The sequence below is a fragment of the Apis cerana genome, linkage group LG8 (assembly GCF_029169275.1).
Source record: "Apis cerana isolate GH-2021 linkage group LG8, AcerK_1.0, whole genome shotgun sequence".
Taxonomy (NCBI): Eukaryota; Metazoa; Arthropoda; class Insecta; order Hymenoptera; family Apidae; genus Apis; species Apis cerana.
This window is the reverse complement of record NC_083859.1, coordinates 3107191-3658002: the sequence shown is the minus strand read 5'-3', so window position 1 is coordinate 3658002 and position 550812 is coordinate 3107191. Positions and strand designations below refer to the sequence as shown.

At 34.9% G+C, this 550812-nt stretch overlaps 26 protein-coding genes, 12 long non-coding RNA genes and 1 pseudogene across 98 annotated transcripts; 17 read left to right on the top strand and 22 right to left on the bottom strand.

Moving 5' to 3' along the window:
- Positions 1 to 26105: 26105 nt before the first annotated feature.
- LOC114577203 (uncharacterized) lies at positions 26106 to 32751 on the bottom strand. Of its 23 annotated transcripts, XR_009830813.1 has the most exons (5): positions 32562 to 32689; positions 32396 to 32482; positions 31894 to 32086; positions 30913 to 31098; positions 26106 to 28864 (listed from the first exon to the last, which is right to left on the bottom strand). XR_009830813.1 is itself a non-coding variant. In XM_062078132.1 (3 exons), exons 1-3 carry the CDS (start codon positions 32700 to 32702, stop codon positions 26931 to 26933), a joined length of 264 nt encoding a protein of 87 aa, XP_061934116.1. In that variant the 3' UTR covers positions 26106 to 26930. The 23 variants fall into 23 exon arrangements, 2 of the variants coding, with proteins under 2 accessions (XP_061934116.1, XP_061934115.1); XR_009830823.1 differs by lacking the exon at positions 30913 to 31098 and having other exon boundaries at positions 26106 to 26277; positions 32562 to 32691; XR_009830821.1 differs by having other exon boundaries at positions 26106 to 31098; positions 31894 to 32294; positions 32562 to 32687.
- Positions 32752 to 32844: 93 nt separating this feature from the next.
- On the top strand, positions 32845 to 48390 carry LOC108000954 (uncharacterized). 2 transcript variants are annotated; one of them, XR_009830824.1, is made up of 4 exons: positions 32845 to 33217; positions 33332 to 34363; positions 35078 to 47862; positions 48032 to 48390. It is a non-coding gene; the product is annotated as an uncharacterized LOC108000954 (long non-coding RNA). The 2 variants fall into 2 exon arrangements; XR_009830825.1 differs by lacking the exon at positions 48032 to 48390 and having other exon boundaries at positions 35078 to 37754; positions 38194 to 41191.
- A 29689-nt stretch (positions 48391 to 78079) lies between these two features.
- On the top strand, positions 78080 to 82798 carry LOC107995368 (splicing factor YJU2). The gene is made up of 4 exons (XM_062078128.1): positions 78080 to 78257; positions 78913 to 80761; positions 80881 to 81591; positions 81694 to 82798. Exons 2-4 carry the CDS (start codon positions 80738 to 80740, stop codon positions 82006 to 82008), a joined length of 1050 nt encoding a protein of 349 aa, XP_061934112.1. The 5' UTR covers positions 78080 to 78257; positions 78913 to 80737; the 3' UTR covers positions 82009 to 82798.
- Positions 82799 to 82896: 98 nt separating this feature from the next.
- On the bottom strand, positions 82897 to 90364 carry LOC107995367 (myosin heavy chain, non-muscle-like). The gene is made up of 13 exons (XM_017052838.3): positions 90229 to 90364; positions 88491 to 88742; positions 87413 to 87534; positions 86976 to 87191; positions 86321 to 86821; positions 85673 to 86019; positions 85454 to 85573; positions 85207 to 85319; positions 84920 to 85059; positions 84653 to 84771; positions 84072 to 84420; positions 83540 to 83742; positions 82897 to 83311 (listed from the first exon to the last, which is right to left on the bottom strand). Exons 2-13 carry the CDS (start codon positions 88522 to 88524, stop codon positions 82897 to 82899), a joined length of 2679 nt encoding a protein of 892 aa, XP_016908327.1. The 5' UTR covers positions 88525 to 88742; positions 90229 to 90364.
- Positions 90349 to 125391, top strand: LOC107995349 (spondin-1). 12 transcript variants are annotated; one of them, XM_062078120.1, is made up of 17 exons: positions 90349 to 90489; positions 98315 to 98516; positions 110775 to 111018; positions 111612 to 111798; positions 113351 to 113515; positions 113785 to 113908; positions 114253 to 114383; positions 115161 to 115350; positions 115849 to 116017; positions 117037 to 117268; positions 119446 to 119656; positions 120783 to 120953; positions 121231 to 121353; positions 121964 to 122115; positions 122386 to 122464; positions 122535 to 122603; positions 123124 to 125391. In XM_062078120.1, exons 1-17 carry the CDS (start codon positions 90478 to 90480, stop codon positions 123297 to 123299), a joined length of 2637 nt encoding a protein of 878 aa, XP_061934104.1. In that variant the 5' UTR covers positions 90349 to 90477; the 3' UTR covers positions 123300 to 125391. The 12 variants fall into 12 exon arrangements, with proteins under 12 accessions (XP_061934104.1, XP_061934102.1, XP_016908298.2 ...); XM_062078118.1 differs by having other exon boundaries at positions 117037 to 117367; XM_017052809.3 differs by having other exon boundaries at positions 117037 to 117388.
- Positions 92068 to 94365, bottom strand: LOC133666545 (uncharacterized). Its single transcript, XR_009830797.1, has 4 exons — positions 94238 to 94365; positions 92914 to 93315; positions 92536 to 92802; positions 92068 to 92296 (listed from the first exon to the last, which is right to left on the bottom strand). It is a non-coding gene; the product is annotated as an uncharacterized LOC133666545 (long non-coding RNA).
- LOC107995350 (uncharacterized) lies at positions 125171 to 126841 on the bottom strand. Of its 2 annotated transcripts, none has more exons than XM_017052815.3 (2): positions 125674 to 126841; positions 125171 to 125563 (listed from the first exon to the last, which is right to left on the bottom strand). In XM_017052815.3, exons 1-2 carry the CDS (start codon positions 126217 to 126219, stop codon positions 125429 to 125431), a joined length of 681 nt encoding a protein of 226 aa, XP_016908304.2. In that variant the 5' UTR covers positions 126220 to 126841; the 3' UTR covers positions 125171 to 125428. The 2 variants fall into 2 exon arrangements, with proteins under 2 accessions (XP_016908304.2, XP_016908305.2); XM_017052816.3 differs by having other exon boundaries at positions 125938 to 126841.
- Positions 126842 to 127542: 701 nt separating this feature from the next.
- On the top strand, positions 127543 to 136650 carry LOC107995347 (FHIP family protein AAEL005291). 4 transcript variants are annotated; one of them, XM_017052803.3, is made up of 13 exons: positions 127543 to 127692; positions 127849 to 128060; positions 128214 to 128459; positions 128904 to 129054; positions 129255 to 129500; positions 130254 to 130301; positions 131872 to 132039; positions 132140 to 133423; positions 133517 to 133712; positions 133831 to 133842; positions 133935 to 134091; positions 134179 to 134344; positions 134427 to 136650. In XM_017052803.3, the coding sequence occupies exons 1-12, from the start codon at positions 127543 to 127545 to the stop codon at positions 134339 to 134341; spliced, it is 3033 nt and encodes a 1010-aa protein (XP_016908292.1). In that variant the 3' UTR covers positions 134342 to 134344; positions 134427 to 136650. The 4 variants fall into 4 exon arrangements, with proteins under 4 accessions (XP_016908292.1, XP_016908294.1, XP_016908293.1 ...); XM_017052805.3 differs by lacking the exon at positions 130254 to 130301; XM_017052804.3 differs by lacking the exon at positions 133831 to 133842.
- A 771-nt stretch (positions 136651 to 137421) lies between these two features.
- On the top strand, positions 137422 to 140557 carry LOC107995270 (RILP-like protein homolog). Of its 2 annotated transcripts, none has more exons than XM_017052661.2 (7): positions 137422 to 137993; positions 138541 to 138891; positions 139008 to 139128; positions 139274 to 139401; positions 139698 to 140068; positions 140182 to 140280; positions 140374 to 140557. In XM_017052661.2, exons 2-7 carry the CDS (start codon positions 138580 to 138582, stop codon positions 140495 to 140497), a joined length of 1155 nt encoding a protein of 384 aa, XP_016908150.1. In that variant the 5' UTR covers positions 137422 to 137993; positions 138541 to 138579; the 3' UTR covers positions 140498 to 140557. The 2 variants fall into 2 exon arrangements, with proteins under 2 accessions (XP_016908150.1, XP_016908149.1); XM_017052660.2 differs by having other exon boundaries at positions 139008 to 139149.
- Positions 140558 to 140567: 10 nt separating this feature from the next.
- Positions 140568 to 147647, bottom strand: LOC107992452 (microprocessor complex subunit DGCR8). 4 transcript variants are annotated; one of them, XM_062078127.1, is made up of 7 exons: positions 147267 to 147647; positions 145866 to 146289; positions 145488 to 145571; positions 144962 to 145346; positions 144537 to 144814; positions 143917 to 144353; positions 140568 to 143751 (listed from the first exon to the last, which is right to left on the bottom strand). In XM_062078127.1, the coding sequence occupies exons 2-7, from the start codon at positions 146260 to 146262 to the stop codon at positions 143419 to 143421; spliced, it is 1914 nt and encodes a 637-aa protein (XP_061934111.1). In that variant the 5' UTR covers positions 146263 to 146289; positions 147267 to 147647; the 3' UTR covers positions 140568 to 143418. The 4 variants fall into 4 exon arrangements, with proteins under 4 accessions (XP_061934111.1, XP_061934108.1, XP_061934110.1 ...); XM_062078124.1 differs by having other exon boundaries at positions 145866 to 146281; XM_062078126.1 differs by having other exon boundaries at positions 145866 to 146278.
- Positions 147648 to 149096: 1449 nt separating this feature from the next.
- On the bottom strand, positions 149097 to 155287 carry LOC107995365 (protein phtf). 2 transcript variants are annotated; one of them, XM_062078115.1, is made up of 16 exons: positions 154888 to 155287; positions 154672 to 154811; positions 154315 to 154526; positions 154002 to 154188; positions 153775 to 153911; positions 153610 to 153709; positions 153311 to 153526; positions 152974 to 153038; positions 152182 to 152351; positions 151609 to 151742; positions 151193 to 151502; positions 150799 to 151027; positions 150595 to 150690; positions 150371 to 150514; positions 150176 to 150271; positions 149097 to 150107 (listed from the first exon to the last, which is right to left on the bottom strand). In XM_062078115.1, exons 1-16 carry the CDS (start codon positions 154911 to 154913, stop codon positions 149958 to 149960), a joined length of 2412 nt encoding a protein of 803 aa, XP_061934099.1. In that variant the 5' UTR covers positions 154914 to 155287; the 3' UTR covers positions 149097 to 149957. The 2 variants fall into 2 exon arrangements, with proteins under 2 accessions (XP_061934099.1, XP_016908323.1); XM_017052834.3 differs by having other exon boundaries at positions 151606 to 151742; positions 154888 to 155281.
- A 512-nt stretch (positions 155288 to 155799) lies between these two features.
- LOC107995264 (ER degradation-enhancing alpha-mannosidase-like protein 2) lies at positions 155800 to 158257 on the top strand. Its single transcript, XM_017052649.3, has one exon. It carries the CDS (start codon positions 156107 to 156109, stop codon positions 158171 to 158173), a length of 2067 nt encoding a protein of 688 aa, XP_016908138.2. The 5' UTR covers positions 155800 to 156106; the 3' UTR covers positions 158174 to 158257.
- Positions 158258 to 163463: 5206 nt separating this feature from the next.
- Positions 163464 to 168271, bottom strand: LOC107995375 (vesicular inhibitory amino acid transporter). The gene is made up of 4 exons (XM_017052843.3): positions 167469 to 168271; positions 166504 to 166807; positions 166220 to 166349; positions 163464 to 166123 (listed from the first exon to the last, which is right to left on the bottom strand). The coding sequence occupies exons 2-4, from the start codon at positions 166788 to 166790 to the stop codon at positions 164939 to 164941; spliced, it is 1602 nt and encodes a 533-aa protein (XP_016908332.1). The 5' UTR covers positions 166791 to 166807; positions 167469 to 168271; the 3' UTR covers positions 163464 to 164938.
- A 582-nt stretch (positions 168272 to 168853) lies between these two features.
- Positions 168854 to 173341, bottom strand: LOC107995342 (ubiquitin carboxyl-terminal hydrolase 20). The gene is made up of 4 exons (XM_017052794.3): positions 172543 to 173341; positions 170666 to 172420; positions 170290 to 170561; positions 168854 to 170198 (listed from the first exon to the last, which is right to left on the bottom strand). The coding sequence occupies exons 1-4, from the start codon at positions 172959 to 172961 to the stop codon at positions 169897 to 169899; spliced, it is 2748 nt and encodes a 915-aa protein (XP_016908283.1). The 5' UTR covers positions 172962 to 173341; the 3' UTR covers positions 168854 to 169896.
- Positions 173342 to 173440: 99 nt separating this feature from the next.
- LOC107995330 (eukaryotic translation initiation factor 2 subunit 1) lies at positions 173441 to 175579 on the top strand. Its single transcript, XM_017052773.3, has 6 exons — positions 173441 to 173636; positions 173850 to 174095; positions 174208 to 174439; positions 174516 to 174748; positions 174859 to 174974; positions 175053 to 175579. Exons 2-6 carry the CDS (start codon positions 173858 to 173860, stop codon positions 175236 to 175238), a joined length of 1005 nt encoding a protein of 334 aa, XP_016908262.1. The 5' UTR covers positions 173441 to 173636; positions 173850 to 173857; the 3' UTR covers positions 175239 to 175579.
- A 4-nt stretch (positions 175580 to 175583) lies between these two features.
- On the bottom strand, positions 175584 to 177033 carry LOC107995332 (small ribosomal subunit protein uS10). Its single transcript, XM_017052779.3, has 3 exons — positions 176276 to 177033; positions 175982 to 176087; positions 175584 to 175895 (listed from the first exon to the last, which is right to left on the bottom strand). Exons 1-3 carry the CDS (start codon positions 176276 to 176278, stop codon positions 175639 to 175641), a joined length of 366 nt encoding a protein of 121 aa, XP_016908268.1. The 5' UTR covers positions 176279 to 177033; the 3' UTR covers positions 175584 to 175638.
- Positions 177034 to 177179: 146 nt separating this feature from the next.
- LOC107995331 (sister chromatid cohesion protein PDS5 homolog B) lies at positions 177180 to 183845 on the top strand. Of its 4 annotated transcripts, none has more exons than XM_017052777.3 (17): positions 177180 to 177321; positions 178045 to 178196; positions 178299 to 178493; positions 178646 to 178836; positions 178953 to 179160; positions 179239 to 179745; positions 179821 to 180119; positions 180242 to 180584; positions 180674 to 180778; positions 180868 to 181287; positions 181375 to 181737; positions 181896 to 182127; positions 182258 to 182505; positions 182581 to 182877; positions 183231 to 183266; positions 183385 to 183435; positions 183497 to 183845. In XM_017052777.3, exons 2-17 carry the CDS (start codon positions 178116 to 178118, stop codon positions 183551 to 183553), a joined length of 3633 nt encoding a protein of 1210 aa, XP_016908266.1. In that variant the 5' UTR covers positions 177180 to 177321; positions 178045 to 178115; the 3' UTR covers positions 183554 to 183845. The 4 variants fall into 4 exon arrangements, with proteins under 4 accessions (XP_016908266.1, XP_016908263.1, XP_061934096.1 ...); XM_017052774.3 differs by having other exon boundaries at positions 181896 to 182142; XM_062078112.1 differs by lacking the exon at positions 183231 to 183266.
- A 1992-nt stretch (positions 183846 to 185837) lies between these two features.
- Positions 185838 to 189428, bottom strand: LOC107995333 (probable ATP-dependent RNA helicase DDX27). The gene is made up of 13 exons (XM_017052780.3): positions 189247 to 189428; positions 188990 to 189178; positions 188670 to 188760; positions 188470 to 188609; positions 188095 to 188400; positions 187782 to 187909; positions 187508 to 187705; positions 187273 to 187417; positions 186984 to 187165; positions 186589 to 186920; positions 186251 to 186496; positions 186098 to 186179; positions 185838 to 185983 (listed from the first exon to the last, which is right to left on the bottom strand). The coding sequence occupies exons 1-13, from the start codon at positions 189331 to 189333 to the stop codon at positions 185893 to 185895; spliced, it is 2217 nt and encodes a 738-aa protein (XP_016908269.2). The 5' UTR covers positions 189334 to 189428; the 3' UTR covers positions 185838 to 185892.
- Positions 189429 to 189431: 3 nt separating this feature from the next.
- On the top strand, positions 189432 to 192699 carry LOC107995358 (flap endonuclease 1). The gene is made up of 8 exons (XM_017052829.3): positions 189432 to 189988; positions 190075 to 190177; positions 190237 to 190403; positions 190519 to 190628; positions 190685 to 190888; positions 191083 to 191301; positions 191514 to 191696; positions 191779 to 192699. Exons 1-8 carry the CDS (start codon positions 189907 to 189909, stop codon positions 191851 to 191853), a joined length of 1143 nt encoding a protein of 380 aa, XP_016908318.1. The 5' UTR covers positions 189432 to 189906; the 3' UTR covers positions 191854 to 192699.
- Positions 192377 to 195538, bottom strand: LOC107995357 (reticulon-4-interacting protein 1 homolog, mitochondrial). 2 transcript variants are annotated; one of them, XM_062078114.1, is made up of 9 exons: positions 195421 to 195538; positions 194816 to 194932; positions 194228 to 194468; positions 193953 to 194098; positions 193649 to 193798; positions 193288 to 193577; positions 193038 to 193223; positions 192730 to 192907; positions 192377 to 192667 (listed from the first exon to the last, which is right to left on the bottom strand). In XM_062078114.1, exons 2-9 carry the CDS (start codon positions 194861 to 194863, stop codon positions 192464 to 192466), a joined length of 1443 nt encoding a protein of 480 aa, XP_061934098.1. In that variant the 5' UTR covers positions 194864 to 194932; positions 195421 to 195538; the 3' UTR covers positions 192377 to 192463. The 2 variants fall into 2 exon arrangements, with proteins under 2 accessions (XP_061934098.1, XP_016908317.2); XM_017052828.3 differs by lacking the exon at positions 195421 to 195538 and having other exon boundaries at positions 194816 to 195186.
- LOC133666544 (uncharacterized) lies at positions 195387 to 198125 on the top strand. The gene is made up of 2 exons (XR_009830795.1): positions 195387 to 195523; positions 197713 to 198125. It is a non-coding gene; the product is annotated as an uncharacterized LOC133666544 (long non-coding RNA).
- On the bottom strand, positions 196621 to 212709 carry LOC107995280 (uncharacterized). The gene is made up of 3 exons (XM_017052670.3): positions 212334 to 212709; positions 197735 to 197994; positions 196621 to 197062 (listed from the first exon to the last, which is right to left on the bottom strand). The coding sequence occupies exons 1-3, from the start codon at positions 212431 to 212433 to the stop codon at positions 197012 to 197014; spliced, it is 411 nt and encodes a 136-aa protein (XP_016908159.1). The 5' UTR covers positions 212434 to 212709; the 3' UTR covers positions 196621 to 197011.
- A 3404-nt stretch (positions 212710 to 216113) lies between these two features.
- LOC107995289 (WD repeat-containing and planar cell polarity effector protein fritz) lies at positions 216114 to 221482 on the top strand. 3 transcript variants are annotated; one of them, XM_017052690.3, is made up of 16 exons: positions 216114 to 216184; positions 216263 to 216416; positions 216641 to 216770; positions 216842 to 217019; positions 217108 to 217301; positions 217429 to 217529; positions 217638 to 217752; positions 217821 to 218030; positions 218110 to 218273; positions 218355 to 218462; positions 218533 to 218741; positions 218806 to 218929; positions 219007 to 219176; positions 219258 to 220948; positions 221056 to 221188; positions 221244 to 221482. In XM_017052690.3, the coding sequence occupies exons 2-16, from the start codon at positions 216334 to 216336 to the stop codon at positions 221327 to 221329; spliced, it is 3696 nt and encodes a 1231-aa protein (XP_016908179.1). In that variant the 5' UTR covers positions 216114 to 216184; positions 216263 to 216333; the 3' UTR covers positions 221330 to 221482. The 3 variants fall into 3 exon arrangements, with proteins under 3 accessions (XP_016908179.1, XP_061934092.1, XP_016908180.1); XM_062078108.1 differs by having other exon boundaries at positions 216147 to 216416; XM_017052691.3 differs by lacking the exon at positions 216263 to 216416 and having other exon boundaries at positions 216164 to 216184.
- On the bottom strand, positions 221366 to 222916 carry LOC107995263 (large ribosomal subunit protein mL48). The gene is made up of 4 exons (XM_062078111.1): positions 222451 to 222916; positions 222263 to 222340; positions 221974 to 222107; positions 221366 to 221898 (listed from the first exon to the last, which is right to left on the bottom strand). Exons 1-4 carry the CDS (start codon positions 222472 to 222474, stop codon positions 221607 to 221609), a joined length of 528 nt encoding a protein of 175 aa, XP_061934095.1. The 5' UTR covers positions 222475 to 222916; the 3' UTR covers positions 221366 to 221606.
- A 147-nt stretch (positions 222917 to 223063) lies between these two features.
- On the top strand, positions 223064 to 225978 carry LOC107995291 (conserved oligomeric Golgi complex subunit 8). Of its 2 annotated transcripts, XM_017052693.3 has the most exons (10): positions 223064 to 223291; positions 223406 to 223477; positions 223587 to 223711; positions 223816 to 224091; positions 224155 to 224368; positions 224438 to 224589; positions 224662 to 224937; positions 225022 to 225210; positions 225301 to 225456; positions 225602 to 225978. In XM_017052693.3, the coding sequence occupies exons 1-10, from the start codon at positions 223237 to 223239 to the stop codon at positions 225902 to 225904; spliced, it is 1818 nt and encodes a 605-aa protein (XP_016908182.1). In that variant the 5' UTR covers positions 223064 to 223236; the 3' UTR covers positions 225905 to 225978. The 2 variants fall into 2 exon arrangements, with proteins under 2 accessions (XP_016908182.1, XP_061934094.1); XM_062078110.1 differs by lacking the exon at positions 223406 to 223477 and having other exon boundaries at positions 223088 to 223291.
- A 1102-nt stretch (positions 225979 to 227080) lies between these two features.
- LOC107995290 (ATP-dependent RNA helicase DDX24) lies at positions 227081 to 230541 on the top strand. Of its 2 annotated transcripts, none has more exons than XM_017052692.3 (10): positions 227081 to 227204; positions 227376 to 227635; positions 227790 to 228527; positions 228603 to 228748; positions 228840 to 229132; positions 229203 to 229425; positions 229474 to 229585; positions 229714 to 229831; positions 229915 to 230092; positions 230171 to 230541. In XM_017052692.3, exons 2-10 carry the CDS (start codon positions 227450 to 227452, stop codon positions 230469 to 230471), a joined length of 2295 nt encoding a protein of 764 aa, XP_016908181.1. In that variant the 5' UTR covers positions 227081 to 227204; positions 227376 to 227449; the 3' UTR covers positions 230472 to 230541. The 2 variants fall into 2 exon arrangements, with proteins under 2 accessions (XP_016908181.1, XP_061934084.1); XM_062078100.1 differs by having other exon boundaries at positions 227153 to 227260.
- Positions 230542 to 230658: 117 nt separating this feature from the next.
- On the bottom strand, positions 230659 to 291830 carry LOC107995292 (uncharacterized). 2 transcript variants are annotated; one of them, XM_017052696.2, is made up of 5 exons: positions 291347 to 291830; positions 234608 to 234751; positions 232458 to 232759; positions 231866 to 232122; positions 230659 to 231641 (listed from the first exon to the last, which is right to left on the bottom strand). In XM_017052696.2, exons 1-5 carry the CDS (start codon positions 291459 to 291461, stop codon positions 230888 to 230890), a joined length of 1572 nt encoding a protein of 523 aa, XP_016908185.1. In that variant the 5' UTR covers positions 291462 to 291830; the 3' UTR covers positions 230659 to 230887. The 2 variants fall into 2 exon arrangements, with proteins under 2 accessions (XP_016908185.1, XP_016908184.1); XM_017052695.3 differs by lacking the exon at positions 291347 to 291830 and adding an exon at positions 250686 to 252172.
- LOC133666539 (uncharacterized) lies at positions 235781 to 245907 on the bottom strand. Its single transcript, XR_009830790.1, has 3 exons — positions 236564 to 245907; positions 236280 to 236498; positions 235781 to 236064 (listed from the first exon to the last, which is right to left on the bottom strand). It is a non-coding gene; the product is annotated as an uncharacterized LOC133666539 (long non-coding RNA).
- Positions 291831 to 299616: 7786 nt separating the features above from the next.
- LOC107995294 (uncharacterized) lies at positions 299617 to 306938 on the bottom strand. Its single transcript, XR_001765514.3, has 3 exons — positions 304307 to 306938; positions 303393 to 303547; positions 299617 to 303331 (listed from the first exon to the last, which is right to left on the bottom strand). It is a non-coding gene; the product is annotated as an uncharacterized LOC107995294 (long non-coding RNA).
- On the top strand, positions 303019 to 378222 carry LOC114577197 (uncharacterized; annotated as a pseudogene).
- LOC107995293 (uncharacterized) lies at positions 316824 to 357243 on the bottom strand. Its single transcript, XM_017052697.3, has 6 exons — positions 356188 to 357243; positions 349256 to 349670; positions 321566 to 321709; positions 319911 to 320239; positions 319526 to 319800; positions 316824 to 319448 (listed from the first exon to the last, which is right to left on the bottom strand). The coding sequence occupies exons 2-6, from the start codon at positions 349566 to 349568 to the stop codon at positions 318722 to 318724; spliced, it is 1788 nt and encodes a 595-aa protein (XP_016908186.2). The 5' UTR covers positions 349569 to 349670; positions 356188 to 357243; the 3' UTR covers positions 316824 to 318721.
- Positions 363384 to 366428, bottom strand: LOC133666540 (uncharacterized). Its single transcript, XR_009830792.1, has 2 exons — positions 365911 to 366428; positions 363384 to 365850 (listed from the first exon to the last, which is right to left on the bottom strand). It is a non-coding gene; the product is annotated as an uncharacterized LOC133666540 (long non-coding RNA).
- LOC107995297 (uncharacterized) lies at positions 377664 to 382310 on the bottom strand. The gene is made up of 7 exons (XR_009830789.1): positions 382132 to 382310; positions 382001 to 382064; positions 379992 to 380637; positions 379691 to 379867; positions 379468 to 379582; positions 378349 to 379371; positions 377664 to 378071 (listed from the first exon to the last, which is right to left on the bottom strand). It is a non-coding gene; the product is annotated as an uncharacterized LOC107995297 (long non-coding RNA).
- Positions 382311 to 382689: 379 nt separating this feature from the next.
- Positions 382690 to 392658, bottom strand: LOC114577205 (uncharacterized). Of its 4 annotated transcripts, none has more exons than XR_009830788.1 (4): positions 391952 to 392658; positions 390030 to 390358; positions 384570 to 389939; positions 382690 to 383603 (listed from the first exon to the last, which is right to left on the bottom strand). It is a non-coding gene; the product is annotated as an uncharacterized LOC114577205 (long non-coding RNA). The 4 variants fall into 4 exon arrangements; XR_009830787.1 differs by lacking the exon at positions 382690 to 383603 and having other exon boundaries at positions 386298 to 387660; positions 388332 to 389939; XR_009830786.1 differs by lacking the exon at positions 382690 to 383603 and having other exon boundaries at positions 386298 to 388865; positions 389117 to 389939; positions 391952 to 392361.
- A 229-nt stretch (positions 392659 to 392887) lies between these two features.
- LOC107995371 (uncharacterized) lies at positions 392888 to 396301 on the top strand. The gene is made up of 4 exons (XR_001765534.3): positions 392888 to 393232; positions 395476 to 395623; positions 395745 to 395886; positions 396034 to 396301. It is a non-coding gene; the product is annotated as an uncharacterized LOC107995371 (long non-coding RNA).
- On the bottom strand, positions 393427 to 400659 carry LOC114577201 (uncharacterized). Its single transcript, XR_003697058.2, has 2 exons — positions 400330 to 400659; positions 393427 to 393980 (listed from the first exon to the last, which is right to left on the bottom strand). It is a non-coding gene; the product is annotated as an uncharacterized LOC114577201 (long non-coding RNA).
- Positions 400660 to 400665: 6 nt separating this feature from the next.
- Positions 400666 to 406733, top strand: LOC107995278 (uncharacterized). Its single transcript, XR_003697059.2, has 3 exons — positions 400666 to 401618; positions 402030 to 402362; positions 402465 to 406733. It is a non-coding gene; the product is annotated as an uncharacterized LOC107995278 (long non-coding RNA).
- LOC107995341 (nucleolar protein 4-like) lies at positions 404410 to 499450 on the bottom strand. Of its 6 annotated transcripts, none has more exons than XM_062078101.1 (9): positions 498017 to 499450; positions 444173 to 444227; positions 434804 to 435037; positions 421736 to 422067; positions 420360 to 420563; positions 419670 to 419816; positions 412731 to 412945; positions 410009 to 410199; positions 404410 to 409651 (listed from the first exon to the last, which is right to left on the bottom strand). In XM_062078101.1, exons 1-9 carry the CDS (start codon positions 498059 to 498061, stop codon positions 409485 to 409487), a joined length of 1590 nt encoding a protein of 529 aa, XP_061934085.1. In that variant the 5' UTR covers positions 498062 to 499450; the 3' UTR covers positions 404410 to 409484. The 6 variants fall into 6 exon arrangements, with proteins under 6 accessions (XP_061934085.1, XP_061934086.1, XP_061934090.1 ...); XM_062078102.1 differs by having other exon boundaries at positions 410018 to 410199; XM_062078106.1 differs by lacking the exon at positions 434804 to 435037 and having other exon boundaries at positions 410018 to 410199; positions 498017 to 499341.
- Positions 437841 to 479760, top strand: LOC114578307 (uncharacterized). Its single transcript, XR_009830791.1, has 2 exons — positions 437841 to 438435; positions 474607 to 479760. It is a non-coding gene; the product is annotated as an uncharacterized LOC114578307 (long non-coding RNA).
- Positions 499451 to 550812: the final 51362 nt, after the last annotated feature.

Genomic DNA, 550812 nt, shown 5'->3' with positions numbered 1-550812 from the left:
GGCACGGAATTTTTCGAAGCGATTGGCAGGTTGGCTCGAGTTCGTTTTCGATCGATTGTGGATTTTTCTGTTTTCTTTTTCTTTCGCGGCTGTTGTACAGCGGATTTGAGGGATAATTGATGATTGGGAGGATGTTTGCGAATCAGGAGGGAATTGGAAATCGTTGCGGTTTTATTTTATTGGCAAGGCTTGCTCTCGCGTTCAAATTTTATATTATTTGAGAAATTTTGTTGTCATTATTTTCGCGAGTTTTCCGAATTTGATATTTCGATACTTTTATTCCCCTAATAACACTTTGCAACAATATTGGTTCGTTTCCAAAATAAGATTCAGCAAGATTTTACAACGCTCTTTCTTCGAAATAACAATCAAGCGGCATTATTTTGCCGAGCAACGTCATTCTCTTCGTTACTCTCGACGAAGTCACGATTTCCCTCTTTAAATCCTCTCGTAAATCCGCCAACGCAGACCACACGACCAACACCTCAAGGAACACCGTAATCATCGATATTGTCTAAACGAATTTTCGAACCTTCCAACGATACCGAGAATACGACAAAGGGCGGCACGAATAAAAGGATCAAAGGTTTCGAGCAGGAGAAACGATGGTACCTGAACCGTTAATGAGCCACGTACCTGTTCCCAAAAAGCTCGAATATTGTTTCTCCCTTCGAGCGGACAACCTCAAGGGTTGCGCCTCGACAATGAATCGAACAATGGGGGGAAGCTGGAAACTGGACTGTCATTCAACGTTGGCCAACTTTCGATTTATCGTCTGATGCAACTTCGAGTATATAATACTTGAATTTTAGCGACGGAGCGTGCGCTGTTCACAGGCTGTTCCCAGCCTGATCGCCAATTCTCCTGCTGAGGTTTACCTGAAAGCCGAGGAGGTTTGCAAAGAGGAGGATTCGGGATCATTCATCTTCAAGCATTTTCTTGGGTTTCGTACTGCTCTTGGGATGTTTTTCCAGAATTTTTTGTTTCACAATTAGTGGAAACGAGGTTGGGGGTTGTTGGAGAAAGTTTAGAGAAATTTTTCTCGGAAGGTCTTTTGGGGAAAAAGGAGAGAAAAAGAAGAAGAATTTTTTTGGATGGTTTAAAAATTTATTCGGATAGTTCCAGAAATGAAATGTAACGATACGACGGATGTATACGTCCCGAAAGAAAGAAGAGAATTAAAATGGTAGCAACGGTGTCAATGTACAATTCCTCTATTTCGGTGCAAGGCATTTAAAATTATCGAAATAAGGATAACAACGTTTCACACTCGATGACGAAAGGGTGTTCGATAATACGAGATTAAATAACCACACCCTTTTAACGATCTCTCGTAACTAAATCTATCAAATACTGCCGCTTATCGTGACCCCTGTTGATAACTGCTTCCGCTGTTCTTCGATAAAGGAACGCTCGATGCAGAGAGTTACAACAACGGTGTGTAGCAGTTTGTAAAAAAATAGGGGCTTTCATTACGGGCCGGCCACAATATACTCTAGTTTTATCGAATCTACAACGGTATTTTCGTGATAAGTATAAACAGTAGTGAATGACCAACGTGAGGTTTGCCTTATCAGCAACAATGAATTGGAAGATTGGACGAGGATTCCTTGAGAAAAAAAATTGTCAACGGACAAGTAACTCGCGTTACTTTAATCGTTTATCGTATTAATTATATTAAATCGTGAAATCACAATTATTTATTATATCGAGATCGAATAAAAAATTCGATATGATATAACATTTTCCTCTCCTCCGATTCATATTTATCTTTTTATATTCTATAATTCTTTTTTAATAATTCATTCACGTAAGATTGATTCCCGCGTGGCAATCGGACGATAAATTGCGCACGGAGATAAGATGCGAACACGACGTAATTTATCGATATGTTCGATAAAGCGCGCGCGCGTTCACAATTAAACAGATGCACAATTAGAAACAAATGTATCTTATGCAATGTTCGTTGCACACGATCGACAACGTGTTTGCCACGGTAACAACACGCGTAACAACGATAATGAGAAGGCGCCGGCGCCAAATAATTGCCCGATTATTCTCTCCTTTTTCGCTCTATCGCTCGGCATATATCATCCTCTCGATATCTTCCTTCTTCTTTTTCCATTTTATTTTATATTTTTTTCCTCCTCGACCCATCGATCGTGAACCGTTCATTGATAACGATTAAGACTCCGTGGCTCTCGATGATGATGATGATGATGATGATGGAAAAGGAAAAAAAGTTGAACGTGGAAGATAAAAATGAATAATGTGAGTATTATTTGAGACAGGATTAACCTCTTATTTTAAAACTTCGATATTCATTCAATAAACCATCTTCCATCCTGATCAAACGATAAGTTTTCCCAAGGAAACGTTTCTCACTGATCGTAAAAGAAAAAATATACAAGGACTTTATTAATTCGCTCGTGTTTACGAGTTTATAAGAGAAAATCTAACGCTTACGTAGCTCGGAAAACGTTCGAATAATAAATAACATACTTTCAACAATTTCGAGTTCAAATATACCTTTGGATTCCAAAAAAAAAAAAAATAATAATCAAACAAACTCGCAAGCGTGCACATTAATAAATTTTTCGTAGCAGACGGTCGAAAGCGGGATCCGTTTCCACGGATGGAAATCCGGAGGCGGCCACCGCAGACACAGTCGTCGAACGTCTCGCCGCCACTGTGCCTCTCGTGTTTGGATTTCACATTCTTCCCGGTAACGCACAAGTGTTCTTCATGCAAGGCGTGTCCCTGTTCCTCGCGGGATCCAACGTTTCCTCAACGAAACAATCCAAAATCTCGCCTTATCTTTCCCTACGTGGCGCTCCTCCTCCTCCTTTTTCACGGTTCTCCTCTTTTCCCCCGTCCAGAGGGGGAATAAGCCGCGTGACGCTATGCGGGGACTCCCCCCTCTCCCGCTCTCCTCTCATTTAAATTATAAAAAAGACGACCCGGGGGCCTCCGGTTGTGTTGCGTTGCGCTGCACGGCGACGAAATCCGGCGAGATTCGGGGAAAGGGAAGAGGAAACGTTTTTAGAAGGGGCGGGAGAAAAAGGGAAAAGGTGGAGAACGTTTTAGGTTTCGGTTTTGGGAGAGGTTTTGTGAGAGAAGGGATTTGGCGAGTTTGGGGGGAGGAAAATTGGGAAAATTGGGAAGAAGTAATGGTGAAATTTGGATTTGAGAAATTGAGAATGCAGGATTGAGTGGGATGAAATGAAAGAGTGGGGGAAATATTGGATAGCTAAATATCGAAGAAGATACTAGTATTTGAAGATAGGTGTATTTTTTTGTACAACTTGTGATTTAAAGTTATATTTTTTAAATGTCAACTTCGTACACATCGTCGTATCTTGGTTTTTAATCGGTATCATTGGTTTCTAAGTTTTACGCCTTTTTTTTAAACGTTCACTCCCGGACATTCGATATTGAATTCGATTGGATTCGGCCGCTCCTTGCTTTACATTCAATTTTTACAATATTATATTTGGAAGATTAGATTTTCTTATTTATTCTCCACGCTACGTTCCCGATATTAATATTTTATCAATAATATAATTTTTCTCAATCGAATTTCTAAGTCAAACAGAGATCTCGTTATAGACATCTAATATCTGATACATGACACGTGATAGATATCGTATGATTCTCTTGATCAAAAAAATTTTCCAGTATTTAAATTTTTTATTATATAAAAAATATTGTTGCCTTTTAAAGATGCTTCTTACGCGTGATATCGTGCGGCAACGATCGATCGAATCGAATATTTATCCTATTATTCTGTACATAAATGCGTAAGAAATCGTTATCGCAATACTCTTTGCTCGAAAACCTACTTAATACCGCGTTTAACACCTTTAGAAGCTATTCTACGCTCTACTTTTAAGTCTATTTCACAGGCCAACTGTTACGCCTCATAATCTTCAACTGCTTAAATAGCAATATCTATTCAAGTCGAAACTATTCAATATATCAACGTATATGCACATTAGGTTTTTCCTAACCTATTTCCTCATTTCCATCAATATCTCACGCGTTTGAAAAATATATATATATATATATACATTTTAAATATCAAAAGGATATATTTTTAAAACAACGTATTTCATCTACAATTTAAAGAAATAATTTAAACGATATCTATTTTTCATATATTTTAAAAACAACGATCAACATCGTTCAAAAATGTTCTTAATGTGTTCCAAGAGGAAACAGAGTATTAATAACTAAATAAGATAAGTTGGTTTATCATAAACCCTATCTAATCGTATTATTTAAGTCCTACTGGGTCCGTCCCTGCGACTCTATTACAATTTCCTAAAGCCCAATACTCGACGATATACGCTGAACAGAAGGAAGTCGTCGGCTAAATGCTCGATTTCACGCCCGCATCGCTCCTCTTCCGTTGTCGTGTTTCCTATTTTCCGATGTAGCACGATCGAGACGCCGAAATTAACAATTGCGGGCAGCTGATGCGGGCAGGTTAATCCTCGTCGAAGTCGTTGCAAGATCGATTATTATTATTTCAACGTTATTTGAACGTTATGGGAAGAGAAAAATCGCAATTTGTTTAGTTTGAACGTTCTTTGGTTTGTTTCGATAAAGATTATATTATAATGCGAGCAGCGATTACTCGAGCAAGCAGTTATTAGATGTATTTTGAGGTTAGGTGAAATTAAATCGATATCAAATTCTATTTTAGAAATTATCGTACGTTTTATGTTTAATTTGCAACTAGCACTTAAAATAAAAATTCGAATTTGTTAATCGACCAAAATTTAAAATTGATATACGTGAAATAAATAATAATAATAAAAAGAAAAAGGAAATCACGAAACCATATATACAGCCAAATAGAAAGAGACAAGGCGAAAAGAAACGTGGCCCTCCTTCGATCTTTCGAATTCAAAACTTTCCAGGCATAAAAGGCACGCAAATTCGGCGTATATATTTATCTTTAAATACGCTCTCGCGTACGTACGGCTCTTTAAAGGTTAGCCTGGCACGCTACTACTAGCGCCAGTCGATCGAAGGGTCGAGTGGTCCAACCTATCCTAACGTAACCGACTATTCTTCTTTTATTGTCAGTGACGCTTGTTCCTTCGGCCGTTTCTATTCGGTTGGGGCCACTCGTTGTCTCTCTCTCTCTCGTTTCCAAGAAACCGTTCACGGATGGTACGCGTACTAATGGTGTAACGTGGTGGGGAAGCGTTTGTTAACCCCCGTTGCACGCTTTCCTTCGTCTCTTTACTTATTTATTAACGAGTTGTTACCCTTTTGCGCGGTGAAATACGATTTCTCGTTTTTTTCTTTCCTTTTTTTTGGAACAGGACCAGGTGATAACGAGTAACGTGTGTCGTTTGAATGGAAATTATATTTTTATGCGCGTTGATTTTGAGGTTAGGAATTAATTTCTCTCTTTCTTTTTGCTAATATCTTTCTATATTTTGCTTGAGTTAACTCGATTGAAGTATATCGAAGTTAAAAGGTGGTAAAAGTTATATCTATAATTTAAAATATAACAGATAGATTATTATTATTATTGCAAAATTTGTTCTCTTCCTGTTTATTAATTAAAATGTAAGAAGAAAAAAAATTCCGTACGTTTTTCGCGATGGATTTTCGTTCGTTGGATACGTACTTAATATTATTATAACAGATCTAAGAAAACGAGAGCGTTTCTAGAATCTCGGAAGTCTCGGCCGCTAAATATACGTTTCTCGTTTTGCCACTCTGTCGGCCGTCGAGTTTCTCGTTTCCCCGAGAAGATTCAAAGCCTCGTTTGTTTGACAAAAGTTGCAGTTTCAAGAGTCCGTACTGTAAATAACCGGCCACCACTTTGTCGAATGCAATTCCTGGGCCCAGTCTGTGGCGGCTGAGCATTGTGCCGCGCTAACTCGAGATGAGTGACTAGGCAGCATGGAATGTGCTTCTTAGCATAGAGCAAAAATCGAAGGAGGTGTAGACCAAAGTACTTTGAACACAGGTTGTACAATAACCGCTTATGGATTCTCAGGAAACATCGGCACGATGCTGTAACTCGTTTTGCTAACTATCGATGTTCTTCCTGGCGGAATGTACCTGGCGTATGTATGTGGATAACGTACGCCGCAAAATTTTATTCTATAAACCGCTCGAATCTTCCCCCTCCCCCTCCCTCCTCCCTCTTTTTAATTCAAGAGAGACAGTAATAACAATAATAAACGTAAAATAAACCAGATCGTATCGTGATAAAATATTAAATAGATAAATAAATATGTGACAAATTTGGAATTGGTGGAATCGATTTCAACCGATAGGAGGAAGAGAAAAATCGACTCGAATATTTCATTCCGTTTAAATTAATTACGCAAAATTTCGCTTCATCTCGTATTCCTCTCACAGCTAGGAGGAGTCTACTATCTCGTTCGATTCGAATCTCGAGAGAGGAAAAATCGTTTCTCGAAACGTGATCCCTGGAATGTCTAAACGGATGCCCCCCTCTTTTTTCCTCTCTCTCTCTCGCTCGCTCGCTCTCATCTTTTTCAAAGTCATACGTTTTCATTTCGCCCGCACTGTCTCTAACGGGGGCTTTCATTGGGACGCGGCCAGAATAAAGGCGCTAGCCCGGTCTAATCTGACTAGATTTAGGAACGGTTAGGAATCGGCTCTAGCCTACCCCAACATGACCCTTCTTAGTCTAATGTTCCGATCGGGTTCCTCGAAAGAGCCCCACCGCCTCCAAAAAACGAAAAATCACGAAATCGCCCCCCACCTCTTTTTTTTTTAATTAAAAACACGATCGATCCTCGCTCTAAACACACGAAAACGATAAATCGAATTTTTTCGAGCGCGCAAAGTGACTTGATTTATATTTGCTTTTTGTAAACTCGTTGAAAAAGTTTTGAGTTCTAAAAAGAGAAAAAAAAAAAGGGTGAAAGAAACGTTTTATTTTTATTATTACACCGTCGAAAAATTAACTCGCCAATTGGCATAATGAGAAAACACTTGGAGGAAATATTTTCCATCTTACAATTTCCAATTCTTCGATAAAGAAGAAAAAGAAATAATCTTTCATTTCTCCGATCGATACGAATTCAGATGATAAAATTCTTACGCTTACGGCTGCACGTCCCGTACGCAACCTCCCTGCAATTTAGAAGCTACTCAAGGTGAGCAAGTTAGATGGACCAAGCATCGTGTTTTCCACGGGGCTCTCCCTTCTGAATTCTGCCGCCGTTGCCTCGCGTGGCCCTTTCCAACCGCGGGTACCAGCAGACCAACAGCATTACGTCACGTAGCACAAATGACTTTAAATGCCACTCCGGGCCTCTTTCTTGGCCCGTGTGCCGGCTATGTATCCCTTTCGATTTCGTCGTCGTCGTCGTCGTCTGGCCAACTCCCCCTTTTGTATTTTCTCTCGATGGCCGGCCGACAATTCGGCCCCGATACAGAGGGAGAGCCAGAGAGGAATCCAGTTGTTCCACGGTGGCCGCCGGGACTTCTTCCTCCTCTTTGCTTTTCTTCTTGGATTCTTGTCAAGGTGAGACGAAGAAGAGGTGATCTTTTCTTTTTCTTCTTGTCGATTTAATCAAATCAAATGGAAAAAGAGGAACTCTTTTGATTATTGTCTCCTAGTTGTTTCTGTGAGTTTGGAAAGAGTTGTCGGTTTTTCGAAGATACTTTTTGCATTGTTCTTCTTTTTTAGAATTGTAAACGTTGATGCATCGTCTCCTGGAGAGATATTTTTTTATGATGATGACACGTCTCTGTTTGTTTCTCAGTTGGAAAATAATATCCAGTATAAATTTTTAAACGAGTTAAAATTACCTTTCCTTAAAGCAACTAAAGAGTAATTGTTCGAATCGTAAAAAATGTCTGGCACATGCGACACTCAAAGAGGAGACGAGAAAAATGAAACGAATCAAAGCGACCGTTTGTTACGTGCGAATATTCCGGGCAAACTTTAGGGAATCATCAGGTGGGTATCGTGAAGATTTTCGAGAATCTCGGGATAGCCGTGTCAAAATATTTAAATGACGATGCTCGTCCCCGGCAAAAACATCTGTTCTCCGAACTTCCCCTCCCTCCTTCTCCCTCTTCCTCCTCGGATTCTCGAAAACCGCCTCAACAGGATTCACATGCCCGTCTCGTGGCCATATGCGCGGCCACGACGATATAAATTAGAGCATCAGCGTGTATTTTTGTCGCTTCCACGGCTCTCTTAATCTTTTCGCTCTGATAAACGTGTCCTGTGGCCGCCGCCCGAACCGTGAATGAATCGCAATCGCGTCCGCCTTAACGGCCCCGATAAGGGAGGGGACGAGTTTTATTCAAGAAAGAAAGTCGTTACTCCCGATCGATTTCTTTCGTCGAAATTTTTACTATCGAAAGGGGAAGGGAAGTTGAATACATCTTAACTTAAAATTTAACATTCGGATAATTTATCGAAGCTCAAAGTGATATTCATTTTGAACAACAATAATTACCGTGATGTACCTTATCATTTAAAGATTGATTAAATTTTCATCCTTTTTTTTAAATCGAAATAATAAATACCTTCTTCCTCGAACAAATGTGACAACAACAATCTGGCCGAGATGGTGGAACGAACGGTTCTGCGGTTGTCCGCTCGCGTTGCAAGCATAGATTTGATACTGTAAACGACACTGCCTCGATAAGCCTTGTAATTAACGTTATAGGAAGTGGTCAACGTAGAAAGGAAGGTATCCGAACGAATTTGTACCGATTACAAAGCCGTTTTGCCATCCATCTTCACTCGCGGTGAACCGAGACCTTCCACACTGTTCGCCTTGTTTATAAATTATATTCGCACACGTATGATACATGCATGTATTTTTCTCGTATCATCCACGATTCCACGAACGTTTCATAAGACCTCCATTTACCCGGCTGAACGGGAAAACGATTGATTTTACTCACGATTAGTTGATTGGATGATGACTGGGGCAATTTATGTGACTGGTACGGGGAGCCACTACGAATTTATACATTGGATTAATTGATTTGTTTAATCGAATATATATTGGTCGTGCCGGCTTGTGCCCCTCCGTCCCCAAATTTTAATCAACGAAGGGGTGTAAATATTTTTAGACAGAAGAAGGTTGAATTCTTTTTTTTTCTCAGGTATATCTTTGAGATAAATTTTTAGAAAAATAAAATTTTTTTAATAAAATATCTCACTTGTTCACGGTTTTATTTTAATATTTAAATTTAATAACGGTGTACGTGTATCATCGAAATTGTCACGAGGCTTTTTTTTGTCCGCGTTGTTTCTTTTTTTTTCAAAGATTTACGTTTACAAATTAGTTCACTACCAGGTATCTACATATGTAAACCACTTTTTTTTATCGTTTCAAACATACGTTCATGAACTGGTTTTCAACAGACTCTATGTTTATAAATTCTACTTACATTCCTCTCTGTTTCTTTCTTTTTTTTCAAATATCTGTATTTACTTATCCTACTTCCTTCGAAATTTTTCATTTTCCTCGAAGAATATTCCAGAGGCGACCAACTCTCGGAAAGAGTTCCACGCTCGATTCTCGAAAGTCGAGAGCAACTCGATAAAAGCGAATCTTGTAAAAAAAAAAAAAGTAAAGTACCCATTTCGAATTCTTTCGAATTCGAGGAGTCGACGGACAAACGGATTACTATTCTCTCGTTAAATCCCACGGAGACTAAAAAACTGCTCGTATACGAAAAATAGCGGGACGGTGGCGGCGATGCATCGCGTGAGAACCGCGCGGCGGGGAAGTGTGTTTGTCGCGCGCGCACACACGCGCGCGAATTCAAGGTTCGCGGCCCGTCCAAGGTGCACGCTTTGTGCATGCATGCGCGCGCCGCAAGTGAGCCAGGCGTTGCACGTGGGTGCGCAATATCGCGCTCGCTCCCACACCCAACGCGGTTTCCCTCGAAGGAAACTTCCTTTTTCCCGCCCGATAAACTGTCCCCCGCCCCCGATTGTTTCCTTTCATCCTTCTTAGAGCTCCGTTCAAGGGATAAATTATTTTTCCATTTGCTTCGAGATTGGTCAAACTCTTTGAAATTTGATAACTTGATAAGATTCAAAATTTGAGAATTGTCATCACGATTTCCTACATCTTTGCACGGTACGTAAAAGTATGGATTCGAATGGAGGAAACAATATCTCTTCTGGAAATATTCCAACGGTTTCATATCAACGTACCGATAATGAAAGTAAACGGACAGAGATATCGAGAAAAAAAGGTATTCGAAGGTAATTAAAAGAGGAAGTCGCAATTTCCATCGAGGGTGGAGTGTTGAACTTTTCAACACTTGGTGATATTTATTCTTTGGCGAGGAACCTGCGCATTTTTCTTCCCGAAAGAGGAACGAACCTTCGGGAAGGTAACGTAGGCGTGCCCTTAACCAGGCAGGAGGCCTTCAACTTGTCTCGAATTCCTTCCTATCTCTTTTTTTCGGCCATTAAGGAATCGTGAAGTTCTCACGGAAAGAGAACAGAGAAAGAAGTCAACGGGTGGGATAGCCAGAGGGAAAAATTTGTAACAAATGTTTAATGACTTCTTTTCTTCTCCTTTAAAGATAGTCCGATTAAGTTAATTAAGAGCGTGTCTTCCCCTGTCCTCCTTTCAAATTTCAGAATCGAAGATTCCAAGAAATTCGATCAAAAAAGAAAAAAGAAGACAAAGCGAAAATCGATCGCGATGATTTCTCGATCTCGATTCATCAGACGATACTCCGCTCAATATTTGACAATTGTCTGAAGGATAAGACGAGTGGATAGGGCAAATATTGTACGGAATTCCAACGGTGCGTTCAAACAACAACCGTGCCCCGCCGCAACACGCCGGCTGCGGCAACAATTGCCGCGGCAGCGATATTTGACCTACAATATTTGCCTTAACCACGATGTCGTCCGATTGCACAAACCTGTCCCTGAACCCGAGCACGGCGCTCTTTACTCTTCCCAGGCGGCCACGATGGATGGATGTGTGCGCGCACGAAGAAGCCCGCGTATATTTGCGAATATGCGTACGTATACGGCGCACCGTTGATCGGGAAAAATTGTGAACCGCCCCTCCTCGATCTATAAAATGCCGGCGGAATTTGGGGGGATTCTGTTGGAATTTGGGGAATTTTGATACCTATTTTGCTCGATATATTTATCGACAGGAGTTAGAAATCGATGGTTTCAATTTTGTACAATTTGATATCGATTGGAATCGATGATGGGACTTTTGGCGGAGATGAGGATGTATTTAAGGAAGAGAACACGTAACGTGAGTTGAGAATTTGTGATAAAGTTTCGATATTAAAATTGTGAATTTTATGTTACGAATGAATTCGAGGATTCGACAGCTGCCGTTGTTATTTTCGCCGCATACATATTGGCTTTAAGACGGTGCAGCTGTCGAGTGCAAGGATTGTTGCAAAAAAGAAAAAAGGAAAAAGAAAATCTGTTTTGAGAGAGTTACACAACAACGGAGTAAGGATCTACTTACAAAAGCCAAGTAGAAACGAAATTACACTTCCATTAATCGTTTCGTCTACCAACAGTTTATTTGCAATATGGCGCCGTGACGTAAAGTAATAATAGAATCCACTCACACATCAATCATTATTTCACTTGTGAACGATAAGAAATCATTAGGATTTTTCCAAGTAATATATATATATATATAAAACGCAAGAAATTTTGACATTTGTTAATTTATATATATCTATGTTACATTTTGCTATTTTTGCACATACCATTTATTTTCCATTTGATTTGATTTATGTTCTCCGTATAGAATGCTTATCCATTAAGCGACAAAATTTCGAAATAAATATAAATAGCAAAGGAAAAAAGAAAATCCATACACGTTTAAATAATTTTCTTAAATTATACGTAACATAACCTCAAAGATCCCGAACGCCATTTTTTACGAATTTCACGGACGTACATTGTAGAGAGAAAGAAGAAAGTTTTTATTCTCTCGATGGATAAACATTTTCAATCAACGGAATTATTCCAATTAATCATTATACATCTGTATAAATCCATCAAGCGACAAAATTTCGAAATAAATATAAATAGCAAAGGAAAAAAGAAAATCCGTACACGTTTAAATAATTTTTTTAAATTATACGTAACATAACCTCAAAGATCCCGAACGCCATATTTTACGAATTTCACGGACGTACATCGTAGATTACTGTAGAGAGAAAGAAGAAAGTTTTTATTCTCTCGATGGATAAACATTTTCAATCAACGGAATTATTCCAACTAATCATTGTACATCTGTATAAATCGCGATCGATTTTATTCGATCAGAAAAGGGAGAAAAAGAAAACGCAAGATGGAAAAAATCGAGGCACGTGTCCGTATATTTCACGTTACGTACGCACGATGCGTATATTTACGCACACGTATGAGCCGGGGCGATACAGTTGCGTGGGCGTATAAAGGCGATTCCCGCGCGGATTCCCTCTCTCCTCCCGGCCTTTCTCCTCTCTCACCAGCGTGATAAGTGAGCACCGCGAAAAACGAGACGCCGGATGTGACGTCACCGCGGCCCTGCATATTTGCGTACACACAGCGACGCGCGCGATTGCACTCCGCCGCAATAATTCGGTTTCCGACCAGCAGCAGCTTATGCGACCGGAGACCCACCACGCCGTCTCGTTTTCGAACCTTTCCTGGAATTTGCTCCACGTTATTTATACATCAGCGTCTTTGCAATCGTGGCGCGTACATATATATATATATATATATGGGCGAGAGAAATTGGAGGTTAGGTTAGGTTAGTTTGATTTATTTCTTATTATAAATATCGGGTTTTGATATGATTCTTATGCATGGAATGGAATTGAAATTTCGGAATTACATTTTTTATTCGAGTTGTTCAGTTTTAGGTTAGGTTTTCTTTGCTTCTAGAGAGGTCGATTTAAAATTTCGAAGTGAGAAAATGTCCAAGTTGAAATGATAAATAAATTACGTGAATTTAACAAGTTTTAGAATACGTTATTTGTAGTTTGAATTTCATTTTTTAAATTGTATATAATAAATAATGGATTCCTCCTATACGTGATATTGTTGATAATGTTACGCGTAATATTTCCTTTGAAAATTTATAACTACGGTTAAACATTTAATTTTATCAATACCCGTTCGTTTAACTATAATATCATAATTTTTCACACTTCGTGCACGGAGCCCATAAGGAAGTTCAAGAATACATTATGCATGGTCGGTGAGCAAAAAACTTGCAAGATATTGTTGCATTTTATTTCAAGTTTAATTATCCTTTGTTTAAACCATATATTAACAGCCTAAACATTAAACAACTCGAAAATAAATCGTGCAATCACGCCTTTCGAGAGAAGCTGTTAAAGAGAAGCTGCTTTGCAACTTTGCACCTTTGCAACTTTAATGCCAATCCGTTCGAGCCGCATAATAATTTGACAAGGAGAGTTATGGCGTTGGCGACACGTACGCGCAAAGACCAAGTTCAATGTGCTACACGTGATATAATATCCCGAGCCGTAGTAATCATTCCACATGAAAAATCGCATGCATCGGCCGTATAACTAATGAAGATACGACTAAATAATGGTTTCTGCAACCAGCATCGGTCTCGTTCAACGAGGCTGAGGTATGGTTACCCCTCTTTATTGGATTTGCGCGCGAATAATAATAATTTTTTGATTAATGGAAAGCGAAACCCGTGCCCGACAAATTAATTCGTTCCACGATACGCAAATATCCTTGACGCGTAGTTATCTTTCAAATTTGACCCGTATATAAAAAAACTTAAATCACGAGATCGTAAAACAAAGACCAGAAGAATTCGAAGCGAAAAAGAAAAAGGCAGAAATTCGAAAATCGAATATCCACGCCTCCGATTATCAAATCGCGGTATCGTTATTCGTCTCGTAAACACCGTCGCATTACCGGTAATCGCGCGCGTAATAGCATCTGGCGGCAAATTGGCGAGAGAATGAAGTGGCGCGTTGTTGCGTCTGCGTAAATATATGTAGAGCACGATCCTTATATCCGGCGCGCGCTGTTCGTTATGCATCGACAACCCCGTGTTCGATATCTTCGGGCGGGAATCGGCGAAAATAATGCCCCCAAGGGGACGAAACATTTGGAGGCCGACTTATCACCGTGGAACATCGGACTCGGTGGAATGCATCGTAATTTATCGGACGTGCCATACGGCGAGCTCGTCGATGCTCTCGAGGAATAATGGGGAGGAGGAATATAATAAATTTCTCGCATTTCGTCCAAGTAAGTACCGTTCCTCGGGAGGAGATGTCAAATTTTTCTAATCACAAGAGTAACGTTGTTGTATCGATTTTCGAGGATCCTCTCCTTTCACGCTCCATCCCGACAATCGCCCAGACCGGGGTATTTATGATAAATATACAGGCAGGGAACTCGTTCCTCTCCTCGGCTCTCCCGTCGATCCCATCCATCCTTGGTTCGAACCGCTTTCGTTCCTGTTCCTTATCGGTTATTTAAACGTTACGGTTTAATACGGCCACACGACCGGATTAAAACCACCTACCGCGACATGCCCTTGCCCCCTCGACCCCTCCTCCCGATCGAGTCGAACGATAGAAGGATACCATCGTGGATCGACGTTTCGAGGGATGGACGCCTATGGCCAAACAGTCAGAGTGGTCAGTTATGCGCGATCAAGATAAATCGTTGAACGTTCCTCTTCGTGGACGTATATGTGTGTATTCCGTGGATGCGAGGAGAATATTATGGATAGGTGTAACTGGTCGTTATTTTGGCTGTCGTCGATTATTATAGAAGATTATTAATTTATTTGGAAATTTTAGTTCTGACCATTAGTTGTAAATAAGAAGTTAAGCATTGGTCAGTATGCGATATCAGATTAATCGATATTTTTCTGGATATTTTAAAAAAATCTTCCAATAGAAAAACAGTAATAACGAGTGAGAGCTGACCCAAAAGATTTACGATTGAATCCCTCTTCATCCATTCAACATCCCAAATTCCCATTTACTACTTGACCAAAATCCATTCACGCAACCTGCATACCAGACCTTCAAAGAATTTCAAGCTACTAGCAAAGAAGCTCACGGATCCGTTTTCGGCAACCCTTCGACCACCTTACGCGTCGATACCTGTCGAGGCAACGACGCGGTAACCAAAATCCCGTGCTCGTGCGAGAGAGAGAGAGAGATTTCTTTTCCAAAAACGTCGTACACGAAGCACCTGCGCCGTGAAATTCCTGTCTGGCGCGTTCTCTATGCAGTCGGCTCGTATGATGAGATCGCTGTGGTGGGGAAGGTGGCAGCACGGAGTGGGAGTAAATGGTGGCGACGAGACGACGAAAGAACGAAAGAAAGGAAAAGGAACAAGCGAGAATGGAGAGGGAGGGGAAGTATACGGGGGATGCTGTCTCGCTCGTTCACAGGGCCATCCATTGACGCCTTCGGCCGGGCATTTATGAATGAAGTCCCCCCCACCACGTGCCGCCTAAGCTGCGTGCGCACACGTTGCGCTCTTGTTGCAGATACCGGGATGAACCGCTCGTGTAACGATGCACCGTGCGAGTGGAGTGCTCGTGGTTACGGGTTCACGTGCTTCAAATGAAATATAATTTAAGTAAGATTCGTTTTTCTTCGCTCGTTTTCACCGCTTCTTTTTTAAACCGTGTCCAATGCTTGGTTTATCGACATCTTTTGGATCGAGTGGAGAGGGTTTATTTTAGGTTAGGCGATGAACCGTTCGATCCACTTTGCGCACGAATGGAATATTCATCGCGGTTACGCAGTTGTGTGCTTCGATAGATTATTTTGAATTATATTGAATAGTAAAAGTAAATCGTTTCTTTTTTCAATTTGACTACGGTATTTAATCGTTTTTGATCGGAATATTACGTTAAACATAGGAAAGTATATTTTTAGGTTAGGTCGAACGAGGTACGGACGATTTGAAATATTTGGAGTAATTCAGGGAATGAATTTAAATTTAAATTTAAAGTTCTTGGATGAATTTCGTCACGAGAAGGCAATGATATTAACCACTCTACGAAATTTCAACCGCAATAAATCATTTTTGCTTCCGTTTTTCTACCACATATTCTTAATTCGATCATTATCTTCGTGATCGTGAGATCTTGAATTTTGATCGTGACGTAATGTTTCGCAAGACGAACATTATCGTCATTTGACGATACGGTCCATTTCTGGCTAATCGATCCAAATGGTAGCGGATTACGAAACCGGGTGAAAGCTTCCCTTTTTCAATCTTCGTAAAAATGTAACGAAATCTGCAATCATGAACACCCTCTACGAACAGAGTAGTTCGTTCTTGCGTGTAAAATCGCGGTTTGCGAATTGTGAAAGAGATTAAATTATCGAAATTTCGATGGAAAGTAAACGAATTTGCGTTGGAGATCTCGATGATGGATTTACGTAAGATTATTTCGATAAAAAAAAAAAAAAGAAAAAAATCAAACGAGAAGGATCCCAGAAACAAATTTCACGAAGATTAAACTTTTTTATTGCTTATATATCATGTAGCAGAAATTGCAGAAAACTCCATCCTTCTTTTCCCCCTATTATTTTTATTAAAACTGAACGATACGAATGCTTGTAATCAATATCGATAACCTATTATTTAAACGATTATTAATTTACCAACTCCGTTAACAATTTCAAATCCTAAAATTCGAATTCTTTCTTCTTTTCAAAAAAACACAATCAATTCGTACGAGACACCTTTTGCCAAAAATTCAATTCTACCAAAAAAAAAAAAAAAAAAAAATGAAACTGACAATTTTCGTTTACGAAGGAACGATTTGGAAGGTAGTTAAGAGGCGAAACGAGGGAAAAAGAGGATATCTGATATCTGGATATCGAAAAAGATGGCTGCCTGCGTGTAATATCGAGCACATGAGGCGCGATCATCCCTGAAGGGGGGGAGCCAACGAGCACATGCTCGCGCGGCATGAAAACGGCCGCGCGACAAACCCGGGGACCAACGCGGAGAGAAGGTCGATTCCTCGTCGTCGGGGAACACGTGTCCAGACTGACAAAAATGCTTGGCCGCCTGTTTTTTCCCCGCCCCTCCCCCCTCTTTCGCCCTGAAAGCGTCGTGCAACAAACCGAGGCCGCGTTTCCGCTGCAACTCGCGCCAAAGAAAAAACGCAGCGTCTGGAAAAAGGGGCACGTGCACTGCAACCGCCTTTCTTTTCTTTTCTTTTCTTTTTTTCTTTTACTTATTTCTTCTTTTTCCCCCCCCCTTCGCTCGCTGAATTTTCGAAGTTTCGAAACGAATCGTCGTCGATCGAACGAAGCCGCCATTTTCCTCTTCGACCTCGTTCCGCGACCTGGCGGGAATTCGATTTGGGTTCGAGGTGAAGTAAAGAGGAGGGGGATTATGCAAGAATTATATTGGGAAATGTGGGGAGTTTATTTTTTTAAATCTTGTCCAAGATAAGCGGAGAATTGAATTGGATATATTTGGAAAAATATTCGGAGGATTAAAATAGTTGGAGAAAATGGGAGACTTTAGAGGGCGTTGAAATTTTTCACAGCATGTTGCGAAGAGTTTATTATAATTGCGCGTATCTCCACTCGAAGAATAAAACTATGAACTATGAACTTAAAGTGAAACAACTTATCGTAACTTTCGTAATTTTCGATTACGAAATTTTAATTTTACTACGGAACGATAGTCATCGAAAAAATCGTGGCTGATTCGACACACTTGTGTCTATTTACCATTTACTTACGGACAAATACAATACTCGTTCGTTATATAATTTACATCGAGATACAAACGTGTGTCAAAATAAAGCGTGTACCAGCAGATACAAACAAATGCTTTACGACGACGATGATCGACGGTTTAAAAAGTGTCAACAAGAATAAATGATGTATATATATATATATATATATACTCTTGTAAATTGTAGCCGAAAACACGGATAGTATAATAATTACACGGTGAACACGAATTGTTGCATAATGATGTGAATAATCGGGCGTGGCCGTGTTACGCGACACCACGGTGCAAAGAGGAGTGGAAAAGGAAGAAAAAACGGAAAGGAAGGGAAAAAGGATAAGCGAAATCAATGACGTGGGGTTGGTCGTGCGTTTCCTTTTAAGCGTTCGAACCGATGATCATACATTTATCCAATTTATCCACGGTGGTCACCTGTTATTTGCATTATAATCGAGGCCACGTTCAGTTGTGTTGACAATTTTTTATTTTGATTTTTCATTTTAAAGGCAGTAAAAAGAAAAAAAAAGAAAAAGGAATGTTAGATGCAGTACGAATCTTATGAAATAGAAGGAATATTCGAAAAGAAGGCGTGTTTTCGATTCTTTTAACGTATAACGATAAACAAGAATCTTCTTTAAGAGGGAAGAATGGCGTAAAAATGGCGTAAATAAAATTCGAACGAAGAATTTCGTTAAAGAAAAGAAGATTGAAGAAGGTTTTCGAAGCACTCGAGAAAGTAATATATTCCGAGAGAAGGAGAAAGAAAAAAAAAGGAGAAAAAAATAGAATTTGAGCAGAGAAATTATACGGAACCATGTTGTATGTAAAGAAATATTTCTTCGAAGAAGGAAGGAAAGAGAAGAGAGAGAATAAAGCGTTCGATTTCGAGGATAAAATGTGAATCTAATAGAGGAATAAAGGAAAATAATTTTCTTAGAAAGATGGACGAGAAGAAGAGGAGAGCAAGTTCGGCTTGACAAGAATTCGAGAGAACAGGAGTGGGATTCGTAGAAAAGGGGAGAGAGGAGGGGGAAGAAAAGGAATTTCCATTGAAGAAATGGATGAGACCGAAGAAAAGAAGTTTCATTGAAAGAAGCCTCGAGAAACCGTTTCCCTTTTCAAAAAAAAAACGCAAGATAAATGTAATTTTCTTAATGCGAAGAATTTTTAACAAGAATTTAAAGAAGAGGTAAATGAAAGAATAATTTCTATCTTTTCGATCAATTTTCTACGCAATTTAAATCACCGAATCGATCGCAAAATTATTTTGCCAATAATTGCCTTAAAGAAAAAAAAAAAGTTCGACGACTTCCTCGTTCCACGAATTGTTGACTCGCGAAAGAAGGAAATACGAAAAGGTGTACAATTAACACGAATTATCGCGATTCCATCTTCCAACATTTCTCTTCGACTTAAAGGACTTTTACTTAAAGAAATGGAACGAGACAATAACGAAGACGTCCGATATCGGTCGGTAACCCGTTCACATACATTTCCAACCGAGCAAATGGTGGAAAACCGACGAACGGACGAAAGATATCAGCAATTTTAAGCGGCAATTTTTCGCTCGCCTTCGAACTATTCGTTTCCCTTTCTCTCGAAGAGGAAGAGGGGGGGGGGTCAGCCACGCCACGTTTGTGGTCCGTTTCAAATATTGGCCGTCCACTCGTGGGTATGCGTGATACCCCGGAGTGCGCTTAAAATATTGAAATAAGATTCTCGTATACGCCGCTCTTCGAATTCTCGCCCTCCCTCCCCTCCACCTCCCTCGTGTTTCGCCGCATTCTTCCTCTTGCACGCGCGCCACTTTCCTCCTCTTGTCGTTTCCATCGACAAGCCCCGTCCTCTTCCGTTCCACGGCCGTTTCGCATTATCTCGGCAAAATCCCTCGTGGACCACCGACTTCGTGGGAAGGGAGAGATCTACCCTCTCCTCTCTCTCTCTTTCTCTTCCTCTCTGTCTCTCTTTCGGCCGTTTCTTATATACGTTTAATTCTTGGCCTAACCTAAAATTATAAATATGTTGCGAGATTTGCTGCACTTTCCCCGTGCAATTTTATACGGAATCGAATTTCTTCCTCATCTCTGCTCATCTTCCGTTACAAGATGAGTCGAAGGAGAGGAGGAGGAGGAGGAGGAAGATCGAATCATTTGTTTTTCGATACGATATATATACTTTATATTAAATTCGAAACGATTTAAACGATAAAACTCGATGAAGAAAACCGATATAAAATCGAACCTAACCTAAAAATGATAACTAAACGAAAATATGGAATTATGAATTCTATATTTATGAAAGGATTCGTAGAATTATGAAAGAGGAAGAGAAAAATGAACAGGAATAAATGAGAATTACCCTCCACGATCTCTGAATAGATTTTCGATCGGATCCAGAATCTCGGGCGCGTGTTCACCCTCCAATATTCGTTCTCAATTTTTATCCGCGAGATCGAGACCGGTAAAAAAGATGCGCCGCTTGTTAAAGGCCGAGAGATAAAAGGGCTCTGGATCTGGCTGCCTTCCTGGGTCGGTGCTCGTCGGATGGAATGCGCCCCTCCCCTTCTTTTTTTCCCGCGAACTTCCAATTCGTCGCGGCGTTCTTCATCAAAAACCTCGCGCTCGCGCTCGAGTTATCGAGGAAGCGATTCCATCTCGAACGAGGCGATCCACGGCTGTACGTAACCGCTCGAAATAAGTCGGCCGACGATAAAGGAGAGAGAGAGAGAGAGAGAGTTTAAGGGAAAAAATGTAAAGGGACGTTCATTCCCTCTTTTGTCTGTCGTAGTGAGATGCTTTATACGGTGAAAACGATCGATGCAATGATAATAATAATAATTAAGGTAATTGATTATGATTTTTCACGATTATTTTTTACACGGTTTTTAGTTGTTTGGAATAGGGAGGAGCGGGAATGGATGAATGAAAGACGAAAAGTAATATTTTTCGCGAACGGCTCGCTTATTTCTTTTCTCCCTTCGACGAAATGTGCAACAGGCTGCAGGTGCGTTCGAAAATTACAGGTTATCCCCTCAGGATAATGCCAATTAGCGAAACAATTGTTCTTTGAACTGGCCTACAATTTATTTTAAGTACCGTTTAACACCGTTCAGGTCTAGAACGAGCCGGCTAACTTAATTTCTTCCCTTCTAAAACGATCGAACGTTACATTGCATGCTTTTGAGATTCCTGCTCTTGGAAATTTCTCGCCCAATTCTCAATTGAAATTTCCATCCGTATCTTCCCTTTGTCATTCTTCTCTCTCCCAATCATGTAGAAAGAAACGATCCAAGAATAAGAAGAAGAATAAAAAGATAGAATTACCTACCATTCCTCCACTTTTATATTATACCATATTATTGGATATATCCAAATACACTCGTCTACTCTCTCTCTCATCGTGGAAGACAAAGGAACGAAGAAAAAAAGAGAAAGAAAGTACACAAGATATCCATCGAAGCGAAGGCGAAGCGAAGGAGTAAAGAGGGGAATGAGTCAGAGGCTAATAAAATCGACTGGACCCGAAGCGAGTCGGTCAGAGAGAGGGAAGCGTGGTGTGTCGCGGGCATGGGAAAAGGCCAGCAGATTCATTGACTGCAAGGCCCTCGAGTTGCTACCGGAGGCCCTCCTCCTCCTCCACCACCCCCATTGTTCCATTAAGTTCCTCCACCGAGGAACTGACACATGGGCCACGGTGGTCTCGCGTGGCCCCCCCATGCCAGATCGCTTTTTCCTCGTTTCCTCGTGGACGGCCAACATATCTCTCCCGTTCTGGCCAATTAAACGCGACATTTCCTCTCCGCCAATCAGCCTAAACGCGATTCGCCGGCAGACGTCGTCCACGGCTATTTGCGTAGAGTTGACTAATTGTCGCCACGCTCTTCGCTGTATTCTCGGAGGCCAGGATCACACTACAGTTAGTCTCCGTTGCTGGACGTTGCATAGGAGGAGGCTGAAATAATCTGGATAATAATTACACTTCTTCTTAGGCGATTACTTCAGAGACGGATATCTTAATCTTCATCTTGGACTTGCGACGATTATTGGAACACGTTAAATGACAATTATTAGAAATGTATTTTAGTTAAGTACTTTCTTACTTGGAGGAATTATTAGTTATTAGGATGACTGATGAAACTGATTATGGATATAATAATAATTCAGATTTGCGTAATGAAGCATTTAAGCTGGAAAGAAAGTACTCACCCTCCACATCCACTCGTCTTGTCCCTCTCCTCTCCTCTCTGTGAAGAGAGGCGGTCGCGTAAATATAGAGGAGAATCGTGTGGATCTCGCGTGGTTCACGGGACCTGTTTGTCTCGATGCAAACGATCGTGTGAAAGTCTCGCCGCCTCGTTAACGCCACCCTCGCCGGATCCAGCGAGGAGGAGGATAGAGAGGAGAGGGAGGGAGGAGAGGAGGAGGCAGTCTTTTTAACCGGGGAGAAGCCCAGAAGGGGCGAGGGGATGGCGAAGATGGGAAGAGCAAAGATTCTGGAGGAAAATAAACGGACGAAGACCCCCTCCCCTTCCTTCTTCTTCTTCTTCTTCCTCTCTTCCCGGCGAATTAGCTACTTTATTAACAGCCTGCCGCTTTGTTGCGAACATTCCACCTCTCCTTCTCTCTCTCTCTCTCTCTCTCTCTCTTGTCCCTCTTTCTTCCAAGGAGGAGATTCTTTCCGACCTTAAGGCCAGCTTCATTTATTGTTTCGGTTTTCTCGCTTTTTTCTGATTTCTCCGTTTCGCGATTTCTCGCTCCTCTTGTCTTTCACAGCCAATTTTTCGATTCTCGGAACGATGATTTTCGAGATTTTCGAGGTTGGTATATGGTACGTGGCCAAGTACGAGTGTGAGAGCCTCCTTTGTACTCCCCCAAAGCAAGAGGTAGATGTTGAATTCTCGCTTCGTTTCGAGATGGAACTTTGGACGTATAGATGTACTCAAAAATTCAACGATATCGGAATTTGGATCTTCTGCATCCCCGCAAAAAAAGAAAGAAAATATTCCAAGATCCAAGGCATTCTTTCTTCCTATCCTCCTCAATTTTCCTTCCGAGATCGAAGCAAAGGTGAAGAAAATTCTGTCTGAAAGCCGCCAACAACGAATCCTTCGTGGAAACGCAAGGTCGTCCCAAAGCAGGGGAGGGAAAGAAAAGAGAAAAAAGGCCTCTGAGAAGGGGGGGCCGTTTGAAACATAGTCTCATTATTTGCAAATCCCGATAAATCTCCCTCCACCGGATTCCTCGAAGTTCCGCGAGCGTATAGATCGCGTGCTTCTGCCCATCCTCGTTTCCTCTCCGCCCTTTCATTTATCGGCAAAAATCCCTCCTGCCCGATACCTGCACGCAGACTCTGCGTCTGGCCGCCGCCGCCGCCGTTGTGTTTTGGACCCTGTGCCACTCTCGATCGCAGAAACGTCGGAATATTTCGGGGTCAAGGTCGACGAGGAGGATGCTTAAACCGCGCGAGGAGAGGTTATACACGTGGTGAATTGGGAGAATTTGATTTTGTTTCTTCTTTTTAGGAATCGAGGAAAGTTGTTACGAGAAGTAGAAAGATTTTGGAAATTATTTTCTCCCCCAGATTTTAATTCGTAAAATAATGTATATATAATATATGCTGTTCGATTTGCCTCCAATTATTTGCGCTCTTGGAGTTGCACTTCATTATTTCACGAAATATCGAATACGGTGGGAAGAAGAGCAACAGTCGAGAATATTCCTTCAGATCGAAATCTCAATCCTGCGAGTCTGTCCCGTCGACGAACACGGAAGAGGCAGTCGCGAGGGACTGATGAATAAATACGACGAGAGATCCAGAATATATACACTCGATAATGATAATACCGTTATTGATAAACACACTGTTGGCCAGGTTACAAATTGCTTGGAGAAACACGAGCGCACTCGTAGGAAAAGCCGTGTTCCCGAGGACAACAACGAAACCGATAATCGGTCCCGGTGAATTTGTCAAAAGTCAGGTGCAACGAGTGGCCTCCCCGGGCCCACTAGACGTGTACAAAGTGTCGGCGGTCCATTAAAGCGGGGCTTTCAATTCCGGCGAGCCGAAACGAACCCATCAGGGGCCGGCCCATATTCCAGAAACCATCAGCCGGGGCTCGAGGCCCGAGACGAGGCCCGCGAACGCGATCGTTGCTCGCAATCTCTCTCTCTCTCTTTCCCTCCGCTTCGAAGCAGTTCCCTTCTAAACGCGGTCCCGAAACCCGAGCCGAACATTTTCGTGGCCGATCCCCACGGAGCAAAAAGGATCTGGCCATATCCTTTGATCCTGCCAAGGAGCCGTTCCTTTCTTCTCCTTCTTCTTCTTCTTCTTCGTGCGCTCGGTGTATACACCGCTCGGCCCTGGAAGGAAGGAAGGAAGGAAGGACCTCCCTGGACTTGGTCGCCGCTTTGGAGGTCCCGTTCCTCTCCTCCCCCTCTCCTGCCCCCTCCCTCATAGGTGAACGGGAGAAGGCTAACGGACACGGCGGAGAGGAAGGCCGAGGGAAGCTTGTGGAGACGAGGACGAGGAGGAGGGATTGTCGCAGAGGAGAAAACGTCTACTCGATGTGGGGGGGCGTCCTTTCGAGTTGGCTCGAATTGGAATTTTTTTTTAATAGTTGCGAATCGAGGGGAGGAGGGAAACGAAAAAAATAGCGCAAAGTGGTTTGTTCGTAGCGATATAATGGGAAACGTATGTATAGACTTCTGAGATTTCTTGAGGCGGAGAGAATAATAGTATGTATTTAGCGTTTTGCCGCTTCTCTATATATGATTGGAAATTAAATCGGTTTGGTCCGGAATTTTTCGAATTCTCGGATCACCGTTCGATGATCGACGACTTGTTAAAATATTGATTCAACCGTCTAATTTTAGTACCCAGTTTCTTTGCTATCGAAAGTCGGAAAGTAATCGGGAAGAAATTAAAATTAATAGTATTTGCCGTAGAGGCAAATATAATATATCTCTTTTAAAACAACAATTTCTCAACTTTTCGTAACGCAAATTTTAAAGAATGCCAAAGGTATTGCTCCATCCTTCTGTTTGTATCGCGATCCACGATCCTTCTATTCTCGACGCTCAAAAAATTCCCCGCACGCTCAACCATCTCCGATATTCCATCCACCACTCGTTCCCATCCCCAATCCGCGGGGGAACAAAGAAAATTTTCCCTTTTCACAATCGAATAAGGCCCCGCCAAGGCCCCGTCGACCCGCGACCGTCGCAAAAGCATCGGAAAAAATACGAGGCTGGTTGCGATTTGACGTGACCGCGGCGTACGCACACTCCGACACCCCGAGACGCCGTATCCACGACCACTACGAACCCCGTGGGCCCGTAGGACCGCATTCCAAGCCGGCTTCGTGGGCCCAGGCCCCGATCGGCGGGGCACGGGGCCCGCGCGAACGTTACAAAGGAGTGGGGAGGGGGCAGAGAGAGTCGGTTGCCGCGGCGCTGGGTGGGGGAAAGGAACGAAACGGGCCGCGGAAGGGCGCGAGAGGGGGCACGGGCCCCGGGAATAACTCGATAAAACGAAGGGACCCCTTCTAATTAAAATGAGTTCCGCCGTGGGTCCTCTCGTGTACGACTCTCGCCGCGGTCTTATTTCGTCGCGAAATAACCCCCACCAGGCCCGAAACGGAACGCCGATCCTGGGCCCGTTTCCATCCCGTCTTCCTGGTCCTGTGGAATTCGAATACCGGGCACGTGGGAATTTTTGGTGGGGCGGTGGTTACCTGCGATCGATAATGATGGAAAGATTAGCGCGTTTCAGGTTTTCTTCAGGGCCAGAATTGGAATTTCGGAATGAACGTTTGGTTTTTTTTTTCTTTTTCTCTTTTTGGATAGGATGTATAGGTTACGTAAGCTGTGTAAGATAGGTTTGTATAAGGATTAGTATTGTTTCAGAAATTGTTTTAGGATGGATGTAGTTTGATAGTATAATGTTAAGTACAGGTGGATTGTAATTTGAAGGAAATTGAAAAAAGGAAATTTATTATGTATACTTTTGAAAGATTTTTGATTTGATTGCAGTGTTAATATTTTCTTAGTTATACAAATTAAATCTCGAATATTCCATTCAAATTTTATAATCAAGTTTCATTTATTTGTTTGAATCATTGTTTCAGATAATTAAAGGACGATACGATGGGTATTGAATGTAAGAATTTAAAAATGTTAAATGGAAAGTTGTTACTCGACTATAATTCTAAGATAATAGAATTCCATGAACCTCAAGTTATATGAACCTGTCGAGATAAGTGTCAATAGTGAGGAACAATAATTTAGAATCGTTAAGTGATTTGATTCTAATAAAACAGTGGATACATTGGTCACGAGGTTTGTAACGAGATATTAAGCTATTTAATTCTAACGAACTTCAATTTATTCAATTTATATATGTTTAACCTCTTATTGAAATTACATTGAAAATCTATTACCTACTTGAAACACAAACGATCAATTAAAAGGTATTGACGCGAAGTGGCTGGTAAAAGCTTCCGGTTCAACTTTCTTCCACGATCCAGCTCGATCCTGTTTAAAAAAACAATTAAATAATAACTAATTTTAAATGTTTTCACAATTAACATTTTGCAATCACGAACGATTTATCACAAAAAATACGAACCATCTCCACCCCGAATGCATTTAAAATTTCGGAAGGAAATTTCGCATTATATCTGCGAGTTACGTTCGATTACGATACACAAAGCGACTTTCAACTTTACACGAAATTTTAACCAATCATCTTTTCAACGGGTGTTAGCTCAAAATTCCGCAACCTCATTGTTTGACCATTCACTCCCGGTGACTTTTCGCAATTCGTTGAAAACGGCCGGTCATACCAGGATACAAGGCGCGTCAATATGGCACACGCGGTAATTAAGACCTTATCCCCCGACAGTCATTCCACAATGCATCACAATGTTTTCTCGCACAATACATCCACTTCAACGAACCGATGCGTAAATCAAATTCCTCCTCGTGCCTTCCTTCGTCGAAATCCAACCGTTCTCTCCTCTCTCTCTCTATCTTTATCCTTGTCCTTGTTCCTCACGAGGATGGAAGAGGCCCTTTTGAAAACAGCCCAACCAACCACCGCCATCGGCCCAACATCAGCATCGGCACCATCTCTCGCAAGGTGGCTCGCCTTAGGTGATACATGACGTTTCTCACGGTGATAATTATCACCGTCTGCGCCCGGTCCAGAGACAGTGAGTCTGCTTTTGTATGAATACACGTCATTAAGAAATTGTAATGGGAATTGTGCGGGGGATGATTTCTTTCTTCTTTTTCTTTTTCTTTTTTCTTAATTCGATAAGGAAGAATTGTCGGATGATTTTTATCCCGGGTAATATATTTTTCTTTTCATTTTGATTCGTTGTTATTGTTGAGCGCGTCTGCGACGTTAACGTTTCATAATTTCGCACCTTTGTTTACGTGTGAGCGTGTCGGTGAATCCATTCGAGGGATAACTGTGATGTCTTTTATTTTTATTATTTTTTTTTTGATATTAAAAATATTTATATCCCTATTATTACTGTACATTGATCTTTTCGATTGATTTAATTTAATAACGTTTTCAATGATGTCATATTTTTTTGTTATCTATATCTATATCCGTTTTATCATCTGTATGTTATAGAAAAAAGGAGGATAATTTTGTAGAATTTGTAAATGTACCAAGAAAGGTGACGATATAATCGAATTTCGATTTAAATATTTTATCCATGGAATATAATGGCACGATTCCTCTCGAACGAAAGAAACGCTTTTTCATTCCTTCGTTTGAAAGGAACGCGGTTCACATGTGGCATAACGTTGCCAATGTTTCTCGCCGAGCTGATCACCTTGAAAAATGATACACCTTGTTCTGATTAATTATTCCCGTGTCCAAAAAACGAGGAAACCGTGCACATGTGTACAATTATACCTGTCATAAATAAGTGGCTCGCTCCAAAATGGCGCACAGTTTATCTTTCGCTATATTCCGCTTACTTTTCCTTGTGTATTAACGGTATCTCTCTTAACGATCTCTCTTAAACTTTCTATCGATTCAATCTGGCCAATGATAATCATGTCCTAATACGATTACAATATTTTTCTTATTTTTATATTATTCTCTGCCAAAGTGAATCATCACTCGAAACGATCTATTCTAGCTTAAAAAATCTCTTGCCTCCGATACGATGAATTCGAAAGAATTTCGTTTCAAGAAAATCCTGGGGATTGAATCGAAGGAAGTTAGGCGAGTCTCCGCCGAAATTAAGGCGGTGGGGAGGGGGAACTTTCGCCGCGAACAAACATTCCACATTCCGAGGGGAGGGGAGGCGCGGTTTCTCACGTTGATAATTATCACCGTCTCGGGGAAAGAGAAAGAGGTATTGTGCTGTTGAACGCGCGCTCAAGTTTGCACGTTCGTCGGCGCAATTGACGATAACAGGTGGAGTGCAATGACAAACGCGGGGCAAAATGCGACCGCTTCTCGCACTTGCGTACATTTGTAAAGTGCAATTGAAAAATTATCCTCTCCCCGTATATCGGAATAGACGGTTGATTATATGGTAAACTTTAAAATTTTTTATCTCTTTTTTTAATAATTTTTCTTCTCGATCCAACGAAAACATTAGAGGAAAAATTGGGAAAGATGAAAAAGATGTATAATTATAATTTTTATAATCGAGTAAAAATGTATGTAAACTGTAAAATTCTATAAAATATACACACACACATATATATATATATTTTTTCAATAATTCAATAAACTAGATGTTTCTGCTTGATATATGATGAATGATTTTTACTACACACACCCTCTAATTCATCCGCTCCGCGCCGCAGTGGAAAAACAGAAATACAAAAATAAATTATCGAGCGAAAAATTTTCTTTAAAAAAAAAAAAAAAAAGATCGATCAACAATCAATATTCACGATTAATTCATGGCAGCTGGAGAAAGGGAAGAGAGAGAAGCCGATCGATCAAAAAATTCAAATATCAATCCCGTGTAAAAGGCGGCTTTTGTTCCTTATTAGAAGTCATGACTAGCAAAAAACAATTTCACTCCTGTGCGTTTCGTTCCCTCTTCATTGTGTACGCACCGAGACAAAACAGTCTTCCGATCTGGAAAAAAAAACGAAGAGGAAAGAGAAAAAAAAAATGAATAAAGAATACGCGTAAAATAAAAATCCCGTGGTATACAGGAGGAGGAGGAGGAGGAGAGGGAGGCCCATAGAACATGCATTAAGAGATGTGGTGTAGCCGGAGAGAGGTACAGGTCGTTAGTGAATTCCTGGTAAGGATTTAATTTATTCAGACGTGGCCTCGCGAACTGATTCCCATGTGCGACTCGGATCTTTAAAAGCCCGGCTGCCGAGTCACAAAACAAACACTCCGCTCGGTATTAATTCTCGTTAGTGCCCTCCGTTGCAGGGATTACCGATTACTTTTCGAGAGGAGAGAGAGAGAGAGAAAAGAGGAGGAGGGGGGTGAAGAAAAAAGGAGGAAGAAAGAAGATGAAAGAGGGAAAGGAGGGAGGAGGGAGAGGAAAAGGTGGAAAAAAAAGGAGAAAGAATTGCATTGGCCGTTGCTTTATTGAGATCCGGGGCGAAATATATCTCGACGTTTCCAAGTCGTCGTCGTCGTCGTTTCAGTCTTTCGTTTTTCTTTATTTTTTTTTTTTTTTTCCACCTTTCGCCCCGGAAAAATATTGCCTCGCGCCCAGAGGACCGCGCGCAGAATGCGGACAAATTTATGCGAATTCTTGAATCCTCTTCCGCCACCCTCGATTATTCTCGAGCTTTTGTATTCTTTTTTTCTTTCTTTCTTTTACGTCGGGTTACGCTTAAGACCGATCGATACTATTAGAGCCGTCGATTATTATTCCGTGGATCGTTTGGATTGGAATGTTTATTGGAAAATTTCAATTTAAGAAAATAAAAATAATACTTATTAGAACATTCTCCTAGTTGGGCTGTTATAAATGAAAATTAGGTACAATTGTTTCTTTGTCTCAAAATGTATTAATATTATTAAGAAATAACTTCGTTTCAAAACCGTATAATGGAATTACTAAATGAAAATTAAGCTCAATCTACTCTCTCTCTCTTCTTTATTCGACGTATCTCGAACAACTTCATTCCAAAACCCGTACAACTTCGAACGTGGCACCATGAAAAAATCGACCGATCAATTTTCACGCAACGCGATATTAAAGGAGGCAAGATCGACGCGCATCATCGACTCGTAAAAGTCGGATTTTCTCACGCGTCCGACAATAAAGTAGACTATTTTAAAGGCGAGGTTTGCACGGGCAGGGCACGGCCGAAATTCTGATCGAGCGGACCGGTTGGCCTTTGCATTCTTGCGATTGAGAGCCTTTTGCAAGGGTGCACCGACACGCCTCGGGCGGTTCCCATTGCGTCGTCGCTTCGGACGCCGACACATTCGTTTCGCGGTGCAACATTGCAACGGCTTATACGAGTCAACTGTAAACATGGGCCAACCGTTTCGATCCCCCTTTGGACCCGTTTTGCGTGATCCGGAGAAGGATGACACGAGAGGGATATCGGGTAAAGTTTCCTCTTTCGCTTTGGAAGATGAGGCAAACAAGGTAGAAAATGAGAATTATCGCGATCGTTCGATAAATATGGTCCGATTGGGCGAATTTAATGAAATTGAGGGTCCGAGAGAGGAATCGCGGATGTTGGAACGATGGATCGAAGGGATTTTTGTGAATGGGGAAAAGAGATGGGAGAGAAGGGTTCCCTTCTGGAAAGAGAAGGATATTTTGTTGGATCGGATCGTGAATGAAAATTTCAATCGTAATGCGGATGCATGCATATAGATTTGGTTAAATATTATTCTTGATAATATTTTTTCATATATATTTTTTGAATATGTCAAGCTTTTATCATTTTATTTTTGCCGTATCTCTTCTCCTTCAATAAAGATTCTTGTTTATGACCTGTTTTTCTGCTCTTAAATATTTTGACGAATATTTACTTTTTAAAAATTGGAACAAAAAAACGAAGATCCGTATGCAACTATAAATACATAAATAACGAACAAATTTTTATTATTGTTAGATTGTTGATAAGAAGACTATTCTTATAAAAGTAATATTCAACTACTACTGATTCACCTATTTCCGTGACTCGCCATAATCTCACCTGTAATAATTATCTCTGTAATAATTCCATCCGTCCGATCATCATCTTTCTACCAACCATTCGATAGAATGCATTCCATGTAGCATAAACTTGCAACCGAGATCACACATCTTCCCTCTTTCGACTCTCAACGTTCATCTAATAACAAGTTCTTCTCGACGTAACGTTCTTGTTCAATTTTACCTCCTGCAAAGTTGATTTATCGATTTAAACACGAAGCGATATCGGGACCATTTCTTTATATTGTTGTAATATTCTTGTCCAATTAAATTTCATTATTGCGCTTGGAATTTATTACACGTTTATTCGAAACTTAACGTTTGTTTGCAACAGAATGTACGGTGTGAAATATTAATAATTTCTTTTAAACCACAATTTTGTATACATTTAAAATTTTCCATTAAAAATGTAAAAAATTATCAAAAAGTGCTACCATATTCTATAAGCTTCAAAATATAAGAAATCAAAATTTTTATCAAATGTCAAAGTTAATTTAAAAATCTACTAAAAATTAAAAAATACCAAAATCGAATGTAAAAGAAGATATCGTATATTTTCACAAAATTCGAAGTATCATTCATAATCAATCTAATGTTTATCTAGACATACATCTAGACATACACAAATGCGGACTAAGGCACAAGCACAAGATGTATATAAACAACAAGATTACGGTAGTGTACAATGTCGAAGCATCTCGAACGTTTCTGCGATGAATCGCGAGTATATACGTAATGGTCGAGCACAGCACGTTGGGATCGCAGTGAATCACCTTGTGAAGGTGGGCCGCCGGTTCTCTCGGCTACTTCTGTGCCAGTGTATTCAGGTGCACACGCACTCCAATACATATATACACATTTACAAACACAAGCGTACAACTACCAGCCGCATACCTTTCCCTCCTTCTTCTTGTCTCAAGCTAAACCACCTTCCCCACCCCTTTCGTTTAACCGCCTCCCGCAACCACCGCCTACCACTCACCTTTCTCTCCCTTTCTCCTATCCTGCTTTTCTTTCTTCTCTCTCACCGTCCATGAGACTCCAGACCTTTAATCCAATCTGTGTAATAAGCGCTGCCCTTTAAAAACCGCGGAAACCCGCTGTGTGCGACGACCCCTTAGGCCAGGGATACACGAGCGTGTTTTATACACCGCGTGTTGTATGGCGCGTATTTCCTTCCATCGAAGTAGAAATCGTGTATTTTAATGTAACCGATTATATTGCTATGTATGTTTGATGCTACATCTACATTGATTTTGAGAGTTGTCGTGAACGTGAATGTGACTGTATGACCGCTGCTCACAAGTTTGTAAATTATTCGAGGTTAGTGTGGATATTCTTGCGAACAGCTAATAGCATTCAACGATTGGCCAGCAAATAATGCTGTGAAAATTATTCGTTAATGAATTTACTTTATAGTATCTCGTGAATATTTTACGCTCTAATCAGTATAAATGCAGCATTAAATTCGTTAAAACACTTACTTGACGTTCAAATACGTTCTTCGAAAGATTCTTTGAAGGTGTGTATTCATCGGTAAACAATTGACGAAATTGCTCGAAAATGGTGTCCTTCGGTGTTCGAAACGTAGTTTACGAATTGTTAAGAATAATTCGCGAACAGCAATGTGAATCTAGTTTGATATATTACCAACGGTGTTCGTTGTTCGCAGATGAATTCGCTGTAACTTATTTGCTGAAGTGTCCACACTGGCTGGCGATCATGTTTCACGAACAATTCGCGAATAAGCAATATGGATGCGGTATGACACATGCGCTCTGGCACGCTCATGAAGCGCCACCTGTCGTATGTGAAAAACGAAACACGTTAGCAATATGATACGATATTTGATTGTACAGATTTTCGATAATAAAGAAATTTTTGCGAAGAAACACGTTGGCAATGTGATGTAATGTTAGTCGGTGTTGATTGTACAGATTTTCGATAATGAAAAAATTTTATAAAGTTTTCAGAAGAAGGATTCTGTGAGATTATTTCGATACGATGATTATTATCGATTGATCGAAGTTTTAGAATCGAACGATTCGATAGGGGATCGAATGGAAGGATTTGGCGAAGTTTTTTAGTCGCATTCTTTTCGGGTAAGAATGAAAGTGGAAGATGGTGGTGAAGCAAAGTTGGGATTTGGAGGTGTGCACGATTGGTGAGGAATTTTTGGGGAGTGGTTATAGGTGTGGTGAATAGGTTTCAGCGGGAAGTGTTGTTTAGGTGAGCAGAATTTTTAGATGACATTATTCGTCATAATTGATAAAGGTCATATTGGAAGTTGACAGGAATCGTGACAGGTGAAAAATTTTTCTTTGCAATGTATTATAGGAAATGATTCTACATGTAAATATCAATTAACTTTTTATTTTCTCTATAAAAATAATTAATCCTAAAAATAATTCAATTTTTAGATTTTCTACACTTAATATCTATATAAATAGAAGAAATATAGAACATATGTCAAGCTGATAACGCAAAACAGTTGTTTTCACGGAATTTACGGAAGCCAAACGAAATCTTCTACTTAAGATAAACGAAAATAAACGAAAAGATATACATGTTTGAAAATCTACGAACAAATCTAAAAACACAAGAACTTTCAAAACCAATCTCTTCTATACTAAGATACTCATTTCTACGAACAGAGGTATACCGAGTAACAATTCTACAAATTCATAACCTCAAACCGCATAAATCCAACAAGATAGAAACGAAATAAAACTTTTTTATATTTAATGTCTACGCAATGTCTATAAAAATTTGAAAATGTGTATTTATCTACAATTCTACAAATCCATAATGTTGAGTTTTGAAAATTCAATAACTTATATCCTGTATTTAAATACATAAACGGTTGAATCATTGATTAATGATTCTTTAAAAATCCAATAACCAGCCAATCTTCAACGAGAAATCAAAAGTTAAAAAATCAGAAAAAAACAAATTACATACATTTACGCAATAACAATTCTACAAATCTATCCTCTTCCATACTAAATCAAAAAATACATATATATATATAATATATACCAATTACGTTTTGAAGGGCGTTCATATGTGCAATTGCAATGAAGGAAGAAGTAAACGAGTAGCCAAAGACGACGACGATGACGACGAAGAGGAGGAGGAAGAAGAAGAAGAAGATGAAGAAGATGAAGAAGAAGAAGAAGAAGAAGAAGAAGAAGAAGAAGGCATGAAAGAAAGGCCCGGGCCTGTTCGGGTGTTCGCAGGCTCGATCCTCGGTGTCTTGGGACCCACCACGCCATAGGATGCCTCCTTCTCCGTCGGTCGGCGGCTCAGCATCCTTTAATATCTCTCGGCGGCCTCCTCTCGTCCAGCGTTTCCTCTTTGTCGCTCGTGTTCCTGTTCAGAACCTCCCCTCCCGCCGGACAGGCCCTCGCGGTCGGCCACTTTCGATAGCATCTTGATGGAATGCCTGCGGGGTAGGTACCTGCCGCATTGTCGGCTCAGCTCAGCTCGTGCTTTCGCACTCTTCTCGTGATCGCTCGTTGTTCCGTCCTCCTGCCGCCGCCAAAGATTCTTGGCCTGCTGCTCGTTCTTGTTGTTGTTGTTGTTATTATTATTATTGTTATTATTATTGTTGTCGTCGTCATCGTCATCGTTGTCGTTGTCGTTGCTGTTATTGCTAAGAGGTGGCGTTCGGGTCGGTCGGTTGGGTTCGGTTGTCGCGTTTCGACGTCGGTTTCGCTCGGTGTCGCCTTCTTGTTGCATTCATTCCGCTAGTCTGACCCCCTCCTGGCCCCGGCTACCAATCGAATCGTGTCGTTGGCCTGGTATTTTCCTCCATACCGACGACCTTGCATCCACGATGATGATGAAACAAGTCGGAATCGCGTTTTCGGATCAACGTGCGCGTCCAACCGTCACGCGCGGAGTCAAGCGGATTTGAGATGGGAAGGGTTGAGATTTTTGAGCGAGAACGAGCTTGGCTCTCGATTTGGTGAGGGAGAATTATGCAAACGAATTGTTAATTAGTCGGAATTATTTAACGGATGTTATATATGTTTATAATAAGATAATTTTTCTTTCTTTACATTGAGATGTTAACTCTTTGGTTAATGATTATACGAAAGAAATTGAATTAGTTATTATTAATGAAGTTTTAAAATAATATGTATATTTTTTTATTCTTACAGATTCTTTCATTTATAATAAAAACAATTTGAGAATCAAATTGAGAAAGTACTAATAAGTACTAAAAGAAAATAAGATTATATTGTCAATTATATGGAGGATTATATGGAGGAAGACAATAATTGAAAGGAAATGTAAAATATATTTTGCTGAAAATATTTAAACGTTTTAAACTAAGAATAGAAATGGGAAGTTTAAATAATAATTTATTCGTATACATTATTATTATTAATTGCATCGTATTCATCTTTATCAAACACAATTATCGAAAAAAGTACCTTCTTTTTACAAAGTTCCGATCATTAATTATTTCCAATCAATGATCAATCTCTTCAACTCTCCATTATTGCATAATACACAATATTTTAATAAGCCTAAAGCTCGTTACTTGGCGAATCAAAATATTAATTGCATCGTTCCCTTTTATAGGTTGGAAGGCCTCGATGATGAATAATAGTTACGAATAATTATAATTCCAAGTGCACGATTATCGATGATTCATACGTTTAACACTTTTATCTTCGAATCGTCGTTATGACTATTACCGATAAACATCAATATTAATCATTAGCAATATTATTAATTGATCCAATTCGGACAACGTTCATTTTACATTACGTGATTTATTTCATCGTTCGTCAAATTCAAAATCTTTCGTTCATAAAATTTTTTGCCGCCAACAAGTGACTCTCCCTTTTTTAACACGAGAAAAGAGTCGACCCACGATTTTTCCCTACATCTCGAACAAACGAAAACTAACGACCCAACATTTAAGGAGTGCAAGTACGCTATATATCGTACGTACACGCATACAACAGTGAAAATCTGTCCACGTACACAGGCATTTGCACAGAAGAGCGTGGCAAACGTGTTTCCTCGCGGGGTCCGTGTGGGTGTACACGTGATCTGGGCCCTGTGCTCTGACCCCAACCTTTCGATTTCGTCTCTCTGTCGGCACGGCGTTCACTGTTGCACAGCCGGCCAAAGGGGATCGGCCTTAATGGGGGTAGCCGTGGAATTCCTTCGGCTCGTAACCCGCGATTTGCCGCTCGCGAGGTGGTTGCGTACGTGCGTGCGATATAAGAGAGGAGAACGCGGATGAACCTCGACCTTTCGTTCCTCTCTTGTTAACCGCTGTGCAACCTCTCTTCCTTTCGCTGTCTCTCTCTTTCTTCACGCAGGATTGTCGTTTAATCGTGATTTCTTTAACATTTTTATCGATCATCTCCGATTAATAATGTTATTCAAAGGTGAAAAAGTATCGGCATCAGGTCATCATTTTTTAATAATTAATTGAACGATAAAATTGATCTTGTATTTCAGCATATATATATATATATATATATTTTTGTGAAATATGCGATGTAGATTACGCGTTTTTAAGGTTGGAATGGCTGGGAATTTGATCGAAAGCTTCAACACTGTAACAATTTTCTTGATAAATTAATCCGTATTATACGAATCGACCGTTATAAATAATCGAGCCCGGTCATTAACTTAACGAAGATTAACCATAAACCGAATAACCGTATTAAGTTACAGCGAATTAACCAAATTACCATTAACCATTTACTCGATTCACTCCATCAACACGACCCAACCTCGGCCGATACATCACCAACCAAATTGCGCCCATTCCCGAGCACACCTCATCTTCGCGCCAATTTCGAAAAATTTCCCTCCTCGCCAAAAAACCCTTTCGAGAAACGCGCTTTGCCAAAAAAAAACTACACTTTTGCTTCACCCAAGCGGGACGAGTCTATCTTTTCCTCTTCTCTTCGCCTCGCCCATCCCTTTTGGCGTTCGAATTCCGCGTTTCGCTCGCCCCTGGCCGCCATTTCTTTTACACGCCATCAATAACCGGCAATTACCCCATCACGATTCTGCCCTTGGAACCTCGCCTAATAAATTGCCGACCTCGCTTCCCTCCTATGCCGGTTAATCGAAGGAAAGCTTCGATAATTTCGCGGGAGATTTAAATGAAATTCGAACCGTTAACTGTCCCGGGTTGGATATAAACTGGAGCTGGAAGTAATTCGAAGGTGTATTGAATCGAAGGGGGGAAAAAACGGATTTCGAGACGTGATCTGTAAAAAGATATAAATATTAACCGTGATCACCTTATATTTAATCGATAATTACATTTTATTAAGAAGAACGATTTGGCGGGAAATTTGAAAACGGATGGTAATAAGTTTCTACTAGTGAGTAATAATAACTTTTTACGCTAATAATAGTTATGGAAAGAGGATTAAATTTAACGTAATGTCAAGCTTTTCGCGAGATTAACATATCCATCTCGATTTCACAGCTTTCGTCGGGGAACGGGAGAAACGGAACGGGATAAATTACGATGTCAACCTTTTTTCTTTTCACTTCATCATTTCTTCCTTTGTGTTATTAAAACCGGCGCAAAATTTTTTCCTAAATTCCCAGAGGAGTTTTCCTGTTGTAGGTACCGTTATCGCCAAATAAGCTAATACCATCTACCCAGTTCTGGGTACCTTTCACAGGTACCCACTCATTCTTTCACGTCCCTGAGGACCTGGGATGTACTGCAAAGAGATGGAGGCACGGTTAGAATAGGTCCTTCACTTCGCTGAAGTTCTACGCACACAACAGCAAACGGTAGATGAGGCAGAACATGGGTTCTATATCGACTTTGATCTACCCAGTCAGGTAGAAATCTCACTCAGTTCAGGTTAACCGATCTCACCTTCGGGTTCATCCACCTTATATTTAATTTCGCCCATTTTCACGTGTAACGAAAATCGATAAAAAGGAAAAAGGATCAATATTCAGGGTTCATTATTCAAAGAATTTTTCAATCTCTTTCGAAAGATTCGAAGGACGATCGTGTATGTTCAATTCGTATCGTGGATTTCTGTCGTATAATGATAGAGTTGAGACTTTTTTTTTTTTTTTTTTTTTTTTCTCCTTTTAATAAAATTGTCAACACATTAAGTTCTTATACTTTCTTTATCGCAAACATCAAGTTAAAACATCGAGTCAAATAAATTCCTCTACGTCTTTTAACCGTTACTTAAACTTGTTTATTACCTATGGCGCTAACATTAATGAGGTACAAGTAAATAGGTTCTGTTTAATTTGACTTTAGCAGGAAGGAAAAGAAGAAAAAGAGGAGAAAGAAAGGAACGTTGGAAAGGGGCTGCTAGTTGGTTCCGTGACTGTTCATAGGCAGTAAATCCCTCCGGATGATTAGAGGTCGGCGCCATGGCTTGTTACGGCTCGATATGGAATTCAATGGAGGAGAAAAGTAACGATGAAAACGATTTACCGATTTCTACCTTCGTTACTTCGTTCTCGATTATTTTTCGTAATAGCATTTGCCACGATATCTCGACCCCTCGTTCCCCCATTAACACTCGCGAGATTTCCTTCTCTTTTTTCTTCCCCCCCCTTCCCGGTTTCAAATCATCAATGTTGATGAATAAATAAACGAACGAATAATACGATAATAAGGAAAATTAAGTTACGATTACAATTTTAATGAATGGAGTGGAATAACTTTTCGTTTTAATTTTTAAAAATTACATAAAAATTATTATCGTAGATGCAATATTGAATTACAACATTCAATTATTTGTTGTATCTCGCGTACATCCGATTGAATAAAGATGAGGCCAGATATATCATGTTGGTGAAATATTGCAAATCATTTGAACGACAACATCTCGTTCTCTCGTGCATATTTTTGTCGAGGCACAAAGGCAGCGAAGAAGAACCGATTCGATTAAAATCTTCGCACGAAACTTTTCTATTATCCATCCCGTGCCAATCAAACTTCTTAAAATTGGCAAAAATTGTTAAACAAAACGTCGCGTTACACGACCGATGAATCACGAGTATCCGCGTGATTTGCAGGAAACGCGGTGTTGCTCGCGCCAAGTTTCTCGAACGAACGCGGATTTCATTATTAGAATTTAATTTCAATAATATATAAAGCTTCCGACTCTGATTAATCAAATCTAATTATTGAGCGAGAAAAGAAAAACAGATTTACCTTTATCGTATAAAATTCTACGATTTGTCATAGAGATCGATAAAAATTTATAAGTTAGTCCGTTCAGCCCATACTTTCAGGAGGGGATGGACGTGGCAGGCGTGTATAAATCGTTTGGAAATTCTCGGCGGGTAACTAGGGGAATTTTAAATTTCCCGCGGTGAATACGAATGAATAAAATCACGTAGAGCATTAAGCTTGATTAATTATTACGCCTGTTACCAGTAAAAAAATATTATAAAGATGATCACTCGCAAGTAGAACATAATCTCCCGATTCTTTCGAACGAGTCGTCGAGGAAAAAAGGAATAATCGCGCGCATATTCAAAAGATACGTAATTTTATAAAGGATCGAGCCCTTCCTTTCCTCTAGAAAAGAGAAATTGAATTAAATTTCATTTAATTAACCGCGGAAATGGAAGAACAAGTGATAAAAAAGGGAGAAAGAAATGGTTTTCGTTTAATGAAACGGGCGAACGGTTGCGCTATTTCTCGAACGATTAACGAAACGACATAACGAGTGGACTGGAGAAACAGGAGACGGGTAGGAGAACGATGGAAGAATGTGTAACGAATCGCGCATTCCCCGACGATATGCAGAGGCGTGTGTGCAACGGCGGCGTCACGTGAATTGAACACCGCGGACGTGGTGTGTACCCCACGGCTCGTTTTCTGCACGCGGTCACGTCCACGTCTGGAAACGAAAATCGCGGAAGCGGCGATGGTTCGCGCGCACACGGGCGCGTGAAGTTGCATAATATTCCGCCGGGCCCGTTTAAATTCTTGACGCGTCGTGCCCCACCGCGTTAATCCGTCCCTCATTTCCTCCGAGTTTTCGTTCGTTCCTCGAATTCGAGACCATCGATCGATTGCCATCTCTCCAATTCTCGATATATATATATATATATATTGAATGTGAATAGTTTGATATGAAATTACAAATCGAAAGAGCGATGTAATTATCCGACGTTACATATTTTACCCGATTTCGTAGGTGGGGAGCTGGAAGGAGAGCGATTTTTAAAGAAAATCCGGGAGCGGGGGGCGATATACGCGAGCGACTTCCGTTCCGATGAAACGATAGCCACACGGTGAAGAAAAACGATTCACGACGTCTTATCGTAGCTCGTTAAGCTTGGAAAGATTAAATTATCGAAGCGGCGTCTGCAGTCGCCTCTGAATATAATAAATCGTCGATCAGCGGTTGATCGAGTGAATGACCAGAACGAAACAGGGTGGCCCGACTTTCCAGCTCTAATGATTTGTCTGTCCATAGCTTATCTCATTAACGAGTGTCCCGTTCGAATGTCGCCGGCTGAAGGGGGAGGGGGGATCGGTTTCATTGGTTGAAATCGATGAGAGGGAAGAATCATCTTCCCTCCCTGCTCCCCCCCTCGTTTCGTTCCGTATCGTTTTCTCCCTTTTTTCACGCCGATAATTTAATCGTTTCGATCCGTGAACACGAGACGACGACCACGACGACGCGTGAAAAGCGAATGGAATCTCTCGATAATAACTCGTTATTGAGATATTAACCCGATTTTTTTGGTTTAATAAATTTTAAAAATCCCGGGATACATTGTACATTTCTCTTTCGCGGAACAATGCTCAACAGATCCGGGATTATTTTTAGCCGATTATTTCAAGTTAAGATAGATAAATAGATGAACGATAATGTAATTAGCGCGGATACGGTGGTCAACCGTGGTTTCAGAGAATCACCATCAACCTCGATTTAAATTTTAGACTTCAATTAAAATTCAACGAGAGGTTTTTTTCCTTTCTTTCTTTCTCTTTCCTTTTTTTCCCCCCTTTACACAACCATTATATATACGCGCGATCTTCAGATTTGCTTGCAAGGGATCCAAGCGTGAACACCTTAATTGGTATTGTACTGGAATAACTTTCCAATTACATATGTATCATGAAAAATTCATGCAACTGTATTAAGGGCTTGTTATCGCGAAAATTTCTTACAATATCAATTCTTTTAATGGCCAGATTAGACGGATCCTCGTTAAATGTAACTTTCGATCGATAACCAAGCATCGACAATTGAAATTCTCGAGAGAAAAAGCAAGGATCGCGATTTTATTTAACGCGATATTTAAGAAAAAAAAAGAATAAAAATATCGCAATTAACAAACGAGGGCTCGATCGCGCAAATTAAAAGGAGGGCAAACACTTCCGGTTACGAACCCCAATTTCTCCTTTATTTCTCAGGCAGATTACACGTTTCCACCCAGCCGATCGTTATTATTGCCTATATTGCTTTCCTCCTTGGCCAACGTTTTTGAAACCAAATTTCTTCGTCCATTTTCCATTCGGTCGGATTTCACTTTCGCGAAGACGGTCATTATCGAGCGTTAAAAAGAGGGAACAACAATGAAAGTCTCGTTGGAACGAGTAAAATGGAGGCGCTCAGGGGTAGCCATATGGCGTGAGTTTGATTAATTGTGTTGGAACTTCTTCGTTCGCAATATTATAGACAGGAATATACACGTTCCTTTCGCAACGTGAGACGGTCCAATGCCCAATTAAAGGACGGATAATTTTAATTGACGAAGTTAAGGGCGGTGATTAATCCTGTAATCGCTCGTTCGGATGATGATTATTATTGCTTGTTTATTTGAAAATGTAATGATTCTTGTGAAAGAGGATACGTAGATTTTTTTTAATAACAATTTTGGTTCGAAAATTACTACATGAGCGATTAAAATGCTCGAATATCGCAGTCGATCCTCGACACTCTACTATTTACTTGCCATTATAATTGTAACTTCAACTGAGACGAACCATCCAGGATCAATAATTGCCAGATTGAATTTTAATTCGAATGAAAGGATAAAAAAAGGAGAGAATAGAGAGAGAGAGAGAGAGAGTCTCTCATTCCAGATTTCTTATCTCGAGAGAACTCGTTCTAAGCCTGATGGCCAAGGTTTCTTGTTCGTGGAAACTCGTTTTAAATTCCACGGTTTTAAAGTTCCTTTACTCGAAGGAATCTGTCGAATAGTTTAAAATCAAATGTATTCCACGCTCCCTTCAATTCCACGGGCCCCTTCTTCCAAAGAACTTATTTCATATTCATTCCGATTTTATTTCGAGCATGTCGATCCTAATTTTTCACCTCTTTCCGGCCCCCCTTCTTTTCGTGCCTTTAAGGCGTTTAAACTTTTAAATAACTGGACGAGGGGGCCCGTTTACTTGGAAAACCGTCGGTAATTCCCCATTTTTTAAATCGGTCGAATCCAGTAGAAAAACTTCAACTTAAAAAATTCCTCTTTCCTTTGTACACCTGATTCCAGTTTCCTTATTCGACGCTTCGAACAAGTTTTCCATTTCCAGATCCTTCATTCTGAGAAACGAGCACGAGTCGAAAGCTCGTTTAATATCATCGATATATATATATATATAAATCTTTAAATTTTTTAAAAATATTTCCATAAATCTAACGAAATTAAAAAGTCACATTAATCTCAATCCCTTTCACGTTTAAATCCTTGCAACTCTCTAATTCTCTCTCTCTCTATTTATATATATCAAAGAGCAACAAGTATATCCGAAATTACATCTTCCCTCGATTCTATCATCCGTCTTCTCCTCCGCATTCTTTCCTCTCTCGCGTGGCAAACGTGCGATCGAGGCAAGGATCGTCCTTCGAGGAGGGGGGCCAGGTGTTGGCACCGTGCTCTCGAACGTTTCCTTTGCTTCATTTGCGTCATTCGTCGAAGATTATCAAAGAGGGGGGTCGATTTCGTTAAGGGTGGCTGGCTGGGCGACTCCGCACCCTTGGCAAGCTCGTGCCAAACAGATGTCTCATTGTCATGCTAAGGGATCACCCTTAACGTGTAACGTGTCTTTAGGGACGTTAGACGTTCCTTCGTTCGAAATTATTTCTTTTTTTTTCTAGAAACAGGGGTCAAGGGGGAGGATAACGTACGCGAGAGGATCCCTTCTCTATTGATCCAATCGTTCTCCAAAAAATTTTTGCCGCTGCAGAGATGTCTCTCGAGACGAGAAGGTAATGGTTTTCTTCCTCTTAAGAATCTTGTAGTTGTGATTCAAAACTCGAATCGATTGTAGAATTTATCATAGAGTTGGTTCGTCGAATTAATAATTTCCAAGTATTTTAAGAAGAGAATATGAAATTTATATTCTCCAATTTAATGTACTTTAACTCCTGTGATATCTGAACTTGGTCGACAATATTAAAACCGGCGATAGTCATTCTTCTTTGGAAATCTAAATTCAAATCAAAGGATCGAAAGGATTGAGGGAAGAAAAAAAAAGTGGCTCGAACTTAGACGGCGCAATGGGCCTAAAAAAAAAAACAGAGAGAGAGGGAATTGTGCAGCCGTTACGTGGACGGTTCCATCTGCAAATTTTTGGCCGTGAATACGGGGCAAATTCACGTTGGCAATGGTTTTCGGCTTTTGATTTCACTCCCCCTCTTCCTCGTGTCCTGCAGTCGCCTGCAGGTCTTCGAACTTGAAAAACACTTTCTTGCCTCCTCGACTAAAGATCTCGAATAAAAATCCTGCCAGCTGCCTTCTCGGCTACCCTCTTTGTATTTCACGGCACGGGCTAGACTTTTGTCGTTACCTTTCCCTTTTGTCGTGAGCGAAGCCCGCTGACTTTCGATCGATAAAGGATGTACAGGGTGGGCCGATACAGGAAGTAGAGGCGAACTTATCAATTTCGATCGAGGGTCGTCGCCTCGGGAAAATGGTTGGGAAGATAAGCCCTTATCTATTTTTTCTGCCTAAATTAGGAATTTTTAGGAGGGAATCGTAATTTGGTATAATGCGAAGTCGGGTGTTGAGAGTTGGCCGATGATATTAGGGGGAGGAATAATATTTTAAAGAGCTCGTCGAAAGAGAACGACGGGAAAATATATTTAAAATTCTAGAAAGTTGAAAGTTGTGGTCCAGTTTCTTAATATCCTTTTTCGTTTCTAAATTCGTCATTGTTTCTGAGTAATATACATCTAATATTTGACGCAACGTGTCGATGGCAGAGGAACGTTAGTAGACAACGTTAAATCTGTTTCAAAGGATTCGTTTCAATTTTAAGGGGGGGGGAAAAAAAAGAATCGATGGCTTTTTGTGAAAGTGTGAAGATCGTGCGAGAGAGTTGTAGGTACCACTTAACTTTTAAAACGTGCACCATCCTACATTTCCCATTTAGTGCTTGTTTTTACGCAAATTGAAGCGCGATATTCGAGACACCTGCTATTACGTGTTCCACATTTTTCCGTGAAAAGATTAATTTATTATAAGGTTTCCTTGCAACACCAGAGGTAAAGGGTATGATTTTAAGCGAGCATTTGTTCCTGTTTTCTTCTTCTTTTTTTTTCTTACTTTAATAAAATTACCTTAATAGTTTATATTCTTATTATAATTTAACGAGCCCCCCCCCCAAAAAAGGAGGAATATATTAAAAAGTGAAAGTTCACGATACATTTTATCGTAACGTATCTTTTCATTCGTTCAGCTTTCGCTTACGAGAGTAAACAAAGTCATAAGTCACTCGTGCAAGCTTTCAACAATCTGGATTATAATAATAATCTCCTTTAACGAACTCTTGCTTAAACTTAATCTTCCACTTTAAAACAAGTTCCTTCCCTTAAGCCCAGAGAGCCAGCCATGCATATAATTGATCGTTAGTTTCCATTAAATTTCGTTAAGGATGGCTCGTTCGAAAAATTATAATTAGAAAATTATGACTCTATTCAAACCCCCTTCGATTTAATTAAAGTCACAGCGAATCTCGTTACTTTAATCCTCCCTTAAAGTAGAATCAATATAACGCTCGTTAATTTATTCACAACTTGAATATCTCTTACGTTTTTCTTATTATCAATCACCTCCTCCTCCTCCTCCTCTCCTATTTCCTGAAAAGAATCGAAACGACACACCCTTAAAGACCCGAATCGCCATCCATTGTTCGAAATAAAATATATATATATACATATATCTCCGCGTATTTAACCGTACTTATTCGCGAAAGGAGGCCAGGTGCCCGTCACCACCTCCGTGGAACCGATATTCCAACGTATCGAGGTCGTCAGACTCTACTCCCTCCCCCTCTGGAAGACTCTACCAGCCCCCTTCCAGAAACGGTTCACGGGGATACCCTGCCGTTTTCCTTTTTACCTTCCTTCACTCATCGAATGGTATTACGTTAGACGATAGACTGGTGGCCGATCGCCAGGTGTCCACGTAACCCCGTGCTACCCCCTGAAACAGTGCAGGTGTGCCGGCACGCGCGTTCTCCATCTCCCTCCCTCTCTCTTTTCTCGATTGCGCGCACGAAGGAGGAGAGCGTGGCCTTTCGAAGTTTCTTAAACGGTGCAACGCACTTACGTCACTTGGGTTCGATTGCTCGATGCACGAGCGATGGATGGATCGAGTGGTTTCCCCCCAAGTGTCTCTCATCTCGGAAGCGTAGAAGTGGTTCGTTCGAGGATATGAAGGGTTTTCGAACGCGAGGAGGTATATATATATATCGTGAACGTTGAGAAATTGACGAGGTTTTGGTGGTTGGAATAATAATTGGAATTTTGAATCTAGGAATTGAAGTCGATGCGAGGAATCGACGATGTTCTACGTTTCTTGTGTTTTGTAGTTGGTTGGTTTTAAAATCGATTCGACAAAGGTAGGACAAAGGTCTCGATCTTTATATCTCAGAGACTTTGAGTGATAAATCGAAGTAACTTGATTCTTAATCAAAATTCGTATTCGTTGATGAAAAGATAGGTCTAACCTAACCTCAAATTTTACATTCACGAACGAAAAGACGGAAGGAAGCTTGAATCTAAATCGATAAACGAATAGAAAAATGACAATTATCCAAAATTCCATCGACAAACAATAATATAACAAAATCGATGGAAAATTGAATAATAATTTTAGAAAAGGCACAAGTGTTGTCCTCGTATGAAACGAGGAATAACGATTCTTGTCGAGATGACAGCCTTCCACCAAGCACCACCCCATCTTGAACACCCGTCTTGAACATAAGGTGGTCTTTGTATATATTGTTCTACTGATACGAGGCGCATATGCTTTTGTGCCATTAACGTATACAAAAGGCACGTGCCAAATGTTTTTTAATCGGCGCCATTTGTTTTCCGAACATTGTCTCTCCGTACTAACATCGTTCGTACATTTCCATGGGATTTGTTCGATAAACAATACTTTCTTAAACTTGTTTATTAAATCATTGATTAGAACGATACGTTTCTTCGAATACTTGAATTTATTCGTAACTATTATTACAGTTGATCTTTATATCTCAGAGACTTTGAATGATAAGTCGAAGTAACTTGATTCTTAATTCGTATTCGTTGATGAAAAGATACGTCTAACCTAACCCCAAATTTTATATTCACGAACGAAAAGATAGAAAGAAGCATGAATCTGAATCAATAAACGAATAAAGGAACGACAATTATCCAAAATTCCATCGACAAATAATATAACAAAATCGATGGAAAAGATACACATAACCTCAAATTTATAATCACGAAAAGACGAAAGGAAGCTTGAATCTGAATAGAAAAACGACAATTATCTAAAATTCCATCGACAAATAATAATATAACAAAATCGATGGAAAAGATACACATAACCTCAAATTTATAATCACGAAAAGACGAAAGGAAGCTTGAATCTGAATAGAAAAACGACAATTATCCAAAACGACAAACAATATAACCTAACCTCAAATTTATAATCACGAACGAAAAGAAACTCGAAAAGTAAAATGATAAATGAATAGGATGAATAAACAATTGTCCAAAATTCTGTGGACGGTAACAATAACAAAATCGATGGAAAAGTAACAGCTCACGCTTCGATGCCTTTAATCGCATCGCAACTCCAACGCATGCGAGCAACAAGAGAAGGGATGAGGAAGAAAAATCATGGGGGATGGTTCCCGACGCCTGCAATTTTGCCGTGACAATGGGTAACGAGTGGCTGGTTCAACAATTCGGCTTTTCTTCCGTGGAACAACCGTCTTGAACATAAGGCGACGCGGTCACTCGTTTCCTAGGGCTCCTATTGAGTGTGCCGCCGCAATGAAGTCGGTGGCATAAGGCGCACGTGCTGCACGCGTGCCAACCCTCATCCAGATGACTTCTAATTGAATTATCGTAATCACCGGACGAAAAATTTCCTCCGACCGACTTTTGTCTTGCGCCAACGAATTCCTTTCGAGACGGTTATTAACCGTCACGGTGGTGGAGCACCGAATTTTTATCGCACCCCTTAATAACGTCCCTTTCGGGAGTCATTTTCGCCTGTTTCGATCCTTTTTAATCGGAGAGTGACGAGGGGAGGGGGATTGGATAGGAAGCGTGCTTTAATTTCGGAATATTCGGAGGGGTGGAAGGGGATTTTTACGAAGAGGGAAATATTTCAAGGGTGGTTGAATTGAAGTTGGATGCGAAGAAGGTGGAGGATTTTAAAAATTTTTTATCAACGTATTAATATTGGTGAAAGTGAATTGAATTGCGAAAGGAAGATATTTTTCGATATAATTTTATAAAATTCTTGTCAAGCCTTTAAAAAGAATAAGAAAGAAAGATCGTTACGCAAGGATGTAGCTGGAATCGAATTTGACTTTAATTATAAAAGTAGAATATATTAGATAAAAGTTAGATAATTTGGAGTTGATTTATAATATATTTACAAAATTTCATTCATTCTTCGGAATTATCTTTGACTTTTTTTTCTTCTTCTTCTTCTTTCTTAATTGGTAAGCTTTCTTTAAATTTATTAAAGAGATAGCCCTTGTGAATTAAATTTCGATAAAGTTCACTTTTCTTTGCGTATATTACATTTTATCTGTGATTGTGAAAACGGAATTCCACTGTTCTTAAATTTGTTGGTATCTCTATTTCCCAATTTTCTAATTTATGTTGCAGCTACCATTTTTCAGAGAAAGAGGAGAGAGAGAAAGAGAGAGAAACGTTATCCACGAGATTAGAGGAGTTGATAACGTTATGCATGAAGTTTACTAACTGACGATGTACAGTTGTAGATTACGTTTTATCTAGATCAGCTAACAACTGATGTTAGTACGATGTTTGACTATAATCTACTACTTAAGCCACGTAGATCACGAAATGTCTGGAAATAAAGTAAATAATACGAAATATTCCTGTTTCTTCGAAAACAGAAACAAAGAAAGCAGACAAGAAGAGAATAAATATGTTCATTAAGCCATGTTTATATTAAGCAATTTTTTTAATCTTGTGTTAATAAGAAGTGATGGAGGAGGACGTAAATTTTAAAATTCAAATTTTCAATTTTCATTCTTTGAATTCCAATTTTCTAAAAATAAAATTGTAAAATAAATTAATAAGAAATATCGAAGTATCAATCGAATCGATATCAAACAAATTTCTCTCTCTCTAAAAAATCTTCTTCTCCACAAAATTAACAACTTTTAATCTTATCCAATTACAAAATTTTTAATTTCATCTTAAAGCTTAAAGAATTTTTAATTATACTGAATTTCTTCCTAAAAAATTTTCCTTCCCACAAAATTAATAAATTCGTAATTTCGTTCAATTACAAAATTTTTTATTTCACCTTAAAGAATATTTAATTAAATTAAATTTAAAAATTTTTCGAAATATCGATCGAATCAATCCTATTCAAATTTTCTTCTTCCTAAAAAATCTTCCTTTCCACAAAATTAATAAACTCTTAATTTAATTACAAAATTTTTTATTTCACTTTAAACCTTAAAGAGTATTTAATTAAATTAAATTTAAAAATTTTTCGTAATATCGATCGAATCAATCCTATTCAAATTTCCTCCTTCCTAAAAAATCTTCCTTTCCACAAAATTAATAAACTCTTAATTTCGTTCAATTACAAAATTTTTTATTTCACTTTAAACCTTAAAGAGTATTTAATTAAATTAAATTTAAAAATTTTTCGTAATATCGATCGAATCAATCCTTTTCAAATTTCCTCCTTCCTAAAAAATCTTCCTTTCCAAAAAATTAATAAACTCTTAATTTAATTCAATTACAAAATTTTTTATTTCACCTTAAATTTTAAAAAATATTTAATTAAACTAAATTAAAAAATTTTTCGAAATATCGATCGAATCAATACTATTCAAATTTCCTTTTTCCTAAAAAATCTTCCTTTCCACAAAATTAATAAACTTTTAATTTCGTTCAATTACAAAATTTTTTATTTCACCTTAAATCTTAAAGAATATTTAATTACACTGAATTTAAAAATTTTTCGAAATATCGATCGAATCAATCCTATTCAAATTTCCTCTTTCCTAAAAAATCTTCCTTTCCACAAAATTAATAAACTTTTAATTTCGTTCAATTACAAAATTTTTTATTTCACCTTAAACCTTAAAGAATATTTAATTACACTGAATTTAAAAATTTTTCGAAATATCGATCGAATCAATACTATTCAAATTTTCTCCTTCCTAAAAAATCTTCCTTTCCACAAAATTAATAAACTCTTAATTTACTTCAATTACAAAATTTTTTATTTCACCTTAAACCTTAAAGAATATTTAATTACACTGAATTTAAAAATTTTTCGAAATATCGATCGAATCAATACTATTCAAATTTTCTCCTTCCTAAAAAATCTTCCTTTCCACAAAATTAATAAACTCTTAATTTACTTCAATTACAAAATTTTTTATTTCACCTTAAATCTTAAAGAATATTTAATTACACTGAATTTAAAAATTTTTCGAAATATCGATCGAATCAATACTATTCAAATTTCCTCCTTCCTAAAAAATCTTCCTTTTCACAAAATTAATAAACTCTTAATTTACTTCAATTACAAAATTTTTTATTTCATCTTAAATCTTAAAGAATATTTAATTATACTGAATTTAAAATTTTTTCGAAATATCAATCGAATTAATACTATTTAAATTTCCTTCGTCCTAAAAAATCTTCCTTTCCACAAAATTAATAAACTCTTAATTTAATTACAAAATTTTTTATTTCACCTTAAACCTTAAAGAATATTTAATATTTATTAAACTAAATTTAAAAATTTTTCGAAATATCGATCGAATACTATTCAAATTTCCTCCTTCCTAAAAAATCTTCCTTTTCACAAAATTAATAAACTCTTAATTTAATTACAAAATTTTTTATTTCACCTTAAACCTTAAAAAATATTTAATATTTATTAAACTAAATTTAAAAATTTTTCGAAGTATCGATCGAAATCAATATCGTTTAAATTTCCTTAAAAAAGCATTCCTTAAAAAAACTCACCTTCTTCGCAAAATTAACAAACTTTCAATCCAATTACAAAATTTCGCCTTAAACGAACGAATCGAAACATTTGTATTGAAATATCAACACGTATTACGTATACGATTAATAGCGGTCGAATCGAAATCCGCAAATTTCTACGGCGAAGATTACAAACAAAACCGACCGAGTAAATGTCACGAGCACAAGAGGCACACGAATATAATTCATTCGCACGCGAGACGCGCGACAGGGTGGTCTCCCTTTCCGTGATAAGGCGGCATTTCGAGGGTTACGTTACGTGCATTACAAAGAACGTTTTGTGGTGCCACCGGGTAACCACAAGTCACGCAGCATATCGACACGAACAGCATAATTATGGAGCGTTTTTTCTTCTTTTTCTTTCTTTTCTCCTTTTTTCTTTTTCTTTTTCTTTTTTTTTTCTCCGTCGACTATTACACAGACTGTGCTCTTATTAGTTCTTATTAGTGTGTATGGGCGAAACGTTACGACGATTCTCGGCAAAATACTCTTTTGGACACGTAATCAGGCTCCATAACGAAATTTCGGGCCCAACGGTTATCGCGGAATTTCATTGGTAATTCCGTTTATTAAGGCCACTTAGCTTGGATGCTACGGATGCCTGGTTTCATGGTTATTTTCGCAAGCGAAGAGACAAGTTTTAGTTAGTTTTTGATTAATTTAATATACGAAGAATAATATATAAGATATACGATACATATATTGGAATTTTTTTAAATATCAGCAAAAATTGTAGGTGGTGAATAATGTAATTTCGGTGAAAATGCGAATCATCGTTCAAATTTTCGAATCACAAAAATAAAAAACTCGAAACTCGTTGAATATTTTGAATTACACTTCTTCTTTTGCAAAGAAATTTCTAGGAAATTTTTGAAACTTTTTTTAAATTTCTAACGAAACTGTCCGAATTCTGAACAATTCCAAAACTGTTCGAGCATCGCGAAATCTACGAAACAAATCTCTCCAAGAATTTTCGGGGCGCGTTCATCTCTAATCTGCATTATCGATTCGACAAAAGTTATCGCCGATCCTCGAAGCGGCTGCGCTTCGCCGACGTTACGTTGGCTGGATTATGCGCGATTTTAAATACAAACACGATACAGATGGACGGGATGTGAATGGAAGGTCAGGGACGTGTTTGCAACGGAATCGGTTTTGGTCGGAGAGGGCAACCGATAAAGGCGAAATAGTCCGCCGACCGTCTTATCATTCCGTCTCAGCTGTTCACCCCACGCAGTGTCTCGATTCTCGGAAGGTCCTCGTAAAAATATCACACAGGATGTAGCCGCCCGCTCACAGAGTTTCGTACTGGCGTAGGACCCCGTGTTTTCTCCTTTCCACCTCTTCTCTTCTTCCTCTTCTTCTTCTTCTCATTTCTAAATGTTCAAAGATATTTAATTCGTTGCACACTCTTCTCTCCCTAAAAAATACACATGGCTAGATCGAAGGAAGACGTAAAATCTTCTGAGAATTTATTGGAGCTAAATCTCGCGTTTTATTTATCATAAAACGTATACATGGGATTGGATACAATTGGAGGAATTAAAAGAGAGAAAATATTTAAATATTTTACGTATCAAGCGTGCGCACCTTTATAACAGATCTTATAAACTTATCGACTAATTTAGAAATTAGAATTCTTTCGCTCGTTCCGTATCTTCGAGCGAGGGAATCTCACGATAAATTGTCGTCGAGTTTAATTAAAAAGTAGAAGAACTGGTATCCTAAAAATAAGGGAACGAGTCATCGAGCGGGAGAGGGAAAAAGGAGCAAGAAGAAGAGGAAAAAGGGAGGAAACGTTGCATCTTCGTAAATAAGAAAAATATATATATATATATATATAAGAGGCGAAACAAGCGAAACATCAAACGACCGTCGTAAGAATTCGTTTCACGGTGCCTACGACATTTGTCGGAGCGTGAGAAACGCTCGACGAAATCCTTGTATATTTACATAAAAAGGGAAGAAGAGGAATGGACGGTGGAATCAAGGATTCACGAAACACGGCCGATAAACCGCAAGTTCATGGGGTTCCCATTGATGCCCTCCCTCCTTGTCACATGGCGCCTGACCTACCGAAAACGAAAGTGTGAAATTAAGAATGAAGGGAGCCGTGTTCAGGGGGATTTATTTTTATTATATATGAATCACGGTCTACTCTTTGTTCTTTATTTAAAAAAAAAAAAAAAAGAAAGAAGAAGAAATTCCAAAAGCGTGGAATGCGAATTCACGTCGAGCGAATTTCGACCGCTTGTTTTCTTTCTCTTCTTTGTTGTGTCCTCCTTTCTTCTATTTTTTCTTTCCTTTTTCTTTCTTCTTTTTTTTTTTTGGTGGTCTGTTCAGGGGCGATGAAATGTTGAGGATACATCGATAAAAAATATAGCCGATCCGTGCAAATTGGAAGGATCGATGAAACTCTGTTACACGCAATATCGGGAAGGATGGAATTTCATCTTCGTCTTTCGAGATTATTTTTCTTTCTCCTTTACTTTCTTTCCTTTTTTTCCCTATCTCGTAAATCGATTCCAATCTTATTCCAATTTTATCCCGAATTATCGTATGAAACTCTTTATACAACAATTCTAATTAGAATTAATTTATCGACGGAAAATCTCCAATTTGTTTCGATCCTTTTTGTCGTCGATGATAAGAATTTTCGTTGAAAAAAACTCGACCAGAAGCGAATAGTTCTAATACTTTTGAATTACAGCTGCGCTGTTTTGCCAAGCGTTTCGGTTCCTTTCCATGACGGGCATCGACTCTTTTTTTTCCTGCTTATCAGACTTCCTTTTTTTAATTAGCAACGCCGCCTCGGAGGAGATGCGCTTCTGCTCGCTACGCGGGGACCACGAGGAATCGTATTGGAGAGCGAAATCGTTAGGCGTTTATTCGATAAGTATATAAAAAAAAGGGTATCCCGATTTTTTAGATACTTTTTTTAGAAAAAAGAAAATAATTAATGAAGTAATTAATAAAAAAAAATCTATATCTAATATCTGAAGCTAAATAAAAAGATCTTGCTTCGAGGAGATAAAGTAATAAAAGGAAACCAATAATATAAAAGAAACAAAACTTTTGCAATCTTCGCACGAAGACTTTAATCGACGGTTCAATCAACCAATTAATGCATATCGAAAATACGGATGAAACGAAACGGAAAAATCAATATTTAAAAAGGAAGAAAAAAAAGAAAAAAAGAAACAAACTTATTCCTAAATAAGAAATAAATTTGAAACAAACTTGTAGCTTGGAAAATTCCTGAAAACCGGACCTCGAAACCGTCCTTTCAACCGTTATTATTACAAGTTATGCGCATCGGTGAAAAAAGGGAAACGTGAAGAGGGTCGAAAGAAGAGAAAGAGAGGAATAAAAATCGGAGAAAGAGCCTAGAGAGCAAAGGGGAGACAAAGGGCGAGAAGGGAAAAAGGAATAAGGAAAAAAAAGAGGAAAAGAAAAAAGTGAGCAGGGGAGAGTAAGAAGACCGACTCCTCGGACGGATAACGGATAAAAAGATCCATCCTCCTCCTTTCCTTTCGAGGATTTCGCAGGAGAGCCGGATCCGGGAGAATTTCGCATGCGATCATTATCCCTTCGCGGCCTTTTTCGAGCTCATTCGGAATTCCATTGACAGTTCCCTCTCTCTCTATCCCGCTGGCGGGCATTATCGTCAGATTAACCGTTTCATAAGCAGGGTGGGCCCGTTCTCGGGGCCCAAGACAATCCGCGCCGCGGCAAGGATCGGCGCGTTGCCCGTTCCTCTTCTTGCGCCGGCTCGGCCTCGCTCGGCCCAACGGAGACGAGGAAGAGTACAAAGACCCACCAGACGGGAATACTCGTTTCTTTCTGTTGCCTTTCATCCTACTCGGCGCTTCCTTCCCACCGTCTCCCCCCTCGCCGCGTCTCTCCCTCCTCCTCCTCCCTCCCCGTGCAGCCAGTGGCCAGCATCTTGATGGACCGTGCTTTAAATTAACCTTTTCTCGCGCTAATATCGCCCGTTTCGTAACACCCGAACTCTCGTCTTACTTCACCGTCTTTTCGACCATTTCTCTCTTTTCCTTTTCGCGATTCCTGTAATTCGAACAGAAGTATATTCAAGATATTTGGATCAGATTTAAGAAATTTAAGAAATTCTCGATTTAATAAATAATATCGTTGGCCGTCGAGGAAAATTGTAAAAAGTGAGGATTTTTAATTGGTCGATTCGATCCAGATAAGCTCGATCGAGGAAAGCAGCATGTATTATCACATTGCACACGAAATATCCGGTTACCGCCATTTTCTTTCTGCGATTCAATCTACGGGAATTTACCTTTTTCCCCTTTATTGGGCCCCGCCAAGTTCTTAAATTAACCATCAACAGATTAACGAGCAGCGACGATGCCGACTTGCTATCATGCCCTGGGAATTATACTCTGTTCGCGGCAAACAAAATTCCAAGCTTTAATCCTCGGTCGAGCGTAGGAAGAAAGAGGAGAATCCTCTCTCGGGCCACTGGCGAGGTCTCGGGTTTCTTTGAATGATATACGATTTATCGTGGAGCACGAATAGGATCTCGTCGATCTCGAGAGCCTCTTCTTGTGGAAAACGATGTCATCGTTTGGTTTCGGACGAGCCATTCGATGGATCTCTCGATCGTGACTGGTTAATTTTTGGTGCGATCCAAATTGGACGATTTGGACGGAGGCTGATTTTTAGATTTGGAAAATAAAAAGATAAAATGGAAGAGATTGGTTCGATACGCGACCCAACCGTTAAACAAAATTTCGTTGTGTCGAGTATTTTACTTTGGGAATGGTCTAAGTGTCGAATAAGGATTTATTTCACCTTCCAAATACGAATACGAAAATCGGACTTATCACGTCCGACCACCCACAGATTTTACGACTCCTTACTTTCACCTTTACTCTTTAAAAAGAAAAAAAGAAAAAAGAAAAATGGAAAAAACAATACGAGGCCCAAGGGAAATCACGATTCAAAGAAACCGAAACGAACGCCACCCTAACGCCTATATATATATATATATAAACCCATCTTTCGAACGATGCACCGATTAGATTCGCTCCAGATCCCAAACAAATTCCTCGAAAAGAAGAATCCGTTCCTCGAAACGGCGCGAGACGCCTGCAATTCTTGGCCTGCCCTTCAAAGGAAAGCTTCCCCCTCCCTCCCGCCCTCTACACACGCTACTCTACTCGGTCGCGTGTCTATGTTGGTGCACAATACGAATCTCGTTCCATTGAGACAATTGGCAATTTTCGACGCCGAATATCCGTCGGAAGCGGCGGTAGCGCCCACGGCCACTCACTTGGCAAATTGGTGGCCAGACAATAAATTGCAAACGGTCACATGTGCGCGTACACACGGGCGCGCAAGTCCTTCTCCCCGTTCGCCTTGTACCGTTCGTTACAACAATGCGCGCGCAACATTGTGGCCGTGTACACAGTACGTGCACATATATATATATAATGTGTGTATACGCGACACCGGAGGCCTCTTGCGCGCTCGCCTCATCTCGTCATCGTCATAAGGACCGCACGCAGTAACATTACCATTCGGTCGCAGACGAATTCATTGGCTATGCCAGGGCGTCTTCCGTTCACAGGCAGAACGGTTGTCAGTCCGGTTTGACCCGACTTAGATCGTACGTGAGGAGCTGTTACGGTCGGCACTCATCAAACGTCGCGCGGATGAGGACTGGCCTCTCTTCCTTTTCTCTCTCTCTCTCCCTCCTTCTCTCTGCTGCTCCTCCTTTCGAGCGCGGATAAGACTTTTTATTTCTCATCGATCCAACTCGCTTTTTAATTTTTCAGAGAGGAAAATTCGAAGGAGAGAGTTGATTTAATCGAACCGAATCGAAAATATCTCTCGTATAAATCTTGGACGCGTAATCATACGCGAGGCGATTGGAACCGTTCCAATTACTCGCGGCACAAAGCAGCAACAAGTTTGCTCCACATCTCCCCATTGACTCGGCCCGTGTTCAGCGTTATCGATCGTTCGGATTCCCATGCTATCTTGGCATCGGTCAATGCTATTCTCTCTCGTGCATTCACCGGTTCCACGGCTCCGCCGTATCGTGGACATCCCATTAAAATATGAGGGTATACGGCCGATACGCATCTGGCTGCGTATCCTATACTGCGCGCAATTACGAGGAAACTGGCATTGCACCCCAATGCACCGATTCCCCGAGCGGCAGAAGCCCACGAAGAGGAGGTTCTTCTGTTTCGTGATGGGGGCCCATTCACCGCTATTTCTCGCTATACCTTGTGTGGGAATTTTCTGACGTCGCTTCGAAAATCCGGGCTCGATATACGGGAGATTTTTATATTATAATATTCGATCGTTCGTTGCAAACATATGGCAAATACGGACTCGATCCTCCTTTCGCCCCATTATTTCTCCCACCCTCTTTCCTTTCCTTTTCCTCCCATGTTTTCCATCCGTGAAAATAGATCGAGCAGGGATTAATTTAATTTAACTAATCGATTATCGGGCGATATTTTTTTTAATTTTTTACCAACGTTAGAAAGGATTAATCCGTTATATGTAGAATTGGAGAAGCGCGGTAAGAAGAACTGGAATTTCGGCAAGGAAGAGAAAAAAGAGTCTGGCACCGGTAGGTGGTCCCAGGCGTCACGACGTTTCGAAAACCTAAATATTATTAGAATGGTTACAAGTAGCTGGAACAAGTGCGGAAAGATTTCGACTTGTTGCAGGGATTCTTGGAACAGCCGAAAAGGCGAAGTGTCTCTGTTTTCCCCGAGGATTCTATAAATCCTGCCCTCCCCTCCCCTTTTCTCGAGTGTCCTTCGTCGGGGCGGACACTGTTTTTTTGAACGGCCGAAGAGAAGGGAAAGAGATTTCCCGTGGGAGAAAATTTTCGACCGACCAATTGGACCGATAATCGTTCTCGGAATTACGCATTCTGTTTTCTATAACGCCATTGCTTGACGCCAAGTGCGAGAGAAAAGGAGCGGAGACGAAGGAAATTTTTCCTTTGAAACTCTCGATTTACTTTTTTAAAGTACAAATAAATATTAAAATCGAAAGTTAAACTTAGTTTTAGAGATTTAAGTAATTCAAATTAAAAGGAAAGAAGAAATTGAACAGGATTTCGCAATTTTATCGAAGAACGACGACGAGGGTATCATATTTGGATATATGAAAACGGGAGGAAAAGAAAGCGTGACGTCAGAGATATGAATCGGTTGTATCACTTAAACGTTGCATTTCAGGTGAACGAATGATTCTTTAATTGAATATTGAGATAAAGATTCGCAAGCTGTGGGAGCGGCGCATCCGGTCCAATCATCTTAGTCATTATATGCAGATCGTAGTCGAGCATAAAAATTCATGTAGCGCGTCACGCGGATACCTTTGTTTGCCGAATCAGCGGCAGAAAATTCGAAAGAATTTTAACTGTTTCGATTGAAGAAAGAGAAGGGAGAGGGAGAAGATCGATTAAACGAAATAAGATGGAGAGAATTTACGTTACATATACCATGTAGATTATTTTATTCCCTAAATTACCGAATTCCATTCCATTAAAACGATTCTTTCGACGAAGAGGAGGCGTCGATTTTTCGTCGGAATTATTATAAATTTTTCATCTTTATCTCAGGAACAAGACACTTGCTCTTTCTTACACGCATAAGAACCATAAAGAAGATAAACTTCTTTCGACTCCATTAAGATAAATCATTAGATTTCCGAGAAACTGAGCAATAAACGTATTCAGAAACGTTTCAATAATCCCAAAGAAACGAACAAGATTCGTTTCTCGTAATCACTTTTTACACTTGACAACCGAGGCGAAGTGAAAATGCCAAGTTTTGCCGAATTTTCAATAACTGTTGCGAGTTGTGGCAAAATTCATAGGTGCCCTTTTGTTCTTCGAGTGGCCTGATAAAAGAAAAAGGAGCGAGATGTTCACGTGACACGATCACAAAATCCGTGTCTTCAAACAGATAAAAGGCCGGAAGAAGAGAGAGAGAGTTCAATGGCTGATCGCCCCGAAGGACTCTCCCACGGTTCGCCAAGGAATTCCTATCTGCTCCCCACCGGCGACGATTTTTCTATTGCCGTTTTGTGTAAGTAGGTCATGGCACTCGTATAAGGCAATTTTTATTACCTGACACGACCCCGCCAACTTTCTGCCAGTTTCGAACGCTTGCAGGAAGCCACGAGAAGCCACGTGGGAAACGTGGCTCGATCCTCGCAACCCTCCCAAATTTTCACAAAGATGCGCCCATTTAACAACAGTGGTCGTATCTGATGGATACGATCAAAAAGTGTAAAAATACGCGAAGAAAGAAATACACTTGGATGGTAATCTTATTTTTCATTTTATTTCCTTTTTTGATTTTCCTTTAATTTTGTTTCGAATGAATTTATTATGGAAAAAGAAAGAGATGGGAGGTTTTCTGGGGGGAGTTTTGTATTCCGTGAAAACGGGATAAGAATAATTAGTAAGAGAGAAAGAAAAAATTAAATTTTGTCTTTTATCTATCACGAAACTATATATACGTATATTCTCGAAATTTTATATTTGACTCGTATATAAATTGCGATATTTTAACGCTGGAACAAATTTCAAGAAACAAAAAGGAAAAGAAAAAAAAAGGAATCGAGTAGAAACACAATTATATTGCGTAATCATCAACGTTTGAATTATTCTAAGGCCATGTTTCGCCGCACTTTAAAAGGACGACGAGCGGTTGATTGGCTAAGAGTTTAACCAAACAATGTCTTCCCGCGCATTCTTGACGGTAATTTATGGCAGAATATTAGGGTACCCGAAACTTCTGCCACGGTCATTGCACTGTCGCGCGTGGGCGTACTTCCATTAGGAGCACTGTGTCGCATTCCATCGTATTTCATTTTCGGAAGCTGGATCCCTCTTTTTATTTTTATATTGAAAGACGTAACCGTCATAATATGTTTACCAATCTGTGTGTGCCGATAGAATCTTATAAGGAAAAAGTTTTATGTATATTTATTCGCTCGTTATAATATTCTAGAAGATGCAAATAAAATTTATATTTTAAAATAATATAATTTTTTGATATGTTACAGAGATTTGATATAATTTATTCTGATCAGAGAATAAGATTCAATATGGATAAATCTGCTTCTTTTTGTTTAAAAAAAAAAAAGATTTCGTGTCCTAAACAATTGTTTTATGACAGTTGAATGAATGAATGAATAAAAAATTAAACAAACGAGGATAAAGATCGAGCAGTGAAACTTGAAGGAAGGAAAGTAACAAAATTATCTCGTAAAACTTGGTTGCAAGCGTGGTCGCGTTGCGTGCCATAAAAAAATATCACCAGATGAGCCGAAAGCGTACGAGGAACAATTTTAATAGAGGGTGTACTAAAAAAAAATGTTCCGAATGTCCGTTTTTTTATTTTACGTGGCTGCAGATGTTACACGGTAATACGGCCAGCGAAAAGTGTATATACAAGAAGTTGCACTTTGAAGTAGCGGTTTGAGCCTCGGCAAAGACGCATAAAATTAAGAAAAAGTTCTAGGAATCGGTTTATTTTCATATCGTACAAACAGAGGCTAAAGATGCACGGAGGTGGCCTCATAAAATACGATGCCTTGTGGCATTATTTGTCCCAAACATGTGGAACACTTGTAGATTCACTAGAATCATCATTGGACGATCCGTTTGAGAATTTAGTTGCAAATAGTGACAGTATCAAAATAGAGAGATACTTGCTACATTAATTTTTAGAAAAAATATTTGATATAAACTAACTAATTTTGACAAAAATTTGACATATTCAAATATTCAAATCAAAAGAGAAAATATAATTTATTATTATTATATATAATCTTTCATTGAACACGAAAACATAAATACCTATATAATTATCCCAGTACATCTCATAGAACGATTCAGATACGAAGAAAATTATCTCAAATCTCTTCATTCGTCCCCTAACCTCAAACAACAGACAGAACGCATCACCTCCTCCACATTCATCATTACACTTCGCTCCTTCTTTCGCATCCGCAAAACCATACTATTCCCTGCAATTAGGCAAACATCAACGAATTGCGCGCGCAGAGCGCGCAAAGATGATCACGTGACTAATTGACGCAACTTGGTCAAGATTGCCAACTGGAATCACGCGAAAGTCCCTCGATCGAGGTTGCACGATGAAAGAAAGCGAGTTTCTCCTCCCCTTTTTCTTCGATGATTATCGTTTCACGTGCTCGCGTAGTTGAACACCATATGGGCAGGTTTTTGTTCCTCGAAGGAAACTACGAAGGGAAGCAAGGTTATTTGTTACATTGCTACTCTTACCCAAGGAAGTGTGGGCTATTGCGCCGAAGACCTATTGTCGGGGAAGGGCGGAAGCAGGTTCGAAGAGGAAGGGTGCTTTTGTCTTCGGCCAAATTCACGAATTTGTTTACAGTCGGTTGCGAAATTAATCGCACACGAATCTCACGGAGGAAATTTGACGGCCATTTGGTAAATTGCGAGTCGTTACGAGGGTCGTTTTCCATGTGGTTAACGGCGATGCGTTTTAATTTGTCTTCGAGTGGAATGATTTTTCGAGGGGATGAAGATGGATTTTGAACGTTTTGTGCCAAGATGGACCGGTTTTAGTGGAGAATTTGAGAATATTAAAGGTTATTAATATTAGAGATGAGGATTCGTCTGAAGGGTTGAGAAAGATTGATTTGGATGGAGAAGAAAAAGTGCTTAGGTTAGATTGATGTGATTGGAACAATATAACCTGAACCTGGGAACATAACCTCAATTATTTATCGATGAATCGATTAATATTTTTGTCGAAATTCCTTCAATCTTTAATTTTTCTTATATTTTAAATATCATAATTTTTTATTGCTATCTAATCTTTCATTAATCTTTCACTTACTATTATAATCTTTAATTTATCAACCAAAAAAAAATTGTAGAATAATACATAGAGAAATTAAAGACTTTTAAAAATTTTAAATATTACAAAAAAATATATAAATCAGACGAAAAGATAAATCATAGAAATAAGAAAATAATTTTAAAAGTTAACAGAATGTGTATATAAAATATATTTATATAATTGATGAAAATTTATAACAAAAATTGAAAAAAAAAAAACCAAACGTTCCTCTCTCACGTGTTACATTTCAAGTGTATTCAAAGTGGAGGGATACGTAAATGGGACGGAAGTCGGTAGTGGAGTGGCAATCTACGATGAAGGAAGTACGATCTACGAGTAGATTGTCCATTTTCCTTAAAGCAATCTAACGATACGGATGTACGTCGCGTCGGTCGAAAACACGAAACGTCACACAAGACTGCCTATGCGTTGGATTTGATCTTTGTCGACTTCCTCACCTTGCGGTTTACCCCAACCTTTTTATTCGTGACCTGATACACCACTAATTTCATGATTACTCTGCCAACGGGCACGGTGATATCGGTAGCCTCTTTGTTAACCGATAGAGTGACACGCGTTAGCAGAAAAAAGATTAACGTAGTTCTTCACAATATTCACGTAAAGGATGCATTTATTTTTATTTCTCGACGCGTTATTTACGTGCACTGATCTCTCTATTAGGATTTCTTTTTTTTTTTTTTTGAAAATTTGATATTTTGTATATTTTAGGGAGAGGAGTTAATTAATTGGGACACGTTAAATCTCGATCTATGCCTTCTTGGAGGGTTTTTAAGTATAGCATTCGATTCTTGTATGAATTAACCTTGACTACATCCCTAATTCAATAAGCGTAAAGAATTACGATACGTGTGGTATAATTATATACCATTTTAAATTAATTATTCAAAATTGCGGCTTTAATTCACTCTCTTGTTATTTTACAACCTTGTTATTTAACATACTAATCCAAATTTAAATGAATAAATTAAAATCGTACTCTTTTTTTTTACAACAATGAAAATACCGTTAAAATATACGCGTTGATCGATTAATAATTACAAATTATAAATAAATGATAACTTTAATGAATCGGTTGAAGTTTTCGAAAAATTTGAGGAGGAAAAAAAAATTATTACCTAACGTACCACAGTTAGAGAATCACCCTGTATATTTGAGTTACGAAGCAAGTGAAGATTTCTCTGAATGCATCTGCTTGCCATGCAGAAGCACATCTTAGGCTCGGCATTCTCATTCTTCTCCTTATACTCTGATGACGCCAGCGAAGGAAGTTGTAGCATTCCTCCTTGTAAAAATCCCGTTCTTAAGTGTATGTTGCACCCGCGGAAATTTAAACGCGCGCTTCCAATCTATTCCTCTCTCTCTCTCTTTATTCTTTAAATTTTTTTAAACAAATATCGCTTCGTTCAGATTATTCGAACGCGATTTTCTATTTACTGATAAATTATACGAGATAGTTTTTCTTCTGTCATCCAAAATTTTCTGGATCACGATCCAACACGTATTTCGTTAGTTTTCTTGAAATTTCGAATTTTAACGATGCGTATCGAACATCGTGAACGAATACATGGAAAAAAGTAAAAAGTGTATCAAGCATTATCGAATATTCATACGATTTTTTTTTAAATGAATTTAAAAAAAAATGTTGCGAAATTAAATGGTTTAAAATGATGGTATAATTAAAAATTTTCCTTCGAATAATTACAGCACGTATAGAGCATAGTAGTTACCAGAGAAGAGGATGTGGTGTACCACAAAAATTTACCGCTCGTTAAAGCGTACCTTATCCTCTTCACCTCGATGCACATAATCTTTACTATCTTCGCAAATATAACGTGCCCTATAATGTGTTTTTTTTTACGTTGCAAAGACGTTCAGAAAGAAGGAATTTGAAAAAAAAAGAAAGGAGATTCTAAGCTATTCATAGCAAAACTATTCGATAAAACTATTATTAATTTTAAAATGATTTACCGTTAATTCTTAAACACTCTTTTATTATAGAATTTAGAAAAATCGTGGAAGAGAAATCGTAGAAATATCGATCATATAGATATATCCAGTATCCAAAATAATAAATAAATAAATTAAACGAAATAGTCCCTTCACGAACGCTGGGATTAAATGCATGCAACCCTAGAGCCACGCACAGATTCTTGTTCCCCTCTTGCATTCTCCTCGCATGCAATCCAAATAACGAAAAACTCGCCTCTCCTCGAGGGAAATCGTGAACGAAATTCCCTAGGAAGGAACGCTTACGATTAATTAAAACCCACCCCGATTCCCTATGGCCCCTATGCTGCTGCATTATTTCCCCTGCTCGTCGGTTTCACGTCACATTAAGCATAATTTCAACGTGCTCCCTGTTCGTTCGACGTCGAGTCGTAATTTGTAAAATATAAATCAGTTGAAAATATTTACCATTCCATTTTATATTCCTTCCTCTCTTCAGCCCATTCGAGGCTCTGAATATAAATCTTAACAATTTTAATTTGAATTTTAATTCAACTTTAGGCAATCAAAAGCATTTATTTTAAAAGATAAAAATCGAAAATGAGACTCCACGAAGAGAAACTATAAAAGGAAAAAAGAAGAAGAAGAAGAAGAAGAGTTTAGAATGAATTTAATCGATAAATTGCATAGCTGTCTATTAATTAATCTCTAATTGATTGATAAATATTCCATCGAATCGGTAGATCATGATTTCATTGTAAATATAACCTCGAAATAGATACAGATCGATACATCTTATGATCCTTAAAAGAGTAGAAGAAATATTGATTGATAAAATAAATAAATATTGAATGATTAAACAAATGCGTAAAGAGATAAATTGAGATACAAGTGTTAACTAATAGTTAATGACTAAGTGGCGCTAGTGTCGCGTCACATGGCCGTTTTGTTTCGAAGTATAGGAATTTTTATCTGAAAAGATCACAAGTTACGTTGTATTAATGGTGGGCCATGAAAAGATTTTAAATCTTTCTTTCTGTCTTCGTTTCGAGGTTGAATTTCGCAATGCAAAATGAGAACTGACGAGTTTGTCGTTGTTAAGATTGAATTAAAGCGGTGTTGGTTATTTTTATCCTGGCAGTTGAACGTTAAAACGGACAGAATTCCGCGTAATTGACAGAGGCCGCGAACTGAAAGGGTGGTCGACACTTTATTGCGTGAGAATAATATTGTGAAATAAGAATGCGAGCGACTTTGTGAGTCAACACCAGTGAATCATGGCACGTGTATAACTCGAATTGTATCCTCCTTTCTTTCTAATCTTATATTATTACTTTTTTTAATATCGTTAACTTCTTTTTAAATATCATTATTAAAATTATTAAAATTGTTATTTAAAAAAATAGAATTGAGGTAAGTATATCTTGTTCAAAATTTCGTATACATCAATTTAATAGATGTAATCCTTGGTTTGTATCTATTGAATAAATGTAATTTGTAAGATCAAGTGATCATTAAAACTGAGTTTTATTTTTAAAACGATAAAAAAATATACAGGTTTTTCTTCAACAACAAATACCGTGACTCATACCTTGAAATCTAAATGCTTATATTACTTTGAACTTATCTCCCTTTTCAATGTAATTTAATTGAAAGACTCTTTCACAACTCGTCATTTGATACGGCAAAAAGTAATTACAATTTATTCATCTCACAGGCTGCATTAATTAAAAACTACATTTTTTTCAAAGAAAAAGACATTTAAACGTAGTAAACTTATCTTCCCCCATAATTAAAATTTTCTCCTTTTTTTCCTCTTCCAACTTGTCTACACCCATCACCCATTCGAAATTTCCATTATTATTATTTATTATCATCGAAATATCTTAAAGATAGTTTCTAACGTACTTACAGATCGGAACATAATTATAAATAATAAAAACGCTCATATTCCTAAGGGGTTAAAAAAAAGAAATTCTTCGGATAAACCTGAAAAACCTGAAAAACTGTTCCAAAGATCCAAACTCTTGAATTTAAATATCCCCATTTTTCGATTTCTCGTCAATTATCCGCGTTTCAAAGAATTCCTTGAATCGAAAGGATCCAGCCATCTCCAATGGATGATTTTAATAAGCGAAATATTTATCTCGACACGAGTCCTCATCATTTACCGCGACGAACAGCAAATTATTCTCGAAACGACGCCTCCTCCTCGCTCCGGGGACCAGTTCCTCGTAATTATTGTAAACTTTTTGAAACGGCACCTTTAATTTCCTCGAGCTTTTTCGAACCGGCGACCGGGCCGCGAAACGATTTTAATTAATTTCGCGATCGCTTAATTATACGCGATTTAAAGGTGGCCATCCGTGGCGCGGAGAGGTTCCTTGAACTTTAATCGAACGCGGCCGAATCTCGGCTGAGCAGCATTCTTTCGGGAAAAAATGTAAATAAAAAGTGTGAATGCAAAATGGGGTACGAAGGCAGAAGGGTAGAATGGAATGGTTTCGAGAGAATCTGATAATGAGCCGTCATTTTGTAACAAAATCTGCATTCACAGGGGATTTTAGACGATCCCCCACCCCCTCCTCTTCTCACGATGATCCTTTCACGAGATTTTATCGTTGTAAAGAAAAAAAAAATGCTGCCGTTGAATTTGATTTCGTTCAATGGCTATTAAGTTTAAATATCGAAAAGGAAAGGATTAAAGGATTTCGTGTAAATTAAAAATATTATAATATACTTTTAAATTAAGAATGCAGGAAAAAATTATGTGGTACAAGAATAAAATGATTATTACTTTTTCTTGTAAAATCAAAATCTTATAAAATTCGCTATATAATTTTATTTAAAAAACAGAAGTAACTTGGCTAATTAATTCCCGTTAAATAATAAATAATAAAAATCATTTTATATCCTTAAAAAAGCGGACTCTCTAAAAAAGTTTCACGAATTGCACAAATAAAAGAAAAATGACCCAATCATCACTCCCCACTTAAAACTCATTTCCCCTCCGCAACCAAGGCTTTCCCCTATTTCCCTTCTAATTACCCTTTTCGTTTTCCTCGCGCCATCCCGTAGACCCTCGATCCATCATCCCGCCCTCTCCACGTCTCCTTTCACCGCCAACCCATCGCACACTCTCCACTCCTGGTCAGTTCATTGAGCGCACCACACGTCCGGTATGCCTGGATCGTACGTATATGCCTTCTTTACCCTGGATCAAGCTGGCAGCCTAATGGCCGGCCAGGGAGCATCGCAGGAGGCACGTAAGGACCTTCATGAGCGTGAAATGGGCCGGCGAGAGAGCGACGATGGCCTTCAACTTGGCGTAGCCAAGGTTTGGAAGACGGCGGGGGCTTGCCGCGAGGAAAAGGAGCATTTCACGACTCTCGAATGAGAAAAATATAAATTGTCAATCCTTGTTTAAGCTCTCTCCCTTGATAATTATTATCCGAATAATTATTATTGTATCGAATTACTTTAGTGTACGTTATTTAAGCTCGACGTAGAGATTCAATTTATCCAAAGATAGATTTAATAATAATTTCGACGGTTGGATATTTAATATTTTTCGAGGATAAAAATTGTTTTTTAAATAGAATAATACTCACGTTTTTTCGCGATCGATCGATCGTGGGTAAGGGAACGTGAAATGATGTATTATTCCGAGTTATTCTATCGCTGTTAGACATTTATAGTCTTGTAAAACTAGAAATTGTCTTGGTATAGGATTCGCCTGTATAACGTATACACAGAGAAGTATGACGCCGATGAAAAGACACCGCGAATTTATGATTGGCTGACAGGTGGCCGCCAGTGGGTCCGTGCCGGGGAACCAGTCCCGGGATTTTAAATCCGACTCACGGAGAGGATTGTTAAATATTGGCTTGGCTAGTGAGTTAGCCGACGACGAGTTCGGTGGGTGTAGAAGGAATCGATAGCGGAAAGTCGAAAGTTATTCGGATGTTGGAGGACATCCGTTTCGATGGTTTCTCGATGGCCCCGCCATTTTCTAGATTATCATTGTTGCAACGAGAAATTATTTAATATTGATAATATCGACGACCAGTCGACGCGACACTAGCGCCACTGTGACCATTAACTAGTAGCAGCCAAATGCATCGTCTTTCTTTTTCCTATCCTTCGAATATTCGTTATATTCTAATATATGTAAATATTTATTCACTGTTTCTTTAATTCGTCCAGTGAAAATCGCTGCTGCGTCGAGCGAAAAGTAGATCGATTGATAGAAGAAAATAAAAAAGGAAGGAAGCAAACGAATTAAAACTTCAGCAAGTTATTTCAGCACACACGAGGCGTATTTGCATGAAGGAAACGACTTCATCGTCCGAACGAAGACACGTTAAACATCGCCGCCGAGGAGCCGGACGACACAAAAGTGACTTTTCAAGCTCGCCACCAAGTTTTCGCCTTCAATACCCTCAGGAATTCCTTAACTCGGGACATTTGCATATATACGCAAGCAACAAGATTGTTCATCGTGACTTCACATCACGACCTACGTACAGGACACCCTGGCACGTCAATGATTGCAGCCGACTTCCTGAAGGCTATTCACCGGGCAAAGAGGGGAAAAGACGGGGAGAGGGGAAAGACAAAGAGCGAAGTGCAGCCTCTCAAATACGGCACTTTTTTTCTCAAATATCCTCGGCCATATTTCTTTCTCAAAGTTTCCTGTTTACCTGAGATTTTTCTTTCTTCCTCTTTTTTCCCCCCTCCTCTTTTTTCTTCCAGGAAAACACCGGAAGCAATAAAGAAACAATGAAGCGATTCGTCAGGGTAGAACTCGTTACGTAATTCGAACGATTTTCTAACAGTTTCTCCAATTTTAGTTGTTTTGAGAAGTTTTGTAATTGACGTAACGACATTCCAGAAATTATTATTTAAATTATTAAATCTATAATAACTTTTTTTCTAACGAATCCAATTCTTCCTAGATAATCGAATCGAATGATAAATTAATTTTAATTCCACGAAATTTCTCCTCCTCCTCCCTTCCCCCTTCCCTCTCTCTTCCATCGAGCCCATTTGACTTAATTCAACGTGCTCTTTCCAATTTAACCCCATTCGTTCGTGGAACGTGTCTTCCAGAAAATGCGAATAGATTCCTTTCACTGGTCGTCGCGAATCAAGATAGAATAAAATTTTTACGAAGATAATGGCGCAGGTTGGTAAAAACGAGGAAGAATCGTAGTGGATTTCCGAGAAAAGCCGCGGCCGGTAATGAGATACGTTACACCGCAAAATATCTGATACAATATAAACTTTGCGTATTCGTTATCTTGCCGTTTATCATGTTTTGCGTATCACAGCCTACGTTGTGTATAAACTGGTACCACTGGTGATCGCACAGGACCACCCGGGGCCCGTCTCGCGCACCAACAAACGAGAAGAAGAAAGGAAGAAACGTCCCCTCTCCTCCTACAATTTAACGAGTGCTCCTCCAAAAGTCCAGCGCTTATTTTTCGAGTGCTGCCGGACGAACGAAATTCTGCCATCTTTCGAAAAAAGAAAGAAATATTTCGTTCGAATTAAAAAGGAGAAAAAAGAAAGACACGATGATCCGAAAACGATCCAAAAATCCCCGTTCAAAATTGAACCCTCGGACACCTATCAAAACAATGGGAAGAAAATCTATCCAAACAGAGTAGTAGAAGCTATCCAGGACGAAGGAACGAAAGAACCTAAGAAAACAGCAAGAACCTTCGAGGAATCGAGACGAAAAATCCACTCAGCAGTCGGAGGAACCTTACGCGTGTGGAGAGACGCGCATGAAGACAGAGAGAGAGAAGAAGGATTACTCAAAAAACTAGCCGCCAATGCATATTCCACGAAGCTATTTTTAATACCGTGCAACTATTCATCATGGCCGAGCATCAACATATAGCCGTGGGTCACACGTAAAGCCGCGACTTCTAAAGCTTGTTCCCTGACGCTACGAATAAACAGAGAGGCGGGGAGGGGGAGAATAGGGAAAAGATGGAAGGAGAAGAGCGAGAGAGGGAATAGAGGAAAGACAAGACTCTCCTTCCTTCTTGTCTTTCCCAATGCGCAATTCCTTCACGAGCCTCGCCAAAACATCCTGCACAAGCCTGACGCCACTCGTCCACGTACAAAAGCTACCAACGGCTCGCGATGATGCGTGCGTCTACACATGCGCGTGGTTTTATGTAGACGCTGGCCGCCACTGGCAGGCCGCAAGCTCACATGTAAATCACGTGTGTGCCACACACGAGGCCGTTTTCTACCGCGGCGAGAACGGTCAGGTGAGAGAAGAAGACGTTGGAATTGAATGACCGCGCGCGCGCACGGATTTGGAGGAACGTGGGATCATTTTTCTTTCCTCTTCCTTTCTTCTTCTTTTTTTTTTCCTGGCGAAAGAGGAGTTGGAGGAATTTCTTTTTTCGGGAAGAAGTTTTTGTTTGGAAAAGTTGGTGGAAGAGGGGAAAAACAAGGTAATATGGAAATTATCGGCAAGTTCGCGTTTCAGAAAGCACTGGGGGCACTTGGTTGAAAGAGAAGGAAGAAAGGAAGCAAGGAATATTGCTGCCAAAGTAGGTAGCAACAAGGCAGACGAGTGTTGAGCGAGGTTAGAATGCATACCGATTGCAAGAATGCATCCGCTGTAAGTCGATGAGGAAGAACGTAAAGTAAATAGAATGACGTCCTATGTCACGATACGTGAAGCTTCGTATAAATGGTACATTTGAGTAGTTACAACGCCTTTCTGAAACGTGTTAGAAAAATTAATTACCTGTGTTCCACTACCTGTTCAACAGGTAGTTCCTCCATCTTCACCAATTTCGAAAAGTCTCATATAACAATTTCCCTTGCAAAGTTATTTCGAAAAACTCTACGTAAATATTTCTTTTTTTAAACCTCGAGAAAGAATATCGATCGACACTGTGATGAAAAGAGATCTTTTCGAAAATGAGCACAGAAATGAAAGATTTTCGGCAAACGAGGAGGAGGAAGAAGAGGAAGGAGAAAGGAAATTTTTCGACCGGTGAGAGCATCAAAGAGGATGACGATCACGAGACAATTACTTGTCGTGTCGAGCGCAAATCACCGGGAATGCGCCCAGAAATTCACGCGTGTGCACGCGTGTCACGCGGTATAATCTTCGATGCGGTGTGCATAATCAAAAGCAGAATCCTGGTTGGCCGGAGAGAATGGCGCTTGTTCGATTAGCGGCCACGGTCTTTTATCAAGAGGCATCGCATACCGGGACGTGTGCTATAGGGACGACTGCCATTCACGTCTCGAATCTCTCACCGACGATCTTCCGAGAGATTCTGACGAGGCTACGCGTCGTCGTCGTCGTCGTCGTCGTGTCATCCGGTGCCACATGCGAAACAATCGACGTATCATGTATTATTCATCGAGGATCGCCCTTTGATCCTCGACCCGTATTACGTTTTCCGTGTTTTCAAATTTCGTCACAGTTTCACGATCGATATCTCTTAAACCGATTGCGAAAAAACTTGTTTATAAATAGATCAAATTAAGATTAAAGCAAACGTATCGAAGGTTTACCATTTTTCTCGTTACAACGATTTTCAAATATGTGGGGCAGAAAATAAAATATATCATTTATCTCTCCAACTACTCCTCCAGAAAGGAAGTTGAAAAGCAAATAAATTCAAGCGAATCTACGTAAAACGGGGTATCCTCAACAATTTTCAACATCTGCGGTGCAGCTACCCTTCAGCCGGACCATTCACACTGTTGTTCGTGTCCAGGAAGGCGTCCTAGATAGGTTTACAACACCGTTAGAAAAGATTTCCTTTATTTTTCCAATCCGTGTCTTCCATATTATCCCCACATGTAGGGCAGAGTGGAATTTCCAGGGTGAGCAACGATACCGCTTTTCGAATCATTGTGGATGTCATTGCGACATTCCCTTTTAGGATTCCCACGTTTTATATTCGTTGGCGAGTATAAAATTAATGGGAATAATTATGATGATGACGATAAGAAGAAGTTGATAAGGCAAACGATAGCATTTCAAAGAAGCTACGTGGTGTCGGTAATTCGATTTTCGAGATTGGAAATAATCGTTGCCATTAAGAAATTATCGAGGAATTATTAGGGGAGCGCCACGGTTGAAGTTACGCCACAGTAGAATCTGTCGGAACGGCAGCAACCAAGGTGAAAAACATTTTGATGGACCTTCAACCTGTTCCACCTGTATACGCTTCTAACACGGTGCAAGTGGTAGGATATTTCTGATAGTAATTGGATCTCGCTCGATCCTAGAATAGGAACTGGACTCGGCCAGTCTAAAAATCGAATGTCCACCGAAAGAATCGTTTGAAAAATCGCGGAAACTGGTCTGGTTAAACCAGTTGGCTGGCCGTTCTTCGCCAATGCTGATTGTCGAGGAAAAATAATGAATAAAATCGTTAAATTAAGGGGTGTATTATCGCGTTGTGGATAAGCAAAACATCTTTTCGAAGAATGACAAAATCGCTTGTTGCGTTTCAGCCTGTTTTCTTGGAAATCTACCATAGTCTTAAAAACTAGAAATCTTACGACAAGCAAGAATTCTACTTTCGCTTTTACATGAATATATATATATATATTGTAAGCTGATTATTAACTGCAAATTTTGAGAAATTTAATTTTTCAAGATTCGATTGTACTTGTTTCAAAAGTTTCAATTTTATTCGTTTCTCAGTTTTCTAATTTCTACACACGAAATTACGTTATTGTCAAGCGCCTGATACCAAATTTTTATTTGGCACAGAGACGCGAGTCAGACGTTGGTCCGCTTCCTTTTTCACGGCTCGTGTCAGCTTCGATTCAGGATTCCGAGGCGTGCAGGGGTGAGCCAGAATTGCGCCTCCTGCATTGCTAAATTCCAACGGGCGACGAGTGGGAACCACAGTCGAAAACACAGTCGTATTCGGAGCACACCTCGCCGGTGATCGCGCAATTAAATTAATAGTGGGGGTACTCGGCGACCTTGCGTCTGCTCGATAAACCTTTCCGCGTTTCCATCAATTCAGTTGCAGTCCTGCGGATATTTCGACATGCTCGTGAACAAATCTCTCTTTAAATGTATCATATATAAGATGTGAGAGAGATTTTTTGACACATTAAAATATTAATTTTTATATAATGAAATTGATATTCTTAATTATGGCGTTATAATACAGGATATAGTTGATTAATCTGATCTAATTTACGTTATAATATCTTTCAATTTCACTTAATTCAATTAAATAAATTATTTTCGCAAATTGAATTGCAAATTTTGAGGTACGAAGATACTCAAATTAAAAGAGACATTTATAACTTCGTTATACGATTTGTAAAGTCGATTTTATATCGTTACCTTAAATGGTATACCAAAAATAACGAGGAACGCGTAAAGGTCGCAGGTTCCTGAAAATCGATATCCTCGAATCGGTTCCCCTTTTTACGGCAATTACGTCAGTTGGGGGCCAAGGCCCAGGTGGAAGTAACTCAGTTAACTTAAGAAAGGCACGCGCTCCGGTTGAAGAACGTTCCTAAGTATATTTCGGGTTTTTTTGCCAAAAAACGTACGGGGAAATCGGCGGACCGCGTTTTTGCCCGTGGTTGGTTTCGGTCTAAAAGAACGAACGAATGGAATTCGATAATCTCTTTACTAGGGTGTCACGTAAGTGCTGCAGTTGCGCGGCAAGTTTTTTCGTTTATCACGTACGAATCAGGGAGGCCTTCCTCGAGGCTGGACCGTGGGATCAAACAGGATTTCCGACAAGCTACGGTAACCGAATACACGGCCGATCCTGCTCCAAGCAGGAGCATTGGCCATCGCCGCCGTCGTGAAAAGTACTTGTATTCCTCTACCGATCCATTTAACGAAGCTTAGCTTAAGCAAAACTTTATACCGAACATAGTGTAAAGTGGAGGAATCGATTCGTTGGATACTGTGAACCTGTTGTTGGTTACTCGTTCCTGGACTTATGTTGATAATTGTCTGAAATATTTTTGATTGGATAATATATATATAGAATATAGAATATAGGATTGATGAAAATCATGAAGAGAGCAATTTATCGATAAGAGAACATAATACTGCTAGTTATATTTATTTCTATACAAGTTATATGTTAAAATGCTACTATGAATTAAATATTCTTGGAATTGACATGTCTTCGAAGTCTTCCGACATGCTACACGAACGGAATAAATGAATAACAAGCAAATTTAAATTCAGAATTTAAAAATTCTTGAATCCTAAGTTAAATATGTTGGATCTTTTTACGCTAAATTGTACGCTAAAGTTAAAAATGTGTGGTAAAATAATTGTACTATTAAATATTGTCAAATATTGTCAAACTAGTAAAAAAAATATTGAAAGTTATGATTTGAAAATCGAACATTCTAACTTCTAGTATATTCTAAGATTTCTCACGCTCCATTTTCGCGTGTCTTTCTCTCTCATAACATAAATAACGTTATCAGTCTGTGTACTAGTATGAGATCGTAGTACGCTTGTAGTAGAACAGTAAATAGCAAGAAAAGAATTATCATTGGCTAATATTGGTAATGTAGACTGGAAAAACCTGATAACATATATCTTATTATGACGGTAGAAACTGGTACTTTTGTCACGGTATTTAATGACCAATAATAAGGTCTGCGATAATATAAACTATAAAAGTCAATAACACGATATAATTTGATGTTAACAATAGAGAATTTTTAGAATTCTCGATTAAAATAAATATAATAAGTGATATACATGTATTAATTTAACTGAATATAATTAATTCTTCAAAATCAATATTTCTCACGTTCAAATAAAATTTATAATTTCCTTCATTTTCAAAAAATTTTAAAAAATTCTAAGATATTCCCATTCGCAATTACATAAACATTAATTACTTTTTATCGATAAAATCTCACTATATTTCTGAATCAAATCAATTTCTGCGTAAAATAATTACTTACAACACCATCTATACACTCAATTCTTAACTAACAATAAGAGCATTAAACTCCACAAATTTACGATTCTTTTCTTCCTTCGTCTTAACAGAGAGATCGCTTACGAAACATCGTGTAACTACAAAGAAAAAAAAAAAGAAATCATGGGCAACCATTGAGAAAATCGAAAAATTTTGTAGAAAATAAGGAAAAAAAATGCTCGTATACTATATCAGATTCAGTCCGAAGTTCGTGCATGCTACTTCGTTTCGACTTTAAGACTCTGTACGGTCGGTAGGTCGTGTAACGAAAGAGATGGAGCATATATCGGCGAGATTAAAATTTCACGACACCGTTCGCCAGGCTACAATGTATCCAAGAGAACACCAATTAAGACGTTACCTGCGCGGCTGAAACTCGATAAGGGAGCAAAGAATGGTCCACGATGGCCATTTAGACGATGCCGCATCATCAGCTAGATGGTATACCAAACGACGAGTCGAAATATCGAACGTATATATCGAACCAATGGAACAAACCAGCCACGAAGAAAGGAAAGAACCGATGAAGGAAAGAGAGAATTGGCCAGTGAGGAATGGCGGTGATTCTCCGGTGTCACACATGCCGCCGCTCTTGGAGGCCGGGCCAGCTCGTGTTTCGGTTTTCGGCTTTCCGAGAAACGTACGCAAGACTTGCCATCCCTTTCTCTTTTTCTCCTTCTGTATTTCGAGTTGCTCCTTTTCATAACCTGTCTAGTGAATATTGTCTTTATACGGCACAATAAACTAGCGGTTTACGAAAAGTTAGATGATTGAGCATCGCAAATGTAAAAATAAATTAAAAGTTATTAATGAGAACAACGTGAAAATTTAATAGATCTAACACATGGATTTTTCTGATTGAAGAAACCTTGCGAATGAGAAGACAGAAGATTTGTGCTTGATAAAATGAAATGTTAAAAACTGGAATTTTTTGTGCACAAAAAATTTTAGGTTATGGTTACAATCGATCTAATAAAACAAAGTAATCCAAAAATTATAGTGAATATAATTGTAATTAAATAAGGATTTGTCACAATTCTTATATTTTTGTACAATATTTACATATTTCTTGATTTTTATTAAAAAATTTTAATTGAAAAATGTATATTTACTTTAGAAATATATATCACATTAAAGTAACCTAATTTAATCTCATGAAACACGTTAACATCACTAAAGCGAATTGACACAAGTAACACAATTTAGAATCACGATATGATTTAAGAAAATACGGACAATAACGATATATTACACAAAAAATTTAAAGTATGGTGAGACGATGAACGTTTCTTTCCTGTCTGAAGATAGCGTGGTATCACGTCTCGGATGGGAAAGAGAAAAAGAAGAAGGAAAGAAAGGGAAGCTCGTCTGGTGGCGCCCGCAGACGACTGTTTTTGTTCCTTTATAATTTGGCAGTAGTCGACGGTTCCTTTCGCAGAAAGGCAGGATGCGTGCATGCCTTGCAAGGATTGCAAAGAATTTGTTGTCGATGTTCTTTAAAAAATTGTAACGTTTGTCTTTTAAAATACCTTGATGGACATAGAAATTTTATTTAAACGTGTCTTGTATCATTCTAACCTAAGGAAATGTTTGCTGAAACGAATAGAATGATAGACAAACGATTCAAAAGATCGAGAAAATTTTTCTACATAACCTATTTTAAAATGTAGTTTCGAAGAAATACGATATTAAATCTTATGAAATAATCTTATAAAATACATTTGGTTCGAATCTGTAAGGTGTTCTATTTAATTGAATCTCTTAAGAGATAAATTTATCGAGTCTATAAAAAAATTTTTTTTCCCATAAATAGTTTTTCATAAATCAATCGATTAATCATCTAACCTCAAATTCATATAACATCATCCTTTATCTAAAGTTAATTTTAAATCGTATGTTAAACAATATTATACATTATATTAAACATTATATTAAATATTTTTTGCCTTATAATATATGCCTTATAATATCTAAATCATATTTTTTAACAAATCGAAATAATATACGAAATATTACAAGCATCTTTGCAATCTCTTACGCAAAAATTTATTGAAGAAAATCTAAACGATTGTAAACATTTCTTTATAATAAAAAATTATATTAAATCAATTCGATGATCAATTTCAAGGATAATTTATCGATTCTTCTCGATCGGATCAAAAATTTAAAAAAAAAAGCAAGAAAAACGAATAGAAATTTGACGATGAAAAGTTTCCAATGACGGTTGAAAGAAAGCTGCGCTGTTCCGTGGCGCGCATAACAATGTGCGGCATACCACGATTTGCGGTTGCGAGGGGATAAAAGTGTGGTGCAAAATACTTCTGAGAAAAATTCTGGCAAAGCTTCTCCGAGAGCACAACGCCACTCCTTTTCTTATCGAGAACGTTTTTGTGAAACGCGGAACGTGAGGCGTTTGAACTTGAGAGAGAAAAAAAAAAGAGAAAGAGAAAGGAAAATAAGCGATTGGCTCATAGCGATTGAATTCAATTCGAAGAAATTCGAATTTAAATCAGATCACTTTAATCAGATTTTGATATTTTAATTATATTTTTTTTTGAAAATTTAATTTTATACTTAATACATTTTTTATTAATTATAAATAAAAAAAATTTATTTTTTCAAATTTTCTTATCATATAAAATTTTAAATTCAATTTTTTAAGTTTAAATTTAAATTTAATAATAAAAAATTTGTAAAATTGTATCCCTCTTTTTATAATGAAAATAAAAATTTAATAAAGAAGATTTTTTAAAGCAAATCCATACAAAACAGCGTACTTGTTTTATAAATTTAAATTCTCATGACAAAATAAATGTGAAATTATGTAAAATTTCACATAACTAGTGATGAATTATAGATCAAAATTATAATTTAATATATTTTTTTCAATAAAAATAATTCATTTATGATTGTCTATAAAAAATAATAAAAATTATATAAAATATTTATTTAATTATTTTAATAATGTGATTAATATGTAATCGATATCATTCAAAAAATATAATTTTGGTTATATGAAAATTATACTCCATTGTACTCAGTCACACATTGATATATAGTTCCTGTCTTGCGATAACCTTATGGCGACTTATTCTCACTTTTAATTTCATCAGGCGTGACATCATTGCGATAAAATCAGACATTAAAAATACGTTGGCTTCTTCTACTGACAATGAACAAGGAACGTAGAATTACGTCATTCAGAGTGTAGTAAACGTGCGTAGCGGTAATCCGTAACAATAGTAGACGATGGCCTTGATGATAGTCATGTTATTTATGCGTCTTCAAGTTCAATTAGTTTTTAATTTTTAAACTTTCAAAATCTATAACGTTATTTTGAATATTTCAATTTTTTATAATTTTTTTAACATTTATAATCATTTTCATATAAAATCATTATCTAGGGTTGATATCTTTATAATACTAAATTTTTAAAATTAATGAATATAAAATGAATATAATTGAGTAATTAAGAATTTAGATGGACTGTCAGTAAAAAACTATTCATTTTAATTATCTCATCATATTTATCAGATAGTGCAATCTGATTATTATTTATTCTTTCTTATGAAATTCTTTTTTAAAAAATTGAATAATTTAAAAATTAAATGATATTTAATTAATTCATTAAATATTAATTTTGAAAAATATTTTTTAATAGATAATATTCTTAATAGATTAATTTATTAATGTATTAAAATATAACAATTAATAATACAATTAATAATATTTTTTTTTGGACTAAATGATATACGAATCTATAAATGTTCTTAATATTTCAATCAATTTCAACTCAATTTTTTTAATTTGTTATCTTCCTCTATATTTTTTCTCTCATTTTCTTTTGTTTTTTTTTTTTTTTTACTTTTGTTTTAAGTTTTTTTATAGGAGAAAGTACGAAACCGTGCATAAAATGAGCACCGCTGATTGCTAACAGCATCTACACTCCATGAATGGAACGGCTTCCACGAATAGTACAGCCCACTCAAAAATGTGAGTAGCCGACATACAGAAATAAGCAGTAACATGACGTAGATATGAAAAACATTAATTAAGATTTCTTTCACGTTAAGACTTTTCTTACTATTCTTTCTACCGCTACTATCACTTATTTATTATTAAATTAGAAATATTGTGTCGTAATAATTGCTATCTTCAAATTTCTTAACACGATTGTGGATTAAAATTATCAATGAAATTTTTACTATTTCTATACTTTTTTAAAAGAAAAAATGATATTCAAACTTTGATTATCCATTTCGAGCCGTTACTATGAAGGTTGGAATGCAATTTATAATGATTGCATTGTATTGTGACTATACAAAATAAAAGTTGCTTGACCTCACGTTCCTTTCTAATTTACACATACTTGTTTGAAAATTTATGTCTGTATGTATGTTTAAATTATAATTAACTTAACACAAATATAGATATAATGTACTTATAAGTAACAATTATTAAATTTAAAGTATCAATCTGCGAATATTTTTTTTATATTTATAAAGAAATAAAATGAAAATGAAAAATATTACTAATAGAATATCATAATATAAGCAAATTCAAATAAATAATAAAAATCCTTAGAATAAAATCTATCATAAAAATAATTGCAAATGAAAATAATTATAACCTCTCGGGGATTAAACAGGTTAGGAATCCAACTATTAATAGAATCAATACAAGAAACATTATCTACGAACATCTTACATCTTACATTGAAGAGAATAGAATTGACAATGAAAATAAGAAAAAAGAACCAATAAAATATAAATTTCTGTATATAATACCTTAAGGATTACACTAAAAAAATATATAGCTAAAGCAATATTCAAGAGCACAGACCACAAAATGTCAGTAGCTTAAATCTTGGTAAGCCATGAAGAGTCAAGTCCAACAGGAATGGATTGAAATGGAAAAATGTATATACACACGTAACAGATTTTAAACACCGCGGTCCCAGTAATGTATTCATAAAGGCACCTCTGCCGTTCCACAAAAGGAACGTGGGATAGTGGTATGTCTTTAAGGTTATTCTTCCTCTTCTTCCATTTCTTCATTTTCTTTTTCCTTTTTTCCTTTTTCTTTTGCGTAAAGATTCTTGTTTGCCCGTTTTACGCGCTCGACTGACCCAAGTCATGTACCCATGACCTTGCGTTTAGCTGAATAACCTTTATACACGTACGAAGCCGAATTGAATCCAGTTCCACGAAGCAAGACGGGACCTTCTCGTCTCTTCTGTGCGCTCGCTTTCATCGTTTGGTCAAATGTCCGCATTATATTCACGGATATTAAATTCACGTTAGAGAGAAGAAACTCGGAGAAACATCCGGGGAGGTCTTGTTGCCAATTTTAATTCGTCCCATGTGAAACGAATTCCATTAGCAAATTTTACAATGATTAGTTACTGCAATAATGACGAACACTGATAATTACAAAAATTTAACTAATATATATACTAGATAGTAATGTAATTATATTTTTTCAATTTTCTATTATTAATTAGATTCATTTTGTCTTACAAAAATGAATATTATTAAATTTATTAATAAAACAGATAATTAATAAAACTTTAATATTGTAAGATTCATTTTTTTATATCTTTCAATGTTATAAATTTAATAATTTACAATTACTAGATAGATTGAAAATTATAGAAAAAATGAACCATAATTAATTTTATAACAAAGATGTATATTCAAAATGAACAATAAAAAAGATCTTATATCATAATTTCGTAATTTGAACATTTCGAATATTGAAATATCAAAATATGAATTCCCGCCATTTTCTCATTTTCTCATTTCAAAAATGAAATAGTAAATATATTAATATGTAAAAATTACGAAAATTATAATGAAAAACTTGAAACTTTTATTATTAATTTTCTTTTTTTCATTATAACAATTCCCTCTTTTTATTATCTAATAATATATATAATTATCAATTATTTATAAAGTAAAAAAAATTTTTTAATTTTACTTATCGAACTTAGGATCATTCAATGCTGTTATAATTTGAATATCACATGTATATTTTCACCTTTAAAGTAAATAAAAATTACGAATAAAGATTCTTTAAAAATTCACTAATTTTAACACAATTAAGATCTTAGGATAAACGACTGTATTTTAATATTTTATATATTTTTTTTCCTAAATATCTATATTTAACTTTTTCTTAATGTATCTTTAAACACTTATAACACTTCTAAAAATCACAATGGCGGAATTAACGAATAATTGTGAATTTTATTTATTTTATATTTGTACAGAATTGAATATCATATATACCAATATTAAAATATTAAAAGTATATAGATGAAACTTTAATGTTAGTGGCAACACTGATCGAGTCTATGTCAGTTGCTATCTTGTCAACATACTTAACCTAAAGTGTACTTAACCTGTACCTTTCTTATATTTATTTATAAATAACACTTTTTGTGATTAATTTTATTATATTAAGCTAAAAATATGTCGGAACGTAAAGTTTTAAATGTAAGTAAAATTTTACATAATTGATTATAATTACATTAAATAGAAAAATGCTTAAATGATTGATTATATATGTTAACGTATATTAATTTAATATATTAACTATAATTTTTATATTTCAGAAATATTATCCACCGGATTTCGATCCGTCAAAAATTCCTCGTATGAAATTAGCTCGCAATAGACAATATACGGTACGTTTAATGGCTCCTTTTAATATGAGATGCAAAACTTGTGGAGAATATATTTATAAAGGAAAAAAATTTAATGCCCGCAAAGAGGATGTTGAAGGTGATGATTATTTAGGAATACGAATTTACAGATTTTATATAAAATGTACTCGGTGCCTTCAAGAAATAAGTTTCAAAACAGATCCAAAGAATACAGATTATGAGATTGAAGCAGGTGCCACTAGAAATTTTATGGCCCTAAAATTAGCTGAAGAACAAGCACAAAGAGAAGAAGATGAAGAAAAAGAAGAAGAAGCTACTAATCCAATGAAACTTTTAGAAAAAAGAACATTACAATCAAAACAGGAATTAGAATTGTTAGAATCTTTAGAAGAATTAAAAGATTTAAATCGTAGACAGCAAACTATTGATTATGATCAAATGTTAGAACAATTTGATACAGAAACAGCTAAACAAAGAACCGAAAAAGAACAAGAAGAATATGATGAAGAATGTGTTAAAGCAATATTTGGTAAAAAAATTGTTGTAGAAGAAGAAATTGTAGAACTAGATGAAAATGAAACTAATGAACCACCAAAAAAAATAATGAAAAAAAATAAAAATAAAAATGAGAACAATATATCTACGATAGAACAAGAAAAAGTAAGTATTTTATTTCTTTATTTTCAATTTCGTTTAGAATGAAGTATTAAACTATGAGCATTTATGAAAACTATAAAGCATTTTCCTATTTTTTCCTTGAAGAGTAAGGAGAACCAAAGGATAAAATCATCTGAAACATCATTATGGTCTGAAAATATATCATCATCATCAAATAGAAAAAACTTATTAGGTATAGTTAAGAGAAAAACAAACTTGGTTACTAAAGTAAATATGAATTCTTCAGTTACTAATGCAGATAAGAAAGAAATTCAAACTATGACAAGTAAAGAAACAGGTATTTCTATAGAAGAACATAAAACATCTGAAAACACACATAATTCAACAACAAACAATAGCAACAATGGTCTTTCCTTACTGGGAACATATTCTGGTAGCAGTGATAATGATAGTAATTAATATTGTGTTCAATATTGTATATATAATTTAATTTTATAACATTTATTATAAAATAAAGTATGCATACAAAACATACAAGGATATAAATAAGCCTCATCGGATATAATGGTGTAAATCAATATATCAATAATTTTTTAACTTTTTTAACAAATTCAAAATATAAAATTACCACTCAATTTACACTTTTTTTTTAAAACATTGCTAACAATTTGCGATTCGATTATTGTATTGAATATTGAATTAACAATATCTTGCGAAGACGTAGAATACCGCTTACCAAAGGCTTAATAACACAAAATAATCTCTTTGTTTGTGATCGAAATTCATGAAGACATTTACCGCGTCGGTGATTAGAAAGTTCCTTACAGGATGCCGAAGCCCTTACCCCTAAAACAGAAAAACCAAATCAGAAAAACAAAAAGAAATGAATAAATTAAAAATCGGTCTGTTTCAAAGGCTAGGCACTCTGTAAGGAACTTAGTATCAACGATATTACATTGAAAACTCGGTAGCAGGGAGTACCTAGCCTATTAAATCAGACCATATTAATACAATATTTAAATTTATTTACAATGTACATCACTAATTGTTCTTACAAATGATATATGAATTTTTATTATTGAAGTTTTAATCTATGGTCAATTATATTAATAATGATTGTAAATAATGTATATATCAATAACAGACTTATGGTAATATTTCTAGAAAATTTAATTGAATCATATCTCATGTATTATTTGCGACACGTGTTTATTGTATTACTGAGAAAATTAAAATTTAATAATGATCATTCCTATGTAGATAATATAAATCCTTTAAAAATAATAACAAGATATAAGGTATGTTGTATATTAACAATAACTTCACAGAAGAAACTATATACAGTGTTTATAAAGCGACACTATAAGGCATGGTCTTATGTGCGACTGGCGATCGAACACGGTAATGATGTTGATGATATTCTCTCTGATAAGGATTTAGCGACTCCCTGCTACTATCTTCCATATTGAATTCTCTGTATGGATTGTGCACCCCGTAAGTATACCTTCTATTTCTATCTGTCGCAGGTAAGTCATAAAAATAATTATTGTTTTGTAAATCCTGATTATTCAATGCATCCTGGGTTATTTCCACACTAGACATGTTTGTTAACCAATTAGACAAAGATTCATTAGTATTGTCAGTGGAATCATTTTTATTTGACCATTCATCTTTGTCTTTCTCTACAGATGTTTCTTGGCGGCAACGTTCACAAATATAAGGTTGCTCCTCATCAGAGGATGTCTGTCGCTGTATATAGTCTCTGTAATCATGTAAGTGTCGATGATCAGTTTGTGGAACGTTCTTATGAGATAAAAATTCTACCCTGTTAGCACCTGAATCGTGCTGATTTTCATGTGGGAAAGACTGTAATTTGAAGGAATCTTGTGAATAAATTTGATCAGAATCGCTAAGATAATTTTGTGATAATTTATCTGGTTCACTATCCTCCTGAAATTTTAAAGAAGATAATGATTGTTCCCTAACGTACCGCTGTTCCTTATTCCTTTGTAGGGCTAGCTCAAGTTGAGCAATACGATTTTCTAAACGCGTGCGTTGAGCTTGGGCTCGATCTTGATGATCCTCCATCAACTTCACCATTTTCTCTAAACGCATGATTTGCAATTGCTTATTCTCTAAAGTTGTGTATAACTCTTGGATTGCTTCAGTCTTGGCAGCTATCTGTTTGTGGATCTGGATGATTAGAAATATTTTCCAATACTTTGAAAAGTTCTATCAATTAAGATGATAATTATATTTTTTCATATATATATATATATATTTATTTATTTATTATCTATCTAGCGGTGAATTAGTCGAGCTAATTGTTAAAAGGTAAAGAGAGAAAAATTAAAATTTTTTATTTTAGAATTTAAATTAAAATTTTAATTATAAAAAATAATTTGATACTTTAGTTTTTTCTTTAATCTCTTTTTTAAAATCTGAGTTTCAATTTCACTCTTAATTCTTAATAAAAATTAAACAATTTAAATAAGAAAATATAAAGGAACGTCCCGAATTACCTGTTCGAGATATTCATTGTTTTCATCGCTATTCGACAATTCTCCGTTTTCTTGCTGTACTTTTCCTTTCAAAATATCAAGCAACTCATCTCTGACTTTAAGGAACTTGCTCTGTTCACGCATCACACGATCGCGTTGTTCCAATTCTAATTGTTTTTGAGTGAGCGCAGTTTCTAACTCTTCCTTTTGTCGAATTATTTCTGCTAAATTATTGCGAAGATCAGAGACCTGTTGTTGAAGCTCAATCGCGTGAGCGCTCAACCCAGCTTTTCCACCCTCCATGGACTGAGAATGTAGTCGCTCTTGAATTTCCATCAATTGTCTTTCTAACATCCCATTTTTTTCTTGGCTATATTATCGAATTAAAAAGAAAAAAAGTAAGTTATTTGAAATGTTTTTTGATATTGCATTTAAATGCAAGAATATTTCAATGTATGAAAAGAAAATTTGTTTATATTGAAAAATGTTATAATAATTTTAAATTTAAACAAAAATTGTCCTTTTTTGGAGGTATTATTTTTAAAAAAATTGCGCAATTCACCAATCCAATATCATGTTACACTAACAATAGAGTAACTTACGCATTTTTTGCAACCTTTTTCAGTCCTGTGTACTGCATCATCAGCTTTTGTAATTCGTTGGATTTGAACACCAATTCGGCAGCCAACTTTTCCCTCGAGTCTTCATCCTCCTCGCGACACTAGGTCACAAAAACAAAAAAAATAATAATTATAAATTATTATCACTCCATCAATTGAAGATAAAAGAGTATCTAACAAACGAAGAAATAAATTGAGCAGTTTTTAGGACTTATACGAGGACATGTCCCGAAAGTAGTGCAAACTAACGGCCGCTTGATGCATCACTGCGATGATCTCTTCTTTCTCCTGTTGTAACTGCAATTTTGTTTGTCTCTCAGCTTCTAGTTCGTTCCTGGTTTGCTGCAATTCGTTGAACAAGCGTACTTCGTTCTCTGTATGATTACCTTCTATAATAAATAAAATAAAACGTTAATTAAATTTTTATTTTAATAAAAAGATATTATTAATAACTATTATTAATAACTTATTAAGTCTTGATATTATTAACTTTCTTTTCAATTATTTCTTAATATTATAATTTTTATTTTTTATACCTGTGATAGTAATATCTTTATTTTTCTCCGCAAGCTCACATAGTTGTTTGCTCTTCTCTTCGAGATTTCTATACCTTTCATCTAATTCGACGAATGCATCTTCTACTTGCTGTCTGTATTTTCATAAAAAAATTTTTACTATTATAATATATAACATTGTAAATATTTATGCAATATTTTAAATAACATCCATTATTTGCGGATTCTTCATTTAATGAAAACAAAGAATTTAAAAATTCTCTCATACCTTTTCTCTTTTTCAACGCCAAGATCAGCAGTGATCGCTTTCAATCTCTCAGACATCTCCTTGATGGTACTCATCGATTCGTTTTCCTTACTGTTCATTTTCTCCTTCAGTTCCACTAGTCTAAATCAAGTCAAAAAGATACCAAAAACAAAAATCTTATTCTATGATATTCTATTCAAGTATAAAAAGACAATTATCAAATATTTAAAGAAAAGAAACCTTGCTTCAAAACTGTCTCTCTGTTTTTCCACCTTGGAAACTAGATCCTCACTGTTTTTCATCGTCTTTTGCATATCCTTTAATCTAGCATCTATTGCCATATCCTTCTGTTTCATCTGGCCTTCTAAACTCTTCACATTGCATTGAAGTTGTTGTATCTTATCTTTATCCGCAGCCATACTCGTTTCCAAATCTCTAATTTTCGTACGCGCCTTCTGCAAATGTGTCTCAGTTTGTCGAAGACGATCTTTCCCTTGATTATTCTTGTCTTTTTCCGCTTGAAGCTCCTCCATTGCCGCATTCAAATGTATTTGCAACTCCTTTTGAGCTTCTATCGTGTTTAATTCCTTTTAAAGAAACGCAAATTAAAATAGTTAAATTGGATTGTTTTTGAAATTAGTAAAATTGCGCAACTACTTTTCAAACGAAATTTGCATTTTTTCTAATTATTTCCATATTATTATTTTAATTCTAGTTAATCGTTTATAATATATTTAAATATATATTACAGATTAATATTATATCATATGAACTCAAAATACAAATGTTATAATAAATACAAATATTATAATAAATATTGACAAATGATGATATTCTTTTTATATACGAATTTCAATGATTTCACACGATATGATAATATGCCTATACCTTTAATTTCGTTCTGGAATGCTCATATTCGTCGATCATGCTCTGCACGTTGTTCCTGAGCTCTGCGATCGATTTCTCCTCCAACTCTTGAATCTCGTTTAAACGTGATCTAATATTATCGTAATCTCTCTGGTGTACCTCCAATTGTATTGTCACTTCTTCGGGATTCGCCTCTGTATTCTCGCTGGCTTCGATCAGATGAGAGGTAATGAAACTGGTGAAATTCGACTGTTTATCCAATAATTCTTTACAGATGTTCCTTAATCTCTGCGGGATCTCACGCAACCGATCTTCCAAACATTCTAACAACTCGTTTCCAGCAGAAAGTTTTTCTATGTGGGTCTCCACTGATTCATTACAAATCGGTTCTGGTGGAAAGGAGGCCTTAGGAGGTCCAATCTCGAGCTTTAGAACTTCCGGTTTTCCTGGATCTCTTGCGCCAGTGGTGATTAGCTTCTCGCGTAGTTGAGACAACTCGGTGTAGAGTTCTTGCGCGGCTTTCTGATGGAATTTAAATTCGTTTGGTGATCTTTCGATTAATTATATTAAGATGAATTATTTCATAATGTAATAAAATAGCGAAAGAACAAGAATAGTAGTAAATAATATATATAATTTATTTTTTTGAACTTATTCAAAAATTGAGATTAGTCACCTGCTTATCTGTCAATTCTTTCTTCAACAATAAATAACGTTTCTTCTTCATCGCGTATTGATTTTCGGGCCTAAGTGTAGATCCAGCAGGCAGATTAGTCGTAGGCCTCTTGTGCATAGTTGGGCTAATTGATGATTTTCCTGGACGTCGAACGGTATTGGTCTGCGATTTATTATTTATAGAAACATCTTCCGTGGTGTTGCTCGTGGTCTCTCCCTGGAATAGAGAATTCCTTTTTATTTTTCTAAATATTCTTAATTTTAATCGTTTCGATTTTTTTTATGTATTAAAAATAGTGAAATTTTGTATAATTTCTTTTTTTGATTAATAAATTTTACATTAAATTTAAATTAATTGTGATAATACGTAATCTTTGATTATCAAATTAATCGGTCCGAGAAATGTTTTTCAGCAAAGATATGTAATTCGATACAAACATGAACTGAGTTGCGTCCTGAATGGCTGTTCAGATTTTTAAGTTTTTGACTCGCGGAAGCACTCTTGATCCCTGCACTTGACATCGCACTTTTTTCTGTAACGTTGATGGTATCTTCGTTTTCTAGATTTTCAAACAAATATTTCACATTTTTATTTGTTATATTATAATTAGTTACAAATTAATGTAGATTTTCTTATTAAAAAAATATCTTTACGATTTTAAATTTATTAATAATATAAATATTTGCGTTTCTATTTCATATTTTCCTCACCATACTTATAAAAAAGTATTGGATGTGTGTATGTTTATATTCAATAAATAATCTAAAAAGTTTAAAAAATTAAAAATTGTATTTTGAGTTCATTAATTTTAATATGAGCAAATATAGTCAAATACACGAATGAAATAATTAAAAGATTTCACAAAGCTGTTAATCAGAGTGAATGAACAAGTTTATGTTTCTCTATTGTTATTTAATTATATACATTATTATTTCCATTATCAAAATATTATATATATATTATATATATATATATATCAAAATATAACTATTAATAATCAAATGAAATCATTAGTAATTAATCAAGAATTGGTTCAATAATTACAACCAGTCAATCTTAATTGCATATCCTAATAATTATAACTTAGCAATTCAATCGTTTTGAATATATAAACATACAATTAAATTGAAATTAATCTTAGTATATATATATCAATTATTATAATATTAATTATAATTTGATTCAATAATCATTTAAATACATAATTACCGCTCATTACTTTAAAATCATCATTTCATATTCCTATAAAACTCGAATTTCCATTTCTTTTTTAAAATCATGCATCATCATAAATTTCAAAAATTCAATATAATTTCCAAACCTTAAGACTCTCTCTTTCTCTCTTTCTTTCTTTCTCAAACCTCTTGCAATTCTTGTCAACCTTTCTCTTTTTCAAGCAAAGGAATAAAAATTATAAGAATACAAGAAATATGACGAGGCGGAGAATAATCATAATCCATAAATAAAATTAAAATAAAAATAAAACGATTGTTTAAAAGGAATCGTGTTCACAACCTGATGGTTGGTGCGATGTCGTTAATTGATTCATTATCGTGGTCGATGGCTCGTCGTCGCGGTTATACAGTGAACTGGATCCAGATTTCGACGTCTGCGACACGTGGAGAAATTTGCGGCGTTCCCGGAGAAGTGGTCGGGTTTCGATTTCATGTTCCTACCGGTCGAAAGGCAGCGAGTTCGCACGACCGTCCACTCGTTCAAGACAGTCGACGACTTCGCGACATTGAACGATGCCACCGTTTTAGTCGCCTTTGGCAAAAAAGAAAAAAAAATAATTGATTTAAACGAGACTTGCGGAAAAAGAATTTTGAATTTCTTTTCTTCTAGACCATCGTTCGACGTGATTACATAGGGTACGTTAGTAGATGGTTCGGGTTATAATGTACAAAGCTTGAGAATTTCGTTGGAGATACGCAACACGATGATTTTAACCGATATTTTAAAACGTCAAAAAGTGGAGAGAGGAATGACGAGCGAGTTAGTGGCAGGCAATTGTCGGCAAATCGTTCGATACTTTGTTAGTTTCGCGGAGAATGAATGTGTTGAATATATGTATAACGCTCTTATTAATGAAATTTTGCAAATTATTGATTTATATGTTAATAATATTTGACTATATAATATAATAGTGATCAATTAAGTGAACTTTTACAAATTTCGTAAATTATCGATAAACCGTCAATTTAATAATATTAGTTGTTCTGGATTGCAGTTGCATTTACGTAAAATATAACAACAGATTAAAATATTTATATTTACCTATAATCAACATGTAGGATTATTTGAAATATTCCTTATCATATTTTTAATTAATTTAACAAATATTTTAACATAAGTTAAATTAAAATTACTAGGAAATTTTTTTTAGGGAATATAATTTACTAAATTTATTATAATCGACTAAATAATGTTGAAAAGAATGGAAAGAAAAAGTTGAAGAGATGATTCAGAATATTTTTGAAAGAATTTTTTTAAAGAATTGTATCCATTACATTGGCCTTCATCCAGTTAATCTATTTCGTTCGTTTCCTTATGAGAAATTCATATAAGTTTTATTTAGTAATTATCGTGGCGCCTTTTTTGTTATAATGAGAACCATAAGAGAAAAACATGTTCATTTTTGTTGATTTTCTGACCTCGATGTTACTTAATAGCTGAAAGAATAATATATAAAAATATTATAAATTGAATATATTAAAACAATATAACCTATAACAATTTGAAGTATACAATTTGCCTCAAAAATAAAAATGTAAAAATAAGTATTTATGTCACATATTTTAAAAAATATATTAAAATATTATATATTAAAAATATTATATTTTGAAACAAAAAACTTAATTTTTTTGATTATTATATGAAAAATATTGTTGATTAATTTTAATTGTTATAAATATGCAAATTTTAGAATAATAAATGTACAATTTATACCTTAATGGTTGAATTCATTTATTATTTACACATATCAGTTAAAAATTTTATTTTTATTTTAGATTGATATTTTAGATTTATATATTTTCAATAACTGCAATCATTCAAATTCTATTTTTTTGATTCTTTGATATTCTATGAATAATTCATTCAATTTGAATATCTTGTTTATATTCAATTAACAAATACTTTTATATAAAAAATCTTACATAAAAAATTGATTTTACTTCCCTATTAATGTAAATGGAAATAGAAAAAACGTATAATGAGCCACTGTATTGAAATAACAGGAACCCATACGTACTGGATTGTGTCTGACTCGTGACGAAAAAATCTCCTTTGAAATGTACTGCGCATTTGATTTGCGCAAGTAGTGGGTTGTTATTAGCGCGTCTCGAAACTCGCAGTCAGTTGGCCGGGGACTCGCAAAGGTGACGGATCTGTTGAACGTTATAATTTGATTATATTTAACACACGTGACATGATGTATGAAAAATAATCATTATAAATTTAGTGCACGTGTTGTTTACGCGTTTATGTTCAAAACATTCCGATGATCATAATGGTGAGTACCAAATTTTTTTTAATCCTTTAAAATATCAGCTTATTTGTGAGAAGTGAATAACAATAATCCTACATAAAAATGATTTTTTATGTACGCATTTGCTTTAATAAAAAAATAAAAAATATTTTTATTTTTGTAATATTTCAATTATTATTCGAATAAAATATAATTTTGCATAATTTTTTATTTATCATCAATTATTAAACATTTATTAAACATCAATAAAAATATCATTATATATAATATAAAATATTATATTATAAAATATAAAATATTTAATAATAATACTGAGTTATATTACTGAGTTATGTAATAAAATGCAACATATATATATATATATATATAAATCCTTTTGTGTATGGATATAAAGGGATTGTTAAAATGCTGATAGATGCAAGGAAAAGTTTTCATTCTTCATTTTATTCTATTGTCAATTTAAATTGAAATAAATTGAAAAAAGTACAATATTATATTTTCATTTATTTGATTTACATATGAATAAATAGATTTTTTGCAAATTTTTTTAAGAAAATTCGCATTTAACTTAAAATTTTCATCTTTTAATATATCTAAATTATTAATTTATTTATTTCATTCACTTTTTAAAAATTAAAAATATCAGTAAAATATGATATTAATAGAAATTAATTATTTAATGGCTAAATTTAAAATAAAATATTTGAAATAAATTGATAAATTAAATCAATTGTTAGATCACATTTTATTTAAAGATTTGAAGTTTTCCAACCTTAATTTATTCAATTCATTATTTTATTTTATAAAATATTTTTTAAAGTATTACATTAATAAATATATTATAATATTTATTAAGAAATTTTTCTCAAAGAAATAAATAATATCCTATTCAGATTCAATTTCATTTAAGATTATGTCAATAATTAATTTTAAGATAATATTAATGATGCGAAATCAGATTTAATTGAAATCATTGAATCATTAAAGTGCAAATATTATGCAAATATCGATTTGCACATGCACATGATTTACTGAGTGCCTAGTAGAAAAGGTCACGAGTGCAACAAGGGTGTAGACTGGCAATGACCTCTGAAATGACTTAATATGACATACATGTTTCATAATAAATAAAATAATATTTTTTCTATAATTATTTCCAATATGCATTTAAAGTAATAGTTTTTATAATATAACAAATTTTTGCAGAAATAACTTTTAAATGTTTTCTTAATAATTTTGTGAAAATTGAAAAGAGAAAAAAGGAATATCAAAAATAAATCTGATTGTGAAACAAATTATTCAAAAAACTTTTGTTCTATTTTTATGAGAACTATATGACACTATATTTCGAAATAAAATATTTGTTATCAAAAAAATTTACGAGATAGAATAAAAAATAGAAATGCTTTTGATAAAAATTACAATTTCACTTGAGAGATTAAATTTGATATTGAAATTATCATTGCGAAAAGATTTTCACTCAAATTTGTATGAAATTGGAAATAGTATGTTAAACATAATAATAATGTTAAACATAATAATCGTAAAATTTTATAATAAACATGTTAAAACGAAAATAAAAGGAAAATAATAATACCGTAACGATAAATTTTTTAATGTCTGAAATTTCTTTTGAACTTCACAAAACTTTTTTGTAAATGATATAAAATCAAGTTGCTTCTTTTCTTCCCCCATTTGATCATCAATCATTTTAGTAGAGAACCATGTTTCTGTTCATTTTGATCCTCTTCGAAAGTTGCGAAAGATAAGACATCTTTTTCAGTTTACTCAAGATTTTGTCGTATTTTAGATTTTAGCACAATGCTTTTAACTATATAATAAAGATGAAAGTTAATAAAAAATTAATTGTTGTTATATATATTAATTAAAAAAACAAAATAATATAATTAAAATTAATATAATTAAAAACAAAATATATAGAATTAAGAAATAGAAAATAAAATATTTTATCTTAAAAATCGTCATTTTTAAGAAAATGTACATTTAAAAAAAATAATTTAAATTTAGAAAAAAAATTAAAATTTTATTTTAAGAATTAAATCCACAAACCATAAACGTTTTCTTTTCGATATTCGATTGAATATTTATTGTTATTTTCTAAATTGTTCAATCGTAACACATTTCAAAAAAAAGCAGAGTTCAATCTAAATATTCGTTTCCATTTGAAAAATCTTTACATTTACAATGATAGATATATGATAAATACATGAATATCCAATTGTATAATTTTATATTTTATATTGAATTGAATGCGAAGATATAACATGGCGATTTCAATCCTTTTTTTGCAAGTTAAGTAATATTAACTTTATGATCCTGAAAAATTAAATTTATTTTTATTAAACTAAAATAAATCATATCTAAGTCATATTTTATATCAAAGAAAATTTAGAATGAAACGATTTTTTTTTATTATCTAATACTTACCAACAAATTTGCAAAAATAATAGATGTTTTTATGAAAACATGATTTTACAAAAAAAAAAAAAATACAGATGTTAAATTAATTGATCAATTTTAAAAAACTTTCATTCAAAATTTAATAGCAAAATTTCTAAAAATTACAACAATTCAAATGGTTAAAATCTCGGTCTTCCCTCGACTTATTGACATTCGAATGACATATTGGCAGTTCTCACAATCTGTCGCTCGCAGTTTCATTCTGCTCGATGCAATCCTTGAAGCCCTTTCTCTTTTATTCTCACTTTTTATTCCACTCCAACCATCTCCCAACCACGTTTCCTCACCTACTGACGTATAATAGGGGTAATTTAGGTTCTATCCTCAATTCTGGTGGAAAAAATTGAATAGTGCCTTCAAGATAAAGATCTGTCGACATTTCAAAGAATTTTCATCTTTTGCAGTAGCCTTTTGTTATTAAAAATCTTAAAATTGAATTACAATCGCCTTATATTATGTATATTTAAAAATATAAATCATTTATTCAAAAATTGTTTTAATATCGATGATAAATCGATATGAAAGTGAAAATTAAAATAATCGAACGACAATCGATTATTTTAGAGATATCTTGATGTAACGTATTTAGTAGAAAAGAAAGAGAAAGAAAGAAAAGAAAAAAAGATTTCGTCCTGAATTTATTTTTTCATCAAGTAAGATTATTTAACAGATTTGTATTTTATATGTTAGAATAACGGAGATTAAATTAAATATATATGTGTAAGAAAGGATAGTTAAATAGTATTTGTGAAAATTGTTTTCAGTATGAATCTTTCTAGTGGCAAGTTCATTTTCGTAATGTAATATGTACATATATTGTAATTTCACAGAAGAAAAAAAGATATAGTATATATTAAGTATAAATATAATAAAACTAAACAACAAAATAATTGAAATATCGAGAAAAATATTCAGGTAGAATTTAATATTTTTTAATTTTTAAAACCTCATTATATAAACATTATTAAAGATTATTAAAAATATTATTTATGATAGACTGGTTAGAAATATATCGATTTATTAATCAATATATCGATATCTTAGACAAAAAAAGATTTATAAAATTCAATATATATTTTATATAATTATATCGAATACGTTATATTAATAAGAAATATGTATATTCATATTATTTAATGCAATGATACGAAATATTTAAATTATCTCGTTTATACCTAACCTTATTCAATTCATTATCGATATGCATTCGTTACGAAAATTAACTCCATTTTTTTATTATATTATTTATAAAAAAAATAATTTTTTTCTTTCTTTTTTTTTATATACTTACCATTTATTAGAAAAATAGTAATAATAAAACCTTATATATCACAAACTATTCAATATATCATACATCAACAAAGAGAAAGCGCGAAAGAAACGCGATACATGACGCTATATCTTTGCCAAGATGAGTTAGTCAGTAACTGTCGTATGTGTATAGACGTCCAAAGTAGTAGTACGGACACATGTTTTCGCGCACGTGTTGGCAACATCAGTCTAACCGGCATTCACGTGCTTCGTCGCAGAATATTCATATTCTAATTTAATAGAAGCCGATAAAGTGACATTTCGTATTGCAGATCATATAATAACTACCAAATTTTGCTTTGTTGCACGACGTGATGTTATTACGTAATTAACGAGACACAAGTGAAATGGAGATTTGCATCGTCACAGCTTTTATCGCATAATTAAATAGGTAATCGATTTAGTTAATTGTTATTATATTTGCTCTGTGAAGAGAATGAATCTTGATTGAGATGATTGATAATTAATCTTGTAAGTTTCTATATTATATTTCGTCTTTGTTATGTAAGTATATATTTTCAAATATGTTAGATTATCTAAAAATTAATTGCAGTGTTTTGTTTAAAGTTCAAAGTGATATAATGTTACATAAAATTATTTAATCGTAATTTATATAAGTTTTCTAAGATACCATGTTTTTTCTTTATTGATTTTTTTTCTTTTTAAACATAGCTTTTTAAACATAGCAATGTATATTTTAAAAATTTTCCTTGCAAAATGTTAATTAAAAAATTTGCATCACAAAATATATGACTCGAATAATATTGTAAACAATATTATTCTCATAAAGTATTGTATGAATTTATTTCATTTTCATCGCTAAATGAATAGATTAGATCAATAACAATTGAACATAGAAGATAAAGAACAACATAACCTAAATCATAATAAAATATTTATGTTTTAAAATGATATATCACGCAATAAATATGAAATTGAATTTTTTAATATTGCAATTTACTTTTGTAGACAAGATATTTATTATAAATTTAATAATCAAATAATGATTATAAATTTAATGATCAAATAATGAAACATTTGATGATACATAATAGATACATTTGATAATAGATAATTTAAATTTATGATTTAAATTATATTTAATAGATATATAATTAAATTAGCATCAATTATTATTTATATATTTATTATTATGTAAATGTATTCTCATGTAAAATTTTTTATATTGCTTGTATATTTTCACTATATAACATAGCAGTATCTAATGCATTAAACGTATTTCATTATTTTATATTACGCATTAATATAAAAATTACTGATTGGATCGAATTCACTTCGTATTTAACAAAGTTAAAAGTAATTTCTCTCATTATTTTAAATCTAATTGAGAATTCAGTCTCAAATATTTCTAATAATAATAAGGTTATAATTTTATATAATACATTTTTTATATTTTACAATATTAATAATTTTTATGCATAAATTTAAAAAAATTTCTAAAATTCTAGATTGAATCATGAAATGATTTTTAATTCATAAGATAAAATATTCCATAAAAATCTTTGCGACCATTTGAAAGCTATCACGCAAAACATTTCTCATCTCTTCTAGTTCTCGTGACTCATCGCCTGTTATAAGTCGTTGTTACGACATTGAGTCTTTCTCGGTCATGTAAACGGATTTGCTGCAATCGCCACGGCCAAGATCTTCATCAAGGCAAACGTCAATGAATAAGCCTTGGAAATTATGTAAGAGAAAATCGTGTTATCGACCGATTGAATGAAATACGTAGCATAGTAAGTCGTGAAAGCATTCGAATGCTTGTAAAAATCTAAAACGTCTTGCATCTCTTTTATAACGACTATGGTATTGAATATAGATATTTTATTGTACGTGTAAATACTATTTTCTATTTTTTTTTTTTATATTCTTCTACGAAACGTATAATATTTAAAATACTTTGAAAAATATTCGATATTTTATTTCTATTATTTTATGTATTTCTTTATTTACTATTATCATTACTGTTATTATAATTTCTTAATTATAGTAGATTAAAACTCGCGGTTCAATAACGAGCATTAAATAAGATTGAATCTATTGATGTGGATCATTTCTGATTCAACTATCAAATTTTGCTGCTTATATTTCAAAGTTTAATCATAGAAATATGTTTATTCAATTTGAGTAAATGACTGATTTTTCTCTTCATTTATTTTTCAATGATAATTTGATATTAGTTCGTTTATATTTCCTTTGTGATTTCCTCGTTAATGAAATAGTACTTGTCAATTCAAGCTTGTGGTTCTCAGTAGTTCGTCCATGACTTCCCTGGTGACACACTGCGGTTCCTAGACATCCATTTCGTCCACGAAAGTCCACTAGTTCGTCGACGTTAGTCTATTCCTCGGTTTCTCATGCTAGTTATACATTGGTTCATTCTATTCCGTTACTATTCCATTGTTCATGTAACATGATCACATTTCCATGCCTTAAATGACCGTGATAATAGTAAATTTATTTTAGTTAGACAATAGTTAGAAAGAATATTTCTATTTTTTTTATTAAACAGATAAATTTTTGTATGAATATATAAAACTTTTATGCAAATGAGTAAATAATCAAATTTATTTCTTGAATGAATTTTGATTTTTTAGCGCAAAAATATGATTGACACGAAATAAATTTTTCAAATTTAATAATAATTCTAATAATTATTCAAAATAGTTCATCAATTTAAGTTTTGTGTGGTTCATTTGTTTGTAAATATATAGATAAATTATAAATCATGTAAAAATTTTCTTTATTCCACTATTTATTATTTTTAACATATGAAATAACTTATTAATATCCTGTACATTTGCAATATATGTCATAAATTTCTGACACAATGTACGAGCATTGTACAGAATCACAATGAAGGATCCTTGGGTCTCTTACTTCGTTGACTTGTATCACTTTATTAGCCTCTCAGTTATAATCCCTTTGCATAATCCACGAACGTAATATCATGACATAATTTCATTTATACGATATCTTAGATGATATATCTCTTAATTTTCAATATAAAAAAATTCATGTAACAATATAATCTTTTATAATCTATATCGAATGAACATCTATATACATATATGTATGTACATATTTATTATAATTATTACATTTTATAGTATACACCTCAACATTTATTCGCAATTATTTATTTATAATAAAAATTTTCAACGTTTATTCATTTTATTATAATTAAATGGATAAATATAATTCATAGAATATTAATTCATATATTCACTAAAAAACATTTATTACTATATTTTTATATGATTGTAAGAAAAGAGATTGTAAATTATTTGGCTACTATGAAAAGAAATCGTGTCTCAAAAGAGATTGGTAAAAATTTATAAATGGACCCTGATTGTAGACCATTTTCGTTATTGCACGAATTGTTTCCTCATAGTTTTTTATCCACATATGACGAAAGCACGAACAAACGTACAATAGGTATAGAATATTTCGTTTTTCCCCTGTGTGACCTGAGGATAGAAGAGAGAAACGAAGTCCCTTCCATTCACGTGAAATGAAAACTCGCAGAATGCGACCATCTGGATGCTCGAGGATAAATTAGGTCAATCGGTTTCCGATCCTAATCCCGCTTGAGACCTATCATTTTTATTTACTGCACCGATTTTAGATAATTTACAAACGAATATCGTACGAATTCGATCATTAATCAAAACAATGGCCAAGAAAGAACCGAGATGTCATTTTCACTTCTCTCTATTTATCACGATTTTTTTTTTATTTTTCAGGATGAAGAGTTTAGAAAATTGAAATATAATAATTTAATATATCAATGGCTTATTATACGAATAATTATCCACTGTATTTTTTGGGAAATGCAATAAATAAAAATATAATTTCAAGTAATTTATATAAAATCTGATTTCGCAAAATGTATATAAAAAAATTCGAATGTATATAAGAATCATCTTTTTCTTAACGATAAGCAATAAAATTTTTTATCTTGTATAAATAAGAAATTTATTTTGAATAATAATAGTTATTCGTCAATTCATCAATAAACTTTTTTTTTTTACAGGGAATAAGAAGCTTAAGGAACATTCGCAGATTTTTGTTGCTGTTGGCGGCAATAACGAGCACAAATGCATTAAAATGTTCCAGACTCATAGAAGGCACGACTATGCCTCGTTCCAATGCCGATGGAAAATACCATTTATTCATCACTCTCTTCAACCGAACTGAAATGGTTTTCTCCTATATGCCAAATACCAGATATAGTGGTAAGTCTTTCATAGTATTAAAAATGCATAATTTAGAAAGAAATTATGAAAAAAGATAGTTTCTTTCCTAAGATAAAAGAATAATATTGATAAATACTGCAAAATTTTCCTTACACGTAATCGACTAATATTATACATATCTAATATATGTTAAAATTTAATTATTAAATGCGATATTAATTTTATTATACGTAATTTGACTGAAACTCGGATAGACAACGAGATAAGAAACTTTGTCTGTTCTCTTAAAGTTAAAAGGAACTTGATTCAGATCTAGTGAAAGTTTTAATTCTCTTCGCGATTACTTTGAATAGTTAAATAGATTCATAGTGGAAGCGATAAATTATAAATTATAAATTTATTTACTTATTCAATGAGCATAAAAGAGAAATTATTCTACTATTTTCAATTATTTATTTGAATAGAAAGAAACTGTAATTATATTTACAACGTATCAAATTTTTATTTTATAAAAACTTTTTGGTTAATTGTTTCATTAATTCGATTGATTACTTTTGTTTTACAATTTATAATGTAATTGTAATATAATATAATGTTAATTGTCAAGATTTTGTGTAATATTGAAATATAGCTTCAAAGATAAATGTTGAAAGAGGTAAGAGCAATAAAGAAAAGAGAGAAAATGAAAAACCGAATAAATTTGCTTATTATTCGAATAATTAATAATCAAAATTCTAGTACAAACAAAAATTTCCAACTTTAAATAACTTTAATATATCATCATAATTAATTCCACTCTAAAAATAAATATTTTTCTCCCACGACAATAATGCAACACGATTTAGTTGCAAATTTAATGCTCGTCGCATACTCCTTTACCATAAACTATCAATCATCTAGTTGGGCTATTGATATATCTCGTGCAGAAGTAATAAAAAGATCGTCGAGAAGAAAGAAATTTTTCTCAAGCTGATTCTTTCGATGATAATGATGATAATTATTGAAAAAATTGAATATATTGTCAATCTTATGCAAATTTTCGTCGAATTCAGAACGTTAAAAATTTAATGATTTATTAATATTAGTTAAAAATTATTTTCCAAATGATAAAAACGAAAACGTAATTTTTGGAAGATGTAGACTTTTCGTTTTTTTAAATTTAACACTCGTGATCTTTATAAAAAATTATAAATAATTTTATCATGTGCATATTAAATATGAAAAATAATAAATATTTCATAAATTTTTAGTAATATATAATGTATAACTAGGATAGTTATATAGTAATTTCTAGTAATTCGAGTTCAGTTTTTAATAAATTACTAGAAATGATTATAATTAATTATGAAATGAATAATTAATGAATAATTAATAATAATTTAGCTTATATGAAAATATAAATCAATAAATAATTAGATTTTCTAAATACAATTGTTTATTTTGCACAAACTTTTTAATTATACAATTTTAAGATAAAAAGATATAAAACAATATTAACAATATTAGGAGAAGAGCTTCTAGTTAATTATCACTGTAAAGAATTTTAGTTTTATCGGCTTTCTAGCGCCATTTAATCTTTACAAATTACAGTATCGTTTATCAGTTTCACAGACAATTAGTTTCCTTATAAATTACAACTGCTGTTTATCAACTTCACGAGCAAGTGAACACTTTTATTTACTTCTACGTTATTAATTGTTTAAAACTTTTTTCCCTTTCGTTTCAACGAAACTACGTCAAAAATTATTCCACTAAAATTTTAAAAATTATCAAAGATAACCTCTTACTACGATTATCTTTCTCACCGTACTTCTCTCAATTAAATTTATCAATTCACCAGTTCATAAATCCATCAGATTCTCCATCACCAACGGGGCGGGGGGAAAAATTTCGACCCGACACAATGAAAAATGATATACACCTGGCCCATCGCGCCTATCCCTCGCTCTCAGCGATGCGCGGGAGATTTGACGTCAATTACACCCGATCGATCGCGTGTTCGCGTGCCTCCTCCACGATTAATCGAGTCGAAGGTCCGCGTTTAATCCACTTTGCACTGGCTATCGAGCGAAACACTCGATGCAATTATCGAAAACTAAGCCGGTCTACGGCTTGGACTCGGAGACGACCCATTCCTACTAAACGCGCGTGCAATTCTGTCTGGGTCGTCGAATTAACACGTTGCGTAATTCGGTTGGCCAGGTGCCAACTCCACGCTTCTCCCGTGGATGCAGTTCGCCGAATGCGACGGGTACAACCGGTGCAACACGCGGAAGAATCGCGAATACGATCGAAACAAATCGGATGCATGTTGGCGCCAGGGATGAGAGGCTGAGGAGAGGAGAAATGGTACCCTTGTGCATCATTTTTCTCAGATTCGTTCGAACGATTTCTGTGTGTAGACGAACGTGATAAAAAGTTTCTTGGATTTCTCATGATCGTGAATTAATCGTACATGTTATTCTATAATTGGAAATATAGGTAGTGGTTTTGGATTGAATTTTTCATAAATTTTTTAGAACAATTGGAATATTTGTTGTATATATGTATATATATGTGAATATTAAGGTAACAAAGTTTATGAGCTGGAAGAGACGCGAACTGTTTCAACAGTGCATCTTTGATTGTGTGATTTGGTTATAATAGTGATGAAGAATTAATTAATTATTCGATGTTGAGAGTATAGATGGATTTATTGGATTTTTTTATGAAGAATTATAGTGTGTATATTTATTTATAAATAATATTTTGCTTTTCTACGATTAGATCAATTTTGTGAATTGAAAGAGACATTAAGTTATTTCTTTTATAGCTTATCGAGTTTTCGTTAATGTGCAGACAAATATATTTATATTTTGTGCTTTGTGGTTGAAAATGAATATATATATACGTATAGATTGAGAATATGTGAAAACAGGTTCGATAGAAAGAAAATAGAAATCTATTTTTCTTCGAATTATAGAGAATTTATTGAAAAATAGATTGCTATAGATTGCCAATTTATAAAGCTAATAATTTAATTAATAATTTTTTGTCGTAAAAGCTCGCAAACTTCTTGCAAATCAACGATAATTATTAACTGAATATTTTTTATGATTAATATTTAACAATTTATATAAACAATTTATTTATTCTTAATCTCATTTTTCCAAATTTTCTTCTCAATGTTAGTAGTATAATATTGATTTTTGGATTATTATGTTTTGTTGATAATGTATCACAGAATATTTCAAATAATAACATCTTTAATGGAATAACAACAATATTTTGACAGTAATATTTACAACAATGTAATAGAATATTGTTGCAAAGTATTTGATCGTATAAATAAATAAGATACTTGTAAAAAGAGATACTTACCAAGTATTTCACTTCTTCTAGAAATTTTCTCTACACATATAATGCCCTCTTTACTGGTTCCCCCAGTTTACCAGAATCTTTCTATAAATAGGAATTAGAATCAGAATCGTATAATTAATACAAAATATATATCAACCGTGAATTGGAATACTCTTCGAGTTTACATTGTTCAAGATTTATGACTTGCAACTCTGTAACTCTGACAAAGCTCGATTTAGCCCACTGAAATTATCGCACTAATACAATCGTGAATTTACGGCTATCATTTAAACTTCATTCTAAGGCTTCTTTAATATTCCCAGAAATCACACATCTATCAATTTTCTTGTAAATAATTTCATCAAGTTTCGAAAATCTATTCGACATAAAATTAATGTTTGTTCTTGAAAAAAACATATTAAATATTCATTTGTAATAAGCTATTTTTTTATTTTATTTCATTTCATTTTATTTTGTTTTATTTTATTTATTTTTCCCAATGTGTATAAATTAATTATACTATTGACAGATTTAAATATTTTATGTATTTATAATTTATTTCTTTTTTATTGAAAATTCTCCTGGAACCGAAAAATATTTTGTTAAAAATTTTTTTTTCATTTATTTATTAATTTATTATTTTTTTTTAAGAAATATATTTTCCTTTTTAATTGAAAACGCCGGAAAAATGTTTCGATGAATAAAATTCACTTATCGATTTTAACAATTATAAAGAATCGTTTTCGAATATCAATCTCTCGTTTTTAAATCCATGAAATGAATCTATAATTCAATGTTTGTTTGTTTGTTTGTTTGTTTGATTGTTTTTCATATAATTTCATTTCACTTTTAATCATTCTTGTATCATTCAAAATCTGCATTATAAAAAATTAATACGAAAATAATAGTTTAAAAATAATGCTAATAAAATAATAAATTTAAAAAGGTAATTTAAAAACTTAAACTATATAGAAACAATTAATAAGAGAAAATTCTTTAAATACTCGAAAGTTTCATTTATTTAACCGGTGGAAAAATGGCCATTCGAGGAAAGAATTTACATTTCTTTCTTATTGCTTCGAAACGATTTCCACCACAGTAAGAAAAGACATTATCGTAAAGATAAAAAGAGGATATGATTTATGATAATTTTTTGAATTCAGTTTCTGTATTCCTTCTATCACTGACTACACGTAAAATCTTCTATTTCTATTCTTTCCATTTTATTTTAAAAATAAATAATATTCATTTAACAATCTTATTCATTACTATCTTGTAAAAATGTATATTATAGATTTATGAATTGATCGTAGCATGTTGAAAACGTGATTTTAGAAATATATGATTGACAATTGATTGACAAAGATTGTTTTATATTTCAATAAATATTTATTGTAATACAACTAGTAAAACTCTTTTTAAAAAGATTGTAGATAAAAATATTTAGAATCATAAAAGTGTATTTCAATAAATACCAATAAATTCCAATAGAATTAATAAAAATAGTTATATGTGCTAAAAAAAAGAAATTTTTAACAAAGGAATTTTTTTATTTATCGGTGATATATATTAAAAGTTAATATACTCTTCAACAGATCATATTCTAATATTTTTAATTTACTAGCTTAAAATATTATTAATTAATAAAAAAAAAGAGTTTTATATAATCAAACAAAGTTAGTCTCCGATGAAATCTTAAAAAATTCAATTTCAACCCTTTCAACCTCTTTCACCCTTTAATCAGTTCTAATAAAATTATTTATTCAACAAATTTAAAACAAATTTTCTACGGACCATCAAAATTAATTCTAACAAAATTATTTTTAATAAATTTAAAATAAAATGTGCTTGAAATCGAAATTTCAAAAAAACAGAATTTATGTCACATTATCAAATTTCAAATACAAGAAATAAAATTTACATTACCGATTTATCGTACACATTCAACTAATAAATGTTTCATATATATCACATATAAGAAATATCATCGAACTATAAATCGCAAAAGAAATTATTTTTTCTTTCTTTCTTTATTTCCTTTTTTATGTCCTATTTTTTTCTTCTTCGTTGCTTTTACTTATCTCCTTTTTTCTTTTCTTTTATTCTTTCTTATTCCCTTTTTATTTCTTTTTCCTCTTCTTTTTCTTCTTCATCGTTTATTTCATAATGATACTCTGAGAAAATGGTGCGCAACAGTTCAGGTGGATCATTTTGTTTATCCGTAAACAATCCTCATCTCGTTTCTTTCTTGTCGTAAGTGTATCTTGTAAGTGGCTACGAGAAGACATAAATAATAACGAAAGCGTGTAATTTAACTGCCACGTTTAAATCTAATTACACGGTGTTGAGTAGGAGGGAAAGCTTCGCGTCATTTAATTAAACTTTAAATACGACAAAATGGTAAGGAGTGATGGTTTCGTTAGATTTTACGATTATACCGAAAAGCTTATCCGCGATTACGTCTTTCCACCATTTTTCTTCTTAAAATCGTTGAATCGCTTCCCCGACATTGATTTGCTGAGGGAACTGGCGCGATTAATGAGACTTATTGACAGGATTCTTAAAGGAAAATTAAAGGAAAGTTGTGGAAAGTTGCGGAAATATCGATAATTTTTTTTAAGAAAAAATAATATCATTTCTTTGAATATTTTGATCGCAAGATTCAGGAAAAATTTCAAATTTTAAAGGAATGATTTAGTGAAAAATTTGAAATAAAAAAAATCTAGGGAATTTTGCCAAACTATTGCTTATCTTCCCTGTTCGAATACGATATATATGTAATATATAAAAATGTGGAATATGCAGAGAGAATTTCAAAACTGTATATTATTTAAGATCAATTTTTGTAAAATTATGATAAATTAATAGCTCATTAAAAATCGATCGAACGAAAAATTTATTTTTTCACTAGAAATGGAGTATAAAAATGCGGGATTCGTTTAAATTTATTCGATCGATATAAGAAAAAGAAAAATAAATTGTATAGGGCAATGGATATATAGAAAGATTCGAAACGGAGGAAAATCGAAGGAGAGGGTGAGTTGGGAGGGGGGAAAAAACGAATGAAATGAACTCACATTATCGAGAATTCGATTAAACCTTGTCGCGCAAACAACAAATCTTCGCGATTTACGTTCGAAAGGTTTCTAAAGACGTAAACGGAGAAGCGATAAAATAGCGTGACAACTAAATTCTCGAGACACTAGAGATAAAATGTACTCTGATTTTAAAACCACTTGAAGACGCTATGATGCTTATATTTTTAATAAATATTGTGTCGATAGAATCAAAATTAATAAGTTGTAAATAAGTTCGTGGATGTTTAATTTTTTATTTATCATTAAATTGGTAAAGCTCGTGTTACAATTTTTTTTGCGTTATTAACAAATTAAATATGGAATTTCTGTCAAAAGCTTTAGATTTGTCTTCTCTTAATATTTGAAATATATTCTCGATAATTTAAAATTTCTAATAAATATAATTCTACTCTTCCCTTTCAGTTTTCGTTTTCAATCTTCCATTGAGATTATATAAAGTAATATATCTCTCCATTATACAGTACAATTTCAAAGGTGAATTTAAAATTCTATTTATACACATATCATATATATACATAAAGAAAATATAGGGGAAAAGAAAAGAAATATTAATTCTATCCTTACCAATTCATTATTATTATTAAGTAGAACGATGAATTAATTATTTTCTTGTAACAAATTACTAAAGAATAAAATGATTCTTTTACGAAGAAAAAGGAAAGAAAAAATGAGAGAAACAATGAAACCGAAGCAAAAGACAAGGCAATCAAAGCGAAGAGAAAGCAGCACCTTAGAAGTGTTGCCTCTAATCACGTTAACCTATTACATAACCACCGTCTTAAACGAAATTTTTCTAACGTACAATTGCAAATTCGAGCGAATTTCTTTCCTTTCGTTTATGCGTGCCAGCGTGAGAAACACAATACCATCGACGAAGGTTTCATTTAACTCTGCCCTCCCTCTCCCCCTTTTTTCACAATTAATTCCTCTAATTCAGGGTTATGGGAATGATCGTGAGAGGTCATGAGTCACTGTTTGCTGACGCAACCATGAATTTCGAGACTGGATTTATTTAATCCCATTGCACAACGACTCTCGGGGAATTTATTTAACCCTTTCGAGGTGTATTTATCCTTTTGGACTTATAGAACGTTATTCTGGGAACTTTCAAACTTTCAAATTATGCACAAAATTCTGCATAAATTCGTTGATTTATTATAATATGAAATTTCTTGAATTTAAAATTGTATGATAGATGCAAGCTGAGCACACGGATGTATAAGTTTAAAAGAAAGTTCAGAAAGTTTCATATTTGTAATAACAATGGTTAAATATAAAGAATATCTTTAAAAATATTTCTTGATAATACGAAATCGTATTAACATACATATGAAACGTAGTGTATCTTTTTTCATAGATACTTTTCGTGAAAAGTTCTTAAAGTAAAATTAAAAAAGGAAATGGATTTATCTAAACATCACCTTGATTCGTTCAAGCTTAATTTATTAAAATTAATTTTAATTAATTTAAATTTATAAAATATATATAAAAATTTTCAAAAAAAGTACGTAATTTTCATTTCTATAAAACGATCTCAATTTCTCAATTTTCCTATTTTAAAATATCGTAAAATAATTCATCAATTATTCTAAAATAATATAGATGGTGTATCTCTAAAAAGTTATATCTATAAATCCGCGTAATTAATAAAATTTAACGAGTTTTTCGACTAAAGAGAATATTCACGATCAAATTAACTAGAGATATTTGCACGCGCTTTTTCATAAAAAAGAAAAAAAATATTTGTGATCAACGTTTAAGTGATGACTGAGTAATTCGAACTAGACGTAGTTTGCGAAGACCCATAATACCGGAAGCCATAAATGCTCGAAACATACGCGTGTATTACGTTCCTGATGTATACGCATGAGGTGAGGTAAAATCGAGTGGAAGCAAAGGGAAGGACGGTTCCTCCGTGTGTCTACAATCTATCAAGGTAAAAATGCAAAATTCATGCAGAAAGTTGGCTCGTTGTAAACTCGCTGAGCTTAACAATTTGCATGATAAAAAATTTATATTGACAAAAATCTTGATAATCAGTTGACAGGAGTTTCATGCATATTTGCATGAACGACATACATGTACTTTAAGTGACATTACTTAGTTATTTTAATAATAATATTTTTAAGAAATTGATTTATTACACTTTTTGAGCATGAGAATATTTATTTTATTTATAATCAGTACATATTTTGCATATGTTAATAATTATATGTAAATAAATATTACTACGATAAAGAAGAAAATAAATAAGAGAAAAATATGGAAAAATGAGCAAATTAAAATTTTTAAACGAATTAAACAAAATTATTTCATTATTGTATCGATTATTTTCCTATTTTCATTTTTTTAGATAATTAAATGATTCAATAGTGCAATAGTAAATATTTTATTATTTTTCGAATTTTTCGTATCACTGAAATTGTTATTTCTTGTCTGAAAACATTTTCAATAAATATTGGAATCAATATAGATTTATTTTTATTGTGCATTTCTATCTATAAAATTTCACAATTTCTTTTCCAAACGATTTTTTCGTTTGAATAACTTACAAACAATTTAAACATCCAACTCTGCCTGCACACTCGACAATATTTTAAAATTTTTTTATAATCGTGACGAAATACAGAACGTAGATACGAGAATAATTTATAGTAGATTTATAATTTATGACGAATCAAAGAAAATCAATATTGAGATCAATGTAATTATCGATGGGATATTAATATTTAATGTTGGACAAATGCTTGTTATTACATTTATTGTAATGTATTTACTGAAACATTAATCCACCAAAATTTATCAAATTATAATTCATATTATTAAACTTATTCATTATATTTATCTTTTGTTCGTCAATTAAAATAAGAATATCAGTCAGAAATAAATTTTGATATATTTGATCGACAAATAAGATTTTGGTAATTAAAAAATCGTATTCTTCTTTCAAAACAAAGAATTAAATTTATTGAACAATTTTAAATTTTGATTATTTCCTCTTTAAAAAAGAAAAATACAAAAAGCAATTATCATTCTTCAATTAATTAAATTACAAATCGAAATATCGGCTAATAATACATTTGAAAATTAAATCTTCTTCGTAATTATTGGAATGTTTCGAATTGTTATTATCGGAATTGAAATTTTAATATATTTATACAAAATTACGAGGATTTCAATTTTCTCTTTTATCATTATTCATATTCCTTTGATCAAATGAAAATAGTTTTTTTTAATTATCACGCGTAAAAGATTTGCGTATTTTCGATATTTCACTAGATTCATAGCATCGTATACACGTGTTTAATCGAATGTGTTTAATCCAAGTTATAAATAGTATACCACAAAATTGCGGTCTTCGATATTTCTATTTTGAAACGCAAGAATATCCTTTCGATACATGGAAATTATATAAATTTCCATGTAATTTTAACGCAACATTTTTTTTTTCAACGTAAAAATTATGAAATTTGCAAATATATTTTAATAACAAAAATTATTTGCATATATTCTAATCAATTGTATTTTTTTATCAAATTTTATATTTCATTTTCATACTGCATACTTTGTTAACACGTAGAAGTATTGTTAAACGATACGAAAATATAATATACTAATTTAATAATTAATATAAATTATGATAAATATAATAATGCAAATCAAGGATTAAATAAACGTTAAACAAATTTGTTTATTTTTAAAGTGCGATTAAATTTTTTGCATGATATAATAATTTTATCGAGATTAATAAAATTATATTTATCAGAATAAAATTTACAAGAAATAGAAGAAAATTCAAATAATTCAATAAAGATAGAATATTTAAAATTTTATGTTATTATTATTGTTATTTCAAAATATAATATAAAACAAGCAAAATTCATTGAGGTAAAATATAACAACATGAGATAATAAGACAATAATGATGATTGTTATCAAATAAATGTGTAATTAATTTAAATTCATTATATATATCTTATTAATAAACATCAATTATCGACCAAATATCAATAACGTATTAAAATATGAAATATTTAAATTAAAGATGATGTATTCATCGATATATCTCCTTATTTTCTTTTTTCTAATTGATAATATACTTTTCGTTCAAAATTTTTATATGCCATATAAATAAATTCCAATAAATAAATTACGCTATTTTTTGTTTATACGTGAAATTCACTTGACATTTTATTTAGGCAAAATTACATTCAAAACAAGTAATCGATTTCGTATCACATCAAAATTTTACATCGAAATATCCTAAAACCTCCCCCTCTACGGTTTTTCCTATTCAATAAAATTACGAATTTTATTTATCCTCGCAAATATCGCTTTGTCGCAACGTTTACTTTATCACAACGAACTTTCCACCCCCATACGAACTCTCGCACCATTGCAAAATATCGAATCGCGCGTCCATTGTTCACTTTTTTCTCGAGCAATCGTAAATTTCAGCTGAAAGGTACGTGCATAAGTTACCTCTCGTCGGAAAAATTATACCGTTGCGCGTATCGCAACAATTGTGAAACGTATCTCCGAGCTGTAACTAAGGTAGAATACATACTTTTTATTGGAACATTAAACTATCCATTTCGCGCAAATTTCTACAAAACGTGTCGACAATTTCGAACAGGCGATTTTTTGGATTTTTCAAATTTCAGTGGTTTGGAAAATAATTTTTCCTGTATCTTTGTAAACGTAAAATATTTTTTCACAATTGATTTGAATTTTATTTTGTTGTCGATCAAGGAAATCAAAATCAAGGAAAAAGGAAATTTATCGCGAAGCATGCGTTATATATTAGCTGTATTAAAATTAATATATATACATAATTCATAATTTCGAAACAAAATTATTTCCTGTTATTATTCGCTATATTTATCGAATATGAAATATAATCCGAAAAGTATCTCGATATTGTTTCGTCAAAGATAATTAAGTTTCACGATTATAATCTACCGGAAGACCGATATTCCGCCAAGAATTCAGTGAGCGAAGCCAAAATGACGCAGCGTTCGTTAGATGCGAATTTGTCTGCATTCATCGTTGCAGAAGATTGGTCATTAAGAAGTTCCGATCTTAATCCCCTCGATTACCGCTCTTGGAATATTTTAGAAGAAGCGGATTGCCGTAAATCTCGAAATAATGGAAGATAATCTTGGCGAAAATGGTATTAACACTCGCAATATTAAATTTTGTCTTGTTTGATCGCGTGTAAAACATATATAAATGTGTGTATTTGTCTTAAAATACATTTATTAGAAATTTAATAAAAAAATTATATTTTTTGATTAAAAATGTAATGTTGTTTGGAAGCAACCAATATTCAAAATTTAATTTGTTTATGAAAAATTTGTTCTTGAAAGATTCATCAAAATAAAGATATAAATAGAAATAATTTCTCGCATTAAAATGTTATTAAGTATTTTTCTTGTTGAAATTATAAATTGATCGTTAAACAATCTAATTGGGAATTATTTTAGGTATTACAATTAGTAATTCCAAATTACATCTCTGTTTACTGAGGGGGGATCGAATGCAATGCACAATAAACTATTTAATCCTGAATTGCTCATAATATAATACATTTCACGTTAAACAGAAGTAAAAGCTTAGAGCTTAAACTCGCATTAAATATAAATTAGATAAATTATAAATTTATAGAAATCTATAATTTATTGAAGTTCAATAAATGAATCAAATCAAAATCAATACAAATAAATAAGTAATAAAACGCAAATATAATTTAAATGTTGAATTTTAATGTAATAAAATAGTGTTTGAAAATTATCGTTAATAATTTCATAATTGAAATATAATTATTAATTAAAATTATGTCAAAAATCTTTTGTTTCAGTGACTATACAAGCAGACAGAATGGGCATTATACCGCGGAAATTTACGAGATTCTTGATTTCCTCTGAGCCCGAAAGCGAAGAAGACACGGCAGAAAGCGGTATCTTTGATCTCCAAGATGATTTGTTAACGAAATATTCGGAAAATTGTCCGAATACTGTTGTAGAAATGTCGATGGTGTCTAAAGAAGAAATTTCCGTGGCCTGGACCAGTCCTTCCGAAGGTAGCGGTTGCATATTTATCAGGTGAAGGGATATTTTAATAACAAGCATGAAAATGGAACATATTCTTGCATGAGAGATGTAACAATGTAGTTAGAAAATATTGCAATAATCTATCCGCTATGCAGCTTTCAAAATCACTGCAAAAATAGATCAATATTCCTTTATTCCTTATTCAATAATATCCATTTAAATGCAAAACTTATAAAGAAAGATGAAGGTTATAGATTTTTTAATTATTAAAAATAATTAGAAAATAATTCATCTTTCCAATTTCCAGAATAATCTTCGTTTTCAATAACTTCAATCAACAAATTCTTTTTTGCCTATTATAAGGAAGGATGAAGATCAAGTTATTTGATTATCATAAAAGCTAGTCTCAAGAGTGATTAAAAAAATGTTGCAGTTTAATAACATAACACCTAACATAAAGCTTTCTTTTGTCTATTATTAAAGAAAAAGTTAAGATTATAAATTTTCTGATTATAATAACTAATCAAAAAATAATTGAAAAATATCAATTCAAAACTAACTCGTAAATCCATCTCGAATTAATACAATCTTGAGGATATTGGTACGATAACATAAATATTCTTCCACTTGTTCTTCTCCTATAGGGCGACGATATTTGAAACGCCTGATACATGGTATATGGACGATCCGAATTTAGTCTTAAAGATATGTCAAGACTCGAAAGCTGAGGCGGATAACCAAGGACCAGTTCTGAATGAATGCTGTGCCTGCGAGGAGGCGAAGTACGAAGTTACTTTCGAGGGACTTTGGTCTAGAAATACTCACCCCAAGGCACGTGAGAAAGAAAGAGAGAGAAAGAGCATGACAAATAAAATCGACAAACAGAAATGCATAGAACCGATATCGATCCATCGCATTTAAACGTCGACGTGATACGTTAAAGCTTTCGAATGGTCGTTGAAATCAAAGAGATCGTTTTTCTTTTTTCAATTTATTTTTTCTTTTCTCGTTTCTTTTTATTCTTTTCCATTATAAATCTAAGGAAATAACTTGTATCCCTTAGTTAGAATGAAGTTTTGGATAAAATTTTATTTTCTTTCTTATATTAATGGTTTAATAATGAATTAGAAATGAATTAATAATAGAATTCTTGTCCAATTTTAATCATGAAATGTACAAATTGTTGATTTCAAGAGATATGAATAATTCTATAATATTTATTAAAGTAATTCTATATAAATATAGATTTAATTTTTTAATTTTATTTACACATATTGTTACATATTATATAAGTACAGCAGTCACATATATTGATATATAATTAATACTTTGTTTTTATATATTTTAATAATTTATTTTCAATTGAAAACTATAGAAAGAAAATTTAATAAATAATAATAAAATATTTTTTTAAAGGTAAAGATTTTACATCTTTTACTTCATGTAGTAGCTAAAAAATATCGTTTTAATATATTAAAATTGAAAAGATGAAGATCTAACAAGATCTTTCAATAACAGTTTTTTAATAAGTTTTCTAACAAGAAAATATAATCATAAATATACAAAAAAATATCTTTACAAGTTTAGTTTTAAAACTTTTCATTTATAAAAATTAAAAAATATAATTTATTCAATTTCTCTCAAGAGATTTTCAATTTATTAATTTTAAACGAAACTTTGGAAATAAAATGAAAAGGATATTATTATGTATTATCTCGAATATCGAGACATATGAGAATTAAGAGGAATTATTTCAATTCCAATTCTTAACAAAGAAAGGGGATGCTATTTTATTGATGTAGGAATTGAGTTACCTTATAATGTGGAAATGGGTCAGAAAAATGTTCCATAAAACTTTCTTTCAAGTTGAAACAATGTAAAACTCGTATTGTATAACAACATTATAGAAAAACGTTATTATCACTAGAAATGCATCTGTGGTGCATTTATTTTAACGATTTTCGATATTCGGTCAAAATAATATAAGAGATATTTGAAGAGATTCATCTATTTAACTCGAGATTATTGAAAAATTAAAACTAATAAATATACATAAATATACAAAGTTTTACATGTATTATTATATATTGCATATATATATATTTTATTATTATTCAATTTATTATTCATCGAAATATATGATCGTTCTTTTTAATGATCTACTAAAAAAGTTTAAGATTGTTATAAGATTAAATATGCGTTATGATTTTTTTTATAAAACTTTGTTTATTTAAAAGTTCGTTTTAAAAGTCTTTTATATTTTTAAGTATATGATATTAATAAAAATATTTCTATTTTTAATATTTTAAATATTTCTATTTTGATAAATATTTATACGAATGATCAAATATTTTTTTAAATTAGATTTTCTTTGTTTTTACAGGATTTTCCTAGCAAAGGATGGATCATTCGATTTTCAGATGTCATTGGAGCATCACACACAGTAGATTATAGATTTTGGGAATACAATGGCATGGCTAGTACTGGTTTACAACAAGTGGCCGAATTTGGATTAACCAGGAAATTAGAATCCGAATTAAAGAATCAAGTACAATTTTTTATTAAAATATTTAATAATGTTTTCCTTATTTTTTTAACACAAATTAAAAGTCATAAATTTTTATTGATCTAAATTAATTTTTTTATTTAAGAATATAGAAAAATATATAATAATAAGAAATATAATAATAATTATAATTATTTTATAATGGGAATTCTTTATTTTAAATTATAAGAATTTAATTAAAAAATTAATTTTATTATATTAAATTAATTATTATTAATGAATATTAATAAAAATATTTTATTTTCCTATAGAGTGATCATATTAGGACTATAATCAAAGCCAGAGGAATAAGTTATCCCAATGTTACTGGTAAAACTTTCGCAGTCTTTCGCGTTGACCAGAAACATCATCTTATGTCTTTGGTGTCCATGATTGGTAAGATTATTTCATGAAGTAATATATTTTTTAATTTATACTTATTTATATTTATATTTATTTATAATTTCTTTATAAATAAATATTATTTATAATATTTATAATATAATTATAATTTATGGTATAATTATTAATAAAATTTAAATCATTAAATTTTACAATAAAATAAATAATGACAAATTATTTAACTATTTAGTAAAAAATGTAATTTGTAAATTGGTAGTACCATTTTGAAAATATTTCAAAATTTTAAAAAATTTTGTATATTCCAATGTTCAAATATATCATAATGAAATAATGAAGTTTTTCTTTAAAATATAAAATATAAAAACCTGATTTTATAGATCCTTCACCGGATTGGATAGTCGGAGTTTCAGGTTTGGAGTTGTGTCTAAGTAATTGTTCGTGGATTGAACATAAAGAACTTAATTTATATCCATATGACGCGGGTACTGATAATGGGATCACATACTTGGTAAATAACATTTTCTTCATAAATAATTTACTTTACAAAATATTTAATACATCTCTAAATATTTTCACAATATAATTTCTCGTTTTATTTCATCCGCTTCATTTATTATCAATAAATAAAAATAAGGAGCAAATTTCTATAAGAAACAAATGACAAGAAATAATGAAAAAATACAAAAAAATAAGATAAATTGAATAGATTTGCAAATAATAGAAGAAATTTTCCTGAAAAAATATATAATATCGTAATCTAATGTATGAAACTCGAAAGAAGATTCTTTTAGGAGATAAAAATGATGAACGTCAACTCTGAGAGAATTTCATAATAAATTCGAGGCTTCGAGCTTAACAATAGGGCTGCTGCGAATCATTGACGATGTTGAAGTGAATATGTCTGTGACAATTTTCCGGCCGATCAGAAATTTTCCTCGTCGTTGCGCATTCTCCCGTTTTTCGATTTCCTGAAATCCAACATTCCCTTTCCTCTATTTGTGTTTTCATGATAAAGATTCATGAATAAAAAATATAGTCTATAACATATATTGTAACATAATTATAAACAGAAGCGATTTATTAAATTATTGAAAGAAATATATTTTTTAATTGGCAATAAATAGAAAGAAAATTAGTAATGAATAGGAATTTTATTTATTCAATATCAATAAAAAATTTAAAATCATATTTCTTTCTATATCTTTTTATATAAAATATAAATAAAATAAATAATAAGATAAAATAGAATAGAATAGAATAAATAAACTTTCTTTTGCGTTTCTAGTCACCAGATTCACCAACAGAGCCACAAGAATCCATTCACCGAATAACTTCGAGTTATCCGAATGATTCGAGATCTCCCTTTTATGATCCTTCTGGTTTAGATATGAAACCTCTTGCCAGGCTTTACTTGAATCGACAAAGACTTTATGAGAAAACCTGTGAGGAGGCTCCAGGGGATGCAATGAACACAGGTACAACCGGCAAAAAACGCAGAGACAGCAAGTATTGTTTTTTTTTTTTATTTTATTTTCTACTAATCATAGAGATATATATGGATTGTAATAATTTATTATGACAAGATTATGTTTTCATATTATGTCTTTAAATAATTTTTAATATATTTTAAATATTGTTTATTTTTATTTACTATTATATTTATATTTTTTTGCATTTTTTCTAAAATTTTTATTTAAAAAAATACTATAGATAATATATTAGTCACTATTTATAAAAAAATTTTATTAACACTCTCAATAACTAATTATTTTCATTATGTCATAATAATAATAATAATAATAATAATTAAAATTTTGCTAAATTAACATTTAATTATTATTTCTAAATATCTCGAAATTTATAAGAGGATTTTATTACACTATTATCGTAAGATTTGTAAAAGCGTTTATGCAACACAAATACGCGAACACATTTCCAGAGGCGACAAGCAATATAATTTTTGACGTATGCAGAAGCCTGTAAAGTGACATCATGGGACTCTTGGGAGGCTTGTTCTGTGACATGCGGTCGTGGCATCCGTCTTAGACAAAGATTCTACGAGGACAAAGCTGCTGCGACGCAGAACAAGTGCAACGTCACTCTAACTAGCAGGGCGAAGTGCCAGGGAGAGAGCCCTCACTGGTAATTGCTGATTTTATTAAAATAATTAATGAGAATTATTAAAATTATTTTTCTCTGATCAATTTTTTATTTTTTTAGTTTTAATTTTGAAGATTCATCGAATAATCTCTTTATATTAAAAAAAAATTAATTTCGAACATTGGAAAATATAATAAGATTTTTTATTTTGCAAATTTCTCTTTGAAATTCATGTATTTTAAGATTTTTTAAAAATTTTTTAAAAAATTTTGTTACTTTGAAATTTTTAAATATAAAAAAGAGATTTTGTGAACTGAATTATACAGGATTTTTCTTGGAAAAAATTCGTCGAAAAAGTTAATAATTTATCCAGTAATTATAATTTTATAAAATATACGATATTGTTATTTAAATTATTTAAACTGATATACAAAAATTTTATGAATTTATATTTTAGTTCAATATCCAATAGTATCTTATAGTACAAAAAAATTTAATAAATTTAATAAATAATCAAAAATTTTTAATTCAAGAAATTCCAAATATTAGATTATTAAAAATCAAACGATTTAATACAAAACTTTCGAAATATTCTCCACTCATATTAAATCGATTTTATGGCTAAGCCGATATTCAATTTGGTTCAATTAATAACAATTTTAACTTGATTTTCCAATAATTTAATTTGATTAATTCGAGTCTCCAAAACAGTTAAGTCCGTGATGCACTTGCAATTTAAGAATCAAAATCATAAGGAACACAGGATTGAACGTACTCACAGTTTTATAATATAGACATAATATAAACTTGTTGGAATTTTAACGAACCTGCATTGTGTCGTAGCAATGTTACTTTCAACTCGTTTATACCAACTCGTTAAAATCCCAAGGACTTATATTCATCAAAAGTCTTTGGAAAAAGCACTACCGATTCTATGAATTTCATACGAGGATTATCAATCCTATGATTTCACGAAAAACTTTTCAAATTTTTCACTTTCGTGTTCACATGGAAAGAAAGAACTAAAAACAATAAATTATTAAATTAATTATTCGTTACAGCAACAATAGAGGGCGAGATGCAGGTATTCTGGAGACAGAGAAATGCGCGTTACATGATTGGAGTAGTTGGAGTTCCTGCAGTGCAACTTGCGGGGACAGCCACAGGACAAGATCACGAAATTTCAAGTACAAGAAACATCTTAAAGAGTGCAAATCAATCCCTGACGGACCGGTACTTCAAGAAACAATTGCTTGCGAGTACGTTCCATGTCCCGATATGGATAAGGACGAGGTAAGCGAGTCGGCTAATCAGGAAGAGGAAAATGAAAATAATGATGAACAAGACAGTGATAATGAAGAAGATTACGAGGGAGAGGCACCGGTGATGGAGGTAACTGAGAAATGGCAGCAGGTACAGAACCTAGTTTACGACTTATTAATCGATAATTAACTAAAAGAAATGTCGCAAAGCACATATAACTTTTGGCTATAATTTCATTGAACAGAAAACAGAACGAGGAAATTATCTAAAACATGGAAAAAATATCATTTGCTAATTGAAACTGCTTGTATGCAAATTAATGATTACTTGATAATAGTAAAATATAATTTTGAAGTATATTGAGTGATTCTAAATGAATACACATATAGCTCTGTTTAAAATGAAAATAGAAGAAAAAAATATAATAAATATAATAAAATATAATATAATAAAATTTTATGCTTTAATAATTTTTTTATCATTTTATCATATGATTTTCTATACAAATGCATCACATTTGCAAAATGGAAGGAAAATGCATGAAGATTATATACGATATAAACAAATCTATAATATTTATAATTTTAATTAAAATTTAATTAAAATTTAAATAAAATCTTAAAAAAAGATTAATATCTATTAGATCTATATAAATATCTATATAAAAAAATATCAACAAATAAATAAATTTGCTATTATTTGCGTACAAGTATCCTTAAATTTTCACTGAAATTTCAAAATGTTATAATTAGATTTATTTATTATAAATAACAACTATTAAATAACAAAATTTTTCTATTGTATTTTCAGTTGTTTGCTTAATTTTATTTTTAAGAAAATAATTTTCAAATAATTGAATTTATAATTTATAAAAATTTATAATTTATAAAGTGACTTGCAATTATTCTATGTATACGATATTTCCCATGATGAAGAATAAATTAACTCGTTCTAAATTATTAAATTATTAAAAAAATACTTAACACATAGAGAATAAAACAATTGACTTTATTTTTTATATAAAATAAAGAATTAATAATGAAATTAAAAATTTATCAAATATAATTAAATGAAAAAGGAGACAGTTGTTTTATTCTCTTTTTTTGTCGAATAACAAAAATAGTCAATTCATTCATAGAGATTATTAACAAATTATTGAATTTGATAATCATAGTAATAACAATATTATACGATATTCGAATCATTAATAATCTCGAATTGTTCAGAATAATCGTTTCATGTAAATCATACCTGCACCATTTCTCGCAATCTATCTATCCATAATACTGGCATCCTCACGTAAGTCGGAAATTAATTTCAAATGTTAAAAGTTACCAAATTTTCTTGTATATAAGATATATTTTATATGTAGTTTTAATTAAAATTAATAATAATTTAATTACCAATTTATTTTTCTTAATAATTTGATATATTTCATTAGTTTAAAACCAAATAATTAATATTTACACGAATTAAAATAAATTCAATCAAAAATATTATTTTTTAAATATTTCTTTATGAAAAATATTATTTATTATTATTTTTATTCCAACGTTTGTCGATTTTTATTATTTATTTAAGAAATTCATTCATATGTGTACCTATATTTATTAATATTTTCCATTTTTCTTTATTTATCTTTATATAAAAAATTCTTTTTATTGGTTATCATTTTCATTTTTCTTCCTTATTTATAATATTGATAATATAATAGAAATGATTCATTTTATTTCTCATTTCACATTTCATTTAATAACACATTTTTTATCATCAAATAATATTTTAATATTATCAAATTTTTAATAAATGCAATCGTTCCTATTTTATTTATACATTATATTCTTGCGACGTGTTATAACATTTTGTCTTAACATATAATTTTAGAAAAAAAATAAATTTATTTAAAAAACTAATGCTAATTAATTAAAATTTTAATCAATCAATTTCAATCACGTAATATTTAACTCTTTATACTTTATATAATTATATAATATTAATTAAAAATAATTGTCATCCAAAATAAGTTAATAATAATATTAAAATTGATTTCTAATTAAATATTGAAAATTAATATTATTAATTTAGAATTATTTGTTAAATAAATCGAATTACATAAAATTAGATAAGAGAAAGTGTAAAGGATTAAATAAAATTAATATTTTTCAAACAGAAATTTAATTTGTTAATTTTATTTATTTTTTAATCAGAATTGCCCTGAAGAACGTTATACCCAATGGTCCTTATGGTCTCCCTGCAGTTCTACCTGCGGCCCTGGCATACAATTAAGATTCAGACTCGTGAAAGAGGGAAATATAGGGAGCTATGACGAGAATTTAAATCGTGAAGAATGCAAACGACAACAGGCTACATGTGTAGCCAGCATTCCAACGTGTAATATTACAAAAGAAGAAGCAGAAAGTAAGAAAGTTGAAAAATATTTATTGAACAATTTTTAATTCATATTAAAAGCAAAATTAATTTTTAAATATGAAAAAATATATTTTTATAATATTTCTTGATAATCTAAAAATTTTTACATAATTCTTTCTAATCTAAAATTGAAAGAAATAATATTCTTATTTTATTATTATAATATTAAAAAATCAAAAAAAAAAAAAATTGTAAAAAAATTGAAAAAAGATTAATAAAATAAAATTTAGATTAAAATTTTAAAAGAAATAAAATTTATTTCTTATTTATTTTTCTTTATTATATTTACCATAAATAATATTAATTTCATAAATTAATTTTATTAATATCCATTAAAAATCCTGAGAAATTCTACTATTTTATCGTGTAAGATTTTGTTGTTATTATTATTTTTTTTCTTTTCTTCAGTTTTCAAATTATATTCTATTATAAGATTTTTTAAATAATTTTCTAATAATATATTTTAAAAATAAATATTATAATAATTAATAACATAACGTTTTTCTTATTTTCTTAAAAAAAAAGAATAATAAAAGATAGAATAAAAAGTAAAATCTTTTTCATTCTCTTTTAAATTATATTAAATATATTAAATTATATCCATATTTTCAACCCTTTTATCGAGATTTTGATTGTTTTTTTAAAATTACATCAACCCTTCATATAAGCGATAATAGCAACTCATAATCTTAGAATATAAATTTATTGATATTTGAATCAATTGCAATTAAGTAGTATAGCATGTAACACTTGAATTGCGATTTTACAAGATCAATGATAATGTCTTATAATTATCAATTTATTTTATAAATATTAACTGCTTTTTTAATATTTTTTTTCATAAAATGCAAAAATAAAAATTCAAATTAAATTAAGTGATTAAATTAAGTTAATTTATATCATTATTTTAAATATCGCGAATATTCATGAGGATAAAAAAATAAATTATATATATATGTATTATTTTTTAGAAAATATGCATTAGAAAATATTAAAATATTATCTTTATAAAAATAAGAAAAGAAAATTATAAAAATAATATTATTATTAAAATAATGAGATTTTTTTTCAATATCATGAAAGAAAGAAAAATCTACAATTGAATTAATTTCAGAGATCTGCAATGAACCAATGAAAAAAGGACGATGCAATAGTAACATCATACGTGTATATTTTGACAAACAAACGGGTCAATGTCGTAGATTTAGTTATTCCGGCTGCGATGGAAATCGAAATAATTTCGAAACTGAAAAATATTGCAATGAGATTTGCAGTGACTTTCAGAGTAAGTTTCATAATTTAGCCTTTTTTTATTTATCATTTTATTTAAGAATTTATTAATAATCGAAATAAGAATTATTTAAAAGATAAATTAAAACTTTGACATTTTAACAAATTTTAACATAAATTTTTTTTATTCTTCTAATTTCAAACTAACTCAAGAATTTAAATTTCTCGTAATTAAAAATAATAAATTAATTATTTAAAGATTATCAATTTGCGTTTTTTAAACAAAATGTTTACTATTATTTTATGCATGCTTGCTTATAAAACAAATGTAGGAGAGTCAAGGGGAAATATATCGACTGTGATGAAAAATTATAAGGTATCCCTCAGCAGTGTTCTCAGTTATCACATACCTGTGCAGGGGCAACGCAGCATGAAGACAAAGCGAGCTCATCATGGTGATGCTAATTAGCTTACTAGCAAATTGCATTAATTTATATTAATTTTTAATACTATAAATTATATCAATCTTTTTAGTCTTAATTTTGATTTCTATAAACAAGAATTTATTATTTTTTATATATTTTGTATACTTTTTTTTTATTAATTTATATATATTTTTTATTTATTCATTTATTTATTTTATTTAGAAATAAAAATTATTATAATATTATAATTATTATAATTATTATAATAATTCAAAATAAAAAATTATTTTGATCATTTAATTATGAAAAAAATTTAATTTTTTCATTATAAATTTCAAAATAATTTGATTAAGTATTATTATTGAATATCATTGAAAATTAATTATTGAAAATTTATATTAAAATAAATAATTAATAATTTCAATATTATTTTAATGATAGTTTCATTATCAGAAAAATTTTTAAAATTTGTATGTTTTATATTTTGTTTTTCGTTTTTATATCTGTATAATGAATATTGAATTTATTTTTCTTAATATTGAATTTAATGAATTTCTGTTTATTTGAAATTTTTTTTGTTTTTTTTTTATATTATATACATGTTTTTTTATAATAATGTAAATAAAATATCTTCTTGCAGAGAAATTAAAATTCAAAGGCATACAACCAGATAGTCAAGTGATAGAATCATCTAATATTGTGAAAGATGTCGATTGTCAAATATCCAATTGGAGTAATTGGTCTGCATGTGCAGGATGTCGTGGGTACACTGAAAGTACAAGACAAATTCAGGTAAATAATTTTTTTATATTTATAATCTATGAATCTTTTTAAAAAGTGCTAAGTCTATCTAAACATAGATATAATCTAAATTATGTAATGAGAATAGTGTTATTTTTCGAATTTGCAATTCAAATTAATTGTAATCTATTTTTAAGAATGATTTTTAAAAAATCAATTTTTATAAAAAAAATTTGGAAAAATGTATAGTAAATATTTTAATAAAATTTATAGTTTATTATATAAGAATGAGTATAATTTTATTTGATTTATATAATTTAGGTATATTCTAAAGGCAATGGTAAGAAATGTCCGCAAAAATTGCATCGCAAAAGAAAATGTCATAAAATTCCACCTTGTTGTAAGTATTACTAAAATAATTTGATCAAATTTATTTATAAAAATTAACTAAATAAAATTAAAATTCGCAGCTTTACAAGGTGATGAACTAAGACGACGTATATATCGTGATCGATATTCGGGAAGAGAAGAAAATCAAAGTAAGTATTGATTAATTATATAATTATTATTGTATAATTGTATAATTAAAATTGTATTATTCTTTATTATGTTAAATAATTATAGTTGAATATTTTTTAATTTTTCATTAAGGCAATACTTATAATATTTTAAACATTTTCAAAGCTTTGAGAAAATCTTTCATTAAATTCTTATTCTATAAATGATTTTTGAAGCCAATGTTAAAATCTAACTAAAACTTGAATCTAATATTTATATTTTCAATAATAAGTACAGAACATGAATAATTTATAAATATAAAAGTACTTTTCCTTAAACCTAATTCATCTAATTATATATATATTAAGAAAAATATTCGAATCATTAGGAAAATATTAAAATAGACAATTTTAATATTAAGATTTATCAAAAACATTAATTTAACATAAAAATGAAGTATTTATGAAAAAATTCTAAATATAAACAAACAATATTTAAAAATAATGGCTTATGAAATAAACTCAACAAATAAATATAATATTATATAATTATTAAAATTAGTTTCAGTTGATTGCAAAATGACACAATGGTCTAGTTGGTCACATTGTACAGCAACTTGTGGGAAATCATCACAATACAGAACAAGAACAGTCAAAATTCAATCTGTTGGTCCAAAAAGCAAACCATGTTCTCATATCATAGAGAATAGAAAATGCCATACAATAGAATGTCCATAATAATGTTTATCCATTTTTATTTTATTATTTATTTTAAAACATATTCAATTTAAAATTTTACTTATGTATCATTAAATCAAGCACAATGAAATAAATATAATATGAAATAAAATTTTGCTATAATTCATATTCACATAAAAATTATTATAAAACATTACAATATTCTTTATACATTACATTATAAAATTTTTTATAATAACATATTTTTTAAAAATATTCAATATAAAAAAAATGACAATCAATATTGATATTATTTGATCATATCGTATTATGATATGATAGAATCATTGAGAATGCTTGATACATTGATACATATTTTAGGATTGGAGTTTTAATTTAATTTTTTTATTATTTTAATTACAAAACATAAAATAAAAAAATAACTTTAATAATATAAATATACTCTGATAAATTTATATGGAATATAATATTTTAGATTATAGATCTAATAACGATATATTTCAAATATATATTAAAAAAATTATTTTATTTTATTTTATAAATATTAGATAAATATTAGGAATATTTCTAATGAATTTCAACGCACAAAATATTTTATTACATTTTTTATATTTTTTGCTTTAATTTTTTTCTTAAAATTAATTAATTTATATTAATTTAACATTAAAAAATAATATTAATAAATAATTATAATTATAAAATCAATTAATATTTTACTTATATGTAACATAAATAATTTTTTCAGTCAGAAAGAATTATATTTTAATTAATTATAAAAAAGTAAGAAATTGTTATCAAGATTTATAGTAAAAAATGTATAAACTATGTTACACATAATTAACTATACTATATTATATTAAATTTTCTAAAAAAACAAATATAAACTGTTTTATGCAAAAATAAAATGTAATAAATATTTCAATCATTATCAAAAGATGTGTCATCTCTTAAATATTTTAAAAAATAAAACAATCGATATAACAACAATGATACATATTTCTCTGTATAAGTATTATAAAATATATATTTGTGGCATTTATAAAATTTAAGAAAATATAGATCTCAGTTTAAGATCAAATATTTCATTTAGTGTTTATTAAAATTATATATTTAAGATTTAAGTAAAATTAATTTAAAAATAAAATAAAACAAATTTTATCAACTTGGCAGAAATATCTGTAAATAATTCTTATATATTATTATCGAAAAACTTAATCTATTCTATAAAAATAAATATGATATTATACTTTTTTTTTAAAAAATTACAATACCAAGTATCAAAAATACTTTTGATATTGTTTTTAATAATATAAAAAATAATAAAAAATAACAGCTTACATAAAAAAATATATTACATCATGTTATAATAATTTCAAATTTTAAAATTAAAATTTCGAATCAATTTTCGCATTATTTTACTTTAGTTGAGATAATTTTGTTAAATAAAATATATATTAATATTATTTTATTTTTATATAATATTTATTAATTGTTCTTTTTTTTCTTTTTACTTTTATTAATAATAATTGTATGATTAAACTTTTAGATAATAGTACACTTATATGTATATTACATATCGTTAAATAAGATCACTAATGAGATCATTGAGCAAATTAATGTATTCACTTATATTTGACAATAATAATATTATATTTAATATAATACTAAATGAAATTCAAAACTTTGTTTTTATTTAAATTCAATATATAATCAAAATAAGAATCACTATTAATAATTGATATTACAAACATAAAATTTATTTAATATTTATTGAATAATAATTAATGCTAAAATATATTTTTAAATATTATCATGAATTATTTATAATAAATCATTTTTATTTAAAAATAACTAGTTTTGAATCTCATTTTAGTGTTCAAAGATAGTGTAAGATATTATAAAGCAATAAATTTAAAATTGTCCATTTTGTTATTTAATATTTTAAATTATAATTGAAAATATACATTTAAGTTTTAAATATAATTTTATGAATATAATAATTTTTTATGTATATGATATTAATTTATATTGTATAAATTTTACAAGATAAATCCTTATATATATGTATATATTCTTGTATACATATTAATTCATTATTTATTTTATTAAATTATAATATGATTCTACTATATTTGTTAATATTTTATATATTTCTATTTTAAGATATATCAAACAGTATTATTCTTTGAAGAATTATTCTCATCTTCTAATGGAGAATATAAAAATATAGTATTACCTTTTTTTATTTTTTGTTCTGAAAATATTCCTTGTACTTTACTTTTTACACTTTCTATTATCCCATCCTATAAAATGAATTATATTTTAAATTTATTAGTAAGAATCAATATCAATTACTATTTTTAATAAATATTATAAATAAATAAATGTTAATAATTAGTGTTCATCTTTTTACCCGTATTCCATCACGATGAATAAAAAATATTTTAACCTTATGATTTTTCTTTAATACTTTGTTAATATTATTGATTTTTATATTTAAATCATAATCCATTATATCACTTTTTATGGTGAATAATTTAGTGGATTTTATTTTTTTTTTATCATATTTTTTTTCTTTTTCTTTTTCCTCTTCTTCTTCGTTTTCTTCTTTTTCTTTAATTTTTGAATATTCTACAAGTTTATAAATTTGTCTATTATTTTTACATTGATCACTTACATGTACTAATTGGAGATTTCGGCGATCAGCTAATTTTTCTGCATCTTCTAATACAGTAACAGTTATAGAGTTGTTTGGATGGATAAGTGTAATTTTAGGAATTTTTGGAATCTTTTTCTTTTTATCGGTTTTTTCTTCTAAGTTATTCACATTATTTAAATCAAAATTGATATTTTGATGCCATAAACAATTATTTTGAACATATTGAATTTCTTTATTTTCATTTTTGATTAAAAATGATTTATTTATTCTAAATAATCGTGTTCTTAATAGTCGTAACATTATTAATGCTTGTAATATTTAAATGTACTAAAAATGATGTACTATATTGTTAAAAATTAGGTTAAGTGTATCATTTGTTTTAGTTTTTTTAACTATTAAAAATAGTTAACATTTATCAATAATTAAATAATTAATTAACTAATTTTATCATTGTATTTATTTTTCAATTTTAATCTTATGCAATTGAATTTATATAAATATTGTATAAATAAAAAATTATATAAATTTTAAAGCTGAAGTTTTTGAAATTATAAAATAGTATATATAATAGTATATATAAAATGAATTATAATTTTTAAAAAATCTCATATTAAATATTTCTTTTCAGTTAAAAATATTTATAAAATATTTTTTTTAATGTAACTATTCAGTGGAACTATCAGATTATATAACGATTTTAATAAAAATCCCTAGTATATTCTTTTATTTTCATATCTTAATTTTTATAAATTATAATTTATAAAATATATTATTTAATATACAATTTTTATATTTTTCATATTTAATATATTTATATAATGTGTATTATGGATAATATATTTATATTTACATTATATTTATCATTTATAATTATAAAAATTTGAAAGATTAAATTGATATGTCATTTTATATTATAATTTATGATGAATATATTAAAATTAATGTATATTTGATTTAAATTTTCAATTAAAATATAAAATTTTATTTTAAACTTATAAATATATTATAACTATTATATGATGTATATATATGTATATCAAATAAATTCACTATTATTTTATGATGTTTTAACAAAAAAAATCATAATTTTAGAAAAATAAGTAAAAAATATTATATTTTATATCAGAATTAACTAAAATCATTGAAATTAATACAATAGCCAAATTGAATATTGTAAAGTATAAACACATCTCAAATGGAATTGAAAAAAATATAAAAAAGGAAAAATCAAAATTAATTTCTAAACTTTAACTAAATAAATATGGCGTTTTCATGATGGATTGACATGACAATACAAGTGACTAATTGTTGGTTCAAATATATAAAGTATTTGATATATATTTATACATATTAAATACATATTAAACTATTCGTAATGCGCAAGTCGCTTAATAAATATACAATTTGTGTTATTACTGTGTCCTTGCTGTATAGATGGACGATTATTTCAATAAGTAGGACACTTTTGACAGGAATACATACTTGGTTAGTTAAAACCGAGAAAGAAAAAAGGATATTTTATTTTTACGATTATTAATAATATGAAAGATTCCAAAACGAAAGGATGCGTAAATTTAGGAGTTTGTGATAATTATAAAAATAAATAAAATTTAACCTGTAAAAATGAGCTGGTTACGAAGTAGTCCCTTAAGAACTAGTTTTAGTAAGCAACGTTCAAGAGACTCTCCACCAAAAGACGCTGATCCATCAGCATGTTATGACAGCTTTTGTAAACATTGGCAACAAGCATATGAAATCATATTACGAACATCTGTAAGTTTAATTTTTAAAAAAAATTAAAAAATTTTTAAAGCTTTCTTAAAACTTAACATGTTTAAATATTACTAAAAATAATTTTAAAAATAATGTAAAAATATAAAAAATTTCAATTAACATTATATTTAATTATATTTAATTATTTTTTCATAGCCACCTAAAGGAATATGTAATCAAGATGATGTTCTTGGAGTTGTTAATCATGTAGATCAAATGGCAACACTTTTAGTTTTAGAATTACGTGATTTTAACTTTTATAATAACTATCGACAATCTACAACAGCAACACACTCTCCGTGTTTAGAATATTTATTAAGTGAAAATCTTCTTGTTAAGCTTTATGATTGGAACAAATATAATGGAAGGTAGAAACTTTTTTTTAAAACTAATAACAATTTAAGATTTATGTATATTATATATTATATATCATATTATATAGCAATAATTAATTATTAAATTTTATTAGATAGAATAATATTTATTTTATGTTATATATTATTATAAAAAAAATGTTGCAGATTTAATAATGCTGTTTGTTTGGAACAATTAAAATTATATGAACTTTTAGTATCACATAGTGGTACTCTTCTTGCCCATGAACCAGTTGCCAGACCATTGCTACGATTACTTGAAGATTGTGCAAATGATATTATACTATTAGAAGAAAAATTAGTAGTGTTATTAAATCAATTATGTGTTGCTTTAATGCAAAACATGGCATTACTTGATTTATTTTTTCATGCAACAGCAGTAGGAAAAAGCAAGTTAGTAGAATATATGTATATATATATGTATATTTATATGTTATATCTTATATAAAATGAACTTATATCTATATAAAGTGTTATAAATTAAATAGTTCATAGATATTAATCATTTTTATCATCAAGAATATTTCTTTTATTTTCTTTTATTTATTTTTTTGATCAAGAAAGAATATATCTTATTTTTTCTCTTCAAAAGTTTATTACAATCTAAATAATTTTATGAATTATTTAATTTTAAGTGAAATGAATTTTAATCAATTTTGAAATGAATGAAAATTAATATTTATACTTATTATAAAATAATATAGTTATTTATAAAATAATATATATAAAATTAATATTTATACTTATTTTAAAACAAAAGTTTGTAATACTTCATGTGAATTATCTTATATATTTTTATATTGTATAATAACTGAATTTTTTTTTTAATTTTTTCAGATTTATTATTTTTACATTACTGATACCATATGTACATCGAGAAGGTGCAGTAGGACAACAAGCACGTGATTCCATGTTACTTTGTATGTCTCTTTCTAAAAAAAATGATGATGTTGGTGTGTTTATTGCTGATCATTCTAATATATGTCCTGTATGTAATTTTTTTGAAAAATTAAATTTATGTAAAGAAAGAAAGCAATAATAATAATAATAATAATAATAATAATAATAATAATAATAATAATAATAAAATAAATATTTACATAAACATAACGTACAATTATTATATATTTATTTATTTATATTTTTATGTACTTAAGTTATTAATAAAATTTTGTCCTTAATAATTAGGTATTAGCTACAGGTTTAAGTGGGCTATATTCATTGCTGCCAAGAAAATTAGATATTGAAACAGATGATTGGTATCAGTTGACACCAGATGATGTTAATGATTTACCAGCATTAATGCACTTAATGAATTCATTGGATTTTTGCAATGCTGTCGCACAAGTTGCACATCCTTTAGTACAAAAACAGTTATTAGAATTTTTATATCATGGTTTTTTGTTACCTGTGATGGGGCCAGCTTTGTTACAGGTGAGTAAAATATATATATATTACTTATAATTTTTTTGTGACAAAAATATTTACTTATATTTTAATTTATATAAAATGCATTATTTTATATATGACATAAATTATATGTAATATTAAATTTAAATATATATATTTATTTTGTAATTATAACTGATAATTATTAAATAATTTTACTTACAATAAATTGTAATGTCATTTTACATGTATATGTGGTGAAAGAAGGTATTTACATCATGTTTATTTAAAAATAAATTCATAGTATGGTTAGTAAATTGTTATTATTAAACATATATAAATACAATATTTTTTCATAAAATTATTTCATAAAATAATTTTTTTTAATGTTATATGTATTAATAATATTATATAATATTATTTATATTATGTTATACATAATATTATATAATAAGCTATTGACATAACTTATTTTTGAATTTTATACAATTTTTTGATAATTTTAATTATTTCATCTTATTCTCTTTTTTATTTAATTATTTAAGAATATCAAATAATAATTGGTAAATGTTATATTGAATTATATGCAGAATTTATTAATTATTTTTATTTAATAGATTCTTATAGGTTCATATAGATGTGTTATTAAATGCATATAGCATTTTCAATATGGTGATGGTAAATGTAAACATTAATACCTACTAATTAAGTATTAATACTAAAGCTAATAAAGTTCGAATCATTTATGTTGTGATATGCTTGTTGGTGGCTATCCGGTGACATTTTTATGGTGCTCAGGATTCTATTGGTTTGACCATAAAACAACTAGATGCACAAGAACATCGGGTTAGTACAAAACATTATAATTAGTGCAGCAAATTTTCAATAAAGCATAAATTTCTCAATTAATGTTAACTTTTTATTATAATATAAATTGTTATTGCAATATATTTTTTATAATAAAATATATATATATATATATTATATTTTAATAATCTTAATAATATTTTAACATAATTTTCTTATTGTTGTTTATTAATGCAAATAAATATTAGTTAAATATTGCATAATATTAATATTTTTTTGATAAATTAATAATATTAATTTGTTATATTATAATAATAATAATAATAATAATAATAATAATAATAATAATAATAATAGTAGTAGTACAACATAATAATAAAACATAAACATAATAATAATAGTACAGATTTAAGATTTATTTAAATACTTTTATGAATAACTTATAAACCACATAAATTTTATTAAAAGATATATTTAAAATCTTATATTTATTGATTTTGCATGAGACATTAGCATATGTTTGTTATGAAAAATTATATTTTCTATATATAAATTTTTAAATAAATTATTTTATTATATCATTATTATAATTACATTATATTATTATTTATACAATTAATACAATGCAATTTAAAAAAAAAAATTATATCAATTACATTTTTTTTTAATTTTAATGTATTTTATGCCTTTTTTTTAAATTTCTATTTATAAAAATATGTGGTTTACAAGCTAGAAATTAAATTTTTCATATAATTTTAATATATTTATTTAAATTTCTATAATCATAATATTTTTTTTCTTTTATTATATGTTGTTGTGTAAAGAGTTATTGATCATTTATTAATCAAGAATTGTTTTGTACAATGGAATTGCTGTTATTATGTGCGTAATTTTTAACATTTGCAATACAATTGAAATATGTATATAATATTTATTAATAATTACCATATTAATTAATAATAATTTTTTATTATCTGATTAAATAATTAAAAAATTTTGTATGTATTTTTATACTTGTTTTTAAATGAATATAAATTAATTATATATACCTTTTATATAAATAATTTTTAAATAAATTAAATAATTAAAATTAAATTTTATTATTTTAATAAAATTATTTCTTATTTATTTTATATTATAAAATTATAAGAATTAATATCATATTTATTAATAAGTATTTATTATTTGTTTATTATATTTATTTATAAGCATTTATAAAATTAATTATACTTCTATATTTAATCAAAATTTCATACTAAATATTATTTTGAAATTATTTTATATTAATAATTAAATTCAATGTGTTTATTTTTAACTAAATTAATTTGCTATTGATATGTTTGTGTTTGTGAATACTAATATCCTTCTTTTACCACAAAATGAAATTTCAATACTAAATTGCAAACATTAAGTATAATTTTAAGCATTCTGTTAATAATTGTTTATTTTTATATATTTTTAATTGTATAATAAATGTAATTTACATATTTTTAAAAAATTTTATATTTTTAAAAAATTATTTTTTATTTTATTCAAATTATCACATAATATATATGTATGTAAAATTATAGGTAAGTAATTTTAACTAACTAAGTAACTAATATTACAGACAACAGTGGATGAATTAGTTGCAGCTACAGCATATTTTGATCTATTTCTTCGTTCTGTAACTGAACCTGGTCTTTTGCGTTCATTCGTTAGATTTTTGCTTGAAGATAATTATGATGAATGTAGAATATTGGATAGTCTCATTCAAAGGATATCTTCTAGATCACGGGTATATTTTTTGTATTTATTATTTATATCATAAAAAATAATAGTATTATTTCTACTAAATATGATTTGTAATAAAAAATCATTTTCATTTTCTCTTTTAGTTATGTATAGTAACATTGGGATTGTTTGAAACTTTAATCAATTTAAACTGTGAAGACATCATGTTAGAATTATGTCTAGGTGCATTGAATCCTTGTTCTCATGTAATGCTTTCTCAACGTAGAAGATTAAGAGATATAGATCCTTTTGGACGTGCAGCTGAAAAGTTTCTCTCTTTAACTCCAAGTTGCTGTTCTCCACATATAAATATAAATTCTATAAATTCTCAATTCAGTTCTTTACCTAATAATACAACATATGAAAAACAATCAAATGTTACATCTGAATCTTTGAAATCATTACCAGCATCTATAAATTATGGTGTCAGATTATCAGATAGTCTTTATGGGAATTATCATGCATATTTATGTGATGCTCGTCAAAAAATAAGAACTTGCCGAATCGCTTGTTCTAATTGGTCGTATCAATATAATGGAGAATTACCAAAAGATAGTATTAACAGTAGTGCCACTACTTTAATAGATGACAATACATTATTAGATCAATTTCAAAAAAAAACAGAAAGTAGTAAAGTATCATTAGAAACATTAAAATTATCAACACCTTCTAATGAAATTAATGAAAACTCATCAATAGATAATATGTTAATTAATATTCAATCTTTGCTAAATGGAAAGGATCTAAATACAGTAGAAAAAGATATAAAAGTAGAGTCTCTTATAACAACAGGTATAGAGTTATCATTAGAAGAACAAGCAAAATTGGATGCAGATATTGCTGAATTATTAAATGAAGATACTGGAATATCAGAATGTGTTAAGGAAATGTTATTGATAGATAAAAAGGAACTTGATAGTGGCATTGATGATTCGAATACAACCATGAATTCACTTTTATCATTAGGAGAAAGTAGTGGTTACGAAAGCTTTGCATTCAAAGGCTCATCACAATCAACTCCAGATAATGAATCTAACGAAGATCGAATAAGCGAACACGAAGAAATAGAAATTGACTCAAATAAAGAACAAAGTATATTTCTTCATAGCATCATAGAATCAAATTCAATCATACCAGAAGAATTAACAGCAAATAAGCAAAATAAAGAAAATTATCGACAAGATGTATTTAATGGGCAACCGAATGTTGGTATATTTTTGGATGTTCTTTTACGAAAACTTGAATGTATGACAAGTAATAATTTATATGTTAATTTACATTTGACTGGTCTTATCAGCAGATTAGCAATATATCCACAACCTTTATTGCAATCTTTTCTTTTAAATCATTCTCTGGTATTTCAACCTAGTATTAGATCACTTTTTCAGGTTTGTAATTACAAGCATATCTTCATTATTTATATATATATACTTTATAATACATAATATATAAGTTTATAAAAAAAATTTAAATTCCATTAGGTACTTGCATCTTTAAAACATAAAATAGATCAATTTCTTTCGCAACACAATAATGTGGATATATTGGTTGAACAAGCGCGACTTTTTTTAATTAATCGCGAAGATAAATTAGTGAATGCAAGAAAAAACGCGATAGAAGCTGCTGCTCATTCTGTACCTATTAAAAGAAATTCTTTAAATGGAGAATTTTCAAGAGGTATGATTTATTTTTTAATTATTCAAAATATGAACTGATATTATTATTCCCTTATATCTCATTGATGTATATAAATTAATATTAAATTATTGTTTATAATTTTTGTGCAATCTGGAAGTATTCAAAAGATGTATGTATAGTATTATTATTTATAATGTATTATTTATAATATATATTAAAAATAATATTTATAGATCATATTTGAAGAAATTATACTTTTAGGTGAAACTAAAAAATGGAGTTTAACATCATCTTTTACACAAATGCTTAGACGATCAAGTGGTAGTTCTGGTCCAAGTAGTTTAGTTAATACTGTCAATCAATCAACTGGTATATCAGAAAATCAACTAGAAGTTATTGGACATGGTTCTGGATACCGGTAAATACTTTTTTTATACTTTAATATTCAGACTAAATAAATGTTTTATGTGAAAAGTGTAATACTGTATAATTTTTTATTCATTAGATATTATACAAAAACGTCCTGGCAATCTCCAAACGAAATAAGTCCAGTACAAAATGTGGTCTTATGTGCAGTTGTATTAGATGAATGGTTAAAAGAATTAGCCGCTATTACACAAGAACATGCAATTATATCTCTTACAAATAATATGGAGTTTAAAGTTTAATATGTAAGATAATTGAAGTACATATAAATTAAAATTCAATTAATAATAGAATAATTCTATACAAAACATTCTTTCCTTCTTACAGGGTTTTAATAAGTAATATGTGATATATTGTTAGATTTATATGTAATAAACCCTATTATAGTGTTATATACAAAATATTTATGTAAAGTTATTGAAAAGAATACAACGATCTTATACATATGGAATATAGCTACAGTCATAAAAATATTTTTATTTTGCAATTATAGACATATTAAAGAATTAATTTTGAAAGTTATAGATTTATATTTTTGTTGATATTATTTAGACATTAACTACTTTTAAAATTATCGAAAAAAAAATACAAAAAAAGTTTTATTTAGTTATTTAAGTGCTTCTAAAATACTAATTAATATTTAAATAATATTGACGGAATTTCATTGTAAAGAATGATTTAGAGCAATTTCCTATATATATATATATAAATTAATTTACACATATTACATTATTAAACTATATAATAATTTTTTAATACATATATAATAAACTAATCAATTTATTTAAAATTATATGTAAATATATAATTCGACATCAATAGTTCAAAGAACTATAAAACATCATAAATAGTTCAAAAGAATATAATTAAACATAAGAAAGTGCCAACTCATTATTTTAATATATTATATAATATAATCAGTACTTTGGAAATTGTTCCAAATGTTTTTCCAAAATTTAATAATCAAATTATTACGATAATTTTGTTTTAAAAATGAAAATTATAAATGAATATTTATAATTTTCACCTAACAATGCATAATGTATGATAATTACATAGCTTGTTTTTATTGTACTTAATTTAATATGATTATAATGTTATGTAATTATCAAGTAATATATATATCTATAAATATGATTTAAAAATTCAATAATATAAAATATAATATATAAATGACATCTCAAATTATGAATTTTTAAATATGACTGGTTAAAGTTGTAAATCTGAAGTTGACTGAAAATAACAATGCAGATGTTTTATAATACTTTTTTCCCATATTTTCACTTTTGCTATTATAAAAAATATTTTATTATGCAGTTTTTCATTAAAAGTATACAATTATCAAATTTTTACAATATTTGAAACAAAATAATATAACTGCTTATTTTAATAACCAAAGACAAATCAATAATTGCCAATAATGCAATATATTGCACAATTATAAAATATTTGTTTATATATAACATATCAAAATTTAATTATTTATGTTATCTTAGTTCAATTTTTATTAACAAATATTTTTTATTTTAAATTAATTATTAATACATTATAGTTAAAAAAGAATTAATAACATAAAGAAAGTATGCATCATAAAATATGAGCATTGAAAAAAATATAAATGTATATTTGGAATGTTTTAAAATTTTTTATTCAATAAGAATATACTTGCTGCATTGTGATATATGAAATTAGATTTATTAGAAATTATTTTTATTAAAATATTTTAATTTTTTTGTCAAATATTGAAATATATATTAATATAATTAAGAATTATTAACAATTTTATATCAATAAAATAATGCGTGCTTTTGAAATGTTTGAATGTAATGCATGTTGTAATATATAAAATAATATTATTTTGTATAATTTTGTTTAAATAATATTAAATTTGTAAAATTTTAACATTATAGTATAATAAATAATTTACGAAATTTATTTATATAATAACAATTTAATATTTTTTATAAAAAAATATTTTAATATAAATTATTTTTTTTATTTTAAAAGTTTTTCTATCAGTGTACTTAATAAATGTATTTTATAAATGTATTTTTATTAAAAACATGCAATATTTTCAAACAAAATTATATATACTTGCCAATTTATATTATATTAATAATATAATTTAATATTCAATATTATTTCATTATTTTCTTTATTGTTATATTAAGTTTTTATTATATTATATTAGGTTTTTAAATAAACTTATATAATGAAATAGTAGAATCAAAATTAAAAAATTTTAATAATTCAGAATTGCTTATATATTTCAGCATAATTTTTACTTTAATATAATAATTTTTCTTTTGTGATCTTTGCATTTTTAATTACGTTATCTATTTTGCTAAAAAAAGTAAAAATTTTATAAAAAATACTTTCGATTAAATTTTAAAAAAATAATTTTAAAATCAATTGAATTTTATAAATTAAGAAACAATAAATTTGAATTTATATTTTTGCATTTCTGTTTAATTCTAAAAATATATTGTATTTTGTTAAAATAATGTTATATTTGTTGTAATAAATTATATAATTTACAAGTTATAATAAAGTTGTCCTTACATATGAAATTTATTTCAAAAACTCGCATGATATTATAAATTGATTACTAAATTGAGAATAATATCTATTTGTAATCAATTAATAATATTCATTTAAAAATAATAAAATGTTTCAATATTTTTCTATATGAAAAAATTGCAATTGTTTTGAAAAGTATAAAAAATTGAAAATGAATAATAATAAAAAAATTTTCTTATTCATATAAAGTAAAATTCGTATAAAATAAATAAAGTAAATATATAGAAACTTTTTTTTATCATATTTATATTATATATATTATCTTATTTTTTCTTAATAAATTAATTATTACTACTAAATTAATTATTCATATAAAATTTTAATAACTTTAATTACTAATTATACAAAATGTATTTTGCAAATGTAATAAAAAATAAAACACATTATCGTGTTACATAAAAAATCACGAAATATTTTAATTAAAATAAATATTAATGTTACAACTTTTATAAAAAAATTATATATCAAATTATATATAAAAACAGTTAAAATTTTATTTAAAAAATATATTTAAAAGAAAATGAAATATATATATAAAATAATCTTTAGAGAAACTAAGAAAAAGAATTTTCATTTTTGATTAGATTTATTAAGATTATTTTAATATTAATTACAAAAATTTGTATTTAATAATAATAAAAATATAAATAAATATTGCAATTATTTCTACTATATACTTTAAATATATAATGATATTGAAAATTATTATAAATTTATTATAAATAAAAATGATTTTTTTAATATTCTTAATTCATTCTTTTATTTATTTTCTTAATAATAAATATTGCACTGTAATAGAATTAAAAAAATTAATCTTCTCTTTTTTTATAAATAGTTTTTTTTAATTACTTAAATTTCAAACTTTCTCTTATATAAGTATCTTATATTTATCTTATATCTATGTATCGATCTATATAAATATCTTACTATTTTCTTTTAACAGTATAAAATTAACCGTATAGTTTACATCTAAGAAATATTATTCGATGCTTCAAAAAATTAAATATAAAAAAAAATATTTTAATTATAATTTTTTGAAAAAAATACTATTGCACATAAAAGTGTTCAATAATTGAACACTTATAGTAAATTTAGATATGTTTGATCAGAAAGGTCCAATCATTGCAACGCTTTGATCAACATTCGAGAATAGATGCAGTTTGCGAAAATTGTAATACCAAAAAAAAAGGCTAGTCTTAATTTAGATATCATATTGTCGATTTTAGATTTCTTTAATTTTTTCTTCTATTTAAATTTATTATTTCGAAAAATTAATTCGTATAATACTTGTGATAAAATCGTCTACATGTACACGTACGTATATTAAAAGTATAATTTTCTATTTGCATTATACTGTATAAAATTAAATAAAATTTGATAAATAAATATTGCAATTTGCAATTGTACTTAATTAATATAATCTCATATTTCTAATCATATTATTATCAATATATGTATATTTCAATCATTAATATTCTTTTGATGAATGATAAATATTATTTATCTATATTCACAAACGACACACCTAGTTTAACGTAAAAGTATTTTATATTGTAAATCATAATGATAATAATATTAAGTTAACATTAAATTTTGTTATTTTATTAATTCTATTATATTTTAAATTAAATATCATTGTATTTAATTTCATTATTTGATTATAATATATTTTGATATTAATATTTTTTAAAATAATTGCAATATTTAAATTAATTTTAAGAATTTTAATATATATTTATTTACATATATTAAAAAATTAAAAGTAATATATGTTATATTAATATAATTATTAATATAAATTTAAAATAAATTAATAGCAATTAATTATAATTTTTCATAAAATATATTATTATATTTTTAGAAAGTTTATATATAATATACTTTGACATAAAAAATATTCATGCCTTTTTGTTTGGGAAATTATATAACTCATAATATGGAAGAATATGCTGTAGTATCTGATATATCAGTTGTAGATGTTTATGATATTGCATCTGAAATAGGAAAAGAATGTGAGAAACTTATAGATTCATATGGAGTAGAATCTGTAACCAATCTTATGCCAAAAGTAATACATGCATTAGAATTATTAGAAAATCTTGCAACCAAAAATGAACGTGAAAATACTACAGTCCAAGAATTACGTGCAAAGATTTCACAATTAGAAAATGATAAAATTGGAAAAGCTGAAGATAGGCAGAGATTTGAAAAGGTATTTTATTTATAAATATTTATAAATTTTATATTAATACATTAAATATTATTATATATTTATATTTATGAAATTTGTTTAATTTTTTATCATTCAAAGATATTTACTTCTTATAGGAATTAGAACAAATTGAAGAACATTGGCGTCAAGAATCTCGTGATTTAGTAGAAATGGTTACAAGATTACAAGAAGAAAATAGACGACTATCAGAAGCTTTGCAGGAATCACGTAGTGATAGTCAGTACAGCAGTAAACAAAGTACTAACAATCTTTTCTCTACTAACACAATTGTAGAAATGTCCTATTATATAAATCTATATTTATTCATATAATTCATCAATTAAATTATTAATAATAAATATATCAATAAATTTATTTTTAGCTTTCACAGCTAGTCAAGAAGTTGATATCGCAGTATTGCAGCATTTAAGATCCATGATAGACAAACAAAGAGATCAAATTCGAGGAAGAGATAAAGAGCTGTTACAAAAAAATTCGGAAATAGAAAATGTAAATTGGTACTTATGTTCATATGTGTAATTTGTAATTATTATAATTAAGTATTACTTTTTTTGAATATGATGTGTATTATAATTCTTTTTTTTTTCAACACATTCGCGACAACATATATTTTCTATTTGTAGCACACTATATATTTGTTATATAGTTGCTAACTATACTTATATGTTGAGAAAATATTTTGACTTCAAAATAAATATAATATAATAAATGTGTTTCGCGAACGTATCAAAATAAAAAACGTATCATTAGTAAATTATTTTAATTTATTTTTATAATTTTTAAAGCTGACAGGACAAGTTGAGAAACTCGGAGTTGTTGGTCGAGAATTAAAACGAAAACAACGTCAAGCACAAATGCAAGCACGAGGTTTAGTAGAGGAAAGAGCAGATTTCTTAGCTCAATTGCAAGATCAAAATCGTGAATTGATAAATCTTCGAGCTCGACTTGGTTTAGCAAAAAAAGAAAATGAAGATTTAAGTAAATTGCAAGGTTGTCCAGATTTAACTAATAAGGCTGTGTATGATCTTGATGATCCAGATAGACCAAGATTTACTACTGCTGAATTAAAAGAAATTTTACATGAACGAAATGAATTGAAAGCTAGAGTATCAGATTTGGAAGATGAATTAGAATTATATCGACCAAAACCTGAAATGTACATATATATGTTATAATAATTTGCCTTTTTTTATATTATTATAGTAAAAATTTTTTAATATTATAGAATTTAATATTATAATTCAAATTATATTTTTTTTTTCATTATAGAGTTGAAGATGATAAAGATGCTCCTGTACAAGGTCCTCTTCCTTATGAACCAGATGATGCACCTTGGAAGAAAACATCTGAATCTGGAATTCGTAAATTGTAAGTATAAAAAAAAAAACGCATATAAAATACTTATAAAAATTATAAAATTTATAAAAATTCCAATTTTTAATAATTATATTTACTTTCCAGTTTCCGGAAAATTTTCTCAGAATCTAGTAGTAGTTTTTTAGTTGGTAATAGTCCACGTCGAAGTCTTTCTAGTTTATCAAAAATGGCTCTTTCTGGAAATAGTACATATGATGAATCTGTATAATGATTTTCAAACAAACGATTTTTGACATCTTACGAGAATTGATTGAACATAATATTTTTGCATTTATTGATTTTATATTTTGATAATGATGCATAATCATAATTATTTTAATGAATTAAAAATCTTTTTTTTTTTTTTTTTGAGTCATTGATTATAATAATTATTTAATTAACTAAAAATAAGTTTTAAATATGATATGATTTAAACAATTTAGATAGAAATATAAATATTCATGTATGTGCAACATATTATCTACTATTTAAAATAATTTAGAATGAATTATATACGTAAATATATAAATATATACATTTTTTTTTTTAAATTGATGTGCCTCCAAAGTTAAAAATGTTAATATAATAATGACTTATTATTTTTTTTTAGTAATATATAAAATACAAGTGACAGTAAAAAATTTTAAATAATATTAATCTGACTTATTAAAAATACAATAAGTTCTTTTTTTTTTTAATACAAGAAAATTTAATTTTATCATGTTGAAATTTAATAATTTGTTTTTATATTTATTTTATGCATTTTATTATTACTTTTATTATTAATTATTATTAATATTATTATTAGAAATACACAAAAGTATAAAAAAATACTGATAAACAATATACTAAATGTATCTTTATCAATACAAAATATTTAATGTTGTAGTCAATATAAGAAATTATATGGTTAATAATTATTTTTTAACTCTTTATATTTATAGATAGATTTATTTTTTTTAACTTTTGTTTAGTTCATTTAAAAATTTTTTAATTAAAATTTGAATGTATTTAAACAATATTAAACGATATTGTGTTTATTTTTTATAATTTGTGTTATGAAATATCTATGTCAAAATAAAGATAAATTATAATTAGAAATTGTAAATAGGATTTAAAAATTATAAACATAGACATTTAATATAATATATAATGATACAATAAATAATAACAGTAGTTAATGAAAACATATGACAAGCAAAAACATATTCAAATTATGATAAAATATAATAGTATTTATAGTATTTGACTTCTCATATAGATACATGAATTGAAATTATTAAAAAAAGAAAAAAAAAAAAGAAAAAAAAATCAAAATAGTTGTCATTATCAATTTCAACGTATTTGAAGAAAAACTTATAAGAAATTTAAAAATATTTTAAATTTGAAAGTTTTTATAGTATGCATATTGTATGTTATATGAAAATATAATTATTATTAATCATTGAAAATATAATTATTAATTTTGTTACTGTGAATTAACATTTAAATTTTTTTATAAAACTTTAATGTTTTTAAAATATTTTATTATTTTTTAAATGTTATAATATAAAATTAAAAAATTTATGAAATATGTATTTTTAAACAGTATAAACATATACATATTTTAAATTAAACAGCTTTAAATTTAACAAAATATATAAAATAAATTTAAAAAATTAAAAACATAACTTTAGTTACAAATAATAAAATATATTTGTAACTGAAGTTATATTTTGCAAAATAAAAGATAATATATATTTATTTTATAACAAAATATATGTTCTGTTTAAATATAATTTATTAAAATCATTGTATAATTCTAGTCCTATTACATGTGCCTACTACATAAATGTATTTATCTTGCATTTATTTAACAAGTTTTTTGAAATAATTGATAAATATGAATTTTGTCTAGAATGAAATACATTTTATTACAATTTGTCAATCAGTAAATCTTTTACAAAGTATATTAATTCAAAGTAATAATCTTCATAATATAAGAGAAACTAAACCAAATAAAATTTCATATAGATATGTAAAATTTTAAATAGAATATTAGAATATTATATTAAATATACTTATTGTTATAATAATAATGTATGATTTTTATGTAGAAAAATATTTATACATGTAACATATTATATTGTAATTAAACAAAAGCTTCATTTACACATAATTAAATATAAATGAAATCTATGATTTATGATACATAAATAATGAAGGTTAATATTTGTATTTTCTACTGAAATATCATAGTAAATAAAGAAAAAATTCTTTTCAATAAATTTCGAAATATATAAACATTGTAATATTATAAGAATTTAAATGTTAAAATAAATTTTAATAATCTGTATTAATTTTTTCTTGTATTGTTAAAGAATGAATAAAATATCATAAAATACAGAAATAAATAATAGTAATATAAAAAAATAATAATATATAAGTGCCAAAGAAGATACAAATGTTTTATGTATTATTTGACAATTTATTTATATTCTATGAATAATTCTATTAATAAATTTATTAGGACAATTGTAATACTTTTCAATATACTATAACTGTTATTAACATGCAAATTTGATGCCTTAACATCTATAGAACTGAAACTTTATTGTAATCAGTTCTTTAAAAATAAATAGTTATGTTCTAAAAATTGTTGTTTTTCATAATTTCATATGAAATAATATATTTAGATATTATTAATAATTTGTATGTAATATTAAATTCCCTTTTAGATAAAAATAATTAAGATTTAAAAAATCAATATTGTCAAGTACATTTAATAGTTTATAAAAAGAACTAATACGATTGAGGTAGTATTCTGATATTTCGTATATTTGGAAGAACTATTCTCAAAAAAACAAATTTTAAAAATGATTTCTAGTTCTTTTTAAACGATTCGATAAATAATAAATAACAAAAATTGATTTCGGGATACATAAAAAATAAAAATGTATTAAAATGTGTCGAAGTGTTAAAAAAAATGTAATGATATAAGATTTAGCACCATTTAAAAGCCTACATTATTATCATATTATGATACAACATATATAAAATACTTTGCGCTTATTTTTTAGAACATAAAATAGAACAAATTAAAGATGCCTTCTTTGTTATAAAAGTTACAAAATAAATTAATATTTGTAAAATATGGAATTGACTAGTATATTATAAATCTACATTGTTCAAATTAGCTGCAGATCCAGTTGGCAAATCTGGTGGTACAAATTTACCGATAGGTTGTATAGCTTGTCTTTGTTCTGCTAATTTCCTCATTTCTTGTCTAAGTTTACTTAAAATAGCATGATTTGGCTGATTAACTGCAGCTTTACCTTGCAACAATGTGATTTCTTGTTCTAATTGTTTTTTTTCTTTAAAGGATTTTACACTTCGAGATCCATAAAGTCTTAGTAAAGAACCCCAAGATTGAATGTGAGGATGCATAAGTTGCAAAATAGCTTGTGCTGCTCGTTGTTTACCATCTTTTTTATTACGACATACCTAAAATCAGGTTTTTATAAACATATTAGGATTGAAAATATTTATTATATAAGAGAAATAAAATGAAAATATTAATAATTTTACTTATTTTTTAAAGAAAATAGATAAAAATATAAATTAATCATAAAAGCTATAAATTTTAAAATTATGATTAAATTTACTTACAACAGTAGCTTCATGTTTACCAACACGCATTGTAAATTCATTGCGTTGATGTTTTAATGTATTTACAGAATAATTAATATGCATATCACCTAGGCCATAATTTCGTTGAAGACAAGTAATTAAAATAGCATGTGGTGATGGTTCAGTTGTTTTAGCGCAAAATTCTGCGACTCGTGGATCAGTAATTGAGATTTCATCAAAAAATGATAAATCTGCATCAGAATTTGCTCTAGATGCTTTAATCATTCGGTTATTATTACCAGAAACTGTATCTCCGCCATTGTCACCAGAAATTTTATCTCTCATTTGAGGAATTAAAATTTCAAGAGTTTTTCGAGCAGCATTTGCTTTTGCCTGTTTTTTGCTACTACCAAAACCACTCCCATATTCCATATCATTTATACAAACAACTGCAGAGTATGGAGTTGCTGCATTTTCTAAAATTAATTATTTAATAATATAGATTATTTTTTCTTTTATTAATTTTTTTTTTTTAATATTCAAACAAGACATTTTAAATAAATTAGCAAATAAGTGTGTGTGTGTGCGTGTGCGTGCGTGCATGTGTGTGTATTTAATATTTTAAATGCTAATAAAAAAGTTATTTCTGTTTAACTCACCTAATTCTTTAAATTTATAAGTAGGTTGTTTTTTAAGTGCATGTTGCACATACTCATGAAGTATACAAACATAACTTTTGCCAGAGGGATTCATTATCCAATGTTTTGGTGGTCTTTGTCCAGTATTATCATCTCCAGCATTACCACTACTACTTCCTGCTAGACCAGAACTACTAACTGGAAATGTTATTAATTTTGTTCCATCGGGTAAAGTAGGTCGTTCAAGTTGTTTGCGATGTTTTTTATTTTTTGTGAATTTCCTTCTTGCTGACCATGATCTAGATAATAATTAAGATTTTTAATAATTAAAATTAATAATTAAAATATATTAAATATTATATTATATATATTATATATATAAATATATATAAATATATAAATATTACATATTAGTACTTATTAAATATTATTTAATATATACTTACTGAAATCTCATTACTTTAATAGCTTTAAATCGAAATAATGATTGACAGTAATTCCTTAGTTGTTCACTATCCAATGAATGTGCTGCTCGATTTTCTTGAATTGTTTCAATTTTTGCACTTGGAAGGCTACAAACTTCTGCATTTGGATCACGTTCTTTTTGTTTTTTTCTTTCTTCTTCTTCTTCATGAAGAGCTCTTTTATATTGAAGGCAAGGTATTGCACTAACAGGTACTTCATGTTTTCTCACACTGCCAGGTCCAAGAAAGTATGGTTTTGCAAGAGTACAAACTCTACTTTGCTTATGTAAATATAAAGGCATCCCACTATTATGTGTTACTTGTACCCAACCTTCTGGAAGTACGTCAAAGTGATTATGTCCAATTTCTGTAAAATAATATTATTATAAATTATATGTTATATGAATTTTTTCTTTTATAACATTAAAAATGATAATATTATCATAGTTTTTATATAAAATTAAGATTTTTTTAGACATTTATTAAAATATTTAATCTGCAAACCTACCATCTAAGACAAGTTTTACTTTTTCTTCATATGGTACACTATCCTTCTTGTCTTTTCTTTTGCCTTTAAATTCTTCTGGTAAACCTAATAGTAGCACATAATACTTAACTAAAAAAATACTCTGCAGCTGCATGATCTATATAAGAAGTACAAAAATAAATAACAAATAATCTTTTTTTTTTTTTTTCCTTTTTATAATTTTATCTCAGATATATGTAACTTTTGTAATTTAAGTCTATTTTTATAAATTTATAAATTTATTTTATAAATTATATATTGTGTTTACTATAATCTATTTAATATCTTTTATACTTTACCTCAGAAAATAATAAAAATATTTATTTCCATAATTGATTGGTCTAAAATATTAAAGTTTACCTTCTTCAAGCATGGCTTCAATTTCTTCATCAGGTACATCAGAATCCATACTTTCATTAGTATCAGAATCCATATCACAGCAGTTTTGATCTGGATGGCGTTCTAAATCATCCAAAACATCAAACTGTCTTAAATCATCTGTAGCTGTAATACTGTCTGGATTAGACTCCATAATACAATCTTCAGTGGTAGAACCATTGTATATATTTATATCATCAGTAGATATAGTTTCTTCTTCCATTATATCACTACAATTACTTTTATCTGATATTCTACTTTGATTATCAGTATTTATTTCCAATATACTTTGTTGATTATCCAAAACTGTTTCATTTATTTCACTTTGAGCCATAGTTGATTCAGGAATCTCTTCAGGAACTTCTTTATTAATCTCCATTATATGTACAAAGAATCTGCTAAAATACTGTAAGATCTAATTATCTATAGTATATAAAATTTTAATTATAATAATCTTGACTAAATATTTAGCTCATTTGTATAATAATAAGCAAATTATCAATCATCTTTGTGTGCAGCAAAATTTATTATTTAAAATATTAAACACAATCTCTGTATATAATAACCCATGGATTAAATAATATTAAGCACGTTGTATGGCCACACCACTTTCACCAATGAGGCCAAAGTCCAATCAATTTGAAACCACTTTAAAAATGGCAACGAAAATTGGACATTTGCATTAGTGTTAGCAGTTTGGGGCCTATTATATATCCATGAGTACATATTGCACAAATAATACATTGTATTATTAGAATATTGTAGAATATAGTTGACACAGGTGGTTGCCTCCGAAACTAGACAGGAACAACATTGAAAAATTGAACCTGTTACTAGTCCGAATTATGCACTAATGGTAAAAAAATTAAATTTATTAAAGTAATATATCAAATATTCTTCTCATAATAAGCTAAACAAATTATATAGAATTTTTATTTATATATATATATATTATATATATATATATATATATAATAATTTAAAAAAATATATATAAAATATTCATAAAAATATAATATAATATTATTACAAAGATATGTTAAGAAACATATAAAGTTTTGACTATATAAATTTTATATATTATATAAAGTTCTATCTATATAAATATGGAATTTTTGATTTTTGATCATAATTCATATAAATTAAATGAATATATAATTAAAAAAAACTTATTTTAAATTAAATCATAAATAAGAGATTATTAAATGAATAATTATTTTATTATAATAATGCATAAAAAGCATAAATTATATTTTAGAAATATCTAAATTTATTTTTTTATATAAGAAAATTAAAAAAAAACAGATGATTTTCGTGTTTAATAAATCATATAAATCAATATTATGATATCATCATTAATTTCATGTAGCTCCGTGAAAATACCTTTATTTATATATATCTCAATATATATATTTCTGAAAATTATAAACACTGTAGTTCACTTTAATAATGTAGAATTAGAAATACAGATTATTTCAAATTCTCGTTTACTGAAAATTTCTTAAAATTTGTAATTTTAGAAAAAAACTTTTATAATAGTCTTATTTGGAACACATAATATTTTAAGCACTTAATTATTTAAAATTAAAATAAAATTATATTCATTTTATTTATAATTTTAATTGCATTTCACGAAATAACACAATAGAATAGAAACTTTTATATGCTTTAACACTATCTTACATGCCTAGTTTGTGCACTCGTTACATTTAATAATTTCTTTCTTCTCAATAGCGCTGATGTCTCTTCTTATTCTGAATCGATAATGTCGCATGTGATACAAGAATGATAATGATGACTATACAATCTTATTGATATATACCATAGATTATATGTATCATAGACAAGATACAGCAATAGATCTAATACTCAATGTATTTTTTCTCTTATGCCTAGAATTTTTATCATTTTAATATTTTTAATATTACCAATTCAAAATAAACTTATATGTGATAGAATTGAAAAAAAAATTGAATCTAAATTTCATTATAAAATTATAAATGAAATAAAACAAATATTCTGTTATAGAATATTTTGTAGGTATAAATGAAATATTGCATTTTATTTATATAGATTATATTTATATAGAGATACATTATAAATCTGAAAATATAATTTATTTTGCTTATATTAAAAATTAAAATGCATTCATGATTTAAATTTGAGACATTGAATTCATTATTGACTTACTAACATTATTTTATTTATCATGTGACAAGAATGAATATAAATAATAGAAAAAATTGTGGAATCAGTGTCATTTTTAAAATGTTTTAAATGAAACACAAAAATAAAATAAATAATAAAAGAAAAAAAATAAAAATAAGTTAAAAACTGATCATCAGCACCATCTTTTGAATATTTTCGAAAAAATTTTGCACTTAAGTTAATATTAACATAAACTAAATATAAAAATGTCTATATCATAAAAATATTTATATATCTTTATTTATATAATTTTATCTAGTCTATATCTAGTTTGTGGTATTGATCTTCAGTTCTTATCTTATCTTATTTTATTTTTGAAAAGATATTTTTGATATTTAAAACCAATTCTTATTTTATTTTTCTCCTTCTTTCATTATTTATTTTCTTTGTTTATATAAAGTTTTATGCAAAATTTAAATTGCTTAAAAGATGATTATAATATTTTATTATTTTTCTTATATCTCATTTATAATCTTACTCGAATTAAGTAATAAAAATATTTAGAAGTTTATTCTATATTTAATCTATAATATTATTTGATTATATTTTAATATTTTTCATATTTAATTTTTCATATTAAATTATAATAATTAATTTCACAGGATATTAAACATCTTTTTATATATTTTTTACATTGTATTATCTATTTTTCAAATCTTTAACTTTCAAACTATATTTTTCTTTAATATAAAATCAAAAAATATTTTCATATATTTTTGTATACATGAATAAAAAAATTGGTTAATTTTAATAAAAAATTGAAATATCATATTTTTTATAATATAATTAAATCCAATTTTAGTTTGAAAAATCATTCGCGATTATTAATAGATTATTCCAGAAATCTGCAGACTATGTATTAAAAATTATTATTCTGAATAATATAAGTAATATATAAATATAAAATAAATATATAATTCAAAAATTGAATTTAAGTAAACTAAAATTTTAATTTCTCATATATATAATTAATTTTATTACATTTTTAAAATTATTTATAAATAATTACAGATCTTATAATTTTTCTTTTATTTAATATACATGAATACATTTAAAATCATTCTATGAAGAAAAGATATATAATTACATACATTTTTTTACAGATATTATTTTTTTAATATTTATTTTTCATTAATTTTCTAAGTACACCAAAAACGAAAATCACTATTATTGCATGTAATTTTATTTTTTTAAAAAACCAGACATAAAAATATTTAGTTTAATCAGCCATATAATTTATATTTAAATAGTAATATTCATAATTTTTCAAAAGTATATGTGTGTTTATATGTGGCTGTAAATTCTTTCATTTTATATATAGCACTTAAAATGTTTGTAGAAATATTTACAGTTCATATGATATTTAAATATCCTATATATACAAAGCATCAATAAATATTTAATATCTACATTGTTCATTAAATATTATTGACAAAACAATCATATTTAAATTTTGTTATTAGCATTATAAATTTTTATATGCATATAAGATAAAAATTATTTTAAGATAAACAAATATTTACTATTGATCTAATATTTAGTAATCTATTATAATATAATTTATCTAGAATTATGAGCAAAACTTTCTATTATTTTTTACTATAATACATGAAAATATTATAATAATTTAATTTGTTAAATAGAACATAAAATTTCTATTAATTGTATGAAATAACAATGATATGTAATATATATATTCAATTCATAAATTGAGAAATTAAAAAATGAAACTACACCTTTTGAACATTCGTTCAAAATACAATTATAGAATAGCTTAATGTTTAAACAAAATTGTTATTTTTGTTAAATATTTAATATTGTGAGGTAGTTATATGGAAATGAATATTTAATATAATATCCCTCTTTTTATTTGATTTTTATCTTGTGTAACTTAAGCTTAAATCCAAGCAATTCTGAAAGCACTCCTGAAAGAGCAGATAATAATACTACTTTTGTAATTGTATATAAATAAGGATTAGCTGATAAACCAGATATTTTAAATGGACATTCAAGTTCCTGAAAATATATATTGATTATTTGATTCATTCATTTTATTTTATAAATTCAATAATAAATTTTTATACCTTTATCAAATCTGCTGCTAATTTGAGTACATTATTTGCTACCATAAGCTCTTCTTTTTTATGAGGTTTTTGTTCTATTTGCAAATATAAATTAATCTAAAAAAAATCAAACAATATTTTGACTTAAAATAAAAAATATGAATTATACTTGAATTTATGTATGACATAAAACAAAATTCATTTTATTAAAATTACCTGTTCAGTAATCAAAACAGAAAGATTTCTATATTTTTTATTAATTTTTGTACCCAATGTCATGAAACGTAATATAAATATTCCAAGAGAAAAACTCCAAAACAATGCTTCAACATTATATCGGGAATGCAAACTTTCAAGATCCTGTAATTCATAAATATTAATATTATACTTATATAATGATTTCATTTTAACATTTTTTATTCTTTTTTTTTTTTTTTTACCTTAATTAATTCCAAGCTTACAAATGATAACAACAATAAGGTAACAATAAATACTGCTGATATTATTACGTCTACAGAACGTTGCGGTCCTCTTCTCTATAACATGTAATACATTTAAAATGAATTATTATTTATAAAAGATGTGAGTTTCAATATTAAAGATATATTAAAAATATAAAAATAAAATCTTTTCTTTTATTTTACCTTTAAATAAGATCTAACGCTTAACCATAATTTTATATTGCGTACTTTATTTAATCGAAAATGCGGTAAATCAGATTTTCTGGCACGTCTTGATGATGTCAAATGTGAAAATAATTTTGCATATAAAAGTCTTTGTTTGTAAGTACGTTCTGCAACTGCTAATAAAAAAAATAATAAAGAGGATAATATAAGTCTTTCAAAGGCTGATATAAGTACTACAGTACGTTCCCTGAAATTAATGAAAAATAATAATTTTTTTCCATAAATATTTATTTTAATATTTTTTTAATAATAATATATGTAAAATAATATTTTATTATATATAAAATTTTTTTTTATATTCGATTTATTGATTATACAATAATTTATATAATAAATATATATGTATATTTACCAAAGAGTTGTTCCAAATGCCAAATCTATAACTTTAGATAAAATATCGCTATATGTTTCCAAATTGACATAAGTTAAATCATTTGGTATTAAGGAATTAGTTACATTGCTACTATTATCCATCCCAACATGATCGCTCAATCGTTTGATAGATGGTATTAAAGATAATACCACACTAAGCATTAGACCTCCATAAAAGTAATTCATACTTTCAGGCATTGATTCTACTCTAGCAATAATAGCCGAACTGATGTCCAACACCGATAATTCAGCTTTTTTTATATCACGTCGTGTCCATATAGTACATGAGACTAAAATATAGAATTCTTTTTTATTAAATATTAGATTACATTTATTATTAATTAATTTTAAATTTTTAAATTTTATATCTATATTATTATAATTTAATGTTACCACGATCATACGAAGCACAATTAGAGCTAAGCATCATTGAAGGTGGTAATTCAAATTCCCAAGAAAAAGGATATTCAACAAATTCTCCATAATTTTTATTAGTTTCACTATGTAGATCAGATTCTTCAAGTTCTGAACTGTAAAAAATTTCAATTTTGAAACGAATTTTATTATTAAATTATATTAATTGATATAATAACATAAATGTATTTATATATTTTTATATAAATATTAACAAAAATTAATACTCATTATCTCATCCGTTTTGATTTTTTTTTACTAAATAATAATTTTTTTTTATTAAAACAAATTATTAAGCTATTTTGTACAATTTTATAATATATAAAATTTAAATAACAAATTTAATAATTTTAATTATAATTATAAATAACACAATTAAATAAAAGTATATATAATGATACTATTTTATACTAATAGAAATATATTTTTATTATGTATAAAATAATTTTTTCATTAAATATAATTTCAATTAATCCATTAATTAACAATATTAATTATATAAAATTTAATAATATATATATATAATTAATTTCATAACAATATTTAAGTATTCACCTGTAACTACATTCATCACTATTTGTAGTCACTCCCATCCATTCTGTTGCAGATGTTGTAGCTTCTGTTAAATGATTTGTAACTGTTTCTTCACATTCTCCTTCTTCTTCACTTTCACATTGTTGGTGTCCTTCTCTTGATCCTATTCCCATTAGACAGTGATCTTTATCCTTTAAATAATAACTCAACAAATTTTAATATATTTATATTTTATTACAAAATAAAATAGATTTATAAAATGTATTCATTTAATATAATGAAGTATATTAAAAAAAAATTAAGATGAAATCAATATTCCAAAATATTTTGTAATATACTTAATTTATAATAAAAAATCAAACATTATTTTCATTATACTCAATTTTGAAAATTGTAAACATAATTTATAAAAATATATATATATATATATACATATATATTATTTAAAAATAATTAATATATTAGAAAAAAATTAAAGAAGACATACATTAATTATTAAAATTATAAAATTATAGAATTATAAAATTATTTATACATTTATTAATACATTTTTATGTATATAATAAAAAAATATAAAGTTAAGTAAAAATATAAAATTGTAAATTGTAAATTAATTTTAATTAGTATTATAGATTATACTTAACATTCATAAAAAAATTAAACAAATTTTTTTTTCAATATTATGTTATTTAAAAAACCAAATTTACTTATAAATTAATAATAATATCAATAATAAAAAAATAAATTATGTTATTATATTTATGTTTATATTATATTAATATTATATATTAAGTTAGAAATTAAAATATTTACCATCTTATTAGAAGTTTCTGGTTCGCTATTTGAAGAATTGTCTCGTGCTTTTAACAATTCAGATGCTGCGTGGAAAGTGGAAGACAATCATTTTAGCTAATAGGCCATTTTACCTTTCCAACAAAGATTAAAGCGTGTTAGCAGTTCAAAACATATAATAAATATCTAATGAATATAGTAAATAAAAAGAAAATAAATTGAAATAAATTGTTATAAAAGAAGATCTAATGAATAAATATATATATGTCTACAATATAAAATATTATTTCAAATAATTAGCATTTTGCATTATTAAAATTATAAAAAATATTTAAATCAAATTTGTTGCAAATCAAACCTGAAAATTTTGGTTGCAAAACTTGTTGATTTGTAGAATCTTCTAACCAAAGAATACGTTCTTCGTTATTTTTAAGTAAATCCCTTTTTTGTTTAAGCTTCTCTACTGTTGCTTGTGTAGTACTTTTATCATTATCACTAGATACATTTCCATTTAAACTTTCAAAACCATCATCATCTTGATGTACATGTTTCATACTTTGATCTGGAACTTCATCTATGATATGAAAAAATATACTGTATACTTAAACAAAAATAAATAATTAGTAGTAAAACAGAAAGTTTTAGTACTGTATTAACTTGATTGAGTATGACTAGTTGAAGCCTCATTTATGGATAAAGGATTGTTTACAGTCACATTTGGGTCATTATTACAAAATGCTTGAACAGTCACAAATTCCTATAAAAATAAATTATTATATTTAAATTTACTTTTATTTATTTTAAATAATGAATTATAATTACCTGTGATCGGTTGACAGTCAAAGAATTTTCAATTACAACTTTTTTAGCAAATCGTACAGATGTTAATACTTCATCACTTACTGTACTAGCTTTTTCAGATGCTGTATCTTGAGATGATTTAGAATCCTCATGCAAACCTATAAAGTACATAATAAATAAAAATTATAATATAAATTCACAAATTTATTATAATAATTATATAATTTTATAATATAATAAAAACTCACGCAAGTTTTGTCTTGTCCTTGATTTACCCATTCGACATCTAGTATGTCGTAAACGTCTTACTACTTTTTTTTTATTTTGTCCATCACCTATCATTGGTCCTGAATGAGTTGATACAATATGAGAATGAACAATGCATAAGGTCAACATCATAATAAGAGGTATTAATACTTCTGATGTTGATATAATCTAAAAATATATATATATATATATAAATATATATATATATATAAATATATATATATTATTTTGATTTTTATGATTTTATATATATATATATATATAACTAATACTTAATAATTAAGTAATTCGTACATCACTTTCATTGTCCTTCATCATTTGACAAAAATATATACACATATTGATTAACTGCAAACTATATAATAATAAAAATAAAGTAAAAATTTTTAAACTAGTTTGTTGTATCCACCATTTCCTATATAAAGGAAGAAATAATAAACGCTGAAGTGCTAAACAAGCCACTGTTGATAATCCATGTTTTGGTTTAGCTTTTGGGAAAGAAGAACCTGTATATATTAATATTATTTAAGATTAAATAATTATATTAATATATATATATATTAAATAGAATAATAATTATAAGAATAATTATATCATAAAATAATTTAATATAATGAAATTTTAATTATAATTTTTTATTTAATTTATTACCTCGTACAAGATCTACATCAATAAGTTCTGTTTTTAATTTTGCAGTTCTCATTGGTACATGTGTAAATCCTCCAAGAATATGTTGTTCCACAGTTTTTTCCCATTGTTGCTTATCATAGGTACCAATTTTTTTTTGATACCTGAAACATTAGAATCATATAATATATGAATAATTACATTTGATAAAATTTGATAAATAGAATAAAAATATCTTACCAATAAACGAGCTCATTCAGTTTCATTTTTGTTGATCGCTATCGTAGTTGTACAGAATGACTGTTAATTTTTAATTTTAACCAATAATCGACAATATTTGTGCAAACGGAAGATGATTTTCCGTATACTTTTATTAGTAAATTTAAAAAAAATATTGCTCCCATAATATATAATAATTGTTATTTATTACAAAAAATGTTTTTAATTTGGATATTTCAACAAATGATAAACATAAAATACGAACATTTACAATACATTTAATAATTTTACGCCATTGCCTAGAAACAAAATGTTCAGAAGGTTCCTAGCAATAATTGTACCAATCAAATAAAATTGAGTTTAATCTATGAATGATTATTATAAAATATTTTTATATGAAGTAATTTCTATGTGTATGGTATTTTTTATAGTAAATGTGTTTGTTATTAAAATTGGCTCATAAATAGTAATAGCAATACTATGTTACAATATTACAGAATACAATGTTATTACCAATCCAGAATAATATGCAAAAAACAATAATTTTCATTGGTTGTTAATTTAAATAATCTTTATTTTCATTAAAATAATTTTGACTTTTCTTTAATTATTAAATATTCAAATTTGTGATTTATATTATATTTTTTTAAAAATTAAAAGGAATTAAAATAAGAAAATTAAATATCAGTATTTTCAAATTATTTTCAAATTAGTTTAATATATCTATTTTATATTTTATATTATCATAATTTTTCTTAATAATTTTAACGAAAACTTATATTGCTTAAAAAAATCTAATAAAAATTGAATCGCATATAAAGAATTCGAATATTTTATTAAATACTTAATTCAATTCATTTTGATGTATTATGCTTAGAGAAATATGAATGAAAATTTTATTAGAAATAAAATAATATATGAATTATATATATTTAAATATTTTAATATGTATAAAATAGTAAATATTTGTGTTTATTTTTTTCTTTCTTTTATTATATAAATAAAAAATAAATTATATATTTATTAATGAAATTAAAAACATATGATTCAATACTATAAAGTGAGCATGTTCCAAATAATGTCAAAGTACAATAGATAGAAATAAATCGTATATTATACCGGAATAATCACCGGTTTGTAAGAATTTTTAATGTCATTATCAAGTAATGTCACATTATTATTTTATTTTACATGCATTTACATTATAATTAATAAAATCTGAAATGATTAAATAATCAAAATGTTTCTTTTTGATATGTGGTTATATTTTGGCCTTTTATTTTGGGTAAATGGGCTACGCGAATACGAAAAGAAAGATTTAATTACTCTAAGAGAAGAAGTACGATCTATGTTTGATCATGCTTATTCAAGTTATTTGACATATGCTTATCCTTACGATGAATTGCGATCATTAAGTTGCGATGGATTCGATACATGGGGTAGTTTTTCATTAACACTTATCGATGCTTTGGATACTCTTGCCGTAATGGGCAATTTTTCTGAATTTCGACGTGTAGCAGAAATTATAAGTGCAAGAGCAAATTTTGAAGCTAATATTAATGTATCTGTATTTGAAACTAATATAAGAGTAGTTGGAGGATTACTTAGTGCTCATCTTTTGTCACATAAAGCAGGCATTCACTTGGAGCCAGGATGGCCTTGTAATGGTCCATTATTACGTCTTGCTGAAGACATGGCAAAACGTTTAATTGCAGCTTTTGACACTCCAACAGGTATGCCATATGGTACTGTTAATTTGAAATATGGAGTACCTGAAGGTGAAACAAGTATCACTTGTACTGCTGGAATAGGTACATTTTTATTAGAATTTGGAACATTGTCCAGATTAACAGGGGATCCTCTATATGAAGAAGTAGCTATGAATGCTATTAAAGCATTACATTATTATAAATCAAATATTGGACTAGTAGGTAACCATGTAGATGTATTAACAGGTCATTGGACAGCTCAAGATTCTGGAATTGGTGCAGGAGTTGATTCTTACTTTGAATATTTAGCAAAAGGTACATTATTATTTCAAGAACCACTATTAGGAACAATATTTCATGAACATAAAGCAGCTATTGAAAAATATATTCGCCGAGAAGATTGGCATTTATGGGTTTCTATGACAAAAGGTCAAGTGACTTTACCAGTATTTCAATCTTTGGATGCATATTGGCCTGGGGTATTAAGTTTATTTGGTGAAATTGGAGATGCTATGAAATCATTACATAATTACCATCGTGTTTGGAAACAATTTGGATTCACACCAGAATTTTATAACATACCACAAGCTGAAGCAGGTACTAATAGAGAAGGATATCCATTAAGACCAGAACTTATAGAATCAGTTATGTATTTATATAGAGCAACAGGGGATCCTTATTTGATACAAGTAGGAGTAGATATATTAAGAAGTTTGCAACATAGTGCTAAAACTACATGTGGCTATGCAACTATTAACGATGTTAGAGATCATCGAAAAGCTGATAGAATGGAATCCTTTTTCTTGGCAGAGACAACAAAATATCTTTATCTTCTTTTTGATCCTGATAATTTTATTCATAATTCTGGTCAAAAAGGAGAAATTATTGAAACACAATGGGGTCAATGTATTATTGATGCAGGAGGATATATTTTTAATACTGAAGCACATCCTATTGATCCTGGAGCACTATATTGTTGTCATAGAAGCCAGAATTTATTTTCAGATCAGAAAGCAACATTATGGAAATTTATTCCTGTAAATGATCAAAAAGAAAAAGATAATACAGAACATAATATATTCCATTTGAAAAATATTAAAAATGAAAATAATGAAGAATCAATTGAAATTATAAAACTATCTGAAATGAGGCATACTTTTACAAATGATATAGAAAATAATATTGATGAAAATTCAATCAATCCTTTATCAGCTATAAATGATAAAGTGGATGAAACTATAAAAATAGAAGAAGATAAAATAAACATAAATAATCCAGAAGAAGAAACTTTAAAAGTACAAGTTGCTGCACCTCCTTCAGGAATTTATAAAGCTGATGATAGTGAAAATATTGATACTTATGAAACTTATAGTACTTCTGATGAACATTATTCTACCCCTGCTATGATAAATAATAATGAATCATTTATTAAACAAAATAATATAAAATTAAGATTTGAACCTCAATTATTACTTGAAAATATTAGAAAAAAAAATTTATACCCAACAAATAATACTGCAAAATTAAATTATCATCTTTTATCTTGTCAATCTCAGTCATTTCTACAGCGAATATCAATTATAGGAGAATTTTTTTAATATTATTTTAAATAATATTATATATGTATATATATACATAAATTCTAATATAATTATAAATATAAATAAATATAATTTCTATAACTTTTTTTTGTTTATTTTAAGAATAATTTTTATATTTTAATAGTAATTGTCATTAATAATTAATAATTAATAATAATAATAATATAATAATTATACATATATATATATATATATATATATATATATATATATATATATTGTAATTACTTACAAATTGAGTATATACTGTTAATGAAAATAATATAAAAATGAATATACAGCAAACATATATTATTTGAAAATAAAAATATATTTATTTTATTTGTATATTTTACAAATAACTTATAAAAAAGTTTTTAAATAAAATGAACCATTTATTTATATTTAACAAAAAATGTAAAAATATTATTTTTACATTTATTATTTTTGTGATATAAAATTGAATATATACATAAAAAGTTAGCTAAAAATTATATCATGATGCTGTTTATAAAATTGTTTTATTATATATATCAATTTATTGTTAAAATATTATTTTTTCTCTTTCTTTATAATCTTCATAATTTTTAATTTTTAATAATTAATAGCTTCTGAGAGAAAAAAAATGAATATTTATATGCAAAAATAAAATTATATTTTGTGAAATTAAACGCAGCATTATAACATAATATAATACGCAATCTTATATATCTTTATGTTATATAGATTATTGTTTATATTAAAGGATTGGCGTATATAAGGATACGTTACGCTAGCCTCTTTAAAAATGGCTGAAGAAAAGAATTTTTGCAGGAGAATATGTGATATTTCACATTAACTCCACTATGCTTATATTAAGTACTTAGATTAGATATTTTTTAAAAAAAATTTGTTAAGAATTATCAATAATTTGAAGTAAAAAGTAAATATATTTTTCATATTAATTAATTTATTTTTATAATTATATTTCAAAATTTTTTTTTATATTAACTTTTATAAAAAATTATTATTAATTAAATAATTAATTAAAAATTATTAATAATTATTATATTATATATTATATTTTATATTATATTAATTTTCTTTTTAAAAATGTAATAAATTGTTACGATTAATTGAACAAAATTGAATTAATTCTTTATATTTGCATCATTGTATAAATATTTGAATATATTGATGTAATTGAATTATTGATGAAATAGCTTAAAAAAATTATGTCTTTATTATATTTTATAAATATTTAAAAAAATTAATCAATATATCAATGTATAAAACAAATAAGATATATTATTTGTATAAAAATTTGTATAAAAAATATTTATAACAAAATAAATAAAGATTTTTTAAATATCTTATTGTTTCTTATATATGTCTTGCTATATAACAATAACAATATTTAATATTCACAGTTGATTTTCTTTTTAATGATTTTACATTATATTTAAAATCATGATCTTATATATTCTAATATTCGATTCAGAAATTTTATTTTTGCAGAATTTTATTAATTTTCATTAAATTAATTATTTTATTTACACTAAAAAATAAAATTTAGACTAAATCAAATGAATTTGTTACACAAAAAAAAAAAGAAATTGCGTTATGTATAAAACATAATTAGAAAAGAGTATTGCATAATAAATACATAAATACATTGAAATAATTTTTGACTTTTTATTAACATTTTATATTTTTTATAATCTTGTAATTATATAACCATGTGTTTTACATTTCCTTTTTTTATATTCCTTTAATTACTGACATGTTACATATCTCTTTTTATTTTATATTAAAAATCAATTTTTAAATTATTAATATTTATTTATATAATTTAATTATTTAAATTAATTAAAGTTTTATTTTATAATAGAATAAATTCGTATTTTATAAAATATATATATAAACGAAAATTTAACTTTTTAATGTATTGCTGGTTGTTTGATCCAAAATCCCCAAGTAGCAAATTGTTCCCCATTTTGTTCTCTGTCTGCACTTCGAAATACTTTTATTTTTACACGCGGCACTTCATCTAAAAATAAAGAAATTAAAATATAAAATATATAAATAGTTATGTAAAATTATATAAAATATATAAAAATATATAAAATTGAATTAATATGTAATATAATAAAATAAAATAATTATTAATAAATAATAAAACTTAAACGAAATTGAAATGAAATTTAAATTTAATACATCAAATTACTATTATAATAAATAATTATTATTATAATAATAAAAATTAAAAATTATAAAATAAATATATAAAATAAATTATTTTACTTTATTTTATATTTTAATTTTATACTTATCGTAATGTACACATAACAATATTGAAAATAAATGTAAAGAAAATAATAAAATTAATAAAATTTCGTGTGATGTTAGATATGTTAGATAATTTTAATTAATTTATAAATAATTATGTGAAGACACGTTATGTATTTTCAATCTTACCAATTTCCATAGCGTCGTTTTGTATAAATGTTTCTTTTGTACTATTTTTTGCATTTACAAAAATAATTAATATAATAAGAAAACAAAATAAGCTAACAATTTTCTGAAAGAATAAAAATATTTTTGTTTTAAAATAGAAAAAAATATTATTAATCTATAATAATCAATATAATCAATATAATATTATACAACTTACCAATAGTTTCATAGTGATAAATATAAATTTAATGATATTTCCCGATGGAAACAAACTCTTTATGTAGTTATAAAGAGCATTTAGAGCATAACCGAACTAGATATTTATGGTTTTCAGATACTTTTTGTTGCAGAGAAAGTTACTCTTTTTTTTATAAATAAAAGTGAAAACATTAAAATAAATAGAAATTGTATTAAATCTATATTATAATATAGATTATAAACTTTATTAATTAAAATAACAAAAAACGATTAAATTCATTTTTATTTTCAAATTTTTATTTTAGTTTTCCATTTTTTATTTTAGTTTTGCTTGAAAATAAAAGTTATTTGAAAATAAAAGAAGAGATATTAAAATAATTTTCAAATTATTTTATCAAAAAATTAATTATATAATTTTTTCTACTATACTGATTAAATATGATTTGATTTAAATAGTATATATTTTTTTAAAAAATGTTATTTCTTATGATTTTGAACATTATATAGAGGAATCTTAAGTATTTTATGAAAGTAAATGGCGCATGTGTAAAATTTTGATAATATATTTTCATTTGTTATTTTTTATACATGTATTTATACATGTATATATCTATTTTATCTATATATACATATATAAATTATATATTACATACATATACGTGTACAATTTATACATATATATATATATATATATGTATAAATATACATATATATATATATATATATGTATAAATAATATGTATATCCAAGGAAGTCCATTTTACATCGTTTCATATAATATCTATATATTTTTATTGAATTACAACATTAATAAGGTTATTTTTGATATATCGCGAAAGATATTTATGTTTTTGAGCTTTTTAAAAGCCCTTTAAAAGCGCGTAATTTTTTTGTCAAATAAATATAACAATCCTTGCATACAAATATCAATTAAATATTCATCAATTCTCAAATCATACAATAATTTATAAACTAATATGAATATTTATACATTGTAAATATCTATATTTAAAAGCAAAATTGACAAATAATCATATTTGACATATTTAATTATTACAGAAAATTCTTTGATTTTCATTTGATATTTTACAAATATATATTTTTTAATAAAAAAGTGATATATAAATTAAATTTCTAATTATTTCATATTAACATATTATTTTTTTATTTCTGATATCTTTCTGATTATTTTATTAATCTTATATGTATATATATATTTTTAATTTCTTTACTATTAAAAACATTTTCTTCTAATCAATTTAAGAAAGACTTAAAAAAATATTACTTTAATAGTTATTATGATTAGAAAATTCTGTAAAAAAATAAAAAAAAAAATAAAATATACCGATATATATCTGATTAATAAACTTATATTGTCAAAAAGAAACTTTTATTTCAACTTAAAAATGGACATTTTTTTGTACATTACAATCAAATATTTTTTTCGTATTAAATCGTTTTTTAGATCAAACAAAATTTAAAGAATATTAATGTATATCTAAAATCATAAAACATTGTATTATAAATATTTTCTTCATAAAATAAACATTCTATATTATTTAAAATTAATAACATGTACTTTTATGTACATATAGATAATGATTAATATTCAGTGATTAGAAAATATTAATTGATGTTAAAACATGAATATTTTTTTAAATTCAAAATTAATGATATTTTTATACGTCATATTTTATTTTATTTAATAATTATTTCTTTTTTCTTTTGGTCAGCAATTATAATGAAAACTGTGTTATGTATTTAATTTAAAATAAGAGATTGACGTTTTATATATATATATACGAATTTATATATCAATTTTATTTTTTTTTTTTTGAAATATCTTCTTTTAAATAAAAGGCAATATTATGTTTTTAATTTACTTTGAATATATGATGATGTTTAAGAAAGAAAATGATTTCTCGAGAAAAAGAAAAAAACTACTAAAATAATTAGCGTATGGTTTTTAAATACTTATACATTAAATTTGATCATAGCCTTAATAATTAACGCTTAATTTCTATAACTTTTCAATATAACGTTTAATATCATTGACAAAAATTTTCTTTGATCAATAGATCGTATTATATTAATTTATCATTATCATTTTGGAAGACATCATTGGAAGACTCGTTTCATAAATATTATCGTTTCATCATTTAAATAATATACTTTTGTGACTGCGAGATCCCCTTTCTCTTATTTATACGTTCTTATCTTTTTCTCTACTATTTTCAATACTTATTTAAAAAAAAATTGCGATCGAAAAAAAATCATTGAAATTGTTCGAAATGAAGAAAATATAAATAGAATTTTTTAATTCTATTTAAATTAATTAATTAAATTAATTATTAAATAATGTTAATGTTAATATTATTTAACCATATATTAAAGCTAATCTCGTTACAATAATATTCATATATGTTTCTTTTGTTCCTTCTAATTTTTCATTTCGTTTTACCTGTACTTTGCCTATAAAACATTTAAATATTAAACCGATATTCAATTCTTGATATTAATAGCATGTCATACTTTCAACTTTTATCCACATATATTGCTAAAGCTTAAATTGAGAAACGTGACACTTTTTTTAAATCGTAAAAATTAATATAATAATTGATACTGCTCGATACTTCTTATATTCATCAAAATCATTTGATTCTTTTGTTTCTCCCTTTATATACATAATATGTAATGTTAAGCGAAACGTGAAAAAAAAATTTCTGATGGACATGGATATGTTTAAAATTTAGAGAAACAATTGAAACAGCAACAATTGTATAGATTCATATCTACGCAAAAACTTAAAATTCTTAATACATGTATGATATTTAAATTAATTCAACTTGAGAGCATCTCGCAGCTTTTTCTGAATTACTAGTTCATCTACATTCATATTGCTTAAACTAACGTGAACTATGCAGACCTATAAAGGCCTTTGGAAGACGTTGGATTATACAACTAATTGTACTCGTTCGTACATAACTTGATTACATATGTATTTGCATTCGCTTGGATGACGAGGAGACGTTAGTGGAGAGTATAGTATGTGCTATAACTTGTTAAACGCGTTGGCAGCTAAAATCCTCAAGTTTTAACCATAATACGAAACGTTGTCATCTTCTCTTTTTTTCGCTCAATGAAATCGACTAAATTGTATATTTAACAATGAAAACGCCTCCCCGATCGCAGCGTGATTAATCAACGTGTAGATAGAAATTACAAGACCCGCAATCATGATTATAAAATCCTGAAATCTGCATAACAGTAGTTAACTTGTACGTACGATATATACGCTTTTGTAAACGTATTATGGAAGACATCGATCACTTACAACCAGCAATAATATGTATTGTCATGTTTACTGCGTACTGAATAGTAGTCTATATGTTGCCTAGAAAGCCCCTGAATCTCGACGATTTTTCTTAATGGAGAAAGGAAGACGTAGAAACCAGAGAGAAGGATGTAGAAGAACACACGTCCAAGCCGAACTGTATACGCGAATAGATCTTTTTTTTTTTTCTTTTTTTTTCATTTTTCTTCTACTAAATTTTCTCGTCTTAAATAGATCATTTGCTAGATATGTGTAAGTTCTGGTTGAATATAAATATACAATCTCAAAACATCTCTTTTGTATAGCTTTCGATCGAACGAATTTTTATATCTACTTGATGGAGCGAAGTGGGATATATTTTTCTTTTTCTTTTTTTTTTTTTTTTTTTATATATAGAATTTCCCTAAGCGTCGATACGCGATTATAATATTTTTTTTTCATCCTTATATACGATTAACGTTAAAAACATTCGAAACCAGCAAAAATATAGACGTCGTCGCGTTGATTGAATTATATTTCATATTTTCAAGGGAATTTTTATTTGCGGATTGTACACTGCAACCCCTATAAGTGATACGTACGAAGATTTCGTACTGTGTTTATTACTCAATTACATGCGTGACACATGTAATAAGATAATGATTGAATATTAATGAAATCACCGTTTCAACGTAATGCTAAGAATCAATTGACGCAAGCTATAATTCGATGGTTCCCTTAAGCATTAATGTATCTACACGTGTAATATCATTCTTCTGTTTCCTTAAAAGAGGCGAGTGAAGATCGAAGAAGAGTGATGAACAACGAGGGTTCGTTCAAAACGGTAAACCTATTTCAAAGGCATTGATCAAGGCGGAGCCTGAATCGTATACACCGATCACGCCAAAAAGAACTCCGAGAAAAATCACGAAGCAATCGTAGGCGACCGCGCTCCATTCCATGGAATTTCTCTTCAGTTTTAAATGAAAGTAACAGGGCCATATAAACGACAACATGGTACCGGTGAAGGAGCCTATGAAACCCATAAGGATACTGAAATGCGGTATAAATATTGCCATAAGAATGGTGAAAACGATCACGCCAATTCTCCACGCCAAACCCCAAACTTTCAATTCACGGTCCACGGTCCATATCGTTGGAAAATAAGTTTTCGGTTTACCTCTGAAGAATGCTCGCTCGAGGAGCTCGCAGGCCGCATAATAAGGTAATGGATACGATAGCATGGCCTTGACGACCAAGCAGAAATTCACCAGACCTTTGAAACCGGCCGAGTGTAAATTATTCGTGATCACTTGCTGCGTATCGTTTTGGAAAGTTAGAAAACAGATCCAACCGAAGAGCGATTTAAACGCGGCGGCCGCGATGTGACTCCAATTCAACATCCAATCGAACTTCGAACGATCGATCAGATTGCCCTCCAGCGTGGGTAGAAATATTTGCGAGGTATAGCTGAACACGATCACGCCAAGAGAGATCGGGAAATTCTCCAGATCGATCGTCCATTTCACTTTGGACCAACCCCAATCACCGATCTCTAAAAGGCAATAACCGACGATGATGGCATTTATGAACAAATGAGACATCGTGCACCAAAAGCTGAGCACCGAGACGTGTTGCAGAGACTTGAGGAAACCGAGGGGCAGTAAAAATATTCCGGTTAACATCATCCAACTTCTAGTATCGATTGCGCCTTCCGGGAAAGTTCCTATCATGAGATCACCGCAGACGACCACGTATAGGATACAAGTCATTAGCAGTTCGATTATCTGCGCGATATTCACCGCTCTGGCACCCCAGGTAGGTCCAAAACATTCTTTGGCGATTGCCACATACGAGTCTCGTACGCGTACGCGTTGTCCAGTTGTCGTGTCAAGCTCGTACAAACATTCGACGAGTATCTTGCCAGTGTAACAACAGATATGCGCGATACCGATCATTGCAGCGATAGCCCAATAACCGCCTCGTAATACAGCGAATGGCAATGACACGATAAACATACCCTGAAAGAAGAATAGATGAAGATATCTTTCCGATTTCCCTCTGTCCTGTACATCTTAAAGAATTGCCGATTGAATGAATCGCGAAATAAAAAATACCTGTATAGCGTTTGTAACATTCCACGCAGCCTGCCATTCATTGATTTTTACTCCTGAACCAAATTCGCCGCCACCTTCGTCATATTCGCTAAATTCACCGCTACTTACACTTCCAGTTCTAACTTTGTCCCTGTAATATCAAATTGCATATCTCGAAATAAAATGTAATATTTATAATATCATTGCTTAATTCAAAAAATTGATGATGTTCAAAAAAAATAGTGTTAAGAGATTTATTTTTATCTATTGTAATATCATTTTATTTTACACACTCGTTTATTTACCCGTTTCTTTGATAGCTGAAGGAATCCTCAGCGATGGCTACGTTATTCTGGTCCCGATACGCTTGATCTCCATTCATAGTCATCATTTCCGTATTATCATGGCCTTCGTCGAACGATTTGAACTGTGCATGTCCACTTTGTCCCGGTGCTTGTTTTTGATCTGGACCACTGCCACGGATAAGCTCCATACAGGGGCTGTTCTCTGGCCATTTAGCTTTCAATGTTTCCCAAGCAACGTTAAATGTTGCTCCCAGGGTTGGTATATAGAATCCGCGAAAATGAGTCATTGTTTAATTCGTTACTTCTGAAAGAAAATTAATTTTACAATTAAAATATGTATATGGAATCTAATATAATTACAAGTTAGCATCTAAGTTCAGTGAATTATTCAATATTGGTTACAGAATAATTCACATTTCTCTGGTATACACAAAATGATGAAATGCCAATATAGAAATGTAATTTAAGAGGAATATATTCGATTAACTTGTAAATTGAAAATAATATATTTAAAAAGAATAAAAAATATATAAAATTATTATAGCAATTGAAAAGTTTATAATTGTAATAAGATATTTTTATAACAAAACTTTTTCTTATTTTAAACACATTGACTTCGAAATTTCACTTCGACTTTTCAATTAATTCTTTCGTTTTAATATTATTAAAAAAATATCAGATGTATTAAATTACATACAGATCATATCATTTTGATTGAATGAGAAGAATGTACATATAACTTGACACGATTTCATTCGACTTAAAATTCAAGATATTCTTCGTACACATATAATCAAATTTAAACGACTGAATCGTGTACTTTATAAACTTTTTAATAATTAATTTAATCGTTCTTCATGCTCGAGATAGTTTCCAAACTTTTCAAGACTACTATAACTCTGAAATATTTCTCTGTTTTTCCCATGCTTTTGAAATATTGGTCAAAGTTTCTTGCTTTCACTTACCGTAACGACGAATAAAATTCGCTCTTGCAATTTTCAAGAAATCTTAAGCAGACGTAATTTCCTTCACCTCGAGTTTCCTTTAATTTTTTATCTCCCCGATTTTTTTGCCAGGTGGAGCGAAAGGCTTAAACTAAAAGAAAGGATTCAGCAGCGGCGGCGATCCGAAGAACGGAAATAGTTGAAAAATAAAGGGTACGAAATCGTCTAACTACGTGGGCTACGACACCGCATGGTCGTCTACGGTCTACCGCGATCCTCGAGTCCCTAATCGCGAGCCCTTAATCGCGACATAGACTACGGGATTGGCGTGTCAGGGGTTGGAACATCAGAAGAATATGGCCAGCATCCCTCGAACGCGCAAGTCTCGATCGATGTGGTCCATGAGGCATCTCTCGACACATCAGTACTGTAGTTCAAAGTTAGATCTCCCCACGTGAAATTAGGAAGAACCGAGATTCCAGAGAGCGGTAATTGTCAATTGTTCACTGATTGGAAACTTCTGATGGGGAATTTATCATATGTATTATATCTATTAGTTTGAATCAATTGTATATTTCTTAAGACATGTAAGGAATTTCTTGTTGACGTTAAAAAAATATCGAAATTTGAAAAAAAGAATTCATTGTTGGTATCATAGAAGCACGTTTGATAAGACGAGACTGATATCAAAACTTATAAGGAGTCGCAATTCGAGCGGACGTTTTTCAAATCTTTAGCAAATCTTCATTTATAGAAATTGATAATATATATATTTTAGAATTTTAATGGAAAATAATTTTGAAAAGGAAGTTTAATGAGAATAATATAAACATTATTTTTTTATAATATAATGCTAATAATAAATATAAATTAAATTAATTTTTTGTTTTTAGATATTTGAATTTGAAAATATTTTTTTTATATTAATTAATCGTAAAATATAAAAATATGAATATAGAATAGAATAAACAATGATTTTTCAAATAAGATAGAAGAATTATTAATCTTTTCTATGATGAAAATAAATAATTACATAAATGAATATAAAATACTTCTTCATTTCTTTTTAAAATATATAAATAATTAATATTTGATACTTATTGTTTAGAATATAGATAAGAATATTTTAAAAGATAAATAAAGTATATCATTTAATAAGACGAACAGGAAATAAAGCATTCAATAAAGATTGTATAATCATAATAGATTTAATTCATATATTCCAAAATAATGAATAATGAATTTATATAAAATATTTGCATTTATAAATGAGAAAAGTTACTCAATAAAATTGATTATATACAATAATCTATCTTTTTAAAGAAATACTTGTTTATAGTTTTGAAAAATAATATTATCTACTAAGATATAATATTAAAGGTATTAATGAAAATCATAAGCAATAATTTTTAATAAATAAAGAAATCAATTGTTTATTATTTTATCTTAGGTATGTTACTTTTCACAGTGATAATTAATAATTCATATTAACTTTACAATCATTTGTGTCCCTGCGTTTTGTAATTCAAATTATAATAACATTCAAACAAGCGTTTCACGCATACAATATGAATTCTTCATTATAATATATTGTATACAAATTAAACGCTAATTATTGGATTTAATAATTCTGGTAACAATATAAGGCCGTGAGATCATAACAAAAAATGCTTTTGACTTCTACTTAGATGTATATATCAATAAATTTATAACTTAATTGTTGTAGAAGTCTTACTAATTTCCTATGATAAGAAGCTTGATTGTATTATTATCTGTAAAATTATATTGTAGTTTCACATGCACTTGACATATTTTACTCTCATTAACTAAAAATTTCTGCTAAATTAAGTCTGTAATTTATTTTTCAGTCTTCCACTTATATTTATATAATGTATGCATTTTTTTTTTAATGAATACATATAAACCAGAAAATATGTAAATTTGGACATTTCATATGCAGGAATGACACATAGATATTATAGTAAATATACAAAGAGGAAAAGTGTTAAATTTAACACCAAAGTCGGAGGACTAATAATGTCATCAGCTTAGGCTAAGAATACAGCTAAATATTTGTCTTTAAATAATACAGTCGTAGATACCAAATTTTGTACTAACTAATTGCCCACCAAATACACTTAACACCCACAAATTTACATTAAATTGCACATAGTGATAAACAAAAAACACACAAGCAAATGCCATGAGATATATAGACATTTCTTAAAATTTTTATATAATGTTCCACAATTTTCAAATATTGTACAAATAGTACTGTGCAAATAGTTTTATCAAAGAAGTTACTTTTGTTTTATAAATCTAACTATAATCTGTAACATAACTAGGATATGACAATTAAAAATTAATTCTTTTATATAAGGATATCAATTATAACTTTAGGGTCCATGTGGAAGCTTTCATTTGTATATATAATAATAGAATATTGAATTTACTCACTGACATCTCTCTGTGTTTGATGTGAATCACTATCTGAAGTTAAACTTTCAATAGCACTATCTGGTTGTGAAATTGTTTCAGAACTCCTAGTCATACAGAGTTTATTGGATTTAGCTTCTATACGATTAGATTTAAAATTCTGATCTAAATTTGAATTTGAAGTGGAATGTAATGATACATTAGACTGAGCAGAGACAGGTCTTTGACATGAATGCAACATTAATTCTGGTCCTCCACCATATGTAGTTAAAAAAAATTGCCAGAGTTCTTCTGGTATTTGTCCATAATCTGAACCTATATATAATTATTATATTAATATATTTATTATAAATATGTTATATATAAATTTATTACAAATTTGAATATATTTTAATTTAAAACTTACCAACTTTAAGGATATTTTGACCATTTTTATTTATTATAATAGAATTGTTGTCAATTGGTCCAGGTGGCTGAGTCTCTTTACCACGAACAAAACTTTGCCATTGACGTAACCAAGCCATAGCCAATCCATATATAGCAGTAGGATTATCAGTATTATGATTTAATTGTTGAAATATTTCCATTTCATATTGTCTCCTTTTCTGTAATGATTCATATTTTTCTTCACAAACTGGGCATTCGTATAAATGTGTACATGCAGGACCTCCTCCAAATCTGAAATAATATTTTAATTAATGAACTTAAATTCCAATTATTTCATAATTAAAAAAATAATTTTTAAAAACTTGAAAAATATATATATTTTATGTAACACTTACGTATTATATAAATATTCCCAAACTGCTTGTGGAATAGGCATACTAAGTTTATCTACAAATTGTGCTCTAACAGGATTAACACCACCATGTGGACAAAGAAAATCAGAATTATCTATAGGTCCTGGTTCCGAAAATGTGTTAAAACGATTTATCCATTGTCGTGATACGAAAAAATTCAAATCAGATAATTCTCTAGATGAAATTTCCATCAATTCCATAGTTTTATCACGCAGCTGTAACATTTCTGGTGACCACTTTTTATAAAATAATACATAAGCCTCACAATGTTTTACAGTTTCTGATGAGACTTCTGTGACACATTGATCATCAAATTCAAACCATTTATTAACAATAGGATTTAATGCATAACAAGTATAATGACCACCACCAGCTGTTCCATGATGACAAATGACCGATATTAAATCATACATTGTTACTTTGGATACACATTCCTTATGTAAATATGGTCGCATATCTAAGCCTTCTAATGGAAATGAAACATAATTTGCTATTTTTGAGCTAAACATTAATTCATGACGAAATCTTTTTAAGTGGACACATAATATTTCAGGTAGCTCTAAAACTTTTGAAAATTTAATTCCATTACGTAGCTTATTACACTTCTCACAACTGTACATATTATCTCCTTTAAGTTCATCTGCACTAAAAAATGCAGAAAGACAATCATGAAGACTAACAACTGGTCCCCAGAACCAAGAACGCATCCATTGCAAAAACCATGATAGCCAACCAGATTGATTAGTCACATATACAACATCAGAACATGGTCCTGCTTTCTGTGGTGTTAAAGGTCCTTGATGTAACATATCAATATGATCTCTACTTGGAATGGGTAATGACAAATCTTGAAAAGTTTCTACTCTTGTTGAAATTCTATCACAAGTTAGACATTGTACGCTACTTAAAAGTTTTCCATCAAATATATCACTAATGATACTTCGTGTTTTCATTTGTTTTTTAGTTCTGTATTTCACAGGTGAATTTTGTGTTGATCTTTGTGGCTGAGAAAATGGTTGATCTACAGTTGATTTTTTGATGCTTCTATTTGTAAATTTACTTCTTAATTTTTCTGTCTGAGATACCCGAGAATATCTTCTTTTTGTACCACGTTCACCTTCATCACTAAGAGAACTTTGTTCACTTACTCCAGAATCACAAGTTTCATATTCAGCATCTGATTGGCTAGAACCATTTCCATCAATTTCGGTTTCATCTTCATCTGAAGATTGTTCTCCTAATCCCTTCAATCTCAATATATTGTCACGATCATCTTCAATATGTTCTTTTAATTCTTCATGTAGTTGATCCATAAAACATCTTAAAAATTCTTGAGTATCATGTTGGTGATATCCTCTAAACATTGGATGAACTGTTCGAATACCAGATAATATTCCATGTGGTACAACATATCCTCTTGTTTTTCTATTCCACATATCTCGAATAAGGTTTAAATAGCTTAAACTTAAACCAGGCTTTCTATCTTTGGACATATAGCTAACCACATGACCACAATCCAAAAAGAATTGAGTCAAAGGATGTACATTTGATAAAGCTTGAAGTGCTGCATTCATATAACATGTATTACCAATGTTTTGAAGACCAACAAGACCCCTTGGTTTTCCAGAAAAATCTTTACTCTCATCTGAATCTGTACTATCTGGTGAATCACCAGATTTTTCATTAAATAATCTATCTTTTTCATAATTTACTCTATTTATAAGCTCTCCATAGAACCTATTTATAAGAACAAGAAGATGTTTATTTTTTAAAAACTTGTATGTCAAAAATTTATAACATTACTATTTTTAAAAATATATATAAAGAATATTTATGAAAAAAATAATTATAATACTTACTTATCCAATATAAGTCGATTAAGATCATCAGTTTTACAATCTATATTAATAGGTGCATCACCAGAAAACTTATTATTTTGTGTTTTTATATCCACTTGAGTAGGTGATATTGATGGTGATGGTACATGCCTAGTTATAACTTCTCTTTTACAAGAGTAACACCATATACGATTTGTAGAAAGATTCATATGAGCACAATGATTAGGAAATTTTTGGTTGTGTACAGTACTGTGATCCAAATGTGTTTCTGGACATCCGACCCAACGACAATCAGGAAACAAACATAACCATAAATTAGGCCCATCCGTATCACATTCACTACATTTTTTAAATCTTTCCTTTTGAGACACGACGATCTCAATAAAAGCAAGATCACCACGATTGGCGATATGAGGACAATTCCTCGAAATTAAAGGCATTTGGATTTTGATATTTGTCCTGTCGATTATTACTGATCGTAGGACGCGAAATCGCGCGTACACTTTAGTTTTTCACATTCGTCTAAATTTGGTTTACACGCGACTCGAATAAAATTATAATCATTTTCTAACCTGATTGGGACATGTCGTTCTTGGTAATCGAACATTATCCACGAAAACGATTGTCATTGGAGATAGTTGTATCCAGAAAATTAGCTATTATAATCGAATAGCCAATATAAGAGAAAGAATATAAGTTGGTGTACATGTTACAATCGATAATCGAATTGAAACTTAAATTTGTATATTACTTTTCTTTTGTAAATTATATTAAAATTAAATTAAAAAAATATAATTCACATGAACTTTTATTTCAAATATATATTTATATCAAAAGTTGATAATTTATATATAGTAATATTAATTATATAATATTTATTTAAAAATATTCGTTACGATAGATGTCGCGTTGTTAGATAAAATATTATCAGTGAATAAAACGAATAAACCTCAAGTTGACCACCGCTGTAAATTTCTTTTAATAACCTGATTGAAAATTGAAAGAGAAGTGCACATGGATTATTAAAATACATCAATAAGTTTTTTATACTCTAATTGTATTTTAATAATATAAATAAATTATTCATCAATTTTTGTGCAAATATATTCATTTTGGTAATTATAAAAAATATATTATTATACAATATTTTAAATTCTTAAAATTAACCTATATGATAAACTATTGTTTTCTATTTATCAAAATACTTGACAGAAGTAAATGTTTTTCTATTTATTTATTATTTACTTACTGATAAAAAAATTATAAAATAAAACAAATCATTTTATATAAGTATATAAAATAAAAAAAAAATAAATTTTATTTTATAGCAATAAAAATGGTACTATCGTGCCGATTTTATAAAGAAAAATATCCAGAAGTGGAAGATGTAGTTATGGTAAATGTACGTAGCATAGCTGAAATGGGAGCATATGTACATTTATTAGAATATAATAATATAGAGGGTATGATTCTTCTTTCTGAATTATCCAGAAGACGTATTAGGTCTATTAATAAACTTATTAGAGTAGGAAAAACAGAACCAGTTGTTGTTATCAGGGTTGACAAAGAGAAAGGTAAAATATATAAAAATTTTATGAATTAAAAGTTTTTTATATTATTTATATATATTATATTTATTATTTATATATTATTTTATTTAAAATTTTGTTAAATGATTTGATGTAGGTTACATTGATCTTAGTAAACGACGTGTATCAGCTGAAGATGTAGAAAAATGCACAGAAAGATATGCAAAAGCAAAAGCTGTTAATTCAATTTTAAGACATGTTGCAGAATTATTACATTATGATAGTGATGATCAATTGGAGGAATTATATCAAAAAACTGCATGGCATTTTGAAGAAAAATATAAAAAACAAAAAGCTTCTGCATATGATTTCTTTAAGCAATCAGTTCTGTAAGTATAAAACATAAAAACTATGAAATATATAATCTGCAATGTTTTAATAATTTTTAAAATATTATTACTTTAGGGATCCATCTATTTTAGCAGAATGTGGTCTTGATGATCATACAAAGGAAGTATTATTAAATAATATTAAACGAAAATTAACTTCTCAAGCAGTTAAAATTAGAGCAGATGTAGAAGTAGCTTGTTATGGTTATGAAGGAATTGATGCAGTTAAAGCTGCTTTAAAAGCTGGTTTAGCTCTTTCTACTGATGAACTTCCAATTAAAATTAATTTAATTGCACCACCATTATATGGTATATCTTTATTTTTTTTTAGTTTTTCAAAATGTTCATTTTGAGATTGAAAAAAATAATTAAAATCATTTTATTTTTTTTATGATAACATTTACATTTTTTTTTTTTAGTTATGACAACATCTACACCAGAAAAACAAGATGGATTAAAAGCATTAAATGATGCTATTGATGCTATTCAAAATAAAATAACATCATTGGGAGGTGTATTTAATGTACAAATGGCTGTATGTTAAATAATATTTATTATCATTTATTCATGTTATAATATTTATTTTATTACAATAATTTTTAATAATTTGTAGCCAAAAGTTGTTACTGCTACTGATGAAGCTGAATTAGCAAGACAAATGGAACGAGCTGAACTTGAAAATGCTGAAGTTGCTGGTGATGATGATGAAGAAGAAGTGGAAGGTATGGATGGATTTAGTGGTGGTGAAGGTGTAGAGGAAGATAAAAAACCTGGAAATGATTCTCAAGAAGAAGAATAAATATAGAATAAATTACTAAGTTTCATTTTCTGACAATTCTTGAATCACAATCATACTTTTATAAGTGTGCTACTGCCTTACTGGACATTATGCAAAATATTTCAAATAGATATATAAAAATCAATGTATTATAATTTATATATAATTTTCTATTAACTTCATGAAATAAACAAATTAATAATATGTAAATTGTTATTAATAGAAAAATTATTGTATAATTAGGAATATATTTTTAATATTCTATTTAAGAACTTTAAATTTTAATTTTTTATATGTTATATGTTAATTGTAATATATTATGTATTTGTGATTTTATTAGAATATAAATGAATTTTACACAATTGATTTATTTATATTTTTATATTTTTATTAAAATCTTATACAGTTTTATTTAAATTATTTATTCATTTGCAATAGTAACTTCTACTTCTACACCAGGTTCAATAGAAATACTTGTAATTTGTTTTACAATTTCAGATGGTGAATATAAATCAATAACTCTTTTATGAATACGCATCTGAAAACGGTCCCACGTTTTTGATCCCTCACCACATGGCGTTTTACGCGTAGTTATTCTTAAAATCTTTGTAGGCATACGAACTGGACCTTTGACTTTCAGTTTTTGTTTGTTTGCTCCATTAATCAATTCCGAACAAACTAAAATAATATTTATCAAAAAAAAATATATATATATAATAATTATAATGTATAAAACAATATAGAAATAATAAAAAATAATTTACCTTTTTCAAGAGAACGCACATTTCGTGAAGTTAAAGTAATCCTAATTCTGTGAATAGGAGTTACTTCTTGTCCTGGTTTTTCAGGATTGTCGACTTTTGTACTTGCCTAAAATATTATTTAACAAAATATAAACAATAATATTGAAACTAAAAACATGAAGTTATAAACCTCATGTTATACAGAACTAACCTAACAAATCGAATTTATTATATAAAAGAATTATAATTCATAAAAGTATTTAATTAAATAAAATTTTATATTTGCAGTATAAAATTATTGAAATAACCACACACCATTGTTTAATTATTTTTCTGGTCGAGATAATCAATTTGTTTTTAAATAAAATTGATCAGCGCTGAACCAATGCATGCACACGTTGCGCGTGCTAATAGAAAGAGATAGGACAATATAATTTCCGGTTATGTCTATATTTCAGGTTTTCAAATGCTAACAAATTTTGATCCAAATACATCGATAAAAACTTTTATAATATTCTAATTATAATGTATAAACAATTCTATATATATATATATATGTATGTTATTAAATTTTAAGTGTTTAATTAAAATTAAGTGTTTAATAAAAATTTTAAATTTTAATCTTTGTTGTAAAATCTAAAATTAATATTTATATTTTTTTTATATTATAGTTATTTATAAAAATTAGATTATTAATAAAATATATAATATTTGATAAATTTAGTGTAAATTTTAATTTTTATATATTTTACAATCTATATTAATTGACTAATTACAAATTTTTAACAATATTATTAAATATCATTTGTTTTAAAATTTATCACTGGTTAGATATATATTTAAGATATATATTTAAATGTCACTTTAAAATATATTAGAAATTCTCATTAAATTATCTAAATTCGTTAGATATACATATATATATATATAATAGAATCATTATGTATTATTAGTGTATATATTTTCCGTATATTTTAACCAATAGTATTATTTTTATTTTCCTTTTAGTATTTTTATGTTAGTATGTTTAACAACTAGAATCTGAAGTATTCTCCAATAAACTTAAATGTGAATGACTTCAAGTGATCGAATTGCGCTGTCGCGTCCTTTGACACGCTTAACCGTTTATGAAAACGATTTCGCTACATTTTTGCTAACATTTTGATTGTTTTACCATGCCAAATATTTACAAGAAATTCAGAAAGTTACGTCGAAGGCGATATATTCGCACTTAGTAATAATTATAAAGTGAAAGTGTGTGAACTTCAGAAACTAAGATAGTGCCGTGTATCCATCACATATATTTGCTTTATTGATATTTTGAGTGTCACAGGCCTTGTGGTGCCTATGCATATCTTGAGGTAATACGTCTTTTAATAAATATAATATTCAATATCTTCTATATAATAATGTATTTAAAAATTCTTTATTTTTATATGTATGCTAAATAGCAATACTGTTTACATTGTTTTCTTATATTTATGCACTGATCATAGACATAACCTACATGATGTGCATTATAATTTGTTTTAAAATACTTATACTGTATTTTAGTACAACTAAATAGTAGGTAATATATTATTTTGTTTTTTAATTAATCGATTTAAGTCATATTTCTGTTATGTGAAAAATATATACATATGTAGAAGTTTCTATTTATTATTTGTGTTGACATAAAAACCAATATAATATATGAAATCATATATAAAAATAAAAGTTATTAATTCAATAATAAAATAAAATTAATGTTTATTCTTCTTTTTGATTAATTTAGTTTTTTTTATTTATTGATTTTATATTTGTGTTTTTCTTATTTTAATATTATAAGGGTTATATTTTCCTATATAATTATATAATTCTTTAATCATTGTATAAAAATCAATTTCATATTATAGATTATTCAATATACATTAAATTATAATTCATATTATGAAATATTAAAATATTTATAAGTTTAATATTTATAAATTGCTTAAAATATTTTATTATTAGAATTATTATTAGAATAATTTTATTATTCAAAATATTAAAAAGAATAATGATTAAGAATAAAATAATAACTGATAAAACATATAATATTACAGAATTTGGACGGTGTTCTAGATTATTTTAAGGATATTAAATTTCTCATATTTGGTTGAATCATTTAGCAAACATGTCAGAAATAGTTTACCCACAAGGGTGTAGGTCTGTTACGGAAGATCTTGGTCCAGATGAACTTATTAGAAGATTAAAGGTATATTTAATTCATAAATATTCATTAAAAAGACATAATATAAAAAGAAATAATAAATAGATAAATAAATAAAAATAATTGATGTTGAAATTAATTAAATAGACATTAGCCCATACATTGCAAGCAATGGGTCAAGATGAAGGAATGTATCAACAATATATACCACTTGCATTGCATTTAGCAGAAGAACATTTTTTAATGCATCAAAGTAAAGATGTACAACTTCTTATTGCTTGTTGTATTGCTGATGTTTTAAGGGTTTATGCTCCAGAAGCACCATATAAAGATGCAGAACAGGTAATATAAATTTCTTATTCTTAAATTATGAAATTTTATATGTAAAATAAATATTAGAATAGAATTTATAAATGATTTTATCATTAAGTATTTTTTAAAAATTTTGTTTATAAATTAAATTTAAAAACACATTAAATTCTTCTATTTCGTAGGTTAAAACAATATTTTTATTTCTTATTAAACAATTAGCTGGTTTAAAAGATCCCAAAGATCCTGCTTTTAAAAGATATTTTTATCTTTTGGAAAACTTGGCATATGTGAAATCATTCAATATGTGTTTTGAATTAGAAGATTGTCAAGAAATTTTTTGTGCACTTTTTTCTCTTATGTTTAGGATAGTGAAGTAAGTATAATATAATTAAATATAATATTTAATAAATAGTTATAATATAAATCATATGTAATCAATAAATTATAATCATTATTTAAATAAATATTGAATTATAATCATATTTTTAGTGATGAACATTCTGGAAAAGTCAAGAGTTTTATGTTAGATGTATTGTGTCCACTTATTACAGAATCAGATATTGTTAGCAATGAACTTTTAGACATCATACTTATGAATATTGTAGAACCAAACAAAACACAGAAGAAAAATGCATATTTACTTGCAAAAGAACTAGTGATTAAATGTAGCGACACATTGGAACCATATATTCAAGCAGTGAGTAGAATAAAATTAAAATTTTTTATTTTTTGATAATAAAAAAAAGAAATACTTTTTATCTTTTAACATTCATAGTTCTTTAACCACGTATTAATCTTGGGCAAAGAAGAAAAGAGCTTACAAATTTGCAAGAAAGTATATGATTTAATTTATGAATTGAATCATATATGTCCAAGCGTCTTGTTGTCCGTCCTACCACAATTAGAATGTAAATTAAAATCTTCCTCTGAAACTGAAAGATTGGGTGCTGTAGCATTGTTAGCAAGAATGTTTTCTGAAAAAGGATCTCAGTTAGCTGTGCAACATACGCAATTGTGGCGTGCATTTTTAGGAAGGTTTAATGACATCAGTGTATCAATTCGTATCAAATGTGTGCAGTATTCAATGCATTTTTTATTAAATCATCCTGAATTGAGAAAAGATATTACTGATACTTTAAAATTAAGACAACATGATGCAGATGAAAGTGTTCGATATGAAGTTGTTATGGCTATAGTGACCACTGCCAGAAGAGATTTTGAAGTGGTGTCAGACAGTGAAGATTTGTTAGAATTCGTTAAAGAAAGAACATTAGATAAAAAAGTATGTTATTTTTCATATTTCATGCTATTTTTATAGATTATAAAATATGATTTTAATAATTATTTTAATTTATAGTTTAAAATCAGGAAAGAAGCGATGGCAGGATTAGCAATGATATATAAAAAACATTTAAATGATGCGGATGTACCGCAAGCTACAAAAAAGGCTGTTACTTGGATAAAAGATAAAATATTACATGGTTATTATATGGCAGGCATGGAAGATAGATTACTAGTAGAAAGATTATTAAATACTTGTTTAGTACCTTATCAATTACCAGCTGGAGAAAGAATGAAAAAATTATATCATTTATTAGGTACGATTGATGATCATGCATCTAAAGCATTTGTAGAACTGCAAAAACATCAACTTGCGTAAGTTAAAGATATATTTATATTTTTAGATAAAATTTTCATTTTTTTTTATATTATATTTATTTTGTACTTTTATATATTTATAAAATTTTATAAAATATTTATAAAATATTATATTTTAGTGTACGGAGAGCAGTGGTTGAATGGTTAGAGATTGTAAAAAAACCAGATGCTATGGTAGAACTCGTAGCTAAAATTCATCAAATATCTCGCTTTTTACCCGATCCTATGAAAGTACAAGAATTTTTACAAAAGTTTAGTGCTCATATGAGAAAAGATTCAGCATTATTACAAGGAATGGAAACAATAGTTCAACCAAATGTTTCTTGCAAAGAGTGTGCAGACACAATAAGTATGGTCCTTAAAAAATTAGGTCAACCTGTCATGACAAATTTGTATTACAATACAATAAAAATGTTGTTAGAAAGAGTAAGTTCTGTAATGATTGATGAAGAAGCAATTAGGGTAAGTACATATAATTTATTTTTCATATGCTTTATCTCAATTTTCTAAATTATTTCGTATTCATATTATTTATAATTATATTTTAATAGGTTTTAATTGGATATGTATTAGATTGTTTAAAAGGGGGCAATGTAATAGAAGAAGTTGGACTTAATCCAAATAATGCAGGTGAAAAGGGTCTAAGGTTACTTGTGGTATGTTTATAATTTTATTATATATATAAATATTTTCATTATTCATGATATAATTGATTAGTTTTTAAAAGAATATATTTTTCTTGTAGATGCTTTCATTTGTATTTGGTCCACATTTTCTTCATAATGATATATTAATGCAACTTGTCCATCTTTTGGAATTAGAAGATGAGATGGTAGCTCCATTGGTTCTTTCGATTTTTACATTTTTAGGAAAATATAAACCTTTATGTGATGTTGCACCAGATATTATGAACCTCATGGTTCCAATATGTAAAAATTTTGCAGAAACAGGAACACCAAAACAAGCAAAACAAGCTGTCAGGTGTTTATTTGTTAATATGACTAATATCCATGATACAATTTTTCCTGAAATTATTGAAAGAATTAAGAATAATCTTGCACCAACGTCAGAATATTATCGAACATCTATAGTTACATTAGGTCATATAGCTTATAATTTACCAGAAAAATATCAAGTACAAATAAAAAATATGGTGTCTAGAAAGGTAAATTTTTATTATAACACTATTATTTACAAATTATAATATAAAATATAAATATGATTTGGTTTAATTTAAATTAAAAATTAATAGATAGTCAAGGAGTTATTAGTAAAAGAAAGCAGTGAACAAACTGCTGACACCATTGAAGGAGACTGGTGCAGAGAAGATCAATTACCTGAAGAAACACGTTGTAGATTAGAAGGATTAAAATGTATGGCACGTTGGTTACTAGGATTGAAGACTGATGTACTTTCTGCACAGAAAACATTTAGAATGCTGAATGCATTTGTAGTAAACAAGGGAGATCTTTTACAGCAAGGTCGTCTAAGTAAAGCAGAAATGAGTTGGTTACGGTTACAAGCTGGTTGTTCAATGCTGAAAATTTGTGAACAAAAAGGTGTTGGTGATCAATTTACAGCAGAACAATTCTATAATTTGTCTCAACTTATGGTGGTGTGTTTTATATTATTTTATAAATTATGATTCTATAATAATTTTTTTTTTTAATAAATTTATAGATTGTATTTATAAATGTAAAGATAAATTTTATTGAAAGGAAATTCATAAAAAATATTAGGATAACATTTTTTTTAATACAAATTGATTTATAGGATGAAGTTCCACAAGTAAGAGAAGCTTTTGGTAGTAAATTACATAAAGGACTTGGAAGAGGAATTCCAAATAAATGTTTACCATTGGATTTTATGGGCTATTATGCTCTTGCTGGCAAAGAACAAGACAAAAGATTAAAATGTGTCCTAAAAACTTATATGCAAACTGATATAAACAAAAGGAGGGATTATGTTAAGACATTGTCATTGGGTACTGTGGAACGGGCCATGGGTAAGAAACTAAATAGTAAGGCATTATCGAAATATTGTTTAATATTCCTTTTTTCGTTATTTAATATATATATATATGTTATTAAAAAAATTATGTATTAGTAAATAATTTTATTTAATTATTATTATAGGTCAATTGCCTCATATTCTTCCTGATTATATGCTAGTATTTGCAGTCCCTATTCTTGCACATGATCCTGAATTCACCAGTCATTTAATGATTAATCAGTTAAAAGTGATACAACAATGTTTATGGTTTATATTAGAACCTCTTATAACAAAAAACGAATATTACTGTTATGGTTTTTATAAAAATCTTATAGAACGAATGAAAAGTCATAAAGATGCTTTAAAACCAGAGGATAATAACATGAATTATGTAATTTATTTGATTGTTAATTATTTATGAATTAATTTATAAAATAAATATGTTATATTTATTATATATTTACAGAAATTGTGGGCTGTTTGTGATTTGGCCATGAATGTGATATATACGAAAACAACAAATTTTGATATGAAAGAATTCCCAAGTGAAACACGAATTCCTACTATGTATTTCAAGCGAGCAGATGAATTACTAGCCAACACTAGGAATTATTTACCTGCTGAAATGCAAATAAATATGTCAAGTCCTAAAGGGAAAGGTTCACTTCATAATGCACATTCTGTTAGTGAAAGACCACAACGTAGAGCTAAGTCCAAACAACAAAAAGAAGTAGGCATTGGGCCAAATGAAACTGATGCAAGGGTAAGATAATTATAAAATAATACAATAATATAAATATACTGGTAAATGATTTATAGGAAATATAATTTAGAAGAAATTTTTTTTTTAATAAATGATATACAAAATTAATCACAAATTACAAAACATGTAAATATTATTATATAGAAAATATTTAAGATAAAATTTTATTATTCAAGATATAATATAATCAAATATAATACAAATATTTTTCGTTTTGAACTTCTTTTTTATTTTTATATCATAAAAGAAATATATAATATCACAATAGGGATATTTACATGTTTTGTTTTTTGTGAATAATTCTATATATAAATAATAATCCTAAAAGAAATGTAAGTATATATAATTTCAAGCTGCAAATTGGAGAAGTGGAATGTATTGACGCACAGGTAAAACTATTTAAATTATATTTATATTTTTATATACATATATTTTTTATTCTTTATATTTTTATATTTTTTTAATATCACAAATAACATGTATTTTAAATTTTAAATTTATTTACAGCCAGCAGAAGCATCAGAAACTAGAATTCAATTACCTGGTTTAGAGGAAGAAGTAAGTGAAAAAAAAAATTTTAATTTATAATTTAATGTATAATAAAAATGTATTGTTTCAGATTGAAGAACCACCAGCAAAGAGGGCATTAAGAGAATCAGATAAAGTAAATAAATAATTAAGTGAATGAACATTCAAAGGGATGTTAAGAATAGGGGAAAGACTTAAGAGGAACGTGATGATCATAAGAATTAAAGAATCTAAAAATACTTTACAAATTAGAAAACAGAATATTTTGGTTATGTACAACAATTAATAAACCTGTCGTTCGCGTATGTCTAGACAGTAAGATGTTAAGATAATGATACATTAACGTCAAATAATATATGTAAGCTTACAAGTCAAAAAATTTTGTGGAGATGCATTGCATTTGCAAGAAAATTAAAAATTTAGTATTTGACTATTTGAAAGATGTATTTGTTTTAATTACGAAAAAAAAACACGAACTTGTTTTTCTTTTAATTTCACTATATATTAAGAAAACAATGGCACATTCAATGATACAAAAGTATCATCTTTAAAACTTGGTAACTGTATAACCATCATCTTTTTTACATAAGTCATTATGAATGTTTCCCAATTGAAGGTCTTTCTTCCTTGTGAAATATCTGACAATTGTTGTATTGTTCACTTTTGCATTGATGAATACAAGTGTTTATACTACTTCATGCGCATTTTTCTTCATAGATCAATGAGACTGTATACAAAATTTTTGTAACAAACTATTTTCAAATAGTAAAATTCATACATGATATCATCGAATTTAATTGTAGTTTCCAGTAAAAAAAAATAATCGAAAATCATATTTATTATACGAAATACATCGAAATAATACACTACATTGAATCTTTATAAGCAGAAGAGAACAACATAACGTTGTTGGATTTCTGTGAACATTGTATGCTAGACAAAAGGGTGTGTGTTAATTGGCTTTGTGATCCAAAGTTGTTTGTTTTATTAATTTGATTATCATTATTATTATATTATATCATATTATTACTAATATTATTGCCTTATTACTATTATTATTTTATTAAAAAAATGACATAGTTTTGGTAATTACTATTTTGAGAAGATACATATTCTTATAAAATTATTTGTTTATGTTTTAATTTTAAAATTAATTTAAATGAAATTTGGTCAGCGCACGACCATTAATTATTAATTTATTTCAGACAAGGTGATCTTATAAATAATTCAATAGCATCTAATATATATATACATATAAATATATCTTTGACAGATAGTGCGCATTAATATAAAAAATTATTCGTGAAAATTTTTGTTATACAAAGTATTGACAATGCACCATTAATAATCGATTGAAGTTTATCATTCTCAAACATGACAGTTATTCTTACATTACTGTCATTATTATATATGTATTATAAAAACAACTTTCGTATCACTTTAATTCAAGTTTGTATCCAGAAGTTTTTGTCTATAAACAATGTAGTCAAAGTATTGTTTCGATATTTCAACGAATATTTCATTGAATAACTAAACAAAAAAAAAATTTTTTATTTCATATTTTATAAGATGCTAAAAAATATTCATTAAATTTATAAATATTTATTTAGTACTAAAAATACATAAATCTCTTTTACTTTATATATAATATCGATAATTTTAAACATGATATATTCACATAAGATATTTTAAAAATATCTTGTATTTTATAAATACAATCATTAAAAATAAATAAAATTTTTGAATAAATGAATTAAAATTTTATATTTATAGAATTTATTTGATATTTGGAATTAAAAGTAAATATCTTTATTTATTATAAAAAAATCCAAAAATTGGATACAAATTTGAATTTAAATTTAAATAATTTAAAATGGGCCTAGGTTTTATAAAATTTCCTTTTTCATTGTTAGAATCCTTAGCATTAAGCATTAAAAGTGTATTAAATATTAAGATGAGAATGAAAATGATGTATGAGGCTGTGAATGATGATGAATGTTTGATCTTATTATAATAAACATTATAGAATTAATACATACCTATTACCTCTTCACTGAAATTACAGTACAATGCAAATTTTGTAAATTTTATTTCTTGTAATAATTTGTAAAAGTCATTCTTTATTTTTTCATGTATGAAATATTGTTCATAATTCATCAACAAAGCATTGTTACTGTTAAGTTTTATAAAATTTTGTTTAATATTTTTTAAAATAATTTATAAATTTAAATCGTTTGCAATTATATTTTATGATATTATCAAACATCTGTTTTTACAAAAAATTAATTGCATAGTACTGGAATTTTTCAAACAGGTTATAGATTACAGAGTATACATATTCTGATGAAAATAAAACCAATTAATCAGTGCTATTCATTTGTCAATCTGTGAGACATAAGTGACGCATTGTAACGGTTCTATAATAAAAGAAATTAAGTAAAATGGTATGTATTTAATAAGATGTAATTACAAATATTAATATTTAGTTTAACGTTTTCTAAAAGTTTTTCTATCCTTTTTTCCTATGTTTGAATTCTTTGCATTTTTTCTTATATTTTGATTCTTTTTAACATTAGCCCTAAAATAAAATAATTGTATTTATAAAGATAATATTATATATAATATTTATAAAAATGATATGATAAAATATGTAATATTTCTTTTTATCTTATTCTTAATAAAATGTACTTACTCGTAACGCATTTTTTTTACAGCTTTTTTACTCGTATTTGTTAAGTCAGCAACAAATGAAGATCTAGGCCGTTTTTGTAATGCTAAAAAGAAATTCAAATTACAAAAAAATGTCTAGTCTTTTAAAATTAAAAAAAATAATTTATTATAATACCTTTTTTGTTAGATGTAAATTTATCATCATCTACAATTGTACGAATTTTATTTAATTTATTTTGTTTTTTAGCTAATCTCGCTTGATATGCTGCAATTTTTTCTAATTCTCTTTTAGCTCTATCTTCTGCTGTTTCTTTCTTAGGTTCTTTAACTTTTTTTTTCTTTTCTTCAACTATATTTGAAGGTTCTTTATTTGACTTTTTTTTCTCTTTTTTATTTGATTTTTCAGTTAATGATAATCTTTCTAGAAATAATATAAATTATTTTAAAAATCTATTGTACATCAAATTTTATATAACTATGACCTTAAATAAGAAATGAAAATATTAAAATAACCTTTTTCTTCTTTTCTTTCTTTTTGAGTTTGAAACCAAGTTCTTTGAATGTTTTTATTAGTTTCATTCTTTAATAATTTTTCTGCGCGATTTGCTTGATTTTCTATTTTAGCTAATTCTCTTTCATTTCGTTCTTCTTCTAAAATTTTTTCTACATCGGGTTCAAGAGATTGTAATTTTTTGTAATATTTGTCAATTATATCAGAAGGTATTATTCGATTCTTTACAGGATTTTTTGCATTTTTAATAATCTCTTTAACTAGAAAACGTTCTTGTTCTCCAGCTAATGATACTGATACTCCAACACGACCTGCTCTAGCTGTTCTTCCAACTCTGATAAATAATTATAAAATAATTATTTTTCCTATAATACACTTGCATGTACAAATTTAATACCTATGAATATAATGTTGCATAGTAGCTGGCATTACAAAATTAATTACAGTTTTTACACCACTAATATCTAATCCTCTTGCAGCAACATCTGTTGCTAATAAAATATCTATTTCTTCATTTTTAAACTTTGTTAAATTTTCTAGACGTTGTGGTTGTGTAAGATTACCATGAAGTTCTCCAACCTAATAAATTACATAAGAATTACATAAGAATTATTTAAAAAAAAGTTTTTTATAATTGTATTATAACTTCTCATCTTTCTTGATTACTAAAATAACTAATAATTTACCTTGATACCTAATAATCCTAATAAAATGTGTAATCTGTGAGCTTGTTTTTTCGTTTGTACAAAAACCATAACATGATCATGAAAGGTTCTACAAATTAGAGCTGCCAAGATTGCTTCTCGATCTCCTTCCCTTTCTTTTCGTATTCTATATAATATATAATAATAATATATAATAAATGAATATATTAAAGAAAATATAAAAAAATATACAAATAAATATAAAATATAATTTTACCGAATAAATTCTTGACGTAAATTAAAAGCAACATCTTGATTACTATCTATAAATACTTTAACAGGCTTATTTAAAGATACAGCAGCCAAATCTTTTACTTCTTCAGTCATAGTAGCTGAGAATAAAATTGTTTGTCTACTTCTTGAACATTGTTTTACTATATATTTCATCTGTTCAGCAAAATATTCATCTAACATTCTTAAATTAAACATAATAATATTATAATTAGAATGTGAATATATTATAAGTAGAATAAATGAAATATATTTTTTACCTGTCTGCTTCATCTAGAATAAGTATTTCAATACTATCTAATGAAAATGTTGGTGTATTTTTTAAATGATCAATTAATCTTCCAGGAGTAGCAATTACAATATCTGGATTTCTTCTCAATACAGCTTCCTTAAAAATAATAATAAATATATTAATAGCTATTTATTTGTGTTGTTTACATTTATTTATTAATACTATTTCAATTTTTGTTCAGTAATTAATTTAATTATATATATTTATATATAATTTATAATTATAATTATATTAATTAATTATATTAATTATATTAATTAAATTACAATGTATTTACATACTTGAGCTTTTACATCTAAACCACCAACAGATAATCCTACTTCAATTGTTGTAAATTGAGATAATTGTTTTGTAACTTGATAAACTTGTACACCAAGTTCTCTTGTTGGAACAAGTACAAGAACACGAGAGATAGCAGGACCATCTAATGGTCTATATAACAATCTTTCTAATGTTGGTAACATATAAGCTGCAGTTTTACCAGTACCTGTAGCTGCACAACCACATATATCACGACCCATTAATGCAATAGGAATAGTAGCAGCTTGTATAGGTGTTGGATGAACAAAATTCATAGTTGTTATAGCCTTTAAAAATATATATATGAAATAATATAAAATTTTATTATATTATAAAAATTAATATTTATATTATACCTTCAACAAAGGACGTGATAAATTCATTTGATGAAATGTTGCATGAGATTCTATATTTGAATATTCTTCAAAGTCAATTGTTTCTTCATTAGCTTTCTTAGTAATCTTTTTCTTTTTCTTTTCTTTAATTTTAAATATATCTAAAATAAAATAAAATTCGTAATTAATTTTATTTTATTTTATGAAATGAATAATATTACCTTTTTTAAGTTCGTCTTCTGATATAGATAGTTCATCATCTATTTTTTTAATTTCAGATATATCTATGTTGGATTCATTATCTATTTCATTCTAAAGAAAAAATACATAAATATAACAAATTATAAATAATATAATATAAAATAATTTTTATTATTATAATTAGTATTTTATATTATAATATAAAATTATATTATATAAATATAATATATTGTATATTTACAAATTATTTACTTATATATTTTTCTTTATTTTAATAAGAATATAGTTATTATTATTGATAACTTTTGTAGTAATAAAAATAATAATAATATATATGTACATATAATTTATGTTCAGATCCTTTCCTAATTTTTTTAATTTTATCATCAAGTTTTGTTTTAGCTTTTCGTTTAATATATTTGTTCAAGTCATTCCACGTATCTTTATTATAATCGGAAACATCATTTAAAAATTGAAAATTATTATCAAAATCTTTATTTTCTCTTTTTTTTCGTTTCCTTGGCTGAAACTATTAATTTTTTGAATTAAAAATCATTTTTAAAATTGAATATTAAAATTTATTCAATTATATCTTACATCATTTTCAATATCAGAATCTTCAGAGAAATTTGGTACTTCTTGATCATCAACAATTGTTTTTATTAAATCACAATTATTATCCATTTTTCGTGTCAAATATATTACAAAATCATATTCAGTTCCGAATACCTAACCACGTGGAAAAATGCACTACCATGTATATATACATAGATACTATATGTACATATCAATACGCTAAGGTTTAATTTTTTAACGCATTTTCATTAAAAATATTTTAATGATTATTTATGGATTATAATAAAATATTTATTTTTTATAAAAATAATATATATTTTATGTTTAATTTAAAATATATATAATAATATAATTTTTGAAATTTATTAAATACGATTTTCATGAATATTTCATAATATAAGTTATATTGCTTAAGTTTATTAATATTTTATTTTTGAAAAACAAAATTAAATATAAAAAAAATATATATGCAATGAATACTTGATAATTTCAATTTTCTTAAATTTGATGAATAATGCAATAATTCTTTCTTATTATTGTAATATAACATATATTATGATGATTATTATAGAACGTAATATTGGCGCGAAAGACCTTTTGCTTTACGCATCTTTGCTCGATTCCATGTTTCAATTATTGTCGAATAATTTTATTAACCAACGTGAGTGATTAATTATTATTATGGGTATTTTGGGTTTAGCGAAATTAATAGCAGATATTGCACCAAATGCTATCAAAGAACAAGAATTGAAACATTATTTTGGTATGGAATAATTCAGAGTTTTAAAATATTTATTCAAATATTTATCAAAATTTATTATAAAAACAATATTTCATTTTTTATTTTAGGTCGTAAAATAGCTATAGATGCATCTATGTGTTTATATCAATTTCTTATTGCAGTACGTAGCGAAGGCGCTCAACTTACCTCCGTAGATGGTGAAACAACAAGGTACATAATTAATGAATATATAATTTTATATTATTCTTTGATGATTCTTTCTATTACAGTCATTTAATGGGTATGTTTTATCGAACAATACGTTTAGTAGAACAAGGAATAAAACCTGTATATGTATTTGATGGAAAACCACCAAATTTAAAAGGTGGAGAATTAGCAAAACGAGCTGAAAAGAGAGACGAAGCACAGAAATTATTACAAGCAGCAGAAGAAGCTGGTATTTCTAAATATCCAATTATTTAATACTAATAAATATAATTTATTGCTTTTGATTATATTATTATATAAATATGATTCTAAAGTTTTTAATATTTTATATATTTTGAACATAGGAAATGTAGAAGATATAGAAAAATTTAATAGAAGACTAGTAAAAGTTACAAAAGAGCATGCAGATGAAGCTAAACAATTATTGAAGTTAATGGGTATTCCTTACATTGATGTGAGTAAAAACAAAATATTAATTATAATTTTCACTATAATATATTATACTTATAGGCTCCATGTGAAGCTGAGGCACAATGTGCTGCTATGGTAAAAGCTGGTAAAGTTTTTGCAACTGCTACAGAAGATATGGATGCACTTACTTTTGGATGCAATATTTTACTCAGACGATTAACATTTAGTGAAGCAAGAAAAATGCCTGTACAAGAATTTCATCAAGATAAAGTATTAGAAGGTCTTGAATTAAGTCATGATGAAGTATGTAAAAATAATATATTAATATTTTTGTATATAAAAATATGTTATAAGAAAATATATAAAAATTTTAATATAATATAAAGTAAAATTTAAGCACATTACAAGTTAAAATTTGTAATTGTTCATAAATTATATTATACACATTATTCTTCATCTTCTAAGAATTAATCATTTATTATTTCTATTATTTACAGTTCATTGATCTTTGTATAATGTTAGGTTGTGACTATACAAATAGTATTAAAGGAGTTGGGCCAAAAAGAGCTATTGAGTTAATTAAAACACATAGGACACTTGAAAAAATTATAGAAAATTTGGATATTAAGAAATTTCCAATTCCTGAAGATTGGAATTACAAACAAGCTCGATTATTATTTCAAAAACCTGAAGTAACAGATCCTGAAACAATTGATGTAAGTCTAAAATTTTATATTTAATTAATTTTGATGGATTCATTTAGTTGATGGTTATATAATAATAATAAATTTATATGTTAATATTATATATTGGTATATTATTACATTATTTATATAATAATTTATATTAACAAATATATTATTATTATTATTATATTTATAATAAATATTCACATGAAATATGTACATAAATATGTATGTTTTTCAAGTTAAAATGGATAGAACCAGATGAAGAAGGTTTAGTAAAGTACTTATGTGGTGATAAACAATTTAATGAGGAAAGAGTAAGAAATGGTGCAAAAAAATTACATAAAGCACGAAATACTTCCACTCAAGGAAGATTGGATACATTCTTTAAAGTATTACCAAATTCAACTCCTACAAAACGTAAAGTAAGTATAAATAACAATTTTTAATATTATATTATTTTCTCTTTTTTAAATTAAATATAATATATGTATTATATTTTCACAGATAGAAGAAACAAAAGGAACAACTAAAAAAACTAAAAAAAATACAACAGGAAAACCACGTGGAAGACCAAAATAATTGTTTAAAAATTTTTAACTTTTATAACTTTTTAATTTTTTTCAAATATGAATCTTAATGTTTACAAAAATTTCAATTTGAATAATTTATAATATTATATCGATATATAAAATTATTGCAAATAATTCTAAAAATATTTAAACAATTTTATATTTATTTCATAAAATAGATTATACAAATAATATTTAATTTAATTAATTTTCACTTTACATTTTTGTACAATAAAAATGTTTTTTATACATTTTTATACATAGTATAATATGTACCATTCAATATCATTGATTGTATTCGTTGTATATTTTGTTACAATTTTTGTTCATTTACATATACAAATGGATAACAATTTGCCTATGTAAAATAATTTCATTACAACATTTATTCAGTCTTACTAGTTGCATTACATACATTAATTAAAATTTTTTATTATTATTGTTTTTATAGTCTTATGTAGAATTAGAATTTCAATTTTTGGATGGTATTTGGCAGTGATTAGGCATTATGGATATTATATACATATAACATATATTAATAAAAATCAATATTTATATAACTGAAAACTTTTCTACAAGTATACAAGTCTGTATAACATTAAATGTATAACATTTAATTGTCACTGAAATGTTATTATAGTACTACCAATAGCATTGGGATCTAATATGTGATGTAATGCTTGTTCAATATTATAAGGACCATATACTCTATCTACAACCATTTGCAATTGATCAGCATCAGCTAAATCACACAATGCTTGCAAATATGCTGTGTTAATTTTTGAACCTTCTTTCCACTGATGCATATTGAATCCAAATACATACTACAATAAATATAATAATGCATATTAAATAATATTGAATTTTTAATTATTATTTTATATACCTGAACTAATAACTTTACTCGTACACATCCAGCAAATATACTTCTAAATATAAAACCTAATGAGTCAGATATTAATTGTTCAGGGACTGTAGAAACATAAGAACCATAAGGTATTAAATTCTGTTTTAATATATGTTCATCAATTGGTTCACCTCCAGTATAAAATATAACATCGAATCTACAAATTTAGTTAGTTTCAAATACTAAAAATTTAATTAAAAGCTATTTGAATTTTACTATTAATATTAATATTAATTCAGAATAAATTTAATATGTATTTCTCATGTTAAAATTTGCATTATACTTACTTGTCATGTAATTGTAATTCTTTTTCTATATTTGAATTATCCAATGATATAACATTATCTGCTCCTAAGGCTTTTGATACAGGAATTGCATTTGGTGTACATATTGTAAGTACATATCCACCCCATAATTTAACTAATTGAGTTAAAATACAACCAACAGGTGTATTTCCACCATATATAAGTACTCTAAAAAATAAATTTTATAGTGTTATTTACATATATAAACAATATTTATTTTATTTTACAATACCGTTTTCCTTTTGCATCGCCCTCTTGAATTGTAGACCTATTAATTAAAGCATCCCAAGCTAAACATCCATTATAGGGAAGACTTGCAGATGCTTCAAAAGTAAAAAGTTTTGGTCGTTTAACTGCTTGACTTTCTGGGACTACTATATATTCTGCCATTGTACCAGGAGCCCAAGAAGGTACAGCTAAGAATACTTCATCCCCAATATCAAAATTAATAACATTTTGTCCTATACCTACTATCACTCCAGTACAATCTCTACCTAAAGTTACTGGAAGTTCTTTGTGTTTCTAAAAATAAATAATAAATATATTAACAATATAATTTAGATAATAAAAAAATAATTTTTTAGTTTACATACACCATAATTAAGAAGTCTTCTATAAATCTTAGAATAACCATTGCAAATTTTTGTATCAACAACATTAACAGAGGCTGCTTTAACTTGTACTAATAATTCATTAGATCTTTCTATCATAGGCATTTCTGCATCATCTATCATGGATACACCCTACATTATTTATAATAAATTCAACATAATAGATTCATTATATTAAATAACATAAATATTTTAGTTGTATTTTAAATTAGAAATTAACTTAATTATTATTATGTAAATTAATTTTTTATTATTATTATTTAAATTTTTTAATTTAATATAATACCTCAATACCAATGTAATGATGACATATAATAGCTTTTATATGATGCATATGACGAGGTGCATGTTCCCAAGTAATTCTAATATAATAACCAAGTAAAGTACCAACAACTAAACCTGCTAAACAAAATGCAAGTTCCCTATTTGATACTAAAAAAAATAAAAATTATATTATATTATTATAGATTTAAACATAATATTATTTTAATATAAATGTTATAATATTGTTTCAATTAATTTTGATATGAAATCACAAAATTTTTAACATTATTTTAATACCTTCATTATTATAAAAAGTTTTTATTTGTCTATAAAATCCAGTGATATTGAAATGTATATTATAATACTGAAATTGTAAGTGTTCCCATGTTTTTTCAATCCAAATAAATAGATGTTGTACAATTTCTTTAATATTTTGTATGTTTTGATTATTGTATAATTTATAAAAAACTTGACGTGCTTCAGCGAACCATGTTATAATCCATTGTTGTCCTTGTTGTACGAGTAATGAGGTTTGAATCTTTTTCAAAAAAATCCATGTTTAAAAATATAAAATTGAATATAATTTAAATTTTTTTTATATGAAAATGAATGAAATAATTAATAAATAATTAAAAATGATACTTTTTTTATTTAATATAATTTATTTAATATAAGGATATAGGAGTAATATAATTTATTAATTAATAATTTATAATTAATAAAAATGAATTGCTATAGTTTTAGAAATATTTTTTTAAACAAATTATTAATTATAAATATTAGAAGAAAAATATTATTTCCTCTTAAAAACTTAAGCTAATGAATTTATTATATGATATTAAAATCATATATTATATAAATTATTTTTTCAAGAATTATAATTACCTGAAATGTCTCAAATTGATTAGATAGATGAAACCAAATTTCGTCCATGATTTTATAAACAAGTTACTTGACAGTTCAAATATAATATACCATTTTATATTCTACTTGTCCGATTAGCTGAAAATGCAGCACAGTGTTATAAATAAACGATTAACACATTACATACAACTCAAAATAGATATCAAGTTTGCTTCGTGATTATTGAAAATTATAGTTGTCCTTGTATTACATATTATTTAAATATTATTTTTTCATAATTATAAAAAAATTTTAAAAGAAATAACGTCGTATTAAATAAAAAAGGTTAATTTGTCCTATATAAGTTTGGCGCAAATTTATTTGTTTTTGATGTGATATAACGACGGTTATGAAATTCTATCACGTGATAAAAAAATAATAATGAAATTTTAATTAATTATTAAAAAATAGTTTTATTTTCGTTAATAGAAAAAAAAAGAACAAAAAAACAAAGAAAAAAATAACACATAAAGAAATTATTTTAAAAAATAAAATTTCTTTTGTTGAATAAAAAATACATTTAATAAAAATATACGTTATTTTGAGAAATTTTAAATAATATTTTTGTTTGATAAAAATTTACTTGCATTTTATTTTTATATAATATATTTTATAAATTATAAATCCATTATTCATATAATTAACTTTAAAAAAACAATTCGAATTACGCAACTATACGTATAAGTATACGTAAGTATATAAATTCATGTGTGTTTATTATATATGCATCATACTTTGTTAAATTTTCAATCATTGATTTGTATATTTTGCACAATTCATTTTCTTATATTCATTAAAAAAATAACGATTGTAGAATCAATATACGTAATTATTATTAATAATAAAATCATGGATGCATAATTTTAAATATTTTAAAATTGATAAATTTTCTTGACAAGCGCAAAATTAAAATGATAACTTTGATAAAACTCAATCGATAAATTGATTTCTATTATTGAAGAATATATATCAAATATATTCGTTCTATTAGTTATCTTATATATGTTTTTAAAAGTAAAAAAAAATATTATTATTATATGTACTATTTATAATTTATCCTTTATTTTTTTATATTAAGAATTAAGATTTAATTTTGAAAAAGAAATTAAATATTGAATAAATGTATTGAATGAAAATATCGAATCAAAATATCGAATCTTGTAATTCCTTCGAAAACAAATTAGGAAAACAAATTATGGAAAAAGAATAAAGATAAAAGATAAAAGATTAAAAATTGTGAAATCAACGCCATCTCTAGAGTGCCGTAAATAAAACGTAAATATAAACAAGGAAAGCAAGTAAAAAGAGGATAGAGATAAAATGGAGAATTAATATTAGCGCCATCTCACAAGAAAAAAGAAAGAAAGACATAAATTTTAAAAGATGGTGCTGAAGTTTAATTCTTACTTTTGTTTATTTTATTTTTAAAGAAATGTTTTTAGTATGTTACAAAAGATAGCACTAAAGTTTAATTCTTATACTATCTCTATCCTTTTATTAATTTTCTTATTTATATGTTTTATCAATGGCATTCTGAAGATGGCACTGATTTTACAATTTTTATTTTATGCACTTTTTTTCAATCTGATATCAAACAATATATATTTAATTTTTAAATTATAAAACACTTTACTATTACTATACTATACTATATCAATATAGTTCATCAATGAATTTTGTTTTATTATATAAATATCATATTATATTTTATATTTTTTTATTCATACTTACACATATTATTTAAATTATATTCTAATATCTATTAGATATAATTAAGATACATTAAATAAATGTTTTAAGGAATAACGTTTTATTTGTTCTACTTTTTGCTTACATATAATTTAAGTAGAATAATAACAATTGTCATTCATCATTAAAACCATAGATATAGAGATAATATAATATAATTTCTGTTTATTAATTTTAAATAACTGAAAACAGAAATAAAAATATTCTAGTTTTATAATATATGTATTATCTTAACAATTATTTAAATATAATTTATTTTATTTATAGAATTTGAAAAATAAAATAGAAAATTATTAAAATTATAATGTAACAACAGTCGGAAAATTTTATTAAAATATTTTCATTTATCAATTTTCATTTTATATTTGTTTTCTAAAGTTTTTTAAATTCTTTGTTTCAAATTCAAAATATAGTAGAAATCCTATCCATTTATTTGTTATTAAGTTCCATATCCGGTTGATGAAAACGATGCGACGTCAACTGTAATTTGAATTATTAATCATTGATTATTAATCATTGAAATATTATTTTTAAAAATAAAATATAAAAACGAACGAATAGTTTTTATCAAATATTTATATATGATACATTAATCACTGAATATCAATTAGCATCATTTCATAATATTTAATAATTATTAAATCGCGTTTTTCAATGAACAAAAAGAGATAAAAAGAAGCAAAGAAAATTAAGCTAAAAATATCGAAATATCATGGATTAGGGATTTAATTTTGGTCTAATCCAATTTTGATTTTAATTAGCATACAAAATCATTATATACATATGTATAACTTATAGAAAAAAGTGCTGAAATATATTAAGTTTTTAATGAGATTTTGTATACGATAAAACTTTAATACAGTTAAATCTTTGTTATCTGGAACATTTGTTATCCAAAAATTACTATCGTACTATTATATTCAAACAATATACAATACTTAGAATCCTTTATATTAAATTAATACGGAGATAAAACTGTACATATAAGAAAAAATCTACATACAATTATCTATATATCAATATATAATACTAGTATTTATAAATAATAAAACAAATAGTATGTAATCTTCAGATAAATTTAAATTTATGTTATATTCATTCGTTTTTATTTTTTTAAATTTTTTTTTTAGATAAAATACTATTTAAATATACCCATTGTCGAACGATAAAAGATAATGCGAAAGGATTGAATCTCGAAGAATCTTGATGATGACTCTGAGAGGAAAGTATCTCTGTCTGTCCTCCAAACTTTTTATCAGAAACATCGAATTCATTACGTGAGTTTAAATCTTCTATTTCTCGATGTCTATTGGTAATCGTATCATCATCTTGAAGCATCTTTTCCTGTATATTTGGATCAAATCTCTTGCCGTGACCACCGAAACAGGAATGTCCAAATGCAGAACAACCACCTGTTAAGATAATAAATTAATAAATATTATTTTTAATTAAAATCATTAATTAAAATCAAAATGGAAATTTAGAAAAATATTAAAACTCTATGTATATAAAATGTTTAATATAAATGTGTGTATATAAGAAAATTTTATATATAGTTTATTCAGTTAACAATAGAATTGTACTTTTATTAACTAATAATTATTTCATTCAACTAGTTTTTAACTTGAAAATACAATATTTCAATATTTTATAATTTTAATATCTCTACTATAATAATAGAATATAAGTAAATTAGATAGATTGATCGATAAGAAATAAGATGCTGCATAAAATTTAAAAGAATTAGCATATGATAAACAAGACCATAAAATTTAATTTCACTTTCAAATTTACTTCTTATTTCTTATTTCTTTAATAACATAATGAAAACATAGAAAAACTAAGTAAGCTTTTAAGAGATTAGTAATTGGGTCATAATAATTCTCAAAAAAAAGTAATACAAAATATTTTATTTCAAAAATTTGAATGAAATTAAATTTCAACAACTAAAAGTTGAACTTACAAACTTACAAACTAACAAAACTAAAAGTAATAAAATTTGTTTTTAAAGTAATTTAATTATCTTATAAATATTAAAATATAGTCCTAATGTTTCATATAAAAATTTATATGTATTTATTATGATTTTGATAATTAATAATTTCTGAAACAAAAATAAAATTAACAAATCTAGAATTAATAAAATCTGAAAAAATTAACATTATAAGAGATGATAAAATATTATTTAAATAAATGCAAAAATCTATAAAAATAATAGCATAAATTAAAGCTTTTCAAAGTAAAGTTGTATAATCGATTATTAGACGGAAGTGAAGAAGGAGAATGAGTAACGCGTTTTTAACTCGCGTATAAGCAGAGAATTTAAAGAATATAAAGAAAGAGAAAAATGTTGTATTCTTAAAATGTAAATGAAGATTATAAATTAAATATCATTCAGAAAAGAAACTGGAATAATGATAATAAGAATAATAAAATATTTAATTTATATTTATATTATGAGAAAAGCTAAAAAGCTTATAAATGAAAAGAAAAAAGAAAAAGATTCTTAATTATTTTAACGAGTATTTTTATAATATCTTTATAATATTTATAATATATTATAAAATATATTATAAAATCTTTATAATATAAATGAGAGATCTTATCAACAAATTGTCTTATAATTTAATTAATAATCATACTGAATATTTGATTTGATCATTATTAATAATGATTTATTTGTAATAACACAAATAATAATAAGTAATGGTAATTATAGTTGTAAAAAAATATATAATAAATCAAATAATAAGATCTACAAATATTTTGAATCCTATAAAAATACATGGAATTTCAAATGTGTAACACTCACAAATCTGATTTTTGTTAAATTCTCTAAAATATTTAAAGTTAAACATTAATTAATTTTTTTTAAGAAACACAAAATTTATTTACAACTAAATTTTACTTTTAAAGTATATAAAACCGATTCTATTGTATCAAAATTTTTTTATTCAATTACTCAGTATTCAGTATTACAACATAACAACATAAAATTACTTATTATTTACGATTAAAATGATATTCATATCGTCTGCAAGAACTCATTCATTTTCCATCCACTAAAAAACGCATTCCATGTTAAAGAAAAAGTAAAATGCACCCTTTAAATAATTTAAAATAGAGTGGTATTCATGCTTCATGTAAAATAGTGAATCAAATCGAGTGTGACACAAAAAAAAAAGGAGAGAGATGGAAAAAAGAAAAGTGTCACGCCAAAGGACAAAAATTAAAAGTCAAATTAAAAAGTGCGGCATGAAGATTGATCCACGGTGAGAGAACGGATCAATCGAGAGAAAGAGAGTTGTAATCTTATTCACTCAATTATTATCTGAAGACTGGTTCTAATCGATCAACGATTTCGCCTTTTTCCTCGGCCGCATCTTGTTCTTACGTTTTAAAAGCTTCGAAAGCTTTTTAAAGGCGAGAGACTTCGTTACCGATAAAGATTATCCTCTTACAAAGCTTTTTATGTAAAGAGATAAATATACAAAATTATAAAAATGATCCCTCTTCCATTTCTCTTATTTTTGGATCAGTTATTTTAAATTTTTTCATGTTGAATTGTGTCTTTTCTAATATTCAAAGAATTTGTCGCCTCCTCCAGAATAAGGGAAATTTAAAAAGAAAATAAGATAGATTAAAAACCATTATCTATAAATCGTTTCGAGTATTTATCCAATTATATTCATTTTCAAATTTTTTTTTTAAATTGCGATCTTTTGCAACATTAAAATATTCTTTCGCGCAGCAAAACAAAAAAGAATTAGTATTTTATCGCGATGAGATGAATAATTTTGAATATAGAGAATATTAGCAAATTACGTGTGTAATTCATAAATTAAGGAATTTTCAATGATAAAAATTCATCGATTAATCATGATTCCAACGATTTCCTCAAAATGAAATATGGCGATCCATTTATAAATTTGTAATCATTATTGGATTTATCGTTTAGAAAAATCTCTGTTCGAAGGGTTAAAAAAGAAATTTACATTAAATTTCTTTATCGAGACCTTTTTAATGATAAATCATTTTCATCATTTTCCCCAATGGGAAATGGAAAATGGAAAGTGGAAACATTCAGGCGATGTGGCAAAACGTTTCTCTCTCACTTTATGCTTATGATCGTGGACGAAATGCATTCTACGACTGCACAGCTTAATCTGTTGGTTCCAATTGGAGTCGCAGTCGCATGCATCGAGCGTGAACGAGCTTGGCAGCTCGCATGATTCTATTATTTCTGGATGAAAGATGTGTCAAATTATACGTACACGTTTCAGCCTGTTTTTATTATCGTTTCGCACCTTGATTTATCATGGCACTGTTTTATTCTCGATGGAATTGCGATATCGTTAAATTATCGTTCCTGTTGTTTTCTGCTGTTACTATATTGCTGTTAATGTTTTAATGTGATCCGATGTATTCGAAAGTGTTGTGTAACTAACTGTGAATGTTCCTCCAATTATTTAACATTTAGAAACGATTTATCGCGTTTCATCCTGTTTATTGAGTAAATATTGAATTCTTGACTTCTGCTTCTCTTCATTATGCGATTTCTGTTTGTATAAATAATATAACAATGAAATGAAAAAAATGGAAAGCAAAAGAAAAAAAAAGAAATATATTGTTGTATAAAATTAATATCTTAATTTTAATAAATTAACAGGAATAAAATATAAAATTTACATAGTAATTTTCATATAGTAATTACATAAAATATATTGGAAAATTATGAATATATTATAAGTATTGTATTGTTAATTAAATGAAAAATGGCGGTAAATAAAATTTTAAAAAATATGATAAATAAAATCAATTAAGAAAATTTCACATTTCCCTAACAAAATTAAGAAATTCGCTGCTGATTTTGGCGCATAAATTGCACGTATTCAAATGTTACGATATTTTTCAATTTATAAACATTTTACGAAGACAATTAGAGAAAACTTAATTACCTTGGATTTAAAACTTATTAGCAAATTATGAATCATCTATAAATCAAAAAATTTCCAATAAGATAAATTTGATAGAATAAATATAATATCTCATTACCTAACATTGTTTGATTAATTTCAACTTCAAATTATGTTCTTGAATTATTATTCAAATAAACAAAACAAACATTTTTTATAGATGATGAAACTTGACTCAATTCAATATTATTCACTTTTAATTTTTTTTTAACCTTAATCCATAGATTAAAAGGAAAATTAAGTAAATATTCTAAATCTCGTTCGTTATGAATATTTACAAAAAAAAATTTTTTTTTCAAATATTTACAAATGTATCTATAAAATTTCATAAATATTTTAATACGAATACTTCTATATAAAAAAGAAAAAAAAAGAATTGTAAAAAATCCCACGTAACACAAGTGAACTATAGATTGAATTGAAATAAAAATTAATTTCAAATTTTTATATATAAAATTCTATTTATAAAATTCGTATTTATTAAAGTACAGTATAAAGTATTTTAAAAGTATTTTTAAGAATACTTAACGAATAAGTAAAATAGTATGCCAAAATCGCTTTCAAAATCTTTTTTTTTTTTTTTTTTTTTTTTGATAAAATAAATGTAAAATTCAATTAAACATGTTTTCAGAAATAATGCATTTATTAAAAATATTTAAAAGAAAAATAAAATAATATGTTAATTTAAAATCAATTGCTATATTCTTTTCTTTTTTTTTTATATAATGAAACAAATTCATTTAAATTTGTTTCTAAAAATAATTGAACAATACATTTATTAAAAAATATAAATAAAGCGTGAATGGAAAATCACTTTTGATGTCTTTTTCTCTTCTTTTTTCACGATGAAATAAGTAAAAATTAGCTCTTTATTTCCAAAAAATAATTGCAGTCAAGAACAATAAAAAGTGTCTCCTTCCAAAACGTGTACTAAATTTTTAAAGTGATTTTCACGTCTCAGAATTGCAATGTCAATGCAAGTAAGGTAAAACATCGTGAAAAGCAATAGTAAGGAAGGAATAACTGGGCTCGACCTCGTTGTAGATAGAAATGACGTTTTTCCTGGGTCTGAGTGATTTGATAAAAGCGATTCGTTTCTACAAACTCTATGAACCCTACTGCATTTAAAGAGCGACATAACAATGGATATCTAGTATTTTATCTATTTTTTTTAATCATTTTCTTGTAGTATGATCAAAGAATTTTTTATACAATATATATAAATAAAATTATAATAATATAATAATATATGAATTTAAATATTTTTGTTCATTATTTAATAACTTAATTATTTTATTTTCCTTTATTTCTCTTATGTGCTCTTATGTGCTTACTTTGATAAAATAAAATCAATGCATGATTTATTGCATTACTGTACAACTTCTAATATTGATATTACGCGTTATTTATTTTATACATTTTTGACTGCAAAATGAAAAGGAATTATTAATATTTATTTAACAACGCAATGTTCAGAGGAATGTTTAAATTTAATATAACTTATTCACGATATATATATATCTCTTGAAAACTTTATTAAAATATATAAAAAATATATAGCAAGAGATATTGATAAACAATATTTAAACAAATTTAAGATATTGCGAAATACATATGGATATCCTATGCAAAAACAAAAATATACAATAAATTTTAAGGAAATTGTTTCTTTTTTTTAATTCCTAACTTTTAAATATTTTAGAAAAATCTAGAGTATTAAACTTTACGAAAATCTATAAAAAAAACTTTAAATTTAAATTTCTATAGTTTGAACTTTTAAAGATTAAATTTCATAGCTTGTACCTGGAATACTTTATTAGAAAATAATACGAATTTAAAAAAGAAATCGTAAAAATACTCTAATGATTTCAAATTTTCACATAAACCCTAAATGTCAAATATATCACTATAGAACTAGAAGATCGGTGCAGAAATCAATTCTCCGATAAACTAATTGCAAGAAAAATTACCTTAAATCACGAGCACTTTATGCAATTATTTTTTTAAAAAAACCGGAGATGTACCGTTCATTAATCTCACGATCGAAAGTATTTAGCCTGTAATCGATAAAACAGTAGTACTTCGATAAATAACGAACTTGTTGATACATAGTATTCGCCCGGTAATAGAGATCTAATGATTGTTTCCTTTTATTGCGTAACGAAAGTGCATTCCGTTGTTTTCCAATTTCCAGGATCTTCTAATTTTGTTTAACTGCGTGAAAATTATTTCCACTTTCCATCTACGAGATTGATCAATTTTATATATGATTATCATTTCACTAAGTATATGTAGATAATATTTTTTTATTTTGTCTCGAAACATTTGAAAGTATCGTGATAATAAAATAAAATAATTCTTTAAATCATTCAAATCACGATGTTCATGTTAAATGTTATGAAAATTTTAATAAAGTTATGTAACGCTTAATATTATTCGGTAATTCTGATATCTCGAAAATCCTACTAATAAATCAACTGTTGAAAAAGTTAAATCGATTGTACGATACAAATCCTAATCGTTCTAACGAAAGACGTAACATTTACCCAATTAAAGGCAAGAAATAAATGAAGTTCATGGTACGCTTGGATAAAAACAATGGTTTCACGTTAGTTCGTGTTGCAACTAACAATTGTGATTGTTAATGAATCAATCAGATATTCTAGAGAATAGTCAGAAAGATTAGAGATGATCAAGAAGATGATTAGTTATTTGTACAATCTTTTGATTAAAGTTTCAAAAGAAGTAACATGATATTGACTTTTTGATAATTTGCTGATAATCAACTAATATATAATTTTTAAAATAGATGATCAATTCCTGAAATATTTAATATTTTCAAATTAATCAGAATACTAATCCTTAAATCAATAGTCAAAGTTTCAGATATTATTTATATAATTTTTAATTTCAATAATTTTTTGCTAATAAAATTTTAATTAAATTTAACTTTATAATAAATAAAAGAATACTTATGAATATTAACATAAGAGTTAATGTAATGATAATATCAATAAAAAGAAATATTCAAGATTTGAGATTAGATACAGTAATATAGGTAAATTATGATTCAACAAGTAGTAGGTCTTTATAGCTAATGAAGTAGGACAGTAATGATTCAACAAGTAGTACAGATTCAATATAGTGGAAGCAAGTAGAATAGAGTCGCTATGATCAGACAAATGAAACAATTTGATTATAGTCTGTCAAATGGAGTAGTTGATTTTGGTCAGGCATAAGTAATCAGATAAAAGATTTATAATATTGTAATATTTCAAGGAATGTTATCATATTTTTCAATTTTTATTAGTGTATACATATTACTCAAATTTAAAAAGATAAATTTGATATAATTTTAAAAGTTTTTATAAAAATAAGTTTTAATGAAATTATCTGTCTGTAAGATATATTATTGCAAAATTTACTTTAAAATTTATAATTTGATTCTACCAATGTTAGAAAATATATTTTAAATAATAAAAATGAATAAATTATAGAATATAATTGTTATATATAAATCAAAGTTGGTTTTAATAATTATAATTATTAATTATAATTATTTTTTTTATTTCTTTTTAAGTAAAAATATAATATTTTTGATAATAGATTTTATTTTAAAAAATGTTTGAAAAAACTAGAAAAGAAAAAATTAATGTTAAAAACAATTATAATTTCCTATTTATAAAAACTAATATATAATTTGCTTTGCGTTAAGATAAAACAAGATTAGCTCGTTATAATAGAATAAGTGAGTACCTTTTGATTCACGAGAACCTATTATAAAAGACTGCTATTATCAATCAATTATTTGATAAAATTACTGCTAAAATAATTTCTTAATTTTCTAATGAAATTTTTCATATTCAAAAACAGTTTATCTTATCAATTTTTTTAAATAAATTAATTTTTTTATGCATTAATAATGAATGCATTTCTTTCTAAAAAAAATTCCTTAAAAATAAACTTCAACATAAAAAAAAATTATATAGTAGTTATAAATATTTAACTCTTATTATATATTATATATATTAGTTATAAATATATAATTAATATCTACGAAAAAAACAGAGAGAGAGAGAAAGAGACAAAGCTATAAGAAATTAATAAATCATGTTTTTATGCATAAAAAATGTAAATTCTGCTTGAATACGATTCTTTTTATTTTTTTATTTAAACCAATTCATGTTTAATCAGATATTGATCCTTTTCTACATTCTGAAATATACGAGTGTAGTAAGAGATTACACATATATATTATGATAAGCCGATATGATATTGACTGTGATAGTGGTAATAGAGTTGGTACAAGATATTTTTGAGTTCATGGTAAGTAAAAATCTTTTCCCATCATACTTTCCATACATCGAATTATCGTGAGTAATAAGATTTAGCCGAATGGAATTGTAACGAGTAAGACGATTAAGGGAAATAATGGCATCTTATGTGGAGTAGGAAATTTTGTTATATTTTTGATCGAAAGTTTGTATTATATTTGTTATTTATGGAAGTAAATATATATATATATATGTATGAATTTTAAAATGATTTTAAAATAAACAGATACAAAAATACATTAGCAATAAAATAATAAATATATTAGTTTAAATAGAAATTTGTAGATTATAAAATAGAATATAAAATCAATAAATATTACATATTTAATTTATATTTGATTATTTCTGTGAATATTTAATTGTTTAAAAAATATTTAATTTGTTATTTTTTTGAAAAATATTACAAAAGCTCGATTTTAAATTCATTGGATTTTAACTTTGCAGAGCATTTATAAAAATCTGATGAAGTATATTCTCTTTGTAAAAAACTTTTTTTTTTATTTAGAAATGTAACTTTTTCAATATGATTAATTAAATCTTTTGATCAAGTTGATGTAAAATTCACATAATATTTTCTAGTTTTATAATTTAATTTAGAAGTTTTTTGATAATTAATAACTTGTAAGTTCGAACATATAATTGCATTTCTAGTTTATTATATCTCTTTAAACTGATTGAAAAAATTATAATATTAAAAATTGAGAATTATTAAGAATTAACATAGCATAAATTTATTTTAGCTTAGCGAAAGTTTTAACTATAAACTTTAGCGAAAACGAATGTCAATCAATTGTTTTAATAAATAAAAATATATAATTTAATAATAAAAATTAATTAAAATATAATAAAAACAAGAAATAAAATATTATTCTAACATAATATAAAATATGTAATTAATGTAAAACAAACAAAAATAATTTTTCTTTTAATTTTATTCTTCAAATTATTTCTAATCTTTCCTATATTTAAATAATTTTTGACAATGAATTAGATAATAATATATATTTAAAATTTTTAAATGATATATTTATTTATCTATTATAATTTATTTTATTGTGCACTCAATTCGACATTTAAGTTTTAATATAGGAAAAAAATAAAATATAGAATGTATTTATATGAATCTCTATTATTATTTATATCCTTTGTTGTCAGTATTACACAGGTTATTAAACATCCTTTATAGAAAATCAGGATTATGCTATATTATGTTATATTTTTTATTAACTTTCAAAAAGAATAATTAATGTACAAAAGTTTTTATTTTGAAATATATGTATATCTATAAATCAATTTCATAATTATTTTATGTTTTATAGAATAATCAAATTAAATAAACCCTAATTAATAAAGATTCAATTGCACATTTCATATTTTATATTATTAATTATTATTTCCTTACTTTCATTACTTTAAAGTAAATTTAAATTACTTTTAATCTTAGAATACTAATGAAAGTATTTTATGTCCATCATTTATCACCATATCTAAAAAATTCCAGGAAAAAACAATTATTTAAAAATTCTGAAAAAATTACAAATCATATAAAGATATCTTTTTACAAGAGAATATTATTTTTAAAAAATTTTAGAAAAATAAAAATAATAAATGTAAAAATTAAAAAAAAAAGAAAACTAATATTAAAAAATAATTCTCATATTTTATAATAAAAATAATATATTTTTCTCTAAAATATTATATTTTTAACATGCATTAATTTTATAACTTTCAAACAACAACATAAATAAATCTTGAAATAAATATAATTTGCATTTACATCTTCTATAATTAATTATTTGATCATACAAATAAACATAATATGATTTATGGTATCATATAATTGAGCAAACAACTTAAATCTACCATTGCTATTGCTATATAAATTTGTCTGCAAATTTAAAATTTTAATTCTGATTTTTTATTTTACAATATTAAACGATAATGTTATCAAACATTTTCATCATTTAGAAATCATATTTATTTATTGATATTGTATTAATTACATGAAACAATTATTACGGATAATAATAAAAAAGAAATATTGAAAAGGATAGTTTGACTGTTATTAAAAACAATTATTATAATAAACTGTTATTAAAAACTATAAACAATAAATTTATTATTAATATAAAAAATTATTTTTATGATATTGTAATCAAAATATTACAAAATTGTTATAAAAATAAATAACATAGATTCTTATGAAAGAAGATATGATGTCACGTGTTAAAACACGTGATATTGAAAGAAAAAAATATTTCTGAAATTAATGACATATTTAACTGAAAATTTTGCATCACTCTTTTCTTCAAATTCGAAGATATAATATCTTCAACCAATATCATTTTTTTTGAGAAAATTTTCAAATTTCCATCAGCCATCGCTATTTAAAGAAATTTCAAAATTCCCTTTAAATTTATTTCATATATTCTCTATATGTAATCTTTATTTAAACTCTGTTAAATATTCATTTGAATGTAAGAAACAATTTTGTTATAGTAAACATTTATTATTATTATTATTATTATTATTTTTCAAAATAAAATTTTCATTTTTCTTCATCTCTTTCGATTCACATTGATCAAAATGGTTGTCATTAGCCATGATTCACTTAAAACTGAGAATTGAGTTGATCGAAGGAAATCCACGATTAATTAGCAACGGAAGTATCAACAAATATGAACAAATCCAATTACGCACGAACACCGAGAGTATAATATAAAACTGTATGGTGCTCGTTCGTATCTTTCCTACTCGTCAATTTTTACGTAAGTTCAAACTGAATTTTTACATTACATTTTACGAAATGAAGAAGATAAATTCAAGAAGATGGAAGCTTCTCACGGTAGAAGTTGAAAAAGAAAATATTAAGATAAATTATAAGAAAACATTAAGATAAATATTAAGATAAATTAAATGAAATTATTAATAAAATAACTGCATTGAGATGATTAAGAAAATGAAGTTAAAAAAAAAAAATTAAAATATTAATGAAAATATGAAATTGATTATATGTAAATGTAGTTTTCAAAAAAATCAACTTGTCGATGATATTGGAATAAAAAATTTAAAAATTATTATTAACAAAATAATTATACAAATTAGTTAATAATTATCTAATATTTTTTAATTTTTAAACAAATAAATATAATAAATATATCAAAATAAATTATATGAGAAAATGAAAAAAGAATTATACGAAAAATGAGAAATATTAATTGCATTAAGTAAAAGTATCGAAAATTTTCGTTTCGTTTATAATTTGATCTGTTTCTCATTGTACTCATTTTTGTTGCAACCCGTACACTATGCAAAACCATGCATATAGTTAGCTTAACACATTAGATACAATTTAGTTCGATAAACTAGGTATTAAAGTCAAGACAAACGATTATATCCATATATTATATCCATATATGAATGTTATCATTCCAGTTAAATTATGAGAATATTAAAATACAATAATAAATACATTTTCTTAGATACATTAATAATTTTATTTTAAAAAATAAATATAATCAATTAAAATTTATTCATTTATTTAATGCTAAAATTATAAATATTAAAATTTTTCTTAGAAATAAATGGCATTTTAAGATTTTAAGATTTTAGAGTAGAAATAAAAACCAAGAAAAAATTGGCAAAATTCATTGACTATTAATATGATTTTTTAAAGTAAGTCAATGTTTTAACGAGATTTTAAAAACTTCAAGAATGAAAGTTAAAAAGATATAATCAATTAATAGAAAGCAAAATTTAAAGTAATAATAAGTAATAATTTCTAATAAAATAAAAATTTTAAATCTAATCTTAAATTGTAATAGAAAGCTGAGTTCATTTTCTAAAATTATATTAACAATTAAATTTTATTAATTTAAATTTTTATGTATACATAAAAAATTGATTTTTATAAAATTTTAATTTCTAAATATATTCTTCTCATAATTTTAAAATGCCTCGCATTTCTTCTTTGCTTCCTACATAGTAATTTACATACAAAAAGATTTCTTCAAAAATATTTTTCTGAAATCTTTAAAAAATAATCTCTAAAAAGAATTTTTAAATAATATATTATCTATTTCTATAATCAAAAATTTATGCATAAAATAATTAAACATATTTTTATTTTCAAAATACTCAATAATCCTTCTTTCAACAATTTCTGAAAATTTAAAGATCAATCATATTTCTGATTTCCCTCGTTGATTTTTTTATTATTCTCACCCACATAATTTTATACATACATTCTTTCTTTTCGATATCCCATTCATTCATTTATAATCAAACATTCGGATTAATGCGTAACATTGAGTGGATAATCTTTGTTTGCCATCACGATGGAACTAATTTAAGTTCAGGTTGCATCGAACGGCCGAGAATTATTCATTCGATTGCTCTTAGAGACCACACGCAACATAGAATGAAGTTTTTCTTAAATCAAGTTCCCTATCTCACTTGCAAGGAAGGAATATCGAAGGTTTCACGAATACTATGCACCTTTTTTTCATTTGATATATGAGAGCAAAGTTGGCAAAATTAAAATTGATCGCGATAAAATTATTATTTTACTTGTTTATTTACTGAATATCATTACGATCATGTTTTGATACTTCTTTTGAAAACTATATTAATCTTATCTATTCTTTGAAGTAATTTTGCAGATTGTTTTACGAAATTCAGAATTGTTGTTATATTATTCTTGATATTATTATTGGTATCAAAATGTCTTTCCTTCAAAAATTAATATAAAGACATTAAAAGTCATTCTGCAAAACCATTTCTAAAATTTTTTTGAAATGTAGATAATACATTACCAATGCATAGATTTCCAACAGGAATAATATTCAGCAATAGAGTAATTCTGGTAGAAATTTTTAATTTTAATTCATCAACTTCATTATGAAACTTCGTATTATCAGAATAATTTTATGTGCAAATCAAAATGAAAGAAATGAAAAATTCTTATTTTTTCATTTGAGAATTCGTTTTTTCAAAAGAAACTGTTGAAAGTACAATTTTTATCGGTTTTTGCTTGCTAAACGGGCGCCATGATTCTTTGTAGGGGTCAACAGTTGTACAATACATTGAATCATGAGTATCTTCATTAAGCTTTGACCGGAACAAATTGGATTATGGAAATGTTCGCGAATGTCTAATTATGATCTATGCAAAAGCTAGAAAATTTATTATGAACAGGAAAATATTGCAAAAATGGAATGATAATGAAGTGGTAGTAATATTATGATAAGAATTAATTGATATTTTTGAGTTTTTCATTATTTTGTTATTATGTTACTTTGAAGTAAATAACTTTTAATATATAATTTTGTTAGAAAAGTTTTGTTTAAAATTTTTATTTTTAATAATGAAGTTTCTGCAAAACTTTTTAGATATTTTTATTTAAAAATCATTAAAGAAAGTTATTTGAATATAACTTTGAATTGATAATATCTTAAATTATTTAATATTTTGATATTATGTTAATAAAAAATATAGATATGTATAAGATAATCTTTATATATTTTATACAAAAAAAATCATTTTTATTAAAAAGATATATTATAAATTATATTATATTTATAAATTATATTAAAACTAATCTGTATAAAATAAATAAAATTCTTCTTAATATAAATTGCTTTTAGTAATAACTTTATAAAATACTATCTTTCATATATTTTCACTTTTATCTTAACTAATATTAAAATATAGAAAAATGCATTAAATTGCAATAATAATATTTCGAAACATATAATTTTATATTTCTATTAATTTAAAAATACAATACTTATAAATAATAAATAATAATAAACTTGTTGTGAAAATGAAGTTTTAACAAATTATAATATGTGTTATTCTGTGTAAAAAATTTAAAACTTGTCATCTTGAATCTTAATAATATAATATTATAGAAGAAATAAGATTCAAATAAATTAATTTTAATCTTTTTTTTTTAATTATTTACATTAATAGTAAAATAATAACATTAATAATATTATATATCAAAATTTTTATCAAAATATTTTATTTCATATATTCTTATTCTTCAAAAACTCATATCAATAATACTCAATCAATTTCAAGCGAAATAAATATTTATTCACTAACAATTGCAAAATTCTATTGTTCGAAAGTGAATCTCGAAATTGCACGTTCTAAAGTATTTTATTGCGTGACTATTTTTCTCATACAAAGATAATTTATGTCTTTGTTAAAAGATAACAATACAATACATCCAAAATTATTATCAAAAAAACTTATCTTTTCAACACAAAAAAATGAATTTTAAGAATAATCATTATCAGAAAAATTTTATTTTAAAATAATTAATAATAAAATTAACAAGTTTGATGATACTTTAAAAATATGCTTTCCAAAAAAAAAGTAAAGAAATAAGTTTAAATAATATTGAAAATTAAATAAAATAAAAATATTACTCACGTTTAGCATAAGAATTATCGGTGAAGGAAATCAGGATTATTAGCGCGCAAATGGACGCACAGACAGATAGCGGAAGACCGGAAATCGCATTGTTCTTCATTCTGGTTCCTCTTGCACCCGTTCCTCACGAGTAATAGACAACTGATAGATAAACTAAAAGAATCCCGATGCTTTCTCGATGAACAGGTGGTTGTAAATGAACGAAAGAGACGTTACGAGGTCCTTCTTTTACGGGAGCGGAAACCAGAGTGGCGCAGCCGAACATTGCCGGGTCGAGCATGCTGACTACGCAGACACTGTGGGTGGTGTATGATACCGGTCATGTACAGGGTGTTGATATATACATTGTAAATGCAGGTTGATAAAACTCGTTGAAAGAGATGCAAGTTCGAGAGGCATTTAACGTTCGTCAAGTCGAGTTTCATTGTACGTACTTTGTACACTTACAATACATATGTAAATATTCATAATCATGTTGCTTTAACATAATAGATTGTTATCAGAATATAATTTAAAATGATTAAAATTGAAATAGTATAATGAAAATAATTATATATATATATATATGTTGAATAAAAATGTCTGAATAAAAATCGACATAAATTTTGTCGAAAATATCTGCAGATAGAAAAATCTAAAAGTTAATTTGATTGTTTTAATAATATATTTTTATATTTGTAATTTTTTGCAGAGCTTTTGATGAAACTTTTCAAAAAATGAAAATGTTGTTCAACTTTTTCATTTTATTCTAAATTTGTATTAAATTGTTAAAATTAACTGAATGGTTGTAAATCTTTTGATTGGATTCAAATTTTACTTTGTAAGATATATATTTATAGTATATATTTATATTTCTATATACTATTTCTGTAATGTTTATCTGCAAATTCATAGACGAGAATTGTACTTGAATGAATGCATTTATTAAACAATATTTAATTTATAAATAAACAAAAATATTTTTATATTTAAAATTTTTATTATACTATTTATTATTAAAAAATATAATTCTTTTTTCTTTTAATAATTTTAAAATTTATTTTTGTATACATAAAAAGTGCATTTTGAAAATATCTGAATAAAAAAGTACATAATAGCTGATGTACTATGAAGTTAGATATAATTTTTATAATCAAACTGTTATCGTTAAGCCATTAATCCCATTTATCATCAACAAGAAAAAAAATGCAAAGTGCACATCTGATCATTAATCTTGATGTTTATTCTATAAATGTAATTTATTTTAAAAAAAAAAATTTATTAAAAAAAAAATAAAAAATATTTTTTTTTACAAATATAAATCTTTCAAAAAAAAAGCTAAAATTTTTTCAATCTCTTTGTCATTGATACGATTTTATTCCTTGATATAAATATTTTTTTATTTTCAAAATCATCTAAAGTTTAGAATGCAATGCATAAACGAGTAACTTGTGTTTGGTTATTTTTTCTTTCTTTTCTCTTGAAAAATAAAATTGTATTGTGTCGTATATCGTATAACTCAACTGAAAAAAATCTATTTCCATTGAAAAAATTGTTGATATTGTACATTTTTTTTTGTGTTCAATGTATCAATATTTTTCGCTTCAAAGTAAAATTGATAGAAATACAAAGAATTCACTTTCAAATTAAGATTTGACGATTGAATTTATATTTCAAATTGATAAAAATTTATTTATAATAATTAAATTAATTTTAGAAAAAACTATAGATAGGTTAGATATATATATATATACACACTACACACACACATATGTATAAATAGATATAGTAATTATAATTATAGAAATATTTTTTATATATTTTATAAAATGCAGTGATTATAACCAAGATCAAGTATGTAGATATGTTCCAATGAATATACAAAATGAATGCATATAGATATGTAATTAAAACTATGTATAAATCCATAGTAACTAAGAATAGTCAATTCTGGAAAGTTTAAACTAGGAATCGAAACAAGTTTCATCACATACGAAAGTTTATTCATTATACAGTTTCTTCGGTAAATCGATAATGAAAAGCTTATTCATTATACAATTCTTCGATAAATCGAAACTCGCAGAAAATAATATATATGTACAGTATTGTTTCTAATGTATTTCATTCAAAAAGAAAAATAATTTGTTTTAATTAAAATAACATATTTTTTAACAATTAAATCTATCACATTACAAATTAATTTAAAATAATTTGAAGAAAAAATTTTTGTTTATATAAAATTCTTATATTTGACACTTATAAAATATTAAAAATTTTTTAAATTTAACCTCAACAAATTTTTTTGATCACGGATAACATACTTTTTTCATTATTGTCTCGTTTATTATATTAATCTATAATAATCTATAATATCACGAATAAACGAATATAACGAATTTCATTACTGTTTTGTAACTGTTTTGTATAATTATATATATAATAATATAATAATAGTATACTTTATATATATATGAACATTTCTAGTCCATTAAATGAAATTGAGACTTTTTTGATATATAAAAATATTTATATAATAATTTTGAAAAATTGATTCTAGAAATCAAAACATATAAAAATATTAAGTTATAAACAATTTAAGCTTATATTAGATTTTTCAATAAAAATATAATATAAATTATATGAGAGTTTCGTAGATATTTAGAAGATAAGATATTTAAGATATTTAAAAATGTTATTAAATAATATATATATCTAAGAAAATTGTACAATACTTTAAATATTAGCATGTATATATATATACATATAATCTTAATTAAGATATATTCAGATAATAAAAGTTATCCTGAGAATACAAAATATAATACAAGTACTTACGTGATGTAAACGGTTGCAATCATATACACACTATATGAATCGAAGTATTATTATGGAACATGTGACATGTGGTATATTCGCACGGTTTATTGGATAGTTTATCGGTTTACATATCACTTGTATTAGCAATTACGAAAAAGAAATTATTAATAATATTAATAACTAATAATTCGATTCATTCTTTTGTTTTTATAGTATAGGAGTAAAAAATTATTAATATCATCATATTTTCTTTTTTATTTTATATTCGATTTTAAATTTTGAAAATAAGAAACGATTGTTATGACATTACATTAATAAGATCCTCAATTAATTAAAATATATGTAAGTACTATATATATATATCGTTTTAAACTTAAAAGTATTTTTAATGAGAAAAAAATTTAAATTTTTTAATGAAAAAAGTAAATATTTTAAGTTTTTATTTATTTCAAATTAATAACCTATATATTAATCCTCTTTTACTTTTGCTTTTTCTTTCTTATTCTAAATTTATATTTTTTGGTCACGTACCTTGAAAATTTTCTTAAAAATATTTACAAAATTTAAATAAATAAAACTAAGTATTTAAATATTTTTGATTTAAAAAATAAAATATATTAAATGTATAAATTTTAATCTTAAAATTAAAATTTTATTTTTTAAATCAATATTCCATTAAATATATAAACATTTAAAATATATTTATATAAATATTTTAGAAAATGTACATATATTTTATTTTTATCTAAGTCTATATGAAAATCTCTAAAATTTAGATATTAAAATTGTTTTAAATAATATTTTATAAAAAAAACAATTTAAAAAATTCAAACTCGTTTAAATTATAATTTTTGAACTATGTTATTATTATCATGATATTTAAACTTATTTTATTAATAATTAAAATATTTCAATTTTATGTAATATTATTATATATAACAATTTATATTATATAACAATATTGTATTATAATTAATTTTACAATTATAATCGAAATGATGTACCGGTAATATAGTATTCTGTAACAAAATGGTGAAGAACAAGTCCCAATAATCGTAAATAAAATATTAATTTTTCTTATGTTAAATATTATTATATTTAATTCTAATATAATTCAATTTAATTCTTTTAAGCTTAACGTGACATTCCTTTGTGAATAGTTTGATATGAATATTCAATGATTTTAGAATCGTAGTATTTTATAATGTTTACATTATTAGGAGAAGTAAACTTATGGACTTTCGACGATAATATCAATATAAAGAGTACAGATTTTGGTGCATTTCGGTAAAATAGATTAATTTATTTGTATTATAAATTATGTTAATAATTAAATATATTAATAAAATTAAATAGAAAATATAATACTATAAAATATTTTTATTATAAGATAATAATTTTATCCATATTTATATAATTATATAATAATTTTTATCATTATTATTTCCAATTATCTTTATTATTTTTTTATTATTATTATAATAAAAACAAATCTCATATTATTATTTTAGATATCATGATAAACGTATTGATCATATACATGAAGAAGGAAAAAAATCTTATTGTCAGAAACGTGGTATGATATATGTCCCAACAAATAAAAAAGGAAATAAATTGAAAGATTCTATTAAATATTTAGAGGTAAAATTGCAATTAAATAATAAAAAGTACATATTGTTTTATAATCTTATTGATTGAATTGATTTTTATAGGAACAATTAAAGGATAATTCAATTGTATATTGTCAATGGTATAATGATTGTGCTTTACAATTAATGTTAAATAATGCATTATTAATACAAATACAAACTAATATAGACACTGGTGACATTTGCAAAATAACTTTTGATAAATATCTTATAGGAAAATTATTGGATCATATATCAGATGGTAATCATTTATTTTTATATATTTATATATAATTAATTATATAAGAAACTATTTATTAAGAAATTTCAATTACTATCTATATTTACAGTGATAATCACTAAAAATTATATTCTTTGCACTTATAATGATAACCAAATAACTATTGTACATTTTACAAGATCAAAAAGACATGTTTTTGATAAAATTAATAAACTTGAACCAAAATTGTCTACAATTGATCTATTTGGTCCTAATGGTCGCAGATTGGATAAAAAAGTTCAGACCAATAAATGTGGAGATTTGGTAATTATATTTGTATTAAAAACTATTGAATTAAATAATTTTTCATATATCATAATTAATAATTTCTATTATTTTTTAATTTTAATATATAATATTTATATATTACATTAATATCATAAATATTTAGATATTAATTTGGTGGAAATCTACTATGAATGAAGTTTATCCTTGGAGTCCTGCTGTAAAAGAACATGATCGTGCTAACATACATCTTTATCGTTTAATAGGGTATAAAATTATTTAATTTAATTTTTTAATATTTATATATTTTATAAACATTTGAATTCTTATTCATAGTAATAAAAATGTTTATAAATAATGTATTTTTATTTTTAGAGTTAAATTAGAATTAATTTGTTATATACGTAGTGAATTTGATCCCTTATGTATAATGTTTGATATATGCAATGATAATATCATTCATTCTGTAGAACAAAAAGTATCGCGAAAGGTAATAGTATTTATTAATAATAATATTAGTTTTCCAATTAAGTATTTTACATCATAAATATATTTTAGGGAGAAGTAACTATAGAATGGCGTACATATGAGGTTTCTCAACAAGATAAACTTCAAAGAATAGCAGTAGTATCTATCTCATTACCTACACATACAAGTTGTGTAAAATTTTCACCAACTCAAGAATTGTTGTTATTATGCTGTATAGATGGTTCTATTATAATTTATGATCAAACTAGAGCTACTACTACTAGTGTAAAAGCAGTTTTTGTAAGTTATGAACATATACATAAAATTTAATAACAAAACTAAAAAAATCATTATATCTCTAAATTATCCAATTTTTAAGATACCTACATTGGCATCATGGCATAGTGATGGAATAATATTTGTTGTTGGAAATGATAAAGGTCAACTTCAACATTTTGATATTGCTTTAAATTGTATTAAAAGTCAAACATTAAGTGAAGAAGCAGTACAAGCTAATATTCTTGATTTATCTTCGTATTTTAGGTATTATTTTAATTCTTTTTTTATTAAAAATAATAAAAATTGTTAAAAAATTTATATTTATTTATAAAATTTATATTATAGAATTCAACCAGCATTATTGCGTATGGAATGGAATAAAAAAAATGATTTAAATTGTTATATTAATTTATATAATCATGGGAATTCTTTATTGTTAATAATTTTTCAACGGTATGAGTTATAAACATTTCTTATAAAACAAACAACAAATAAAAAAAATATTAATATAATATATTAATAGAGGACCTCTTGGTGTTATAAAAATGTTGGAAGGAAATTCTTTCACTGGTGATGTGTTAGTCAAAAGATATTTATCTTTATCACAAGTTGAACAAGCAACTTCTTTATTATTAGCTATGAATTGGGATACTCATTCTCGTGCATGTATGCATGCATTAAATCAGATTGTAAATTATTTATTTAAACTACCACTGACAACAGAGCGTGAAAGTAAGATATATTTTTATAATTCAGTTATCTTATTTTATATAATGCAAATAATTTGATTTTCTAGATCTCATACAGAATGCTTTGGGTAGTTTTCATGTACCTATCAAACCAATAAGTCAAGCTATTGAAGAAGAATATGGAGATGAAATAAGAGATTTGACAAGGCGTTTTTTTCATCATTTATTAAGGTATTGCATATCTTTATTTTTTAAAAACGTATATTCATGTAATATATAAAATTAATTTTAAATATTAATTAATATAGGTATCATATGTTTGAAAAAGCTTTTAGGCTTGCTATAGACTTAAATGATCATGATCTTTTTATGGATATACATTTTTATGCATTAGTTGTAAATGATACAGCAATGGCAACTGCAGCAAAAGAAAATGCCGAACGTATATTAAGTCGATCAAACAGCTGCAATAGTTCACGTAAGAGTTATATAATTAAATATTTTACAGAAAATTTTATTTTATAAACTGTTATATACAAAGAAACATTGAAAATTTCAGATTCTACGTGTTCTAGAGCATCCTGTTCAATTTGTTCTTATTCAATAAGTGATAAAGGAGAAGAATCTTGTAGTGATGAAAGTGAAAATTTTTCAAAAGAAAATCAGACTGATACGAAACAATCGAAAAATCATAATTATAAGAAAGAATCCAATAATCAAATTCCACCTTTACCAATTCTCCATCCACATCCTCTTCATAAAAATCTGTTATCCACATCATTTACGGATGTATCATCTGATGCAAAAACTGACTGTAATTTAGAAACATCTTTTAACATGCCTAATAGTACTCTTGTCACAACTTCTTTTAATCACTCATCACATCTTTCACTCTCAAATACATTTCTTACATCAACATCTTTTAACAAACCACTGTATAAAATTCATACAAATTCGATACCAGTATCTACAATGTCTTCTAATTCACAATCTTTCAATAATATTTCTGATGATTTAATGACAACTTCATTTGGAAGTTTATCTTTAAATGAACGAAAAACCGGAATATCTAATCGATTTAATGAAAACTCTGTAGATACTGCATTAAACAAAGTTTTATGTGGTGAAATGCAATTTTCTCTTGATGATGTATCTAATAATGCAACAACAGCAAATTTAATACAAGAAAACAGTTTTATGTCAACTCCTTTTAATAATCCAACATATGAATCAGTTACATCAGATGTTTCTTCTGATTTATTAAGATCTTCATTAGATAATATAGATAATAATATTATGTCTACGTCTTTCAGTACAGTTGGTATAGATACTTCAAATTCATATGATAATTCTTTTAATGATTTAGTTACTACTAAATCTGATTCAAATATTGCTTCATCTCCTTTAAAAAGCATAAGATCATCTGTTATAATGAATGATATTGTGTCTAAAGCACTTCCTGATTCTATTGTAATAAATAAATCAATATCTAATTTTCACAACAATCATAGTAATCTTGCCTCTACTTCATTTAATTTTCTTGAAAATCAAATACAAGATTCTGGCAATAGTAATTTAAAAAATTTTAATAGTGAAGATAATTCTAATATGAAATTACAACAATCTATCCTAGCAAAAAAAGTGGATTTTAATATTCCACCACCACCTTCTTTAACAAATTCATTTACAAATTATTTTCAAGGTCTTCCAAAAAAAAATCTTCGTTTATCTAGAAGTACATCTGGATTAGCAGATATTGATGAGTCTGTTAGAAAATTTTCATTTACTAAAACAAGAAATGTCAATTCATATTTATTACAAAAACAAAATTCAACATCTAATATTTTGCAAGATCAATTTAAATATAATAATATTAAATCTTCTAGATATAGATTTAATTATGATTTTGATTGCATTTCACTTCATGGAAGTTGTGATAATCTTGATATGCATTCATCTACTAATAATTTGAGATTAAGTAATTCACAATTTTCTGCTCCTTATAGTATACAAAACAAATTTGAAAGACATTCAAAATTAGTATTATCACAAAATGGTACAAATACTAGTGTTAATAAAGAATCTAAGATATCTTCTAACATTCCACCTTTACCTGTTATATCAGCTCCTATATCTAATTCTATATCCTGTACTCCCTTTTCTACCTTCACAGATACAACATTAGCAACAAATGAAAAACCAAAAGTTAAATTTTCAGATACAGTGACTCATATATTGGTACCTGGTACGGTAAGTATAATTATATCTATAATTATATGTAAATAATATATTAAAAATCAATAATATATAATATTTATTTTATTATATATGTGCTTATTCTTTATCAAATTTGATAGGGGCAATCACATAAACAAAAACGTTCTACAATTAGTCAAGTGCATTTAACTGATCCCAAACGTGAGTTAGCAGAAAGCCTTCCATTGTGCCTTGGAAATGAAGATTATCTTAAAGATTTTCAACCATTATCAAGTGAGTAATATTGTTTAATAATCATAATATTTTTCAAATATATATTATTTTTTAGAAGAAGATATTAACGATAAAATAAAGGAATCTTCAAGATCAGAAGAAAGTTCAAAAATAAAAGTTGTACACTTTGGTTTATTATGAAAAAAAAAGGTTAAAATTCGAATATAAAAAGAAATATACATATATAAATAAGACTGTATTTACATATATTTAAAATTTATAAAAGAACATATATACTTTTGTATTATATACAATTTTTATGCAATAAAAGCTTTTTGAATTCTATTATTAAAATGTTTATATCTTATTATGAATTATGAAATTCATTTGTGTTATTAATTTGCAAAATATTTTTTTTAAATTATAATATTAAACAAACTATATATTCTTATCAATATTAAATTTTTTATTATTAATTTTATTTTGCTTTATCTTCTATCATTTCTTGTAATTCTGTTTTGAGATCAAGCAATTCCTTGTTTGGAATTAAACATTTCTTTTTTAGAATTGGATCATATTTATGTATAGATAATGAAACACCTTCAGGTAATGTTGCTTCTAATATCCTAATAAAAATAGGGCATATTGTAGATGATACATTTGATATTTGCATATCTCTCTCATAAATTTTTAAATGATATTCAGCATCAATTATTGTAGTATTTTTTTTTAATTTTTTTATTTTAAATTCTTTATGAGGAAAGGCAAAACTATAAAAATAAATATGTTATTAAAATAACATATTATTAAATAATTTATTATAAAAAAATTATAACTAATATTACCTGTCATCAATAGTAATATTAAATACTTTTACTATTTTATGAATAAAACTTTGATAACTTTCAAGTAAAGAATATTTATATCCTTTAATTTGTATATTTAAAACAGGATAAATTGGTATTTCAAATTCTTTTTTCTATAATAATAAAAATAAATTGATATATCAATATAATATCAGCATATAATATAAAATATAAATATAATTATATTATATAATTTATATTAAAGTATAACTAACTATATAAGTATATAACTATATAAATTTAATATAATAATAATATAAATATTTACCTTTAGATATGGTGGTTCATATATACTATAAAATCTTATTCCTTTATTAAATAGCGGACATCGATAATATGTTGTAAACTACATATATAATTTCATTTTATTCTCATATAAATTATTATAAAAAATATATTTATATTTAATAATATATATATTTAACCTTATTTTAATCGAACAATATATACAATTACCTGTTTAAGAACGTTTAATATCATTTTGTACTGATGAAATTAATATTGAAAAATAGCGTTTAATCTTCAATATAGATAGAATTTTAATTTTTACTATTTATTACAATTAAATTGTATCATAGCTAATAATTAAATAGTATATGAATGTAATAATCACATATCATATAATACATATACTATTAAGTAACATATCCATATATTTAAAAAAAATTTTTACATAAATCAAAATTAAAATATAAATATTATTTACAAATATGAATTAAATATAATATATAATCATTATATTTATTCAAAAAATTCAATTTTTATTTTAAATGTTATTTTTTATTTATTTTAAAAATTAGATTTATATGATAAAAATATTTAAGTATATAATTTCAATATTTAAAAAATTTTTATTTTTAAAATAATTTTATTTTAAATAAAAAATTTATTAATAATATTGTAAATATATTTTATTCGTGTATTCTTATCAATTATATATTATTATATTTTATTATTCAATTAATTGATGAAAATTTATTACAATTATCATTGAAATTTTGTATTTTTTTACAATTCCATTAATATAAATAATTTATTTAAGAATTAAAAATAAATTTTTTTTATTGAACTTTCATATCATTGATGCAATGAACAGCCAATAATTGCACTAGTACAATCAAGATATTTTCGTAAGATTAAAACAAGATTTTAGACGTGTAATATGTGTTTATGAAACATGCAATTCATAATAGTGATTTAAATATTTTTATCGAATATACAAATGTATTATTTAAATAAAAAATGGATATCGAAACTGAAAATGTTATAAATCTTGTGTTTCCAAATGGTATACCAGGTAATATATTTTTGTTTTTTCGTGAAAAACATATTCAATATGTTATAATGTATTTACATTGTTTGTTTGAAATTAATTTTTAATTAAAAATATGTATATATTGTGTACTCTTAGAATCATGGAAAGAAAATCCGGATTTTTATCAATATTTATCAAAACTTGGTGGTTATGATGTTGATCAACTTAGTAAGATAATTTTTTTCTTATATTCCTTAATTAATCCTTTTATTAAAATTCCTTTTATTAAAATTTTCCTTTTATTAAAATCAGAATTTAAGTATTTATATTTTTTTAGATAAAGAACCTAATCATTTAGATGATGAGAAAACTTCAGTATTACAAACTACACAAGACTTAGTATTTGCAAATTATAAAACTTTTGTTCAAACAGCAGAAAGTTCTAGAGAAATATTTAAACAAGTAATAATATTACAGATTTTAATATTTTTTATAATATTAATATATTTATAATAAATATATATAATAAAATACATAATAATAGAAATATGTTATTTAATTTTAAGTTCAATGAAACTGAAAATCGACTTGATGGACTTGTACAAAAAATACCTAAATTTGTGGAAAAGTGCCAATCATTTTGTGATACATCAAAAGACATAAATACACATAGAAGAATAAATAGTTTAACATTAACAAGAAATGCAGAATTACTTGAAGTACTTGAAATGCCTCAATTAATGGAATCTTGTTTAAGAAGTAATCAATATAATGAAGCATTAGAATTATCTCAATATGCACGTCAATTAGGAACTAAACATGGAGATATTCCAATTATATCGGTATGATTTAACATGCTTATAAAATATAAAAAACATGTTTCATTTTGTTTATTAACAATTTAGTCCATAGTGGCAGAAATTGAAAGTAGTTGGTCTGGTATGGTAGGACAAGTTGTTGGTTCATTAAGGGGAGATTTACCACTTGCAAGATGTTTACAACTTGTTGGATTATTACGATCAATGGATGCTTTTACAGAACCAGAATTACGTATTAAATTTTTACAAGCTCGTGATAGTTGGCTTCAAAGTCTTTTGACTGCTATACCCAAAGATGATTGTAAGTTAATTTTGTATAAAACATTATTAAATAGAATTAAATTTAATAATATTTGATATTTTTATTTAGCTAATCTTCACATCACAAAAACGATAGAATTATCAAGAATATATTTATTTAATATAATAACACAGTATAAAGCTATGTTTAATGATGATGAACCAGGAAGAGATCTAACAGTGAATGAATGTGCTATATTTTATCATTGGATTGAAGAAAAAGTAAAACATTTATTTATTGATTATGTATATTTATATTATATATATTTAATATAATTTTTTTTTCTTTTTTAGATATCACAATTCTTAATGACTTTAGAACAAGATTTACCTGGTGTGACATCAATAGATTCTATTTTGGGTCAGTGTACATATTTTGGTTTATCATTTGGTAGAGTAGGTGTTGATTTTACTGGTCGAATGTGCGATATATTTGTACGTGTTATCGGAGAAAAATTTGAAAGTAGTGTTCGCAAAACTACAAAAAAATTTGAAAAAGATATGGAGTCATTTACATTAATTAATAAAATACAAAAGACAAATGTTAAAATGACTACTATAATTAAATCAGTAAGTAAATATTTGTCTATATATATATATATTTTTTTTTTGAATATTAATAATATGAATAAAAATTACGGATTAATTTTATAGGAAAATCCACCAGAACAATTGGTAGAATTTTATCCTTTAGCTGAATATTGTAATGGTCTTATATCAGCTTTCAATGAAATACGACTTTGTCCACCAATAGCACTTTCTGTTTTTTGTACAAAAATTTTACAGGAATCTTTACAAAACGTAGTAAAATCAATATTAGTTTTTTATAAACAAGAACAACAAGTAAGTGTATATTTATATTTTTAATTTATAATTTAAATAAATAAATCTATATTTGTAATATTATTTTTATTTATTAAATTTATTTTTCAGGCTTTTGCAGCTCCAGAAAGAGAAAATATGCTCAAATTTATAGAATGTTTAAGTGAACAATTAATTCCTTATGTACAGTATTGTATTCATGCTATTTTTCCTCCAAACCAAAGTGCAATTCATTTAGGAATTTCAGAAAATTTATTACAAACAGAGGTATAAAATTTTACAATATAAAATTATATTATAAAATTATATATATATATATATATATATATATATAATAATATAAAAATATTACAACATAAAAGTATATTAATAATATACAAATATAAGAAAAATAAATATATTTTTTTTGTAGGGAATAACATATTTAAGCAGAAATATTATTTTGGAACCTTTAGCTCCTTTATTACCAATTCAGAAAAATTTACCAATCTCTAATGTACAATCATTAATGTTACATAAAACTTCTGAAATATCATCATTTGAAAATACAGAGATAGATACAACCACTTCACAATTAAAAAAATTGAAAATGCCAGAATCACTCTTAGTTACAGAACAGAAAATTGATTTACAAGAAGAAAAGAAAGTTTTAACTGAAGATAATAAAATTCTTGCAAATAATTCAAGTGTTGATGGTGAAAATCAAAATAGGTAATTGTTAATTTTTGTTCCTTTATATGTTATTATATACAAAAATCTTGTAAATAAAAACATAATTTTTTAAATAAATTACATGTACATGATACTTATTTCCTTATAAATATAAATTAATAATAATATTTAATATTGTTAAATAAGTTTTTTCTTTTTATTTAATTATATATTTAAATAATGAAATTATAATAATGAGAATATAAAATTATTATTAAAATATTAATAATTATTAAAATACATATTAAATTATTAAAATAAATTTATTTTATTATTTATTTAAATTTATTCAAAAAAACAATTATCATATTTTATTTTATTAATGTTAAACAAAATTATTTTAACTTTTATATATATCTTATCTTAACTTTTATATATATATTGTCTATTTAATTATACGTTGTCTATGTATAATTATATGTAATTGAATTATTAAAAACATTTTTTTTATTTGTATCATTTTGAGTATTCATTTGTATATCGTAATTTATTAATTACAAAATTAAAAAATAATATAATGGTTTTAAAAGATGATGTTATTGGATTTAAAAGTTTATTTATAAAGTTTTGAAATATTCTATTATATTAACTTTTCATAAATATTATTACGAGGTACAAATAAATTTACCTTCAACATATTTTTATTTTCTATACCTTGGAAACATTAAGAATCGTTTATTTTATATTATTTTTCTACATTATTAATTCAGAATAAAATTGCAATCGTTGAAATAAAAACTTTTACACTGAATAAGACAAAGAAAGTAAATACAAAGAGAAAGATAGAGATAAAGTAAAAATTATGAAATCAGTGCCATCTTCAGAGTGCCGCAAATGAAACTCATAACAATAAAAGACAGCAAATAAAAAAAAGGGATATAGAATAAGAATTATCTATTAGCGCTATCTCTTAGTGCTAAAACATAATAAAGTACGATAAGAATTAGCGTTATCTCTTGAGTAATTTCAGAAAAAATGTTTCTATAAATATTCAAGAGATGGCACCAATAATCAATTCTTATTTTATCTCTATCTTTCTCCCATTATTTGCTATCCTTTATTTATGAGTTTCTTTTGCGGCACTCTGGAGATGGCGCTGATTTCATAATTTTTATTTTATCTCTATCCTTTTCTCACTATATGCTATCCTTTATTAATTAGTTTCTTTTGCAGCACTCTAGAGATGGCGCTGATTCCACAATTTTTATTCTATTTCTATCCTTTTCTTACTATACGCTTTTCTCATTTATACTTGTTTTCTAAAATTTATTCGCTTAAGAGACGATTCTGATATATTTTATCATGTAATTTGATTATTTTTTTATTATACATTTGTTAACTATTATTTATATATCAAAAAGTATATAAATAAGTATATATAATATATATTTTCAAATATTCATTCAAAGTTTAAGTATATTTATTTCTATATTGTATGTACTAAAGTTGATTCTCCACGTGTTTCTATTTTTCAGGTTTTTTTAAAATTATATATATATAATAACTTTGCAATTGTAATATTAATTATATTAATATTAATATAAAAACTATGGCAAAAAAGAAACATAGTAATTTAAGTACATGGAAACCACTAAAATTAGAAGGTTCTGTATTTTCGGGTAATGTTGAGGATTTAATTGGTATTGAAGAATTAACTGATTATAAATTGGAAAAAGAAAATAATAAAACAAAAATTGTAATTTACAATGACAAAAATGATAAGAAAGAACTTAAGGTAAAAAAGAAATATATTTTTCAATAATATTGAATTTTTAATTATTGATCAATAATAATTTTTATTCTTGAAAATTTATTATTTAATAACATGATATATATATATATCTTATGTATATTTTATGTACATACATTTATTTATTTGTTTGTAATAGATTTCACGAAAGCATAAACATTCCAATAAATGGTTGGAAAATGATATAGGTGTTACTGAACCATTATTGAAGAAAACTAAAAAAATGAAATTTAAAGAAAAAAATGATAAAGAAATAAGAAAAGAATTATCTCCAAGAAATGATTTAAATATTAATTCTAATAATGATAATCAATTTTTTAATGAATGTAATGAGAATAAAAATGATGTATATGATATTGATGCCCAACAATGGCAAATATTAGGTGTATCGACTCCTATAATAAAAGCATTAAAAGATCAACAATTTTATCAACCAACTCCTATACAAGCATTAACTTTGCCACCAGCAATATTAGGTCATAGAGATATATTAGGTGCTGCTGAAACAGGTAGTGGAAAAACATTAGCATTTGGAATTCCAATTATAAATGGTATTTTGGAATTAAAAAATAAGCAATTTGAAATTAAAAAAGAAAGAAATAAAATTATTGAGAACAAAGGTTGGATATGTTCTGAAAATAAAACAATAGAAATTGATAATAGCTCATCTGAATCTGATTATGAAGAAGATATTGATACTGTTAATGAAAACAATATAGGTTGTGTACGTGTAATTAATAATATAAAATTTAATGAAACAAATACAGAAAATTATATGGAAAAACCACTATATGCCTTAATATTGACTCCAACTCGTGAGTTAGCTATTCAAATTAAGGATCATTTGACTAAAGCAGCAAAATATACAAATATTAAAGTAAGATTTGATAAATAATATTGAAAATTGTTCAAATATTAATTACTAAGTATTAATATTTATATTTGTATTTAGATAGCTGTAGTATTAGGAGGAATGGCAGCTGTTAAACAAGAAAGAATATTAAGTAAAGGTCCTGAAATTGTAATTGCAACACCTGGTAGATTATGGGAATTGATACAGTATGGTAATCCACATCTTTCTAAAGTGGATTCTCTTAAGTAAGTTTCATTTATTAAAATATTTTATTTAAATTAATGATGTATTTTAAATACATACAATATATGTCATTGAAATAATGTTATTCAACAGGTATTTAGTTATTGATGAAACAGATAGAATGTTAGAAAAAGGACATTTCCAAGAATTGCAACAGTTATTGGAAAAAATAAATACGAATGAAAAAAGATTGAAGGAAAGACAAACATTTGTATTTTCTGCTACGTTAACTATGGTACATGATATTCCAGAGTATTTACAAAAGAAAAAAAGAAAGCATATTAAAAGCAAGATAAAAAAACTTACACCTAGTCAGAAATTAGAAAAAATTATGGAATTAGTAGGAATAAAGAATCCAAAAATTATTGATGTTACAAAAGAATCAGGTTACAAATTTTTTTATCATATAATTGAAAATAATGTATTTGATATAATATAATTAAAATTATTTTTTAGGCATTACCGCTAATTTAACGGAATGTAGAATAGCTTGTACAATAGATCATAAAGATTATTATCTTTATTATTTTTTGAAAAGATATAGTGGTAGAACATTAGTATTTTGTAACAGTATTGGTTGCGTAAAACGGTTAAGTACTCTTTTTGGAATTCTTGATTGTAAACCTTTACCATTACATGCAAGTATGCAGCAAAGACAACGATTAAAAAATCTTGAAAGGTAAATATTATTTAATATATATAATTTTGAAATAATAAAAAAGAACAGATTTCAGACGGATGAAAATGGATTATTAATAGCTACAGATGTAGCTGCAAGAGGTTTGGATATTCCAAATATTGAACATGTGATACATTATCAAGTTCCCAGAACGAGTGAGGTATATATAAGTAGATATAATAAAAATTTTAATTATGTGTAAATTGATTGAACATTTGTTATCAAATTAATACAATATTATTAAATATATTTGACAACTTAAGTTTAATATTTATAATTATTGTTTAGAGTTATGTACATAGAAGTGGCAGGACTGCAAGAGCAGAAAAAAATGGTATAACAGTACTTATGATGGAACCTTCTGAAAAACAATATTATAGTAAATTATGTAAAACACTTGGTCGCAGTAAGTAAAGAAATTAAATTGTGACGTGATATTTTCACTTTTAATATCACATATTTTTAATAATACAATAATTTTAATTTTAGCGGAAGATTTACCGATGTTTCCTATAGTAGATAAACTATTAATTGCTGTAAAAGAGAGAGTTGATATTGCTCGAGAAATTGATAAATTGGAATTGAAGTGTCGTAGAGATAATTCACAAAAAGGTTGGTTACATAAAGCAATTGAAGATATGGATTTGGTTTTAGAGGAGGACGAAGAGTAAGATTTCTTTTAATTCAAATTCAATAACAATCAATAATATTCGTTTTCTTTTGTGAAAATAAATTTATTTTACAGAGATTTAGAGTTAAGAATAAAAGAACAAGCAGATTTAAAACATCAATTAAAAATAAAAAAACGTCAATTAACATTACTTATGTCAAAATTGCTATTTCCAAAAGGATTTTCCGGAAAATATCCTGATGTTAATATTGAACTTAAATTAAATGAAGATAATCAAAAAGCTATTGATGTAATGAAAAAAGTTATAGAAGAAATTCCACAAAAAAAGAAAGAAAGAAATAAAAAATCTAATACATCTTTTAAAACAGCTTATAAAATTAAAGCTTTAAAGAAAAAAAATAAAAAGAAAGTGTAATATATATTTTTCAGTAAAATAAAAAGCAATGAGTATAAATAAATGTTTCATAAATTTTAAATTTTATAAATCTGTTTTATTCTTTGCATCTTGTTTTTTCTCTAACAAAATAAATTTAAAAAAAAATTTTTCAGATTTTTGTTTGTATTACATTTGTTTTTCATTTTTTTTTAAAAAAACATAAAACTTTTCATTTTTAGAACTTTATTCATTTTCATTACTATTGTTAGTATGTATGGCAAAGATATGTACATGCAACTATTACAACTTTTAAAATATTACATATTACTTCATAGTGCTTTTTATATAATATGATACAGATTCAATTTCTAATTCTACGTTGATAAAAAACAATCAACGAGTTCTCGATCATCAAACACAGCCGGTTAACTTATAATAATAATAATTTTCCACTTTCAAAATATCGTATTGTAAATAACTTCATCTTCCGTGCTGATAATCGAATCAATTTGATCAGTCGTTACCATAGAGTTTGCATATCTATTATTGTCACTAATTTTGCTTGGCAAAGCTGTAGTCGAATCACGACCTTTTACAACGATTTTGATCCTAGCCATAACATGACTTCCGGGACATTTTTGGACCTGCGCAGCCGCGTTCTCACAAATCTCCGCATAAATGTCATCAGCTTTAGTCCTAGTTAACTTGGGAAGGGATGGCACTGGTGTAAGACTATCTCTAACACGAGAATAATTGGGTTGTAATTCAACATTGGCTGGCATTTCTAGAACACTGGTGGATGCCGATCTTTGTACAGGTTGTTTGGAAGAAGAATTCGAATGATTCGGATGAGAGGTAGTTTCTGGCTCCAAACTGGAATAACGCTCTTGACACCTCATTGCAATTTCCGGTTTCACTGCAAACGTGAACGAAGCTGATTTTTTCGCAGGGTTCCTGCTGCGATTGCCTTGAGCGAATTTCGAAATTCGATCCAGAAATCCGTTTCGACAATTCTGTCTGGTTTGACTCTTTTCTCGAACGGTGCTCTTCTTCAATTGTTCCAATCCATCTTTCAGACTTTGCAATATTGGCTTCGTTTCCGGTTTCGGTTTGATTTTTTTTAAATGCATCTCCTTAAGATTTTCACCGACTGGATGCAGTTTCAAAGGTGCCACTCTTGGTTCCGTTGCACGATCTCCGACAGCCCGGCTGAAGTGGAAGAACAGGTTAAGCCACATAGAATATATATTTACAAATGTTTTATATCCTTTGAATAACATGGTAATACGAAACGTAGTACGATATATTATTTTCTATCAGTGATTGCATATAACGATATATTTTTATCCCATTTTATGTATGTATGCATAAAACGATTTATCGATGAATCGATTATTTTTTAGAAATCGAATATTACTTTATAATTAATTTACCTGCAGGCAGATAATAATCGTTGCATTTTCGGCGATGCCAGAAGTCTAGCTTCTGATGGATAACCTAATCGTGCTCTTCTCACTCTTGGTGCACCATTTCCGGTCACGACCAACTCAAGCATTTCAGGATTGTGAACTGGTCTTTCCGGTACAATGCATCCTAAAACAATTGGACCTCGAGTTGAACTTTCCAGTTGCATTAAGCCGCCATATTCCCTTGGCAGTGGTACAGGTAATGGACCGGCTATTAGGCGAACCTGAAAATAATAATAATAATTTTATTTTTTACAATATTATTGATACGACTATATAATACTAAATTCTTACCTCTTCTGATAATTTAACCAATAAACGAATAATAATAATGAAATTAAATGTGTATAATAAAATATAATCATACGATATAATATAATATAAAATACCAGATCATGTGAATTTATTTTTTTAATTTTTTAAAAAAATTGTGTTAGAATAAGAAAGAAAATATTATACCAGATATGTACACGTAATTTAAATTGTTACTAAAAATAAAATAAAGTGATAGTGACAGATATTATCAATTAAGGAAATTAAAAAAATAAAATATATTTACCCTGAGAGGCAAAGGTCTTTTCGCAAGATGATGTACTTTGTACAGTACTGCATCGCTTCCGGTATCGATACTTCCATTCTGGCAAATAGCATAGAATTCCCCTCTTGCCGACAAAGAAGCGAATACTTCACGACCATGTGGATCCAAACATTGTGCGTACTGATCCTTTTCGGAAGAGCTGCCAGAAATTCCGAAGGAAACCGTACTACACTTCCTCGTGTCTTGGAAAACCGCTATTAATCGCAGAATCTCTCCAGCTCTGATCGTGGTCTTTGTATAATGAGCTCGTAGATTGCCATTTTCTGTAAATTAATGAAATTCTTTTAATTAAAAGGGAATTAATATTGAATAACGTGCGAATTTAACTAACATCTGTTTGAAAGAAGATAGAGTTAGGTTCAATGTACATATTTTTGGTCAACGAAACAGTTCCAATTGCGGTTAAATTATTTGCGGTCGCAGGTGGAATTCTTGCCATTTGCGGTTTGCGAATTGCGGTCGTGAAGCTTTTCCACACATTTTGTTTTGATTTAAAACTAGGAGAGAAAAGTATAATATTACATTCAGAAAGGAAGATTACAAAGATGTCGTGTAATTTTATAGCAACAACAATTTCTAGTTGAAAAATTAATATCAGTGTTTGAAATTACAGAAACGAATTAAAATTCTTTATTTTATATTTTTGAATATAATCTACTATATGTAGATTCTAAGAAAGTGAAAAATAATTATATTTAAACTTACAAATTAAATATCTCTATCAATAATCAATATCTATTGAAGTTGAATATTTAAATTTTTTATTTCTTTTTTTATTATTCTTCATGTACGAATTCCACCAAATTTTCTATTCTTTTCTATTACTGAAGAATGATTAATCTCATGCAATATCATTTCCTTTGTGACTGCAAATAGAATGGCACTGCCTGAGGCAGACATTCAACGCTATGTAATAAGCTACCAAGATATTACTAAGTATCTGGTTATTTAAAAAAATATATTTTCAATCCACTCATTACTCCCTTGTAGATGATATAATTTCTTATTTTATACATGATACGTGGTATTTCACTTTTTAAAATAGAAATATCGACAATTTCAAGCGTAAAACAGAAACTGAAACTTGAATACCCTTCTGTTATGCCTCTTATATCATTGCTTTGTGTGTTTCCGCCGCTATATACTCCATTTACCGCATTTAACTTTCTGCTACCGCTTGGAACGTATAATTTGCGCATTCCCCATATTTCTTTTTTTACCATGTCAGGGTATGAACGCTGATATTTATATGCATTTAGGTCAAGAACGTTGCTGCTTGACATTACAACCGATATTACATTCACATGTGTCATTATTTCTCTCTCCTTTGCTCCTTTTTCCGCCTCTTGCTTTTTTTACCTTCTTCAACAATTTTTTTTTATGGTGTTTTGATTCTTTTCTCATGCTTAACTTGTTCTTCGCTTCATAGTGATTATCTGTTATTTTTTCCTTCTTTTCATTTTGAATCTTCTCTTGTCTTGTTTTAAACACTTTCTTAGTTCATTTTTATCTTTACCTTCTCTTTCATATTTCACATTATTTATTTCTATTACCATTGACTATCTTAGTTTGATTTTTTGAATACCTTTTCTCTTATCTAAATCTTTTACAGTGTTTATAAATATTTTAATCAATTTCACTTTTATTGCAAATAAAAGAATTTATTTGATTAAATAATATGTAATCAAAGTAATATATATTCAAAGTAATTAAAAGAAAAAAAACATTATACAATGGTTGTCACAAATATCAAATTTAAAGTAATAATCATTTTATATAGGAAAATTTAAACGCGATATAAATCTTTTAATCGAATTTCAATCAAATAATCGAATACTATATATATATATATATATATATATGTACGAGTGCATTTCTTTTCTCACTTTCGATCTCAATTCAATTTTCTCGTTCTGTATTCTCGTCTCGTGCTCTTAATTAAATCCTCGAAGAGACGCTAATCAACGGTAGAAACGCGACGATGCAAGAAGTTAATTTACGAATCGTATGATTAACGAGCTGCCGTAAAGAATTGTGCATGTGTGATACTGCGAAAAATTCCAATCTTAATATGTGTATACGTCTTTCATTTTCATGGCATTCTCACTTACCCATTTTCGAGTGGGTCAAGATGTATGCCCTTAAAGGTGCGGCTAAAAGAAACGCTGGTACCCCTGCTCGTACCAATGAATCCACTCTTCTGTACACCCTTGCACTGCCCGTTGTATTGTTCCCAGATATCACAGAAAACCATCCTGAAATAAATGAAAATCAATTTTTTTTATACATATATATTTTAATGCAATTAATTATATGATATGAATTTCTGTTTAATTAATATAATTTAATTTCTAAAAATTAGTATTTAGTTTTATTTGAGATTCTATTGAAGAAGAAAATTGTATTGTAAATAATTCAATATTGACTTAATAAAAATTGCATTTATTGCAATCCTTAAACGACACTGATGATTATATTCTTCCAATTGAATAATAAATCATCAATTTGTTACCTTTCAGTAAATCCATAAATTATTTTTTTGAATTATACTCCTTTGAACAGGGGAAAAAATTACAAAGGAAATTACAAGAGAAATATCCTAAGACTCTATATGATTTCCTATGATAATATTTCAGGGGACAGGTTTGTGTGGAAACATTAGGTGCATAGAAATAATACTTTCTACGATTGAATGCAAATTTTACTACTCAATTGCTTTGAGAGTAATGATATTCAGATATGGGAACGACTATTGATGATTGTTCATAATGTGCCAATGTAATTTATTAACAAGGAGACTGACATTTACGTTTCATTATTCTTATTCATACATTTTCACCATATTAAAATTAGCAATTAATTTTTTTTATGATTTCTATCATATTTACAAAGACAACATCAAATTAAAAAAAAATTCCTATTTGAATTTTATTTTGATATTTAGTTCATTTAGTATTGCAAATGGTTCATCATTAGCATGAAAAATGTTTCGAAGTTGAGTGCCAGAATTTTTTTACTTGTGAAAAGTTTGATGAATATATCGTGCGTCAGGCTACATAATGAATAATGGATGATGCAGCGAGTAGCTGAATAATGTCAGTAATAAAATAGTAAACTAAATTGGTTTTTGCAAAATGAAGAAATAATCTGACCCTGCAACGCATGATTTACATCAAATTATTGAGTCAAGTAGCTGCAAATTGCATACGAATAGGCGACCGGATATGGATATAAACGGGGGTCGTTTATGAAAATAACAAAACAAAACTTTAACTACAATGAAATTATAATTTTTATATAGAATGTTTTTCTTTATTTTGTCGTTGATTATAATTAATAGAAAATTTACGTTATATGGTTATTATTTGATTTACAGAAAAGAAAAATAATAATTGTATTTGATTTAACTTTTAAAAGGTATATTAAATCATGGATTGGAAATTACCTTTATATAGTATAAATTATATAAGTATAGTACAGTAATTGTATAGTATAAATATAGTATAAATAAATTGATAAAATAAAATTTATAATATATCATTATTTTTTCAGTATTAAATGGCAGCACCTGAAAAGAATACAAAGTCATATTATATTTAATTACAATTCTTTCGTTTTATGTAATCAAAAACGTTTTTAAATCTTTATCATTGAATAATTGTTTAATATCATCTATTTAATGGAATTCAAATCATAACAATGTAATACACAACTCGAATAACTTAATTTGCAATTTACACAGATCCAATATTTTTTATCTACTCATTTGAATATATTACATACCTCCAAACACAACGTAGGTGCATATCAAGTTTTCACATTACATTTAATAACGTACTCAGTATAGATTGATATATTCTCACAGTTGATCCAACCCATAAATCAGCTCGAGTATTTTCAGATATCGCTCCGGACGAATATATTTACGTTCAAGTTTGGCGCGCGTAAAAACGGTTGGCCGTATTAACAGTCGTTTCGTACGAGTACTCAATTATCCTGCTTCTTTACAAAGTCGTGCGTGGACAGTATAAGTTACGAGATACTAAACAAAATACTTTGCAGCTTACCGTTTCATGACGTTAACGGGCTTTGTTTCGCAGTATATTACGTGCAAGTAATTCGCGCGTTATATCGGTCGAACGAAAGGCTCCGCCATCCGCCATCCGCCGGGCGAGGCGCTGAATTATATTACACCCTCATGCGCATGCGTGCGCACGCGCATTTTCATCCTCGGTTAGTAGTGATATGCATGTGCATAAGGAAAAACTACCGTCCTGTATAGGTTATATCGTTGGTGTGTGCGATGGGTAACGAGAAACGTGAGAAGAAATATAACAAGACGCTTTTAAATTATAGTTAACCGCGCCAGTGAATGCGGTGTGTGGCCTGGTATCGTCCGCTAACCGATATGCGTTATGCATATAAAATTATCTCGCGTTATTATAGCCGCCACGAGTTACGCCGGAGATTCGAGTAATTACGATACAGTTTAAACGGACCTAAAATGTTACCAGAGAGACCTGGTCTTTTGATTTCTGCCGGCCTTCTAGTAGGGGGAAAGGCATCGATGCGTGTGCACGAGCGAGCTTCTGCCGGGCAATTAGCGAATGCCATGCAATTTCCAATGGAACACGCCGGAAACCGTTCGGTTTTCTTCTGGCTATAATTGGTCGCGTTCTTTGGACTACGCTTGCGAGAGCCGCCAGTCTTCGGAATGTGACAGGTTATTGCATTTCTCTTTGATTTATTTTTGGAGACAATAGCTTTTTTTTCCTATTATTTTTGTTCATTTTCCTTTCTTTTTCTTTTTGATTTTATTTTGAGCTCTTTTAGAAGATTAGCATCGCATGAATTATTACATAATTATTAGGATGAATAATTAAAATTGAAATAATAGACCATTACATTGGAGAAAGTAGTCTATGAATTTTTTGTTTGTTAAATTCGTATTAATTATTGAAAAACTATACTAACCAATTTGTAGAAGACAATTCTGAGAAATACTTGTTTAATGATCTAAGATAAATATTTTTCTCTGCCCGTTCGAAACGCAGATCATCAAAATAATTTCAGTTTGCGTGTTTCTTAGCTGCGTTTTTTTCTCTTGTTCCCCAAGAACTGTGGCTGGATCACGACCGTTCGTTCACGATAGCCCTTTTGCCTGATCCTCATCACCGTTCGTTTTATTTTTCCGTTTCGATTTGTCCCCTTTGCTGATCTAGGAATCGACCGCAACGATCCGACGAAGAAACGAAATATCGTCCCTTCCTGGTACTGCCGCGGTCCGAGGCATTATCCGTGTTTTGCCTCGTTTTCTCCATGCTGGCGCAAGATCGAAGTTGCCGTTATGTCATTCGTAACGGGCTTCCATGCTACGTCTTCAGGAACTAGTGCGCCTGCGACGTTTCCAGCGTTCGAATACCGGTGGGCGTTCAGAATTTACGCATGATTTGCCGATAAATGGCAATTTTACGCTTTCCGCGTTTTGTATTTTCTATTTTGTTTTGTGAATCGTAAGTAACGCGTATAATGTATCGTTCCGTTCTCCTTGCTAATTTACGAACTTCCAAGAGGAGTAACGTATATTGCATACGCTTCGGTGCTGAAGGAATTACGGGAATCGATGCGTAATACAAAATTACGACGCTCTAAATTTTAACGAGAATTCCGCGTTGTTCGCTTCGAGTCAAATTGACACTTTTCGATTGGTATAACATTACATTCTAGACCAGTAATTCTCAATCTTCCTCGAATCGTAACATTCCTTTTATGATGCTCGAATAACCTATAAATTCTCTCTTTACATTTTTACAAAGAATGATGTACAAGCAAAATTTTTTTGGTCGATTCAGAGGTTAAGTTGCACCGTGCATTGCTCTAAAATACCACGCGTATTTTCGATTGTATATTATACTCTTAAAAATTTTCCCCTGTAACAAGTCGTAATAATGTCATTGAAAGATCTCAACATAAGCTTATCCAGAACTATCTCGAAACGTACATAGGTCACCGTCATTGGCGTCCCGTGGAGGCGGGGAAAAAGCTGGCTTAGAGACTTCAAATAAATCGGGGATTCGCGTTCCACCGTGTTCGCGGTTGGTGGTCTTCCGAAGAAGGACGAAGGATGTAGCCATTTAGTAGGAAGGAAATACACACCGACGTGTTTCGGTTCGTCCGCAAAAAGCGTTCCAAAGTTCGACAAAGATACCAGGCGCGCGCCCCGCGGCGGTAATAGCAGCGAGCCACGGCAACGGGGACACGGTAGCCGAGTGGTCGGCTGATCGAAGGTCGGCTGGTTCTTTTGGTCGTCGCTAATTGATTTAAGAATGCCGCCCCGATGCGAATGCACGCATGCTGCGCATCGAATCCGGCCTTTAAGGACCGTGTGCGCTTGCTAGTGAACACGAGCGCCTCCATGCCCATCGAATTGGAATGCTTCGATTATTCTAGACGATCCTAGTCTTGAAGAGACCTAAATTTTTACATCTTTTCTTTTCTTTTTTTCTTTCGATTTTAATCACTGTAAAGTTTCTTTCTCACGTGGATGTTCGAACATGGAATGTACATTTGGACGAGTGAAAGTTAGGTTAGGATTTGAGAATAGGTTTGAGAAAGTTTTTGCTTTTAATTGTAATTTGAAAAAATTCTTTTCCGAGGTAATAGAAACGATGTGTCAAATTGTTAATATTATTACTTAGTAAAGTAATTCGCAAGAGATCACGTTTGAACGAAAGATATGTTGTTGAAGTCAGTTTAGAAACTACGTTTAAATAAATTTCAGTAGAAACCGAGTGTGATTTCTCATTCTCGGTTTGTACACAGGATATACAGGGGAGCGTGCACTCCGGAAAAGAAACGTTGCAAACGCGTATATTCCTCGTAATCAACGAAGAATTGCACAAACGGGCTTCCTCCACTTTCCATTTCCACGCCCGTATCCGACATAGCCAACGCGACTCGCATGTTCGCGTTGCATTCAGATTACAATCGAACAGAAGATTGCCGTATCCGTTGGAAAAGTCTATTTGAAAAAGTAGCTTCTTGAAAAGAGGGGTAGAACGAGTCGCAGAACCCGGTAGAAATTCCTTTTCCTTCGACTTCCTCGACTTCTTAATTAGAGTATACGCTATCATGAGATTACGCGATTTAATGATGTAATTACATAGCTTTTCGATTAATTATTCAAGGGGATATAATGTTTCCTCTGAGAAGGGATTTCGTGTCAAAGTCATTGTCAGCTTAATAACAATAATAATAATCCGCTTTTTTCCCTTCGATTTTGCATTCGAGCGGATGAAACATTACGATCAGCGTCTGTGGAAATTAAAACGGTATCGAGGAAAATAAAAGTTCATTCGAAGAGAGGTATAACGAGTTTTACGATGATGAATAATAGGTTAGAATATTAGGTTGGAATATTTTCAGCATTATACCGACAATACACACTTCTACGGAAAAATCATGTATTTCCTAAATCACGTGAGGACGTTGCGCAAGATTGAAATGATTCAGTTTAACTTAACGTTGGACCCCAGTAATCGGAAGTGACGCATTACTGGCCCACGTTTGGTACGCAGCGATGCATTGCGAAACGGAACGCATTGCGGGACGTGTTTTCAGCACGTGTCCGGGTTTAAGTTTCAGAACAGGGGCGTTGAATAAAGCCATGCAACCTTCCCCTCCCCCTCGTCTAAGAACCGTAAATGGACTCATTGTCAGTGAATCGCAGAAGGAATCCATGGCTAAGGTTGTTATCCCCACGAGGAACCAGATGTTCGTGTGATCCAGGTGCGCCTTCAAGATACACGTCACATTGTAACGCTCTTCAGGAATTAATTCCGGCCAAAGGATTTTTCCCTGACTCGTGAAAGGAGACCTTCTCTCTTTTCAATGAAATCGACAATGCTACGCTTGATTCCAGATGTTATCTTTCCTATCTGACAGTTTTAAATGTCCCGCGAACGCCTCACCCCGATTGCCTTCGTGTTTCAATGCATAATTTCAAATCGAATTGTTTTATTATTAGAAAATTTTTAACGAAACGGAACCAATAATTTTTTTTCTTTTTTTTTAAAAAATAAATTTCTACAATCGAAAAGGTAGCAGGCATATATAATATCAAATTTCAAGTCGTATAATTTTAAAAAGATATAAAAATGTGTAAAGGTTGAGCTACAAAGTTGAGAAAAAAATTTTGTTTGGCACGTAACGGAGAGGAAAATGTTTAATTATGTATGTAACGTATATAACTCCATATCAATGCGGTGGGATCAAAATGTGCCGTGATTAGAACTCGTATCATCACCGTTAATCACTGATTCACCGTAAGATCCATATTTCTTGAGGTACCGTAAGATTCATACTTTGTGATACGCAAGATGCACTGTAAAATTGATACATCTTGATACGTAATATATGTCTTCCTGATTTCATAATGATTTCGAGGATTTTTCACGCAATTTCAACCGGATCTGTGATATTTCATATAAGCCACGATTTCCTTTCAAAGCCCTTATTTAGTTCTTGTCAAAGATCCATTGTGTTTTAACAGAAGTGCCGGTTGTAATTTGAAATAGTTTCTTCGAAACCGTTTCTACATCTCCGGATGATGGATTTTCACAGAACCTTATGCCTCGTTTACACGGTGCGACAGCTATGGTTGCACGTTTTTTTCTTTGCCATCGAATATCATTGCACAACGATACTATTGCTGTTTCTTTTTCTTGTTAATATTTCCTAATATTATTATACAATATAGAGCAAAGATAAAAAGTGAGATACTTTTTTCTTCAATTTAGAATTTTACCGTTTCTAATTCTTTTTACCATTTCTAAAATCATCACGTCTTTTTTCTCTCAAATCTTCTCATTTTCAATATCGATCGAAACGAAATCCAATTATATTTATCTGTCCATTTCTTTAAATAATTTATCACTTTTATTTTTGTTAAATAAATAATAACAGCGAAATATAAATTTATTATATCACTAAAATGACGAAAAAGATTACAATAAATTATTCTCGATCCTTTTTAAACAGTTAACACGGATAAAAAGTATGATTGTTGTTGATGCATGGTGGTTATTATTAAAATTAATATATTACATACAGAATTTTACTGTCATTATAGTAATCAATTTTTTGCAACGTAATAACACACCAGCAGTTGTACTATACGGCACAACTTCACGTATTAATCTCGATAGGAATAAAACTTGAAGTAATGTACGCTCGAGATAATTATATGGAAAAGGTGGCGCGCCTAAACGTGGGGCAAACAAGTTAGTAAACTTAACTTCCACCTCGAATAGGTTTTTAATTACGTGGAATCGCGATTACGCTTTCGCACGTAATTTCGAGGAATAATTGTAAAGCATCGACGATGATAATTATTTCGATTTAGAGGATAATCTTCAAGGTCTAATCTTCACCGAAGATATATTTCTTTTTTATTTCCACGAGTGAACGTGGCATTAGAAATGTTTCGAAAATAATCTTATCACGAAAAAGTGAGGTCCAAGGCTGTGTTGCTGCTTTTTTTAAATAGTAATCGTGAAAATAATAGATAATTGTTCCCTTCGTAGGAGAATTATATATCGAAGAAAGATTCGAGATTAAAGTTAAAATAATTTTCAAAGCCGGACAATATCAACTTGATTTTTCTTTCTAATATTGTAGATGGATCAATCCTAGAAATCATCGGTTCAAAAGCGTATCTTAAGATTTTATCGTCCGGAGGAAATTAGACAATTGGTTAACCGCAGGCAGACGAATCGCAGACAGGAGAGTGTAATTGCTCCTTTATTGTCGTCCATTTTTGTAGGTTCACGATATTCGTACAAGGATAATGACCGTTATTTGAAATTTAGGGAGAGCAGTTATTTGCGGGAGCACGTCTGCTAAAACATCCTCGCTTTGTTTAGAATGGAGTCTAGCTTGTCCGGCCAAATTCCTTCGAAGTGATTTAAAAAAGCCATCCTTGCGATCCTCGAGATTCTTTACTTGGAAACCGTAAACACTCTTGGACAAAAATTGAATTAATTATATTTCCACGAAAGACCTTGAGATTCAAATTTTTAAAAGATTTTAAAATAAACAGAAAAAAAAAAAGAATAATATGCAAAATAAAATATCCGTTATAACATTTTAGTAAATTTTCCATTGCGAAAACAATAATTTGCACGATAAATAAAATTGAATTAAAATTTTCTGCTCTAACAATAAGATCCTTAACGCAGAATTTATTTCTTATCAGCCAACAACAGTGCTGGCGTTTTTTATTCTCGATTGTGTTGTTGGACATTGTATCGGTGTTAAAACTAGCATGATTTGCAGCCAACCGAACAAAGCAGTAGAGCGTGGAGTTTGCAGGCCAGTAGTACTCGCAGTAGACATGTTAAATTGGCGTGACTTGTGGTCACAGAACTTTCCTTCGCACTTTAGCCTGCTTTGGAGATCGACAAAGGTCCAAACCCAAGAATTTTTTACGCGTTTCGCCACCCGTGATTCTGTTATTTCCGCGAAATGACTCTGTAATTAGAATGACACGCGTTTCATACCTGTGAAACGGTTTATTATGGAACAAAAAAAACTTGATTTCTATCTTTGATTTCTTTCTTACGGTTTTTACTGCCATACATATCGGTACGAGCGTCTAATCGAATTCTTTTGCAAATAATTTTTCTTAAATTCAGGAGTGAGCTTTTTTTATCGAGAAATATTAATTAAGTAGAGAAAAACATTAGAGACTTTTTCATACTATATTGTTATTTATAACGCAAGTATAATTTTACTTTCTTACTATCAATCTTTTTCTATATTCAAATTTCTGTAATAATAAACGTTCAAAGGATCATTGCACGACAAAAACTCTTTAGAAACTATAACCTGCTTCGATATCTTGATCAAACGAGTATTCTATCTTCCGATGAGTATCGGTAAAATTTATGTGATATCAGGAAAGGATTATAGCCGATAAATTATCCTTGAATTCAGCTTTTCTTTCCTTATTATATTTCCACGAGTAAAAAGACCAAACTAAATTTCTTTGTCCTTCTTTTTACAGTAAATTATCTGCAATTTTATCATATTGTCGGGCACCAAAGCATTTTCTTTCTTCTCCCAGAATTTACTGGAAACAGTAGCAAAAGCTGATGACAACTATAAAGCATATAAGAATTTAATCTAGAAAAAAATGTCGAAAGATTCACCTTCTTTTCCCCGACTTGTAAACGCGAATTTTTTCCCTTCCATCTGCTGAAATTAAAATCTTTCGCTTCGTTGGTCGATCGAGAGTATAAACCAAGATCGAATTACAATTTCATAAGCAGCCAACCAACGATATTCCCCGCTCTTGTCCTCTCTCGAGTTTGATTCACCCTCTCTGAGGGGACTCTCTGAGAATCTTTTCTTGCTCGCCCTCAATGTCTTCATTTCGTCCCTCTGGTCACGCGTCCGTAAGGAAAAACTTGGAAAAAATTCACCCATCGGTTTTTGCACGCTGTCGTAAGCTGATTACTATGATTTATGAAGGAGGTAGCTTTCGCTCCGCGCTTTCGTCGCGGATTATTTCTTCTGCGCACCCTCATCTCCCTCCCGGATGATATTTTTTCACACCCTTTCTGTTGAAACGCATAACACATATATATCTTCCATCAACGCGAAAATTCCATTTTACAATTACAAAATCTTCGAATTTTAATTTTAATTTTAATTTCTCTCGGATCAAGTTCGAAGTATGCGAAAAATTCGTCGAACGTGGAAACGGAATTTCCAAAAGGAAGGTGAGGGAAAAAATATTGGTCACCAGGAGACGCAGGGAATTTTTCTATTTTCGGTGGAATTATTATTGGTGCGCGACCTCGATCCTCTCTCCGAATCGGTAGTAAGGGGGAAACGGAATCCACGAGTCGAGGGAACTTGAACCTTCAACCGGGATAAAATTACTGGGGAAGATTCAACCGTGCATCCGATTCCAGGGGCTGATAGGGACGATGGACGATATCGCACAAATCACCGGCTCACTTAACTACTATTCGTGCAAACCCTCGGCTACGACTCAGGGCTCCAGTTTACAGTAATTTATTAGGCGTGTAAACCTCCAGCTCTCTTGGCCGACGAGGTCGACGTCCTGCGTCCCTCTCATCAGGAGACCTTCGGATCCTTACATTTTTTTCCCCTCCCCCTCGCGACGATACTCCCCTCAAATGCTTTCCTTCTCTCTTTTTCTCTCTTTCTCTCTAACCTCGAAGAATGGCTTTATGGTTAGGAGGATCCATCCTCCTGGGAAGGAGAGATGGTTTTTGCTACGTCGAAAATCATCGGCCGCGCTCCTGTCGTGAAATTTACATTCCACGGACATGGAGGGAGGGGGAGGGGTACTGTGTGCGTCGTAGGAAGGGGTGATCCCGTTCCTCTGCGAGCAATCTTGGAGAGTTTGTATCGATTGTGTCGAATTTGGAAAAATTTTGGTTTCAAAATTTGTAACGATTTATTTAATAAGATTTCGTAGAGTTCGAAGATTTAACGTGGGTCGAAAGTTGGGTAGATATCTTCCGATCATCTTGTAATTCAGGCTTGGTTTTATTTATTGGTTAAGAATTGTATTCGTTATGCTTGTTCGTGGAGTTATTCAAAGTGAATCTTGTAATCAGGTTATCACAAATTCTGTAATTATTTATCCAAGAAGAAAGGCTCGAAATAGTTTTTTCTTTGTAGATATTGTCCGAAAAGATTTATCACTCGCAAACGATTAAAATATGATTTCGTTAGGACGCTGATATTTTGTTTAATAAATTTATACAAATTTTCAATTCAAAATTCGAAGGACGGAGTAACAAAATTCTAAATCGAGTATAAGTGATTTTCACCTAAGTTTTTATAAAAAAAAATTCGTATATTGACTACTAATTATTTTACAAGTCATCTCGTTTTACAGTCATAAAGCTACTTTTCAGGTTTTCATAGTGACCATATCCTCATCCGTTTTATGACACGACGTGCAAAGTAATAAACTTTCTTCACAACCATAGTCCTGATTAGCAGCCATTAGTTTTTTATGAATGATTCCCGTTATTTCCCTTGTGTTAGATAAAAATTGCGATGCAATAGAATTTATGATTCATCCTTTAAGCGTTTTTTCCTTTTTTTTTTTCTCAAATTACTGGAAGCTAAAATAAAGGCTTGGAAGATAATTATTAATAATGGCTAAATAAATGTTTGAATGAACGTAGTTTTTTTTGTATTATTTCTCCTCTTAGTTATTTAATTTTTTTTTTTTTGCCATTGAATTGTATGTTTAACGATTATAATGAATATATTGAGCATTGTACTTATCAGCTATATACTTATCTTTCTCTTGGCTCATTTCTTAATGAAGAGAGAGAGAGAGAAAGGAAATTATTACAATTGGAAAGTTATCGATATTAAAAAATAATATTTTTAAATTGTGAAAGAGAGATACCAATTTTTATAATTCCATTTTTCGTAAGAATCACTGAAATAAACGGAACAGTTAATTCATTTGATTAAAATAACGAAAAGAGAAAAATAAAAGATTCAAAAAGGTCTCGTAGAGGTAATAAAATTAATTGAAAAATAAAAAAAAGCTCTAACGATACTTTGGTGTGTTATTAATGTATATATACATAAGAAATTACTACCTACAAACACATTAAACGGTAGATGAATATTATTTGAACAATGCAATTTTTATAACGTTTAACGTACGTGTACATACGCATAATTTATAATTTGATAGTTAATTATGTAATAAAATAAAATGACATAAATCACATATACGATCGTTAACTGCCAATTAGCCGGATAATTAGTTATAATTGCTAAATTTAATCTTTTATCTAATATCAAGATTTGAAGACTTTAATCCAAAGATACAGCCGATTATCTCGATCATGCTTTGTCATAATCGTAATCATCATCGTCGTCATATATTTTCTGCCATCAGAATTTTCAAAAAAGTTTAACTATTTTTTCCAATTTCCTGTATTGAATCGCTTGCCTAAATATCATTACATTGTCGAAGGATAAATAAGTGATTAAGTTATAACATTCAATACTTTCATCCAATTATATAAGAAAAAATATGAAACGAAACTTTGAAAAAAAAATCTTACGTGTGCACGCTTTCAATTTCTTCCAATAAACGTATCTGCGTATTAAGTAATAGAAAACATTTACTCCGTTATAAATTACATGCTATGATAGTTTTTGAAGCGGTAATCCCGTCGTAATCCCATCTTATCCAACTCTCCCCTACTTTCCACACCTCTAGCACCCTATATTTCACCATTTTCTAAAACAAACTCCAACTGCAACGCTCGAATAATCATACAATCCAGTTCCCCAGCATAACAATCATTAAAACGAACAACCTTCCTTCCCAAAGAAATAACTATATCGTTTCACTTGCTTTCGAAATCGTGCAGAGCAAGTAGCACTTGTACACAAGGTGTTCCAGATGGAACAGACGAATTTAAGGAGTTGAGATAACGATACAATTAAATTTCAACATTTTATCCATCTTATTTAAAACATACATACTTTATTCTAACTCTTTATCCTAATTTAAATCTAGGCTTCTTCTCAAAAATAAAAAAAAAGTCATCTCTAAAACAGTTTCGATTATTTCTAATCTACTATCAAATTAAAAACGAAAAACCACATCTTCAACTGTCTAACTTGCCAAGAGGACTATTTCGTGCGATGTAACACACATTTTTCAGGCATAAACGAAAATATCCACGTTTTCACTCTTCATCTAAATTCGTAATTCGAACACTGTGTATATCTGCTCGGTCGGTAATCCGCTTCTCGCAACAACGTGCGCCCGATCGTGCATTTCATGCACGTGCGTCGGACAAATGGGATTAGCCGGGTGACGAAAGTGTCCGCTCGGAACGGAACCGATCGTGCCGTTTGAAATTCCACGATGACGCAGAAGGAAAAGTTGCCGGTGGAACAGTTAACCGGGGGCCCTGTTCGATGCCGGGGCACCTGAGAATTTCTTGTTGCACACGCGAATCACAAAGAGTCCTTGGTTGGCCTGATTGGAGTGACGCGAGGATCGATTCACCTAATGAAGCCACCTGGCTCGAGCTAAACGCGGCTCTCTCCACTCGAGCATTGACATTCTATCGTTTAAAGAGATTTGCGTTTCTTTGGCCAATCGGAGAAATTGAATTGGGATGAATTTCGATGTATCTCCTAGAATTTTAAATGTAAAGAAATCTAAACTATTCATTCTTAGGAGTTGTAAATTTAGAATTGCTAAATCGTTTTAATGTAAAGTATTTGATAAAATTTTAACAGAATGTTAAATTTAAAAATATAAATCTAGTGTACCCTATAAATCTGGGGGGCCCTAGTATCTTTCGGGATCTTTAGATTTCCAATGATTTCCATTCATTTTAACATTGTGTTCCTTTCGACAATTACAAAATTCTTTTAAAATATTCATTCAGTCAAAAAAAATCTAACCTTACTCGAGCATAGAGTGTTCCAATTACATTAGAATCAGATACTAGCGCCACGTCAAGTGATCGGTGAAGAAACTGGCGGAAACACAGTTGTCACGTGGGCACAGGTCAAGTTTTTATCTCGTTCACGAGGCTCATCGTGAATTGTGCCGCGCTTATAGAGTATTCGTAGGCGTTAAATAATGTTTCCTTAGTCAATTTACTGTTAGTGCCTTGTTCGATATAACCTGCGCTTGGCCGGCACGAACTGCATATTTACGAGCGGGTTGTAAACCGTCGGCTAGGCGTGTGCGTTGCACTATTTGCTACGATAAATTGGAGCAGGCCAATTTGTCACGAGCTCTAGGTTCCACGGAATGATCATCCTTATTGTCGACCGATAACGATCGTCCGCTGAAATAATTTACAATGTCGGTGTAGGAGCAAACGGTCTCGAGACAATATGGTGAAACATTTTTTTCCTTTTCGTTTCAGGATAATATGCGACACTAAGGAAGTGTTCATTGTTTTTGCGAAGGGACTCGTTGCAACTCCTTTGGAGCGTATCTTTACGAGAAAAATGGCTATTTATAATCCTGATTAAGTTCCCATAAAATTTTACATATAACTTCTACGATACTATTATAAACTGACAATAAAACATTTACGCTGACGTATCTTTCTTATCAGTACATATATCCATATACAAAAACGTCTAGTTTTGCATCCATATTTTTCTGCAATCTTTTCTACATCTTTTCAATCGTCATCCCAAATCCATCCTATTGAACTCAATTCCACGGATGCATCCCACATTTTTCTCGAACGATCTTCCAATTACATAATTCTCAACGCAACGAGACAAACATTTCAAAACGTTTCTCAACGATCCCCACGTAACAACCCCTTATATACGTAACACGTCGTCCGAGATGGAAAGGTCAGTGCATACTCGAGCGTGGTCTCTCGATTATTTTAAACGGAACGGCGTGATTCATTCACGGATCGTTTTCGCCTACGTGGATCGCCACCAATAGTAAAAGTGTCGCAATGGACGTAACCGATTTTCCCCGCGATGAATCAACTCTATCTCGAAAGCACGCGACGATCATAATAAAAATTCGTACCTTTTCTCTCTCCTCTTTTTCTTTTCACGCTTATCCACGCGTCATCACACGGTGGTGGCCGCAACCTCCTTTCGTCACGATCGGTAATCGACAGGTTAATCCGTTAGGCGTCGCTTCAATAACGCTGTCGTGTGTTGCAACTATCGAGTAACAGGCAGGTATGCTAACCACTATGCCCACTCGTGACGTTTTCATTAGAGGAGGCCGAGGACGGATAATCGGTTTCGATCGGGGTTAGAATAAGATTGAAATCGTTTAAATGTACAGTTACCTCGACCCCTTGACGCCCGTTAAAGGAGTAAAAATTGCAAACAATATTATATTTTTAAAGTAAAGTGTAAATCTATCAACACGAGAAACCGTTTCTACTAAATCTCTGCCAAAGTACAATTATTCTAATTTCATCCGAAATTAGAAGAAGAAACTCCAAAAATTTAAAAAAGAAACTGCATGTAAAATAGGTAGCAACATCTTTCTACAATATCCAACTTATACATACACTCGCACCAACATCTCCACTAAACATAAATATCGTTGCTATTCCGTTCACGGTCGAAGCGGCAACAAAATGAACAAAATAATACAATGAACTATCGGTCCATCTATCGATCATTTTTTCCCCCCCGAAGAATACGAGAGGATCGTTCCAAGGACAGTGGTTCCTACCGACGCAACCCACCCTTTCCATCTTAAAATCTCTCTCTCTCTCTCTCGCCATTCTCGCCCGGCTCAACCTTAATACGCTCGCGTTACCCTTCTTTATTGCCTCGTAATTTTCTTGGCGAACGTCAGAAAACCAATATGGAATACCGTCTACCTCCGCTAGATATCCGGCTTTGAGCAGAGGGATCACGGTCCTCTCCACACGGTTTTGCACACTTATTGCCACAATGAATAGTTTACGATTCGAGAGTGGAAGTTAGGTCAGGTTTTTCCAATATCGGGACGAGTTTGAAAGATAGGGAGGGGGACATTGGCGACCCCTTTGCGATATTATCGACGAGTTCGCGTTATATACATATGCATATTGTGTATAACCAGTTTCAGTGATCTAAGCTGGTTATCACAACCGTTCCCGTTTGCTTTGCCAGGCATAATTTACGTTTTCCTGAAAATGTCTACCGGATACAGGGGCCATTAAGAGCTAACCGCCGGTTGCCCAACGATTATACTTCACTATCAATTATGAGCGATCCTTCTGCCTTTTTTCCCTTTCTTTTTTCCCTTTTAGATTTATATCTCGCATCGAACAAGTTTCGCGGGATTCGATTTATTCTTCGAGCGGAAGACGAGTGGCGATGTTAAATAGGAAGTTGGCGAAATTCAGTTTCGTTCCTTATAAATTGCGATATTAACAATGGAGAGAGATATCGAGTTAGTTTTTGTTGAAATGTGTATCATATATATCTATATATACATGTACACATTCGTCATTTGTCATGAAGCATCGACAGTTAATAATAACTGTCAAGCTGCTCGATTAAGAGAAAGTGAAAAATGATTCGTGGTATCAAAAAATAGGGGAAGGAAGCGCCTATTCAATTCACATTTTATCACTTGCAACGATTAAAAAAAGGACAACTCACCCGGATAACCTTCTGGAATGACTATTTCCGGCCCCACTTTGACATCGTGCCTGTAACGATGTATCAACAGGGTCGCTGTAACGCGGAGCGATCTCTGTTGCTGTTTGTAGAGCAACACCGGCCTCCCGCCGGTGCCCTCGAGCCTCACCACCCTCGGCAACGAGAATCGATCGAGGAACTCGCGCAGGGGCATGTAGCCGCCGCTGGAGCCGGAACTACCCTCGGCCGTCGCCTCCCTCGAGCTCGGCAACGACTTGGGCAACGAGGGCACCTCCTCGCTCGACATCGTCGAAAACTCGCCGTTCGACGACATCTTTGCGACAACCTCGACTCTCCACCGCCCGGCAAGAGAAGATTCTTCCGACCCTATATCAAATACCCAACGTTCCAAATTCTCTATTGTGCATCGTTCCAAATCGGCAACAACTCTTTCGACAACCCACGATTCAAGGGATCGCCTCGTATCGACGAGATGCTTGCCAACGTTTCTTCGCAACTTTGAGCGGCGCTTCCAACGATTCCAATTTCAGACAACATTTTTATCCCTATCCACTATCTTCGACAGGTTCAACACAACTGTGAGGTCGTGTTGCTTAGGGGTCCGGCCCGGTCACTGTCACTGTTTCCACCTCGGTAGACATCCGCCGTGGAGCCACACCGCGCGATAAGGGATCTGGTCTGGAGGGGAAGGAGGAGAGGGGCAAGATTTCAGAACCGATCTCGATCAAGCCGAGAGCCGCCGATCGATTCGAGTCATCGAGCGCGACCGAAGAATTCATTCACTGTACACTAACTGTTACCGCAAGCAACAGGGCGCAGTGAGATCACTGTACGGTTCTTGCAAAACGGGCGGCGTGTATCTCGATGCTTGCGAAAATTCTCTGGTTGGAAAACTTTCTTCGAGATCGTTCCATCCTCGAAATCGCCAACCTTGGCCTCCCCCTTTCCAACTCCGGACGTCGGTCGAGGGAAGGATTGCGTCATTCTTCCAAACAGCTGATGATTCCGATGATGGTGTCGCGGGCCATTTCGATCTCTAAACTATCGTCCAGCTCCTCCTCCAGGAGGCTGCAACCCGAAATCCATACGTGCTCCCAAGTGGCGCTCGAGATTCTCGATCCTTCAGATCCTTGGCAAGAAACTTGGTACGATCCTTTCTTTCAAAATAACTTCTCAAGAGATTCTTCGTATCGACATATATCAATTGTATAAACTCTTTCCTCGTTCAGTTGGATTCACAATTATAATCACTTTTTAAATCTTCCATTGGAAAGGAAAAGTGGATCACTTTTACTTTTTTTCTTCCGATACGAAATACAATTGGCTGGAAAACTTTCTCGAGATAGATTTGGACGAGGCCAGCAATCAGGGACTTCCTCCCGGGAGGAGGAACCGATCGAACCGGCGGACGCGAAGTCACTGACGCCCGGCGTGACTGAGGCCCGGCGTAAGAGGCCCACCACCGACACCGACGCGGCCCTCCACTACACGCGCGCCTGCCAGTGGCCAGCTACACCAGCGGAGCCCTCCCCGGCCAGGCTCTAACAGAATACACGGCTATGGTCGTAGCTCGACCTACGGGGGACGACGTGGGCTTATTCAATAGGGGTCCTATTGTGCTCAGGCTGAACTGTTCAGCCTCGACAGAAGCGAACCGCCCTTAATAGTTTCCTCTGGAAACGTAATCGGGCGTGGTAACTTGCTATGTACACGCACAGATCTTTCGGTATCGATAATTTGATTTTTCAACGACGAATAATTATTAAGCAAACATCGAAACTCGGAGGTTCCTTAGTGTATGTAGATTGGATTTGAGTTAGTTTGATGGGTTTTTTAGTTTGAAATCGATAATGGTTTCATTAACATCGTGTGCCTATAACAGGGACTCGTTGAAGAGAGGATCTGTAATCTCTAATTTTCTTTTCTATCGTGACTCTCCCCAACGTATTGATACCGTTATTGCGAGGAGAATGATTTAAGTAAGAATACTTTTATATAAACATTGACGATTTACTTATCTTTTTAAAAATTGCATAACGAAAATCGCTTGCACAACTCTTCCCTATTTTAATCCGCTTCGATCGCAGCAACTCCGCATCCTTAACGATATAACTGTGACGCCTTAAAAAGCAATCTCACTGGCAAATGCACACGGAGGAGCAAAGGCGGCTCGCTCGATCCTTATAAAAGATCCGTCCAAAGTAAAACTTCACGTTCACCCGTAAACCCGTACCCGTAATACCTTTCCTTATACAGTTATCTCCGGCATTAAAGGGAAATGGTACATGCCTCGGATGTATATTTAATTATATCATTTTATTCGCCTCCCCTCCCTCGACGTCGAGATCCGAGATAGAGAGAGAGAGAGAGAGAGAGAGAAACGCAAAATCGCGCCAGGAACGACGGTTCCTGGGAAGCTTGGAAAGTGGAACGACCTTGAGTTTCATTGTCGAACGTGTGTACCATCGCGAAAGAATAACGATGCATAATACACGTTGTTGCATCACGGCCAAGCGATGATACATAGTGTTCGCACGATTCTCTTTCTTATCTCGTTCTCTTCTTCTCTCCCTCCCTCTCTTTCTTTCTTTCTTTCTTCTTCTTTCTTTCGTCGCGCACGGGAATCACACTCTTTTGTTCGTCGATTGCGCGCGCATAGTGACGTGTAATGACGATGTACGGTACCGTGACGAGAGATCGTTGCCACATCGAGATATCCTGCTGCGCGTGCGCGAAAGTATCAAATTCGAATAGTTCGTCGGATGGAAAAATAGCGTGGTAAAAATTCCAATTAACGGTTTGAATTGTCGAGGAAAAGTATCTTAAGGATCAAAAAATAAAATTACAACGATATACTTTTCTCTTAAGCTTGATTCTTGTAATTATTATTCTTAGAATCGCGCGTATCTCTCGACGGACAGGCGGGAAAAGCGGTAAGGTTAGAATTGTTGCGTAACACGGGCGCTTATTAATTGTCACATCCGCGCGAATTTATGAATTCTTTCGTTCAACTTGCTTCTTTATGTATATTGTTATATCACGTTGTAATCTCGTTGTTTCACAATGGGTATTAGAGGCTCGAAGAAGATCGTCGGCTAAGATTGCGATTGTTGGCAAAAGTACGCAAGAAATACGAAAGGTACGAACGATCTTTTGCGATTTTTACGATTTCGGGATGACATCATTCAGTGTTTCTCCATCTATTTAACGATTGAAAATTAGTTAAATTTTCGTGATTGTTAGTTCCACTTGTTTCTCAATATTATTTATGAATATTAAATTGTTAATTGTTTTCGCCCATTAAAATATCAAAGTATATAAAATTTCATTACAATTTTCTCGATCTTAAGGTATCTTTATAACATATCGGTTGAGAAACACTGCGTGTAACTCGAGTTTGTGTTTAAATATATGTATATCCAAATTTGGAAAGTATTTGTGACCTGTGTTTTCTGCATCTTGTGCGTTTCATTTTTTTTTTCTTCTCTTTTTTTTATTTCACTTTGATGTCCAACTTGAGAAATATGGCTTATTACTTAGAGGCATGAGTCAGTCATCTCTTTTTTCCTTGAACAGTATTACGAAATTCGTTCTCTGTAACTTTGATACTTTTTAAATAATCTTTAGAAATTATTAATTGATGATTCAATTGTTTGGAAATGTGAAATAAAAATATAAGACTTCCATAAGACTTCCATAAGACAGAAAAAAGTTTCGTTTTTAACTTTGGAAACGCCAGAAATAATTACGATTTTCATTGTTTCACGACCAACTTTTCAATAATATATGCAATCATCGGAGACGAAGAAATGGTCCCCGGTTGGCGCGCATTCGTGATATTCAAAGCGGCTGGAACGGCGCTGTTAATGGTCCGGACAAAAGGGTGGACAGCTCATCTTGATAAACATTTACGAGTACAAAGTCTCCTTCGTCCCTCGAAATGCATTATAGTAGCATTTATTTGGCCGTTACACATCTTTATGGGTTGTTGGACAAGCTTCCTTGGGCGTACCCCATGAAATCTGGACTATTGAGACCGTATCGTTGGTACATATACGCGAAAAGGGTCCGCATAACACGGGGGTACGAACGTGGAGGGAACACAGCGCCACCACTCGCAAAATGATCATTCGTATTGTCTCTCAAATGCTTTTCAATGTTACACGTTTCGCTCGAGGGGGGGAGGGAAAAATTCTCGTCCCATGCAGGAGAATTTGCAAATAAAACAAATGCGGTGAAAATATGGCCGTGTAATATCAGGCTTTGCTGAATCTCGACCATTACATTGTTGTGTTCGTCTCGTTTTCTTTCGCGTTTAATGCTTGTCGTCGGCTATACACGGATTAGTGCCATTGTACAGGGTGTTCCAAGAAAGTATCCTTCTCGGTATCGTTCATGATACCTCGAGGAATTTTCCTTTAAAAAAAAAGCACCACCAATTTCAAACCTGACCTAAAATTATATACATTATCGAGCAATATTTTATTCAAAGGGATAGAATAAGACGGAATGCGAACTGCAAGTTTAGGACTGCGAGTGCATAAATTTCAAACTAATTAACTCGATAGCTCGGCCACATGCCGGAGAGTTCGGAATTTCTAAATCCGCAATTCAACCTCGAGCAGGGGGGAGCAAAATGTGATCGCCATTCAACCACAACCGTGCCGAGTGCACCTGCACTCGGCACGAAGCGCAGAGAGAGAGAGAGGCGAAGGGACAAACGCGTGAAATAATTGTTTCGCTCTATTACGATTCTTCGTCCCTGACCTTGAGGTCCGTAAAAGTACTTAATCGCGCATTCTGCATCATCATGCCACTTTCCATCGTCCCTGTTTCCCTCTCACTCCCTCTTCCACTCTTCATTCTTCTGCCTCCGTGCACGCGTGACTCCAGCCAGCTTTGTTTTCAGACTGAAGCCGCCACACCCTGCGCCCTCTCTCGGGGTAATAATAATTGTTTGCGCGCTTACATCTATAAAATGGCGTGCCCTTGTCCTTGCAAGGCTGCACTCACGCCACCTCGGACTCCTCTTTTTTCAACGAACCGCACTGGCCAACACACCGTGGGAAGATAGCCGGTACCGAGATCGCGATGGACCCTCCGGCTCGCCTTGACTGATCCTTTCCACAGATTAGTCTTTATCTTTCCTGTACCTAACTAAACGCAACCGCGGTAAATATAGAATTAAATGGACCGAGGCATAGCTACCGACGGTATTAATAAACTTCAGGTTTCACGTGTACCTCTACGTGTGCTGTATCGTGCCGCGACGCTCCCGCCATCTTCGATGCAAATCGAAACTACGTGATTCCATTTTGATTAGATGGGTTACACCTGTTACGGATGCCGAATTTTATCTATTTTTCGCGATCAAGGGACGGAAAGTCGATTGGAAATTTGCGACGATCGAAATGTTGCACGAACATAACCTCAAAAAGATATCATTTTACGATCGCCATTTCGTCCACGATCTTTTTCGCAATCCAGAAAAATTCCGTTTGTTCTCTAAATATCGCACCGCGCTCGTACCATCAATTTATCACTAATTACTCTGGACCCGGGCTCGCCGTGTCCCATTCAACCGGGCGAGCAAGCATCGGAGAGCGCCATGTTTAAGGGCAACGTTATTCGGTCACCGGTGTCAACGATCCGATATCGTGCGGATCGATCTGTTCACGATTCACGCCGAGAATGGCACGGCCGCCAATTAGGACGCACGCGCTTCGCATTTTTCACTCGGCGTTTTCATATGAAATAAATGTGCTAACTAACCAATTACAGCGGGACGGGCCACGGGACCGGCTGTTCTGCTCATTAGTGTCACGCTAAAGCGGCGACCGCACCTTCCCGCGCATGCGCACGAATACGATGACGATGACGGTCCACAACTCGCCGAGGCAAACCGATAAATTCGATCCTCGTTCGTGCGGAGATTGCACGCGAGATATTCCTTCGGTTGCGTTCGTGTTCAACTCTTTACACCAGGCGCAAAGTGGTTCGATTGAATAATTGGACTTTATTGTGCGTCTCGTTCCGCTAATATGCAGTTCCGAGGACTTTCGTGTCCGATTGCTTTTTCAAGACTTTTTCTTTTTTAACGTTTTTTGCGTTTAATGACAGTATGAACAGAGGCGAAACATTATCTGGTTCGAAAGTTATCTAATAAACGTGTTGCTTCAGAGAAGAAAAGTTTTAAAAAAAGTTCCAAACGACGTAACATATCGTGTTATATGTACCTATAATAGGTTATGTTTTGTTAGGTTATGTTTTTAATTCTTCTTTAAGTATTTATCGAGTGCAAAAAAAAGAGGCAAACGCGTTATTATGGAAAATTTTCCGTATAATCTAATATCAATAAAATTGATATTATTTTATTAATTCATTTTTTACACAGAATTACAAATTATTAGCCAAGAATAGGTTCGTTACTTGGAACCGCGCTACCATTCCGCACAATAAAGCGGGGATAAACTGACCAACATTTTTTACGATGGGACTCGATGCTTTCGTTTTCAGTGGCAATTACGCGTACTTATAATGTTGTTAGCGAATTGTGAGCAATGTCGTAGCCGCCCAATAATGATATTTATAAGTACGGTGATTTTGAGTAATGACTAAATATGGTGTTCGAAAGATTCCTATATTACCAGTTTATTTTCCGGCTACCTGTCAGAAATTATACGGTCATTTTCTCTGATTGGTTGAACGTAAGAAACGAGCGTAATCGAACCGTAGGAATTTGTTTCTGAGGTTAACCCCGGTTGTACTCGGAATTCCATCCTTGCGCTGCTCATCGGCTCCATACTGAGAACTTCTTCGATTTAATTGGACCTTGCACGAGGCCATATCGATTTCCCTTCTTGGATTTCGTTTAGAAATTAAAAATACACAGTGCGGGGAAACGAAAAACGAATAATTGGTGTAGCTTAATACGAGAGGAGACTCGTTTCTTTGCAGGAACATTGTTATTGGGTTAGGTTAGGTTGCCTTTCTATTAATTATACGTCGTAATATCGAGTGACAATTATATAAAGTCACCTGTATTTTAAATATTATCGTCTATTGGACGATATTTGAAAATTATTAAAACTTTCAAGTTTTATCTATTTTTTAACTAAAGTTTCTTTTATTTGTGTGTTAAAAACAAGACTGGATAATTCTGGTTAATAAAAGTAATAAAGTAATCTAATTCAATAAACTATTGCTTTTTTATGATACACAAAAATAAAAAATTATTACGATATTTCTAATTCCTTTTAAAAAAAATATCTTAATTGAGTAAATTTATCGAGTAAGTTCACATGTATTGTATTCAATGAATTAAATTCAATTAAAATTAAAGTATTTCAATTTAAATTTGAAAATCTGTGAAAGGAAACTTTAAATTTTCGTTCGCATTTACACTTTGCATAAAATAACAATTACGTATCATTTTTTATGTATCATTTTTAAATAGACTCAGATATTTCTCGAGGCTATTAAAAGTTTATCAGAGCTCGAAGAAATCTAGATATCGTACGATATGGAACGAGAAGCAGGTGCTACGTGAAAACACATCTTTCCTCTTCTCTCGCTTTTCTCTCTCTCTCTTTCTTTCTCTGTTTTTCAAAGAATATCTTCCATTAGTAGCCGCAAAAGCCAAGCATCACGGTTTAAAATATCCGCAAGGCTGTCACGGGGTTTCTCGCGTTAGAAATGTATATGAGTTACTTCCTGCTTGCATTAAAACACCAAGAACAATTCGTGTTGAGTCCCGTTTCGAATTTATAATTAAAACTATGAATCTTTCTTTTTACGTGTGGGAGAATTTTATTTTTCTGTTATTTAACTCGTTAATTGCTAAAATGTTAAATCGAATCGTATATGCATGAAACAGAAAGGGAGACGTTAATTTCAAAATACTTGTATTAATTTTTCCTCGTGCAAGTATTTCTATTAAACGTATAATATTGAATAAAATAAATTATTAAATAAAATGAATTTAGATGAAGATGAAAAATTCTTTTTTCTCTTCCCTCTGTAAAGATTAGATATAGATTTATTTCCGCATAATTTAATCCATTAAATCACGATTACATATTTCCAACCAAGAGAACAGAAGCTTCCTTTCGAATCGTTTCTACCCATTACTACTCGTGTACCTTGCTTACCACCAGATGTAATTGCAAGGTAGTTGGTATTTTTATCGTCTCCACCGCCACTTTAACCGAACACTCTTCATCTTATTGTTGTCTGGTGTTCTCACCTTTATGGTGAAGAAAAAGGGACGTCAGGTAAGGCACCGGCACTTTTAAGAATTCCAAATGAGAATAGACAAAGGCCAATATACATATGTCCGAGGTTACCTTTCTTTTTTCTTTTTTCTTCTTTTTTTTTTTATCTCACATACCGTCAATTCCTAACAGCTTCAATCTGAATTTCATCACTAGTTTCCATTTATTTTTATTTAATTTTAAATTCATATTGAATCATATGTTTTTTTCTTTTTTTTAAACTGGAAACATCCACATGAATATTTAATAATATCATAACTTTAATGTATTATCAAAGATTTTATTATATATATATATAAATATACTTAAGAACAAATTTATTTAATCTACCTTTAGAATTTTGATCTTGACCCTATTTATCTTTATTTATCTTCATAGTTTCTAACGAAAAATTTGTATAAATTCCAGGAAACCTATTATTTCGAACGATACGAGGTTTCATGCGTTAAACGTAAAAGAAAACGGTGCTGGCCTAGCCGTGAAGGCCGATAAGACGAAACGGTAGCGCCAACGTTATCATACGAGACCACCGCATAAAGCAGGTTAAGCTGGACAGGTCGTTGCGCTCATAAAAAAGCCTTCCGATATATGCGACAGGAAATGATGTTGCAAAAATTTCCTCGCCTTTTTATGCGCCCACGTGGACGTCAGCCTTATATTGTCACGTGATAATGTTACCAGGGCATCGAAAAAATTTAACGAGGATCAAGAATTGCATTTTCGTTTTCCACTTATTTACCGACAATTAGAAATCTAAAGAAAGTATCACGAACTTAATATAGACAGACTTTTTAAAAGAATATATTTTCGCAAAATATAAAGTATCCCATGTAATATTTCAACGCATCCTACGTAGATTTGACGTGTGACGAACTGATCGATTAGCAGATACTCAAAGTTATATTTATAAGGATGTTGCATAGTAGAATCTCGCTTATGGTATCAGGAAATCGCGCACGGCTCCTTTTGGCGTTCTTTTAAACGCCAGGAGGACGGGGGATTAGCTGTCTCTGTATCTGAGAAAGATGACATTCGAATGCACAGCGCCTGGTAGTATTTTGAATTAGCATAAAACCATGGAAGCATACGTCGGCGAGACACGCCAATTCAAGCACCGGAATTGCCACGTACAACCGATATTTTTTTTCTTTTTCCCTTCTTCTTCTTCTTCTTCTTCTTCCACGTCTAATTAACATTCAACTAGTGTGCCCGCTGGCCTTCTCTGTGCTACTTGCAACAGATTATTTTTTTACGTGTCGGAAGAATCCAGTAGCGTGCACCTAAGAGAAGATGCTGTTTGTTGAAAGGACAGAGGGGAAAAGGTAGGATACAGGCGAGACCCTCTTTCAGAATGTGGCTAGACGTTGTCGTTAGAGCCGTGTACGACTCTTTTAAAATTCAGTTTCGTTTTCTATCGTATTTTTGTAATTTTTGCTCTCATCTTTTTGATTCTTTTTTTTTTTTATCATCATCAATACATCTCAATTTTTCTTTCTTTCTTTCCTTCTTTCATGGAACATTAAGTTTTGTTCCTTTTTTATTTTTTAGGTTAGGTTTAAATTCTAGATTATTGGGAACATTTTCCGATCAATTTTATTTTATAGTATCTTCTCTTTATGTATTGGTTATACAAAAATCGGTATTTTTATAATTTCAGTTAAAAATAATCTCTAATTTCATTTTTAAAATTTTATTCCCCCCTGAGAACAATCGAATTTTCTACTCGTTTCACGCTCGTGAACCATTTATCGAAGATCGTTTCGAAAAAGAAAAATCATTGCAGTAGCGAATTATCGATTCAACACCGATGATTTCGTTGCAGGAAGTAAATCGATGGTTCTGCTAACAGCAGATGAGAGGAATACGAATGAGTCGGTGGCATTCATACCGAGTCAATTTCGTCGAATCAATTATAAAATTGCCAATTCGTATGTAGAATGACTTAATAACGGTACATTTACACAATGAATCACGCAAGAATGTTTCGAATTATCATTCTATTTTAAAGACAAAATTTTTTTTCTTGCTTAATAATATTTTGACGATTTGTTAAGAGTTCTAAAAGTTAATAATAATAAGCGTGAAAAAAAATTTATTTCCTCCTTATTATTTTTCTTGTCTGCTCCATGTATTCTATTTACGATCATTTTTCATTTGTTCTTTTTTTAAATTCTTTCGCGATGATTTCTGATTTGGAATGAAAGATTTAGATTAAAATCAAAATTTCCTCCCTTATTCTTAAATTCTTCTTTTCTTCTTTTCAAAAGGACAATTTTAATTCATTATACTCACTAAGCTCATAAAGTCAAATAAAGAAAAATGTTGTTCTTCCAAAGGGGAGATGGTTCTTTTTTCACATTTAGCTAGCCGCGATATTTCATGGCACTTCCACAGATATTATGTGAAATGCTGGCGCTAACGATAAATCAGTTGCAGCAGCGTATAGCGTGTCTGAGGTTCCCAACCATATCGCAGAAATTTATGCGCGAAAGGTGAAGATGAATTGAACGCATAATTCAAAATGAAGAGGCAACGGTGGAGGAGAGATGCGCGTAACGTGTTTACACATTGACTGGCGAAACGTATTCGGTTCACAAAAATGATTTCTCTCTGCGTAATAGCGATACACTAATGAATATCTATATATATATATATATATTATATATACCTATATATATATATCTATATATATATATTTTTATTCTATCACGAAAAGTAATTCCAACTATTTTTTTAATAACGATACGTTGCGCAAAAATTTATATCTTAACGAGATCATCAAACACGAACAAACTTTTAATTAAAGTTTCCAGAGAACAAGACGTGGAAAAATGAAATAAAAAAATTTATGATATCACGTATGTTGAAAAAATGTGTCTCTAATTAACGTAAGAATTTAAATTTTATTATTTATTCGTATTTCTTTATATATTGTAACAAAGAATTCTTTAATTATTAATCTTAGAATGCATCTTCGTCAAGATATTTGTCTTTTTCTATTTACCTTTTTTAAATCTTTTAAGTAACGGTTGCATACATATCGTTATTTGTCATTTAAAAAAATTCCAAGAAGAAGACGTTTGGATTATCCACGAAAGGAATAAAAAATTGAATGACAAAGAGATTACAATTACAATACGAATGTCGAAATCACGGGTGTTCGAATACTGTTTGAAGTGATGGAAGATCGGATCGGAAACACGTTTTCGTTGTTCATCGATTGATCGCGATAAAGGATCCTCTGTCCAGAATCGTAAAGCATTTTCCATCCAGGCGGATCAAAATTGTCTTATTCTTTCCACGTGGCGAGAAAGGTGGCCACGTAATGTGGGTCGTGGCTGGTCGTCCATTCAACACGATATGATTGATACAATCAAACGGAATGCGGGCAGCAAAGAAACCATTTCTGTATAACGTAATCTATCTACAAGAAAAGATACTATCGTATATAACAAAGTACTTCGAATGGTGTCTTCAATTGCTTCTCGAGCCATTGTAAAATGATGCATTGTATTTTGTCATTGTGCACAGATGCATAGAATGTACGACGATGCATGTATTGTCACAAAAATTTTGATTAATAACTAACGATTTTATTTTTCAACTTCAATCATCTCTACCTAACCTTAACTAAATCGTCAAAAATTCTAGCTTGAAATTATCGAATTAAGAAAAATAGGGAGAGAAAAAAGAAAGAAAACTTCTTCCTTATCCCCCTCTTCTCCAATCAGAAACCCAGGAAGCATAAAGCAGGCAAGAGTTGGCGAGAGTTTCGTGTGTGGATCCTCGTTGCATGGGCGGCGATGAACTTTTCAAGGTTGTCAACCGATGACGACGACGAAGGACCCGAACAACGCTCCGGCTGACTCGACGAAACTTTCCTCCCCGCTTACGTCACACACGACGCTGCACGCACGTCAGGTGGCAACGACACCTTCGGCTTCGATGCAGCTGCAGCCCTCGAGGGATTTCGCGCGAGGCGTGGGTTAACCAGTTTTTGCGCACGGGGGCGGCGGGGAGGGCGGGGAGAACCGGCCTCCAAGTATTCGGGCCAAGCCGAAATCGACGATGAAAGTGCGAATGAGAACTAGTTCCCCCGACCAGATATTTTTATACGTAAGAGATGCCACGATATTCGAATGCGTAATCGGGCGAACTTGAATAAAGGAAAACCAGTGTTTCCCAATCTTTTCTTCGTAATAAACGAAATTTCCTAGCGAAGATTTTATTATTAGCATTATTATTGTTGTTATTATTATTGTACAGGGTTTGAATTCTCCGTTGAATTTTTTCGATCGAAAGGATGTCGCTTTCGGACGATTTTTAATTGTAATTGTTACACGGAAATGAAGTTGAAGTATATTTAATATCTCTCGAGTAGCGGAGAGAATTGCCTCGATTGATTTGTATAAATTATAGTAATTGTGCGAAGAAGTAAAAATGGTAGATTCTCTAGAGATTGCAACTTGGATTGGATTGGGAACCACTGATGTTGCCTTTGATGTAACAAGAGGAACTGAAAGTTTCGTGGGTCAATGTTTCCAATACGCTTCTTTTTTTAAACTCGTCACCGTAAAACTTGGCCGAAGCATTCCAATTACGTACGCACAATGATGACGGAATAAATAAAATTTCGCTAGATATAATAAAAATTCTAAGGTGGAATTGTTATCCCTAACATTTAATTCCAACCGGCAAACTCAATTCCCCAATTATTACTTCAAAAGCTAGCAGCCACTTGTTGCTATTGCGACAGCGGCAAGCAACGTTATATGTATATATACCCTTGCAAATTGCCCGTATCTTATCTTACCGACGATTGACGAGCAAAAAAAAGAGGCTCGAACGGTCTCCAAACTTACCGAACGATAGCCGTGCGTTCGAATCCGCTGCCAATCAGCCGAGAACCCCCCTCCCCCTCCAAGAAAGAAAGCAATACTTTCCGGTTGCCTCGTTACTCGTCGAGACCGTCCCCTGGAACTTCTTTGAACGACGACGAGTGACGAGTGGAAAAAGGAAAGGATAAGAAGAAGCGTCGTATCATTTGTAGACGTGACAGTGCAAACCAGTTTCCCATAAAATTCCCCAGGACACGTCCGAAAGACGCATCCTAACCAGGCATCCGAGCCAAGGCGGTTAGCTTCGTGACGATCGGCATTGGGAATAGTCGAGATCGTAGGGTCAACCACAGGAACGAAGATCCTCCGCTCATCAGCATCGGATTATTATTGCTCGCTCTGCCCATTCGTGTACGGTACACGCGTACTCTGTGTATGTATATATATTGGTGAAAGAAGTATTCGGCATGGCTCACGAGTATTTCGTATATCGTAAAATTGTTACTTTGAAAGAGTTGGGAATGTTTAATGTTACGTGGATAAGAATTATACGGATATACTCGGATATCTTACGAGACCAATGAGATGCTTGGATCGATGACATATCCGTCGAGGTTATTCGAAGCAGGGAATAATATAGAACTTTGATCGTTATTTTCGTGCGAGGCAGTCGAAAGACGAACGATTCTTTTATTGGTTGGAAGTTAAGGCTTCGGCTATTTTCGGTTAAGATCGGGTATCACGTGACGAGCGCTCATTGGCCTTCGTTCAGCTTCGACCAAGATTCTAAAGAAATTGATTTCCGTCGATCTTCAGAAAGATCGTTTAGGATTGGATTAAAGTGAAGCAACGAAGTTCGAGCGATATTTATCGTATACCGTTCGATTTAATAGTTTTAAAAGTAAAATGAATATTCAAGTGGCCGAATAATTTTATAACCAACTGTACGTATATAATTCCGAGGTATACGTATGCTCGGTAACCACGCGATTCGCTCGGCTAATTTAACTCGAGCGACAAGTCGGGTAATAACTTTATTTAGATACACTATCGACTCTTGTAATTGCACGGTAAATGTTCCTAGCTTTTTTTCCCTAGCTATAAACATCGTCGTTTATGACACTGCTTATCCCTAGGTATAGATACACGCGGTACCATGCTGTGCTCTCTCGCGGCCGTTCATTTAAAATCATTATAATTAGCGGAGCACCGGTTTTTGCTTTGATATTAAAATCCAGGGACCGGTGGCCTTCGTGGTTTCTTCGTGGATCCGGCCTACGTGTGACCTTTTACGAGTACCTCTTTAATGTACAAGTTTGTGGAGCTGTGTGTAGTCTTCTTTGAAAAACGTCTCTGAATTCCTATAGATATGATCGTAAACAAAAACCCGTCTAAAATCAAATCGCATTTTTTTTCTCACGCCTTCGCGCTTAATAAATTCCAATTTCGATATTCATACTTTTCACTTGGAAAAAAAGAAATAGCAAACGAAAGGAAAAGGAAAACAGCAATTCTAGGGAATTATCACTAACGAGCTTATCGACTAATGTCGATCATTGGATTTCCCGCCTGGATGCGATTATCTTGCCATGTTAATTCTCTCTCTTTTCTTTTCTTTTCTTTTCTTTTTTTTTTTACGTATGTCATGCAGATAAAGCCGCTTATTATCGGCCTCAATCATAAAAGTCGACGTTAAATTGTACGTAAAAAAAAAAAAAAAAAGAAAAGAAAACGAAACGTGTATCTCTACGGAACGGAGGTTATGTATGCTATCTTAATACAACTATAAAGGTATACACGATGTAACTATCCCAGCTGTTTACATGTCGGCTATCACAAACGAGAATCAAAAGGGATCATTAACGAGACGTGTTTCGGAATTTTCCAATGGCCTAGGGATTTTTCGTCGCTGCCGTACCGATTGAGAGAGCGAGACGGCTATTATCGCTGAATAATAAGCAAGCTTCGATACGCGTATGCTTAACCATCCTTTCATTATCTCGTCCTATCTAATTAAAAGAAAACGTATCGGGCGGCCAATAATTCATCGCTTATCGGGATTAGACGTACACCTGGATTAGGAACAAATTATTGCGCGTTGGTAGCTCGTTCATCCTGTGCAAGCCGTGCTAATTGAGGTGCGAAAATACGTCGACGAGGTTTGGAAACGTTGGGTAATTCGAACGAGCTTGTTAGCGGATCTGTATACGTTATACCGTGTATTATTACGTGGATGTCGGGCTAGATTGGAGAAGATTTCCTTTTATTTGAATTTCTTATGAAAATATGTATTAATTCCCGTGTGATCATGAGTTTGCCGCTTAAATTAATCTTTTTCTTTTTTCTGGATTTAATTTAACTCGGGTAACGAGGCTTTTCAGAGAGCGGTAATGACACTTTATTTTTTACGATTATCTTGATTATATTACACATGTTAGATTTCTTAGATAAAATAATTCACCTAAAATACATTTTGATATAATTATACGAATAACGCTCAATTCCAATAATAATTTTGACCGCGACACACATGATAAATAGCTTTCACGTAAGAACACACCATTCGCCAAATAGTTAACGTACCGATTTTTCACGATAATACCAACGACCGTAACACATAAATAATATACCCTAGAATTAAACCGAATCCCTCTTACGAAATCCCTCTTTACGCGCATCTTCCAAAGTTTTACACCCTTCGACCCGGCAACCACCCGGTCCATTACCCTTTTACCCCCCTTAAAAAAACTTAAGCTTAAACGAAACGCGCTCGAGCTAATTACCAAACGATCCACGAAAAGGAACGTATCCGTGGGCGAACGCCCACAAAAACGGCCTTGAATACCCTCGGTGTACTCCTCTTTCCCCCGCAGAGGCTTCTCTCCCTCGAAAAAGAGGAGAGCTCGTAAGAAACGGAACGAGAGAGGAGGGGAGGGCAATGGAATCTCGAAGGCGCACGTGAGAATTAACCAGCATTTGCATTGTAATACGCGTCTGGTAATCGGTATGATTGCCGTGGGCGTGGCCAATCCTTAACTTTAATAGGCTGGCCTGCCCAAAAACCCCCTCGTGTCGCCCCGGGTACCCCGGCGTGAAACTTTGATCGTTTCACCGAGTCGTAATTTTTGCGGGTGCACGGTTACGGTCCTTAAGGGAGTCGAGGTATAATAAGCGCCATGCTGCCTTCTACACGCGGCCTTTATTATTTTCGACTCCGTCGACACCGAGCGGAGGGAGAGAAAGAGAGGCAGAGAGGGATCCCTTGCTTCGCTTCCACGTAAGTACGTACGTTATTGAGTTGCGCGATTCGACGTGCGGGCAAATTTATGTTTCCGTGAAGATATCGCTCGTTTCGCGAGTACAGAGACCACGGTTCGATTATTCACGATGGATACGATACGGCTTCTGTCCATCATGAGGATTTCTTTTTCGAAGGTGAAAGGAGAAAATTTTAACTCGTTGATCTGGGATGTGCCGATTAGGAGAAACGGAAGTCGGATTAACGAGGGATAAAAAGCGGAGATTTATACGGAGATTTATCAATTATTCGATAGGGAAAAAGAAACTGTATTGTACGTACTCTTCAAGAACGCATTATAATTAACGATCCGATCATATGATTTTACTGTTCGAGCAGGTCTTTAGCACGTTCCCCATTCTTCTCGTCACCCTCTTCGAAGAAACGAAGCCATCAAGAAGTGGTCGTTGCCCATAGAAAAGGACACGTTTGAGAACGAATACGTGCGAGCACGTGTGTGCGTTTACACACGTTCGGGTCCGTAGATGCCGGCCGACACGGTTGATCTGCTTAGTCGCACGACAGATCGTTCGACCACGATTACGCGCGACTCGGCTTTGGCACGACTCTCCGAAGAAAGCTGCCAGCTTCTCGTCGTCGAACGTGTGGTCCGTGCCGCGTGACTCGACACACGTGGTGCCACACGCTCTCGTGCCTCTGCGTCGTTGATTGAACGCCGCCGATTCCTCTGCGGCCGAGCCGCGCGGAGACGTGTAACGGTCTTCGAACTATGTTTTTGTGCCGTCCTAGCGAGGGGATACGCCGTGGCTTTTCTTTCGACCGGAGGATGACGAGTTCCTTTCGCGTTTCTCGTCTACGTGAACGGTACACGGGTTCGATATTTTTTTCCAATTCTTTAAAATCCTCGAATCTCGAAATTAATTATTCAGAGATTCGAAATATCTCGTCCAACTGTCGTCGCCATCTATGCCTCGATCTCGGTGAACAAGGAGTGATAAGAAGGAAGGAAGAAGAAAAAATTACCATCTCGAAATTACTGTTTTTCCGTCACATCCCCCTTTCTTCGATTATTTCTCTCTTCTGACTGACGGGGGGCGGCCTCAACCTTTGTGTTTAACCCTCCCCCCCGATGCTCACGCCGATTTTGCCACATTGTATGTAATTTGTGCACACTGTAATTTGTTAAGCGTACGTATAGAACGCGTCTTTAGGCGCCCCGCGATGATACGTAACCAATTTAGACACTCTATCTATCCAGGAATTTCCAAGCGTATTGCCTGGCAGAAAAAGCGAAGAATGTGGAAAATTGCGGAATCTCGTAACGAACGGACGAAAATTCCTCGTCGTATTGAAATTCTTTGTCGCGATTATCGAAATATCATTACAAGAAAAATTCGTCTCGAAGAAGAAGGAAAAGGGAAACGAACGTTGAGAAATAACTCTGGTACTACGATACAAAGTCCTGCTCCTCCTCCGTTCGCTCCGTGTTTTCGAAGCAAAGCAACCCACGCGAGCAAACGATCGAAAGAAACGGCTCTGCCCACGTCGCGTCAAAATTCGATGAATCCTCGCACCTTTGTGCCCCGCACGTCTATCATTACCCATCTGGCTCCTCGTTTCGCCCGCGTATCTAATACGAATACTCTTGCACGGGCCAACTTTACATCGATCTCAACAACAGGGGAGATTACAACCGATCCCTTTAAACAATCAACATGCATGCAGGATCTCTATCGCGCAGAGGAGAAGGAAAAAAGAAACGAGAGAAGATCGGCTATCGAGACGAGCGATTTCGAGGCTATATAATTTTCCTCGGTCGCTGGTTCACCCGGGTCACGGTCGATCGTCCGATAGGACAAGCCGGCCTCTAAACGGCCATTTAAAACAATTCGATTCAACGACAAGCTCGATCGAGCTCCCTCAAACCTCTTCCAAACCGAATCGAACCAATTCTTTCGCTCTTATATCCATAAATATTGATTTCAAATTCGTCGGAGAGACGCACGTTAAATTACGCCTTCTCGAACGAAGAGATCATTGAATCCGTGATTCGACGACGAGTTCGTGACGGAGAAAAGGGAAGTGTATCTTGTTGTCGGAAGTGGACATTGATGGGAGTGGAGATACGAAGTCGAGGGGGTTGGCTTCGAAACTGCGTGGAGATCACGCGAGGCGGGAAGGAGAGGGGAGGAGAGGCGCTCTCTCTTGCAGCACCGAGGCATGTCGCCGCTAACTTGTATTAATGTCCCCGATCAATTCTAATGGACGTGGCCGCATCAGCGCCGCGCGCCTCCATTTGCATGCGTTGCATACAGGGTGTTTCTCGATGCGCGTTCCGCGGGGTGGTAATCGGCCGATGGTTGATAAGTTTGGGCCAGTGGCTCTCAACTCGTTTTTTTTACAAAGTTGTAAGGAAAGAGAAAGAACTTTTGGGGACAATTTTATTCCCCCCCGCGTTGAAATTGAGCCACTCGGAATTTCAAAACCTGTTTTATTAAGGCGAGGAATATTCCATTCCAATTTTTAAAATTGTTTAAAATTTTGTGGAATTGTTTTAAAGGAGTTGACGATGTTCCCGAATGTTTGATTTTGGGAGTATTAAGGGTATAATAATTGTGAAAAAAAGATTGGAAGATATTATCCTATTGGAATCCTAATGAAGAAAGATTCCGAGGAAAATTTGAAGGAAATTTTGATAAACCAAAATTACAATTTTGGTGCAATCTAAAAGCGCGTAACTGGAGCTGAGTGGAAAGGAAATAAATGTTTGTGAATGTTTTAAATTATACGGAGAGGTAAGGTTGCAAATTATTCAAATATCACGGAAAGATGTTGGATGGAACACTGGCTTCAGAGAAGCACGTGGCTCGCCTTTTAATCCGCCAGATAAATGAGAAGTTGAAGGCGAATACGAATGTGATGATGTGTATCGAGTTGGTTTTATGAGTAAGCCTGGGATGCACGTGTATCCACGACGTGTAACGGTATTCAGGGACTGTTTAGACACTTGTGATGGTTTGATTAGGTTTGAAGATGTGTAACTGTAAAGTGGATGCCGGCTTATTTAGCAAAATACTAAGTTTTTGCGTTTTCCATAAACGAACGTGTTTTTTTTTTTTAATGGAAATTGCCTAGCTCTCTCTTTCGAACGAAAACTATGGCCAATTATCGCGATTCTACAATTTTGCATTTTCCATTTTGGAACAATTGGAACACGACGAAAACACTGAAAACTCGTAGATTTGAAATTTCGATTATTTACAATTCAATTTAATCGAAGAAAGAAACGGTTTTAGGAATAAAAAAATTTCATACGACACGGCGAGAGATGATTGAGAGCCTTCCTTTCAGGGGCAACCTCGACCATTCTTGTTGTTAATACGTTTCGTATTGGTAAACGAGTTTTAAATGACGCTCAGAGTGATAATCAAGCGGATATAGGCCCCCGGGGGTCGCCAAATTGACTTCACTTGGAGTCTTAGGCCGTTTTAACGCGACTAGCTGCGATTAGGATGTTCTAACTGTTCTCGCGTGATTAAGATGCAGTTCAGAGATATTTCACGAGTCCGTGAAAGCAAGTGAATGGGCTAAAAAAGCCCAAGGAACAAGGAAGATTTTTGATTAATTTACGAACGAAATCTTCGAGCCACTGAATTGATCACGCATTATTTAACATTCACCACGATTATTCTTATTTATTTTAACAAGTTCCAACTTGCTTCACTTCCTGAAAATTTTCAAATCAATGAATAGGATCATGTGCTTCACAATTTATAGATGATTATCGCGTTTATTAAATATCGAAGCGAGAAAAGGAAACGATAAGATATAATTTTCTAATAACTACTTTTCTAAACGAATAAATTGTAACTGGCAAGGTGAGAAAGGCGCGGGTCTGAATAAACGGCCACGTCCGCCATTTTTACCGACCGGTTTTTCGCGCGGGAAAATTGACTGGAACGCGTGCTTTTTTTCTCCACCTCGATACGATTTACCGCGTGGAAGAAAATCTCGTTCCGAAGAAGCGGCATGACCAAGCTACCGCTCATTTCACCCTACCATGACGAACTAGATCCAATTCTGGAACAAAGATTCACAACGGCAACGCCCTTCAACGATATCCTCGATTCGTTTCTCAGAAACAATCAAACTATACGAATATTCCATTAACAGAGGAAAGGAGGAAAATAAAATCAATACATAATCTCGGAATTTTTCTACTATTATTCTACTTTTCACCAGCCAGATGAAATTGAAATTACCACCGTTTTGATAATCGAGCACGATTCGTAGCAAACGTCTCGATCATAAATGGGCAGGTTTGCAAGAAACGGTGGCCAACGCGCAAGAAGGTAAGGGAATAATGACGGGCAACACGGTTGGCCGAGGCGAGCCGCTACCGTGATCGTAATTGACGTGCCGTTTTCGCGAGCGGTGCTTTCGAATAAATAAAAAAAAAAAGGAAGGAAAAAAGAGGAGCTGCTCCTTCTCTTCGCAGTGGTGAAAAAAAGGACCGTACACTTTCGAAGGGTCCACGGGGCAATATATAAATTACACGTCTGGGTCCCGGGGAGACCCCGAGGAGGTAACGGTATCGCGAGCAGGGGAAGGAGAGAATGTTGGCTTCCTCGAACCGTTTCTCTTTCTCCCCCTTCGTATCTCCATCCATCTATCTATCCATCCATCCGACTCCTGTTCGCCTCCTCGTGTCCACGTGGACATCGAGGAGGGAAGAAAATCTGTTTACCAAGGAAACCCCCTTCCGCGAAGAGGGCAGAGTAAGAGTCGAGAGTCGAGAGTCGGTCGTCCCAGGTTGATCGGCGGCCGAGATTGCGACGCCGCGTTACGTCAGCGTCCTATTGGTAGCTCGCATAGGTACACGAAGCGGTCGATCAAAGGAGGCTGTATAAGCGGATTCGTTTAATGGCCGTCCGTGGTTTCCAGCCTCTCTACACGTCGCGTTTTTCGAATCTTCCTCTCCCCCTTCCCTCCAAAGACCCTTTTGCCAGAAATGGTACTTCTGGCTCGCAGTTTTTTGCTCCTTTGACAGGGGAGGGGGAGGGAGAGACGCATGTTGTATCGATGCATCGATGTTCCGAGTTTTTGGCTGGGATCGTGCGTTTCTCAAAGGTTGTTGACATTGCACGCCGCCAACGATTTATTATCGTAGTTTCGAAAATAAAACTTCGCCTCTCTTTCTCTTTGTAGTATCTAAGTGCGATTCCAAGATTCGAAATGATTTTCGCGAGAAAAGAAAGAAAGAAAGAAAGAAAGAACGAGGGGGAGAAAAGGAGGAGGTTGAAATGAGATCGAATGTTTTTCAAGTGTGACGGGATTCGAGGAATTCTGCTCACCACGGATCCCATAGGCGAGCGGTATTAGCATTAATTTTCCAGAGTTGGAGAGCGAATCGAGCGTTTCGATTAGAAGCACCGTACGCCCGATCTTTATTGATCCCCGTAAAATTTAACGGCGTTGACTCTGCACCGAACCGATTGACTCAATTATCGAGCTGCAGCGACGACGCTGTCACGGAACCCATTCGAATTCGTCGCGTGCAGACCGCTATCCGTGGACATGTGCACGTAGGGGGGGTTTCTAAAACCCTTTCGAGAGAGAGAGGACTATATATACCGGCGTTGACCTTCGTTAATCAGAGTTCTATGCTTCCTGGTGATAAATAACGTCGCCTGCCAAGTGTGCACGGAAGACGCGACGCTTATTTGTATATACAGGCTGTAGGCCCCTTCGTTACGTTGTTCGAGCAGGCACGGGGTATATGTAACACAGCGCAGGCTCGAGAGGTGAGCCCAGAGGGCGCCAAGGAAGAGGAACGAGATACGGCGTTCTAATTTATTGAATCTTTCAATTTCGTAGCCTCTAATGGATAACTTTGTTTTTTTTTCTTCCTTTGGAAAAGTCTTATTTTCCTTTTTTTTTATTCCACGTCAGATTTGAAGATTACTCGCTCGTAATTACTTTTATCCCGATTTCAATTGGATCGATGAAACTGGTATGGTTCGTAGAATGGTCATTTTTATTAAAATAAAGTATAAGATTTCAAGTATGCGACGAATAAACAGTTAATAAAAATTATATCTTCGATGAAAAAAAGATCGTTGCCACATCCTGTTCCCTTTTATTCGTCTCGTCCACCCATTAATTCCCTCGTCTTCGTAATCCCCTATTGGCCGTGTTTAGAACATCCTTTCGGTAATATTCCATCATTACTCATCTCTATGACTTTGGCCATTCATAACCGCATAATCGCAACACAGGAAACGAGTAATCGAGTGGTAAGGCGGGAGCGGATTCATGCTAAATTTCCCTTTTATTCATAATTTCTGACAAATGCGAAACCCGACACGTTGGAAATTGCGCGTGAGACGCGCGGGTCACGCCCAGGTCGCGGCGTTCAACTTTCACATTTCTCAAGAGGGGCCCGAGCACCCTCTTTCGTTTCGTCGGGCAGAGGAGGGCCACCCTCTTCCTCTTCCTCGCTGATGACTCGTGCGAATCGGCCAACGATTTACGCAACTTCCGCAAGGTTGAAACGACGCACGACGCACGGGTTCGTGGAAGGAAACGATGTCGTTATCATTGCTCCAATTGCGGCCTCTATTGTCTCGAGAGGAACGTTGCATCGTCTAATTATGCCTCTGTTTTATTATTAGAGTCTCGTTGGGTAATAACGGTAAACGGATTCGTGTTTGTGCTGTTAAAAGAGTGCGTGTGCGTTTGTAAGTGAAATGGAAAAAGGAAGAAGGAAATGGAAAAGAAAAAGTCTCCCTGGTCTACATTTCGAAAATTAATATACAACGATACTCATTGTATATTTCTATAACGAACGAATTCCAAGTTCGAATATAAATATAACATAAAGAGTAAAGAAAGATATACTGTCCGCATATACACTTGTACGAAGCAGAAGAATTTTTCTAGAGCGTTTGTAGAGACACGACAATTATTACACGATTTTCAGTGTCATTACAGCGACTGGCTACGTGCCAATCCACTCTCCCCCCTCCCGGACCACCGCCGCCGCGTGAATTCCGAATCGAAGCTGGCTAATGTTGGGAAAGTCGTGACCAGAAGTAGAAACGAAGCAAGGGCTTGCGCTTGGTCCATCCCGCCCATTACATTATACGATGGCGCCGTTCGTAACGCAATGACAGCCAAAGCGTTTTCGCCGCGGAAATTTGCCGGCATTACCGATTTACCGCCAAGCAACGGAACATTGTTTTACGCTAGGGACGTAAACAGTCTTGACAGACTTGTTCGTGCAACATTCGCGTTTATACATTTTCTTTTTACGTCATTTACGACGTGAAAAGTGTCGAGTGGTCTTTTTTTTTTTTTCTCCTTCTTCTTCTTCTTTATTAGTCACAATCGAGGGAGTTTTATTTCGTTGGTTTTGTTGGTTGGTTTTTTTCCTTTCTTATCGCTGTTTGCGCGCACATTGTCGACTCGAATGCTAGTAAGTTTTCCTAACCTAAAACTACGCAACGTTCGAAGAATCGTCGTCCAATAGAGTTGAAGTAGAAATGTTCCATTATCGCTATTAACGTAATACCTATCCAACGCCCAAGAAAACAGCCGGATCTCGTCCATGAACTCGATGGAAACACTCGATTTACCGTACGCTTGGAGCGTGTTTCTCGGCCATAGATCTAGGATAGCAACGATTTTCCCGTACTAATTCCATCGTATAATCCTTCATAATACCCGATAACCGCGCGATAAGCCACTCCACCCTCTTCTTGCCATCTGCTATCTCACGAGAATCTCATCGTTCCACGGACGAACGTAAATTATTATAATAGGTCGCTTTACCCATCGTAATTTCTAATGAATTTTTTAACGCCGGTTCACACTGACAGACATCATCTGTAAACAGTTAACAATGTTACCAGATATATAGGGACTACCGATGTTACGTAGAGAGCAGATTACACAAATCGTAAGTCGTATTATAAGTTTTATAATATATATATATATATATATAATTATATTATTCCTTTAAGTTGAAAAATAGTTGTTATATAGATTACACGTGTTGTTAATTCGTATTTGTCGAATTAATTCAAGACTCGCGTCTTCCATTATCCGAGGGCATACAGAATTTGTTCCACGTGCACGTTTGTGAATGATACAAGCGCGTTCGAAAATGTATAATACGATGTTCTTGAGAAGTGATTTTTGTTTATCGATCCCCGAACGATCTGCAAATAACGAGAGATTAAATATCGTAAAGCGAATAACTAACCGAACACGGATTTCACGTGTGGATATTACCTCGTGCATAATTCGACGACATTTGTAAATAATTTAGAGGGTTTAGCCTTCTTCATCCAGGCGAAACAGATAACGCAGCGCGATTTAAGCAACGATCCCGTACCAGATTACTCTTAAATACTACTCTTCCGACGGGATGTAATGCTCTGCACGATTAACGTCTAATGCATAATAAATACACAAGAACGGGGATTGTTCGCGATAAAAGCGACGAGGAAGCGATTCGTCCATCTTACGGTCTTAATATCCGAACATTTTCCACCACTTGGAGGATCCGATTGCCAGCAGGATCAGAAAGCAGCCTCGCTTCCGTCGATAAATTGCGTCGTTAAACAATTCTTTTTTACCACCATCTTCTCTTCATTAAATTCCCCTGCTCGATACGTTCCCGTGTCATAATCGACGCGCTATGCAAAAACGATACGACGCAAATTGCGCAAATTATCGAACGAGGGGGAGACGGGGCGCCCTGGAAAGCGTTTTCCATTCTTCGGCGAAGAGGAGAGTAACAGTACCCTTGCGCCGTGTTCCATAAGGGATTCGCATAAATCTGTCGGGTTGCAAGCAAATTGTCGGCGGATAGAACGGCGACGTGTAGAGAGGGAGCCACGCTGTACGCTCGGGCAAGAATAACAGCTAACAGGAAACGTTGTACGTGGCCTGTTGTGTGTACGTCTGTTGTGTGGCCGGGTATGGTAGTCCCGTTCGTGTTGCCGGATACTTGGGCCTCCCCAGCCAGAGAGAGAGAGAGATTCCTCTCTTGGGAAAGAAGAAGGGACTCCTCGAGACTCCTCTCCTCTTAATCTCTCTTTCCCTCGCTCCCGGTATCCGCTGCGCGAGATGAACTCCCCGGATGAACGTATATGGCGCACGGTAATTGTCTCCGTAGGTGCTGCGGGTATTAGTCGAGGGGGACTTGGGCCGATGGCACAAGTTGCGCGCAAGAGTTTTCAAGGTTTCTCCTCTCTTCTATCGATGCTCGACGAGGGGGTCGGTGGTTGAAATTAATTGGTCGGCCGGGGTTGGTTCGGGCAATGATACGACGCAAAATGTTGCGCGGGAAGTTTTAAGGGAATTATAATCGGTTGTGCGCGCAATAAGGAGAAAAAAGGGAATGAAAAGTATGTCGAGATGTATCGAGAGTAGTGGTAGGTACGAGTCTCCTCGGGAGACTTGTCAAATCGTATATTGGCTGCTTTTCTTTTGAAAATCAAATGTCAAAGTAATAACCATTCAACACCGGCAATAACTTTAACTTATCCTTGAAATCGTTTCGTATAACACGATAGACATTTGTTACAAGTACAAGTTGGACGTATATCCTTGCCTGTCAGCGTCTCTTCTAAAAGATTAACAAAATATCCATATTTTCCAATAGCATCGTAAATTCTGTTAAAACCCTGCCAATTACTCGCATTACAACCGCACAAGTCCTAACAATCCGACAAGCAAACAAATACATATCATTACACGGGACATTACACCTTCCCAGTATTCCCTTCTTCACTAAGTTTCAATTCCTTCTTCCCGCACCGCCCATAACTCACCAACACCTTATCCCCTAATCATTACCAGCATCTCTACAAATATTTGCCAGCGCTCAATAAACCCACCCACATCTTCATCCCTACTCCCCTCCCCTACTCTGTCCCCAGAATACCAGAAGAAGAAGAAGAGGAAGCCGGGGGCTCGACGGGCTTCGATCGATCGATCGATCGGCCGGTCGGATGAAGTGTTGGTTTCGTGAATGAAGCAGTTTACGCCGAACACGATATCGCTTACAGCGACAATTTAGCGCCGTTAGTTAGAATTATGCGCGAAACCGAATACACGCGCTCATATTACACGCGATCCACGGATTTATAGTATGCCGCGGAGGATCCGCGACAGGATCCTCCCTCCTACAACCCTCCTTCATCCCTACCCCATATCGATCCCATCGGCCGCGAATTAAGTTTCCGGGCAATACGAGACGCGTGTGCAACGCTCAAGGTCGTAATTTCACCGTATCTATCCACTCCATTACTGGGATTCTCGTGAACTCTAACTGGATTTCCCGTTGCCTCGACCATCGATCATCTTGCTACGGATCGTAGCGATATCCGTTCCCCGCTTACTTCCTAACTGGTTTCCTCGCTACACAGGATGTCCAGGAATAGATGGCACGTTGTGTAAAGAAAAAAAGGATATAGGATACGTTTATTGTTCGTCACGCAATAGAAATAAATAGAAGAAGAAAAGGTGGAGTACAATCTCGTTGTTCGTATTCTTTGTTTTCGAGAAAATCGAAGTTAAAAGCAGGTACGAGCAAGTACGAGCAAGAGAAGTAAGATTAGATTGGAATCGGAAAAAGTCGGCCGAGTTCGGCAGTTTCCGTAACCGAGCCTGCCCGACTTTTTCCGACCGAACCCGATTGACCCGCGCGCAATATATTTGGAAACTTTTAAATTCAAATTTCTTGAAAACTATCGAATGAAACGAGAAAACTTTATTCCACGTATATTTATCTTATTTTTCCTCGCAGAATAACTTATTGTCGTTTATTACGTTAATATTAAGAATATTCAAACTTGAATTTCTCGAAAAAATGTTATCTCTTTCTTTCCACGCACTTTTACCCGTAACGCCCATTATCTTGAGAGATATCCTCGCTCGTTTCTTATGGAAACAGCTCGAAAACGGCGCATTGCGACTCACGTTACCGATTACGTTTCGACCGTGGGCGAATCACTTTCGCGCGATCCAACAGCTTTAACTTGCATCGACACACACAGAACCATAAAACCGGCAATTAAATACGAGACAGCTCAGCTCGAGGAGAGATCTCTCGGGCGTCGTGCGCCCGATAATTTTATTAAGCCGTTAGTTTGACGTTTTCCGAGGAAAGAGTGGCATGTTTACTGGCGCGCACGCATGAGCCATGTCACCGAGTTTTTGACCGACGATTTATATTCCGTTTTAACGAACGATAGTATAAGTTCGATGAATTAATTAATCGGATGTCGCATCGATTGATCGATGACCATTACGCGGGTCGTTGGAGAAAAAATGAATACTTGCGCGCTTCGTGACGAGATTATTAAGGTTCTGGAAGATAAGAAGGAACTTTTGACAGAGTAATAGTAAAGATAACGAGTTACGTGGAATATTTGAAGAATCAATGGATTCGGTCGTGAAAACTGGATTTAATAATTTTTAAGAAAATTTCTGATATTTCAAACGTTTATAAAATAAAAGTTCTATGAAAAGAATTTAAATAAATAATTGATCCACTTTTTGTCTGTAAATATTTTTAAGTTTCTTCGCTGTAGCGAATTTATTATTTTTACTTTACGACTTGATGAATATTTTCTGAAACTTGACTATGCCATCCAGAAGTTGCTAATCTACGTTTTATGGTGCTCACAGCTAATAACGTTTCACGGTTAATTTGAATTTCTGCAGCTGCAAGACGTTTATAACTCTTGGATATCGCTTTCATCTTTAAATTATCTGGTTTTGTACCATCTTTCCAAATGATAGAATAAAGTTACGTTCCTCTAATTTCAAAAATAAATCCCCATTCTTTTCCAAAGTAGCCATTACACTTTTGATTTCATTCAGAGAAGATAATCACAATTTTATTTCAAATAAAATGATTATATCAAATCAACAATTTATAACGTAATAAATAGATTTAAGAAATAAACACACCCAAATATTTAATTTTCCTAGAATTCATTGTCCAAAGGAAAGTTTCTTCTTCGTGATACAATAATCAGATATTTGCTCGCAGTACTGTGCGTAGAATTTTTCTGACTGATCAAATCTTTAACTCGTCCAAAACAAAGGTTTTCGTCTCCACTTTGTTCCAGAGAAATCTAACTAGATAGTTACGCGTGTAAGTTTGGTCAGTGAACCGTTCCTTTTTTTTTTTTCGCGCATAGTACTCCACTCGACTACAAATTGGTTTTGATACGTTTGTAAAACGGGAGAAAGTAAGTAAGTCACTGTGTCACGTTTAGAACACGGTGATATCATATCGTTGAATATTAAGTACAGCGTAGTTTCCTAGCTGAAAGGAATTCCCAACACCGTCGTCTTCTCTTTTATCTTCTAACAATTCACAATTTATTTTTCGCAAATTAATTCAACAATGAAGTGGAAGTACATCGGAATTAAAATTATTCTATACATTTTGACAAGAAAAAGAACATTCGAATCATCGGACAGATGTCTTCCTTCGTTGTCCAACTTGCTGGACATCGTGTCAGTGCTTTCGAGGCAAAGCAGTTGGCCCAATTTTTCATGACGGACAATGTTCGTGGAACAGGTTACGTAGAATAGAAATGACACGGCTGTTTCCGCGTCTTCTCGTTTATCATTTTCTAGAACAACAGCTTGGAATAACAACGACGTTCAAAAAACGACGAGTGAAAGAGAAAGATCTAATGATAATTTCGATCAATTGATGAATCTTTGTTTCTTATCCTTATTTATTGAAACGTATCTTGCTTTTTCATAAATGAAAAATTCTTTCATCAGAAAGTATTAGATTGAAATTTTAATTAAAATTCTTAAAAGTTACAAGCTCGATTCACATGCAATCTTGAACCATGTGTCTCACAGCCGAAGCAACCATTTTCGAACATAACCTATCCGCCAATATTATCCTCGTTAAGGATCGAGCCGAAGATTTCTCGATACGAATAATCGAGCCACCGAGTCTCGACAAGCTTTTTTGAAAAAGAAAAAAAAAAAGTATAACGTTTACACTAAACTTAACATTGTAGAACTTGTGTTATCGTTAATCGTTAACCGCCTCGCGGCAACGCGCAGGACAGGTTCATACGAATCTCGAGTTGCAACATAATCGCAATTGCAAAAACGCATAAGCCAGCTTACTCGTCCGGGCAACTTTGTTCGCATGGAACGCGTGTACACTACCCGTCAAAAGTATCTTCCTGTCTTCCTCATTTTTGTAATCTAATTGTAAATATCTTTGTATGGAAATGGCCGCTGTAGCGCCGTAACAGATTATTTTACTTTAAAAATAAATTTCGAAACTTAAATTTCGTCGCTTGAAAGAAGTTACAAGAGACTTTATATATAATTGTTGAGGTTAATTGTTTATTCGAGCGATACATGCTCGATTATCGTTGCGATTTATCGATAATTTTTATCCCTTCCTTAACGTTCACTATAATTCAACTTTAATAATTTCAATTAAGATTCTCATACGAATTGTTTCCACTTCAACAATTGCTTGAAAAATCCCAAATTCTCTTGTGAGACAATTTTCGAATAAAACAGATCCAAAATAGCAAGTTAAAATTCTCTTTTTCGTGAATTATAGAGGGGGCACGCTCCACGACTCGATACAAATGAATCAGAGTCTCGAGGATACTTATGAGCAACAGTGTATAGCCATGTACGAGCGTACGATTGCGTGGCTTTTTCTCGTGGAAGGAACTTTTGCAACTCCTTCCTCCACGCGAAAGTTAGAATCCTCTCCCGTATTCCTAGCATTCTCGGCGATATTTCATTGTCGCCAAGCGTTATGAACGCGTGCTGTCTTGCCGCGCAATGCCGGCGACTTTTATTTTTCTATTATATAAGGATCTAGTTATAAATCAGCGATACGCGGTTAACTGAACTTCTCGACGTAGGCTTGTCGGTGTGTTGATCGATGAAATTTCGAACGAGTATCGTGGATGATAACCGACGAAACGATAACCAACAATTTCTTATACAAATTTGAAGAAAATTGAAGAAGAATTGTATCGGAGATTGGACGTCCAAGGGATTTTGACAGTGATCGATTCTAATGCATCTACAATACGATCGTATAATGCGTCTTTAGCATCTTAATGATCTCCAAACGCAACGATAAATTGTGACTTTTACGACACTAAACGTCATGACACGTCGTTGGCATTGAATTTATTGTGTTAGAACGTACGCAAGGATCGTAAAAATCACGGCGTTTAGCGTGTGCGAGTGAAAACACACACAGGCCAAATCGATATTTATTCAAATGAGTTGCAGCGAATAAATCAAAACATAAAATTTATAAAATCACTGGAATTGATATAGTATGTTAATATACGAGTTTCTGTAGATTTAAAAATTCTTCAAATTCTATTTTCACACGCAATTTTCTTTCTATCGTAGTTATATTTTATTTTATTTCTTTTATTTCTTATAATATATTAATATAATAACTCAAATAATTAATATAATTGTATATACATATATACGAATAAGCTACTATAGATGTATTAATATTATATCAAAATAATTAATAGCTTCGAAAATATTAATAACTTCATAATTGAAAATAATTTTTACGATTTTCAATATTCAAATTATAGGCGTACTATTATGTAGCGTGTAGTATTAAGTTTGTCAACAAAGCGTCTGAAGTGGAGATAGGCAGTTGCTAGCGGAGGACCCCTCTTGCCCCTGTGCCCCCACTTTTTTCCACCAGCGAAGCGGTACGTATCTCGATGACACACGATACTCCTCTACTTTTTGCTTCGCAACAAACTTCTACACAAAGCGTCACTGTTTACTCTCCAAACCCACGGCACTATTTATACACGTTATACGATCCATTATTCGTTCGACGGATTGACGGATTTGCAGACAAACTGCGGCCCGTCAGTGTAGACTTTAATTCCCCTACGTACGTTCTACATACGTATTCGCGTACTTATCTTTGTGCAATCACGGAAAACGGCCGAGGCACGCTTGAGAACAAGAAAGTTCCATTTCCTATTTGCCCGCGCTGTACGGACCCGCTGCCTCGTTGTTTCGCGATTTGCATCGGACTACAATGCGCCGCATGCTGTTTCGTTTCGTATGCGGCTTTGTCGCGCGTACACGTACGCGACCTGTCCGGGTTCGCACGACAACGATTCCCATATCAGATATTCATCTCTCGTATGCCGGTTAACCGCCGTCGAACGCGACACCGTACTGCGATTCTTGGTGTATATTATGTTGGTATAATTTGAGGAATGGACGGATCGTGATGGAAACGTGGGTTTGGATGGCGGATTGTTCCGCAGTTCGATTTTGTTACACATATGTTTTTGTTTAACGCGTTATGATGTACAAGTTGTACGGATCGACGTGAGAGTGGGTAGTTTACTGCTTCTATATAAATATGAAATATGAAAAGATCGGTGTGGAATTTTTTTTTCGATGAAGATATACCATAAGCAAGCAATAGCTTGCTGTTACATCTATCGAAGAATTGGAATTTTTTTTAACATCACTTTTATTTACTACAAGAAAAGACACTCTGTTTCACTGTTATAACGCAACGTCTATTTTTAACGTTACAAGATTTAAAAGTTTCGATAAGATTCATATATTTCTGCGTAAATGGGCGGGAGGGGGAGTGGAGAACCAGAGTGAAAATTCCTTACGTAAGAGTGTACACATCTGTTGGAAGGTATAGATGTTATCTGGTGGTTGATTAGGCATGCTATTGCTGGGAACGATGTGCTACGAGTTTCACTTTTGTTGTTCACCCATGTTACCGTGGTATACTGCGAGGAAACTTTGGTTCATTTTGCCGAGAAAATTCGATTAAATCAGAGATCTCTGAATACTTGAGGGACCATTTCGATCGTTAATTTCGGATTGTGTAGTAAAACAAACGAGGAAGTGTTCTTTTTTACATCGCAGTTTTCGCGCTTTCTTGTGATTAGATTTGGATGGTCAGATTCGAACTCGAGTAAGCACACTTTTTATACCGTGTGCAATCGCTTCCTTGTTATCCGAACGAAAACGAACGTGAGAATCGTAACTAATTGTGCATTGTGCAAACGGAAGAAGGCCGTGCGTGAAAAGTTAACGGCCTTGTAACGAAAGATTAACTTACCGGAACATTTTGCAAAATACAATTACAGAACTTCTAATCTATAGAATTGTTCTCTTTTTCCTTTTTCTTTTTCTTCCACGCTTTCGATCTTGCGCAAATCACAATTGCGAAATTTTATTTCTAATAAAATAATGTTTTCCCTTGTGCGACCTTGCACAAGTATCAAATAGAAAATCAATTGTTAAAGAACGAAACCTTTTCTCTTTCTTTACGTAATCGTTAAAGTATTATTACAAGCTATCAAAAAATTTGTTATATATTTGCTTATGAATACCTACTTTCAAATATCTATTTGATTAATTTTTTTTAAATTTACGAAGACTTATTTGTGACTTATTTCTTTGTTCTTGCGCAATTATATTCGCCATTTATCGCGACGATTCTTAAATAGTTTTTAGCTCTCTCTATCGATCAAAATGCGAAACTTAACGAATGCAGGACGCGTATCGGTGACCGCAAGTGAAACAAAAGTCGCCCTTCTGCTTAACGCACCATAAATGGAACCGATTTCGCAGCCGAAACCGCAATTGGGACGATCGTAAATGAAGCGACACCGTTTTCTCTTTACCTATTCAACTTTGCAAAAGCGGTGGCCGAATACGAACTTGGGCAAAGTGAAAGGGTAAAGTCGGTAGAGTGTTGGAAATTTCTCATTCATAATGTCGGTATTAATAGAAATCGTTTTAATTGCGTTTACACGTGAATTGACAATCGTTTGATTAATTTTCTATTCTACATTTAACAGTGCTCGAAAAAAAACGCGAAATTGGCAATTTTTCGTTTCGATTCGCGGATAATTATAGGATCTCGGTGATTTATCTTGATATAAATATCAAGATGGCCGAGCAATTTTAGAATTTATAACAATTCGTCTACGAATCGCGGCGTTGTTACATCAAATTCGACTCGATTAAGAGATCGAGAGAATCATCATCATCCATCACGCAGACTTTTTTCTCCTCCATTTGCGTTTATTACTTAAATAGCATCGAATAAGCCATTTGTAAAAGCAATATTCCAATTCGTCGAAACTTATTTCAAAAACTTTACTCAGAATTCTTTCTCCATAAACAACACGTCGTTTGTATAAGAAATTAATTTCTCGAGGAAACACCAATACTCATTATTCACGAAATTTTAAAACGTCAAAACCCATACACCAAACCCCCTTAACCGTTAACCTCGAACGAAATCTCCTCGAGAGTCCACCCTGTCCATCGTGCATCTCCCACAATGCGCTTTTTCCCCTATCGTGGGAACCTATCTAATCCTACGTACGAGCAGAGCCGATGAACCTTTCACCGCGTATCACGATTTCCATGTACGCAGCTCGAACGAAGCCGAATCGAAGACAGGACAACTCCTCTCACTCTCACTTTTCCGCCTTTCCAACTGGATCGAATCCCTCGCCAGGAATCTATCCTCGAGGCGAAATTTACGAAGCTTTCTCCTCCCTAACGAGGGGGAGGAAGCCCTCGCGCTTTTACCATCGCAACAAAAGCGGATATGATAGGGCTGTCGTTGGCCAGGAACGAAGAGCGAAAGGTGTACAAGGCCGGGGTCGGGATATCGGAAGGTAGCATCCTCCTCCTCTGTTCGAGCGAACGCGCTATCACCGTGTACTATGACGTGATACATGACGCGGGCCGCGATAATAATCGTCGAATGGCATTCGAAGCCCTCGAGCGATGTTCCGTGCGACTGGGCACGAGGGAGGGGAGGGGAGGGGAGCAAACCCCTTTGGCCTGGCCAAGGACTCGTTATCGGCGCTGTTCATCCGCATAATCTGGCCCCTCGATAACCTATGACCGTGTAATTTATCGACAGACGCACTGGCCCACGTCCTCCTGCTCTGCCTCTTTTTGTCAGCGCTCGATAATTCGAATAATAATTTTTCCCTCCCTTCCCTTTTTCCACACGCGGGATATTTGTCCGTTCAATTGCGATCGAGGATATTGGATGGATGAATTTTTACTCGAATTAATATTTCCAGTCGAGGGAATCTCTGTTCACGAATCAATCCTTTTATCAATTGGAGACAAATCACTCGAAGATGTAAAACAATTGGAGCATCAACGTTGAAAGTGTTTGATCGGGAATTCGTAGTTGTTGCGACACCGCTTTTAATTGATTATCGATCGCCGGCCGAATCGGCGTAATCTGGTATGCGGTGGATACGAAACGACTCAATAAATTCGTTCGGGATCGTAGAAAATATAAAGAACCGTTCACGGTCTGGCGAGCCCGGCCGCTGATACGGCATCGATATGGTTATTGTTGGTGGGTTTCTTTCGGATTTTCCACCGACCGTGACTTATCTTTGCGCCGGATACGGCTTCCTGAAATCCATTGCGAATCGTACGTATATCGGCCAATTCTTAGAAAACCGATCGATCTTGTGTTTACGATACGATCTCGAAAGTTGCAACGATTGGCCGATTGTCTTTTTTTTTTACCCTCGAACATGGAACAAGCAGACAAGAAAAATGGAATAGTCGCGAAGCTTTCCCGTTGCATCGATTGATTCCATGGATCGAGTCCAGAGTTTTCATCAATGGAAGCGTTTAGCTACGCGCAACGATCCGTGAATTAAATTTCAATCCGAAGCAATTTTATCAAAATACCTTCTCTCCACGTGTGAAATAGTTGAATTACCACCTCCTCCTCGCCGTAATTTCGCAAAAACTGCCGGAACGAAGCGAATAAAATCCATCTAATCCGCCGTGTTAATACCAAAACAGGGGAAAAAAGGAAGAAGAAAGAAAGAATATCCTCCATATCCTCGAGCTTCCTCTTCTCGTTCCTTTATCCCCGGACGCGCGCAAGAAACACCATTCGGAATCAACGTCATTGTCCAACAAACAGGAAGGGGGGGGGGGAGAGAAAAACGAAACGGTTAATACATAATCTCCTTCTCGTCCAAGCTAACAAACTTTTTTTCCTTTTTCCATCCTACCAGAAGAACAACCAGACGCACAACTCTCTCTCATTCATAATCTTCCAACGGGTCGTTATCGTTTGGCCAGTCAATCTGTCTGTTCCTTCCTCCCCCCTTCTTCTTTTTTTCCGCTCGGATTCGTCGCGGACCGACGTATTCAGATGAGTCTCGGCCGACCTTGAAACCGTAAGGTCATCGAACCACGGGGTCCAAGCAAGGGGATACTTTGAAGTCTGAACAGCGTCGTGTCTCACCTCGCCTCGCCTCATCTCGCATCGCCTAACCTGAACTTGCCTCGGTGGTCCCAGTTAGTTGGTGGCTGCACACGTACGCTCTCCACTGGTGGACGACTGCTATGAAGTTTCTCGACCTTTCGATCCTTTCGTTGGCCGTTGAACCGGGGCGATACCCGCGCGATTTGTCCAGACTGTCGTTTTTCTGGGAATTGCGCGAGTGAAATTTTATTGTTTTTTTCTTTTTTTTGGTTGAATTCATGTCTAACCGGGCGAGGAGAAATAATTGTTAGACTTCGTGCTTGATGGTAAGGAATAACACGCGGGAGATCGAGGCGAGTCGATATTATTTCCTTTGAATGAATAAAAAAAAATTATTTTATATTTGTACACGGTTTGCACGGTTCGAGGTTATCGTATTTATGGAGATTTGTTTTATGGAGATAAAGGTACGAAGTGGATATCTTGAACAGGTTAGGTTAGATGTCTAGCTTATTATGATTCTAATGTGTAGGAGTTTGTGCAACGTGTCCCTCCTTGGTGTATTCTTCTTGAGCGTAGGTTGAAAATTGTAAAGCGATGTCGTTCGTTTGCATGAAGTTGAGGATGAAGTTCTTCTTGAAGCGTAATTTTGTAGTTCGAGTAGGAGGGAATGATGGATTTTTTTTTTCCTTTTTTCCTTTTAAACGTTGAGCGCTGGTTTCAATTTCCTCTCTAAGATAGCGTTACTAATTAATTTCCAAAGGATTTTTTATTCATAAATTAATTTTCAAATATTTTTCTTCGTTTTTGTACGAATTTTTTTAATATCCAATTGTTACAAGAGACCTTGACATCCAAGATTTCTATCTAAGATGAGTCGCAATTTGCGACAGGAATAAATTCAATACGTGCAAAATTTATCTATTACCCATCGAACGCAAAGAAACTTATGGAAACTGAATTTTAAATGAGTTAATTTTAATTAATTTTAAAATTTCGAATTCGAATCTCAATGTACGAACCTACGATACGCTTGATCCCATCACTAGTTGCGGCTTAACGATTCTGTAAAGGCTACCACTATTTGTCGAATTGAATCACGTTAATCCATTCGTGATTCCGCGATCGAATTGCGGCACGATAGTCTCGGAGGATCCAGGAGCAGATCCTTAGATCGACTCGTGGTGAACACTCGTTAAGAACATTCCTAAGGGGACCGACCTAAAGCCCCCCTTCTGTCCCTTCGAAAGCTGAGCTCCGGATACGATCTGGTAGTTAGACGGTAGTTCTCGAGCTCGATCTCGCACAATGCAGCCGTGATTTGTCGACTTTGGACGAGATCAATGTGCACTGTACGTGCAATCAACCCGGCTAACCATTGCCGTGTATAAGCCGATTCGAAAAATCCTCTCCAGCAAATTAAAGGTGGAGAGCGAGTGAGCGAATGAGAGAAAAAGGGAGAGAGAGTTGTGCAACGCTTGCAGTATGAGGTATTTCCAGAGAGAGAATAGGGCAACTTTTCTCCGAGTGCTGTTTGTTCTCGTTCTTTATGTATTTGTCGAACACTTTTGTTTGTTGAAACTGCGTTTGAACATTCGTTTTGCTTGGATTTTATGAACGGAGGAACGTTAACGTTTCACTTTGAAAAATTTCATTTTTGCACACTTTGAAACGCCAATGGACGAGGAATAAAGATTTAAAATCAGAAACGTATACTATTCCTTTCTTTTTTTTTTTTGACAATTTCTAAACGAATGTTTTCGAAAATCAATCAATTTATGTATACGCTTTTATGTCTTCACGAATCGATCAAAAATATTCCAAATTACATACCACATTATATATATATATATCCATATCCCGTGGAAATAGTGGGGATAGCTCGTAGCCAATGAACGTTCAAATTCGTGATCACTTAACAAATGTTCCACCAGAGCTCCCTCTTTATCTTCGCGACGAAACTAACCTATTCTCACGTACGCGCGATAGAGGTTAGGTCGACATGCCCGCTAACTCATTGCCAAGTAAACGCGTAGGTATTGTACGAGAGGGCATACTTCGATTCACTCGAGTCTATACTCGAGTCGCTATCTTGGGCAATTGTGTCCACACGAGGCAACGGGCGACAAGTCAGCTGGTGCGACACAACGAGATCTCGCGCCTTTTCGTGATTTTCTGCTCTTAGGCGTGTCAGTGTCCGATAGTGTACCGACAAATCGCCGCGGCCATTGTGATATCCTTGTCAAACTACCGTTCCGTGGGTTTTCGTTCGATCGCGTGGAATGAAGCACTTGGGCGTTCGGCTGTAACTTTGACAGATAAGATCTGGACTCGCCTGTTGCCGTTCGCGGAAAAATTTTTTTCCCCTCTAGACTATTTTAGTAGCCTCCAGACTTGTCGTTTCGAAGTGGGTGTTAATGGAATTCCACGTTTTTCCCGCCGTTTCTTAAAGCGACGTTTTAATAGAGCGGTCTTGGCCGATCGCGGACAGTTTTTATTGTCGTATAAAACATTTCTGAAACTTTTACGTCGTAAACGGTGATTTACTCGCCAACGTACGCGTCTCGTTCCAGAGGTAGGTGTTGAAGGAATTATAAGCTTTTTTTCCAACCGATTCTTTATTGGCGTTCGAGAAACGAATAGGCGTTCGCTCTTTTAAAAATTTGGATAACCAACACGCCGTATATTATACATTGCACCAATTTTTCGATAATACGAAGCTTCGATATATTTACAGAACACTTTTCAAGATCCGAGACGTTATTTCCAATCAATCCTTCGAAAAGATATTGATATTATTAATTTCCCCGGTACGATTCGAGTCAGAATTTTTCATCGCGAACACATTTAAACCGAGGCCGCTAAAATATTTGAGAATATCCCTATTTATTGGATTATAACTCGCCCCGGCTACTCAATCTGATAATTGAAGGTGGCCGGCCATTGCTCGTGGCTCGATCGGTAGAGCAGGATGGTTGGGCCGATCGCGTAGCAGTCCAGTTGAAGTTGGAGCCGGTTTCGCGCATTGCTACCGTACTAAAATATTGTTCGCCGTGGGTGGCTTTATGGGGTTCGCTGATGTAAGGCCCTTTCCGATTCCCTCTCTTGTCAGATACAAACTTATTGATAGTTGCAGCGTTGTAGTCTACCGGCCTGTATCTGGCTGGTATGCCACGGCTATCGCCACGCAGCCCGGGCACACACCGGAGGGGAGAAAAAGAGAGAGAGAGAGAGGGTGTCGAGGCGAGATAGAAGCGGGGCTGCGCGGCCTATGCACCGCCACCACGATACCGAACTGAATTTATACCCTCGATCCTGGCACCTACTCGTCCTTCGAACGTCCTGACAAGGCTTTTGTCTCGATTCGAGCAAGCTGGGAGCGTTACCTTAGAGCGTTCACTTTGCTAGCGCTATGTTACTATATTGGGTAAGTGAGTTGTTGCTTATTGTCCTCGCTTCTTGGAGTAACGGAAGATATTTATGCCTCTGGATTGTATATAAATTGTGCACGGTTTAACTACGTAACACGATCGCTTGAATTGTTTTCGTTAATAGCGAATGAGTGAAAATTTATTTTCTCCATGATGTTGGAAGCGAATGATTTTTTTTTTTTTTTTTTAAATAATGAAAGAATGCTAGAATGTAGACTAATTCGTAAAGAAATCGATAGTGGTACTTGGAAAAAAATATAAAGGTAATGCTAAAAATGATTAAAATGCTAAAAATACTAAGATTCTTGAATTAAGTAGAGAATTAACTTTTATCTTGAAACACGCATAAAATATCTCTTAACATCTTTTAAAATATTAGTTTGCTCTATATTAAGAAATTAAACGAGTGATTCCTACAAGATCTTCGATCGAAAGGATGAAAATTGTCGATTATCTTGTTTCGAATCTTATCTAGCAGCATTGCATCTCCGGGGGAATTCCTCTACAAATCGTTCAATCCCTTCTTTAAATTTCGCTGACGACCGTTATAAAATTCTTGCACGATACGAGAATTGCTAAATTACGATTATCCGCCATTCGAATGCGGTTTCGCGGCATTTCTTATCCAAAAGGGAGGAGAAAGATTAAAAATGGTAGACCACTAATGAACATTCCTATTAATTCCAAGATAAAATGGAATGTAAACGAGTGGCCGGCGAATGAACGACATTAATTTCGCCGAACAAATGATGCTAATTTCACCAGCATTTGCAATTTCAACCGGTAGCCCCTCATAAACGTACGAACCTCGTTTCGCCACTATTCATCATAAAAGACAAATTACCCCGTCCCGCCCTCGGTTAAATGCCCTGTCCACGAAGAAAAAGGGCTCGAGGTTCACTGAAAAGGTCCGCTGCCTCTGAATAAATTCGCCGCAAACTCGATTACAGTAATCATCCGCGTCCTCGTAATTAGAACTCCTAAAATAGCTGCACAGTCGCTGCCTTTTTAGTTATAAACGGAGAGAATTCACTTGATAGGTTGCTTAAACATCCTGTTTACAAGCGAGATTGACGAATACTACTAAATTTACGTAATTTCGAATAATATCGAATGAAAAAATAAAATTCGCAATAAATAAGTATTTATATGCATCGTCGTGAGCATAGATATTAAGTGTTTAATTACGTAACAAATAGCCTTTTGATGGACGAGACAGAACATTTAAAATATTCACACGCACGAGTCAAGATTTTACGTTCTTTTTGTTTCGATATATTCGCGCGATTTCTTATTGAAAAACTAATAAATCGAAAATGATCGGAGATGAATAATTATATTCATGATTTTATTTTAATTCAATGAAAATTATTGATGCATTCAAGATTATCAAATATATGTGTGTCTGTGTGTATATATATATATATATATCAATTTCGAAAACTATCGATATTATTGATTATTAAAAAGATTTTTTACTTGAAAATTAATCATTGAATTACAAGAAAATCATTTGAATTATAAAAGTACGTATCTTACCAATTTTGTAGAAATTGAGATGAAGTTTAGATGGAATCACGAGGATTTGAAATTTTTCCAATATGGAGTTTTTCCGTTGGACGTGACAAACATGATATGCAGAAGTACCACACATACACACATACTACAAGACTTATTTGACAAATAAATCTTTAAGAGATACTGTAATTCACCACTGATAATGCTATCATTCAACCGTTTCCACTCACATCGCAATGTCAATCACAACAAATGTAACACAAAGCAGAATCAGGAAAGACGCAAGGGCCATTGAACGATAAGCGAACTGTTCGTCTCACTAGATCGATCGAAATTAATTAAAGTAAATCGTTGATTCGTGTATCCTCGATGCGCATCGGCGTGTCGAACCGGTCAGTGTATTCGAACGAACGTTGTACGTAGAAACGACAGCGAATCCATGATGAACGAATCACGCGGTTAAAGGAACGTGACAAGCCATATTTGTTTTATATGGCATACTAGTAAATGATAAACGAGCATGCGCGATTAGGCAAAAGGAATAGATTCCGGTTGCGCGCGCAATCATGGCACGGGCGCATGCGCAATTTTTATGGCTACGCCCGTATTTTCGCGCGTATTATTTATGATCCGCCATTACGTGATCTCGCGATAAAGTTTCTTAAATAATTTATACGCTACACAATCGTTTTGTTCGTTTATTGTAGCGTTTCGGGATCGTGTTGAACGTACCGTTTCTAAGAAAATTTAATTTTTTTCGATCGTGCCGGATTAATCGACTTCTGATCTAACCTTATTCGCATACGATGTGAAATAAAGTGAAATTCTTTCAACGATTCGTTACGAACAAGAAGATGCCAAATCAACGAGGGAAAACGGAAACTTTTTTTAAGTGCTATTCATCCCTTTATCAACAATTACAAAAATATCTTGTTGTTTATGAAGTTACAATTGTTACAATTGTGGATAACTAAGATTGAGGTTTGTTGCAAAAATACATATTAATATCTTTGATTAGATAAATTATAGATTCTTTCTAAGAATTTTGCTACAGATATATTCATTATCAAAGAATCATGAAAATTGTTGCAATTATAAATCGTTTAATTTGAAATTATTCAATATCAATCATTATTAATATATGAATATATAACCTTAAAAATGTAAAAAGAAAGCAAAAATTTGCAAAAATTTTCATGATTACATGATAGATATTTCGTGAAATTGAATTTATCTACACATCTAAAATATACACAATTTAGATTTTTTGAATCAATCAAATTCTTAAAATTTTTAAAAAAATTTCAAACACATGGTGTAATAGCCAAGTTGCTTCTTTTTTTTACACAAATTCATTCATTAATCTTCTTATATGACATGTTTCATTACCTTTTCTTTACGTATCGTATAATATAAGATACCATAACCAATCTTCTCCTTAACAACACCGTCAGGTTCGTTTTCTACATTTTTGCAGACACCTTTAATAAACAATTAAATATTTTTACCCAATGCAATTCGTTAATATCCTTTTCTCCACCATGACTAAGGCAAAAATCTCGCAGCACAAATGTTTCGAAGTTACGAACGAGCACGTTTCAGCTCAACCATCGAGAAAATATTAAATATCGCACTTGGGCGAAGTTTACGTCCCTTCTCGGTGAACTGGCAATTAACTTTTTCAATTACACGCAACCTGGCGTTCTTGTTGGGCGTGGGACTTGGTCGTACAATGAAATTTTGTTGTCTCATATACCGAACACGCAGATATACTTATTAAACTCTTTGCACACGTTATTTCGATTTTTGCATTATTGTGTAACTGCACGCTATATTTATGTTTATGATGAGGTTAGGATTCGTATTTTCTCTCTCTTTCTCTATTATTATATTCTTATGTAGACATCATTATTCTAATTTTAATTAAAGTTTCAAGTTTAAAAGTTTTGTCACCATTATAAATTTTTAATTTTCTTTGCATTTTTTTTATCAAGATTAAGAAATTAGAAAATATTATCGAATAGATAGATTTCCGTTTAAATTTTCTTTTTATTAAACGGAAGGAATTGAATTTTGATCATTATCTAGCATATTTTCGCCCAGTTGGTTAATTATTAACTAAATTCAATGATTCGTATTAAAATCCTTTTATTCATCAAAATCCACGACTTCTGAGTCAGTTTTGCCAGAATTTATTATTATAATCCACGGTCGGAGAAAATTAAAGCTTGTTTATCCATAAAATGACTTGCTGCTTTATACATACCTGATATTTCATCACATACAAAAGATCATTAATTACGCAGAGGATTATAATCTTAGATAAAGTATCCCTTTCTTTGGCGTCTTAATTTTGCCAATCCAATACCTTACAATTCTATTATCAAGCGACTCATCCCGCGTAGATGATGCAACAAGAGAAACAAGAAATACGATGAGGGTAGACTCAAGGGAAAGAAAAGGGAAACGATTCTTTACAACTTCAGGTCAAGGATGTAATTAGTTACGGTTTTTTTTTGTCATTGCAATTTTTGATTTAATAGTAATAACTCCGCAACTATGGCATGATTTTTATCCTCTTATATGCAATGTAACTGAACAATTAATGGTCTCTTTTCAACTTATAATGAACTTGGCTATTTCTGTTCTTAGAGATTGCATCAAATTATAATAATACATGGCGAAAATATAGTTTCTCGTGAAAATTGAAAAGAGAAATTTAATTTTTGAAATTTTCATTAAAATTATTCCATCAAAAATTTATTAAAATTGAATTAAGGCTTTTTAAACAACATTTATTTTACGATCAATCATCTTTTCCAATTATTTCCAATTTTTTCTCGCAACATAAAAATTCCATTACGATCATCTCAAAACTACGTTAATTTTCCAAAAAGCTCACGAATCATTTAACTTGGAAATCGCTTAAAAATGGGTTCAGCATAATTTATCCTAGGGATAGCTGGTGGACCGATAAACTCAGCCCATTCCACAGATCTCACATACAAACGAGTCAATTAACCTTAATTGCCGCATAATCGTTTTAACCGTGCCCCGGACACGACTCATCTCTTTATGTATGCGTGCACGCTAATTATTCCGCGACGTAGCCGACTAGTAACGATAATTTCAGTAGAGGCGTCGCTATTCACGAGACCAGGGCAACTCTATCGTGGCCTACGTTTACGACTTCTATATATATTCCATGTTTATTGAGTACAGTTTGCCGCTTTAAACCCGTGTGTCGTGGAGAATGTTTGCTGTTCTCATGTTAATGGTAAATAAAGATGTATCACTGGAATAAAGGATAACTAAGTGATCTAAAATCGATATATATGATATATATGATATATATGATATCCAATATTCCAAAATTTTTCCAATTTTTAATATTTCTGTTTAGTGACGTATCCTTCGATATCTTCATCAATTCATTACGTTTACGACCAAAGTAAATACGCTTAATTTATTTCAATGAAATTGACGAGAAACTGATCGATAATCGTGCAAGTAGAATTTGCGCGGAGTTCGCAAATTTCATTGAAGGATTGGCCGTAAAAGGAAAGTGGACATTTTCCACGAGCACCCCTCTGCGATTTCCATCGTGGCCGTCCCGAATTTCCACAGGCGGCTGCGGCGGTCCAAATTCCTCGGGAGACTAGCATTCTCGAAAGAAGTGGTCGACCTTTCCTTTTTCAAATCGGCCCCCACCACCGAGCTTCCACGAAAGTGGAAATCTTGCCGGGCCGGGGCTCACCGTTCCACTTTCTAACCGATTTATCGAGCAACGATTCTCGTAATAAGCCTGCTCGTGGCTCTCCTTTACCGGATCGATCGCGTAATTTCGCATTGTCGTTTCGTAGCCGTCGTCCTCCATTCGTTTTTTTTTCTTTTTTTTCTTTTTTTTTTTACCTGTCGTCGTTCGATCTTGGGAAACGCGCGTTTTCTTTCTACGCTCAGATCCCATTACGCGAAATCCGATATCGGTGTATCCATCCATCGTGTGCGAAATCCTAATGGAAATCGACGATTAAAATGGATATACGTAAAATTCTTAAGGATAGACGTGGAAGATCGATTAGTATTGATCATTTTTCTTTTTCTTTGCTCTCGCCTTTATAAACTTCTATATATACAGTTGCTTGCTTAAAATTTATTTATTTTAATAAAAAATTACAATACTTTTATTAGTTCTTACAATTTCCAATTTAAGTAGTATTCCAACAATAATTGTTATTCTTTGAAGATTGCAGAAATCAATTTATGATTTTACAATCTTCTATAAGTGTCTTGTACATTCACGTACATCTCAACGCATCTGTATTTATATAGATATTCTTATGCATATTCTTTCAATGATCCATGAATGAGTATTATGATAAAATTAATGTTAATTTTCACGCAATTACATTACACATGTTTTGTAATACTTAACGTAATATGATATACAAAATACACGTGTTATCCAGTTTATGTATACGTGCCTGTACGTGCATACACGTTGATTAACAACTAATCTGTAACTATATAGTCAGCAATTACAGCTGACTAATCCCATCAAAATTAAATTGCCACAATCGCATTATTATAAAATAAACTGCACTGTGTAAGTGCAAGTTAGTTTTTTTTTTTTTAATGAAGGAATCGATTATATATATAATATATTTTTTTAATGTAAAATTCGCAGCTGAAACCAGCGTTTCATGAAGATTATCGGTAAATCTCGCTCGAAGAAACACGGTATTTTTCCGCACGATTTCACGCCGAGTGCTCGATAGAGTACACGGCCAGTGCTCGGCCGTGCCTATTAGTTACTGTCGCAGAAATTAACGACGAATATATACGTCGTATATTAAACAGGGGTGTCCGCGAGAGGGACAGAGAAACCCATAACCGGAAACTTTTCGTTTAATTATGATTAAGTCGCTGTTACATTAACAAGTAGCCGATCCATTTGACCCGCGATACATTTGTTAACCAAGCAACATTTTCTTTTATTCTTTTTGTATGGAATTTTTCAAATACTTCATTTTTATAAATAAAATAACACTTCTTTACAAAATTACAGCATCGTGTATTATCAGATTACTGTTCAAGCCTCCATTGGTTTCCATTAATCCTTGTTGGGTTTCCGTTTTACTTAGAAATTTACCACGATATTTTACCCGCCTCTTTCTTTAATCCTCTCTTTCCCCCAAACATTCCTCGCTGCCGATGATTCGTTATCTCAAAGGAATTGCAATTTTTTTTTTTAAGAATATTCCATTCGTTATTTAATTCTATTTCTTAACTTTATATTTCAGAGATTCTAGTAGACACTGTTTACACGATTTGATAAATTTTTGTCCAAAGTCATTTTCAATTATTATTTTCACATCCTTTTCGTCTCTCCTTCTCCCGTTTCAAATTTATACGATTCCCTCGTTCTCACGGAATCCGGACGTATCGGTCAATATCGACCACGGTTGACCCAAACGCTTGGTTCTACGTCTACGTTTGCCGGGGCTCAATTACGCTTCATTACACGTCGACGATCGACGGCCGCGGTCTTCATCAACGTGGCTTTATCGGGTCGTTAGCGACGTTGCGCTCGATGTCCCACACACACACACACACACACACATCGATTTAACCCGGTGGACCCCCCTCCCCTTCTTTAACGGTGCAACGGCCGTTTTTACGGTACGTTTATCGATCGAGACAGCTTGAGCGGGGCCTTCCGCGGTTAAAAGTCGAATCTTCTCTTCGCTCTTCGAGGGAGAGCTTCCTTTTGATTAGTAATAATCGAGTTCACCGCTTGTTAACCGGCATTGGAATTATTCGCGTCCGTACTGGGAGAAGGTTTCTCGAGTAATAATCGAATTGTAAATATTTCGTATCGTCTGTTCGTCTTTCGAATGTAAATATACGCGTATATATGTGCGTACGATCGAATTGTAAATATTTCGTATCGTCTTTCGAATATAAATATATAAAGTGTATATATAAAGCGAACGAATAATATTTCTGTGGTAAAGGAAAGAATTTTATTTTGTAGAAAAGAATAAATTGGGTGTATGATGCGAAATTTTTACAAATTTTTTTAATACATCTGTCGAAGAATTTTTAAATTAAGTTTTGAGTTTTATTATCGCGGAGAGATAGTCTGGAGGTTGTTTATTGTTTATTGTTTATTTTTTATTATTATTCATTAATACGATTATAATTATAAATTTTTTAGTTAATATTTTTTATGAAATAATTTAAAAATTAAAATCCTTTCGTACAATTGAAAAAATTAGTATCCAAAATTCTTTGTTTATCTGACACGATAAAACGATCGGATGTTTTAAATTTTTTAAAATTTGAATTTTATTATTGGAAAATTACCAAAAAAACGAATGTAAAAAATGGGTATAAATTTAAATTTTTAGATCGATATTTGAACATTATCAGCTCGTAAATTTTGATCAAAACGCGTACTGTATTTCCGCATTTCTATTCATTCACTTTTTGATTTCCGTGTTGTAAACCAACAATGTATTGTAATGTAGAATAAACGTACAATGCTCGTTGCAGCCGATTCAGCAACCAGCTCTCTGCAGCAACATATTCCGCATATTAAAGTTATTCTACTAAATCTTCTACGGTGTGGAAAGTGGGCGTAGGAAAAAAATTGATTTATAGAGAAAACGAGTATTAGCAATGATTTGTGGCCACTCTAACCTTCCTTCTAATTTAATTTCGTGCTTAAATGTTGGCGTTAAATTTACATAATAAATTAATGCATTTTATATTCGAATATTAATAAGAATCTTAAATTAACAGATTCCGTTTTTTGTGTTTTCTTTTTCTTGCTCCCATTCTTTCAACTTATAAGCAATTTATTCTGATCCGATCAATTGAAGATCGACTAAAAGATTTCACTAGAGATAAATTAATCGAATAATTTATTCAAAAGAAATCGAAACGCCAAGTTCGATTAAAAAGAAAAAAAATTCTCCAAGAAATAGAAGAAAGAAATTCTCTCTAATTGAACAATTCTCAAATTTTTATCTCGTTTGATAGCAATCGGTGCAATGTTGTAACGCGAGAATCAAATGCTGGGAAAACACGAAGCATCAGGAAAGTGATCTACTTAGCTAACAATTGTTCGTACGCTGGGAATAATTTCTTACAGAATAGAATTTCGAAAAATATTCCACCGAAGCGTGAGTTCTGAGAAAAGATTATTATTATTATCATTATCGAAAAAGAAATTCCACGATAATCGGATAAAATCGGCCATTCCTTTCGATCCCCATCGGATTAGATTATCATCGCCAAGTTGCAACGGAATTCCAACCGACGGTATCATTCACGAATCTTCAATAACATCTTTATTAACTCTCTACTCGCCCGTATGATCGTACCTGACAGCATTGCTGCTCGACCGTTTCATCTTCGATCCGCGATCCAACGAGCGCAAACAGATGTAGACAGACCCAGAACATCCCCACCCCTCGTAGAAAAGAAATTATCGAGTTAATATTTCGTTCGAAACAGAACCCCCTGAGATCCAATGATACGATGAGATAAAAATAGAAATTGCGTTCTCGCGCAAATTTAATATAATTCTGCGTGATTTAACGTAAAAATAAAATTTCCATCGCAATAATTCTAATTTCTCGTTTTCTTTCTCGAAGAATTGTGATATAAATAAAATTTACACCACGATTCTGATAGAAGTAAATTTTTCATTATGTATTTGTTTGTATTTTTTTGCAAAAAAGAAAACAATCATTTTTCTGGAACGAAAGTCGTGCTCTCTGAAGTGAAAGTGGCCGATTTCGAGTGAAAATTCACTGTTGCGACTTTTCTCGTTGGAGCGTGACGCTTTGAATTTTACCGCGTCGCGGAAAGAATTTAATTCTCGAGAGTTGAATCACGCCGGCCGCCGTTTTAACAATCGTCGAGGAGAAAATCGAATGGATAAAACTCGATTGCGTCGTCGATGACGTTTTACACCGAACACGGTTGAATGGCCAGCCAGATTTTTTTCTTCGTTCCTACGGTACGCTTTCAACCGATCGGTAAAATAGGAATCGCTACGTAAAAGTGAAAATTGCTCGTATAAGATACGAGTTTTAATTACAACCTGTTATATTTCTCGTATCAATTACCAGATAATGAAAGTAATTAGAGATTCGATCTCTTCGGGACGATGGTAATAAAGGATCGCGGATAAGGGAGATAAATTTGAGATGGCAAATAAATTTTATTGTTGCGGGTTAATTATAATTGATTTCAGACAGTTTGAAATGAAAGTTCAGTTTGTCGAGTAGAAACCCAATTATTATAGTTTATTGAACACGTCTATATGTCTATCCCTTATTATTATCCCATATATTACATTAAACGCATTAGAATTAAGAGTATCACTCTCAAAGATTTATCTCCATTTTTCTCTTATCAATATAATAATAATTACTCTTCCAAAAATTTGCTCCAAAATTATCCAATAATATCAAACCATCTTGAAAATATTCGAAGACCAAATCTTTTATCCAACACTCGCCGCAAATTATCTTTGACAATTTCGCACAACGATCACCACCACCTCCTTCACAAACATCCCCTTACCCCTTCGTTGAATTTTCACTTCCAGGTTTCGTTCGGCTGTCGTTCGCCCGGTCGTTCGCATTTCGCCGGCGTGTGTGCACGTTTCCTTCCGATCAGATAAAAATGTTATGCATTCAACGCATGCCTATCTGCCCGCCATACCCGCCAATGCTCTCGGCCACGGAGCCCTCGGTATCCCCAAGGAATCCTCGATCGGGCCGAGCGCACGATTCGCCCCCCCTCCCTTCCCCTCCCTCGCGGAAGAGTATGGCGGTCGTGGAGGGGATGGGCGGACGGAGGAGTGGGGAGAGGAGGGAAGAAGGCAGAGTAGGCGATCGCAGCGTGCGCGAACACCACCTCTGTTAAGAAGGTAAGCGGAGAGCGCGCAGGGGTATATGGCGAGGAGGGCGAGGAGGCGACTTCTCGAGGTCGCGGATGGACCTCTTCCTTCTGGATAGAGAGAGAGAGAGAGAGAGAGGGAGAGTCCTTCGGCGGCCGATTTATCAGAGCCGAAAGATCAGAGACCAGGTGAGCAACACACGCTTGATCATAGACACGGTATCGCGTGGATAACGCCTGTACACGAATGGCTTAACAACGCAATTTATCAAACCGGGCCGGCTTTCATCCGCCCGATTCTACGTAGCAATTAACGTGTCCACCGGGGGAACATCGTATTTTAAAGGTTTACGGCCGTGACACGCCCATACAAAATTCTAACCAACGCCGATTTTTCCCCCGCGAGCGTTATTAGATTTACGAGCTGGGCGTTGTGCGAATGAATGACGTCTCGTCGCGATTTTGACCGATTTTCGTCTCTTCTTCGATCCGATCTCTCGAAGAAATTCGATTGGGGGGAAAAATTTTCGATAAATTTTAATCGATTAAGCCAATTAATTATTACACCGCTCAATAGCTCCGCGATATCTGGCAAGTAGAAACGGGACGATTAATTACTACGTAACTTAGGATTACTTTCATACTTCCTTGCTCCAATTTTACTCCGCTTTAATCGAATTAATTTCTATAGGTACCTCGTCGTATAAAAATTATTTGATTTTTCAATGTAAATAAAGAAATGTACTAAATCCGCGAAATTCCTTGAAATAAATAATATACACGCTAGTCTCTCTCCTCGACGATAACTTACGCAACATGGATACGCTATTTCCAGAGAGAATGGAACGCCCCTCGAATAACATCCTCGACGAACACGCACCCTGTCCAACCTCTGAATCGATCTACGATCCGATTTTATTCGACGCGTTATCCAACTAATATCTTGCACGATAAATTCACGAAAATATCGTATAAATGATAGTTGAAACAGTTTGAATTATTTTATAGAATCTACATAATTGATACACGATTCTCCGTTTTATCGCGATTTGGATAATTATTCTTTTTCTTTTTTCCATAAATATAATCTCGTACTATAATATTTTTGTTCAATTCGTGTGAAAGATTAACAATACATCAAATACCATAAATTGACTGTCTAATGTTGTATGGATACATTTTCAATTATATTATGTTACAATGAGGCGAAGATTTTAAGCTCACTCTCGCGAAACCTAGATTTCATCCCAAAGGGTAAATCCCCTTACCTGTGTTACGTTCGAAGCTTCCAAAGGCACGCCATTGATAAAGTTTCACCTCGACCTTTCATTGTCCTTTAAGCCATTAGGAGGGAACGCCGCTCGCTACGAAACGGCCGCAATGTTAATGTCTAAAGTATGTTTTCTCCCGCGGTTGGCCGGTTAATGGCCGGATCCGTGCGCACGATTCAATGGCATCGAAGTTATCGGCGAACATCGTTGCCACGAAAAAGCGTTCCGCGATTAACCCTAAGTGCCGCTTTGATCTGCCAATAGGCCAGTCCTCGCTTCGTGGTTTACGGGCGGAGATATATCCGGGTGAAAGCTTTCATTCTCCACAAGATTCCTTACTCGAATTATTTTGTTTTTCTTTTTTCTTCTTCGATATTATTCGAACCGCGTGCAGAGGTGTTGACGATATTAAAGGAAACGATGATCTGATATAGTTTCATTAAAAGGAGTTTTCAATGGTGTATGTATGTGTATTTTTCTCGAAACGATTTTTAAAAATAGAAAAACTATAAAATATCGAGATGGTGATCCTATCAAAATGAAACTGGTGAAATTGGTGATATTACATGTTAATTATCTTGAAGCTATTTATAAAATATTTGTTGAGTTTAAAATTTATCTTTGCGAAAGACATTTATGTACGAATCGATAATTGACCGAAGTAATAATCCTCGTTGAAATTAATCTGCGGCAAATTATCTAGATGATTTAGATTGATCGAAATGATTTATAGAAAGGGGAGAGAGAGAGAGAGAGGGAGAGAGAAAGGGAGAGAATTGACGTGGTACTTGGTGTGTGCTAACGTTAGCCATGTTGATTTACCATCTCTCTATAAATCTTTCCAGCAATAACTCGTTGTTTATTCTCTTACGAGCGGGAGAAACTTCAATGTTTTCGATTAAGACTTCGAGGATTTGAAGCTTTTCATCGGTTGTACGTAATAAACGATAGATCTTTGAATAACAAAGAAATTGAGATACAATTTGTAAATTTTTCAAAAATAACTTCGTTCGAATCCATATTCCTAATCCTGATTTAATTTCTCAATCTAAATTATCTGAATTCTTCAAATATCAAATCTCTCGTTCTAAGAAATCTTTTAATTTCGCAAAATTTAGGTTATAACAAGAGATAAATAATTCCTCCAAAAATAATTCTCCACAAATTATAACTAAATTATCCCTTCACCCAATTTCTCTGATATTTACATTCTCTTATAAACTTCCCAATTAGAACCCTATCAATTTTCCAAAAAGAAAAAAAAAAAAAAAAGAAAAAAATCAATCACGACAAGAATCGTCGCATTCTCCAAAGGAAGAAACAGGAGCTCGCAAAAAACCGCGCACCCAACTTCATCGAATCGGAACGATCTTCAACTTCTTCGACGGCATCGGTTCCGACGGCCCCCTGTCCCCCAGTCGGAGGGAGCGATTCGGCAAGAATGTTAACGAATCGCGGAATCCCGAAGGCAGATGGATAACGGCGGTGTCGGTCGTTTCGCAGATGGGCGCTGCCCTGGCCACCGCTCCAATGTCCACAGAAAGAGGGATGGGGGGGGAAGGCCCCCTCGAACCAGGGTTCATCGAACCCGAATGTTCGAATATCTGTCGAGGAGAGGAGCACCGGTTGTACCAGGAACCGAGAACAAAGTACCGGGTACCATTCACCGGGTACGAACCGGAGGCCCCCCCTTGCCAGATAAGGGCGGCCAGCCCTTCCCCCCTCCCTGCCTTCGTGAACGTCTCGTCCCACAAACGAGCAGACGGAAATCGCGAGTCCTCGACGTCCTGGCTAATGATGCTGCACGTTGCCCTCTCTGCTTATGGGGAATATGTGTAAGTGCACGGGTATATAAGTACGTATATATACATACATACGTGGTTGGCCACGTTGGTAACCCCCTTCTTATCCCCCTACTTTGTTTGTTGATCCCTTGCGTATTCGCCGAGCCAACGACCTGCGCTTCCGATGTTTCTTTTCTGCGTGTGGATCGGGTATGGGATTGTTGGAATTTATAATCTTTATTTTTTTTCTGTTAAAATTTTAAAAAAGATTACGATTTTGAATGGTTTCGATTGTAAAAATTGGAAGTTATTGTATTTATAAGGATTTTAGTAGAAGGTAAAACTATCGAATTCATCGAGAATGGTTCTACTAAACTAACAAGTGAAGATCATAAAAATTGTATAATTTAATTAAATGATAATAGATTTTATTAGAAAATAAAATCGATCTCGAAAAGAAACACGTAGGAACGTTGCTCGATAAAAAAATTCTAATTCGAAGCATCTAATTATAAACAACATTAAAGGACACGTTCAAAGCGTCAAGAGAAATCGGGATGCGTGGGATCGGCGAAAGTGTATGCATTTGGTAAAAAGGTCAATCGAAAGTAACCTTTTAACCATGCATAGTTTACAAAATATCTAAACCTGTATAAAAATTCAATTTTATGTTAAAATGATTCTATCTCAATAGAGATTTATAACAATTAATTATACTAATAATTTAATATAATAGAAAATATTTTTTCAACAAAATTCTCTCGATAATAAAATAATTCGAAATCAAAATCAGATAGGACATGTATTCGTACGAACTTTCTTTTTCGTACGAAATATTTTCATATAATAGATTTATCCATCAAAGCGAGACACTATATACGCATATTTGGTACACATTACACGATATACACTAAATATAAATCTCCAGGGACTTATTCTACCAAACCGAGAAACACACCGACAAAATATAACCTCGAATACCGCTTCACCTCGAGCAAAGTGCATACCTTCGAGCAAATCGTATTCCCGCGTTAACATACAAAATGTCGGCTGCGCATCTCGTCGGTTCGGTTTCGCCTTGGGACGGGTAGGCGAACGAAGGAAATCAGAAGCTGGACGTCGCGGCTAATGATGCTGCACGGCTTGTCCAACTGGCACACAGTAGTAGACTCTATTCTTTATTCGTTACTTTATTTGCTTCTGCTCTCCCACGTGCAGGCCGCGATTCACTCGCGTGTCGCGTTCAGACGTCGCCCGTTACCTCTTCCGTCGTGTAGCTTTTTGCTCGGGCTGCCGTACGGCTAATTTATGTACTTATGAGAGTGTAGCGGAGGGATAGAGGCAAGGGGGGAAACCGTCCTGCGCAGTGTGTGCCAGGTCTGCTCGTTCCAATAATGACGCCCTGTTCGTCGCGTAATTTACGCGTTTTTGCTTCGATGGAATGTTGTACCCGCCACGGTGATCGGTTGAATTTGTGGCTGTTCAAACGTGGCCTCCTCCCGTGACATAGTTCTTTCCAGTAGAGAAGGGAAAGAAGGATCGAGGGAAAACTCAAATTCCCACGCGGTCGAGAATTATAGAGGGCGCGTAGAGAGAATCACAGAGCTCGTCTCGAACGGGCGCCATTTGTACGAGATAAAGTTATTATTTATGGGACACGGGGCTTTTTTAACGTTTAACGTGACACGCGAATACGTCTCGATTGTGTACGATGTAATTAGCATAACCAGATACAAGAGAAACTTGGATAGTCTGGATAAGTGCGTTTGAGTGGTCCGCAGAAGAAGACGACTTGCGAAGATTTGTGAGGTTAAACGGTCGATTTTGCATCGTTATGCTAAATTCGGTGATAGTGATTGCGTTAATGTGTTCAACTTTATATCATTTTTGACGTATAAAATTGAGATTAGGATTAAGAGATGAAAACGCGATTAATTTGAAGAATTGAGAAATTTTTTTTTGAATTTTGATTCTTTAGGTTAGACATTCATCCTTGAAAAATTTCTAGTCTCGTGATTCTAATTTTGTAATTTATGTTGTTATTCTATATTGAAATTGAATATCCCAATTTAATTTCCATATTTATCTTTACTTTTCAATATTAATTTGAGATTTGATGACAGATTTCTAATACTATTCCGTTCCTCTACGATGATCAAAATAATCTTACGCCATTCACCGTATCCATAAGCAAAAGCAAGCAACGATTATCGATGTTTTCGATCGTAAAATATCATCATCTCTGACATACCTTTCATTCGTCAAGGGCTTGGCCAATAGCCTTGACTAGTTAATTGCCCAGCTACGTTCGCCCATGTTATCGTCTGTTATCGATTGATAACACGTCGGCCGCCAGTGAGTTAACTGTAACTTGATAGATCGTACTTCATGGATCACGTTGGTTTCCAACGCGATCGACCCTTGGGCGATCTTGGACAGGATGTTCCCATGCCGGTTGACGTTTATCGCCTTCCTTTTTCGCTCGTTCGCCGAGAAATCAACGTTGCATTACGCGCATGCTTGAATACCAGATCCTACGGATGCCGTGAACTTGGATACGTGTATCTGCTTAGTAAAATATTAATCACGCGTGAAAATATATTTCGAGGAAAATAATCTTGTATCGCTCGTGGATCGTGTTTTTTTTTTCTTTTTTAAAGAAATATTGATTTCTAATCGAATTACACGGATCAGTGCGGCTTAAATTTTGTGCAGTAACTTTCTTTTTATTTTCGTTTTTTTATCGTTAATCGATTATATCTTTGATGATTTTTTGCTTCAATATTGCGCTATTTCGGCCTTTATCGAATTTAAAATTATCGAAATACAATCGATCCTTCTGTAATATGGTTAATTCGTTCCGTGTCGAGAGCGTATTAAGTGAAACGTAGAACTAGAACAGAAGAATGTCAACAAAAACAGCGTGATGAAAACATTCTTCTATCTAGGTGAGTACTCTCCAAGTTTATTACTCTCCGGTATAAACAAAACGAGTTTCTCTGTTTTTGCGTCGTGTTATAACAGACGATTATACATTAAAATTTATTCATTCGATCGGATAGCATCGAGAGCGAGCCACACAAATTCCGAAATATCGTAGTGGCGTTAATTCTTAGATAAATTCTTAGACATATTAAAATCTCGTATCTCCAAAAACACTTCACTATCGAAATTCACATATAAACTCGTCGCACAACTCCATTAAAAAGTCAATACCCATGGAAAAGGATCCGCAAAGCTCTATTCACGCCTCTGAAGAAACGACAAAAATTCCTCTATTACACGAGTATGTTCGTGATAAAAGCGCAGCAGGCGGTTTCGATCACAATGGCAGTTCCTGCTGGTGTCAAGTTGATTAGCCTGAGCCGTGGAGTTTCGAGGCACGTGTCCTTCGTCAGTAACCGTTATGTGGACGTGACCTATGTCGTCGTCCATAGCGGAGGCCTAGGATCAATGAGCGATCGTTTCTTGGAAGTTAGGATTATGCCCGTGGCTATGCACAATGTTCCACTCCTAACGGTCCGCCTGTGCACCAGTGACCCGAACAAGCGCAAACTTCGCCCTGCCGTATTGTTCTCCGTCCAATCAGACCAGTTGGCTACCCTGTTTTCTTCTCTAATTGTCGCTAATAAGCGTATTTTATTGATCTTTCTTCTTCTAACGATAGACCCTCGCTTGGAGAGAGATCTGGGAACGATTACCGCTTGGTAAAGTTTTTCGACAGATTGTAGGCTGTGGAGTATCGGATAGTTAAACTTTTTCGAGGATAACTCTTTTAATTGTACTCTATTTATTTCTTTAATTTTTTAATTTTCATTTTTAAAATTTTATTGCTTCGATAATCGTTAATCGAAAATTGGTTCTTTCAGTTAATTCTTAAAATTTAGATCGGAAAAGAAAATTCTGTTTCTATATTTCGAGATTAAATCACTTGTTTTTTCCAATTTTAAATATTAACTTATTATTATTTTATTCCATCACGTATCAAAACACGCAAAAAAATCCATTCTTTAATCTATTCTGAGAATTTCATCAATCTGAAAAAAAAAAAATCAGAAGAAACCGTAAATTAGAAATCCATCTTTATCCAATCTTCAAAAAGTCCACCGTTCAAAGAAGCCTTCTCAGACGATCCATCTTAATTCTATCTTGTCACGAGGATTAGAAAAAAATCTCTAGATAACTAAACTGGCCCTCTTCTCGTTCAATAATGCTCTTCTTCTGTGTTTCTTTTTCCGTATACACATTTGACGCTTACGAAGACGACATGTTCGGTTTTTTGTCGCTCGAATTCCTCGCTTGTCACCCAATTTGATCCGCTCGAACGATCTCGGCTCTTTTTCGAGCGGAGAGGACTGGTTTTCGGCTTCTTAGATTCGCCGATTAAGATAAATCTAAGCGAGAATATGTATAGAAGCGGGGTACGGTTTCTTTGGGAAGGGAACGAGCCGGGGTGAGCAACCTTATTTGGCGTGACAATTCGACGTGGCTGACGCGAAAGCCTGTTAACAAGTCCGAATTAATACCCTTCGACCGAATCGCGTTTCGTGACCTGTCTCGACCACGTTCCTGGAGGGATTGGCTAAATCAGATTAAATAAGTCTTGCCAACAACTTCAAAAGATTCCTCTATCAACTACGTACTATCCAAATCCTCCAAAAATCCATACTCTTACCCCATACTCGTCCCCAAATCGTCATACAATATCTCTCAATTGTATCCTTACTCTACATGTTACCTCTAACACCCGAGACTTGTCCAAATCAAAGAAAAATCTATCCTCGCCACGATCGCCACAAAAGAACGATATCTCCAATTTCTCCTCCTTCTTTCTCTCTAGATCCGAAGCGCCAGACGTACGGACTCAATCTCCTCGAATGATACAGGAAACTTTTCCATCGAAGTAATTCCGCTCATTACATCCACGCCGCTCATCACGCGCTGATGATGATACCCTATCCGGCCGCGTGGAGCACGAGAGATAGTTAGCCGTTTGTAACGAGGACGAGGGTGATAAATTTTCGCGTGTCGGCTAACAAGACCGCTCGAAAATTGCACGGCCTTTCTTAGAAATTCACCGCCTGGTCCTCGCCTCCTGGTTTGGTCTATAAGGAGAGGCTGGGAGGAGGAGAGCAGGAGGGAGAGAGGGAGATCCAGACGGAACCACGTAGGCGTCTAGGGACAACGTCCTGGCTTTCAGGGTGCGTTGCACCTTTCGTCCGAAATCCTTGAAAGGGGGAGCAGAGCCGGTGACAAGGGTACGCGCGAGAGGAGATGATTGTGGGGAGGAAGGCATCGCGCCCACGTTCGACAAACCGGACCTGTCCGACGCTCTTCTTCCCTGCACTCGACGCTCGCCTCACGGTGATGGCCGCGTTTCTCATCGCGGCTACCTGCTGCTCCTCTCCACCGACGATTAGGCTTATGATCGGCCTAACCGCTCTTCGTCTCGATAAAACGATCGCATCGATCGGCGGGGTGAGGATTTTTGGAAGAATTGTTTTGATCTGGATCATGATCCATCGCGAAGAACAAGTTTTGACACTTCCTGTCCCATGATGGATATCTTTGAAAATTAATATGAGGACGTTCATCGTGGATTGAGTCTTATTTTTTTTTTCCAATGAAATTTTTCGAAGAGAAAAAGAATTGTAGTTGCGCAACGATCCAGAGGAATTCCTCATCGTCAGAGTGCACACGCATGCGCGTGCTCTAAGGTGAGCAACGCGACCAGTCGCGTATATGGACATAGAGGGCAAGGCGAGCGCGATGCGGCACGCGTCGGCATTCTGAATCGCGCCGCTGTTTTCCGGTCTGCGCCTCCGCCGGTTCCGTTAACCGCGTTATGTGATTGTGCTAATGGGTCAAATTGCGTCTGTCACCCAACGAACACGTGGACGCCCTCCTCTCCCTCTTCCTAATAAAGACACATCATTTTTGATTGTATCAGTATTGCATCCAGATGATTTTATACCGGTAATAATCATCTGAAATTATCCATCTTGATCTTTGTCGCTTATCGTTTCGATCGAATAAATGGAGAGAGGGGAATAATAATTCGGTTGAACATGTTTTCTAATGCATCGATGATTGAAAAGAATAATATTTTGATTTTAAATTTTTCAAGATATATTACAAACTTCGAATTAACAATAATCACGTTAAGAGAAACGGAATATTTTTTTCCTTTCTTTTGTAGAGCGGATCTTCGGCTCTATGCCGTTCTCCACCGACTCGAAATGGAGAGAGAGAGAGAGAGGATTCGTGCATCAAGATCGGATCGATTCTCAAGAACGAGAAAGTAATGGCCCATGAAAATTCACGAGGTACGGAGCAGGGAGCGATAGGCTGCGTGGTAAGTGGCTAATCGTGATCATGAATAAACATTATCGTGGAAATTGTGACATCTTAGAGACGATTCTTGCGGTTACCTCATCCTCCTCCTCGTCCTCCTTTGCCATTCTCTTGGAACGAGTTAAGCTAATTAATTCGATTCGCGGAGTGTCAATAATTAAGCCACCGAATGCAAACCGGGGGATAGGGAATAATATATGCACGTATATTTTCTTATTCTAATATATTTTCCGCGAGAAGATAATAAGATATTTGTATACTGTTTAAGATATTTTAGTTATTATGTGTATGTATCGCGAGGCGGCACGCCCGATATTCGTATGTCAGAAGTGTTTAGATAAGAAACTTGGAGGTGATCTTAAAAATGTAAATATTCCGTGATGAGATCGTGTTTTGCAATGTTTGCAAACGTAATTGTTAATATTTAAGAACACGCAATGGGATGTTGGAAGTCTTTTATGATAAGTCTTTTGATTTTTTCTATTATTAATTCCGCGACGAAATATTTACAACAGTTAGTACGATTTTTTTAACGAGATATTCTTAACAATTCTACCACTTATAGAAATTTCAATAGCAAGTTCTTAAATACTATATTATACACGCGATAGCCGTACATCCTTTTCTTCAACAATTCCACTGCACGTATTAAAATTTCAAATATCTACATTACAATATTAATTGTAACTGATTATCCAACAGTGAACAAATACATGGTGTCTGTCGAAAGGGACACTTCGGCTGGTCCCTTATCCGACCAGGTGAAATTCGAGGATGGAAAAGAGTGGTGATGCAGACGTGGAAGGTGCAGTCGCAGTGAAACGACCGGTAGGTAGGCTGTAAAAGGTAAACCCGTCGTACCGGCACCGTTCGTGGTCCGCGGGCATTCCAGGCGACGCCAACGTGCCCTCCTCCTCCGCCTCCTCCACCTTCTCTTTCTTCTCCTTCTTCTTTTCCTCTAGCTTGCCCACCTTCTTCGCCCTCGGCCCCCTTCCACCCTTACCAAACCTCTCCCAACGTTCGCCTCTGCGATAATGCAACCGCGTGCTGCAGTTGCCGAATCGAAGATTTAAGACTTTCGCGGTTTATCTGTTTACAGGTGTTTGTTATTGCGAGTTCGAACTTATTTCTTTCCTTTTTTCTTTTACACGTTTGTCGATAATGTACGTTTGTATATTAAAAGCGTGGATGAATTGTTGTGTAGGAAAGAATAGGTATGTTAGTTTTAAGGATCAGAATGCTATTTTAGGTTAGGTTGGATTTGATATTTTTAATAGTTACTTCAAGTCGTAAAGAGATTTGTTAATAATGTTATGGTTGTTATGGATTATTAATAATTTCTTTTCTGTATCGATGGATGTTTTAGGGATCTATAAAAGTTTTTTAAACTTTGGCAATTATTGATTTATATGAAAATTTATGGGTGTTTTATGATTTCATCATCAAAATCATAAATTCATTTTCTTCGAGAGAAAACTTTTCCCATTAAATTTAATGTTTTATATCTGTTTAATTATATCATTTCTCATAACGAACAGGATCTTTGTTCAGGATCTCTTTTTGAGATAGACTTTAAATTAAATCTCTTCTCTCAGTTACCCTCATGGACAAGAAAATTTATGTTGTTTCTTAATTAAAGCTGAATGAACCTTTCAAATCCTGATTTTTGTCAGAATTTTAGAATTCTATTTCGTTGAATCAACAAAGGACTTGATATTTTTGTGATCCAGTGGTGCAAGGCCGAGCAGGATAAGCAGATTCATTCGATTCCTTCGTAGGGCGAACGTTACGAGCCACGACAACTGATCTTTTAGAGCTACTTGCTATGCATTGAACAACGTCGTGTTCGGACAGGGTGTCGTTTAACGGAAGTTCTTGCGCGGTAAATTGCATCGTTCCATCTGTAAGGAATTTAATTACGCAGGTGATGTGCAGAAGAGCTATGAATTAAGTTTTCCTATATATGTATATAATGGTTTGTTGGAATTTTATTTGCTGTAATTGACCTAACCTTTCGCTACGAAGGGTCAATTGTAGCGGATTTTTACGGATCTTGTTGGCTTTTCTTCGTATCGTCATTAGAGTTTGTGGTCGATATTAATGAGGACGAAGAAAAATAACGATTCGTGAGTGAAATATATATATATATATTTTTAAAGATATCTTTCTTATTTCCATTATAGTTTCGTCGTAGGTTTCCTCACGAAAAATACTCGAGATGAATACGTAATGGTCGAACGTGCATGGATTTGGGCGTATCTAGTAAATATCGTTTTGCGTGAAAGTGTGTCACGTTCCACCCTTTTCGGTCTAAAATTATTTCTATTTGGTAAGCGTTAAGTGTTTCAAAAAAAAGAAAAGGAAAAAGGAAAAACGAAGATTCCGAATTTATCACTTTCAACGACTTAATGTTCATTCTAGTTATAGAATTGAATTTCAATTTCACGAATTCATATGCGATGCTACGCGGCATTCTGTGAAACATGGGAAACATACAGAAGCACACGAAGCGTTATACAGTATCAGGTAGCGAGGGAACAAGCATTTACATCTGTTTATAAGAAATGAAGGATGTAATGATATACGCAGATAGAAAGTTAAATTTAAATTTCAAACATCGGACACGCCTAATAACTCACACTCTAAGAATTGGAAAAGAATTACTTGCACTTACAAAATATCGACAAATATCAAATTTTCAATCTGTTCCAACTCCTCTTTTAAAAACTTCTCCAATTCCTTTTCGGGATAAACAGCGGATAAAATCTCTCAAGAATTCGAATTCTCGAACAACAAACAACCGAATCGAACCGTGTCGAACAAAGATTCGAGCGGGCCCATAGAGAGATAAAAAGATAGAGAGAGAAATAAAGAAAACCTCGCTCGATTCCACCCCCTTCCAACGCTTTATCTTCCTCCAGAGCCGATTCGAAAGGCCTTAGGCTGCCGGTTCGATTCATCCTTCCATCCTCGAAACCTGAGAAAGAGAGAGAGAGAGAAGAGAAAAAATCCCTATACACCCGATTCGCAGATTGCGAGTCTCAAGGCGACTTCTCCTCCGCTGGCCGGTACAATCGCGGTCGGTCGTATATAAGCCAAGATGAATCCCCTAGCCATCGGTACGCGTAATGTCTTCATTGAAGACGGTGCCTCTCCTATCATAATCTCGCTATGATGGACGAGCGGTCTTTATGCGGGGACGCGGAATGGAACGAGATTAAACGAACGGTCATCAATAGCGTGAAAGGCTTGGTATATCCCGCGTTCGAAATGGGGAAAGGGGGTGGAAGGGAAGGGGTCGGGCGGACGACTCAATTAGTTCTCGAGTATACTTCTATCCTTCTCTGATCCCGAGTCGCGGCGCAACACGTGAAACTCTTTTCTATCCGAGCGCATGCGCGATTTGTAGCGGTGACAAATAACGGTGAGGAAGATTGATCGCGACGAGTGGCCTAGCCGAGAATTAGAGAGAGTATCGATGGAGCGTTTTTCTTTTTAGAATAGAATTCATTGATCTGTATATCTCGTGCGCACAGCACTTTCAAAAGAAAGATTCTAAGAGTTTATATTGTTATGTGTCGCAGTTTAACGAGAGGATAATTTTATTATTCTATTCTTAGCTACTCTCATATGCCGTTATGAAACGCATGGGGAAAGGATTCCTTTCGCGATTCATGTGATTCAAAATCACGCACGATCGTATTTTCGAAATTCGAAAGAAAGCGTTCCACTTCTCGATAATATCGAAGAACGATGTCTAGACTGCATGATAAATATAACCTGAATACTTACGGACAGGAGAGAGAGCAGTAATAATTGATATCACGTATATCATTTTTAAGAAAATTTGGTTTCGAGTTTTGACAATTGAATGGTTTCATTGCGAAAAATACATTAAATTAGGAAATTTAAAGAATAACTCCTTTTCATTCTATTATTAATTTTTATAACCGTAACAATCTGTACGATCTCCTAACTCACAGCCTTCCTTTTAATTTTTCTCCAACGAGTTTCGCTTTATCCATCCTCTCGTATTCATATTCAAAATAAAAATAGTGCAAAGGATTCTTCACACTTTGACAACATCCAAGGAAAAAGAAATTTAATATTGATATGAAGTTGAAGAACAAAAAAAAAATAAATATTGTAACGTCACGTCGAGGATCCACGAGTCACCAAGAACTGTTCCATCATGAGGGATGGCGATCAGCTTAGATCGGGCCTCAATAGGGGTGGTAGAACGGGCGCCCCAGGGAGAGAGGGTAGGCGGATTATTTGCATTTTAATTTGCATATTAAAACACGGCTCGTCGATCAAGCAAGCTGGGCCGCGAAATATGATAGGCTGAGCTCCGTGGCCGTCGCATTAACGTTGTAAAGGTGAGTTACACGACCGCAAGGCAACCCGACGGCCATGAGATCGTTCACGCATGCCGATCTTGAAATATGCACCCGTGGACCAAGATTACCGTGCAACGATAGCGCCGTTGTCTCGATCGATATCCCGACCTATCGCGTCCTTGCGATTCACTGTTTGCACAGAAACCGAGGGAGAACGATATATGGATCTCGATAGACGAGTTTTAGGTCGTTACTCGCGATTTTCGTCGATATCTTGTCGATATCCGTGGATGGAATATGGGGCGAGTTGTAAAATGTTGCAAGAAGGGGCGTTTATTTTTTTCTTTTGAGATACTTGTTTCAGATTTATAGTCGAAGACAAGATTAAGGATCTGGGAAAGAGTTTTGTATGCAGTGTTTTTCAATTTATAGATTTTATGGAGTGAAAAAAGATTTTAATTGATCAAGAACTTTCCAAAAGTGAATAGGGAGAAAAGTGTTGAATAATAAATTTAATTGGATTGAATATTAATAAATCTAGGAAAAATTCAAGACAGAAATGTGTAAAGTTTATCAGTTTCACATTTTACAGATTAAAAAAAAGATTTTAAGTGATTTAGATAATTAATTTAGATCAGAATAAAGAAGACAAATATGTAAATGAAAACAAAGTAGATATAGAATAAGGAAAGATATAAGTGTTTAAATAATATACAAGAGAGTATCTTTAAATTTGATAGATATAAAATAAAGGTCTCTATTTGATATATAATAGATCTTTTTGAATTTGAATTTGATGATAGATATTTGTATGATTGAAGACAGGATTGAAAAGAAAAGAAAAAATTGAATAGATTATATAAAATTACAGTTAAATTTGATTATTCGATAAGAATATTTTTATGCGAAAATAAACATAAAAGAAATAGAAAAAAATAGAGGAAATTTACAGATTTCAGAGTAAAATGTACAATGGAAAAACTTTTATATGTTTTAATTAATTTCAGGATGTAATTTTTTAATTAGCTGCTATCTTGGACTTCCGTCATTATGTCTTTTTACAGAATAACAAATCTATGATAATATCTAACTCTATGAACGGTACAATTTAACGTTTGTCGAGTGCTATGTATTTGCATTAAATGGAAGAATCTGTGTACTCACGTCCGGTGCTGCTTTTCGCATATTCTCTTGTACATAATAAAATATATTGTAACGTCTATAAAAATTTTGAAGATAAAATTAACGAATTGATGAAGTGTACCATATTCATCTTACAAGTACTTTGAACTAAATTATGTCTCGTAAAAAGAATTTCAATCAATTTGTTAAAACAAAATAAAGCAAAAGAATCATCTTATGGATTCACTTATGAAATCGCTCAACATCACACTATCCAACATTCCTCAGAACCTTGAAACACGATACCAGAACATAACCTCTTTAAAAATTCAACCAAAATTCAATAACACGATACACGATATATCGATTATTTGAACCTCGATATTCATTTGCTGGAATCACAATTGAAATCGCTCAACAACAACCTACTATTTTATGGAATATTCATGCGAAAATTATAATACATGTATACCAAAACCTTAACTTTCCATAAATACGACCAAAATTCGGTAATAAGATACAGGTATCGATTACCAATTATTTCCAACGTCCATATCTATCACACTCGATATCTATCACATGTAATGGAATCACTCGATAACAAAGCATCTCTTATTCCATATACACATCTTTCAGAGACCACAGTAACGTCCACCCGACATAGGCAAGGAAAATCACCTCTGGATCCCTATAGTTGTCCGCTATTATCGTTGTTTCAAGCCGTTAATATTAATGGACGTAAACGCGTATCGGTCGGTGGAAACTGCGCAGACGCAGAGAGAGAAAGAGAATGCATTCGTGACTCTGTGCAGATGTATATACAGAGAGAGAAAGAAAGAGCATTCGTATCTCTTTGTAATGCAGGGAGAGAGAAAGATAGAAAGAGGTGTATTCGTAACTCCCCCTGTTAGTTGTAATTGAACGGACGCAGCTGTGCGCTCTACGTGCTCGTAAAACATTAATGACCTATAGCCGCTGACGATCGTTTCGCGTTATTATTCCTCAAAGTCAGAGCCAGGCCGCGGCATGTTTATCTCTGCATTTTCAATTTTCTTGATCGTGGGTGAACCGGCTAGATGCGCGGACAGGATGAAAGCGTAATGACCACGGTTGTGCTCGAGAGATTGTGCTCCTAGGGAAAACGGGATTCTTGTTAGAACGCGTTGTTTAGCCACAGATATTTTTGTAACTACGTTTTTCAACTAATTTTTTTTTCTTTTGTTTAGAATTAAGAGAGGAAGTTAAGTTTTATTATTCTTGCAAAATTGTCGTATAAAAGGATTTCAATATTTAAATTTTACGCGTTTCAATTTGAAATAAAGATTTTTATTTTTGCGGAGTTTAAGAAAATTTGTAGAATTTTTTCTAAGAAAAGTTAAAATTACGCGATGAAGATGTAATACACAAATTATTAGATTCTTTTGTTCCAATATAGGATATTGGAATTCTTGGACGGAATGCAGAGGAATCTTAGTGTTTCAGAAATCAAAAATTAACGATATCCTTTGAAGATTTAAATTACATCGCTGTTAATCTTGATTTCGATTTCTCTAATTTTAGCGATCACGGTTAATTATAGTGATTATGATTAGATCTTTTATTACTAGAATATAGGTTATAAAATTTATATCTTGAAAATTATTATATATTATAAATTTAACGAGATGCCTGAAAGTGGGTATTATTTCCCAAATAAAATATCACACAGTTTAACTGCAAATCAGTGTATTATAAAATAATAACTATACAATAAGAAAATTACAAATCGTGTTTCTCGTGGGCGTTCACAACCAGTATCAACAAATGTACAAAACGCTGGTCGTCGAATCAACCATCTTAAACGCTAAAACGTTTACCAACAACTGTACAAAAAATGTTTTTATCGAATATCGAAAACAATCCGCTTCAAACTAAATTGTAATCATTGCTAAAAACGTGTCCCTTGCACAACCAGGCAAGAAGGAACTATTTCTTTCACACACAATTTTTCACTCTTCTAAAAGATACACTGACCCATAAATCGGAAAAGGAAATTTGGAATTTAAATCTCCATCGGTCTAGATTTTAAAAAAATTCCAAATTCACTTCAATCATCCAATCGATCATGGAATCGCACTCCGAAAATTAATAAATTGATTTAACTCAGGTCACATCCTCCTCTCCAATCCACTTATATCAATCCATAAATCACAAACGAAGAATCAGATCCTTCGTCACGTCCTCGAATACTGGTCGCCCCTAATAATAATCGATCGTCCACAGCGCAGAATCCTTTAATGCAACCGGAAGTCGGGTTGGCGTCCCGCCGAGGGCCCGCTACATCCGCCGCGAGCGCCCAGGACCGCAATTACGCGATCATTTTCACCGGTCAACAGCCTTGTAAATCTTCCGGTCCGGTTCCCCGTGGAGGACGCGGCCGTTCTCTCTCGGAAAAAGGGTAGAAAAAGACGCTGGGAGGATAATTCCTTCGGCAAATGACGCTGTAAATTCTTCCTCGACGCTTGTTCCCCTCTCTGTCCATCTTGATTCTAGGAAGTCACACGTTGTCCCTTATCAATGAACCACGATAGAACTATGTTTATACGATGTACAAGAGGACAAGCAGGTTCATACACGGTCGATAATTAGTAGACTGGAGGATGTTTATATGTATGTGTAAAAAAATATATATATATATATAAATATTCGAGACACGTTGTGATTAAAATAATCGAAGAATAAATTATATATATATATATATTTTATTTTAATACGTTATTTTTATTCGTGTACAAATTTTGTATAAATATCCTCGGTCTAATAATCAGATTAATCGAATTAGAGGGGAAGAAGATTAACTTTGGCAAAGTTATTTTTCGACGATACCATTAGAGATTGGGAGAATGAACAGAAAAGAAGGAAGACGTATATATATTTGCTTTTTCATCTATTTAATTAATTATGATTCTTTTCATTGGGGAAAATAATTACTTATCAGAAAGATACGAGGGATGATAGTTAAAATTTTACTCCTATAAATTTGTTTAAACGGAATTCTAACTGTGCCAAAGACTCTCTTCGATGTTTATTCATCTTGTTAACGAGCCTGTCGACGATCTGCGCTCGATCCAAGCAGCTCGATAAAATTAGAGTGTCACTTGCTGGAATCGATCGGGTTGGAAAGGAAATTTTATCGAAGCTGTGGACGCGAAACTGTCTTTTAAAAAACGTTCGAGAACGTGTCGAGCGATTCAAGATCTCGATCCTTTTTCGCCCGAAGGCAGAATAAAACTCGAAAGCATTTCAATGTGGTTGATGTTTACGAGCTGTACAAGGATGATTTAGTTTATACGTTGGAAAGTTTAAAACGTTCTTCTTCTCGAGAACTGGTTCCCTCGACTATCCCCCTCCCCCTTCTTCCTTTTTAATTTTATAAAATGAAAATGCGTTTTTGTTATCCTCGGTGAATAATTATTGGAAGCATTTCGTCCTCCAACATCCTCGCCTATCTCTTCCTTTTCCACCCCCGATTCAATCCCAATCCAATCCACAAAACACGAGATCGCTCAGTCGTTCAATCCTCCTCTTTCAGTAACTTATAATCCAACTTCCTCTCTCGCTCCAACATCAACAGACGGTGTTATAAATCCCTTCCTCCTCCTCGCCGACGTTGGAAATCTCGGATTGGGACAAAGCCAACTTCACGTAACCTCTGTCCTTCTCCCTTGTCCCATTTCTCCCCTCCGGCGGGGGAGGTGGAGGGGGAGGCTTCTCCTCCGGGGACGGGGCAGGGCTCGTAGTAGGCTCGCAGATCTCCGCGTATATCTCCTCCGTCTTGGACGACGGCGGGGTGGATGGTAGCGGGGTCAAGCTGTCCCTGACCTTGGAGTAAGGTGGATCCATGTCCTGCTGGGTCTGGACCTCGAGCACGCTGGTCGAGACGGATCGTTGCACCTGGTGTCTGGAGGACGGCGCGGACGCCTGGATCAGATTCGCCTCCGACTCGAGGCTCGCGTATCTCTCCGACCTCATGCCGATTTCAGGCCTGACGGCGAACGTGAACGAGGCCGACTTCTTGGCCGGGTTCCTCCCTCCCCTTCCACCCTGGGCTATCCTCGAGATCCGGTCGAGGAAGCCGTGGTTGTTGCCGCCGCCCGCCGCCCGCCCGTTGCTGCGATCCCTGATCGTGGTCCGTTTGATGTGCTCCAACCCCTCCTTCAGACTCTGGAGGATCGGCTTCGCTTCCGGCTTCGACTTGATCTCCTTCAGGTGAAGCTCCTTTAACTGGCCGCCGCTCGCGGGCGGCTTGGGTGGCGCCACCCGCGGCTCCGTCGCCCTCTGGTCCAACGCCCTCCTGCGATTCGAAAAGAAGAGAGGCTCGTGAGAATTAACTCCAGCACCCACGCGGACCTCCCTCTCGTTCAAATTCACCTGCAAGCTGAAAGCAATCGCTGCATCTTGGGCGAGGCGAGCAGCCGAGCCTCGGATGGGCAGCCCAGCCTGGCCCTCTTCACTCGTGGCGCGGTTGGTCCCGTTGCGACCAGCTCGAGGAGCTCGGGGACGGTGGAGTTGGGCAGGGGCCTCTCCGGCATCAAAGGTACCGCGCATCCCAGCACTATGGGACCTCTGGTCGCGCCTTCCAGTTGCATCAGGCCGCTGTAATCTCGGGGCAACGGTATCGGCAAGGGCCCGGCGACCAGTCGCACCTGATTGAACGATTACCAAACGAGCTCGAGAAATATTTTCGATATTTCTCGATTTGTTCGCAAGTCTCGGGCTTTGTATTTGTTTCTTTTCTCGTCTTTTCGAGGCTCACCCTTAGAGGAAGGTCCCTCCTGGCCAGCTGGTGCACCCTGTAGAGAACGGCGTCGCTTCCTGTGTCGAGGCTCCCGCTCTGGCAAGTCGCGTAGAACTCTCCTCGCGCGGAAAGGGGCGCGAACAGTTCGTGGCCGTGCGAATCCAGGCACTGGGCGTACTGGTCTCGCTCCGACGACCTCGAACTCTTGCCCTCCGGCGCGCTCACCACCCCGGAAATACCGCTCGGGACAGGCGCCCTCCGCGTGTCCTGGAAAACCGCCGCCAGTCGCAGAACCTCCCCGGCCCTCACCGTCGTTTTCGTGTAGTGGGCCCGCAGGTTGCCGTTCTCTGAAACGGGATTAATTGGTCGATCATCGAAGGAGGGCAATAAGAGGAACGGAACGAAATTACCAACGATTTTGATTCGCTTGCTAAAACTTTGTCCCCTCGCTCTTATTATTCCAATTACCCGTCTCATCTTACCTCCATCCATCTGTTTTCCATTACTTGATAAATCTTTTCCAAGAGTTGGCTAATGACAGTGTTAACCCCGGGAATTTTATCTCCCCCTTTTTCTTTCAATGAACGTTATTATTAAAATATCCGCTTGTCGAGCCACGTTATTGACTCAAATTCGAGCTCTCCCTCCCCAAACTCGAACATCACGTACGCAGAGTACACAGATTACGCGTACAGAGAAGAAACGGGCATAGAAACGGCGTTTGGCGCGGCTGTATAATCGTTACGGTGCATAATGGGACGGCGAGGGGCCCGTTGCGTATCGTAAGAACCCTTGGCGGCTTTCACCGGGCCGCGTGCCTATTACGTTACGTCGCCTACGTTTAAACGCGCGGGCAAACCGCGGCGGGGCCAGTTCGCGTTAACAGACACATTGACATTCGTGTCACGGCCAGTCGCTGCACCCAGGGGAATAATCCGCGCCGCTGCTTACGTGCGTGAGTGCACGCATCGAATATACCGAAGCGGGATGCGTTGTCACGTCCTAGACGAAGGGAGAGCCGCGATAGGGACAATCCTGGCTTCGACACGGCTCCGCGACACGTGGCCCCGAGGGGATCCTGTTTCCGTGTTTCGAGGATGTTCGACGTGGCGTTCGTTTAAATCGCGAGGAGATCTCTTGCGTGGAAATTTTCTTTTTTGGAAGAATTTTCGTAGAGGGTTTGGTAATATATAATTGAAGTTTCTAAGGGGTCGTAACACTTTTATCAATCGTTTTTTAAGCATTAAATCTACGAGCATTATCCGGCATTAAAGTAATCATCCGACAGTAGAATCTTTTTCTCAGGACACCAAGCACTATTAATTCTTTACGACTTTCTGTTTTCCTTTTAGCAAACGAAAGTGCAGAAGTTAATCACTTCGTAAACGAGTCATTTCCTCATAAATTTGCTTTTCTTCTTCATTTACCGTTGCATCGCGTAATAAAGCCATTTATTCATTCTGAACAAAAGTTATAGCCTCTTTCTGCCGATGAAACGCATAATAACGCGAAACATTCTAATTAAAACATTTTTCCACAAGCTATTTGCAAATAACTATTTGCATCGATCGTAAATTAAAAATTTAAGGCGTTATATTTATTGTTATTACAGATAATGTATTCGCTTCTTGTATGATTCATTTCGTATTACGATATCGTCCCAGCAAACTTACCCATTTTGGAGTGTGTCAGAGTGTAGGCCCTCAGAGGTTTGGCAAGGAGAAATGCTGGGACGCCAGCTCGAACCAAGGCACCCACTCTTCGATACACCCTGGCACTTCCGGTACCACTGTTGTTCGAGACAACGGAGAACCAGCCTGCAAGAGGAATAAAATACATTTCGAGCTAACGTTTTAACGTTAAGAACTTCTCTCGGAAAGTCATAAAGAGTTAGAAAATAATCTACTAGAATTTGCAACAACAGTCGAGCAGGATTATTTAATTTTGTTTATCGGATTTGACAAATTCTAAAAAATGAAACTTTTAAGAATTTAACGTACAAGGAGACGATATGAATCGAGATCGATCAATTCAACTTTCACTGGAATGGGTCAAAATTAGATCGGATGGATACGGTAATTTTCGCTTTCTCGTGGAGGGAAGGACACGCAAGCGGTGGCATCTGTGTCAGAGGCGAGGCGAGGCGAGGCTTGCTCGTTTTGCCGTGGCGGTTCGTTTAACAAGCTCGCGTGGCTCGTTCCGAGACGTGACAAACGTTACCGTTGCTCCACTTCCACGGATGAAAAACCAGTATTATACTTTCGTGTTGCTCGGACCAGGCAACGAGAGAAGCAACCCTTCGACGATAACGCTTTGCCAGATTCTCGCAAATGACAAGATCTCGGTTAAACAAAGATAATTTATAGATGCGCACGCTTTGGGCACGCATTCCAATTGCGAGATATATTGAAACATACTGGAGCTGATCCTATTCCTGTTTGAATTCCTATTTCAAAAATGTAATAACTTTTGAAAAGATTTTCATAAAAATATCTGATAAAACAAGTTTCTTCATATTTCGATCGGCCAAAGGAAAATATAATTCTGATGAATATCTATAAATTTTTGTGACGAAACAAAATCCACGAAATCCAAATCATTCATTTCGATTGTTCTAAAATTACGTTAACTGGATTATAATTTACAAAAAAAAAAAAAAACAGGGGAGGGTGGGGATAATCGAGGGATAAAATCGTAATTAGAGGTAGCCGGTTTAAATTTATCGCGAGCCGTAAGAATTGAACAGCCTCTTTGTCTTTGGGCGAGGAGGGAGGGGGGAGGGTGGACGAGATTGTAATTTAATCTAGCCTGGCGAGCGAGCCTCGATCGACGATAAATTCCGTCGTTGCTCATAAAACCGGACGTGTTGTATCGGCGATAAAACACCCACGTTAAAATACATTCGTGGAAAGGACGTTTCGAGGAAAGGACGGCAACAACAATCATTGGGAACTCGCGCATTAGTACTAGCTGTAAATCAATTCAAGATGGCGGAAATACGATGTAAACCGCTTGCAAATCGATTCAGCGATTTATACGCCCCCATTGTACGCGAAGTCGGGACAACCGGCCGATGTTTTTACATTCGGCTATAAATTATGGGAAGAATCGCGCGTATATCCTCCAAATCGTCGATAAATTATTAATTTAAGGTTTGGAAGCGCAGGTACGATATGATGGCGCCCATTTTTTTCTTTCGTCCAGTTGGTAATGGAACGATTCTTCTTCTTAATTAACGAGTCTTGAACGATCGAAATAATAAAAAAAATTCCAACAGGACGAGAAATATTTCTAAGTATCGCTTGATGTAAGAATGTAAGAATGAAACATAATTTGACAGGTTTCAACCGTCTAAATACGCAGTCGGTATTAATAAAATTTAACGGGATTGTCGAGATTGCGAATTATAAATAATTTCCAATTTTATTTCTTCCAAATAATAAGAATCGAGGATAAATATTTATGGAAGATGATAATGTAAATTTAAATTCTATTCTGTATATATATATATATATATTTTTGAGATAACAGAAAGAAAGAAATATTCGCGTATCTGAATTTCAATTGATGGGATTACAGTTATAAACTTTTAATTAAATTACATCGAGTCGTTGAACAGACTCGTTAAATTTGGATAAATTTACATTAAAATTACATTACATTATACAATTATACGATTAAAGATATTTCGATTATGAATAATTATCATTAATTACGATTAAAACATTTTTTTTATATAATATAATAATAAAAATTTCTTGAATTATCTTTTGCTTCAACGGAAATCAACAAATGTTCCAATGACTTCTTTTCGTAATAAAAAATTGTTTCTCCGATTTCAATCAAATCAAACATTAGCTCCAAACGTATCCGAGTTATATTTCACGCCGTGGCCCGTTACTCACCAAACACACGATCACATCACAGACAGAAGAAACGAGAGTACGTGATGATATACATTAATGCATCACCGTTGGAGTTCATTCTATTACAGTTGGCTGGTACTGTTTCGTCATTAATATTCGATTAACCTGTGTCCCGTGAACAATGGAGTCGTGGCTCTTCTACGTGGTGGTGTTTCGTGGACCAACCGACTCACTTCTTTCTTTTTTCTTCAATTTTTACGTTTTGGAGAGGAGGAAACACGGTTGTATGGAAATTAGAGATCGATATTACGAAATCGAGGATAAAACGTTGATCATTAATCAGATCATTGGATCACAGAGATCGCGAATTTATTTTTTTTCAAACTTATTAACAGACTGGTAAAAGTCACTTCTTGATTCATCTTATTGCCGATATATAAAGGCTATTAGGAAACACAGGTGATCATTAAAAGTGGGATTACACGTTCCATTTTTAAAAATTATGCGTTCAAGTTATTCTTTTTTTTTTTTTTTCCTTTCCCAATCCAATTTCCTAACAGTATATTACGAAACAGTATAATATTGGACGCAAAATTGCTTGAAATAAATTGTCCTCGTCGACCAGTCAATCAAAAGATCAATTATCTTCATCCACATTCTCGTCGAAAAGAAGAAAAAAAATTCGCATAGCTTTCTTTTCTCCGCGATACAATGAGGACACGCAACGTGTAACGCCATCTAGAACAGCGTTTCTCAATCATTTTACCACGTGACCCGACATAGTTAATTAGTAATCGTGATCTGAATATTTTCAATAATTTAAAATACTTTGGATATTTGAATAGTCGATTCTTATTTTTTTGATTTCAAAATTGAATAAAACGTAACTTGTATGTAAAAATAAAACGATGAAGAACAATTAATAGGACACATTTTGTAAATATTGAATTAATGTGTAAGTAGGATTGGATGCAGAAGACGATTTATTATTTGTAACACCTTTCAAAGTGAAGATTTATATTTGCACAAAAGATGAGAGAAGAGAGTTAAAGATTATCAAACAGATCAAAAATGATCCATACACCGAAAGCTGCGAAGATCAATTTAGTGTAAACGATGTAATACAAGTGTAAGAAGTAGAATATTTTCTTTGTTTCAAAATGGAATTTTTCAGGTTTTTAGTACAAATTTAAATCAGACCACTTCATATATTCTCTTCAACACGGCAATAAGTTGAGAAACTCTGATCTATAGATAATATCTCTTAATCTCTGGTGCGTACCCACGCACGTGTGTATACAAAGTAAGTAACCAATTACGTTGGGCCAGAATTACGCAAGGAGAGCCGTATGCTAATCATTCTCGTTGCGAGAAATGAAAAAGAAATCGAGGGTACCACACCGATACTCATTAGGCCGGCCAACACATTGCCAAATACATACCGAACCAGATTATTCAGATCACTCTCATTATCTCGGAGGTCAGGGCAAGCTGGGAAGTAAGAATGAATTCCAACGTCGACGACTTTCACGTTGCGTAACTATCGCTCTTTCTTTTCTTTCCTTCGTCCTTTCCTCTCTCTCTTGCTCCATGCGTGAACGCACCCCGAGCGTTGTGCATCAGCGTGTAATTGATGCCCCATTACGAGCAAACGAATTTAGCTACCAAATGAGGCGATGCTTTGCTCATTTGGCTCTTTGGAATCACGTGTTACGTGTTGTTCGTGAAAAGTGAAATTGAAAGAGATAATGCAACTGTGACACAATTTATTAATCGGATTCTTTTCAGAAGAATATTCTTGTCGTCGTAAAATTTAAAATTTAAATTTTTATAATACGAAGCAAATTCGATTTTAGACGTGTCTGGATATTTTAAGGATAAGATAATTCTGTAATGTATTTCTAATTTATCTAAATACAGGAATAAATAAAGAAATAGAGATATGACGATTTTGTCATGTGCGATAGATAGTTATCCATTCGATAATCAAGTCAAGTTACGTTCGCCGCGATTAATACTTGGATGGGTGTACGTTTTTTTAAAACTCCCGTATAATGGAATTTTGGTTATGATTGATAATTCAAAGATGTTTTATAGGATTTCTCTCTCAATCAAATTAATAAACGATATTCGATTTTAATTCATTAAAAATGATATAATAATCTTATCAAAGAGAGTCATCGAAAAATTTGGGTCGATTCATTTATAAATAAATCCACTCAATCGCTTAATGGAAGTAAATATTTATCCATGATAATTTATCGTCGATCCTTGATCTTATCTTTCTTCTAAAAATATATAAGATATTTGCATGAAAAGTTAACAAAAAAAAAAGGAAAAAGAACCAAATGAAAAGAAGAATAGGTCAAAATCACCATATCATCCCCTAGATTTGAGGTGGTATGTTTGACACTTAATCATTTATATTACATCACGTTCATAGAAATTTACTAAAGAGAGGAGAGAAGATTGAAGACAAATTGATTAGAGTGGATGAAAATGAATGATGAAAAGAGTTTTGACATGTTTTGACACGTGAAATCTTTGAGAATAATTTGAAGATAAAGTTGAATCGAGGATGAAATATAAGATATATATGAAAAAACATAGTTTTATTGGATGATTTGGATAGAAGAGGAAGAAGTCTGGTTGAATAACGGATAGTAATATGAAAGGAAGATTGAGATTTGTTGGGGATAATTTCATTTTGATATGAGTTTCGATTCGTGAAAGTGAATTCGAAGAATGAATTCGAAAATTATATTTAATTTTTTTTGATTATGAAATATAGAGATTATATTAATCTTCTTCTTTTTTTTTTTAACTTATTAAGAAATATAAATGGAAACTCGTTTGATGAACACTTTTATTGCAACTTTGATTATTGGAAGATTTGCAATAGTTTCGATTTATTATTATCATTCATTTACTTTTTTTTATTTTTATTATTTCTTTAATCAAAATACATTAATTACAATTTATATTTTAATTACAATTAATACAATTTATCTTTAAGATCAATCAATGGTCAGACAATGATCAATCTATGATCAGTTAATGGTCAATAAATAGTCAGATATCAACTTATGATCAAACAATGGCCAATCAGAGGTCAATTTACGACCGAGCATTTTATTAACAGCCAATCAATGGACAGAGATCAACTCATGATCACTCCTATTATAACTAACCTATTATCAACCAATGATCGGACAATAGTCAATTCATTTAACCATTCTCACTCCCCAATTACTTGTGCATATTTTTTAAAAGTTTTTTTAAAAAAAAACTATACAAAGAAACTGTAAGACAACCAAAAGTATCAACGATCAAGTATATAAATCTTAACGTATCCCAGAGCACAAATAACTTTCCAGGTCACGTGTTTTCGCGAAGAAACACTTTCTTGCCAGACGATGTTCCCAAGATCTCAGCCACATAATAATCAACTCGATATTACCGCGAATCTGATAAACGCATTACGCTATACGCGGAGGGAGAGCTTCCGCGACTTTCGAGCGGGCCTTCTCCTACATCGCGCGCAAGGCATAGTGGAATTCAAACGGTATTGTAAAGACCAAGCCTCGGTTCCCAAACCTGCCGACTCGAGTGGGACCTCGTCGCACGTAACACCGCCTCGTGAAAGGCGCAATTTTTCGCGATATCGCTCTACTAGGAAGTCGACGAGATCCGTGCGCATGTGCGCGTGTTCCAGGAAGATGCGCCGTCAACAAAAAGGAAATTTTTTTTCCGAGACAAAATTTTAAAAGTCTTCACGAATATCGAGCAGTCGAAGAAGAAGTTGGCCGACATTCTTCGCCGATCTTCTCGACGAATGGATTTAGATTGTTCTGAAATTAATAACAGTGAGTAGTTTTATTGACTGTTATTACGGTAAAATTGACTCTCTGTGATAATCGGAACGGACATTGTTAATTGAAACAATCGTAACGTCGGATACGTATTAATCATACGAGCAAAGCAATTTTCTTGGGAAATGGATCTACGTAATCTAATAATACGTAGAAACCCGGTGTCCCACTTTCCAAAGAAGTAGAAACTTGCATCGCTTATCCATTGATCGGTCGAAATAAAAGAAAAAGAAAGAAAAAAAAAACGGAGTTGCAAACGTTACGATAATAAATTGTTGCGTGTTTTCGATGTTTTCGATTGCGGAAAGAAGAGAGAGAAAAAAATAAATAAAAAGAAGAAAATATAAATTTTAATCTAGTTTCCCGTAACTCGTTGAACGATCTTGTTTGACATTTAACGTTGGTTTTACGGTGCGCTTTCTTGGGTTACAACTCGATGCGCTCGTTTTAGAAAATTATTACGTGGCTTGCATCGTTATATAAACAATACACGGTACTCGTCGAGGAAATGAAAAGTTGATGCGAAAACGTTGCTCGTTTCATGATGATCTCTCTGAAGCGAAGTGGCGAAAACCTTGATGGAAATTCAGTGTATGTTTCTTGTATATAATAACAGTAGAAGAATTTTCCATTTATGTATCAAACTTCGAAAGAATAATTAATTGAAAATTTCTATTACACAAGAATTCGGATGACACATCTTACGATGTAAACATTGTAGATTTCGCGTTCGAAATTTCACATTCTCACAGTATTTAATTAATGAATAAAAATATCGAAACTACTAATTTTTCTGCCCGAAAAATCGAGATAAAAGTTAAAAATTATGAGAAACAGTCAAGAGGGGAACGAAAGGTGTGCGCTCTTTCATCTTGCGATCCGAGAAAACTTCGTTTCTCCGTCATGGTTCGCGGACCAGAGAAACGAGAAGTCGGTTACCTCGAGCTGGCGCGCCGATACTTTTCCAGTCGAACAACTGTCATCGAGCGGAGAGTATCGTGAAACGCCTACGCGGCTATCGCTCACCGTACGTATGCAAAATAATAGAAATAACGTGTCGCTTGTTCGAGAATGGAGAGCCGAGAAATTTCACGATTTATGAATTTACGAAAAAAAGAGAGAATCTACGATAATACAGCCGGAATTCACTATTACGTACCTAGAATATCCATAAAGAATAACGTATAATATCCGTAAATATCTGCAGAATAAGAAATGGAGATAAATTTTTATTAACGAGAAAATAAAATTATTCATATAATCGTCATCGAGATCGGATATTTAAATTTAAAACAGCTAATTAATTGATCTTCTTTTTTATTATTCTCCATGCTATATCTAACAGAGATCAAACATCGCCAATCAGAACGAATAGACGTTGCCAAAACTCGAGCGAACTACTGTAGAAGAAACTGGAGATCATTATTTATATCCTGCTCACATCTTAATAATAATAACAGCCACCAGTCACTTTGATATTTCCTCGTCAAAACTGCATAAAGTCATCAGAGAGGATAAAACCTCTCGCGAATCCCTAATTACTCATCTTCCAATCATCATCATCATCATCATCATCATTATCATCATCATCATCACCAGCATCACCTACACCATCGCTCCTTGCATCGGTACGAACAACGGTTCCACCAGCCAGCTCAGCGTTCCGTTCATTCTACAAAATCCTTCACGGCTCCTCTAATTGGCCGTAGACTGCGTGCATTATCCGTTGGCCGGGCAACCGACCCGTTAGAACGATCCATTTTACAATTAAAAACGAATTAATCAATCCCGAAGCCTGAGCTACACCGCACAGTTTACGCAGGGCAATCTCGGTTGCATTCGACGATCCCCATCCTGTGTAGTCGCTCGCCACATCTATGGTATCCACGGTTTCCGTCATTTCCAACTCCCGCCTGAATAGTTGCACGTAATAATCACCGGTGCTGAAATAGTTGGCTCGTTTTTCAACCGGGTAACACAACCGCGACAGTTATGCACACGGAAGGCACCGATCAACGCAGGAACGAGATCCTATTAGCGATGGGTACGACACCCTCGCGATACTTCCGTGGAAAATGGTTTACTTTGTTTTTCTGCGGTTCGTGAATATCATTCGTGGTAAACGATCCTTTGCGTTTCGTTGCAATCGATTGGTTTCGAACGAAAATTTAGCAAAAATTTACGAATTTTATGGACGTTGATTGGATTCGAAATTTAATGCTTCATTTGAGTATATATTATACCAGAGTAACGATTGTAGAACGTATCCTTGAACGAAATAGATGACGCGTGTATCTTTGTTAATCCACGCATGATTCATACCAAGTTTACACTTGGTTATTTAATGCCACGATTCATCACGGTATGCGTAACAATTTGCAATTGAATCGATACGATCGTTTTTCATCGAATCAATACGAAGTTAGTTGAAAAGAATTGAATACTCTTTTAATTATTTTTTTTAAATCTAGTTCTTTTAATATTTTTTCGAGAAACATAACCTATCCGTCACGGTGCACGACTTACACCCAGATTTACGAATCTCGGCTCGTCTCGATCCAACGAAAGGAAGAAAGATTAATAATAATAGCAATAATAAAGAAAGAAACAATATCCCTATCGCAATCCAATCAGAATCTATAGGACAAATTTTCGCAATCGATCGCTCGCAACATTGACACGATCCGCAATCCATTAATCAAGCTCGCGATCAGCTTGTTCTAATAAATATCGAATTATATATCTGTTACGTAGGCAGTAATCTCGACTTTCTATCTTGCACAGCGATAGACGTCCGTTCACGATCCTCGTAAAACCTCTTTCGAGCGTACAAACCGGGTCGGGACGAAAAATTGAATCGATCACCCTCGCCCATAGCCCGAGGTTAGGTTAGCTGCGCTTATGCAACGCGCAGGCGCGCGGTCTTCGATACTTTCGAGAACGCTTGGTGTCTCGGTTCAAGCACAACGATTCAGTTAAATGCTTTCCCTCCTTTCCAACCTCCTTGGGATTACGACCTTGTCCCGGCTCTCTCGTCGAGCCACTCTCGATTTCTTCCGGTCTGGTCGGTCGTCGGTTGTGTCCCTGTTAAGCTTTGGTTACGGTGAATGCGTTTTTCGACCATTTGTCGTTCTCACAGTGGCTACTCTTGGAAGAAATTCGCAAGAATTTGTCCCCCCGCAAATGCATTCATTCGTTGCAAATTAGACTCGGTTAATCGGGTTTTTTTAACGAAAGAGATTAATTTGTTCGGTAAATTCGAATGAAATTTTTCGTGAAAATTTTTTGAGATTATAATTAACGTGTTTTCAAGCGCTTCGAAATTATTCGTCGGAATTAAGTAAATTAGGTTAGGTCAAGTTATTCCTCGACGAATCGATCCGATCTGATGAATGAACTTTTGTGAGAACTTTTACGAAGTAACTATTGTACGCGTCCCATTTTTAAGATCGAGGATGTGTTTTTGATATTTTCGCGGGTCAAAATGTCAGATGCGAGGCAAATCCATTTCACGTACACGTACAAACTCCATCGAAACTTGAATTACGAAATATTATCTCGAGTTGAAGTTTCGAAAGAAATCCACGTGGATGAATAGAAAAAAATACTGGAGCAATCGCGTGGTAATACGCACGCAAGATCAGAAGGATCAGAATCAACTATAAATCTTGATTCTCCATTTTATATATACACCGAGTAATTACCCCTCTCTAAAAATTTTTCGAAAGTAATCGATACAACCGAGTCGAAGGATTCTCGAAAGAATCTCTCGCTCGGTTGGGAGCGTTCCACCATTCTCCAGCCTTGAAATCGTAACCCGAACGATTCCCAGAGCCACTCTCGGTGATCGCAAGGTTGTGCCGGTAATCAGGAGAATACGATCCTTTCGAGCAAACCGGTCACGAGGACCCGCGAGGTGTTGTAGAAGAAGATTTCCTGCGCATTCCCAAAGAAAGGAAACGAGCAGTGTTCGAAACAACGATCGATCATGGATACAAACGCTTTTTTCGACCACGTTGCATCGATACATTCTCGTTGGAAACTATATAATAAATGCAACGAGTCCTCCATGCGTATATTTCCGAGCCTTAAAGAATGTTGTTATTATTTCGGAAAATTTAAATGTCGCGATAATTGTTTCTTTCGTAAACTATCATTTATTATTCCACGCGTAAAAGGGGCATCGCATGCCGTTCTTACCCCGTGCATAACAGTAAACAACGCGCGCCTTCATTTATCCGACCGTTTCCTCGCACGCGACACGCCCATCGACCTGAACGCCGCCATAAATCAACCACACACATACACACAAAACATCGCAATCCACGAAATTGGATGTATTATAATATTATCACGCACGAAAAAAACCTCTGTCTTTAAAGCGTCTCTCGATCTTGCTCCTAAACTCGTGTTGTCCCCTCCATTCGATATCGATCGCGAAGATGGAGATGAAAGAGCAAGTTGCGAGATAGGAACAAAGATACAACAACCCGTAATTAACGCGCACGGGTACCCCCCTCCCCCCTCCGAAGAGGCCCATTATCGTTCACCAGCCACCAGCCAGACCGCTGTTACTTCCTCCTACCATCGCCCCTGTTTCCTTTACCGCAGGTCAAGGTCTCGCGCGCCATCTATCGACGCAACGAGTTTAAAGACCCCCTCGAGGAGGAGGAGGGGGAGGAGGAGGGGACCAGGAAAAGGTGGCGTTACCGTCGAGTCACGGCCGCGTGAAAAAGGTTGCGATATCCTACGATACTCTCCTCTCAGTTACTGTTACGACGAGCGCGTGTTCCACTGTCACGCTTCATCGCCACCACCGTCCTTTCCTTTCGTGGCTCGTTGGACAGGGATTGGCGAATCTCTTTGAATCGGACAAAATTGTCGTCAATTTGATTTTTATCTGTAACGCGTTACAACTCTTCCAACAAATTGCACGATATCACAGTATTATTGATAAAAGTTGTTTAGATCAATAAGATAGTTAGAGTTGTGAAAAATTATCGAAATTTATCATAAGAGGAACCAAGAGTCTTGCCTATTGTATTTATATTCGAATCGATCGAATTTTTTTTCCATTCTTCCACTTCCTTCCAATCCTTCGGTCGCGATGAAACCGAGATAACCGCTCGACAAAAACACCATGTTACATCACGCTCTATTCCACGCTGAAACACGCTACTTGTCGTCTCCACGTATACGTGTATATGTATGCGCGTGAGCTGGCCAAGTTTCCATTGCGCCCGTGTTCCACACGGAGCAAAATGAGCGTGCACAGGTAGTGGAAAAGCATCAGCCAACGTTTCCAACATCCCATGTGAACAAACTCTAGCGCGGCTACCGGTCCAGCGAGTCGGCTCGATCCGGACGAAACGAGTCCCCGGGACGTGGCTTCCAGGACGCAACAACGATCCGACGTGGCTACCGGGCAGAAGGGGATAGAAGAAGAACGGTGCCTCCAGATCACGTAATCTGACTAATCGCTTCCGGTTTCGCGGTGCTCGCTTCCAGTATTTTATGTGGCCACGCGAGGCCGTACACCCGATGATGATGGCGTTCCATCGAAGAGGGTGGGTCCATCGAGGTCAACCGCCCGTTTAACCTCCTGATGCGATGGATTTTGTTGGATTTAGTTTGATATTTTTTTATACTGTTAGACGCTTAGGGCGTGTTCCATGAAAGGGAGCGGTATCTAGCGTATAAAAGTGTTTGGGGAGAAGGAAAAGTAACTAGGCTAGTGAAAATAATAATTCGATGGTCGAAGAATTATCGTTTTGTTAAGATAATTTTATTGATGATCCTCGAGACGAGTCGAGGTGGCGACTAGATGATTCAGTAGGTAACTGTAATTTCTCGAACAAACTCTGATTGTGAATAATCGAGTAACTGTGTCTGAGGAATTGGGTAGCTGAGGATGACTGATTCGTTAGGTGCAATAGGTGCAATTGGGAAGAGAATTGGGGGAGAATGAATGATCAGCTGGTGATTTCAGCTTGTCCAAAAATGCAGATCTTGCTTGATGAAAAGAATCTCATCGTTCATGTTTCATCTGGATATACGGTCCAGGAAATTTGCTGAAACGTTTTTGCAATTAGATAGGATAGTGTTGAACATTAAAAGGTAGATATCTACAAATATTTTTATACTTTAAAAATTACACGTAGCGATAATTAATAATCAAATCTAAATTTTCATTTCATCAATAAATGTTCATGCAAACAAAAATTTTTGCTTAAAGTTGATTATTTCATTCTCGATAGACTTGAACTTAGCAGGTGCTCTTGCAAATAGAAGTAAGAGTGATATAGGTGAACGAACCTGTATATATATATATATATAGCTTCGTGGTAATGGTAATAAAGAAAGCCAGATAGATGACCTTAAATGATCTAATTAACCGGCTGCAGTTACATCAGAGCAATTGGATTAATCAGTTACAGGATGTGATACGTTCACTATTTAACTTTTATCGTTAAACTAGTTTTAAAGTCCCAATCAACAATCTTATACATCGGTCAAGAATGTCCAATATAATATTGGATGATATTAAACTGTCGAGTTTTATTTTACTCGTATCCATATATTAATTCACTTCCAGTTCGCTGCACGTTTTCTATTTGTGCGGATTTCAAAATTGAAAGTGGTTTGTCACTTTCAGAAGACGTAAATAACAAACCTATTAAAATGATAATTTTAAGTTTCTCTCGTTCTTTTTAACTATTAAAAATAACTTTCATTGAGATACACAACCTGCACTTTTGTATTTTTATTCCAATATCATACCACTTTATTCAAATTCATTTATGAACATGATACAGATATAACAACAAAATAAAATTTCTTTGCCACGAATATTTCTCCGTGTATTACAATCTTTGAAAAAGTACGTTAAAACGTACAATTCTCGATCCATTTCACTCATCTGACCACCACACTGTCCATCACAATTTCAACACGTAAAGTGGCCACTTTCGTGGCGTTCTGGAAAAGCAATCAGAGCCGACTGCGAAAATTACAGGATGCAACGGGAATGCAGTTGCACTGGTACGCTCCTGACCCGTTTCCCTCGATAGCCAATCCAAAGAGATCTTTCGGCCGGCGATACTCCTTCGTTCCAACTTTACCCACGAGATAGCGCAACGTTGTTACGTGTCATTTTCTATGGGGAATGCGGGTTCCGCCGTCAGACAGACTCCACCGTGTCTTTTGCTCTCTTCTTTTTCTCTCCCCCTTTTTGCCCCGTTTTATTTCGTTTTTCAAGTAACTCATGATGATTGTTCCCCGGCTACCGAGCTGTGCTTCGCTTGGGAAACTGTTCATTATCAACGCGTGAAAATGACCGGTTTGGTGCGCGCTGGTCTTTAGCTTTGCTCTCAAAGGAATGGATGGATACATAGTGTCTTTTATTTACTGTACTTTGTGTTCCCACGAAATTCGAACAGAATGTAAATTGACCTTTTATTTATTTCTTTCTTGCATTTTGATTTTATTCCAGGTATTTTAGGTGATTTGATAATTTTGAAAAATATCGTTGATAATATTTAAGAGAGAAAGGAAAAAGAACTATTCAGAGCTGTGGCTTTTTTAAAATTTACTTCAATTTATCCTCGAGACGGGGTTAACCTCGATCCATCTCGCATGACGAATATATTATTACACTCGAAGCGAAGTTTCTTACATTAAATTATACAGTATTAGAACAACTTGTCTGTCAAATAGTCTGAAACTTTGGAATTGATTACACTTAATAAATAATATCCGGTGCAGTACCGGTATGCAACGAATTTCAACAGCTAATGACTTACGAAATCATCTGTAACGATGGCTCGATCTTGTTATTCGTTTTTAATCATTTATAAAATTCGTGAGAATTATTTCAAAATCGAATAATTCACCGCGGAAATGTTTTGTATTTACAAATCGTCTTAACATTATATCTACATCATTACACGAGTAAAAACAAACCGCACTTTCCCACAAGTCTTAATCCTGGCGAATGGCTTGATTCATAAATCATGGAATAACGTAGATACACGTAATCCGCCGCGAAGAATAATTTCAAAACTCGTTGAAACCTATCGTGCAAATCGACGAAACCAGTTTTTACAGAAATTGAACGTCTTGCTTTTGAACGTGGTGGAAAGCATAATTTGTCCAGGCATTTGATAAAATGGTTTTTAAATGAAATATTGGTTAAGAGAGTGATAAGAAAATTTGGTTTAACTTAAAGATTTATCATCGCATCGACCAACCATGATATTGTCATAGAAAAGAATCGATTTGATAATACGTGAATCAGACGATGGAATATTCTTTTTTATATTGTTATATACAAATGAATAAATATAATAAAAAAAAAAGGAAGCGAAAGTATTAGGGTTCTATCAAACAGATGACTAGAGGAAGCGACTTTCTTCGCGGATGTTTGGCAACTGTGAAGCGATTGATTAATTTTAAAATAATGGAAAGTGTTGCAGGAAGGAAGTAACAATGTTTCCTACTCGCGAAAACAATCTGTAAGAACTTTCCAATCATCGTCAGAATAACACAATATCGTTCTTGTTTCTTTTTTCGATCTTTCATCAATCTTGCATTACTTCATTAATTCGTACGAAGAAAAAAATCAAAATAATATATATATATATATAATTTATTCGTGCAATTAACATTCGTGCATTTTCCCCAAAGGTCCAGTAAACTACCGCCATCTAGGGAGTATCTTGCCAACAACAATTTCTTGACAATTTGCTTCAAGTTAGGTTAGGTGTTATAGATCAGATTCGCACGCAACTACAGTTGTTGTCCAACAGTTTTCCGAATAGACTTGGCGAGGGACGAGGAAAAAGAAGAAGAAAAACAAGATAGCACGATATCTCATATCCACACATCTGGCATAACCTCAAACGTGGCTAGCAGGATCGTAAAACACCGAGTAAAACTCTGCGCTTGGAGAAGGAATAAAACAACAATTCCTTCCCTTTCGCGAACGAGCACGTCCATTTTCCACTCAAAATATATCCACCTTATGAATTTACCGCGATAACAATGTATATTCTGACCGAAGATACGCCTAATCTCATTTCCATACCGGACGTTTAGAATAATTTCGAAAGAACGTTGATACGTTCGACGTTTACGTCCCTCCCTTTCCCCTCTCCCCCTCCCTCCTTCCTAACCGCTTTCGATTCCACGGATGGAAGATTCCTGCCATTGGAAATTGAACTCGTGCACGTGGAATGTTTCTAGGGAATGATAAGACACCTACGGGAAAGGAACAAAGAGAGGAAGAAAAAGGGAGGATGTCGTTTTTCACGGCGTCACCGTTCGACGATATCTTTAGAGGTTGGCTTTAGAAGCGGCTTGGCTAGACCGGACCCTTTTGTTTTATAGCATTGCATCGGGAATCCTGAAAATTATGACTGGTGAAACGAGGCGCTTCGAAGTTCCTTACGGCCACTCAACGTCGCGCCGTTGACGAGGCTACACTTTGGGTTCAACAACTCTTATACCATGTACAGGGTGGCCCGATCGAATGGAAGAATTTGGGAGATGTCCACTGAACGAAGCTACATTTTAGATTCAACGTTTTTATACCGTCATATATAGGGTGGCACAGTCGAATAGGAGAATTTGGAAAGTGTAGAAACTGTGTAGACGATGACGTTTTATTTTGTTTCGATACTTTTGTACCACCATATATATAGCATCTTTTGGAGATGGTATAATTTACACTGAAGTGTGAGCCGTTAGAGATGGAATCTTAGATGGTGTTTTATTTCGATAAAGATCGAAATATACGAATTATAAGAATTCCAAGTAATGTTAATTTTGGGGATATTTATTAAAATGTGTAAGAGATACAATTAATTGATTTTAAATACGTGTACCGAAATATGCGAATGATCGGAACCTTACCAATTTTGTTCTTTCGATTTAATATCGATTTCAATCTTTCGACGCAACACTTGGACGTTTGTCGAGTGAATTTTCATACATTCGTTTCGGCTTTTCACTTGGCAATACAAACAAACATCTTCTGGTTGAACGCTGTTCTCGTGAAAAGGTTGATCCACACTCCATACCGAGTATAAGGCGATAATATGAAGTTATCATTCCTCCGCCTCTTAATAGCCTCGATGAACAGCTTCTTCTTCTTTTTTTTTTTATTCTCGACAGAGAGAGATCTTTGATCATCAATCGTGAGTTACGGTCACACCTCGAGGCACGATAATCCCACCTCTATCTATCCATTCAATGTATCCCTTCGAACGTGTCAAGCGTTCCTATCATTTCTTTATTGCCAACCCTCCCTTATCGTTCACCGTGTGTAATGTTAAGCTCGCTCTCCTCCAATGCTTATATATACACACGCGTGCACACGATCCTTTGACCAGATTATTTTCCGTTTCTCCTTTTGGAACGGAAAATAAGTGGAGAGGAGAAACTCGCGTTTTAAACAAAACTGTGGGACTCGATACCGAGAGGATGGCTAAATTGAATTTTTATCGTTTATTATCCAGATCTCATTTACCTCTCCCTCTTTCAATTCCCCCATTTCTTATTCAATTTTATCAACTTTATATATATATATATTTCGAAATTATATAAGTGAAAATTGTATTATTATTTAAAATTATTATTGTTCAAAATTTATTATTTTATACAAAAAATTATTATTTAAAATTTTTACATCGCATTTATCAAAGCGATTTATTTTCCCACGTATCTATATAACGTTTATAATCATAACATAACATATAACCATAACAGCTTTCTGTACGACCCGTATTGTCTCGTTTGTAAATATAACGGACGTTCCTTCCTAAACTCGTGTTTGGAATACGCAGTCTGTTTCCGACCGCGAACCCGAACGTTTCGCACGGCGAAAGAATATAATTAGTGAAATTATTCGCATACGCGAAATCGATGGTAATCTAACGCAACAATTTTTCGCGTTCGATTTATCGGCCGCCCTTATCGAGAGAGTTCGAAAATTAATAGAGCGATCAGATCGATGCTCGATATTCGATGTCACGCCTTCTTTGTCCCAGAAAAGGGAGTGGTTATGCTAATGCAACGTGGGGGGATTTCTTCTGTATTCGCGCATTGCCACTTGTGTTGCCACGCGTGCTCTCGCGCGCATAAATTATCCCCCCCCTCCCCCAATCTTTCCATTTCGCTCCGTCCATCAGATTAATATTAATTTCGTTTATTGAAAATATTATTCAAAAAATATCGTTCCGTGATATTCCCAAACTTCTGGTCGAGGAGCGAGGAACGCGAAAGTGGAGGGGAGGAAAAATTCCGCTATAACGTATTCTTAATAATAATAATAATAAAAATAATAATAAGGGGGAGGACAATCAAGGTAATAACAGTGTTCGAGTCTCGCTCGGGCATCCGAGGCTCAAAGTTGTTGCAATTTGTTATTACCGCGTAACAGGGTTATTTATAAAACGACACGTCCCCAATTGTGGACCGATCACAATTTTCCGCATTTTCTATGGCCGCTCGCATGGACCGGAGTTAAACGTTCCGCCGGAAGCGAGGCAACGTAATACCACGTTTCGATACACACTCCGGGTGAACGGAAGCTTGCCGCCGCTTCCAACGTTCGACAGAGCATTTTATATTCTATTTTTAAGAAGTAGAAGCGAGTGAGTAACTTCTTTTTCTTTTGAAAATTTTAATTATCGGAGAATTACTTTATACAGCGAAGCGAATATTTGAGGCAAGGAAGGGGGAAGGAAGAAGGGCGTGGAGTTGGAAGTGAATCGAGAAGGAGGTGGCGCCATCTGTCGGGCGCGAGTTTTCATCCAGGGAAATATCAATTACGGGGGAATTTTTTTGTATGCGTTATCGATAACTGTTGTTATCAGTATGCGAGAGAGAATTTAATTAGCATCGGTAAGTTGATTTGTAAATTTCATTCGATTTGTTAATGTATACGGATTCTTAATTTATGTTTTATTATGCGTTAACTTGTTGTGCACGAGACAGGTTAGGTACGTATAGGGAGAATTTATTGATAATCTTATGACATTTTACAACGATTTTGCAATTAAGATATTAGAATTGCAATTAGTTTTATTACGAAACTTGTTACTTATTAGCAACATGAGAAAAATTTTGATGATTTTTATGCAAGAGGCGCGCGCGAATCGTATAGGTGTAAATTTTTTTCTTTTTAAACAGTAATATCTTACTTGTTATTGCTACAACAGGTAATAGAGACGTTTAAATATATTTCATGCGATAAATTATTAAATTACTCACTTTAAATCCCTTTTGTAATAAATATATAATTGCCATCCGAATAATTTTCATCTCGAGATTTTTTTACACCGTGTACGTTATAATCTCAACAACCTTCGAGAAAGAAAAAAAAAAAAGAAAAGAAAAGAAAAGAAAGGAAAAAGAAACCTCGCCCCGTCCATTATTTAGGATAATCGATACCCTGTTATATTCCTCCTCTCGAAACACGTTTCGCACGAGAACACATTTTCGAGCTTATTATTCTCATGGATATCAATTAAAATACTTACTCGCCGTGAATTACCTGATAAAATAAACGGCCCCCCTCCCTCTCCCCCCGTAACTGACAGCAACTAATATTTATTGTCGAACCGCGTGTTTTCGAGTTTCAAAGCGATTCACCGAAACACGCTTACGCTTAATCGTGATCACGCTGACCGATAAAAATGATAGCAGTGAGAATTTTTTTTCCGTTCTTTTCTTCCTTTCTTTCTTTAATCGCAAGAAACCGGTTTCGGATTGGAAATTGAAATTTCATACGAATTTATTAATTATACGTCAGAGAAAACGTATAATTCAACACGAGTTTTGTATTCTTAAAATTTTCTCGAAGAAAAAGCTTCACTCCTAGATAAGTTTGAATATATTATTACGGTAGGTGACCAAAAAGAAAATGCCATTTTTCAAATTCTACAAATCTTGGACGAATCAGAAGCGAATACGTCCCAAGCTAATTTCCTACGTCCCACATTACCAGAGGTATTCACTGCAGATGTAAATACCCAAGGGGCCCCAGGCCTATTAAATATAGGCTGGACAAATTGCTCGCATGAACTAGAATAATTAGCATCACCAGCCTCTGGTGGTGGGCATCCTTGGAACAAGGAACTCGAAGAGGAAACCGTCCTCCTTTCACTTTCCATTTCACTACCCTCTGCTGTCCAACCTTCTTCCCTAATAATCCTCCCCTTCTTTAAGCTGTATGCACATTCCCTTCAATATATATATACATAAATTTTTAAAATTCTTTTAATTTATAAATTTACAAGCACTGATAAATATTACATCAAGTGAAAATTGTATAAGAAAAGCTAAAGATAACCTAAATTGTATAAGAAAAAAAGAGAGGAAAGGAAGGGTTGAAATGAATTTTTCCTTTTATTAGGGATTCACGTCTCTCTCGTAGCAAGGATCGTTGGCATGACATCACGGTTGCGTTTAATCAGACCCGCGCTGACTTGATGCGCGGGCTCCTCTGGCGCGAGCTGGCTGCTTAAGAATGTAATTTAATATGCAACGTTACCGCGGGCCCTGGCGTGTCATATTTATAGGTATTTATGCATCAAGCTTCGCACGGCCACGTTTTGCGCCGAGCAGCCGGGATATCATTGAAATTACCCCTTGGTGAGGCACGGCAAAATGGTGGATGGAAGGGATTTACACGTGGGAGGGATTTATCGTTGTTTATCACTCGTTAGTTTTCACCTTCGAGGCGTCCAGAGGCATCTTTGTTGTACTACGAGTTTCGAGGTACGATAATTAGGTGTTGGGTCGTCGAGGGAAAAAGTTGAAAATTGACGAGTATTTGTTTTAATAACAAAGGATTCCGATGTGAGGTTAATTTGAATAATGCAATTACTTGTTCTTCACGCACACACGATTTTACGTATTAAATGTTCTTTTAATAGGATAATAAAGGATTTTAATAGTATCAAAGTTAACCAGATATACGAAAATATATATATTTTCAATCCTCTTACTTCGATTTTGCATATTAAACAAGAGCAGCAGGTTAATATATCACGAAGAAGCAAGAAAAGGACGAGTTGATGAACGCGCATCCTTTACCATCTCGCTCAAGGTTACGTTCGTTGGAAGAAAAATCGCCTTTATTAATTTATCCTTCCCCTCTCTCTCTATGTTCCTTCATCACACACGCTCTCAAGCCGCGAGATCCTTTCATATTCTCAATGCCACTTTTTCTTTTTTTATTTTTCCCCACTCTGCACCCATAAGTTCGAACGTTACACGAAGAGAACAAGGCGCAAGGAAGAAAGACACGAGTTCTTTCGAAGAAGAAGAAGAAGAAGAAGAAGAAGAAGGTCGATAATTAAGAGGGGTAATTCGCGTCCGAGAAAATGATCCTAATATCGTTGCATTTTACGTTTCCTCCCGAGGAGACGTTTTTCGTTGTTCGTAATATTACGACGCCGTCTCTCCCCATTTAAATGCTAACCTTTAAAGATTAAAATTCATACTTATGCAAATGGGGCAACCTTCCTCGGTGTACACACGGGGGAAGCATCGATCACGAGTTAATTACAGGCTCGAAGGCAGAGACACTGGAGTTTCCATAAAATAATCGTCCCGTTTTATTTTCCTCCTCCTTCTTTCAAACTTTCAATTTCAATCTCCTTCCCCTCGATTTTAATCCGTTCCCGATTTTTATTCGCTTGTTTCACGCGCGAAATTTGTTGTTATTACGAAATTTCTAGGGATCACTAGAATTAACTATACGTTCTTCTAATTCGAGGATAAAATAATATCTTTTAATCGTACTTTCAGCGGATAAAAATGATAATTTCGTTAAGAAATCTCATTCTAAGAGAAATAATCGATATCTTGTCATTATTTTTAACGAAATACCTGCATGCGAGTATAAACTCATGATGAAAAATTACTTTCGAGGCGACGCCGTCCCGAAATATATTCCGTCTGATTAAAATTCATGCTTATGCAAAGCGTGATGTATCTCTGAATGGTTCTTTTCTCCGTGGCGGAGGGCATCGGGCACGAGTACTAATTACAGGACACCGTGGAATAGAAAACCCCGTCAACGGCACGTTTTGTTTCTTTCACCGCTTCAACAACCTTGAAACAACGCACAAAAGCTTCTTTTCAATCCAAGAACTCGCCATTTTTCACCGCGATCCTTATTGTTATTATGTCCGATCCGCGAATAGCCTACGAATTTAGTTGAACGCGATGTTGTTGTTGTTGTTGTTGTTCCTTCCTTTTCTTAAGAATCTTTCCATATCCTTATAATATATATTCTTGTAATTAGATAGGAGATAAAAATTGTGATAAAATTTCTTTTTATTTATTTCGAGAACAACTTCGTGGAAAGCGTGCGCCTCCCCCACTTTCCTCAAAATGGATCCCATCTCCCCCTTCAAGCGACATTCCGCGACACGACGATAGTTTCTCTTTCCAGGAAAACCACTTTCGAGGGAAACACGCGATCTCGAACGTGGAAAACGTGGCCATTTCCATGCTTATTTGAGAAATTATCTCATTACCTGGAAACTGGGTGATACTTATTTCATTAACTAATCTTTTTCTTTCGATAATCCTTCAGGAACACGTTGACGATTTAATTCGTAGAATCGAATTGAAAAAGTTGAAGAAGGAAGTAATATCAAATTTATATATTTAATAAGAAAAAAAAGTATCTGGCCGTGCACACGTATAAATAGAAATCAAAATAAACGAGTTTACGTGCTCTTACACGCAACACCCAGCGTTTCCATGAAACTTATTTCCTATTTACCTCTCCCCTCCCCTCCCTCCACGATATGGCCAACGATTCCCAAGAATTTACCTGGTAGAAATGTTAGAAAACCTCTTAGCATCTCTCTCCCTCTCTACCCGAAGCTTCGTTTAAAGCGTATTTCCCTGGAACGATGATAACAGAATAGCGATAACAGGCATTCCCCATCCCGTAATAAATCTACGTGCTCGTTGGATGAATTCACCGGCTTTCCCCGAGCGATTAAGCGAGAGGGAACGAGGCGGCGCTCGATTCCCCCGATTTAATATCACAGAAGGCTTCCCTAGGAAATTGGAACGCGTTTCAGGGATCTCTCGGCTCGTCCCCGTTAACCCTTCCAGATTGCTACTCTCCTCCACGGTTTCTGGCCGTTCGGAAGAGGCAACAACGTCTGATTTAGAAAACTCGAAATGCATGAACACGTGTGCTGGAAACGGAAAGCACTGTAATCTTTGGTATTCCGGTTAAGGATCAGGCGGTCGGTTGAAAAATCTTCTCTTCTTACTTCCTTGCTTTTTCGTCCCGCCTGTGGAATCGGCTAGATGCACAAACCACTGTGATGATCCAGGGTATAAATGCCAGGGGATTGAATTAAAGCGATGAGAGATGGAAAAAGAGCGATAATTGGATAATTGGATTCGAGACGAAGGATTTGTGAAAATCCTTTTTCTTCTTTCTAAGTCGCGTGAAATAAGTCCGCCAATTAGCCAATATTGATTAGCCAATTGTTCACTTTTTTTAGGAGGCTGGTTTGTAAAATTGTAATCCTTTTATTTGAACAATTGGGATATCATAATTTAAGAGTTTATTAAAATCTTAGTGATACTAGCGCCATGTGACCATTAACTCCTATTATCCCTATTATATTTGTTCACTTTTTGACGCGAATACACGCTTGCCCTAGCTAAAAGAGATCTTTATCCGTGGATTTCTTCGGTACCCACGCTTTTTTCCTCTTTGTCTCGCAAAACGTTATCAGTCGGAGTGGAGCGTGTCTATCAGGTGCGGCCAGGACGAAGTTTATGGGCGTAGAGAGATGGACGAAGACGAGAGAGAGAGAGAGAGAGAGATGGAAGGAAGAAAGGCTTATCTTTATAGGGGCTGTTGTAGAGATATCGCGTGAAAGCGCGCTCGTGACTTCGCGAGACACCGTGGGAGTGCTTCGCCGATCGAGAGAATCGCTTTTCGACGTTGTAATCTCGCCTCGTGACGAGAAAAAGAGTCGTATCTTCCTCTGTGAAACGAAGCAGTTGTGGCGTGTGGGCGTAGAGACGATTTTTAAATTCTTCTCTCATAAATCTCAATAGAAATCAATTTCAAACACTTGCAAATCATTCGACATAAGAAATCTCTTCTCCAGAGAGTATAAACTCTTCCCCATCGTTGATTCTTTCTCCATTACCTCTCCAAAATGCAAAAATTTCTCTGTCTCTTCGAATTAAAAATTGTTTGAAAACCTTGTTCCAAAAATCCTCATCAAGTTGGGTCGAAACAGAGCTGAAAGCCGCGAGAGCTTCGAAACACCCTGGATTGTTGTCGGGCGGAAGTGGGTGCCAGCGCTCGATTCCCTTCCCCATAACCCCGGTTGATTTACAACCAGGAACGCGTAGTATTGCGCGCAGTGATTTCGCAGATCCTCGTCTCCGCCGCCCCTGGATTTGCATAAATCCCTCGGAAAACGCGAGGGAGCCGCGAAATCGAAAGTCGAGGATCGGCCTCTGCTTCTATGCCAGGGTATCCCCCGCGAGGGAAGGGCAAGCCCCTGGGCATCGTTTTACGACCAGGGTAGGAGGCACGAAAGGTGGTTCCTCCGAGCCATCGAGAACGAGCCGTGGACGGGGGATTTATGGCGGACCAATGGTCGTGGAATTTCTTGTTTTATTTATGGGCCGATGCACGGCCGACGATCGACTGGAAATATGTTTATTCCAGGATGGTCTACACCTGGTTGACTCTTTGGAATCGAATTCTGCCCTCCGGGGGTTGCCTTCTCTCGGAGGAGGAAGGAAGGATACCTCGATCTCCTCCAAGTCGATCCGCCTGGAATTCCTCGTATTCCGGGCTGTTGAACTTTGGGCCGGATTAGGTGCAGCCGTGGGTCGTGGTGGTCACGGTTTCAGGAGGTATAAAGTGATGCGTTTCAGTCGCTGTTTCAGCAATTTTCTACAGAGAGAAGAATTGACGTTGCTATTGAAGTGTGAAGTGTAGGGTATTGGATTTGAGAGAGGCTATAAAATAGTGGTTTCTTTAAAAAGTGAAATTGAAGTTTTGAGCTAGATATTGGATATGATGTAGATAACGAAGATAGTGTTGCAAATTGTCAAGATTAAATATAACGTACGATTCAAAGAGCGTTGTTTGAAAAAAAAAAAAATAATAACAATAAAGTGAATTGGATACGATATATAAATCATGGTTTGGAAAAGTTTTAAAGTCGCCATTCTGAAAAAAAAATGAATAAAAAAGGAAATTTCTGTAATGAACAAAAAGTAGAAAAATAATAAATAGGCATCATTTTCTATGATTATAAGAAGGTAATATTGGCAGAATTACATTATATCTCGATGTTAACATAAAATTTAGATAGTCGTAAATAATACTTTATACAAAATGAGCGTATCTTATCAATAATTAAATCCTTTTTACTCAAAACGCATTCCTTCTCTATGAGTTTAACAGTCAGAAATTTATCGGCGGTTATATTTTAAATGATTATGCAAATGTACTGTTTTTCAATCAGTTTCTCATCGTACGCTTGTTTTAATTTTCTTACGCGTCAGATTAGAGTAACGACGCGATCGTCATTATAAATGCTAAAAAATTCACATCTTGGAATTTTTTCCTCTTTCTTTTTCTAAAACCTACATTCTTTTAATGTTTATACGATTACACGGGGGAAGCATCATAATCGCTGTATTATTTCGATTAGTTAATAGACATTAATTTGCTATTTACTCGTGTGTTGCGTTATACACCCATCTATAAAAAGAAAAAAAAACGACGGAGGCAACTTATTATAAAACTCGCGATATTATGGATCTTTTAGCGCTATCTTGACGACCTTCTCCTCTCTTCCCTCGTGATTGAGATTCTTTCAAAAATCGCCACCCTGTATCCAAAATTTTTCCCATCTTATCTTTCGCCTTTCCTGACTCCCCAACAAATAAAATCGTAACGTTTTGAGATATTACGAATCAGATATTTTCAAAGATACAATTTGAAATTCTTTATCTAATCTCTTCGCTTTATTTATACCATTTATACTCGAAACACATACCCTTCCTTTTCTCCAGAATTAGATAGGCTCGTAATTAAATTCTCCTCTCCAATGGACTCGTAATTAAATCCTCAAAGTGCGTATCGATCGTCCGCCCCGTACGAGCAGGAGGAGAGCGGCTTCGAGGAGGAAATCCGCTGCGGAGATTCGGAGCACGCGACGAGGGGGCGAGAAGGGGCGACGATTGTAACACGGTGTCGAGATTAGACCAGTCGAGGCTTCGTTAGCGACCCATTGTGAACGGAGATGCGATCATTACGCGTCTAGTTTGCATAAGTTCCTGATGGAAGCGTGGGTGGAGAACGCCCGACTTGGAAAGTTGATAAGGGAAAATGAGTTTCATGATGTTTCGTGTTTTATATTATTTTTCGAGGAATCGTTCACAATTACACCACGTGGATTATTTTCAAATACCATCGATTTGAATTTTCGTCTGAAGGAACGTAATAAAATGAAGAGAAATGGAAAATCGCGGGAGACATCGAAAGTCTTGGAGTGGGATGGGAGGGAAAGAGACAGAAGCAGGAAGAGAGACGGCTATTCCAACGAAACTGTTGCAGCGGAATCGCTGCATCAACCGTGATTTTCGACCCACGCCGTGCATACGTAATTCGCGCGTTTTCGTTGGAAAAGTATCGGCCAGCCGTTATGCTAATACCAGGCCGTTACACGCGGCCGTATGTCACTGACCACCTCCACCGTGACCTCTTCGTTGAATAATCAAGTGAACCATTCGAGATTTGTCGAAAGAGATTCGCGAGTCCAATCGTTTTGGAGATTACGGCGGATCAGAGTTATATTCGTGTATGAAATTGTAACGATTTAATTTAATACCGGCACGCGTTTGACTCGATCGAGTGAAGGGTACGAACGATCCTCGAACACGATCAACCAACTGTTGTTTTCGTATTTCTTTTTATTATCGTGATTAATAAATGCGATGGGATTTATATTGCGTGTCGCGTGCTCGACCCTTTTAACCGATTATTCCTCGAGCCACGCTGTAATTTTTACGACTCATGGCCGTCATATCCAATCACGATATCATAAGATAAGATCTGACGGGTAATCTTTCAATAATTCACAATTTACTATAAACGTCGCCTGTAACCGAAGCTGATTCCGAAATCGATAATTCGCGAGAAAAACGAAACTAAAACGACGAAAACGCTTGGTCAGGCTCGAGCACGGCACGAATCGAACGCTCCTTCCAATGCTCGGTCTCATTGTTGAGACCGCCACCTACAAACCATCCGTTACTTTCTTTCTCTGGGCCTCGGTTAAATCACCACCGTGCCTACTACAACCTGATTACATATGTACACACTCGGCTGCAGGTAAATAAGCAAACAAATGCGCCTTCTTGTGTATCGTCGTGCACAGGAAATCTGGAGAATGTTGCAAGCGATCTTCGATCTCGGTGATTTTAATAAAACGTGCAATGAAATTCTCGAACGAAAGGAGAGAACACGTTGATCGATTTTGTTTAACTTTTGACAGAGTTCCATAAAACAATTCTCAGATAGTGGTCGAATAAATTAAGACATTCGCAATATCGGATAAAATCCGTAAATCAAACAGCAACAACCCCGTTTCTATCGTCTGCTCCCGAGGCTGGGCAATCGTTTTGCGAGAAGGGATAATCGCAAAACTGGTTAAAAAGGAGCGAGATGGGAATGTAAACGTTTCCATCGATCAAAGGGGCCGTTTATTAATCGGCCACATTCCCTGGCCTCGATCTTGCGCAAGCCGGCCAAGCGCTAGCTTTAATCCACGCTCAGATCGAATTCCACGATAGCGACTCGCGCGCACGATCGATCATCGCGGCCGACGTGATCGATATATCGGCACACAGCCGATTCTATGGGGCCGGGGATATCTCCCGTTCCATTAAGCGCCACCGGCGCGCGCACGCACCAGTTTAATGAATTTTCTGGCCGGATATCGGCCCCTTGCTTTTCCACGGCCATCGCCGTTTCGACGGTTCTCCTTGACTTGATTTATCGGCCACGGAGGAGAAAATGTTTCGAATGCTCGGTTTGGAAATGCCGTCGTGTCTATTATTTGCAGATTTCTCTATCGAAATCGTTTTGTATCTGATAATAATGGAATCTGGTTCTGAACGAGTTCCATACTCGTCGATTGTATTTTAATCGCGTGATGGATGCGAGATAGGGATATAATTGAACAGGACGCGGCGATGTAAATGAAGTTAGAAAGGAAAAAAAAAAAAAAATAAAAAGATAGAAAGTTTCGTTACCGATTTATGCTATTTGTCGACAAGTATTTTTGACTCGTATATAGTGGATTGGATGTAAGAGTGCTTGCGAGAAACGAGGATCGGTGAGCCACCTGGCGGTGAAAATAAGAAGTAGAAAATAAGAAACGTGAGCAAGCCCGATGTTTCCAGAATTCATTATCGATTCGGTATCTTTTTTCAAAATTTTGCTTATTGAAAATTTCCATTATTGAAGTTCAAATTGACTCTTGAGTCGAAAAATATATATCCTTTCCTCTTAAAAACTACAAAAGTAAATTCCACTCACCAGGATATCCCTCCGGAATCACAATCTCAGGTCCAACCTTCACGTCATGCCGGTAGCGATGCATCAGCAGCGTAGCCGTGACTCTCAGCGATCTTTGCTGTTGCTTGTACAACAATATCGGCCTTCCACCGGCACCTTCCACCCTCACCACCCTAGGTAACGAGAATCTGTCGAGGAACTCGCGCAGCGGCATGAAACCGGCACCCGAACCCGCAGCTTCCGCGGTCGCCTCTCGAGAACTGGGCAACGAGTCGTCTCCGGTTCCGGTCGCCTCGCCGCTCGACAGTGTCGAAAATTCACCACTCGACGACATCGTCCCGCGATTTCCACGATTTCATTCAGACACCAGATTCAGCGAGCGTGTAAATCGGACGAGGTTCGGCAGTTCCACCGCGAGTCTCGTCTTCTTCTTCTTCTGCAAACAGAAATAGAGAAGAGTGCGTCAAGTTCGATCCGAACAATGCGAAACAGAGATAAGAAGGGAGAAAAGCGTGGAAGAGCATCCAGATGGAATTCGTTATTCCGCGAAGCGTGGCAGCCTTGACAGTGATTCGCCCGCGGCGAAGTGTGCCTCGGCTAACGAGTGATTATGCTCTCAGGGCCGGCTTGACGATGATGGTGATGATGATGATGAATTTATGACGATGATTATCTCTGGTGGCGTACCGCTGTGTCGCCACCGGTGTTTGTCTTTCAGACGAGGAGATAGTGGAGAGAGTGGAGAGAGAGAGAGAGAAAGAAAGCAAGAAGAATGAAAAATAAATGGAATCTAGTCTGTTGAGTTGCAATCAGTTAAGGATAAATTCTTGCGGATCACTCTTTGACGCGAGACAAATTAGAACTACGAATTAGTTGTAAGTGATTAGGATAAAGGATTGATAGCCAGAGATTTTTAATTGGATCATTGGACAAATGATGTCTCTAGAAATAGATTTTTCGATGCGGTTTTTCTGTCTTTAGAAAATGAAGAAATAGGATGAGATGATCGCTCTTGTTTGAAAGCTTTTACATTACTAAATAAGTCAGTTTGTAATCTGTAAAATTAAAGGAAATCGTTTCAATTTTCTTTAACCTTAATCTCAAATTCATATAAAAATATACGTGTATAAATAACTTTTCTTCTATATTAAGAATTTCAATTTCTTACTGATATATGTATATATATATATAAATAATGGAAAGAGATTTTCGATCTGGAATCGCCTTATTAAAATTTTCCAATTTTCTGTAATCTTAACTTCAAATTCACATAAACAACTTTTCTTCTATATTAAGAAATTTTCAATTTTCTCTTACGCAAGGCCTGGAAAAATTTTTAGGTTAGGTTTTCGATCTAGGTTAGGTTTGATGCTCGAATAATCTTCTTCCACAAAATTGATTGAATGATATCGTATGATTGATTATTATATATACACAAACATTGTAGCTCGAGATGATCAAAATATCGAATGAATTCCTTTTTAGGAACTCAAATTGTATAGTTTACAAATGTCTATAATATTGTGGTAACAAAATTATTATCTAGCTTGAAGAATTTTATTAATATATATTGTCGATATTTCAAAACAAAAATGACATAATTTTACTATTCCTCTTACAAAATTTTCGTAGACACTAACAGCTCAATTTATCCGCAACTCTTGTACGACGTTTGCCAACATAATTACAAGGTTACGTTGACAAAAACCTGATGACAATTCGCAGTTTCTTTGGATCGTGAAAAGAAAAAAAAAAAAAAAAAACGTATAAATTGCCTAGTTAGCACTCGGTCATAACAAATGGGATTTTTGCGTTTGACGACTCGATAATTTGCCGTGTCAGTTTAAATCATACTGTTATAAATCAACCCCCATACTTCTTGTTACTTGTTATTTGATGCTCGTCGCGTATATACTTTACCGGTGGCTTGACGCGAGCACAAGTTATGGAAAGATGCGTTTTTAATCGGTCGAGGATCAAAATTATTTCAAGATATATTGGAATAAAATTTGAATCGATAATTATCCATAGAACAACCTGTTTTAAATGATATTTAATAACAATTAATAAAATCACATAATATCTTTATTAACTAGATAAAAGTACTTATTTTATCTTTGAACGAATCAAATAAATTATCCTTAAAAAAAAAAAATAAATAAATAAATAAAATTCATTTCAAATAAAAATACACCAAAATTTTAACTTTCTTATTATCGCTTCTCCTCTAAGATGTTCAATACTCGCTCTCAATTTAAATATAACAATCAATCTATCAAAAAAAAAATCAAATCGACAATTCTTCCTTGTCATTAGGCAATTAAACCTCCCCTTTACGATACGATTGCCACCAACTCGGAGGCAAAATAATCGAGAGAATAATCGAAAGGATTGGTGGCAGGTTTGTCTCTGGTTTTCATGGAAAAAGGAAGAGAAGAGGGGAGGGGAAAAAAAATACTCGCTCATGCGTATTCATGACCGGAACCATGGATAATGCCCATGGGTCTCTGTACATCATATCTTACACACAGCTGGAATATTAATTCCTGTCATTCGTATGCGATGCGAGTGCGATGTTGCTGTGAACGCGCGAGCGCAACTCTGAAGAATGGTACAAGTGCAAGTCACCTAGGAGAAACTTGAGTTTTTGCGGTTATGGAGGAGAATGATCGAAAGGGTAGACGTTACCTTGGAATTTAAATTGGCTCGATCGAAGTAATTATTTCAACCTAATTTGGATCAATTAACGGATGATAAAAGTTTGACGAGCGAAGAAAAGAAAAGTTGATTTCTCTGTTGATAGATCTATCCGTACATCTTTCCCTTCTGATATTTTCTGATTTTTCTTCTGGTTAAATGATTGTGTTGTCGATATCACATCTCATTATTTATAAAATTATTCTAATATCCAATATCCAATTTTAATTTGTAACGGCGAATTACCGGTAAATTATTTGCCTGGTGAATAAAAATTCGTCCCGAGGTAATCCGATATAATTTAATTTTTCTTTTTTCTGTTTTATAAATAAAAGTACGAAGATCACGTATGTTTCTTTAAATAGAATCGTATAATTTTCAATGCGTTAATCGATGCGTTTAAAGTTTGATCTGCACGTTTAAGGTGTTCAATATGCCAACCGTGTTCGGTCAAACGTTTTGTATTCCATCACGGAAAACGGCTTTGGCTCCCGCATACACTCGATCTTTTGTTTTAAGATGTTCGATTCAATTTATGCGACTCTTTGTTCGATATCACGAGCTCGTAGATCCAACTTGTAACGTCGTTACATCAATAATTTCAGTAGCTCGAGTTTCTCGAAAAATATTTAAATTTTATTTCAATCATCAAATTCTAAATTGATCCGATTCGTCATTTTTAATATCTATTATCTGTAAAACTTTCAAAACTTATTCGTTTATTATTCGAATACATTTTTCATTAAAGATTTATAAAAATTTCTTTAAGATCGAGTCCGCCATTTTTAACATTTCGACGAAATTCGAACGTGTTACGATTTTCCCTAAGGCATGGCCCAGAAATGAAAACAACAGCGACCTCTCGATTTCTGTTCGATTCCGAAGAAACTGGAGGCTGTCGTCCTCGAGAAGCAGAACTTTCGAAACGCTTTCGTTCGCCTCGCGAGATCGTTCGAACAGCGCGCCATTTCACTTTCGAACGTGTTCCTTTTTTGGTGTCGGGTGTAGGACCGGTGTAATCGGCCGGCGTTTGTCATCTGTAACACGCGTAATCGTCGACTCGAGCCGCGCCACCGGTTAAAATTGCCGTGAAGCGCGAATCAAATTAATTATAGGAAGACGTTCATTACACACCCGTAATTAATACTTTCACGATCGATGCTTCGCTTCGTGATCGGTAGCTTCTTTGACAAATTGCGTCACGGTTGTGGTTTGCTAATTTCAAGTTGGAAATTTTATTATATACGATACAGTGTCCTCTTTTTCTTGCTAATATATATCCCCAGCACCGTTTCAAGTGAAATTAGAAAGAAATTGAGGAAAAATTTCGCTCTAGGGTTCCCTAGAAAGATTCTCTCCCTCCTTTTCTAAAGATTTCATCAAAATAACATTTGAAACATCGAAACATTTCGCGATGAAAAGTAAATAATAATAAATAAATCGTTGTAATCTAGAGTTCCCTAGAAATTGTTTCTTAAAACTCAACTCTTCGAATTTAAACATTGGAATAAAAATTAAAACCCGAATGAAGATCCGAATCCACATAATGACAAAGTTAACGAGTTATACCGCTACGAAATAAGCGATGAACGAGGTCGACGATGGAAAATAGGTTCTCCGCGCGAAGCGCATAATAGATCGAGTCAAGTGAAAGTCCCAGATTTAGCAATTTATCCATTAACGGCGTACGCCGTCCTGGAAACGCTCGATGCTTTTCGCGCGGCGGATATTCCTCCGTGTCCCCTGACGTAATTCGACGCGGTGCACGCGTCTGCGTGCGGTTCCACGCGCGGAACGCTCGAGCTGATTTTAATTAAGAGCGGCAGGAAAGTCGGCCTGCATCGTCTTACTTTCTTGCGATTCGTAATTAACGAGCTTGCTCGCGCGCCTGCCGAGAAGAGAGAAAGGAGAGGGGGAGGGGGAAGAGAGAAAAACGTACGTTTGCACGGTTATTTTTAGATACGGACCATCTGAATTTATGATCGCGATGCGTTTGATATTGTGCAACGGAGTTCCGTGAGAACGAAACCACCGGCGTGATTGCGGCCTTTTAGCGCGTTTACCCGTCCCTTCCTTCGCAATTCACCGCCTGTTTGCTCGATATCTCCACCAGTTTTTTCGTTTCTCCGCTTTTCGTTTCTTGTATATTTTATTAATAACAATTTTTTCAAAAAAAAAAGAACAATTTAAGGAATAAACTAGTAAATAATATTTCAAATGTTAAATTTTGCTCGTTTTCTTTTGACTATACGTTGATGGGAAAATAAATTGATGCGAGTTTAAGAAACAGATGTGAAATGGCTAGGATATCTTAGAAATTCCCTAGGAATTTCCAAAATAATCGACAACAGTTTTACACGTTGGTTGGTTGTTCCAGTATTAAGAATGAGTAAATAGAAAGGAATGGATTTTAAAATTTACTACGAGTTGCATATGATGAATCTTTTCCGTGTCAAAATTCAGGTTATTAGAATGCGATTAACATAGATAAAAATCTGTACTATATAATACTACCGAGTTCGTGTAATATATTCTACTTCTTGAAGGGAAATTTCTTTAATTATATTCAAATGAATAATTATATAAAAATGTATTGTATTATTTTTCTAAAAGGTAAGAATTTTTATAAAAAAAATTTATAAAAAGATACATATATATATAATTATCAAACATAATGAATAAATTTTCATACATTTCTACATTATTTCACAATGCATACGTGTGTGAATATAAGTGTTAGCAAAAATACTCTTCTCAATTTCAGATAATAAATAATCTACGACTCGTAAAACGAACAAATCGCCTACAAAGTCAACTATATATAAGAAACTATTAATTTTCAATCCATTGCAAGATGGTCTTGCAAGATGGAGTGATTCATATGAGCAGCATTCTCAGAGAGCCAATAGACCAACGATTAAACAGTAAACAATTCTTCATTTGCATAATATTATTAAAACGAAAAAAAATATTGATCGATTCGATTCGAAATTTTTTTTAATCTACCGATCTTTTTTTCAGAAAAATCGCCTCGAACTCGTCTCGTACCACTAGAAAATTCCAAATAAACTCGTCAACAGGCTTTGATAAAGTGTTATCCTTATAAAAGTGCAAACTTCGCTGCGCAAGCGTTTCTCATAAAAGACGAGTTAACTCGTTCTGGCTGGTTGAGAAGTTAAAAGCCGTCGTGCAACATTTTTGCCGCCGTATAAATATACACATAGAGCAGCTTGTTTACTTTTCTTTTGCCAACCGGAGTAAGTATATTTTTTTTTTCTTTTTTAAAGAGTATTCTCGTCATAATGCGAATGCCTTCGATAATCTTTCTCATTTGCACTGATTAAAGTTGTAGCTTTTATACATTTTTTTTTCAATGAAAATTTCAAATTGTTTTATTTACGTTAAATGATATTTTATACATTATATATATATAATGAAGAAATATAATGAATAATTTAAATTATTAATAAAAATTTTATAAATCTTGTGTTTTTATCATAATAAAATTAAATATTAATTTTGTAACAAAAAATCTGAATCCAGTTAAAATGAAATAGTAGAAAAATTTTGTAACATGTCACTTGTCAAGTCATTAATATTATCAATTAATAAATTCTTGTGAAAGAGTGCCAAATAAATTTAGAATAATTTACACTATTTATTATTAGCCACGTAAGACTTTTACTTTCAATTATAAAGATTCCATTCAACTGAAAGCATCACAAATGTTTTTACTAAACAACACCAATCTTTTTATCAAATCTCTAAACTCTATCCAATGATCACGAGCAATATTTTCTCACCTAGTTACACAACACAATTCCTTCGATTCCAATTTCCTTACTCCCGCCATTCGCATAAACGCTCTCACGACCACAAGAATAACACCAATTTGCCCACGGTCAACATTTTATGTAGCTCATGTTTACCAAGTACATCCCTCTTGAGCCAATATCAATTCGTCCCGAGATTGCCTAGCACGGCAAAATAACGCGGTCCCTTGATACGAAACAACATCGATCGATTGTTTCCTCGATTTATCGAGACGGATGCCAAATACCATCTATCCCATCTCGTTTTCATCGAACGTTCCAATAACACACTTCGTAGCCACTTCATGCACCAATCCTCGTCAAACGATCATCGAATAAGTCGAACAAAAAAAATGGAAAAAAGAGGGATGAGGGAAGAAACGAAAAAACAAATAATAAAAAAAACAAATAAGAAAAAGAAAACACCTGTATCTTTGCACCCACCTTTCTCACCGCTCTCAGCCTCCTTCCCAATAGGTAGAATCTCAAAAATCCCGTAAACGCGTGTGTATAACCTCTTAAGAGCCACGGGATCGAACGGATGCGCGGATTCTATCACGCATGCGGTTCACCTGCACTATACAACTCGCTACGGTTACGAGCATGACCACGCACGAGAGAGAACGAAACGATGTTTTGATGAAAAACTTTCACCCGGATCCTCTTTATCATCGACGACAATTCTCTATTCCGCCACACGAACCGAGCAATGATCAGAACTAATCGATCAACGATCAACGATAGACTGAACACGATCGGTCGACTTCTCGAGGAATCGGGCGGTAGGAGGAGGGACGCGACAGCGCGATCGATCCATCGATCGATTCGAGACGCTTCGAGACTCGACGTAGAACAGCCCGACGCTAGCGGACGAGATCGTGCGACTAAAGCTCAACCGCGATCCGCGAGGACGCGCCAACGAACGACCGACCGTTACCCCCACCCTCAACTCGGCTTCAAATAAACTGTATCGCGCAGACTCGGGGGCACACACCGACTCACGAGGATATCTCCTTCGTTGAGTGCCGAGTCTTTCCACTCCCTTTCTATGAACGTTGCTCCTGCCTTTCGGCCTTTTTCTTTTTTCTACGTTGATTTCTGCTTCCGGTTCCGCGCCAGATTTCCCGCTAAAAAAAACGGCGAACCTTCGAAGATATTCTTCTAATCGATTTTCCTCTCGGTATGGTGCATAGTTCGGGTTGAATCGTAATAGGTTAGGATATCGTGCGGCGATGTATTGTACGTTGCGTAATATGGTAATTTTGAACGTGTTTAAGGAATGGATGGGGAGTTGGATGGGGATGAGAGGTTAGTGATTTTTGTGGAGTGATATCCAAGTGTTTGGGATTTAATAGACTTTGTTTAAGATTTGAAGAATATCAGTGTTTGATGTGAAAAATTGAATAGTGGTTTTAATATTAAATATGAAGTATATAATTCGGACTTTGTATAAATTTTTGCATTTGCGTATCAATGCAATAGAAATGATAGAGTTTCCATGTAAAACAATGGGATACGATATTATTTGTAAATACACATCGTCCATGAATTCATATTTATATTCCCAAGTAATCATTATGGCATCAGTATAAATATACACCTGCTTGCCAGATTCTAACTTTCTCTTGTAAGTTGCACTTTATATTCTTTCAATATTTAAACAATCTTTTAAAGATTACGATTTGTATATCATTTATATTAAATAGCTTGTAATTTTTTTTTTGAACATATATGGGATATATATATATAATTTTTATTTACACAACTAATAAGTTGTAGAATTTATAGGTTATGTATTTTTGTTTTGACGATAATGCAAATATTTGTAAATATTTTGATCTATTCATTTTTATCATTTATCATTAGTTTTAATATTATAATAAAATTAATTCGTACAATTTAATTGATAATAGTTATATTCAAAAAAAGTAACAATATTTCAACAATTTCTTTTTCACAAGATCGGAAAATGTCATATAGTCATACGTATTCTTTTCCTCCTTTCTCTTTCTAATATAACTAAAAGAAGATGATAGATCATTAAAAATTATTACGATACTTTTATACATCATAAAATGTGAAAATGTATTCTCAAAATAATTTCTTTTCTTCATTTTTCTAAACGGATATTGCATTATGAATAACTAGCTATATCATTGTATATTTAAATTTATCAAATTTATGTGCAACTACACAAATTTAGTGATGCAAATTTAATAGTGCATTAATACAATACATTTATTAAAAACAGGTAATTAAATATTAATGTGTTTTAGAAAAAGAAGCTACTGCATATTTTATTCAAAATTATATGCTTCGTAATCGATTAATTATACAGGCGTGGCAAAATTTGTAAATACAACTAGATAGCTAGTAATAATTTTGTATGTAAACATAAATCTATAATAAAAATAAAATAAATAAATCCTTTAGTTTAGTAGTAGTTTAAATTAAATTTGAAATTCAATTATGCGAAAAATTTGAAAATTTTCCTTTTAGAGAAAATTCGATGAATAATTTAGAATTTTTTGAAACGTTTTGAAAAACTTAGAACTTAATAAAACTATTAGATTTATATATAATCGATTTATTTTATCTACAAAGGATTAACAATAAATATTAATTTTGATAACAATAATATCGTATACTAAGATTAATGTGTGAAAAAAAAATTGATCGCAGTAAGAAATCCAAGATAATTTCATTGTAATTAATATATTACGATTAATAAAAATATTCGTTAAGCATCGATATATGTATTATGACTCTGTTCTCTATTATTTATGTGAGATTCATTGTTCATCCGCGAATATAAGCATTAAATATTAGCTTATATCCATCATCTTATTAATGTGAAATACCATGATTTAATCACTTTGTTCGCGGTCTAATTAACAACCCTCTATTATATAACCTATCCGTATAATTAACATAAATTACTGTATCGCAACTTAGTATTTCGTGATGAAACCGAGAAAGCTTCGATGTATTTGCATAGTTCGTATTTATCGAGATTAAAACAACGAGGATATAATCTGAATATATTTCAATGGATAATGAGATATCATCGATGTTTTAATCCATTTCGATTAATCCAAACGTAACGTTGTCTCTCATATTTTTCTACTTTTTTATTTAAAAAGTTATTATTGGTTATACTTGAATAATTATTTTTTATATTTATTAACGCAATTATATTTATGATATTTTAAAAAATATAAAAAATATAAACATATTTTTAGATTTATATTAATTTGATGATCTTTCATCATTGTAATTATTTTTTTTTCAATATTAAAATGTTATTAATTATTAGTATCTATTAATCAATTTGATTTGTTGACATCGAGTTTTAGTAATTTTCTTATTTTTTTTAAATGCGTGTAATTACAATAGAAAAAGAAAGATCTACAAGTTATTACATTTATTAATAACAGAGAGAGTTCTCCAATTATATCTTATTGACCATAACTACTTCTCTGTAATTTAATATTAATTTAATCGCGTCGCTACATATATAATTTGATATTTACATCTTTAAACGGTTCTCAAATCCTGTTCACCAGATGCTATTCGAACATATGGTGTGCCACTTTTCAGAAATCTCGAGGAACCGCTATGCAACGCGATGTTTACGATATCGACCTCGTAGTCGTAGGTTCGTAATATAAGTATATGCTTCCAGGAGTCGTTTTTTTTATCTTCAATGTGTATGGACAATTATCGAGCTTGTCGATGATTACATTATATCTTGACCTTCATCAGCGTGCCGTTGGATATCATCAGCCTTCGGATAAATTGCTCTTACGTTCTCTAACTGATTAACAGTGAAAGTATTAGTTTGTTGCTTGTGAAAAAATTTGTTATATATAATTTTTTATTTAGTTCGTTTGTTTTGTATTTATATAATTTAATTTAATTATATTTCTATAACTATTGTTAAAATTTCATATTTAATAAAATGGTGTTTAAAATGGTAGTTAAAATTCTATGTTTAAAAATCATATTGAAATTATTAACATTTAAATAACAACTAAATGAAAAAAATTCTATTCTATAAACAATTTTGGTTGAAATTTTAACCAAAAAGTTAAGTAAATTTGAATTTTTTACAAAAACTGTCTTCAAACTATTCTGTAAAATTTGAACAGTGTTAGAAACACGCTTATGTAACGTTATATTATGTAATGTAAATTTGATCATGCAAATTCTTTTCTAACTTTCAGAGAGAATAGAAAAAAATGGGAAAAATTTCTACCAATCAAGATCTTCTAAAATAATTAATCATATTCTCATTCGAGATATTTTAAATATTCACGAGTATTAAAATTTGTCTTCAAATCCATTCGATCAAGATTTAGATGGACAATAATGCGTGAATATATCCCGCCCATGATAGCAAAAACAGGTACCGTTAGCGGATTATTAATATTCATGATGTCAGCGATACGCTTGGGCATTGCAATACAAGGTTTCCTTGTACCCTATTCATCGAACGTGTCTGTTTCTCGGAAAAACGAGCAACTGCGTATCGGTATGCAAGCAATAATGCAATACGATTGATCGTTGTGCAACGCTACACCGCCACCGATACTGTTTCAAAGCGTGTATTAGCGGCGAACGATCAAAAAACTCTTTAACAATTCTTACTCGCTTCCAAAAATTAAAAATTATTATTATAAAATTAAAATTATTATTATAAAATTTTCTGTGTAAATATTCTTTTACAATTAATTTTCTCTCCTTTTTAACTTTTATTTTATTATACGTACATATAGTATAAATCTATCTAATTCACCGTTTCATCACTTCCTCTTTCAAATTTCCCTCGTAATTATTTGCCTCTATTATACAAACGTATTCGCGCATGCGCGCATATAGTCAACATGGTGTCGAAAACGCTTTCACGTTCCAACACCTGCTAATTACTTTGGAACGCTGGGAATATTGATGGCAGTGTTTAGACGAGAAATTGTTACTCGACCGTCATTGTCATCCCCGTAATTACCGGTCACGGAATGATTATTGACTCGCCACGATGCTGATTACAACGACGGGCAGCGACAGTGTTCATTGCGTGCCGCCGGCCTATTAATACGTTTCTTTTGCGAGCGTGTTGCCGAGGTCATGGATGGAACAGAGAGAAACATCGACACTCTTATATACCACACCGCACCGTGGATCTTCATTTTGAATTATGCCTTATTGTGCCTCGTCTCGAATCGCGACTGGCATTGTGCTAAGGATACGTGGACGTGATTGTTTGCCTTTGACTCGAGTCACACCCTGGTAGGTTTTCTCACATTTTTTTCAAAATTTTTTCATTCTTATCTTTTTATTCTTTGTAAGTCTTTCAACAAGGAAACGTGTTGCGAGATATACTTTATTGCATAGCGTGAATATCTCATGAAAGATTCGATGAACGCTTGATGATTGTATGTATTGTTAGGTTATGTTCTCTCGACACGTTGTTGTTTTAAGGTGTTCTTGATTGATGAAAGATGCGAATAGTGGCTAATACTACGTCTTATTTCCCTTGATTTTTATTTCGATCGTTATTGATGTGGAGTTTATTAACATGGTATGGTATTTTTAATGACGGTTTTGAAGTGAAGTTGAATAAAGATGAGGATTAAACGGATATAAAATATTTATGAAGCATTACAATTTTTAATATACATTTTATGAATCAGCTCTTCGCGAGATATAATGATGTTTTATGTTGATTCCTTTTATGATGAATTCTTATTAATTCTTAATTATTTTAACAATATGAAAAATAAATATAAATAAATAAATACATATACATATTAATTTATTTATTTATATTTATTTACTTTCTTATTAATTATTTTATTCAGTTTTAATTTTTCCCGATTATTTTACTTTTAATGTTACTATACACTTTTAACGTTACTATTTATTACGTAATTACGAAATATATTATATTATCAAATGAAATATATCATAGTATCAAATCCATATCTACGATAATTTGATGTTTTCCCACAGTTTTTCAATTATCACATCAACCTTCCTTCTACTTATTTTTAAAATTATCATCTAAACGCTTCAAATACCTTCACAGAATTTTATCTTTGAAACCAACGAAAGAATTTATTACCAGTGATCCTCGGCTCACGTCGATCGATCCAAGAATCACATCGCATTAATTACTATACGCATATCTGCATATGCGTCGTTATCGCTTGGCCATTCGAGTGAAAGTTTCCGCGAATCTCTAATCTTCGTTGGCGCGAAACCGGCGTTAATCATCGACGATTCACGTCCGGTTGAACGTGCTAATGCGGACGTTATCAAAGCGTGTTAACTTGCGTGACATCCTGAGCGACGGAGCAGGCCTGTCGGTTTTTCCGCGCCGCTCAAAGGGACGAGTGTCATCAAACATGCCGTACGTACTTCCCCGACTTTGTACACGGCTCACGAGCCGAGTACGCGAGTACATGCGTGTACTCTTACCGCATACACGCGTGAACAGGCCTTAACCCAGTGATTCTCATCCACTATCAGATTTGTCATTCTTATAAAAAAATTGCCTTGTTCATTACAATTGAAATTTTAATGAATATTAATTCATAAATGATCGAAATTGTTTTAGATTAGAAATTATTTCAGATTACGATTTAGATCGAAAACAAATTAGATCTTTATTGTTTTGTAATATTATTAGAAATCTTTTTTTATTTAGAGAATTTTTTTATTTTAAAGTTTGAAAATTTGACACCTTGTTAATTAACCGCGTTTAAAATTTGAATTTTTCCCGCGAAAGGAAAATATTTTTTCAGTGATTTCAAAAAGCATTGAGAGTCATCGCGTCAATTTCTTCCTCGATCATTTTCTCCAAACAAGCGTTCAATGTCAAATTGCACACCTTTGACAATCTTTAATACGATAAAAAGATAAAAACGAAATAATAAATGAAGTATCATTACTTTACGTTTATTACCTATAAATATTAAAAACGTTATTATCTTCAGAAAAAGAGGAAAAGAAAAAAAAAAGAGCTTCATATATTCTCAAACGATATCATTCTTCATCCAGGAATAAGTAACATTATCAATAACTCATTGATTCATAAATTCAGCGAAACACCTTTTCGAAATAATTTCACAACTTAATCGCTTCTATCAACTAACCGGCCGTCAAACAGCCGAGGAATAATGATTTTATTCACCCGCAGGGTCAATATATTCCTCGTGGCGAGTGTAGTGCGGCCATTGCTGGCACACGGAAGCATATCGTCTATCGCTTCGAGACGGATGACCTTCCGAAGGTCAGCGCCTTTACTCCTCGAAGCCATGCAGTTACACGCAATAGTATTCCGTCAATAATCCTGTACGTGTAACAAATTGAATGCATTTAATTAAGTTTCGGATGGCACGGCAGCATCAGTGGAATAATATAAAGTATGGACGGATGGTAATGCAAATAATTAACAACTGTTGAAGGTACGAAGGGATTTATTTATGTTCCTAGGGGTTCTTGCGAGAAATGAAGAAAGGCTTAGCTTTAAATGTTTCTAGTTATTTTCGTCTGATGAATGGGACAAGTCTAAGGGTGGGAAAAGGAAAGTGTATTTTTAACGTATTAATTGGATAGGTGGGTTCGTGTTTAAATCGTTTATTATTTTCATAATAATTTTATTTGTTCTTTTTTTCAATGATTAATTAGTTTCGTAATTCCAAGTTTCCATGGATCATCCCTCCTCAAAATTCAACGATCTTCGAATGCATTTCTCCTTAAAAAAAATTTAAAACAATACACTTTCGTATATTCTTTGATTCAAAATAATTGAAACTATATTGAAAAAAGTACAGTTTTTTTTCTTTTTATTTAAATATAAGATGAAAAAGTTTTTTTAGTGCAACTCCATCAATCCTACTCGCTAATTGCCTCGTACCAACGTCTAATGTATCGTTCACAGGCTGCAATTATCAAAAATGATGGAGATGATTGATCGAAATCTACTTGTCAATCCGTCCTTGCAAAAGATCTCTCGGCCAGCCTCAAGGATGACCAGTAATAATTCTTCAGGAACTAGAATATCGATCCTGCCGTCTAACGACGTGTCATTCCAAACAGATCCCACGATCTCGATGCTTACGTAAATAATTGCCGTTCCAGTTTGTTTGCACGTCGCATTTGCACGCTTAAGACTTGATTGCATCGTGGTTGACGGCGACGTTACGGAACACAGCCCTACTCCGTGTTAAGAGGCAATCCCATCCAGAAGTGGTACAGTGTCGACCTTGTTTTGCAACAATGTTATGGATGTACCATATGTTATTACAAGGAATGTGCAATGTCGAAAAGAGAATGGTAATAATTTTCGTTGCGATGCCAGGAACACGACTCGAGATGTTCCTTCTTTTCTGGTATAGTATTTTTTTTATTAATACATAACGTGTCCCTGTAGTAATAAATATTCCTAACAATTCAACATTTTCATAAATTAAGTTATAACATTATAATCATAGAAGAATTCCCTTCTTTTACTTAATACAATAATCGAATGTCGTAGGAAGCCGTATCGGGGAATGAAATCCAATTCCGATTAATTTCTTCTTGGCTGAATGGCAACTTGTTTACAATTTTAAAATCGGTATCCTTAAAAATAACTCTCCCGCTTTATTGTTCTTCTTCTCCGACAACATCATTCCTCATCAGTCGAATCGTCATGCCATCTACCAATGAAACACGCGCTGACTCTCAATCACCTTGGTCCGCATTGAGAAGGAAAAAGGAAAAAAAAAAAGGATCGTTCGAGACGCGCCACGGTGGTCATTATCATCATCAATCGACCTATAAATAATCATGAGCCTCTGTAAAGGGAAGCGACTTAATGAAAATGTCAATGACGCCGCAAAAACGATCCTCTTCGTTCTGGCATGGCGTTATTCAATGCTCGTACGCGGCCGCGGTCACAGGCGCGACTTCTTGTCTCTCCGTTGCACGCTCTTTTTCACTCGGTTGATTTGCGCGCTGAGCATTATTCGTCATTGCGGACACCTCGATCACACCCTGCATAAAGAAACTTGCCATTCCGCGTTTCGAGACCGGAGAATCGCGGTTTCGATCCTCATTTCCGTTTCGTCCGCCAGATGGCTCGGTTTTTCCGCCGCCATATTGCCATCCGCCGCTTGCTCACCGTTTTCCCCTCTGTTTTTTATCCCGTGTATTTTTTATTCGCTGCTGTTTTCTTTCGATTTTTCTTTTCGTTCTTCCCCCTCTCTCTTCTTTCTTCATTATTGCTTTATTACGTTTGTTCGATATGTTTAAATGAATTGGAAGCGTGAATCTCGTTATCGTCGACTCGTCTCGATTTTTACTGCGGTTAGGAATTATTGGAGGAAAAATGCTGGGCTTGAATGAGCAGAAATAATCTAAAGTTGGCTTCGATCAAAAGGATATTGTCGATAACCGTTAATGAAATTATTTTAAAATAGGAAATAATTATTGTCGATGACAGGAAAATTTGTTTGCTTTCGACGGTAGCGTGTTGATTGAAGAACGAGGTAGAATTCAATTTGCAGTTTGAAAAATCTTACTTACTTATTAACTTGGCAATAATTAACTTATAAAATTTTATAACTTTATCAATTAAAAATCTCTCTCGTGACATACTCTTTCTACTCTTTTATAATCTATAATTACTAGGTATTTAAAAACACTTGCCAATTTACTCTCTGTAACAGAGATGAGACAAGCGGGAAGCGAGTTATATTCGTAGCGGTACTTCTAGTTCTCGCCACCATGGGGTTTCTAGCGTGACAACGGAACCTCTGTTTCTTGCGATTCCTATATCCAATCATATATCCATCAGAATAAATCATTTCCTTATAAGTTAAATAAAAAAAAATACGCGTTTCGTCTTAAGCAAGAAATTAAATTATTACAATAATTGCAAAAAAAAATTCAATACGAATCAAAAAATTCTTCCTTCCATCTTTTTATAATATTTCAATATCCATCTTATCATTTTCTCTTATTATCCATCATCCATCGTTTCACATCGAAATTCTTTCAATTAACATTACTCTCCAAAAAAAAAGTTTAAAATGAGAAACTTCAACCCTCTGTTAATCTCTGTAAACAACTTCCTTTCAATCGGTCATTTTAAATTCAACATCATCAACAATTTCTTACCATCGTTCCAGATCCAACTTTCTCATCGAAATCCCTTAATTAAACATCCAGTTTCTTCCTCCTTCTCCTCCTTCTCAAGTGGAAAATCTAAAAAAACCTCGAAGCCGTCCATACTCGAAACGTGCAATCCACGTTCGAACCTTTCCTCTCGAAACCTCGTCTTCGTCGCAAGAAGCAGAAGCCTCCCGTGTGGTCCCCGTGCTTTTTTTTACAGCCCTGGTACTGGTTCACCAGCTCCACCAACTTCGTTAGTCCGAGGCTGCAGGCGATGTATTTGTTTCTAGCTCGTAAATTGCGCAACACTCGGTCCAAAGCCTCGATCGTTATTACTAATATTTAACAATGCAAATAGTTGGATAGAACGCGCGAAACCAAGCCGAGAGTTGGCCATTTAAGGGCGCACCGTCACGACGTGGCGCGGTAACCCGCAGAAATTAACGCTTTGCAACGGAATAAACGTCGAAACACAGATTTACGTTGGCCTTCGCGCGCCAGTATTACACGTGCACACATTTAAACTTGCTAAGTGTTACTTTAACGGAGAGATGGAGAGAGAGAGAGAAAGAGAGGGAATGCATACCAAATACGTGAGTCATTTCACGGTGTGGCTACTTTGTTTTCTGCTTTAACGCGCCCCCTATCCTCGCAAAAAGCCTCTATCGCGGCCGGGCTGATAAGTTACTCTTCTAAGAGCCACTACTTTCGAGCCTCGTTTCTTTCTCTTCTTGCGGATAGAATTGAAACGAGGCGAGGCCCTCGCCTACGGGAAACAATGATGATTTTTATCACGGCTGCACGCTTTTAACGCGACAGGCCGGGGATGGTGGTTGAGTCGATGAACCTGGCGACCGTGAGATACCGGCGTTTTAGGTTAGGTTGTTAAGCGATCGTTTTTTGTTGTAATTTCGTCGTGTAATTTCACGAGGGATTTGAAATCTGAATCTGTGTCGGAGTTGGTTTAATCGTTGATTATTGTGTTAAGTGTGCGTGATTGAATTACGCGAAGTGAAAAAAGAATGATTGAGTATTAGTGCAGAGTATAGTAGTATAATACAGATTATGGAATTATTGAAACTGAGAAAAGAGTGATTCGAGATAATACATTAATAATTTATAAATTTTCCTGTTGGTAAGATCTTTACCAATTAAAATGTTCATGAATATATTAACTATAATTTACAAAGTAAAGGAATTCTTTGTTGGTGATTGTTAGAATTTATCTATAATATCGTTCGTTTTTTTACTATAATATTTTTTTTTTAAAGAAACACGTCGATTTCGATTTTCTATATCCTTGTGCTGTATTTATTTGAACGTCTTTGAAACATGCATAAGCAATAAAATACATTTTTAAAAATGGACACCTATTTGCATAAGATATACTTATGTGAAATCAATGATCCAAACGTCGTGCAACAATATGACGACTGTTTTGAAAGTTTTACCGATATCATCTTATCGCATTTCTTGCAGAAATAAGTGCAGTCGAAGTCGATGCATAAATTAATCCAAGGTTAAGGAGTACGCTTGCACTCCAGGTGCAATGGCAATCCACCCAGCCATCGTCTTCTTCAATGTTGCATTGAGGCATGTACTTGGAAAAGGATAGTTGTGAACTATTTTAAATGAAATTTTAAGAATTTGTATAACTTATTGTATTTTTTATTATTATATCATCTATATCTATTATTTTCAAGCAATTTGATAATTTTTAAATCTTCTTAGTTTCAGGTATTATACTTTTACATCAAAAATTGACACAATATATTCTTGTTGTGTTTGTAAAAAAGTATAAATAGATAAATATACAAGTATCAGAGTACTAATAGTAATTAATAGTCATGTAGTATTAATAATTAATAACTCTCATAGTCCTTACATAATATGATAAATGTTAATATTAATTTTGCCAAGATTTCATCTATATTTTTGATAATTAAAAGAACAAAATATTGTTCTACATCGACAAAATTAATTTTACCACCAAATAATAAATTATATTTTAAATGTCTCTCTCTTTCTCTCTTATTATATATATATTTTCTTTTTAATAAATATGCATGTTGAAATATCTTTTTGACATAACAGCGAACATAAAACGATGCAATTAATTCTTTTCACTTACGACCACCCCGGTTGGACGAAGATAAATGTTTCAGAGAAAACATTACATAACAAGGCTCGCGTACACTGCTTTCTTCTCCATGCTTCTTAAAATACATTGTAAAATCGAGGACAACATTGTTAAACGATAAACCCTGTTTTGCAAATGTTTACAATTATAATTTACAAATTATCGAATTATTTCTAAATTATCGTAATTCAAAAAGTTTCTTAAATTTAAAAAAAATATATAAATCATACTCGTGAATTGCGTTTTATTAGCTGAAATTTCGAAAGTTTTTGAAATAAATTTTTGAAATACGAGACTAGCATAAAAAAAAAAAAAGAAACAGGTCTGAATTGCTACATCGAACAACACGCTATATAATAAAAAGGCAATACAAAGTTGCCATGCTCCTCTTAACCATTCATAAATATTAAACTCTCAATTTCTCTCTTATAGCCATGTTCGCGCCATCTTGGGCCTCGAGAGCCGCGGTAAATTGTGCAACTTGCCGATGATACATCGAACGCGCATCTGGCCATGCATGTCCATACACGCGGCCTCCAATCTTTGATCATTTGCCATTTTAAATTGTTTCTCACATGATGATCTGAAATTCTTTCTTCCTTTCAATAGTTCCATCGAGTTCTCCTTTTATATCCTCGTTTAATCTTCATCTTTAAGTAAGAATTCTTCGAGTTGCATCCTTTAAAGGAACTCCATCTTTGTACTACTTTTTTCTCTTAATTATATAAATACATTTCTAAAGCATAAATAAATATCCATTTATGATTACGATAGCGTGGGATAGATTTAAATTAAGATATTACTTTTAAATTTAAATTACTTAAAAATATTTGTTAAGGATTAAAATTCATGAAATTTGTAATGTAAATCTTGTTGAATTTCTTCAATTTTGAAAACACGCATATAAGGCTTAGCGTTTGCACACAATTAACCAAGAATCAAATTATGATGAAGATAGGTTAAATCGGAATAAACAGATCGTTACAACGATTAGAAAAATTAGAATGGTTAAGGGAAGGGTAGAAAGCGGTATTAGAGACAGTAAAATGTTAAATTGTAAGATGTTGGGTTAGATGAAGGATGAGCTATCGTTAATCTATCTTGTTGAAAGTGCACCACGTATAATATGCCGAAGCTAATAACCTAATCTAGCTTGTTATCTAATTACACCTCTAATCAATATTAATGACCCCGAGTACGAGATACTAATATCTACAAATATCTGGTATCCGGCCAATCTGTGGCCAGACCCTTTGGTAACTACCGGTTTCCCTGTATGAAATGATGTGGATCATCGTTATTTCTTGGGTTAAAGATCTGCCGTTTCAGAAAGACCCCCGAACAAATTTCCACGGTTATAATCAGAAAATGCTTTTTCTCCCTGGATTTATTTAATAGAAACCCATCTCTCAAGATGTTTTGTTCCTCTTCATTTCGCGATATTTATTATTGTAAACGTATCATTATCTTGATTAAATCGGTGTGTATCGTAATAATTTTAATTTTTCTTTTTTTTTTTTCTTTTTGGAAGTATTTGAATTATATTTATAATTAGTTTTGTGTCGTTACATTTATTTCTTAATCATTTGTTGCCTCTCCAGATCGAAATCTTTATATATAAAATGATTATTACTATTAATGTGATCTATTTGCAATGAATTTAGTGGCAGAAGGATTGTTATGAGATATTCCTCGCTGAATTAAACGGTAAAAAATGTCCATCTCTTCTTCTATTTCTAATAAATGGATCGACATTTTTGCACATCGACTTTCTTGTTTATTTTAATACACGCTGTTTAAAAACAAGTTTTCAAAGATATATTCGATTTATCGACGCTTCTACATGCAACGAATCCTTAATAGATTTCGCATCAGAAAAGAAAAAATTTGCAAAAAATTTAATTTCTCTCCGATAAATGGATGAATTGCGTTATAGTTAACGAAATCATTGCACCGACAGTTCGTTAACAGATATGGTGAATTAAAATCGAATCGTTAGCGGATAATAGCGATCGCTGTCACTGGATGACAGTAAGAATTGCAGGGGAATTCGTTAGCGGATAATAATCGAGCTGGGTCGGTTAACGATTATGCAACAACTATTATTCACTTTGGACGATTATGAAACAGATTGCAGAGCAAACTAAGCACGATAATTACTATCCGTAAAATATCATTTCCTTTCCGTACGATTTTAATTTCGATATTTAAGCTTGAACAGACATTGCTTTACTTATTAAAATACGATGGAAGTAGTAAATTAATTTAATTATATATCTTAACATGTTTCTTGATCTTTTATTATTAGTGGGCCCGTAATGATCGGAGAAATAGAATATTTTCAATTGGACCGACAAAGATATTTTTGTGCTTTGCTGCGCGGAGGAAAAAAAAAAAAAAAAAGAAAAAAAAGAGGGAAAAGGAAAAAATTCAAAATATAATTGAATTCTTCCGTAACTATCACTGCTCTAGAAATTTGTTAAACGAAATTAATTCTGAACTGAAAATTGTATTAATCCTCCAAAGAGATTATGATCGTTATTTCCTATTGAGATAATTACTTAAAAATTATAATAAATATTCGTTTAATTTCGTTTAAATATAATTATAGATAACATTTTTCGATCTGCGTTAAATATGAATGCTGTTATATAAAGTGATTGATAATGATTCAACTAAAAACAATAAACAGAATTCAATAAACGTAAAGACTTTTAAATATTTTCCTACTCGTCAGATCTCGAAAAATCTTCCATTTACGCGTGAGAGCGGTAAATATATCGATCTTTAAAAATATCAAAGAGAAATATTCGTGAACCTGATTGTCAAATGATAAGTAAACGTAACGAAGATAGATGAGAAAAAAATTTGAAGAAAAATGTATTTCGCGAAATCCACGGTGGATAATTGTCAGCCAGATAGTTCGATAATTGGCATCTCGTGCTTCGAGAATTTTAATTACCCTTCCTTAAAAGATCACGCAGAAAACAGTTTCATTAATTTTCCTCGGGGAGGACGCGAACTTGCGACCGCGAAGGAACTCGGGTTCTGTACAGTTATTCCTGTCATTTCCTTACGTTCGACGGATGTTCGAGAACGAGGGAATGGTACGTCGCCCGATTACGCTTTACGTAGCGAGTAACGAGCCTCGAGCTCCTTCCCAACTGGGTCACTTGGATTGCGTTGAAGACAGCTAGAAGGAATTGAAGGGAAAGATATGGAGATTAGTATGTATGATTATTAAAAAGGATCTTATTAAGAAGGGTGAATTATATATTTTATAATAAAAATGAAACAGAAAATGATAATTATTCTACACACGTAACGAAGAAAATTTTATTTTATCAATGCGAGTAAACGTATATTATATTATATTGACATTTGCAAATACATATATGTAAATATATAGAAGGATTATCGAAGAATCGATTCTAAATACCAAAACAAACATAAAATTTCAAATCAATCATTTTTCTTTTAAAAATACTTGGCTCTTTCTCTTAAAAAATAAACGTACATATTACTTTGCATGCAATAAGTTCCAATATGTTTAAAATCAATTATTTAAAATAGAGAGAAAAAAGAAAAAGAAAAAAAAATGTAAAAAAATTACAAAGATCCAAAGGAAAGAGTAAAGAAACCATTATGCGGGGAGAAACATTTCACGGATGATAAAAATGGCGCGTGTTCTCGCGAGCACGTGTGCACGACCGGCGTCGATCCGGGCTAATATTACTACGGCATTGTTCGATCATTTTTTTTTCCTTCGAACGGAGATAATTCGAGGCATACCGGCTTTATGAGTGTATCGCGAGACAGGGAAGGAATGCCTCTAAATACCGGTTACAGACCCGACCAATACTTCCACGCGGCAAACTATTATTTCTACTTCTTGCGCGCCGGGTGGATTTTGCCGCGTGCAGGTTAGGTTCGTGTTCATTTGTATCTGTTGCAACGGCGATTGCGCGTGCGCGTTGCCACGTACCATGTGGGCAAAAATTATTCGAATCGATTGCTACGTTTTTTTTGAAACGTTTGATGGTTTTTGATAACGTTTGATGGAAAGGAAAGTTTGATAAGGTTGAATAACTGGTTAAAAACAATTATTGGCGTGGTGCGTAACTTGTGACGAAAAATCATATCGCATTTCAGAATAATTTTTCATAAAGTGTACACTCTATTGAAAAATTTTTTGAAAGATTAAAATTATAGCAGTTATTTAAAGATTGGAGTTTCGTCTTTGTAATGACGTTTTAAAATTAAATGTCAGATTTTTCGATCATTTTGTTTTATTAAATAGAAGATATTTATATAAATATAAAGTTTTGTACAATTTTTATATTTGTTTTGATCCTGTTTAAAAATATTCTACTGATACTTCACATTTGTATATCTTCATGTGTATATGCATACATAGACTGCCACGAAGTGGCAGTAGTGGAGTGAATTTTTCACTAAGGAAGGATTTCCAACAACGATCGCACGCGAGCCGCGTATTACACGCGTTCTTGCGAATCGTTCGATTTAGCACGCGTGGCCGGCGTGGATCGCGTGGCTCGACCCTTTAGCCACGTAATTGCTTCAACAACGAAACACCAACGTTCCAAAGGGTTTCACGGAGTCGAGGAAACTATCAGGGTTCTTAACTTCGTCAGGATACGTGCACGCTAGTTACTTTTTTTTATTTCTCTCTGTAGAAAGATTCTTTTGTTGGTTGGCCAGACCGATGTGGTAAAGATATATGTGCATTTGCGAACGATGCTATGAATATTTATGGCCAATACGCAACATGTTTTGTGAAGTATTGTAAAAATAATAGAATTTTCTTTAGAATTTTAAAAGAGATGTAAAAGTTGGATTAAGATTTAAACATTTATCTCCAAGTTTTCATTAGTGAGTATTATAAATTAGCTATAATTAACCTTAAAATATTAGTGTTGTGAAAGAATGAAGAGTATTTAGACAAAATTGAGATTATTATATGAATAGAGAATATTATTATTCAAAACTATAATTTTCAAAACTCAAGAAATTTAGAACCAAATAAGATTCAATTGTTGGAACTCGTGTACGTCAAATTTGTGAAGTATTTTTTAAAGATCAATTTTCACTGTTTTTGAACATCTCCCAATAATATTAGTGGTTATTTTTAATAAAGTAAGTATCAGAGAAAAATATCACTTTTCTTTTGCATATTTAGATTAAAATCTTCCCCAAAGAATATGTAAGAACAATATTAACATGTTTCTGCCTGTTTGTTTGAGGAACAGGAAGGATAAAAAAGATTAACAATGGAAGGTTAAAAATGGAAAGAAAATAAAAAAGATAGAAAGGATTTGCATAAAAAAGAAGTTTTCACAGGAGAAAAGTGTGAAATTGATGATTTTAATGTCCAATTTAATTTTATGGCGTAATAAGGTTATCCGGTGATAATTTGGTTATATTTATTATAACCAAATGATTGTTCATTGTGTGGTAATAATATGTTAGAATATTATCATTTAGTGTCATGAAATCTTTAATATATGAAACTCAGTTGCTCGAATATACTGCTATCCTTTGATTGATAAGTGAATGAAAAATCATTTCCATCTCAAGTTTCCCACGAGCCGGCAATTCAACAGTCGGAAGAAAATGAGATCTTTCGAGCAACACAAGCAACGTGAAACAGTCCAAATGATCACGTTACACGCAATAAATCCACGCGGCTATCGCGAACTTCAACTCATCGATTCCCAGTTCAAAGAAGAAGAAAAGGGTAAAAAAAAAAAGAAAAAGAAGAAAGAAAAAGATCCGACAATTCCCCCGGCGTAACGTCGAGCCAAGCTTTTTCACTTGCTCCCGGACCTGCGCCCATAAATTTCACTACTGTTAGAAACGTACGACTAGACAGACTGGTTTTCTAAATTGCTCGCTCGACTTTCCTTATGAATACTCTCGACTCTCAAGGAGAAAGCCAATGAACTAATGAATCGATCCTCGATCGATTTTCTACTTTATAATATAACTATGGCTCATCCCTTGCCCGATCGTATTGTTGGCTCGCCATTTTATTTGTTTCGTTTCGATACGTACACCACGGATCCTTATATACCATCCTAATGATCGACCCTCGACCTCCATCAGAAGGGATCCATCGATCTTAATGGTCGATCGATATCTTGCGGGGAGATTGGATAAAACAATCACGATTTTATCAGATATATATATATATTACTTGAAAATTCCAGTGCGAAAAAGAAATTTTGGCATACTTTCTTACATCTGTATGAGAAGAAAGACGTCTAAAAAATTCTGAGATTTGTAATAACATTTAAAAATTATTCTAAATTCTAATTTTAAATTTTGATTAGAAATAATTCTCGAAAAAATATTTATATGAACAGCAATATATATTTATCATAATTATTATCGAATGTAACAAATTATTAATCAATAGCAATGACTCGTGGAACGCGTTTAATCACGAGGGGATCCAAGTCCCAATGGCCTCTTTCGTCGAACCAATTACATATTACGATCATGAGTAAGAGTTCATAACAGTTTCTTTCTGTCCAATGGGTACCGCCTAAAAACGGTACTCCTATCGCGTTTGTTTTTCCACGTTCTACGATAACTTGGAGGGATTATAATCTTTAATCACGCGTTTGACACGGATACGCGTAATTTAGCTACGAACGCAAGAGAACCGGGACCTGGTGTGCCACGCCATGCACGTATATCCCGTCGATCAGAGGCGATTGCACGGTGTTCTGGCTACGAGACACGCCGGGCACGCGGAACACATTGCGAAAGTGTCGATGCCCGTGTGATCGCCGTTATGACAAATACACGCGATAACGTGGTGATTTTTGTTATTGTGCGAAGAAATGATAATAAACTAGGCTTAGAATTTTTTTTATTTTATTATATTAATAATGATTGTTAATTATTAGCCACATTTTTATGATTATTTTAAAAGAGAATCTAAATCTGGTTGAACTCAACTGTGCCCTCTTGCAGAATAGTACATGGAATGATGGTTTTGCTGATGTTTCTTCTGTATATAATTGTATTATATACGATCAATATTTAGCTAGAATCAATATTTCCATGAAACTTTTCAACGTGTTCCCTCAAAAATTTAAACGATTCGTGGGTGTGCAGACTGCAAGTCTCTATCACGCGATGTATACACACCAATCACGCGATAAATCCGTGAGAAAATATCTCTTCCTTCGTGTGCTATGTAGGCATCATGCTCGTTCAGAATCTATCTTAACCAAAAAATAATCTTAAAGAAAAAAAGAAAAAGAAAAAGAAAATAATGTTTGCAAATGATAAATATTCTGTCCAACTAACGTTTAGAACTCTTTTTTAGCTAACTTGTCTTTAACTAGCTAATTACTATGCAGCTAGCTTTCCAGATACGGAACTTTTCCCTAATCACCTAATTTGTCCTCTAATTACTCTGTCAAAGCTAGATACTTTAAAGCTAGCTTCCAATCTTTTCCCAAATAAAAAAAAAAGCTACTCCATCTTTAGCAGAGTTGATTATCGTTAATTATTCCATGGCTCTAGTCTATGGATAGTCTCCGGATAGAAAATCTCTTCTTAACTAGCTATTTTTTCCCTAGTTACTTCAAGATTAGCTAATGTCAAAGTTAGCTAATTATCTAAGGTTTATTTTATAAATTTCCTTTCCTACTTAATAAAACTATATATATTCCAGACAAGAGACGCTTTCTAATTACCTAATTTGTCTCTAGTTACTTCAAAAATCTAGCTTCCACGTATAGGGAACCCTAACTATTCAATTTGTCACAGCTAGTTAGATACTCTCTAGCCAACTTCCAAGGAATCTTTTCCTAGAGCTAGCTGCTCTATCGTAACTGACTATTCTGAGGCTAACTAGCTACAATTGAAACCTACCTGATTACCTTCTTAGGCTAGCTTCCAGGTAGAGAAATACTTGCAAGGATGATGCAGGGGTTTCGATTCGCAGGCGAGCCTTTTAGACAGACGTTAACACCTCTTATCCTGACCCTGGCCGGACATGATAGATAGCTTATGTAACAGTCGTAATGAAGCCTCTTTATTCTGTTAGCGAGAAGCGTAATAAACACCACGGCCGAAGCATCGGTTGGCAATTACGGCTCCCGAGGGAACGGTTTCTCCGTCCTCTCTCGAGTACGGTTCCCTCGGTAATATGTACATTTGCGTTGCGGCCAATTGCCGTTTCGAGAGTCATTGAATAAATTGAATCTTTATTGACGCCTCGCCGACACGGAGGCCGCAGTTCCACTCGTTTTCTTCCGTTTTGGCGCCGACAGGCTGAGAGAATTATTCGCGGGCACGCTAGTCGAAATATCGGGTTTCCAGTTTTTTATAACGGCCATCAAATCGGATTTGAATTTACGCGTCTCTGTTTATTGCTCGGCCGATTAATTAGAATTTTATTGACGTTGATTGCTTGCTTTTTTTATGGAGGAAAGAGAGAATCTTTATATTAAAGCGAATTGAATTAGGTTTTAATCTTTTTGTTTAATAATAAACTGGATTTGAATTTCTTTATCATATTAGATATCTCAATGACGAGACACGTTCTGATCTATCCACGAGATTGGTAGAAAGGAAAAGACTACTAGTTAGTTGGAAATCAAATCGAATTGGCACTCAAGGCTGAACTGTATTTTCAAATACAACTTGATTTGTGTCTATCCAATTCTTACCTTATTATATAAAGTTTCTACTTTCTACATCAAATTTTCTACATCAATCTCATCATTGATATCACAAATAAATTCAAATCCTTATTTTTCTCAAAATTTTTAACAAATATATTTTATTTATTTTTAAAAAATCTTGGACAGAAATTGATGATATTCCGTTAATGATTTCTCTTCAAATTTATTAAAATTAAAAAACGAAAGAAAAAAAAATAAGAATCTGCATAACGTTACTCGTTAATTCTAACGTGGAAAAATAAATGGCGCGTCATCGATTCGCGGCCCCGTGAACAATTTCGTGCACAGTTAACGCCCCTTGGCGGAGGATTCAGCCTTCAGGGTTCGATACCGGAGCTCTCCTCGTCCAGAGAGCATTTGTCGCAGTTATTCGAGCCGATGGTGCAATAACGGGGCGCACGATAGTAAATCCTGATTACTATTACTGATATGGGCGCAAAAAGCTGCCCGCTGGTAATGCATACACTTGGCCGACTGCGTGCGCGCACCTACACGCGCGCGCGTGTATACGTAACGCCATGTTGGAACGCGCAACAGTGTGTCCAACCACACGTAGAGATAGGGAAGCCTTTTAACGAATGTTGGAAAGTTCACTGAACCCATTATTGCTTAGGTATGTACCGAGGTAAGAATCCGAACAATCGTGGCTGACAAGTCGGTTAGACAACAACGATGTTATACTTAAGAGCTGCCAACGGATGAATAACTGACAGGGGATGGTCGAGTTGGTAATGGTTGTTGAGTGTATAGTGTGCATGCTGTTTCTTTTTCTGGATGTTTTAATGCACGGTTGTTTAGTTTCTATTCTCTTGAAATTTTTTTTTTTTTTTGCTTTATTTAAACTTGGTAGTTAACTTGATAATGAATTTTGTGATTCTTAAAGAGGTAAAATATTGGTTTATTTATGCTGAAATGTTTCGTTGGTTTAATAATTTGAATTATTGATATAAATATATTTGGATATATATAAGTCAATTTAATATGAATAATTTTCAATGCTATTTTACATGTAAAATGTATTTTCATTTCAGGTAATAATTATTGTTGCACTTGAAGATTTCCCCTTGCTACTCTTGGCAAAGGAACTTCCACTGAAATGTATGGAGATTCCATTCAAAATAAGTGCAATTGCACTTTGCAACTACGTAGATGCACGAAATGCATAATAGTGGCATATGCAGAATCCATTGTGAAACCATCTAATTTTGCCTCATAAAATTATTTTCCTTTTGTAATCGTTTCAAGATTATAGCCTAGCTTACTTGAAGGAGTTATCTCGTGTTGTGTGTTGGGCAATATTTCTGGAAGATGGATAACGAGGAATTTAACTTAATCTAGACTTCAAATGGTGTAAAATTTTTACGATTATTTTTACACGAATGTAAATTTCCTGGTTTTAAAATAGAACTACTTCCGTCTCGAATGAAAATAAAAGAAATTCAAAAAATAAAATTCATTTAACTTGTAATATATATCTTTTTATAAGATCAAAATAAATTCTTTTTATCTGAGTAAAATTCTAATATATTTAAATAATATACTTAAATAAATAACATACTAGCAATTACTATTACTTACTAGAAACATAAAAAATATATTAATTCTTATACCATAAGAATTTTTTTTTAAGTATTTCCAATAAAAATCTCCAATTCAAATAATCTTTTTAAAAAATGCAATCTCTATCTCAGAAGTCATTCTTATCGCTAGTGATTGGCGCGAATTTCAAATTCTTCGATCCAACATACCAATATCGCGTCGTCCAAAACCCAAGAATCTTGATCGGCAACACTATAAAAATCAAAAACTCAATCGACTTAAACGGTACATGAATAATCAGAATTTCTTTCCAAAGGAGAAAAGATCGTCCCAACCAGATCTATAGATTTGTCGTGGAAAGTGGTCAGATTCCATTATACCGGATTTCGAATACGAGAAATCGAGGCTCCCATAAAGCAATAACGCAGACCTTACACACGGATGTCCGGCCGTTTGCGCATGCGCCAACGAAACGTTTTCATGGTAACAATCGTGTTCTCACTTTCAATAAACCGCTCGGCCATAAATAACAGCCGCAACAAGCTGGGTGCGCGTGTGCGTCGACCAGGAAAAAGTGCGGATCTTTCGTCGTGCATTTTCAGCTTGCAGCTGCTACGTTCCTTCATTTGTTTGGATTTTACATCAGTAAAAAAATTTTACCTTGTTTCTCCTTTATTCGATTTTTATTGGACTGTTGCAAATTTAAAGAAAAATTATCATATCTCCATAGAATTAGCATTTTATCGAATGACGTGGGTATTATATGACATTGTTTGCGTTGGTGACTGTTGCGCCATCTGACGAATATTTTCAATAGTTATTTTTTGCATTTTCATCGACTTGTTGACCAACTATGTGGTATGAATGCTTTCAGAACATGGAGAATATTTTCATTTGAAAAGAATAATGATTCGAAGAAGGTTGGAAATACTGATCTAAAAGTTTCATCAATTGCCAAGGATATCCATGTCATCGAAGTAGTCAGTTGAAATTTGTATTTATGAGATACTTTTGCATTTCAGACCCATGAATAATGTCTCCATTATCAATCGTTAAGAAAACCTTGAATCGAATAAATGAAAGAAATAAAGAAAATAATAATCCTATGAAAAAAATTTCATTCTGCATAATCCTAGTGAAAGAAAAAAAATTTTTTACCTTTCATGGAACTGATTGCTTCCAGTTTGGTTTGGGATTTTTATCCTGTGTACCTTGCGATAATGATTCGAAAAATATGTTCAATAAGGGATACAATAATATGCCATTTCTGAAACTGAAATAAATCAAACTAATTTTACAAATGATATCAGAATAAAGAGATAATAGATGTAATTAAATTAAATTAAATTGATTTATTATAGAGAATTTAGAAAGTTAATACCTTCAGAATTGTTCCAATCCAATTTTCCTCAAATTTCTATACTCTCAAATCATCTTAACTATATCCAATTGATCATCTTACAATTATAACTTGAAATTCATAATTTCAATTTTATCGAATACACTATTTTCATTTGTCTAAAACTGTACGAGTTTATCCACTGATCTTCTGTATATCCTGTCGGAACAAAACCACTATGCGAACATTCCCCACAAGTACAAATTCCCTCTTTCAAACTTCAGACAAGTAACAGAACACAAACCGAACGACGAAAGATCAAGATTCAATTTAACATTCTTACCTGCGACACGTCGGTTGACGCCGAAGAAGTATCCAACCTAGCGAGACCAATTACAGATACAACGTTCCTCCACAGTACGTACATACGCCATTTCTAAAAAGAAGCAAGATTTAACAGTGATAGGCGCGATAGCAGCTGGACCAGCCTCCTTGAAGAAATCAATTCTTCAGATCGTTGGCGCGAGATAACAGAGGCCAAAGCCGCCATTAGGTCTTAATTAAGAAAGCCGCGTGTTCTCGTTTCGAATAATGCCCACGGCGGCATCACGTCCCAACCCAAGGACGCGTACGTCTCAATTACTATCAACGCGATTCAAAGGCTGATGTCGCATGGGGAGACGATCGTTGCCCTCAAGCGGAAAGAGATCCGCCTTTTCGAACTTAGCAGAACATCCATCCATACTGGATCTCCAGTTGGGCGGAGTTGGTTATCGAGATTAATCTAAAAAAACTTGTTGAGAGGGATGTCGTTGATCTTCCTTCGTCGTCGTGCCGGTGTTCTGGCTATCCAAAGGCATCGTCGAGCTGGAGACAATCCGAAGAAAACATCTCTGGTGAACGCAACCATGCAAATTGACGGGTGAGTCGCTATTGAACACGTTGTGTTAGTTGTAGAGGATCTTCGGTGCCCTTTGATGTTGGAAACGCTACGAGAATTTCGGCCGTACTTGATTAAAATTGTTTTTTTAAAATATGTATAGATTGGTTAATACAATTTCAAATTGTGATTATAAATTTAAAAAAAATCAATTATTTTTCTTTTACAATTTTTGAAAAATATACTTTTAATCGATGCAATATAAAATATATTAGTTTCCACTCGATTATCATAGTCAAGATATTTTATTTATCATAATAATTATAGTTAGTGATAGCTTTAAAATTCATTTTAAGTTATAAAATCTCTGATTTATGATCTATACAGTTTTATATACAAATATATATTTATTTCATTAACAAATCTAAATCTGAAAGATATTTAAATATTTTCTTATATTTTCCAAAGTTTAAAATCATCGAACCAAGATTCAATTACACATTTAGCATTCCATTCTATGTATAATATGTCTCTAAATTCTTAGATCTCTTGTAACATCGAAACGATACATAGCTCACAGTTAGCTTGTAAATAAAATACCATCGATTTATTACATCGAACTGTTGTAGATTACATTTTAATAATTCCACGCATAAACTGAACATGATTCAAATGGCACGCCCTGCGCGCGTTCCTCAATAAGGTGCAATTATGCGCGCGCACCATTGCATACTCGCGTGCAAATACACTCTGTACAGACACGAAAGGATATCCCGTGTATTATGCAGCTTGCACAGTGAGCCTCTTAAATCCTTCGCGACTAAGCTTAAATCAATCAGCGTAATTAACGCGCGCTTTGTACCACTAGCGCTAGAATACGCTCGAGGTTAGGTTTGCTAGCGCGCGAGACTTGCTTTCTTCGTGTTCGTTACCTCTCCCTGAACACATACTTTTCTTATTGCTGTTTAGACAATCCTGTTCATTTAGTGACGTGTATTGACGTTAATTAATGCAATACAATATTTATTGTTCTTTGTATGATAGATTAAATGAAGATAATTATTATAAAATATAAAAAGAGATTTAATGTTTAAATTTATAATCTTTTAATTTATATTATATTAGTTATATATTAACTTTATATTCTATGATTATAAAAAAAAGTATTAATTTCAATTGATAGTTAATTATTATCATTGGTAGTTTAAAATTTATTTGACATTAAATTTGCTATCAAGACATGAAGATGTGTAAACTAATTATAAAGTTATGTCTAACAACTTATGAAATAATATATCTTTCATTTGTGTTGGTACATAGATAATAAAAAAACAAGATTCTAATTCTCAAATAATGTTTCAAATAAGCATCAAAATATTTTAAATATATTCTAACACATTTTTATATTTCTAATGTGTGTTAGAAAGAATTTGAACTTCTATAGAATTACTATAAAAATATTTAATATTTACCTGTAACTTTTTCACTCAATTATTTTATATCTTTCTTATTTCAATCCATCAGAAATAAAACTTCCTGAAAAATGAACTTAACCCTTAAAAAACTAACCTTAAAAAAAAAAGAGAATATTAAATTTTCTAACCTTTTTTAAATTATCATAATTTCTCCATTCAAGATTAAAGTATCATCTTAAAAATTCACAAATTTAATTATCAGAAATCAATCTAATATACGATCATACGTATTTAAATCACTTTTGATTTTCAAGTGTCTGCACGATTATGAAACTGGTTCTTGCGCATGATCCACACGTTTCTGCAGTTCTATAGACAATTAGTGGCGCCATATAACGGTTATATAGTGAAAGATTCAATTGCTCTACACATGCATATTTCCAACTCGATTACGATTAAATCATAGATGAAACTCTTGCAGAAGATTTAAATTTTATACTGGCATTTGCAAAATTGTATCTAAATATATATTTTGTCACAATTGATCGTAAATGCCCTTTAGCGACAACAATATGAGATTATAAATTATGTTTTTTAATATTTGATCTCAATTGAATTTTTAAATATCATTATAACTTTAAATGCACGAATTATACAAAAATTATAAAATAGTTATATTATTATAGAATATAAATTATAAGATTATGTATAATTTATAGGATTTATAATAGTATTATAAATGAAAATTAATTTTATAAAAGAAATTATATTTTTTTTTATATTTAAAATATAAATGAAATAAGTTAACTTCCTATCTTATATAATTCCAATAATCTCCAATAATATAGAAAATAAATTAAATTAAATGCTTTACACAATTTAATACAGTGAACATTTAATACATAGTTATTCAAGACATGCAAATTAGATGTCCCACGCTGTACCCCATATAATTTCGAATATCTTGCATATCGAAACACTACTATTATCCTTTTCCGCTACCATTATCCTTTGTATCCCGTACCACAAACTTACATATATTATAGCACATTGGATCTATAATTTCTCTTAAATTCATTCAACGTCCACGTACATGTACCATCATACCATACACAAATGGTGGTAATTATCATAAAAATAATCCAATATAACGTTAAAAGGTCATAATGAGGACGTTGTCTCAGCTTTCACCAGTGATCCTCCATCCAGGAAATCCTTATGCAACCCGTTGGAATTTCATTGGCCCCGTGTACAATGATCATGTCTGACGTTTCATAAATTTGTCTCATCCAAATGCTTTCACGTCGAAGATGGAAACAGTGACATTAAACTATCCTTTGCATCAAGGAATAGATTTGTATCCATGTTTTACGTAAGATCGACATCTATATAAAATTTCTTTTTTCTTCGTATTATATATGATCGAGAAATTTCTGTTGAGTTTTCCTGTTTTTTTATTTTTTTCATTTTTTCAATGACATGAGAACAGTCGAGTCTGGGAAGAAAAATTCACGTTCTATATCTTGTAAAAAGAGGAAAGCCTTGAGAGGCTTGATATTTATGGTATTTCTAGAAGCAATCCATTCGTGGATTTTTTTTCTAGATTAAATAAATAAAACACTGATTTTCACGATGCTAAATGAAAATAAGTTTATTATTGCTGAAACATAAAAAAAAGATTGGAAGGAAGTTAAATGAAAATCTCTGTTAATTTGATGAATTTAGTTTTTATGAAGATTGATGAGTTTTTTAAGTTATTGAATTTATTCAAAGGTTAATTAATTCTATGGTACGTTGTAATGAAGCTATATCTTTTTGACTAAAACTTTCGCTATCTTTACACACATTCTTAAAAAAAAAAGAAAAGAAAAAAAAAGAAAAGAAAAGAAAAGGAATAAATATAATGTTTTGAATCCAATATTTTATGTGTTGACGTAAGATAAATGCAAAAAAACATTAAGAAATTAAATTTTTTTTGTATTCATTTTTCATATTTTGTATTATCTCCATATTTATCATTGTATGTTAAACGTTATATAATACGTTATAATAAACGTTATATAAATATTTAAGACGGCATATTTAAAAAGACGAAACATAACGAATAAAAAAAATATAAATAATGGTAGAAAATAATGCATACTAATATTTGTATCAGTTAAGAGATATTTTATGATAGACATTTTCATTATAAATTATGAGATACTCTGTATATATTTTATTAAACTTCATTGCTCGTCTTCATATTATGCACATCGAATCAAGTCGACAATAAAGTTAACTATTTTATTATTGAATATGACTAGAATCATCTTCAATTTTTCTTCTTGATAAACAATTTTACAATTTCAAGCTATATTACTCTTGATATCATCATCAAAATACTTTCATTCCAATATTTTCATTATCTTTGCGAACAAAAAAAATCTCTAGATTTATTACAACATTTCAATTCATTTATTAATTAAAAACTTACTTGAAAAAAGATATTTGAATGAAGAAAGGCTATTTTACAAAATCAATTTCAAAAATTATTTTGAAATTAATAATCAAAATTACGTATGCACATTTCCAACAAGGATACTTTGAAAGCGATACTCAAAAATAAACTATCAAGTAACTTTACCACAAAACGAACTTATCGTCAGACATCTTGTATACGTCTTCTTCCTCTTCCGGAAGCCGCAGAATCGTTCACGATCGAAAACCGCTGGAAAACGAATCGCGAAAAAAAGAACAGGAAAATAGGTACGGTAGCAGCCTGGTACACGTTTCCACGTTTCCACGTTTTTACTTGATCGCCATCGGTTCAGGCCACGTTTCGCGCGATTCGTTTTTCCCCCTAGTGGCAGGCACAAGAACATAAAACGCGGCGAGATTGCATCGGTAGAGGGAATCGCGCGCATAACAAACCTATGAATTCCCCAGGACGCGAGAAGTCCGAAGCTTTGAACGGGGAAACGCGTCTGACAAGACAAAGGACATTGCTTCCTCATAGCCAGCTGGATTCCTCTAACGGGAACGCCACTTCAGAACGTTTAACGAAGATCCTGAAAAGCTTCGCTTGGAAATTATTGCTGTCTCGTGGAGGAAAATGTTCCATGGCCATTTTTCAAGGTTGGATCATAAGTTTGTTATGTTGTAATTTCTTATACACCGAGATGATTGAGAAATATAAAAAATCGTGGAAGTTTGTTCAAAGTATTTTAGATAAAAAAGATTCGATGCACGATGTATTTGGACTATTATGCAACAAATATTCTTTTGAAAAGATATTCTTTCGTGATTTTAAATATATAATAAATTTTTAAGTTTTTTTTAATAAATGATACCGAATTAAAAAGATTCTTTGGCACATATATTATGAAAAATTTATTATCTACATATGTTTATTCTAAATGATGAGGATAGCATCTATCAAGTTAATCAATTCTTTTCATAATGTTTAGAATCATTATCTTATTGTATATTATATATCTATAATTCTTTTATATGTCTTTGTCTTATTATACAATTATAACTAATTAATTATAAGATATTATCATGTAACTTTTCATACTATGTAATCTATCTTTTATGTGGTTTTTTTCTATTGCAACAATTTTTTTCTGTTATTCACAATTCTAATTATTTAAAGGAACTAAAGAATGTAAGATATTAATCTTTTTAAAATTAATAAATACATATAAATATAGATTCTCATAATATAACCTAACTATATAGATTTTCCTTTCTGTATCTGTCTATAAGTACGTATAACTCTAAAGGATTTCTGTTCATAACTTAACTGTGTAATTTCCCCTTTCTATCTTTGTCTGTTTGTTACAACGATTATTCACAATTAAAATTATTTAAAATAATTGTAAGATATTAATCATTACCACATAACCTTTTCAAAATTGATGTATGCAAATACATATAGGTTCTCATAACATAACCTAACTATGTGGCCTCTCCTTCCTGTATCTGTCTGTCTGCGCCCGTAGCGCCCTTCGGTCTAACTGTAGTCCCTATTCAATTCTGCAGACGCATGAACCGTAACGACGGTTGACAAGCTTATCAAATTGCACGCCTATTTGCGATTCTCATTACACGCGTTACAATAGATGATGCGGTGATATCTATCATTATATACGTGCACACGTATGTAAACGCGTGGTCGGAATGTGAGAGTTGCGCGCACAGGGGAAAACGGCGTTCGGGAAATTTTCAACGGGTAATTTCATGGGTCAACGGCAGCACTGTGCACTCGGGAACAAAACTTTCCTGATGAAATACAGCCAGCTGTGTGAGCTTGGCATGACGAGTAGGTCGAGAAGATGGATCAAGGGGTTATTTTAAGAATTTTTAAAGATTGCTTTGTTATTTTAGTACATTTCTATATTCTTATTGATTAATGTCGAATATAATAAATTGAATGTTTGTAAAGAAAAATATTACTTAAGTATTGAGATCTTGAACTCAATATTAAAATAAATTCTTTAAGTGAATTAAAAGACAAATTTTGTAACAAAATGACAAATATTAGTTTAAAATCAAATTGATATGTGAAAGTTGTTTAAAATGAATAAGTAAGAAATAAATAAAATAATATATTTAAATTCAATATATTTAATACACTATATAAGAAAAAAAAGAAAGGAGTTTGAGTAATAAAGTGGTAGTAAGTAGAGATTATTCAAGCTGACATTCATTAATTAATCGTCAAATATTTCTATTCAGAAATAGATTTCATTGAAATGGCACATCATATATTCAATACAAAAATGTCAAGTCATTCAAATCATCATTTAAAATCGTAAGTTCGTAATAATCTTAGAAAATGTTGAAAGACTTCATATATCTAACATAGTTTGAATAAGGTATATTACAAGTCTTTGAATGATAACGATGCATCCTATAATTTTCTATATACTTGCACAACTAAGTATGACATATCTATAAAACTATGCACATTGTACAATTAGTATTGTTTCTACAATTGATTATTCACTATTGATTATATGTAAATTGAGCTTCAATCAATGTTATTAATTTCCTTTCTTCTTATTTGTTTTCTTATAATATTAACAAGTATTTAACATTCAAAATTTAAGAAAAAATGTAATTCACAATTATTTCAATATTCAAAGTATATTTAATTTCCTATAATGATCAAAATTTTAAAACAAATAATTATTTTTGTAATTTTTTAGAATTTATAAAATATCTTCTCAATCAAATATATAGATTTTAATTACTCTCCACAATATTACTTTCATTTATATAGAACTAAAATTTGAAAAATCTAAAATTATTAAATATTTATGTTATAAAATATCTTGAATGGCTGATCAAAGGATTTATCAAATATCCTTTCAAATATCCGCTTATCGCGAGCTCTGAATATATCTTGATCTTAGCGACACATTCAAACCATTAAACATTGGAACGTGTACAGCAATCGAACCAGTGCCAGACTCTTCATCTGTACAAATCTGCATTTTGATTCGCCGATCCTATCACGACTAACATTACTGGAAACTGGTGCCTCATTAATTCTAGCCACCGGCCCTTGTTGCTTAAACGCATAGCACAGAGTAAAGGGAAACCTGCCGGTTGTTACTTTGGTGTCCATTAACCGGTCTTCCTGACGTATGGCCTCTCTGTGTTCCGAGCGAGTTGTCAAAGGTCGAACAGGAATACTTTGCATTCTCTCATTTCTTCGCTCTAGGTTGCTAAATACAATGAAAGTTGAATAAGTAGGTAAAAATCGAGATTCAAACTACTTATAAAATTTATAAGATATTGAAATTTAATCTTGATAGTCGAGCTAGTACTTACATTTTCTAAATATAAAGAAGAAAAAGAATCAAAAATTAAAAGTACTTGAAAATTGAAATCTAAATTATTTTTAGATATAAAAAATGATGTTGAAATTTAATCAATATTAAGATAGTTTTATGAATGTTTGGATTTTTTTTATATTATAACAAATATAGAAAAAAATAATAAGTGAGAAAAAATATATTCAAATATATTCCTTTATATTTTATTCAATATAGAAGAAGAAAATCAAGAATTAAGATAAATATTAATGTAATTCATAATGTATCAAGAAGAATATTTGATAATGAAGATGATTATTTAATTTTTATATGATATAAATGTAATCGATGATTTTTTTCGATTTCATTTTGTTGTAATGAATTTGATAATATAATAATATAATGGAGACTCTAATATCAAAATTAACATAAAAGACTATATTATTTTTTCGAATAAGAGAATTCTTGTAATTAAAGAAAAAAAACATTAAGTTTATGATCTAATGCATAAAATAATTCTATTTTATAAAGCTTTATTACACATGTATAAAACTCTATATAAACATAAAATAGTTACATACCAATTAACTTTGATATCGTATCTGACTAATCTATACCTTTCGATTAGATATTTTATTATTCTTATTTCGTGTTCGACATCTATTTTCACTTTACATGTTTCATGCAATCAGCCTTCAACTATTTTTTTTAAATGCATTTGAGTCTCATATCTCTTATCGAATTTTTTTAGATGTTTGATTAAAAAATCACATTTTTGCATGTCAAGACAAACTAGATTACTTTGAAATTCTCGAAAATCTAGAATTTTAATTACGTTAAAGACACGATAATTTCTGTTATTAAAAATTCACACATTTCACTAATAGTCTACTTCTCAAATATTTTTCACTGATCTTATATTCTTATATTCTTCCTTTTTATACATAAAATAATTTGTATTACTAATTGATGATGTAGCAAGAGTTTCTTTCATAAAACATTATCAAAACATGATTATATCTTTCTTAACTCTTGAGATCAATTTCAATATCATTCAATAAGTGCAAACTTTCTCTATGTTCTATATCCCATGATTTTTTCCTCTGCAAGAAAAACTAAAAAAAAAAAAAAAAAATGAAAGAACATATATTCTTATTACCTCATAAAATACCTCAAGAATATACAATTATTATCTCAAGTTTAAACTTAAAAAAGACCAAGACATAAAATTCAAAATAAAAAAAATCATTAAATAATATAATATATCAAAAATGCATTATTTTCTCTTCCAAAATCATAAATCCATCTCTCACGGATCCATTTTCATGCACACAATAATCGTGCACATGAATTACGTAACACATACGTGAACGAGAATTTGCTCGGTGGCACGGTCTCTTAAACGGCATCGGTTCCCTCCGCAAAACAAGTGGTCTAGCCAGTCGAGCAAATTACCCACACTTATTCCAGCTGGTACGTAGGCAAGGGAGAACATAGCCGGGACATCTTCATTCGACATCGACAGGAGACCGCGGTCTAGGCAGTAGTCGCCGACCGACCTGTCCCGTTGCTCGCCATTTTTCTGGCCGCACGCACGATCAGCCTCGTCGATAATTATCGGCCACGACACATACTCTGCCTGTGCACGCCTGTCCTATCTAGAAAAGATCCTGGAAATATCCTTCTTTTGATACGAACGGACGGTGACCCCTGAGTTGTTTTCCTCCATCGATCATTGACTTGGATTCGAATCGTTTTTCAATGAGATTGAAATTGTTGATTTGGTAAATGGAAAATACGTGATGTACTGTGGCTAGTTAACTCGTTATTTTTGTCAAATATTAAAATTCGAAGTATATGAAAAGATTAAAAGAAGATTTATATTTTCCATTGAATATACAATGTTATAGAAAATAGTGTATTACAGATCAATGTTTCTCAACTTATAGATTGAAATCCAACAGTGAATTCACATCATATTGAATGTGTAGTGTATTGTGATATGTTTTTATAAAATTTTTTTCTAACACCATATATTTTTTAAGAATTTTTGAATTTTGTTTCTGTTCAAAAATATAATACTGAATATTAACATATAAGAGAATTATTCAATTTAGTTAGTTTCTTTATACAATTTTTTTTTCAAATTTTCGTTTAGTTTTTAAATTTTTTTTCAAAATTATTTGAATCTGAAAAATAAATTATTATTAGTGTAAATTATTAAATAAAAATTTGTCGATCGGATTCAAATTTTTTTTAACAGACGAAATATTACTTACTGTACGAAATGCTTTGTTTCGTATCGTTTTGAAAGTATCAGTTTTAATTCTAGGTCTTATGGAATTGATGGACAAATCTTGTTGGCGTAAGTCAAGCTTAATTAGGAGAAATCTATGTTATCTGACATCAAAGGAATAGTAAATTCGCCAATTATTTTCACACCAGTGATGGTTTAATTAAGATTCCGGGCTAAATTTCATTTCTTCCTAGATTTTTATGACACACGCGATCTTCATCATAGATAATTATAATATCTCCACATCATTTGTAACGTATTATTAACAATAACAGGATTTATGCTTCCAAACTAGTGTATCAATTTTAAATTCTGTAATAAATTAGACTATCATTATTGGATGAATGTTTCTTAATTTAACTTGCAAAAAAATAAAAAAACAAATTTTTCTTCTTAAAATTTTCCAAATTATTACAACTAATTAAACAATTCAAATAATAAACGTTATTATGCGTATATAAAAAAATATAATCATTCATGAAAATTATTCCTATCTATATATTTCTGTTTCAAGAATAATGAACATAACCTCAAACTAATAACAGAGAACATTAAAAGAAATGGGAAGACTAAAATGTTTCCATTTCTAAATGTTCTAAAATGAACTAAAATATTCAGCATACATTTAACAAATAAAAGATCAACTATTAAAACTATTTAACTATAATATAAATCAAAAATAAACGTATCTCAACAAGTTCGACATAATTTTAGTCGACACATAATTTCTGAACGAGGGAGGAACAAAAGATACTGGAATCGTGTTTCCACAAAGATTTATCCGTTTGCAATGCTTTTGTTCGAACAGTCGGCGATCCCAGTCACAAGCAACGATCGCGATCGAGGCGATAATCCGGCTTCTGTTCGATCTTTGCGGATACAGAGAACACGAGGCTCGTTTCAACAGAAACTATAACAGGAAATGGTGGCCCCTGTTTTATCCTCGGGAATTTCAAAGGGAAAATAGCGAAACAAAGTGAAAGCTGTCCTCGAGATCATTAAACGCGGCATTGTAAACTGTCATCGATCAAGGAAACAGAAATTGGCCCTGAAAAATGGACTGTCGTGTCTTTAAAGCGATCGAAATCGATAAGGAAACAAAATTTACCGACAATAAAATTTATCTAAAATTTATGTTAACCAGATGCTAAAGTAAGGAATTTATTAAGAGAAAAATAAAGAAAGATAGTTATCTTTTATTTTTCATTTCAAATATTCATTCTAATATGTTATATTAATTTGTTGTTATAACAATTTTTATCTATTTATTCATTTGTAGTATATTGAAGTATATATTGATATTTTTGAAAGAAATAATGTGTATATATATATATATATATATATATATATATATATATATGAAACCATATTAAGAAATGAAATATCAATATCAATCATTATTTTGTTCTTATCAGAGAAATTTAAAATACAATTCATCAGGAAAATATAATCCAGAAAAAATTATGTATCACGGTATGTGTGGTGAATCGAAATTCTTTTCCATTTATTTGTTACGACAGAAAATCAACTTTCACTGAATTGAATCGAGAGCGATTCTTACCCATCGTTTAGATCTAAAATCATCGATCGACGACCTAATTGAGTCGTTGTCTTATGTAAGTAACGCGCTGAACCGTGATCCAGTGCAGAATTCATAAGTATTACGAGTGAAACATGTCTGGCTATGCGCGTATCGAAGTAGTCTACTTCGACAATTAGTTCGTCCAATATTAGACGAATCTGTTTGATGTAAAATAAATTTTTTGCATCAAATATATTTTTAAAGACTTTTGACTTATTAGTTGTAAGATAAATATATTTGAAATACAAATTAATTATTTTTTAGAATAAAATGTCTCTTAATTAAAATTAAGAAAATAAATATAAAATATATATAATACTTACATGTATTTAAACACTGATCCATAAATGGCAAAGAACAACGATAATAATATGAGAAATATATTATCCACATAATTTAACACTGTAAGCACGAAGTATTTCGAATGATGCAAACGTCATTTCCATCAATCTCCCATCCGTATTCAACTTTAAATGTATGTGCACTCACGTAATCGAATTCCATCGTTAATTTGTACACACGAGATTTCTGGGAGCCGCCAGAGATCGTACCTCGTTTTACGGCATCATTATTTCGCCCAGTATTTCGTATGAGCACCCAACCATATCGAGTTCCTTTAAAGCCCGTTTCCACGTGCGCTCCATCATGCCGATTCGTGTAAAAGTGTACGAATCGCGATCAGTTGTAATTGCAGCCGGTTGTGGGTAAGCAATTAATCTCCATTGGACTGACATGCGCGTTAATGCGAAAGGAGCGTGCGCACCATTGACACGTGACGAAAAATGGAGGAGAGAAATCACGAACCAAGATTTTCGTGGCGGTAATTGACGTGGGCGGTTTAAGATATCGAGTAATCTTCTTGAGGATACATGACAGGAAATTTGTTTGAACTTAAAAGGTATGTAAATTATTTATGTCAAATTTATCAATATAAGATATTATTACAAAAATATTATTCATTTTAAATAGAATCATATATTTTTTTGTACCAAAAACTTTAGCTTAAAAGATTTAAAAGATTTTGTAAAATTTAAAAGGAATTATAAGAAATTGTCTCTGTATATATCATAAAAACGATTAAAGTTCACTAAAATTATACACTTTTTTTCACAAATATCATGAATTATCATATTCGAGTCCAAATACGAATATATTTTATTTCGAATTATAGCTCGATGAGATAATCTCACGAGATAATCTCTACGCATGCGCGGAAAAATTCGTAAACTTGGAAGGCAGAGGGCAGTTCAAGCTTGTATGAATTATTCCGCGGACGTGGACGCCACGTACGATACGCAATTAAGCCAGTCCGATGAATTGCAAATACAGTCGTTAGCCGACCATTACATTCGAATGCTTTCAAGAGTGGCCGGCGGATAGATGAGGTAGGAGGCAGAGAGGCAGGAATCGCGAGAAACCATCCAAGCAGCGTCGCTGTAATCCGAGCCACGAGCGGAATTTCAATCTCCCGGCAAATGGAACACCGTGGTCCCATGGCGTAAAGGTCGCCAACCGCGCGTGCACGCCATCCAGGACGGACGGTCTGATGATGGTTCGGGTCGGTCGTTACCCAGGCTAAGTGGATCGCCGTTACGGTGATCAGGGTAAGTGCTCCATATTCCGCGTGCTGTTTCATCCAATGACCAGATAACACGCGAGACCTGAGAGACGGCGATTTACAACTCGGCATGACCACTTGTCTTCAGCTCTACGTATGTACGCGCAACGGAGGTTAGGTTAGGTTAGGTTACGTATTCTTGGATTTGAAGATTGGATTAAAATGAGAAGTAACAGCATATATTTTTTTTATATTTTTTTATTTGTATATTTGCTGATTTGTTATGAATTCTATCGTTTGGTGCAATTGATATTTTTGTATATCAATTTTTGTATTTGTTTTAATATCTAGAATTAATTCTCTGAAAGTATTCCATGAATGTTATAATATCATTATTCATATTATTTATTTCAAGATACATAAATCAAAAAAATATTTATTGGTTTATTGAATTTAAAATGATTAAGATAATTAATCTTTTTTTTTTTGATGTTTCACAATTTTAAGAGTATTTATCTAAAATTTCTTACTTAGGAATTTAAGATTTCTGCATTATAAACATTTCTTTCATTCTGTCCACAAATAACTTCTTTATTCTCAAACCTCGACCCATAAGTCTGTTCCATACTTATCAAATTCCATGTCACATTGTTCCTGTCATGAATGCAAATTGCTTCCACCAACATACAACATGTCCTTGACTATTGTTATTGCATCTTGTCCACTTTCCACATGTCAAAGGAGAAACAATCATCCAAGGCTATCTTCCTTTTCATTCTCATCTTCTTATTTTCCTGAATTAGAAAAATTCATTTATGTTTACTTTCTATATTACTACTTACTTTCTATATTATAATTGATAAAAATTACATATAGTATAATCTATAAATAGCTTCAATTAATTATTCATTTCTCATAATAAAAATAATGCTTATTACAAGTGATTAAAATGTAATTGTTGTAAAATAACATTTAATATTTGAGGTTAGGATCTGAAGAGTACATAACTGCCCAAGGTTTTAAGTAAACACAATTTAAATTGTTATATATGATATTATATCTAATAATATAAAAATTTTAAACATTTTATTAATTTTCATTAGCAATCTTTCATAAAATTCTTCAAAATTTAAAAATATTCCATATTTCATATTGAATATAAGATTTTAATAAAAAGAGTTAAGAGATACATACAATGTTGTAGCAATTTCATTACTACATTTCCTTACAAACCAAAACTCAATTAAAATGAATATTGAACTCGTTTTCATTTTCCAATGGCCCAACACGATTCAGTGGGAAATTTTCGAAACATTTCCACGCGGAAGAGCGGTCAACAATGAATCGTTCGCATAATTAGTAAGCGCAACAACAGTTTCGCAAGTTGTTCGTTGGTCTCTTAGCTTCGTAAGGAGAATCAGTAAGTCAGTCAGTCAGTCAGTCAGTCAGTCAGTCAGCCGCTCAGCCGTGGGATTGGATCTCGACGTGCTAATGAGCGCCCGCGGTTACGCAACGCTCGTTAGAACCTCTCCTCGAGAATGGTGGATCGTCCTCGGTGAGAGTCCTTGCACGGGTGTGACCGACTCCTTGCGACATTCCACGACGAACGATTTCGCGCTAGATGCAATCGTGCTTACTAAGTTGGTGTCTAATTTGGAGAGATTATCCTCAAGTGCAACGATAAAAGTAACAACGAACGGTATTCTTTGAAAATTTCTTGTGGGGCAATGGTTGGCGAAAACGATACGATTCGCGGATAGAATTTTTTTTAATTTTAAACTTTTGATATTAGGGCTGTTACTTTTTATTTAATATTTGATTTATTTGGTGATAATATAGCAAAGAGCCAATAATAAATATATCAGTTTTATTGATATTATAAAGTATAAAAATGTGAGACTTTATTAATATTAGAATTTATGAGTTATAATATGCTATACATATTATTATTAAATTATAATTTACATTATAAATCAAATCCAAGAATATTTGTATCAAAATTTTAATTCTGATTTGTCAAATCACAAATTTTTTGATATAATTATGCATTAAAATAATTTTTTGTTCGCAAAGCAAATAAAAATCATCTATTAAAATTTTTAAATTTAAAGAGAATATGGTGGTCATAGGTCTTTGATTTCTAGCTAGATTCAAATATCAATTCTATTTCCAGTATAGAACTGTAATATATGTAATCCACTTATAAATACATTTTCTAACTCGTCTAATCTGATCACGATATCGAAAACGTGATTCTCGATATTTATCGTCTCTCTTCCTCCATTTTAGCACGACCTTTGTCGTCTCGAAGGAAGACGATCCTCTTCGTGGAAGTAATCGAGAGCTCCTTATTACATTCTATCCGACACTTGATTATTCTTCCAATGATGGATTAATTAAGTTGCCCGATTCGCCGATGTTTTCCACATGTCAACAGGTGTCGGACAAGCACAATCGATTTCTCAATCAATCTCGAGTATCCTCGTAACTTTCCACCACGGCCATTTTGTCCGACCGCTCTCTCGTCTCGATTTATCTCAAACATTCGTTATTTTCAGACAAAACAGTCATTATCGAGGTGAATAACGACCACTTTGTAAAACGACGAACAATGCTTTTGTACTGTGACACGTCTCGTATTTACGTACTTACAATACGTTGTTTCACGATTCCTCAATGGTTTTTTTTTTACAATTTCACGTAGGTAGTAGATATTAACTCTTTATTTTCTGATTTGTAATATCTCTTATTTTACTATACCGTCATAAATAGAATGTATTAAGTTAGATAAGTTACGGTTAAGATTTATAAATACTACTTCTTTCAACTTTTCTTTTTTCTTTTAAGGTGCTGTACAATGATGCAAGTATAGAAAAGTACTATACAATATAAAGAAGATTTATCGTACGTATATTGTAATAGTTTCTTTTTCTTATAGATTCATTCTTGCCTTTCAGACAAAAAACGATATGAGTTATTTCAATTCTGTCTGTTGCAAATTTGTTAATGACCAATTAAATATACATATGTTTATATCTCAATCAATACATGGAATATGGAATGTCATTTAAATAATTTTCAATTATCTATAATAAAAATTGTAAGAGATTTAAAACGAAGTTAAAAATCAATCTTCACGAACATTCATCGATCCAAACATCTTTTTCCTCTCTTCGCGAGCAATAATTTCCATCTACCTGCCAAACAATTTATCCAATCAATAATTTGAAACGAAATAAATCCAAAGAGACAAGCACCGATACAAAACTGACACATATTAGATCGTAAAACCTTATCCTCGTCGGCCTATTACGACTAATCACGATAACATTTCGCGAATGAAAAGATCACTTACAGGTTGGAAAATCCTTCGACCCCGTTCTCACGATACTGGTTGGACGGTAGCCAGGAATTCTTAATAATAATCCACGTATTTTCCAAGCTGAACATAAGATCTCAGATACTGGTCGATCCGGTCACTGGCCTTGCTACATTTTTCAAAATTAATTAAAAATATTTTTCCTATTTACGAAAACTGGTTCCAGCGAAACGAGATTTCACGAAGTCGCTAAGAGATAAGAACAGCTAGGCGAAATGATTGGCTGTAACGTGAGAGTGACACCTTCATTTTCATCTTTGATCTGAAGCTGATAATGAAGAAATGAGATGCATTGAAATAAAGTAGGGTAATAAAGATGATAATTTGGAAGATTTTCGCATAGATAGAAGAGAGATTTCTATAATAAAGATTTCGCATATCCTCGAATATGATGCTCTCATTATTATGATCAGAGTTTATTATGTAATTCTAAATTCTAATTCTAATAATCTGTCTACGATAAATTCTAATATCACTTTCAAATTATACGAAATTATTCAAATTTCAAGATCAAAAACTGTGGAATAAAATTTTTCAAATTTCTTGTAGACTTATAAAATTTTCTCTCCTCTCATTGAATTTTACAATAACAATTACTGATTTTGAATGCAATTTTTTTAGGATCCTTGGCCAACTGCTTAAAACTAAAACCAAGAACCTTCTTAAGACTTATTGCATATTAATTATAAAGTCAAAAGAGAATTAAATGAAATTAATAATCTTTTCTCTTGTCTCCAAAAATAGATAGCTAGCCACCGTCTCATCACCGCCAAGTCCTTAGAACCAAGGAGATCAAAAAACATTTTTAAAACTTATTGCATTATCTACTGGAAGGCCAAAGAAGAATTAAATGAAGAATAAGCCTTTTCGCTTGCCTCTATGCCGAAAAATAGTTAGCCAATATCTCATGTTGGTACAATACTTGGCCAGAAGGCAGCACGTTTCTCTCATTATGCCTCAACCGTCTCGAAATCCTAACTGTACAATGCACTCACCCCGCCCAAGGGGCCAGCATCCTCGACACGCTCCCGTGTGGACGTGGAACGCAGGAACGTGGTCGATTATTTCGTGGAGAGAGGGAGCGAGAAGGTCGCAGACACACACCGAGCTAAGGGCCTCTTCTCTCGAATCGGTCATCTTGATTTACGACGTCGGAAGCGACCGTAGATACTTCACGCACTCGCACACTTACACAAACGCACACATGAATCGATCTGTCTACCTAACCGTAGGTGCAGTTGAAAAAATCGAGGCGGTTCTACACGTGGCCTTGAGACGCCTTGCTTTTTGATATTTGTATCAGAGACGAGATTCCGATGTGAGAGTGTGCGATGAGAGTTGGTATGAGGGAGGGGAATTAATGGGATTTAAGGGTTAATGATGGTCGTGATTGGATGGAAGAGGTTGAAGTGGAGTGCCAGACGATTATTTATATTTGGATTCTATTTTGAGAAGCATACGTATATATAAAAAAGTGTGATATATACTATGGTAATGGTTAGAAATTAATCGTAATTTTTCATTATGATATTTACCAGTCATGTCAGTTTAGTTTAGTAAAAGGAATTTTCAATTTTTCAATCATGGTTCAATGATATTTTCCAAAAATATGTATGAAAGAATTAGAATTTATTTTTGTTATTTAATCAATTTTTAAAAAAAAATTCTTTTCTAAAATCAAATCAAAATTCACATTATACGAATTTTTAAATGATATATTAACTGAAACTAATACTAGAGCAGAAGCAATAAAATTAAATGTACTTAGAAATTATAAAGTAACAGTTTACTCTAATTATAACTAACAAAAGATAATAAATTCTAAAGTTGATCAATAAAAGTCAATTTCATAACGAAGTCCATAAACTTTATCGAATTTCAACACAAAACTATTAACTTGATTAACCTTTAAACTCAATTCTTGTAAAAGGATCTAACCTAAAAAAGAAGGAGAAAAAAAAAAAAAAAGAAAAATACAGCACAACGATATTACTCAAGATCGGCACGCGGTGAATTTGAACCGGTCGGGGAGAGAAAAGCCAGCTTCCGATCACCTAATTGAACCTCTATTCCAGCTCGTTGATCGTGATAATGACATTTACATAGGGAGCCTGATATCGGTTTACGGAACTGGTCCGGCCGCGAACACGTTAACGAAACTAATCTCAATTAAGACTGAATCCGATAATGAGGTGGTTTAGTGTTAGCGACCTAACCTCACGTGCACGCACATATATACGTGCACACGGGGGTATAAACCTCGTAGACTTATCTAGTAACTTTCACATTCCACCGAGCGCGAAACGATTTGCCTTGGTGGTTTATTAACAGGCTTTAATTGCGAGTGCAACAACCCGCAACCGTGTTTGGTGCCGATTAATCACATTTGTCAGGACAACGCTTACTTCCTAGTGCATCGTATGCAGGCCGAACAGGGATCGATAGAATATCCTCGATATCCTTGTCGCGATGATACAAAGCCGGTGCCTTCTAACCACTGCTATTTATCGAAATCACGATTGATCGATAATTAACGATGACTCTGTACTTGTCCTTCCTATTTATCGAAGTATACTATATGTAATTTCTCTCAGCACGATTTAAAAGCATGTGAATTTTCTTGAAAATCGAATGAAATTGGAATATCGATTGATCGATTGGATATTGAAATAATTGTTTGCAAAAGATGCGATTTATATATATAATCGATTTTTATAACTTTAAAATATATTCAAAATCGTTATTTCTAATTTTTTAGAAATCGTATATAAAAATAATCGTTTGAAATATATGCAAATATAGTACATATTTCTACTGCATCCTACTATTATAGATTTGGGATAAGTTTAGGTTAGATCTTGATAATTAGTTAGGTTAGATAAATTGGATTTTAATCATTTGAAAATGTTAATTTAAAGTTTATTTAAAAATTTTCTTATCATTTAATGAAATTAAATTACAATTATTTATATATTACATACATATTCATTAAAAAAGTGTTTTAAGATCTTGATGAGAATATAGAACATAGAACCAGTCTCTGTTTTCGCTCACGAGTCTGCTCAGAACAAGAGTTTCTTCTAGCAACGATAGCAGTTTTTGTAACAAGTAACTTGTTCTAGTCGGTTTATACAAGCCTACTCCTCTACATGTCGTTTTATTTCTTATCCTCTTTAAATTGATCTTGTCGAATTAATTATTCTATTAACCCGCTAATATTACATGTCTCATTTCACGCGTATCCACACAAATTCATTTATTATCTTTAATATCACCGACATATTTAGATTATATTAGACAAAAATTTCAAATATAATAATCTAGCAGAGATTAAAAAATTCGATATGAAATCTTTAATCAAATTTATTTTTTGCTCTAAAATGACTTAAATCTGTTTATAATATTTACTACAATATGTATTTATAATATAGACGATAAATGTTTATTCTTGAAATAAACTAGATACTTTTTAAATAATCTATGATATGCTATTATTAATAATAAAAGTTTTAACAGTAATAAATTAAAATAATTTTTATAATTATGTATAATAGTTGTATTTTATTGTTAATAAAAATGTTTAGAAAATACTAATTATTAAAGTATTTTTATCAATATGTATTACTTTATAAGAATTTGTAGCATTTAAATATCATTAATTATATGATTATATATTCCAAATGATTCATATAATATAATTTTTATTACAGTTAAATTATCTATTTTTAACGAAATAAACATAAATATAACGCATAAAAAGATACCTGGATATCTGAATGTTGATATAAGCACGAAGAGGTTAAGTTCCTTCGCCAATTTTATATAATATAAAAACTCCTTAGCAATAATAGCACATATACATACACATACACACATACACTCAAATCAAAAATATCATACAATAATCAAATAAAATCAATCGATATTCTCAATCCTATAAATATAAATTTCTTTCATCGAAACGATCGTATTCACTTTCAAGTCACGTCCGGCCATCTTTCGAACCGATTCATCCGCGCGTGCGCTCCTTGACCGCAACATCCAGTATATATACGCACAATACGTATGTATATCCATTGGAACTCGCCTTAACCTAGGCAAAAGCGAATGGCAGTGAAGCAGTCGGACGAGCTTTGAGCCCAGGCTACGCCGGAGGCCGAAATGAAAGAGAAGGTGAACGCAAATACGGTGTAAATCATGCGTGGGCACGTACACGAAATCAATCGAAAACCGGTGATCGAAGATCGTTCCCGAGGCCAGTATCAATAACCCCAATCACCGGATCGTTAAAGATCGCAGTGTCGGTCGGCCCTTAACGATGCAATTAGGCCGCGAGAGGGCGCTCGAATTAGGATTGATAAATGTCAGGAACGCCTCCATACTGCTCGCGTCGTTTCTGCTCTTCGCAATCAGAGGCAAACGAATTTATTCGGTATGTAGATGCAATATACTGACTCTGCCCGCGTCATTAATCCTCTGTCGCGCCGGTAATAAGCCCTTAATCTTCTCAGAGTATCGGCTACCAACCAGCGAAGGATCTCGCGAGTGTATTCGCAAGGTTAGGTTAGGTTAGATTGGTCGTCTTGGATTCGTACGCATATTCCGCAAATTTGCAAGAAAATTGCGGCTTCTTATGCGATAGCAAGGTGGTATTTATAAATGGAAAGATACTTTTCGTGTTGCTTGCGATTATTAAAGGTAATTAATGCGGTTAATAAATATTGGCTCGATCGCGTTAAATCATAGCGAAGGCCACCGGATGGGATCGAGGCTTCTGAAGAAGCCGGTCTTGGGTAGATTGTGGAATTTATATGGTTTTTTCCATTTCTTTTTGCATCTTCGAGATTTTTTCTTTCGTGGTTCTTGGAGATTTTTGTGAATATAAATTTTTCGATCGTGTGAAATTGATCGAGAGTTCAGATAAGATTTATTGGAAGATTGGAAAGAGGTTTTTTTAGTGGATGCTTCCAATAGAAATTTTGTATACAGTGTGAGATGAAAGTATTGATGGGATTGTAATTATAATAAATTTGAGAAACAAGTATTTTATATAGTAAGTATAATTCTGTAAATACAAACATTCTATACCGAATTATTGAGCTATATGTGTAACGCGATAGAAGTAATTTAAAAAACAATCATTAATTTAATGTGGTCAGTGCGATTTATTAATAAAAATAAAAAATTATATATAAAATGTGAAAATAAATGTGAAAATATTGTTCTTTTTATGTCAAAAATATAAATTCTCTCTTTGAGAATTCGTTTTTTCATTCAGACAATAATAAAACGATATTTTGTTGTTGAATTTTGAAATAAGTATTGATATTTAAAGAATATATATATAATATTTAAAGAATGTAATAATATTTAATCTCATGATATCTTAATTATAGAGAATTTATTCTAAATAATTTGAATTTTATTTGTATTAATTTTTTTATTTTTTGGGGGGAAATTTTAGAAGAGAAGTACAAAAAGGTTGACAAAAAGAAAGAAATAAGTTTTAAATTTAATAAGAACATGTAAAAATGGAAGAGAATTAAAATTACGCGCGGAAAGAATGTGACTGTACGTTTCCAAGGAGCCTATGTTCAGTTCGTAATTTCAATTCATTTAAATACACCATAAAAAGCTTCGATTTATTTCTGTCGCGCTACGTAACCGCCATGAAAGGAATATTCCTCGGTGAAGGTGAAAGTTCGAGGATCGTCCACGATGTACTGTAAATCATTCGAACAGCCCACGGAAATAAAACAACAGGAAAGTCTTGCACCATCTCTCCTCCACCTTCGAGGTCTGTACTTGATTCGAAATTTATTTATCGACCATGTTCAGATATTTTTCTTCGATCTAATAATATAAATTCAATAACTTTTTTTATTTTAAATTTTTTTAGTGAATGAATCCAAATAATATTTCTAATAGTATAAATCCAAAATTTTCTCATTCTTGGATTTTCTTCGACGATTATACTTATCCAAGAAAAGCAAAGATAACTCATCCAGTGATAGCTGCAGTTTTGAAATCACGGCACGTAATCATTGGCTGTAAAGTCTATAACCTTGATGTGACCTTCCTTTGAATTGACCCTGACAGCCGTGCCGGGCCCAGCAGGCCTGACCAACGTTCCCTTATTTTCGTATCGTAGAGGCCTGCGATGAGTCGGTCCCATTACAAGACACGATGGAGGGGACAAGCTGGATTTAATGAGCGGTTTCGCCTTTCGGTTGGCGCGATATGCGCGCCGATTCCTTGTAATTGGTATAATTGGCTTTGGCCGATCGGTGACCGGGTTGCTCGTTTCAAGGGTCGTCACTTTCGGCTCCGGTGAATTCAATCGATCCTGTCTTTATCGGAACTCCTTTATTCAGTCGGCTTTGATCGATTTTGGCGGGTCACTTTGTGAGCGAAAGTCGGTTGCGATGATTGGCCAACCATGATCGACGGCCACTAACTGAATTTTGAACAGAGATATGATAGATAGATTCTAGATTAATCTATAAATATGACCTAATCTATATTTTAACGTATTCTTAACGAATAAGTTTGAAAAGAAATTGTATTAAAAAATATTTTGGAAAAATTTTAAAATAGTTATTAAAGTTTTTAATTTAATGTATAAATCTTTTAAAAATGGAAATTTTTAATTTCTTATAAAGAGATTTAATGAAATTTTCTCTCAGTTCTTAGTAACTTAATCTAATTGTTAAATTGTTTTTATTATACATATATGTAAATTATATTTTTTTACAACTTTTCTAAAATTTTTTAGAATTTTTAGAATAGAAAAATGTGATACAAAATATCTTAGAATTTAAATAAATTATTCTTAGCTATATAATTTTATATAATATGAATATATTTATAAAATTTTTATATTTTATACAATTTTTCTTTAATTTTCCACTATTCTTTCTTTCCAAAATAATGTTGACTTATTTGCAATATCAAATCATTTGATTATTCTATTTGACAAATAAAAAAGTATATTTATAGTCCAATTAATTTGTAATTTAATCATTTTCTGATATTTACTATCAATTGACTTTTTCAAAAATCCAATTTTTCTTCTCAAACCTAAGATAAAATCTAAAATTTCCATCTTCACAAAAAATAGTCGCACAATGCCAAAATATCCATTGTTCAATATATCATATATTCTTTTCTTTCGGCCGTTTCTTCTCTGATTCAAGCACCGGTTCAGTTACACGGTCAAAAGGAGGATAGAAATAAAAGAACAAGGTAACCGATGTTACTTTCATTCGTTGCTTCGAGCCGCGTTCGTGGCCAACTCTTATTTCACAATCGAACTATAAGATCGTGATCTCGGTTGCCTCTCATTCGACTTTCCATTTCGTTCGATACACACCGCGCACATAATACATTACCCTGCCGCTTGTTCGCCGCTTTTAAGGCGCTGATTATGCATGCGTCCGGATATTTATGCGCCGCGAGAACTTCGACCGATTTTTATTTTTGCCACACGTTAATCACACCACGGCTTGAGGACGACCAAACAAAAGATTTATGTGTTTTCGTAAAATGGGGAGTGGCGGTGAGGTAGCGCGGATCCTTCTTTTTCTTTGAACTTCCCGCGCGAATTTTATTCTCCGAAATTTCCAAGATTCTTTTCAAAGATATTATGGATTAAATCGATTTGTAAATATTTCGTTTATGAGGAAATTTTTAGTAAAAATGTAATAAATAATGAACGAGAATAAATGGATATTTTTCGTATTTAATTTATTATATGTAAATTAATTTAATCTAATCGATATTTTTTAAATGTTCAAAAAGATTTATTCTTACTGAGATGAAAAGGAGAAAATCAGGTGGAACTATAAGTTGAATAATCGATTATATTTGGTAAAACATTTACAAGGTAATAAGATTTTTTTTTTGTTCATTTAACGTTACATTTACAGGCAAGGCATCATCAAAGACCGTACCAACTCTACAATAATTGTAATAATTGTATAATGTTTACTTATAAGAAAAGTATGTACCATCAAATTATCTTTATCGTTACTATCAATATTTAATATTACGGTAGTTCGCTACTCTTATTAATTCTTTTGTCAGGAACAAATACATATTCTTTTTTTTTTTTTTTGTTTATTCTTCTCAATATATTTATATTATTTATAATATATACCATTTTTTTTCTTTTGCATTAATCTTTATAATCAATATACATCAATTCGCGATTACATTGAACGGTGTTTAAGAACTGCACCCCGTGTAGGCAAAACAAGATTTTCGGACACATTCCTCGAGGTGTGTGTGCCTCCACGATCGAACGAACAAAGAAAAATATACGTGTTATATTATATTATAGAATATGTACTGTGTATGCATACGAAAAATTAAAAAGGAAGAGAAAAAAAATTCTGGAAATGTTTAAAACGTGTGTTCTTCCTTTCTTCGAAATTACACGCCACCTTCTTTCGTCTTTCCTTTTTCCTTTCGATCGTATGTTTCAGTCGTATCGTTGAGTCGATGCTCTTTTGAAAACGATTCGATCCACGTTATTTTTCTTTCTGCATAACCTTTTTCTTACGATTCGTTTTCGAAGAGCGTTTTCGATCGATTTTCGAATAGAATTGCGGAAGATTTGATCAGTCGCAAAATATATCGAAACAAATTTATCGAAACAATTTTGATATAATTATTTAAACAGAATTGATTCAAACTTGTTTAATGTACATTTATATCGATATTAAATATTTTTGCCAGAATTGTGATTTCAAAAACTTTTCATCAATTCCATAATCGAAATATAAATCGATATCAAGTGTATCAAATAACGACATTTTCCAATTCAGATTCGATAATAGCGCGACTGAAATCGTAAATATAAACGTAATTGTTCTAATATATTTCATTCCGCATTACAAGTGTACGACAAATGTATACGTCTCAAATACACAGTTTTAACGTAGTACAACTATCCTGTATGATACGACGATATTAAAGGCCGATCCACATTGACAGAGAATTGTCCGCGTATCGTGTCTTTTGACTATATATAAGTTGTATTTAGTCCACAAATATAATTCGCCGTTCAACTATTGACAAACAGTACACAGATTATTCGCAGACAATGTCTATGAGTGTAGATAGGTCTTAAGGATTATTACATTCGTTGAAGTGAAGACGCTCGAATGAAAGGAGGCGTTTCTCGGTGCCGCGAAGCGAAGTCTATTTCATGCTCGCACGTAAAGACAGATAGATAGACAGACAGGCGGACAGAAGCAGAGAAAAAGAGTAGCATGTATATGTATGTATGTATGTAGAGAGAGAGAGTGAGAGAGAGAGAGAACTATTGCACTATACTGATTCATGATAATCGCTTGATTAACTAGGCTGCGGCAGCGTTTCGTGGAGATTTCACATACGGTTCGATGAATCTCTTGAATTGGTTCAAACGTTGCTGAAGGAATAGCTTGGAAACTTGAGAATATTATTTTATCGATAATATTGAAATTTGGAATATAGGTTTTAAGGATGTATGGGAGTTTTAAGTTCAAGTATCTATTAAGTAGAAATTTTAAATTAAAATTTGTTTGGTATTTGTTAAATTTATGGCAAGAATTTGAAAATAAATGTGATGTAATCATTTTTGAATAATTTTTCTTTTTGATATTGTAGAAAAGACAAAGAAGTATAGATTATATTTATATTTGTTAGAATTATTGAAGTATTTGTATTGTTTTCTTTTTTTCAATTTTAAAATTAAATTTATTTTTTTTTTTACTTAAATTGCCCCTCAATCTTTTATTTTATAATATTGCACTACGCATCTGAAACGAATTATTATAAAAAATCAAATACAATTCAATCAAACTATACATCACACATCACTTTTGCTGAACGCAAATAAAAAAGACAAAATCATAAGGCAATAAGTTATTTAACACCGAATTCTTTTATTACATAAACACATAAACGATTGAAAATATACAAATCTTTCTAAGACTCTTTCAAGACATACCAAATCACAATCCCTTTCAAAATTTCAATTTTATCAAGTTCCTAAAAGCTTTTTAATAAAGTTTTGAAATATTTCAAGCATTCCACAAAACATATTTCAACTCACTCAAAGATATTTTTCAAATATTAATCCAAGCTTCTAAATCATTAAAAATCAACTTCTCAAAAAAAACTTTCAAAAATCTCTTATTTAACAACGTTCGAATCGATCTCAGTCTATTTCTATTTCTGAGTGAATCGAATTGCTTGAACGATTGTTTCAAACCCGCTTGTTTTCCATCAATATTTCAACGAAACGATCGCTGACGAAATATGCTTGAAACTGGATGTATATATATATATATATATATATATACGTTTCGTTGGTCGAGGTTATATCGAATGCTCGATCGAATTCAAAATATTCGAAATTCGCGCCAAAACGACGAAGGAAAAAGGAAGTACGACATCGAAGCATTGGGGTCGGTCGAAGAGTCGCGTTTGTTCCTGAAACAAGTCGGAGAGCTATACTTTAACCCTTTCTTTCACTCAATCGTCCTCTGACCCTTATTGATGGAATGTTTCTCTGTGTTTCTTTCGTGTTCGAGGTCATAGCGGCCATTGATCACCGCGAAAAATATATTTTACAATGATACATATACATTTATATATATTTATATATATATGCATTTATATAATAATAATAATAATTAATAATAATAATAATAATAATTAATAATAATAATAATAATAATAATATAATTATAATAATATATTCTCTCTTAAAAGCAATTCACGTATTCGCAGTTTTTCTTACTTTCTTTCTCTTCGTATCATACGTACGATGCGTACAACTATGTACAAAAAAAAAAAACAAATTATTGAATGCGCGAAAATTATTATTCGCGATAAACTAGCATTTTTCTTTTTAGTCCAAAGCTACCCTCCTTTTTATATTTTCGATTTGTAGGTTAGGGTGGCTGCGATAATCGTAATTATAATAATAAAAAGTAATAAAACTTAATGATGGATAGTAAATAGATGCAACGAAATCGAATCGATGAAAAATTTATGTATATTTATGAATGTGAATGATGGAAGATATCGATTGTGATGTAATAGTATATTTTTTTTCTTTTTTTATCGATTACGATTTAAATGTGATAACGACTCGTTGAGAACTCGATGATTTCGTTTTGAAGAGAGTAGAATAGAGCAAAGATAAGAGAAAAAAAAAATTAGAAAAGAGAAAGAAATAAACGCGTGTTTATATAACGCTATGTGCATATTATATTGTAATAGTAGTAATAGCAATAATAATAATAATAATAATAATAATAATAATAATAATAATAATAATAATAATAATAATAATAAACAGTGTTCTTTGGTAACACAATGATACGTCCAGAAAACCACGAATATTCGATTTCAACGTATTGTCCGATCGTGACAAGATGATAAATATGCATAACGTCGATTGAGGATTATAATATTTTAATATTTTTTTGTGATAAAACACGTAAAACTTCTAAAAGAATTCGTATGTTATTTTTAGAAAATTTGATACCATGATCGAAGAAGATAAAATAGAGAGATTGAAAGTACTTATTAACTATTATTTTAATCATTAAATACAAATCAAAAATATATTTTAAAATATTTTTCCAAAAAAACAAAACTCAAAAAAGGAGATTCTTTGTTCCATAATTTTTCATCGATATATCAAATTAAATCTTTATCCTCAAGCCAATCCGCACAATTCAAGTACTATGCTCTCAATAAAATACAGGAATCGCGTGTATGATGATAAATAAGTCGCCAGATCGTCTTTTCGCGTAACGAAAAATGAAAAAAGGGAGAATACCATCTTGTCCCGTGATCTATGATAAATAGTATAAACTGTTTATTCGCAGGGTTCCTCACCGTCCCGTTTTCAGGCAACTCACTTCTCCCCGACTCTTTTCTTTCTTTCTTTTTTTTTCTTTTTCTCTCCATTCCCGTATTTATGGAGCGTAATTCTGCTCCTTGTTTTTTTCTTACGTTCATCCGTATGTACATAACAATCGATACAATGTTCTCGGGTAAACGACAATGGCGATGTTCGATACACGACACAGACGTTCGAAGCAGCTTTGATCGATCGAAGAGAAGCGGCAACTTCGAACGTACAAGCGGTCGTTCGCGATATTCGTTCGCGTGGCTAGCGTATAATTAATCTAAAGAAGATACACCATTTTACTTTCGAGCAACGATCTATCAAATTCTTTCGTCGCGTCGCTCTTCGTCCCAAAGCCTCCCGCACGCACTCTATACATGCACGCAACAGTACACACCGTATCCTCGTATTCTCTTAAGCTTAAGCTTATCGATAGTTAAGTAAATATCTGTAAATCCTCTCTATGTACACCCTGTTTGAAATAGTTCCCTTAAACCTAGCCCTAAGAACACCGCGTCCCCTGGTGATCCCATCGCCTGGAACTCTCGTTCTTCGATAAATAAAATTTGAAATTCCCGCCTCGTTAACACGAAAACAGTTTCCTCCTCTTCTTTCATATTTATTCAAGGAGTTTGCAGTCTAGAGATTGAAGCTAACTTGTTTCAAGCTTAGCTTATTTTTGCTCGCGCGATAGGAAAATCCAGTTTCTGACATCCTTCGGGATATAAATTTCGTCGAGTTGCAGCATTCGATCCTTCCTTCCTTCGGGGCAATTTGGTCTCGGGAATCGCGTTTATCCGTGGTCGATAATGGAAACTCGTTACCGATAGTCGGTAATTTCGACGCTCGGATAAACCAGCTTCGTTCGTATGCAGGCATTCAAGTCTCCGGTTTCGTGGGATCAAATTAGCCCTCGTGCCAGCTTATTGCACAGCGTTTTGGTCCACGCGTTAGGAAAAAAACTTACGAACCAAGCTGCTGGCCACTGCCTACGTAAACGTAACTCTATGGTTGCTGAAGCAACAATTGTTCAAGCTCGTCGGCGGACCTTAAAAGAAATGCTGCTGATTCTCGATATCCGGTGATCAGTTGCCTAACGGCTGTCATTTCCGTTGCGTTCAACTTATGACTCAGAAGCGGTTTCGTGTTCTTCATGCTCAAATCCGTCGGTCCTGGAAAAGTAAATTACGTTTATAAATTATTTCTATCACTTCCTTTTTTTTTTTAATGCAACGAGCTTTAAGCGTATTTCCAAGCAAACATCGATATATTTTCTTGAACAAATCGCAAAAAAATAATACAATGTTTTCCAACCTTTGAGTTAAACGTTAAACGATGCAATCGCGTCGAGCAGACGCGTGTTAAATAATATCACCAGCCAAAAAACACGGTCAAACCCTTACGAACAAACCCACAAGTTGGAAACCACTGTTACGTGGAGCTCGACGGAGAGTAAAACTCGAACAAAAACAAAAGCTAGGCGTAGCGCAAGCAAGCGAACTCATAATAACACCGATAAGCAATATTACTTTGTGTACCGTTGCTCAATAGACCTGACGTGAAGCTCTGCGTGGGGTAGAGTCCCGCCGACAATGTTGGCGGCACTGTGGTCGGCCCGGCGCGTTGGAACGCCTGGCTGAAGTTAGGTCTGTACATCGCCGTTGGTGCACCACCGCTGGCAACACCGTTAACCGTCGACGAGCTGACTATCGTCGCCTGGCTGCAAAAAAACGCGAGCGAGATTCGTGTTAGAGATAACGCCCCGTGCTAGCATTGATTAGTTCTCCGCTCGATTCCGCCTCGCTAGTTCCTCTCCCCCCTCCCTTTCCTCTCTCTTTTTTTTCCTTTTCCCTTTTTTCCCCGCAGTTTTCGTTCCGTGATCTTTGACCGTCTACGAGAGACGGAGAGACGCTTATCTCTCGGCCCTCTCCTTCCTTCGCCCGCGAGTTTACCCGACTTCTCGACTCTCTGTGAATGAGAGATCGTGGAGAGTGAGAATGGGCGGCCTGAGGACCGATTACGACAGGAGAACGTATATAGTTACTTTTTTTTCCCTCTCTCTCTCTGTCTCTTTTTTTTTCCTCGCGCCAATCGAACGTCAATAAGAGGCTGCGTTGCTAGTTAGAGGCTGAATCGAGGAGAATGTTTTTGCATCGGAGTTTTTATTAAGTTTTTTTTTTCCTTTTTTTTATTCAAGATCGTTTAGCAATTTAGTTTATCAATTGTGGATATTATTACTGATTCTTTGCTAAATTCGGGTTTTATTACGTATAGTCTTGCATCAAGTACAGCGGCCATATTAGATTTGATGAAACATCGATGGAAAGAAGTAATTTGACATTTTTTTTGATCCGATTCGATCTAATCTAATTTAATTATGTTTCGATGAAAAGAAACGAAATACTTTTATGTATTGCTAGATAATACTTGTAGAGAATTACTGTAGTTTTGTTGTATTCAGTGTAAATTGTTAAAGGTAATTCATTTCTAATATGATATATAAACACCTTTATTACAAGATAAAAGAGTATCTGTGTTTATTTGTGAAATAAATAAAAAAATTGATTTCCTTATTTGTTTTACTGCCAGTACAAAGAAACGATACAAAAAGCTTATTTATTTTAATTTGATATAAACGTAAAACTTTATTTAAGAATTTAGGAATCAAACCAAATGATTTTGCCTTTTTCAGAAAGAGAAAAGTAAAGTAAACTCCCTTTATTTAAAATTAAATTTCATCGATGATCTAAATCTATTACTCGTCTAGACAGTATTTTCATTTCTAAAAAATTCAGCGTCACAATTTTACCAGCCGACTTGATTTAACTGTTATCTATCTTTGTAACAAATTAACCGATATCACGTTGAATAACTGGCTGAGAAATGTAATTGAGTTATTTAAAGTTCATCAACCGTATTTAATTTTTCAACACGTTTAACTTTCATCCAATAAAGCGTAATTAATTAATTATATTTCTGGAAAAGAAGACTGTGAAAATGAGTAATATCGAGTTAAATAATTTGCGGTTAATTATTCAACATCTAGTAAAAATATACTCAAATATTTCAAAACAAATTTGAGTTTTTTTTTTCTTGCAAATGTAAATATAAACAGTATTATCAATAAATCCAAGTTATCGGGTTCATTTTATTGGAAGATTTTATTTATTTATCAAGAAAATAAGAAAGAAAAAGAAAAAGAGGATAAAGAGTCTAATTTTTTGAAATATCACATTAAATATTTGATATAATTGATAAAAATAAAATAAAATAAAATAAAAACAGAAAGAAAACCAGATTTCTTTATAATAATCTACACATGTTGGAAAAAAAAACATGTACTGATTTTTAAAAAAATGACAATGTCAGTATGTATCATTTGTATCATTTGAAATTCTTAATTCTTAATTAATCTTTATATATCACAATATCATAAATATTTATAATATAGGATAATAAATAACGCGATGTCACAAATTCAAATCATAATATTAACATTTTATTAAATCGTAGATTCCATTCTATCTCTACATTCTAAAAATAATATTAGTATCTATATTATTAGTCAATAATCTAATAAATTATGTTTTTTTTTTCTTCTTTCTTTTTTTTTTTATATAGAAATAAACCAACGATTAAACCAATTCAATTGCAATTATTGACAAACAGATATATAATCTTATATTGTTAATTTACTTTAAATAGAATTTATTTATTTTTTAATTTGCATTCAATCCCACTTGTTTATTTATTCATTATTTTAAATCTACTTGAGTCAACGATCTTCTTCATCCAAAAATTATTATAAATACATTATATCATCATTTTAAATAACATCAATTTACCAAGTATTACAAATTTTAAGAAACAAGTTGAAACAAGATTCTCTTCAACGAGTTCATTAACTTTTATACAATATTTAACAGCAGACAAAAACAATTATATTATTCAAACTTCAAAGCTTCAAATCCGAAACAAACAAATCTCTACAATTTTTTAATCACAATCAATTTTTATCTCTATTATAAATCGATAAAGCTGAGTTACCCTTTCATTAAATCAATATCAGAAATCCAAATCACCATTCTTAAGACTAATTTCCTTTTCTTCTTCTTCTTCTTCTTCTTCCTCTCAAAAATAAGATGGTTTAATTTAATAGAGGATGATTTTCAAAAATAGGATGATTTAGGACGAAAGGAGATCGAAGATCGCCGACTTGATTTAATATCTTTCACGAAACGTTATACTGACCTCATGAGACCCTTGTTGTCCGCCGGGGTGAGCAGTTTCGACGCCGGTGCAAGGGACAGGGGTGTGGAGGAGAGAGTGCTGCTGGGCAAGTTCGCCAAACTGGTTAGCGGCGCCAGGGACGTTAGCGATGCCGGTGGTGTATCCTCCCTTTTACCCGGAAGTGATTTCACCGGTGTACTCGAGAAATGCTCCAAACTTGACCGGACATCCGTTTGCTGTAACAACCGCTCGATCTTAGCTTTCCAAAGCGGGATTACCGGTGGAAAATACGTTGAGGTTTCGTACTTTGGAGATAAGTTACAGAGAGAGAGAGAGAGAGAGAGATGAGCTTCTAATAATTATTATTAACGTCAGTTAATTATTAATTACTTTTTAACATTCCTTAATTAATATGATAATATAAGAGGCGAATAATAACGGAGAGTATTTTCTTTTAGGGAAATGCTGATGGCTGAAGGATACATTTCTATGGCAATAATAATAATGTTGTTAATATTATTGTTGCCGTTTAAAAGTGGTAATTCGACGATTCTTTTTTTATTATTGCAAATTTTTAATTGGCAATAATAAATGGCTACAAGTTTAATGATGGGAAGGTATATTTTAAACTATACCTTTTCCTTTTCTTTTCTTTCTCTTTTTTCTTCATATCCCCCCTTCGATTAATTTGACGTAAGGATGAATTTTATGAAGAATAATTTTGTCCGATTTCTTACCCTTTTTCGATTATTCATTTCTACGCGAATGAAATTATTATTTTGCCGCTAAATTATATTTCGATTTCATCGTTGAAATAATGAAAATTCTACGAATTTACGATTATCGGATTTTGCTTGAAGGAATTAAGTGCGTCTTATTAACAAGCACGTCCATGAGTAAGTACGCATGACGATAAACAGCACGACGATTCATGTAATCGTCTATAATTAACAATATTTCATGTCAACTGAAATATCCGTATCAATAAATAGTGACTCGAACAATCGACTATAATTAGCAATGTGACATACAGTTTATTGACATACAGTTTATTGCGAGTAGAAATCTTAAAAAGATCGAATGAAACAAAAAAATAAATAAATAAATCAGAATTCTTCGATGATGGACGTTGTATAAATCATAATTACATTTTGCAAAAAATCGGCATGTTCGATTCTATCAATTTCGCAAGATTCAAAAATACCCAATTAATCGACCGATTAATACCTCGCTGGACGAGTAAAAATGATAAAGAGAAATTCAAAAAAAAAAAAAAAGGAAAAAAATCGTGATACGAATTCATGATACAATCGACCAAGATCGATCCAGCCTTTTTACAGGGGCACGACTTTTGGATCACCCTGTAAATGAACTAATAACGTTTGTTGCGTTCGCTGATTGGTCGCGACAAACTCCCCTCCACTGTATGCGCGCGAGAAATTTATCTCACGTTCCAGATTTTTAAGCATTCTGACCCAGTTTTAGCCAGTGGCGATCGGGAATCGGCTTGGCGCGGAGATCAGACGCGAAAATCGATCGGTCGCTGTGTTAAAAAAAAAAAAAACTAGGAAACCACGTGGTTTGTGAGTCCATCGTGTACCTGCTGGATCTGCACGCGATCGTACACCTGCTTGTGCACCACTCTTAGATTTTTTTTCCTCATGTTTTCCCCTCGTTCCTTTTCTCGTTTATCACCATTCCAATTAACAGTCTGGTTCAAGTCGATCAAAGTGTTCACAATCGATTGTTTTAAACCACCACGATCGAATAGACAACAATAGACTCAGTCTTTCCGAGTCGTAGAGAACTGGCGGCCACTGACATATTCACATAATGATACACTTAATCAACTGTTTCCCTGTAATTGATCGTTTCAAATCATTATGACGAGCATACACATCGTGTACAGTATTCTTCAAAACACGCACAATCACCGTATAAATACACCGTCGTATCCGGATCGAAGAAACTCAACGATCTTGGCCAATCTCTCACGTTCGCTTGATTCTTTCAAACCGTCACAACAAGTTCACACCTCGTGTAAATTCCTTCCTCGATGACACAGATGATCGCCAAGTCGCACAAAACTGGTCACTGACTGAGCGCACCGTATCCAAACGGTGGAATCCGATGGTACATCATATCACAACACACCACGTGTTCCCAGTGACGTACGCTACGATCAGGGAACCACTGTCTATTCTCCTTCGCCAATATCTCTTCTTACGACGATTACACACCCGACTCAGAGCGTAACTCTGAAGCCAGTTCCATCCACCTGGTGTAAATAATATCGAAATAAAAAGAAAAAAAAGGGGAACAATAACACAAAAAAAGGATGGCGGTGGAACGTCGACCGAGTGCGTCGAGATCGAAAAGAAGAAGAAGAGGAGGAAGAAGAAGAAGAAGAAGGAGAAGAAGAAGAAGAAGCGGCCAGATGTGGCGGACAGGGACGTCGAGGCGTGAGTAAGCTCTCTCTCGTGGCCGAGGAAATTAATTCGTGGAAAGAGAGGCGAGCTAGTGGCGAAAGAAAGGGGAGGAAAGAAAGAAAGAAAGAACGAAAGAAAGAAAGAAAGATGGAAGGAAAGAAGGAAGGAAAGAAAGAAATAAATACAGAAAGATCGGGGACGGGTGGGCCGAGGGTGGGGCAGGGAGGGGGAAGAGGACGAGCGCGCACGCAGAGAAAGAGGCGCGCAGGCACGGAGGAATGAAATCGTCAAGAGAGAGGAGAACGGATGTAGGGAGGTGTTTTTATGAAAGGCGAGCAGTGTGCGTTGACGTCAATTATATAGGTGGCCACGGCAGATAGCCGCGTCCGTGCACGAACCCCGGTCTTCTCCTTAATAGGTTAGGTTTAGGTCGGCCGAGAGGTTATCGGTCTCTCCGTTCTCCCTCCCCTCCCTCCCCGCGCCTGACACTATATCGTCGGTTTCCTCCTCCACGGCTAGGGATTTTCAAAGTAGATAAGTCGAGAAACTCGGATGTTCTCGTTTCTCTCTAGCTTTCTTGCGCCGTGCGTTCGTAACCGTGGGGATATAGAGAGAGGTCTGGGAGGTAGGTGTGCAATATTCACGAGGGCGAAGGGAGGATTAGGCGCGCCGGAGACACGCCGATGCCGCCCACGCCGCCGTTCGACGATGAACGGAACGGGGAGATTTCTGCGTTTGTTTCGAGGGGTGAACGAACCTTGGCAGGGGTGGGCAAGGGTGTCGAAATCGAGGTCGGTTCGTGCAACGGTTTTGGATTCGTGAAATTCGTGGTCCCCTAAAGTCGACGAGAAGCTGATGATGTCGTTAGATATGCGAGACACGGAGAGGAATATATCTTTTCTGCGTTTTAAATTTGCAAAATTCATGGTCTGATAAGGAATTAGTGGATAGATATAGAAGAATATAGGAGAGATTTTATTCTAGGATGAATCGATCTTTTTTTCCAAGGATTTTGTGAAATTTAACATCAATTCGTGATTTCAAGAAGTTAACGTAAATATCGTTAAATATGGAACGGAGAAATTTATCGGATTCTGTCAAAATAGGAGAATGAATTGTGCATCGTTTTCGATTCGATGTTCCTTTCGGATTAGCCGAAAATACGAGAATTACGCTCTATTCATAGTCTGGTATCGATCGAAAAAGTAAACGAGATCACGAGATTTTACCGTGAAGGATATCCAAGGTACCAAATTACAAAATCAGTCGGAATATGCAGTAAGTTTCTACTTGTGAAATTCGTGGTTGACTCGTAGTTCGGCGTCGATTAGAGAGTTAGCGCCGCTCAGATGTCGCTAGTTTCGCGCCGCCATGATCGAACAGGGCCTCGTAAAGTTGTGTGCACGATTAGGGAAACGAGACAATTCGTCGAAGTGGTGAAACAGGATGATTGGGTAAACGTGCGATTTTCTTGATCTGGAAGGGGGAGCGTGTCAGCCGTGGCCCTTTTTTAAACGATGTCATGGACGCACGATGATGACTAACGGGGAGAGACAAAAAACAAAAAAGAGTTAAGGCCGCTGGTAATTCGGACTTGTTATCAACACCTTTGACACGTCCGTGTGTGTATCACTCGATTTTTATCCGAGACAATGTACAGTGAGGAACGTTTGATGAAATACACGAAATTTAAATGATTGATATTGAATTTTTTTATGGAAAAGGGAGGTTATTTGGTGGATTGATATATCGTTCAGGGAATATTTTATGAATTTTTTGTAAATCGAGAACGATATATTTAAAGTCCCAGATTGTCATCAATTTCTGTTACCCAATTCATATAAAAACTTATCTTATTTTTGGACCGGATAAGAGTTCGTTGAAACATCGATGTTTCACCGATATCTCAGATCTCGGCAAAAAATTTGAATTTGATAATCCCAGAGTAAACGCTTCGTACAAAAATAGCAACGTCCATTTACTCTCTTCATCGAAATTTTCTCGAAACAATTTATTTTCCATTAACACCAGACCTATCAACCTATAAATAATACATAATTCAACTAATTCAAATAACTAGAACGAAAATAGATATTCCAGATATCGATTGAAAAATGTCCATCGAAATTTATTTATCAATTGCTTGCATTCTTATATCTTGATGGTATAAAACCAAGATTAATCTCGAAATTTACCATTTTCCAAGCCAAATAACACCAAAAATAAAAGAAATAAAAAATAAAAAAATCCGAATCGAAGGGATACCGATCGCAGCACGAGCTTTGTCCCCAGCTGGAAAAAACAAAATCCGCGAGGCGAAGGCTAATTTCGATTTCGAGGCTCTTCCGAAATACCGCGCGTGAAAGCTATTCACGAGCGGAATCCGCGTTCGAAAATTTCGATCGACTCTCGTGAGGGATGGCTACCAGGTGGATGGAGGAAGAGAGAGAGAAAGAGAGAGAAATATTTCGATTTTTTCGTCCCGTCGAACCACGCGTGGAACGTGGCCATCGTGCGCGCTCCGTTGCATCAGAGAGTGGGAGAGGTGCGCGACCCACGGGGTTATCACTCTCCGCGTACCTATATCAATCCTAGACTCTCTCCGTTTCACGAAGCGTTGCGCAGGAGGTTCTCCCTCGTCGGATCTTGATAATTTTATGGACGGCTACTTTCATGGAAAACTTTATCGCGCCACTTGGTTACGTCATCCTCTCGCTCTCGCGAAATCTTACGGCCGATCTTTCTCTCTTTCTCTCTCTTTCTCTCCTTCGTTCTTCTTGCACGATTTGACGGAATAATGTATGCTTGGTTTTGAGTGGTTGGCTTGATATTTTCTAGAAGCAAGGATTTAAGGATTTTTATTACGATCTTATTATTGTTATTTTTAATTACTGGATTGTCATTTTTTGGAAATACTTTGGGAGAGTATTTGACGAGTAGGAGGATTTGTGTTAAAAAATTATTTTTCAGATTTTATGTATAAGTTATTTGGAAAAAAAGAAACGAACAATTTGTGCTTATCAATTTTTATCGAATATGTATACGATTCGTAAATGAATATGACTAACTATTTTTACTGGAATATTATTAGAGGATAATTAAACGGTTGTGAATCGGGAAATAGATGCTATATATTTTCCATTCTGAATAGAAAGTTCCATCAGGTGATGTCATAAGTTTAATATATTACGTAGAAGTGAACTGATAATTGCTCGATGATTTAATGGAAGTGTTCGTAAGCATCAATTAAAAGCAACAAAAAAAAAATATATATATATAGTGTCGATTGGTGTTGCAATATCATTCACGTGCAATGTCTCGTTAGAATCATATAATAATCACGTGATGGTTTAGCAAGCACTTCTAACGTATGCTGATCTATTTTATTATCAATATCTTATTAATAATGGAAGGTTACTTCTTGCTCGATAAATAGGTGAATAAACATTTTAGAATATATTATTTCTTTTTAATTATTGAAAAAAAAAATGAACTTTACCAATAAACGTAACGAAATATCAAAGATTAAAATGAATGTTAATTAAATAAAACGCATATTTAAGCTAATATATGTATTCAAATGTATTACACTATAATACGTGAAACTGAAATTGAAAAATACTCTTATCTATATAAGAATATTTGCTGTTTCATCTTTTTACGCGAAGATAAACTGTTTAATGACGATATCCAATTACCTATAAACAAAATGAAATTTCATTTCCTCGTGCGTTTGATGATATTGCAATAATAAAAGAAACAAGTGTTACGTTATCGTAAAAACATTAAATCAACATAGTTGTAATATAAGCATTCAATATTTATATTTGAACATATATATAATTTCAATTAATACAATTTATATTATTTAATTCTTCTTTTGTGATTATTAAAAAATTTAAAGCATTTTTTTTTCAACGAACTAAATTTAAACGATATTTTAGTAAATTAAAACTTTTCTTTAAAAGTTTACGCGATTGGATAAACGTAAAACCCATGTCTTTTTGAGATATTGCGAATTAAATATTAAAAATATATAAAACAATCATTTACATTTCAATATCTTTTTTTTGTTTTTAATAAGAAAAATAGATACGTCGCAATATTTATATATAACATTGGACTTTATCTAAAAACTAATCTTATTATACATAACTTCTCTTTTTTATTAAAATTATCGAACCAATAATAAAAAAAAAATTATGCATTTGTTTACCAGCGTTCGTAAAATAACTCTATCCTTAACGTGTCGATTCAAATACTTGGATTAATTCCACTAACCTCCATGGCGCCACTATCGATATGGCGTCCACCATGTTAATCAACGCGTTAATAACGGATAAAATCAAACAAAAAAAAAAGAAGAAAATAAGAGAAAAATCTCGAAAAAAAAAACTCCATCCTCTTCAGCTTGACTCGAAATAAAATATTAGCGGTGAGGAGAACGCGTCGTAAAGCTCGAGAGAACTGGAAGAGGATAGTTCGATATCGCTTGGATGATCCGTACTCTTTTCGTTCTAATTTTACTCACCGTCGCAGCCGGAAGAGTTGGCATTGGTTGTGAGACAGGCTCCAGACCGAGTCTCATGCGTTTCGCGTTGTCGCTCTCATTTTCGCAGGCCGTTGCCAGAATCTGTTCGGCCTGCACAGAGGTCAAGTGCGCCGGAGTGGGCCTCGCCTAAAAAGAAATAGCCATGTGATCGTCGCATACCGAAAAAGTTCGAAGATTCCGTGGTTCCCAAAATTCGAAATTATCAACGCCACTGACGAGGCGAGAATTTATTTTCGTGGATCGATGATGAAAAAAATTTATTTCTTTTAATCTTTGTGAAATTTTGTACCATTGAAGTTATAGAGTTTAATCTTATACGTAAATTATTAAAAAATAAACTTCAATTCTTTTAAATTTTTCTTTAAAAAAATAATTAAATTAAGTATAAAACAACATCGATAAATAATGATACAATTCGAACGGATATCCAACAGTTCTTAATTCTCGAGTTTTATTTTTAAAATTAATTCATAACCTCAAAAATGACATTTCATTATTCTTCGATTCTTCAACTTCCTCTTTCAAAAACACTAACCATTCCTTTCGCTTTTCTCCAGGCTAGAAACATCACAAGATCCTTCGTCACATTCGTGTTATCACTCATCAGAAATTTGACTCGAACCGTCGTCGTTCGAGCATTACACTGAAAACAAATGTGAAAATTCTCACCGCGTCCCAAGGTGCACCCTCCCTGCCACGTTTGTTCCTCCTACAACTCTTCAGGTACGTTCTGATCCTTTTCCTGGCCCTCTCCGCAAACTCTGGAAATTGCCTGGTACAACTGTCGATGATCGCCTGTATCTTCTCCTTCGGTTGCTTCGAGATGGGCACGATACGATCCAAGTTCTCGTCGACGAACAGCCTGACGAACATCTGTAAAGATGGAACGCGTGTACACAGACCGCGGCGCGGAACGAATTGAAACGAGAGCCCCTGTACCAAGTTGGTAGACGCAGGAATTAAGGATTTCGCGGTGTGGTGGGGGCGTGCCATCGTCTATTAAACTAATTGTAATTAATTAAGGAGCCGCTCTGCCCGGGCAGCTCACGGCCATCTGCGGGCCCTGCTTTGGATTTCAGTTTTCGCGACGAGAGGGCGCAAGAGGGCAGAAGAGAGGCTGCCGCGTGGCGTCGCTGCGATCTTCGTAAAAATACGATAATTGTGGGTTTTCGGGAGGAGGAAGAAATGTTCCGTGGCTTTTCTTTCGTTTCAAGCACGGAGGATGTCTTTTTACACGTGACGGTGTAAAAAGACTTTTCTTCTTCTTCAGCCCCTCTCATTTTGTTACGAATAATAATTTTGTATCTTTTTACGCGGTTGCAGAGCTAATGCTGGTTGCAATAAACTTGCTGTTTCCGGTTTAATGCGGCCCAAGGCATCGAGTATATACGGTAATGTGCCTCGCGCTTTGAGGTTATGGTTTCAGGTGTTTAAGCGGAGATAATTATGGATGATGTACCGGAGAATGGGGTTTCTTTTTTTAGTTTAGGCTCCTCTGGTGATGGCTTGTTAAGAGAAATGGAGGTCTGAGTGCGTTATGAGAGAAACATTAGTCGAAGAAATCAGGAAAGATTGTGCTCTTTTAAATGTACGGTGTAAACTAATACTTTCTACAGATTTGATATTAGAGAAATAGAAGTTTGTGACAACAAATCTGTGAGACTTATCGTATAGATTTATCAATAAAGTTTTACCATAGATCTGTGCCTTACAACGTACAATAATTTTGAATATATAAAAATCGAGGCAGAAAGTAATAATTAATCTGGTAGCGATTTCGACCAAAGCTCGAATGAAATATTTTCGCGAAATACCATTAAAGAAATAGATTTAACAATAATTAACCTCGAAATTATATCAATCTACTAAAATCATTATCGCTTCTCATCCTCAACAATCAAAAAGACTCACCCTCGTCAAGTCTCTCGAACTCATTTTCGACTCGTTTCATTAATCACGCTGCAGCCTTTATCCCAAAACGAAATGAGGGGAGGAGAAAGAAGAAAAGCAAAGCTGAAGGGAATTACGTAAACCCGTGGACTCACGTTGAAAGCCTTCTGGCGCTCCGGGTCGTGGTGTCTGGGGTCCAACCTCTCGTCGGCATCCTCGTCGTCGTCGTCCTCGTCCTCCTTATTGCCGCTGCTGCTCGTCTCGTCGTGCGCGCTCCCCGTCCCCTCCCCCGGAGGGCTGGACTCGCGATCACGATCTGATCGCGAGGGCGTCGCCGCGGACGCTGGCGGCGGTGTCTTCTTTAATCCCATCGCGTAGGATGCCCACAAGGATGCCATGTCCTCGCCACCGACTCCAGCGACCGCGCCCAAATTAGGAACGGTTCCGGCCGGCATGTCCACCAACTCTGATGACCCGTTTCGGGAGTCTGGAATACGAAAAAAGTGGAATCTTTCGTTGCAATCTTTTCACGACGATTAATCTGCGTTAATTTTATTATTTGGGGTTATTATTGTGTTCGTTTTGCTGTACAATTTTGTAACGGAGAAGAGGTAGGTGAGGTTATGTTCGTTATTCTGAAACGTCTATTGAAAAATATTTATGTATTTATTTATTTATTGTTAATATATATATATATAGACAGTGTTTGATTTTAAATTCGTGAAAAATGAAATGATTTAAATCGTTCGTGGCTGTCGTTCCCGTGTATTATGGTGAATATTGTGATTATCATTATTGTAATGGGTTAACCGTCGCGTTAATACCGAAAATTCTGGACAACGTTGAATTATCCACTGTATAATTTAATATTTAATTAAACTAGTGGAACATGATTTCAATATTGATATTATTATTGAAAAATAAATTTAATTCATATTGGAAAAGTTATATCAAAAATAAAATTACACCTGTCACAATACACGTAATTATATATTTCTATAGATCAGTGAATCTACTCAACCATTTCCACCAACCAACGCCGTTCAAAAAATTATTAAAGTAATCGGCATCATCGTTGAAATCGAATTTTAATTTCCAAATGAATTCCTCGTAAACAAGACTGATTCCAATTGACTCTCGGTCGAAGAGAATCGCGATCAGAAAGCAAGAAAACGAATGTAACTGCCCCAAAAACATCCGACTGAGGCAACTAAAAGCCAGAAACCACGGCATCAATCTTCCCCATCGGGACAATCCACGAATTACGAGGAACGCGACGTTGAAACGAAACCGTCCAATTCCGCATTTACATGAACGAGCAAGTGTAACTCACGGCATTAAACCGTGAAGTTTTTATCGCCGTATCTAGAACGACGTCTGTCAACTTGTTGCGCCTAGTCAGCCCCCACGAAGACAATTCAAATAACCTCGCGGCTTTACGCGGAACTCGCATCTTTCCATCCGCTGATCTCAATTCTATCTTTTCTCGGGCTACGATCTCGAGAACAGGACGTATTGAATATCGTTCGTCGATAACGTGGATGTAGAGGAATTCCTTTTTGCACAGTGATTAACGATTAAATTATAAAAATAGCGATTTTCTTTCTCCAAAGTTTTAAAATCGAATTCTCTCTCGAGATCGAGTGAAAAAGTTATACAGAAACGAAACGACTCCCCTCTTTGAACGGATAAATCCTTGTTTCGGACAATATCCCCGCTCGATCTCGCGATAATACATCAAATTATCACGTCTCCATCGTAAAGTTGAATAACAGTAATGCCAACAGCTTGTTCCCTCGATAGCATGCGTACGTGTAGTACACACTGTGCCACAGGTTTACTGTTCCTTCGATCTCGTCCTTAATCAGTGGCGTCACGCAATTCAAACGTGGCATCGTTATTATATTTATGCTATAAATACCACCCACATGCCCGCCGTTACCACACAGTTTATTTACCACACGGCAACTATCTCCGAGTTTAGCCGTGGGAAGAAAGGGGAACGTCCTTTTCTTCCGCGACGTAGGAATTCAATTGAACAAGGAACGCCCCATCAATCTTTCCCTCGAGCTAACAGCATATAATTCCGCGTTTAAAATCGTCAGATATATATATATATATGCATATTTTTTTTCTAAATCTTTTTCAAATAAACAGGATCACCAACGGTTTTACAACTGTAAATTGCTACAGTCAGCTTCTAATTAAAGTTTCTTCCGTTCTATACGTATTTTTTATATCGTGCGGATGCTGCCGCCTCGGAACTGTCACGTGACAGGATTCGAGGCCGAGCGCTGCCGAACGTTCACGAACATTTACGAACAAAACCAACCGATGAAAACACGTCCGGAAACATGTTCCACTTCTTATTTCGTGGTTACGTGGAGTAAAAAAAAAAGAAAAGAAACCATCTAATTGGAATAAAATATTTAACAGTAGAATAACGGTAAAATAACGCTATTTCATCGGTGAATCTCATACTTTCTTTGTATTCGAATATTGAACACGGTCGTGTTAAAATTCGCCGATCAAAGATGGCAGAAACGAGGAGTCCAAGAAACGTTACGTTAATAATAGGATACATTAACGGTTCTGAAAAGGCAGGTTCGGGCCCCGTAATGCCCATTAGTAACTCGTTCCGAGGCTCGACAACAGAGAGCTCGTCCTCGCCGTGTTATTCCGTGGAGATAAATTGCGCGACTCGTGCCCATTCCAATAATGAACAAGGGGGGAAGTCCGCGCGAAAACGGTCGAAAACGAGTCGCATTATTTCGCTACAGCCTTGACTCCCGAGGCGTCGTCTCTCGACGCGTTGTTCTTTTAGTCGGGGCACGCAAAAGAAAAAAAAGAAAAAGGAGAAAAAAGGCCGACCTGTTTCCAAAACCCGTAATAAGTCTAAGTAGATCCCTACCATCGGGTGCAAGAAAGAGGCACACGGGTCCCAGGAGAGAACGAAGGTGCTTTCACGAGGATGTTGTCGAGGACGGGACGAGAGAGGCTCTGCACGAACCAAACTGACTGGTGGAATGTAAAAAGGAACGTTGGAAGGAGGATATCCAACGCGTAAATATAGTTGGTTATAAACGAATTGGAAGAAATAGTGGTCGAGTCGCGGCAAGTTTTTAAAACGGGTGAATTAACGGGAATAAAAGTTAGAGGATTAAGAAGATACGATTAAATATCTATAAAATACAGGCAATCGCGCAAGTCGGATAATGATCGTAACAACGAGAGCAAAGGAGAAACTTAAATTATTCGAGGAAATTATTAATATCCTCCTCCACGGATATACATTAAAAAATTACAATATCAAAGCTTGCCTATTTTGCTCCCTTTAAAAATAAACCCACCAGTTTCGAATCCCGCCATTCCAACAACCTTAACACTATTAATAAACCCAAAAGAGGCTTCTTCACGCCGCGCGCATACTCTTTGATCGTCGACAAGCCCGTTTGACGTTTCCCATGCAGCATCAAAAGTCACCAGACAGGAAGTCTAACCTACCTCCCCCCTCCCCTCCCCTCCCTCTCTCGAAAAAGAAATAAAGAAAAAAAAAAGGAGGAAAAAAATTCATCAACAATGCAAAAGTTATACACACCTAGACGAGCGGCGGTCGGTGCCGGCAAAGTTGTCAGACCAGTCGGCCCCGGGGCAACGAGAGCCCAGGCCGCTCACCAACGTCGAAAACAACAAGATTAATGGCTAAATAATCGGCTATTTCAATGCCGGGCCCGCCCCCTCCCCCCACTCAGAGGACAGATCGCGTGCGCGACACGTCATCTATTCGCGGAAGAATCGCGAGGGAAAATCGGCGGCCATTTTCTCCGTCGTGTTGGCCACCCTTGGAGAACAGCCGGCCACGTATGAGATTAGGATTTCTAATTCGAGGATCGAGCGCGCGCTTCCAGGAAGATTCCGGTAGAACCGGTACACTCTGAACGCGCTAACCGACCCAGGAAACTGGACCCCGGAGTCCAGGAGGCGGCGCGCGTACGTACTCGCCTCGTTCTCTCTCTCTCTTCCTCTCTCCGTTGCGCCAACGGCTCGAGGTTGCTGCACCTCGAGGAGTTGTTGCACACACTCGGCGCGAACAATTCGTGGCCACGGGGAACGCGACCAGCGGAACGGCTTCCCTATTCCCCGCCCTTTGTCCGTGGTCAGGGAAGGTTTCCTTCCCTGGCTTTCGTTCGGATCCCATTGTTGCGCTCCGCAAACTCTCTTCTCTCGAGCCTCTTCTATCCAACGTTTCCCGTACACCGATGATCGTGCAAATGATCGACTCGGAGAAACGTATTCACGTGTCCGAATCGAAGGGATCTGGTTAAGAAAGGAAAAGAAGGTCAGATCGACTCGAGATTCAGAGGCAAGTGGAAAAGGAGAAAAAAGGAAAAATATCCTGGACGACTTCGGAATTCACGCGAGAGATTAACACACTCCGCCCAATCTCTCGCTTCTTCTTCTTCAAGTGAGCCCACCTCTACCTGTCCCGCGACTCGAGCCTTCCCGTGCACGCACGCGACACACGCACGCACACGCACGTAACGACACACGTAAGAAGAAGGCAGGGTACTGCTACGGTACTACTACCGTAGGGTTCCTGGGCTGCGGCCGAGCGGATGCCAGCCGGCGTTGCAAAAGAATTGAGCGGGAGGGGAGGGGAGCAGGGGAGGCTAGCCTCCGCTAGAGAGCCGGTTGCCAATCCCAATCCCACTACTACCAGGCACCGTTCGTTCCTCAACCCCGGGAGGAGAGGTTTCGCACAGCGGCTGAACCTGAAATCACTCGCCACCCCTCCCATCCCATCTTTCGTTCTTTCAACCGCTTCTGCTCCCGCAAAAGGAAACTAATACCCGGCCCTGGCGACTTCCTCTTTTTCTACCTCTCTCGTAAACCGAGCCACATGCGTGGCCTGTGCAACAAAATTCACGGACGAGCTGGCGCACGCCCACGGGCCCCACCGTTCCGCCTATGAATACCAGCGCGCCAACTATGTACCAGGGGCAGAGGAAGAGGGAGAGAGGGGACGAGCGCGCGCGTGTGTGTGTTTTATCTCGTTCACCGAACGATACACGGCAGGAATAGTTGGGTATAGCGTTGGAACACGCCGGGGGCATGGGATCGGAGAGGATGTCGTGGATTTTAACGGGTATGCTCGCGGCCAGAGATACACGCGCGTTCACGCGGGGTGGAGTGGGGATGTGGGGTGGGGTAGGCTCTTTCCCCTCTGATTTTTCGATTTTTTCGAATCGAGGATCAATTATCGAGTTTACACGAATTAGGTTATACGGTACATATTTGGTTGTCCGGAAAGTAATTCCGTTTTTTCACACGAGTGTCGCTAGTTGCACGTTTGTCCAGCCAACTTCATACCTGTTTATATCATGTATTTTGAGAGTTGTTTCATTGAGGTTTGTTCATGTAAGGAAAATTTCGATTCTATGTGCTCGCGTTTGTCATTGTGTGATAACGAAAGGAACATATTTTTAAAGATATTAAAGATGCGCCACGTTCTGACCAGTCGAAATTGACAAAGGCAAAATAAAGGCATCGACTGAAGGAAATCGACGAATAACAACTCGAGATTGAATTTGTTGAATTCATTTCGTCTCGGAAAAACGAAATTACTTTCCGAATTAACTACGAATATTACGAAAATTGGAATACGTTTTCTCTGAGATTGGTAAATTTATAATATCAATTGATAAGTTTGAAAAAATTTGGACAATTTTCAAAGATCAATCAATTTGTTGCATGGTCGTTCAGAACTGTCTTGTAAATTGTCAAGCATCTGTTCTGAATACTAAACAGTCTGGCAACACTTTCTCTGCTAGTGCATAATGGTAATGATATCATTTTCATATCTTATTTCAATGTGTCTAGAACGAGAATTGGCTTGTTACACGGACTGTTTCATTCTGATTCAAATTATCCATAGGTGTTATGCTACGCGTTGCATCGATGCAGAAAATTTGCTCTTTTAAAATTCGTTTCTACGAAAAAATAAAATCCACCAATTCAAAATATATATATATATTTATCGCAAATGTGAAAGAAATTTTTGTGCGCAATCTCTCCTAAAAATTGCAGCGATACGGAATACGCAGTGAGAGCAAAAGATTCGGATGCGCGGAGGATCTTATCTTATCCGAAAATCGGCTGGCGACACGGCACGAGAGGAGAAAGAAAGTATCCGTGGCAACCGAGCTAATAACCATACGAGAAAATCGCACGATCCACCTCGCAACAGGCGTTTCTTCGCCGTCGCTTTCGTAAATGTCACCGGCCATTAAAGCGAAAGATTGTTTATCGGTGTCGTCGGCCGCGCGCTTCTGCGAAACGAAGATTCGAGATTTCGAATCACGAACGCGCTACTCACCTTCGAAAAGATGAAAATTCGCGGCGAGAAGAGAGAGGAGGATCGCGAAAATGATATCTCTCGCAATAATGCTAATCGCAATGTGACTCGACCGAAGTGGAAATTGTTGAGAGAACTCTATTTTTTTTTTTTTAAATAAAGTATAAATCTGGAGATTTTGTGGAAATAATCTAAGCGATTTATTATTTTAATCGAAAATGAAAAAAAATGAAATAAAGGGATGGAGGATTGGATTAAGAATTTTCGGAGGACAGAGTGTTTTTTTCTATTCTCAAATCATCAATAAAAATAAATATTATGTTGCTTGAAACGAGAGAGAGAGAGAGAGAAAAGGTGAGAAATTTTTGTTTACAAGAATTTGTTTGCCATGTCCACGTTCGCTCATTATTTAATTAACTTGTTTGAACATTGAAAGTCTATGGATTAGCAGAACAGGAATACGGTGATAACATTTCAACGAATATTATTACTACGTCAAGTTGAATGGCGTTCCCGTCGAAGACGTATATCCACCGATCGCGTAAACCACTCTTCTCAAAGACAAGACTCCTTCAATGAATAAATTTATTCCGCATCTTTAATTCATTCTATCCTCTCGTACTTGTTTCTAAATCAACCAAAGGTTAAAATAAATCCTGTTAAGTGCGAAAATTATTAGATGAGAAAACTTTTTTTTCGTTTTTCGTTAAGAAACGTAATTAGAAACTGTCTATGAGAGTAGATGCAAGTAGTATAAATAGAAATTAGAATGACAATGAGGCATCTGGTTCTATCGAGTGGAAATTTAGAAAAATACGGGATATTTTTTCATAGATAATTATCAATCGTTAATTACCATGTATTTTATCTCGTTTACTTTAATATATATTATATTATAAAAGTTGAATTTCAAGTTGTATTTACTATTTTATTCAAAAATGTTAAGCGTATCGAATAATGATCACGATTATACATAAATTTTTCGATCAATTTCTACATTTTTAGTTACATGGCTCCATCGGTAAGTCTGGTCACTAGTGACCCCTATAACATTCGACGCGTTAACCCTTTGCAGTCTCGTGACGGAAATTCGATTTCTCTCCTCGTTTTGACATAATAAAACACGTTTCCCTGTTATTACGCAACTCGACTCGCAAGATGAATTTTTATTTCAAATTTTCCCTTTCGACGTATGATTAAATATAACTAGAAAACGGGCAGTTTTTCTTCTCTCGAAAAAACTCAATTTCTTAAAATATCTCCACGCGTACGAAGACAAACCAAAGCAATGTACACGATGATGATGGAGGAACAGATTTCTTTGGCCGATTAATCAATTTACATAACAGCTTCGACTATCCTTTGTCACGAGGTTCGCCTACGAGGCACGGTTTCGCAAAATCGATTTCCCGATAAAACGCTTCGGCCATTCCGCCGTCTTGAAAAGTGTTGAAAAGATCGCGATGGAAAATGATGTGTACGGCGAGCTACGTACTCTTTCGTTTCGCAACCTTCGTGGCTATCCCGTATATATCTATCTTTTGGATCTTCCTGCGAGAATTCGCCTTTCCGCGAAAATGTATAAAAAAGAAAGGAAGAGAAATATGAAAGATGGAAGAGAGGAGAGGAGGGGATAAGAGATAAAGGAAAAGGATGAAACCTGGCCTCAATGGCCTCGGTCGAGATTTCACGAAAACTTCGACTCGAGTGTGAATTCATCTTTCTCTGTAGAAAGATATATATATAAAAAAAAGAGAGGAAGGAAAGGAACGAATCTTCTTTAAATGGTCAATGATACTTGATGAATGGAGAGAATTCACGTTTCCGTAAAGGTATATGAAAAATATAATAAGGAGAAGAGAGAAAGGAGAAAGGAAACGGGGGGATTTTTATGAAGAATTTTTTATGAGATTTTTTTCTGAAACATTGACAATGAGAATTCATACTTCTTGTAAAAGTATAAAGTAAAAAAAGAATGGAGCAAATCTTTCTCGATTGGTCAACGATATTTAATAAAAACTTAAAATAATTTTTCCACCTTCCAATAATGCAAAAAAAAAAAGAAGAAGAAGAACGAACTTTTCCTTAATGATCAATGACTTCCCCTTTCTCCCGAGACCAATGCTGAAATTCATTTTTATCCAAAGACATTAATAAATCCTTTGGAGCGTGAAACGATTATCTTCATTGAGAAGAGGTTTTCGAGTTAGTCCATTTTCTTTTTTTTTTTTTTTATAACGTTAATATCCTCGACAATTTTTCAATGAATCGTTAAAGATACAAAAAGTGCGAATAAAGAAAGATTTTAGTAAATTTAGAAAATATCGAGCGAGGGGGGAATTGGATCGATTCGCCTCGACAAAATTAAGCGAAGATACATGGAAGCGGTTTAGTCGGTTTCAAAGAAACCGAGTGGCCGTAAGAGAAAATCACTTTTGTTATGTAAAATCAGCATCGGCCATCGGCACGACACCAAGCCATCAACCGTGCAGCGTACGTGTCCTCTTTGGCGAACATCGCCGTGGAAAGATTCTTTACCGTTAAGGAACAACTTGAGCATCCTAAGGAGTATATTAACTGATTAAAAATCTCGATAACCGTACGCGCGATGACGGGACGAAGATTTATTCCCCGTCTTCTCTCGTGTTGTTCCTTCGACGTCAAGACGAGAGGGAGAAGCTTTCTTGGAAAGAATTCACCCGCAAGATATATCGTTCCTCAAGAGATGTTTTATTGGGATACAAAAAATGATTTATCTCCCCGGCTACCGTTTTCGAATTCTATCCACCGTTAATGGCTTTATTCATGTCGGCGCGCCCACGCTGAAACAGGATACCGTTGATTAACTTTTTCCACGCTAATTCCTAAATTTTCATTCTTCCGCTTCGCCATTCGTGCCATCGAACGAAGGCCACTATTGAAAGAACGAGCAGATCAAACTGAATCTTAAAAATTTCCATGCCCAAACCAAACAAACACACTCCCTCCCCATCGAATCCCCGAAGCGCGATAAACATTTCAATTAACGCACGACACCCCCGTGTCCCAAACCTGTGGCGCGGCTGCAAACGCCGGCGTGCCAGAACCGGGAGGACGGACGGAGAAAGAGAGGCAGAGAGAGAAAGAGAAGAGGGACAGGGAGAGAGTGGTGGGGCGGAACACCGGTAAACCGGTATAAAATATCGTCGGCCATTTTCCCCGGCAAATTTTCCGCGGCGATCGTAAAGCGGCGTCCGCCGCCGCCGCGCGTGTTTATCGCGAAATCGATTTGCGAAACGCGCGTCCGGGGACAGGAGTGTCGGTGTTGCGAGTCCCTTTACCCACGATGAAACGCACGATCCGCGCACTCTGGTCATCGTCGCCGCTTGTTACGAGGCGGGCCGGCAGGGTGGGGGAAGGAGGCGCGAGCTGTGGTGGGGAGGGGAGACGATCCTTCGGCTTTGTCCGCGTACCATCGCGTGTTCGTCGGGCTGGTTCGTTACGCAACGGCCTGGTCCGAGACAACGCGGAGGACCCGGTTCGAAACCAGTTTCGCGAAACGGCCGCCGCCGGGCTGGTCGAGGGGGGAGGGAGGAGGGAAGGGGGAGGGAGGGGAGGGGAGAGGGCAACGGTGAATTATCCTTCCGCAACCTCGCCTAACTGAACCCGGTCCGGGAGTGGTCGACGAAAAAGGAGAAAGGAAAAGGAGGATCTCTTTCTCTCGTGCGTACGTACGGCGTGGGACGATGACGATGACGATTCAACCCTTTCGTTATGGCGGAGGAGAGGAAGGGCTACTGGTCGTCGTATAATTTTCCTTTGGAAAATTCTTCGCGTCTTTTTATCCTGGCAATTTTCGGTAGGCAACATCGTTCGAAGGGGATAATAATAATTTTTAAAGCGGTTTAATATGTTTCTTGCGTTTTATTATTCGGGAAGAGAGTGCAACAATTGGGTTCAATTCGATGCATTCATTGATTCGGATTGTGCGGCAATGGAAAAAGAGAAAGGGCATGCATTTCGAGTTCAATGTCTAATTCGACATAGGTAGGAAACGGAGAGGGGATATCTGAATCGATCCATTCTTCTTGCGGTATAAGAAGAAAACCGGGTATCCGATGTTTTGATGTGATAAGATCACTATGCGTGTACACGGCAAAGTATCCGAATGGGTTTTTAACGCTTGTACACAGGTTGTATCAATACTTGCCACCTTGAATGAGGAGATAAGGAATGGTTGCTCACCTAACCGAGTGCTTGAAATAACTGGATATTCATCGAACGGGCGTCATTTAAGAAAATACACATGCCGCGTATGTAACACAGTCGGATAGAAATTTGTCCCATAACGTGTAATAAACGTAAATTATCGTGATTTCGTATCGTAATTTTTTTCCTTTTTTTTTTTCTTTCTTTCTTTGAAATTTGTATCGCGTGTCAGAACACGTTAGACAGGAATTTTTATACCTTTTATACGAAAATTGATTCTATCTGAGAAAGATAAAATAACGTGTTGCCTCGTTAAGTCTGGTTGTATACATATTATCCGATAAATTAAATTGGAGGTGATCTGTACGAAGGAATAATTGGTTGACGATTATTTGATAATTCAATTAGTTCAAACCTGTCCTCCAGCTACGCAAAAGCACAGTTTTTATTATGCTTGAGAATGAAATAACGTAGAAGCAAATTTCTTTGACACTAAAAAATAATAATATGTAATAGAAATAGAAAAAAAAGGAAGAATAAAAAGCTAAAATTCTATTAAAATCGCACAAATAACGAAACGGAAGGGGGAAAGAATTAATTTTGACGAATAATTTCAAAAAAAAAAAAAAAAAAAAGAAAAAATACACGTATAGACACATTATCTCTTTCATCCGAATTCGCCACGATTTTCCAGGCGTCGAGAATTCTCGAAATAATCCAGCATGAAACATCACACCGATCGAAACCGGTTAATCTCACGAATCTTCGTAACATATTTCCAATATTAATCGATCAATTCCATCGTACGATGAAACGACACATTTCCAGCGCGAAAAATATCCGAATGAACGATTTCAATCCTCGAGCCATGCCTTGATCGAGAGCCATTCTCTCTCTCTCTCTCTCTCTCTTTCACACCGTTTCTATATCTCCAAGTATCCCTGAGTTGTCGGATATCCGCGATTTGTTCCTGTTCTCGTGGAACGAGGATAGGGATTTGCGAGAACTACGAATCACTGGGCCGTGTCTCTACGAACCGAATACGCGTCGAGTCGAAAGAAATATTCGTTCCTGTATGTTTATGCTTGTTCGATAATCCCTTCGTATGCGCGTCAAGAAGGAAACGGTTGCAATGGTAATAATCAGAGAGGAAGAGAGAGGCGATTGGAGGGGGTAATTTCTTGAATTCGATTGAATAAGAATCGATTTTCTCCAAGATTTCTTTTTTTTAGATTTTCCATAAAAGAGTTTCTTTTAAACTTGACATTCCAGGTGTAATAAAAATTTAACGTGAAAGTAAAATTTTACGAGGAAAAATTTGCTACGTAATATTCAATTTGAGGGGATTCGAGTTATGGGGATCGTCAGGATTAATGTCATCCTTGCTAATTAATTTTGCCATTCTCAATTTTTATAACGAGACGAATAATGCTTTATAAGAGAATCATAAATCATAAATATTTGTCAGAGAACTGTTACAGTGTGAAGCTAATAAGATAGAGGCTTAATAACTTGTCAATTTATTACTAGTTAAAAGATTATTGCGCAAGGCGGCGCTGACGATCGTTTCCAACAATATGGATATCTAATCAATCAACCCAATTTCGTCTTAATGTTAATGCATCTCCGTCTTTTACGAAAACTAAACTCAATTCCTGTATCTTATCTACGTCCTTAAAAAAAAAAAAATCACTACGTTTTCTGAAACATTCGAAAAGCGAGATAAGTTAAAAAAAAAAATCAAATTTCTCCGCACACAAAGAGAGTAGGCGAGAGTAGGCGAGATGACGAATGAGGCGATTAATTAGCGGCGTTTAATCACGTTCGACTAAAGGAGAGAGGCGGCGGTTCGAAAGCGGTCGATTTCACGGGCCAAAGAAGGCTCTGGATTTCCTGCGCGGCACGTCACGAAACGACAATCCATTAGTCACGTAAAACCACGACAAAACTCGCGCGAGCTAAATACCCGGTACACCTTGGCCCCGCGAAACCTGCAATTCACCGGCCGCCGCAGAAGGACGCGAAACTCGAGCATTGAAGTCTCCGTGTTTACGCGCAGCCTCCTAGCGGGATCCTTTTCAGATCAGGATACGATTCCGTCATCGAACTGGAATTAAACCGTATTTTCCTTCTGATCCTTATCTTTCGGATAACTCGTGGCTCGAGATAGAAAACGCATATTCCAATATTTATTCTCTTCTCCTCCTCCGTAAATAATCGAATTTCTAGATCTTTGCGCCAGGGATTAGTCCAATTTTATCAACACTTAGCTTCGATTCCTTTAATTAATCGTTCAAAATTATATATATATATATATATGTACGTAAAAAAAGGAAGAAACAAGTACACGTGACAACAATGCTATACCAATACCAAAAAAACCAACTTCCTCTATTCATGCTAATAAACGTATAATCAAAAGTCGTCTCTTTACTTCCTCGAAGAGAAGCGGTAAAAAAAACTGATCGACTTCCACAATCCCAAAACTTGGAATCTGTGCAACCCAACGTTGAAGTGACCCCCCCAAGCAAATAGAAAAAAAATCCTGCGCTCTCTCTTTCAAGAAAATTTTTTCCCCCTTTTTCTTTCATGTAAATATATATAGAAAAAAAAAAGAAAAACTTGGAAAAAACGATTGGAAGCTCACGTTCGTTCACGGTCGATGAAATAAGGTGTTTACCTGTAAGTGTGGAGTTGTTAATGGTGTTGTTTGCCGTGGATATGGCTGATTGGCTGGTTACAGGTGTGCCAACGGTGGTGGCCGTGGTTGTCGAGGAGTTATTTGGCGAGAGGGCCGCGTTGGCGGCCTGGGCCTGTGCCTGGGCCTGGGCCTGAGCCTGAGCCTGCTGTTGAAGATTATAATTCCACGCGAGCAGCATCAGCTTCAGCTTATCCGCGTCTTTCATGAGCGCGCCTGCCGAAATTAAAAGTGCCAATTGGTCTCAGGGTGATGATTAACACGGTGGTTGGTGCCGATGGTGGGGGGTGAGTCTCTTTACGACCACTCTTGGTGTTAAACACTTGCAAGCACATATGCAGAGTACGTTTACGTAACGTGTTCAACTGTGCTATCTTCCTTAACTGAAATATCCTATCCAGTATTTCCAGTATTTACGGTAAAACTTTTCTTTTTTTCTCCGAATTATTAGAATATTTTATATTCGTACAAAACAGAAGGGACCTAAAAATATTTGAATCTAAGTTGTGAAAGAAACAAAAATGCTAGATAGGATATTGTAAAAAAAAAAAAAAAAAGAAAAAGAAGAAGAAGACAGTATATGCAGGTGTTTCAAAATTTAGAGGGTGATTCTTCGAGCAAAAATCAAGAATAAAAGAATTTCATTTTCGACCTTGTTTTTTTTCTTTATTCTTGATTTTCGTCTTATTTTATTACTTGAAGTACCACTCCTTAAATTTTTGTTTCACACCTGAAGAATCGAACACCTTGTATATTTAGGAATTGTTTCGATGAAATTATTCAATTATTTATTAATTGTGCTATACGAATACTAATACTTATCGGGAAATATAATTTCTCTTTGTTATTTTGTTTGAAGGAATATTTGTGAGAATATTTGTCATATCAAAAAATATCTTTGTGCTTGGATTAGATGAACGAATTAGGTGATTTTCAAGAGATGTATTGATCAAAAACAAATTTCATGACACTGTGAATAAATTTTTTTTTATTAATCAATGATTAGCAATAAAATGGCATAGAAAATATTCAGAAAAATTGAATTTTTAACAAATAGAGATACAATATTTAAAATACGTACAAGCTACTACTACTAGAATGATATGAATGTTACAAATTGATGGAATATTAGTAATCTCCGCCACTTAATCTTCAATTCATTATTTATTTTATTACTGTTATAATATAATAAGTTGCAAATCTCAATGTTTTAGTCGGAAACTGATTAAGATATTCGTTTCATTCGTTCGAGATTTATTCTAATAAGCTGAATGGAAAGCAGATTATTAAAAGTTAACAAATAGAAAAAAAAAATTCTTCAATGAATTATTTTCAACGAAAACAACTAATGATTCCGTAATCGATAACTCGTTCATTTTGCGCGCTCTTGATAATGGTTATCAACGATTACGCGCGCAATGTAATTCTTCTTAAAAATATAATTCTATAATCACGGAATAATATTTTATTACTCTTTATCTTTAACGCAATTTATTTATTTATTTATTACTTATGAATGATTTATTTTTTATTTCCACCATAGTAGAAAAAATTAAAAAAAATATTCGATTAATGGGATAACACCTTCATGGATTTTGATTGATAAACGATCGTTTATTGCAAGTATTTCGAAAATTAAAATTAACCGATAATTGTATCATGCATGGGGAGGGGGGAGAGATGCTTAACAATCATCGAAATGAAGATTCTATAATATATATTTCCAAAAAATATTCTTACACCGATCCAAAATATACAAAACGTATATCCCGCTTTCATGGCTCACCCAGTATACACAGCATCGCAGGTAATGAAAATCCTATTAGCAGCGGAACGTGTTAAGTATTTAACAAAGTTTTTCTCGCTCGAGAATTCCTTGGCGGCGTCTAGGTCGATTCGTTTCTCGGTCGATCGACGGTGCACACCCCACCCCGTGTTTCCCCATCGAACGTGTTTCAACGTGCGCAACAGGTCCTAACCATCGAAATTCTCCGGCATACGACGAATTCTCGAGCTCATTCGCGCGAAAATCAAGCCACGTTAACAGTTTCGTCACCGATCGCGCACGAACTGTGCCGCGTTTTCAGGATTTTCATTCGATCGACATCCAACAGGTACACGCGCGTTTGTATACACGGACGTAGTACACGTACAAACGCGCGAGAGTTCGTTTTCAGTCGCGAACAAAGAACGACCGTGTTGTGTTTGGACGAACAGCGAAGGCGTTTCGTGGAATATTTTTGCTCTCAGAACAATGCGTATGATTCCGAGCAATTTCACGCGTGACTTTTATTTTTTCTTTTCTCTTTTGTTTTTCTTTTTTTTGTGCGTGCGTGCGTGTGGGTGTGTGTGCGTGTGTGTGTGTTCGATTGTTTTCGATCGGATTTTCGAGAGGAATTGTAGTTTTGGAATTTGGATTTCGTGACGCGTAAAATAGTCGATTACGCGTGGTAAAAGTTTGTAGAGAAATTTGATTGTGGAGAAAATAATATTAAATTTAAAAGAGAAAAAAATTTAACCTTAAATTTCGGTATTAATTTTTCTAAAAAAAAGTTTTAATATGATTAGATACGTGTTTAGTATGATATGCGATAACGGAGGAAATTTAATATTTTAGAAAAATTGGTGTATGATCGTGAAAAAGATGAATGATTTTAAGAGGTTATAATGTATATTTATCAAAAAATAAAAAATACGAGCAAGTAAATTTATATCAAATGCTAAAGTCTCATTGAAAATAGAATTTTTAATATTTTTAAATAATAATGTGCTCTAACCTATATCATACACTCAATGTGTCTCACAAAATTTCATGCATCTCATTCGTTTGATCTTATTATTTAAAATACAATGTATATATTTTAATTTCATATCATTTACTAGTATCTTCATGTATAATTATATGAGAATAACACTATGAGAATAAAATGTAATAAAAAAAATCACTTAATCATAAAATTAGAATATGTACAAATACTTTTTAACAATTCTAACCTTATTCATCCTTAAATGTCAAGAATCAAAGAATTAAAAAAAACACCAAACACAATTCTTATGAAATTTCCACGCTCATTTCTCTTATTCTTCAATCAACGAAAATCAAGAAGAAAAAAAGAATAAATGGATAAAAATGAAGCACTACTAAAATGTGATGAAACGTGACGGAGAAATGCGACAGTCGAGTGTCAATTAAAACCTCATGGCCGATGAATACGAGCTGTATCTCGATCATGCACACGCTCGATTATCGATCTCTCGCCGTCTCGCGTGGATAAAGATTTTTCTCGCGTTCGAAGGCGAGTTTACTCGCAACAAGTTCCATCGAGAATTTCTCGTTGAAGAAATTTTTTGGCGAGACTACGTCGAGCCAACCGTGAAATTAGTTACTTCGCTTCGATAGTCGAACTCGGGTAACAATCGATAGGTACGCGTATCGAGATTTGGACGATCAGTATTACTCGTTAAAACGTAACTGCGTAGTATATAGTGACACGTAAAACGAGTAAAAAATTCTATTTGTAGTTGAGTGAACGAATAGTTTATCAGTGAGGGATTATTAATCGAGTTAAAATGCAAAATAATTCTTCTACGAAATGAGAAAACATCAGAGATTGGTGAGTAATAATAAAATTTCGTATCGTTGCAAGTTTCGAGAATTTTAGGTTATTTGAGAATTCCGTCGTATTATTTGTTCGTTCTTTCCATAGATTTATAATTCTTTAGAAATATAGCTTTTATTTAAACTATTTTCTCGCTAAATTTAAAAGATTTTAAATAGAAGGAATAAGAGGACTGATTTAGGTTAGGTTTGATTGTCGTGTACGAAATTGACGTATCGTGTATCGTTCACTGGTATTTCCTTGTTAGTGCAACTAAATATACAAATTAAAAATATTTAAATGTAGATATATTTTTTTATTTTCACCAATTAAATTTGAATATGTTAAATTTTTAAGAGTGTTATAAAATTCATAAAATGAGGGATTCGTATTTCGTATATTAAACATATATCGTAATTATAAAATTGTAACCATACAAATATCTCAAACGCAATTACGTTTAATTAACCCATAATGAAATTATAAATACAATTAATCCGATCCATGAATCCATCGTGTTTCCTGTTCCTTTTATTAAAGAAAATCATTGTGTGTAAAAACGAAATTGAATACAATTATGTACGATGAAATGTTTCAAATAAAACTGTATGCTAAATCAAGTAATCAACAAGGCTCTATTCAAAGTGTGGAAACTCGTAACGTTTCATTATGTTATTATATTATTTAATTTAATTATTAATGAAATCCATAATCTTTTCTATATCACGATTACGTGCAATAGAATTTTTAAATCCCATCGATTAATAGAATACCATGAACTTTTTTAATTTTTTAGAATCGATTATTACAATGACAAAAAATTCTTTTTTTATATCATTTGAATCATTAATATACAAATTAATTATTCAAATAATTATATACTCGATTATTATACGATTGCTATTCGATTCTCTGTAATTTCTGATAAACTTTGTTCCAAAAATAATCAAAAAAGCACGGTTACTCGTTTTAGACACTCCGTCACTGTCAATAAATATCATTCCGAGCTTTTATTAACACAAAGTCACTAAGTTCACGTACTATCCTAACATTGTCTTGGAATTTGATCATCTTTTTAGTCGTCATGCACGTCAGTTAACGTTGCAAACTTAGAACACCAAAGTAAAGTTTGGATGTGGTTAACGAGGCCTGAAGAGATCCCTGAAGCGCAAATTTCGAACCTCGGTATACAAGACACAAAATTTATTTTCGAGAAGAAAATAACCTAAAATATTCGATATAAAAAACGTTTGTTCATCGGAATAATTTCAAAAAGGAAGCCATACTCTTGCTTTGATTTTACAGATTTTTATCCCATTTGTCGTTATTACAGAATATTGTTATTTATCGTTATATTACCCATCTATTTTCTATTCACTTTAAAACTCAACCCATTTCAATCCAACGAACGAAAACAAGAGAAACGCTTGATTAGGTTATATTAAATTAAATTACGAGTTTCGAGAGTTTTAAGTTTTTACACAAAAAAAAAAAAAAAAAATAAGAAAATTTCCAATTCTTAAATATCAACAACTTTTAAACTTGGCGAAAAATTTGTTAAATTCGAGAAATTTCGCGAGAATAAAATTTCAATCCAAAGCAGAAGCGAGAAAAATGCAACGCTTGGATAGGTTAGGTTAGATGTTTTTATCGTATAATATCGCGCGGAATATTATAACTCTTACGGGATCGTTAACGAACAATTTTATCCGATCGAAATGCCTTGGGATCATCGAAGGAGGACAGCATGGGTGCGAAGATCCACGTCTGATTAATCGGTCGTTTCTTGGAACCGCGAGGCAACGTCATCGCGCGCCAGTGCATTTCTTTTATGTAAGAGGCCGCGGTAACGAGATTACGAGGTTGAAGTGTCGGTACATGCTAATAAATACGTTGCACACTCGTGACGAGTACGAATCGTCTCGCTTTTACGTTGATTTTTTTTTTTTTTTTAATATACTCGTGGAAGATTGATCGTTCGTTAGGTATTTAATTTTTTTGGCGAGATAGATATCTAGTGAATTATAAATTTCATTATGTAAAATTTACTTATGTAACAATGTAATTAATAGGAGAACAATTTTTAGAAAGAATTAATTATTAAGATATTCGATATTGGTAAATTTTTCAAGAAGTTTATTATAAGTTTAAGAGATATTTAAGAATTTCATTTTTATATCGGTATATATGTATCAGTTTATCTTGCAACGAGAATATTGTAATTATTGTAATCGTTCCAAAAATAATACGCTCTTTTTATTTAGTTAGATGTCACTAGTTGTTCTATCCGATCAGCTTTTTATCTTTATTTTTATAATATTCTCAATAAAGCGTACGAAACTCTACAAGTTTTAAAAATTTCAATTTCCATTGAAAAATAAATAAATAGATCCATCGTGAATTCTTCACTAGAGATGCAGTGTGAAGATACCAGAAGGTTGATAGAATAATCCAAGCAATTTTTTTTTTTTTTAAACAATTTCGAAAAAAACAATTCGTAGAGATTAATTTAATGAAACGAACAAGTACTCGAAGAGAATCGAAGAAACGTAAGCACGAATTGCCAATAGCCAACTGCGTTTTGCATCGAATATACGATGATCTTCATACGGAATGCACTCTTATTGATAATATACATCCGCGAATAAGGCATAAGGCTTCGTTTTCGAGTGAATCGATTTCGAACTGTTCGAGTACACGTGCACTTAAGTATCTCTTCAGTCTTTCTCTGCGTGAACGGTGTTTTCTATTTTATTAATCTATCGACACTCGCGAAAAAAAAAAAAGAAACTTCGAAATTATACACGTTATATCGTTAAATGTGACATCGGTAAAACGGCGATGTACGTTTATTATTTAAACCATGAAACAATTACTTTTATTTTATTATTATTATTTTTTTTTTTCATTATGTCTATATAAATAGAGTAAAAGCGTGTTCAAGCTACGAACAACCCCAACCCCTTTAAATAATCTGTCGATATTGATGCGTGGCATAAAAAACAACCTATACCTGAAAGGGTTAGGCATATAATAATAAATCGGTGCACGTGAAATGTCCTTTCTCTTCGAAACACAGGTTGAAACAAATTTCTTTCTTTTTTTCTTTTTTTTTGCTACAAATAAAATATCAATCAAGATTTACTTTTTTTTTTACCACGTTGTAACGCGGAGTGATATTATAACAGTCTGCTAAATTTCATTATGAGATGATCGAATCGTAATCCAAATTTTGACTATAACGTTTTCTTAATTTTTTCACCCCCCTCTCTATCTTCGGCATTTTAAACCACCCAATCTCGTAGGAAATGAAACTCGGCGCCAAAGAAAAGAACAAAAAAAAGAAAGAAAGAAAGACAGAAGAGGAGAAAGATTATTCCAGAGAGTTTGGACTTAGTTTTTTTTTAGCAGGGAAAAGGGACGAGAGAGAGAGTCGATGCAAGATTGAACCATCGTTATTGCCGTATCTTGTATATTCATGCAAACCTTTGAGGAACACCGTTGAGAAAAAAAAAGAAAAAAAAAAGAGATTGCTTGAATTAATGGGGAACTTCAAAGATACCCATCCATATACGTATAGATTTACATACGTGATTCTTGGGCATACGTTCTTGTCGCATATCCTTTTTGGGACGGATTAAAATTTCCTCTCTCGCGCGCATCAGGGGGAAACGTTTCCTTCCTGGGCGAACGTTAAAAAGAAATCTGGTTCCATTCGAAGCGCATCTTCAATTATACCTCCCTCTCCCCTCTGTGTACTCGTGACACAAGTTTTTCACCAACAATGATTGCAAGATTTTAAAGCCACCCTGATGTGTATACATGTATGTATAAAAGTGGCCACGCCTTCTTTCACCTAAAACCGCGTTTCACACACTGCCTAGAGATATCGTTTACCCAGATTGTATGAAACTGACACTTCGGCCAACCTCAGGTGCTAAACCCTCGAGGATATTACGCGTCAGAAAAGTCTCTTTGCTTTTGCATTAACGAGTCTGGTTACATTCGATATCTGAATTTTTCCTTTTTCTCTCTCTACCTCTCTCTCTCTCTCTCTCTCGCTCTCCTTTTTTACCCGATACGCAAGAATTCGTGTTCGTTACTTTTCGCGAGAGGAATAAATTTACTTGAATCAAGTAGTTTGGTGACTCCTTGTAGCAGAAAAAAAGAGAGAGAAAGTATCAAAGATGCGCAAAATAAATCAGGATTAATGATCATTCCCTGCAAAATTACATCGTTGATGTAAAAAAAAATTAGAAATAAATATAAATAAACAAATGGGAGACGGATGGAAACTCGCGAAAGAAGCGTGGAAAACGTAAAAAAACAAAGGCGAGAAGAAAAATAGAAGCGGAGAAGACCTAGACAAAGTGAGTCACGGGTGAGCCGGAGCGCCTATGAGGATCGATATCTCTCCACCCCCATGATCGTATCACGAAGCCATGATCGGCTGAGTATCTCGCCGCACTCGAGATTTCCCTCCAGTTCCAGCGTCGATTCGTTCGAGCGGGAGAATTAGCAGTGACACGTAGAAGGGTACTCGTGTCGCGGCAGAACGAAAGCACCGGGAGAGAGAGAGAGAGAGAGGAGAGGAGAGAGAGAGAGAGGGAGGGAGAAGGAGAGATTTATTAGCAGCCGGATAAAGTTGGCGGGTGACGGGGAACGGCGTGACGTCTAAATCATTCAGCCTGTTCAATAATGCAGAAACGCGACGCCACCATCGTGTACGATTTGGGTCAGATTCTCGAAATGGACGCCGACCTGACCCCGTGCAAGGGGACAACGAACGTCAAATTGAACGATTCGTCGTCTCTCTGGCTAGAGTTCGTCGATCTTTGCGTCAGAATGATTTTAATTCGTCCCCGGTTTGACGCGGATTTTTCATGGGGATGAGAGGGGTTAGACCCTCGTCTCGTATCGGATGACAATTCGGGAATTTGAGAGGTGTGATTTCTTTTTAAAAATGCTTATCGCGGCGATATCGCACTTGGGTCTCTCTTAAGGAGTACTTTTTAAAGTGGAAAGACGGGAGGGGTGGATAGAATAGTTTGGGTGCAAGATGGGAATTTATGCTTGTTCGGTTTTTGCATTGAACAATTTAGTGTGGTAAACTGAAGTTGTTAAAAATAAATACGTAGATATTATTTACAGTGGATTTATTTGTATACGTGTATTTATTTTTTCTTTTATTACTTAAAATGATGCGTGAGAAGGAGGCAAAATACGGGATAAGAATTTTTGTGAAACACGCATAATACATGCGTTTAATACATGCGTTAAACCGATATCTACTCTAACACCACGAAATATGTACATTCGGAAATTTAATAAAACTTAGTAAAATTCAAATTCTACGTTCCCCTTCGAAATTAATCCCAGTTTCTGAATATTTATTCTTTGATCGTCAAGAAGAATCGCCAGATAGATTAACGTTTTACGTTACACCGAAAATATTTGATATCGAACAATTTTATATATATATATATATATATGTGTGTATTTCGATGTGAATAAACAGAATTCAAAAGAGATTATTGCAATCGATTAATTAGAGCGGAGAATTGTCTGGCAAAAAGTCTCTACGCGTCAAATCAATTTTTCTACGCAACGCGTATATAAGTAAGAGCGTGACATGAAAAAACGTCGCGGGCCGCGATCGCCTCCGACACGAATGGAAGAACAACAAGGTCCGCGAGTGTGCGCGCGCGCGTGTGTGTGTGCGTGTGTACGAGTAATGAAAGGTTTTGCTTACTCGAGTAGTGATCCTCCTCGGATATGTCGGCTGGCTCCGGGGTCGAGATGTTTTCCTGCAACAAGATGCAAACGCGTCGTTAGCGCCAGTGCAACCACCGCCACTTGTCGAACGATTTTCTCGCGCGAGAGGTGCAAAAGAGCTTTTCAACTTTTTTCCCCACAAACGGCCCCCGCGTGCTTTTCGCACCACCACCACCACCACCACCGTAATTCTTAATAAGAGAGGACGCGGCGAGGAAATATAAAGCGGTATTCACTATTTTAACGTACCCATGCACGCCTCGCGAAAAAAAGTTTTATAATATTTATTGCACTCGAGTTTTTACCATTCACGCTACCAGTAGCAGCGAGATAAAATAGTGAATTCGAAGAGAAACAGTTTTCCAAATTTATTTATTTATTTTACTTATTTATTTCCTTTTTTCGAAAAGATGGAAGCGAGAAGGTGACAGTTTCTGAGACATCTGGCGGCGGGTTCGAGAACCACCACCCTTGAATCTCTCACTTAAATTATCAACCTCGATAATATTTCTCCTCTCACGCGTTCAAGGAACGAAATAAATTTCCCATAAATTCAAAAAACAAAAAAAAACTAACAGGCGAGGATAGGGGAGATGGGCAGAAAGGGAAGCGAAAAGCGTTCAAAACTCGAAAAATCCGAGAATCTATCGTAGAAGGCGAGCCTCTCGCGTTTCACGGAATCGCGATTGTCTTCGTCCGCGATTGCGCCACGCTCGAAACTCACCGACACAGCCGTACTTTCCGTACACCCACGGAACGGCCGTGGACTTTATTGTCCCGGATCGAGAGCTGGCGGCGGCGGCTTGCGGTTCGTCCGAACGCAAATTACTTACGCCTCGGCTCGGCGACGTGCCGTGGGAGATCGAGGCACGTCGAGAATCTCGAGGATCGATACGCCGCTCTTGAAAGGGAGGGGGGATTATTGGCGAATAAATAATACGATTTGGAGGCTAATTCGTAGGTAAACGCGTTCGAAAATGAATATAAAGTGACCATATGTATACGTAATCGTTGTTGGTTAAATAATTCGAGTAATGGTACTTGGCCGGATACTTGGTGTCTGCGATATCACGGCGAGGATAAGTGTTGTCTATGGTATTTAAGGAATGATCTATGCATATTGACAAACGATTATTTCAAGTAATGTATACAGTGGACGGGTGTGTATTTAAAGAACACGTTCGTGGTGTTTGCTTGTCCGCGGGAAGGGAGATATACAGGTCTTCGAATGTATATTGAATGCGAGTAACGACCGTTATACGATTATTAAGCCCGTGGATAATCCGCGTGATGATGTTTAAACAACTATTGGATCTATTCGAGGAAAAACCGTATCTCTTTGAATCCGCAACGACGACTGTAATTTCGGATGATACACACGTGCTCGTATATGGCATGATTTGAAAATTCCTTTTCAAAATTGTCCACCTCAGAATCGATCGGTCCTCTCCTCGAACGAAACGAGGCGAGCGCTCGCCGGTTTCGCAAGGCATGGCCGGGATAGGGACTCTCCTATCTGTGTCAGGTCTCGTGTTGCAACTGCAGAAGGTCGACCGGTGTACGCGTCGCGCTGAGAGCACGGCCAATTGATACAGGCCGCAATTTTGTGTCGCGGAGGACGTGCATACCGCACCGAAAAGTGTACATTAAAAAGGATCCCCTCCTTTCGTTGTTTTCATTAATCTTCCGTCTTCCACGGCCCAGATACGTAAGACTGTGCTCGACAGGAGAGCTAAACGTGTTAATATATATATATATTAACCATAAGGGCGTAGAAAATCACATGGGCGAATTGATGGTCGGGATCGCGAATAAAAGGTGAATCCATTAACCCATATACCGGATACCGGCGCGCGATAAATCTTTCCGCCTACCTGGTATCGCGTGAATTGCACAATGCTGCTTGAGAGGGGAGGGGGGAGCGTAAAACGGAAGAATAGGGGAAAAGGGGGAAAAAAAAGGAGAGGAAAGGATCATCGACACGAATAGCTTCCTTCGACCGATGATATTTTACATCGTTCGAGGCTTCCTGAGAAATCGCGACATCGGTTTCTGTGATCGGTTCCAACAAGAGGATCGAAACACCGTCCTCGAGGAGATTCTACCGTTACAATCCTCCCGCGCATTCCGCTCGTGATCGCGGGAAGGAAAAGCTTGGCTGCCTTTTAATAATCGGTGGAATTTATTGGCCGACGCAACTCGCTTCATCCTCGGTGATATACGGGTTATTTTAAGAATCTTTCATTAAGAATTTAATATAAGTACAGGTGGCAGCCGTTGCATCGGTTGTTTCGTTTCCGGCCCGGCCAGGTGGCGCCAAAAGGTGGTGGAAAACTTGATTTCGAATTTTTAAACTTCAATTAATTCGGATTATGGATCAAAATTAAGTGAATATTATTTCTGGAGAGGACGAATATTTATATTTTTCCTTTGCAATTATCGTTAAAAATTTTTGAATAATTACGAATAATTCGAGCTTCGATTCTCATACGCAAAATAAAGAAGTCAATATAATCATCCCCCATTACCATTTTACTTGTACCCGATGAACCAGACCGGCAATCAGATACTGTAAATCAAATAAATCGAATATTTTCTTCTTTTCTCTTTTCGTTTGTTTTCCACGACTCGTCCGCTATCACCGATAAGCATAACCGGTTGACCGATCCACGACGAGAGGCGAATCCGTTTTTACAATTTAAATCGATTTCAATTTTCCCGCCACTCGCGATTAAGATCCTATTTTCGTATAATTAGAATCGTGATAGGAAACGTGTTGGGAAATCGAGCGGTTATTAGTTTATTCGTGAGAAGAAAAAATATAAGTGCGTGTGCGATGGAGCGTTAATTGATAGGGATAGAAACGATTTGGAAAAGTTGCTGATCGAACAGTTTGGATTACAATCATTATACTTGGATTATACTTGGAGTGTCGCTGTTTCGAAACCTGATACACTGCGCAAAATATGTAATTATAATTGGTTCCAAGACGACGAGGGGGGATAGGGGCGAACATTGGGTTCGAATAATCGATGCTCTACCGTGATTATAATTAACTCGATATCGAAGGGTAGCTGTGTGCGAGTTATTTTAATACATACTAGTCACGAATTAAACTCGAAAGAAAGAAATTCTTTTCTTAACTATCAATTTCTCCAAATAATTTCCTCGTATCAATCTCCTGATATAACGTAGACTTCATTATTTCCTTTACGCAATTAAACTGGTTAAACCAAGTCTACTTATTTCCACAAAATTTTAAAACGAAAATTCTTCTTTTTTTCTCCTCTCCAAATATATAGAATTTAAATAAAAAAAATCTCATTCGTTTCCATAAAATTTTTAAGATGGAGGCGAGAGCTGCCCCCCTCCCCGCATAATCTATAATATCAACGTAATCCAAAAGCTCGCTTCGCCGAGTGGAAGCGTCTCGGTGAAATCGGTTAACTCGACGCTTCCTTCTGCGGCCGGTGTGGCCTCTCTCTCATTTTTCTCCCCCTGCTTCTTGTTGCCGGCCTCGAAGACGAGCACCGCTCCCGGCTCGTTTCTCATTCGGCGCGGTGCGCTCTGTCGTAGGTGTATACGGCCGACTGGCCGCGCGCTCGCCGAGATTCCCATTTATCAGGGTACATCCGGCGGAAGTGGGGCGGCCCGTGCGTAGGTGAGACGGGGCGAAAGAGAGAAGATAGACGGCCGGCGGAGAGAGAGAAACCCAGAGGACATTGTTCATTAGTACCTGTGACCTCAGGATACCCTGTCCCTTCTATGATTTATGGCTCGTTTAGGTTACGAGATTGGCCGTAACGATTCCGCGAGTTTTTTTTCTTTTGCCCTGCGTGATTGGTCGAGGAAATTGCTCGATCGAATAGCTTCTTTTCGTGGAAAAAGGAAATCCGTTTAATTACGATTGTTTTGTCAAGTGTTTTTATTTTAGATTCGAATAATAAGAGCAAGAAAACAGCCGACACGTAAAGTAAGTTGTTTATTTAAAAAAATCTGTGTCTTGGTACGCGAGAGACTCGAGTGAATTCGTCTTTGTTAAATTTGTCGACACTAACGAAGTTGCAAGGCGAAATTCCGGCCAGGATGCAAGCTCAAAAAAAAAAAGGGGGGGGAAACAATAAAACCGAAACGAGAAGAAGAGGAGAAACCAAGTTCACGCCACCAGTTGACTCCCTCTCGCGTCAGTGACAATTGCTTCATCACTGTGCAAACTGTACCGTATCACCAGCTAGATAAACTAACAAGAACGACACATACGAGAAACGTTGACCCGTTTGTTTAAATCATTCTTGTATAAAAAAAAGAAGAAGAAAGAAAGAGAAAAACCAGCTGATTCCGATACAACGATCCCCCGTTAAAACCAAATAAGAGATACCTATATACGACAGGATGACGCGCAGCATCTCCTTTGCTCGGCTCGCAGCCGCTAACGTACCGGTTCTCAACCCAAGATCTGTATTTGTCGTCTTCATTAACGAGGTGACAAACGCGTCACGGCGCGTAATAACTTGGCCTCACGATCCTCGCGTAAGCTCCTTCTCGTCTCGACGACACTCGCGCAAAGAGACAAAAAAGAAAGAAAGAAAGAAAGAAAGAAAGAAATGGAAGAAACATACGAAAAAGAAAAGAAAGAAAGCGCAGCGAAGTGGACGTCCACGCGGAATTATCCACCGTGGCGGGCACAGGCCTGGAACCCGGCCTATAAGACCGACGAAGAAATTGCCTACTGGCAGGGGCGGCGGGCCGAGTTGCCCGCTGCCAGGGGCACAGAGGGAGCTGCGCGCGTCCAGGGAGATACGGTTGGAACGTTTGTTTAGTTGGCTGCAATTAAGCCACTTGGCGGCAATTGTTTGTCGCTCAGCACAGAATTCCGCTCCCACCGTGCGGATACGCGGCCATAAAGCGCGCGTGTGCGTTCACCCGCTCGCGCGCCTCGTGTTGTACCAACTCGCCACCAACACGGCAATTCCAGACGATAAAAGCCGAGCGAGTTTGCCGGGGTTAGGGGTCAACCGGGTCCAGTAGCCGGTGTCCGACCAATCAGCGGCGGGGCCGGACACGCTGGCGCGAGATCGCCACGGACGATTGTCTTTTGTCTTCGGCGCGGTCGCTAAAGATGGACGACGATGAATTGCGCGCCGAAGTCACGCGACGACCGAGCTGCCCGGCTGGCTGCATACTGCATCTTTTTTATTGGACTTGGAACGATCGATTGACTGTTTGCAACGAGCAGGATTGATCTTATGGATCTTGTGCGGCTCGTTAAGGGGGGATTTTAAACGTTGCTTTGTTACTCGCCAATTTTTCTTTTTTTTTTTTGATAATAAAAAGGTATTCAGGAATTACATACTTCGTAATATCGATGTCCAGAAGATGTCCTTTTCTCTTTAAAGGCACGGCGTTAATCGGGAGAAACGTTCACACAGCGGCGAACGGGTCCGCTCGTAAATCGTTGACGGAAGGTCGCACGGTTTGCCATGCATCTCGAGGATAAAAGAAATTGGACCATTAGAAGCGAAGAGAGAATCGGTGGACCGGTTTGATTTAGCTCGCCGTGGATAATGGGCAAATGATCGTGGCCTACCGGTGATTTCAGGGCCGTGTGTTTTGACTGGGGTGAAGCACCTATCTTCCTTTCTCTCTCTCATCCTCCGCTGCCTCTCCATCCTCGTTCCACCGAATACACGGCGAGCGCCTCTCAATTTCGGCTCATTTGCCTACCAAATCCGACGGCCTATAAATACACGGCTACTCGTACGGTGAACGGGTCTCAAGGTCACTGGTAATTACCTCACAAAGTCAACCACGCTCGCGCCCTTGCGCGTTTCTCTTTCCACTATTTATACCGATTTTTATCGCCCATTGTTGCGTGTATCCTTCGACCACTGTTTGTCCGATCAATGTTTTGTTGTCACGTGCTTTCGATCGTGTTGTTTCTTCTTTCGAGCCGTTTGATTCGATAGTCGACCGATAGAAATTAATTTCGTCGAGTTTCTTAAATAAAATCGAAAAATATATATATATATAGCGACATCCGTGAACGAGTATATCCAAGATATCTTAATTATCCGACGAGACCAAGTTCGAGTTAAAAATAGCTCGATCCAAAATACTTTTGAAACGACAATGGGATAATTTGATCGATTAGTCTCGAAAAATAAATGGACGGGAATAAATGGACGAATCACAGGGACCACCGACCAAGAGAGGCGTCCCAAGTTATTTCACACGAGTTCGATTCTATCCACGGTGTGTACCACCTATAACCCACGTTGAGGATGAATCATCCACGAGAACGAGTCGCTTCTTTCTCTAAACAAGACCAAACCGACCTGCATCCTCTAACGGTCCCTTTCGAAAACCGAGAAACGTTTCGCCAGCGCCATGTTGCAACCTCCGGAAAGGGGAAAGAGGAGTCCAAGAGGACACACCTGCAACCCATCACCGAGTGTTGCGCACGAGGCAAAAAGTGTGGCCTGTTTCCAACGTTTCCATCCAGCCAGAAGATGCAAGTATTTATACGATATACGCTAACGTATATACACACATACGTGAGGATCGATCCTCTGCGTTAAAAAATTAGGAAACACGTAATTTATTCTTCTTCTTATGTAATAAAATTTATATCCACCATGACTCGGATATTTTTCTTACGAATATTCATATTTTTATTACGTAAGAAAATTATACATCGTTTCCTCGGCGTAAATTCTCTAATTTCGTTTCGATTAGGAATACTTCAATTTTATAATGAGATCGAATTCTTGGAACAAGTTAATCGCATCTCGATGAATTGCCTTCATATATATATCGTTGCTCGAATCCTATCGCCATAAACAAATCCGAAATAAAATCTCGATTCCCACGAGAAAGGTGTCGCTCCCTTTGCCCTGAAAAAAATTTCGAATCGCCTCGTATATACCCCCTCGTATACTCGAACGCCCATTTCCAGAACAGAACCTAACCTAAAAGAAGAAGAAGAAGAAGAAGGGGGGAAAAAACGGAGAAAAAAAGAAAAAAACTCGGAACGCTTCACTCGCGTATCCACTCGTATCTCCGCCCAGTCCAAGGATACCGAGCGTCTTGCGCCCGTTTCGTGGCAAACGTATTCGTCTCGCAAACGAGACGAAGAGTGGAGAGGGGTCGAGGAGAGGGCGCTGGTCGCCTGACGTCATCGGGAACGAATGCTCCGGAGCTTGTTCAGGTTGCGTCAGGGGGATCCGTGATGATCGTCGGAGCTCTTCTGATTCTTGGCGGGAGGGGGGGGGGAGGGAGGCAGGGGAGGGGAGGACGACCGGGGTCACCGTCGCCGGGATAACCTCACACGTGTGCGGCCCAAAAAAAAAGGAAGGCCGAGATGGGAGGGGGAGGAGGAGAGGAGAGGAGAGGAGAGGAGGAGGAGGCGAATGGCGACGACGCCTGAGGCGAGCAACTCTCCGTGTAGATGTTTGACGTGGCGGAGGGAGGTGGCCGTCCGCGGAAAAATAACAGGCTGGAAATGGAGACTACTATTCGATCGTTCTGTTATCGAACGAAGGCGTCGATGATCGGGCCGGTTAATCGTGCCACCCAGGTGATAACGATTCGTTTCGAACGTAGTGGAATTGGAATTGCGCATTCGAGCATCGGAAGGGGAAAATTTTCCATACGTGAGAGGCTGAAGGGGAGACGGAGTTTTTTGATCTTTTCCTTTCTTTTTTAAATTTCTCGTTCCAACTCGTTAACGGCCATATTTTACCTACGTGTTAATCGCGTTATTCATTCTTAACCTCGTCGATTATTTTAGCCGAGAGTACGTTCGGAGATCGAATCGTCCAAGAAGCTCATTCTTGAAACCATTACGCACAAAAATCGTAAGGTTGATCCAACGAAAACGACAGAAAGAAAGGGAAAAGAATCAATAAGTGAAAAATTAAACCAATACGAGAAGGGGGAGAATGGGTGTGAGAAAAAAGGAAAAGGGGGTCACACGCGCGTAACAAGGCTGGCTTGCACCCCGGGCATAATGGACGTGTTACACGGGCGTGGATTCAGAGAAACACGGGCTGTACATGCACGTATACACGCGCGAGGCATCGTATGCTCGACGGATGGACGGACGGACAAACGAATGGGAGACTGTTACACCCAATTGTCCCTCGTTGTGCGGGGGTCAAGTAAGGTAGCCAACCGGGCACCGCTGTGCACCGTTGTCATCCGTGACTGGTGCTGGATAAACTGCAGGCCGGCTCGAAAATACAGCGACAGCCCGGTGGGAAAACAGCGACGTTACTTTACGATATCGTCACGCCTGTCGCCTGATATAGTAACAGGCCGACGTCGCCTCCGTGCCGTTTCCAAGCCGTGGCAAGCCTGGCCCCGATGATTAGGCCATCAGCTACGAGATGCTGCTCGCTCGCTTATCTCCACGCCTCGTTCGTTACGTTCGGGGATTTTCTTCGGTTTTTCTCTTTCTTTATTTCGAGAGCCGTATCTCGGACACGGTTTGATGGAATTCTTCGTCCGGTTAAGTTTCTCCCTCCCCTCGCTCCTCGCTCATTTAATCTCCGCTTTTTGTGATTCGTTACTTGTCATTGTTGAGAAATTTTAATTACGTTTTAAAATCTCCTCCTTTCCTTCTCGTTTAACAATAAAGAGTTTTCACGCTTGTTTTCTTTTTCCTTCGAATATCTATCCTCGACGAAAAATAAAAATATGCAAGCAGGAATCTGCCGATTTAAATAATTGTATACAAATTTCGAGCGACACAGTTCGAAAATTCGCGAGAAGAGAACGAATTTAACAATGAAGGGAAAAGAAAAATCCAAACGATCCAAAAATACACACAGGAGAAAAGGAAAAAGTGGCAAAAGGGAGAGAACCCATCCATCGCGCTCCGTTCAGCACCCTTCACTTTCGCGTTCAATGGAATATTTCCAATCCCTTTTTTTCTCTTTTCGGGGAAACACCCCACCCTCCCTCTCCCCCGCGTATCGAACGCCAATCGACAAGACCCGTATCGGCGTGCTCGTGCGTGAGGTATCATCTGATCGGGTGGGCATTCGGCCACGAGGGAAGGCGAACGTACGAAAAAGAGGAAGAGAGAATAGAACGTTTCGAGCACGCGCCCTACTCTATCCGCTTCCGCCGCGTAGACGCGTTCGATTCGTTTCTCTTCAGTCGCGTCTCGCGCCACGAGCAGGGAGTATGCGCTTTATCACTTCTCTTCTCTCGGATAATTTTTTTCCCCTTCCGAAGACGGACCAACGATAAATTGTTATTTTTTCTAATCCCGTTTCTCCTCTCCCTTTTTTCGTGAATTTCAATCGTATCTTTGGAAATTAATCTTGTATGTAATTTCAATCGTTGAAAGAATAAATATAACGGGCTTCTTGGACTCGGTTCCTAATATTTTCCGCATTGAAAATTCGCGATGAAAGATTTTTTCTTTTTATTCTCCCATTGAATAAGGTAATGTTTCATCCTGTCCTGAAACTGATTCGCGATTAAAGATTAAAACTGCGAATTATACACGCGGTGGATGTGAAAAAAATTTGTACGGAATTAGATGGAAAGTGAAAATTGGGCAAAGATGAGATCAATTGAAGTAAATTAAGGGAACAGAGTAACGATAAGGCTTAAAACGAAACTTTGATCTTGATTCGAATTAGACTTAACCACGGTGCAAAGTAAACATTGAATTTAATTTTCCATTTAATACACGCAACATTTTATGCACGCAATCTTAACACTTAACACGAGCTTGTTACGTTGTCACTTAATTAATATTTAATTAATAATTCATCTCGTAACATATATATATATATATATATATATATATACTGATACGATAAATCACAATTATTATCTGGAAATTTTTTTTTTAGAAATTTCACTCACTTTCTTAAAATAAAATTTCATCATATTGTATAGTTTCTAACATCCATTATTAAATTTACTTCTCTCGTGCGTATACTAATAATATTATCTCTACTACGTACGATAAATTAATTATGAAGCAATTACAAAAATAATTAAAAAAAAAATACAGAATGAAGAAAGAAAAAAATATAATAATTAACGAATATAGATAAAGGCTTTTTGAAATTCAAATTTCAAAATTATTGCAAGAACTTTTTCGACTTTAATATCTCCTCTCTTTCTCTCTCTTTCTTCCTCCATTCGTAACACCAAGGAACACGTGATACGAATTCGACGGTGACGTTAACGAGAAGTCCAAACGAAAGAGGAACGTTCAAACACATGCGGTAAACCGATTAATATCGATCGTCGGGATCCTCTTAGCCGCGAGTCATCGGACGATCCTTCGCTTCGATCGCGATGAAACGTCCGCCTCGAATTTTTTATTCCACACGGCCCAGTTTTTATCGTTTCTTCACCTCTGATAAATGTGATTCTTCGAGTGCAAGCTTTCTTTTTTCCCCCCTTATAACGGTCGAAAATAAAGAGCCGTATAAAAAGATAGATTAAAACGGTGTGAATGTAAAATAAACAGATGATTGTTAATAGATGAAAAGCAAAGTTCTTTAATTTTTTTTTAGAAATAACGAAGATATTTCGATTTCATTTAACATTTCTCGTGTTAAAGTTCGTAAAAGTTTTGAAAACATCGATACTTTCCTTCTTTTTTCTTTTCAAATATGAGAAAAGAAGCAGAAAGAACTTTTATCCAATTCTTGTCCGAATTCTTCCAAATCGTTGTCGCCCGCACGGCAAGTGTCTTGTGAGTCATCGAGTAAAACGAACCTGATTGCACTATTTTATGTACTAACTTAATTGCACATATACATATAAAGGCTCGTTTATGCGAGAATTGTAAATAATGATGTACCGTACCACGAATAACACGTCTTATCTGTGTAATAAAAAAAAGAACAGTTTGGAGGTACAGTATAATCAAACGGGTCTTATTCAATGCTAAATCGATACAAAGGGAAACGAATTAAACATTGCTATTCAATTACATCAATTTTTCCCACAAAATATTCTTCACACACCTGAAGACGTGCATGTCCGCGTCCGCAAACGAAGCACCCAGGATCGGAATAGTTAAAAATCGTTAAAAATAGTTAAATCATAGGTAGGAAGCATTCGTTAATGAACGAATGTTTATTCAATCCTTCCCACGACGTGTTATCGCCTCTTTATCAATCCGCCGCATTTATTGCATGTTTTATCGAAATTACCTTCGCTTCGAATAAGCGCTACTAGAGAGAGAGAGAATTCTAATTTCACAAGTACAAGATTATTCGACAATTCTGGATTAATCATTAACCCAGAATGTGTGTCATAAATAAGAAGAAAATTCAATAATTGCAATTTCATTCCAATTATTTATAAGCGCTTAATCCTTTTTTTTTCAACTCTAGTGGCCACCTCTTTAATTACACCACGATTCTGATAAGCTACCTTGCCTCTTTACCTGTTTCTAATCTGTACACGCGAATGTGCAATGCTACGCGCTAATCAAAAAGACGAAAGATTAACTGAACGAAACCCGATCGCGATAAAACCGATAATCATCGAGATATATATATATATAATATATATATATTATATAAACGTTCCATCTTGTGTCCGCTTTTAAATGATGTCGATTAACGTGGCTGGATTAGGTGTGCGGAACAACGGTGCCGACCGAGGTAGTCGTGTTACGCGCGGATGCGTTTAATAAGAATATTATACGTCTGGTTAGGAATTAGCATGGAAGCGGCGCGATGAGCTCGTAATCGTTCATCTGAGTGGTCGCGGTGAGTTGGATAGATGCGTCGAGATTAATTTGTGGGAAAATTAAATTAGCCCGTTCGTTTATTCGATCATGTCCCGCGAGGAACGGAAAGGCAACATTTAACTATTCGTTCGATCGATAAGAATTAGACCCCCTCGTCGAGCAGACAAAACTACCGAAACTAATATATAGATACTCGTATATATATAGAAAACGTTCAAAGAATCGGGAAAATTCGGATAAAATTTCGATTCAAGATGTATAAGTGGATGATCAAGCTTCGGATAAACTCGGCAAAAGTCGGCCACGATCGGACTCGCGAACCGACGACACCCGACTTTTGCCGAACATTTCCGATCCCGAGAAAGAGTTTCGAAAATATTAAGATTCTAAAATTACGCGATATCCAAGCTTTTCTTTCAAATTCTTCAATTATATATCTGATCGTCGTTGTATAATTATCTATATTTATTTATATTTACACGTACACATATATATATATATATATATATATATATATTCGTGTTTCGAAAGAGAGTTTCTACGAAGCTTAATAACGCCGAGTGTCCTGGTTCCTCGTGAGAGGCAATCCCTTTTTCGGTGCACCGCCAACGTCGAAAATCCGTCGTTGCCTATCGAGCAAAACTTTTCTCTCTCTCTGGGCTCGTCACAAGCGTCGAGGGGCCTCGAGTTGAACTCGCATGCGAGAAAAGCCGAGGCCTGCCAAGGGAATATTATACTTGACGCGTATATACGCTCCGCGAGGAGGCCTGTCTCGCCTCCATCCTAGAAAAGGAAGCTTCCACTGGCGAAACGGAGAAAGAAGCGCAGAAAAGGCTTTCGACCAGGGAAGAGAAGAGGAAACGAACAGAGAGAAAGAGAGAGGGAGGTAGGGGAAGAAAATAGTAGTAGTCTGAGAGAGTTTGAAGAAGAGAAGGGAGTGAAAGAAAAGAAGGTTGAAGAGAGAGGAAAGAATGTCGAGGAATCAAAGGGGAGGGAGAGAAAAATGGGAAGGAACGTGGCGAAAGAGAGAGGGTACGATCGAGAAATGAGAAATGAAAATTGAGAATGCGCGAGAGAGGGGAGGGGCAAACAGAGCGAAAAATTGACGCAATTAACCAAGAAGCAAGGAAATGCAAGGGAGAACAAAGCGGAGGAAGGTTGGGCAACCGCGGTTAGAATGAAGGATCAGGGAGGGGGGGAGGAAACCGGAACAAGAGCGCGGAATACAATAACCGTGGAAAAGGTGGCGGCTAGCATGTGTAGGAAGGAACCGAGGGGGTTGAAAGGGAAAGAAAAATCTTGGGGTTTTGAAAATGGAGAATGCGATGGAATTTAAAATCCGAATGCGCATTAATTCTTGGAGGAGATATCCAAGGAAAGGATGTTGTGGTTTTGGGGATATCTTGCGAAGTAGTGTTACGCATTGTCGAGCAAAACATGGGGATTAAATTGAAGTGATACTTTCTTTCCGAAATATCCTTAAATTTCTTCCATTAAAAATAGACGAGCAAACGATTTTGAGTCGAATCGAGTCGAAATAGCGACAGAATCATAATATCGAAACAGAGAAAACAAATTGGCTTTCCATTTCGTTCTAACAAAGCTTACGATTCCAATTCCATGAATTATAACGCAATTGGTTAAAATTGAGCACACTCGAAGATCGACATTGAACTTGACCCAATGCACAAGTCAGAATTCTATCTATCCAATGGCCGACCGAGGTGGAACGTATAGACACACTGGCATACCTATCTCCAATCGTTCGAATCGATTAAACCTCCTGTCCCGGAAGTCCTTGGCATACCTCGCTGCCAGCCGATAAACGACCGTGCGATTATCAACGGACACATTTTACTTTCTCGCCGTTGGATTTCTACCAGGAAATCCGACGATATCACCCGAGACCACCCATGGATCCAGCTTGAACGTGGAGTTGCCGATTCGATTCCTTCGTTTGCTCGAATCTATGCCCACCGAAAAGATTTATAAGGGATAACTCCGTCTGATCGAATCTCCATTTCTTCCATTCTTTCCTTTTCTAGCGGGATACATTTTCTTTCTACGAATTTGCGAATTGAAATTGTGTTGGCCAATTACGGAGAAAAGGAAAAAAATTGTAAAACGAATTATTTAAATAACTATTTAATAATTGTTCAGCGAGTGTAAATGTGAAGAACAATAACTGCATTGCGAACTATCGTATCTTAAAATGTTCACGATTGAAAACGTAAAAGTTTATATGTTCGATTCATCGCAAAATGATTTCTTCGATAATGATGGAATAATAAAATTTTACCCATCAATCCGTTAAAATGTATCTTAATCCATGCACGATCTATGAGACACCCGGTATATATACACGTGTCACGCTCACAACATGCAATATCAAACAACGTTCTTGCAATAATCAAAATCCAACCATAACTTTTCCAATCAAGTCAATAAAATACGTCTATATATCCGCACACCTGCAAAACATTGCGATACAAAATTTATCAGACACCAAGTATACAACGTTGTAATGAAATCAACGTCACTCTCACATCAATTCTATAATCATATACATCTGGAAATAATGCCAGAAATCAACTCGATAATCGCGTCTACAAATTAGGATAGGAAACTTAGGAGACACCCGGTATACAAGCTCGTGCAATTTCAACGTTCCTGCTTTAATCACGAGTCAACTCGATAATCGCGTCTGGAAATTTAAGATAGGAGATTTAAGAGACACCCGGTACACAGGGATCCACGCTCACGCACGCAATTTCGACTCCATATCGTTGACCCCCGGTTCCCTCGACTCCTCCAGGCGCAGAAATCTCAAAAGCTGATCACACAAGACATCCGGACCCATTTCCAAGCCCCATGATGGCCACGCGTTGCGCGCCGGTGCTTGACGAGCCGAGAGAGTATCGCGCTGTCCTTGGGCCGGATGACCAAACACGGATCGGGACGGTGACACACGCATACGAGAGAACCTCGAAATCCTCGTGGAGAGGACTGGAACCCCCTCCCCTTCTCTCTCCCTCTCTCTACTTACGCTCGAAGAAGATACGCGACGAGTTGGGGAGAGGAGAAAGCGAATGGGACGGAATGGAATGGACAGAGGTCAATCCTGTCGCTTATCAGCGTTTGCCCTTTGCTTCGCGACGCTCGATAACGGGACGCGCGAACCAGCCTTGTAAATCGCGGCACGGGCTGCGAGGCGAGACGAAGATGAATTTCCACGCAGAATGTAAGAGGATGATTCTTCGAGGCGAATGGTGTGGAAGATAATTGTAATTTCTTTTTAAGAGATGTTGTGTCGAATATCGAGCTAGGATTGGAATTACTTTTCTCTCTTCCTTTTGGTTAATTGGCTAAGAAAATCTGGGAAGACTATTAATTTCTCTTGGTCGAGATAAAAATTGGTATTTGTATTCTTGTGTTTTTAAAAAAATAAGACAGATTTGAGAATAAAGAATTGAAGTAAAATCCATTCTGGCCAATTTGTACATCTTTCGGAATTCATTATTTCTCCTCGAAACAGGAAATTCGAAACAGGAAATTGTCGAGAGGAAAAAAAAAGAAGAAAAAGAAGGAGGAGGAGAAAGGGAACCAACAAGTTGATCCAAGTTTGATATCCAAACATCGCCAGACTTCAAGAGCCCATGTTTTTCCCGATTATCGGATTTCCTTTCTTTTTCTTCTACCTTTCCCTTTGCAGGGGAATACGTGAACGAGAACGATGGTAATCCACACGAACGAAGTGCGTTGTAAAATTGTTTCCAGATAAACTGGAAACGATAGGATTGATTTTAAGATCAATTAACGCCAAAAATCCAAATTTGATCAATTTTGAAACGTAATATTTCAAGATAAAATATATTTGGCCGAATTTTAAACAAACAGCTCTCGTTCAAAATATCTCATTTCCTTTCGTTGAAATTGATATTTCGTTGAGATAAATATTTGAAGAAAATATAAACGACGATTCTATAAAAGTAATATAATTATAATAGAAAAAGAAAAGGGAGATTATAATATTCGGAATGCATACTATATGAAATATCTCAGCAACAGGTTCTTTTCAAGATGCATGTGCATTCAAGCTTTTCAATTCCAAGTTCCACTTCCCGAACGAATACCACAAAACATAATAAAATAAATATATTATAAATTCTCTAGCATTGTCTGTCTGCATTATCAGGAAATAAAGAACACAAAGATTTACACGTACACAAGAAAAAAGAACCTAAAATATCCATCATAAAATTTCACCGCAATAACATTATTTCCATAATTCCTCGTTATTCTCGTTTTAAATTTAAAAGAAGAAGAAGAAAAAAGCCTCGAACCTTTCCCAAATCCTTAACTCCCGAGGAACAATCCAATTGGAGCATCCATCACGGGGATCACGAGCATTAATTACGCGGTTCCACGTGTACAAAGACGGCGTGCACAATCCCGCCCAACGCCCCAGATACGCTCCACCTTATTACGTCGATCGGGTCGACAAGACAGCCCATCAAGACTATCTTCGCAGGAAGCGTGTCAGCTCGTGTGGAGGTCGACAGGATCGCGTATCCGGCACGTCCCCGACGTGACGAACAGCCCTCGATCAAACGGCGTTGGATCATCGATAATCGATCCCGAGCCCGAATCGACCGGTGATTGACCCATTGGGGACAGGGGTTCGACGACGGACGAGGTTAGGTTAGGCCGGCGCGCGTCAGGAACTCGATCTCGCCTCTCCGCCGACCAATCCATAAATCGAGCCGCGCGCCTCCGTTTTGTACTTGGCTAATTGCCCTCGAGAGGAATCGGTTTCTCGGAGTTTAATAAAGAGTGTACATACCATCTCTGTCTCCCTTTCTCTCCACCTGTTCCTCTCCTCTGCAGAGGTCTCTGAAAGAGGAGGAGGAGGAGGAGGAAGAGGGATAGATAGATGGATACTTTTGCCCGGCATCCTTTTTCTTCGCCTCTTTTACCAGGCTCCTGAGGTTTCGAGTTGATCGAGGCGAAAGAGGGAGCTGAAAGAGACTCTAAGAGCTGAAGGAGGAAGAGGGCGCCTCCTCCAACGTTTTATTTTAGCACGCCGGGCGGAGAGAGAAGGAAAGAGGGAGGGAAGGAGGATCCTTTTTACTTCTCCTCCTTTTTATTCCGCTGGTCGTTATAAGGTATTCTATGATGGTTCGCCGGTTCCAACGGCGCCCCTGCTAAATGGAATACGAGCGGGGGAAAGGGAAGAGGCCAAGCGTTGCAACAGGAAAAGAAGAAACAGAAGAAGAGGAGGAGGAATACGACGGGACTACCGAGACCAAGAAGAAGAAGAAGAGGGAGGAGATGAGGAGATAGCACGGTGGGAGAGAGGCGAGCCTTCCTTCTTTTAAAGCCACCATCCTCCCCTGAACTCGGATCTTAACCCTCCGCCACCCCGCGAGGACCACTCCTGCCCCATTTCTCCTCGCGTTGGGAGATTTTTTCGAGGGGAACAGAGAGAGAGAGGGCGAAGCCGACTCGTAGTCGCCGTGCTGGCAAATGTTTCTCGGCCCCGACTCCGCACACCTACTCCTTCTGTGCCTCGTCGAGGTCGATACACGCGCTCTGCTTCGCTCGCTTCGCTTCGCGCGCGAGGGAGGGAGGGAGGGCACCGGCGTCCAGTCGAGTCGGCAGAGTTTGCGTGGATGGGGTACGGCCAGAAGCGGATATCAGGCCGAAATCAACTGGCAGAATGGCAAGGTATGGCTGATGGATAAGGTGAGTCTTCTGGCAGGAGGGTGGAACGCGGGGGATTATTTTTGGTCTGGTGAGCTCGGTTGGTTTATTGACCTGGCCGATCGGTTATCTTTGATGTTTCGAGTATTTTGGAGGATTGGGAGGAGTATTGGAATCATTGGAGCTTATTCGTATTTAGATTATTCTGATGAGATAATTGATGAGATGAATTATTTTTAGATTCTTTTGATTCTATTGCTCGACTATTTTCTTTTTTATTCTTATTCATCTAACGGATTACTTTGCACAGATATTTTGATTTGGAATTTGAAGATGCGGATATCAAATTAAATCGGGAGAACGAGGATCGTTTGATTACAAGTTTGTAATACTGCAAATTTACTTATTCTTCGGGAAATAAAAAAAATAAAAAACAATCTCTTGATTAATCGATCATCGACGATCTGTAAATGTTTTTTCAAAGAGGTGGGGAGAAAAGAGAAAAATATCGAAGCAAACGAATCCCCGGCTACGCAGTTAAGCAAATGAACAACTACAAGTTTATCCACTAGGATACTAGGAATAAAAAAATATTTAGTCTCGCGGAAAGAGCTCGTGGAGTGTTTGCAGTCCGATTCTCGGCTTGCACTTCATGCAAGTCGTACAATACTGTCTTTGGTTGCGCGTACAACCCGTCACTCCCACAAACGCAAATTTAATGCCTGGGCATAGGCTGCGGCTGCAACGAATCCTAAGGCACTCCTAGTTGCGAAACAAGCCGTTCCACGTGTCTGTCGGAGCGATTTTTCTACGTCGTGCCGTACAACGGTGCTCAAACTGCTGAAGAGGCTAAACAACCGAGCACTATCCGGCTGGCTGCTTGTGTTTCAAATTCAATTGCCGCGGAGTTCAAGTATCGGGAACTGTTTCATAACCAATCCGTCCAACGTGCTTCAACTTTTTAAAACCGCAAAATCTCTTTTCGTATTCACAATTTCCATCCTTTTAAACATTCAGCTCCAGAGACTTGTAGAGAAACAAGCTAGTAGACTGGTAGAAGAACTCCTGATAGAGAGAATATCGGATATCGCATAGAATATTATACATGGACGATTTCACAAATTTCGTCGTCGAAAATTTTAATCGATCAACTATATCGTCGAGCAAAAATTTTCGATCGACCAAATCCAAATCCGATTAAATGATACTTCATAATCGAACTAACTTTCGTCGCCAACATAACCTCACCGACGTCTTCTCCTCGTGTCAACTTGGCCAACCGTCAGAGCTCGTCGCTACCGCCACCTATGTTGAACACATCCAGCCCCTCAATGGCGTTCCACGTGTCGTCTCCGGGAAACACGCTTATCTCCTCTCTTCCCCCTTCCTCTCCCCTCCTCCCTCTCTCTCCTCCGCTAAAGCACATCTGCACATCCGTGTGCCACGTCGTCTTTCGGTACACGAGCAAAACAGCGGGAAAAAGAGGGACGAATAGCAGCAGCGGCAGCGGCGGTTAGAGGCAGCACAGGCAGCCAGAGAGAAGCCAAGAAAGTGGCGTCGGAGTATGAGGTGGGTGGGGGGGATTGGGTTGAGGGGTTAGGCGAAGAAGCTGAGAGGCGACTAAGTCTGGCTTTAGCTTTGGCGGTATGTACTGCGTGTATTGTAGGGAAAGAGAGGGGCGGGAGGAGAGAGGGAAATGAATAGAGGGACAGGGATGGAATAAGGTAAGAGGGAACGGTGGATCGAGGCGTGGAGGGCGAGGCAGAAAGAGTCGAGGCAGAGACGGCAGAAGTGGGAGTCAAGAACCCTACAAGGAATTAAGAGCTTATTCGTAACAGGCACCGTGATGAAGATCCTATGGCTCGTGGAACCTATGGGTGGGAGGGAGGGGGGAGAGGTAAAAGTGGCTCGACTCTCCCACACCGGGGGGGATCTTTGGAATACCAATCAACCGGCTAATACGTTCGCCCATGCGGGCGCCAAATTGCCTTGGGACGGAGAGGCCCTCCGCGTTTCGACTTTCGTCTCTGCGCTGGACGCCGTCACCCTGTGGGCCCTAGGAGCCTCCACAGAGGGGGAGATAAGAACTCGTACGCGCGTGTGTGTGTGGCGTCTTGTTTATAGTCCACTTTTCGCGAATATGGCGGAAACAAGTTTAGGCATATCGATGAGTCTTGCGGATTTCTTCTTGTTTGGTTGCGTTTTCTAATAAGGATGGAACGATGAATACGTTGAAACAATTGGAAATAAATTGTACTTGATTCGATAAGGAGACCGTATAAGCGAGTAATAATAAACAGTAAGTTGATGAGTGTATAAAGCAGCAGAGACGAAGCTATCAACATGGATTAAATTCAAAATCATGTTATACATTGTAGAGAAACGTTGTCTTATATATATATTCTTATAATATATATATATATAAATTTACTTCCTTTCCTACATCACTTGAAATAAAATTTTATCGATTTTTGAATCCCTCCCAAAAAAAAACTAAGAAAGAAATCCTTCTTCTTTCTTTTTATATCGCACAAAAGCTCTCCTCCTTTCCAAGGAGGAGGAGGAGCACGTGACGCGAGGTTGAAGGGGAAAAATGAAAAATGTGGCCATTTAGTCCCGATGCGTGGCGGATGATCGCCGTATCCCTTTTGATACCGTTGTGAAAAATCGTTGTGACGCCAACTCGTTACAGATCTTTGTGAAGCACCCACTTCATGCCAGGACGCGGCAAGCGGCGCATAAACGAGGCGATCGCAGTTTCCAACGGGGCGATCAGCGTCGCGGCGCAATAACGGCTCTCGCCAAGTTACGACGGGGGTTTAAACTTTTACTGGCCCGGAAACGTCAGCGTCTGGGCTGGTTTTTGCTCGTTTCCAGGACTCGCCTCGCTTTTCCTCGTTGCGATTTTTTTCTTTCCTTCGGATATCCAGCGAGGAGATTATTTCGTCAAGGTTGTTTCAAAGGTTAACAAGTTTCCAAGTGTCGAAGATAAGCAATGTGTCAACGTCGAGCTAATGATTTTCAAAATAGAACGTAGGTTGATTAATTTATCACGAGTAGATTTTTAACTTGCCTAAGTCTGGATGAAGGTTGAATTAATTTAAAATTTTAATTCTAAACGATCGATTAATTCTGGACAAAATTTGAACTCGCACAGAAGAGATGATGCATTTGTTTGGAAATCTATATATATCAGATAGATGTAACAAAGCATTCTCTACGAACGATTAAAAGTCTTATTCTTGAAATCTTTCCAATTGAGTATTTTAATTTATAATTATTAAAAGATAATTAAATTCTATCAAACAATTCATTTAATTTTCTCCCGACTAATTCTCCAAGAAGGTTTTTACAATTGGTCAAGAAGAAACAACGTATGGCGCAACGCCATTTCTTAACGGGTCATCAAGAATCGTAGGAAACTGGATAAAGAAACGAGCCAATACCATGCTTAAGCGTGTGTTTGTTGAAAAGGGGGTTATACGTCGAGTGATGGAGAACGATATCGGCTTGATAGTCGGACGGATGGCCAGAGGAAGCCTTAAAACGGCAGTGAGATTTTATAGGAGTTTATCTTCCGGCGATGGAAGTGTCGGATAGGAGAGTCGTTCGAAACTGGTGCCCGTAGTCGTGGCCAACGAGGACGCGGAAAATGCCAAGGAAGTGGAATTGCCGGGGAACAACGAGACTGACACGATCGAACGACATCTGAAACGATGATAACATTAGGAAGAATGAATAAACGTCGTTAAAATGGGTTCAGATTGTGTAAGATCCGAGACTTGGATCCATTTTTCTAAGAAATAGGTTGACGCGTGAATCGAGAGATATAATTATCGAAGAATAACATTTAAAACACGATGAAAGATTCTCCAAATTTATTTCGTAGCTATCGATAATTGTCAATAACGCTTTATTTTGAGCTGATGAAATTTTTAGACATTTTCTTAAAAAATTGATCGTATTTGTTCCATTAACAGACACTAATTTGATAAGAATGCAATTGAAATTTACTATCAAGTACTAAACTTTATTAAAATTAAATTTTTAATTATTTGTTTCGATTAAAATACGTTCGATTCTTCAGTCAACTATCTTCTTCCGTTGCCAAGCGAATTTACAGCTGGTACGTAGATTCCTCGACAAGAGAAGATAAGGACAGTCTTCTAAAACTGCACGAACACCTGCGAAGTATTACCATAGTTTGACTTATTAACAAGGCTAAGTAGCCGTCAGGAGAACCAGATGAAAGTTTCCAATATATATAGATAGATAGATAGACAGATAAAGAGAGAGAGAGAAAGAGAGAGAAGAAAAGAGAAAGAGAAAGAGAGAGGCTTTACAAAGCTTAGCGGGCGTTAAGTCATTGACGAGGCTACAGCCGGTAGTAAATGGAACCAGAACACCGTAACGAAGTCCCACACATTCCTGGTTTAACGAACCGTCTCGGAATATTCAAGGTCTCCTTCATCAATCGTGGCTTGATCTGGTAGCTGACGCGAACTCGTCAAAATCGCGGGACACTCGAGACATCATCGTTTCGCGTAATGCTCGAATACAATTTTAATGGAGATTAATTCGTCGTTTCGATACAAAAAGAATTAGATTAACACTTATTATGCTAAACGTTCTGTTTATAAAATACGGTACACACGTATTCCGAAAATTTTACAATGATTTATCTAATTATTAAACAATTATTCTAATTTTAATGCTAAGAAAAACATTTGTGAAAACAAGTCCATACGAATGCTTATAATACGTATCTCAAAAATCCGCGTACATGTTACTTCTTTTTCGATAATGTTACATTACAAGCTACTCAAATACACTTAATTAATTACGAATTTAGCCAAATACATACCTGAAACTGTCTTCAAATTTCATTTAGAATGAACTCAAAACGTGGAATGAAACTAACCTAAGTCCCAAATCGACCAACTACCATCTAATCGCGGTCGGAGTCGCCGGTGGCGACTATGCGCGAACGGGATGCGCACGCGGTGTCGCGCGAAACGAAGACGAGTCACGTGACCCCTCCGCCGCTTCCCCTTGGCGTGGTCCGCGATCCACGCGTCAGTGGCACGAGGGACGCCAACACGGCGGCGTCACCGTGCCGCGAGAACGCGCGGCTCTGAGCCGATTGAAGGGCCGCGCCATTCCGTTTCAGGGGAGATTCTCACCCTGTCGGAGATACGGCCGGGTGGGAGAGACCGGCGAAAAAGTGGAGGGGCGAACGAGAGTGGAATACACGCGTGCACGGCCGAAACTCAATGAACTGGTATCGATTAGCTGCTCATTTTGTTCCTCGTTCGCGTTCGTGCGGCTGACTCGTTAAACGGTCCGACCCCTTCCTACCCCCTCTTTCGCTCCGTCGTCGATTCTCATCATCCGCGCTTTTTTTTCCTCCTCTCTTTCTCTCCCGCCGGGGGTAGGGAATCGAGTCACGAGGGTAGTGGGTCACGGCGCGGATTTTTTTTCTCTCTCTCTCTCTTTCTATCTCCCTTTCTCTCCCTCCTTTCGAACGACGAAACGGAGAAAGCAGGTCGAGCGAGAGATGCTTCACGGTGTCCTACGTTACGGAGGCTCTTACTTTGGTCGGAGTAGCTTGACCGGCACGAGCTCGTTGCGATAACAACGCGATTTTCTAAATAGAAGGGACCGGGTAACGGATCCTCGGGATATGATCTCGCGGAGAACAATTTTAATAACAATTTTAAATATCGCATATATGGTTTTAAGAATGGGCAACAAATTTGAAATTATGATTGATTAAGTTATAAGGAAAAAGGATCGAGAAAACGATTTTTTTCCTTTTATCTTCTACAAACTTATTCAAGAAATCAAAAGATATAATTATTCGATATAAATTATCACACGAAAAGAAACTTCCCAAAACTAATTCCAAATATAAATGATATAAATAATTCGATCGTGAATAAAAAAAAAGAAGTCCAAGTGGTAAACAAGAGGATACTTTTTGCTACAACTCGACCTTCACTCGACACTCCGTACAAAGCAAAACTCGGTAGAAAGTAAGCCGAACGATGGAGCAACCACTTTAAAGGAAACAAGACCTTCCTCCATCGACTTCTCCCACGAGCCTTACCACTTCTCACGTGGATGACCAAGGATCATCATCATCATCATTATCATCATCATTATCATCATCATCATCTTCGTTTCGGAGAGAAATCCGGCTAATTCGCGGTCTCGACGCTTAACGACCGATCGTTCGATTTGGCCCTGATCCAATCGTGTGTTTCCACGAGGCCTGGCCCAGGGAGAGAATCCACGGGAGGATTGGTGTGCGGTTTCTGCGGCGGGCGGAGGAGGCGTGGTGGAGGAAGGTTTCGAATGCGGGCGGGCAAGGGGGGAGGGAGGGGGTGGCCGCGTGACGAAAGGTGCGTTGTACTCAAACAAAGTGAAGATATAATTAGACGGATAGGACGGCTGCCGGAGTGCAGGAAGCCCACGTGTGAAAGTCGCTCGGCAGAAACCTCGGTCATCGCTAAAAAGATCCACGGGAAATCGCGCACTTTCTACAGACTTTTACCAAGCGGTTGCACGCGTTGCCCGTTCGGCTACGTAGTTGCGCCGAAACTTTACTCGGAAATAGAATCCCCCCCTCCTCCCCCCAACGTTCCACCAACCTTCGAGTTTTCGAGAGGCCGGCTCGATTCCACCTCGAAGGCCGAGGATCGAGTCGTATTGGGCGCGTTGCGCTGGATGTTGTTGACATTCTCGTGTTTTTTTCCTCCTTCTTTTTTTTCCCTCTCTTTTCCGTGAAATTATATTATTCCTCGAAATGGACGAATACAGATTAACAAAATTGTACAGCTGCACAAGTCGAGGAATGAATTGAAATTGTCTTTCCCTCGAATTTATCGCTTTTAATACATTTTTTAAATACTCTTCTTGTCTCGTAACAACACGAAAGGGTATCGTAGTATCTTTTTCGATCGAGTTATTTAACTGGAGATTCGCAACTCCGATTATACACGGCCAATATAAAATCGTTTGGACGACACGGCGCGAGATATAAGCGGGATCATCCATTTTTCTTCTTTCTATTCGCGCAGCGGAGAGTGCAGCGAATATTTACCCGTTTCGAAATACCTAACCCCCTTCTATTGCCACGGCCAGCCAGATGAGAGCTGCTGAGGTCGGGGCTCATTGTCAGAAGTCTTGGCATCTCTCGTCGCGAGTGGGCGTCACCGGCGAATGGAACGTCTCTCGGTAGCCTCACGGTTTCGTCGTTTCTCCCTGCGCGAGCGTGTATAAATGTTTCCACGTAACCACACGCACCTCGTGCGAACGAATGCGCCTACCTACGTCGAGGCCTGCGTCATCTCAACTGCTGCCCCCAGAATTCCCGAATTCTGTCGTCTCCGAGAGCGATCTATTTTCCAATTCGAACGATTCGGCGAAGAAGAATAAACGTTATGTTATTTCACTCTGCTCGAGGACGGATCAACGTCGATAACAGACTAACCATCCACTGATTTAAAGCTCTCTCTTCTCTCCCTCCCTTCGAAAACTCTTCAATTTCGAGCGCGATCCGAGGCAATTCGTGGCTTCCGGCGCACGGCGGAGGCCTTTTCATCCCATCGCTAAATCTAGCGGGGTGATAAGTAAAAAAATACTCTCTTCTGTCTCCCCCCCACCGTGCAACCGCCGCGGATTGTCTGCAAATTGCACTCGACCGGTGCGCGTCGTCTGGCACGGCCAGGTCGATGTACCCGGTGTTCGAAAAATGCGCGATGACCTGCGTCACAGGATTGTTGCGTTACGCGCGCCACGAATACGAATGCGATTGCGCGCACGATCGAAAATGGAATTCTTTCGCCGATCGGCGAAGCGGTTCGAGGGAGTCGTTCCGAAGTTTTTCCTTTTTTTAAATCCATGCCTAAATATCAGGGAGAGGAAGGGCACTCCTTTTCGCGGAAAGAAAAAAGGAAAATTAACAACCGTGCCTCGAGAATGGACTCCCCCCTCCTTCCTCCACTTTCACTTTCCAACAAATCCTTTTGTGTCCTTTACACCTTCGTTGGACAAAGAAAAATTTTCCAAGATCTTCAAAACTCTGCCTTTCTCCAGCCAGACACGACATTACCTGCCTGGCTCGAACGATTGGTTAAAACAACATCTGGCCACGAGATTTGCGAGGACTAATCCCCGCTGTCCGTGCAAATCAGCTTTGCGGTAAATGGATGTACGGATGGCAGTAGCGAGCCGAGACGGTTGTAATCAGTGATTAGCGATCGCGCGACAAATCGTCGGTTATTGGTGCTCGTTAATATCACTCTCCTCTCTTTGCCCCTTTCCCTGACGGAGGAGCAAGTTCAAAGTCGTAGATTTCAATTAGGAGAGGAGAGAGAGAGAGAGAGAGAGCGTTCTCGTAATCGAAATGCAAACCGGGTGGATCGATGATATTAGCCCCGATAGCTTATCTATTCGACTCGTCGCGGGTAATGGAAAGGGGAACAACTGGCCTACGTTGAGTTAGTGATTGATGCAGTCGTACACGGAATAAGATTGGTGGGAGGGTCGCGCGATTAATCGCCTCTGTCACCCCTAATTCGTTATCGCATCAAGAGAGATCGGGTTTTGAGTCGGTTTTGCGCGCGTGGGAAAATTTCGTTCCTATTATCTCTCTTACTCGACGTCAAAGAACGCGTTAATACGTCTATCTAGTGAAAACTCTCTATCTTTCTTTCTAGAGAAGTTCGTCTTTATGTATGATGGAATCGTATTATTATTTCTTATTCAGATTTGTAATTGAAACGCGTGGACCTCTTTCCTTCTTCCTAGAGAAAACTCGAGGGCTCTGATATAAATAACAATTACTTAGACGAAAAACACGACGAATGGTGAAACTCCCTAGAATCGTTTTTCGACTTTCTCGATTGAGTTGGGAATCCAGGGTGTGCATCGCGTGAATGGGGATTCGATCGAGCGTGCCAACCTAAAAATTGAGGGTTCGTGGTGACCAAGTGCGGCCGGGCGTGGTGAGCCTTTCCTTACGTTACTAGAAAGCAATCGACCGGCTGATTACTGTACTTTCTCTCGTGCGGGTGCACGACGAAACTCGAGTGTTACGTGCATCATCACGGGGGGAGAGGTGGGTGGGTCGAGTTTAGCATAAAAATCTGCTCGAAACGATGCAGGTTGTGCAGACATTACCCGGTATTACCGTAACTGCCGCTCGATTATGGCAATTTTCAATTTTGCCGCGCTCTCAATCGACCCCGGCGCTGAATGACTCGGCTGCTACTCGGTTAGGCTTGGAAAAATCGAACGGATTGATGGATTTTTCTCTCTCCCTCTCTCGAATTTTGATATATTCTAGTAATTATTCGAGTATCTAGTGATATTCGTTTTCTTTGTTAATTATACATTTACGTGTCCTGGTAGATTTTAATAATTGAATAATATCTTGATTATTCAACTTAATCTAAATGTTGTTCGTTTTCTTTTTTACCTTTGTAATTATACCTATACCGTTGTTCTAGCGAATTTTAATTCGAATAATATTTCGATAACAGGAATTTGTATCTTTCTAATCTTGTACTTTAGAATCTGACGTAAAGTTGATAATTCATAATTGGAGGTGAATAAAACTTACGATAGAGAATAAATGATATATATAGACGTATGTAATGGAGATGATATTATAAACGAATATATATATTTTTTTTTTTGGTTAGTATAATCAAGCGGTGAAATGTCCCGAAGGTAAATTAAATTGCGGTAGTTAAACAAATATTCGTAAAATATAATGACGAAAGGAAAAATAATATATTGAAAATACCTTGAAACTGTATCTCTTCACTTTTCATCCATAGATTAATGTGGCGGCGTAGTAATGAATTCAGCAATTACAACTTACCTGCAAAGAAATAGAGAACAATTTTAATTACATGGAATTGTAATTACAAGTATGGCGAATATAATTAACCCGTTTGTCTTTTACGACGAACATTTTAATTCTTCAATTTAATTTAATTAAAAATTGCAGAACATGCTTGATCCATGTCCGATATATGCTGTATACGTATGTATATATAAAATTGCAAATAAAAATTTTTCACTGAATTTATTCGCAATATCTTTATTTTGTGCGCGTCGATTGATAATTTTTCGAAGAAATTATTTCGAAAACATAGAGCTTTCGTATACATACGTTAATGAGATGACTGCGAGTACAAAAGAGGAGTAAGATCGAGAAAAATTACCGTTTGTTTTCAAGATAAACAGATTGATATTTCATATTAAGAACGAAGCACCGCTTCTTACCACGATCGCAACGGTATTACGATTAAAATGTTATTAAATTATTTGAAAACGCTGATAAAAAAAACTTTTCGTCTCAATATCCTTTCCTTCCACCTTTAATTTAATTCTCTCATCCCGCGTAAAATTTAGAATATACGTGGATAAGAAGGAAAAAAATTTAAACCGAATATCCAACCGTGAAAGTACAAATTCCAAAAACACAAACACGCTTTTTCCACGCTCTTCAGATTTGCTCGGTCAATTTAACCGAGTCGTCAAATCCTCCTGAGCAAACCTTCTTTCGTCCCGCTAAATTCTCCGTAAAAAAAAAAAAGAGAAGAGAAAAAGAGAGAGACAAAACCAGAGAGGCAACACGCGTGCAGAAACCGTGTTCCAAATTACCCTCGATAAACAGCGCGATTTGATGTGCAGTTTGGTCGCTCGTTTTGCTCGCTCGTGACTACCATGAAGAAGAAGAAGAAGAAGAAGAAGAAGAAGTAACGGTGAGGACGGCCGGGATTCTTCGTCGAAGGTAACGGAGCGGATGGCAGGAAAGGTCGTCAGGTGTATATCGAGCTAAATTCATCGCTCAAGATCGATAATATCCTCAAGGATATTGCAGGCTACGATCTACGAGATCTTGCCAGTGGAACTGAGTCAGAGGAACGCGATTACATCGGCGGCGTGCATCATTGATCCTTGAGGAGGATCGTTTCGATCGTTGTTTGACCTTTCCTTTGGCTGGAAACGTTACGTGTGGGATAATAAGTCGTGAATATGAAATGTGAGTGAAAAACACGGATGATGGATACAGCGTGGTGCAACGTCGAATTTTTCTATTATCTCTTGCGAGTATTGTGATGTTTATTCGCGAGGAGAAGTTGGGAAATTTTTCTTTTTTCCTTCTTCCTAACGCGTGAAAAGGAAGGAGTAGAAGGGTGCAAGAATGCGTAGAATATATTATTGTAATTGTTAATAATCCATAAACGTGCGTGTGACTGTACATACATAAATAATAACAATTATAATAAATTAGTTTGCCGAACACGTTTAACAGTACATTGTGGTTACGTTATATTAATCTATCATCGGTGTTTCAATCGTATTCCAAACTGGTATTCCCATCAGTATCGTGATAAACCTAATTCATCAACGAGCTATTGAATTTATGATAATATTTACAGTTTACAAATACATTGATTCGATAAACCCTTACATTATATTGCTATCCTTTTGCTACATCTTTTTGTTATAATTCTTACGAATCGTTTCAATGCATGCAACGACTTCGTTATTCCAAATAAAAAAAAATTCGAGACGATTTTTAAAATTTTCTAATACATCTCGTAATACAAACTTAAAAGCAGTTGTTCCACGCGCAAAGCGAGGAATCTAATCGAATAAAGCATTGGAAAACGAAAGGGTCCATTCACTTAATTATTTCCACCGTTCCAGCATTCGTTTTAAAAATACGCTTCAACCGAATTCTCTCGCTCATTTCCAGCCGCAATTCCATCGAGACTCGGTTTACGATCCCATCCCAAACTCCTCCCCACGATTTCCTTGGCGGCTTGGTTACAACCTCGCCTCGAATGTCAGAGGTAACGTTGCGTATCGAGTATCCCTTCGAAGATTTTTCTTACTCCGAATACGCCCCGCCAGATAGCGCGACGAGTGTGGAACGAAAGCCGCTGAAAGCATCGAGTAAGTGGGGGAGGGAGTGCGAAAGATGCGACACTGTTCGCTTTTGAAGAGAAACTTGTTTAACTGCTAATTGATTCCGGTTTATCACGAGAACGAAAATGATCGCGGCGGGGAATTATTCGTGACACCTACGCAAGGGTGGTCATTTTCGAATTTCGCTGCTTCGAACATTTTTCCAATAGGCTTCTGTTTTATTAAGATAAAACGGCGAAGAGTTTCTCTTCTCGTTCGAATTTATTCAAACGTTTGTGATGATAGGGAAACGATATACTCGTGATTAAACGAGAAGAGTTTTCACTGTCTAAATAAAAAAAAAGTAAAAATTTTACCTCTCTCTCTCTGTTTTTTTTATTCCAGGAAAAAATATCAACTTGCCATAAAATTCAACAGGAATTTACAATCATGAAAAGCAACCCACTACCCCGGCACAATTTCAAAAATCATCATCCCCGGGCATAAAGCACCGCTCCTCCACACGCATACCGCCCTGCGCATTTTCGCCGATACATCAACGCAAATAAATTAAATTTCCTACCTTTCCGAAACGTTCGACGGACGGAACGATATTTTACATTTTCCATCGACAACCGGTCATCGGTCCCCGGCTCTGCTCGATGATTTAAGCTCCGTTGCATCATCGTGCAACGGTACATCAAAAAATTAAATCAATTAAAACAATTCGTTTAATTGAAATGATAATTGAGTTACACGGAGCGCCGCGATGCGCTTGGATGCCGGGATCCCTTCGCACCTTCTCGGGGAACGGCCGATTTTTCACCGTAATTTCCTGATAGACGGGTTGATTTCACCCAAGCGCGGGCGTCGTCTCGACGGATGGACCTAAGAGAAGCTTCTCCAAGTTTGAGAAGCTGAGAAAAATAACGACGCATTTTACCTTTGCGTCCACAATTTTTCTCTCCCTCCCACGTCCAACGTGCTACGTGCATGCCCTCGATAAATTTTCAAATTCGACGCTTTCTCTTTTTTTCCAGGCGAAGAATCGCAACGTTGGAGAGCAGGTTGCGCCCCATCGTCGAAGCCGATGACAACTCGTTAATGGAAAAGAGAAATAACGGCTATTAGCGTGTGCTGGCGGTGTAATTTGGTATAATAAGAGCGATGGTCGCGTTTTAATCTTCGTTATTGAATTCGTTGGCTAAACACTCCCGGCTGCCGATTGAAACGCATCGGAACCGATTTTATCGCGATTGATTTTTGGCCCCGGGAATCCCGCACGCCACGCGATAATTATGTACATTCGATTTTATACCTGTTATATACCCTCTCCTCTGTGGTGTAAAGCTCAAAACACGCGATATAGATTGCACAAGGTGCATAATACGTTACGTTACGTTTCGTCCGATAAAACGTAAATATAATTTCCTTCTGAAAAATATTCCGAAAAACTGGAGGAGGGGGGAAAAAAGAAATTAAAACACCGTCGAGACTAGATCTAGAATCTAAGAAAGAAAAATCGAGGAAAAATTTTCGGTAATTCGTAAAATTCCAAGAACACCCTGGGAAGAAAAGAAAACGAGGCTCTCTCCATTCGCTTCCATTTACAAATTAAAACGCGACACCCCGTATAACGGATACAGAAAACACCCTCCCACGCCCAAGCTAGCAACACACCAGAGGTGAAAGAAACATAGCCACCACCATCACCATCGTAACGATTTCGAACGCCCTCCTCCGCAGGGATCTAGCGCAATAATTTTCCCGATCCATTAAGGCGCACGAGTCACGCAGCAGACGTTCCTAAATACACACCGCCGCACACGCGAATCGAGCACCATTCACACACGGACGCGCAACGTCCTCGAGGAGACCCTAGGGGACCCTAGGACGCGAGGTGGTTGGACGGCCGCCACTGAGAATTCAATTAACGGTAATTATATGGCGACCCAACCCTCGTTACTTTTCACCCATCGGTCCTTCTGGCCAACCCAAACTCCCCCCTTCCTTCCTTCCTTCCTTCGATGCAGGTGCAGAGCATCGTGGATGCAGAGAGCTCGCTGCCAGAAAACTTGCCACCAAGTCCCATTTCGAAAGGTTGGAGGAACTAGGCGACCCTTATCCCTTATCCTCTTTTCCATTCTCTCTTTCTCTCCACAACCTCTCCCCTCCCTCCAACCTCCTCCGGGTTTTCTTTATCCGGCAAGGCTGCAGCACCTCGAGCAAAGGGGGTTTGCATTTAATACCAGCGGTAGTGGAAGGTTCTCGAGAATTGGCAGGGATATCCACGATCCCCTAATTGTGTGTCCGCGGGGGTTTGGGGAGAGGGGCTTTTATCCCCGAGGCTGGATCAGGCTGGCTGCCAAACCTGGCCGAATCTTAAGCTTGGCTTTGGTGAAGCCTCCTTTTTTTACTCGTGCCGATAAAAGACCTTACTTACTATTACGGCCATGAATTAAAGGGACGTTGCGTAATTAGGGGTGGAATTTTGATGAATCGAAAGGTTGAGGGATCTCTCCTGTTTCGGATCGATTTGAAACGATTTTCGGCTTTTTTGCTTCCAACTGTCGATTCGAATCACAGTAAAGTACTGTAAATATGTTTTTCCAGTAAGTAACATTTCCAACTAAATCGCTATTTGGAAAGAATCGAACGTAGCAAAAAAAGGAGAAAAAGTATCCCATCCAATTGTTTCGCCAAACCAAAAAAAAAAGAAGAAAAATAAAATAAAATAAAAAAAGAATAATAGAGAAGAACGAAATGGAAAGAAAAAGAACTCCAACTATAATAATAAAAACTGCTAATTAAACGCAACAATCGCTGTCGAAACGAAACGGGGGAGGGGGAAAAAAATAAAACGAAATAGAATAAAATAAAAATAAAATAAAATAAAAAAGAGGAAAGTAGAGAAAAAAAAAAAAAAAAAAAAAGAAAGTTCTAACTGGCCCACACTCCGCCGAAACGGCAGATTAACAACGGCCGTCCGTTTCCACAGCTCGCGCGGATATTTTTCATTTAACCGGGATCGAGCTTTTAAAATCGGAAATATTTTTTGCCAGGGCAAACACGAACGAAACGGCCGAAACAACGGTCGGCAATCGTCAGTAAATTTCACGAGCCCTCCCTCCCCCACCTCCTCCCCCTCTCCCCTCCCCCAACCCGCGCCGGGGTGTAATATCAATTATAAACGCGTAACCAATAACTATGCCCGCGTATATCTGCTCGACCAGTCGCCGGCACAGGAATTCGTCGAATATTTACCAATCCCCGCGTAATCGAAAAAACGGGGAACGATCGTTGGAATACCTTTTCATCGCGTTTGCAAAACACGTTCGTACATACATCGGTGTAACGGCCAATCTCAGCCCAGCCTCGCTCTCGAGGATCGTGCTTCTTTTCGTGAGTCTACGTAACGTTTTGTTATTTCAATTTTTTTGACGGAAATGACGGGATGCATGCGATTTACACAGGAATAATGTTTCTTAATTTACGATAACGTCGCCATGTGTACAATGTGGTATGTATTTGGCAAGTCAAGATCGTGGGAAGATACGGTTGGTAATGCAGAGAGATATAGTTATTTTCCGCGTGTTTTTTGGCTAGTGACTTTGTTCTAAGTTTTATCGTGAATGAATTCCAGATCACATACAGGGGGATTTAAATAAACGTAAATTGATGATGCGTTAGACGATGCAGAGTGTTTAATAGATCTCTCTCTTTCTTTCTTTTTTTTTTTTTTTTTTTTATAATAAACAGTAGAAGAGAAAAAGTAACACGGATTCACGAGGGGTAGATTTTAATGAAATTTCGAAATTTATATTTTCCACATTTTATCCCATATACTCGACACGCGTTACCGAAATTTTACGAAACATGAGAGAGCCGTGATAAATACTAGAATTTTCCAGATTTATATTCCTATTTATTCTCTGTTGCAATAACAAGTGCGTCGAAGCTCTCGAATGATTTTTTGACAATTTTTTCAGTAACGCGCTTCATTTTTTGAGTTCGACCGAAAAAAAAAAGACTCGACCTTTATCCCATCGAAAACAGAATTTCTAAATAAAAAATAAAAAAAAGGGGGGCGGGAAACAAAAAAAAAAAAAAGAAAAAATGACAGATAAAAATCATTCATAAATGATTCCTCAAACCGCGAAACCGTTTATATTTCTCGTCTATATTCGAGGTACGTGTATAGTTGGGAAGGGATGCGAAAACCATGGAAATAAAAAATACAATCCTCTACAAGCGAATCTCGTTGCGCAATCGAGAAACGTTCGATCAAATTAATTGCGCTATAGTTAATCGTTACGTATTTTTGGAATATAAAATGTTTCTAAAAACGGATTATGAAGCGTGAAAAGATTAAATTGTCGCGAAACAGAATAATAAAACGCTTTGAAAGGGATCAGGAGGGTTGTTCTCACCCTTAGCTCGTACATCCCCCATCCATCGGAATCGTAAAACGGAAACTCGTCACGCACATTCGTCTTTGAATCCTCTTGCTGACGTCGCAAGCTTTTCGACACGTGGGGTGCGCCACCCCTGTTTCGAAAACAATTGCCCGAAACTTGATCCAGATATCGAAATTCGAGCAGAATCCTCTTTAATCACTTGAAAAGTGGAGATTTATAACTAACTTACCTACGGATGATCAACGAAACGACAAATATATTCTAAAATGACAAATTTCCAATGTGCACGCATATCCTCGATGATCTCGGTGTATAAATAAACGAAATTAAGAGTATAGTGTACGTGGGGGATGACGAAGCACCTCTCGTGGAGAAAATAATTTTCCAAGTGGCCGAGAAGGAGAAGCGGGCCGGACAAAAGGCAATTGAAAAGTTGGATCGGCGGGCGACACGTATACGAGCGGCACGATTCGAAACTCAGGTTAACCGTGAAAGCCGCGGGAGCGTAGATAAGTGTTAGGTATCAACTTGTTGCATTAATTACACCGGGGAGGCTATTAGCCATCGATTCGCGCGAAACCTCGTTTCTCTCTAGTTACCTCTCTTCTCGGTTTCCGTGTACATAGGCGCACGCGTACAACGGTGTTTAGAGGCTTCCTACACACGCGTTCAAGTCATCCGGATTTACGACACGCGTTTCTGTTTCGATATACATATATATATATATATCGAAATCACACGTGGATTTCGTACCGATGGAAAATTCGCCCCGAATGATTGATTGATCTTGACACGTTTATTAGCTTGTATATGATTGTTCGAGAGTTTATATTTTATAATTTAACTTTTGTATTTAATATCGTTTTCTTTTTTTTTTTGAAAATAAAGCGATAAGTTTATCGTGTGTACTGGATTTAATAAAGTTATACCAACGGTTGATTCCATTGCGATTCTTTATATTTAAATTTCCGTCTCGAATGTGATCATGTGTGAATACGCAGATTTTTTTTTTTTAAACGAATTGTGTTCTATAAAATTGCTTTTTTTCCTCGTTGCATAATGAATTTTAATATCGGCATGAAATTTTTTCCTTAAAAACTGGTTTCGTCTTAACCTTCGCGAAATTTTTTTCTTATTATCACGGATGATCGGTGATAATTTATACATTATTTAACCGATCATTACGAAAGATAATCATTTTACAATCGAACCGTTGAACAGTTATAAAGCTATTAATAATCGACGTTATTTAAAATATAAAGGAATAAAGGGACATTTATCGAACCGATCTGCTCGATTTTTACACGTTGGAAAATTATCTATTTCGAAAACGACCGGAGACACGTGTCAACTCTACTTCTCCCGCCTATCTCATAACCATTTCAACTTGCAAATACTCGCGACACGAGTTCTTCATCTAACTCGTATCGTTGATAAGGAGAAACACAGCAAAATATAAATACGTGAATCAATTTTACCGCAAGAGATAACCTTTTTACTCGACTAAACCGCGCGTATATCGCAAATATCTTTTACACGCGTACGTACATGGTAACACGAGAATGCCGCCGTCTCTTTTCCATCAAGGTTCTCCTCTATCGACAGTGGTGCATTGCCGAGAAAGTTGAAATAATAAACCAAAACCATCTGTTAAATATTATTTTTATGCATAATTTCATAATTCTATGCACATCTCCCCTTATGCACGTTTCCTCGCACAAGCTTACGCGCAATTCGTCGAAGCGTCAAATTTTTGCAATCGGAAAAAAGGAAAAATTTCAAAGAGAGTAGGAAAAGAAGAGAGAATGGCGAGATTTTGCAGCGGGCAAAGGAAGACTGGGCGAGCGTCCTTCGCAGCGTTTTACGCCGTTGCGGAAGCGCGTGTTGCTTTCCGGCAAAAGGAAGGTGCTTGCAGGAGCGGATACGTGGACCGGAAGTGGTCGGTAGCACCGCGCCGCCAATTACTGCACGGCCATCCCTATCAACTCTTCCACACGTGGCCGTGTGGAAAATGAGCGTGTGTGCGCGTTGCCAAGTATTCCGTTTAAGCCGCGTTCACACTCGGCTGGGAAAACGGGGGGAAAATAATAGTTTTCCGCGATAATTTTATTTTATTTGTATTGCACAAGCGTGTAACGTAATTTTTGAAAAGATTTATTGAGATTATTCGCACGCTGGATACTTTTTTTTTTTTTTTTGATATGACCTACGAAATCTTGATCCCTCATCTTACGCAATTCAACCGGAAACTTATGCAATTTTATTAAACAGAAAGCAACGTTCCAATTGCATCACAACACTCGACGCGATTGAATTATCAATGACTCGTTGCTGTCACCAATATAGAATTGTGGAATGCTTACGTATTACGAAAATTTCAGAATCATTTTTCCACTTGTTAAATCCTTGGCTCGTAATTTTCTAATTTTCAAAATTGACGCGATAAATATTTATATCGACTCGTTATGCGGACACACACGATAGACATTTTGTTGGAACAAGTTTCCTTGAATCGTGATACATCTCTTTCGAATTTAAAATTTTTTTTTTTTTATGAAATTCATATTGATTTTTAACGACGTTCCTCGTTTATTCTATCTATTAACGCCGTTTATTATTTTCCTTTCTTTTTTTTTTTTTTTTTTACATCGATGCGAATAAATTAAATAAAATTCGCCACAATGTCAATTTGTTTCAGGTTATCTGTTGACAAAAGAAAAAAATAACCGTTTCTTATCGACGGATGATAATAAGATAATTTCGATCCGTAACCAGGTAACGGAAAGTAACTAGAATAAAAGTCCTACCAAGATTCGCGCGAGTGTAAACGCTGCTTTAAACGAGCGAATCCGCGACTCACCGGATGAAAAAAGCGCGCCGTTCTTTTTTTCTTTTTTTTCCCCTCCTCCTCCTTTTTCTTCTCGCCGACGCGGTCAGCTCACCTTGATAATGCGAGATATCACGCGAGTAAGTACACCAACGAACGAGCGTGTACACGGAAAAGAGAGGAAAAGAAAAAAAAAAAAAGGAAGAAGAGGGGAAAAACACGAAGAAGAGTATCCGTAGCCGAATACAGCGCGAGTATGCGTGTCGGGCCTAGGAGGAAAATTAAATTATCACGACAGATGTCGCTAATGCGGCGATATCTGTTGCCCGAATTCTTCTTCGAGTTAGGTTAGAATCATTAACGATAGCGAATCGTGGAATCTTTTGGAACAAGAGTATTTTTATCGACGCGAAATATATATATATATATATACTTTTATTATTTACAATTAAATACTTTTTCTCGCAAGTTGGTCGATTTTATATCGCTCACACGCGTATAATTATTAAATTAAGGTTTAAGTTATTTGAAAAGAAAAGAAAAAAAGAAAGGAAAAATTTAATGCAAAGAATAATTAAACGTATCGAAACGAAACGAGCCGGTGAAACCTTGCTTATATAGTGAAATGCAATATGCACGGTATAAACAATTTTTAAAAATTAAAAATTCGATCTCCCCCCCGTACGCGGGATACATCGTTGCACGCTTTTAGTTTAATAACCAATGTGCCGTTACTATTCGCGCCGATGCGATATATTCATTTTCGCCTGTGCGAGGCAATAGAAATCTGTGAAAATTTCATTAAAAATTGATTGCGTGTATACGGGCCACTTCACGAGAATCGATACCACGCGTTCAATTGTGTAAATTTCCACGGTTAATACTTTCGCTGATTTATGCGTTGAAATTAATCGCGATTAATTACCATTATTTAATCGTTAATTATCCGACGAGCGAAATTAACTAATCACGAATCATCGGTCGGAACATCGTACCGTTTTTGAGATGAGAATTCTCATTGCTCCGAAATTTCCAACACAAAATAAATCTCTCTTTCGATCGATAAATATTCGATGCGCTTCTTCGATAATTATCCATACTCACAAATATAACGTACCTCCACTAAACCAGCAATATCCACAAAATGAATCCGAGGAAAATTTAAAACAATTTCCTTCAAGATCCCCCATTTCTTCCCCTCCCCTCTCGAGATCGACGAACTCGAACGATCGACCGATGCTCGATCCGCGCGACCGCATATCCCGACTAAATTCGAAAAGGTCGATATTTCAAATGCCAGCGTCAGGGGTTAACCGGGGGCTATTTTGAGTGTGCCGTACGGCATGTAGGACCCGAACACACCACCCGTCAATAATCCGCTGAATAAACTATCGTCCGCCCGCCCACACGGCCACCCACCCGTCCACCACAACTCCACTCAACCGCCACGTACAGGCCGGCCGTATATATCACGTGGGAGTGTAGCGTGTCCTATCTGTCGCTGTGTCCGTGCGCTGTGTACGTGTACACGCGTGCTAATATATGTATCACAAGCGCGCGCGTGTGTGGGGTTGCGAGCGTATACAGGGTGTTTCATAAATATACGACTCCCTGGAAGTCATTCCTTCCTCTTTTAGGAAGGAAATTCGGTATAATCGGATTCTTTTTTCATTTTATTGGAATTGTCGGACGATTTTTGTTGCGAGATCTTTCCAATTTTTTAACACAGGTATATTTTTGATTATTTATAGCGTGGATGTAGCGTGACGCGTTAAAACGTTTTTCGAAATATTAGGTGTATTTCGAAATATGAGCGTGGAAATTTGACGTGGCTGCCCTTTGTACGTCGCCGCCACATCAAATTTGAACGTTCATATTTCGAAATTGGGCGGATGGAAAATATACATATATATATATTACACTGGCGAGGCGCTATTTCGAAAACGTTTCAACGTTTTATTTTCCGCCTACACGATTATGCAGGTAATCTACTATTCAATTTCTGGCCAAGAAAAAAGGAAAAACTGATCAATTTCATTATCCCTTATTTCGCAATTTATTTTAAACAGATAATTTTTTTGAAAAATCGTTCGATTCGAAACGAATCGCAAACACATCTTTCGCGAAACACCCTGTACACACACACATGCACGTGCAGGGCCAGGGCGGGGGTGGAGGCGGCCGAGCCGTAAACTCGACCAGAGAGCAGCCACGAGGGAGATACAACGATGGCTACGAGCGAAGAGGAAATGAGCAAAGTTCCCCGAATAAAATAATAATTTCGTCCACTTCCACCCCTTCCTTCCTTCCTCCCTCGTCGGAGGATTCCTCCTTCGCGCCGATCGCGCGGCAAATAACCGTGGTGTCTTTCGAAAAGCGTTGGAAAATGCAAATATGTGAGTTACAGCGCCTTGGCTCGCGAGCCAAGAGACAATTGGGGTGCGCGGGATGTATCCGTTGGATCGTTATTACGTCCCTTATTCCCTCGTAAACATCATCTTGGGGTGATGTTTGCGCTATTTCTTCTCGAGAATGTATCTCTCGATTTCCTCGATGGGAGCCGAATTGGAAGAAAGAAGAGAAACCTCAAACAAAATTGAAAAGGAAATGGTTAGTGCGCGGAACTTGTTCGCGTTCGAGCGCGGCTCGAGCACTCGCTACGAGGAGTCACCTACATACGAACAGCGCGATGTATTATTGACACCGCAACCCCCAATGTAGCCCGCCATCGTCGACCCCCTTTGTGTCCTCCCTTGTTTGAAATCGGACAGGTATGTGTACACGTAGTATGTGCCTCGATATATGCACATATGTGCGACTGGGTACCGGGTGGCGTTCCACAAACCTGCCCGATAAATCGTCTCTTTTCTCTCTCCACCGCGAAACATCTTCGCCAAGACTGTTTTAAAATTTTGACGATTCCTTTCCCATACAATAATTTCATTCGTTCCAAATTTAGATAAACTAACGTGTAAATATTCTCGTACATCAATGTGCACCATAAATTATCTTAATATTACGATGTTAATACAAGATAATCTGAGACTTGAGCTAATAAATTTCTTTTAAAAATCGGGGGAGAGGAATCGGCGTCCATCGTACGAAGAGATTGAAAGCTCGAGCGTGGCAGGAAAAGAAGGAGAGAGGGAGGGAAGAGAGAAGAAGAAGAAGAAGAAGAAGAAAAATAACCGCGCGTGACGCCCGCCCCTCCCCCCTCGACCTCGTCAGTCCGTTTCATCGGTAATTTCCTGGATCCTCTCTGTCCCGCGGAGCGGGAAAGGTGGGAGTGTGCAACCTCGAGCCACGTATACCTATGCGCATGAATAATGAAAATCCATAGACTCGGTATAATTAGTGGCGGTGGCTCGCATCCGGCCTCGATTCAGATGATCGTTTCCTCGTTTCCAATTTTTCCATTTTTCGAAAACGGACTATGTTTCGTTGCACGCTTCTTTTTTTCGAACGGAAGAGTTTTGAAACGTAGGCTTAAGATGAGTTTGGAGCTTGCCGAGAATAAAATGTTGGAACGAATTCGAAGAGAGGGTTGGCGAGACGAGGGGAAAATTCGTGTTTTAATTCGATCAAGGCGAGTGTTGGCGGGGATGGAGGGGTGGAGGCCACTTTCCTTACCCCGGGTCAGGGAGGATTATCCGGGGAGGATAATCGAATTCGGTTATCGTTAATTGACTGCAAGAGTAATCGCGGGTGAAACTTTCATGCTTAACCCGATTCGAGACGGGTCTGAGCCGAGTGACAAGCGACTTGGAGGGTCGAATTTGGTCGAGGTTGGAAAGGCGACAGGTTGGGGATCAGGTGAATAATATCAGCCCAGTGGCGTCGCTCTGTAATTGATGCGCAACGAGAGAATCCTTCCTTCGCGTCGAAACGAATTTGCCTTCGACTCGATAAATTTTTACATTTAATCGTGATCTTCTCCACTTATATCGCGAAATAGAATTTCACGGAAGATTAGGAGTGGCTCTTCGAGGCGAGCACAATCGTTTTCCTTGCGCCAATAAAAATTCCCCAGGACGTTTTCCATGAATTCCTCTCCGTTCTTTTAACCGCGTATTTATGGCGTTCGGGTAGCGTCTCGCCTTCTCACCAAGGATTACGAACGGTGCCGTGAGCAGGCAGGTATTTGGCCAAGGTTGGAACACCTTGTCCCCGCGTCGAATTGTGGAGGGGGTTGGCGACCTTCGGGCCAATGATAATTCCCTCGAATCCCTCGACACCGGAGCAAAGGGTTTCCAGCACGAAGTTGTTTGGTATCGCGTAATTAGCATCGGCGTTGATGGGGTTGGATGGTGGAAAATTACACGGTGGATAGGCCAGGGAGAGAGTAATTTTAAGCCGATATTTAAGAAACCTAAATGTTTTTTCTCCTTTTCTTTTAACTCTCCGCGATAGGGAAATTGTATCGTGTTATGCAAATATGTAATTTTGTACGAAACTTCGTATCGTGCAATTAACATCAACGATGAGATCGATATAGTGGAAACGTAAAATAAATTATACTCTTGAAACCAGCCACTCTTAAGAAGAAGAAGAAGAAGAAGAAAAACACGCGCGTAATTAATAATCCGGGAGAATAATTCGAATTTTAATTTTGGAAGAGAGTGAAAAGGGGTGGACGAAATCTTAATCCGCCGGTGAATAACGGCGATCGGGGCAGGGCAGGTTTTCTCTGTTGTTGCGAAAACTATATCGACAGTTGGAATGCAAGCCGATCGATATAATCGCGCGGCTGGTGACATTGTGAAATAAGGCTCGACCTGCCGCGTAATTTTAGTCGCTCGCTCGAGCAGATAATTAAGGCGAGACCGATGAGTTATGTCGTTTTCGCGATCGTGCCTTGCCCAGTTTCCATTTTCTTTTTCGACTTTTGACCCGCTTCTCGCGCGCACACCTCGAACGAGAACGAGATAGAACGCTTAGTCGAGAAATGTCGTGAAAATTGTTGCGCAAAAACGAAAGCGAGAGAGATTTCTTTTTCTTTTCCTTTTTGTATCTTTCGCTCGCGCCTATCTAGTCCGCCGTTTTTGAAAGATTTGGAAAAATTAAATTACTATTATTCCAACCTTGTTTCGATCAGCTGTTTCAAAGAATATTTCATTTTAAAAATACGCGGAATCGGATGGAAGGACGTTCACTTTACGCCAAGCTTCTTTCTTAAATTTAATTGTTCGAGGAGAAACCCGAATCCCGTCGAAGATGACGAGGAGAGATAAATCACGCGTTAATAAAGAAATTATCGCGTTTGCTCGTAAAAATTTCACTCGCCGTTTTAAATCTCGCGGGATTTAATATCGAGGGAAACGGTTGATCGAATCCTGCCCAATTGCACATTTCAATCGGACAGTCCCAGAGTTAAGTAACGACTTAATGGTATACCATAAAGGTAACGAACGATAGCTATAATTTAAGATAATAACGGATAACGCTGTTATTTTTTCTCTCTCTATCTCATCACACAAGTTTAAGAATTTCTCTCTCGACGATCGATATCTTATTTATCTTAATATCATTCCGCTTCCTTTTGCTCGTATTTAATCTACACGAGACCATCTATCTGTCGAGTTCATCAAACCGTGTGCGTGTTCGAAATTTCCAAGCTCTAATTCAATCGCTCGAGAAAATGAATCGAACGTAACAGGAGGATTCACCTCGAAACGGATCCTTGGATGGTATCATCGGCTCGGCCCGAGGAAATGGAATTTCCTACGTGGCGGAGAGCGCCTGATGACGGGCTTATCGCCGCTGTTCGTCAACACGCGCACACACGCCGCTCGTCGGTAGGCGTGTGTGATAGCGAGGTGATGTTTGTTGCTAGCTGTCGGCTGATTCAGGGAGCCATCCGTGTCAAGGTACACCGCATCGACGTCCACATGCGACAACGTCCTGTCTCTCTCTCCTTCCCCCCCCCTTTTTCCCTTTTTCTCGCGCCGAGTCACGATCGACCGTGTCGCCGCGCCACGGTTTACGCACTTTTCGCGAGACTTCCCCTAATTTTTTCCATCTTCCACTCGAAGGAAAGGAGGCTCGTTCCCCGATTTCTCAAAAACGTGCGCGATACTCGAGAAGGATCGTCAACAAAAACAAAGTATCCAGAGAAATAACGACTCGTCACGTATTTACAATATTTAAGATGAATCGATTACAATCGTAGCAACGAAGGGTTAATTAGTACGCGAGGAATATCGCGCAAAGAATCTTTAAAGGTAGGCACGAACGTGTGGAGGAGGAGGAAGGGCGAGGAGGGCGTGGTTGCCAGCCCGTGGGTGCATTATCGAGAGAGAGAGTGTAGAGTTTTGGGCTTTTCGGTTCCGTGGAAGGGGTGGAGACACCCTACTCGACAGCGGGATTCGCGTGGCCGCGTCATGGATGCGAACAAAAGCGAGCATCGATTGCTTTTCGCGAAATCGGTTGACACGTTTTGCGCCGTCGATGGCTATTCCGGGTGAATATCAAAGGTGGAACCTCCATTAGAACGCGTCCGGTGTTCCCGAATTTGTTATTCGCGTAAGGGGCTTTCGAAATAAACGCATTCCCGGCGTGAAATTATTTTTTTCCGATTGCTGGTAAATTTTTGGAAAAATTTTCCTTGAAACCTTTCGATAACGATTGTTGTTACAAAATACGAATGTTGCACTTTTACAACGAAAAAAATGCTCGATTCCAATCGATTGGGCCGAGTTAGATGGAATACATGGAGCGTTATTCGCAACAGTTTCGCGAAAGAGGAGAAGGAGAAAGGGTTTCCCATAAGATCAGGAAAAAGAAACCAACCGTCCCTCGTCCCTGCTTTCAAACGTTGTGCATGTACATCCGCTCTCTTCGATCTCTCAATCGACACGAAAAAATTGTAATATTCGAAAATATTCCTTTTCTTTTTTTTATGAATTGTTGTCGGAATATTTCTTATATATAAAAATGCAGGAAGATTACGTTCTAAATGTTAAGACTCCGTCCAATTATCGACAAGGCTTTATCGATCGATCGAATATCTTATCTTGATCGCTGTGCGACAGGCTTCGAATCGCTCGAAAATTCGCGAGAGACAGAGCTGAACGGGCATCACCAGTTGCGTGCCAGGCTGGCACGTGTGTTAATGCGAGTTAATTGATCGTGATAAACCGGTGACTTGGAAGTCGAATTACATCTTTCTCCTCTCAATTCGTCGAAACGATCAACAATTTTTGGATAACTTCGATTTCGAATTGAAACAAAGGAAGAAAAATAACTGCCTTTTTCGATCTCTTTCAGCTCGCCGATTTATCTTTCGATTATATATATCTCGAGTCTCGTTTCTTTCTTTCTTTTCTCCTCCCTCGACAATTGCAAAAAAAAGAAGAAGAAGAAGAAGAAGAAGAAGAATCCTTTACCCGTTGGAGAATAACATGACGCATTAACAAATCGATGCGCGACATTGGAACGATTCAAACCCTTTTTTCCGCCCCACGTTTACATTTTCTCTTTTAATAAAAACAGACCTTATTGATCTTACTTCTAAAATTTAAAAAAAAGATAAAATAAAATAAAGTAAAGAACGAGAGAGAAAGAAATATCAAACGTGCAGAAAGCACAACGTTGCGGATACGCGGAAGAGGGGAGGGGGAAGAGGGGGAAGTGAGAACAAAGAGAAAGCGGGCTTATTGAAAAATAGCGTTTCGCTGGCAAATCGATTTTCCGTCATTTACAAGCTCCATTAAGCTCCTCGAGATCGTCATTAAAGAACGTAACCTCCTCCCCTCCCCATCTCCCCCTCCCCCTTATGCCAAACCTTCAGCCTTTTGCCACGACTTTCCACGTCCGGTAATTTAATCCTTTAACGAGAGAATCGCACGCCTCATTAACGGCCCCGGGATTCCACGTGCTTTCCGCGGCACAAGGGAACCTTCCCCCTCCCCCTTGTAAAGCAACCTTTAAAAGCTAAAAGGTTCTGTCCGCCTCAAAAGGATATATTTCAAGGATTTTTGTTCATCTCTCATTTCTTTCTTTCCTTTCTTTCTTTCTTTCTTTTCGATAATCTTCACGAAAGTGGCTCCAAGTTGCAAGGAGAAAAATTAAAAAAAAGAAAATCGAACGGATGGATAGGCGACGCGCCACGTGTCGTCACGTTGCCGCGCATCACGTTTTACGACAGGGCGAAACGCACGTTGGATCGTTGGGCCGAACTTCGAACAATGCCTAATTAAGTGAATTTTGTACTTTGTGTAATCGAGTAAGTTTCACACTATGCGCGTATTCCGCGTAATTAAGTAAATTCTATATTCAAATTAACTCGGTGAACTTGCAACTTACACGGGTATTAATTTTCCGAAAGGGTTGCACTTCATCGGTTGAATTTGTTTGGCTAAACTTGAATTCGTCGCGTTGGATCCATTGTGACGGTGTTTTTACAGGATGGAAAATATCATCACGTTTAATCCTCATAAATCCTCGAGTCACTTTCACGTTTTTGTGAGGGAAGGCGAAGAAGCTTCGAAGATTACCTTCGAGTGTTTGCCTCTCTTTAAGGGGACAGACACTCGGGAGGCCGCTCTTTCAAATATAATTTTACATCTTTGCATTCCCATTCATTCATCCTTGTTTCCCTCCCCCCCACTTTAAATACTTCAAGCATTATTTATTAACTGTCCGGCCGTGAAAGGCGATTATGCACGCCTTCCTCGAGAAACTTGTCGTTTACCGAAGAAATGCATTCACCTGTACTATATACGCATTCATTGATCCGCGGTGTACATACCTGTGTGCATCGATAACAATTTCAAAACAGACACCAACGATTAAATCTACCTACCCTCCGCCCCAAAGTTTGAACTCAAAGTTTTTTAATTAACGGTGCGAAAGATCGATTAAAATTTAATTCGACAAACCTCGTATCGTAACCTTAAAAATCATCGTTGTACGAATGAATCGTATCCGGAAAGACGTTGATAAAAGGATAGTACGTATATCGAAATAATATTCCTAATAACGATGAAAAAGTGGATGTATAATAAACAAAAGAAATAATACGATAACGAGCGATGGAAAGTTCACCGTGATGCTCGGAGGGTAAAACAGTGCGTAAAAAAAGAGAGAGAGAGAGAATAACGCAAACGCGCATCGCTTTTTCCTCCGCCCGATTTACACTAGGGAATTTCCCCCAGGGAACGTGTCTCCATTGTCGAGAACGTGAAGCGGGAACGACAACGTATCAAAATTTTCTTATCGACGTCGTCCACGGTCCGGCAGACGATAAATACGAATGTATCTGTCACGGAGGAGTGAATAGAAAAATATTTAACGGATGACTGGACGCGTTACCACGCGTATGAATCAGCCACGTTGGACGGCGGAGGAAAGGGCGCGAAATATGAAAATGTGTAACTCGATAAAAGCGATTAACGATCGTTCCTCGCGTTTCGGTCGAGTAAAGCGGGAAAAGTTAAGCTGGATTAGCCGAGAATGGACGATTTAAAAGGAAATGGCAAGGAATGTACGTAATGTTGTTAATATTTGCTCGACTTACTTCGACCATCCATTTATTTGCATCGTTATTCTTTGGATAACGCGAAAAACAAAAGGAAAGTTTTATTTATTACGCGGGATATATTTTTATACGTGGGTGGCGTGGGTGTGCAAGGCTTCATCAAAATTTTTGACATTTCGTTCCCCCCGATTAAACTCGATCGAGCCGAACTCTCTCTTGAAATAAATTTCGAATGGAAATTTTGTTTCCCGAATTATATTGGATAAACACTACGTCTCGTGATCTCCTTTCGAAATTTTGATTCCGGCAGAGCGAATTGGAAGGAAACGGCTAGATATAAAATTCGTGTAAAATAAAATTTTCGCTTTATTACTAAACCTCGCTATCGTTACGCAAGAGAATTTTGATAATTTGGACGGCCCCGCTAATTATATCGGTTTAATTGTGCAACAGGGCCCCGGTATCAACGTTTTATTGCCGCGAATTATAAATACACCAATACTACGTCAAAAATATTATTCCCCGTTCCGTGTAACGCCGCTGCTCCGAACGCTTCCACTATTTACAAATCCTAAAAGTACCATTAAATCGGGTACACCGACTATTATTATTTTACAACAAGCGAGCGGTAGAAACGTGGAGAGCAAGCAGCTATAATAAAGCCCCACGAGCGTGAACCAACGGAACAGTGTCGAAAACACGCACGTGTGTCCGGCACTATTTCGTAATCTCCAGGGTCATTATTTGCACGGTGATGCCGTGATCTTCCATTCATAACAGATACCATTTTACGATCCTAGATATTAGCGGCGTATATACGCAACAACAAATATTAATACGCTGTAATCGCTAATGTAGCGATTCTGTCAGGCTACGTGATTACTATCGCGGGACGTTACCATTTTATGAATATAAATATGGCTAATTTAGAAACGTTACCATCTTCCTGGTATATTTCGACAATTGGAAGGGGTGACAAAGTTTCACACTTGCTCGCTCGCTCGACCCGATAATTTTTCGAGGAAAAAAGCGGAAACGCGTTTCTTTTCCGGATGGCTTTGGTATGGAATTTTTTGAAAAAAAATTCCATAAGCGCGGATAATGTAAAAGATAATAATTTTTTTTAAGTAACAACGGACCCGGTGCGGTTAATACGCGTTATCCACTAATCCAATTCGTGCTAAATGAAAAACGTTCTTCTGTGTCATTTGAAAAGGGCAGGTGCGCCGAATTAACGGGTGAAATTTTAGGAAGCAGCATTATATGCATTTGGGATATGGTTGGATTGTAATGTGTACTTTGACAAAATCCTGAATTATTCTGTATATGCGGAGTGAGAATTTCGGCTATTTCGTGAAAATGGAAGTTTGGTGTTAAAATATTTATAGCGGGCGACAATAGAGATTAAAAGAAGAATGAATATTTTGAAATCAAGCCGTGGAAGAAGAAGAATTTGAAGGTGATTGCATGGAAAATTTAAAAAACCATTAATGAATTATTATAATCGCGTGTTAAAGTTGTTTAAATATTCTTAAAAATTAATATCGTTGCGTTGATCCTATCGCGTCCTTTGATCGTTGGAAAAAGAAAAATTCAAGCTTTAGAACGCGGATATATGTACATGTATTATATCGCGGTATAATGTGGCACGATGTATAAAATTAAAATGTACTCCATTCATGTTCAATAATAATCCACTTTTCCAAAATAATTTATGTGTATTTAAATGTATTGTGATTGGAAAGATTAAGCAAATAAATTAAATTTGATCGTATTAAAGATACGATAATCCGTCGTTCGATAAACTGTTTACACGGATTAATTCCGTTTGAAATTCCCTTGAGTACGATTACAAAGTTTGAATAAAGATAAATCTTCCGAATCGCGGAAGGAATTCAACAGTTTAATATAATAATCGATGGACTTTGCGAAACATTAATAAAACATTAAATCAACTTTCCTCCAAGCCAATTTAAACTTCGAAACACGAGACGATTCGTTCGTATCAATGAAACTACTTTCCCTTCTCCCTTTCGTAACTCGAAACTTTACACGATCGAAAAGATCGCGACTCGAAACCATGACGCGCAACGTACCCCCGATCCGTACTCGTGGAGATCAGAAATAGCGCGTGCTTTCTTAATTACCTCGTTCTCCGCACGATCGACGCGGCTGAAAGGGTGCACGAACGGCGCAAGCGCGTGAAAAACTTTCGAACGCTAGCGGGAAGAAGGCCTGGTTCGTTTCGTCGTCGAGGCGACAACGAACGAAAGGGAGTCGAGAAGGAAGATTGATTGGCCGACGGCGGGTATACGCGACCGAAAGAGAGAAACAAGAGTGCTGGTGGAAGGAGGAAGGTGGGGAGGGAGGGGCAGAAAAAGACGGGCGAAGGAAGACGAGCCGAGGGAGAGAGTTGGAAAAATATAACCTGTTGGACCGTGAGGGAGCGAGAGTTGCGCAGGCGCGAACAGGACGAACGATTCAGTGAACGACAGCGAGAAAGAGAAGAAAAGAGAGGCGATGGAGCGAGACAGAGTTCGTTCGTTCGTTCGTTCGGGAAGGGAAGGGAAGGAGAGAAGGGGATTCGAGAGAAGAGAATGGAAAGAGACAGCGTACGGTGAGGTATACGGGAGGGAGAAGGACGCAGACGTCCCGAACCTGCCTCAACTTCGACTTGACTTTCGCGGTTCGATTCTGATCGGATCGATCTAACTAGCGCGCCGGCAAGCAAACCAGCCACCGGTATTTACTGTTGCTCTCTTCGTCGCACGCGCGCAACCTGTACCGTTCCCTCGTGCCTTCACCGACCGTTTATCATGTGTTGCATCGCGTTCGATCGGCGTGAGTCGTGATCATTCTTCAACCGGGACCATTTGTCCTTCCTTTTGCCATTTTTCTTTCACTTTTTTTTTTTTTTTTTGCTTTGCTTCGTCTTTCTTGCTGGTCTTCTTCGGATCGAGATGATGGAGAAGAGGAATTTGCACGAATTAGGAGAGCGAGGGGAAGCGATGTTTCATTCGTTTGTAGATTTCTTTGACTTTTTTAAATGATAAAATGTATTACGCGCAAAAGTTTGTCTTTTATCAAAGGATATTGGATAAAGTAAAAAATTTTGTAATTGTTTTAGACTTCGTATGATTCATCACGCCTTTTTATGCCTTGTAAGCATTACATCTCTGTAAAAGCGGAAATAAACTTTCGAAACTTTTCGAAACTGCAAATACACCTCATCTCTCCAAGTTTTGATAATTATAAAAGTTACGTGTAGTCGAAAGTACCTGTATAAAATAAAAATTTTATACGTGCTTTGCACTTTTTTATTTTACAACATAACATTTTTTTTTTTTAACGATAAATCATCTCGCATTTCAGTATTGACCGGCCAACAATTCAAATTCATTTTTTCTCCTTTCCATGAATACATCCCTGAATGCATCGCAAAAGAAAACAATTTTAAAATTACTACCACTTTTATCAAATAAATTATTCTTTTTTTAACTCTCTGGCCCAACTGGCCAACCTCAGGTCAGTCATGACTCATGCTACCATACACAAATCTTTCGAATTAAAACCAATTAAAACAAAAAAAAAAAAAAAAAAAAAACACAATTTCGAAGGAACGATTTTTATCAGCCAAAATTTATCCTCGATTTTTAAATTACTCGACAAATTTTATCGCCAAGTGCACCGAATCTCTTTCACGGCCTCTTATCCGAGGTCGGAAAAAGGAAATAAAAATAGAGGCGGTGCGGCGCCCGGAATAAACCGGCGACGCTGTTAATTCTAATTGTAACGCAAAACCAAAACATTTGTTCCGCCCGGCAAACGTCGGGGGAGGGGAGGGAGGGTCTCGATTTTGTTCTGAATTATCCAGCGAAATTTCCCGGCTGGCGAATTGTTGGAAATTTCACCGTTTCAACGATGGACAAAAGGGCGGCAGCGGCCGCGCGAAAGATTCAAAGGCAAAACGAGTACACTTTTCGAATCGATCATCATTGTTACACCGTTGCGAGGGATGGAGTATGGTTTTTGGAGCTAAATACGACCGGATTAATTTATGCAACCGGATCGATCGATCGACTAATGGAGTTCAGGAGGGTTGGGTATATTCGGCGAGTCTGCGAATTTTCCACGGAATTTTATTTCATTTTTCCAGGAAGGAAACAACTTTTTTTTTTCTTTCTCCTCTTCCTCTCTTCGTCAAGAAAATTTGAAAGATTTTTGGAAATGTTTCGCGAAAGGAATAATAAATTTTATTTTTGCTTGTTATGGATAAGTAATGGAAGTAAGGAAGAATATCGTGAAAATGTTTTTGAGGAGATTATTAAATTTATGATACTTTTTACAAATGAAAAAAAAAAAAAAGAAAAAAGAAAATACGAAAGAAGAAGAAGAACTGACGATTTCCAAATATTTTATTATATTTGGAGAAATATAACCTTTTCGGTATTCAAAAAAAAAAAAAAAAAAAGAAAATTTTAAACACAAATTTAGGACGAATGAATAAAATGTACAGTTGAAAAATAAAAAATAAATATTAAACTATGAAACAACGAGAAAGTATCTATTTGAAAAAAATACATTTCCAGAAGAACAATATTTTTATTTTGAAATCGTGTTTTCTCTGTTTCTTTCAAAACATTTCCCTAAACCCTATGGCCGCAACGTATGCAATTAATCGGAGGTTTTAATGATGTTTCGGCCACCCCCTATCTGCACGCCACCCACAAAATTACATTTCCGCGTCAATTATCCGGGACACGAATAATTAGAATAGATATCCGGGGGACGAATCGAAAATATGCAAATACAATAATAAAATAACATTCCGTTACGATCGACACCCCTTTTTAACGTGTCCGTAACCTAAAACACTTGAAATATTAATGAAATCGCAGAAAGCATGAATTACGATTAATACGAAGCGTAAATAGTGAATTCGAAATGAATTTGATTCATTTTATTACATTTTATTAAAATAATATTCACTCCATGTTTCTCAATGAACTACTACTACGACTAATGTCATTATTTTCTATTCATGTTTTAATTAGAATATCTTCAATGGATTAGCAAAAATTATATTAGAATTATGTATTTGCAAATAATACATATTATTAATGTGTGTACTTTTTTTCTTTGTACGTTTGTATGATAATCGTTGAATACCGCCAAATATTCTCAAGAATTTTCTTGATTTTGTATCGATAATATGTTATAAAAATAACCGAGATATTATCATTTCGATAAATAGTAGAATATAACGTTTTAATTATAATATAATTTGATGTGAGAATGAGTGTGATAAATTGACAAATATAAATGTATTTTATTCAAAAGGAAAAAATTTTTAATTTTTATCTAATAATAATTTATCTTTGCATCTAACGTTCATGCACGATGCTAGAAAAATTATTAATTGCCTTTTAAACGTCACTTAACTTTAATTAACTTATCATTTCATTTCTTATGTATACTACACTTTACCTTATTTTATTTCGTTCCCCATTCTAAATTCTATTATCCTGATTATAGCTACCAGAAAAAGAAAAAAAATGTTACAATTTATAATTTAATCATTTCGATGTATCGTTATAAAGATAACGAAAAAGATTTAGAATCGTATTTTCTCTATATAGAAAAAAAATTATATTCTACTTGAAAAAAAAAGAAAAAAAATAATAATTTTTAAAACACAATGGATCCCATTCTAAAATATTCCATTTGTCTTTTTTTAAAAATTAACTTATTTTCTATTTTTTTTTTTAATCCTCTCTATAAAAATATTATTTTAAAGAAACTACAATCTCATAAATTATTATGTTATTTACGAACACAATTACGAACGAATTTGAGTCATAAAAATGGAAGATCTCTTTTTGGGGTTCATTCAAAGGGTTAAATAACACGCCGTTGAATGAGACGCAAAAATTTCATATCGATGTGACTGGTCACGGAGATTCTTCAATCAAGCACGTGCTTGATCGAGCTCCCTGGAAACGCGATCCACGGATTATCTTTCGTGCAGAAGATATACAGACCTAATCTGGCCAAGAAAAAGAAAAAGTTCCGCGATAAATATGTTCCAACAAGTTCGTCATCGGGTATCGTCGATTTCTGCGATTCGCGTGTCGTCAAGTGAATACCCGTTATTTTGCGACGTTTCCCTAATCTATAGTACATTGAGAAAAATGCGAAGACGAAATTTATGTTATTTTTAATGCTCCATATTCGTGAAAAATAAATATCTCGATAAAATTTTGAAATATTTAAGAAATCAAAAATAAAGAAAATTTACTAATTAAGATTAAAAAAAAAAAAAAAAAAAAAAATGAAAAGAATTTTATTACCAAAATATTTTATATTTGGTAAAAATTTTCAATATTCTCCTGTATAGTTCATTGTAATGTATATACAGTTACACGAGAGAAACTTAGTAGTACCAAGTGAAACGTAAATGTAATCAAAGTACAAAGGATTAATTACACAAAGTAATTAAAATTGCGTTAATTTATGACTCGATTCACGTGAAATTATTGGTAATATGGTGAACTTGTAGCAAACAGTAGCTTTCATGTAACTTCAAAATTTGATTTAATCTTTATACAATGAAAGAAATTACAATAATTTAATAGTTTATTAATTTATATATTTTATAAATGTCTTGTATAATTTGTTATACCAACTTATTGTTATGATAATTTATTACGAAAACAAGAATTTCTTTTTTAAAAGAAATGCTGTAAAAATTACAAATAGATATTGTTGCTTTTATTTTTTAACAAATATTTATCTAATATATATTTTCAATGGATAATCAGATTATCCAACAAGATTACCCAATATTACTCGTTAACAGAACGGATAAAAAGCAATAATATCAAATAGAGGAAAGAACCGTACAAATTATCTATTGAACAACAACAGCAATAAAATTGATGATTAAATTTACGTTTCATTAACAATAACTATCTCGTTGATACGAAGTATTCCAATGTTTTATAAAAGAATAAAAAAAAAAAAAAAAGAATAGAAAAATAAAATTGGAGCAGGTACTCGTATACGGATGTATATAAAGGTTCCAACAGTTCGAAAAACAAAAATCGGAAATAACGACGCAGGCAACGGTTAATGAGTCAATACGCGTTAAGTGTTACCCTCGCAACTTTCCTGCGCGCGCGTCCCCCTCCGACGAAAATTCGTGTAACTCTTTCAATTAAAACTTTCGCGCGCGGTTCATCTTTCCCCCACTCCCGGTTTCGACTGGCTCGTCCGCCACTCCAAAAAACATGGAGAGAGAAAAAAATTAGAGTGCAACGGAATAATGAGTTGCACGAGAAACGAACGCGACCTGGCGGCAGAAAACTCCAATTTTCCGAGCTTCCAACACAGGCATATCCCTCCTTCTCCCCCCTCTCGCCCGTTCACATTACGAACATTTCTCGTTCGTCCACTTTATGATATTTCTCTCTTTATCGTATCGCGATTTAAAAGTACAAGCGTCGCGCTCGCCCGACACAGTTATACTATACACGCAACGACACGACGCGAGTGGAAGAAAAGAAAATGACAACCTTGAACCTCGAGCCGTTATAGTCCGTGAGTTAAACTTTGACTCGCAACAACTTTTTGCTATATCTCGGCGCAACGTCGAGAATTGCATTACAGACCCTCGTCGCGGAAAAAGTTCGATCACGTGGCGATACGGTGACGATCGGTCGACTCACCTTGTGATGCTGCATGATGGCAGTGGCCTTTCGCTTGGCGGACATATTCAGTCCCGACGTGTGTGTCTTTCTTTTCCTCGTGGAGCGGCGACCGTGTTTCCGTCTCTTTTCCGCCCCGTCCCTATTCCGCAGTTGTCCCCTGTCTCGCTCGTGCTATTGGCTTATAGGTTTTCCCTTTTGGTTGGCGTCACTCTACTCGCACCCCCGAAAGCACGAATAATCTCGCGAAACAAAAGCGAAGTCCGATGTTCTTTTATTCGTTTCACTTCTTTCAGTCGATCCCCGCAGCTGTCCTTGTCGTTGGTTCAACCGCGAAACGATAACACGAATTGTACATACACGTATACGTTGTACAAAGAAAGAGAGAACGTACTTTACGAGAGAGATGTTGTAAATACGTCTCGGAGGCACGTTTTACTCACAAACTTTCTCAGAGTTCTCGGTTTTAGTTCTGCCTCTTTCCGACACTCGCACACCGTCTCTTTTTAGTTGGACTCGTACACACAACACGCGCTCTGTCCTTGTCCCGCGCACAACCCGCGAACCTTAAGCTCGCGCACAACACCACGCAGCGGCGCCGCGAACCGCCGTGATAAAATTCCCGCGGTTACCGCAGGTGTCGACGTAGACGGGTGCGAGTGAAAAAAGGGCCGGGTACCCGCACGAAAACTGTCTCGTAGTCGAGCGATTCGACTTTCCGCTCACGTACACGATACTCCACGGACGAGTTACCTCTATAAAGTCCATCGAGCCGATGCAACACTGCCGGAATCGCGATCAGCTGGTCGATCGAAAGGTTCGTACATCACGCAGGGACAAGGACGCACAGATGTAACATGCAACGCCACCGTAAACTTTCGAAATAAAATGGTCGCCTGCGCGAGCGAGCACGGTAATCAGTATCTTCCAGTCTCGGTAAAACGTACACACTTGGGAACGGTATGCCCGCGAATACACCAAGGACGTACTGTCCGCAACACACAGTAAACAAGAGGAAAAATGTCGCGCTCTTTCTCGCGTGAGGTACGCTCGTGTTCCTCGTGTGCACGTCGAATGCCCGCGCACGCCGCGAGTTTAAACTGTCGCAAATGGTCGTCGAGATACACTGTGGCGTCGATCGTGTTCCTTCTCGTTTATCGCCAATTTCCACTCGATTCGACCGACTCGGTCTATCGTATACCGAGCAGGGAACGCGAATTATGTGAAAAAAAGAAACGTGTCGTTCCCCCGGTTTCTAGTGCGAGTGGTAATAGAGCGCCACGCTCCTAGACGAGATCATAGAACGTCCTCGCATCACGAGCGCTCACGGCAAACTGGCGACTGGCGACGCGGCGGCGACCCCCCTCCCTCACCTACCTCATCCTTTCCACTACTCTCCTCACCGCCTCCGCACCACTCCCCTGTTCCTCGCAACTCCCCCACGTCTCCTCATCCCAACCACGCCAACCTCACTCTACGTTTCACCCATACCCCACTCTCCCTTTCCCTCTCTTTCTCTGTTACGCGTCGGCACACGCTCGCTCTCTCTCTCTCTCTCTTTCTCTCTCTCTCTCTCCCTTTCTCGTCCGCTCTCTGGCATACCCTCCTCTCTCCCCCGTACCTCAGCCCCTTTATCCATTCCCTCGTCCCGTCTCTGTCTCTCCCTCATGCCGCGCCCTGCTATGACCCGTACCGCTCTCACTCCCCAACGGTCCTCCTCGAACGCGTCAACCCTCTCTCCTTCACCCCTGGTGTTCCTTTCTGGTCTCTATCCCCGTCTCTCTCCCGCACCTACGGTTCCCCGATACCTCATCCTATCTCCCTCTCCCTCTCCCTCTCTCTTTCTCCCTCACTCCATCTGCCGCTATCTCTCGGTTCAGCCAACTGTCCGTCTTCCTTTTCCACCGTTCCAGCGCCCTCGCCGGTTCGCCTCGACCCTCCCCGGCCCGCGGCGGCGGTGGCAGAGCGGAGGCGGTAAGGTAGGGTCTGTCACCATCAGAACACCGAAGGGGCCGGTGGACGGGTAACTCTCCGAGGGAAAGGAGGGATCGAAAGAGGCGCAAGGGGCCGCACACCGGCATCCACAGGGCTTTCATGGCGAGGGGGGGCCGGGGGAAGAGCGCGAGAGAGTACCTTTGGCTGATGGGTGTTGGGGTGAAGGGGGACACAGGCAGAGGAGTGTTGCGCTGCGAGGGGGCAAGGGGCGCCGGCACTCATCGGCCGAAGGGGCTTCCACGGGTGTGTTAGGCTTGTGCTTAGGAGGGTATGTGCACGCCACTGCTCACCTATCTCTCTCTCTCTCTCTTTCTCTCTTTCTCTATCTATCTTGCTCTCTCTCTCTCTCTTTCTCTATGAACACGTCCGTAGCTGTATGGGATACGTGTGGACGGACGATCCGCGCTCTCCGTTGCTAGCCGTCTATCTCTACGCCCATCTCTGTCCACTGCCCTCTTTCCCTTCTGTGCCCGTCACTCTCGCTCTATCTCTCTCTCTCTTGTACCCACTGCTTCGAGCCACGGACCACTGTGTGCGATATCGTTGCGCGAGACTCCACCATGTATATATATATATATATCATATATACCAGCGTGTGTGCGCACCGCGACCTACACGCACGCCGCTTGATGATGACGAGTCATCCACGAGAGGCGAGTCTCGAGTGCGTGTTCCACCACGGCTCTTTAATGGCCCGTCTTTCGAGTTATTAGCCGGACGAGCTAACGGCCTATGCCTCGACCACCTGCGGGCTTGATAAGGGAGAATACGTTCTACGGGGGTGTCCTGCTTTCACTCTGCCAGGCACCAGGTAGTATCGGTTTTTACAACGGTCACTTTGTTCACGGTGGCTCTGACTGAATGAAGTCTCGAGCAGAAATACGCGCTTCTTCGCATTACGAGAAAGAACAATCCGAACTATTCCGTCTATTGGCTACAATGTGTACGAAGATATATATATATATATGTATGTATATAGCTTGAAGTTTTTTGAATTATTCGTGTAAAGAGACTCGCTCTTGCTTATACTTTACACCGATGGAATTCTTGAAGAGGATTTTAATTTTAGTTTTGCTTATAGTATAGAATGCGATATTAATGTGTGTCAATCGAAAATAGTCTTTCTCAAACGCGACGTTAAATATTATTAAGATTATTTTAAGTGGAAAAATTACAATTACGATTGTTTTGATTTTTCCCCTAAATTTACGTTTCGACAAACACAAGCGATATTTTCAAATCGTAAGAATAATTTATAGGAAAGGTGATTTAATTTCCTAATTAAGCTTGTCCTTTCCAAGCCACGATATCACGTTTGTTTGCCGGTATATTGCAATTAGCATCGATCACGTGCACAGTTCGACAAACGTAACATAGTTTTCGCAAAAGTGAAAAAGAAAGTAGAAAACTTTGCTTTATCGCAACTATTGTGAAATAATACGGACGAAATGGAACGAGTGAACGAGGGTTCATAGAAACTTGATATTCCCTGTCAACATATATCACCTGAAGTCTCTACACCCCAGGTCGGGACCATCTTCCATTATCTATAATCTCTTTGACTTACCTGCATGAAGAATTGACACTTGAAGTTTTACCGTTACTCTTAATCCCAGTTGACGAAAGGAGCGTCGTAAAAACCTACCTAACCTAAAACCAATTATCGCACGTTTCGTTCCATTTCGACGAATGAAAACCAATCGCTCTGATTTACTACCCTTCCCTCCCCCCCTTTTTTACGCGTTACATCGACCGACACTTTCGCTGTCCGAATCACTCTAAAAAGAACGTCCACGGTTTTATTAACCAGAGTTCATATTTCATACGAATATATATATATTTATACAGGATGACTCAGAAAATACTTGCCGATTTATCAAACGGGTATTTTATATATTTCTCGTTGGATTTTAAGCGATGTGAACGAAGAATAACTATATATAGTGTTCAAAACGAATATTAATTCAATGCCTTTATACGAAAGATAGCGCGAGAGCGGCGAGAAAAACAGAAATATATTTAAACGTAATACAATTTTCTAAACTCTCGAAAAGCTCTTTAAAGAGAAACTCGAAAGTTTCAAATCGATCGCCCTCAAACGAAATCCTACGTTCTCTCAGAGGCGCGCGTTTCTGAATCGCCCTGTATCCATCCATAATCAGATTAAACCTTGCGGTGCACCCTTTTTAAACGGAGCCGCTCGTTGACCGGCGAATCGAAAAAAGGAAGGAGAGAAGGAAGGAAGGGGACGAGATTGTTTCTAATTCCTCCCAGCGCCGATTGGGGCGCGAAGAGGCTTATCGTACACGCGATAACGATCTAAGCAACAGTTTGCCGCGGGGGCGGAAAACTTCGGGACACGCGGCGCCGCGCATAAAAAAGCTCGAAACTTTCCGGTGAAAGTGCGATCTTCCGCTTTCGATTCGACTACCGCCTCCCATCGAGGGGCAGCGACACCCGCCGCCTCCCACTCCCCCCTCTCGAGGCTCACGGTGTGTACGTAGAGAGAAATTCACCCGCCGTTCGATCGACCGCCTTTTTTCCCTCTCTTTAACCCGCTTCCTCGCGAATTCGATTGGCTTCGTTTCGATTTCTTTTTTTTTTTTTTTGAAGGAGGAGCAGTGTTGGAGGCGACCATGGCAAATTCTTACGCAAGTAAGTTTTAAGCGAAAATTGTCCTTTGAAGATAAATGATTATCAGAATCCAAGGAACTCGCGAGGAACTCCATAGGAGAGTCTTTGTTCCATCGAGTTTTTTTGAGAATCTTGTGGAGAGAAAATATGGAAGATTCAAGTTCGAAGCGCAATCAACATCTTATAAAATGTTGGATTAATATTTTACCGATCGTTGAGAATTATTGAACTCATTCGATTCTTCGTGCCGCTAATTTTAGATCTCTCCTGCTAATAATATAACGGGAACGGATTTATTGAAACGCGTTGTTTTCTAAAATAATTTCACACCGATGGAATTTTAAAAAATCTTGGAAAATTACGATGTTTTATGATAATAACTCGGAACACGTATCCGATTTGAAAATAAATTCACGAATTCATAACGTGATTTCATGCACGCCTGCATTAAATCTCCCAGAAGCTATCTCGAGCACCTGTAAATTCATTCTTCCAACAATAACTTTCAAAGGAAACATACCTGACCATGTGATAACACGCACAACCTATTTCAGCTCTGACCTTTAAAAGTCAAAATACGACCTCCGCACAACATCTGTATTATTTTCAACATGGTCACACTCTCAGCTCTTCCATTTCCAACACTTCCATCGCTTTATCCTCGATACTTCCTAGTTTTTCCATTCCAATTAAATATTTTGTAAATCCTCGTTTAGTTAAAGACAACACATTACAAAAAGTATCTCTCAACTATCCCTTTCTTCGTCGAATGTCTTCATTTGCGCCAACTTTCTCACCTCTTTCCTCCGTTCTTCGCATTCTGCATATTTTATATCCCGGATTATTAAATTTTTAAAAAAATATCTTCCAACTCATTCTAATTTCTTGTCTTAGCGATATCTATCGTTAAAAGAGTTTTCCCTTCTTCCATTCTATTTATTTCAGATACAGCCAGAAACAACTAAATAAATAAAATCCCACGAAAAATCCCCGAAGTGACCTTCCAAACCAAGCAATTTCCTCGTTTACGCAATCTTTCGCATCCTCTCCCGAATTCCTCCTCGATTCGAAGAAAAGGCAAGTTGGTTAGAAACGAGTCAGGCAACACGCCAAACGAACTTTCTCAAGGCGCAAAAAAAGCCGCGAGGAAACTCCCCCCTATCCCTCCTCCTCCTCCTCCTCCTCCTCTTAGTCGCGCGTGCACGACGCGTATATATATATACACGTACATATCCAACACATCTACGTACAGGTGTATATCCGCGATCGCGATGCAAGCCCTCGCAACGTGTCATCCCACGAGGGAACAAAGACCACTCGACCTGCCCTCCCCTCTCCCCTCTCCCCTCCCCGCCCGCGCGCACTTTCACAACCGTAGACCGCCCTCCTCGACTCCCCCCGTCCACCCTCGCTATCGAACAAAAAAAAGAAAAAAAACCACGCGTCCCGTCCGTGTCTGAAAGCGGTCGAATTAGATCTATAATACCAGAGAGGAGGAGGAGGAGAGGGGGCGCCTCCTTTACCCTTCCCCCCTGGCCGCTCACCGAAACCAGCCACGGCGTATACGTGTGTCCCGTTTTCCGACGCGACGACCATAATGCAACGGATGGGCTGACGTTTGGTCCGGTACTCGTACACCTAATACACACGAGCCGGCTCGTGCCACCGTGTACTACCACTGGATCCATTTACGCTTCGCTATCGACGCAAGAGATACGCGCGTGCATTTCGCGCACTACGTTCCATGCACACCCGTATAAGGTATACACCGATTGTGCATGTACCGAGCACCGCCTACATACTGCTGCTGCTGCTGCTGCTTGCTGCTGCTTGCTGCCGCTGGTCAAAAGTACGTAACGTACGGGGGATATGTACAGGGTGTCCCCGGAGCGACTCGTAGGACCCATTTTCCCCGGCACGCGCGACTCGATCTCTCGATCTCGTGCTTAGTTTTACGAAAAGCAAAAGAGCGTTTCTTTTTCTGTCCAGATGTGCAATTCGGATACACTTAGTTGCGGCTAATTTCGATCGAGCTAGCAATGCTACTCTGCGTAGGATTCGAATACTAGCGTGATGTACCGTGTACACACGTTTCCGCGTGCAACCTGCCGGGGTGTACACACGGCGGCGTCGCCTCGCCTGCACCTTTCCCTGTGTGCCTCGGGTCCGCGCGCGGCTCTGTGTACACAGTGTGTCATCTCGCGAACGAACAAAGTCCACTCGGCATTAGACACCCTTGGTTTCTGAAGCCTTGGGCGGTACACTCCCCTACCCTTCTCCCCCAGCACCCCTATATATCCCTCTCTCTCTCTCTCCTCATTCGACCCACACAACCTTCCCTCCTCGACACCCTCCTTCCCCTCTCGGTCACCATCCACCTTCACCCTAACTGCCTCCTCCCTTCGTCTCTCTCTCTCTCTCGCTTTTCTTCCTACCTCTCTTCCGCTCGCTCTCTCCCTCTACCTCGACCCCTTCCCCATCCTCCTCGTTCCCTAGAGCAGCCCCTGCCAGTTCTGTCTCTCCGTCCTCCCGCCCCCACGGCCCCCGGCTGATCCTCCTCGACGCAGCCCTACCTACCCCGCTGGCCCCTCGCCCGTCCACCGACCCCTGTGTGCTCACTCTCTGACGGCTGTGCCGCCTCCTCCCCCTCCCCCGTGCCGTAGCTCGTCAGCACGCCGCTGCTCCTTCACAAAAAACCCAAGTCCAGTGTGGGCGCAACGGGGGGTTCCTCCCTTCGCCTTCTTTCACCCTCTTCTTCCTCCCATCGTACGTCGTTCCACCTTCCTTCGCCCCCCCACGGAGCTTCGCCCACCCACCTCACCCTCCCCAAGCGGTTTCCGTCCCTCTTTCCGAGGGAACCGGGAGTCTCATCACGCTATACCTTAGACCGATGGTGTGTATGTGTATGTGTGTATGTGTGTATATATATATATATATATATGTTTCTTTCTGTCGCTCGCCGCCTTTGTCGGTGCGTCTTCGTCCCACTCTCTGTTGGAGCGGAGGCCCTCCTCGTCTTTGTCGCGCTATATCGGAGTTACGCTGACACTCGGAGCTTCTTTTCCCTTTTTCTCTTTTTTCCTTTTCCTTTTCTTTTTTTTCCCTTTTTTACGTGGCTGTCTTTAGGACCTACGTGGCGGTAGCAAGGAGAGATAGTGACTCTCAACTTGGAGGACCCGACTCGCGTGCAGGTGGGGAAATAATAATGAACGGGGGATGTTTTTCTAGGTGTTGATAAAGCAACATTCCGCCCATCGGTATTAAACGCGTATCTGGCGCGCTATAATCCTGATGCAACGTGGAGCACTCCAAGACACGTCCACCGCGCCCAACTGTCCTCGCAAAAAGGGGCATCCTCGTAAAACAGCGCGCGGCCATAACCTCGGACATTCCAGCGGATCCATACGATCCGGTTGTCGCGTGAACCGGGAGGCGGAAGTATCGAAGATGTACAAGAGGGGGGAATTTAATCGTGTAATTTGATTAGAAATGGTGGTTCGACCGCGATCCAAGCGATCTCTTTCGCGTAGCCTCGTTCCATTGCTCTCCACGAAGTAATGGCGATTGCACTCTTCGATAGCCGCGATTACAGAGTGTCGAAGAAAGAAGGATTGTGCACTCAGTTTCGATTTTTGCTCGACATCCTTTCTCAATCGATCGGATACCGCTTCTCTCGTCAGGCAACGAATATATTATCGACCTGATGGGAGAAAATTAAATGTTTGAAAATTATTCTTCGGTGTGATTCCTTGCGAAAGGAAGAAAAAAGGAAGAGAATGAGAATGGAAAAATTCATTTTCCACGCGCGCTTGGAATTTCGTTTCGCTAATGAATGGCGAATTCGTTTATTTTGCCGGCCAATTCTCCGCGACGGGGATTTGTTTTTCGTACGTGCGATAATTGGACGAATCTCTTTTTTCTTCTCTTTCTCAAGATCACGAAAATTAATCTTAAACCCCGGTCCAATCTCCAATCGTTACGAGATCGAATTATGTTGATATCGACATTATACATACATACATATATATATATATATATGTGTGTGTATACGTACATATTCATCCATCATTCTCTTCCTGATCAGATTTTTTCCCTTCCCGTTCAATCCCTGTGTATCGCGTTTGCATGAGAGGAGGAAGAAAAAAAACAAAAAGGAGGAAAAAAATATTGAGCGGTCGCAGTATTTCACCCCTTCGCTTTGTCAAATATTTTTGTTTGCCCGCTCTCTGTTACACTGTCCAATTTGCCCGCGTTCCTGTCATATGGAGAACCGGAGGGATTTCCCCCTCCCCCTTTTCTTTTTTCACTTTTTTAAGCTGTTTCTGTTACATATCTAAATGAATCTTGGATGGGTGGAAAATTGATATGGATATTGAATTACCTAATTTCGCGCCGCCCTCCCGCGCCCGACACTATTTCTCTTTTAATCTTGTTGATTATTTATTTATTTATTTATTTTTCGCTTCTTTTGTTCCTGCCTCAACACGCGTAATATATCTCCTTCCTAGGATATCGAGATACGATTTTTCTTTTTCACTTTTTGTGTATGAATTCTACTTCTATCGTAGAGATACATCGCGTCGTGGACGTTTTCGTGCATCATTTCTTCGAAAATCTAATTAACTCTCTCTTTAAAGACAGAGTATTGATGTTAAGATGTACGAAATATGCGTCCATTGAGATTAATAGTGTTTAATTATTTTCACACAACAGCAAGGGAACATTTCGTCTCATCAGCTGAAATTCCTTACCTCACGAACAGAGACAGCCACGCAACGCAGATGAAAAAGTATCTACTTCTTCTCGTAGTTAATACTCGCAATCATTTGCTCGTTTCCACGTCACAAAGCAAACTCCATCTCCTCGTCATTTCCTTCTTTCGTTAAAAAGTCACAAAGCAAGTGGCCACAAACAAAAACCTAAACGTGTTTTCCATTACTTAATTACTTACAATCGCGTGAAATTCCTCGTTTCTTCCATTCAAAAATCATAAAGCATTCACAGATAAAAATCTAAATGTACTTTCCATTACGTATACTTAATATACTTGTAATCACTTCTGCAAAGGAAACTCCACTTGAAATTCCTCGTTTCGTTCATTCAAAAACCGTAAACTCCTCGATACTGACAATAATTTACCCACTTCTGCATTAAAAAGCAAACTCCATTCCTTGAAATTTCTTTCATTCTCTCGTTAAACGGAGAACAGTCTTCACTTGCATCATTTCCCTTTTTCGCGGCGGTGGCTCCACCTGAAATTCACCTGAAATTTAATTCTCTTTCGAAAAATCCTCCCCTCGCGAACAAGAGAGGCTAAAATATATAATTTTCCATTGCTCACACTCAATACTTGCAACCATTTACTCGTTTCCTCGTCCGCAAGCGGCGGTAATGGCGGTGGCTCCATCGGCTAAATAAATTCCTCGCCGCTCCTCTCAAAAATCGGGAAGCATCTGCTGGCAGAGGAGGGAGATGAAGGAGGAGAGACCAGGTACCAGAGTCACCAGGTACGTAGCGCATCTCCTCCTGCGTGGAGGCCCCTCTACTTGCACGCGGGACGTGGCGGGGCTTAGATATATGTCCGAGTGGCGAGAAAGAAACGTTCAACGTTTGCCATCACACATGGTGGCCACGTTGCCGCCTCCTCGGCTCCTCGCCTCCACCTCTAATGTATTCCCCGCCGTTAATACCCGAGGAAGGCTCACCGAGGCCGTTCCGTCTCCTCATCACACGTGCAAAGACTCTCCGTGGTCCAACCTCTCTCTCTCCCTCCCTCCTTCTCTCTCTCCAACCCACGATGCGCCGTCTCACCTCTCTCGGGGGTGAGAGAGGCTTCTTTTAATAGCGCTAGAGAACAGGATCCGCCGCTTTCACGAGGCGGCGTGCACGAGGGAGAGAGAGAGAGAGTCGGGATGACTTTCAGCTCACGCCAACTTTTTCTTCCCTTGATTTTATGGATGTCTTTTGTGTCTTGCTTAGAGAAGACCCTTTGTCCCGACCGTTTCAGGTCGTTCCTCCTCGGATGAGGGAGGGAGGGATGGTTGACTCTTTTCCCGGTTTTCAGGTTTCTTGGGAAATTAGGCGGGCTCGTGGTTGTGATCGTGGAGAAGGTTACGAGATTGGGAATAGGTGACCCAGTTTCTGCTTGCGTGGGATCCTCGTTTCAACGATACGAGATCACGTATGTATCTCAAACGATTTGCGAAAGATTTACGCATAAGAACGTTATCCAGTGTGTCTGACGAGTGCAGCGCTTTTCGTTCGCTTCCAAAATTGGGAGGGAAGGGAGGAAAAGGAAGGAAGAAGGAATATCATACTCGATTAAGCCAAACAATCCCCGCCCCGTAATTAACACCCGGCGCACAAACGCGTGGATAACGAGGCACATCGTTTGCACAGTGTCTCTTCCGGTCCCCTGGAGAGATTCCGCGCTTTTCATACACGCGGGATTCGACGGTGCATCAAATTGCCGCTTGCGTTGGATCCCCTCCCTCGAAATGGCCTTGGGAATACCCAAAGTTCGACCGCTCCACCAAGACACCGTCCGTCTCGAGATCGCAATTGCCATCGTCTTTTGCTCGATCTCGGTTGGAACGGGAACAAATCGATGGGAAAAATTTTCATCTTTAGCCAGAAAATATATTCGAATATTTATCCCGTTTACAGGATTCATCGATCGGAATATATTAACGTAACGTTGTCTCGGCGATTAGTCGGATCGCGTTAAAAAGTGAAATTAACGATGAATGGAAATGTTCCATCGCGCGTAAGATTTACAGATGCGGGTTTATATTCTGTCCATGTTAACAGAGGGAGGGGATGGCAGTGATATCGTACGTAATTATTTCTATAATTAATACATCGAAACTTGGCCATTAATTATATCAGCGGCCGCTGTGTTTCGTTCCCGCACATTTCGAGGCGATCATTAATGAAATATCACGGAGCCAGTACGAAAAGTATCCCCTTTAAGAAAAATCCGCCTCCATTTCAATTGCCCGCAATTATCCACCCTTCCCGACTTGACACCTTTCCCTCCATCTCGCTTGCAATTTGCCGTGCAATTGAAAAGTTGAATTGGAAGTCGAAATTCTCCAATTTTTCCCCGTCGCTGTTTCTCGCGACGAGGGGAGAATACGTCGATAACAGGAAACGCGGCTCGTCCTCGATGACACGCGCGCGTCGCATCCGCGTTGCGTGTGGTACCCACCCACCGTAAACGCAGCCAAGACTCCGCCAGCCAGGGGGAACCGGGCAATGGCCACACGTTCTTGCACATCCAGCGCCGGGAATGCGCTCCGTGGACCGGTATAAACGGCTCGGCCGGGTTGCTGAGCGGATAGGGGGAGCCATGACGCCGACGATGGAACGGAACAGGCTTTAAAATCAACACCCTTCGTTGTATCGATCTCCCCTCCCATCTTATTATAAAAAGATATCGATCAGAGGGAAGCGGTATCGGGGGTAATCGGTGAAACAGCATCCTTTCTTTGAAAATTCCGCCCAAAAAATCGTAAAGCTGGAAAAAGGAGAAGGAAAGTAGTGTTAATTGCCCGTGAAACTCTCCCTCTCTCTCTCTCTGCCGCTTCGAGGGAAGAAGAAGAGGAAAGGAAGGATGAAAAAGTGAAATTTAATCAAGCGGCCGCAAGGCAGAAGGGTAACGTTGCGGTGATCCGCGCGTGTGTTACGTCGTGCGTGCAACGATGCACCGCATCGAGGAGAGCGAGCGGAGAAGCGCCTCCCCTCCCCCCTCCTCGCCGTAAACGATTGCACGCCGCGGACTACTCGCACGCCGTTCGTAAATCTGTCAGGGGCAGCGTTTACGACGTGCATTAATAAGCCCTCCCTCCCCGCCACTGATGTAATCTGTCAGAAATTCGTCGAATGCGCACCCCCCCACCCCCGATCCGCGGAGGGATTTTCACGAGTGGAGGTCTCGGAGGTCTCGGCGTAAAATTTACGCCCGAATTTAACGTTTTAACAGGTTGGGAACGGTTCCACCAGCGTTCTCGGCTACGAAAGTTGTATCGGAGTTACGGATGGAAGGATGGAGGGAGAGTGGGAGTAGGTAGGTAAATTCGACGGGAATAATCTAATTAGTCGGTGCTCGCGGATTATTTATATCGAGAGAAAGAGAGAGAGAGATAATTCTTGTTTTTTTGGGAGAGGGATTAATTTATTTCGATTTTTGGGGAAGGCGAGATTAGAATTAAGCGTTGAGAATATGTTTGTTTAATAATTGTTTTTTTTAACGGATAAATAAATAAGGGGGTAACGACGTATCTAAGATGATAGGGGTGGAGGAAAGTCGTTCTCGAAGTCGGCGACGACACAAAACCTGGTGAAGCTCTACCGCAGTGCGCAAGGGGTGAAAAGTATGCGCGCTCCACTTTCGGGTTGCATTTGGATTTCGTGGCGTGGTGCAACCGGTCAGAGGGACAAAGTTTCCCCCAAGTTTTCTTCCCGAAAAATTGTCTCGTTCGAGGATCCAACGACTCGAAAAGTTTTTTCTCACCCAAGGAATTCCCTGTAATTTCGATTTTTCTTTTTCATTTCTTTTTTTTTTCTTTTCGGTAGATTTTAGATTATATCGTTACGTTATAATCGGTTTAAATTAAAGAAAATGGGAATTTTTAACCGTGAAAATTATTCGTTTCGGGAATTATTCTATTCTATTCTATTCCCTTTCTCGAACGTTAAGAATTATACGAATTTTTACCAAGATAATATATCTTTTGTCCTTTTACTTCTTCCATTTATCCACCTACTTACCATCTTTATCGTGATATATCTTGAGACGCGATCGACATGAAATTTTTCTCGAAAAAAGAATCGCTAGAAAATCCTTTTATTGTTCTGCATATTCCATCGACGCGAATTTCCAATAAATTCCGCATCTCGAATTTTACTTTCGCGAAAGAAAGAAAGAAAGAAAGAAAGAGAAAAAAAAGAATGACACTAATTTAAAAGAAAAAAAAATCGACCGCTCCTCCTCCATTTATCAACCGTCCGCATACTTACCATCGTTCCATCCGCGACACGCGGCCAGCCGAACGAGCGCCGATCGAACCCGCGATAACCGAGCCGTTCGGGTCGCATTAAAGCTGCAACGCAGCTCGAGCGCGCGGCGCCAAAAACAGTGGCATTTCGCTGTGGCAAAAACGGAAAAGGAAAATCGATAGCGCGGCCGAGGCAGCGCAGGGCGGCTGCGGGGAGGGAAGGGAGAAAAGGGCACGGCGGCGTCACCGTGGACAAACAGCTCACGGCACACGTCCGACCGCGTCCCATTTTCGCCCTGCAGTACCGACCGTGCCACGAAGGCCAGCGCCGAACTACGCGCGGGCCAGTATTTGACGAATTTGTATGCGCGTTCACGTGCGCTCGCCCTATGCGTCCCACGCCGCGAACACGGGAATGCGACAGCTCTGCTCGCGGGGGCCAGCACTGTTGCCAACGCGATAAAACCAATCGGCGAAATAACCGCATACTGTGCATACTGTCTCTTTCCGCTTTCTATCCGATGCATCGAGGGAGGTCTTGCATAAACTGATACACGCCATGTATCAGTTTGTACGGGGGAGTTGTATGGACGTTGAACGAGGATAGTGGTCGGAGGTGGTCGATGAAAATCGAGCGGTTTATTTGGAGTTTGATACGGATTTCTTTTTCTCCTTTGGATAGAGCCAGTGAGCTAATTTCTTCGGTCGATCCTTCTCAAATTTGTCGAGTCAAGGGGAAAGGAGAGATTCTACTTGACCTGGAAACTAGAAAAATAGCGATTGTTACGAATAGCTTGGCGCAAGGATAATAAAGAAATAAAGTGGAATTTAAGAGAATGTATGTATGTAGATATGGGGGACGTGTAAGTTCCAAGGAAAATCCGTGACCTATATAAAGGGTTAGAGTGGTGGACAAGGTGAATAAGTTTTCCGAATATGAATATGGATATACTTGTCGATTTATGAGCGAGATTAGGGTGAAAGAAAATTTCTCCTCACTTTTTCCTTCTTCTTTTTTTCCTAATCAATCCTAACCCGATCGATGAAAGTAGAAAGCATTCGCGCCAACTTGATAGCATTGCGCCAACATAAAAATCCATTCGATATCGTTAATATAAATTACAAATGCACACGGTATACGATACAATTCACGATACGATCTTAAACTACATTAAAGATAATATCGTAGTGGAAGCGCGGATACAGGAACGAACTCTCAACAACTCCGCCCCCGCAACTTTCCCTCTCAACCGCCCCCTCCCACCCATACACTCGCAGGCAAATACAAAACTCGGCTCGCCAACGATTCCATTGAAAAGAAAGAAAAAAATAAATAAACCCAAAAACATTCCCTTCTCACGAGCACCCACTCCCCCTCATACGATATTACACGCGAGAAGAGACACGCTCAACCCCTTCCTCCCTTCCAATTCCCATCAAAGTTCTCCCACAATTTCCCCCTCCCCCAAAAAGAATAAAAAAAAAAAAAGGAAAAAGAACCATAGTGACTCTCCACTATGGTGGTTTTCCTTTCAACCACCTCGCATCGTGTTTGCATATTTATGAAACCCCTCCCTCTCCCTCTCTCCCTTCCTCCCCTCCCCTCCCCTCCGCGCCCCTGAAATCAAAGGGTTGAAGGGAATCAGTTGCACAATTTCGACCTACATTTTTTCTAAAAACATCGCCCCCTCGAGCCACGCGATTTCCACGATGCGAGCGTACACGACCCTCCCCCTCCTCACCTCGCCCAGCGCGCGCGCCCACCTTCGCCCTCGACCGCCCCCCTCCTCGCCTCCCTCGCCTCCCGCCGCGCGTTGGTAGCAGGCGTTGGTACGTACGTACTCGTCGAGGTATGCGTACGGTTCGAGCTCTGCGGCTCACCGATGCCACCGCCGAAGGTTTAATTAGTGAATCGGTTAATTCGATACGTGACTATTAGCGTGAAATCCCCGCGTCACGCGTGAGGGGGAGGGGAAGAGGGAAAAAAAACACCGGGAGGGAGGACGCGATTTCCACGGCCGATTTCCAACGCCCCGGCTTGTTTGTTTTACACTCGCTGAGAGGGGGAGCGCTTCAGCTCGAGAAATTGGGTGAAATTTCTCTGACGGATCTTTTTTTTTTTTTTTAAGAAAATTCGATCGATCTCGAGACTTCGAGAGACTTATTCATCGTTGCAAAAGAAAATACAATAAATAACGTCAAATACGAAGTTGGATCGAAACAAGTGGAGGGAATATTATCGATCGAGAAGGATAACGAAAGTGATAAGATTTCGTAAAATTTTTCGTAACGAAATAACGAGAGAGAGAGAGAGAGAAAGGGTTGGAAATACGAATACCTCCGCGTGCCAATACGCCTCTCCTCATTTCTCCCCCCTCCCATTCAGTAGGTGAGACGATAGGCTCTTTCCTTTCCTCTCTTTTTGTTTTTTAAAGAGGCTGGCACGCGCGCAACTGCGACAATTTATACTCTCCCCCCACAGTCCAGTTTCTGGAGGAAGGCGACCTCGAAAGGAAAAAGAAAACGGAAACTCGCGAAAGAGTGGTGGTGGGGGAAGGAGGAGAGGAGAGGAGAGAGATTGGACGTCTCGCGAATACGTGCCGTCTCGGCTGGCTCGCCTAATGGCGGCATAAACTCGCCTTAAAATCTTAAAATAGTTGCACAGCAATTTATGCGTCCTGTTGTTGTTGGTTGCGCACCACCTTTGCCACCGAGGCCTGCCTCGCCTCGGCTCCTTTCGATGCTCCTTTCGACTCTCGCGAGAAGGGACGGCAGAGGCGCGCTGTTGCACCTGCTGCGCGCAAAATACGAGTTGCCTCCTCGAGAAGGGGTGGAATTTTTCCTTTCGTCGTCCCTGCTGTCTCTCTCTCTTCTTTTCTCTTTTATTGAATAATTTCGATCCTTTCTCGAAAACGATATCGATTGAGAAAAACGGCGAGCTCGATTCACCGCATCGGCCAAGTATCGTATCGAGCGGGAATCGATAAGGCTGAATGCGGCTGAATCGAGGTCATTGGGAAATTAATGCACGTTAGGGTGAAATACGTGAAATTAGGATCGCCTTGTTCAAAGTCGCCTGTCCAAGTAACAATCTTGAATATCGGATTTGTAAGGAGTGTGATATATAAAGAAACTGTCCGGACAGATTACAAAATTTATCAAGATTCGATAATAATAATCGATGAAAGGGATGTACAGAATGGACGACGCAACGATAAAACTTCATAAATGCTTCTTTATACGGGTTATGTACTTTCCTTGCAATAAAACTTCACATTCCGACGCAATAACTGCGGGGGCAACAATGGAGGCTCGATTCATAAAAGACGCGTTATATTTTGAACGGGAGCCAGCTCCACAATCGGTGCATAAAAATACGCCGTGCGTACAGGGGCCTCCATGTGTTTCCTTAAACGCGAGTTTAAATCGTTTCTCGCACAAGGAGAGGAGGAAAAAAAAAAGAAATTTCCCCAAATTTCCCTTCCTTCGTCCGAGAAAATACGTCCCTCGAGAAAGAAACGTTAGATAAGGCGACGTGGTGGTTCAGAACCGCGAGACGAGCCACACACGTCGTCCACTCTCCGAGTCCAGCCACCGATACGAGTATGGTGGTGCCGCAAGATAACGTGGACACCTTTCACGCCCACTTCCGGTTCGAAAGGATGGCCACAGCTCCCCTCCTCGAATCCGTTATCCATCCGTTACAACTGACTCTCCTGACGGGAAATCGTGGTTCTCTAGTGGTGGAAGGAGTAAACATCGATAAAAAGAACCGGTTAACCGGTTTAGAATCCGGCGAGCAGTCGACGGACTGCGGAAAATCGGACGTGAAACAGGGACGGAGGCAGAGAGAAAAGGAAAATGTGAGCATCTCAGACTTGTTAATAACGCAATTTCTAATCTCCACTCGTCCGAGTTATCCAAGGGTATTATTCTTGGAGTTTGAAGCGGAGGTTGAAGGGGGATGTTCCAGGGACAGGGTGGGTCTGTACGCCGAGGTTTGTCTGCAGCTTCGGATACAGGGCGGAGGAGATAACAACAATTTGTAACAACAAACTGGTCGTGGAATTTCTGGCCGGGCAGGGGAGGGAGCCACCCCTGCCTATCTCAACCCAGAGGGTATTTTTTTTATTGCGCGACAGCCAGGCACCAGTCTGCCCCCTCCTTCCAAACCGTTCTCCTCCCCCATTTTCTTTTTCCCTCCCCCCTTCCTTCAGGAGGGAAACTCTTATCTCGGCCAAGACTCTTCCGCGAACGTGTGGACACAATAACGAAGGGAACACGAAATATCGTTGTTTCTTCTCTGATAATTAACCTAACTAAATTAGACCACTAAATGAAAGAAAAAAAGAAAGGCTCGTGATTTGCCGAATCACGAGTGGCATCGTATTCTTGGAAAGCCGTGCGATAAAGCTCGCCTCGCTTGACGGAGGGATGGAGGAGAGGTGGCGGGGGGAACTAACGGTCCTAAGCGCAGCCCGAGTTTTCCAAACAACAACAACATTTCCGACCCGACTGTATCCATTAGCATTCCGCAATTATCCCCTTCAGAATCTCCAACACGTCAACTATTCCCATCAAACAATACCAATTCCCTCCGCGCATCTCGACCACCATCGCCACCTCCCCCTTTTCGCTAATATCGCCAGCGAAGGGTGGCGAGGCGGGGAATCGCAAAAATCACTAGCGCCGTGAGGGAAAGAGAGAGACGTATGGGAAGAGAGAGAGAGGGGTCTTCGCCCTTTTTCCGGCCGCAACGAGCCAAGGGGGTAGGCAAAAAGGAGGGAAAAAAGGAAGAGATCCAAGGAAGAGAAGAAAACGATGATGGCGATGGTGGTGGTGGTGGTGGTGGTGATTCTCTGTGCGATGCTGCGGGGCTACTCCAGTTTCGAGGTTATCCCCTAGATAGGGAAAAAAATGTCTCGGCCACGGCAGCTGGGTAAAAACCTGGGCTATCTCCCTTCGACGAACGAGAGAAGAGGAGGAAGAGGAGGAGGAGGAGGAGGACGCCCTCTCTTCCCCTCTCTCTCTCTCCCTCTATACGTTCGCGCAAAGGCGGCGAGATAAAGCGAGGCAGAGAGAGAGAGAGAGAGACGAGGAGGGTATATATCGGCCACACCACAAGCAAAAACGTGGCAGCGCCATGGGTACCTACCTACGTACGTACGAACGCACTCTCTCTCCTCCTAGAAAAGAGAGGAAGGAGAGAGAGAGAGAAGGAGAGAGAACTGTGCTCTGTGAAACCGTGTAGTGGAACGAGAAAAGAGGGTGTAGAGAGAAGCCGTGGATGGAGATAGAGAAGCAGAGAAACTGTGTACATGTACGTGTGTGCAAGGGAGACGAGGATGGAGAAGTTGAATCTCGTTGGGGACGAGAGAGAGAGAGAGACTCGTCGTCGTCGTCGTCGTCGTCGTCGTCGTCGTTTCCACGGCGCACACAGGAGGCCACCATCCTATATTACGAAGTCTCTCACCCTCCATCCTGCCCAACCCTCCCCCTCCCCTCCCATGCACCCCTTCCTTCCTTCTCCTCCTCGCTCCCTCTCTCTCTCTCTCTCCCTTTCCCTCATCCCTCGAGCCCTCGAGATGAAACCCAACTTCTACTCTGCCGCTACTCTACCACTGCCGCCGCCGCCTCGACTCTCTCGCTCGACCGCCCCCCGCCCCTCCCTCCGCCCACCCCCGGCCCACCCTTCGCTCCCTGTCGAGAAGAGTAAGGGAGTCCTTTGGGGTTGAATCGAGGGCGAGGGAGGGAGGGGGAGGAGGGAGAGGTGGAGGAGGAGGAGGAGGAAGGGACGGAGGGTAGGTACATCGGTGCAGAGAGAAGGTAGAAGGACACAGGCGGAGAGAAACGTGTCCGAGGAGCATCGCTATACCGGGTGGCCCGATGGTTACATCCGCCGTACGTTGGAATCGCCGAGGTTTATCCCCTTATTTTATCTATTTGTTCTTCTCAAGTATTTCGCAATTTTTTCCAAATCTCTTCGAACCACAGAGAGAGAGAGATATATATATATATAATTGTCATCGTAATAATGATCGAAAGTGGATCGAACTTAATTTTACGATTCGACTCGGATCTTTTCTTCCACTCGGAGGAACGAAGAGGCGGTGTTTTAATTTAAAAAGCTACTCACCCTCTCCCCCCCTCCCCGTGGAAACGAGTTTTGATCGATGAAAACACCCTGTACCCAGAGAGATGCTGGTAGGAGGAGAAGGAGGAGGAGGATCGCACGGTGAACACACTATATACATCGTGTCTATATATCATATACCCCCGGCGTGCATGTACGGCGCGTAGTACACATAAAGCACACAGGTGAACGCCGCAGCTGGATATTAATTTCTCTGGGAGGGCTTTCGTACCTTTCCAGCCGGGGGCCCCCTCGTGACCCCGCGAGAGGAACGCTCGAGTTGCGACTTTTGGGCGGCCGTTTCAAACCAACCTCCTCCCTCCTTCGCCCCTTCAGCGCACCCTCGTCGCACACCCCCCTCGTTCCTCCTTCCCCGTATCCCTTCGCAGGTAGCTGCGTGCACGATGGCCGGGCTTTTCACGTGGATTACGCGGGTCCTGTTTACGCAGGTAGCTGTTTTTAAGCCGTTTCCCTCGCTCGAAACGTGCACGTCGCGCGAAACGGAGGAGAGGGAAAGGGAAAGGGGCAACTTTCCTTCTTAAGAAATGGTTCGGGATTAGGACGGTGTTGGATGAATAGACACGCTTGTTTATCCATCGTTCGTTCATTCGCGAGAGAGAGAGAGAGAGAGAGCGAAAAGAAGGAAAAATCGAGGCAAAATTGAAGTCGGGTATCCTTGGTCAGGGCTTAAAATTTTTCCAGAGACGAACTGAATGGCGTGTTCCGATTGAGATCGAGGGGAAAAGGTACGCCTATTAGGGGTTATTAATAGGATTTTCGGTATTGTTTCCACGTAGTTTAGAATGCCATTTCGGGAAACTTTCCTTAAAGTTGAATTTCCGTAATTCTTCCAGCTATTTTTAAACTTTTCTTGGAAACAATTTGTTTCGAAAGAACGAATACGTTGAATTCGACTGATTTAAACGACTGATGCACGATTAATTATTCGGCTAATGAAATAATTACACGAGCTTTTTATAGAATCATTGAAAATTCCTGATAGAACAATCGGTTTCGACGATGAAACGAGGGTTTAAGGTTTGCGATTACATTAATTTTTGAAGCTGAATCTTCTTTACCCTCGTTTGAATTTTGCTTCGTGTTAGTCAAAATAACCGAATCCTTGAAAAGCGATCCGAAATAGAAACTGAATCGATCGAAACAGATTTACATATGGACGATACATTAATGAATTTTTAATGGGAGAAAATCATGTGTTATTTTCGTGTGTACGTTTTAAACGACTGAAATGCAAAAAAGAAAGATCTTATCCATTTATACCACTTCACTTAATATCAAATTCTCGTAAAAGGAAAAGAATTTTTATTACATACATATATATATACAAAAGTGTAGCAATCGAAGAAGAGTTAAAAAATATTAATTTCGAGTTTCGTAACAGGTACGACTCGTTGCTTTGGGCGGCGATGAGTTTCCCTTCGGACACGTGTCGAGCACCGTGCGCAAACAGATTGATCGATAAGATCGGGCTTTCGCTCGGGGAAAGAAAAATAAGGGCCGATCGGGCGTGACGAATTTGATCTACAGTTTACAAGCCGACTATCTACCGCCATTATCGAATCGAGACATGGAAACATCGCGTGTAATTCGCGTAATGCATTGTTGGAACGACCAACGACGCAATAAACCGTGCAATGCGTGATCGATACGAGAAAAGGAGGAACATCCTCGAAAAAGAGCGAATTCTTCCCCCAACGAAACACTTATTCCCGCCATTATCGTAGAGAAAGAGCTGGTCTCGATTCCCCCCAAAATTTAGCGAAGATTCGACGATACATCGAGCCAAGTCGGTCCGTGACACGGTTCCAGAGCCGTTGCAGGCTCTGAGGCCGGCGCAAAAAAAGGAAAAGGAGGAAAAATCTGCAGAGAGCGCAGCACGGCGGAAGACTACACCGGGGAGGGCATATCCCCGGTTGAGAACTTCTCCACGCCACTTTCCGCCTCTATTGTGATTTATGCGCGCGATGAGGGTGGCTACGGGCCACTATATACGGGTTTCGAGACGAGGGAGAGGGGTGATCCAACGTCGGCTGCCGGATGGCCCGCGATCGTCTTCAACGAGATTACAAAGGATCCTCGAGTCCGCGCCGGTCCATACCAAGCAGCCCCTCCCCAATCCTTTTCAAACGCGTTCCGCATTCCTTCCTCCGTTTCGATTCTCGAGGAGGACGCGTTCGATCGACGCGGCTTATTACCGACAAAAGTCATTTCTGATGTCTTATACGTATACGTCGATACGTGCTTTCGTTGTCGATGTGTTTCATACAGTCGAAAATTCGAAAGATGTTGTAATTAAGTTTTGATAAGCGGTTAGAAGAGAGAAACTCTGTTACGGAGAAGAATGTCTCGAGAAAAATCCTTGAATTCCAGGGAACACCGCACGACTAATTTAGATTTAATTCGTAATTTTTCTTCCAGCCATTCTTACGGATAGTAAGTATATCCCAAATACGAAGGAACATTCGTGATGCAACTTTTACTGGAAAGGAATCTTTTTTTGGAATGCTACCGATTCTTCTTCTCCTTTATCAAATAACGAAAAATCCACGTCTTTTGAAAATTCGAAACCATCCTTCGGAGTGACGAGTTGATTGAAAAAACTTAAAAATCAAATGGAATACCCTGTCGATTTCATTTCGAAAAACAAAGTTCCGAAATCCCTCTCGAAAATGATACAAACTCTTTCATAAATTACGATACATTTAATCGTACGTGAAATAATTAAATATTCAATCCACTTAAACATAAAACGAATCCATCTCGTGGAAGGTATTCTTTCACGTATCGATAATATCAAATAATTACGCTATTCGAACGGAACACCCTGTACGTGCACATCCACGCACACGCGCACACACGCAGAGAGGACAAATATGGGGGTAGAGAGACCGAACGTCGTCCTTTATACCTTAGGTGGTCCCCGTGGATCCTCCGGGCTGAGGATCCTCCTTTCGTATCTTTACCCCCATTTCATCTTCCGCCGACTCCTGTGCCGCCCTTATCCCCCCTCCCATCCTTTGCCGTGCTTCTCGGGATCGAGTCTCTTAGGTTGGGTTTCCTTGTCCCCCTTTCTCCTCCCCCTCCCTTTCGGATCGCCCGAGGCAAAAAACCTGCCAGCTCTCTCTCTCTCTGCTTCTGCACGGCCATGGGGGAGGAGGAGGGCGGGGAGAAGGGTGGCGGCGGTGGACGAAGGGGGTTGGGGAGGGAGAGTTATTTTTTTTCGAGGGCACTGTGGGGGAGGGTGGATGATTTTTGCGACGATTTCGCTTGGAAAATCAATACCCACCCCCGGCAGCCAGGCAGGCAGGCTCACCCCTCTCTGTGATCTCGCTTCCGCCGCTCGAAACACCGAATGATTTTTCCCCAGATTTATCGCAACAACTACTTGCTGTACTCGCAGTTTTCGACCGTGTTTGGGCAGGAGGGGGGAAAAATGATGGTCGAATATTCCAGTTTCGGCTCGATGGGGGGATGGTGATTCGAGTTTCAAACAGGGGGTTAATAATTTCTGTTCTATTTTATATATAAAAAAGGTTCTTCGGAATTATTTTGGAAGAACGAGAGCCGGTCGAAATACAAGATGTTAGGGAAGAGGATAGCAGTTTGTTCCACTATGTTCCTTCCATTGCGGAGATACAAGCAACGCTCTCGGCCTAAGGAACGGAACACCTGTTCGAACTCGTGGAGGGAAATCCATAAGGTTTTCTCCCTCTCCCGCTCTCCTTCCCTTCCCCCTGCCAGCGAGCGAATCCTCCTCCTCGATATTTTCGAAGTCGTGGACAAAGCACGAAGCACGTCAAGGAAGAATGCAAAAAAAAAAGGGAACGCACCGATCGATATATTTTTCAGGCTTCCGCCCGAAACGAGTGACTCTGCCCTCGAATTTTCGTAGATATTGAATTTTGATCGATCCTCGTTTAAGAAGCGTCTCAAAGAAACGCACTCTTCTAGTTGTAACTCTCTCGTTGATCGAGTAATCATCACGATAACGAAACAACGAACGCAAGGCTCGTGCTAATTGCACGTTAAGGAGAGAGACAAAAGGAGGGACGAGGACGAAACAATGCCGGATGACCGGGCTTCCAACGGTTCTTCTTCGGGGTAACACGTCGGGATTAAACGTTCCTTTTGTTCGTTCGAGCCCAAAGTCCACCCTTCCTCCCGATCCTGTCCTCCTTCCTTTTTCTTTCTCTTTTTCCTCGCAGGAAAACCACCTCCCCTCGCCGGGTTAGACCCTTAGGTAGTAATACCCCCCTCCGCAATTTCGATCTGCACCGAAACTCTCCCCCTTCTCTCTCCCTCGGCTTCCATCCAAGGAACACGAGCATCCAACCCCCGTCGTGCCCTTGCAACCCCCTCGACGGCCAGGTTACCGTCGTACGAGCGGCGGGTCTCGTTTCCTCCCAGCAGGAAGGACGTCCGAAGGAAAGGAAAGGGGAGGGTAAGTTTCTTGTTAGGGTCCAGACACACTGGCGACTCTCTCTCTTCTCCAAGGAACGGGGGCGGCGACGAGGAGGAAGGTAGCGAGGGGTGCAAACAACCCCCGTGACTCGACAAACAAAACCACGACCGGACTCGGATTGTTTGAAGATTAAATCAGCCACGAAGCGCGAGTGGTGTTCGGCCACTTTGCCGATTGCGATACGACGATGGGTGTCGTGGACAGGATCTCTGAAGAATTCGAAAAAGGGACGCGTTCCATTCTCGCGACAGCGAGGAAAAGAAGATTTCGAAAATCAAGGGAATTTTCACCGAGTTTCGCGAATTCGTGAAAATTTACAAGGAAGAATTAATACGAAATTGGAACTCATCCTCCGCGAGAAGAATATCCATGCTTGAAATTATTAATCCAACGAGCGTAAAAAATTGAAACGTTTCAGGGTGTCGATGAAAGACTACCGGCAGAATAGTCTTGCGGAAAGAAGGGAACCTTAAAGAGGGGGGGGATATTTAATCTAGAGAGAGGGAGAAATAGATATAAATTCATTACGCTTTGATCTCTTGCTCCGCGTAATACGCGTAATATTTTCTTGCGCAAATTGGAAGGATCTTGTCTTCCTTCGTTCTTTTCTTTCGTCTCTCGTATCGTTACGAAACGTGTTAACAGAAACTTATACACAGCCAGCCGGGTTTAATTTGCCCGAATAACAAATAACAAGACGAACGAATCTTATTGAAATAACTTGGAGAGACTATCCCCTCCTTTGATCGACCACTGCTCGAAATTTCCAAATCACACCCCCTGAACGCACATTCTTAAAATATTCCCCCCGAACGAACGTGCCTCGTTTCCGATAATAAAATTCCAATTCCCCCAAAAGATGCAACGAGGATCGAGCCGCGAATCGAAATTCGGGGGGGGGGTCGATCGATGCGCGCGCAGCCACTTTCGAAACACCCGGTGCATTCGGCCGCGATCCACCGCCGAATCGAGGAAACGGTCACGGCGGTGGAGATCGATGGTGCTCCCCTCCCTCCCTCCCTCCCGCCCCGCCGAACTCGGCCAACAGTGGTTCACCAGGTGGATCAGCGTGGCTGCGATCGAAACGCGCACACCGCGGGGGAGGGAGGGGGCGCTGGCCTCTTCGATCGTGAAACGGGGGGCCTCTCTCTCTCTCTCTCTCTCTGGAACAGAGAGAGGTGAACGTTCTTCGCCCGTTGCGCGGCCGGACATTATTTAATAATGCATTACTACGTACATTAACGCGATACAACGGCGATAGGGGGGAGGGAGGAGGGGTGTAGCGAGGGTAGGCGCGTGTGTGCGCGCGCGAATACACGAGCGAGGGCAGGCCGCCTATCTTTGTATACCTTTCAGCGTGGTGACGCGCGAAGAGGGGTGGCCACCCTTTCTCTCGCCTCCACCCCCTGCTCTTTATCTCTGTCGTGGCGGGCCGAGCGTTAGAGGACGTTTCACAAAGGGTAGGGAGGGGGGATGGAGGGAGGGAGGGAGGAAGGAAGGAGGGAAGGCAGGGAGGGAGGAATTCGTTGAATATAAGCTTCGAATTTGAGGGAGTAATTTTTGTTGTTTAACTTTTCGGTTGGCTCGAGTTTTTTCCTAAAAGGGGAAGAAAGATCGTTTCGAACGAGCCTCCCCCCGGAATTAATTATAACGCGTATATATCGGAATGGAAAGGATAATAATGTTTTACGACGGGAATTGTTAATAACAAGTGCATTGCTACGGTATAATTAGCCGAAATTACGGGTATTATAAATGGGGATCGATAGATTACGGTAATTGTCGCGGTAACGAACGATCATCGCTGATAAAAAAAAAATAATCGACCAGTTTGGTTAACTAATAATCGGCGACAAGTGGAAAATAATTCGAGTTAATCCGATAGAGATTGAAATTATGTTAACAACTTTCGTGCGTACATATATATATATATTTGTCATTTGCCGAATATTACTCGCAGGTAGTTTATTAATTTCAGATGAGCGGGTGTTTAAACGCTAAGTAAGTTTTCCAACCGCGAGAAAGGGAGTTGAATAACGAGTTTCCCTTTCTTCTAAAAATAATGCGTCTACATATCGACATATCGAGCGCTAATAATAAACAACTACTGATATTACAAAACGCTACGATTCAAGGAACGCGAATACGCATTAACAAAAATTATTACGAAAATTAATTAGCATCATCTATCTACTCCAAAATCGTAACGCTCTTCTAAAAAGAAAGAAAGAAAGAAAGAAAGAAAGAAAGGAGAGCTAACAGATACGATATTTTCTCGATATTCGTTTCCATGAATTCACGATCACACCGTTTCCATGAAACGAACTGTACCTCTTGGCTCGCGCGTGCGGAAGCCTCGCACACGTACGTGCGCCGTTTCCAACACACAGGGTTGTATATTTCAGGACTGCGGGCATGGTTACAGCGCGGCGTGCAATATGCACACACCGTGCAGAGAGGGAGGGGGAGAGAGAGGAGAGAGAGTGGTGCAGTTATAGCGCTCGAAGCCTCCAAGTGCAGGGGAGGGGAGGGGGAGGGCGTGGGGTGGCCACGAGCGGAAGGGGGTGGGTTTTAGTGCGCGCTATAGTGGACAGAGACTACGGTGGACTAACTGGGGCTCGTGTTACGTTCGCTCGCCAGAGGAGAGGCGAACTTAGCGCACCTACACTATCGTACCAAAGTTTGCTGAGTGCAGTTGCTCGCGAAGGCGATAAACAGCTGAAAATCTACAACACGTGTTCCCATTCTGAGAGCGTGAGACGCGGATGGTCCAATCTCTGTACGAGTTTTTCTTTTTCCTTTTCTTTTTTTCGAGACTCGTATATATATGTGAATTTCGACAAAAAATTACGAATATTCCCGATGATGAATCCGCATCCCATCAAAAATTACACCCAATACCAAACTTTCCTCCCGCTCGTTGTAATATATAACTTGCCACCGGTTTGCAGGTTGGAAAATGAATGCGGGGGTTGGTGAGGCGAAGGCCGAGAGAGAGAATGAAGCTGGTGGGTGTACGCTCTGACCAAAATGTTAATTATTTAACCTCCAGGAAACTCAGCTAACGAGCCAGCGTACGAAATGAGGGTGGATCGAAGAGGGGGAGGGTTGAAGGATAGTCCGCGTACCCTTACACGGTTAAACTTTCAATTACCAGCCAAGGAAGAGGTGTTCTCTTTTCTCTTTTTTTCTCTCTCTCTATTTCTCTCTCCTCGAAAAGAGCAACGTGTTGACACCTCGTTACAGGGTCGGGTGAAAAAGCTCGATTAATGGGATTTGGGGAATCCCTATTGGGATAAGATAACACGCATTTTCTATTTTGTATATATAATGTTAATTCATAAAATAATATAGATATTTTCTCTGACAAATCATATCTTCAAACGAAATTCGACGATTGTGAAAAACTCGAGTTTCCTTCTAATGGAAATAAAGGAGCGATTAAAGGAGCGAGACACGTTTTGTTTCTTTTTCCACCATCGGTTCGCGCGTTTCCGACACGAGTTTGAGTAATGAGATCGTTGATTTCAGTTTATTGACGTATGAAACGAGTAATAAAGAGCAGATGGAGTGGCGCGAAACTGGCACCGCATCAAAAGTTCGAAACAATGTCACATCTCGTCGATTGTGCTTTAGTCGGGGGAAAAAAAAAAAAAATATCGCTCGTGTCAATTTATATTTCGTATTATTCGCGGTATCGTGGCAAAAATTAGAAAGAAAAAAAATAAAATAGAATAAAAATTCGAAACGTACATCGCGTATATTTAAAAAATTAATTTGATGAATTTGTTTTCATCAACGACGCGTTGCTGGATCTTCGAAAGCTCCCTTCGAAGAGCTCGTTGAAACTTCCTCTCCCATCCGTCTATCCGGCCGATTTTAAATCGATTTGCGCGAAAAGGTGTGTACAATACGATGTTCTCCGAGCCAGTTCTTGGCACGCGGGGCCACGAGACTTTAAATTTAGACGCACGACTAGCCACTAAACCCACCTCGCCATATGCTACCAACTTTTACGCTTCCTGCATTTATCAAGCTCACCTCAGCCCCCTCCTTCAACTCATCGCGAGAACGATTATAAATCGATTCGAGATTTACAATCGTTTCTTTTTGGATCAGAGACAGAGGGGAAAGTATCTCGGTTCGTTCGAGAAGATGCGATCGATTTGAACGAAAAAAGGAGGATTTATCACGCGTGATAAAAATAAATCGACTGCGTGCAATTAGGAAAATGAACGAGTTCGAAATTTCTCCGGACGTTAAAGAAAATAATTCCGCTATTTTAAATTTCATCCCTCCGAGATTGAAACCGCGAACGAAAGTTCGATTATCGCGATTCCTCTCTCCACCCCTTCGACGAAAATCGAGCAAATCTGGACGGGAGGAATATCGATGCGTGTATCGGCCAAGATTTTACGAGGTCGCCTCGATTATCGGTTATTCGACATGGTCCGGCGACGGTGGTGGTCGAACTCGTATAATTGTTTCGCGCGCTATCGCCTGTATCTCGAGCCGGTTTCGATTAGAACTAGAATTCGTAATTAGGCACGCGGCTAATCAGAGATCAGTCGCCGACTTTATGGAAATTAGGACGTGGTACGGAGATCTCTCTGTATATATATATTCTCTCTATCGCCAAATAAGTTCCCTCCTTTCTTCTTTTTTTCTTTTCACACGAATTAAAATTCCCAAATTTAAATCTTTGCTAGCACACACATCATCTTCTCCCATCGTGAGACACGTTAAAATGGAGAGAAGTTAGCCTTCACCCATCTCCTTCCAATCATCGAAATCAAAAAGTTATGAATAACGAGATCAAACAAACTTCCATTTTTTCCCCCTCGTCCAGCCAGACCCGGAAGTTGTGGAAGCTTCCACAAAAGCACAACAGGTTCTTCAACAGTTCCCCAGCTCGCGATGTCCTCGAGTCTTCGCCGTTCCTCGAAGGAGAGGCAGTCTTAGAAGAGAGATGGAAGCGCAGAAGGTCCTCCGTGATACCGTGATCCGCCTAGAGGTCGGGGAGCGGCCATTTTGCCCGTCCTCTCGCTCACCCTCCCCCTCCCCCGCGCTCACCCACCACTCTCTCTCTCCCTCTCCCTCCTCCACCCCCACAGCCACCCTGCAACGGCCCCCAGAGCGTGCTGGTGTACGAAGAGGGTGAGATCCAGGGGGTGGCCGAGGTGGGCTGCACGAGGGTGAAGGCCTGCAAGCTATGGTACATATATACATGTATACGTGTGTGTGTACATAGCCTGTATATACCGGTTGGTACATATGTATATTCTATATATACATACGTGTTGATACATATATACATATATATATATGGCATATAGATATACCTGGCCTGCCCTCCAGTACCGGAAACAGTTCCGTCCCGAGCTCAACCGACGGCCAACAACATGGCGAACCCAGCGGTGCTCATATTTTCGTACGAGATTGTCGCTTGTCCCAAACCTACGCGCCTCGTCGAAGGACTCTTGATTCGGGAGAGAGAGAGGAGGAGGAAGGAAAGGAATGGAAGAAAAGGGGGAGAATTTTTTTATTACTTTTGCGCAATTTTCATGTGTCTATTGGAAATGGGGCATCGAGAGAATCGCATTAAAGAAGAGTAAGGTCGTGGAGTGTGTATTACGCGCGTAATTTACCACACCGCGTCCACATTGTCGCTTGTGTGACACCCTTTGAAGTGAGTTCAATGACCCGAGGCGCATCGATGGTGTTACGCTGCAGTTGGGAAAAGTGTTCACTCGCGTGAATTATTTCTTTCTCTTTTTTTTCTCCAACAATTACACGCCTAAAAAATTATCAACCGGAGGAGAGTAAGTAAGCCAGCTCTAGTTAACCAAATTCGAATAATATCCCCCCCAAGCCTCTCCCCAATATTTATAATAATCGCATCGGTCTTTCGACGCCCTCTTCGTCCCCGTAATTAACGCTCGCCGAGCTGCACGCTGCTTAGAAAGTAAATAAGAGCATCGCAACAACCAAGCCCCGCTTGTAACACAACGCGGTGTTTACAATAGCTCCGTTACAACCGGGTGCATAAACGCGGCAACAATTTTTCTTCTTCCGACCAACCCTCCGAGGGGACACTCTACCCCTCCGGCTTAAGAAGCGCAAAGGTGAAACGGTCGAAAAAATTTACTCACTTCGACGATCCCCTCGATCGAATAAACGAATAACTGCTTATCTAACGTCCCTCGAAAGTTCTGCTCGAACTTGCCCAATAGCATATTTCCTTTTGAAAGCAAAACAATATCCAAAAGTTGAAGCATAAAAGAGCGAGTTTCCCACATTTGATCGACTCTCGTATCGCCGAAATTAACCGAAACTACCGCGCCTATGTCGCGTGTTTGTCGTTCAGTTGGTTCAAAGCGGCGTTTACGGTTGCTTGGATGGTAATGGCCGGCGGGAGGGGAGGGGAAAATAAAAAGAAAGGAAAGGAGGGAAAGGAAGGAAGGAGAAATATTAATGGTCACACGCGTTTAACGAAGGGACAATTTGCACGAAATGAAGCGGACGTCTACGCGCGCCCCTTCCTCCCTCCCTCTTTATATTAATCTCTCGATTGTTCTTGTTCTCGTTTTGTTTTCGTTTCGAAACGAGGCGGCACTGTCACCACACCCGCGGATAGCGTGCCTCGTACGCGTTATCCGCGCACAAAGCTACGCGTGGACACGCACGCGCGATGGCGCGTGCATCGCGATTATGCTTACAGGGAAGAGGAGGGGAATATTATTACGGAGCGAAGTCGATTGGATTGAAGAAAAAAGGGGGATAAGGATACGCAGGGGAATGGTGGCGCTAGTTTGTTTCGCATAGGAACGATTGATTGGGCGACGTTTCCGTTAAACGAATTCTAAACTAATTAATTTCGATGTGAAAGGTGTATCTTCCCATCTACTTTCTTCCTTTTTGATGTTTGATCAAAAAACATCGGTAGATTTCGAACGAAGGAGGCGGAGGGGAAAATATGAAAATATGAACGGCAAATTTAATATATCACGGCGGAACGTATCATATTTTAACGCGGCCATGATACACCGTAATGTACCATTACCTGTACCCCGCCCAAAAATAATGCGGCTACGCGGTGAAAGCACCGCGCCAACGAGAACGTTCGACCGCGAATATTACCATAGAGTATCGTTACGCCCGTTCCTGATTTGGAATTATTTCTTTTTTCTTTTTTTTTTTTTGGAAATTTTCAAGGATCCTCGGAACGATCGATAATTGGGACGAAATATTACAGGCGGGGAGATACATTCTTCATAAGTAATTTAAAATAAAAATTAACAGAGACGTCGAACGTAAACGTAAACAGAATACAAAAGCTGTATTTTATTATAGAATTATAGAAACGATTTGAAACATTTCTTTTACCGGTTATTTAAATTCGATGAAATTTTAAAAATGAGAAAAGGAAGATACTGAATTTCGTTGTGAAATTCATTCAGGAAACGGGGAAAACCGAGCCATCTGATTCGCTTTTTATTTCATCCCGATATCTCAATCGGACGCAGAGATACGAGGATTCAAAGTTTCCGTGGCAAGAGTTAAGATTATGAATGGGCTCGCGACCTAGTGACTTAAATTTTTTCCTAGAAATGCGTACTCCGTCGCTAGCCCGAAGTTTGGGATAGGTCAATGAGGCGAGAGTAGGAGCGAGAGATCCGAATAAACGGCAAGGAAGAGGATGATGAAACGATTAAAAATTACTGTTTTCTTTACACGACGATATCTCGGGAACCGGAAGTCGTATCGAGATAAACGAGAAAGCGTTTCAAAGAGCAAGCTTCCGCGCTTCTAACCATCGCTCACTCGTTCACCGGAAGTCCCTATTCTCCGAGTTACAGCGGTTCGAATTTTTCCTAATTTTCAATAGAGTTTAGTCTCAACGATCAAACATTACCTTTTCCTCGACGATATCTCGGAAGCCGGAAGTCGTATCGTTATCTTCGAAATTACAACGGTCGAATTTATCCTAATTTTAATACGCTCTTCTCGATATCGCTTACTATACATATATATATATATATAACGAAGTGAAATACAAAACGCGAGAATCTAAAGCGCCTAATAATAAGTATATATACGTGTACACGGAATTCGATCATCGGGAGCGAAAGTGTTAAAAGCACCACCCTCCCTATCCTGCATCTTTCATTCTCCCCCGTTCAAGGCGAAACCCAGCCTCTTCTCCCCCCGGGAGAAGACGCACGGATCCATAATTCGCGCAAAACGTTGCTCTCATCTCTGCCGCGGCACTGGAACGAGCGCAAACATCGGGTCCCGGCAGCGCTCGGTCGCTTCTCAAAGGGAGAGCGACAGATTCGGTCGTTGAACACGTACAGAGGCCAGGCTTCCACCTTTCAGCCGAAGACTCAGCCGGCTGCTGCCGGGGATAACTGCACGGAACAGAGAGGAGGATCTCTCGCTCCTAGTTCCACAGGCTTGTTCCGTGTGGAACAACCCTGTCGCCCGAGCAAAGGAGAAGCTTTTGCCCCGCCAAGGTGGAGAGGGGGCGGCTTAAGAACGAGGCAACCCTCAGGATCCGACCTGGACCAGCTCCTCTGCGAAATATCCTCTGGACCAAGGCTGTCTGCAACCGTATATAACCTGCATCCCCCTCTCCCATCCTCTTTAACTCGACTCTCCCCCTTTTCCAAGCGCGTACATATTTATATATATACGTGTGTGTGTGCGCGCGTGTGTGCGTAGGTTATTCCGTGAACCACCATTCCAGGCATTGCTGGCAACTTGGCGCTGTTTCGCGTACATACGAGCCACCCTCCTCCTCCTCCTCTTCTCTTCCTCCTCCCCCATGTACGAACGCGTAAAGTTGGCGAAATCGTTTGTTCTGCTCTTTGTGTCCACGAGTGCCTACGCGAGAACGCGAGGCTGTACCGAGGATAATGGTCCTTTACCGTTTATTACGAAACGGGAAAGCGTGTCTTCGTGTACACAAGCGACGTGTGTGTACACATATACATATATATGTATATCTCTATGAGTGGTTAGATCTCTTGAAATTCTTTCTTCTCTCAATTAGGATTGCGATTAGAGGCATCGAACGGTAATAAGAATTTCTCCACTACATGCCCCTTAACTCCTCCATACGCGACTCCAAAAAGAAGCGCAAGAAGAGGAGGAGGAGAAGAGAAAAGAAAAAAAAGGTGGCGAGGAAAACTGACGGAAAAAAGAAAAAAGAGGAAAATAGAAGGCAACATCCGTGGAAACGCGCATCCACTGTATATACAACGAGAATCGCTACCCCAACCAGAGAAGAAGAAGAAGAAAATGAAGAAGAAGGGAAGGCAGCCTGCGCGTATATATTATTTTCTCGCGTATTCAATCTGCGAAAAGCCACCCTCGTGCGCTCCAAGGGGGAAGGGAGAAGGGGAGGGAGAGGAAGCGAGGGAGAGCGCTGCCTCCTCCCCCTTCTTCGGATGGATAGGGAATATCGGCCAGCCTAAAAATTAGACGAGGTTGGGCATCGATTTTCCAACGACCTTGAAAGTAATCCGAGACACGGTGACCCATTTCTCTCTCTCTCTTTCCTCACATTCGGCTGCCAACTTGAACCTCGGCTTCCTCGAATCGCAATTAGAACGGTTTTTGTGCGTCTGGCTATCGACACGTACGCGACAAATCGAGAGAGGAGGAGGAAGAGAAAGAGAAGAGGAAAAGATCGCGATTGATCGAAAATCCGTTCCGTCCTTTGCCGTTCCTTCTCTCCGTTTAAACGCATCCTCGGCGGAGAGGATGAAAAAAGGAGAGAGAGGGCGGGTCGTCGAGCGAGATCCCCCGCGAGAGTTTCGCTCGGGAGAGGAGACTTGGGATTTGGGATTCGCCGGCAGGTGGAGCACACAACCGAAGCCCGCAGCAATCGTACCGCGGAATTATTTAGAACAGTGGATACTAGCCACGTTGTAGTTAGGCGGGCTGCGGTGTCCAGGACTACCACCCCGTATCCACCCTGCCTTTACCACCCGGGCCGTGGTGTTCAACCACCCTCCTCGTGGCCGCCCTTCTGCCCCCCAACTGCCAGCCAGCCATCCACCGTGCTCCCCTGCCCCCTTCGCCCTTCGCCAACCACCGAGCGTACCACTCCACCTCTAGCCCGGCTTAGTTCAAAGCAGCAGCCCACCACCGCCGCTCTAACCACCCATCCACCCCCTTCAGCCAGTAGCTCGACGTACCCTTGCGTGCCTGCCTGCCTGCCTGCCTGCCTGGCCTGCCTGCCTGCCTGCCAGCCAGCCATCCACCTAACCTAACCACCCTGCACAGCCCCAACTACGCTGCCAACCAACCACCCAACCTACCTACCCACGCTCTCTCTCTCTCTCTCTCTCTGCCTCCCTTTGCCTGCACCCTCCCCAACCCCTAGCCGGCGCACAGGCTACGCCGCAACCACCCCCCCAGAACAGAAAACACAGCTGAGCCAACGTGCTCTCCGGCTGAAATGCCTTCCACCTTTTAGAGAGGGAAGAGTGTCTTGCCCCAACCCCTCCAACGCCGCCGCCTCGTCCTCATCCTCTTTTCCCCGCCGTTTGCCTCTCCTCTTCGTTCTGCTCGCGGGATTGGAGCTGCTCTTCTCTCTCTCTTTCCTTTCGTTTCTTCTTCCTCCTGCCAATGACGTCGTCGTCGCGAGACGTGATGGTGGCAAGTGATGAAATAATCGAAGAGGCACAGGTGAGCCTCCGTTTCGTTTTTGCGTAAACGTTGCTGGAAACGTCGTTACCTCTTTGCATCTCTGCTCGTCGTGTGCACAAACGAAACCGATGTTTGGTCAGAGATCGAATGTTTTATCAGGCGGAGGTTTCGGTTTCTCCTCTCGTCTGATCGAGATTCAACCCGGATTGTTATTCGATGATTAATATTCGTGGGATTAAAGCACGAATTTTATATTTTTAGGAAAATAAAAATGTACAAACAATGGCAATAACAATAATGGTACATGTTGAAATATCTCTCTCCCGGTTCCACTTTAAAGAAGGGGTTGCGAGGGACGAGGCCGATCAAAAGTTTCTCGAGTGTCATCGAGTGGTGGTCGATAACCAAGCCCTGCCCCCTCCTAGAGAAGAAGGATGTTTATTTGATTATCGGGAACGATTGGTTTCTTAATTAGCCGGAAGGTTTGCACTCGCCCCCACCCTCGTTTGTCGTTAGCCCGAGTGGAGAGTTGCAGAGGACACTCGCCATCTAGACGGGTTGGCCCGTATTTCTTTGTCGGCGGCGCCCATTTATCATTCAATGAATAATTCTAGGACCTGCCCCTCCTCCTCTTCCCTCCTGTCCAACAAAGATACGCGGCAAACTCTCTCTAAAACTCTCTCTCGCTGTACATCCCGCTCGATCATTCTTTTCGCAATTTTTTTGAGTAACGATTTAATCCAACCTGGTTAAACGGAACGTAAGAAGGAATAATATAATAAGAAGCTTCCCGCGAGTTCCTGTAAAGGAAAGGGAGAAAGAAATGGAGGGGACATTTTCGTTGGTTAACGTATATTACGTTAACGCTAGTTTCTATTTAGATCCTCCTCCTTTCTTTTCATTATTTCGTGCAAACTCTTCTCGTTCCAACCAACTCTCCTCCCCCATCTAACGGCTAATGCCAATAATATCGCTCATTTGCTCGTAATTAAGTAAACAGGCTCGACGATGAATTCAACGTTTCCGCGCGCGACGCGATTCTTGCGTAATAATTCCGTAGTCTCGACTGTCAGCCGCGGGTCGACACGCGACGAGGTGAGGCGGGGATTTTGATCGGTATCGATCAAACCCGTCTTGCCGTTCAGGCCTCGTTTAGGCGAGAGCAGTGGAATTGTAAATTGATAAATCGAACCCGTTGCGGAGTTTTCGTATCTCAATCGTCAACTATCGGGAAGAAGAAGGTATAATAGTGGTGGATGGATGTCCCTCCTTCCCACCTACTAAATTACTCGTACCACCACCTGCGAGCCACGGAGCGGAGACAGAGGAGAGCGAACAGAACGCCCTGTCACGTCTCGCCCCCTCGCCCTTTCGGCGTAGCCTGACTATTCCGTGGCCTGTCGCTCCGTCTCCTATTCCGGCCGCGCTCAGAGGGTGGCGGGGTGGGGCTTACGTACACCAACGCGCACGCACACAGGCAGGTATCCCCGCGACATGCACACAGACCGGTTGCGTAAGCGGAGGGACGCGTTGAATCCTGTAACGTGATGGACGGAAAGGAGAAAAAGAGGAATTCGATCTTATTTTTACATTGGGTTGAGAGATCAAAAATTAATTACAACAACCGGGGCACTGGGAGGATCGAGTGAAAGAATTCCTCTTGTTAATTCTCGTGGATCGAGGAATAGAAAAATACATTCGAGAGTTTGGAATTTAGGAATTTAGTTCTCGTCCCCCTCGAGGAATAAAATAAAATAGAACAGGGAGAGGTGTGCTCGCATACGAAATCGGGCGCCAACTCTGGCAACGCGTACACACCGAAGACAAGGGTGAGAAAGGGCTACAATATTCCCTCGTATGTATTAGCCTCCTATCTGGCGCATCCTCCTCCCCTCCTCCGTCGAGTACATGGAGGTAATGTTTGTAAGGTGCAACACATGCACAGCCTGCACACACGCGCATATATATATACACACGTTTACGTGCGCGCGCGTGGAGGAGGGCGGAAGGGAGGTGGAGAGGATGAGTCCCAACGCGGCTGACACACAAACAACGGAGCCACCTCCCTCCCCGCTGTCCAACCGCTCCGCTCTGCCCAGCCAGACCACCCCTAACCACCGTTAGGTACAGCTCTGAATTACACATCGCGAGAGTCGTGGAAAATTATGAAGAAAACCGCCGAACCTTTCCCTGCGGGCCACCGCGTGAATGGAGAGGCGTAAGCTCGTCGTTTGCCCGAGTGTACGTGACGAGACGCGTCGATACATATGGAAGGGACGTTCATTTTCTTTTTTATCGTCGAATTGGAATTATTATATATATTTTGATAGCTTTGATAAATTGTTTTCAAATCGTTATCAGGTATCAGAGAATCGAGAATAAATGAGAGCGAAACTTTTGGGGGATAGTGTACGTGCGCTGTAATCGTAGGGATCTCGCGGACGACAGATGGAGAGCGAAAGTTTGGCCGGAGTTCGATCGGGACCACGGATCGATCCTCGTGGCCGGCGAATTGCGGCCAAACTTGCACGATGTCCAACGTTTCCAGAGAAACTTTACTATTTTTATCGCGATTCGGCCTCTGCTCATCTCTACATTTCGACTTTTAATTCTTAATTTTCCCAATTCGTTCCCGACGATAAAAATAAAAATAAGCGATCTAATTTGAAAGGGCTTCCCTGGAGTTTCTCCATTTTCATCGAAATTGTAAGATTCTTTTAATATCGTCCGACCTTCGGCAATCTTGTGAACGTTGATTAAAAAAAAAAAGGGCAAATTATGACCCCCTTCTCCGAGTCAAATTTGATCTCGTAGAAATTGCGAGGTATAATTTAACGGATAACGAATTGGAATAGAAATTTCGAAATGGCGAGATACTTAACTTTTGAAAAAGAAGGGAAAAAATGGAGGGAGAAAAAGCACGGCGGTGGATCCCGCTTTTTCCACCTTTTTCCCCCGGAGGCTGACGATTTCGAATCAGCGGCCATCGTGAACCCATCGATGCGAGCCTGTCTCGAATCAACTACGTGCTGCTGAATCACGCACTTTCGAGTAGTGATCCGGATAAATGCGTAAAACCGAAAATTATGAGGATGATGCTGCGCGATTCACGGCAATTTTTTTTTTTTTTTTTTTTTTCCCTCCCGTGTACAGGGTGTGCGATTTTAATCTGTTTCACTCGTAAATCCTAGACGCGGAAAAATAAAAATGTTGGGCCAAGAGTCGAACGGTTTTATAGTGTAGCTAATAATTCCTTTCCTCTTTTTTTTCTTTCTCTCTTCTCTACGATACGGAACTCCTTTTATTACACTACAATCCTTGTTTCCTACGCGACGAGTCTTACGAGATTCCATGTTCAAATTGAAATATCTAAAAAAAAAAAAGGGAGAGAGAGAACCTTTCATCGAGATACTGATTCTACTCGAATTATTACTACTATTCATCGAAGAGAATATTCGAGCCACTCTGTACACAGGCAAGAGAAATTCGTGCAATACCTTTCGATCAATGATTTTCCCTCCCTCTCCCGTGTTTTTCAATTTCGAAAAAAGTAAATGCTAAAAACCGGAATTGGAGATTCGAGTTAATTCGCGAGAGGGAGGCAAGGGGACGCTAGAAAAACGAAATAAAGCACAATGCGCGTCAATTGGGGAAAAAGCACACTTTGCACTTATCTTTCCTACCGTCCCCTTTCGCCCCACTCTTCGAAACCTTCTCCGTGCATCCATCCGGGGGGCGCCCCTTCGTTGCAGTTGAATCACGCCGTGGGTGGAAAATAAGGTGGACGAATCTTCGTCGACCAATTAAGAAGAACACAGCCCCAGCCTATCAGTTTCAACGCCAAAAGTCTGGAAATTCCTTCAGCCATTTTCGAAATCCTCCAAGGTTGGACCCTCCTTCCCGCCCTCGAGTCGGTATCTCGCACACGTTTCGACGATGACGATGTCAACCCACCTTCCTACCCACCTTGCCCCGCTTGGGTTCAACGCACCTCTAAAGCAACCACACCTCTACCCACCCTCGGTGGAAACGTTCACCACCACCTTCACCCACCCTCTATTTCACCCTCGCCGACCGACCTCGCCACCTACCTACCTACCTACCACCGCCTACCACCCTCGACCGACCTCCATCGCTCCGAACCCTCTAACCACTCTACAGACCCTACCCTATCTACCCTCTCCTCCCCCCCGCGCGCGGTTCTACATACGCCTCCACCATGTACACCCCCTTCGACCATGTATCTCGGTTACATACGCCTCTGATGTGTGTGTGTCTATGTACGGTATATGTATGTACATATATACCGAGAGTAGTATACTAAAATGGAGGAACAGTGGTAGATACAGAGCTGCTAGATATAGATACACACGCTATATACGTATATATGTGCACGGCGTGTCCGGTATGGGTGATGCCTCTCCCTCCTCTCTTCGATATATCCGTTATAACGCGTGAACGCATATGTATATATATATATATAAATATATATATATATATATATGTACACATAATACATATATATATATATATATACCATATATATATATAGGACGTCGGTGAATGCACACCGCCTACGCGAGTAACAACGTGGTGAGGAGAGAGGGGGAGGTGAGTATCGTCGACCGGGCTGATTGTAAACGCAGAATTGGGCTCCGGCCTACACAACCACGGGTACGAACATGGGTACGCGCTGATAATCATAGGTAGCGATGCATCGCCATGAAATTGGGGGCCCTGTCCCGGGTTTAGGGGGTGCAGGAGGAGGCAACCCCTAAAGGGACTTTGAAATATGGCCACGGTCCGGTGGACACAGGACACAGAGTTCCCGTGGTATTGCCCTCGCCTCTCTCTCTCTCTCTCGCCACGTCGTTCTCGATAATCCACGGTCTGGATACGAATATAGGTCGGATACTGGTCGGATACGCGCGCGTATCTGCCCTCTGCGAGTGTATACGTACGTAGTAACGCGTGCATATACGTGTGCGTATGTGAGTGTGTCGTTGGAATTTTAATGGGCCGTGGCGAGGCGAGGTTAGGGCGGGTCGCGGTCGTGACGAGACGCTCGTGGCAACTCGAACGAGTGTTTTTTTGCCTCTCCGATTGTCTCTCTCTTTCTCGGTGAACGGACGAGTCGCGAGAAACGTCTTATTAACGGAGCAAGCACGCGGATGATTCATTATCGACGATACTTTATTTAAAATCTCATCGAGAGGTATATCTCGAAGGATCGAAGAGAATTTTCAAGGATTCGTATATATCGTTGTATCCTTAGAGGATGGGGAGTTTCCATCGTGTTAATCGTGCCAGGTGTGATTCCACGGCCTCTCGATTTTTTGCCTCGTAAAACGCGCTGCCCGAGCAAATTTATTCCCGAGTGTCCGAGCCACTTTTTTGCTAACCGCACGCGGACGTCGTATTTAAAATTTCACCGTTCATAATTTGGCCGAACGTTGATGGCCGTATTGGGTGTGTCGACCGAGAGGAAACCCGAATACTTTTGTAAATATTCGTGAATATTCGCCGGCTGTAATTAATCGGCTTTCGAATCCTTGGACGGTCGAACGACGATTACCACCTCTTGGACGTCGTTGTTTACGGTCGCGGCCCGAAAATAATTTATCTCGTTCGTTTGTGACTGGAAGTTTGAAAGAATGCGAAATGTAAAGCTTGCCTCAGAAATTGGGAAATTTGTCAAATCGTACTTTTTATCAATTTTACGATGGCAAAACATCCAAAATAAGTTCCAACAAATGCGCACAACGTTTGCTCTTCCTTCCTTTCGAACGAAACGAAACCCGATCTTTTCGACTTTTACACTCGTGGGGGAAAAGCATTAAAACGCGCAATTAGAAACCTTTTGCGGGGCGATAAGCGAAAGATCGTGATACCAGAGGGTGGAAAAAGATCTAGAGTGGGGGGAGAGTGGACACCGGTTTTAACGCCGTTTGCAAAAGTGAAAGGACGAGGGAGGAGGAGGGACAGATTTTCGCGAAGGGTCGTTTCAATCAGAAACCTAATATTCTTTTCCAATTTCGCGGCAATCGATCCACACCACGGTCCGGTTGAAATTCCCTTTGCCATACGGCTCCTGTCTCTCTCTCTCTCGCACACACACGTATACATAGCACGATAAACCGATACCACCCCCGCATACGTGCGGTCGCGCGCATTCCACGTGAAACGTAACTAATTACCGATGCCGTTATTGTAAAAAGTAACCGGTTCGCGCTCTTTTCCTCAGGAAAGTTTAAAGTTTTTCCACAGTTTCCACTCTCGTTAATCGGGTCGCCCCCGTTCTTTATCTTTTTCCTTTATTCAATTGTAAAGAAAAACATCAAATCCATCGATTCTCAATCCACGAGCAAGCGTAATAAACAAATAGGATGAAAAAGTCCGCTTGGAGGGAGTTAGATACGTATCCAAGATATCGTCGCGCTCGAGAAGAACTTTCCCCAAACTTCGTTAGCCGAGATTACACCGGCGTCTCCCTCCCCCTTTGAAGAAGGATTAAAAAATTAACAGGTGTACAGGCGATACGTATATATATATATATTCACGTTTCCTCGCGCTTTATCTCGCCGATGCGACGACACCTTGGCGCCTAGGTGTGTGCGCGTGGAGAGGCAAGCTCCCTTTTCCCAGGAGCTGAGAGCAAAGGGTTCTTCCTCTTAATCTAGGGAAGGAACAGAGACGAAGAGAGAGGTAGTATCCGAGAGAGGAAGCGAGAGAAAGTTGGCGGAGGATAAGTTGGAGCGAGGGGAGGTGGAGGAGCGAAAGGGGTTCCAGGACTGGGGGCTCTTGATAAAGGTGGGGTCGGTAGATCCGTTGATGAAGGTTCAGGCCAGAGGGTTGCTCCGCTCTTTCTACTCTGATGGCTCGGCGGGGTGGTGGGCGAGAAAGAGGGCGGCAAAGTCGGTGCCATGGGGGGAGGAAGAAGGCAGAGGGGTGGTGCGGTCCGGTGCGGTCCAAGAAGCACTGATTCATCCTCGAGTTATGCCCCTGACGGTCAAGGAAGATATACAACGACCGTGTATTTTCGGCTCCCCTCTATCTCTCTCTTTTTCCCTCCCTCCATCTTTTGCTTTTGCGTCCGTGTGTGCGCGCAAAAAGGAGAGAAGGAATAAGTGTCAAAATTAATAAGGAACGTCGCCCCATTAGAGGTTACAATAAGGCGTTCTTCCTCCCCCCGAATTGGTTTGCTCAGCCACGCAACACCTCCTCCCCCTCCAAAGGGGCAATTAGAGGAAAGCTCCGTTCGGATAATCGACCCGGGTTTTAACGGGGATCACCGAAGAAAACGATCCGATTCGATCGATCGTATTCATCGACGAGGTTAAATATAACGCCGATATGACGAAGGCGGATGGATGGATAAATGATGATGCACAAGCGTACAAAGATTGCCTGGTAAACTCTCTCTCTCCCCTCCCCACGGATTTTTTTAATCTCCTTAGCTCCTCACTTCGCCTCTTCGGGTAATTAGCGTCAGAGTGAAACTTTAAAGAATGATTAGGCACACACCGAGCCACCTTCGGGGATTTCAACGGGGCGAAGGGTTGAAGTGACGGAGGAGGAGGGGTCTTTAGCCGCCGCGAAAACTTGCTCCGCTACTCTCTCTGTTTAATTTAAGAGACATTAAGTTCACGGCGGATAAACGCGCGCTTTCTTTTAAATGAGAAGCGGGCCCCGCAAAGCGATACAATAATCATCCCTGTTGCGCGGAACGTTCGTTTAATCGGGATGAATTTTCGCAGGAGTTTATATTTTAATTCTCTTGCGAGAGAAAAAACACGGAAGATAACGAAGCGAGGGATTATTATTCCTCCTTCTTCGACCCAGATATGGAATCGATTCCTCAACGATTCTTGGCGAGTTTCGAGAGAGAGAAAAAGGAATACACGAGACGAAAGACTTTCGTAACCGAGAAAGAGATATCGAGCCCCTGTGCACGCACGCACACACACACAGAAGCAAAGGTATAATTTACCAATGAGGAAGAAGAAAAATCCATATTTCTAGGATGACGAAGACATGACTCGGGCGGAGGGAAGGACAGAAAACATTTTCACCCTCCCCCTGAGTGCGCTCTCACGGAGAAATGGTACGAGCATTCCATCTTGAGCTAAAACCGAGCTGCACGTCAGAGCGGCTCGCGCTTGTGTGAGTCTGTGTGCCAGCTATATAGGATGGCAGGGTGTTTGGAAGACGAAGAGGACCACGGAGTTTCGGAACACCGCATCACTCCGCTCCGTTGCCAACCCAGCAAAGGGTATAAACCTCCTTTCTCCCAATTTCCTCACCAATTTCTCCTCTCCCGATCCATTCGTGAAAAATTCGATCGACCTTTCGATCTTACACATATACGACTCTCCATTAACAACCGAATCGCACGAGCCAATACCTTTCCAAGCGCAGAAGAGGCCAGCCTTCTCTCCGTTGCACGTCAGCGATTGTCGAGGCTGGTTGTTGTTCATAAAGCCGATACCTTCCTGCGAGGAACTCGGTTCCTTGAACACGTGTGCGCGTCGCGGTTATATCTGTCGCTACCCTCGGCCGTCTCTCGGGCGCCTTTCTACCCCCGAACACTCGCCCCTCGAGAAGGTCGGGCGAGGGGGTGGATATCTCGGCGTCCTGTCCGTAATATCCCTAGCCCTCCTGCTTCCAGCTCTCTCTCTCCCTACCCACCCCTCTCTCCCAGAGCCATGAGCCAGGCCACGTTCGCCCCCGGGGCCAGAGAGTTAGGAGGGTTGCTTGGCGCCCTTCTACCGCCCCTTCTCACCCCCTTGACGGCACATAAAGTGCGGACGGTTAGGGGCCGATGGTTTCAGGGGGTGGCTAGAATGGGAACGGACCACAAGTGTACGAATATCTGGACGCGTGCGTGAGTTGGAAACGTTCGATTATTTATTTATTTATTTATTTATTTATCCGGGAATAGAACGAATTAGAGGCGTTTCGTGGATACGGTTTTATGCAAGCATTTCATCAGTTACGTTATGCAACGAACGGGGAGCTCGAGTTATTGATTATCTTAATTATTGGCCGAAATCGCAGATGCCCGTGTTACCTGGAAATTTGACATAATTACGTTCGAGCTATCTCGGTCGTCCTACGGTCCACCAAGAGAGCCGCAGATGACACGCCAACATCTGTATCCATCCACATGTACGTATATAATATATGCACACAGGCTTGAACTAGTTAATCGCATTAACGATCGTACGAGTGAAGTTGGACAGTTGTTTGAAAAATCATTGCGCAGAGGACAGGATAGAAATTTTGAATGACACGTTCCAATATCCCAAAGTATAATAATTTCTTCCACTCGCAGCTCGTCAGAAGGGGTGGTCTAACGAGAACCGGCCACAAGTGTGTATATATTCGTGTCCGCAGTTGCGTCTGGCAAATGATTTTCGTAGTCGCAGCCGTGAAACTGGTCCTGAGGCGGCCAGTACCCTTTGTCACCGAGCAAACGATTAAATTGCACGTCGACCAACTGGTGATGTACAATATCACCCGATGTCCGGCCCAGGTTTGGCCACCGTAGGATTCCGCTTTCTTCTCTTTAATGATGCACGATCGTGCGTTCCTGACGACGATATCTTTTCTTCGACGATTCTATCTCTCGATTTAATTGCAGTTTAATTTAATTGCAGATAATTTGTTCAACGAAGTTTTTCGAATCGAGTCGATCTTAGCTGACATGCGTGGCAATGATCGACACGTCCTAGAGGGAAAATCTAATCGCTCCCCTTCCGGTTTTCCTTCTTCCGTACACACACGCCGCGTAAGGGGATTATGAATACAAGTCGAGGAGGGGCTTCTGGGCAACGCATCGAGTCTAGATTTTTCCAGAGTCGGGGAATCGTCGAATCGTTGTACGCGGTTGGCGTGGTTATGTGTAAGAAGGAATCGTTAAATTAGAGATTTGAAATTTGATTTTTAAAGATTGATAAAGATATTATAAAGATAGGGGGAGGGAAAAAATGATCTCGAAATTGGATTCAATTAAGCGAAAAGTATCGTTTACTTTCGTTTGTGGAAAGCAAAAACGAGGACAAGTTTTATTTAAAAAAAAGGGGGACGCAAAGAGGATGACGCGAAAAAAACGGAGACCTTTTTTTCTTCTCTCCTCCCCGTTTCTTCTGTGCCGTTCGTTCTGTTTCTTTCAAGAATAAGTTAAATGGGAAGAAAAGGAATCGTCGTCTTGAAGAGATTAAAGTTTCGCCTTAACGAGCCCTCCTCCTACGAGCAAAAATTTTTCGAAGCAATGGCGGAAATACCTCGCCACGCCATCTCCTTTGAACGCGATTCCATCGTTTCGAAATACCCATTCGAGAAGAATTTTAGAAATTATTCGCGAGACGAAAGGATTGATCTGTTTAATCGAGTCCAGATTAAAATAGTTTGATCGCGAAAAAAATCATCGAGTGCAATGAAAATCTTACAAACACTCGACTTAAAAATAAATTTCCTTGTTGACTCGATCATTTTTGCTTAAAAATCAAAAATCATCTCCGCGTTAATTTTAAATCATTCTCTTCGAATAAATTTCGCTCAAATTTCATCCTTTGTACACGATAATTTAATGAAACGAAAGAAAGATTATTGAATTCAATCGATATTAATCCACCAGCCCCAAAGACAAATAATTAAAAAATTAATCATCCAACGATACCCTCAAAATTCCTAAAAACCAATCCCATTAACACCAAAGTTACGCGCACGACCAAGGTTAATCATCCAGGTGTGAAATCCGCCCGATTCTCGCGGCGAGGCTCGCCGGGATCCGAGAGGGGGTGGGTGGGCACAGAAGATATCCCATGGCGATACGTCGTTGCCCAATATCGGTAATTCCTTCTTGCCAGTTTCGCCAAGTTTCTCGGGTCACCCTCCGCCCATAAACCGTTTCCCTCTTCTCCCGAAACGCGGCGAAGGAACGGGCGGACCGAACAGTACACGGTTGGAGCGGTGTTGTACGAAGCAGGGGAGGGCAAGCATCGGCTGGGACGAGCGGGACGGAATCATAGACGCGCCGGATGTGCCGACACGGCGGACAGAGACGGATGATCACCGCAGCAGAGAGAGAGAGAGAGAGCGTGTATCTGTGAGCGCGTGTATGTAGTCGCGAGCGAGAGTGGATTGGAAGAGATAGATAGATAGAGAAAGGAGGGAGGGGGTGGAGAGGCGAACAGGCGCATCCCCTTGTGCCGATCCATACGCACCCCAATATCGCCCCCGGGCCGTGCAATCACGGCGTACAGAGGGAATGGGATGAGATGGAGAGCCGAGGAGAGACAGAGGTGGTGGAGGAGGGGCGCTTGGGTGGCGAGGATCACCCGTCCACCGCCCCCTCCCCTCGCTGCCGCCAATTGTGCGCCGTTGACAGGGCTGCATCGAGGGAAAACTTATTGTTGCACGCGGAAAAGCGGGCAGGAATCCGAGAGTATCCCGCAAGTTGGCGGATTAAACGGATGGGGAAAAGAATTATCCAAGAAATTCCCTCCTTTCTGATTCGCGACACCGTCATCGCCTTTAATTCATTTCGTTTCGGCTGGAAAACGGAAGAATCGAGGATCAAAATCCGAGGAACGATTATTAAAATGTTGCAATCTCGTCTCAAAACGTACGAAATAACGTTATTGAAACCCCGTCGAAAAAAAATTCAGCGTTGAAATTTTTGTATCGCGTTGTAAAATTAAATCCCTTCCTCTCCTCCTCCACCAGGAAAAACTCGTGTGTTCCTCCCCTCCTTTCCGCTTCTTCTTCTTCTTCTTCTCTTCGCGCTTCCGTTTCTGGCGCGGCGCATCGGCACAAAAGCGGATGTCAAACTTGGTAAATTGAATGAAACTACGGCGAGGGAGGGAGCGACGTTTAGGAGGCGAGGCGGTGTTTCAAGGAAATTTAGTACTTATCTTTTACACGAGCCGTACACCTCGAGACTGTGTGTGTGTGTGTGTGTATATAGAGAGGGGAGCGAGAGAAGGATGGAAGAACGCTCCCCTCCTCTCCCCGCGGATTTATTACGGTGGATGAAGTCCCGAAACGGCCGAGTTTTACGAGAAGCAGGGACAGGTGTACAACGCGTTTTTTTTTTCGAGCGTTTCGTTCATCCGAGTCACGTTTCGAGAGATTCGAGAGCGATCCTTTGATCCTTTATTTCTCGTGCCGTTGAACTTGAGGAGGAAGAAGAAAGTAGTGCAAAAATTTTGAGAATGTTATGGAATTCAAAGTATAATTAAATATATTCGCTAAATCCGCACGTTTTATTTATCTTTTTCACCGACTCTGTTTTATTATATATCTCGTTACGAATCGAGCGATGGATCGTGGCAACGAACAACGTCAAGTTGGAAGAATGTAAGAATATCATTCATAGAGAATTATTGTAAAAAGTTACTAAATAATTACTGTTAAGAGAAAGAAGAGCTTGAGAACTTACTTCAAGACGTGTATTTCGCGAACACTGCGCGGGGATAAAATATCGTTTACACGGTAAAAAATATTAACCAATTGGAAAATCAATACAGACACGGAGGGAGAGAGGAGGGAATTCAAATTGAAACTATAAATTAAAAATAAAACTTCCAATCGCCGAAATCGAAATCTGGAACCAAGATACCTTACTCGTTCGATTTACCTTATCACGATTTTTTACACGTGGCGGGAAATTCGAAGAAACGCTTATCGACCAACGATAAAGAAGAGAAAGGAAGAATTTTCCATGGAAGGATATTAAACGAGAAGAATAAAAAATGCACGCGTAAACAAGAGAAACAACGAACGATAATTTTCTTTCGCCATTTTCACCGCTCGGTTTCCAACGCCGATATTTCGCCTCGGCCAGAGCAACGCTGCACGTACATCGCATATCGACCTGCTCTCGAGCCAAGGGGTTTGTCATTGCGGAGGGTGCATTCGACCCCCGTTGCCGTACTCCTTCGCAATGACCATCCCAGAAGCTGAACATCGTCCAACTGCAGTCGCGTTAGCGATAATGGCCGTTGCAAGCCGGGGGGGCTTAAAACGTCGGAAGACGTTGCTCGCCCCTCGAACAGGGAATTTATCCGCCGATTCGAGCTCTGCGAATAGGAAGGGAAGGAGAAGAGGAACGACGGGGAAGAAGGAGAAGAAGGAAAAAAGAAATTGGAGCGTTTCATCGATCGATCTGGAACGTCATCTCGAGGATGGTGGACAAATTGGAGCGAGTAGATATTTTTTCCTCGGAATCCTTCCTTCCTTCCTTCCTTTCTTTCTTTCTTTCCTCGTTTTCGTTTGCCGTTTTCGAGGAGCTCGCGCAAGGAGAGGGAAGTTGAAGGATATTATACCGTAGAAAGCGATAAGTCAAGCAGCTTGAAAACCTTTCTAAATATAATTAGGGATTTATCCTAATTTATCCTCGTTAACGATCGTTAATTTGAAAATAAGTAAATTTGAAACTTCAATGAATTTACAAAAAAATATCATAACCAAATGGTGAGTTTAAAAATACCGAATTTAAAAAGAATCAAAGGCTACTTCTTCGTCCCATCGAAAAGAAAAAGAAAAAAGCCTGGATTTAACCGAAACTGTCTCTAAACCACTCTTGCTTAATCCTAGAAAGAAAGAAAGAGCTCCTTTCACAATTTTTCCTCCCCTTTCATCCGTGCACGCGTTTCAAAAAACCGCCTAAACGCGACTACAAACGGTAATTGCTTAAACACACACACACACGCACAAGCACGCGCAGAAAGGCCCTCGGCTTTTAAATGAATCGCGAAGCATGCTGCAATTATTTCGTCGTGGTCGGCGGAAATCGAAGAAAAAGGAAGGGCCACGACTCTCAACCCTTGCCGCGCAATAACTGTTTTTTTCCACCTGAAGCCCTCCCCTCCCTGCTGGGCGAGGGCCCGGGACCATCATCCCTTAATTAAAATTAAAAGATGGCAAACGTTGGAGGATTCACCGCGTCACTTTCACAACCCCGGGCCCCACAGGGGAGGTCGCTTCCCTCGCCCCACGCACCAACCCCTCGTCTCGTACCGCCCCCGCCTCAAACGAGCGTTGGCCGCCGATTTATATTCATAATTACAGCGCCCTCTCCTCCCCTTCTCCGCAGTTTCACCTGGCCTCGCCGGGGGTTGGGGTCGAAGAGATTATTAGCTGACGATGGAATCGAAAGTGGTAGGGGAACTCGAGCAACGTGTCGTGTAGGGGATGGTTTCGAATTTTGACTCAAATTTTCTACTCAATTTCTCCAAACGAGTTTTACAAAGGAGAGATTAAATATAAGAAGAGGTTATCGGGTGGTTGATCAAAAATGGTCGTTCTCGAATTTCGATCGAATTTTTAGAGGAGTTTAAAAGTTATTCTTGCTTGAATCTCGTTGTTACATCTGTATCTATATACGTGGTTGATTGTTCCCAATGATGGGATTAAAAAAGCTAGTGCAAAAATCAAATTTTTTACCAAGATTCTACGCTTGTATTCATTTAATTATCAAAGTTTTAAAAATGAGGCGAGATGACAATTCGAGTATCGTAAAACAGGCATGTTATGTTATTAAATGGCGAATTAATTTGTAATTGGCAAAATATTCCAATAAAATTAACCAAGGAAAAAAAAACTATTTATTATAAGGGAAACGAAATGAAAAATATAATTCTAAAAAAGTAATAATAATAATAAACGAGTAAAAATAAATTACAGAGCTCGTTTCGATTGATTTAATGAAAAAAAAAAAAAATGCAAAAACCGCAAGAACGTATGCTTTGTACATACATGCATAGCAGTTACGATATCGTTGAAAAATTGAATCAATTTAAATTCGCACACGCGAAAAAAAAAAAGTAGCACGCCTCCGTCTATGAGCATGTAACGAGGTTCGAAACTCGTTTATTTTATTAATTTTCAACCGAACGTTCAACATTGGAGTCATTCCGATCCTGTCACGTTTGGGTCAATCAATCTATCGAAATTTTTCGCCCACTTGGAGCTTTAACACTTTTATATCGTTATTAAGTATCCTCGTGCAATTATTTCGAAACGATGAATCGACACGTCCCCCTCCTCCCTCTTTAACCCGAACATTAATCCTATTATTTCATATTATTCCATAAATTCAAATTTCTTGAATCAATATGTAACGCGTATATATATATATATATATGTATAAATGAATCACGATAAATAATTTTAATTCGTACAAAATTTCCTTTCGAAAAGAGGTATTTGAAGAATCATTATTTTCTAATTCTAATCTTTCCTCGTTACAAAGAAACAAATTCCTGTGTCCACATTATAGAAGGAAATACTTTCGAAACACGAAGAGATAGATTTACCTGTCAATTAACAATCCGGATTTTTATCGGTCAACTGGGTTATGTCAATTACAATACGATTCCTCTGAAATTTCTTCGAAACTTGGCCATCCGATCTCCACCACTTTTAAACGGTTCATTAAAAATTCAGAAACTTCAACGCGACTCATTGACCCAAATAAATAACTGACGAGCCTGGAAAAGGAATTCGATCCCGGGAAAATTCATCCGTCACACGAGAAACGCAAATTCCATTAAGGGGTGTAATTTTGTGGCAACGGTTCGCAGATTAAAAATATCGAGACAAGCAAACTGAAAGTTGGACGGAGAAAATCTGCACTCGCTTCCTCGAGAATGCGGTGGCCGGTTTGTCCACGATCCCGGTAATTCAAGTTCAATATTACACACGCGAGCGTAGAAATAACAGCTTCCGGAAAACGCGAGGGGATATTTACCTGACGTATGATACCGCGGCGAGTGTAACATTTACCCAATAAACGTATTGACGCGACAAACAAATCTCCACAGAGTGTGTGCGAGAGAGAGAAAGAGTTCTTGTTTATTATCCAGTGCAACGATTTATAATTTACTTTTATTCGACGTAGAGATAGACGAAGTTGTTGGATGTAACCTTTTTCAAAATTCGCGACACTTGGATTCGTAGACTATTAGATAATCACGAGGAAATGTGAATTGCGAAAATTTATCGTGATTTGAATCTCCCGCGCGAAACAATCCCCCTCCTTTCGAGGGATGCGAGTTACTTCGACCAGGTTAAGATCGATGCTCTTCACGTTTGAAGAATCTAAATACGCTATTCGTAAGCGAATATATCAACATCGAGCTTGATAACGTTAAACGCGATGTATCGGCGTATCACGGTGTATTAATCATCGAGCAAAATTTGAACTAGATCAGAATCAAATATAATACGTCCAAGCCTGTGAGGCTGCTCGACACGCTGCATCGATAACGATCCTCTCTCGAACGCACGCGCGTCGAACAATAATTCGCACAAGAAGCGAAAAATCTTCTTCCCCAATTATTTATCCTAAATGATATAAAAACAAGTAAAGAATAGAGGATACGTTCGTTTCCTCCGACACACGGATAAGGAAACGAGAAAGGAGAGAGAGAAAAGGAAGGAACAAGCGTTTACAAGCGACTTTTACCGAGCACGCAATCGTAACGACCCCTTTAATGGAATCAAATCGACCAGAATCGGATCCCCGGCGATTATCCGGGCGCAGAAAAGGATTGAGAACCCCTTTGGACATCGGAGCCATCCTCCCTGTCCTCCGGTTCCAGTTCACTGTCCGTCCACATGCCCGCGCGGCGGCGAACGCGCACGCACACGCGCGCACACCCACGAGCCCACAAAAGATGATCTGAATTACCGGCCGACCGCTGACTGGCGCACGTGTGAATTCACCTACGTGCGCGTCACGCGTGTACCGGGTGGGTCAGGAGGAAAGGGTGGGCTGAACAATGTCGGTCGCTCGCAAAAAGCCCGAATATGCGAAAGCCCGTTTCGCGCTGTTTGACGTCACTGGACGTGCGGGCGGGGATCGATATTGGCCTGTCGGGTAACGTTTTCGAAACGATCAACAAATTTTTCGACAAAACGCAACGCCGAATTCGCTCTCCCCGCTTCCTGTTACGCGGGGCAGGCGGTTGCTGCGCGGCCTCTCCTGCAATTTGCGGGGGTTGCAATTTGAATTTGTTATACGTGTAGAGGGAGAGAGAGGACGCGTGAAAGAGGATGTGTAATTCGCGGGATTATAAAGCGCGATACCTGTATTTTTTTTTTTTTCTAGGTATTGATTTTTCCCCGAATTTCCGAAGAATTGCGATGTGGAGAGCGTTTATTAGTAAAACTGATAAAAATTCCCGCATTTGGTTATTGTTACCGATGCGTCTCTTGATCTCTTGATACGAGGTTAATGAGTTTTGAGAAGGAGTTACAAGGAGGATATTGAAATTTCGAATAACTAAAATCAATTTCTTTTTTGAAATCTATAATTTATCGTTGTTAATGTAATGGTTGTTGCGCGAGAGAGCAACTTTTTTTGCACGATGAATCGTATTTTTTCTTTCTCTCTTTATATATTTTAGCAACGTAGCTTTAAAAATACAGCGTTTTGGCGCCTGCCAGTACTACCGCTCATTCCCAGGTGGCTTTAGTATACAGTTTTGAATAATACATTAGATATTGCATAGTATGTAAATTATACCACTTCGTTTTAACATATAAATTTTAATAGTACCTGATAACAATATTTAAATAACGTTTATACATATATATATATATATATATATATATATATATATATATAAAATAAAATCTTGAATAATTAAAATAAATCAGAAATATAATAAAATCGAAATAATTCAAATATTTTAATAATATTTGAAAGTAATTAATAATAAGCGAAAAGTGCAATTTTCATATTAAATTCAATTGATAAGAATACATATACGTATATATAAAAAATTACCCGTTCTTTATATTTACATATACCCGATTTTTGTCGAAATCAAAGATTATTCGTCTTTAATATTCCCAGACTTGAATGGTTGAATGATCGATTTTTGTATTCCCGGTTACCCAT

What these genes read in the sequence shown, in the direction of transcription:
- LOC114577203 (XM_062078131.1), bottom strand. Translation starts at nt 32,702, where the DNA reads ATGAGCGTGCCAGAGCGCATGTGTCATACCGCATCCATATTGCTTATT. An exon ending in GCGAACAACGAACACCGTTG is followed by an intron (nt 32,483 to 32,561) that starts GTAATATATCAA and finishes CGAACACCGAAG; the next exon opens with GACACCATTTTCGAGCAATT. An exon ending in AGAACGTATTTGAACGTCAA is followed by an intron (nt 26,278 to 32,395) that starts GTAAGTGTTTTA and finishes TTTTTTAAACAG; the next exon opens with GATCGAGCTGGATCGTGGAA.
- LOC107995368 (XM_062078128.1), top strand. Translation starts at nt 80,738, where the DNA reads ATGTCGGAACGTAAAGTTTTAAAT. An exon ending in CGGAACGTAAAGTTTTAAAT is followed by an intron (nt 80,762 to 80,880) that starts GTAAGTAAAATT and finishes TTTATATTTCAG; the next exon opens with AAATATTATCCACCGGATTT. An exon ending in CTACGATAGAACAAGAAAAA is followed by an intron (nt 81,592 to 81,693) that starts GTAAGTATTTTA and finishes TTTTCCTTGAAG; the next exon opens with AGTAAGGAGAACCAAAGGAT.
- LOC107995367 (XM_017052838.3), bottom strand. Translation starts at nt 88,524, where the DNA reads ATGAATCAATTAACGACATCGCACCAACCATCAG. An exon ending in AGAGACAGTTTTGAAGCAAG is followed by an intron (nt 85,574 to 85,672) that starts GTTTCTTTTCTT and finishes GACTTGATTTAG; the next exon opens with ACTAGTGGAACTGAAGGAGA. An exon ending in TAAAGATATTACTATCACAG is followed by an intron (nt 85,060 to 85,206) that starts GTATAAAAAATA and finishes TATTTATTATAG; the next exon opens with AAGGTAATCATACAGAGAAC.
- LOC107995349 (XM_017052807.3), top strand. An exon ending in GCCAAATACCAGATATAGTG is followed by an intron (nt 98,517 to 110,774) that starts GTAAGTCTTTCA and finishes CTTTTGTTTCAG; the next exon opens with TGACTATACAAGCAGACAGA. An exon ending in CAGGGAGAGAGCCCTCACTG is followed by an intron (nt 116,018 to 117,036) that starts GTAATTGCTGAT and finishes TATTCGTTACAG; the next exon opens with CAACAATAGAGGGCGAGATG.
- LOC107995350 (XM_017052815.3), bottom strand. Translation starts at nt 126,219, where the DNA reads ATGTTACGACTATTAAGAACACGATTATTTAGAATAAATAAATCATTT. An exon ending in TTCATCGTGATGGAATACGG is followed by an intron (nt 125,564 to 125,673) that starts GTAAAAAGATGA and finishes TTCATTTTATAG; the next exon opens with GATGGGATAATAGAAAGTGT.
- LOC107995347 (XM_017052803.3), top strand. Translation starts at nt 127,543, where the DNA reads ATGAGCTGGTTACGAAGTAGTCCCTTAAGAACTAGTTTTAGTAAGCAA. An exon ending in TGGAACAAATATAATGGAAG is followed by an intron (nt 128,061 to 128,213) that starts GTAGAAACTTTT and finishes AAAATGTTGCAG; the next exon opens with ATTTAATAATGCTGTTTGTT. An exon ending in ATCATTCTAATATATGTCCT is followed by an intron (nt 129,055 to 129,254) that starts GTATGTAATTTT and finishes CTTAATAATTAG; the next exon opens with GTATTAGCTACAGGTTTAAG.
- LOC107995270 (XM_017052660.2), top strand. Translation starts at nt 138,580, where the DNA reads ATGCCTTTTTGTTTGGGAAATTATATAACTCATAATATGGAAGAATAT. An exon ending in TATCGACCAAAACCTGAAAT is followed by an intron (nt 140,069 to 140,181) that starts GTACATATATAT and finishes TTTTCATTATAG; the next exon opens with AGTTGAAGATGATAAAGATG. An exon ending in GAATCTGGAATTCGTAAATT is followed by an intron (nt 140,281 to 140,373) that starts GTAAGTATAAAA and finishes TTTACTTTCCAG; the next exon opens with TTTCCGGAAAATTTTCTCAG.
- LOC107992452 (XM_062078127.1), bottom strand. Translation starts at nt 146,262, where the DNA reads ATGGAGATTAATAAAGAAGTTCCTGAAGAGATTCCTGAATCAACTATG. An exon ending in TTATAAATTTAAAGAATTAG is followed by an intron (nt 144,354 to 144,536) that starts GTGAGTTAAACA and finishes AATTAATTTTAG; the next exon opens with AAAATGCAGCAACTCCATAC. An exon ending in GTAAACATGAAGCTACTGTT is followed by an intron (nt 143,752 to 143,916) that starts GTAAGTAAATTT and finishes ACCTGATTTTAG; the next exon opens with GTATGTCGTAATAAAAAAGA.
- LOC107995365 (XM_017052834.3), bottom strand. Translation starts at nt 154,913, where the DNA reads ATGAAACTGAATGAGCTCGTTTATTG. An exon ending in CAGAAACTTCTAATAAGATG is followed by an intron (nt 152,352 to 152,973) that starts GTAAATATTTTA and finishes TATTATTTAAAG; the next exon opens with GATAAAGATCACTGTCTAAT. An exon ending in TAAGCTTGGAATTAATTAAG is followed by an intron (nt 150,515 to 150,594) that starts GTAAAAAAAAAA and finishes TATGAATTACAG; the next exon opens with GATCTTGAAAGTTTGCATTC.
- LOC107995264 (XM_017052649.3), top strand. Translation starts at nt 156,107, where the DNA reads ATGTTTCTTTTTGATATGTGGTTATATTTTGGCCTTTTATTTTGGGTA.
- LOC107995375 (XM_017052843.3), bottom strand. Translation starts at nt 166,790, where the DNA reads ATGACTCATTTTCGCGGATTCTATATACCAACCCTGGGAGCAACATTT. An exon ending in TTCAGCTATCAAAGAAACGG is followed by an intron (nt 166,350 to 166,503) that starts GTAAATAAACGA and finishes TTGATATTACAG; the next exon opens with GGACAAAGTTAGAACTGGAA. An exon ending in ATGTTACAAACGCTATACAG is followed by an intron (nt 166,124 to 166,219) that starts GTATTTTTTATT and finishes TTCTTCTTTCAG; the next exon opens with GGTATGTTTATCGTGTCATT.
- LOC107995342 (XM_017052794.3), bottom strand. Translation starts at nt 172,961, where the DNA reads ATGCCTTTAATTTCGAGGAATTGTCCTCATATCGCCAATCGTGGTGAT. An exon ending in AATCGACTTATATTGGATAA is followed by an intron (nt 172,421 to 172,542) that starts GTAAGTATTATA and finishes TCTTATAAATAG; the next exon opens with GTTCTATGGAGAGCTTATAA. An exon ending in TCAAAATATCCTTAAAGTTG is followed by an intron (nt 170,199 to 170,289) that starts GTAAGTTTTAAA and finishes AATTATATATAG; the next exon opens with GTTCAGATTATGGACAAATA.
- LOC107995330 (XM_017052773.3), top strand. Translation starts at nt 173,858, where the DNA reads ATGGTACTATCGTGCCGATTTTATAAAGAAAAATATCCAGAAGTGGAA. An exon ending in CAGGGTTGACAAAGAGAAAG is followed by an intron (nt 174,096 to 174,207) that starts GTAAAATATATA and finishes GATTTGATGTAG; the next exon opens with GTTACATTGATCTTAGTAAA. An exon ending in TATTTAATGTACAAATGGCT is followed by an intron (nt 174,975 to 175,052) that starts GTATGTTAAATA and finishes AATAATTTGTAG; the next exon opens with CCAAAAGTTGTTACTGCTAC.
- LOC107995332 (XM_017052779.3), bottom strand. An exon ending in TGTGCGTTCTCTTGAAAAAG is followed by an intron (nt 175,896 to 175,981) that starts GTAAATTATTTT and finishes ATATTATTTTAG; the next exon opens with TTTGTTCGGAATTGATTAAT.
- LOC107995331 (XM_017052774.3), top strand. Translation starts at nt 178,116, where the DNA reads ATGTCAGAAATAGTTTACCCACAAGGGTGTAGGTCTGTTACGGAAGAT. An exon ending in AACTTATTAGAAGATTAAAG is followed by an intron (nt 178,197 to 178,298) that starts GTATATTTAATT and finishes TTAATTAAATAG; the next exon opens with ACATTAGCCCATACATTGCA. An exon ending in CATGGGTAAGAAACTAAATA is followed by an intron (nt 182,143 to 182,257) that starts GTAAGGCATTAT and finishes TTATTATTATAG; the next exon opens with GTCAATTGCCTCATATTCTT.
- LOC107995333 (XM_017052780.3), bottom strand. Translation starts at nt 189,333, where the DNA reads ATGGATAATAATTGTGATTTAATAAAAACAATTGTTGATGATCAAGAA. An exon ending in TTACGTCAAGAATTTATTCG is followed by an intron (nt 187,418 to 187,507) that starts GTAAAATTATAT and finishes TATATTATATAG; the next exon opens with AATACGAAAAGAAAGGGAAG. An exon ending in GTAAAAAAAATGCGTTACGA is followed by an intron (nt 185,984 to 186,097) that starts GTAAGTACATTT and finishes ATTTTATTTTAG; the next exon opens with GGCTAATGTTAAAAAGAATC.
- LOC107995358 (XM_017052829.3), top strand. Translation starts at nt 189,907, where the DNA reads ATGGGTATTTTGGGTTTAGCGAAATTAATAGCAGATATTGCACCAAAT. An exon ending in GTAGATGGTGAAACAACAAG is followed by an intron (nt 190,178 to 190,236) that starts GTACATAATTAA and finishes TTTCTATTACAG; the next exon opens with TCATTTAATGGGTATGTTTT. An exon ending in ACAAGCAGCAGAAGAAGCTG is followed by an intron (nt 190,404 to 190,518) that starts GTATTTCTAAAT and finishes TTTTGAACATAG; the next exon opens with GAAATGTAGAAGATATAGAA.
- LOC107995357 (XM_062078114.1), bottom strand. Translation starts at nt 194,863, where the DNA reads ATGGACGAAATTTGGTTTCATCTATCTAATCAATTTGAGACATTTCAG. An exon ending in AACTTTTTATAATAATGAAG is followed by an intron (nt 194,099 to 194,227) that starts GTATTAAAATAA and finishes TATTTTTTTTAG; the next exon opens with TATCAAATAGGGAACTTGCA. An exon ending in GAATTACAATTACATGACAA is followed by an intron (nt 192,908 to 193,037) that starts GTAAGTATAATG and finishes CTAAATTTGTAG; the next exon opens with ATTCGATGTTATATTTTATA.
- LOC107995280 (XM_017052670.3), bottom strand. Translation starts at nt 212,433, where the DNA reads ATGAAGAACAATGCGATTTCCGGTCTTCCGCTATCTGTCTGTGCGTCC. An exon ending in CGATAATTCTTATGCTAAAC is followed by an intron (nt 197,995 to 212,333) that starts GTGAGTAATATT and finishes TTATCTTAACAG; the next exon opens with GTGGTTGTTCTGCATTTGGA. An exon ending in CTTTTATCGTTCGACAATGG is followed by an intron (nt 197,063 to 197,734) that starts GTATATTTAAAT and finishes TTCAAATTACAG; the next exon opens with TTGACGTCGCATCGTTTTCA.
- LOC107995289 (XM_017052690.3), top strand. Translation starts at nt 216,334, where the DNA reads ATGTTTACATTATTAGGAGAAGTAAACTTATGGACTTTCGACGATAAT. An exon ending in ATTGGATCATATATCAGATG is followed by an intron (nt 217,020 to 217,107) that starts GTAATCATTTAT and finishes CTATATTTACAG; the next exon opens with TGATAATCACTAAAAATTAT. An exon ending in CCAATAAATGTGGAGATTTG is followed by an intron (nt 217,302 to 217,428) that starts GTAATTATATTT and finishes ATAAATATTTAG; the next exon opens with ATATTAATTTGGTGGAAATC.
- LOC107995263 (XM_062078111.1), bottom strand. Translation starts at nt 222,474, where the DNA reads ATGATATTAAACGTTCTTAAACAG. An exon ending in TATTAAACGTTCTTAAACAG is followed by an intron (nt 222,341 to 222,450) that starts GTAATTGTATAT and finishes TTATATATGTAG; the next exon opens with TTTACAACATATTATCGATG. An exon ending in ATGAACCACCATATCTAAAG is followed by an intron (nt 222,108 to 222,262) that starts GTAAATATTTAT and finishes TTATTATTATAG; the next exon opens with AAAAAAGAATTTGAAATACC.
- LOC107995291 (XM_017052693.3), top strand. Translation starts at nt 223,237, where the DNA reads ATGGATATCGAAACTGAAAATGTTATAAATCTTGTGTTTCCAAATGGT. An exon ending in ATCATTGGATTGAAGAAAAA is followed by an intron (nt 224,590 to 224,661) that starts GTAAAACATTTA and finishes TTTCTTTTTTAG; the next exon opens with ATATCACAATTCTTAATGAC. An exon ending in TTTATAAACAAGAACAACAA is followed by an intron (nt 225,211 to 225,300) that starts GTAAGTGTATAT and finishes TTTATTTTTCAG; the next exon opens with GCTTTTGCAGCTCCAGAAAG.
- LOC107995290 (XM_017052692.3), top strand. Translation starts at nt 227,450, where the DNA reads ATGGCAAAAAAGAAACATAGTAATTTAAGTACATGGAAACCACTAAAA. An exon ending in CAAAATATACAAATATTAAA is followed by an intron (nt 228,528 to 228,602) that starts GTAAGATTTGAT and finishes ATTTGTATTTAG; the next exon opens with ATAGCTGTAGTATTAGGAGG. An exon ending in GTTTTAGAGGAGGACGAAGA is followed by an intron (nt 230,093 to 230,170) that starts GTAAGATTTCTT and finishes TTTATTTTACAG; the next exon opens with AGATTTAGAGTTAAGAATAA.
- LOC107995292 (XM_017052695.3), bottom strand. Translation starts at nt 250,998, where the DNA reads ATGTCGTCGAACGGCGAGTTTTCGACGATGTCGAGCGAGGAGGTGCCC. An exon ending in CATTCCAGAAGGTTATCCGG is followed by an intron (nt 234,752 to 250,685) that starts GTGAGTTGTCCT and finishes CATTTATTTCAG; the next exon opens with GATGGTTTTCTGTGATATCT. An exon ending in CGATTATTATCTGCCTGCAG is followed by an intron (nt 231,642 to 231,865) that starts GTAAATTAATTA and finishes CTTCCACTTCAG; the next exon opens with CCGGGCTGTCGGAGATCGTG.
- LOC107995293 (XM_017052697.3), bottom strand. Translation starts at nt 349,568, where the DNA reads ATGTCGTCGAGTGGTGAATTTTCGACACTGTCGAGCGGCGAGGCGACC. An exon ending in TCTGACACACTCCAAAATGG is followed by an intron (nt 320,240 to 321,565) that starts GTAAGTTTGCTG and finishes ATCCCGTTTCAG; the next exon opens with AGAACGGCAACCTGCGGGCC. An exon ending in CGATTGCTTTCAGCTTGCAG is followed by an intron (nt 319,449 to 319,525) that starts GTGAATTTGAAC and finishes TTCGAATCGCAG; the next exon opens with GAGGGCGTTGGACCAGAGGG.
- LOC107995341 (XM_062078101.1), bottom strand. Translation starts at nt 498,061, where the DNA reads ATGTCCGCCAAGCGAAAGGCCACTGCCATCATGCAGCATCACAAG. An exon ending in CGAGGAGGATCACTACTCGA is followed by an intron (nt 435,038 to 444,172) that starts GTAAGCAAAACC and finishes TAATTTCGGCAG; the next exon opens with GCGCGCTCATGAAAGACGCG. An exon ending in AGGGTGCACCTTGGGACGCG is followed by an intron (nt 419,817 to 420,359) that starts GTGAGAATTTTC and finishes ATTTCTTTTTAG; the next exon opens with GCGAGGCCCACTCCGGCGCA.